At 39.4% G+C, this 494,478-nt stretch overlaps 1 protein-coding gene and 1 pseudogene across 3 annotated transcripts; one reads left to right on the plus strand and one right to left on the minus strand.

Moving 5' to 3' along the window:
* Positions 1–27,625: 27,625 nt before the first annotated feature.
* Positions 27,626–321,232, plus strand: Gria3 (glutamate ionotropic receptor AMPA type subunit 3). 3 transcript variants are annotated; one of them, XM_041640013.1, is made up of 16 exons: positions 27,626–27,951; positions 29,109–29,267; positions 105,504–105,743; positions 180,582–180,769; positions 215,888–215,941; positions 235,578–235,739; positions 238,849–239,016; positions 242,850–242,954; positions 243,773–243,880; positions 245,741–245,947; positions 256,226–256,602; positions 267,674–267,872; positions 295,568–295,815; positions 296,369–296,483; positions 313,698–313,945; positions 319,007–321,232. In XM_041640013.1, exons 1-15 carry the CDS (start codon positions 27,861–27,863, stop codon positions 313,941–313,943), a joined length of 2,667 nt encoding a protein of 888 aa, XP_041495947.1. In that variant the 5' UTR covers positions 27,626–27,860; the 3' UTR covers positions 313,944–313,945; positions 319,007–321,232. The 3 variants fall into 3 exon arrangements, with proteins under 3 accessions (XP_041495947.1, XP_041495948.1, XP_041495946.1); XM_041640014.1 differs by lacking the exon at positions 296,369–296,483 and adding an exon at positions 311,012–311,126 and having other exon boundaries at positions 313,698–313,956; XM_041640012.1 differs by lacking the exon at positions 296,369–296,483 and adding an exon at positions 311,012–311,126 and having other exon boundaries at positions 27,627–27,951.
* Positions 321,233–457,732: 136,500 nt separating this feature from the next.
* Positions 457,733–458,408, minus strand: LOC121439494 (annotated as a pseudogene).
* Between the last annotated feature and the right edge of the window lie 36,070 nt (positions 458,409–494,478).

Genomic DNA, 494,478 nt, shown 5'->3' on the forward strand with positions numbered 1-494,478 from the left:
AAAAATAAGCAATAATTTACCTATGGTAACTTATCTTGTCATTTATAAAATAATATACAATTTTGAGACGGTCTGACATAAGTCTGGCTGGCCTTGACCTCACAGAGATCCACTGGCTTCTGTCTTCTAACTGCTGGGGCTAAAGGTGTCTTCCCCCACACCGAGCTCAGTTTGCAACTAGAACTCAAGTAGCCATGAATGGAGTAGAGCTCATGAGTATTTGAATTGGTCAGAGGTAGTTATGAGCCACACTCAGGGGGGCTCACCCTCAAACCCTTGTATGGCAAGTACACTGCACAGCTCCATGTGACATCACACACATAGAATGCAGCTGCCCTGCCTTCTGCATGATGCTACAAACATCTAGAAAAGCATGTGTGACTAAAGACATTGTGCCCTGATAGACACTTGGAATGAATAATACAGCATCATTTTTTAGACCCATACAGAGTTGCTAAAAGCTGCTGTGGAAGATTTCAAGATGCTTATTGCTACTGTTTTAGAGTCCAAACACCTCACATGTTTCGTTGCCTTAGTTACTGTTAGGCTTTTTGAGCTCAAATGGGTAAAGAAAAAAAGAAGTATGACTGTGAGTAGGAGCTAAATAGGAGTGAACTGTTGAGGTTGGTATATTAGCACCAAAACAAGTACAGAGGGCACAAGGAGGCAAATCGCAAAATAAGAATGGCTAAAAGACATAATAATGATCAATCTTTCTATTAAATAATGACAAATTCAAGTAAAACCAACATGACTGCTTATTGAGAAAATTTAGTAATTATAAAGAATAGCCAGAATTGGTAAGATTCATAGACCTGAATATTCTCAAACACTGCTTATAGGAACACACACAATAAGGAAATTTAATAATAAGTAGAAAGAGTTCATAGTCTGTTCTTTGACTCTGTAACACTGTATTCAGAAGTGTAATTCAACTGAATACAACAAATGAGAGCAGAGATGTATGTTAAAAGATTTACATTGCAACATCGCTGTGGTAAAATATTGGAATAAACTTAAATAATGAGGTATTGGTTAAATAAAATATTGTAGGATGATATATCTGGCTTTTTGAGAATATTTGCCTAGCATGATGCCCTGGGTTCAATCTCTAGCACACCAAAAATTTTAATAAACCAACTGTGGTGTTTTGAAAGAAAATGGTCCTGAAAGGGAATGGCACTATTAGGAGATAAGGCCTTGTTGGAAGAAGCATGTCACTGTGGGAGTGGGCTTTGAGGTCTCTTTTACTCAAACTTCCCTCAGTGTGACTTTCAATCAACTTCCTGTTGCCTTCAAGATGTAGGACTCTCAGCTCTAGCACATCTGCCTGCCTGCCACCATGCTCCCTCCCGTGATGATAATGGACTAAACCTCTGAAACTGTGAGCTAGTCCTAATTAAATGTTTTCTTTATAAGAGCTGCCGTGGTCATGGTGTCTCTTCACAGCAATAGTAACCCTAAGACACCAGCCAATTATAAATCACACAGCTATTTAAAACTGCCTTATGTGATGTGCAATGTCATAGAATGCAACTTTAAAAATACTGTTTAAAATATATGTTGAGGGCTGGGAATGACACATTGGTTAAAAGTGCTTGCTGTCCAAGTATGAGGACCTAAGTTTGATCACCAGCACCTATATAAAAAGTCAAATGTGCTGACACATACATCTATAGCCCTAGCACTGTAGGGTGGCAGAGGCAGGGTTTGATGAACAAGGTTTACCAGCCAGTGACTCTAGCTGGAACAGTGAGCCCCAGGTTCAGTAACACACCTGTCTCTGAATGAAATAAGGCAAAAAAAAACAGTAGAGCATGACACCCAGTGTACTCCTATGACCTTGCCACACATAGCATGGGAATAGACCACACACATCACACATTCATAGTGCATATTGTATGTGCATACAGATAATTTAAATGCAAGCTGTACAATAGTTTGTAGAGTATGATATTTTAAAATTCCCATGCTTCTCATAAACAATATGAGTTCATATATAGCCCTGCCTTAGATGCTGTTTTCTAAAGAGGGACAACATGGATCAGGATGGGAGGGAAAGGGGAGACCATAATTAGAATATATTGTTTGAAAAGAAGTCTATTTTCAATATAAGAAATATAACTAAATAAAATACCAATTTTTTCAAAAATAAAAATTAAAGTGGATGTCTTAACAAAAGTTTTGTTTCGTATTTAAATTGGTTCAATGTGTCACTATAGAGATAATAGATAGATAGATAGATAGATAGATAGATAGATAGATAGATAGATAGATAAAAATAATTGTCCTGCCTTAACTATCATGGAAATGTGTGTTGAAAAGATCTGTCATCTTGGGTCCATAATAGTTTATGATGCCTATTCTCTTTGACCATATATGATATACTATGAGTATTAAAGCAAGTTTTTGTTGTATGAAGCCAGTGATACACATATGCATGCTTTTCAAAAAGGAAAGAGGGGGAAAGAGGATGAGGAGAAAGAAGAAGAGACTAACTAGTCAGATATAAAATAATACCAAAAGGAATCAAGGGAAATTTTCATTTGTACTGTTGTACATATTCTCAAATGCTAAATAATGAATGAGTTCAATTTTTTACCAATAGACTTTATAGAGCAGTATTTAGATTAATATAAAACCTAAGTCATAACACAGCATTATCTTAGACTGACTGTCTCCCACCATACACACAACCTCCCCATTATCAATATCTTATACCAGAGTAGTTTCACCACCCTAAAATTCCTCTGTTCTATAATTATTCATTTCCCCTACACAACCCCCACAAGAAACCACTGATCTTGGTACTATTTCTATGGCCGTTCCTATTCCGGAATGTCGTGTGGTTGGACTCATAAGGCACATAAGCTTTTCAAATTGGCCTCTTCACTTACTAATGTAGATTGGGCTTTCCTTCATGTTTTCATCGCTTGATACCTCATTTTTTACTGCCGAAAAATATTTTCTCAGTTTGGATGTACACAGATTATCTAGCTATTCGCTTGATGAAAGACATACTGCTTAATTTCAAACTTTGGCAAATGTGGATAAGGATGTCACAAACAGTCCTCCGCTGTATTATAGAAGTTTGTTCTTAGCCATCAGGGAAATGCAAATCAAAATGACTCTGAGATACCAACTTACACCAATCAGAATGCCTAAGATCAAAAACACCAATGATAAATTATGCTGGAGAGAATGTGGATTAAGGGGAACACTCCTCCATTGCTGGTGGGAATACAAACTTGTACAACCACTCTGGAAAGTAGTTTCTCAGAAGATTGGTAATCAGTCTACCTTATGACCCAGCAATACCACTCTTGGACATATACCCAAAAGATGCTCAATCATACCACAAGGAAACCTCCTCAACTATGTCCATAGCAGCATTATTTGTAGCAGCCAGAACTTGGAAACAACCCAGATGCCCCTAAACCAAAGAATGGATAAAGAAAATATGGCATAGTGATATCTTAATTTTTGATCCACTCTCATAATCTTTACCATTTTACTAGCATATTTACATAACTGAAATGTCAGGTGATATTTCTGTAGTTTAATTAATCATCACCATAAGGTTTAATGCATTTATTAATTTTTATATTTCTGTCTTCTATCATTTTCTTCTTGTGGATCTAATTGGGTATCTTATAATTCAATTTTCTTTCATTTTTTAGCATATCAATTATAATTTTTAAAGCATTTTCATTGTTGGTGCAGTTTATAATATACATTACAACTAAACCAAGTTTACCTTCAACTAACACTCTCCTATTTCATTGGTGATACCATGTTTCTAATCTCCTTTTCTTTGTGCCATTGCTAATATTTCTTTGGCTATACACAAACATACATAAGTGTTTATATATATATATATATATATATATATATCATCTTTATATACATTTATATGTATATAAAGATTTCTTTATATAAAAGAAATAATGGATTAAAATCATCACTACTATTTTGAACAATCTAGTATATGTCATCATAAATAATAAAAAACTTTTAAAAATAAATAATTTTGTCTTTACTTACTCATTTTATGATGGCTTGCCCTTCCCTTTACATAGTTTAGTCAACATCTCCCTTCTTGTCAAGAAATCCATTAATAATGCCTTCAAAGCACTTTTATTGGCACCAAATTCCCTCATCTTCATCACACAAAATATTTATCTTTTATTCTCTATTAAAGGCGATTTTCATTGACAATTAATACATAAAATCAGCACATCTCAGTAAGCTATAATGCAATGTTGGATATCTGTTTAAAGTGCCTAAAAACCTATCTAAATAGTATTGTGCTTTAAATCTTACTTGGTTCCTTGCTTTCTTGGCTCAAAATTGTAATATTTGTAGCTACCATATCACCAAGCATAGAGCTAGATCCTTTTAAATATTCTAGAGTATTCTATTGTAGTCACAGTTTCTAGTTGGATGAACATCTTTGTTGTCTAGCTCCTCTGTTGAAGCAATGAATTTTATAGTTCATCATCTTCAATCTCTTCTTATAACTGGGCAATAGCTTCTGTAGGACATAGGATGGAATTGTCATGTCCTAGGGGTGTGCTCACCCAGCTTCAAGAAGTACTCCCAGGGACTCCTGTGGCTGTGACTTGCCATGGCCTCCCTTGGCTGTCTACTGCCAGGGCCGATTGAATATTTGTTGTCACCAGCTGTATGTGAGGACTCTGATTTCCCCATATCTTCACCAGTCTTAGCGTTCTCTTAGCTCCTTGTTAACAATATAAATACCACTGGTTGGTGGTGGTTCACGCCTTTAATCCCAGCACTCGGGAGGCAGAAGCAGGTGGATCTCTGTGAATTTGAGGCTAACCTGGCCTACAAGAGCTAGTTCTAGGACAGGCTCCAAAACCACAGAGAAACCCTGTCTCAAAAAACAAAAACAAAAAACAAACAGAAAAACAAAAACAAAAAAATAGAAGTATGTAAAATACTACTTGACTTAATTTTTTTAATATATATTTCTTTGTTGGACATGTGTAAAACCACTCCAGCTAGTTTTATTATTAAATTCATCTGTGTGTATGTCAGTGTGCATATACAAGGGTCAGTGTGGATGTGCTGGTCAAAGGATACCTTGCAGAAGCCAGTTCCCTTCTTCTACCATGAGGGTCCTGGAGAACGAACCTAGGTCATCAGGCTTGGTGGCAAGCGCCTTTATCCATCTGAGCCACCTCACTGGACCTCCAGTTAGATTTTCAGTACGAAATCTTTAATAGCATTTGCTCTTATAGTTTTTTTTTTAAAAAAAATGTTTTTTTAATCCTTTTCTATGTGACATATAATTAAACAAGTACATATATGCCATTAAGACTGCTGTATTCTACCGACTGAGGTATCTGGTCACCCTGACCTGTGTCATCAAGATGTACATATTACCCGGTTGGGGAGATGACTCAGCCGACAAGAATGCTTCCTTGACAAGCATGCGAATCTGAGCTTAGATCCCCAGGACCCACATAAACAGAGAGTCATGGTTTGCATGGTTACCCTAGTGCTGAGGAGTGGGGAGATGGTGGAGTTGCTGTGAGCTTGCTGGCTGCCAGCCTACCCAGAAAGAACAGTGAGCTCCAGATTTAGTGAGAGATGATCCTGTTGACAGAGGATACAGTGGATACTGACAGAGGAGGCCCCTATATGCACGTTCACCTGCATACACATATACACACACATACAGAGACAGAGAAACACACACACATACACAGAGAGAGGGAGGGAGGGAGGGGGAGAAAGAGGGAGGGAGGGAGGGAGGGAGGGAGGGAGAGAAAGAGAGAGCGGTGAATGATGAACAATCCTTATTCTAATGTTAAGGCATTATACATATAACCCCCTTTCTATGTGTAAATAAATGTAAAATTTTATTAGCTGCTTTGTTGGAGTAGGAAGAAATGATAATCTGATTAAATCTATGCATAACTGAATGTGAAAAAAAATAAAGTGTCTAACATTCAAATTTCACTAAACATATCTATTTAAATATTTATTATTTATTTATGGTGAAAACTTTCAAAAATCCTACTTCTAATTTTGTTAAGAAATGTACAATATAATTTCTATAGTTACCCTACCATGAAACAATCACACCTCCCCTTTCTTCTCCTCCTCTTCCTCCTCCTATCCTTTCTCCTCCTATACTTCCTCCTCCTACCCTTCCTCCACCTATCCTTTCTCCTTCTTGTTTTGGAAATTTTGAATGTCATGGCCTCATGTATAGAGCTTCTCTCCTGAGCAAGGTCCAGTCTACTACAGAGAATGAGTTTACTAGAAAACACTCTTTGTCTCCCCGTTTCTTGTTCATTCCTCCCTAGAAAAGTTTATCTCTCTGTATTATCCAGCTATTTTTACATAATCTGTACTTTTCCACTAAACCCTTTAATATATTAATCATAGCTTTATTTTAAATTCCTGGTGAATTTCTCAGTATTCCTAATATATCTGAATCTGGTGCTGCTAATTGCTCAGTCTCTTCAAATGTATAATCTGCCCTCAGTATGCCTCTATGTTTTTTGTTACTGTTAAAAAATGGACATAGAAAGAAAAAACCATAATAAATAAGATTTCTTGCAACACAGCTATATGATATGGAGGAGAAGAAGCACTGTAGTGTTCTGATCAGATCTCAGTCTTGCAGTGTGTCTGTCCCCCCAAAGTGAACTTTCCCAGTGCTTCATAGGAGTTCCCCTTTACATAGAATAAGACAGCAAAAGATAGCTGAATTGTGTATTCCCTTTCCTCCACACAGGCTATATGCTGATAAAACTCATCAAACTGTAGAAGTACCCTATAATTAAGTTTTTCTGGAATTTTCAACTCTCATACTTGCCTACACTAAGCCTCCAGTAATTTGCCAATTATTGTTAGACTTTTCTACCCTAGGCACTGTTTCCCAAAGAGCTTTCAGCTCTCGTGTTTCTGTTCCTATAGATTATGACTCTTGCCTTTCCAATAATTGAAAGAGTAATTTTCCCTGAATCTTACTCTTCTCATATATTTTATAAAAAATGTTGTTGAATTTTCAGCTTCCTGTTGGTTTTTTTGGTTTAGGATACAACAATACTAGTGATATCCTTTACAAGCAAGACAAAAAAAATTATAATTGTCCTTTGAAACTAATTTCCTAATGAGTATATACACTTTAAGTTTGAAACCTTATTTTCAAAGAGATCTACATGAGGAAGTTCCTAAAATGAAGGGCTGGGAATTTTATATCTAATAGGTCTTGTCCATCCTCTGGGAAATCAATGCTTTCTCATCCCAAGCAGACAAAAGGCAATTCTACTCCCAAAAGAAGGCAATCATTTCTGGACTTCAACCACTTTAAAGTGAGTTCATGTTCCTGCCTGGAGCAGCTCAGGCACAAATCTGGATTATTTGACTTTTTTACTCTTTTATCAGGTTTAACCATTAAGAGAAGATTTTGTACTACTTAATCTCAAATTCAAGTCAATCTAAGATGATGGCACAATTCCATAGAGCATGTCACCTAGATGTTGGCAGTAGTCTTGTCAAAATACATTATAACTTATCCAAATTTGAAGGCCCTGACAAAGACAGGCCTGATTGATACCAGCCAGACTATACTGGAATACTGACTGTATCTTCTATTCAAATGAGCAACCCTGGTTGCCAAGGTGCCTGAATTCCCATGTTTATCGCTTCTTCATTTCTTTAACATAATTATGCTTCTAGTAGTCCATTGTATAAATATGAACACACTGCCTAGGGAAGTGAATATATTAAATTTCCTGCAAAACGTAAATTCCTTAGAAATTAAAATAAATTGAGAATATTTAAACCTTAATGAATATGAGAAAAGGAAAAAAATTCCAGACATGAAAGGAAACTGTGCACTGAGAAGATATATAGAAAAAGGAGGGATACAACAGTTAAGGAATATACCAAAAAGGAATTTAAAGACTGACAATTTATCCTCCAGGTCCCAAATGGACAATGTACTACCTGATTGTTTACTTCTACTGGAAACATGGGATGTGGACGATCATCATTTTGGCTCTTATCTGTCTTTCAGTCTATGAAATGGAGGTTGGGGAAACAATTGTGGGTGATAATAACTGAATAAATAGAAGATAAAGAAATGGACTAATGGAACAAACAGACTACAAAGGTGCATGTCTCAGACTTCCAGTTTCAGTGGTGCTATTTGGAAAAACTCGCTTTGATTAAAGCATGGTTGACTGGGATGAAACTTCCCAGATTGGATGATCTGTTTGATATCTCATCTTAATAACTAATAGTGTTCCCCTCTAAACTCAGAAGTTTCCCAGACTTGGTGATCAATGCCATATTTATCTTTGTAAAACTGTGGTGGTGTTATGTAACTAGATTAGTAGTGGACTCAGCCACTAATTTCTTTCAGGCTCATGTCAGAATCACTAGTGTTTCTAGACTTACTGACTCACATTCAGAGGACTTGACCATGTGTCATGATGGAGAAATAATGGGAAGACTATATCAAATATGGGCACCACAGACATTTTGATAGAGGGCCTCCCAAAGAAGTGGGATAAAATGAGAATTTCAGAAAGTACACGGTCTAGAGGTCAGGTTAAGAGGGGAGCAGAGAGCAACCATTAGCAGTGATTCAAATCACACACCATCAAAGGAAGCACTCCCTCACTCTGCCTAGATGTAGGGTTAGATCTGATCCATGTATACAAACAGCTGCCAAGCCCTGCATTTTCACTCAAGTAGAAAATGATATTTGCTCTAGACAGGGTCATTCAGCAACAGACTGGATTGACATTCATCGATGAGTCTGGAATTTATTTACCCTGCAACTTGTTAGGAAGACATTAGTCCTTGTAGAATGCCAAGCCCAGGACAGCAACTAGAACAACAAAAGAGGAAAAAGCTTAATAGCCTATTCACATAGAAAATTCAATATAAAAATTGCTATACCGATGTATTTTTTTAAGATTCATTTGATTATAAACATTGAATTCCAGCTCTCATAGCACCAGGGAGGAAATCATTCTAAAATTGATAACTTGTGTTTTTCCTTCCCAAAGTTCATGTTCCTATCCAAATTGCACTAAATCTTTAGAGACAATGCCTTCTAAGCCTAAAACCTATTTCCCTACCTAATTCTCGTCTCTTGGTAAATACTTATAATGTATCTAGGAAATCAAAAGCATAATTTCTTTTTCAATATATGCAAAGACGTTCATGTCCTGCCGTTGAGGGGGTGAGTTAAATGCTACAAAAACTCAGAGTACAGTGCATGGCAGCTTTAGCGTGGCTGCTTGTCCCTCTGGCACTTCTTTTATTTCCCAGCAACAGCACTGATGGAGGTGGGGGCAAGGTTCTGGCTTCCCCGTTGCTGTCAGAGAAAGAAAGAAAAAGCCACCGTTATCTCATTGCACACCGAGGAGCAGGTGAGAAGAGAAAAAAAAAAGAAAAGATAATGAAAGCTTCCCACAACCTTTTTGCCTCTAAAATCTTAACCCTAATCCCCAGACCCTGCTATTCTGTCTTATGCTGTATACATGGAGAACAAGCAATCAGGAAAGCTAATCAAAAATGCATTCATTATGGCAGAGCGACAGTGAGTAAGAGAGGCTGAAGCTTTCATTTGGCAGGTGCTTTCTGGATTGGCACAATGTGTGCTCCACAGCCATTTGGCAAACCTTTTGCACCTCCCTACTTTCCTTCTCCCTCCCCACGGGCCCAGCAATCTTTGTCTCGTGCAACCCTGATTTTCCATTCAAGAGAATCTAATTCTTGGCATTGACAATGCTTCCCTTCAGTCAGCACCACAGCCCTGCTCTGCAAGAGCTACGTTCTGTCTACTAAGGCCTCAGAGTAGTTTTCTAACCCTTTAAAGGTGTTTTCTCCCTTGCAAAATACATTTTTCTTTGTTTTCAAAACAGGAAGCCATGGCTTGCCAGGGCTAAAGAAACTCAAATGCTGACAGAATTTGTAAAGAAAATGCCTGTGTTGCTGTCTCCAACTTAGCAAAATGGTCTCCCAGAGCCCTCCGAATCCACAGAAATTCTCCAGGGAACCAGGCTAAAATTTGCAGTTATGTTAGGGACTGACAACAGTTACACATAACAGCACTGAACATTGATAAAGGTCAGGTCCTTGATCTCATTCAATCCTCCTGATAGCCTTGTGAAGTGTGTATTCCTGAACTCACTATGCAAATAGGCATAGTGAGATTTGAGATCCAATCAACCTATATGCCTTGGTCAGTATACACCCCAGCCTGGCAATGAACATGACCTAAAACAAAAAACATAAACTTACTTAAAGCATGATGAGGATTATTTTTTTGCTATTTTTTTTAATGCAGCTAGCTTGGTTGTGCAGTTGATGATGTCATGTCTTGGTGCCAAAAAGATGGAAATACCTGAATACTAATCACAGATATGGGAATGTGACCTCTGACAGAGCAATTCTTGTTCTGAATCATGGTTTTGAGTGAAAGAGACAGTTGTACCAGTACACATGTTAGCTCGTCTCATCTGAAACCATGAAGTTTACCAGGCATTCTGGTTACTTTTCAGAAAAATAATTATTTTACAAGGCATATAAATATTACTCCTTCCCCTGGAAAAGTATCCACTTTAGCTAAGGTCCAGAGAGAGAGATTTATGAGAAAAAAATCTCTTTCCAAAGTTTATGTATATTGTAGTATATGCGCACTACTGACCAAAGAGTCATTGAGTTCATACAGTTATCTGCTCCCCATCCTTTGAGAAGACACAGACTAGTTGGAATGCCGACACACACACACACACACACACACACACACACACACACGGAGGGGCAGAGAGAGAGAATGATTCGGAAGCATGTGAAAAAAATAATTCTCCTGCTTTCCAAGCTTTATTTCACCCCTGCCTCTTGGAGCTGTGCGACCCTGAACAAATAATAAATGATTATTATCATTGTTATTATTTCTGTTATAATACATGACACGAATGGGAACTATTCATATTGGATGAGGCAATATATTAGAGCACTTTGAAAATGGCTTATACAAGTATTTGATAAACAATAACTCCCACTATAAATATTTTCACATATAAAAGATTTTTAGCTTACATTGTAAAACTAAGGCTTTAATAAAGTAATAAATGATGATTTGGGTTGGGAGGGGACTCTGATGAACATCTTTTGTTGCTTCAGAACTACACTAGGAGATGATAATGAACTGGAGTATCAGAGATTTGACAGAGCCAGAATCTTCCTTATTCAAGCTTTGGTATCAGAGAAGTTTTGAAAACTAAATATTCTAAAACCCCATCATTTTAATTCCGAGGAATCTTTCCTCTACATTATAGGAGACTATGTTTTATTTTTAGTACAACACTCAGGAAATCATAAAAATGACAAAATAGCCAATTTTACTTGAAAAAAAGTTTGCTTTAGAGTTTCCTTAAGTGGCAAGCACCTGTCCTGAATTTAAAATAAGATTCAATTTACCTAATTCATTTACCACTCAAATTTTAAATGCATGAGCATTGCATAAAGCAAGATTTTTCCACATTATAATGTATAGAAGCAAATTGCTGATGTCCATTTCCGCTTTGTCGACATTTACAACCTAGCCTCTTATCATGCTGTGGCCAGCTCCAGACACAGTCAGCTACTTTCTACAATCTTCAGAAACAGGAAATGTTACCCTACCTCAGACCTTCAGTTCTCAACTGCCAACTGTCTCTTAATAGTAACGCAAGAACTGCTTTCCCCCAAGAACACTGTGGGATATACCAACTACTTTTATCTAAGTACCCACAAAAAGAGAGGAAAATGGGGACATTTTGACAGTGAGAACGCAGGAAGGACAATGTATTCTCCTGTCCTCCCCATCTTGTTCCAGCCCCAACTCTTGCCCATAGTGCCCTGTACTTCAGGAGACCACCTTTAACTGTAATATGCAGCCATGTTCTTGATCAACTAGACATTTGATCTCTTCTCTCTAAGGCCAGCTCCAGAACTGGAACATTTTGCTACCTTACATTCTTGTTGATGAGTTAAATAGAATGGCATTGGTTCTTGCTTTTATTAATTCAAATGCCCATATAATGATTAGGAAAAGAAATATTTAGCATATGTTATGTTCCAGGCATTGTTCTAGGTGCTGGGATTATATCAATTAATGGAACAAATGGCCTGTAAGTATAAGTGAAATTTTTTATAAGAATCCTCAAAGACTGTAGATTCCTGTTCTTTTGTCTCAATAGTATATGAAAAAGAATGCTTGAAATACAGCTGTTACTGCCAGTGTGGTCAGTAGGATTTGATGAAGGAGGTGGAGGTAGGAGAATCATGAGTTAGAAGCTGGCCTGATCTACAGAGTGAGTTCCAGGAGAGAACCCCTCTCTAGAAAAAACAAAAAGAAGAGGAGGAAGAGGAGAGGAGGAGGAGGAGAAGGGAAGAAAGGAAAGAAGGAAGGAAGAAAAAGAAAAAGAAATTTTGCTGTTATAATCAAGGACTCTTTATTGAAACTCCATTGCTAATGTCTTTTATCTCTACAATATATGTTATGCCAGTCTATAAGTGTTACGTTATAAAATAAGTAAGAGATAAATGAGTCCCTACTTTTTGAATGTCACAATCTAAATCAAACAAAATTAGTTAAACGTTTAATTAAATTATGAAGTTATAGTTCTAATATAAAATTTGAAATAGATTATATGACTATAAAATATCTACATTTTAAAATATGAATTAAATATAGAAGTGTATATATCCTATTATTTTATACATTTATTGTAGTAATAGGAGCAGCGGGGCTGCGTCCCCACCACCCGGCTGCCCACATGGCTAGCTTAAGCTTATGCCCTGAAATAATTACACGGACACTGTAATCATTTCAACACTGCTTGGCCCTTTAGCTCTAGCCCTTACTGACTAATTCTGATATCCGGATCAACCCATCTCTAATAATCTGTGAGCACCGGTCTTACTGGGAAGATTCTAGCCTACGTCCATCCTGGGTCGGAGCTTCATCGCGTGTGTCTGCCTGGGAGTGGGGCATGGCATCTATTCTGAGGCATCTGCTCCCGAGAGGAGAGCTGTCGAGTCTGAGCTCACTTCCTCTTCCTCCCAGCATTCTGTTCTGTTTTCTCCACCCACCTGTGTTCTAACCTATGAGGGCCAGCCAAGCAGTTTCTTTATTTTTTTAACCAATGACCTTCCTCCAATTTATTAATGACAGTATTGCTAATTCAAAAAAAGATTTTGAAGTAATCTAAAGCAAAAGTCACAGAAGATTATTACATTATTTTTTATTCATAAGTCAAATGCCAAAGTAATATGTCGGAGGAGAAATGAAAAGGTCAATAGATGGGGTCACTGTGGCTTCCTGCTTGAGTAATTTGTCTGCAATTATTGGAAACGGCCACTTGATGGTGGTAATAATGCCTCAGTTTATAACCATATGAAATGCATGGAAAGAAACAGGATTTACTTGGAATAATGAGGCAGTGCATTTTTCCAGCTACAAAATTTTGTTTTCAAAAGCTTTGCAGCTTAATTCATGATTAAAGAGTTTTAAAAGCTTAGTTGATTTAATGAAAAAGTATTTGTCAAGTAAATACGAGGGCTTGAGTTCAGATCCTCAACATCCAAATAAAAGCCTGGTGTGGCATACCTATGATTCTAACACTAAGGGAAGTGAGGAGAGGCAGCTCCCTAGAGTTTGCTGGTCACTGAATCTAACTGAACCAGTAAACTCTAGATTCAGTGAGTGACACTGTCTTAAAAATTAAGGTGGCTGGGCATAATAGTGCATGCCTTTAATCCCAGCACTTTGGAGGCAGAGGCAGAAGGATCTCTATGAGTATGAGGCCAGTCTGGTCTAAAGAGTGAGTTCCAAAACAGGCAGACAGAGTTACACAGAGAAACCCAGTCTCAAAGAAAAAAGAAACAAAAAAAAATTAAGGTGAAGAATATCAAGGGAAGACACCTGACATTGTTCTCTGGCATCTGGGCAGGTACACACACCCAAATACATGCATGTATACCCATACTCATAGAGAGAAAGAGGGGGGAAAGGGAGAGGGAGGGAAGGAGGGAGAGAGGGAAGATGGGAGAGAGAGAGAGACAGAGAGACAGAGAGACAGAGAGAGAGAGACAGAGAGAGAGATATTACAGTATATTCATGAAACAATTTTCCTTTCTACTTCAAGATAGGGTTAGCTGTATAATCTACAATAACCTAGGATTTACTCTGGTAGCCCAAGATAGCTTTGTGCTCTAATACTGCTGCCTCCTGCCTTGGGAGCGCTGGATTTACAGGCAAGTATCACTATACCCAGAGTCAAGAAAATTTAAATGTTGAGTGAGACCATGAAATCTCTCATTCATTAATTTATTCAAGACAACTTTTATTGAGACACCATACATTATTCAGAGCATTTTAAAAACAATTTTGTATACAAAAAAGTTTAGAATAAGGAAAGTATCTTTAAAAAGATGAAAATCAGTGCACATTCTAACTTGTTAATAATGGGAACTGTATAATTACTTTCCATTTAACATCTTTTCTTTGATAGATGTTTTTATGAATCTCTTTTCATATTTGTATGAAATGCTTCTAATTTTATTTTTCTTGAATCTGGGCATATTTATAATGCTTACTTCAAAAAGTTGTTTGTTGGAAGGGTTCAGTGGGACCATACATCTAAAGCACTTACCCGAATACCTAACATTAGGAAAAAGTAAGTATCAGCAATCATTGTCATTATCATCATGATTATTGTCTTCATTATTATAATACCGTCATCATCACTAGAAAATTCTTTGACAATTTGATAAAAAGTCTTAACAGTACTCTTTAGACTGTAGAAGATAAAGAGTTATTTGGTTTGGTTTGGTTTTAAAGTTCCTCCATAGAACTTCCCCAGTGTAGTAAACAGGATCATAGAATAATCCCCTACCCCATGCTGGCCGGCACCCAAGATCAGTATATTAACATCCTTGACTGGCCTCTTGCCAAGACAGAGAACAGCCCGATGAATTTCCTTTTTCTCTGTACCCTAAAACTCCTCTTGATATCAGAACTACATCCTAAGGGAGGTCAACAGAAGCAGCAAGGAGCTATTGGTGGCTTCCCTAGCCTAAGTTCCTTCTCTTACTTTTGACCCTCAGGGACTCATGAGCTTAGTGAATAAACTTGCTCTCTGGTGACTGAAGTCAAGAGCCTAGGAAACTGAGGAGGACCTGCTCTACACCAGACCGTTGTCATATAGAGCAAGTACTACCCTCATGAGTGTGACTTGTGTAGTTCCTTAGCTTTCTCTGCCATAGAATTCTTAATGATGTTTGAACAAGGGGTCCAGTGTTATATGCTCTGCATCCCACAAGTTAGTCAGTCCTATCTGTAGTGAGTAGGTTGATTAAAAAAAAAAGTGAGCTAAACACTGAGCGGGCCTTGGTCTCTTAGTTTCCTTCCTTACTGCTGCTACACACCCCCTTTCTCTTTCTTTGAGACAGCATTTCACTGTGCAACCCTGACTGGCCTCAAACTTTCAGTTTAAACCAGGCTGGCCTGAGATTCTTGGCAATACTTCCTGCCTCTGCCTCCTGAGTGCTGGGTTTGCAGACATTAAGTAAGTATGTACCACCACACAAGATGACCTTGCATTCTACATGTGAGTCCTTCTAACTGTTATAGAACCTAACTGCTTTCTTCTTTGGAGCCCTGAAAATAACTGCAGAGATATTTTCATATTCTCACCTCCATGCATAGTTTCTCAAAATAAATGAACAATAAGAATAAGAGTCCTTGACTTAGCAATAGCTCTGTAGCAAACTTTTAGTGAATTTGAGTAAAGAAGCCAGAGGGGCTGAAATTCTGCTTGTGACTTGGGAAAGTGTCATATACCTTGTCCTTCCTAACATCTTCATCTACAAGCTATCACTTGCAAAGTCTCTATGAATATCTCAGCTAATTCCATGATATGAAATAAGCAATTAGCAAAGTTAATGACACGGTATTTACTGGATGATAGCAGTGATCTGCTTCCCTTCTCTTCCTTCGTTGTCCTTCTGTCTCCAATGCCTCATATGTAAAAGTAGAATGTTTCCCCATCTCATAGAAAAATTCATTGAGGCTCAGAAAGTTAAATGGTGTCTGATGTCACGTTCATAATTGTTTTGACAGAACTATGATTAGAGTCGAGGTTTTCAGAGTATTAGTGTAACAGTCATGTTTCTAAAGACATATGTATAAAATACCACTTTAAAAAACCTCTCTTGTGAACACATGGGAATTCGGATCCTCAATAATGACACAGTTGTCATTTGGAGCTAAAATGTCCTTTATTATGTACCACACACTCAGTGTTTGATCTGTGTTTCCTGGGAGATATAGTGGCATCCATGGACTCTCCCTTCAAAGTGCCTGGAGTATTTTCTACTCGAAGCTTCACGACAAAAAGCCTCCCCAAGTATCATCACTTATCACAAGCACCTGAGAGTAATCCAACCCAAAAAGTTCACAACCCAAAGAAAGCCTTTTGTGAATCTTTATAAGGTACAAAACTACCCCCAAGTTCATGTTTTCTCATACTGGATAGACAGCAGATTTTCTTATTTGTTGTTTAGCTTTGCTTTGTTGTTTTTGTAGACAGGGTCTTACTGTGCATCTCTGACTGACCTAGAAACTCACTGCATCATTAAGGACACTATCAAATGTATAGTAATACTCCTGCCTCTGCCTCTGCCTCTCAAGTGGTTAAATCAGTTATGCATTTTCAAAAAAAAATCACTGATTTTAGTTTTTTGGGTAATCACCCAGAACACTGAAAAATGTTTAATACTTTTATCTTTGCTTCAAAATACTACTACTATGCTTATGAAATTGATATCACAATGATTTAACAGGATATGCCTACAGCACACAGATTATAACAGATTAAAATTTTATAAAATCAGCCATTGCTATTCCTCCTTAAGAATTAGCCACAGGCTAAAATTTAACTGTCTCCAGTTATCTTTTTCATTCCTCTGAAGACTCCAAATTCTCTTTCAAACAAGAAACCCAAAACTTCCTACATCTAAAGAAATGTTTAAAATTAATGTATTCCTCAAGATAGCCACAATCAATGGTCAAACTGTTAAATTAAGGCAGCAGAAAATTAAGAAGTGGAAGTGGTAAGCCAAGCATAGAAAATCCTCTGCAGCCACGCTGGCAGAACCTCTGAACTTACCATAACTCCATCAGAAAATCCACCAGAGGCCACACCAGAGGGCCAAACCACTGGCCTGCCCACAACGTGGATGAAAGCCCTCTGCTCCACTAGAAACCATGCCCACCACCAGAAACCGCAGCTCACAAAGAGGCCACTACTACCACCTGATCTACCCACAACTCTAATGATGCATTCTGCTCCAAAAGAGACCATGTCATCTGATAGAACCCCTGCTCAAACAGAGGAACCCCTACTAGACCACAGGCCACTGTGGTCATCAGAAGTTCAGCCCCCAAGTCAGATAGAGGTACTCTATTCAACCACAGGCCACCCTGGCCAGAAGACCAGAAAGGAAACAGAAACCAAGGAACAAAATACCCATCGAACAAAGACAAACTCAGAAATCTTCACCTTGACATAAAAACCTAGATGTCTAGACACCAGTGTAAGAATACAACCAACAACAGCCAGGACAATATGTCACCACCAGAGCTCAGTATTCCTACTACAGCAAGTCCTAAATACTTCAACACAACTGCAGCACAAGGAAATGAACTTAAAATCAACTTTATGAAGATGATTGAGGCCCTTAAAAAAGAAATGAATAGATCCTTTAAAGTAAAAGAGGAAAAGACAAACAAAAAAATGGAGGAAATGAATAAATTCCTTTTAAAAAGCCAAGAAAAAACAAACAGTAAAAAAAAAACAAATAAAACTGTTCAATACCTGAAAGTAGAAATGAAAGAAATAAATAAAATCCAAACTGAGAGAATTCTGGAAATGGAAAATATAAGTGAGTGAGCAAGAATTACAGACTCAAAAATCACCAACAGAACAAAAAAAGATGGAAGAAAGAATCTCAGGCATTGAAGACACTACAGAAGAAACAGATACATAAGTCAAGAAAATGTTAAACACAAAACATCCAGGAAATCTGGAATACTATGAAAAGACCAAACCCAGAATAATAAGAATAGAAGAAAGGGAAGATTTCTGGATCAAAGGCCAAAAAAAATATTTTTTAACAAAGTCATAGAAGAAATTTTTCCTAACCAAAAGAGAAACATACCTATAAAGGTACAAAAATCTTACAGAACACCAAATAGATTGGACCAAACAAAAATGTTCCCTTACCACACAATAATTAAAACACAGAACAAAGAAGAATATCAAAAGCTGCAAGAGAAAAAGGCCAAATAACATATAAAGACAGACCTATTAGAATTACACCAGACTTCTCAGTGGAGACTCAGGGGCCCTGGACAGATGTGATGCAGACTCTAAGAGACCACAGATGCCAGCCCAGACTACTATACCCAGAAAAACTTTCAGTTACAATAGATGGAAAAAACAAGATATTCCACAATAAAGTCAAATTTAATCAATCAATATCTATCCACAAATCCAGCCATACAGAATGTACTAGAAGGAAAACTCCAACCCAAGGAAGTTAGCTACACCCATGAAAACACAAGAAATTCATAACTTCATATTAGCAAAACCAAAAGAAGAGAGAAACACACACACACATACATACTACCATCACCACTACCAACAACAACAGCAAAATAACAGGAATTAACAATCATTGGTCATTGATATCTCTCAATATCAATGAACTCAATTCTTCAATAAAAAGAAACAGACTAACAGAATGGATGTAAAAACAGGATCCATCATTGTATCTGCTACATACAAGAAGCACATCTCAACATCAAAGATAGACATTACCTTAGAAAAAGAGTTTCCAAGCAAATATACCTAAGAAACAAACTGATAATAGTCTTTCTATTATCTGACAAAATTAACTTCAAACCAAAAATTAATCAGAAGAGTTGGGAAAATACACTTCATACCCATCAAAGGAAAAATCCACCAAGATGATATTTCAATTCTTAGCATGTATGCCTCCAATGTAAGGGCATCCAAGGTTGTAAAGGAAATACTATGAGATGTTAAATCATATCAATTATCACACATTGATAGTGGGATACTTCAATACCCTACTCTCACCAATGTACAGGCCATCCAGCCAAAAGCTAAACAAATACTGGAGATAACAAATGTTATGAACTAAAATGACCAAACTAATATCTATAGAAATATTTCACTCAAACACAAAAGAGAACACCTTCTTCTCAGTACTTCACAGAACATTCTCCAAAATTGATCACATAGTCAACCACAAAGCAAATCTTAACATATAAAAGAAAGTTGAAATAACTCTCTTTATCCTATCAGAACACCACATATTAAAGCTGGATATCAACAACAGAAGAAATAACGGAAAGCCTACAAACACTTGGAAATTGAACGGTTCTCTACTTAATGACTTCTTGGTCAAGGCAGAAGTAAAGAAAGAAATTAAAGACTTCTTAGAATTCAATGAAAATGAATGTACACCATAGGAACACAATGAAAGCAATGCTAAGAGGAAAATTCACAAAGTGTTTACATAAAGAAATTGGAGACATCTCATACTAGCAACTTAAGAGCACACCTGAAAGCTCAATAACAAAAGGAAGCAAACACATCCTGAAGCAGCAGAGGGCAGAAAATAATCAAACTGAGAGCTGAAATCAATAAAATAGAAATAAAGAGAACAATACAAAGAATCAAAGAAACAGGGAGCTAATTCTTTGAGAAAATCAACAAGATAGAAAAACCCTTATCCAAACTAACTAAAAGACACAGAGAAAATATCCAAACTAACAAAATCAGAGTCAAAAAGGGATATATCAAAAAATATGAAGGAAATCCAAAGAATCATTAGATCATACTTTAAAAAATTGGTACTCCACAAAAAATGGAAAATCTAAAAGAAATTGATAACTTTCTTAACAGAAAACATTCACCAAAGTTAAGTCAAGATCAGATAAACAATTTTAATATACTTATAACCCCTAAGGAAATACAAGTAGTTATTAAAAATTTCCCAACTATAAATAAATAAATAAATAAATAAATAAATAAATAAAGCAAGCCCAGGGTCAGATGACTTTAGCACAGAATTTGCCAATACTCCTCACAAAATAGAAACAGAACACTGCCAAATTCATTTTATAAGGCCACAGTCACCTTCATATTCAAACCACACAAAGATTCAACAAGGAAAGAAAATTACAAACCAATTTCCTTCATGAATATCGATGCAAAAATACTCAATTAAATATTGACAAACTGAATCCAAGAACAGAATATATTAAAGAGATTATCCCCCATGATCAAGTATACTTTATCCCAGAGATTCAGGGATGGTTCAACTTATGAAAATTTGTCAATGAAACAAACTGAAAGAAAAAAATCACATGATCATCAGCACCATTAGATGCTGAAAATGCCTTTGACAAAACCTAATACCTCTTCATGTTAAAAAAGATTGAAGAGATCAGGATACAAGACAGATGCCTAAACATTAATAAAGGCAATTTACAGCAAGCCTAGAACCAACATCAAATTAAATGGAGAGAAACTCGAAGCAATTCCACTAAAATCAGGAACAAATGCCAAGTCTTATTGTATCATATTATACTATGTTTGGTTGATATCCCTGGGAAGCCTGCTCTTTTTTGAAGGGAAATGGAGGAGTGGATATTGTGGGGTGAGGGACTGAGAAAAGTGGAGGGAGGGGAAACTTCAGTCAGAATGTAATGTATGAAAAAAATGTAAAGGCAAAAGAAAATTATCTACAACCACATTGTATCCACTGGATGGACTGCACAGGTTGACATCTAAGCTCAAGTCAGTTTTGACGGTGAAAGAAAGCATTGCTGATAGCTGTCCCAGGAAAATGGGCATAAGCTGAATGATCTTGGGCAAATAAGACATTGTGGTTGTTCTTGCCTTAGTTCACATACAGAAACACCACTGCAAGACTGTAATTAGTTATTAATTTGTAGTGGCTTAAGACCATCTGTCACTTCTCACTCACTCATGGAAGACCCAGACTGTGCCCATAGGCAGTAGAGGTTGAGATGGATCTGCCAGTCCCTGTATGCCTGTGTGTCAACCATAGTGGCTCTGTTCCACAGATCTTTCATTTTACTTGGACAACAAGGTACCTCCCCCCCACTCAGGACACAGATCAAAGATAAAGATACCAAGCAGAAATACAGGAATTACAAAAGCTGGAATTGGCATACTGTCAATATTTTCATGGGAAAGTCACATGATCACAAAATAAAACTGCCAATAATAATACCATGATAAATGTACAGATTCAAAAAGGGGCAAATAGTTAATAGAAGTTATTTGATCAAACACATGTTTTTCCCCTATCCCAATCATAGTGCTACCTCCCCCTACATACACGTAGGAAAAGGCCATTTTTCTAAGTTCATGTTATCTGCCCATTTCTTAGAATGCAGATATATAAATTTCAAAATCCATCAAGTAACCATAAATTTTTTCAATTCAATCTAAAGAAGAACTTCCTAAACAATTGGTGCCCAGAATTTGTCAACATTTCTAAATGCAACCCTTCCAAGGTAGAGCTAGCAAGTCAGGCTACTTTAGGTTGAGGGGTTAATTTACCCCTGATTTACCCATGGTGTGTTCCAGTGACAATGTCTAACCTTCCCAGAGGAGTAAAAAAAAAGTGTACACTAATAAAAATGTCAACAATATCATCTGTGGGAGATAAGCTGGAATATTTCACAATAAATTAACACTTCCCATCAGAGAGATGTTGCAGCTTATACGAATGTCATTCTGTGAGAATTGGGAGTCCCGTAACCATGTGATTTCCATCTGCAGGTTTCAAACCCATTCAGAACCCACCAGGGGATAATTACTTCTTAAGATGTGCCCATCCCAGCAGAATATTTTTGTTATAATTCAATTTTCTCACATACTCAGTCTCACAGCATGAGGAAGACTCTGGTTTGCTGGATAAAGCCCTAGAGAGAAAAAAGACTCATTCTTCACCATTCAGCTGTGTGACCTTTGGGGTTCACTTAACGTCTCTGATTTTTTTTAGTTTCATTGTCTGTGGATTTCAATTTATCATGACATTTTGTAAAATAGGAATTAATTTTTATCAGTTTCTCACCTTGAACTCTCAATATACCACAAGTCTCTCAGATCTAATTAGTGAACTATCAAACTGTAACACACCAAAGACTAAACTAAAGTAAGTTGTCAGGGTCTTCTAAAATTTCAAGAGCAAAATTATTACTGTTCACATTTGCCAGGGGAGAAAAATATGAAAAGATACATTTTAGGAGTTACTATGGCCATTTTCCAGCCTCCACATTTTTTACCTAGACCCTGTGCTAATCACCTGAGTTGGTTGGGGAAGCAAAGAAGTAATCTTACACTAAGCCCTGTGAATGGGACATAGTCAACACACACACACACACACACACACACACACACACACAATGGTGACTTATTCTGATAATTTAGGGCTAAATAAGTTATTATTTGGCTCTGGATGGGATACTGAAAAGTCATAGTGTTTTGTGTGAACTAATACAGGATGACGCGACAGAGATTTGAAGCCAAAGAATGCTCCAGCCATTTTGCCCTCATGCAAGAAACAGATAGGAAGTCAGGGAGAAAGGAGATCCTGGATCAAATTGGTGAACTACTGAGTCAAATCGATTGTGAAGCGAGCTGTATCTCTTGGCCTTCCAGGTGTATTAGCCAATGCATCTCTATTATTGGCTATACGAGTTTTTGAACTGTGTGCTTGCCTGCAGCATGAAGCATCCTTAGTGATATAGGAGATGATAGGGTCAAAGTGTGGTCACTGGCTCTGAGGATTTTTGAAGAAGGCACTGTAAAAGTATTTAGTGCAGGGAGGAAAGTGGGAGATGAAGGTTATTAAAAGTAAAGGATCACTTCAAAATATCTGTATTCCAAAACCTCCTAAAGATGTTGTCAGGGCAAAATTTGACCTCTAAATACTTATGCATTATATAAAAGCTAAACCATTCTAAAAGTATTTCTGATAAACTATTCCTTTGCCTACGGATCACTTGGTATGACTACCTTTTAAGGAAGATGCTCTAGCTCTACTTTTCGGCACAGTAAACCCAATTCAAAAGGCTTCTCTACTGGCACACAGATTTATTCTATTAGAAGAAGTTCCAACTTAGCCTATGTCTGTCATTTCAGCCACAGCAAAGTCTACCCACATGCAGAATTCCAACAAAGTGTCCAGAGAGTTTATATTGCAGAAAAGATAAAATGATAGAGAAATCAAATAGCAGGTCTACGGTTGTTTATGTGTCTTATTTAACCCAATGAAGCTCCAGATATGGCTGAATTCTCTACTCTTCTTAAGAACAAAAAAGGCAAACAAACAAACAAAAACCTATACTTAGAAATTTAAGAAATAGCCATAAAAATTCAGTTGTTCTTAACTTCATGGTTTGACTAGCATCTAACTGAAATTTGGGCAGGTTTTCAGATCTTGGAACAAGTCTAGCTCATGGGATTCCAGGAGTATAAAACAGAAAAGCAGAAGAGAGTTTAGAAGCCACCTTGTTCGTACTGGTTTTTGTGGAGTGGATTGGGATTGAATCAAGGTTGAAAGGAAGCCTTGATTCCCATATACAAACACTCTCATGTGTGCTGTCATGGAACCCAGTGCATGCCATTTTCAGAACACTTACCATATTGCATTGTTATTGCCAGTGAATAAATCTGCTCTAAACTTGAAATTCATGGAAAGTAAAAATTTCCTTACTCTTTTCTGTTCCCGGTGATTAGCATAGCCTGTCAAAAAGCAGGTGATCAATAAGTGTTTGTTGAAGAAATCGAAGTTTCAAGTTAAATGACAGAAAAATTATCTTCCTGTAGAGTAAAGGGGGATCTCTGTTTTATGACCTTTAAGAGGTATAGAAGTAACCTTTCAATGGATCAGAATGATCTTGGTTGATGTTTTCCTTATTTGTTAGATATCAAGTTAGCAAATATGAGGCTTAATGTATATAGCTCCCCCACCCCAAACCTTATCAGCCAACATTTTTTTCTGCTTATCCAAGTTTACCTAACCCAAACATTAATGAACTATAAATCTCATGAAAAGAAGTACTATTTTCCCATTTTAATAAAAACTGTAATCAAGCCAGGTAGTGGTGGTAATGTATGCCTTTAATCCCAGCACTTGGGAGGCAGAGGCAGGCAGATCTCTGTAAATTCAAGGCCAGCTTGGTCTACAAGAGGTAGTTCCAGGACAGGCTCCAAAAGCTACAGCAAAACCCTGTCTCAAAAAAAAAATGTAATCAACTGGGCTTGGGTATTGAGGGTTCTCTTGTTTGGTTCTGTTTTGTCTTTTACTACTTAAGCTGTATTTTAAATGAATCTTAAATTTATGTTATAAATCATAAAAGAAGCATGCAATCATGAGTCCAGTGATGGTCTACTTATTCACCAAAGGACAGTAGAGATTTGAGTCTTTGCTGGTTATTTCTTTGGCTGTGAAGCTACAAATCTACTTCTATGCCTTGCATTGGAATATGAGATGTGAAGTTCCAACGGTGTCTCATAGCTCCTTTGAAGAAGGGGTCAATATATAAATAATTCACATGTGTAACACAAGCTTTTCAACCAATAACAATATGCTTCTTCCGATGTGCCTGCCCCTCTTGGCTCAGATAAGACTAGACAAATAGCTGCCACTGAGAGCTAAACATTGCAAGATGAGAAAAGAGGAAAGGATAATAGGCAGGAGAGAGGAAAACAGAAGAGATGGGAAAGACTTCGGGTGATGACGGTGACAGAAGCTAGATTTGCTAATATAGAGGCACTGAAAGGCCGCCCTTTCTCTCATCTTTTGTTCTTGACCTGCTCTCGGTACTCCTTAAGTCAGATGACAGTAGAGATGGCCAAATATGGCTTCTTCCACCTTTGTTCATAGCTAGCCAGGCGTAGAAAAGAACCCGACTGATTTTGAGAGTGAAGTGAGATGTGCTGAAAGTCATCCCCCAACATGAAGTACATATCCCCCCCCCCGAACTTAAAACTGGAAGCTACTCATTGGAGTTATTTGGGTCATGGCATTCAAGGTTCCTACTAAAACACCAAATATTTTATCTTAAAAGGAGGGGCACATAGTCTGCCACAAGGGGGAGGGTCTCTATATGTGGCATTTTAATAGTAAATTGTCATTGCCTGCCATTAAAAATTTCATACAGATTCATCTACTAGATTCCATCTAATCTTCAGGGACTCCCAACGAGTCCTTATGGGAAGATTTTGATGTGGAATACTGGTAAAAAGGTAGCCGAGTCTGGGGTTGTACAGAGGGGTGGTGAGCAAAGGGCTGATGACAACACTTGGAATTTCTGAGAGCAGTTTGCAAGGTAAGAGAGAAGGGAGTTTGGAAATTAACATGTATTGATTCTACTGTGAGGCAGATAGTAAATTAGATGTTTGTGCATCCATTATCTTATTCCATTCATACACTAGCTCAACAAAGAAAGAAAATGTAAGACAAGAACACTAGAATGTAGATCCCTGAAGCTGGTCAAGGTCACATACCTATGTGTGATGGAAGTTAGATTTGAACCTGAACCCAAATCCTGGGCCTCTGATCCCCAATCATACTGCGGCACTCTCCGCATTTGTCAAGGGCTAGTCAACATTGCCTCTGCTCACCCTATTCCTCTAATGTTCCTTAGACTGGAAGAAGGAGACTGCCCAAGTCTTTCCTTCACTCCAATAATGGACTGTCAAAATGGAGACAGAGGATTTATGTGAAAGATGGAGTTAGAGATTAGACATTGTCAGAATTGTCAGCAATGCGAGAAGCGCTGAGAACTACATTTCTTGTTGCCACAGGGTTTCGAGGCCATTGATTCTTGGCTCCAGTCTCTGAACTGGTAAAGTCAAAGATTTAGAGTAATGAGTGTAAGACTGCTGTTCCTCATCCCTGGCCCCATGTATAGGAGTTTGCTTTCCTCCGGTATACAGTCTCATTTTCGCCACTTAGACCAGAAGCGAAGAAAAAGAAAACAGAAGATGGGGGGGGGATAAAAATCCGGGTTTTAGAGATTAGCTCTAGGGTAAGAATGAAAGTTGAGGCAGAAGATACCTTTTCTCCCAGTAGGGGAATGGAGTTATGGGGAGGAGTGTAGGGACAAAGTATCACACAGGAGATGCTACTAAAGAGACCGCTCCTCACCAAGACCCAGGCTGAACTGTAGGAGTTCCTAGGTTCTTTCCTCCTCGTTGCTTAGAAAAAGGAAGTGGAGTTGGGGGAGAATGGGAATCTCTCTGGTCTGTGCTCAATAAGGGAGGGAATAGCCCATACATCTAAAGTCAACATTAAGGGAGCAAGGCAGCTAGGAACAGTTTCCACCAACCCTAACTTTCAACCCCCACCCCCATCCCAGCTCGCTTCCACACTTCTCTCCTTGGTCTGCAGGATTGAGCGTCCTTTTCATTAACCTTTTAGCTCCCACATTCATGCACATAAGATTTTCCTATACCCTCCAAAGCAGTCAGCAGTCACAAGCCCCTGCAATTGGCAAACCTGCCTCAGCACTTGGGTAGGGGGGAGGGACACACCTCCCAAAGCTGCGGGAACGGGGGAATGCGGGTGGGGGTTGTTCATTTGCCCTCGGATCTCTGCTGTAAAAGCTGAGCGGCAGAGACCAGGCATGCGCAGCATCTTAGGGCGCATTGTGATGGGAACTGCTTTTCTGAGTCCCTTCACAAAGACTCAAGAGTAAGCACTAACCGCCCCTCAAAGACCCCTCATCTTTAAGACACGCATACAAATGTAGAGACAATGCAGCTTTTAAAATGAGGAAACTGGCTGCGGCTTGAAAGTCTGGTCCACGTGAGGACTGGTGTATTTCTGTTGATCCCATCTCCGGTGTTGACAAATGCCAGCGCCTAGCCTTTGCAGTCCAGAGCTGCAGTTTGCAGTGGAGCTAAGCGGTGTGCGGCTTTAATTCCACGTCAGATCAACTTTGATCAATATCCCCCTACCGGCCCAATTGGAAAAACCCAATTCACCAGAGCTGAGCCTTTGAGGCTTTTAGCTCTTTTTTTTTTCTTACCCCCTCTTTAGATCCACCATCTTCGGGGCCGGGGGAGCCCTTGGGTTTTCTTTATAATTTCTTTTCTATTTCTTTATCTCTTGCCTTTTGTTTTTTGTTTTTGTTTTTCATTGTTTTGTTTTCGCTCCGGTTTTCATTCTCTCTGTCTCTCTGTGTCTCTGTCTCTCTCGTTGTCTCTCTCTGTCTCTGTTTCTCTGTCTGTCTCTCTGTGTCTGTGTGTGTGTCTCTCCCTCTGTCTCTCTTTCTGTCTCTCTCAAAGAAATCGCTTTGGGGAACCCAGCTTGCAGCCAATGAACCAGCCTTACAGATTGGTGTGAAGACAGAAGTGAGGTGGGGGGGTGGGAAGGGGGTGTGAGAGATCCTGGGAGAGAGAGGGGGAGAGAGGAAGAGAGGAGAGAGAGACACATACAGAGAGAGGGAGAGAGAGAGAAGAGAAGAGAGAGAGAGGGGGAGGAGGCGGCGGAGGAGGAAGATTAGTGTGGGGTGGAAAGGAAGAGTGAGCGAGCGAGCGAGAGCAAGTTGAGGGGAGGGGGTGTAAGAGCCAGTGAATTCTTTTTCTTTTTCTGTTATTATTTTGACGACTCCCGAGTTGCGCCCATGCTCTTGTCAGCTTCGCTTTAGGCATAGCACGGACAGGCAGAAGAAAATGGGGCAAAGCGTGCTCCGGGCGGTCTTCTTTTTAGTCCTGGGGCTTTTGGGTCATTCTCACGGAGGATTCCCCAACACCATCAGCATAGGTAAGCTTTCCAGAGCCAGCCAGAGGGGCCAGGCTCTTCTGCATCTGAAACCCACTATCCTAATGGGGCTGGGGCTATCGCAGCGCGAGTCGCTGTCCTGCATGCTTGGGGACGGTGACTGGAGATGGGGGACTGAGCAGAGATCTTGGGGACCTGAGCCGCAAGGAGCTGACTAGTATGGGGAGCATCCGAGATGAGAGAGGGGGTCTCCTGGGGCTAATGAGGGTGGGTGGTCGGGTTTTCTGAGCTGACCAAGGAGCAAGGGAGTCAAACTGGAGGTTGGGTTGCTGCAGGAGGCTAAGAGTCGCGGCTCTTCTAGCTGTTCTGGACTTTGCCACGGCATGCTTGCAGCCGCTGGAAGTTGTCCCAGGGTGATTGATACTGCCTGTCTGGCCGTGCCAGGACCCATAACCTGGGTCGCCCTGTCCCGTGTCTCTGGCTTCAGTGAGACAGGATAGTGTTAGAGGAGATGGAACCCACTTTGAATCCCCCAGACCAAGGAAGTAGCTGGGTGGGTGGAGGATGGGGTAGGAAGTGGGGGTGACACAAGGAGTCGGGCAAGCAGGGAAGTCACGCAGACTAGGGATTCATGAATTGCTGCTGTGTCTGTCTGGAGACCAGCTCCAGTAGCCGGAAGGGAGTTCTCCCCGCCTCTGCCTGTTTTTACAAGTAGAGAAGTTAGAATTGTTGCTTTTATTGAAGTAATCCCCTGTATTGTCATGGGGAAAGGTGGTTCATGGAGAATGGGTTGGGACAGCAATGGGAATGAAGCTGCTTTTCTTCCCACCCTAACCGTGTACCCCAGGAAAGAAAAACGAACCAGCTGTGGGGATCAGGGTGGGGGTGGGGCTGGAATCAGGGTTTGGAGGCAGACTCTAGCTTAAGAAAGAACCAAGTCCCACTTTTAGTTCCTTCATCTCACCTCCAGCAGCTCCCCCCAACCTCCTTTTTCCCTTCTCTCTAGCTTCCTGGGTGTAGAAAAACTCAGGTTTTTCACAGTGGAGATCCGAGTTGATAAGTCTTGAAAAGACACAGGTTGAAAATCAATCTTAAGCTTCCCAGTCACACTGAGGGGCCTGGCATCTCCTATTTGCTACTTTGTAACTCATCCTGAAGTGGGGGGACACAAGCCAAATCTTGATTGCCTTTGCTTCCAGGTGGACTTTTCATGAGAAACACGGTGCAGGAGCACAGTGCTTTCCGCTTTGCCGTGCAGTTATACAACACCAACCAGAACACCACCGAGAAACCCTTCCATTTGAATTACCACGTAGACCACTTGGATTCCTCCAATAGTTTTTCTGTGACTAATGCTTGTAAGTAGCTCTGCATGGCCTCCCTTTGGGACCTTAGAGGACCTCATTTGCATTTTATTTGTGATGCGTGGGGGTCTATGTGTCTGTGCACTTAGGGGGCAATTGCCTCAATAAGCAGTCTGAGGCAGGAGTCAATCCTGGGTTCACGTTGCATAAATCAACCTTGAAGGATTTTGCTGCGGGCTAAAAGCAGTGGGCAAAACTCTGATGAATTATGTTTGATGCAAAACTTTCACTTTTCTCCCTGCTAAACTAGTGTTCCCTCCCCCGCACCCTTTTCTGTTGGGGGAAAAGAAAGAAAGAAAGAAAATAGCATGGTTGTTCAGGGAAATTTCAGATGGGATTTAAAAAAGAAGCAACAGCAGCTCCTTGATTGAGTCAATGCAGGGCGTACAATACTTAAGTGTTAAAGCTGGGTCTGGTGGGAGGACTGATCTGGGTTTGATGATCGCCTGACACATAGGAACAAAATATGAGAACCCTGCGACCAAGTGACCTTGAGGCAAAGATGGGGCTGGATTCCCTGGCCTCTTTCTGTCCTACCCGGAGAGCTCCAATTGGAACTGATAAGACTGCAAACTGATGGCAAGTGATGAATGCTGTCAGCCCGAAAGGAAGAGGAGAGACAGATCTCAGGTGAATCTCTGGAAAGCCAATCCTGTCTGTGCCAGCGCATGAGAGTTTGGACACATGCGTGCGCGCTCCTGTGCATGTTCGTTCACACACACACACACACACACACAATTGTTAAGGACAACATAGTTCTTAATTTAGAGCAAGAGGTTGGTTGTGGGGGAGAGGCTTGAAGCAGCTACACTGAATACTAAAACGGAGGATTTCCTCAGCCCCAAAATTATTTCTGAAATCTATAGTGGTACCAAAAATGATTATCTCTGTGCAAAAGGGTGACTTTAATGTAAAATCACAGGAACTCGAATGACTACTAGCTTGTTGGACACAGGTTTTTGTTTAGTTTTGTCTTGTTTGGTTTTTTTTTTTAACTTGAATGTTTTATGAGAAACGCTGAGTTCTTCATCTAAGCTTACTTTATTTCACTAAAAGTTTCTCCCAAAGGATGCCAATTAACGGAGTATGTCTTATTTACCTGGATGGTGTACTTTGAAATCTGAAGTTTCATTCCATTTCGATAAATGGTATTTGTGTCTGGTCAAGTTTAGCTTTGCATATGACTTTCCTCAAATCCTTTCATCTCAAAAGACATGTAATCTCTAGCAATTACTAAACAAGTTGGCAAGAGCACATTTTCTTTGGATTGAAAGACTAGGGCTGAAAGGAAGAGGGAGTGAAGATGTACTTTTCAAAACATGTAACAGCTACCTGCCTTAAGAAAAAAATAGCTGACGGTGCAGACCCTTTTATGGACATGTTCTGAGATACTATCTGACACTCTGGCTTTCCAATACGGACAAAAAAAAAGAAATTTATTTATTTTGGTTAAGTGTGAAAGCTACAAGATGTCTGGCTGTACCTTGTGTCTTAACGTCCTCTCTCCAGCATTTACAAAGCATATCTACTTCTTATTCCTACTGCACTGTGATTGCTTCAAGAGGCTGAATCTCAGATGCAGGTTCCTAAATATCAATTAGAACAGATTCAAAAGCAAATACATGAAACTAGCGGGCTGTGCTAACAACAAATAATATGGATTTCATCTCCCTTCATTCTCTTTCCACTGAGGAACACTGGACTAAAAGATCCAGTTGGCTTCTCAGGAATGATTGATTTCCAACGCTTTGAGTCCTGTTCTTATGATCAGACTCGTCTGACACTCAAGTCTATGGCTATTAGAGCCCTACCTGAACAAGTCAGGAAATGATCTTCGCCATGAGAAACTCTCAGGTTTAGGAACAGGCAATAACTCATCCATATTGGTGTTTAATTGTCTTAATTTCTTACCTCTTAGAGCAATGAAGAAACAATGATGGGGAAGGAAAAGCAATTGATCAAAATCTGAACTTAAATCTACAGCACTTTTACTTCCAAGGCCAGGCTATGGTTACACACTTGAAAGTGTGAGAGGAGGGGTAAGACTTAGTAGTCACTAAGGGAACTGCCTCCTCTGCTATGCAAATACACATGTGCACACGCACAACCACACAGCACTTGTGGGAAAACTATCTAGAAGTCAGTGATATGCACCTAGCTGCCTGTTGCACTCTCCAACTTTCGAGCTAGCTCAGAACACAGAGGAGCAAAGCTCCCATTTTCTGTGGTCCCCGAAACAGTCCCACCTGGAATCACAATTGTTGAGTGACAGTCCAATGCCAAAGCTGTCTCCTGGAAGCTGCTGCTTGGTGGCTTAGTGTGAGACACATATCTATCTAGCCCAACTATGGCTTCTGGAAATAGACGTTCAAGGGGGCAGAGGAACCGTAGAAATGCCTGTTGTCTCCCTCATAGCCTTGATTGTTCTTTTTCTTGTTGGAGCACAAATCAAATATCTCAGATACATGCATACAATCCTAACAGCACTTGAACCTAGCAAATGATTGCAGATCCCGTTCCTCTAAGTGATTAGATTACCTCACTACACAGAGGAAACAAGTAACTCCAGTATCCCCTGATCTTCCTAGCTGAGAAAATCTAGGGGAAACCTCAGATGAGGCCAAATCTGGTCATCTACCCCTCCTAGCTAGTTCAGTGTGGAACTGGACTAGCAAAAATTAAAGACTCTTACTTATTGTCCTGCAGAATTACTGCTTTCAGCTTTCTTTAGGGCTAGAGTTACTCTCATCTCATGATCTTTTCTGCAACCTCAATCCCAAAGCAAGCATGTACTTTCTAGGGCACAGGAATGCAGGTAAACAGAAATATGCCGGGAAACAAACAGCAGTGCCTTCAGCACATGCCCTTGCCCTCTGCTCTGCCTCTGCATTGTCACCTTGCTCCATACAATGTATTCAGAAGTCATTCTTACAATGAATCTAAGGCACCAGTTATTTAAAGACTTTACTAGCAAGCAAGCCTTTTTGTACAAGCCTCAAGAGGTTTGCTTAAGACAGACTCTAACTTCATTCTGTGCCTTAAGAGGCCAATAAAAGCCTCCCTGGCTTTGAAAGGTGGTTCAGTTGGGATCTTAGCTCAGAAGAGAATTGAAGTTTCGCAGACAGCCTCATCTGATTTAGAGCACACGCTCCCATTTCATAGGAATTAATAGAGTTCACTGCCTTCCTTTGCAGTTTAGCCGGCCAAATGCCGAGAGAACGGTGGTGAGGCTAAACCGGTTTCAGCATGTATGACATAGCCATGCATAGGCACACACATTATTAGTGCATATGAAAAACAACGCATACACCTTTTTTTTTTTTTGCAAGTTACAGATCTAGCTTTTACGGGAGAAAAACAAACCAATTTGATCATTCTCAGGCTGAGAAGGGTATGGAACTATCAGGAGACTGCTGGGTCCCTTGGTGTGACTTTGCTGTCCTGGTTCCTCAGGAAATCCCGCTGATTGCCTTGAAGTCCCCCCCTGGGTCTTGCTGCCGTGCACTTGTAGTGCACTGCACACCACACCGCCCCAGCCTCTGCAGTGTCAGCTCATTAGCACACAGATCTCATATTCCCTCTCCGCACTGTCATTGCAAAAATTGCTGTTGTACACCTTTACAGCCAACAAATGCGCTCGCCGATTCCGTACTGTTTGCGAGGAGCAGGGAAAAGGCAAACGTAACCTTAAAGGTTATTCACCACGGAACTGTGCTCTAAACGCCTTGGCTTCAATAACAATCTGTTGATGGCAGCTCAGCCTTGACAGTGGGACCAGGAGTGCGACTTCGGAGTGCAAGCTCTGATGGAGCCCCCCCTCCCCCCCAGGCAAAAAAAAAAATCTCTTTTGTCGGCTAAACCTAACCTACTAACAGCACAATTTCCTTCTGCTAATTTTTACATATGACTTGAAAGATACCTGCAAGCTGAAAACTTGCTCCTTTTATAACTGAATGTGTTTTGCTACCAAGTGTACTTAGCCGAGACAGGCTTCTATCTCTTACCCACAGAGTCACAATCTAATTATCTAATTACTCTAATTGCCAGGAAGGAGCTGCTTAACCATTTAGGTCCTTTTGGAAAGAAAATGCCTCCCTTGATCGCAAGTTCTGCAATTGGATGCGTTTTGTTTGGGCTTTGTTTGAGCATTTGTTTTCTTCATATCAGCTCAGAAACTCAGCTAAAGACCCCGACATCAAGGTTCTTGTCTTCCAATAGAGTTTCACGTCCTGAGCATTATCTTCCCTGGCTCCACCTCCCCCATCTCTGAAGGATCTTTGTATCTTTGCTGCCCTGCCTCCCTTGCTGCCCAGCCTCCCTTACTCTCTTTGCTGGCTCAGGAAGCACACTGGCTTAGCTCTCTTCTCTGTCCTGGTCTTTTGTCCACTGAAGCACAAAGGTGTCACCTCAGTGGTGCCAGTCAAAGACTTAAGTCACCTTCTCCCAAGGTTTATTATCATTTTTTTTTCTTAATCTGCATTTTGGAGTGGAGGAGGGAGGAAGGTGAGGCTGTTCATTGGGGCCATAAAAATAGATGGCAATCAGCAGGCTGTAAAGGTGAGCTTCCTGCAAAGTGTATTACCTCTCATAGAAGAAAGCTCCCTATTGATCTAATAAGTGGAGGCAGGGGGAAAAGGAGGGTTTGGGGGAAAAGTCGAAAGAGAATTACTCTGTCATTCTACCTGTGCTTACTAACAAAATGGGATTTTCTTTCTACAATTTAAACTTATTTTCTTCTTAAATGAAATTAGTATTCCATATCTTCTGATTTTTCAACCTCAATAGAGGTTGTTTTCTTAATTGTACACTTCCCTCCCTAGTTTCTACAATTGAGTTGAGAGGAATGAGAGCTGCTTTAATGTTTTGGGCCCCGGAGATAGCTTTAAATTTCATTATTATGGGTACTCAGAAATGATTGGCTGGTTCTATTTTGAGAGATTGAAAAGAAATGAAGGTGCTGAGGTGTCATTGTTTGTATGCCTTTCCAGACAGGAGATTTGTCACATTTATACAGCTGGTTTCAGGATTAAAAGATGACAAAGATTTTCAGAGATGACCAGACATTTAGGAATGAGAATTCATTACTTAGGAGCAGAGAACTAAATGTTCTTATGTAAATGATTTTCCTTTGAATTTTTTAGATGAGGACCACAGATATATTTTAAAAGAACTTTTGTGAAACTTTCTACCTCCTATGAAGATCAAGAAGACCAATTTTAAATGATGTTTTGACTCCATTCCTTTGTATTTGACACTTTGGGTCTAATTAGATGAAATGTCCAGGAGAGAGCATCATTAAAATAACCAACAGGGCAAAGGGTGTGCATCAACAGAACGAGGGGGTTGGACATGCATAAAAGCAACTCTCTCTTTCCTGAAAGCTGCTTAGGTAACACCCAGGCCCCAGCCACAGAGTTTCAGATAGTCTCAGACTAAATTGCACAATCAGCACAGGTTTAGGGACACTGTCTCCAGAAAGAGTCAATGCTTAGCAAAAAGATAATGTGAGCAGAGTTTGTCTTTCATATTTTACTCCATTTATTATTTTCTTTTCTTTGCTGGATGTTGACCAGCCTATTAGCTGGTATCTAATCACCTATGCATTACTGGCCCCTCCACATCAACTTAACATCAGGATTATTTATACATCAAAAGTCTAAATCTTTCTTCTTCTTCTTCTTCTTCTTCTTCTTCCTCTTCCTCTTCCTCTTCCTCTTCCTCTTCTTCTTCTTCTCAATGTTCTTGTTCTTAGTTTATTCTCCTTAAAAACGATATACTACTTTGGGGATACCAGCTTTTTCCTGAATACAGCAATATAGCCAAAAGTGGTGGAATAAAGGATTAAAATAATTTATTTTAAAAAGCTGGAACTATAAGAATCATTATATCTCAATTTCAAGAGAAGATACTCAAATGGGAGGATCTTAGGACACGATGCTCAGATTGTCTGCTTACCTATATCAAAGTTAGGTGGTTTTAGTTATGGAAGTTTTTTTTTCAAGGAAAAGATAGCTACCTATAATAGGGTGAGTATGGGCACAGCAAAACCATAGAGTCCTTTTCTCTGTGCAAAACTTCAAAGTCTTTGGGACAGTTTTGGGAAGCAGCACAAGTACATGGGGTTTCCTTTTATCCAATGGAAGTAATCACCATATTCTCTTCTGGACTCACACTACACATTAGAGAGAAACACAAACAACCTCCTCCTGCTTGGTGGCTCCCAACTGCCATTGCTTTTTAAACAGTTATCCTCAATACAAATACTATTTGTTCTCCTTTGCACAAGTCAAAGGAGCATGGATAAGATACAAAGCACTTCGGTGATGATCTCTCACCATATTGGCACAATTCAATGCAAAGTAGCATTTAGCAACCTTTCGTGTGTCTGAAGAGCATGTTAAAGGATCTGATTTAAAAGTTTCTAGCAAATTCCCAGGTGATCCTAATGCTGATGGTCCTGAAATCACACTTTGAACAAAAAGAGTCCGAACCTGGGAGACCATATTCACCGAAGAAAAGGCTCTTTCAGACATAATTTTATCATCAAGATTTGTACCCTTTCACTAACTAAATGAAATTCTGTAAAAGACACATTTGGTTTTATCTGGCTCACAGATGTCTCAATCATATTTCCAATAATCTTGTGTCCATTTCAGACAGGAAGGTGGCCTTTTAAGAACATACACTTCAAACTGGTTCTAGTAGGAATGTGGAGAGGGGAGGAGCTACAGGGCAGGTGGAGAGAATGCAGTACACGTGTCACAATGACAGTTTCTTAGTTCCTTGCCACACATTAAAGTGCCACAATTAGAAACTACATATGTAAGAGATATAATGTTGGTTTGTGGTTCCAAATCTATTTCCACTTTACTTCTCTGGGTCAAGACATGCTAGAAGGAGTAACATGAAGGCATGTAACATCAGCTTTTAGGAAGCCTGAATACTCCTTAAAAGGGTTTTAAACGAGAAGTGAGGCGCAATTCTATCTTTTGCCGGAAAAGAATGAAAAATTGACTCAATTTTCAAGATACTCAAAGTGAGGGGAGAAGTTTAATGCTGCTTTCCAAAATATCTTATCTGAGGGATGATCCAAGGAAGACATTAAAAGAGTATTCAATGACATTTGAAGACTAAAACTAATACAATCCCACCTCAAAATATTGTCACTCTACTAGTCTTCCTTTAGTCATAAATTTTACGATGTTGCTTATCTGTGTTACTGCATTAGAAACCTGCACTGCAATGTTCGTGCGCTATTTGGAAGGGCATGAGCTAAATACTTATTACCTACTAACATTTAAAGCAGATTTATTTATTCAGATTACCACCTATTACCTTGCAGAGTCCTCAGAAGAAAATATCCAGGTCAGGTAAGTGACCAAAATAAAATACTTATTTGTCAAAGGAAGTTGAGCAAAGATGGCTGGTGGACATTTAGGAGGTAGTAGGAGATCCTTGATGGACGATAGGTCAGTGAAGTGGCGACTATCTCTTTTTCCATGGTTGTCCTCCATAGTAAACTTTGGTTCTTTGATCACTAGAATCTTATCTCTATTTGACTATTTTAGTGGCTTTTGACACATGTAGTCACCGCCTTCTGATGTAGTGAACCTGCTGCCTGCTCTGTGCACCGTTGTTTGTTCCCATGGCTAATTGCGATGCTAGGATTTTCTGTAGTTACTGTGGAAAGCATTCAAAAGTGAAATCTGTTTGTAAAAGAAGGTAGTCAGTAACTTTTCAAGTTTTTGAACACTGCTATGATAAACACACGCACACTCACACTTCAGTTGCCCATTGTTGCTTGACCGGTTGCCAATTACTGCCAGAAAGGCCCATTTTTGTTGTTGCCCTAAATGGTTTAGGAAACAGATGAAATGGGTAGAAGATCAGGACTCAGCCCACAGAAAGGTAAGTATATTGGTAAAGGTGTTAATATGGTGCTTTCTGTGTAGGTGAAATGTAAATTTAAGACAGAAAGGCCTCTGACATTTGCAGTCAGCCAGAACCTGTAAGAGAGCCTCAATTACCCTTTCAACTCACTGCAGTGTCCAAAGCTACTTGTCCAATACTTTAAAACAGTGTGTCTTGAATTAGGTCATTTGCATCAGCATCACCAGGGATGCTTATTAAAGATGAATTCCCAGTTCATGCCTTCAATGTGTGAATCAGGAAATATATGGCAAAACTATTTAACAAGCTTTGTGGATAATACTGCTAACATTCACTCAATTTGAGAATCATATATCTGATAATTCCTGATAGGAAAAACAGAGTTATGCAGATTCAGAGTGAACTCTATTAAACATCCACTAAGCAACAAATATTGTGCCTATTCTCCTTCATACATGTTGCTTCTCTGTGTAGTTGAAGTACTCTTGGGCCATGTCATCGTTAGCAAGTTTGGCTCTCAAGCTGAAAATTTAGGACAGGTCTTTGAAAAGCTAAGAGACTAGCCTATAGTCCCAGGAGCAAATAAAGCAACAACTCTGAGATAACAAGAAGAAACAAGGAAAATATTTTCTTTTTATAGTGCATCTTCCCATCTTTGCTTGTTAGCCAATGATGGTTCCTTAACCATGCTATAAACTAGATGTCATGGCAAATGTCAGTCCATTTATTAAAATGGATGTGTTATAATCATTTTCTGTAGCATTCACTGTCGCCCTCCTCCCCATGTTGGTTATCAACATATTTAAAACTAGAGCTGAGATAATAACTAGCAATCATTGATGCTGTACCAGGTGGAAAGCATTGTCCAAGGAAGTTTATATGTTCCATCTGAAGGAATCATTACAGTTTGAGAAGTGAGGCATTCTCCCTCCAATTTTACACAAACTAGAAATCAGAAGTGTTTCAAAATTCATAAGCAGCTAGCTCAAGGTTACCCAGCTGGCTACATGGTAGCACCGAGGAAATTTCCTGCCTCTAGAGCCTTACTCAATTTCAAATGGAGTTGAGACCTTAAATGATTATAAGGGCCAGACACATCACATAATTGACGTATTAGACAGGTATGTTTAATAAGGGATAGCGAAGCTTTTGATGACCTCTATGTTCTGTGCCCCATTTGAATATATACCGACCCCATTTTTAAGTTACCCTGAAAGAAACAAGATGCCTTCAGTAGCCCCTAAGATGACTGGGTGTGGAAGGTGCATGTTTCTGACATCTATTCCACAATATATGGTATACTCCATTTAGCAGCTAATTTACTGGTTTGTGGAAAACTGCTAACTGCCCATTATAACGAGTGAGAAGAGCAGAAAGAGAAAAGCTGTACTCAGATGGCAACAAAAACCATTTGTTTTTCTTTTCTTAACAAAACATTAAGGTATACCAGCATAGTTAAATTATCTGTCTCTTGTGCACATACACGTAAGTAATATTACATACACAACATTATATATATATATATGTTTTCTGTAAGTAATGCCACCTCAACTCTAACCTTCCATCAGGAAATGGTGAGGTTTATATTAAGGGTAGAATGCTGGCCTGGGGTCACTAATCTATATCTGGCAGATTAGAAGAGGTCTTCTGATGGGGCTTGCTTTGTAGAAAGTGCTTAGGGTAAGATCCTCTCGTGTATTTCAAGAGAGAGGCTTATTGTCCAAAATGGGCATGTATTCTTACTTCTTTGGAGCTGCAGATCAACATGAGCTACCTTGATCATGCCCCATTACTAGGCACTGCTTGCTTGTAAGCTAGCATAGCTTGCGATAGTAAGAAGGAGAGCAATAAGTCTTCTCATTATAGCCCCATTACCAGAAATAAGTGCAGGGCACAGACAAATGTTGTCACTCATTAAAATAGTAAATAAAAAAACAATTTGGTATTCTGTTCTTGGACTCAGTCAAGTTCGGTTCCCTGTCATTTTAGGTGTGCCAACAGTAGTATGTGTGCCGATTCTCTAGAGGCGACAAAGCAACAGCTAGTGGCAAGATTCAGCTAACCACAAACTCCTGTCAATAGTTTCTTTCTTTTAGGTTGAAAAATGATAACCTTTGACACACGTGTACCCAATCAACAAACACTGGCCACTATTAATTCACCGATGGGAGATTGAATGAACAAAGCCTTCGTTGTTAGTTGGAGATAAATGACTGAGTGCCTATAGAAGCTGTTCTTGATTAGATAACTACTCCAGAATGATGTGTTTTTCTATAGAGGCCTGCCTAGTGTGTGAATGAAGACCAACCTCTCACATATACCACTATACAATTTACTTTGAAGTTGTAAAGTAAAGTATAGAAAAGTGAGAACTTTGGCTCCCATATTTCTGTTTCTTTGGGAAACAATGAAAGAGGAACAGAGGTTTATGAGAGTGAGAACAGAACCAGGAGTTAAGACAGATATCCAGGTCTAGTCTTACATTAACTGCCTCAATCACTATGGGCCGGTCTCAGTATCTCTGACACTAGTTTCTGTAATTATTAGAGAGGTCCTTATGGATGATATGATGATATCTGAGACTTTTTATCATAGATAGCCTATCACTAGGACTTATCAGCCCTCTTCACTTCTAACTGAGGAAATAACATCCGAATGGAATCTCTCAACATTTCCTGTATCTAGAAAGTTCCATTCATGTCTATTGACATCGCCTACACTGTTAGGTTCCATGATCAAGTTATCAGATAATTAAAATAGTGGTTAGTGCTTCTAGTTATTTATCACTAACCTTTGCTCACCCAACCTCTATTAGTTATTAATTATGAGACACTGAGCAAGTTACATAACATCATTATGCCTTTGGGATGTTGGAGTAGTAGCATGTATATTGTTTAGCTAATTAATCTCTCTCTCTCACACACACACATACACACATATACACATACATACATACAACATGAGTGACGACAATATAGCAACAACCCTTATAGGTTTCCTGGGAGTTTGAAATAAAATAAAAAACTCATATAAAACACTATCTCGGTGTCCAGCACTCGTGGGTCATTATTATTGATATCATCATTAATTCAAGATTATTTTGAGCTTTTTGTCCTAAATACAGAAACCTACTTTCACTTGAAAACTGAAATTACTTGTCCCTTCAGAAACCAGATTTCCTTCCTGAACAGCTGTTCTCTGCACCTTTCTAAGTTCTTCCTCAAACCAAAGATGACTTTTTTTCTGCCAAGAAACCCATCGAGACACCCCCTCTTATTACCAGCCCACCAAACTAACCTCAAACATCTCTCACACATGAGTTCAAGTTTGTACATCCAGTTTAACTCTTGGCAGCAATAGCTACCCAGACAGTTGATCGTCAAGAAACTCTGAGTTGCATATCTCTGCACAACCTAAGACAAAATTGCAAAGGAACACCTATGCTCTCACTTCCCAAAGAAACTATAGATTTTTGTAATTGAATATGCTTTTAATCACAAATTGTGGCATCTTTATGAGGTGGTGTGTGTGGGTGGGTGTGTGGGTGTGTGTGTGTGTGTGTGGGTGTGTGTGTGTGTGTGTGTGTGTGAGAGAGAGAGAGAGAGAGAGAGAGAGAGAGAGAGAGAGAGAAAGAGGGAGAGATTTATTAGTCAACAGTATACATGTTAACACTCCAATTTCCCAAAGGTCCAGGATGCATCTATTTGTCCTAAGAGAATGATTCGAAAGAAACCCTGGCCAAGTCCCCAACAGACTGGCTTTGAAGGCAGGGTCTAGAACTTTTCTAGAAATGGACTGCCCACTGAGGAGCATCAGGAAACGCAGCAAGAAATCGCTTAGGGTTCCTCTGGCCATTTCATTCCTATGGGCATTGCATTAGTGGGTGAGCTTTCTTCCTGGGTCCTATATCAAAAGCCTAAGGAACTGAGGAGAAAAACAATCCACACATTCTCTTCCCTGGTAGGCACTGCTTTGCACACAGTTGTTTCTCAAACATCTCTCAGTTCTTTCCACCCCATGCTACCACTAAGCCCTTGGCAACTCTTTTTTAAAAATCGTTTTATTTTACATAACAACCACAGTTTCCTCCTCCTTGATCACCCTTTTAATGCCTTGCCCTAATGATGGTGAAAGTAAAACAGAGAGTCACTTTGGTCATATTTCTGAGTCTGCGCACTCCTCGAGTACACAAGAGTTTAGTCCATTCCCCATGATCGGTATTCGTGTTGTTCTTTGGCCTCCTGGTTTCTGCCAAAACCAACTCACTGCCCTTGATTCTTCCATCTATAGCCTATAGGAACATGAGGACACGAAAGCAGTGAGGAAAACAAGCTATGGCTTCCTGGGGATAAAAGTGACCTGGAACTGCCCAGATTTTTAAATACCACTCACTCCTGGTTCTAGTGTTTTCCCCTGTTACACTTTGGGGCAAAGGGTTGTTATTTAACCTTTCCTTCCTTAGTGGAGGTCTGTTTCCCCTATTCTGTTTGGGAGCACTTAAAGGACAAGAGTAGTTCTGAAATGGAGTGTTCGAATTGGAATCTTGTCTCTCTTATTAGCAATGGCCTGACCTTGGATAAATTACTTCACACCCCTGAGCCTTACTTTCCCATCTGTGAAATAAGGATGAATATAGCAGGAAATATGTTATACAGATGCTGTGAATACTAAATAGAAAGATCATTCATGCGTAACATTTATCACGCTGTGTGGCACATAGTAAGTGTTGAGTAAAATGTTAGCTACTATTAACACAGAATGACGAGGTGGTTGAAAAGAAAGACTTCAAAATTAATCTGGGGAGGGACTTTTCCCCATCTCTCACCATTCTCCAAGCCCTGCAAAGCAGTTCATCTCACCTGTGACTCTATAGCTGAGAACAAGCTGGCTGAGACAGACTTTGATTACTGAACTGCTGCCTTGAGTATGAGAGACTTGGTTTGGGAGCAAAAAGATAGAGGAAGACTTTCTGTGATACAACAGAAAATTAGGCTAGCCGGGGCGGTGGTGGCACATGCCTTTAATCCCAGCACTTGGGAGGCAGAGACAGGTAGATCTCTGTGAGTTCGAGGCCAGCCTGGTTTACAAGAGCTAGTTCCTAGGACAGGCTACAAAGCGACGGAGAAACACTGTCTCGAGAAAAACAAAAAAGAGAAAAGAAAAAGAAAATCAGGTTATATTCACTACGAAGCCTTAACCAACCATACAACAATTGAGAGGAATTCTGTAGGACAAAATCCTTCCCTATTTACTGTCTCAGAACTGGGTATGATCTGATTACTGCCCATGGTGTTTTGGATACAGGATCAAGCTGCTTTGGAGCCAGCAACATGGAAACTGGCATAACACTGGCACTTGCTGGACTGGAGAAAGCACAAACTTTCTTGCAATATAAAATCTGTTTTGTTTTAATGTTTTCAAAGTAGCAGGGTAGAAAAGTGAACCCAAGAATCTTCACACAATCTAGGGGAAAAAAATGTAGTACCAATTGAGGTTCGTTGGGCAAAGTTTCTGTAAATTCTTTAGTTTCAGGTAACATGTGCAAGATATTTAGAGCATTTCCTTTTGAGTGGATGGCTTTTTCTCTTTTTGATGGTTCTTGCCGGAGTCAGACTAGAAATAGCAAAAGGAGGCAATATGAAAAAGGTTAACAGAGAAATTTTGCTAGCGTGACTTTTTCCACATTTAAGTCCCCTTCTCTCTAGAGCAAAAGGTTAACTATCTAATTCCATAGGCACAGATTCACTAGGGAGGACGGTTCTGAGGATCACCAGATAATGCACGCAGCTAAGAAAATGCTGTCCCCTGTCCTCCTGTCATCAGCAGGCTGTCTCCAGCAGGCTGAAACCTGGGTCATGACCAAAAGCAGGATGGTTGTTTTCTTTCGTATCCTGAGATATCCAGCTGGTTTGTTTCCTCTTCTCATTATTACATGAGCTGCTGCTGTTTTTCTCGTTCAGAAAAAGGAACTGAGGGATCCAATGGCTAAGTGACTATCCCAAGGCCCCACGGCTAATAGCAGAAGTGGGATTGCAGTCTGGCTCCTAACTCTTGGCACTTCTCTAAGACATCTTCTTAACACAGCTCATCTGCTCTGAGCTTGCGCTGCTGTGCAGTCACACTCTGTACCAAAATGACAACCCTGTCAGTTTTAAATAGGTGCTAGAAGGAAAAAATAAATCCACAGCAAGTCAATTAGAAATGCAGCACAGTTGGCATTTCAGGGGCCATAGTTAAAGACATCTTTCATTTAGTGCCCCCAGTGTTCACTTCTCAGCATTACTACCCTTTGATTTATAGTCAAGAGTGAGCAAAACAAAGGTGTAGAGTCCATTTACACATCACAGAATTTTGGAGCTATATCAAGTACTTCTAGTCCAACTACCTCATTTCGTAGATGAGGAAAGGGAGGACAAAAAAAAAGCATTTGCCAGAGATGACGCAACTCCCTGGTGGCAGAAGCAAGATGAGAATATGGACTTCTCAGTGTGGTCTCTCCCATCATCCTTTGCAATCTTCCCACTGGAAAGCTATACTAAACCATTACCACACAGCCTGTTATTTTTGCTTTTATTTTTTGGCATCTCTTTTCCTTGAATTACGTCACATTTGTAAGCTATAGTACCCCAAACCAATTTCCAAATGTAATCAACCTTTTAGTGATTATAGAAATTAAATGCCAAATTAATTCATGATTAGAGTTCTCAAAATACTTAGAAACTATAGAAGACTAAAATTAACTGCATAGAGTGAAAATCAAGGCTGCAGATGTAGTTCAGTGATAAAGCATATGCCTCTCGAGGGCAAAGCTCAGCTGAAAAGGAAGGAGAAGGAAGGGGAAGGAGGGGAAATAAGGAGAAGGAGGAAGAAGGGAGGGAAGGTAAGAAACATTGACTGTTACTATATTTTGGGGGTTCATATCTTAATTATATTGGGAAGATTTTTCTAGACCTCCTAAATTTAAAAAAAATGATCAATTACTATATATACTTACTATATCACAGTTATTTTATTACATATTTGTGATACATAAAACAACTATCCTGCATAGAATTATACATACAACACTGCTACCAAACTGTGCGCTTTCAGGGATGTTAATTCGCAGTTCACAGACATTTACAATTATGCACCAATTTGCTGTAGCACCAATATTCCAGCTCAGGTTTGAAATTATAGCAAACATGTAACAAAGAGTGACTTATCCTTTCTGCAGTTATCACTATTCTTCCACCGGACACAGCAGCAAAAGAAAGTGGAGCAGCACATGTCTAGAACCCTAGCACTCAAGAAGACAGAGGCAGAAGGATCATAAAACTCAGTCTAGGATATACAATAAGACTTTGCTGCGGAAAAGGAGAGAGAAGTGGTTCCCATTTTACCTCATCAATACAACTGTCTCAACAGAATCCGACCAATAGGCATGCTATCATGGAGAGGAAAAATCTCACAGGGCCTTACCAATGCTGAGACAAGGAGAATTAGTCTTTCCCAGGAATGAACCCTTTTATTGGTTATCTGATACCGAGTGTTCAGCCCTGAAATTAAATATGTGCTGTTTTAGTTAGGGTTTCTATGGCTGTGATAAAACACCATGAACAAAAAGCAAGCTGGGGAGGAAAGAGATTATTTGGCTTACACGTCCACATCACTGTCCATCATAGAAGTACAGGAACTCAAACAGGACAGGAATCAGGAGGCAGGAGCTGATGCAGAAGCCACGGAGGGGTGCTACTTACTGGATTGCTCTTCATGGCTTGCTCAGCCTGATTTTTTATAGACCCCAGGACCACCATCCCAAGTGACACTACCCACAATGGGCTAGGCCCTCCCTCACCAGTCACTAACTTTATGTACTTCACAGTTTCCAAAGCACCTTTCCATACATTTGCTAATCTGATCTTCATAATGCTCATGTAAGGTATACAGTCCAGGTATTATTGTCCCCACTTTGTAGATAAAGAAACTAAGACCAAAATTAGCAAAGCATCTGTTATAGGTTGTAGAGTGGCTAAGAAGAAAATAGAACCTAGGTTATTTTTTCGCCTTCAGGTGTCCTGGAGACTATGAAGTGTATAACGTGAGATGTAGCATGCAGCTGTCATGAGAGAGTTAGGCAGATGCAGATGGTGGTGACCACAAGGCTGAGTAGTGAGAGCCTCCGAAAATGTTTTGTAAGGAATGCTATAGACTGCTATAGACAAAAAAAAGGACCTTGGGATCATGTAAACCAACATCTTTGTATTATATATAATCAGAGAGAGACAGAGACACAGAGACAGGGAGACAGAGGAAGAGACAGAGACAGAAAGATCTAAGTCACAGCTCCACTCCCAGAAGGAGGACTAGAACTCACGTCTTCCACATTCCCAGAGTCCCAAAACAATCACTACATCGTTTTATTTGTTGACCTCTGTTAGAAAAGAGTAAGGAAACAATGCAATTTTTTATAGAATCCACATAGGCAGGAACTAATTAATTGGGATTTCATCAAAGGATAAGGAAAACGCCACATAACTATTATGTCTTAAAATGCCGGTTTCATTCCAGGTGTGGGAGAGTAAGGAGTCAGGAGGGTGAGAGGCAAACCGAGCAGGAGAGGTGCTTAGACTCGGAAAGGCTGGCAGTTCTCCCCAGCGATGACCACTGCAGCAGAGGACTGTTCTTTGATTATTAATATTTTTATCTTTGCAGCTGCTTCTCAGTTATGTGTTTTGAAAAAACTTGGTGAAGTAGACGAAAGGGCCAGTTCCTTAAAAATATGGTTTTCAGTTCTCTGAAGGGGATATAGCAGTCACTGCCAGAGGACTGTCTGTTTTACGTTACTGTGCATGAAGTCCACACCAGGGAAGGACTGCATCACCAATAGCACCTAGGCTCTCACTACACCTCTCGGATTTTATGGCTCTAGGGGCTGAGTAAATATGTGTTGGGCACTTTGATCTTTCCATTAGTTGTTCCAGCTGAGGCGAGAGCAAATAAACACTTGTGTCTGCCAACCTTTTCAAGTTCAATGGTACAGAAAGTTATTAGACGAGAAACAAAAACAAGGCAAGAATTTCTCAATGGCAGGCTACAAAGGTGACTGACTATAAATGCCATCTAACAAGGCAGCCCATTAAAATATGGAACATGCAATGTGTTAATATGGTAAACTCAAATGAGGTCTCACTATTCTTAGCTGTAAAGTTCTTTCACTAGCTGCCACTAGAGCCCAGAGAGTCTCCATCAAGGTCCATCCTCTTCTCTCATGTTGAAACTCTCCTATCTGCCTTCTAGTTGAAAAGGACCCTAGTTCCTGAGACAGCTGTCCTTTCCTTGGTCATTCTGAAAGCTCCTGCAGAGATGGACTACCTGTCTGCTCTGGCTTAGGAGCTTTGGAAAAAGCAGGGAGAGAGCTCTATCGGGCTGCATGAATCACAGGGAGTCTCTTGCACCTGTTGTTTACCAGTTACGAGGCAGCTGAAATCAGGTCTCCTGAATCTGGAGTGGGCGATAAAGCTTTGGAATCACCAAGTGGGGCAATGCCTTTTTCTACTAGTGTTGTTACGTTATGATAGGGGATCCTTCATGGACCCTTAAAAGGAACAAATTCCAGGCAAATCAAAGTCAGACTCACTTTCCACCGTGAGAAGTAAATATGGGAAAGTCCTTAGCTCAGGAAATATGAACACTGTCAAAGAGGGTTCAATACATTTGTGACTGCTAAGGCAATGATAGGTAATTATGGAAATTGAGGCTGTTTGGGGAGAGGTTTAATCTCTGAGCTCAGAATCAGTGAGGACAAGCAGATCCTCCTACCGAGAGCAGCCTTGTGAAGTGAGACCTGAAAACATGCATGCTTCCAGACCGCAGCTGTAGTTCCCCATGAATAAGGGGGTAGGGAAAGATGTGCTATTTCCTTTGGTTGTCTCAAACTGAGATGCTAAAATCTCCCATTTGCTCTAAGTAAAATTTTCACACACATGTTAATGGGACAGGAGGGAAAAGAAAAAGGGAAAAGAAAGAAATGCCGGCACCCCACCCACTAATTCCGCACTACAAACTAGTTATGTGATGACTGCCTCCTGAAGCACCACCTTTTCCCATTTGGAAAATAAGGTCATTAGAGTAAGTGACCCCGGGAGTCCTTCCTAGTTTCAATAATATTTATTTCAAATGGCAACCCAGGCTTCCTCTGGAGCGCTGAGGATTCCTTACTAAGGACTACAGAGCTTTCCAGGAGCTCATATACTCCAGGCTCTACCGAACTGTAGAGTTAGCTGCCTTGGAAAGAGTTGGCAGGGAGGGGTTCTGTCACTTTCGGCTGAGAGATTTCACAAGTTGTCTAAGTACCATTTGCCTCAGTTTCCCCGTTGGTGGAATAACAGTCATAGTATTGTTCCTCTTCTAGTGAAAACATCAGGATTAAATGAGGAAATTCATACCAGATGCTCAGCATAATACATGATACACAGTTTATTCTGTCATCTGTGTGCAATTTTGTCAGTATCTACCAAGTAAATATCTACCTAAATTTTTAAATCAATAAATTAATAAACACTGAGGCAATAAGTCTATGTTGTTCTTGTTTCAAACAGGGTCTCACTATGTAGCCCTGGCTGGCTTGGACCTCCTTATATAGACAGACCACACTAGCCTTGAACCCACAAAGATCTGTTTGCCTCTGACTCTCAAGTGAAGAGATTAAAAGGGTTTGCTACCATGTCTGGCAATACCAATAACGTTGGAGCAGAGACTAATTACTTGGCTTCTCGGGCTTTGTATGCTTTGTCTCCTCTAATGATGTGTATATATTTATCAGGACTATTTTGGAAACTGGACAGACAATCAAGAGAACTGTTTTTTGATGAGGCTGGCATTCGGGTAAACCTCCAAACATACTACTAGGTAATGTTACTTTCACCTCCCATGGAACCAGTTGAGTCTATGGGAGTCCTACAGGGCGGCTGATACAGAGGAAGGTTACCCAAAACGACTCCTTGAAACAGCTCATGTGTTCATGGTGCTATGCAATATTTCACCCTTCCTGTTGAAGGTGAAAAGTGAAACTGAAATGGGGGGAACAAGGTGTATGAGGCCACCGCTATCTTCTGGCTTGTTGGGTTCTTACTGTATGGCTACCATGGGGAGAGAACAAAGAAAGCAGCTTAGCTTGAAAAGGCAAAGCCAAATTTTTTCGGGGTGAGTCCTTCTAATTTTTGAGACAGGAGAAAATGCTTTGTGGAGGCTAGATGATATGATGAAGATGAGGTAAGCCAAGATTAAAGTTAACAATATTGCAAGACAGGTTGATAAAGGAACATTAGTTATAGTCTTGTAGGGTGTGTGTGTGTGTGTGTGTGTGTGTGTGTGTGTGTGTGCATGCGTGTACACATACTCAAGATTTGAAAGGGGGAATGACAAGAGATATGGAGGATCAGCTTTGACATGGAAACTCCATTGGTCATCTTTAGGCCATGGTTGCTTGGTTTTTCCCTTCGTTCTTATGACAACTTAACTTAGTACATAATCTCTGGAGCATGAAGCAGAGGAAGATACTGTTTACCTCATGACAACCAAAAACCAAAAAGCAAATAAAGATGCAAAAAGAGACCAAATTCCAAAGTCCACTTCCAAGACATCCTCCCAGTGATAGAAGCTCCTCTCTGGGTTCTCTGAGTAAAAAGCCACCAACTTTTGGTGGCAAGATCCCATTAATTAACTGGGATCTAGGAGTGAAGTTAAATATACCATAACAATTAATATACCAGGTCTATGTTGTCTTCGTTCGCCTCGTGTTTCGGTAGATGTGATGATGGTGAAACTTCGTGGTTGTAGCTTCTGACATTTCTGGGAGACTCAATTTCACAGTAAACTCCCTGTTCCTCTGGTGTGTACAGTCTTTCAGCCCCCTCTTCTACAATGTTCCCTGAGCTTTAAGTGTGGGCGTTGTATTGTAGATAAGGAAAAGAAGTGCAGAAGTAGAGATAGATGATCTCTGAAACTGTGTGTCACGGTCATAGTGAGCAAAGATGAGAAAGTGCATGGCCTACAATGATTGCTGGCATTCTATACATAGAACACTTGTTAATTAGACACCTTTGCATCACTGTAATGAAATGCCTAAGATATTCAACTTCTAGCAAGAAAAGGGTTATTTTGAATGGTGATTTAGGGTGTTTAAATCCATGGTTGCTTGATCCCTTTCCTTTGTTCTTACGACAACTTAGCTTAGGACATCATCTCTGGAGTTTGGAGCAGAGGAAGACTGTTCACGTCATGGCAGCCAAAAAGCAAAAAGAGAAGCAAAAAGAGACCAAGGTTCCAAAATCCACTTCAAAGGCATGCTTCCTTTCACCAGTCCCTTAGACAGGTGACTAGGGTTGCAATTCATAGAACCCTGGGGAAAATTCAAGGTCCAAACCGTAAGAATCCAGGAACCTAGTAAAATAAATCTATTACACAAGAATCTTAGCAAGGAAAATATCAGCAGTGTCTACATTTTTATGATTAGAGGAACAGGTTAGGGAAGCTGAAGCACTGTTCTGAGTAAGTGTCAGATTGGGATGCAAACCTAAGTCTAATCCTCTGCTCTTCCATTCACCATGCTCTGTCCATTTAACTAGCTTTATGAGGGAGTGAGGAGTTCCAGCTAAACTAATTTTCCAAATAATTGAAGCAGTCATCTTTTGGCAGTGAAAGTGCTATTTTTATTTGAACCATTTTTTGAAGAAAAACTGTCTACAATAAGTTTCACACCCCTAGGCCTTATTATGCAGAAGAAACAGATTACTGCACTTCTAATCTCCCGTCTATTTTCACAGTCTTTTCTCTCTCTCTCTCTCTCTCTCTCTCTCTCTCTCTCTCTCTCTCTCTCACACACACACACACACACACACACACTCACACACACACTCACACACACACACACAATGTTAACAACTTCCTACGTTACTGAAATCAGTGTATTTGAAATGGGGTCCTTCTAAGTGCAGAACTACTAAAATGTGGTAGCTGTCAGTAAAGGGAGAATATACAGACTCCCAGCTAAAAAAGGCAAGCAGACTGGGTCTGTTTCATACAAGGACATGTAGATCAAAATGGTTAAATAGCTTCAAAGACAACAAAATTGATACTGGAATTGAAATTCTCAATAAACACTCAGAAACGTCAATAGAAGATTGAATTGTGTTCATTCTGCTGCACTGATCCACCATGGGGAACAAGAGATGGGAGAGGCCCATCCCAGATGGGAGGAACATTTCTTCCACCGGTATTGTTTAGAAGTGCCTGCCCATTGTAATAATAACAAGTATAGCTATAGCATTCAAATTCTGCACACACAATCAACCCTCTCATTGCTTGCTCCAGGGCAGACGGCTCCTCCCACTTCACCACTGTGCTACCATGTTTAAAAAGCCAGGAGAGGTTGGTTTCAGAAAGATTTTTCTCTCAAGTACTGTGTCTAAAGGGGTGAATCTTCAGTGATCTGGAAAACATGTCCCTTGTATGATGCATAGCAAATTATTGTGTGTTTAGCCTGTCACTTTCCTTTTCCTTGTTCCACCTGTAATTTCGTAGGGAAAAAAAAGGAATATCCTATCTACAAGCCCTCGTTAGCTTGCCAACCCGTTGGCCTGCTGCAAGTGCTTGGCTCTTTTTAGATTCCAATCAGAATGAGCTCTGCTTTGCCTTCTCCATCTCTGTCTCCTCTGACCCGACAAAGTTTCCCATCTTTCATCCTGTCACTTAGCTAATGGTGTGTGTCCTTCTAGCATACATTCCATAGTCACTGGTTCCTTTCACTAGTGGAGTCGTCAGCGAGATGCTCGGCAGATGGCTCACTGGCTGCCGCTCTTGTCCCCTCACTGCAGCAATCTGTTGTTCTAAATCAAAATGTTAATAAAAAATAAAAGCACGCAGTGCCAATGTCTGTCGGATTTAAATTAATATAGTGTCATACCTTTTGAGGCAGGTTTTACAGGCACAAGGTTCTCCATACAAGCTATGCATGCTATGTGTTTTTCCTCTCTCTCTCTCTCTCTCTCTCTCTCTCTCTCTCTCTAATTAAAATTAAGCACTTTCATTTCTCAGAGTCTCTCGTGGCACCCCCAGCCTGTTCTTTTTAATAATAACAAAGGCCTAACAAACATTCCATTTCAGTGTTTCAGGGAACCGCATCTCACCTGAACATAATTTTGAGATATTATATGTGATGTCTAATTATAAACATGCTTTGATTAGATGCTGTTTTCAATACTGAAATGACACGTTTACTAAATGCTTCAAGTGCAGCTCTAAGTTAGGCATGTAGTTATTGAAATCTCTTTCAATCCATTTGTTTTAAAACTGCTGGCAAAATCATTGCTAATTTGCTACTTTATTTACAAGGGCACTTCACTTTCTATGCACTCAGCACAGTATTCATTTCTGCTGCAGCAACAGGACTGCACCTCTCTTTAGGGAAAATGGATGTGTGTGCAAGATCATCATCTATGGGAGACAAATTTTTCAATGTCAATATAGAGAAGGGAACACAATGGTACTATCACACCTAAAGGAGGAAAATTGCCTTGTCTCAGCTTAGAAAAAGTCTAGGCACCCAAAAATTGCCAACCTCAACCAATCACAGAAGACCATACTGTCCATTTATTTCCCCCCATGACTTCTTTATAGACACTCTTAGGAAGCGTTACCAAGAATAGCAATAGCAAACCGTGCTTGCTATATAGCGCACAACCCTGTAAGTGATTTAAATTCATTTAACTTCATCAAAACAACCATATATAACTTTAGTTTGTCTCACAAATAAAGAAGCAGGTGCATAGTTCGATCTTTTGCCCAATGTCACCCAACTAGTAAGTCATAGAAGCAGAGAATACACAGCTCAGCTCCAGGACCTTAACTTTCAATCACCATTCTGTACTGTAGGAAGGGCCACAAATCCCTGCATCTTTTGAAGTTATTGTTTTCCTTTTCATCAACAGGATGCTTTATTTGCTCAAACCTGTATAAAAAGGCTTCTACATCAGTGGGGCTTGCACCATGCTAAACATATACGCTACTTTCAAGTGTCACTGCCATCAAGTCTAAAGTGACTCAGGCAAATCAAGCTGAGGTGTCAAGGCAGGTGGAAGAAAAGCTTGGGTTTGAAGGTAGGAAGTCGCATGCCAATCACTAGGCCCATCCTCTCGGCCCTGTACACTGAGTCTGTCTGTGCAACAGGGCTGACAAAAGAAGTCCAAAGGAGGCTAGGCCTACCAAACCCACTTGGGAAATAAACTATTTGTTCAGGGCTCCCTGCTGAGTCTCAGTGGGTCAGGCCACTGAGATACAACCTCAATGTTTCTGGGGGCCAGAGCAACCACAAAGGAAATACCTTAGAAACCCAGCCTTACTCCTGCTGCTCAGAAACCAGATAAACTATAAAGCAAGCAATAGAAGATGATTCTTCCAAACAAAGAGAAGCACTCTATGCCTAGGGATTTATTTGTTTGAAGGAGTTTTTTGTTTGCTCCTTGATTTTGTTTTGAGACAGGATCTCAACTAGTAGTTTAGACTGGCCTCTGACTACACAGCCAAAGACAATGTTTTCCTCCCCTAGAACTGGGAGTTTAGCCCAATTTGCCTAACATTCACAAGGCTCTAGATCCCTAGATGTGATGCTTGACACTGCAAATATGATAGATAAATAGATAGACAGATAGAAAATAGAAATAAAGGAAAGAAAAATCCCTAAAGTGGGAAGGCATATAGCAGAACGGCAGTCTTTCCCCCTTTCACCTTACTTTGTCAGTGTATTTTTCTGGCCTCCCTAGGGATTAAAGAAAAGTAGGAATTTGAAAAAGGGATGTTACTAGATTGCAGGAGATAATTCTAAAGCTATGTTTCCTGGCTTCCATTACCCACTTTGTCTCTAACATAGCATGGCCCCTAAAACTCATGCAGGTCTTTTGTAAACTCAAAAGGCCCTATGAAGGTCTTTCCAACATCAAATCTTGAATGATTTTAGCCTCTCCCACTCCATGTTAATAAATTCCGATTTTTTTCCCTCTTTAAGCAAGTAAGCACAAAAAATTATTTAACTGAAAGAAACAAACATTTGATCTGCTTTGCAGTCTTACTGACCAACTCAGATCACTGGAGCCAGTCCCAGTTCAGACATAGCATTCGATAATTGTTCTCCCCTCTGAGTCATTAAATCATAGGCTCTTTGAAACTCTGAAATAAAAAGAGCCTTAAAGGTCATGCCTTCCTAACCTGCTGAGCTCCCATTTGCCTGAACAAAGCTGATCTAAGTAGTGGCACTAAAGCGGGCTGCAGAGCAGCAGACGTCCTGCTCACCTGGAAGCCAGTTGCAGGTGTTGGGTGGAGCCCTGTGACCTTAGGCCCTGAATCGGTTTTCCCTCCCCAAGAGCTCTGATTCAGAACTGTCCTTCCCCTGCTAGCGTTTCCTGATTCCAGGATGCCTTTAATCTAGGGCCTAGACTTTTGTTCTGCCCTGAAGCAAACAAGAGAGAAATACCCACGTAAGCGCATATTTCACAGAGAAGAGAACCTGAGGACATAAAATACTTTGTGAAGAAGAAAATGAACTTCATTAAGCAAGATGGCAAGGAAGGATGGAAACACTAATGTGGTGAACTAGTAGGATGTGTTTGGAGTCAACTCTGGGTTTACAATGCAGTCACATTATACAAGTAACTATCCTACCTTTACACCCCCGTGACTCAACTACTTACATACTCTAGTCTTAGATAACATCATCCGTTCCACACAAGTGATGAGGTTAAAAAACAATGTTTGCTAAGATATAATACAGTATACTTAAGTACATTTTTGGCGCTTCATCTACAGTGTTATTGTACTTTGATGGCTTTTAAGGTGTTTGTCCTTGGCTGTGGCAGTGCAGTACTCATGGGTTCAAATGCTGTTGATGCTCAGATCTGTGCTACCTGTAATACATTTAACTACCATTGTCATCCTTAGAGAAACTGAAAACTGAGTCAAAAACTAGTCAGAATATCAGGTACCAAGCATCTAAAATGCTTCCCTAAAACTTTATGAAGAACTGCAACCACAAAGAGAGAACTTCCATGTTCACCATTTAAGGGGATCTGATGTTTTCAAGCCTGTCTCAGCTTGGTCCAGTTACTATGTGGTTTCCCCTAATAAATTATCTCTAACCAACAGTAAACATGCATAGCAGTTTTCTTGAAAAATGATTCCCAACTTGTATTTCAACCTCAGTATGGTAAAACTACAGTCAACAAATGAAATGTTAAGGTTTCGATATGAATTCAAAGTTTGGGGAAAGGTGCCATCTCCGTATATGTGTCAATGACAATGACAGGAAGGTTGGGGGACTGGATTCTCATAATATTGCTGGATAGTCTTGAGTTCTGGTTTCTGACCTTGCCTTTATTTTATTCTGTTTTTAAGGTTGCATTTTAATACATTTCGCCCTTCCCTGTTGGTTCTCCAAACCCTCCTGTATACCTCTCCCATTTCTCCTTCATATTCATGGCCTTTTTTCATCAGTTGTTATTTTTTTACACTACTTGTTAACCTGAATGTTGGTGTGGGACTGCACCTGGCTGTGTTTTTTCCTTTCTTTGAAATAGATTTTGATTTGCCAGACTAATCAACTCCAATGATTAAATGATTACTCTGGACCTAAAAAAGAAATTAATTCAATGATTTTTAAAAAATCACTAAATTTGGGGCCTAGAGCTCTTGCACTTCCTTTACCAAACATTTTCTACTACTGGTCATAGTAGCACATACCTATCATCCCAGAACTTGGAAGGCTTAGGAAGGAGAATCATGAGTTCAAGTCCAGCCCGAGATAGGTAGTGAGACTTTGTCTTAAACACACAGGGTTAAAGGTATAATTCAGTAGTAGAGTACTTGTCTAGTATGTACATGCTCTGGGTTCCATCCCTAGCATTGAAAAAGATGACCAAACAGTTTATTTTAAAAAAATTATTTCTACTGGAGAGATGGCTTAGAGGTTAAGAGCACTGGCTGCTCTTACAGAGGACCTGGGTTCAATTCCCAGGTCCCATATGGAAGCTTACAACTGTCTGTAACTCCAATCCCAATGGATCTGACACCCTCACATAGACATGAATGTGATAAAACATCAGTGTCCATAAACCAAAAATAAATTAAAAATTATTATTTTATCTTGCTGTTTTTTCTTATCCTCCTTTTCTTTTCTTCTCCCCCTTTGTTTCTTTCATCTTCCTTTTGTTTCTTCAGCCTCTCTTTTCTGGGATTTATGTGACTCACCTCCACTTCCTGCCACACATTCTGTTTCTCATTGTTAAAATCTGTTTTCCCCACTAAATTACCAATGTTTCTTTTTTATGTCCAGCACTAATCATGGTATTACTAATCCAAAGTTATTTTTAAATTCTTTATCCTCCTCAGTCTCTTCAGGGGTAGTTAAATACTGGTTTATCCATTTTTTTCATTTTTATTAATTTAAAACTTATGCACAATAATCAATTTCATTATGAAATTTCAATTACATAATACTGTATTTTACCTGCTTTTACCTCTTTGTTACTGTTTCTCACCACCCTCTTCCATACAACTAGTTTCCTTTTTTCCTAAACAGTCCCACTTTTGCCTTTATATCATATGTGTGTGTTTAAATCTGGATTCCACACTAAAGGAAGCATGCAATATTTTAATATTCTTCTTTTGAATCCATTCTCATAGTCTCTCTATTTCTCCTCCTCTATTCTTTTTTCCTTAGCTTCTGCTGACATCGTTTGCTAATTCTCCTCTAATTTTCAACCTGCTCCTTCCTTTCTGTGAAGAAACAAGTAGTTTCTTTCTAGGCCTGGGTCATCTTCATCAGTAAACACAAAGGTTTGAAAACAAGATACTATCTAATGTCATTTCCACATCAACCATTCAGTGGCTGAGAGTGAATGAGATGTGTCTGGGATTCCTGAGTTGACTAAAGCCTGCTAATACAGTTCAATGTTTTATAGCCTCTCTTATCTATGTTAGAAGTTGATGTATGTGTACAAACTACCCTAGATTGGAGTTTCTCTGCTTTATGCATATTTATGTTTTCTTCCCTTCTGTATTTGCATATGCATATTTGAGCTCATGATCTCCTGAATCTGCCTCCTTCAGCAAATCCTACCTTTGTGTGTAACCACAACTGGTGTATATACACATTTGAAATATGTGTATAGTACATGGTGTCTTCCTTAAGAATAAAGGGAAGGTCCTTTCTGAAGCAATATCCTGTTGTTTATGCTATATATATTTTCAAATGTATATTGACAGATATTCTCTTCTGTGTTTGAATCAATTTGGCTACTTAGAAAATGTAACATTTATTTAGCCAAGTGAACGCATGGCAAAGTATAAGAGCCAGAATTCACCAATGTCACTAAAAAATAGCCACAATTATTGAAGTTGTATATCATATAGAAATATGCTGTAGTGCCTTAGTTAGCCCTCCTATTTGTCCATGTAATATCCCTTGAAAATGTCCAAAAGGATGCATTATAAAATGTTTACTGATTTTCATTCTCTCTCCCACAATTTAAATGCTATATGTGATACTTTCAAAGGGAGCTTGAGAACACACAAAAAAAGATTGGCTACCTATGTCTTAATCCCTGAGCGCTCCCCCCCCCCCCAATCCTCTGAATAAGAAGTTTTTCTCTTTTCAACTGAAAGGCAATAATAAGGCAATTCCTGAATCCAAGGGATGCACATTAAATACATCTTAATAATGACAAAATGGAAAAAAAGCAACTTCAAGTGTATAAAACAGAGAATGCTCGTCTCTGCTAAGGAAGCTGGTTAAGAGGGGAAAAGGGTCCTTAAGATGTTCCCAAAGCTTGTCATGACATAAGAAAAGCAGCCGAGGTTTTGTTGGTTTCTTTCTAGTTTACCACCAAAGAATGGGTGAATTTCAAAGATCTTAAGCACTAAGGGGCTCTCATGATGCATGGGACATAAATGTGTCAGTGCATTGGCAAAGGATGATATACTGCTGCCTCTACCCCAGCAGGAGAAGCTCGGTGGTTATGTCAACAGACCCCATATCTCTTTCAAAAACTCCAAACAGATGAATTTACACAAAACATGACACACCCTTGAGCCCACCCCCTCCCCCTGCTTCTCCCTCCACTCTGCACTCTCACCAGTAAACCATAGACCACTGAAGTGTCTCTCAAAATCTGCCAGATAGGGTGATTTTTTTATTATATTATATAGTTTTATTGTTGAGCGTTTTCCAGGCCAGGAATACTCAATTAGTAGACTTGAGTATTAAAGTTATCACAGAAGCACTAATATGTCCTGTCAGGCGAACCAATTTATAAGAGTGAGAATAAAATAGAATTTGCTCCTGATTTAAAAATACACTGCATGAAGTGATCATTCATATGTGATTCAACAATTCCCTAAAAGATCTTCACATCGTTAAGTCAAAGCTGTCACCTTTGAAATAGTGGTACCATGAGTGCCTATTGGGGAAAAAACTGATCCTCAAGACTCTAGGAAAAGAAAATAGTCTAGAGAATAAATGTTACCAGAACTGTCATAAAATACCAATACAATATGGTTCTGGAGAGGTGGTTCAGCAGTTAAGAGCATTTGTTGTGCTTACGGAGGACCCAAGTTCAGTTGCCAGCACCCACTTGGAGACTCACAACCACCTATCTGCAACAACTTTAGTTAGTATCAGGGGAACTGATGCCTGCTGTTTTACCTACATTACAGTGGCTGTGCTTTAAACTGCTAGTGGCCTGGTACTAAAGCCATCATAGCCTGGGGAATGCATGGCTCTGTTGCTGCTAAACATAGTTCTAAATCTCCATAGTTCTAATAAAACTGGAGATTCAAAGGCTAAGGTGAAAACCTGAGAGCTCAGAGAGTAGTGCAGCAATTGACTAACTTCTCTCCTTGCTGGTGACACCAGAAGCCACTCCCTTTCACACCATACAAACTGAAAAAAGACCTACCCTAAACTCCTCCCTGTTACCTCCTGTCAACAAGTTGCTAACCCCGCCTCTTTGAGCCCAGGTTAGTTTTATTTAATTAACATAAATGCAACACATTTTTACGCAGTTGACAAATGCAGCACAAACAAATGTAACACAACTTCACAACGCTGACAAAGACAGCATAGACAAATGTAGCACAACTTCACAGTGCTAACAAAGGCAGCATAGACAAATGTAACAAAACTTTCCAATGCTAACAAAGGCAGCATAGACAAATGTAACACATCTTTGCCCAGGTAAAATAATATTCTACCACAGATGCCCTCTTTTGACTTCCACCCACATTACATGCTAATGGCACACAAACGTACATGCAGACAAAGAACACACACATACCCACAGTAAAAATAAATACATCTAAAAATATTACCTTGCAATTGTAAATTCAAATATTCCTGGTATTTCTGTTACCAGCTTTTACTGTTGTATCAGAAATTTTAATTTTCTGCTTTGAAAAATGATCTTATTTTAAAGTATTATTTACTCTTCTCTGAGAAAAAAAGCTTTAGGGTGTTTGTGATGTTACCGTTAGAGGTCATCCTACCATATTGCATTGTCACAACTTCAGACTTTAAAAGGTTCTACAAAAGCCAATTTATCCATCACGAGCTCCAGGTGGGTTAGTGCCAATGACAAAGTGTATGTTGCTATGTGCCAAAGGTTATATTTAAGTTTCTGGCACAAATACTAATTACTTATAACTTTTGTAAAAACCAAAAAAATCATCTCAACACTCTCATTTACAGCAATACCAGCTTTCAAAGTTTGGGAAGTTTTTATATCATTAAGGAGAAAATGGATAAAAAATAATACCAGTAATAATAGCAACTAAACATTGATTTATGCTATGTCAAGAATTTACTGAATGCTTTTACATGTATAGTGTCATTTAAATCTATACAGCAATCTAAGAAACCAGTACTAATGTGGGTCCCATTTTATGAAAAGGGACTTTGAACCTACAAAAGTAAGAGTATATACAGGTCTATAGGATTATTCAGACAGAATGATTTCACCACAGAACCATTTTAATTGTTTATTATGAAGAAACAATATTTAGTAAGCATGTACCATGTGCCAGGAACTGGGCCAAGGACTTTATGTAAGTTGATTCACTTAATGTTCTCATCAGCCTTATGGGGCTGTTATTTTTAGACATATTTTATAGATGAAAGAAAGAAGGGTACAGGAAGTTAAGTTTTCTCAAGGTCTTAACACTAGTGAGGGTAGAACTAGGGTATTAATCTAAATAGGTTGTATGCTGAAGTGGCACCACTTTCTACTACAAAGAAACTACAAATAAACTTATGAACATATTTTAATTCCCCATTATTTTCATGAAGCCGAAATCTTAATCATGAAAGTCAATCCAAAGTCACTGCCAACTATAAATTGTATACACATCCTTTATAAAAATCCTACGGAATGCAAGTCTTTAGCATTCTGATCAATTTTATCTTTCAGAGCAGAGCGTGGGAACAGATTGAAACTACACTCTAGACATATCCATCCAGGTAGCTTTTGGGGAAGATGAATTAACACTTTTGTGCCGTTAGTTTTCCCCTAGAGTATAAGAATCCAGCCCCTCTAGTCTCATTTGCCTGAAAGCTTTAACAGCTTGCTCAAACAGAACCATTATGTCAGCATCTCTCATTGGAATGCCTTGAAACTATTGTTAAAAATAGCGGATTCTCAAACCCAACTTCTGGGAGCACAACTTCTACGTCTGCATTCTAACAAGTGCTCCAGATCACTTGGAACACAGCTAACTTCGAGAATCACATGCAGTGATAAAACTCTCAGGCTTCATGTTCTGAATTTGGGATGCTCAAACATAAATCAGATGAATTTAGCTTTATACCATGCAAGAGCACAATCATGACATTAAAAGACCCTGTGAAGTAAATTTGCATACTGAAACCTCCTCTTGAACACTCGCAATACACATGAACATATCAAGGGCTCTAAGAAATCCTGAAAGAAATTAAGAAACTTCTTTCTTAACTCATAGCTACTAAGTATTACTTAATCATCTGTAGTGTGGAGAATGTGCTGCTATGCACCTATGTTCCTTGATATTTTTAGTGGCCTTGGAAAGTGACATCAGGGGCCCTACCTCATATGTTATCCATCTCTCTCCGGAGAGCTCCTTGAATCTTGATTCCTAAGGAACCGTCAGTTGTTCCAAAGGTCGCAACAGTTGAGAACATCGTTATAGCTGCACTAGCAAGGCTGACTAGAAACTAAACAAATTCCAAATATGGAAACTACCTAGTAACTACATTTTGATGCTTGGTATTTTGCCATTTGATCAGTCGAACAAAGCAAAGAAACAAACAAACAAAAACACCTAAAAAGAGCAGCTTGCTAATACAGTGTGAAGAGCTTGCCATTATGTAACTCGGGTCCAGAAATCATACATAGAACAGGACCTCAATTCTTCAGCCACCTCAGAGTGTAGTGGGGGCCATAGGTGGGTAGATTCACCCTCCCACTTGCCCTGTAGGACTTAGTGAAAGCTACTTCACCATTCTTAGTTTCTTCCCAGAAGGCCACAGTTAGAACTAAAGGAGGCAATGCACACCAATCTTTTATCTCAAATATGAAGCTTAAAATATGGGCCTACCTATTTCCCCTGCTCTCTTCTCCTGGCCTAGCACTGTGATATCAGCTTCGTTAGAGCATCAACTAGACAGGGAATTTTTGCAGTTGGGTTTGGAGCAGCTATTCTCTTCTGAGGACAGTCTACTTTAATGAACTCCAATGCTGGTAATTCAAGGGCAAGTGCAGGGTATTGAACTAGCTCTTCAATTTCACCTGCAAGGAAACAACAAGGACTGGGGTTCATAGACATGAAAGGACAAGTTCTGGCCCTCATGCAGCTCCAAGAAGAGTGGTAACAAATCCGAGTGTGCCTAGCTATGGCAAAAACATGAGCAGTTGTGGGAGCCTGAAAAAGAGATTTTAGCTCGTCACAGAAGTCAGCGAAAGTAATGGAAACTGCATTCCAGCTAAGAAAAATCCGTGCACTCAAGGACATCCAATGTCATCTTTATCTACCCAGAAAACAAAATAGAAGAAAATACACTAGCCTAACCTAGGGCTGCAGTTCTAAGGCTGAGTTCCAGCAGCCAGCACAAGGCGGGTCACAGGCTGCCTTGTGCTTTTGTGCCCGGTGCTGTGCTACCTATAGGAGAAAACCAGGAAAAGTGGGGTGACCTCTACCCTTGCAGAGGGAAAGCACTGATGAAGGCAAACCACTAGAGCCCATGAATGCAATAAAAATGCCATCACCGAACAAACGGATAAGTATCAGCTCGCTCCCATTAGTCTCTCTTTAGGTTCCTGTCCATTTTTGTCAAAGAGGGAAAATCTTCAATGACTCAAAAACGAGGTGATCTCCAAGTCCCCAGTCACTTCTACCACTGCACCTTGTCCAGGGATTTGGAGATCATTGTCATTATTGTTAAAGCATTGATTTCATCAGAACTGTTTGGCAGTCAATTGGTCAGGCTAATTTGGGAATAGAGGTTTTCTAGCATTTCTTCCTCTTTTCGCCATTATTTGTTCGTTTGACAAGTAAAGAAGGGATGGAATGGCGGGTCAGTTCTAGATATGCTTGCATGAACAGTCCCTTGCCTGTGAGTATTCCCATCTGAGTCTTAAGCTTCTTTAGTCAGAGGAACACACTCAAGGAAGCTGCTGCCCTTCCCCTCTCCACCTGTATTTCTTCTCATATCCAGCAGAGTCTGGGAATCAACAAGGGAGGGACTCCTCAGACTTGGAGCGGAGGGGAGCAGTGTTTGAGAGGCAAGGCTAGACTCCTGCACTTTCTCTTTACACTTTTATCAGGATTCCACCACCACCGTGAGGGATAAACCATGCCAGAAATAAAGAGGACTCTACAGAAATATCACAAATGTTTCCTTTTTCCTTTCTCTCTCTCTCTGTCTCTGTCTCTCTTTTTCTCTCTCTCTGTCTCTCTCTCCCTCTCCCTCTCCCTCTCCCCCTCTCTCTCTCTCCTTTCAAGACAAGGGTTCTCTGTGCAGCTTTGGAATCCATCCTGGAACTCTTTCTGTAGCCCAAGCTAGCCTTGAACTCACAGAGATGAGCCTGCTTCTGCCTCCCAAGTGCTGGGATTAGAGGCGTGCATCACCACCGCCCGGCTAAGTGTTGTTTCTTAAGTAGGAAAAGGAGTGGCAGACTAAGAGATTCTATTAAGCAAGCACTGCTTTTCTCCTGATTTTCCTCCAGAATTGTGTATAGGGAGAAACGACAATAAAGAGCTATAACTGAATGAACACTTAAGAGTAAACTATGTAAGACATCGGCAAACATTAGCGAGGTATGAAGCTTGTACAAACCTCAGCCATTCAGCCCAGAATCCACTGAATAACCGTGTTTCCTTCCTAACTGATGCTTATTTGAATCCTCAAATAGATTTTTAGTACTATCTGATGCTGTCAAAGGGCAAAAGGTGCTGATGGGACTACTACAGGCATTTCTGCAATGCCACCCTCCCAGCAGAACAAATAGTGTTCAGATCTTGCAAAGTCGACAAAACAACAGCATAGGTCAGATGCAAACTCCCCCTAACCAGAGACCTCCCTGAGCCAGCAAAGTCAAAGCCATGAGCTCAGGGCCCTCAGAAGGTCGCTGGAGAGGACAGTGAGTCTGCAGGATGAGTCAGGAGAATTGAGAAAGCCCAGCCAGTCCCAAGAGCCAGACCTCTAGCACAGCCGCCAAGGCAAAAGCTCTGTAAGAACCTGGAGCATCCTGATAATGGGGGTGGGGGCAGAAGACACAACTGAAAAGACAAACTACCTTTTCTCTGCACTGGTGGAAGAGGGAAGGAGATGCTCTTTATCCTTCAGATGTTCCCCTTTCAGTGCTCTCCTCAGTCTAAGATGTTCTCAGTGATGTCAGCTAAGCCGGCATTATCTATACCACTCCCAGAGAACCACTATCCCCTAAGAAATTCACCTTTCTCAAACTCTCCCCACTATCCAGCTGTCTTTCATAGTAATGGCTCCTTCATCAGCCATAGTTCTGCCTCGCCATTTCCTTAAAACTGTTCTGGGCCAGTGCAAAATTCATGAGTCAGTTTAGTCCCCACTTGAGTCAAATATTGGCAATTAAACAGTTGCCTCTTAGCAACTGAGTACTTCTACTCAGAAGAGCATATGCAGGGAAAGGGTTTCCGATAAAAAGTGGATTTAAGAGAGAAAGATCCTGCAGAACCTCACATTCAAGACTATGTGAAGCAATCCCTCCCTCCCTCCCTCTTTGGTTAATCATAAACTAGCCATGCAACTAGCAGCTGGGCAAAGAGCCTAGATGCAAATTCAGACCCTGGTGCAACAAGACACCTTCTTATATAGGCCTCAAGGCACAAGAACTTCATCTGAACTATTACCAGTACATTGTAAACTGCTAATTTGTAGTTTGATCACTTTGGTACCTGGGAAGTAGATATAGGGATTAAGAGGATTAGATGTGTTTCAAATTGTGAGGAAGAAATTATTAAAAGAAAAAAAAAACAATCCACTTTATGCTGAAAATTGCCTGCAAAACAAAAGAAAGGAAGAAAGGGAGGGATGGTGGGAGGGAGGGAAGAAGGGAGGGAGGAAGGAAGGAAAGAAAAGAAACCTTGCACTGATCCACAGGTGCTAGATAAGAGAGTATATAACCTGGAAAACCTACCTAAGGCTTCAGTTTGTGAAGCTGGCACTTGGACTAGACTAGACTAGAGAGCATGCCTTTGGTAAAAAGAATACAGGCAGTAATTAGCAATGGGGGCTTTGTCCTGAGATGATTGAGGGTGACTTACATAGCTGGCATTTATGATTTGGGTATTAGAAGCTATTGACTACTGAGGAAAACATTTGACTTGTGATGGATCTGATTTCCTAGCATACTGTGCCCAGTCACAATTGAGGATTCCAAGCAAGGCATCTAGTTAAGCATTTTAAATCCCAGACCAAGAAAGCATTTGGAGATGCTGATTCTTTTTAATGAGACTTCTCTGGACAAAGGAAGTGTGATCTCTGTGGCCTCCAAATGGACTTGCCTGAGTAGGACCACACTTGTCTCTGGTTTCTTTCCCCGCCTATCCTATACCCCAGTCTCCCTATACTCCTGTCGTTGTATCCCATTTCTCCTGGGAGTTTAGGGTTCTCTTTAGCTTTTTCCAGGCTAGATGGCTAAGGATGCCTTCACAGTCTGCAGTTCCTTATCTCTTTGCCCCATTCCATAGTAAGATTCTGGCCCTGTCTAAGAATCCTGATTCCTCCTTCCCAGAGAAACAGCTGAAAGACTTATGAGCTCTTGTTATGTGTTAAATTCGTTGTGGTAAATAACAACTTAAATTCCTGGCCCTTCAAATTTAGAGCAGTCTGGTAAAGAGGGAATACACTTCTAGATAGCATTTTAAGGTGTATGTTAGGCTTGTGGCAATAATAATAATGATGAGATGAACAAGGGTATTAGTGATGCATCTTTCCATCACATGGTAGAAATGGCTAACTATATTTCCCTAAATATAGGGTATGAGGGGCTTTGGTTCATTCTAGTTTTTAACGGCTGCTTAAATCAATGAGAATCTATTCCTCTTACCCTGTGTCCATCACTAAATAATGCTGTGAATTTTTGCTTTTTTTTCACTTGTGCCTTTCTTTACTGAAAGGTTGCTCAACTGGTAATTTATTTTTTCCTTACTAATATCTTGAAATGTTCCTACTCCTTACTTCTAGCCCTCAATTCTTTTATCTCTTCATTTTTTTTTAGTTTTTTTTTAAGTGTGCATTGTATTTTGTCTGCACATATATACGCACAGCACATGCATGCAATGCTCCGGAGGACAGATGAGAGTAGCAGAAACCCTGAAATTGGAGTTGCAGATTGTTGTGAGCCATCATGTGGGTGCTCGAAAACAAACTGTTGTCCTCTGGAAGAGGTACAAGCGTTCTAAGCTACTGAGATCTCTCTCCAGTCCCCACCCCCAACACATTTTTGGGACTCCAGAAAGAAGTAGGCATCAGGGCTAGGAAAAAAGTTCAGTTATTAAGGGCTTGCCAAGGCTTGTCATGTAAATGTTGGTTGAATAGGGCAGTCCCACTTAATTCCAGAGCTCCAAAGGCAGGAGATTCCTGGATAGACCTAGCTAGCTCTACTGGGCAAACTGGCAAACTCTAGGTTCAACTGGGACCATGCCTCAACAAATAATGTGGAGGGTAAGAATGGAAGACGGCTGACATTAGCCTCAGGTCTCCACTATATGTTCACACATATGCGTGTGCAGTCATATATATACAAGCACTCACATACTTGCATAAAATGTACACCACACACAGAGAAACATGCCCCCCACCAAAAAAAAACCAAAGACGCAGATTCTATTTTATCCAAGAATTGTATTACTAAAATATGGCATGTATATGGGGAAGGCAATATCATAGACACCTCATTAAATCAATCTAATGAAATCTATCCCAGTAGTGATAATCTGATGCATTTATCTCACAAATAAGCAAAGTACTGATCTTTAGCCAAATTGAGCAATAAGGTACAGCAGTTCTTAAAATATTAACTCCTCCTGTAACAGCTGGTAAATAGCCACTGGATGCTTCAGACACTACTCTGCAATCTCCAGAGCTCCACAAGATTCAGTGACTAATAGGGTGATGCCTGGCACAGTCTTTAAGGCTATTCCTGGAACGTATTCTGACTTGCTTCTTGTGCCTTCCCACGTGAATATCATCCACAATGTCAAAGCAACTAAGCAGCAGGTACTGCCTGTGTCCATGAATGTGGACCACCATCCCTTTGACTACAGATGTAGTGGTGACACTGATATTTGTCTTAGGACACTCTGCTCCATGCATTTCTATGAAGCAGAACATCACAACCTTCAAAAGATGGACGACTTGATCCTTGTTTCCAAAATAGCACTTGGCAGGCAGCCTAGACTCAGATGGGGACAGGAGACACAGGCTGTGGGCATTATGGGCCAGCCCCCTGTCACATCACCTCAGGGGATCCTCAGTCTCCTGGGACTCACTAGAAAATCTTTTACATTTGAAAAGCAGAAATTATCTAGTCCACCTGAGCACCCTGGGAGCAGGTCTGTATTCTTAGCTTCCTGCTCCAAGCGCTGAGTTTAGAACAAAAGCCAGTGTTCAAGGTCATACGATGAGTCAGTCTACTGAGTGGGGTAAGGAAGAACAAACAGCCCCACAGCAGGGTCAAATTGAGCTGTTGAGCTACCCTACTCTACCAGAAAGATCTAGGGAAACCATTCATGTTCTTCACTGGTAGAAAACTTGAGGAATTGCCTTGAAAGGGTATTAGTGAACAAAGATGGGGGGGGGATAATGATAGTGTGGGTCCTGTGTCATCAAGTGGCTTGGAGAGTCAAACTGTCGTAGTAGTGTGGTATACATGAATAGCACAAATAAATACTATGCCTGCTGCCTTTATTTGTCTCTCTAGAAAGGACTCCTTCATTCTATTCAGGAACAGTCTGACTCACCTAATGGACCCCTCTACTGTCAACTTTGAACTAACATAACTGAATTCTCGGTGACAAACCGAATCAACAAAAGTCCTGTCTGAATTTGGAAAGTCTGAATGTACCTTTTTCTCAAAAGATTGAGTTTGTCTTTATGTGTGTGGGCCTCAGTGTATTTTCGAGTTCCATGTAAATCCAGATCCACACAGAGACCACAAGAATGCACAGGATCCCCTGGAACTGGAGTTACAAGTGGTTGTGAGCTTTCTTGCATGTGGTTTGCTTGGCACCCACAGTTGCTATAAGAGCACCAACTGCCTGTGACAACTGGGCCTTCTTTTGAGCTTCACATTTAACTTTTGGCTCTACTAACTCCCTTGGTAACATTAAGAGCAGCATATCTTTGTGTTTCCTCTTTCTCTTTAACAAAATATGATGACACAGCTACCTGCCTTATGGGTTGGCATAAGAAAATATTAGTATTGATAAGCAGAAAGCAGAAAAACATTTGAATATCCCAATACTCTCCAAATGTACAAAAATATATTCTGTCTTTAGAAATACTTAAGAGGTACATGAAAATCAGCTTTTATCAGGCATCTATTATGTGTCCAGTATTTCCACATTCATTAGTTTCATTAATCCTGACTGCAATCCACTGAAGTGGATATTGCTTCCTGCAAGTAAAATGATAAGGGATAAAAATTATGATAAAATACATTACTGTATTCCAAATCTGGTTTCAATCTTATAAATAAGCAAATTTCATTCTAAAGAAAAGCAAGATGACACACAAATAATAGCATCCCAGTTACAAATGACAATGCCACAGCAAGTCAATACAGCATTAGTTTGTATCTAGAATGTGAAAAACCACGCGGTGCTTTCGATAATTTATGTTACAGCAGCATAACATTTGGAAGATATTCAGGGTAAAGATGAGCACATGGAAGGAGTGTTTAAAAAAGGTGCCAAATGAATCAAAACTCCTTAGGTGCACATGGTAGGTGTGGAAATATGGGACTCTGTTAAGATAATAGTTGCAGCGTTTCAGGACACACATGAAAGAATCCTCAGGACACTGCAGATCTGAGCTTTCTTCCTTGGCAAATAACAGGCTATGGCAATAGCGGGAACCCTGTTACTTATTGTCATTCAAACCATAGAAAATTTAATCAAAAATTATAATACAAACAAGATAAAAATTGAGATAAAGCTAATGGTTAGTTGTTACTAGGAATCGTTCATCTTTCCCAATCACTAACTTTGCAACATTTGCTCTAGTGTCTCATCTAATAGCATCAATCAGAGGAAGTAGAAGACATCTGCCCTCTTTCTGCCTCAGTTTCCCCACATTAAACCCAACTGTTGATCTAGAGTATTGTTTTTCAGCATCACCTCGGGAGCTTTTAAAAATATGGATGCTGAATTTTAGCCTCGGGGTTTCTGATTTAATTGCTGGTGGCAAGGCCTGAACACTGATATCATTTTTAAATTCCCCAGTGAGTCTGATATGCTGCCAGGGTTGAGAGCCACTGGGTTAGATGAGCCCTGAGGTTTCTTCTTACTCTGGAAGTCAATGTGCTGAGTATGGCTGGATCTCTCACGATACCAGAGCTACTCTGCTTACCTGCCTGTTTTACTCTCCCCTCTGGTCCTACACAGCACTTCATCTATCCTATCATTTTGCGGCATCCCGTGCACCTATTGACTTAAAACTTTATTTGCTCACTTTACTTACTGCAGAGGCTCCTAAGCAGTGCTATTTAAATCTAATTTCTAATTTTATGTGGGTCATTTTGCCTCCAAAGAAGGTTCCCTGCTATAGTATTTGCCTTGAATGCATGCGCCGACCTGCTCCTGCTTCCAGGTTGGGAAAACTCAACTAGAAAGTGTGAGCAGTCCAGAGGGCTCCCACTGATCTGGAAGGAATCTATAAGCACAGTTCCCAACTTTCCTTTTCATTGGATTCTTTCGTGGCAATCAGCCTGCTCATTCTATTCAGCCCTTTGTCAAGAATGTCCTTGACACTAAAGGAATTGATTTCTTCTTCCTTTGCTTTAAATAATAAGCCAACAGTTATGCAGGAGTTTTATAGGGTATTGATTTAACATACAGACTGCATTATGGCCCTTGAATGCTACAGCAAGGACCAATACCTCATCAGCTAGGAACACCAATGTAGTGACATCTTAGCATTTTCTTTACTTGTCAAAACACCCATGAGCTGTGGGCTTGTTGTAGAGGAGACATGTCAAGGATTTAGAAATGTCAGCTTAAAATATTCTGGGCTATTTTCAAAAAGCCATGAGCATCTTTAACCAGTAGCATTCTATCAACAATGCTTTATTAGAATACAGGGATGCTAAAGAATCGTGTGAGTATTATTCAGGCAACACAAAGTCCCTCAAGGTCATAAGATGGCGTCTCTCTAGAAGCACTCTAGACATCTGCTCATAACATCTGCTTGATCTCTGTATAGATTATAAGGGCTGAAACAGTATGGAATGGAAAAGAACCTATAAAGGGATCTGAATTTAAAAAAAAATCCCTATATTACCAAGATCCTAAGATATAAATTTCAAAATTTAGAATATGGTATGGCCTTTTAGCTATATGTAATTCCGAAGCCCTTTGCAGCTGGATAAGAACAGAGGTTCTTTGTTGTAGGCTTCTGGTCAAATGCCCCTGGGACATAAGTTTGGTTTTGCCTTCACTGACAAATACTTTGAAAGAGTAGTAATATATCCACTTTGATTATGTGTTCCTTACTTGCCACATAATCTACATTGTAGAAGAGAGTGACCCATTAATAGCCACATCCTGCGGTCAGCTCCAAGTCTTAAGTCCAATTGGCATCATTATTGTAACTATTTGCCATTGTAAACCATCTCCTCACTCCTTTGTTTTGACACCCTCTTTCAGGTTTCTCTACCTTTCTTTTCAACTGCTTAGATTAGTCTTTCTTTATCTATCCCGTAGATGATGAACATTTTTCTTGAAGTTATTTCAAAATTTAAGCCTGGTAATGATGAGGCATGCCCTTAATCCCAGCACTTAGAATGCAATCAATGACAAACAGATCTCTGAGTTCGAGGCCAGCGTGGTCTACAGAGTGAGTTTTGGAACAGCCAGAGCTACACAGAGGAAACCCTCTCTCAAAAAACCAAAGAGCAAACATAACCTTAAATTTTTATTTTTGTTTTCATTTTATGTAGATGGGTGTTTGCCAGCATGCATGTCAGTATACCTCATGTATACAGTGACTGTAGAGGCCGCAAGAGGCTGCCAGATCCCCTGGAACTGCAGCTTTGCATGATTGTGAGCTACCGTGTGGGTGACAGGAATCAAATCAGGGTCTTCTGCACTAACACCAGCGCTCTTAAGCACCGAGACATTGCTCCAGCCCTCTATTCTCACTTTTCGAAGTTCATGCATTCTGTGATTTACAGGACTCTCCAAGTCCCACCCTCCTTCCTTTTCACTCCCTCCACCTATCTCCATGTCTCTTTTGCTGCACAGCCTTCAAGACTCCAAGCCTATATTGTCAAGCCCATTTTGGACGTTTTCATTAAAAATCTAATGAACACTTATCCCCATTTTAAGCTCAGTTCCTCTCTTGTATTATTCCACTTGCTATAATAACTTTATAACTTGACCACAAACCCTGTCTTTTTTGAATGGCTTATTTATCACCATCATTTTTTTCAGATTTTTCTCTTGAAAATATAAATGTACATCTGATATTGCTCTCTATTTTTTTTAACAAAAATTAGTAGGGACTAGTTTGATCCTACGCTTGTTCCTTCCTAGTACAGATGGAGTTGATGAGCTCCCATTAGCTCAGATAAACTGTTTCAGTGGATGAACCCTTCATGGTCTTGACCTCTTTGCTCATATTCTCATTCCTCCCACTCTTCAGCTGGACATTGGGAACTCAGTCCAGTGCTCGGATGTGGGTCTCTGCCTCTGTTTCCATCTGTTGTTGGACGAAGGTTTTATGGTGATATTTAAAATAATCATCAGTCTGACTACAGGGCAAGTCAAGATTGGGCCCCCTCTCCTCTATTGCTTAGGGTTTTAGGCAGGGTCACCCTTGTGGATTCCTGGGAATTTCTCTAGAGCCAGGTTTCTGCTAACCTTATAGTGGCTCCCTCAATCAAGGTATCTCTCTTCTTGCTCTCATCTCTGTCCTTCCTCCATCTAGACTATCCCATTTCCTCAAGTTCTCCTCAACCATCCCCTTCTCTCTTCCTCTTCCTCTTCTACCCTTTCTTCTCCCCACCCCATGCTCTCAATTTTGTCAGTTGATATTGTCTATTTCCAGTTTCCAGGTGGTTCTATATATGTTTTTCTTTGGGTTCACCTTATTACTTAGCTTCTCTAGGATCATAAATTATAGGCTCAATGTCCTTTGTTTATTGCTAGAATCCACTTATGAGTGAGTGCATACCATATTCATCTTTTTGGGTCTGGGTTATCTCACTCAGGATAGTGTTGCTTGGCTGAGGCCGACTGAGGGGCCACTGGCAGTGGTACTGAGATTTATGAGATCCTATTCTCGTTGGATGTATACTTTGCTCAACCTAAATGCAGTAGGGAGGGCCTTGGACCTTCCACAAAGCAATGTGCCTTGCCCTCTCTTAGGATGGTAGGGTGTGTTGAGGGAATGGGAGGGGGAGAGAGAGTGGGAATTTGGGTTGGTATTTTTTTTAAAAAAAAATCTAATAAATTCAAAAACAAAGACGCCAGGAAAAAAAAGAAAAATAAAATATCACTTATTTCTAAAGTTAAAAAATAGTAGGGCTTCCTTCTGCCATAGAATTAATCTACCCATTGTCACATAGTAGTCTAGATACCCAATAAGCTGTACCCCTTTTGCCTTTCCAGTTTTACTTCTGTTAATTGACCTGCCATCACCCCACTCACAAACAACTCTTCCCCACTTGTCTTATGATGTATTACTTCTTAAATATGCCATGCAAACTCAAGTAATGGTGTTTTCTTTTATTCTACTTCCAGTAGCTACAGAAACCTTCCCCATTCCTGTTTCCAAAGAGGATTTTTAAAATATCACCTTGTCCAATTAAAATGTCAATTCCTCTGTAAAATCTTCAGGCAGGATTAATTATGGTCTTCTCTGAACTCTGAACTTTCTATAGCTCATAATTCTAGCACTCATCTCCATTCTTTTTATAATTAACAATATGAGAGCTCTTTATTTAAGGACTAGAATTCTACCTCAGCCTTCATGTTTAATACCACAGACTGATAGAGATAAACCAAGAACTGACTATCTGTGCTCATAGTTATTGGATGTATGGTTTTAGGCAAGTGAACTGGTGTCTCCTGATTCTGGTGTTCGGTACAAGACTTAGGCAAGCACAGTGTTGCAGGAAGAATAAATGAGGTAATCTCCATAAAACGATTACAATACCAAGCACACAATAAACACTCAACACATGTTAGCTGTGACTATTTTTCTTCGGTAGCTGACATATGGCCTTTAACAGAATGAGTACTCAATAAATGAGCATTGAATAAATTAACAATAGCATGGATGCTCTGAGAACACTTGCTAAGTGGACAGTTTCTTCCTTTATTGATTTTTGTATTCTTTTCAGCATCACCAAAATGGGATATATATTGAATTTCTTTCTCTGGCATCATACCATTGTATTCATAATTGTGATAACTAAAACCTTTCTAAATGCACTGTATCATTTGAACCTAAAACTGTCTCATCATTGTTTCCAACAAGTACGTATTTTGAAGTATACATTTCAAATTTTTCTCAGATAAATCCGAAGACTTTTTTCCTACTCTATCATTGGAAGAGGATGATCCAATAAATGTGATAGTTATATACAACAAACAATAACTTTTAAGTGCAATAGTTTTTGAAAGCAGTGTTTTTAAAAGTATCATTATTGGAGCAATATGCAGCAATATGTCTTGCAGTTGGGAATTTTGAGATTTAGTTCATTCTAAACTTCTTAACCAATAAAAATTTTGAGTAATGGTATTTCTGATTTTTTTCTCTCTTTCACCTATTTTGATCTTTAGACCTCCATTTTAGTTGCAAATTCCTAAAAGGTTACATTTAATACTCAACTCACAGTAATCTCTTTAATATCCCTTGATAAAGAACATCCTTCAAAAAAGTCAGATTTCAGGGCTGAGAAAATGGTTCCATGGATGAAAGTGATACTATGTAAGCACGAGCACTTCATTTCAAGTCCCCAGAATCCAGATGAAGCAGAGTGTGCTATCACATATCTGTAACCCCAACACTCCCACAGAAAAAAATCGAATTCCTGGGAGCTTCCAGGTCAGCTAACCTGATATATGCAGTGGTAAATAGCATGAGATCTTGTGTCAAACAAGGTTAAATGCAAGGATCAAAACCAAGGTTGTCCTCTGACTTTCATCGATACACACATGCACACACCTGCAGATGTACACACAAATACTCATGCACAGATGCATAACATATTTCTGAACACACACATGCAAAGATAAAGATGAAAGCCAAATTCTGGCATACTCTAAATAAAATGCTTGTTATTTGAGGGAAAAAAAAACCAGTATTAGTCACTTTTCATTAGTGTTAGTAAAAGGTCCAGAGGAAAATACAAAGATCAAGTCAATTGTGAGTAAATACAAAAACCAGACACTTGAAATGTTCTCTTCATCATCCTGATCACTGCTGTCATCATCATCATGGTTATTAATTAAAACAATATAACACCAATTTAAAAAACTCTGGAAAAGTATTTTAATTCATCCAAATACAATTAGCTTTATTTTGTGATAGTTTTCTGTTCCTACATATTTGAAAATTCTATCTCAAAGCCTACATCCTGAGCACTCCCAGTTACATTTGAACGATTTTAAGAATTTCAGAAAAAAATATAATGTAATTCTCATTGTATAATGATTGTCTACAAGGTTTCTCACAGTTTCAGTTTTTCAGAGAAATATACTCAGGAGTAGAGATGCTATACTCCAAGTCTAAAGAAATAAAATTTCTTTTTTTATTATTTATTTATTATGTATACAATATTCTGTCTACATGTATGCCTGCAGGCCAGAAGAGGGCACTAGACCTCATTATAGATGGTTGTGAGCCACCATGTGGTGGCTGGGAATTGAACTCAGGACCTTTGGAAAAGCAGGCAATGCTCTTAACCGCTGAGCCATCTCTCCAGCCCATAAAATTTCTTATAAAATATCTGTACATGAGATCCTTTTAAGCACAAGTATTAGGAATTCGCTGGTAAACAGATCTTTGGTGTCCATCTGAAAACCAACCATATCTATTACTAGCCTGAACAAAGATTGGCACTAGCACTTTACATTTCAATTTTGATTGTGAAAAACATTTGGGATAAGATTATGAAAAATATTTAGAAAGAAAAAGATGGAAAATCTCCAACGATAATAACATTAATATTGATATTTAAAAATGAGTATTAAATGTGTAGAATATTGAAAATTTCCACTGACATCCAAAAAGAATAAATCAGAATACAAATAATCATTTTTGTGTTCACTTTATCATTGATTATCCATCAGAGAAGAAAGGATCTGATGTTTAGAGATATGGTAAATCATAGTTATCGGCAACTTTTAGCTTTCTATACCTCTCCATACACACAGCTAAGAAGCCAGGTAATATTTTAGTACAATAATTTTATTAATTCTTTGGCAATCTAATATGTACATATATCATGTATTGATCGTATTCAGTTTCTACTCCTCCTCTAAACTCCTCTTAGAATTATGTCTCTATCCAAACTTCATATCCTCTCTGTTTTTTATAACCAAAGTCTAATTTATGCTGCTCATATAGTCATGAGTGTAGAGCCATCCACTGGATCACAATTGACCCACCAGGGCCACAAACTTAAAGAAAATCATTTTGGTATTATTTATTTTAGATCACATTTTTATGTTCATGAAAACCTGATAGGGACATTAATGAAAGCTTAGACTTAAAGCCTTCTTTCTCTTGTTTCTCAAATTCTCTTCCTTTATTATCTTTTGTACCTCCTAAAGCCTATACATTTCTCCTCTTTTGATTTCCCCCTTCTCACTTAATTGTCTGGCTAACTAATTTGATGCTAAATTTTAAGATTGTATTGACTTGTCCTTAAATCTTTTAAGTTTTTTAAGGCTTCTGTTCTTGACAAGATCATGAAGTTTTCAACAGTTCCTACCTGTTATTCCCTTTCTATTTGCTGTGATACTTGTCATGCAGACTATGAGCTACTTCAGGAAAGCATTGTGTCATTTTCATCCCTGCCTCTCTAGCAATTATTACAGTACCTGACAGTAGAGATATTCACCAAAGTAATAGTTGGGTAAATGAATGGATGGATAAGTGGGTGGATGGATGGATGGATGGATGGTTACTTAGTTGGCTGATTAGTGGATTTCACAGCACACTCTAACAAGGAGAGTGGTTAACAAGTGTTAATAAATCAGTTAAGAACAGTTATTAAAAATTTACTGTCTGTCAGACTCAAGCTATTCTGGAAGTAGTAGGGAATAAGGTCTAGAATTGAACATTGGTTGTGTATATAAGTCACAAATGAAACTACCACGCCATTAGTTGAGTTTATGTCATTATCTGTGTGTAACTCAGGAAAATATTTATCTATGACACATGAGGTTTAAAGAAATAGAGTCAGAATATTGCCATTTTTGCATGAAGTTCTTGGTCTTAGTTTGTAGAATGCCTCAATTATAGGAACGTGTAATTTGTTCTATATCTCCCCCCCCCCAATGCTTTTCAGCCAATGGGAAATGAGTTTTGAGGGACATTGTGACTTCTAGTGAAACTGTTGAAGCCAACTGGCTGAAGACTAATGGAGGACTTAGCATATGAGGATAGAGTAGCAATCAAGGGTTTTTGTTGGTTTTTTTGTACTTTTCTTGTTATCCCTCTTCTTCTATTTTAAGTACTGTAGCCTTCCAAATTCTAGTGATATTCCCCTGGTGCCTCTTAGGGAAAATCTGCTTCAATAACAGAAGCAGGACAGCAAAACTGAAAAATGGAAATTATCATAATAGCATGGGCTTGTTGCCCCAACACTATCAGTCTCTCAACAGTCAACCTCACAGAGCTGCCCTATGCTTGTCAATGAGAAGATAAAAGGGATATGGAGGAAACATTTTATGGGACCATTTCAGCTGCTCATTTTAAATACACCCTTCATCAAATATAGTGAGCTGGGACTTGGAGATCACAGACAGCTGGGCTGCTTTAAAAGGGAAACTGTATTATGGCAAATTGTATTATTGTACATTTACTGAGTTCCAGGGTGTCTAGGAGGGACTCTGAGGTCCAAGGGAACATTTCAAAGCAGTGTTTTGAAACACTGCCATGCTGTGGATAAGCCCATTGGGAGCAAATGCATTCAGTAACATGAAACTTTGGTGGCTGTGGCTGGGAATTTGGTTAAGGGCTATCATAGATATTTTTAAAGATGCGAAATACTTGGCAAGTGAGACAGAATGGATATTTTTTATGAAAAGATTTAGTAATTCCACAGTAGAATGTCTGGCTTCAGTGAGGCTTTCTAGTATGAAGGATCCATTCAGAAGTTGATGTCTAAGTCTGTGGCTTTAAGGCAACCTATCACCAACTATGCCAGACATCATTCACTCTCATCCCTCACCCCGCAGTACTTGGGTAGCACAGACAGTGCAAAGGCCAACAAAGAAATTGTCCTAAGGAGGCTAGGGAAGTTAGATCTAATATGGGAGACATGGAAAAAGCAAGATGTTTCTGATGGAAGGAAGTCAGGGTTGCCAGAGGAAGAGGGCAGCTCAGCACAAAGCTCCATAAAGCAGACCATTTCATTATCGGACACGTGTTTACAAATTGGGGCACATGTTTTATTGAAGCCGGATAGCCAAAGGCAACCTACTTGCTTAATTGAAAAGGAGGAATGTCTCACTGGGGGAGAAATATTAGAAATTCTGTTCAACCCACTAGGACTCTGCTTAAATCCATGTTGGGTCCAGAAAGTTTGCAGTAGAAAACATAAGAGATTAGACACTAAAGACTGACTTCTCATCTTTCCACCTAGAAAAACTGAGGCATGGAGTGTATCTAAGATTTAATCCCCAAGAATAAGACTAAGGTCACTTTGACCCCCAAAATGTATAAACTTCTCATTCTTTTACATATAATGCTTATATGTTCATCATGACGATCCTGAAGCTGTAGATGACCCTAAAAATTCCAGTTACTCCATGTTACCATAGCCTGGTCCTACTATTGCCAGTATGCTATGATCATCATGGCATTTCCTTCCTTGAACTTTCGTGTCTAAAAGAATTCACTGCTAACTAAAATTTGAAATGAACCTGGACAGTAGTCCCTACCCTGACCAGTTTGCATTTTCTCTTAGTAACAGTCCATTGGTTGATCCCAGAGCTCCCCAGTTCGCAAAGCTCTCCTAGAAGTAGAGAAGAGAATCATGGGCTTAGTAAATTGAGTCTTTGTGCTTGCCTAGATCCAAGTTTAGATGATATGTAGGCGCTTAGCATGGTTTCGGGCATAGAGTAAGTGCTCATCAGGTGGTATTCATTAGTGTGATTATTATGAAGCAAAATTGGGTGCTAGGGGGTCTGGATCATGAATCAGATACTGGAAAGGACATGAAAATGCTAAAATAACAGGTCTAGGATCCAGGATAGTATACCTCTGTAATCCCAGCCCTCAGGAGACAGAGGCAGAAGGATAGTGAGTTCAAGGGAAGCCTGGACTATAGAGTAAAGTTAGGGTCAATCTGAGCTAGAGAATCATCTAAGAGAAAAGGAATATTTACTAAATGGTTGAATTGGGGAAGTAGAAAATACTGAATGCTCCTATATTGAAGTACAAATTTTCAGCATTTCCCCCTGTACAAGACCTCTTGTCTCTGTGTAGTAGTCTGAGGCGGTTGTCATTGCACCAGCAGGCTTCTGGAGACACTGCCCACTTCCGGAAAACAGTGCCTCATGTTGAACACTAGCTACTTGAAGGAAGCTTACTGGGACATTGCCTAATTCTACTGACTTGCCTATGATCTTCCTAATTTACCACTAACTCCCTAACACAAACTGAGCCATGTTAAAGTGGGAGCTGTAATGTGCGCTTGTAACCCCAGCACTTAAGATGCTGAGGCAGGAAAATGGCTTTGAGTGCAAGGCCAGCCCAAACTGCATGGAAATACCCCACTCAAAGACAAAACAAGAGCACCCAACCATCTCGTGTCTCATGCCTTCAGGACCCTGCCCTTATATAATACAAAAACTTAATTCATTCTGAAGTACTAATGATTACTAATAGCCTTTTTCATTCTGGAGAGTCTGGATGTAATATTTTCATTTAATGAGCCCTTTGTGCCAACATAATTCAGTTTCATAGAAATTTCTGGAACCTGAGTAGGCTGGCATGGGAGCTATTCATGGCCATATAGGAGCATTTTAGTAGCCCTTAAACTATACCATGTGGGCAGCGCCGTTTCAGATCATTCTAGCAAGTTAACTGAGTATAAATTATAAAAATAACAAAAAATAGGAGAAAATTGCCTACTCAACCTATGTGCAGGGCCTCCCAGCTGTCACTTTATTTAATTGTGTAGACATTTTGAACACCTACTCTGAACCTGGCACTGAGCTGGCTGCTGGGGATACAAAGACGACTATGACACATTCTGCAGCTCCTAGTTCTATGGTCCAGCTGGGGCCCAAACAAAACTTCAAGCTACTGATTTGATTGGCAAAGGAAATAAAACAGCAGGGAAAAAGGCTAGCAGCTCTTCGCTTATAGTCCCTCACCACCGGAGACTTCCCTCCCAGGTTTAAATACTTCTCTTTGTCTCACACACAAAGGCAAAGAGGTACTTCCTGTGAGAGCACCTCATCTAAAGCAGAGCAAGTGTTCACAGAACTGACGCTGTTTCCTCTAAACAAACCAACATCGCATTAGGCTTTGAGGAGGAACTTACTAACAAAACATGTTTCTACCATGGCCCTTCAAAAACAGGGGCCACAGATACCAGGTAATATTTAACTGAAATCATTTCTACCATAAGCAAGAACTATCAACTTAATTTTAATGGAATTTTAAGATGTCTGTGGCAGAGGGAAAAAAAAACCTTAGACACAAATGACTTACCTTTGGCCACATACCTAGAAAATGCAAAAGGAAACAGAATTGAATGGGCTTGAACGTTTATTACTAATTTGTCTACTCAGTCAATCAAATTTCTTGTGCACCTACTTCATTTCACACATTGTACTAAGTCAAGGTTATGGGAGAGACATATAGGTAATCCTTACTCCCGTCTTTATTGACATATGTTAAACAAATAAATTCATTATTATCAATATGATCCTCACTCTATGAGTAAAGTACAGGAAGCTATGAGACAATTAGGCCTCTTGAAAAAAAAAGAGGAAAGACCATGATTTAGGCTAAGAAATTAAAAACAAAGAGTGAATCCTGTTACTGAACACAAATTGCCACATGGCTGTTGATGGAGGGCCAGGGAAGAGAGCATTCTAGACAGCGTGGCCCAAGTAGTCCAAAGCTATCCCAACTTTCTCATGCTTCTCCGTGCCAGTCTGTGCATTTTGTAAAGTAGCAAGATCACCAATATGTTTTTTAAACGTGGGTGTATAGTGGAAAGAAAGGCATTATAGCCATCTAATCACATTAAAATACTTAGCAAATCAGTTCCCTGATTAACCAGTTATTCATACTCCCCAAGATCATATAGCAAAACATATCATCAGTGTTTTAAACTTTGCTAAAGGGCAAATGCTCATGCTTTTGTACAACACTAAAAATTAGAATAAACTTCTACTAAAAGTACTTGGTTTTCAGGAATGCTTACTGAAAATGAGCCCATAGATTCTGTAGAAATGAGGGATGATGGAAATCTTGCACATATGTATATATTACAATTTTTTACCATAAAGCAACTGAACATCTATCCCTCCTTTCCAGCACAAGAGCAAGTCACTGAAATTGTATGTCAGGTGCTAAGTTCAAAGGCTTTTGGAGTCATGCGTCACTAGATGTGACATGATAATTCTGAAGTTCTTATGGGTCTTCATCCTTCACTGTTACCTTGGAAGTACCAACAGCCTAAACTCTTACAATCACCTAAGAATAAAATTAACTGTTCATAAGAAAGTAAATATGTTTACCAGGGGTTGAAAATAAGGAGAATGAGGAATGCTTGTTTAATAGATACAGTTTCAGTTTTAAAACAAATGAGTAGTGATGATGAATTTCTATTAATATATTTAATACCATGGAACTATACACTTGAAATGATTGGGGTGCTAAATTTGATGCTATCTGTATTTTACCACAATAAAATGGAATCTACTAATTTTTAAACTATAATCATTCACAAGTAGTATGGCCATAGTCAAAGCAACTCTGCAGCAGCCAGTACTTCTTTTATATGAATTGTACTGTTTAATTCTCACAAGATCTATTCCTATAAGGAAATTAGCTCTGTGGAAGGAATTATTGTGTTTGTCTTGCTTACTGTCCTAGCCTCAGTATGGAGAATACTTACCAGCATGAAGCAAGGGCTAAGTAAATAGTTGGTGGAGTTGGAGTCCAACCAAATCAGTCTTGTTCTAGAGTCTACTTAGCCACTGGGCACCTCCACCTTCTCTTTCCTGTAGGCCTCGAACTTCGGTCTTTATTATTTCTTATCTGGAAACTACAGTATCTTCATCATTTCTTTTCTTCACTGCCACCATTCATAGTCATCTCAAGTTTGTATAACTCTCCCTGACAGAAGATTTAAGCCGAACGATAAACTCTGGGCACACTTTTCCACAGACCCAGTTTCGTTTACATCCTAGGACTAACATTTGCCTTCTATTCATGTGAAATTCATGAAGTCATGCAACTTCTGGGATTCAATTTCCGCATCTGTAGAATGGGGAGTCACATGGAAAATCACTTCTTGTCCCTGAGCTTTGGTTTCTGGTTTGTCTTCTAGTTCTTTCCAAGTACCCACATATTCATGGGCAACACACTAGAATCCCAAATTTCTAGTTCCTAACAGCTTACCTCCCCTGACAGGAGTCCCTTATAAAAGTCTTGAAGATAGGCCTGATAGCTTAAGAATCTGCTAGACTTTCTGTTTCTGAGGCATCTGTTAGCATGCACCAATAAGCGGAATCCACTGATGTCTTGCCTGTTTTGAAAATTTATTCCAACTATTTGTGCCTTTATATTTACCAAAGTCCTTTTATGCTAAAGATGTAGAAATGAATGAATAAAATGTCTTCTCTTCTGACAGAGAGTTATGATCAGAAGTTGAGGCCATGAATATTAAGTATTGGAGGAGAAGCATTAGCTCTATATAGCTGTTACCTGGAGGCTAAGACCTAGAAGGGCTTGTATGGATAGCTCTTACATAGATACTCTTTTTCTATGTTTACTTCTTCTCAAGAGAAATAGCACACCAATGTTAGGAAAACAATAGTCTCTGTTTTATATTCAAAAGTATTCCACTCATTTTTGTCATGCTTCCTTCCATGTCCATAAGTAATAATGGGCTGCTAGAAAAATAATACAATGTTAAGAGCTGACACTGCTGTAACAGGCTTGCTTACAGATCTTCTCTTCTGTGCCCTTTCCTACATTTGAGCACCCACTTATTCAGATAGCTAGCACTCAGATGCTGGGGCTCTACCTACCTGCCTAGTAATGGAACTCTAACTGATTCATTTGCAAGTTTCCTTGTGACTTTGGCCTCAGCAAGACAGCCAATTTCTAGTCTCTTCATTATCTCCGTGTCCATGGCTATTTCACAGAGCAACATCCTTGGCCATGTCAAATACCCTCCTCACGCCACTCCTCCAGGTTTCTTCTTTGAAAGGATTTGTACCCTCTCTTCTGGAATCTAGTTCACAACTGTTCCTCACTCTGAAGTTCTGGTGGCATTATTATAAGCAGAGTGGCAAAGTGACATGTGGAAAGGCTAACTCCCCATGTGGTGGGCCAGTTCAGAGGGAGCTCTTTAGAGGAAGCTGCATTCTAAGCAGGCAGCTCACACTGCCATCCTGGCTCTTTGAAATTGAATAGGTGACAATCCAATTACTGCAATGTATCTGATCGTTTCATAGACTGAGGAAACACGGTGAGATCAAAAGACCCTTCATTTCACAGGCCTGGATCGTTCCCTTCCACACTTGGCCTGCTCCAGATGGGACCTTAGCACAGGAATAAGACAATGCCATCTAGTAAAATAGCTCTGTTCATTAAGAGCTAAGGCATCCACTGGTAAATGTGTTATGCCGTCGAAATAGTATACCTGGGAATAAGGCAAGCAGATGCAAAATGACAAACTCTCTTCTAAAGAGGCCTAACTGGACTGCAAACTCAAATAGCAAATATGCATCGAAGGCCAGGATAATTGGTTCTTTATCTTCTCCTTATAAAAACAAAGGTTTATTTGCCCTTTAAATGGTCCAATAAAATTAAATTGGCACCCTGTAGTGTGTGCTGAATACATAATCAGAAATAAGAAACAATAACAAAAAAGAATGAGAGAGCAACTGCAAAAAATCTAAAATTTGGGACACATAGCAAAACAACGAAGGAATGTAACATTGTTTGCATTAACAGCTCCTTGTCGTATGGTGAATCCTAGAGCGGCCACTTGGGAAAGTTGGACAGTCCCGCCTGTATCCACAATACTTCTGAGGCAAAGGCTGCCTGACTTTGGAACACCCACAAAAGACAAGAGGACCAAGGCAAGGCAGGGCTAGAAAAGAAGTGACTTTCTAAGAAGGAGAAATTCAGAACACCTTAAAAGCAAATGCAGTGTTCATAAAAGGGAATGCTTTCTTATATTCCGAATGTCTTTAAACGTATATTCCCTGTAATCCTTCTAAAGCTGCTTGCGTTAAGATCTTCAGAGAAAAAGGCGCAACCAAAAGCCTCCTAATACATACGCGTGCAGCAGTCCAACCTCCAGAAACTCAGATAGTGCTTGCTAACTGATGAACAGAAAACAGAGGCAATACTATCAATAATGATGAACGCTTTGCTTTCTGATTTCTAATTTTGATGGGCAGCCACGAAAAGATTTATTTACTGAGTGACAATACACTTCGGTATTAACAGTGTGGATGAGAGAGATGGGAAATTGTGTCGTCATTCACTTACGTTTTGTCAACAAATGTATTCATTCATTCAGATATTCTGGAAAGTAATGATGCACGAAAAGGATTTGACTTAGAAATTGCAGAAGGCTTTACAAAACTTTACTTTGCACAATGGTTGAGGCGCTCAGGTAAGTAAGGAAAGGGAAAGACAGATGAGACTCAAAGAGGCTTCCCTTAAACAGTGTTTGCTGGAGGTCCACGGGGAGGAGAGAGCTACCGCGAGCTCATCGCTCTCCCTCCACACTGGACTAAAGAGAAGTGCTCCTGCATCTAGGGGAAAAGTTCACATGTATGTTGACAGACAGTTCCTCCAAATTTTATTGGGGCCTCTTCAAGAATTTCATGGGCCCAAAGATTCTTCCATAGTGAAAGTTTTATTGTCTCTATAACCTTCTCAGCACTCTGCCCTTACTGTGCCAGCCTCGAATCCTGTCATTGCTGCCTCGCTGACACTTAGATTCAGTACCCACACCACTCTGGATCTGTAACGCCTTCCTAGACGTAGATGGAAAGCAAAGTGAGAAAGAGTTTGGGGCTGAAGCAGAAGCTACAAGGATGAAGATGACAGCGTTGCATCATTGTTTTAAGGAGACTAAGTCTTGTAAAAAGGGATTTTTAAACCAACTTTTCCATGTAAAAAGCCAAAAGACAGCAAAACCCAAGTTGTGTACAGAACCAAAAAGCACAAGCAATGAAAAAATACTCATAATTGCCTAATTGCTGGTATGGAACTCTGTTTTTCCCCTCCCCTCAGAGAGGGCGTCTTCTATATGACTTGGGGAACAATTTAACTAACTACAACTGTAATTATTATCATTCCTATAATAATGGGTTTCCCATAGATCTTCATATTTTATATTCATTATGGATAATACACAACGTCACGTTAGGGTATATAAACACTGCCTTTGTCAGCATGCTGCCTAGAAGCTGACGCTCAGGAAAAGGTGAAATGAAGGTCCCAGATGGAGTCAGCAGTGTCATGGGAAATAGAAATAGAGAAGTTTGCTTCTCAGGACCAATGTATGCCATCAGTTCTTAAGAGTCTAGAGTATGAAGCAAATTATGCAATGCCTGACTCAAAATAAACAGAGCACATTTCTTCACTCTCCAAAAGCTTCTTGGGCATTGGCATGTTACTATCCAACATGGAAATGAGGATATCAGGATGAGCGCAGCTGTCACTCAGAGAAAGAAAAGGCCTTGTAGAGGCTGAGGGAGCTACCTGTGGCTCCATGGAGGGAAAGTTTCAGTTAGGCTTCTGAAGGTGAGCAAAATTCAGAATGGCAGAGACTTCATGGACTGACATTTAATGATTAGCATGCAGCATGAGCAAACAGTGGAGAAAGCATAGAAAGACCAGTTAGAACAGAAGATGTATGAAGACGAACTATGGAAAATAAATTTGGATAGTTCTTAAGTTTTAATAATGGGGAACTATGTAATAGAAATCAAGCACTACTTTCTGAATACCTATTATGTGGCTATTGCATATAGCTTCTTGCTAAAATTTCTTAGCACCAATTTTAAGATGAAAGATTTAGACTATATCTAATAAGCAATATGGAGCACAGGGCCCAGGTTCTCCGAGTTCCAATACCTAAAATGAGAGTACTCAGTATCTTCCTTGCATGTCCTTAGACAACCTCTGAGGACTATCTTGAATATTTTTTATGACAGAATATGCAGATTTTCTTGGGAAATGCCATTGTTACTTGAAAATCTGAAGCTTTTAATTTTGCATGGCAATTTTCAAGAGAATCACAGAGTCCTAATTCCTCTTTCTCTTAAGGAAATGGACAACTTTGATGTGGTCTGATGTATTCACTGATAGCACACAAAATTTACAAGTTCACGTGTGACTGAGCAGCAAAGCACTGGAAAGTCTAACTTACTTCATCTGCAGAAGAAACTACATGCTACACAGTTCATGTGCTTACTGGATGCTCCCTATTTCTAGCTATTTTTAGTAGTTAGATTATTCCCCATGGAGCAAGTTAGGTGCTTCAGAAGATACACACTTCCTTTAAAGCCACCGAAGGAGCAGCTGTGGGGTCGGCGGAAGAAGATTCACATGTTGTGTGTTGCAGCAAGAGGTTAGAGCGGGAATCCATTTAAATGATGTTCTGCATCAGTGGCTTCTCTTCTCGCTTCACAAATGGATTGAGCTGGAAAACAAGAGGTATAACTTGGCAGACATGCAGGTGGCCTTGAGTGCCAGAGATGCTAGTTGAAGCATATATAACTAGGCTGGAACTGAAGGCTGGGTGGTGTAATGAGCAACCCAACCCCATTACATTCAAATATTTCTGTGGGAACATGTGTTCACCTTCTTACCTCAAAACTTCCCTAATCATTGCTAGCTGAGTCAGAAAGAGAAGAAAGCCCTTCTGCTCTCATCATCAGACACCAATTCAATGATCTCTCAAGTGTGTGAGGGGCAATGTATCTAGAAGGTGCTCAGAGGGTCTGGAGAAGAGAGAGGGACTGGGGGAACAGGAAAAGGAGTATGATGTCACCTCTCACAGGCTATAAGCAATGAAGGTACAAATTCTGTGTAGGAAAGCAGTATTCAGCTTGGGACAGAGAATGGTGGCACAACTGTGTGAGCCAATAAAGAAACACATTTAACAGATGTGTTTGATAACCAGTGCTTCAGGCTCCGGAAACAGTATTTCCCTTTACCATATAGTTACTCTGTAGCATTTTCCGTCCTACTTCACTTAGTTTTTAGATGTTAGGTCATGACTCACTATAATGATTTCATAAGTCACTAATGGGTTGTGTCCTGCAGTTTGCAAAAACATTACTATAGGGAAAGGGAAACAAGGATTAGCTTTCATTTACTGTTTCCATTCTCCCTGAACTCTCCACTTTGGTCTAAAACAAAAGGAAAGTAAGGATGTTGAAAACACCAAGAACACACACACATGCAGAGACAGAGACACAGAGAGAGACAGAGAGAGCAGAGAAAAGTAAAGAACAAGTGTGAGGTTAGGTTGCTGCCAGAAGCTCCCAGCAGGAGGTCTTACAAAGGGGAACTTCTCTATGATTGCCTGATACTGCTCAATAAAACTGTAGTTTACAAAGTCTGCGGAAGTGCCACGCTCAAAGCACATAGCTGGTTTGAATTTCCATATCTGATCAAAAGGAAGAAAAGATCAGAACTTACCCCCTGGCAGATGGCAGTGGTGACAGGGGTTGTTGTTAGCCAGTTTACCCTTCTTTGTCTCTGCCACCTAGCACCCAGCATTGTTTTTTCAGGCGAAGTTTCACCCTACCGTGCTATCTCCAAACAGAGAGATGTTCTCCTAGGAGGCCCAGATATTTTCTTAGTCTTCTGCTATGTTTTGTTTATTTTCTTAGTGCGTGGTCTCAGTTAGATGGCGAATATAAGCCAATGAGACTGAAGAAGTTATATGTAGTGCAGACTTCTATGCTCACCTTCCACCCCCATTTGCAGCTTTGTGAAGGCCTTCATCATCCTAGCTAACGAAAATCATTCTCCACCTTGTAGTTGTCAATAGAGAAGACAAAGGCAGAAAGCTTTTTCATGGGCTCTTACGGTAGACTCCAAGGTTACTGAGTTAATAAGTGCCTCCACATTGCAGTTGTCATTAATCTTTAGACACTATCCCTGTCCTCAGCAAAGGAGGATAGGAAAGCAGCTAGCACATTGCCCAGAAGGAGTACTGAATAAGTACAGAGTAAACTAGGCTCTAAACATATATGTTAGTGGGGGTAAGGAGAACTTCAATAGGACCTGTTAGGCTAGTACTATCTGTGATGATGGACATGATTCACGGTAATTGCCCATTCTGGAAGTTACTGCCCATGGACCATGTGAAATGTATCTAATGTGACCAACAAAGAGAATCTTTTACTGTATTTACTTTAAACTCACTTAACTTTAGTATTTAAAGTGTGTGTATGTGAGAGATATGGAGTCAGCTGTCTCTCATATTTTTCTTTTTTTTTAAAAAAAGTCTTTTTTCATTTTACATACCAATCCCAGTTCCCATTCCCTTCTTCCACCTTCCCCCTCACCCCAGCCCCCATCCACTCCTCAGAGAAGGTAAGGCACATTGTTTTGGGGAAAGTAAAAGGCACTCCCTACTATATCTAAGCTGAGCAAGGTATCTATCCAAAGAGAACTGGTTCCCCAAAAGCCAGTACACACAGTGGGGATAAATTCTGGTGCCATGGCCACTGGCCCTGAATTTTTTCCCCAGCCATACCACTGTCACCCACATTCAGAGGGTGTAGTTTGGTCCTATGCTGGTTCCTTCCCTGTCTGGCTGGAGTTGGTGAGCTCTCATTAGCTCAGATAAACTGTTTCAGTGATTGTCCCCATCATGGTCTTGATCTCTTTGCTCATATTCTCACTCCTCCCACTCTTCAACTGGACTTTGGGACCTCATCCCAGTGCTCTGCTATGGGTCTCTTCCTCTGTTTCTATCAGTTTCTGGATGAAGGTTCTTTGGTGACATTTAAGATATTTATCAATCTGACTACAGGGCAAGGCCTCATCGGGCTCCCTCTCCTCTATTCCTTAGGGTCTTAGCTAGGGTCATCCTTGTGGATTCCTGGGAATTTCTCTAGTGTCAGGTTTCTTGCTAGCCTCATAATGGCTCCCTCAATCAAAATATCTCTTTCCTTGCTCTCATCTCTGTCCTTCTTCCATCTCGACTATCCTATTACCTCAAGTTCTCCTTCTCCTTACCTCACTCAGGATGTTTTTTTTCTAGTTCCATCTATTTGCATGCAAATTTCAAGATGTCATTTTTTTTACCACTGAGTAGTACTCCATTGTGTAAATGTACCACATTTTCTTTATCCATTCTTCTCTTGAGCAGCATCTAGATTGTTTCCAGGTTCTGGCCATTACAGATAATGCTGCTATGAACATAGCTGAACAAATGTTCTTGTAGTGTGATTGAGCATCCTTTGGGTATATGCCCAAGAGTGGTATCGCTGGATCCTGAGGTAGGTTGATTCATAATTTTCCGAGAAAATGTCATACTGATTTCCAGAGAGGTTCTACAAGTTTGCATTCCCATCAGCAATGGAGGAATGCTCCCCTTACTCCACATCTTCCCCAGCATAAGATATCATTGGTGTTTTTCATCTTAGCCATTCTGACTGGTGTAAGATGGTATCTCAGAGTAGTTTTGATTTGCATTTCCCTAATGAATAAAGATATTAAACATTTACTTAAGTGTCTTTTGGCCATTTGAGATTCTTCTGTTAAGAATTCTCTGTTTAGTTCTGTATCCCATTTTTAAGGGGGTATTTGAAATTTTGATACCTAATTTCTTGAGCTCTTTATATATTTTGTAGATCAGTCCTCTGACTGATTGGTGAAGATCTTTTCCCATTCCACAGGCTTCCTTTTTGTCTTGACTGTGCCTTTGCTTTACAGAAGCTTCTCAATTTCAGGAGTTCCCATTTATTTATTGTTCCTCTCAGTGTTCGTGCTAGTGGTATTATACTTTAGGAAATGGACTCATGTGCCCACGCACTGAAGACTACTTCCCACTTTCTCTTCTATCAGGTTCAAGTATGGTCAGATTTGTATTGAAGTCTTTAATCCATTTGAACTTGAGTTTTGTGCATGGGAAAAATACGGGTCTCTGCATTCTTCTACATGTTGATATCCAGTTATTCCAGCACCATTTGTTAAATATGCTTGCTTTTTTCCATTTAATACTTTTTGCTTCTTTGTCAAAAATCAGGTTTTCGAAGGTGTGTGGATTAATATCTGGGTCTTTGATTCAGTTCCATTGGTCCTCTTGTCTGTTCTTATGCCAATACCAGGTTTTTTTTTTCAGTACTGTAGCTCTGTAGTAGAGTTTTAAATCAGGGATTGTGATACCTCAAAAAGTTCTTTTATTGTACAGGATTGTTTTGGCTATCCTGGGTTTTTTGTTGTTGTTGTTGTTGTTTGTTTTGTTTTTGTTTTTTTGCTTTTCCATATGAAGTTGAGTACTGTTCTTTAGAGGTCTGTGAAGAAATTTGTTGTGATTTTGATGGACATTGCATTGAATCTGTAGATTGCTTTTGGTAAGATTGCCATTATTACTATTTTTATTTCTGCATGGAAGATCTTTCCACTTTCTGGTGTCTTTTAAATTTCTTTCTTCAAAGATTTGAAGTCATGTCTTCTACTTGTTTGGTTAGAGTTACTCTGAGATATTTTATGCTATTTGTGGCTATTGTGAAGGGTGTTGTTTCTCTGATTTCTTTCCCAGCCCTTTTATTATCTGTGTACAGAAGGGTTACTGATTTTTTTTAGTTAATCACGTATCCTGCTACATTACTGAAAGTGTTTATGAGTTGTAGAAGTTTCTTGGTAGAATTTTTGGGGTTGCTTATGTAAACTATCATATCATCAGCAAATAGAGTTTGACTTCTTTTTCAATTTGTATTCCCTTGATCTCCTTTTGGTGTCTTATTGCTCTATCTAGGACCTCAAAAACTATATTGAATAGATATGGAGAGAGTGGACGGCCTTGTCTTACTCCTGATTTCAGTGGGATCACTGGGAGCTTCTCTCCATTTAGTTTGATGTTGAGTCCATTAATATTAAAAGATATTAATGACCAGTGATTGTTAATTCCTGTTACTTTTCAGTGGTAGTGTTTGTGTGTTTCCCTTCTTTGGGGTTTGCTGCTGTGTGGTTATCTGTTGCCTGTGTTTCTGTGGGTTCTGTTAGCTTCCCTGGGTTAGAGTTTTCTTTCTAGTACTTTCTGTAGGGTTGGATTTGTGGGTAGGTATTTTTTTAATCTGGTTTTGTCATGGAATATCTTGTTTCCTCCATTGATGGTGATTGAATGTTTTGCTGGGTATAGTAGTCTGGGCTTGCATCCATGGTCTCTCAGTGTTTGTAGCACATCTGTCCAGGACCTTCTGGCTTTTATGGTTTCCACTGAGAAGTTGGGTTTAATTCTGATAGGTCTGTATTTATATGTTTCTTGACTATTTTCTTTTGCAGCTCTTAATATTCTTTGCTTATTCTGTATATTTTGCCTTTTGATTATTATATGGCAATGGGCCTTTTTTTGGTTCAAGTCTATTTGGTGTTCTGTAAGCTTCTTGTACCTTCATAGGGATTTCCTTCTTTTAGGTTGGGGGTTTTTCTCCTATGATTTTGTTGAATATTTTCTTTGTCTTTGAGCTGGAGTTCTTCTCCCTCTTCTATCCCTATTATTCTAAGATTTGGTCTTTTCATGGTGTCCCAGATTTCCTGGATGTTTTGTGTTAAGAATTTGTTAGATCAGGTGGGAGGACCTTGGACTTCCCACAGGGCAGGAAACCCTGACTGCTCTTTGGACTGGAGAGGGGGGGGGGTTGGTGAAAGGCAATGGAAGGAGGGGAGGAGGTGGAATTTTTATAAAAAAAATTATATAAAAATTTTTAACAAAATAATAAAACAAAAAAGAATTTGTTAGATTTAATGTTTTCTTTGACTGACGAATCTATTTCCTCTATAGTATCTTCAGCACCTGAGATTCTCTCTTTCATCTCTTATATTCTGTTGGTTATGCCTGCCTCTGTAGTTCCTATTAATTTACCCAGATTTTCCATATCCAGAATTCACTCAGTTTGTGTTTTCTTTATTGCTTCTATTTCAGTCTTCAGGTCTTGACCTGTTTGTTTCACCTATTTGATTGCTTCTTTTCTTGGGTTTCTTAGGTTTATTTGAAAGATTTATTGATTTCTAATAATTTTTGCTCGGCTTTTCCTCCACTTTTTAAGAGAATTTTTCATTTCCTCTTTAAAGGTCTCCATTATCCATTTAAGTTATGCTTAAAGTCATCTTCTCCTGTTTCTTCTGGGTTAGGATGTTCAAGCCTCCCTGTTATTTGACCCTGGGTTCTGGTGTTACCATGTTGTTTTTTAGGTTGTTGAATGGATTCTTGCATTGGTGTCTACCCATGTCTTCCTCCAATTGGTCCATGCAATGTCTTTGCCTCTTGGTCTAATCCTTGCAGTTGCTATGTGTCTTTGGGAACTGTTCTTGGTCTGCTCTGTACTGACGCTGTCTGTGTCTTAGGGAGCTACTTGGGTCTTTCTTGGCCCCCTCTTTTGGTCTGCTCTCTTGGTTCACTCTGTGCATTCTCAGCCCGTGCTTCAGAGCTCCTCTCTTGGTCTTCTCTGTGTAGTCACAGCCTTTGCATCAGGATCCTTTCTTGGTCCTCTCTGCAGAAAGCTTGCCTTTTGGCTGGCTGGAGAAGCTGTTTGTATTTTCTCTTGGTCCTCTCTCCCTTGGCTATCTCTGTGAATTTGCAGCTTGTGCATTAGATTTCCACTGAGGTTGCAGGTGATAGAAGCCAGTTCTCTCTTTTTACTTTCACATTACTTCCAGAAAATAACTTCATATCTTCAGGCTTCTGTAGCATGTATCTTTAGCTGCTGAGCCATCTTTCCAACACTAAATTTTTGAGACCGGGTTTCACTTGGTAGCCCAGGCTAGCTTGAAACCACAAAGTATTCCAGGCAGACCTTGAGCTATCATTGATTCTCTCACTCAAGTCTCCCATGCTCAGGGATTGTAGTCATGTGCCCCTCTCACACCTAGCTAAGTTATATTAATTTAAATGTAATTTGTTACGTATGGTTAATAGCTACCAGATTGGACAAAACATGTCTAATCCCTAGGTATAAGAAACACATTTTGAGTAACAGCCCATCTTTCATTAGTAGTATTTTAAAAATCTAGAGCTTTTTCTAAATTACCTCCCAGAGCCAAAATGCCTGCCTAACAATGAATGTCTTTGTCTCATTAGCCAAAGGGCTATTAAGGATATAAAAAAGCCAGTTTTAGAGGTCTTAGTTCTCATATCAAACCTAAACAACTGCTCTCAATGAAAATACCTTTCAAACAGATAACAGCAGGGCCCTCAGTGAAAGCCTTCAAGTGATTTTGAGGTACACAATTCTTCAGAGACCCCAATGGCCAAGATAATAAAAAGTAGTCCATACTCCAGTAAATAGCTTCCTGTTCACTAGGCAAGCCAGTCCTAATTACGTTCAGTGGTCCATGTACAAAAACTAAACAGGATAGTTGGAGGGGATCTTCTTAGGAAGAAGAAGGGTTACATAAGAAAAGGAAGTTGTAAGAGTGTGGTGAGGAGGTAGAAATTACTGAAATGTATTACATATATTTAGGAAATTGTTAGCAAATGAAAATTTGATAATTTAATCAGTTGAATTTAAGTTAGCAAAAATGCCTTTAATCTAAACTCACCTTTTTTTCTAGATTGAAATATTTTTTTGGTTTTGGTTGCTTGTTTGTTTGCTTTGGGCTGTTAGGCCATATTTAAAGGGATAGAAACTGAACGGGGCAGCACGATTAATTGAAACCCAGAAGGAGAAATTGGGGTTCAACCTGAAACTCAGAAAAGCAAAACAGCCAGACACTGGCTCTTACCTCTACCTCCATCGGAAATGCCTATCCTGCCTCCAGGAATCTCAGAATGAGACTGTCTGAGAGCTGTCTTCTCCCACTTTATATTCCTACCTAGGGCTGGGATTAAAGTCGTGCACTGGAGTTACAGTCAGTTGTGAACTGCCCAGAATGGGTGCAAAGATCTGAACTTGGGTTCTCTGCAAAAGCAATAAGTACTCATAACCACAGAGTTATTTCTCCAGCCCCAGAAATTCTTTTTTTTAAGGTTTTTTATTGAGAAAAGGAAAAAAAAACAAGTTTCTGCCTCCTCCCAGCCTCCCATTTCCCTCCGCCTCCTACCACCCTTCTCCCCCTCCTCCCACCCTTCTCCCCCTCCCCCCACTCCTCTCCCCCTCCCTCTCCAGTCCAAAGAGCAGTCAGGGTTCCCTGCCCTGTGGTAAGTCCTAGGTCCTCCCCCCTCCGTCCATACCTAGGAAGGTGAACATCCAAACTGGCTAGGCTCCCACAAAGCCAGCACATTAAGTATGATCAAAACCCCATGCCATTGTCCTTGGCTTCTCATCAGCCCTCATTGTTCGCCATGTTCAGAGAGTCCGGTTTTATCCCATGCTTTTTCAGTCACAGTCCAGCTGGCCTTGGTGAGCTCCCAGTAGATCAGCTCCACTGTCTCAGTGGGTGGGTGCACCCCTCGTGGTCCCGACTTCTTTGCTCATGTTCTCCCTCCTTCTGCTCCTCATTGGGACCTTGGGAGCTCAGTCCAGCGCTCCAGTGTGCCCCAGAAATTCTTAATAATTCATATGACTTATACATTCAAGACCACAAAGTAAGAAGCTATTCTATAAATCCATATAGTGGGATTTTCAAAAAAAAAATCATTCCTATTGTAGGCAGCACTGACAAATATGTCATTTGTATACCAACATGAGGGTGACAGATCAGTTAGGTTTTATATTTATTTGTTTATTGATGAGATCAACCCACTAGCAGTTATACTCAATCCTGGCCACACACTCCAAGTAGGATGTGAGTAGGATTTGACAAAATGGAACATAAGAAAAGGAAGTTGTAAGAGTGTGGTGAGGAGGTAGAAATTACTGAAATGTATTACATATATTTAGGAAATTGTTAGCAAATGAAAATTTGATAATTTAATCAGTTGAATTTAAGTTAGCAAAAATGCCTTTAATCTAAACTCACCTTTTTTTCTAGATTGAAATATTTTTTTGGTTTTGGTTGCTTGTTTGTTTGCTTTGGGCTGTTAGGCCATATTTAAAGGGATAGAAACTGAACGGGGCAGCACGATTAATTGAAACCCAGAAGGAGAAATTGGGGTTCAACCTGAAACTCAGAAAAGCAAAACAGCCAGACACTGGCTCTTACCTCTACCTCCATCGGAAATGCCTATCCTGCCTCCAGGAATCTCAGAATGAGACTGTCTGAGAGCTGTCTTCTCCCACTTTATATTCCTACCTAGGGCTGGGATTAAAGTCGTGCACTACTACTGCCCGGTTTTTATGGCAAACTAGTGTGACTACTGGGATTAAAGTGTGTGTCACCTTTGCCTGGTCTGTAAGGCTGACTAGTGGGGCTGTTTTACTCTCTGATCTTCAGGCAAGCTTTATTTACTAAAATACAAATGAAATATCACTACAGGATAGATATCTATTGGAGTAATAAGGTAAATTTTTTTATGAACACCAAGCCTGGGTTTTATGAGAGACCTGATGACTTTTCAAGAGTAGTGTTCCATCAGGACTGCATTTGAAAATCTTCACAAGGTTACTTAACTTTTTTTTTTTCAAAAAAAGAGTTTTCTGGAAACCCGAAATGTTGGGGACCATGGAATTTAAGAGCTGGTCAGGTAGCAGTTATTGTACCTGCAAAAATGAGCCGGTGATTTGATTCAAAACGGTAAAGAGTACTGAGTCAGCTTTCGATCTTAAGTAATAACACAATGTTCGAAATTCTAGGAAGAAGGGTGTTCCCTTATTTTTCACCAAAAGACACTTCTCTGTCTCAATATCCCCTTTCCTCTCAGAAGATACATGGTCAGAAATGGTGAGAAAATAATTCCATCTTTGTGCTTAGGAACAGGTTGAAAAAAAACTAAGGTCAGGGTCAATCATTTTTACTGCCTAAACTCCAAGTGTTTGAATGATATATTTGCAGGACTAAGGAACTCTAGTCAGAGTATTTATTACCTAATCCTCCTCATCCTGGAAAGTTTAGGGGTGAAGAAGGAATTAGCTCTCTGAGCAATACAGTCCTTAACTGTACCATCTTTAGCATTTTGTCAATAACTTAGATATCACTATTTAAAGCTAGCTGGTCAGTTTGCAAATGACGTATAACTGAGAACAAAAGTGAATAAACTTATTAATCAAATCAGGTTTTAAATTACTCCCAAGAAAATGGGTCAAAACTATGACAATATTTTAAAGACATAGAAGTCTTTTAAGTGCAAAAAAAATGTTGACAGCATATATCCATGTTTGTGAGGTACCTGCCATGACAGAAAATTTTTATATGTCTGTAGGTGTAGAAGACTATGGAAGCTGTAAGAAGTCATTGGCTTCCTTAAAGCTGGAGTTACAGTCAGTTGTGAACTGCCCAGAATGGGTGCTAAGATCTGAACTTGGGTTCTCTGCAAAAGCAATAAGTACTCATAACCACAGAGTTATTTCTCCAGCCCCAGAAATTCTTTTTTTTAAGGTTTTTTATTGAGAAAAGGAAAAAAAGACAAGTTTCTGCCTCCTCCCAGCCTCCCATTTCCCTCCGCCTCCTACCACCCTTCTCCCCCTCCTCCCACCCTTCTCCCCCTCCCCCCACTCCTCTCCCCCTCCCTCTCCAGTCCAAAGAGCAGTCAGGGTTCCCTGCCCTGTGGTAAGTCCTAGGTCCTCCCCCCTCCGTCCATACCTAGGAAGGTGAACATCCAAACTGGCTAGGCTCCCACAAAGCCAGCACATTAAGTATGATCAAAACCCCATGCCATTGTCCTTGGCTTCTCATCAGCCCTCATTGTTCGCCATGTTCAGAGAGTCCGGTTTTATCCCATGCTTTTTCAGTCACAGTCCAGCTGGCCTTGGTGAGCTCCCAGTAGATCAGCTCCACTGTCTCAGTGGGTGGGTGCACCCCTCGTGGTCCCGACTTCTTTGCTCATGTTCTCCCTCCTTCTGCTCCTCATTGGGACCTTGGGAGCTCAGTCCAGCGCTCCAGTGTGCCCCAGAAATTCTTAATAATTCATATGACTTATACATTCAAGACCACAAAGTAAGAAGCTATTCTATAAATCCATATAGTGGGATTTTCAAAAAAAAAATCATTCCTATTGTAGGCAGCACTGACAAATATGTCATTTGTATACCAACATGAGGGTGACAGATCAGTTAGGTTTTATATTTATTTGTTTATTGATGAGATCAACCCACTAGCAGTTATACTCAATCCTGGCCACACACTCCAAGTAGGATGTGAGTAGGATTTGACAAAATGGAACATATTCAGAGGAGGATGGGTAGAGTGAGGGTGGCCTGGATATGGATCCATTTTACACATCTGAAGAATAGCTGGTACAAAGGGAAGTTAGTCTGAAGAAAAGGAGTCATATCTGCATATGTCTGATGGTGTGCTATTAAAGTATGAATTAAATATTTGAGCTTCAACCCCGGCCTCTAGAAAGGATCAACAGATGGTGAAAGCTACAGGAAGGCAGATTTGTGCTCCATAAAATAAGGACATTTCTAATAGAATCATGTAAAAATAGAATGCATTGTTTTCTGACAGGCCAAGGCAATAATCATCAGCCTTATTTAAGAGGACGTGGTATGTCAATCTAGTTACAGAGGCGATATTAGAGGGGTTAGCCAAGCCTAACAGATACATGAAAAATATGAGAAAGGCTGGGCCTAATGAAACACGCCCATTATCACAACAATGTAAGAGGCTGAGGCAGAAGCATTGCATGAGGACAAAAGTTCAAAACTGAAGTGGATAACAGAACTATAGAAAGACTCTGTCTAAAGAAAAAGAATGTGTGAGAAAATTAAAACAGAATGTGAATTTGTAACTGATAATTAGACTATTTTATTACTTTATATGATCTTTAAATTGTGAATTTTTCAAGTCTATAAAAATGACCTACAGACATAAACTACAGTAAACCAAAGAAAATATTTTAAGAATTGCTTTTATTTGGAGGCCTTCTCTCTCCCCCACAGCATGAGCTACAAAATGAAAGAAACGTTTTTCAAATCATTTATGGCATGTTACCAAGCTTGAAGCTCTTACCCGTCCATGACAAATTCTAGAGCTGAATTTAAGGCACCATAAGAGCATCTGTTTTCCACCTAGCTATAGAAATTACTTTATTTACAATGAACGGATCAGTGGCTCAATTAGTTTTTCAATTAAGAGTCTTGATAGTTCCCATGTTAAGTGAGTTGCAAGTCAAGATGGGCCCGTGACTATGTTCGATGATTGACAGTGATACGTGGTAATGGCAGAGAGCAAAGCTGAGAAGAATGAAATCCTGCTTAGTTATTTATAAAGACCATGATGATTCCTAGGAACTCAGTACCAATACTGCTTACTCACTGACACCCAGAGAGCAGTTTTGATCATTTTTCTAAAGGAATTTCAGCTACTTTCATTTATTCTTTGCATACCCCTATGAAGTAGGCAGGACAGATGTTACAAATGACAGGCCTAGAAGTTCAGTGAAATAACAGGCTCAGTGAGAGGCAACCAAGGTATCTGGGGTTGTCATTAGAGCAATGCTTGTCATGTAGTAGAAATTCAAACTTTATTAGATGAACAAATGAATTAATTAATGAATAAACAAACAAATTTTAGACACGTATCCTACTATCAAGCTTTAAAAATTTAAAAGGTGTTGACCCATTTCAGTACCTTCCTGGACATTTCTAACAGTGTTGTTTTAGAAAGACCATTTATAGTTAAAGGTGAAAAATGAATTTTTCAAAATACATGCATTTGTATGTTAATGTTGTGTTTATAAGCCATTATATTCAAGAAAGATAAAATGTTGATAATAAGTGTTTTCTTTCTTGACATTTAGATATAAAAGCCACATAATTGCAAAAATAACTAGTTAGACTGTCAAAAGGAAGTGCACTCCTGAGAGCAGAACAGAATGTTCAAGGAAATTAACCCTAAAACAGTAATTAGACCATGGAATCATCAGCTGGAGAGTGGGGTTGACACCTTGTTCTGACTCAAAACTATGAACACCCATACAGTTATGAAACTACAAGACCAAAGGCCATTGCAGCTAGTGGGAAGTGATCTGTATAAACCCAGGGCTGCCATAAGCTAACTTCCTTTCCGCACAAGCTCGACCACATCTTTTTTCTATCTAGTTGCCCTTCTCGTCCACCCAGATTAAATATAGACTATCAAAACTCAAGGCCAGGGATGTAAGTACTTCTTTGGTAAGTTTTGAAGTCTTTAAAAATATCTACTTTCCCTAAGCTTCCACCATTAAAAGGACTCTTTAGGGATTTTGTAGACATCTATATATTATCATTTGGGTTAGGGTTTTTTTCTATTCAGAAAAGAAATCATCAGCTGAATTTATGTTTCTCAAAGTGTGGGACAGATAGAAGTCTCTTGAAAACAGCAAACGGGTTTTGAGGCATATTTGACTTATTATCACTGCAGTGAAGAAGTGTTCAAAAATAGAGGCCAAGGATGTTACTAAATACCCTATAGTGTATAAGACAACTCCCATAATGATATCCAAAACAAAATGCCAATAGTGTCAAAGTTGAGAAACCTCAAGTTGACTCATTTGCAAAATTATTTTCACTGGTCCATTATTAACTAATTTACAGGAGTAAATAGAAATTAAGATGCCTATATTTTGACCAATCATTCAGAACATAAATGAGAAGAGGAATGTGAAAAAGGAAAAATACTGCAAGCATAAGCCCAGTTAAGAGACTATTGTCCATATTATAAAAAGACTGAGAGCATGCACTAAAAATGAATCAAGGATAAATATTCTTCATGCTTTAAGAACAGTGGTTCTCAACCTGTGTGTCACGACCCTTTGGGAGTCAAAAGACTGTTGCATGGGGAGGGGGGCCCTTGTTCCATCCAGCCGCCCGGCTAGCTTACACCTGAAATAACCACAGAGAGACTGTATTCATTAAATTACTACTTGGCCCATTAGCTCTAGTTTTTTACTGGCTAATTCTTACATCTTGATTTAACCTATCTTTATTAATCTGTGTATTGCCACGTGATGGTGGCTTACCAGCAAAATTCTAACCAGCACCCGTCTCAGGCAGGAGATCCATAGTGTCTGCCACTCTGCTCTTCTTCCCAGCATTCAGTTCTGTCTACTCCGCCTAACTAAGTTCTGCCCCATCAGGCCTAAAATAGTTTCTTTATTCATTAGCCAATGAAAACAACACATAAACAGAAGGACCTCCTACACCAAATGACCCTTCCACAGGGATTGCCTGCAACCATCAGAAAACACAGATATTGACAATACATTTCACAACAGAAGCAAAATTAAAGTTATGAAGTAGCAAGAAAATAAATTTTATGGTTGAGGGTCACAACATGAGGAACTATATTAAAAGGTCTCACCCAGCATTAAGAACCACTGGGTTAGAAGCTAAGTATATGAAACATTTTAAAATAGTAGAACAAATGAGTGGGGGAGAAAGTGGGGACCAATATGACCTTTCAGACTTTACAGTAGATAAAGAGTGACAGGTTAGGAGAAACATGGATAAGAGAGGAGATTCATGGGATGAAGATGTCAATAAGAAAACAGTATGCTCAATCTGTGATGCCCCTGAGTTGTTTAGTGAGGAGTTAGAAATCTAGATCTGGAACTCCATAAGTATCTACTTAAAATTTAGTCACATGGAAGTAAAATGAGTTGAAATTCGGCTGCCTGGCACATAGTAGGGTTTATCTTTTGTAAATATTTGTTGAAAGAACATTATGTTTGGTATAAGAGGGCCAGTGATAATGTCTTTGAAAACATCTTTATTGAACAGATGGAACTAGAGAATAGCCAGGATGGTTACATAGAGAAACCTTGTCTCAAAAAATCATAAACAAAATAAAACAATACAAAGAACAAAAGTATGTGTGAGGACCTGTCCTATGTGTGAGTTGTCATTGAACTAATGAATAAAACTTTTCAAGTGAGTTTGTCTGAGTATGTCTCCCTGTGTATGACATTGACCTTATCCCCAACATAACACACACACATACATACACACACACACCACAGAAACACACCATACACATATACTCATTTCACCAGACTGGAAATCCACAGTGAACTAATGGAACAGCTTCAGAAATCATTACTTTATATGATCTCTTCAAGTGTCTCCAGTGTTGTGCTTCACTAATCTTCTAGAATTCATTATACTCTGGTGTTATATAAAGAAGCTTCTTATGATCCATCTGGATCAGTTCCTTCATAGCTCTATTGTTCTGCTTCATGTTTGCTTCACATGTTAAGTCAGCAAGAGACTTCAGTTTCCTTTTTTCCATTTGATTCAAAGGGGTATGAAAAAATGTTCTATAAACCATCCACAATATTGTTATTTGGATATTTAGAATAATTGAGTTGTTTGACATTTTTAATTACAGCTTTTGGAATATGTGTGGTGTAATTAGATACTATGCTGTACATTAATGGTACCTGTCCCAGTCTTACAGATTTGGGGAACTATAAATACAAGCATGACAGCTGGATCTAGCGTTGCTTGTCACTCTCCACTGAAGGGAGCACAGCTGGAACATTACAATACAGTCCTTAGGAAAGCAGGAGATAGTCAAAAATGACATCTTCAATGGGAAGCACTTAGGTTTTGTAAGTGGGGAAAGACGGAGATAGGCATTCCTAAGAAAAAGACAACTAATCTTTTTCACATCAAGAAAGTTCAGAGGCCTCCGGCCAGAAAAGCATTTTACCTGCACACTGGCATTATATAGGGAGAACAAGAGGCAGAGGACAATAGCACATTCTTGAGCCAAATTAGCAGGATTTCTTTTGTAACCAGTTATTACCCAGGGTCGAGATGGCAAAGAGCAGTGAAGAAATGGATTGAACAGGCAAGAGAGAAGCCAGCCTGTGCTACCTAGACATGCAGTGTGAGATTGGGGGCAATGACTGCTGGAGGGAGACTTTGATAGAGTTAAAAGAGAGCAAAGTATGCCAAGGGAATAATAGCTGACTATATGAAGTTAACATCCTTTCATGTTTTACCTATTTATATCATTTGTTGGACTTTCCTATCAATAATAATTAAGATGTATGAGAAGATGATAGTTATTCATTCCTCTATGAGTGCCCATCTAGCTCATAGTTGAAACCCAATTAACATTTTGAGAAAATTAAGAGCTAGTATTAATGGAGTATCTCTATATACCCACACTAGATGCCTCTCATCGATTTACTCAGTTTCATTTTCACAATGGTGCTAACACAGGTACTATAACTGTTTGAATTCTATAAAAAAGAAACAAGGTCAAAGTCACAGAACAACCAATAGATACACTATTTGAACATCTATGCTTATATTAGTTACTTCTCCCATTGCTGTGAAAAACACTGACAAAAACAACATAAGGAAGAGTTTATTTTGACTCCCAGTTCAAGGGTAAGTCAAACATGATAGGGAATTCATGGGATCCTGGAGCATCATATGGCTGGTCACATTGTACCCATAGTCAGGAAACAGAGATAGATGAATGCTGGAGATCGTTTTGGTTCATCCTTTTTATTCAGTCCAGGAAACCAACCCATGGAATGGTGCCACTCATATTTAGGGTGGCTCTTTCCATCTCAATTAAACAGCCTAGCAGCTCCATGTCCACTGGTTTTACTCTTGGGTTATTTCCAGATCTTGTCAAGGTGGCAAACAATACTAATCATCACAAGAATCTAATTTGAAACCTACATATATCACAGAGCTCCTATCCAAGGCTCACAGATACTAACTAATCAACATTAAGTCATGCTGCTTATTGGAACCAATATCTGCCTGTCTTAAAAGATATCTTCTTCCTAATGCCTTTATAACATTACCAAGATAAATTTCTCTTCCGTCGGTATTTTACCAAGGACTGTCTTCTAGGATGTAGAAGAAATGGGTATGGTTCACTAAGGATTCAGCAAACAGACATCCCACAAAAAGTCTCAAGTACCAAAAGTGTCACCAACCTGCCACTGGCTCTTGTTGGTTCTGGGTGCTGGAAGGAGCTGAGAAAGGTAGCTGGGATACATCTATATATCCCTTTGACTGAGAATAAAGAATTGAAGGTAAGTTACTTTCATGATAGGCAAATCCTAATCCACACTGCCCTAGATAACTCCGGAATAGGGATGCTGAGGACATGCTGGTAAAGCATTTCTAACAGCCTTATTCATAATTCATTGTGCAACCTTAAAGAAGACACTTTTTTATATCACAGTTTCTTTATGGTAAGGAATGTAAGACCAGTGGAAATCTCTTCAAACACATGAGCCCCATTTCGCCTCTTTTATATATTTATCTTTCTATATAGGTATTAGACTTTCACACATAAAATTTCATTTCAAGCAGGGCTGGTGACATATGTCTTTAATACCAGCTCTTGGGAGACAGAGGTAGACCATTCTATGTGAGTTTGACGCTAACCTGTTCTACATAGCAAATACTAGGACAGTCAGGGATACATAGCGAGACTCTATCTAAAAATTTTTATTTCAAAGGTTTCCAACACCAGTAACTATGCTTGAAAAAGCTATAAATAAGGAAAGAGCTCATTAGATTCCTTCCAGTTCACTCTAGGAATCTAAAAACATACTTTCTGTTCAATTAAACTTCTGAGAATTTTATACATAAGTACAGTATTTTCATCATATCTACCTCTCTCTCCCCTTCTAACTCCTCTACTTCCCCTAACTCCCTTTTAAATTTACAACCTCTTCTTTCCAATACTGATGTTATATATTACATATAATTAAGTACAGTAATATTAATATTGGTATGTATGCACATATACTGTGTATATGTATGTGTGTGTAAAATAGAGATTATTCTGTGAGTAAGTTCAGTGTTCCATTTCAGTTGTACCCTTTGTAGCCACAGAATATTACAAGAATCTCTTATGAGAGGCCCCACCAAAGTACTCTGTGTTCCAGCTTCTTTCAGAAGCTACTACCACTGTCCTCTTGTGTCAGCTCTCCCCAATGACCTCATGTTCTCTGAGCCTTGTATTTGTGTTATCTACATTTTCTGCAGTGTATGGAACAAAGGAAACCCTCTAGAAGTGTCAGTATTTGCTAGGCCTTTGCATTACATGTGAAGATAGTAGAACATTTACTGAGGTTCTCTTAACACTTGCTGATATCCACCATCACATGTCTGTCTTTAGGACTTGGGAAAAGTTTGTCAGACAAGCCAAAGAGAAAAGACACATACAGCTAAAAAGTCATTAGCTATGTTACACTTCTTGGATTGAGTGATGAGTTTCTGGTTATTTATTATACTCTAAATAAATAAGCAAATTCAATGAAGTATGAAAGCTTCATAAATGACTCCTTAGTCTCAAAATAATAGATATAAGAGGAAAACAACACTTATTTTTCTATTATCCAGAATCTCATCACTGTAATTTCCTTTCATTTTTTTTGTCAAAAATAAACTAGTTAGAATGGGGTTCTCTATGCTAAAAACATGTTGTATTTCTTCAAAGCCTGTTTTACGCAGGGCCCCTGGGGTCTTACTTTTCAGGTTTTCTAGTTAGTATGGAGCTGACAACTATCAGTTTTCCTCTAAATCATTTTGTTTGAAGGATCATGATTGCTTGTTCAAACCTTTTAGCTCCATAGCCATTCATAGGGACATCTTTCTTGAATTATAAGTAAAATAAAGATGTTCAATTAGTTGAATTTAAATTTCAGATAAATAACAAGTAAGCTTTACTATATGAATTTGAAGCATGCTTGTACGAAAATTAATTTATTATGTATATTAAATGAAAATTTAATTGGAAATCTATATTTGCTAAATATGAAAACTCTATCTCATACATGTGAATATTTATTTAACGATACTGTTGGATTTGGACTGCAAGGATTTTAAGTTTCAGAGTGCTCATTTATTTACTTAGTAACTGCAACTTTTTTGATCTCTAAATTAGCAACTGAATAGTAAAGGAATCGATACTTTATAAGGTCCATGGAGAAATTAAGTGAGATTAGAGTTGTACTAGTAAACACAGTCCCTAGATAAATATTATTTATCACTCACTGATTCTTCTTATTTTAAATAACTATTACTGTTACTGCTGTGTGCTTTTTTATCATTAGTATGCCTATAAGCATTATTATTGGTCATTATTTGACCTGATATCACAAACCCTCCATTTACATAATGAAACATAGAATGGAATTTTCCTTAACATTTCCTTTCATGATAACCTTAGTATTTCCCTGCATGAAAACCAAAGATCTTTTTGGTTCTAAGTACTCCCTTTGGTTCTCATCTTCTAGTACCCCCAATCAATGTACTAGTTGCCATTCTTTAATTAATATAAAGAATTTTCCTGTCCATATGTCTTGAAGTCATTTAGAATTTCTACAATTAAAGGAGGTGGTCTACTATGCTGGAGATGGTCCTAGAGATGAGGGAGTAAATGATAATCTTTGAGATGTCTCCCTCAAGCTAATGACAAGTTGGTTTGCTCAGTGAGTGACCCTAACCAACATAGATTTAAACAGCATGTATGGAGAACAAGATACCACAGGTATCAAGAACTCGATTTCTCATAATGTTATGAAGAAATTATTTGGATTCTTCTCTACTTGCCTACCTTCTACTTTCAATGTTTTCTTTCATTATGTTGCTGAATGCCTTTACTATTTCTCCTCTCAGGGAGGATATCAGACATGATCATTCTCTTCTCTGACCCAGTCATTCCCATAACCACTCATCCTTCTGCTTTCCCACTAATCTCAACAACTAATTGGACATATTAATTTGTTTCACCATAATAATGGCTTTAATGATTCTACTTAATCCTTCTCCCAAGCCACAGTCTTTTTTAACGCCATAAAAGGAAAGAAATGAGCCTAACAAAGAAATCGATGGTTTCATAGCAGATAAGGGAGACCAGGCAGGACCTCTTAAATCACATTGCATTATGCCTGTTATGTCTGCTTCGCTTGAATGGAAGGGAGCAGTGGTGCAGATAATCGAAAGATCATTTCCACTTCATTTGGGAATGCACCACACAGTGTTGTTGTAGCTGATTTGCTTTGCTAATTATGTTCTACTGAAGCTAATATTGAAATTGGTTCAATTTTTTTAAGCTCCTCTGGGCTAGAAGAGAGAAGAGGCAGTGGCATGGTCCACTTTGAAATGAAGGAAAACTGACAACAATGAGGGGGCAAAGAAATTTTTCTATTTAGGCTAATGAGTCCACCAGATAAATGGAATAGGATCAAAGTAGAACTTGGCCAATTATGCCTGGGCAGACCAAGCAGCCAACTGTCTCCTGTGGTTCAATAGCCACTGAGAGGTCATTCATTCCCACAGCCTGTCCACAATCCGAAATCCTCTAAATTAGTACTCTACGTGAAGGGTCTTTGTCATAATACAACCGTGGTTGTAGCTTTATTTAACAGCAAGAATAGCACATTTCCAGGCAGACACATTGGCGGTTAGTCTGATTCAAACTGTATCCACTGTATTGACTTAGAAAGAAAAGAACTGAAGGCGAGAAAGACAAGTGTGCCTTGATAGTTGTATCACCACACTAAGGGGTCATTGGGCAACCATTGTGGGAAGATAAGAGCCTGAAGTGCCATGGAGGTGAGCAGGGAGACTTGGATGAAATAAGACAACTGCTGCCTCTTTTCTTTCTGAGTTTCTTGACCACTGTAGACACAGATATGTAATTCTCGCCAATAAACATTTCTCTTTCTTATTTTCAGGCAGGGCAACTGGACTTTCAGAGGGTTCTATATATTTCTCTAGAGGCTTGGCATCTTATTTTTCGTTTGTTGTTTGTTTGTTTGTTTGCCTGCTTGCTTTTTGACACGGGTAATTTAGAGATTAATTGTGCATTGGCTTTCTAACCTTACAAGCTGCCATGGGGGACAGCTGAGCTATTGAAATGCATTTCTCTCTTTCTCCTCACAGTCTGCTCCCAGTTCTCCAGAGGGGTGTATGCTATCTTTGGATTCTATGACCAGATGTCAATGAACACCCTGACCTCCTTCTGTGGGGCCCTACACACATCATTTGTCACACCGAGCTTCCCCACTGATGCAGATGTGCAGTTTGTCATTCAGATGCGCCCGGCCTTGAAGGGGGCCATTCTGAGTCTGCTGGGCTACTACAAGTGGGAGAAGTTTGTATACCTCTATGACACAGAACGAGGTAAGAAGACGCATCTAGTTTACTCTATGGGTATTCATGTGACAGAGATTTTTAAATGTCATCACAGTGCATCCCTTTCTTCCAGTAGATACAGTTTAATTCTCCTTTAAGTTTATTTTAAGTATTCAAAATAAATGAAACATGAGAAATCAATTGTAATCTTATAACCTAATTATCCAAGTCATATACAAAATTCCTCATAAAATGTGATTTGGGATACACCGTGGAAATAATTTTTGTAAGACAACTCATCAAAAAAAACTTTGATGGAAAATAAACGAAGTGTAGAATACTATCAAATAAAGTTTTTGATCTAAAAAATTAAAAACTTCCATGTACTACTATGTGTGCATATGTGTGGTCTACTGTGCCACACAGGATATGGAAGCCCAATCTGGAAGGTGTTAGAAAATGAATCTTGCGAGATTGTGATGATTGTCCTTTCAAGATATACTAATTAATATGTTGAAACATACACATAATAATACAACTAAATGTGCCCTCCCAATCCAGTTGTTTCTATTGGTTTCCAAAATGAAACTGAGGGCCCTTAATTATGTTGTTGTATCAGTGTTCTGATATCAGTTATTTGCCTGTAGACTAAATATCGATGGTTCTCTCTGAGTCTACCACTTCAGATTCAGAGTCAGAAGAAAGAAATGAAAGGTCTTTCTTCCTGGTCCCTGGGGTAGCTAAAGAAAAGCTCTTTCTCATCAACATAATTTGAAATGCTAGCTTGCTCCTGAGAAGCAAGAGCATTCTTCACATTCCTCTGATTTAGCTGCAGCACCAGATCATATCATAAAACAGGCAAGCCTGCCTTTGCCTCTGATACATACCAGCAAAGAGGGGTTGAAACTCACCAATCAGGATCTGAGAATTCTGATACTAACTAGCTTTCTGATCTTGACCAAGTCTCTGGTACTCTCTTGAACCTGGTCTCCTCTCCTAAGGCGTGTCCCTTTTTTAATATATAAAATTCTATGGTTCTGTGATCCCTTTTGATAATATACCAGACACAATAAACTTTGTATCTTGGAAATAATTGTAACTTAGATACTATCAATGAGTCAATCTAATGATTTTGCAAACTACCATCTATCTTTAATGGTGTATTCTACCTCTAAGACAGAATTAAATAAAATATAGTTCCAATAGGTGTGAGCAAAAAAAGATCATTTATGTGACAGTTCATGCTATACTAGGTTCTGATTGCTTTAAATATTGTAAAAAGGTAGCATTCAAGAAAAGCAGAATTTTCAGAGACAGCTCCTTAGAGTAAATGAACCTCTACATCAGGATTTCTTGAGGAAGGGAAAACAGGAATATCATGAGGCCTCAACTCTAAACAAAGACCTACCAAGTAGTCAGTCCTGAGATCATACACCTATACATAACATTGCATGGACTGAGGAGATTATATTTATGTATTTGGAAATTTTTTTATATGTGTGACAAGCAGTTTAAAAAGTAGACCATGAATTTGAGAGATAGCAATGGGTAAGGGTGCATGAAAGGCTGCAGGGAAAGAAAGGAGGAAAATAATGTAACTATATTATAGATTCAAACCCAAAAATTATTATGTTTTTAAAAAGAATAGAGACAAAGGACAGAGTACAAAGCTCTGTGTGTTCAAGCAGAGTCTTAATTCACTAGGGTAACAACATTGTTTAAACATTGTTTAAAAATGTCTAATTCGTGATGTACTCTATTTTAATGCATTTCCTTCCATTCAAAACACTGAGAGTGAATTAGTTAATTTCCATATATTGCATGTAATGCAATTTGGAGCATTGTAGTTTACAGAACTAAAGGCTGAAAATCATCAGTTTCTCTCCTGAAGCTTCTTTTTTCCATTAAATATCAGTTCTCTTAATGCTATAACTACATTCATTTCAAAGAAGACCCAATGCATGCATTCTCTCACCATCACCTATAAACAATTTTTGTTCATTAGACCTCTACTGTGAAAAAGAAAGCTGACACCATCTAAGTCTGCTTCTTATCCCTCCTTTAATCCTTAAAGCATCTCATTAAATAGTTGGAGCAATTGTATAATCTGACATCCAAAAGAAACATTTCCGATTGAATGTTTATTTCCTCTTTAGCTATTTACCAGGTGGGACTAACTTATTATGTTTTCAAGAAATATATTACAAAAACATGAATATTAATGTCCACTTTGGAAAGTGTTTTCAAAATGCTGTACCAAGAACTATCCCAAAATTTTAATAACTTTCTACTACCCACACGAGAGAAAATACAGTCTATTCTTCAAGATTCAGTATGCTTATGCCTGAGCCCATTAACTGTCAAGCTCTCCCTATGCACCCTCCTATTTGTCACTATTGTCAAAATGTGCCACATCCATGCCTCTGCTTTATCAACTTCACTTATTCTACTACTTCCTGAAACACTCTCCTATATCTTAGAAAATTGTTTCAATTTTTCTAACCCCATAACAAACTCTACCTCCCTCCTTATTCATTTAATAGTTATTAAGCTTCCAATAGTAAATAAGACACATATGGTTCCTACAGTCATAAAACTTATCTTCTAAGAGAGACAGAAAGATCAAGTAAATAATAAATAATTGTACATTTAGATAGTATTCTATGAAAGAAGCAAAGATTATAATGCTTGGATCTAATTTGTAAAGGGTATTCATGGCTAGCCTTAATGAGGAATGGCATTATAATCTGGTAACTAACAAAGTGAAGGACACAGCCTAATGTGGAAACAGTCAGTGCATAGAACCTGTAGAAATTATTAGAAGATCAATGTGGCTCAAAATTAGTGAGAAGAAAGGAGGATGGTTGGACAAAAACTGCAGAGAATAAAGGAGAGCTATATTTTAGTCATGGAGTATGACTAAGAAGCACGGTAAAGAGAGTGGATTCTTCAGGGCAAAGGTATTGCAAGATTCTAAGCAGAGGGGTCAAACAAATTAATGTAAACTTTTTATAGTAAATAGAGTGGGTGGTCAACTAAGGAAAATCAGTGGAAAAACAGCCATTATCGTCATGCAGGTCAGAATGATGACAACTTGAGCAAAGCTGGAGGTAGAGAATGGTATTAAGGAGTAAAAATGGCGATGCTATTTACTGAACCAGTTTGGAGGAGAAGAAATCTTGCCTACCTCTGAACACCCAGAGAATCCCCTCTGTCCACACCATTCACTTAGCATTTAACATAATGGCTTCTGCACTGTTACTTCATTTGGTCTGATATAAACTACTCCAACCTCTTATCTCTGATGTGATAATAATCAGTTCTTGAAATAACTCAGTAACATATCTGTTTTATTTCTTTTTTCTTCAATGATAATCTATTACATCAGCACTAAAATGATGGGGAGATATTATAGCATCAAATATAATTTTATAATAGTTTAAATTACACTAGATGTGGAAGACAAAGAGGGATCCCTCTTTATGTTCAAATAAGCTAAATATACAGTGTTGGAACTGCTCTAGTTTGGTCCAGGAATGAAGAAGAAGCCAAAGAATGGGTTAAATCTTGGAGGTCGTTTAAAAGATATGTTGCACAAACATGACCATTTTTCTCTTGTGTTATCAAACACTGAATGAATTTGAGGTATACCCTGGCTCTGCTCTGATTTCTGTCTGTAGAGGAAAGTCTGATTCAGAATTTGCAAGTCACTGCTTCACTTAATAAAAATGTCACCTTGCTTCATTAACAACAAGTTAGAAAATATGCATTTGGTTCTATCTACATAAAAGGTCAGTTCTTAGGAAAATTATGAGACTGACTAAGTATGTCACCTACCCTCTCTATAATCTTTCCTTTTATTAACTTCCCTGTTTCTTGTTTACCTAATGTTCCTCACCGTACATCTCTATGCCTGCCCTCCATGCTAGGAGCAAAACTACATCTCTGCCTATCCTTCTTTCACACCTTCGTGTCCTGCATTCTGTTCCCCCTGATAAATAGTCTTTCTCTGCTAATGACAACACCTCAGCTCGCCAATTTATTCATGCCAATTGATATGGTTCCTAATGACTTAGTGTATTCAGGAGAAAAGAAATTTCTATTTAGGAAGGAACTTCTGTAGAAACAGAACCTTAATCCAAAAATGTTTCTCTCTTTATTGTTATCGCTTTTAATTGGCACACACTAGTTATGCATATTTATGAGAGACAATGTGATATTTTGATACATGTATACATTACACAGTGATCAAAATTGGAGTAATTAGCATATGGGTCACCTCATCTATTTGTCATTTCTTTATAAAGAACACACTCACAAAAGTCCTTTTGGTTATTTTTGAAACACACAGAATGTGGTTAACTCTACTCATGTCTCTGGACAACAGAACACCCAAACCCATTCCTTCTTTCTAATTGTAACTGTGTACCCATTAACCAACCTCTGTTCAACTGTTTTCCCTCTATATCTGGTAACCACTATTCTGTTCTCTACTTGTATAAGTCAGCATTAATCTTAAGCTCTCAGGTACCAGGAATCCAACTTGGATTCCTATACAGAAGATTATAAAACCATTCCAAGAATATGGCCACTTCTTCCAGTTATTACACATGCTTTTGGGTGCAAACATTCTAAATAGTAGCAACTTCCTCCACAATAGTGACACACCTGAGAAGTGAAAGCAAGGGTACCTGAGGCCTCTTCTTAGCTTCAATGGGCAGAAGCCACGGGGATGAAAGAATATGGCCCAGCTGTGACTGTGAGCTTAGATAATGAGATAAGAGTCTGGGTGCCTTTTGAGACAACTAGTGCCAACCTTTTCCAGTGTTCAATAAACTCCTGCTGTCTCCCATTCTGAATCTGACTCTCCCTACTCAGTTCCCAAGAAACTCTCTGAAAGACAACAACCTTTTAAAGAGACATTGCTATCTTATTTGAAAGGCTGTGGCAGGAACTGGGGAAGCTATACCAATCACTCTGTTGGTCAACATTCAATTATTGAGTTTTCTGTAACATTAGATCACTCTAGCTCACTCACGGGATTTAAAAGAAGCCAAGTTAGTCTCTGCTGCTGAGGAATTGACAGTTCTACTGTGGAAACTGATTTGCTTCATGGCTTCAGGAAAAAAATTAAAACCAAATGTTGCCATCCCTACTGGTGACATTTGCATTCATTACAGCATGGGTCTTGGGCAAATAATAATGTTTCTCAGACAGCTAAGATGCTCAGAAAGTTTTGGAAGGTCCTTGAAGTTATAAGTAGTCTTATTTTTTCTTTTTTTTTAAATTTATTTATTTATTAAGGATTTCTGCCTCGTCCCCACAACCGCTTCCCATTTCCCTCCCCCTCCCCTGATCAAGTCCCCCCCTCATCTGCTCGAAGAGCAATCAGGGTTCCCTGACCTGTGGGAAGCCCAAGGACTGCCCACCTCTATCCAGGTCTCGTAAGGTGAGCATTCAAACTGCCTAGGCTCCCACAAAGCCAGTACACGCAGTAGGATCAAAAACCCACTGCAATTGTTCTTGAATTCTCAGTATTCCTCATTGTCCGCTATGTTCAGCTAGTCCGGATTTATCCCATGCTTTTTCAGACCTAGGCCAGCTGGCCTTGGTGAGATCCCAATAGAACATCCCCATTGTCTTAGTGTGTGGGTGCACCCCTCGTGGTCCTGAGTTCCTTGCTCGTGCTCCAAGGTTGATCTCCAAAATATATAAAGAACTCAAGAAACTAGACCGTAAAAGGCTAATCAACCCAATTATAAAATGGGGCACTGATCTGAACAGAGAATTCTCAACAGAAGAACTTCAAATGGCCAAAAGACACTTAAGGTCATGCTCAACTTCCTTAGCGATCAGGGAAATGCAAATCAAGACAACTTTAAGATACCACCTTACACCTGTCAGAATGGCTAAAATAAAAAACACCAATGATAGCCTTTGCTGGAGAGGTTGTGGAGAAAGGGGTACACTCACCCATTGCTGGTGGGAATGCAAACTTGTGCAACCACTCTGGAAAGCAGTGTTTCGGTTTCTCAGGAAATTCGGGATCAACCTACCCCTGGATCCAGCAATACCACTCTTGGGAATATACCCAAGAGAGGCCCTATCATACAACAAAAGTATATGCTCAACTATGTTCATGGCAGCATTGTTTGTAATAGCCAGAACCTGGAAACAACCTAGATGCCCTTCAACGGAAGAATGGATGAAGAAAGTATGGAATATATACATATTAGAGTATTACTCAGCAGTAAAAAACAAGGACTTCTTGAATTTTTTTCTTTTTTTTCTCTTTTTTTTCTTTTTTTTCTTTCTTTCTTTTTTTTTTTTTTTTGGAGCCTGTCCTGGAACTAGCTCTTGTACACCAGGCTGGTCTCGAACTCACAGAGATCCGCCTGCCTCTGCCTCCCGAGTGCTGGGATTAAAGGCGTGCACCACCACTGCCAGGCCCATAAGTAGTAAAGAGATTCCCTAAGATAATGAGAAAGAGGACTTTCCTCAGAGAATTCTGAATGCTTTCAGACTTTTCGAATTTGAATTCTCCCGAGATGACCAGGGCTTCCTTTTCTCACTTTTCTGGATGCTGTCATTCAGACTATTCAAATGGCTTAACTTCATAATGCTATTTTTCAAAATAAGGCACACAATCTTTCCTTTTACTCTGTCTTCTTTCTCTTTCATGTCTCTCGGTTCCATTTCTTCTTCTTTTTTTCTTCTTCTTCTTCTTCTTCTTCTTCTTCTTCTTCTTCTTCTTCTTCTTCCTCTTCCTCTACTTCTTCTTCTTCGTTGTCGTCGTCTTCTTCTTATTCCTCTTCTGATTTTTCTCTTTCTCTTCACACACACACACGCAAACACACACACGGAGTGAAAACTAATCAGGAATTCTCATATGTTATTGTCTCTATATACATTTTCTCCCTCTGCAAACATGTGTGAGAGAATGCACGCTAAGAAAGCTTCTGCCACGAAGGTCTTTGCCTCGATCTCCAAAATATTTTATTTCAAAAATGTCACACTAAGTTGTGCAGGCTGACTTTGAATTCACTTTGTAGCTCAGGTAGACATGCACTCATGCTGGGGTATATCATATTTTTAAAATAAGAGCGGCTGCCATTTCTTAAGTATTTAATAATACTAGGTCTTGAGTTTATAGATTATCACATTTCATTATTGTAACCTCTATACATCTCTACAACAGAGGGAACCAAGGCAAAGAAAAAAAAACCTTCAAATAATGGTTCTTACAGTTATATAACACCAAAGTAATAAAAGCACATATCACCCTAGATGTGCTACACTCCACAGAATATGTGCTTTTCTCTGGCTGGCATACTGCTTCCCACTGTCTTAATATTTAAAAACACTAGTTGTGTTTCCCTTCATTTTTCCTGTAGTAGTTCTTCAAAGGTCATGCTACTAAGGTCCTCTCTACTTCAATTGTATCTGTGTAGATGCAATCCAGTTCTCAATTTACTTCTCATAGAATGGTGCTCACAAATAAATACAAATATCTTTTGTTGCTCTTATTTTGTTTTGTTTTTTTATTTTTAAGACACAGTTTCTCTGTGTAGCTTGGGCTGTCCTGGAACTCACTCTGTAGGCGAGGCTGGCCTCAATCTCATCCATCTCTGCCTCCCAGGTGTTGGAATTAAAGGCATGCACCCATCTCCAGTTGGCTTCAATACTATATCTTATAGCACCAGAATATCAGGGATCAATATAGATAGAAGGTAAAAGCCCCAAATTAAAGGACAGATGAGTCCAAAACCTGGAAACAATTGAAAGAAAAAAGTTCTGGATACAGGCAGAATGTAAGTTCGAATGAACAGCTGGGATGAGGCCTGAATCTAAGGCAAAGAGAATTCCTATACTCATCTTTGTAGCTAAGACCTCAGAAAGACATAAGCCTGAATGTTCCTACTGCTAAGGAATGATGCATGATTGAGGCAAAAAGCAATGAATGGTTGGGTAACTTTCAAAGATTGCCTCAGTGTGGCAGCCAGGTACTGTGCGCGGTAGGTGTCGCCAGCAAAACAAACCTGGTTGGTTTTTTTTTTTTTTGGTTTGTTTTGTATTGTCTTTTGCTCATCCACTTCAAGAACTAGGGAAAGGATGGACAAAGGTAAAAAGATAGCTCCAATTCTAGTCATGGTCATTTGTCTTCTGGGAAAAGCAAAGTCAGTAGAGTTTTTTTTCTTTTATTGAAATTCAAGCTACTTTATATATGAACAAATTAGGAAGGCCCAGAGAGTACATTATCCTGTGAGAGACAGATACTAAATTTCCCTCTTTGAGCAGCAGTAATTGGGGTTGACAGGACCTAAGACACTTGGTAGTTTCTACAGGCTGCTTAATCTATTGTGATGAGTCTTCAACTATGAGAGCATCTTGAGAGACTGTACAATAATATTAGTGAATGAATATTTGGACTGGATTGTGAATCAAAGACTATACATATGTCTATAATGAGGGTTTCATTGAAAATGAAAATACTAAAGCTGTCATATTTTTAATACTTCGATTTGCACATCCTTGAATGCTTTGGGGCATAAAAAGAGAAAATGCCGAGCAATTTGTTGTCAGCTCTCGAAATAAATTATCATTTAAACACTTCCTCTCCACAAAAGTTATTAGCTTAGTAGCTCCTTCATTCCTGGGGTTGGACTATCTGTAAGGGAAGAATAAAAAAATCACAAGACATTAAAGTATCCCTTCAAAAGCTGAATATTAGTTACTGTGGAAATTGTTCTCTTAGTGGCTTAACATATTTTTGCTGTAGCTCTCCAATGCTGCAGATTAGACTGCAGCAACTATTAATAAATACTGTCATATTTTACAGCTGTCATGCAAAGCTGAAAAAAGGCTTCGCTGTGATTAGATCCTGTTTACTGTAATATTTCCAGCTCAGACTCAGAAAGGCAGTTTTCCTATAAAGGTATTTCCATAAGTAGAATATTTTTCCATCAAATGACATGACTAATTTTAATATATCGTTAACTCCTTGGTGGCAGTGAATTTGGAGTTGAATTGATTTCACAACCAGAGGTGCATTCGTCTCCAAAGACACATTAAACAAAAATGTCAAATTCTCTCCCTTGGGTTGTCCTGCATATACAGAAATGGTACTTCCTCTCAGAAGGTTTGCACTGAGTGTCCCCCTCTCTCTTTGAAGGAGAAGTATACACTGTACTACTTGCCTGCTTTGACTCTGCCATTCCTGTGACCAACTGCATTGTTTGCTAAGACAGCTAGTCAGGATTTGGGGAAAGCATTCCTTCAATAGACTAGCTAGAATTATTGCTTCTTGCCCCAATGTCATCACTGGAGCAAAAGAAACAAATCTTTCTTCCTACCACCACCACCACCACCATCAGCTTCAGCTGTGTGGAAGTGTTTCTATGTCTGGCAGAGGTTTTGGTTTTGTTTTGTTTCCTCTGACCTTCCATTGCTTTCATCGAGTTTCTTGAGGAATTAACCTTCAATAAGCCGAATATCTAATTATTAATGAATGAATATCCTTTAGACCAATAGGGGCTAGCTGCGATTTGCTACAATTACTGGGTTTCAGCCTGAGAGGTTCTTGAAAGTGAGATAGATTTTGTAGTCTTCCTGCAACTCTGACACTGAGGTTTGTCTCTTGGAGCCCCATAGACATCAATTCAAGTGAGGGCACAGAATGGGAAGACAATGTATATAAAGTCTTTAGTACCCAGCTGAGCAGAATACCATGTTCAATGAATTTTAGCTCTTGTGTTTATTATAGTTTCAAAACTTTTCCCTCGAGAAATGAAATTTACCCCCTCAGGGGACATATGGCAGTACATAGACACATTTTAGTAGTGGGGAGAAGCCAGGAATACTATTACACGTTCTGTAATATACAAGAAAGTATCCTCTCTCTCAGCATGGAATTATTTGTTACAAAATGTTTATGGTGGGAAGGCAGTATTGGGTAAAAGGACTGGCTGCAGAAACTCAAAAGATTGACTATGAACCAACATAAAATTAATTGAGAGTTTCATTGTGCCTGCATTGGTGTTAACAATAATGTTCAAAATGGAATAATCTTTGAGTATGAATAGTTCACACCATGCTAAGAGAAGTGTGTTCAGAGTAATGCCCGTGAAATAACAATGAATATGAAATAACATAAGGCAAGAGTATATTGTGTAGTATGGATTTCAAGTTCCAAGGGAGACCAAAGAAGATAGAGTTCCTAATGAGCAGGCTAGAAATATCAGGGAAGGCTCCATGGAAGAAGATATGTTTCTGAGCCCACAATGGAACTGCTTCACCTAGAAAGGACCCACCTCCATTGTTAATGCCAAACTTGCCTCCAGAACCAAAACAACATGACATTCCCATCAACACTCTCCAACATAAGAGATCAGGACAAGACACATAATTAAAAAATAAAAAAAGGAGCACTGTTCCTTTTACAAAATGGAAAGCAATTACGGGGCTGTTGAAAATAGGCAGTAAACAAAGAAAGGAAGGGCAATACTGGCAAAATTCCATTTTCTCAACTAATGCTCCAGCAAAAGTGCAATTTGCAGCAAAATCAACAGAGCTCTCTCCCCTTGTCTTGCAGTCAAAAACATTGTTTGGTATTAGCATGGCTATACAGGATGCCTCAACCGAAAAATAATGTACAAAAGCAAGACAGACAGAATGTGAACTGCGTAGGAGGTTGAGGGGGCAGTAGGGAGGATGACTATGAATTGCTATGGCCGGTGGGGGCAGGGCATTTACATGGAACACAGTTTGTCTGCTCCGCAAATTCTCTGTGGAGCACCTCAGTTCATGGAAAAAGAGGGATTCAAATAAAGACTGCTTCCCCGTTTTCCTGGATTCATTCCAATCATTTCAGTTGCCAGTGTCGGCGGCTGTCCTGCTTTGTCGACTCCACAAACGATCTGCTGAATTCTCTGGTGCTAACTGCCTCAGCGGGCCTTCTCGCCAGTAGAAGAGAGGCTAATTAAGATCATGTCAAGCAAGGAGTTTGACAGGTTATGTTCATGGTCCATACTGAGCTTTTAGATGGTGTTTCAGCTTCACTGCAGGCAGGCAGCACTTGGCTAGGCACTGATTTCATAGTAGGCCTCTTAGTTGCTTCCACATGCTCTTGTATTAGTAGGCCTCCGTTTACTTAAGGATTTCCCTCCTTCTCCTTGGGGTAATTAGGTGCCAGTGTGTTTGCTTTCAATTGCATTACTCTGGCTCTCTTTCATTTGAATTTTTAATATGCTTGTAAACAAAGACAACAATTCATAGTCGGGTCATTTTTCCTACTAAACCATGCGTTTTGTGCGCGGTGTGTCTTGCCGACATACAGCACCTAGAGGTGAGCTCAGGATAAATAAAGGAAACTCTGCTTCTCACAGAAGGTAGAAAATGGGAGAAGCATATGGAACTCATTATACCAAGTGGTAGATTCGACTGAAAATATAAATAGCGTCCCCTCCCCCAAATAAAGGTTTAGATAACTTTGTGAATAACAGCTCTACAGTGAGTTATTAAGAGCAGAGAGATGTGTGACGGCTTCTCTGAAGTGAGGGTGTCACAAATCACATAGCGGAGCTTTTTTGAGGCCATACTTACCTTCTTATAGGCATACAGTCACATGGAACACTGGCATTCTATCCCCTAAGATTTAAAGATTTAAAACATCTAAGAGGTTTGAAGGAAAGCTCAGGAATAGATGCAAGTTATCCAGGAACATTTTGCCTCCTCTCACATAAGCAGAGTCTCTAACCACTGTCAAAGGTAAGCACAGCTGGACACCCCGCGGTTTGGAACAACTTTTAGTCGGCACCATACGATTGCAATAAGGAAAGAGTTCAGCATAAACTGAAGTCGCCTTCAATTTATACAAAAGTTCCTAGGTGTTTGAGAGAAAAAGTGAGGAAATAGGAGCAGCTGCGTTGGGTTCTCAATCACATAAGTGAAAAGTTACAAATAACCAGAAAGCTTCGTCTATGGGAAACTCATGCAGTTTTCATAAGTGGTACTTACTGAACTCAAGCTCTTACCATCCATTAGATGTTGGGATACATAGGCATTATATTTTGCTATATGAAAAATAAGAAATTCATTTTTTTTTCAGCCTGGAGTTCCTCAGGCAGGCATTTTAAAATGGGCTATGGTCAACCTAGGAATGTGACCATGCGTTTCTAGAGATTATGTCAGAGCTCTTTTCAAGTTCTGATAGAGCAAACTTGGAATCCCTTCAAGCAGAGGGCTTAGAGAAGTCTGCCAAGAGTTTTAAAAGGACAGAATCTTTGTCACCATACAACAAGAACACCCTGTTGTAAAAGGTGAGTGGTTTGGTTAATGGCACTGATAGAATGGATCATCAAACCAGAACTGGTTCTAAGTCCATCTCTGCCACCAAATAGCTGTGATCAAAGTCAAGTCACATGACTCTTTAGCCTCCACTTTCCACATTTGTAAAATGAAGGAGGTAGTCTGCCATCCTGCAATTAAAACTCTCCATCAGTGCTCTACTGGGGTTACATTAAGTGACTGAACTAGAGTGCCTCTTCATAACAAGCCCACAGTTTAGAAAGACATTCTAATATGTAAATCAATAGAATCTAACATGAATGCTAAGTGCTGTAAAATCCTGGTAGCTACTATAACCTTCCGTTTATAATGAAACTAGAACTGCCTTTCAAATGACTACTCTTATTGGGAGTTGAATATGCAAGTAGCTATCTACATTGACTTCTTTCATTCAGAGCATCCACACGTTTCTCTTTTTGTAATCACTTAGTGATCAACCTTTCACCTTATCAATGTTCTCTGAAATGGAGCGGGGGAGGCAACAATGCCTAGATGATAGAATAGGATATCTTAGTAGATCTGAAAAATCCTTCCAGGTAAATTTCCACACCAGTGAGTACCATAAGGCACTCGAGATGGGTTTTCTCCTGACAAAGTTTGCTGGGTTTCTCAACAGTGGCCTTCCTGCCATGCAAAGCCTGTTCTTCCAGCACCCTTTGGCATCTTAAAACATGGTCCCATTGTCATTTTCAATCTCTAGGCTTCCTAAGAAGGAAAGAAATACCTCTTACTAAAAATTATATGAAAAAAATCTATAATTAAAGTTAAATAAGCTTTGTTTCTGGAATATATCCAGTTTCTCTAAAGATTCAAAGTGCTACACTAGGCAGAATTATAGAGGGGCTCTGACCCATTCCCAATGATGGGTCTCTACATTTAACTTCCCCTTAACCATTTACCTTGATGCCCTATCTAGACTTCTTTCCCAGTAAACTCTTCTGCTCAATGTACTTCTCCAGAACTCTCGTCTTTGAATCTTTTAGATTTATTTTATGTGTATTAGTGTTTGGATGCATATATGTGTGTGCATCATGTCTGTGTCTGGTATCTGAGGAGGTCAGAGAGCTAACAGATCCCTGAGACTGGAGTTATGGGTGATTATGAGCCACCATGTGGGTGTTAGGACTCAAACAGGGTCCTCTGAAAGAATAAGTGCTCTTAGTCACTGAGTCATTTACATCCATTAAACCTCATCTCTAAGCCTTCCCCTGCCTCCCCTCACATCCCACTACCATAAGCTCCTCTATACTAGTACTCCATAATTGTGAATGTTCCAATATGCCACATGGAAGATACTCATTTCAGTTTTCAATTTTTGTGTGTGTGGTGTTCTTCTTTCTGTCATTTAGATTGCTCACTCAATTTCCCTCCAAAACACACACACACACACACACACACACACACACACACACACACACATAAATATACATCTACACAAAACTCTGGAAAATACCTTGTCCTCCAAAGTCCTTCACAAATATGTGTTTCCATTAGTGTAGGTATCTCTGCCTACTGCTCTCTGCTCTCTGCCCTCCAGTTCTTTGCCTAGACCTCTAATACAGCATTAGGCAGAAAATGGCAGGATTATCATTTGTTTACATATTTGTCTTCTAAACAATATTGTCAACTTATTGAAGATGACATTTCTGTCTTACTCATCTCTGCAAGCACTGTGTTAAGTGCTAGATAAAACATAGTTACTGGTCGTTGCTATTAAGCAAATAAAAAAGTGAGTGAAAGAACTTTAGCTAAAAACAGAATGTAGAATTACATAAGCTTTGAAAGCATAATGAAGGAGATTGAGTTCTAAGTAGACTATGCTCTCAAATCATGCCTTAGATAGCTATCTATCTCCCATGTGTTAATTAGCCTGTGGCCCAACCTCTGTAGCAAATATATCACTTTCCTAGCCCAACCAACTAAGAAGCAATGCAGATATTTGAATGCTAGCAACTTTAGTTGGAGGCTCTAGGTAATGGACAGATTTTCAAGACTCTGCATGGTTCCTGAACCTTGCCAATACAAAGCCATTTATTATTGAGGACTCTCAAGGTGTAGGATGTAGCTGTTGTACTATTTCATGTAAACCACATGAATTCTCTGAGGATGAGAGTAAAATGACATTAATCTCCACATATCCAACTATAAAACTAAAGAAAGAAAATTACTTCAAAATCTCTCTGTAGATAATGCTACAAACACAAGAAGTGATATGAGAGCTATGTAGTCAGTTCTTGCTTATCCATGCGAGAGCAAAGCCAGGCCCTGATTCTCTAAAGGCTATTTATGTCAGAATAAAAGTGTATCTTGTGAAAACAGATCTTCTTTTTCATTCCAACCTAGTAAGGCTTGCCTATGTATGGAAAGTAAGGAAGAGATTCCAGGGAAAGGAAATTTTCGGATGCCACTTTGATTATAAATTTTCCATGGCTATTAACAGGACTCCATAGAACACAAAACAATGATCTATGAGACCTGAATTAGTTAGGAGAGGTGGAGACAAAAAGGAAGCAGTATCAGAAACATCAAAACAGAGAAAAAACAAACAAATGCTGGTCAGTATTATTCCTGGTCAGTATAATACCTGAAATCATGATTAAGTGATAGCAATGAGGAGCAAGGAGAATGAGCAATAAGCACTTGTAAGCTTGTTAAGTTTGGCTAAGGAGATTTGCTATAAGACATTTTATTCCGTAATAAACTCAAATTGTATCACGTGTGGAAATTCCAGGTTTCCACAATCAAAGCACAGAGTTCTTCCAAAGATGCACTTTATGCCAATGAAGGACTGAGACAAGGCTCCCAAAGCTTAGTTGGGTTGCCTTCTCTCTCTAAAAGCTCTCAGCAAAAGTATATTCCTGCTAAAAGTCCCAAGGAAGACTTTCTGGTTTCCACTGGGCACAACACATGGAAGGCTACAGAATAGTACTATTTACTAAAGCTACCCATTTTTGACTCCTTTCAATAACACTAAGGTGTCATAATTCATCAACAAAAAGGAACTGCAACTTTATTAAGTGACTTTATTCACCTACCAGAGTACTAAATAGTAACATTAAATTTTTTATTAGACATGTCAAGCTGGAAAGGCTTTGAAAGTTCTTAAATTTGGAGTTTGGAATTCTAAAAAATGAATCAGTCCCATATTTTGTCATGCTCATGAGTCTTCTAATCTGTAATTCTACTTTATAAAGTGGTATTCTGAAAAAAATTTAAAGGCTAGTCCAAGATTTATCACATTTAAGCCTTTTCTACCCTGTTTAAAATTACCTGCATAATGGTGTGTGTGTGTGTGTGTGTGTTATACCCTTTCATATAGGAATAAAAGAGAACGATATGATGTAAGCTAAAATCAAATGCAGAGAATGACCAGGCCATTTCCTAAAGCTAAATTAACAGCTCTGTAGATGGTTGGTTTGGGTGTGCGGACTCATCTTTTTGTGTCCACAGAAAAACAACGCTATTTGTAAAGTTCTACCCAATCAAACTGAAAGAGTTAATGGAGCTTCCTATGTTCTTCATGTATTAACCCGATGAGGCAATGCAACCAGGTCTAGCCATTTTCTCTGGTAATTAGCAAGTCAAGTCAGTTCATCTAATAAAAAAAAAATCTGCAAGTGATTATCAGACAAGGGATCCCTACAATAAATGTCTTGGGTCATTTCATGGATGCCGTAATTTCCCCAAACTCCTAGGATTGCCTCATGCTTTAGATGTGTAAAAGGTACCTAGAACAGTTCCTGGCACATGGCTTCTGTAACTGGTACATTGTTACTGACCTCTTACCAGGGCCACAGGAAAGTGATGCTGCTTCAGTAGTGAATGAAGAGACCTAGTTCCCGAGCTCCCCTCGACCTGTGCCACAGTGCCATGCTGCCCATTCTTTCATTGTGCTAATTTGGGTTCTACTCTATTAGATTCAGAACCTGTTCCCATGAAAAGAGCTTGAAAACTCACAGAAGATGGCAGATATGGCCCAGGGACAATGGGCTTAGATATGACATTTGTCTAATTGCAAACTCCCTCAGGCCCAAAGGAAGGAAACCTTGGTCTTGGAATTACTTGACTGATGATCAGGAAGTAGGGTTTGTTTTTCCCCTGTTGTCTTGACTTCATGGCCAACCTTCCAGCTACATATTACTAAGAATAAACGCACTGATGAAAAACAGTGTGGCTAGAGAAGCTCAGACTCATGCTTTTTTTGAGGGTTTACTCAGCGTCTATTTCAGAGAATAATAAAGCAAAAAAATATACTTTGTATTTTAATTAAATAGAAAAGAATAAAGGTAACATCCTGAGCAGATAACTTCTTCAGAAGGTACAGAAGTCAGTGACACCGCCCAAAATATACATATACATTCCTTCTTAACTAAGCTGAGAGAACTCGGTGTGTCTTTTCTAACATATTTTTGAATTTACCTAAATTATAGTATGTAAAACAAAAAATCAAGAAACTGGCAGTAAAGCTCAGTTTGCAATCTTTCATTTGTTTGGCTTAAGCTGCTGCATATTAGAAATTAGGAGGAATTAAATTAGAATCTAGTTCCAAGTTCCCTCCCAGATTCCCCTTTGCCTACAGACCATGTCCTTGATGGTATTGTTAAATTGTTGGATGGAGCCAGTCATCTGTGTATATTAACCTGAGTGGGGATATAACAGGAAAGCAAACAACAGATATTAGAGAACATGTAGAGTCTATATTCATTTTATGAAGAGCAAGGAATTGACTATTTTGTGCTCTTAAGGGTGAATAAAAAAAGATATGTTAATAACTATCCTCATTAAAGCTCTGAAGCCAGTATCCTCCAGACAGTAGCTTCTCTCATCACTTGTTCTTGTTTTATTCTGTTTGTCTGAGATTGGGTTTCTGCTCTGTAAATAAGTGTCACTTCATACTCACAATCCTCCTGCCTCAGCCTTCTGAGTGCTAGGATTACACTTAAGCACCATTACGCCTGGCTTTGTAACTTGGATTTAAGGGTTGGTTCGACCAAGCAGATGTTCAGAAATCTATAGTACACTAGCATCTTCTCCAAATGCAGAGACAAGTAGTCTGAAAATAGCTTTCTTTATTTAATGCAAATCTTAGGATTCAGTTTTCATCGTAGCATCAATCAGCTGTATGAAGTTGAGCTACAACCTCTCTGTGTATTTGTAAAATCCCAATGGTTATAATCTCCACTTCTTTGAGCTGTTATAAAAATTAAATGACATATGATAAACATGCTTGGTACAATATCTGATAAAAGAAATATGCTCAATAAGTGGCAGTTATTATTGCTTATGATAATGGTTAAACTCCTTCAAAAGCACCAATATTAAACTATACTTACTAAATGCAGCAATCGCCTTCATAAAAAAAAGAAGAAAGACACACAAAATTGGGACTGCCACAGAAAATTCTAGGTGTTTTATCACTCACTATATCTATCTATATACTTTCCCCATAGTTTAACAAAGCATCTTAAATGAAATGATGGAAAAATCCAAAATTAAGGCAAAGGCAACATTCTTGACCCCATAATTCCCTGTAGCCTCTGATAAACTATCTGGAATTCTAGGAATCGGATTTCTGTTCCTATCCCCTGTCTATTTTGCTCTCTGGGTGTTCCAGCCTGAAATTAACAAAATATTTCCATATACTACTTGCTTTCATGACCTCATCCAATATATAACTTTGAGATAAAAATGTTGCTTGATGAGAATCCATTGAAATGGAAGAACATTTAGTTATTCTGATTAATATTGTTCAAAATAAAGCCCATCATTTTCCACTTCCAGGCATTTTCCTGGGTCTTTTATCATTATTCCTATCCAGTGAGGTGGGCAGGGCAGGACAGAACAGATGTATTGTTGGTTTGGAGATAAAAAAAGCCCTATATCTCCAAACATAAGAATGATTTGCCTGAGGTTGTACAACTAATGAAAAATAAAAGCAAGCAGGGCTGGAGCCCAAGTTTCCAAACACTCTATCCAGAAATCGTCCTTCTCCATCAGACTGTCATATATCTGTAAGGCAAGGGGTTATTTTCTTAAGGACCATGAAAGATTCAGGCTTGAGGGGAAAGTCTGAGTGCTAACGAATCACCGGTTCCTCCGACTAATATCCACCCTTGATGAAGCGCTTGTTATGTGCCAGCCTCTGCAATAAGCCTCCAAAATGTATCACATCCCTCAATCTTCAGAGCAGCTTTAGTAGAGAGGGATTGCTGTGGTTCTCTTACAGATGAGGAAGTAGAGGCATGAAAAGGTTAAGTGATTTGATCTCCCATAATTCTCCTAGAAAGTGATGGAGCTAGCAGTGTGCATTCTGCTTCTTCTGTTTAAAATGTTCTTCCTACCGCTCCACATTGACAGCCACCTTCAGCTCTTCTATTCACAAGGAAGAGATATTATTTTTAAAGATGCTTTAGGGCAGGAAGATAAGTGGTACTCTCTCAATTCCTCATACTGATAGAAGAGAGAGGTACACAAAGCACATCTTGTCTACTCCGAAAGCTGAGAATTTGCAGCCTCAGAAGGGGACTCGGAGTGCAATAGAGGTGACTTGGGCAAGGGGATATTCTCAGTTACTCACACCCTGGTCTCCCTATACATGGTTCTCAGCCAAATTGAAGAGTGAAAGCACCTTATTTAATTCTTAGCTTCATCTACTTCTATGGGTCTATGTACATCCCCACTCACCCACATCCGTTGTCAAAACTACCCTGTTTCCTTTTATCAAGAAGTCTATCAGCAAGATCCACATGCTCGTAGTTGATGAGGTCAGTGTGTCCCCATCTCAATGCTTTTCTTAAGTGCCTGGCTGCTCTTCCAGAGAAGCCAGGTTCTGTTCTTCTGACCCACATGGTAGCTAACAGCCATCCGTAACTTCCATTACAGAGGATCTGACACCTTCTTAAGGGTTCCCTGGGTACTGTACATATGTGGTACTCTGGCATAACTGCAAGCAACACACCCATACACATGAAATAAAAATTATTTTCAAAATATTGAGGAGAGTCTTCTGGGCCTTTACCTTTAAGCATCTAAACAAGAAGAAGCAGGGCCGGTTAGGAAAGAGGCAGCCAGGGAAGAGTTGTCATGCCTAACTCACTAATTATTAAAGTTGACCATTTTCATTTTCTTGCTATCATAAATCTTCCCCTGAGGATACAAATCGGTGCACATCACTCTAAAGACAGGAAAGGTGAAGCTCCAAGTGAACACTTAGACTGGGAAAGGGGAAAATCAGTCCATTATTTTAAGATCTCTTGAGATGCTGTAAATACACAGGCAACACAGAACAAAGATCCCTTTTTCCCCCCTTACATTATTTATGGGCCATCTAAAAATTACATTCCCGTTCTCTTTCCAGCTCTGAGAGAAAAACATGCATATTCATGATCTGAAAATATTTAAGTGGGATTTATTTAAATGAGAGAGACCATTTACAAACATTGCCTGGCTCTCAGATCTTATCCTGGGCACACAGAGGGAGGATAATTCCCTCTGGTAGATTCAAAACCTCCACTGGCCACCTGTCCCCCCAAACTTGGAGCTCTTCCTTGAGAACTGGTGAATGTCACCCGCAGTATTTTAAGGGAGCCTTCTGCACCACCTCCCTCCAGTCCTGCTTTCCTGTTGTGAGATCATGTCATAGGATTCATCATTGGCAAAATTCTGTAGCTGGAAGTTTATGTGGCAGGGCGGGGGCTACAAGTTCAGTTATGACTTTCTTTGCCTGTGCCTTTCTTTCCACAACCCAGTAGTCCCACAGCAACACCCAGCGCTAGTAGCCACTCTGCCTATGGGTATAACCCTCCACACTCTAGGAGGAGAGTTAAAAGATATACTTGGTAACTTAGACTATTTGGTTGTTAAACAAGAAATTTTGATGTGTTAGGAGCATTTTATAGGTGGGCTAGCAAGATGGATCAGCAGGTAAAATTGCTTGCTGTCAAACTTGATGACCTGGATTCTATCTGTAACACCCATGGTAGAAAGAGAAAACTGACTCCTAAATGTTGCCCTCTGCCCCCTGCATGTGCCTCATGGCATGTGAACACATGCACCTGTTTATATGCACACACATGTACACTCGATAAATTATTTTAAAGAAGAAAACAAAGAAGGGTTTTCTTAATATTCTGTTTTATAAGGACATACTTGGCTTTCATTACCTCCTTTCAACAATGTTAGACTTTCAAGGTAAAAATCATTTTTTCCATCTTAAAGACTTTTTTAAGTATAAGAAAGATGCTGTTTGCCTAAAAAGAATCATACAGCATGTAAGTTGCAGAATTAGGACTGGAACACATGTCTGACTCTAAGATCTGGAGTCTCAGCATACCTCTGGCCTATGGGAAGGCTGGGAGAAAAAAAAAGAGCAATGATAACCCAAACAGAAAGCCAATGCTGACATATCAACACTGCAACTATAGAAACAGAGGGGCAGCACCTCTTCATTGATGCTGTGCAGTAGGTATTCTTTGTATGAACAAGGTCTGGCCTCTCCATTCTAGTATCCATTCTTAGGTACCTCCTAGACCTAGGTGTAGGGCAGTTTCCACTCCCCTAATAGAAATTCATCTATTTTGTGTCTTATTTCCACAGTTTATGAAATGTCCATTTAACTCATCTACTAAATTAATCTGGTTAGGGAATTGCATACTAGTTAACATCTCAATGCACAACTCATCCCAAGTAATACACATGTTTTAACGGAAGTCTCTAATTACTTAACTCAGGGACACTGTACATGATTAGGATTGCAAGTAATGAGCCAAGCCAGTAAAAGAAAAAGGACTGGGTTTCTCAGGTCCAATAGTTTGTACTACCTAAATGGCTATCTAAATTACCCAATTTAGACTTGCGAGATAAAATGTAGGTATCCAATAAAAATTTATTTTCAGATCAATAAAAAACAGATATTCTTCTACTATGAGTATAACTTAAATAGAAGGATCATACTTAAACTGAAATAATGTTATTTGAAGTTCAAATTTACTCAGGTTTGTCTGTTTGTTATTGTATCCAACCGAGATTTAATTCAAAGTCCTATTCTAAAGAGAACCCCGTCCAGAAGTGACTATCAGGTATCTACTTGCTTATGACCCTTGCCTGTAACTAATTCCAAAACACAAGGCTGAAGGACTGAGGGCTGTGAGTGGAGAAGAGATAAGACGGGGGGAACTATCACATTGTAAGACTGGTCCTTGTCACCTCTATATGACAAAAAAAATGTAGTGCCATTGAACCATTTTACACAACAGAACTAGCTTTATCTGTCTTTTACCATCCATCTTCCAACTTAATGTGCTGTTTTTCTTTATCATTTTCTGTCCTTTGATATATGAAAAAGGAATACATATTGGCATTGCCAGACTCTGTGTTCTCTGGGAGTGATCTGGGCCTCATAAGGCACATCAAAAGCAAACAGCAGGACAGGTTGCAGGGTGCAGCCAAACCACCGCACAGACATCAGAGCTACTCAAGTATAATTAAGTGCCAAGCACAGACCCCAAGAGTGACAGTGGGAAGAGTTCCATGACCAAAAGAAAATATATTAGGGAAGTGGAGTGGAGAATGCTTACAAGCCTAATTAACAATTTGCAACATCAAAGTTTAAGATGTTGCCAGTACCAGGCAACTTTGTGGCTTCAGTTGGAGAAGCCAAACTGAACCCAAGGGAGGGGATCATATTAAACTCTTGCTAGTCAAGCTAGTCCAGTGGCTGAGGCATATACCAAAACTTTGAAACTGAGAAAACGACAAAATTAGAACACCAACAGGGGGGCTGGCTAACATGCAAGACAATTACAGAGGCTGAGGAGTATGAACTCCAGAAATGAAGCCGTTGAATGGTAATCATAGTAGTGATGATAACGACAAAAATAGCAGACCTTACTGAGAGCTTATTATGTTCCAGGCACTGCACTCTGTACTTTACATGAATTGACTCACTTAATCCTGACAACAACCCTATGAGGCTTGTCACCCACATTTTATGACATGCAGAGAGATTACATAACTTGCCTAGATTCACGCAAGTATTGAATGATGAATCAGACAAAAATCAAACCTAGGCAGTCAGGTGCCAAAGCTCACGTATTTAAATGCTAGGCTCTCCCATTCCTCTAATATTGTCTTTTGTTTGTTAGTTTGTTTGTTCATTTGCTTCTTTGATTTATTTTTTCAAAATCTTGCTAAACTAGCACAGGTAGACCAGACGAACCTTGAATTCAAGGCCCGTGTCTGCCTCCCAAGTAATCTCTTTTTGAAGAGACTTTCCAAAACTTGGATAGGCATTACAAAGTCCTTCCCAACACCCTTAAGTAGGTCTTCTTAGCACAAGGGACACCCAGCTGGTCAAACAGACAAAGGTACTTTATGGGCCTAGAACAGAAGGAGCCTTCTCAGCCCCACCATGCTCTCAATTCATTAACAACTACTCTTTTCTTGTCATACAGCAGACATAAGATTTTAGCATTTGGCTTTGGTCCTTGTGATATGAGCTGGATCATACATAGCTGCTGGTTCTTCGAGAGTTTTGAGGTATCCTCAGCATCATATGAGTCTTCTGATATCTTTGTTGATATCCTTTGAGTATCATCTTAAATAGCATCCCCATGTCTATGAGGCCATTCTAATTTTCCCCTTTCCACTTATCTTTCTCTCCCACAACAGTTACACTCACACACACACACACACACACAGAGAGAGAGAGAGAGAGAGAGAGAGAGAGAGAGAGAGAGAGAATTATGTAATGGCAAAGGTGGTGATAATTAAACAAAGTTATTCTAAATTGTCATTTTTCACATAAGAAGACAAAGGCCAGAAGAAGAAAAGTCTTCAGCACTCATCCTCGGGTCACGCTCATGGACTATCATTTCACACTCAACCCGGTACTCCATCTCCGATCCAAGGATACCTTCCTGGAGAATCTAAATGCGTTTCTCCCCATCTCCCACATTCTTTTCTTCTAACACTTAGGCTTTTAGCCCAAGAACTTCTTGCCTCAATGTTTTCATGGCTCATTTGGAAAACTCTGATTCCTTTTCCTACAGCCCACCCTTGAAATCACACCTTCAGTGTCTTCTACAAACTCCTTTGTGGAAGGGCTGACCTTCAGAATATCATATCATTACACTGACAGGTCCAGCTGCTCCAGTGCAAGAACTGAGAAGCCTGGGAGCCCTGCTTCTTTCCTCCCCAACTCAGCAGCATAATCACAGTGCACAGATATTATCTCATCCTCACAATAACCGTGTGGCCCAGGCAGTGTTATTTTTCAGGCAAAGATCTCAAGGTTCGGAGAGCTTAAGTGATTCCTAAGATTACACAGCTCATAAGAGATACAACTGGAATTTAAACCCAGTCTATACTTAGTATCCATGCTCCTAGTCTTTATTCAGCCCACTCTAGAGTAACTGACATACTGCTGTTGCAAAAGTGCTTTCTCGAAGCTCTGCTGTTACTGTGTTCTTCCCTACTGCTCCTCAAGCTACATTCTCTAGTACAGTAGCTACTAGACACATATGACTGCTTAAATATAGCTCTAAACCAGCTATAATTATAAATGAAAGTTAAACTGCCATTCTTTAGACTCACCAGGCACAAAGCAAGTACCCAGAAGCTATGTGGGGGTAGTGGCCACAAAGTTGGTCAGCACAGAGGCTACACTCACAGTCCCTGGCAAATCCAGCTCACCCCCACAGGTACCTAGACGCAAATATTTTTGAAATAAAATAAATCTTTTAAAAATTGGACAGCACACGAACAGATTATTGCTATTATTGTAGAAACGTCCATTGGGCAATGTTTCTGCAGAGAGTGAAATTTCAACTCCTCTGCCTAGTGTGTCAACCGCATCGTGATTGGAAACCTGCTAGCTTGTCAGCACAAAGACAGAAAAAAAAAGAGGAAAAACGTGAAGCTGAAGAAAGGTGTGGGAGTCTGGGGATGATCGTCCTGCGATGCTACATCAAACAAGTGAGGCCAAATCCTATTGTATACAATGGACTTCCTCCCTGAAATGGAGAGAGCCCAGCGAACATCGACACTAGGCTCAAACGTGCCTCTGTGAGAAAGCCTGAGAGCGAGGTCTTAACATCACACTGGTGACTGGGTGCTCTCCAGCAGCGACAAGGATTCTGATGTGTACAGAAAATGTCTGACCTTTGAAATGGAGTCACGGAATCTATGGTCAAATTCCAGCTCTGCTAACTATCAGTCACAACTTTGCTTATTATTAGAAATGTAATGTTCATCCTGGCACTTCACATTACTGGGCTTGTTTGCCTGTCTGTAAAACAGTCGGTAATACATATTCTCCCGAGTTTTGTGATAAGTGTGATAATGAGGCAGGTGAGATAATGGTCTGGACTTCAACACATACTCTAAGTGATTTGTGGAGCAAATACAGTTCAAACTCTTCGAACCAGATGATCTTTGAAGTCCCTTCAAGCTTTGAAATTCAAACTCTGACCCACACTAAGAGAGGTCAGCAATCAGTTTCGACAAAATCCTTAGGAAGGTCCTTACAGCATGCTGCAGGCTTCATTAATAAGCAATGTTTCGGCCATCATGAATAGCTTGGATTTCCACATAAAACTGCCTTTGAGAGACTGCAGGGTCCCTCCCCACCAAACGATGGATGCTCTTAGAATCCCTAGTTCAGGTCTATAATACCATGGATATTTATTAGTCTGAAAATAAGTCATTTAAAAGAACTAGGGGATGTAGGATTGGGGTATTGGCTCAAATGTTGTTTCTATCATATATAATTGCTTTACTCCAGGGAACAGAAGATTCAAAACAGCAGGCAGATGGAAGTACAGAGATATGCAAGATGAAGAGGTGGCAAAGGGAAAGAGGAATGGGAGGAGAATATTCTGAGTAATTCAAATAGCATCTTGTCAAGGCCCAGCTGAAGAGCACAGCAAACTGTTTTTCCTAGCAATTTAATCCTCCACAGACTTCCCTACGACCCAAGATTTTCTTCCACATCCTAGCTCAGGAAATTTTCAAGACCCTGAAGTGTCTTCTTAAATTACCAAAGAAAGATAAAAATTTGCTCAGCCTGGTGCAATACGATTACTTATACTTTGCTTTATATTTACTCCATGGAAATCCCAAAGTTCTGTCAGGCTATCGAAACACACTCAAAACTATTTGATGGGTCAAGACACTCTATTTCCACTGTGCCTAAAACTGAGCCTTTGCAAGATTACAAGGGCTTCTAACTCCATCTTTCAGCTGAAGGAGAAACATCACATTGTAAATCAGGAGTTTCTGCTTCACAAACAAGTGGTAAAATTCTGGAGGACAAAAGTTCCCAGGCCAAAGCAAGCATCACCATCTTGATTCCAAATCAGAGTGCCCTCCTGGGTTCATCTTGAAAAACCTGGCCAAGGTTTTGGATACCCAAACCCAAGCAGATCACACAGACATTTCCTTTATACTCTATAGTTTGTCTCACTTTATTGCTTGCCCAACTGTTGTCCCAAGACTGTACCGAGACTGCTTCTTCTTTTTGTGTGCTTTTTAGTTCAGCTGGTGAAGCAGTTCTGTGGCAAAAAGCCAAATTAAATATGCTCACTTCTTTTTATTAAAAAGAAGGCAGCTGAGGATTAGTCCATCAAAATTCTCAAGGAATGAACTGTTCTAATTAAGAGTCTTCTAATAAATGCTTGAGCTGGAACTGAAAGTATGCTGAAATAATTCATTTAGTTTGGACTACTTTTGACAATTTTCTGATTTATCTTGTTCTGTGTTGTGCATATAAAATATCACTGACTTTCGCATGGAACTTGAGCTACCATTTTGAGCATGTGTTTTCAAGATTCAGGATTACAAGGGGAGAGGTTATAACAAAAACTTGAACTAAGCCCAGGACACAACTTGGGGAAAATATCCAATTTCAGAGGTTTATAGTTTGTTGTTTCTTTTAATAAGTTCATGGCATGGTGAATTGGTGCACTTTTCTATTGCTGCAATAAAACACCATGACCAGGGAAACTTACAGAAGGAAGGATTTATCTGGCTTATGGTTACAGAGGAATAAGAATCCATCGTGGTGGGAACGTGCAGCAAGCATGGCTGACACGAACAGTTGAAAGCTCATAACTCTAACCACAAGCAGGAAACAGAGGATAAATTGGAAATGGCATAATACTTTGAAACCTCAAAGCCCACTTCCATTGATATAATCCCTTCGGCAAGATCACAACTCCTAAGCCTACCCAAACAGCACCACTAACTCAGAACCAAGTATTTAAGCATCTGAGTTATGAGTACCATGCTCATTCAAACCACCACACATGGGAATGGAACAATATTGTTAACAAAGTTTCTAGTTACATAAAATGTAATACTTCTAGCATGTCCATACATTTCCTTGCCTAAACTCTTGGGAGACAAATTTCTTATTTATAAACGGAAGTGGAAAGATGCTAAGGAACTTGTCCAGGGATGATATTAATCCAGCTTCTGTAACTTCAGACTACCAATTGTTTTGGGATCACCCCGTAATGTGATGTCTATGACAACTCGTCCTTCTCTACATCTCATCGGCTTCCTCTCCAGCAGTCCACGCTGACGGGGCTCAGCTAATCTCACCACAGTAGGAGTAATATCTGAATATGTTCTCAGCTTCAGTAGCACTAAGAATAGCTTAGGTGAAAGCCATGAGTTAGATAATAATGGTTGCCATAATAATGTCCTTAAGTATCCCAGTTGAGAGCCATTTATTTTGCATAATATGATCTTGGCATGCTAAATGCTCATTTGCATCTTTCTTCTGAGGACACTTGTCTGTGGGATATTTTTTTTCAGGGAGGTTTTAGTGTCTCCCAAGAATAAATACACTGCTCTGTTTCTCAGAGACTAAAGCATACTATGTGAAAAGCAATAGAATATGTGTTCTGAGATTGTTAGTGTAGCCTTTAGGTGATTAAAAAGTAGCCATCTTCATTGCTTTTTTAATTATTCTTTTGCAAAAGTGCGTCCTGAAGCTTGCCTATATCTGTAGGGTACCTTATCATGGGCCACATAACAGTGTTCCCTGTGTTATTTAACAAAGCACACTTATCATGAGTGTGCCCTGGAAGTTTTCTACGAACCTGCTTTCCCAGATTTATCTCTGACATACTGAACATTGCGCACCCTCCCAAATTCATATGCTTACTATGAAGATCAACTTCTATAATTTTATTCCTAGGATGGAGGACATTAAGATACTAGATAACGGAAGCTGCTTCAATCATCAATTTCATAATCACCTACTCTGCAGTCAGTCCTAGATCCGTGATTGGAAGTTGAATGCGAATGGAGACATGAAAGGTGTAGAGGACTCAAGGATTCAATGTTGGTCTTAGGGTTCTTATTACTGTGAAGCAACACCATGACCATGGCAACTCTTATAAATGAAAGCTTTCCATTAGGGTGGCTCACTTCCAGTTTCAGAGGTTCAGTTCATTATCATCATGGTAGGGAGCATGGCAGCATGCAGGCAGACATGGTCCTGGAGAAGTAGCTCAGAGTCCTAAATCTTGAAGGCAACAGGAAGTCGACTGAGACACTGGACAGTATCCTGGGGCATAGGAAACCTCAAAGCCCATCCCAGAGTGACACACTTCTTCCAACACCATGCCACTCCAATAAAGCCACATTTCCTAATAGTGCTACTCCCTATGAGATGACGGAGGCCAGTTACATTCAAACTACCACATACATATATAGATAGATATTTTAAAAAATTCTAACATGCACTGGATGGTGGTAGCGCGTGTCTTTAAAAGAATCCCAGCACTAGGTAAACAGAGACAGGCAGATCTTTGTGAGCTTGAGGCCAGCCTGGTTTACAAGAGCTAGTTCCAGGACAGCAAAAATTGTTACACATAGAAACCCTGTCTCAAGAAAAAAAAAAACAACTCTAGTGTGTATTATATGCATGTCAACAATTGACTTAAATTCAGACCCTGCTTCAGTAGGCTAGAGGAGCTTCCCCAAGAATCTGTATCTTCACAAATTTCCAGGCATTGCCAGTGATGCTTGTTCAAGGACCATAATTTGAGGCATGGATATTATTTAAAATCTTGTGGCTATCATAAGACTTAAAGAAAATATTTCAGAATATATGTGAGAGGAAATCAGACAAAAGGAGACAGAACAAGCTGTGATGTACGCCCACACCCTCCTTTTCTTAATTGCCCACAAAGGGTCATGTGTCCATGCTTCTCAGTCACAGGAGAAATCTTCCTGATACCTTGAAAATTATCACATTTTTGTCACAATTGCATGGAGTGGAGCCAGTCCAAATGGAAGCATTTTCTTCCTTCCTTTCTCTAGAGCTAGAAAGCCTTCTGCTTTGAATTTGGCAAGGGCACATCAAAAGGGGCACCTCTCTTGTCACTTCATAGGATAGTGTTTCTCAGAAGCACATTCCCAGATGAACAGTGGCAGAAGCACTTGGTATATAATGAGAAACGGACAAGAAAAAGCAGAGTTTCCTGAAGTGACACCTAAGACTCTGAACTCCCGAATGCCTCAGATTATTGGGCATTTCTGAAGCACGCCCACATTAGAGAGCTGCTCATATCAAGAATTACACAGTGGGCAAGAACTCTAAACATGATCTCGCTTCTCTTAACTAACCTGTAGTACCCCCTTCCTGAATTTACAGATAATTAAACCTCACAAAACTGTGATGGGTGCAGGGCCTTCCATCATTCAGTTTTTCACACGATGCCTCACCTCAATCCCATATCACATGAATCCGTGCCTGGGCTATATCTCAGGTCATTAAAGCACATTGTCCTAAGGGTCTGACCAGTTCTAGCTAGAAAGGAAAAGAGTTGTATTTAAAGGATGCCTTTAATCCATTTTTGTTCTGTGCTTTTGTTTTCATTTGGTTTTATCTCTAATACTTCTTTATGATATACTGGGGGTATTCAAAGCCTTTGAAACCATAATGATATGCCCTACTATTCCATATCGCTTTTAATCTTTTTAGTATTCTAAGAAATCTCTCTCTCTCTCTCTCTCTCTCTCTCTCTCTCTCTCTCTGTGTGTGTGTGTGTGTGTGTGTGTGTGTGTGTGTGTGTGTGTGTGTGTGTTAAGACAGGGTATTTCTCTGTAGCCCTGTCTGGTATAGAAATCAGTAAGTAGCCCAGGATGACTAAAGAATCATGACAAACCATCTGTCTCTGTCTTGTAATTGTTGTGATGCCATAGCTTATACTGAAATAATCAATTAAATTATGAGAGAGAGTAAATTCAAAAATATGGTGAGGAGATAACTGAACATGAAATTAATTAGAAAGATGGCTAGATACAAAGGCCGGACCTCTCCGCCCACAGCACTAAATATTGTCTGTCCTATATCTTCCTCTCTTCCTCTGTTTCTAGAGTTGGGAATGACTTTTCAAGTTTGGAGATAAAATGTAGTCTTTTCACTAGGGTTGACAGCTATGAGTCTGCCTGTATTTTCACATTTTGCTTTATTGTCAAGTCATGGCAAATACATATACTGTGTCTTCTGGGACAGTGACTGTATATCATGCACTTTCTCATTACGGATGTCTTGATACAATACTGCATGAAGGTGCATTTACTAATGAAGTTCAGAAAATACTGTGACAGACATCTAAGTTGCTAAGACACAGATCTAAACAAGTGAATCCTCTTTATGGGCGGGGTCCTACATGGCCCAGTGTTCAGCTTTGTCTTCTAAATTCTGTCCTCCGTCTCCAGTAGTGTGTAAATGCATGAACATATGTGCATGAGTATGTGTGAGAAAATATATTTCCCCTAGACATCATATAATCAAGTGTGTTCTTAATTTCATACAAAAGAATTATTTTTCCTCAAAATTTATTGACCCTGTAGGGAGGGGAAGAAATGACATGGGTGGAGGAATGTGTTTAAAGAGGATGTAGGTGACAGTCATCAGGATGCATTGCATACATGGATTTGATTATACAAGAACAAATTAAATTTGTAAAAATTATTAGCATTGTACAAAGTAACTAGATTTTATCATGACATTTCTATATATGTGCATAACATACTTCAATCATATTACCTCCTTTTCATACCTTTTTTTCACCTTTCATATCTGTTAACAGCCTTCATTTTACTTTCAAGCCCTGTTCTTGCTTTTTGAGATTCTACACATAAGGAAAAACATTAGATGTTTGTCTTTATGAATACAGTTTACTTTTCTTAACACGACGAGTTTCATTCCCATCAACATCTTCTGTAATTTTGTTTCTTTGGTTTCAGCTTTGCATTCCCATTCAGAATTATGCAAATGTTGACAACCTGAATTAAAGTCTATGGATGTAATATAGTGTAATCTTCACAACACTTCCAGGGAAAGCCACATATTTGGAAGGTGGTCATTGCAGGATGGAGTTGATGGGGCACTCAAAATCTTTTTCTGACTGCAATGCATCCTTAGATACGCCTGTCACAGCCATCAGTACCAACTGCCATAGTCAGAAGTCATCCTTTGAGGTTAACACATTGAAAACGCTGTAACACGTTAAGGCTTTACACATAGACATCTATTTGATTGGTTTGCATCACTTTGAAAGGACTTGAGGAGACGGGACATGCAGAAAGCTAAACTTTGGTTTGAGTAGTAGTGGATAAGGGTCAGAACAGCTGGACAAAGTGCCCGAGTAAAGAGCACTAAGCTGGAGGCTCTGGAAGCCAGGAGGTAGAGAGAAGAATGTCCATTTGTATATATTAGCTAAAACTCTCAAAATCTTACCAGTAGCTTAAACATATAGCAGTCATTTTGCATGATGAAGCCTCTCACTGGGCAGTTGTGGGCATTGATTCTACTGCACATGAATGTAATCAGAGACCCAAGTTCTTCCTTTCCGCTGACTTACCTGAGTACTTGTCAGCTCTTTGTCACAAGATGACTCTGACATCAATCCACTTAAGAGACAGGAAAATGACATAAGGAAAGAATATAAGCATGTCTGTTTCCTTTTAATCAAAAAAAAATATTTTTTTCAGATTCCCAACACATTTTCATTTCAATGTCTTAGACCAAAGCAGTGCTACATGCCCCACCCACTCAATACTATGGCACAAAAACTTCCTTGTAAAGAGGACATTTAACTCTTTCCATTGCCTTCAGAACCCTCAACAAAGAGGAAGGAAATTGGCACTGAGTGAGAAACAAAAGTCCATCAAAAACTAAAACTTGGTCTTGAGCGCTCTAATTCAATCCCACACAATATTTGTTGGGCACCTAGTAGATGTAAAATACTGTCACGGGCTTGGAGGTCAGACTTTTGTTTTAGGCTGACCAAATTCAACTACACAAAATTATTCTACAGAGGTACAGTTCCAGGGCAAATGTCCAACTGTATATACTTTTATTTTGTTCCTAGCCACTGACGCACACTGGATTTTGGAACTATAATTTATTCAGCTCTACCCAGTCCGTATATGGAGCTTCACAAAGAAAGGCCTTTGAACTGTAGCTATCAGGGTCATTTTTTCAAAAGCCATGCATTGGAGTTATTTCATGCATGCAAATCCCTCTCTGCTTTTTAATTGGATTTATGCCTGGATGTGCTGCAAATTGCTTTTGAAAATGGACTACAGAATAGATTCCAGCTATGGACAGCAATACAATGGCACAAGCACTTTAGGTGCCAGCTCACCTCCGCACCATTATTTCTACATAGCTTCCAAGCTCATCCTAGTTGCTGAATGTACAACACAAATGAATTCTTCTAATCTAAGAGAGGTGTAGAGCCATTTGCCCTTGCCTTACCACTCCCAATAAAAAGAAAGCAAAGGAAAAATATGAAAAGTTCTGGAATTATTTCTATTAAAAGTTCATTCTCTGTGAGTCTAACTCTCCAAGAGATGATAAATAAAGGACTCTAGAAGAGAACGAGTCATTATAGTTGTTTTGATAATGATATGAATAATCAGAAGTGTCCTGTGATGTTAAACCCAATTTTCTTTTTTTTTTTTAATAATTTTTTTTATTAAGAAAAGAAGAAAAAAAACATAAACAAAAAAACAAGTTTCCACCTCCTCCCAGCCTCCCATTTCCCTCCCCCTCCTCCCACCCTTCTCCCCCTCCTCCCACCCTTCAACCCCTCCCCCCACTCCTCTCCCCCTCCCTCTCCAGTCCACAGAGCAGTCCAGGTTCCCTGCCCTGTGGTAAGTCCTAGGTTCTCCCCCCTGCGTCCATATCTAGGAAGGTAAACATCCAAACTGGCTAGGCTTCCACAAAGCCAGCACATTAAGTAGGATCAAAACCCCGTGCCATTGTCCTTGGCGTCTCATCAGCCCTCATTGTTCGCCATGTTCAGAGAGTCCGGTTTTATCCCATGCTTTTTCGGTCACAGTCCAGCTGGCCTTGGTGAGCTCCCAGTAGATCAGCTCCACTGTCTCAGTGGGTGGGTGCACGCCTCGTGGTCCCGACTTCTTTGCTCATGTTCTCCCTCCTTCTGCTCCTCATTGGGACCTTGGGAGCTCAGTCCAGTGCTCCAGTGTGGGTCTCTGTCTCTGTCTCCATCCATCACCAGATGAAGGTTCTATGATGATATGCAAGATATTCGTCAGTATTGCTCTCGGATAGGGTCATTTCAGGTTCCCAATCCTCAGCTACCCAAGGAACTAACTGGGAACCTCATGTTGGGCACTTGGGAGCCCCTCTAGGGTCAAATCTCTTGCTCACCCTAAAGTGGTTCCCTTAACTAAGAATTGTGGTTCCGTGCTCCCCTATCCACCTTTCCTTTATCCCAATTCTCCTGATTCCCCAAATCCCCCCTCCTTCCCTTCTACCTTTTCTCTCCCCATCTCCCCTTACCCCCATCCCACCCCACCCCCAAGATCCTAATTTTCTCCCCGGCAATTGGGTCTACTTCCCTTAGCCAAGAGGATAAATATATGTTTTTCCTTGGGTTCACCTTCTTACTTAGCTTCTTTAGGTTCACCTATTGTAGACTCCGTGGCCCTAATTTATGGCTAGAAACCAATTATGAGCGAGTACATCCCATGTTCATCTTTTTGGGTCTGGGACACCTCACTCAGGATAGTGTTTTCTATTTCCATCCATTTGCATGCAAAATTCGAGAAGTCATTGTTTTTTACCGCAGCGTAGTACTCTAGCGTGTATATATTCCATACTTTCTTCATCCATTCTTCCATTGAAGGGCATCTAGGTTGTTTCCAGGTTCTGGCTATTACAAATAATACTGCTATGAACATAGTTGAACAAATGCTTTTGTCATATGATAGAGCATCTCTTGGGTATATTCCCAGGAGTGGTATTGCTGGGTCCAGGGGTAAGTTGATCCCGAATTTCCTGAGAAACCGAAACACTGACTTCCACAGTGGTTGCACAAGATGGCATTCCCACCAGCAATGGATGAGGGTACCCGTTCCTCCACAGCCTCTCCAGCAAAGGTTATCCTTGGTGTTTTTGACTTTAGCCATTCTGACAGGTGTAAGATGATATCTCAAAGTTGTTTTGATTTGCATTTCCCTGATTGCTAAGGAAGTTGAGCACGACTTTAAGTGTCTTTTGGCCATTTGAACTTCCTCTGCTGAGAATTCTCTGTTCAGTTCAGTGCCCCATTTTTTAATTGGGTTAATTAGCATTTTAAAGTCTAGTTTCTTGAGTTCTTTATATATTTTGGAGATCAGACCTTTGTCTGTTGTGGGGTTGGTGAAGATCTTCTCCCAATCAGTAGGTTGCCTTTGTGTCTTATTGACTATGTCCTTTGCTTTACAGAAGCTTCTCAGTTTAAGTAGGTCCCATTTATTCAATGTTGCCCTTAATGTCTGTGCTTCTGGGGTTATACATAGGAAGCGATCTCCTGTGCCCAGCTCCTGTAGGGTACTTCCCACTTTCTCTTCTATCAGGTTCAGTGTGTTCGGGCTGATATTGAGGTCTTTAATCCATTTGGACTTGAGTTTTGTGCACGGTGATAGATAAGGGTCTATTTTCATTCTTCTACAAGATGACATCCAGTTGTGCCAGCACCATTTGTTGAAGATGCTTTCTTTCTTCCATTGTATACTTTTAGCTCCTTTATCGAAAATGAGGTGTTCATAGGTTTGTGGGATAAAATCCGGGTCTTCTATACGATTCCATTGGTCGACTTCTCTGTTTTTATGCCAGTACCACACTGTTTTCATTACTGTAGCTCTGTAATAGAGTTTGAAGTCAGGGATGGTAATGCCTCCAGAAGATCCTTTATTGTATAGGATTGTTTTGGCTATCCTGGGTTTTTTGTTTTTCCATATAAAGTTGATTATTGTCCTCTCCAGATCTGTGAAGAATTTTGATGGGATCTTGATGGGGATTGCATTGAATCTATAAATAGCCTTTGGTAGAATTGCCATTTTTACTATGTTGATCCTCCCAATCCAAGAGCAAGGGAGGTCCATCCATTTTTTGGTATCCTCTTCAATTTCTTTCTTCAATGCCTTAAAGTTCTTGTCAAATAGATCTTTCACTTCCTTGGTTAGATGTACCCCAAGATATTTTATGCTGTTTTTGGCTATTGTGAATGGTGAAGCTTCTCTGATTTCCCTCTCTGCTTCCATATCCTTTGTGTATAAGAGGGCGACTGATTTTTTGGAGTTGATCTTGTATCCTGCCACATTACTAAAGCTGTTTATCAGCTGTAGGAGTTCTTTGGTGGAGTTTTTGGGGTCGCTTATGTACACTATCATATCATCTGCAAATAACGAAAGTTTAACTTCTTCCTTTCCAATTCGAATCCCCTTGATTCCATTATGTTGTCTTATTGCTATTGCTAGAACTTCAAGCACTATATTGAAGAGGTATGGCGAGAGTGGACAGCCTTGCCGTGTTCCTGAGTTAAGTGGGATGGCTTTGAGTTTCTCTCCGTTTAATTTGATGTTAGCTGTCGGCTTGCTGTATATAGCTTTTATTATATTTAGGTATGACCCTTGTATCCCTAATCTCTCCAAGACTTTTAACATAAATGGATGTTGAATTTTGTCAAATGCTTTTTCAGCATCTAATGAAATGATCATATGGTTTTTTTCTTTCAGTTTATTTATATGCTGGATTACATTGATAGATTTTCGTATGTTGAACCAGCCCTGCATCTGAGGAATGAAGCCTACTTGATCATAATGGATAATTTTTCGGATGTGTTCTTGGATTCGATTTGCCAGTATTTTGTTGAGGATTTTTGCGTCGATATTCATGAGTGAGATTGGCCTGTAGTTATCTTTCCTGGTTGAGTCTTTGAGTGGTTTTGGTATCAGAGTAATTGTGGCTTCATAAAAGGAGTTTGGTAATGACCCTTCTGTTTCTATCTTGTGGAATACATTAAGGAGTATAGGTATTAGATCTTCTTGGAAGATCTGGTAGAATTCCGCATTGAAACCATCTGGTCCTGGGCTTTTTTTGGTAGGGAGGTTTTTGATAACCTCTTCTAATTCTTCGCGACTAACAGGTCTATTTAGATTGTTCACCAGGTCCTGATTTAACTTTGGTATATGATATTTATCTAAAAAAGTATCCATTTCCTTTACATTTTCCAATTTTGTGGCATATAGGCTTTTGTAGTAAGATCTAATGATTCTCTGAATTTCCTCTGTGTCTGTGGTTATGTCCCCCTTTTCATTTCTGATCTTATTAATTTGCAAATTCTCTCTCTGCCGTTTGATTAGCTTGGATAGTGGTTTGTCAATCTTGTTGATTTTCTCCAGGAACCAGCTTTTTGTTTCATTGATTTTTTGTATTGTTTTCTGTGTTTCTATTTTGTTGATTTCAGCCCTCATTTTGATTATTTCCAGTCTTCTACTCCTCCTAGGTGAGTCTGCTTCTTTTTTTTCTAGAGCTTTCAGGTGGGCTGTTAAATCTCCAATGTGAGCTTTCTCTGTTTTCTTTAAGTGGGCACTTAGTGCTATGAACTTTCCTCTTAGGACTGCTTTCATAGTGTCCCATAAGTTTGAGTATGTTGTTTCTTTATTTTCATTGAATTCCAGGAAGACTTTAATTTCTTTCTTTATTTCTTCCTTAATCCAGCTATGGTTCAATAGTTGACTGTTCAGTTTCCATGACTTTGTATGCTTTCTGGGGGTAGCATTATTGTTGAATTCTAACTTTAATCCATGGTGATCTGATAAGACACAGGTGGTTACTAATATTTTTTTGTAACTGTGGATGTTTGCTTTGTTACCGACTATGTGGTCGATTTTCGAGAAGGTTCCATGAGCTGCAGAGAAGAAGGTATATTCTTTCCTATTTGGATGGAATGTTCTATAGATGTCTGTTAAGTCCATTTGATTCATTACCTCCACTAATTCTCTTATTTCTCTGTTAGGTTCCTGTCTGATTGACCTGTCCATTGGTGAGAGAGGAGTGTTGAAGTCTCCTACTATTAGTGTGTGCGGTTTGATGGCTGCCTTGAATTTTAGCAATGTTTCTTTTATGTACGTGGGTGCTTTTATATTAGGGGCATAGATGTTCAGGATTGAGACTTCATCCTGATGAACTGTTCCTGTTATGAGTATAAAATGCCCCTCTCCATCTCTTCTGATTGATTTAAGTTTAAAGTCAACTTTGTTAGAGATTAGTATGGCCACACCTGCCTGTTTCTTAGGTCCATTTGCTTGATAGGCCTTGTCCCAGCCCTTTACTCTGAGTAGGTGCCTGTCTTTGTGGTTGAGGTGTGTTTCTTGTAAACAGCAGAATGTTGGATCCTGTTTTCTTATCCAATCTCTTAGCCTGTGCCTTTTTATAGGTGAGTTGAGTCCATTGACATTAAGTGATATTAATGACCAGTGGTTGTTAACTCCGGTCATTTTTTTTTAGTCGTAGAGTTTGTGTGTTTCCCTTCTTTGTTTTGTGTTGGTGAAGGGTCTCTAGACGTCTGAGTTATTGTGGTCATTGTTGGACTCCTTGGTTAGTGATTTTCCTTCAATTACTTTCTGTAAGGCTGGATTTGTGGCTGCGTATTGTTTAAATTTGTTTTTATCCTGGAAAATTTTATTTTCTCCATTTATAGTGAATGAAAGCTTGGCTGGGTATAGTAATCTGGGCTTGCACCCATGGTCTCTCAGTTTCTGCAGTACATCTATCCAGGACCTTCTGGCCTTCATGGTTTCCATGGAGAAGTCAGGTGTAAGTCTGATAGGTTTACCTTTATAAGTAATTTGGCCTTTTTCCTTTGCAGCTCTTAATATTCTTTCCTTATTCTGTATGCTTTGTGTTTTGATAATTATATGGCGAGGGGATGTTTTTTTTTGATCCAGCCTATTCGGTGTTCTGTATGCTTCTTGCACCTTCATAGGAAAATCTTTCCTTAGGTTGGGAAAGTTTTCTTCTATAATTTTATTAAATAGATTTTCTGGACCATTGAGCTGCCCTTCTTCTCCTTCTTCTACTCCTATTATTCTTAGGTTTGGTCTTTTTATTGTGTCCCATATTTCCTGAATGTTTTGTGATGAGAGTTTGTTGGACTTGCTGTTTTCTTTGATCAGTGTGTTTATTTTCTCTATGGTATCTTCAGAATCCGAGAGTCTTTCTTCTATCTCTTGTATTCTGCTGGTTATGCTTGTTTCTGTAGTCTCTATTCGTTTACCTAGATTTTCCATGTCCAGACGGCCCTCTGTTTGTGTTTTCTTCTTTGCCTCTATTTCAGTTTTCAGGTCTTGAACTGTTTCCATTATCTGTTTGATTGTTTTTCCTTGGTTTTCTAGGGTATCATTCACTGATTTATTCAATTCTTCAAACTTTCTGTTATATTTCTCATCCATTTCTATAAGGGCGTTTTTTACATGCTGTTTAAGGGTGTCAATCACTTTCATGAAGTCAATCTTTTCTCCTTCCTCTTGATTAAGGGGTTCTTGTCCTCCCGTTGTGAGGTCGCTTGTTTCTGGTAGCTTCATGTTGCTTTTCAGCTTGTTGGGCGAATTCTTGCCTTGACGTCGGCCCATCTCTTCTTCCAAATGCTCCCTATGGATCTTCTTTTACCGGATTAGGTCTCCTTGCCTACCAAACGCTGTCTCTCCCCAATGTTGGCTCTCCCAATGCTGGGTCTCCTGGCGCCGAAAGATCAGGCCTCCGTGCTGGTTGGGCAGCTCGCAGACAAAGCGCCTACCCCGCTTGGTGCAGGCAGGCCACAGAAACAAAGGAACTGCTGCCCCCCCGGGAGCCCCGGATACTCGGACCCAGCGCCCAGATAGGCTGGGCTGGGCGATGCCACGCACCTAAAGAGGGCAGTGGGGGCGAAGTGGGGAGGGCTCTGGACGGAAGCTGGGTGGGCCAGGAAGAAAGAGGCAGCACCCGGGGAGTAGAGGCCCTGCAGAGAGCCCAAGCAGGACAGGGGGCCAAGAAACCCCCGAGCTCCCCGTCCCAGGCTGGCGCCGTGGGCCAGAAACTCACCCCAATGCTGGGTCTCCTGGCGCCGAAAGATCAGGCCTCCGTGCTGGTTGGGCAGCTCGCAGACAAAGCGCCTACCCCGCTTGGTGCAGGCAGGCCACAGAAACAAAGGAACTGCTGCCCCCCCGGGAGCCCCGGATACTCGGACCCAGCGCCCAGATAGGCTGGGCTGGGCGATGCCACGCACCTAAAGAGGGCAGTGGGGGCGAAGTGGGGAGGGCTCTGGACGGAAGCTGGGTGGGCCAGGAAGAAAGAGGCAGCACCCGGGGAGTAGAGGCCCTGCAGAGAGCCCAAGCAGGACAGGGGGCCAAGAAACCCCCGAGCTCCCCGTCCCAGGCTGGCGCCGTGGGCCAGAAACTCACCCCAATGCTGGGTCTCCTGGCGCCGAAAGATCAGGCCTCCGTGCTGGTTGGGCAGCTCGCAGACAAAGCGCCTACCCCGCTTGGTGCAGGCAGGCCACAGAAACAAAGGAACTGCTGCCCGCCCGGGAGCCCCGGGTACTCGGACCCAGCGCCCAGATAGGCTGCGCTGGGCGATGCCACGCGCCAAAAGAGGGCAGTGGGGGCGAAGTGGGTTGGGCTCTGGACGGAAGCTGGGTGGGCCAGGAAGAAAGAGGCAGCACCCGGGGAGTAGAGGCCCTGCAGAGAGCCCAAGCAGGACAGGGGGCCAAGAAACCCCCGAGCTCCCCGTCCGAGGCTGGCGCCGTGGGCCAGAAACTCACCCCAATGCTGGGTCTCCTGGCGCCGAAAGATCAGGCCTCCGTGCTGGTTGGGCAGCTCGCAGACAAAGCGCCTACCCCGCTTGGTGCAGGCAGGCCACAGAAACAAAGGAACTGCTGCCCGCCCGGGAGCCCCGGGTACTCGGACCCAGCGCCCAGATAGGCTGCGCTGGGCGATGCCATGCGCCAAAAGAGGGCAGTGGGGGCGAAGTGGGTTGGGCTCTGGACGGAAGCTGGGTGGGCCAGGAAGAAAGAGGCAGCACCCGGGGAGTAGAGGCCCTGCAGAGAGCCCAAGCAGGACAGGGGGCCAAGAAACCCCCGAGCTCCCCGTCCCAGGCTGGCGCCGTGGGCCAGAAACTCACCCCAATGCTGGGTCTCCTGGCGCCGAAAGATCAGGCCTCCGTGCTGGTTGGGCAGCTCGCAGACAAAGCGCCTACCCCGCTTGGTGCAGGCAGGCCACAGAAACAAAGGAACTGCTGCCCCCCGGGAGCCCCGGGTACTCGGACTCAGCGCCCAGATAGGCTGGGCTGGGCGATGCCACGCGCCAAAAGAGGGCAGTGGGGGCGAAGTGGGGAGGGCTCTGGACGGAAGCTGGGTGGGCCAGGAAGAAAGAGGCAGCACCCGGGGAGTAGAGGCCCTGCAGAGAGCCCAAGCAGGACAGGGGGCCAAGAAACCCCCGAGCTCCCCGTCCCAGGCTGGCGCCGTGGGCCAGAAACTCACCCCAATGCTGGGTCTCCTGGCGCCGAAAGATCAGGCCTCCGTGCTGGTTGGGCAGCTCGCAGACAAAGCGCCTACCCCGCTTGGTGCAGGCAGGCCACAGAAACTAAACCCAATTTTCATAGCCACTTGTTTTTAATCAGAGTAGGAAAGAACACTGGAAAAATCAGTAAAATCACTTTGCATCAACTCTTCAAAATCAAACTTGCTATAGTCTGGTACGCTGGCCCTACGCAATGTGATTTGAGAGGAAATTTTTTTTCCAAAAATTTCTTTTTCTTTGGCCTACCATGATAAAAGTCCCACGAATATTATTCTTAGGGACCGTCTGAAAATAGGTTTACTCCATTCCCACAGAAGAAAAATAGCCTGGATGGAATTAGTTTCTCTCCTTGTTCTTCTGTCTTCCAGAAAAGATCAGACCTCAAAAGCTATGGTAGCCTTCAGTAGCACACTTTTGTCTTAAGAGTAAGGAATATGACGGTTTGTAATTTGGGAACCAAGCAAATCTCTGTGGGAAGCCTTAGGAGAAAGTCCAGTTTAATTAAGGAAGAACAAATGGCCCCTAGAATCTTAGGGAGTATATTGAAACAAAAGCAGGATGAACTAGAACCCAGCTCAGTCAGTAAGCTGTTCAACATGAAAGCATGAGAAACTAATTTCAGATCTCCAGTCTCCACAGAGATACATGTCTGTATCCTAGCATCGGAGAAGAGAAAACAGAGGGATCCTTAAAGTTGGCTGGTCAGTAAGTCTAGCTAGATTCATGACCACCAGGTTCAATGGCAGTGCCTTTCTCAAAATGAAGTTGAAAGATCAATTAAGGAAAACACCCAGTGTCAACTTCATTTTGAGAAAAGGAGTTCAACATGCATAGGAACACACATACAAGTGCACTGGCGTAGAGTTGGGCATATGACCACACAAACGTGTGTGTATACACACACACAAGAGATAGAAGTGGGCAAGAAACACAAGAGAAAAAGAAGGGACATTGTCAAACTCTTTTTATGAGGCTACAATTACCCTGATACCCAAACCATATAAAGACATTATTTTTTAAAAAAAGAATTACAGACCAATCTCACTAATGCATATTGATGCAAAAATACTAAATAAGAACACATCAGAACCATCATCCACCATGATCAAGTCAGCTTCATTCCGGAGGTGCAGGGATCGTTCAACATGCAAAAATCTGTCAATGCAATCCACCATATAAACAAACTGAAAAATAAAAACCACATGATCTTCTCATTAGATGCTGAAAAAGCTTTCAACAAAATACAATATCTCTTCATGATAAAGGTCTTGGAGAGAGCAGAGATACAAGGAACATACCTAAACATAATAAAGGCAATATACAGCAAGTCAACAGCCAACATCAAACTAAATGAAGAGAAACTCCCAGCTATCCCACTGAAATCAGGAACAAGACAAGGTTGGTCCACTCTCTCCATATCCACTCAATATAGTTCTTGAGGTCCTAGCTAGAGCAATAAGACAACAAAAGGAGATCAAATGGATACAAATCAGAAAAGAAGAAGTCAAACTCTTATTATTTGCTGATGATATGATTGTTTACATAAGTGACCCCAGAACTTCTACCAAGGAACTTCTACAACTCATAAACTCTTTCAGTAATATAGCAGGATACAAGATTAACTCACAAAAAATCAATAGCCCTCCTTTACACAGATGATTAATGGGATAAGAAAAAAATCAGAGAAAACATCAGCCTTCACAATAGCAATAAATAACATAAAATATTTCAGAGTAACTCTAACAAAACAAGTGTATGACAAGAACTTTAAATCTTTGAAAAAAGAAAATGAAGAAGACACCAAAAAGTGGAAAGATCTCCCATGCAGAACTAGTAAAAAAGGCAATCTTACCAAAAGCAATCTACAGATTCAATGCAATGCCCATCAAAATCCCAGCAAAATTTTTCACAGACCTTGAAAGAACGGTACTCAACTTCATATGGAAAAGCAAAAATCCTAGGATAGCTAAAACAATCCTGCACGATAAAATAATATCTGGAGGCATCACAATCCCTGACTTCAAACTCTACTAGAGAGCTACAGTACTGAAAACAGCCTGGTATTGGCATAAAAACAGACAAGAGGACCTATGGAACCAAATCGAAGACCCAGATATTAATCCATACACCTTCAAACACCTGATTTTTGACAAAGAACCAAAAAATATCAAATGAAAAAAAGAAAGCATATTTAACAAATGGTGCTGGCATAACCGAATATCAACATTTAGAAGAATGCAAATAGATCCCTATCTGTCACCATGTACAAAACTCAAGTCCAAATGGATCAAAGACCTCAACATAAAACCAGCCACACTGAACCTCACAGAAGAGAAATTGGGACATACACTTGAATGCATTGGCACAGGAGACCACCTCCTAAATATAACCTCAGTAGCACAGATGCTGAGAGAAACAATTAATAAACGGGACCTCCTGAAACTGAAAAGCTTCCGTAAAGCAAAGGACATGATCAACAAGACAAAACAACAGCCTACAGAATGGGAAAAGATCTGTACCAACCCCACATCAGACAGATGTCTGATCTCCAAAATATACAAAGAACTCAATAAACTGGTCATCAAAAGAACAAATAATCCTATAAAAAATGGAGTACAGACCTAAACAGAGGAATCTAAAATGGCTGAAAGACACTTAAGGAAATGTTCAACATCCTTAATCATCAGAGAAATAATATCATAACAACTCTGAAATTCTATCTTCCACCTGTAAGAATGGTCAAGATCAAAATCACCGATGACAACTTATGTTGGAGAGTGTACCACTTTTGGGTATATATTCAAAGGATGATCACTGTGCCACAAGAACATATACTCAACTATGTTCATAGCAGTATTGTTTGTTATAGCCAGAAACTGAAAATAGCCTAAATGCCCCTCGACTGAGGAACGGATACAGAAAATGTGGTGCATTTACACAATGCAGTACTACACAACAGAAAAAATATAATGACATCTTGAAATTTGCAGGCAAGTGGGTGGAGCTAGAAAACATCATATTCAGTGAGATAACCCAGGCACAGAATGAAAATTATCATATATACTCACTTATCAGTCATTTTTAAACATAAAGCAAAGAAAACCAGCCTACAACTCACAATCCCAGAGAACCTAGACAACAATGAAGACCCTAAGAGAGATATACATGGATCTAATCTACATCGGAAGTAGTAAAAGACAAGATCTCCTGAGTAAATTGGGAGCATGGAGACCGTGGGAGAGGGTTGAAGGGGAGGGGAGAAGCAGGGAGGGGAGCATAAAAAAAATGTATGGCTCAATACAATAATAAAAAAAATTATCAGAAGACAAACATTAAACAAAAGACTTGAAACACAGTTTTGGACAATTTGACAATGTAGAAATTATTTAAATGGTAAGAAATTATAAATTTATAATATAGAAACCCAATGAAATACAAAAAAAGAAGTGGGTAAGAAAACGGTAGACCCATGGAATAATTCAGAAAATCATGACATTTGATTTTGACAAAGTCATGCTCAACTCAGAAGAGTATGCTTCTCTGGAATATTTAACCCATCTCTTAAATGAAACGTGGTGACCCAAAGCTCTAGTACAGCGTCTTCCAGACCCTGATAGAAAATAAATGATGAATCTGCATCATGAAAGATCTCATAAAGAATTTTAAGAGACAGGATAAAGTTGATGAAAGGACAGAACGTCCTTACATCATTCATTGTGCATCCTCTAGGTTTTGGTTCGCCCACACCTCATCTGAAACTTGACCTGACATCTCTATAGATACGAGTCATTGGAATCTGTAGCTAGGAAGAGTGGTAATAGGTTCTGGTGTGGATGGAAGAGATCAGGTAAGGGAGGGGGAGTAGAGAAGGAATAAATGAATTTGTTGATGCTTAAAGATAAAAGGCAGATGAATATGACAAGGTAAAAAAATATAGAAAGAAGACACTGGATATTAAAGTAATTAACACTAAAACTATCAATAAAAAACATTTATTTAATTTATTATATGCCTTATAAACCCTGTTGGAAGTACTCAGCACACATAAACTCATTTAAATCTTTGCAATAATCCTATGAAGTTGATTCATTATTATTAGTACACTTTACAGACTTAAGACAATGAAGGCACAGATTTTTTTATATTAGCATACGGAGTAATAGGTTTCATGGTGGCATGTGCAACATACTTCATTTTACTGAGTATCCTCTTCCACTCCCCTTTCCCATCCCCTCTCCTTCCCTTGGTCCCTAATGAAGTGCAGAGATTTAAGTCAAAATTCTGTATTTGTAAAGCAGAGCCAATGGAAGAAGAGTAAGAATGATCTTCAGACTTCTAGGTGATATAAGCCAATAATCATTTTCTTAAGTCACTTTAAGTCTGGTTTCTGTCTTCTATAACCAAAGGAGTTCTTAGTTAAGTGAAATGAACAAGCTCACTTAATCTTGACAACTCAATGCATTAGGTACTGCTATTATTATTCCTGGTTTGAAAATGAAGAAACTAGGGCACAGAGAGGTTAAATAACTTACCCTTAGTCATGCAGCTAATAAGTAGCAGAACTATGAGCTGATCCCCTGCAGCCTGACTCCAGACTCAGTGTGTTTAGCAACTATGCTAATCTTGGGTGAAAAAATAGAAGACCATGCCACCAGTTAGCGGTGAATAGTGGAAACCAAAGGTAACTTCATTCTAAGCATTTGATTTAATGAGTATCCTGGCAAACGTATTTACATTCTTTCATATTCCAAAGAAATCAGGAACTACACAGGTGGAGCTTCTACTTAGAGGCTCCTTTCCAATGGGAAACCAGAATTTCTGATCTTATAAATCTTAGACTCTCCAGCGAGGTATCCCCTTTTGAATCCAAAGCTCACTCCAGGATTCCCTGTGTCCTGTGGCACTCCCTTCCAGACTGGGGAGGTAACTCAGTGGTGGATGGCTCACTTAACTTGTATAAGCGTGGAGCTTGATCTTTAGCAACGCACACACACATACACATACACACACACACACACACACACACACATACACACACAGAAAGAAAGAAAGTCTCTTTCAGATAGGAAAAAAATTATGATGAAGACGTATCTGTTGCTAGTATTGGAAATATTTCTTAAAATAAGAAACAGCAGCATGCCACCTTGGGAAGCTCCATCCTAAGATTCACAAAGCCAACATCAATTGAGCAAAGCCTACTTTTGATCCCTACATGCCTGCAGCCTCTCCCCTTAGAGGCTTGCAGCATCCTTGGAGGCTTTCAGACAATCCCTGTGAGCTCTGCTTCTTCCACAAGTGTCCTACAGTTAACTGCAGTAGCTTCACAGCGGAAGAATGTGAGCATGCCTTTAAAGCTTTTGTTGCTGTTGTCTTAATGTGCAGAAAGCCAGCCTGCTGGGGATAAATGTTGGCCAAAGAATGATCATTTTTCCTACCAGAATTCAAATGGTTAAAGATTACAAATGCCTTCCATTTAAAAAAAAAGACTATTAGGTGGCTCCCCAGATAATTTCCAGCTGATTTATATCTGTCTCTATTTCTGAATAGACAGCATTAAAAATGTTACATTAAGTTATTTCATATTAAAACAAAATCAGGATCTACCTCACTTAAGAAGCAAACAGTAATTTTTGCCAGTCTGTTTGAATGATTCTTGTTACCCATTCATTAAATGCTTACAAATTCTTAGAGATTGAATGATTAACAGTATAGAAGAGATGTGGAGATGTTTTTTAATCAATTTTTGTTTATACTGCCATTCCAAAATATGTCTGCATGACACAATAGATCTTCTCCATGCAACCAGTTAATAACCAGGATTCTGCATATTTTATAATTATGTGAACTGCCAACCGTGTATAGTTGGATTTATTGTGCCCTGAAGTCCCCAGATCGAGAGTTGTGCCTTACATGCTCTATTACAATGAATGGTGTAGTAGTGTTCTTTATGTCACAGGATGCTGTGTTAGATATTTAAATAGCATGCCTCGGAAGTGTTCTGAGTTATGGTGGTGCCGAGAAAGGGACACCATCTAAAGTACACTGTGATTTAAGTAAGTTGGCTCATAGCTGTAACTGCAGCGTATTGCCTGGGGGATTAGGACCTATCAAATAGAAAGTTAAAATTATTCCAATAAAACTCCAGTTGACTAGGAGAATACTGGGGAGCAACATTGATTGGTTCTGATTTTTTTTTCATGCAGGAAGCATATCATAAGCACACACATAAGGCTTATAGTAATATTCTTTCAATAAGGAATGCAATTGACAAAATTCGTGGAAAACGATCCTATCCCCTATGGCTCTATTTTCTCTCCATCCTTTATGATGTTGGAATGTATCAGTATGATAAGCCATAGATGCATAGAATAAAATATGTCCTTTCCCTGAAACAAAAGATATTTACCAAGTGGGTTTATATTTCTTATTAATTAAATTATAATCTAAAAAAAACCTTTAAAATGCCAAGTAAATAACTGTTGTTTGGCACACATTTAAATTTTTCTTCCAACTCCATATGTGTGTATGTTATACATATATAATTATGTGTATATATAAAATGAAAAACCAAAGGTCATTCTCCCTCCATTTCAAAATGAGAATGGAAGACATTAAATGTGTTTAGCAACATACCCAGCTCAATGCTTTAATTATTGAGATATAATTGTACTATTGCTCACTTTCCTTTTCAAATTCAAGGCCTCTTTTTCTCTAATTGTCATTATGTGCCTATATGTATGTGTGTAAATATGCATATATATGAATATATATGTGTGTATATAACTCATATATAACCTGTTGGGTCCATATTACTTTATCTGGATATATCTTTGGAATGACCATTTGGTACTATACAACCAATTGGTGTGCACTTCCCCATTATTTCTCCCCTGCTATCTTCACTTTGTATACCACTTTTAGTCATAGCCTACTATTCTTAGACAAAGTCTTTGCATCTGAACTTTAAACACTGGTATGAATACATCACCAGACATAGTGCAGTAAGGCAACTCTCCCATGATCTTTCAGCCAAATGGATGTAGAGAGCAACTTAGGTTGTATGTTCCCTGACTTCTGGCCCAATGTCTTTATTTGTGCCTCCTATAACTCGTCCTGCTCCTGATTAATGTAGTCTGAGAAAAGTAAAAACTTCTTGGATATTTTTCTCTTATACTACATTTATTAATCAAGCTTTCCCTTTCTCCCTCTCACATTCTAGTGCCACTTTCTCCATCTTCTTCCCCCAAATCTACACATCTGTCCTGGTCTCCAGTAACTACTCAACACACTGAAATCCTCAGATTACTTGAACAGGAAGAGAAAAATCATCCTGTATGCCCCCAGAAATCTGGCACAATTATTCCAATAATAAACAATAGAAAAGCCAGTTTTAATTGACTACAACCAACAAATCTAAATAGACATAATTGGCATTACTAATGCTCATACACAAATAAATAATTACACCACTTTCCATCCAAAGTCCATTTAGGACATGAAAAGTCTACTTAGTTTACAGGAACACAAAGTGAAAAACTTTACCAAAGCCAACAATGCCCTCAGAGTGTGTACCTTGGGCCTATCTTTATTTTGTTCATAAGAACTGTTAGCACACAGTCACGCATGGGATAGGGTCCTTAAAACTGAATTTATGATTGTCCACCACTAGTCCCTTTTATTGGTTCTTACACAAATAAAATGCTGGATTTCACCTTATGCAGTGATATATACTTACTGCTTATCAAATGCAGTCAGTCATACCTCTTCAAAAATATATCAGCTATGCTACCTTCCATGGATTTCATAGGGTAGAAACATAGCTGCCACCTTCATACTTTTTAGATATAAAATTATACGCCTATAAAAGCAGAGTTCATATATAGATAATTGTGTAATTCATATGTGCACTACTGTAATATCTGCTTATCCCACTACATAGTAGCAGCAGTTATACTGCATGCTCCAGTTTATAAACACCTCCTAAGTAAGGCCCTCTGACTTTTTAGAAAATACAACGGCAGGGGCTCAATTGTCACCTAGGATAATCTATACTCTAATCCCACATTTGTAGTTCTTATTGCAATAACGCAATCATAGAGGAGATCTGGTGAACTGGCTTATTGATGGAAGGCTATTGGGATGAAGAATCATTTAAAAGTTATTAGTGTTTGGGAATATAAGGAAAGCCAGAAATAATAGCTAATATTTACCAAGTACTTATTTGCTTAACAATGCCCATGACTAGACTTTTTCCATATACAATCCAGTTTAATGTGTTAGGAATTCTACAGTAGCTAACTCTAGCAGCACTAAAATCAGACAGTCTGCATTTAAATCCTGTCTTTAATATTCACTGACTCTGTGATCATAGGCAAGATGCTTAAGTTCCCTGTGCCGTGGCATAATGATTTTTAGTGTAAAATTGTTTTGAATTTCTGCTAGATAAAAATTATAAACTATCCTTCCATACCGTATCATTTCTTTAATCATTTTATTACCATTAGTACAAAACACTTTGACCAGCATATAGTAATCATCCTATAAATATCCAAGGCTACCATCTTTATGTTATAAATGGAGAAATTTATGTACAGAGACTTTGAAAAGCTTTTCCAAAGTCACACAGCCTGTGAGTGGGCAGAGCTAGAACATGAACTCACAGTGCTTAGCTGTACATTGCATGGTAGACAATCTTTCTCTTCTCTCATGTCTTGTGTGATAGAAATAAGAGACATTGGGACTTAATGTTTTGCCCTAACATCTAACACCACACCCCTCCCTGGGCCTCACTTTTCTCCTACATATAATAATATTCACACCCACTGGCCTCAGACTATAGACAAATGGGACTTTGATGTAATTGAAAGCATTTAGCCAACTGGTGTAGAACACTGCTAACTTTTGGAGAATCCATACACGTGTCTGATTCTATCAGCTTTGAGCAGTAGCTTGTGTGTCTCAAGAGCTGTCAAGGTCAACATGGGTCCATGCCCTCTCTTAACCCTGATATCTTTCCCTACAAACCAGAAAGTTCCACTGAAGGTCTTTAATCTCCTGACAAGGTCAGGGAAATGCTATGAAAATAGCTACTGCAAAGGTCAGCGCTTTCCCTTGGCACTTCCACCCTCTGTCTAAACCTTAAAGGGCCAGTGTTCAATACTACACACTCACAATTGGATTTCTTTTCTATGCCCTGAGTTTCTAAGGACTATTTCCAATCTAGGTTTCAAAGCAAAAAATTTCTCTAGTGAATCCGTTGAGCATTTTTCACCTACAAGTATATCCTATTACTTCCAAGGATTCATGGAAAAATATATAAATCAAATTAATTTTGATACATTTTTATATATATATATTCTGTGGAACTTTGGGGAAAAACACAGTCTGAGGGACTGAGAAAGAGCGTTTTCTAAGTTACTGGACAAGCATATTAAAGGCAAGAATTACTTAATAATATTAAAAAGGTCTAGATTTATCACTGACTCACCGAGTTATAAAATCACCCACTTGTTTTCAGGGCAGTGCTTTGGTCCAGATAAGAAAGCTTTTTTTCCCCAAGACTAAGATCATTGAAATAAATAAAAGACCTTGTCCAGGGAATATGTTTTACCTGTGTTTGAATGACAGTATGGTGTGTGCGGGAAATAGTATTAAGAATATCTAACTTGTTCACAGGACAGCGACTGCTGGGAATAATTTCTCATCCATTTATGTGAATCACAAGATATGCCAATTAAACATTGAAGGAAACATGTACCTGGAGAAGTGCTATGATTTCAGCGTGTCAGCCTTTCCTTGAAATCCCTTTGGAGATCCCAGCTTTGCATCTGTGCTCATTCTAAATAGGGTCACTTTGAAACAAGGTAGCATTCTTTGGGTCCACATTCTCTACACCAACTTCTGACCTCCATACACCAGGAATGCGCTTCAAATGATTTCTCCTTTGGGGAGCCTCTCTCACCAATCCCAATCCCAAGGCCCTAGTTTTAGCACTAAGCCCAGGGAGACTTTGCTGAAAGTCTGTAATGTGCCTACCTATTTTCAGATTCCAAAATAGCACTAGGTTTTCTTTTTTGTTCTTTGTTAATGTTTATCATACAATTCACATATTTTGATCACACTCTTTCCCTTTCTCCAGCTCCTCCAAGATCCCCTCTACCTCTCTTCCTTCCTCCCTCTCAGAAAAAAAAACCTAAAAACCAAAACAATCAAGAGCTAGTAAAACAAACAAACAAACAAAATACTAGGCAGGCACCCCATGCCCAGGATTAGTTGGCCAACAAGAAATAGGCTCTAAGGGTTTTTTTTTCCTTTATAGTTAAAGTTTCAATAAACCAGACTCTAATGAATCAAATGGCTGGAATTTCTATCCAGATTTAAAAAAAATGAACCATTTCCAAAGTATGATAGACAGCAGCCCGGATTTAGTAGCAGAGGCAGTTTCCTTGTATTATTCCAGGGTTAGTGTGCACTTGGCTGCTTCCCTCCAAGTTTCACTTCTCCAGATCAGAGTAATTAATATCTATGTTGAAATGATAATCCCAAGATACTCAAAAATTCTCAGGCAACAAAAACAATATGCAGTATTTATATGATTATATTTATTATGAAAGGAAACTATATATCATGTATATTAGAGATACAATAGGATTTCAATAACATAACTACAAAGAGACTTTCTTTTTAGTGTTCAGGTACCCAACAAATCATCAAGATGTTACTGTAAGTTACTCCTCAAGCTCCCTTCTCATTTACAATTTTTTGGGTATGTCACATATCCTCTGGCTTTTAGTGCATGCATTTGTAAAATAAAAAAGATTAGACTAGATTAGATGATATCTAAGGTTTTTCCTAATTCTGATGTCCAATAATTTTGTCATCTTTGTAATTCCTTGATTGACCTCTGTATATATAGCATTAAGCACAATTCTAACAGAACCTACCTCAAATGAAACATAATTCAGTCAGTGTCCTTATGTCATTGGGCTTTGAAATCCCAAGGGCTAGGGAGCAGTCTCAGGACTGTTGGCACAAACTGACCAAGACATTTTGCTTATCCCACCTACGGAAGGCTACAGAAAGTCAGTGAAGAATATCTTTGAAATGGGAGAACCACTCCCATAGAAGGCTGGGATGCATCTATCTGACAAACACAGGGAAGCAGCTTGGAGAATTCAATAAAGGACAGTTTGGTAGCTGCTTCCGAAAGGCTACACTGGTCTCAAGACACTGTGAAATTAAATTTGTATTATTAATTGGAAAGCAAGAAAAGAACTTTAGAATATATCAGATAAAAAATACACAAATAATTCTACTTACTGACAGGAACACCACAGGCAGTCTTGGCTTTTGGCCACAGTCTTAACAAAATACTTTCAGATTTCCTTTGCCAGTAGGTTCAAATATATTTCTATATCCTCTCTTCCCAAAACAGATATATATCTAAAATGCCAAAAACAATCCCCAAAAGGTCTGCAAGTATTAAATATCTCTAAAGACACAATTTACTCCCCCAAGTAGTGGTAAGCCTGCATACTTCCTCCTACAATAAAGGAAAATGTCTAGTTGCTTACCTGAACCACATCTGTTAAATGTAGGACTCAGGCTCTTATCGTATGAAAAAATTACTTTCAAATCAAATGCATAACATCTGACATGATTTTGAACCCTACACACCCAAACACAAAGTAATATTCTGTTACCAATTCTGCCTAGTGAGATAAAACAGGAAAATGTCAAAACTAGCAAAACAATAGCAACAAACAAAAAGACCAAGATATTTTTAAAAATCCATGACCATTACAGTGTCTCTATCAGTTCTACATCCCAATATAGGAATTTCCTACACAGATCTTTAGAAAAATACTTCATGTACCAAAAATAAGAGCAAGACTGGAAGGCTTGTTTCCTGTATCAAAAGGCATTAGCTCTTTATAGTACCACTATGTCTCTGAGCTGCATCATCAAAATCTATTTTTCACAATTCCTTATTTTTAATCCCAGGCCTGTTTCTAGTGGCCTGCTTTCATTTAAGCACAATATAAATTATAGAAGGTTGTATAAAACAAATGTGCAAGTTAATGTATTATAAAATATCCCTCAAATCATTGCCAATGAGAAATCTTGCTAGCTACCTTGGAAGTCCTCTATGTATTGCCAAACACCACTTGTACTTGTTTTCTTTATTTATTTTGGTGGACATGTGGATAACATGCAATCTTTTTTCAATTATTTGTGTGCATAGTGTGTGTAAATGTGTGTGGGGGGGGAGAGAGAGAGACAGAGACAGAGAGAGGGATGGAGGGAGAGGAGGGAGGAAGAAAGGGAGGGAAGGAGGGAAGTAAAGAAGGAGAAAATAATTACAATTTGTTTGGAACGAGATCTCTCTTACTCCCTGTAACTTCACACATCAGGCTAACTGGCCAGTGAGCATGTGAATATTGTCCTGTCTCTGTCTCCTCCATCTCCCTATTGGTGTGCTGGGACTAAAGATGCATGCAATACTGTATTGGATTTTTACATGGATACTGGGAATCTGAATTCGGATCATCAGGCTTGTGTGGCAAGCACTTTATCCAATGAGCCATCTCTCCCCACACATCAAATGCTTTTCCAATGCCACAAAGTTTCCATTTATTTTCCATTTCTAAAATTTACTTTCTCAGTTTGACTTGATTGATTCCTTAATTTTGGGGCTACTAAGGGTTGAACTGAGGACCTTGTGCAGGCTAAGCAAGCACTCTGACACTGAGTTATACCCCAGGCCTTCCAATCATTTCTAAAGCTGGCAAATATCCTGTCTGTACCAGAGGGAGTTGAAAGGAAGAAATTCCACATGGGTGAGTACTTTTATAAGCCTAAGAGATGGAGATAGAGAATGTTGAGAGTCAAAGGAAAAACATCTATGAGAGATAAGTATAAGAAGCTGGCATCGTTTCCCATTTCCTCCAGGACCATGTCTTTTCAGTTAAATAAACATCCCCACATCCTGTAGATAGATTCAAATACAAAATATAAAAATCTAGTAAAATTAAATACGAGTAAATTTAAGTGCATGTCTTATGTAATACTGTCCATACCTTGGATTTCCTAGCCTTGCTGCAAATACTTAAAAGTAAATCTCAAAGACTGGCTAGACAGGACAGCTAGAGAAGGAAAGGCAGGAAGAAGCAGGGTTGATAGACTAAATGTGTAGTGAGACTTCTATTTTCTCGAGCATTCTGTTAAGAGTCATTAATGCTAGTGTTTTTGAACTCTTCTGTATGGATTAGTCAAACTGTCATACACCCATAGACAGATCTCTCAACAATCTAAGGACTATTTTGGAAGATTTAAGTTCTTATTCATTCCATAGGTATGGGGATAATTTAAAAGAATATCTGTCTGACTAGTTGTCCAGTTTGATTTTCAATACTGAACAATCAGTAATCAGTATTTTAGCTTTATCCAAAGCTTTATGCTTCCCTGCATCACCAGATCACAAACATATAACAGATATTATACAGAAATATATATGAACAGATATCATACATAAAAATGCAGAAAGTGAAGCACAAAGAGACATTCTTTTGTTTTGATCATATTCTTTCCTAATAAAAAGGAAGGGGTAAATCAGCATGAGTGAGCACCTACTGTGTAACAGACACATCTCATCTAAAACATGTTTTCTAGAGGTAGCTGGATTGATCTATTCTGATATTAAATGGCTCATTGGAGAAGAGAAAAGTGTTGCCTCTGGGAATCAAGAAATGCAACAACAAAACATTGAGCCAGGAAATCCCACAATTCCCTGTCCGAGAAGTATGCCTTGTAAACAAAAAAGATACTATCAGAGCCTTAGTCACCTGAATAAAAGAATATCATGAAAGGCTGAAAATGATGATGTCTTTTGAATTGCTCACAACGCTAGTATTTCCCTGAGCTTTCTTGACATCCAAAACAAAGTAGGGAAGTTTGGGGCTGAATCAACACAGTTATCCTGATCGAGCTGTGCCCCTTGCCTGCCACTTCCAGATAACCCTATCTCTGGCTCTGGTGTACAGACTGTTCATACACTATTTCCTGAAAAAGAAGTCCCCTCTGTTGTGCTCCAGGGACTTTGGCAGAGGACTGGAGAGGATGCTTTGTGATTCCTCTGGCATTCAAGTAACTTTCTTTTGCCCAACATGCAGAGCAAATGGGGGTTTGTCCAAATGTCTGACCTAAAAGGACCATGGTTTTACTTCTTTTATAATTAGGATAATTAACCTCCCCTGCTCATTCATTTTATTCCAATCCAAAAAGCTCAAATTAAAATGGCACAGGGGACTCTTCAAGCTCTGGAGACAGGAAATATTTTATTAATACCTTTCATATTCATTTCAGCCAAAATTATGGCAAAGCCAGAACAAAGCTGGCACAGCAACCCCCCACCCTTGACACAACCTGGAACCACTTGAAGGCCACATTTAGAGTTCGTCAATGCAAATATCTCATGGTCTATAATATTGTGCACTACCACATATCTCTTGCTAACTAAATTGTGCAAGCGGTAGGCAGGGCGGAAGCTTATGAAAGATATTATTTCTCTTTATTGTCAAATGGTTTTTTGTACTTTTTCCAAAATAGACAAAAAATGGCTTATAAATTGACAGGAATTGACATGAGATTTACAGAAATTATTCCTTCAAAATAACCACTGAAGACCAAATTTGGGGTGAATTTTATAAATTGGAATCCAGCAGTATTTCATATAGCACAGGGGCTCTGTTGCTTTAGATTTTCCCCAGGTGGCTTTAATTTCCCACTCTGCACCTCCGAGCTAGTCTGAATTTTCTCTAGCAGGTGTCTTCCTCCACCATGCCCCACATGCAGAGAGAAGAAAATGAATACAGTCCCACTAGATCACTTCTCTGTGCTCTGAGCTTCAGTCCAAGGGCTTCTCTGCATACAACTCTTCCTACTTGTATAGGAAGCTGCTATACTCTCTAGTCTGGCTACAGATCTGTAAGAGCATCCATGAATTGGTGGGAGAGACAACATAACAGAAAAAAATTGGATGTCTGCTTGAAATGAGTACAGAAGGGTCTCTTTCAGCCCAGTGATGCTGGGGTTTCCCCTCATCTGAACTATTCCCAGAAGGTGAAGATCCTGATGTGCTGCTTGGTATGCCACAAGATCAGCTGCATACATTTCTCAAAATGCTGCTAAAATGCTTATTGTGGGCATATATTAAACAAGCTGGCCATTCTGAAAACTTTGTCAATTCATGACCCAGTTTCCTCCTAACCCATCAATGTTCATTCTCTCTCCGTTATATCCACTGAATACTGAGTCTTTCATACACCTGAATTGCCCATCTATGTTAATAGTCAAACTGTGGGTTTGAGTAATTTATACAGTAGTGACAAGACCATTAATACTCAAATTGCAATGTGCTAATGAATCACATGGGACATTTATTTAACGTGTATTCTAGTTCATTAAGTGTAGGGAGGGACTGAAGGATCTGCATTTCCAACAAATGGCTTTGATGATGCCAATGTTGTTCATCCATAGGCTATATATTAGGTTCTAAAGGTACAACATTGAGATAGAGATTTCTGAAAGTAGAAGGAACATATATCCCATCTATAAATTAGTTAAACCCAACTAGTGTGCTTAAAATACGAGGCTGGCACAGCACCATTTTTTCTTAACAATAGCTTCCTTTCCTATTAAGGCTAAAAGAAACATTTCATAGGCAAATTTATACAGAGGTGTGGTAAAGTGAACCCTGGCCTAGACTACCCTTCTTTGGGTTTGTTTTCTTAGTATAAGTCATCCTGAGTAATTTCTCTGCTTTTAAAAGCCAACTATGCAGACCAAACTCGTTCTCCAGCCCAGAAACTGCTTTTATCGAATCCACTTTCCCAGTGGCTCTGGATGGCTGCTGCCACAGTGTCACTCATGCTGTGATCTGGATCAGTGGTTAAGATAGAAGAAACAGGTACATCATACAAGGCACAAGGCATTTATTTCATACTAAGAAATAGTCTTCTGTACAAGTGGGCTCAGCTAAGCTGGGTAGTTGTCACATTTTTAAGGCTATAGGCAATGTGCCTTTTACACCATTGGGTTCTTCCATAGACAGCAAAGTATCCCTTGAGGATAGTCCAGGTGCCATTAAGCTTGCCACTATAATATTGCACAGAAAAAGTCCATTTCTCTTCTAAGGCATGAATTGTAAAACTCCTGAAGTTGCTAAAACAAATTTTCAATAGAAATCGGCTGCCTTGTTTCTCTCCTAAATAATTCCCACATCACCATCTCATGTATTGCCGATGGTTGTGTTCTTCACTCAAAAGAGGTAGTGACTCTTAATGAACATCTGAACCACATATATTTCAGCTTCTACAAGAGCTAGTAGAATGTGCATAGACATGGGGGAATGATTAAATCTAAAGAATAAATACACACCATCATTAGTTTGTGGTGCAAACACCTAATATTCATTCTGTAGTTTTCAAGAATTATCGTTATTAGCTATAGACATGTTTATATACAACATATCTCTTGAAAATAATTAATTCCTTCTAATTGTAACTGTGTGTCCTGTCACCAATACTAACTTTTGACCTACCCTTACACCCACCCATCCTAGTTTACTCTCTACTTTCATGGGACCAATATTTTTAGAATCTATATATGAATAAGATGGTATGATACTTGGTTTTCTGTACCTTGCTCATTTCAATTAAGATAATACCCTCCAGATTCATCCGAGTTGTTACAAGTAACAAGATGCTCCCTTGTTGATATTTGGAGAGTTAAACACTACAGATTGGAAGGTTTCCCTAAGAAGATTCCAGAGCATTATGATCATCCGGCTGCAATCCAAAATATAAGCATGTTTTATGGCCTAAGGGAGTTGTCAAACAGTTTTAAGACACACTGGCAAATTTAACACAGATTTAAAAGTAGGCCAGCTTGAAGATACAGAACAGCTCCATGCCTTCACATCCCAGTGACTTCATGGAAACAAGTGTTTACCATACAGATCCACTACTGCCTCTGGTGGGGTCTCCACACTAAAGAAATAAACATTTACCATTAACTGATTCCCTGTGTTCTATATCTCTTCCCTCTCTAGGTAAATACCTAACTCTTTAACAGATCAATATTTTCATGTGCATCTGACTTTACAACTCTATCTCTCACTCAAAATCACACGTAAGAGCTAGCATAGTGGCTAGAAAAAATCAAACTTTTAGCTAAGAATTCAGTCATTCTCTCTTACTGAGTACACTGCCTGAATGAGCATAGAAGCTTTGGAGTTGTGGCTGACTAGTCTCTCAATTAATCAACCATTGTAATAACTAACTTTATGATTTCTAGATGCATTTTATTCAAGTAAATTGCTAGCCAGTGAACTTTCCCATCAAGCCAATATCAGAGGTAGGACCTTAACTGTCAGTGACTATGGACTTGACCTCTGTAAACCCCCTATATATTCTCGTTGCCTGAAGCACTTCTAAATTCACTCACAGCCATGTGGTTGTTTATCCTTTGTGAAACATTAGCCCCACTGGATATATCCTATGACTAAGTGAAATCGAAGTCAGAACTGATAGTGTCAGTTAGATGCTTCCTGTCAAGTCTATGAGTCTATACACTTTCCCTCAAGATTGGCTAGCCAAATACTAAGCTGACTTTAAATTTCATTAATTTAAACCCCAATAATTCTAGTCAAGGAACCAATTTCCCAGTGAAACAGAAGCAGGAAGACTAAGGGTAGGTGAACAGAAATGTTTAAAGTGTTATTCTTATTTTTTTCTCCATCTCTAATATCTATCTTCCACTTACCTCTTAGTGCAATTGAATTCTTTTCATCTATCCTTCAAATTCTGTCTGATTGTACCTATTTATACAATCATTAGGGAACCCCGAGGACTAGAATATCATTTTACTTAAGGCACTGAGTTCTAGAATGAGAAAGTAAGAAACCACAAGCTGATTAAGTTTAATTATTTTCCTAAGATTTTCTTGGATAGTAAATCCTAATTTGCAAACAAATTAGAACATTTTTAATATCTGCAAGGAAATAGTTATGAATATTTTTAGAATAACATGGCTGTAACATAATCAGAAGGCTAAGCAGTTTGAATGGAAAGGAAAGAACTATTGGAATAGCCCAAGCATATACTAATAATAGCTTGAAGGTAGTACTGGGGATGTAAAGTAGAAGCAGACACATGAAACATGAGTTCACTTTGCTTCACATATGCTTAGGGCAATGAAAGAATGCAAAGTAGCACTCAGAATTTGTAACTAAGAGATTACCAAAAATAAAGAAGTCAGAAGAAATAGATGGATTGGAAGTAGGGAAGCCTCTGAGGCAATCTGAGAAATACCAAAAAATGTAAAAAAAAAAAACCACCTAATCTACAAAGAATCTGTGAATCTAATGGCTCCAAATAAGTTCTCTAGGTGATGAGAGAGATGTCATCATGCAGAGAAACCTATGTTAAGGATATGGAGGCTCTTGATATCTTGATTGTTTGATATGTGTTCTCTTAGACCCAAAATACCTGAAAGCATTTTTAAGTAGTTACAAAACACCACATTTTAAAACTGTCCCCGCATATGAGAAATTTATAATGAAAATAAATAATTTCCTGTGCCACATAAGCTAAGAACACATAAAAGTATTCCAAGATCACCTTATTGTGATTGTTCATTTTCTTTCATTTGGATTTGTTCAGAAGGGGAAAAAAGAGTGTATTTAGCAGTACAAAGGAAGATTACAAACTAATGATTCATCCTGTTCTTCTTAGCCTCCAGACAAAATGATGGATTTGTGCCTGAGTTGCAAGACATCAGGCTGTCTGAGGTGAACAAAGGCCTTCCATGTCTTTTACAATTTTAAAATATGAGAACCAGAACTAATGATAACCTTGGTCTCTTCAGTGTGTATGTGAGAAACTGAAGACCAGACAGGAAAATAGTCTAGCCAATTATAGGTCCTATATTCATGCATTTTGTCTTTTATTTTTAACTTTCAGTGTTAATGTAAAATGACATTTCTGATGTTTTCTGGGTAGGGATTAATTTTGACACACAGTAAAAGCTTAAATTCAGAAGTGTTCTGACAGTTACATTCCTCTTAGCTTTGCCCACAAGCCTTTCATGACTTCCTTGTGGAATCCATTCTTCTTTCATTTAATACCTATGTATGGAAAAGCCAGACAGTCCACAGCAAGTCTAGGCATTAAAAAATAGTTTCCTGCCATTACACACTGAGACTCCTATTTGGTACTGGGGCCCACTGTAACGTACACAGCTGTTAAAGCTTAGCCTTGGCTCATCTTTCTTAGTGTCACAAATTCTCATGCATTGCCTGTTGTCTGTAAATCTCTATTCTCCAGTGGATTCTTTTTGTTTTTGGATGCCTTCTTAGCAAGGCTTTATTTACCTCCATCCAATATCCTTCTATTCATCAAGACTCAGGTCATATTTACCAAGGAAAATATCTGCTTGAGACAGTTTTTCTGGGCTCTCACATCCATCCTATAGACTATGCTAGGGTGGCCACTGTCCCTAATGGGTTATGGTCCAATTCCATGCTTAAATTATGGTTTATGTGAAAAGTTTTCTTTAAATATTGTTATATACAAAATTTCAGCTTAATTCCTCATGTTTTTATTTTTTAATTTGTTTGTGTATGTATGTTTTGCATAAAAATATGTGTGTATGTGCAACGCATGTGTGCTTAGTACCTGTGGACACCAGAAGAAAGCATCAGATCCTCTGAAACTGGAGTGAGTTATGGATAGCTGTAATCCACCATGTGGGTTCTAGTAATTCAACATGGGTCCTCTACAAGAGCTACAAGTACTCTTAACCATTGAGCTATCTTTCCAGCCCACTTCCTCAGATTTTAAACTACACTGGTTCCTTCGTTCCTTCCTTCCTTCCTTCCTTCCTTCCTTCCATCCTCCCTCCCTCCCTCCTTCCCTGCCCCCCTCTCTTCCTCCTTTCTTTTCTTCATTTCTTTTTTTCTTTCTTTGTCATGGTTGGACAAGATAAGGAACTAACAGTTTTTGAATACCTATTTTAAACTGGGCACTGTGTTGAACAATTCTACATCTCAACATATCACATTTAATATTTTCAACAACACTAACAGCTATTCTAAGTGAACAGATGAGAAAAATGAGCCTCAGAGGGTGTTCTTGTGTCCATGATAAATGTATCTCACTAATACAGTTTGCAGCTGGGATTATATATTCTCAGGTTTGACTTGCAAGTTGATATTCTCCTTTCTCTTCATCTGTGACTCAATTTATACTGACAGGTTCAGTTGCCCAGGGAAAACAGAGTCATACTTTTTTGTTGTCGTTGTTCTTAGGACTTAAATTTTAGCCTTTCTGTGTCCTCTAGGCAATAGTTTGCACTTAATATTACCCTTCCTCCAGCAGTATTAAGATCAAGAAGCCGCACCAATCCAGGAATGGCCAGCAAGCAGGACATTCCATATCATTTTGTAAGCAGATCCAGACACCTTTCATCCTTGCCATAAATCTTCCCCTATTTCTCACTGTTTGCCACCGTTCTATTCGCACATCTGTAGTTCAAAAATGTGAAGGGTTTCATCAGAGAAAAAGGCGCCTGTTTAACAGAAATCAAGCACATATTTTCCAAGCTCAAGTTCTATTTGGGTCAGTTACACTTGAATACAGGCACAGGGCACAACATAAACATTGTGACAGAAGGGAAGATTAGAGTATGGATACTTACCATAAAGTATGTTTGCTTCTGGAAACACCATCAAAGGTCATCCTGTGATGCAGGAGGGGTAAGAGAGTGGGCTGTCTCTTTAATTTGTAGTCACTGGCTTCTCTCCATAAGAAACTGCACCTGGGATGAAGATGCATTTTGGTCGGTTGGTAACAGCTCTTCCCTCACCTATAAATAGGTTGTTTTTATTTATGTGTGTGGCATTTCCTTCACCATCATCCAACTTAAACTGCCGAGCACATTTCCTGGTTGGGTTTTATTGCACTCCCTATCTCCAAGTACCCAAGAAACGCTTAAGCCACTCACCAGTTTCTTAGAAAGGAGACATAGTCACAGAATCGAAGTTGGAAATTATTACTTCCAATGGGGCTAAGAAACCAAGTGAGAAAATATTAGTGGGAAGGACCATTTATTGGAATTAATCTACATTGGTTTCTTTTCTCATTACTATGAAGAAATCCTTGTCCAAAAGCAGCTTACAGGAAGAAGAGTTTATTTTGTCTTGTGGTTTATAGGCACAACCCACAGTGGGGAACACATAGCACAGGGGTGGAAGTCTTCTCACTCTCAACTGAGCAGATAATAAAGCAGTAACAGGACAAGATTTCCTCCGGTTACACTCCTCTAGCTGGACTCCGTCTCCTAAAGTTTAGAGAACCTCGCAAAACAGCACCTAAGCACCAAGCATAAATATAAAAGAACTATACATAGTACTGTAGGAACGCCTTTTGATCTAAACCCCAGTTGCTTTTATAATTGTATATCAAACCTAGAGTGACTGGCAATTAGAAGTTTGCCTATTCTGCTTCTCCCAGACACTGAGCACATCTCCAGATGGTCTTCTAAATTCCCTTGCACCTGATAATGTGGAACAAGTGTACATTCACTCAATGAAACTGACGTATCTCTTTGGGCATATTTTCTCAGTTTAGAGTGAGAAGGAAAATGAACTACATAATTCACCAGCAGACAGACAAGGTTCATAATGATGAATAGCAAAAAAGGGGAAAATGGAAAATGCAGGATTATATTCAGTGCCAGCTTGAGAGGCGCCCTTAACCTTGACAAGTAGCAGTTGCCTTCTTTTGTAAGATATTGGGGTAACTGGAGTTCCCAAAGTTGCCAAACAATATGCTATCAATTATTGTTGTCTAGAAATGCTCACTTAAAACTTGCTTCTTTAGGACTTTTAATTCCAGGTTAGTGAAATATAAATTCTTCAGGGAATGGGGTTCACAGTTAAAAGTATTGGACAGTCTATTAAAGGTAAAGAGCATGCTTTGATTAAAAAAAATATTTTTGGGAACAGTTAAAAGACACAAAACTGGAGAGCACCTTTGGTTCATTGAGTCCACACATGGAGTATGGGCCAATCTAATGATGCAGGTATAAGGGAGAAGAGATTAGCAGAGGGTCAGTTCTTAAGCCAAGAATGACTTATCAAACCCAGTTATAAAGAATAAAGACTTCTGGGAAATCTTAATTTGCATGGGTAAATTGGGTTGGGTGTGAATGAATAGTTGTTTTTATCATATTCCATAAAATTCACAGATTGGCATCCATATGCAAACAGAGAGAGGGTTTTGATCTTTCTATCTAAAACACCTCACATACTGAGCAGTATTAACATCTCATGTTTAGACAATCATTATATTGATTTATATGATACTAAACTGTGCAAATGAAGCTAAAACAACTGATAACAACAACAAAACAATAAAATATGTTCCAATTATGCTATGGGACCTTTCCCATTAGTTATTTATAAGGTAAGGTAAAATTTGTGATATAAATAACCATCCTCTGAATCATTGACTCTGAGTTCAAATTTTTATATATCAGGCCTCGTAGATGTGGCAAAATGTAACGCCAAACGAGTGATTGGGCTCCTCATCTCTCTTTCCTCTGCCTCTGTTTTCACTGCTCACTTCTGTCCCTGAAAACACTTTCATATTCTACATCAAGCTAGCCCATGTCCTTATTTTTCCACAGCATACAAGATAAATTTATTTCAAAGTCCATGGAACTCAAAGAAGTTTAAGAAATAGAGAGTATAAAGTCGTATAAGGTTAGCTTTGCAGCCCAGGCAAGCAGAGGCTTAAGAATAGAAGAGCCATTCTCATTTGACTAGTTTCATCTGAATGAAAAAGAATATCAGTTTCATAAAAATGCTAGGCACTTGCTTATCAAAATGTATTGGAAGCAACATTAGAAGTACAATATACTGAGTTAAACTAGACATTGCATATATTACAGATGCAATAAAAACATTAACATTATTAGAAATGATTTTAAAAGAAGATGAAATAAGTCATGCTCAAGGAATCAACTTGAACCTAAAAAAATGATACTTAAGAAAGAAGGAAGGAAGGAAGGAAGGAAGGAAGGAAAGAAGGAAGGAAGGAAGGAAGGAAAGGGAAAACAGCAATATTGCCAGATATGCATGTCTGTACTCCTAGTACTTGGTGATTGTAAGGTCAGCTTTGTCTAATGTAATAAGTTCAAAGGTAGGTTATGCTATATGAGATTCTAGGAGACAGAGAAATTAGTTAGGAAAAGTAAGCATGTCTAGCCATTAGAAACTTTTGAAATTTTTGTCACAGACCCTCTAAGAAGCCCTAGGCACAAAGTCGATAAATATCAATCAACACTTCTGTGAAGTCTGTTAATAAACGCCAGATTCTTTGGGATAATTTAGCACACTGTAGAGACCATGTCAGAAGTATATACACATGTGACTCTGACTACAAGTTCTGAGTAAGAAGAAGAAGTGACAGACCCTACTTGAAGACACAAAGCAGAAAGAAGTTCATTGTTGATATGTTTTCTTGGATATCTTCATTATCAATTTCTATATGCCAAAATCCTGTTGATTGTTCCTCTGACTTTTTGCAGACAAAATGCTGGATTTATTCTGCATGAAGTATTTTTACATTTTGTTTAGACACTGAAAATAATTCTGGCCCTTTTTCCCTGGGAAAATGATTTTGACAACGTAGATATGAGAGCTGTTTTGTATCTACTGTCATCCCCTTTATGAGAGCAGAGATGTTGAAATGGCCATTCACATGCCAAAAGGTTCTTGGCGAGTCTACTTGTTGGCACCATTTGCAAGAAGAGAAGCATGAAGTTGGCCAAGAAGAGCTGTGCCACACCCATGATAATTCGTTAGAGCTCTGAAGCTGGGATGGCCCATTAGCTACCCCACTGGGAGTTTGGGATGATTGTGCCTTTATACTTTGCTGCTACCAGTCATTGGATGCAGGAAGCCCTGGGGAGGAGATGCAATTTTAAGTCAGGCATCACTCTTCCACCAACAACTTTCCCATCAGCAGAAGAAATAAGCCCCTTTGGTAATGAAGGATGATCAAATTGTACAGCACAGCATCCATACACAGCCTTTAATCAAGACAGTCTCCTTGTTTAGCCATAGCAGCCCAATAAGCGGTGTAGTAGAATTCACCTGGTCATGGTTATGACCCAGTTCCTCAGGACTAATTATCCTGTCCTTCCTTTACTGCCATACTCCCTTGTTACTTTGTTCAAATGCAGAGGGTATGCTTGCAATCACCCAGTTCAGCTACATGGCAACCCCCACCATTTAAAATGAGGATGAGCAATGGAAGGAACAGCAATGGTGGTCTGGAATCCAGATGAGATAATTTGCTACTCAAATCAAAGCAGCTTTGAGACTTGCAAAGCTGGGCATGTGAAAACTCATGCAGAGTAGATGACAATTCGGAAAGCTGCTAAAACAGCAGGCTTTGTTTTTACAAAGCCAGGGCTTTGTTGCAAACCTCACCTCCTACAAAGGCTAACACCTGGTTTGGCTCTGCCAAGTCAAACATTTCTTTCTTTTTCCCTCAAGCTTCTATTTGTGCTTTGGTCAGCTGTAACAGAGTCAGTGAAACTATAATAAATTGGGTATGAAAACAAATAAAAAGATGTACATGAATTGCTTGCTGACATATACTGAACTGAGCTGACCATTCCCCCAGAGTTCTAGAGTGCAACAGCCCCATGCTCAAGCAGACACAGAGAAACTATGCATGGAAAATGACACTCCCATGCTAAGTCAGAGCTGTGACTTGCTCCGAAAAAAAAAAGCCCAGATACACACTCATCAAAAATCAGTGTGCCTTGTCTGCTTAGGTTTTGATTAGGTAACACATTCCCATGGTTCAAAGAACAGAAGTTTAAAAAGATCTATAAAACCGTTGCTTATTAAGAGGAATCACGACAGAGGCGCAGCGGCTGCGGCGCCAGAGGCGGCGCAGCGGCGGCCAGACACAAGCGGCTGGGACAGGCGTGCAATAAGGAGAGCAGATCGCCCTACTACAATTGAATCAAAGAGGTAGGCCTTTGGTTGGCCAGGTCACTGGCACAAGGGGAGCCTGGTCCTGTCCTAAAGATCCTTCAGAGGGGTGAGAGGGTTCTTGGCCTGCAGCAGGAACCATGAAAGAGAGTGAGGGCATTTTGTAAGCGGAGCCCTTGGCCAGCAGGGAAACCTGATCCGGTTTCTAAAGGATCCATTGGATAGGATCAATAGGAGGAGATGGGCAGGCGCCAAGGCAAGAATTCACCCAATAATCCGAAAAACAACATGAAAACATCAGAACCCAATGATCTTACAACAGAAGTATTTGAACAACCTAACACAGAAGAAGTGGAAAAAATCGACTTTATGAAGATAATAGAGTCCCTTAAACAACATGTAAAAAATGCCCTTATAGAAATGGATGAGAAGTATAACAAAAAGTTTGAAGAAATGAGTAAATACGTACATGATACCCTGGGAAACCAAGAAAAAACCATCAAACAGGTAATGGAAACAGTTCAAGAATTGAAAACTGAAATGAAGGCAAAGAAGAAAATACAAACTGAGGACCAGCTGGATATGGAAAATCTAGGCCAACGAGCAGAGTCTACAGAAACAAGCATAATCAATAGAATACAAGAGCTAGAAGAAAGACTCTCAGATGCTGAGGACACCATAGAGAAAATAAACGAACAGATCAAAGAAAACAGCAAAGCCAACAAATTCTCAACACAAAACATTCAGGAACTATGGGACACAATAAAAAAACCAAACCTAAGAATAATAGGAATAGAAGAAGGAGAAGAGTCACAGCTCAAAGGCTCAGAAAATATTTTCAACAAAATTATGGAAGAAAACTTTCCCAACTTAAAGAAAGATATTCATTTAAATATTCAAGAAGCATACAGAACACCAAACAGACTGGATCAACGAAAAACATCTCCTCGCCATATAATAATCAAAACACAAAATATACAGGTTAAAGAAAGAATATTAAGAGCTGCAAAAGAAAAAGGGCAAGTAACTTATAAAGGTAAACCGATCAGACTTACACCTGACTTCTTGATGGAAACTATGAAAGCCAGAAGGTCCTGGATAGAGGTTCTGCAGAAGCTAAGAAACCATGGATGCAAACCCAAACTACTATACCCAGCCAAGCTATCGTTCACTATCAACGGAGAAAACAAGACATTCCAGGATAAGAACAAATTTAAACAATACGTAGCCACAAATCCAGCCCTACAGAAAGTAATAGAAGGAAAATCGCAACCCAAGGAATCCAACACTGCCAACACTGCCTACAATAACCCAGGCATCTAATGACCCTTCACGAGCACATCTCAAAGAAAGGAGACACACAATCTCTACTACCAAAAGCAATAAGAATAACCGGAGTAAACAACCACTGGTCATTAATATCACTTAATATTAATGGGATCAATTCACCTATAAAAAGGCACAGGCTAGCCGGGCGATGGTGGCGCACGCCTTTAATCCCAGCACTCGGGAGGCAGAGGCAGGTGGATCTCTGTGAGTTCGAGACCAGCCTGGTCTACAAGAGCTAGTTCCAGGACAGGTTCCAAAGCCACAGAGAAACCCTGTTTCGAAAAACCAAAAAAAAAAAAAAAAAAAAAAAAGGCACAGGCTAAAAGATTGGATACAAAAACAGGATCCAACATTCTGCTGTTTGCAAGAAACACATCTCAACCACAAAGACAGGCACCTACTCAGAGTAAAGGGTTGGGAAAAGGTGTTTCAAGCAAATGGTCCTAAGAAAAAAGCAGGTGTGGCCATACTAATTTCTAACAAAACTGACTTCAAACTAAAATCAATCAGAAGAGACCGAGACGGTCACTTTATACTCATAACAGGAACAATTCATCAGGAGGACGTCTCAATCCTGAATATATACGCCCCCAATATAAAAGCACATACTTATGTAAAAGAAATATTACTAGAACTCAAGGCAGACATCAAACCACACACACTAGTAGTAGGAGACTTCAACACAACTCTCTCTCCAAGGGACAGGTCAATCAGACTGAAACCTAATAGAGAATTAAGAGAATTATTGGAGGTAATGAAGCAAATGGACTTAACAGACATCTATAGAACATTCCACCCAAATAGGAAAGAATATACCTTCTTCTCTGCAGCTCATGGAACCTTCTCAAAAATTGACCACATTCTCGGAAACAAAGGAAACCTCCACAGATACAAAAAAATATCAGTGTCCACGTGTGTCTTATCAGATCATCACGGATTAAAGTTAGAAGGCAACAACCACGCTGCCCCCAAAAAACCGACAAACTCATGGAAACTGAACAGTCAACTACTGAACCACACCTGGGTCAAGGAAGAAATCAAGAAAGAAATTAAAGTCTTCCTTGAATTTAATGAAAATAAAGGGACAACATACTCAAACCTATGGGACACAATGAAAGCAGTGCTAAGAGGAAAGTTCATAGCACTAAGTGCCCACTTAAAGAAAACGGAGAATGCATACATTGGGGACTTAAAAACACACCTGAAAGCGCTAGAAAAAAAAGAAGCAGACGCGCCCAGGAGAAGTAGAAGACTGGAAATAATAAAACTGAGGGCTGAAATCAACAAAATAGAAACACAGAAAACAGTCCAAAGAATCAATGAAACAAAAAGCTGGTTCTTGGAGAAAATCAACAAGATCGACAAACCCCTATCCAAACTAATTAAACGACAGAGAGAGAACACGCAAATAAATAAGATCAGAAATGAAAAGGGGGACATAACCACAGACACAGAGGAAATTCAGAGAATCATTAGATCTTACTACAAAAGCCTGTATGCCACAAAACTGGAAAATACAAAAGAAATGGACATTTTTTTAAATAAGTATCATATACCAAAGCTAAACCAAGACCAGGTGAATGATCTAAATAGACCGGTTTCTCGCGAAGAATTAGAAATGGTTATCAAAAATCTCCCTTCGAAAAAAAGCCCAGGACCAGATGGTTTCAATGCAGAATTCTACCAGAACTTCCAAGAAGAATTAATACCTATACTCCTTAAGGTATTTCACAATATAGAATCAGAAGCGTCATTGCCAAATTCCTTTTATGAAGCTACAGTTACCCTGATACCAAAACCACAAAAAGACCCAACCAAGAAAGAGAATTACAGACCAATCTCACTCATGAACATCGACACAAAAATCTTCAGTAAAATACTGGCAAACCGAATCCAAGAACACATAAGAAAAATTATCCATTATGATCAAGTAGGCTTCATCCCAGAGATGCAGGGCTGGTTCAACATATGCAAATCTATCAATGTAATCCACCATATAAATAAACTGAAAGAAAAAACCATATGATCATTTCACTAGATGCGGAAAAAGCATTCGACAAAATTCAACACCCCTTTATGATAAAGGTCTTGGAGAGAATAGGGATACAAGGGTCCTACCTAAATATAATAAAAGCTATTTACAGCAAGCCAACAGCTAACATTAAATTAAACGGAGAAAAACTCAAAGCCATCCCACTAAAATCAGGAACACGACAAGGATGTCCACTCTCGCCATACCTCTTCAATATAGTGCTTGAAATTCTAGCAATAGCAATAAGACAACATAAGGAGATCAAGGGGATTCGTATTGGAAGGGAAGAAGTTAAGCTTTCGTTATTTGCAGATGATTTGATAGTGTACATAAGCGACCCCAAAAATTCTACCAAAGAACTCCTACAGCTGATAAACAGCTTTAGTAACGTGGCAGGATACAAGATCAACTCCAAAAAATCAGTTACCTTCCTATACACCAAGGATAAGGAAGCAGAGAGGGAAATCAGAGAAGCATCACCTTTCACGATAGCCACAAATAGCATAAAATACCTTGGGGTAACCCTGACCAAGGAAGTGAAAGATCTACTTGACAAGAACTATAAGTCTTTGAAGAAAGAAATTGAAGAAGACACCAGAAAATGGAAAGACCTCCCTTGCTCTTGGATTGGGAGGACCAACATAGTAAAAATGGCAATTCTACCAAAAGCAATCTATAGATTCAATGCAATCCCCATCAAAATCCCATCAAAATTCTTCACAAATCTGGAGAAGACAATAATCAACTTTATATGGAAAAACAAAAAACCCAGGATAGCCAAAACAATCTTATACAATAAAGGTTTGTCTGGAGGCATTACCATCCCTGACTTCAAACTCTATTACAGAGCTACAGTATTGAAAACAGCTTGGTATTGGCATAAAAACAGAGAAGTCGACCAATGGAATCGAATAGAAGACCCTGACATTAACCCACAAACCTATGAACACCTGATCTTCGATAAAGGAGCTAAAAGTATACAATGGAAAAAAAAGAGCATCTTCAACAAATGGTGTTGGCAAAACTGGATGTCAATCTGTAGAAGAATGAAAATAGATCCATATCTATCACCATGCACAAAACTCAAATCCAAATGGATTAAAGACCTCAATATCAGCCCGAACACACTGAACCTGATAGAAGAGAAAGTGGGAAGTACTCTACAGCACATGGGCACAGGAGACCACTTCCTATGTATAACCCCAGCAGCACAGACACTAAGGGCATCATTGAATAAATGGGACTTCCTGAGGCTGAGAAGCTTCTGTAAAGCAAAGGACACTGTCACTAAGACAAAAAGACAACCCACTGACTGGGAGAAGATCTTCACCAACCCTGCAACTGACAAAGGTTTGATCTCCAAAATATATAAAGAACTCAAGAAACTAGACCGTAAAAGGCTAATCAACCCAATTATAAAATGGGGCACTGATCTGAACAGAGAATTCTCAACAGAAGAACTTCAAATGGCCAAAAGACACTTAAGGTCATGCTCAACTTCCTTAGCGATCAGGGAAATGCAAATCAAGACAACTTTAAGATACCACCTTACACCTTTCAGAATGGCTAAAATTAAAAACACCAATGATAGCCTTTGCTGGAGAGGTTGTGGAGAAAGGGGTACACTCACCCATTGCTGGTGGGAATGCAAACTTGTGCAACCACTCTGGAAAGCAGTGTTTCGGTTTCTCAGGAAATTCGGGATCAACCTACCCCTGGATCCAGCAATACCACTCTTGGGAATATACCCAAGAGAGGCCCTATCATACAACAAAAGTATATGCTCAACTATGTTCATGGCAGCATTGTTTGTAATAGCCAGAACCTGGAAACAACCTAGATGCCCTTCAACGGAAGAATGGATGAAGAAAGTATGGAATATATACATATTAGAGTATTACTCAGCAGTAAAAAACAAGGACTTCTTGAATTTTGCATACAAATGGATGGAAATAGAAAACACTATCCTGAGTGAGGTAAGCCAGACCCAAAATGAGGAACATGGGATGTACTCACTCATATTTGGTTTCTAGCCATAAATAAAGGACATTGAGCCTATAATTCATGTTCCTAGAGAAGCTAAATAAGGTGAATCCAAAGACAAACACATAGGCATCCTCAGGAATATTAACCTTCATCAGGCGATGAAAGGAGACAGAGACAGAGACCCACACGGGAGCACCGGACAGAAATCTCAAGGTCCAAATCAGGAGCAGAAGGAGACGGAGCACGAGCAAGGAACTCAGGACCACGAGGGGTGCACCCACACACTAAGACAATGGGGATGTTCTATTGGGTTCTCACCAAGGCCAGCTGGCCTAGGTCTGAAAAAGCATGGGATAAATCCGGACTAGCTGAACATAGCGGACAATGAGGAATACTGAGAAATTCAAGAACAATTGCAGTGGGTTTTTGATCCTACTGCACGTACTGACTTTGTGGGAGCCTAGGCAGTTTGAATGCTCACCTTACGAGACCTGGATAGAGGTGGGCAGTCCTTGGGCTTCCCACAGGTCAGGGAACCCTGATTGCTCTTCGAGCAGATGAGGGGGGGGGGGACTTGATCGGGGGAGGGGGAGGGAAATGGGAAGCGGTTGTGGGGACGAGGCAGAAATCCTTAATAAATAAATAAATTAAAAAAAAAAACAAAGAGGAATCACATAGCAGAGTGTTGATTTGGCATCTAATCATTATAGCAGCTTATGTTCTGAGGCAACAGCATGAGCCGGACTTTTAAAACATTATCGGTTTTATCCTTGCAGAGAATAATACCTGCTTCTTGTAAAAAGTCAAACATTACATAACCATATGACAGTGAATTTGGAATGTCTTCATAATCCTGTGTCTCTGAGAAAACACTCCCAATTCTTGCAGATTTTTTCACAATATATACAATTGTGAGTCTTTTTAGCCATCAAAATAAAATAAAATTACATTATACATTATAAATGATAAGTTGCTAGGTTTTTCAATTCTACATTGCATAGTATATTATATATAGTGGAAATCTTTCCTGTTAGTATATATACACTGTTAACTATTAAACTTTAGCATAACATTCCCTGTATGTGTGTGTATACTATAATGTACCTAGTCCGTTGTATTTTACATTTTTAACACATCTGCAAAACAGTTATTCAAACTGCTTTTTCATTGTTTGAAATTTATTTATCTTGAATTCAAAACAAGTCGTTTCTGGGGAAATTAATGAGCAGTCATTAAAGGAAGCTTTGTAGGAAGAGGAGAAACTCCCAGAAAGGTCTACAGGTAGTATAGCATGCTTGGTAAAGGGACAAATTCACAGTTACACTAACCAGCCAACAAAGTATATGCAAGTAGGTGATACCATTTTCCACACCTGAACGAACAAGAAAACAAAATAAGTAGGGACCAGTACAGGTAGAGCAAGTAAAAAAGAAGATAAAAGTAGGTTAGAATGGAATAAGAGGTGGAATGTTAATAGGCACAGAGTAAATTGCTAGAGTAAAGCTTTATCAGAACTCTCAGGTTTGGGCTAAATCTAATCTTGAGACAAATTAACAAAATTTGGCTATTTAAATATATTACTAATTCAGGCTGTAACTATGTCTCAGTGGTAGGGTGCAAGTTTAGCATTCATTAGGCCCTGGACTTTGTTCTAAGAAGTTTTATGCTGCTAAAATAACCCACATCAATATAAAAAATAATCCCATCGTCATCCACACTCACTGTTCAGATAATATCTAAAATATTAAAATCAATAAAATATTGACAAGTCAACATCCTGTCATGAGTATAGAAGTTTCAGTAAAGATCCACTGCTCCCTAAGAGCGTCTAGGCAAATAATAGTATCCAGTGTGGAGAGACATTTAATCATTATTAAAGGTGAGAGAGACATTTCCTTTAGTAATGTAACCACTAGTAAGAAGGCCATGCTCGTAGGAAGAACCCCTTACCCATATATCCCTGTAAGCAACCATAATGAAACTCATAGATTATTTTTAAAGATATGAAAATAGATGGAGACTAGTTAAGAAGATGAAGGAGGTAGTGGGATAATAGGAGATAAATATAATAAAAATGCTTTGAATTCATGTATGAAAGTGTCATCATGAAACCTGTTATTATGCAAAGTTAATGTATGCTTAAAAATAATGAGAATCATCTATTAAGAAAGAGTAGAATTGAAAGGAAAAGGGTTATCATTACCTAAAAGGAATTGTTGAAGGATTGAGACACCTTTACCTGAGGAAGAGAAGGTTAAAGTAAGACATGTTAACAGCTTTCAAAAATGTGGAAGATTGTCATATGGAAAAGAGATTAATCTTGCTCCATGCCATCTCAAATTGTGGACAAGGTCCATTAAGAAGAGATGACAATATTTTACATTTTCTACTAAACATGTGAACACTTGCGTTTTGCTAATGAGCCTTTTTGAAAAAGTTTACTTTATATGAAAGACTCTGTTATGCAATTCATCACTGTTATTATTCAGCCAATATTTTCTTCATAAATAGTCCAGAAACAAAATTCAACACAGTCCTTGCTGAATTTTCATAAATTCTTAATTAGTGGCATTCAAAATAATGAGGCCTTATTATACACTGCTTAAGAAAGATTTTCACATGCTTTAATCTCTTTCTTCCTATGTTTATTTCTTAATCCCATGCCTTGGCCCACTATGTGCCCTCAACTCCCTCTGAAGCAGAGAGTACATAGAAAACCCACATGAAAATGTAAATCTGAGAAATAAATATGCGTGGTTGATTTTATAAGAGTAAGAATTAACATTTAAAGCAATGGTAATTTACTCTGATCTGTAATTTTGAGCTCCTGTGCTGAAATTGCTCATTTGGAAATTACCAAGTGCTTGGGTCTCGTTTGTGATCGTCTTCCTGCACACATCCAGCACACAAAGGAGTTATAATGACCAGCTGAGTCACTACCGCCATCTCCCTGAAGCATGTTCTCCAAATGTCAATACCATTTTCTATGGTACAGTGAGGACAACTCTGAAGCACAGCCTGCTTACACCACAGAGTAGGCCCAAGACAGCAGAGAACTTGGCGTGTGTTCAAAAGGCATCGCCATCTCCCTCCATCCTCTGCTTCGGTGGTGGTTGAACTGCTGTGTTGCAGATAATTTGGGATTTGCAAATCATCTCTGTCACTCACTCCCATTGCGAGTAGGGAGATTGTTTTGATAATGTCCCAGTAAAGCTGTCTCTTCTTGGTGAAATTATACTCAGATTATAAATTCATACAAGAAGCACAACTGGAGATATATAGAATTAGGGACGTGACTACTATAAAAGAGTATGTGTAAGAAAATGTTTGTGCCTTTGTGTTTTGTACTTTAGATACACTGCTCTTGGGGCTTCGTTTGTTTGCTAATTTGTCTGTTTGGTTTGCTTTGGTTTTGGATTTTTGAGACTGGATCTCATTGTATACCTCAGGCTGGCCTTGAACTTTTGGCAACTCTGCTTCAGCCTCTCCATTTCTGACATTATCAACATGAGCTGCCTATAATTCCCAATAGGTTAGCCCAAACTCAAGCATCCGATCTTTCCTTTCTTTGATCAGGGCGCAGGTATGTTAGTTGCTAATGGTTGTTGGATATAAATTAGCTAAATTAGGAACTCCTGGTAAGTTTTATTCAGGAAAATGAAAGAACTCCCCAAAACTAATTTTATTGAATATTTTATGGACTCTATGTAATAAAAGAGTAATGGTCTCTATTGGGGGCTGTCTCTCATAAAATTATACTGATATTACCTGGGAGATACTGTCTTTTTGAACAGTTACATCCATGTATAGCTCTATCACTATTAAATTTATTTTGTTGTATATTTTTTAACATCTAATTCTGAAGAATTCTTAAGTGAAAGATGAAAGAAATGAGCTTCAAATGCAACACATAAAATTGCAGTCAAACATAAGAAGTTCTTGGCATTTATTCTGGTTTTTTGATATTGCATTTCGAAACAAAAGTGACTTCGTGAACACCTATCTCCATGGTGCTCACAAATGATAGAATCTCCTTTACTTAAACATAAAAAATAAAAAAAATACCAAAATGGAGGTGTCAACTATCTGGAGAGTTGGGGTTGAAGCTGTGAGCTCACCTGCTCTCTCCAGTGAATCAAGTTTGAAAAGGCCCAATGGACTGTGAATGGAAACTCAGTAGAATCTTTAACACCTTCAGAAATAGTTTTAAAAAGAAAAAAAATAGTATAGCTGTTTTTCCTTCCTTTAGGGTTTTCCATCCTACAAGCAATTATGGAAGCAGCAGTGCAAAACAACTGGCAAGTGACAGCAAGGTCTGTGGGAAACATAAAGGACATTCAGGAGTTCAGACGCATCATTGAAGAAATGGACAGAAGGCAGGAAAAACGGTATTTGATTGACTGTGAAGTCGAAAGGATTAACACAATTTTGGAACAGGTATGTCTGCGATTTAGTTCACTCCCAGCCTGCATGCTAAAGCATTATCCTGAGGCAGTTGCCATATCTGCTAATAAATTAAGCAGCCAACACACTAAGCATGCCAACCATTTTCATAACCTCTCTAATCCTTTCTTCCTCCCTAGCGGCTGCACGAAAAAAAAAAAGAAAAGAAAAGAAAATTCTAAGCTCATAAAAAATTGCATCGCATGATTAATTTGAATGTCTCTACAATTTAATGCTACATATCAGATAAATCCACCCCTCCACTCCTCTGTTTAATAGATAGCTGGTTATTTCAAAGTAATCCCCTTCTTTTCTTATATCCTCTTCCCAACAGGGAACAGACAATATGTTAGGTAGGCTGGCAGGTAGGAGTTTTGTTTCTCATTACTAGAATATGTACTTCCCCAAACCTTTCTAGGGAACATCAGCGATTGTTGATGAATGTGGGTAGATACCACTTACCAGGTTCAAATTGTCTAGATTATTCTAAATAAAGCCTATCGGTTAGTAGAAGAGAAAGATAATAGCGTGAGATGTTTTTAATTTCACAAACTTTATTATAAAAAATCTTGCAAATAAATAAAAACATTAGACACCAAAATTAACCAGACTTCTATATAGTTAGAATTGGCATTTGGAACAGAAACTGTGAATAGTCACACTAAAATGTACACATTCGGTATCAAACCTATTTTATGCATTTATCCACCACCAAAACTACTAAGATCCAAATTGAGACTTAGAACTAGTAAAACAATTAGCTTTATGCCCTCTTTCATAACTGATGTTCATTACCTGTCACCAGTCCTTCCTCATCCCCTCACATTTATGCTTCTTTGTTCTCTCTCTCTCTCTCTCTCTCTCTCTCTTTCTCTCCCTCCCCCTCCCTCCCTCCTCTCTCTCTCTCTCTCTCTCTCTCTCTCTCTCTCTCTCTCTCTCTCTCTCACACACACACACACACACACATTATACTGTAGCATTCATACAGTGCATTAAAAAATAAGATGACATACTAAGGAAATAGTTTTAAAAGTGTGAACTTTTATTTTTAAGAAGGGCAAGGTAAGTAGACGTAAGACTTATACAGGTTCAAACCAGACAAAAACCCCAGCACACAGGGGGGTAATTGAAGACAGAGCCTCACCCCTAAGCAAAACAAGTTGAATTCCATGTGTTTTTCTGGGTTTGTTTTTTTAGTTTCTGCTTTAAGAAAGAGAAAGAACAAGAAGTTAGGTGAATAGGAAGGTGGGAGAGGATCTGGGAGGAGCCAAGGAAGGGGAAAGAACTTGTTTGGTATATACTGTATGTAATCCCCAAAGAATAAAAATATTTTAAAAGTATAAACAATTTTTTTTTGGTTTTTCGAGACAGGGTTTCTCTGTGGTTTTGGAGCCTGTCCTGGAACTAGCTCTTGTAGACCAGGCTGGTCTCGAACTCACAGAGATCTGCCTGCCTCTGCCTCCTGAGTGCTGGGATTAAATAAACATTTTTTTTAAAGTTGAATAAGATTAAGGAGAAAATACAACTTAATGGGCCAAGATGTTTTCATTATTAAGCACGAACATGGAAATTTTAAACTAAAATTGCTGGAAGTATTTGCCCTAAGCTAGAGGGAAACTGTGTTTGGGACAGAGGGCCAAACTGAAATGTGTTGAAAGTTTACGGGTTTTTGCCAGTTAATAACAAAGTGCCTGTCTTGCCTTGAACAAAACTGTAAGGGAAACCTTCGATTCTAATTCAAGCCCAGTGTGCCTGCGAGCCAAAGGAGCTTCAGAGATCAAAAGTACGGTGAGCAGCCATTGCCTGTGAGAGCTGCTTTATAGGAAATGAAATATTAACAGTTTGCCAGATCTGTCCCTACTGAGACAAAAAGATGAGAGAGAGAGAGAGAGAGAGAGAGAGAGAGAGAGAGAGGAGGTGGGGAGGGGGAAAACTGCTGGTGCTTCAGGCTAGAAATACAAAGCTGCTCCCTTGTTAAGCTCAGCAGCTCAGCATTGCTTTTAATGGATGGAAGTTTACAGAAAATGTAGAGCCCAAGCCTGGTTAGTTCCTCTACTAGCATTCTCCTGAGCAACACAAATGATCCAAGCTCTCCCTCACTGAAAAAAAAATGCCTTTTTTTGATTTTCTCCAATCTTAAAAATGAAGAATCAGGTCAGTGATGATGCTCTATGTACTACATGCCCTCCAAAATGTTTAGACCAAAATAGCCTTTTAGTGGGTGACCTACTTAATAGGGCCAAACAGAAAAACATCATTCTTGCCACACTTTTTTGTTTCCCCTCTTCTTCATTGGAGACTTTGGATTCATGAGTATTCAGTATTCTCTGAAAGGTGTGGACTGTGGGGCTTTTCAGTTCTGCATAATGGAAAAAGTGGTGGGGGAAGCTCAGAGTTCTATATACCTCTGAAACCTTGGGCACTTAGCTGTCTGTACAAGCTTCCTCATTTACATGATGGACAAAACAGAATCCGCTCTACTACTCAAGGTTGGTACAACCACCCTAGAAGGCATAAAATTTTGGAGAGAAAAATTAGTATCACAGGAGGAAAATCAAACTGCTAAAACTAAAAATGTCTGTTTTTCATGGCTCACTTTTCTGTCTTCCTTTCTTCTTTATGTACTTTCAAAATATCCCTCAGAATACCCTCTGTGCCATTTTATTCATTTATCTTCTTTAAAAAATGAAACAAATAAAAGTGTAAAAGCATTTGCTCTTTTTTACCATTGAGTAGCTCCTATGAGACCGTATGTTCTACAAAGTTGTGGCTAGAATGTACCACAGAGTTCATGGCAAACAGAAATGGAGGAATGGTAGGGTAGACACTCTATGACACATACCTTAGTACCTTTCACTAAAATTTGACTACAGTTCCATCCAAAGCAGTGGTTCTCAACCTTCCCAATGCTTTAATATAGTTCCTCATGTTGTGCTAAACCCCAACCACAAAAGTATTTCATTGCTACTTCATAGCTATAATTTTGGTATTGTTATGAATTGCAATGTAAACTTCTGATATGCAGGATATCTGCTATGTAACCCCCATAGGGGTTGCAATCCACAGGCTGAGAACCGCTGATGCAGAGAGAAAAAGAACATGTAGTCATAAAATGTGATTGGTAGAACACACATTTTTAAAATAGTCACTCTGCTATCTCTCCCAATGATAATAAAATTGCTATTATTTATTTCCTTTTGTGGAAATTTATTTATAAAATAAATTTCTCATTAAACAAATGTCTTTAGTAAACAACTTCACCATGGCATTTCTTTAAAGACATGCTTTTAAAAAGCAGTTGAATCCTTTCATGGGAGTTTAGCCATTCTTCTGACAAACATCATGATATAATACACAGATTTTAGTACAACAATAACTTTTATAACTCAATGAGTATCAAATTCTAAAAGACAGCCTCATATTTTAAGTGTTTTCAATGTCATTTAGGTTTTTTTTTCCTAAAAAAGCTCCTAAAGTCTCTACAAAATCAAGTTTCATTTGACTATCTGAAATAAGAGAGCCTCTGGTGCCGTTCTAACACTGTTGTCAATAGATCAAATTTATGCATGAAGTTCATATTGTACACCAAACCTGTAAGGTATTAGTTAAAATATAGTAGTGTAGTACAGTTATTCAAATATCATCAGATTTTTTTGTACTTTTATATAACATAACATCAATACTACATCATATACATTATTATATTCCTGTAAGTATTGAAATAATTATAAGATCCATAGAAATTTTTCCAACATTTTTTCCAAAGTCCTTTTTTTTATTGAGAAAAGGAAAAAAAAAGTTTCCCCCTCCTCCCAGCCTCCCATTTCCCTCCCCCTCCTCCCACCCTTCTCCCCCTCCCCCCACTCCTCTCCCCCTCCCTCTCCAGTCCAAAGAGCAGTCAGGGTTCCCTGCCCTGGGGAAAGTTCAAGGTCCTCCCCCCTCCGTCCATGTCTAGGAAGGTGAACATCCAAACTGGCTAGGATTCCACACAGCCAGAACATGAAGTAGGATCAAAACCCTGCGCCATTGTCCTTGGCTTCTCATCAGCCCTCATTGTTCGCCATGTTCAAAGAGTCCGGTTTTATCCCATGCTTTTTTCAGTCATAGTCCAGCTGGCCTTGGTGAGCTCCCAATAGATCAGCTCCACTGTCTCAGTGGGTGGGTGCACCCCTCGTGGTCCTGACTTCCTTGCTCATCTTCTCCCTCCTTCTGTTCCTCATTGGGACCTTGGGAGCTCAGTCCAGTGCTCCAGTGTGGGTCTCTGTCTCTATCTCCATCCATCACCAGATGAAGGTTCTATGGTGATATGCAAGATATTTGTCAGTATTGCTATAGGATAGGGTTTTTTTTTTAACTCTTCTATCTTTTCATGTAATAATAGAGAAGAAGCAGTTACATGTTTATCTTTCGTTAGTACCTCTGTGTAACTGTTAAGCTACAAGGAAGGTATAATACATTTACAACTGTGAGAATTAATAGAAATTGACAGAGATAGAGGCAAATAAGACCATGCTAAGTAAGTTATTAGAGATCAGTGAATATAAAAAGAAAGTCTATAGATCATAAATCCAAGACTTAGGGCACTATTTTGTTTTATTTTTCCAATTTCAATACTTTTTAAAATCTTTTTTGGGGTTATAATATAATACAACATTTCTCCTTTCCCTTTCCTCCCTCCAAGCCCTCCCATATACTTTGCCAACGATCCTTCAAATTCATGGCCTCTTTTTTCATTAATTGCTATTTCATGCATGTATACATATGTATATACATGAGTATGTGTGTTTCTGTGGGGCTTCACACATATGTGAGTGCATGTGCATCTGTGTGCATGTGTATAGAGGTCCATAGTTGATATCTTGTATCATTCTCCATCAATCTCTACTTTTTATCAAGACAGGTTCTCTCATTGAACCTAAAGCTCACCCTCAAGGTAATCTAGCTCCTCACTCTGTGCCAGGAATACAGTCTGAATGAGTTCTGTCACTTATTAGCTTTTAGACAAGGGGCAAATAAACTAACTGCCTTCTAATATTTCTATTTCCTCATCATAAAACATAAAAATTATACCAGATGAATTAATTTGTACAAATCATTTGGAAAAGTCCCTGATTCATAGTGTTGATATTCCACTGTGATGCCAAAACAAAGCACTTTTACACAAATGGTCCCTTTTGAACTTCACAATTGGATGCCAGCAGGGAAGATGTCTTTATTACAAATTTAGAGTTGATAGATTGGGGATTAGAGACTTCTAGATGACTTGTCAAAACTTGACTTCCAGTTCAGTATCAATATATGACGGAGGCAGTGTAAAATGTGGGTCTTCTGACTCCTAATCTAGTGTTCTTGTGCTAAACTGCACCATTTCCCTTAATTTCTAAGTTACTCATTAAATAAGTGATCAATCTCGAATGTGGCCCACTCATCAGGTTCGATCTTAAAATGATGGCATAGAAATTAAAGACGATCCAAAGAAGAGTGGCAAGAAAATGATTGAAGCGTTAGAAAACAGGCCCTATGAGGAAAGGCTATAGGAGTTGGGGTGGTTTTTCCTGGTGAAAGAGAGCCAAGAGGCAGTTAATCACCATGCCCAAATATAAAGTGTTAGCATAAGAGTGTACTGAGCCACTCTTCTGCATGCCTAAGGACAGTACCAGAGCAAATGAGCTGAGCTGGACTAGAGAGACAGTCGGCACTAAGAAGGATTCAGAAAGGAGAGTGGAAGAAAAGAAAACCTCCCCACTTCAGAGTGCATGGAAAGTAAGACTGTGTTGAATTGGTGGAAAGTTAACATTAACCAAGTCTTCGAGATTATTTTTCTAAAATGCACAAAATTTCAAGTTCCTACTGTGTACTAACAAATCAAGATCCTTAGAGAAGACTTAATGAGTAGGGGAGGGGGCAGAAGCGTCATTCCTGGGTATCTGTGCTTGCAGGACTCATATCAGGTACAAAAGCCCATAGATGCCCCTTTTATAAAACGGCATCACATTTGTATGTAACCTATTCATAACCACCTGCATAATTTAATTCATTTCTACACTGCTGATAATGAATAAGGTATGCATTTTTTATGTTATTCAGGGGATAATAGAAAGCAAAGGGTCTGTATGTATGTAGTAAGTATGTGAGTTTTTAAAGGTATTTTTGATCCCATATTAGGTGAAGTTATAGATATAGAACTAGAAGTTACAGAAGACTGACTGCAATTTCTAACATGCCTGTGTATCATATATCCAGAAAGTTAACCCCTAAAAGAGAATTAAATGTTCTCTGCTTGTTTGTTTGTTTTACCACATTTGTTTTTTTTTTCTAAACAATGTTATTAGTATATCCTCTGCCTGAATTACAGCATGGCAAAATGGAATCCAAACAAATATGTTCTACCAAGCAAAATTATAGAATGTGTGGATTTTTCCCCCAATGCTTTCTCATGCCAAGGCATCCCTTCTTGGATGATATCAAAGAGCCTGTTACAAAAACAATACAGAAGCAGGCCAAGCCCCACCCATTATTCTCAGTTCTCCTGATAGAACAGTAAGTTGAGTTACGACCATATAAGACAATCTGAGTTAGCCTATAAGAATGATTTTCTTTTTGAATAAACATACGCTTTGGAAGCAAAGACACATGAGTTCAAATCCTAGCCTCCCACTATAATGTGATGTTGAGGGAAATACCTGTTTATTTAAGACTTAATTTTGCAACTTAAATAACTCTCTCACTACCATCCTTCAACTATTGTTGAGGATCACATTGGGGAATGTGTAAAAATTATATAACAGTACTTCAATCCTAGTAGTCCCTCGACATCCGGTAACTGTGACGATTTGCTCGTGAGGAGTTTCTTTGCTTAGGAAAATAAGTCACTTAAGGATGATCCTTTAAGAAATAGTGTTATTTTGGATTTTTCAAGCTATCGGTTCCATTTGGGGTCATATTTCATTTGGATCTCACTGATTTCATCATGTTCAAACACCTCTGCTTTTATCTTCAGTGTAACTTTAGGGAACACATGTTGATCAATCAACTTGAGCACTATTTGAGGATCAACTAGATTTTCAGCATCACTTAAAATAATTAAAGGAACTAAAAATCTTGCGCTACATATGATAATTGGGCATTCTTAATAACAAAAGTACTAAGTGAGTATAGTATTCCAGATATCACTATGCAATAGTAATATATATATATCAAGGTAAAATATATATACTTGTGTATTATAGTATATACTTATATTTACTAATTACTTATATACTTTTTAACGTGTGTGTGTATGTGTGTGTGTGTGTAAAAATGCATATATCCCTATAAGGTAGATTGAAATATTACCTTCAGTTTTAAAGATGAAGAAAAGAAAACCTAAAAAGTCACACAGCTAATAACTGGTGAATCTAGAATTTGAACCCAGGGAATCTGGCTGAATATGCAATTAATCACTGCACTAATTGGCCCTGCATCTGACTGATTTTTTCAGTTGGAAGTTATTCAACCAAAAGTTATAAGATAAGCATCCTGATGAGGCCTGAAGTGGCTTTGTTTACACAACAGACATTTCACAGATATTTTCTCCACTTGATGAGGAGTCATATCCCATTAACACAGAGAATTGAGAACATACCCTCAAATCGACACTTTCCTGAAGTGCTCATTTGTAACAAACAGGTTCATTTACTTACAGTACCAAAATACCCATGGTTTGGAATGCCACCCACAGAGGCATATATTGTGAAAAGGACTTGCCTAGAGTGCTCTGTATATAAAACTAGCATTGCTAAAGAATAGGCCAAGAATTGTGGCTTCCATGGTCTTACCAAAGTCTTCTGGCAATTTGTGACCAGCAATGCCTCACCCCTACCCCACCCCCACCTTAGCACCTAGAAAGCCAAGCATGGAGTAGAAATGTAAATATTTATTGGAGACACATTTCAGGTAGGTGCTTAGACTTGAGCAGGAGGACAGCAAGGGCTGTCGTTCTCCCTCCTCCTGCCACTACCACTAGACCCTAATGAGAGGAACCACTTCCTTCAGGGGCAAGCTTTAGAGGCCTCCTCCTACCACACACTCTGAACCACAAAGATCTCTTCTTTCCCTGTGGTCTTAGAGTGTTTGAAAGATGAGTAGCATGCTGAACATCGGGGGCCAAGGTAAAGAGGAAAGGGATACAAAAAACAAAGTGGACATGCCTAATCAGAACACACAGGCCCAGGACATTTCAAAGGAAGCAAGGCAAAATAGGAGAAAATAACAATTGGTGCCATAAAACAAGATAAAATATACGGTGTTTCGAATTGGCTTTCCCAAACCAAAGAAGAATACTTTAGGGTCTAGGTTTCTCAAATTACTTCATTCTTTATCTCTATACTACTTAAATGACAAAAGTTTGGAAGGCATAAAGAAAGATTTGACAAGACCAAGTCAGAAAAGAGAGTTTTATGGGGATCTTACTAGCTTCTTAAGAGAACTTGAAAAAAGCACCTTCTCAGATGGAGGATAGGTTTAGCCACCATAAGGTCTGAACACAGGTCTTAAATTATACCCTACCCTGCCCTGCCCTTCCCTGCCCCGACTCCCAAGATTCCTGTATATCACAGATAGGAGAGTCTGTCTTGAGGAAAACCTTATTCTATAAGCTTCTTGCTTTATTTATGGAAACAAGTTATAGAACACTGACTGGACACACAGGCCAATCCAAAGCATACCCCATTTTAGGAATTTTAGCATCCAGCTATGTCTGTGACCCTTCACTTGTACTCTGTTGTATGAGGAGGCCACTTGTTTGTTCCTGATTGCTCAGCCCCGAAATAACCACACAGAAACTGTATTAATTAAATCATTGCTTGGCCAATCACTATATCATATTCCTAGAAAGCTCTTACATATTAAATTAACTCACTTCTATTAATTTATTTTTTACCATGCGGTTTGTGGCCTACTGGCAAGTTTTCAACTGGCAGTTACATGGTATCTCCCTGACTCCACCTTATTTCTCCCAGCATTCAGTTTAGTTTTCCCACCTTGCTCTACTCTTTTGTCCTATCACAGACCAAGGCAGTTTCTTTAATCATTAACCAATAAAAGCAACACATAGAAGGACCTCCCACACCAGTACTCTGGCTATGGGCCCAGAAAATATTAAGAACAAGTGTGCTTCTATTCATCTATAGTTCTCATTGTCTAAAGACATTAATTCTGTTTAATATGCATTTTAAGAGTCAAGTTTTCCGTATTTCCCAGTCTCTTCCGTCATAAATGTAGCTCTTAAGTTGTCTATAATGGTATTCTTCAGTGAGTCTGGGTTTAGGAAAGTGGATTTTTTTCAGTAGTGGACTCTCTTCCCTACTAATATGACTACTACGGAAAATAAATTAGGCATCTTGTAGAACTGGAAGAGAGAAATACTCTCATTACTTCTTTAGAAGATAATGCCCTTCCATGCTCTCACTGGAGTGAGTAAAAGAAATCCCAGAGAACTTTCCTGATGCCCTCATATATTTTTTTTTAGTTTTTCTTTTTTTTCTTTTTTTAAATTTATTTATTTTTTTATTGAGAAAAAAAAATTCCGCCTCCTCCCAGCCTCCCACTCCTCCCCCCTGCCCCCACTCCTCTCCCCGTCCCCCCACTCCTCTCCCACTCCCCCCACTCCTCTCCCCCTCCCTCTCAAGTCTGAAGAGCAGTCAGGGTTCCTTGCCCTGTGGAAAGTCCAAAGTCCTCCCCTCTCCGTCCTGGTCTAGGAAGGTGAACATCCAAACTGGCTAGGCTCCCACAAAGCCAGAACATGTAGTAGGATCAAAACCCAGTGCCATTGTCCTTGGCTTCTCATCAGCCCTCATTGTCCGCCATATTCAGAGAGTCTGGTTTTATCCCCTGCTTTTTCCGTCACAATCCAGCTGGCCTTGGTGAGCTCCCAATAGATCAGCCCCACTGTCCCCGTGGGTGGGTGCACCCCTCTTGGTCCTGACTTCCTTGCTCATCTTCTCCCTCCTTCTGTTCCTCATTGGGACTTTGGTAGCTCAGTCCAGTGCTCCAGTGTGGGTCTCTGTCTCGATCTCCATCCATCGCCAGATGAAGGTTCTATGGTGATATGCAAAATATTCATCAGTATGGCTATAGGATAGGATCATTTCAGGTTTCCTATCTTCAGCTGCCCCAGGAACTAACTGGGGACCTCGCCTTGGGCACCTGGAAGCCCCTCTAGTTCCAAGTCTCTTCCCAACCCTAAGATGGCTCCCTTAATTAAGATATGTGCTTCCCTGCTCCCCTATCCAACCTTCCTTTATCCCAATAACCCCAACAGCACAGACATTAAGGGCAACATTGAATAAATGGGACCTACTAAAACTGAGAAGCTTCTGCAAAGCAAAGGACACTGTCACTAAGACAAAAAGGCAACCCATTGACTGGGAGAAGATCTTCACCAACCCTGCAACAGACAAAGGTCTGATCTCCAAAATATACAAAGAACTCAAGAAACTAGACTTTAAAATGCTAATTAACCCAATTAAAAAATGGGGCACTGAACTGAACAGAGAATTCTCAACAGAAGATGTTCAAATGGCCAAAAGACACTTAAGGTCATGCTCAACCTCCTTAGCGATCAGGGAAATGCAAATCAAAACAACTTTGAGATATCATCTTACACCTGTCAGATTGGCTAAAATCAAAAACACCAATGATAGCCTCTGCTGGAGAGGTTGTGGAGGAAGGGGTTCCCTCATCCATTGCTGGTGGGAATGCAAACTTGTACAACCACTTTGGAAAGCAGTGTTTCGGTTTCTCAGGAAATTCGGGATCAACCTACCCCTGGACCCAGCCATACCACTCTTGGGAATATACCCAAGAGATGCTCTATCATATGACAAGGGCATTTGTTCAACTATGTTCATAGCAGCATTATTTGTAATAGCCAGAACCTGGAAACAACCTAGATGTGCTTCAATGGAAGAATGGATGAAGAAAGTGTGGAATATATACACATTAGAGTACTACTCAGTGGTAAAAAACAATGACTTCTCAAATTTTGCATGCAAATGGATGGATGTAGTAATAAGGGGCGGCGGGGCTGTATCCCCAGCACCCCGGCAGCCTGGCTAGCTTATGCTCCGAAATAACAACACACAAACTGTATTCATTTAAACACTGCTTGGCTCATTCTCTTCTAGGCTAATTCTCACATATTAATTTCACCCATTTCTAATCATCTGTGTGTAGCACCCCAAGGTGCACTTACCGGGAAGATTCTAGCCTATGTCCATCCTGGGTCGGAGCTTCATCCCGGGAGCGGGTATCGCGTCTCTCTCAGGCGTCTGCTCCCCAGAGGAGAGCTGTCGAGACTGAGCTCACTTCCTCTTCCTCCCAGCATTTTGTTCTGTTTACTCCACCCACAGGGCCAAGCCGTTTCTTTATTGCTTAACCAATGAAATCAACAGATTGATATATGACACTCCCACATCAGATGGAAATAGAAAATACTATCTTGAGTGAGGTAACCCAGACCCAAAAAGATGAACATGGGATGTACTCGCTCATAATTGGTTTCTAGCCATAAATAAAGGTCAGTGAGTCTATAATTTGATATCCTAAAGAAGCTAAATAAGAAGGTGAACCCAAAGAAAAACATATAGCTATCCTCCTGGGTAGGGGAAGTAGACAAGATTGCCAGGCAAAAAATCGGGATCTTAAGGGTGGGGTGGGAGGGGGGTAAGGGGAGATGGGGAGAGAAAAGTGAGAAGGGTAGGATGGGGAGCATTTGGGGCAACGGGATGATTGGGATAAATTTATTTATTTATTAAGGATTTCTGCCTCCTCCCCGCCACCGCCTCCCATTTCCCTCCCCCTCCCGCGATCAAGTCCCCCTCCCTCATCCGCTAGAAGAGCAATCAGGGTTCCCTGACCTGTGGTAAGCCCAAGGACCGCCCACCTCCATCCAGGTCTAGTAAGGTGAGCATCCAAACTGCCTAGGCTCCCACAAAACCAGTACGTGCAGTAGGATCAAAAACCCACTGCAATTGTTCTTGAGTTCTCAGTAGTCCTCATTGTCCGCTATGTTCAGCTAGTCCGGATTTATCCCATGAGTAATACTCTAATATGTATATATTCCATACTTTCTTCATCCATTCTTCCATTGAAGGGCATCTAGGTTGTTTCCAGGTTCCCTCATATAATTTTGTTTTAATCTCTAGCCATTCCCTTTTATGCTACTGAGAATGTGGAAAAGAAAATAGTGGTAGCTGCCGAGAATCATTACCTTTCAAAGTGATGAGAGTAACTGACTCTATGGGGGGTACAGAGGTGTCTCAGCAGTTAAGAGCACTGGCTCCTCTTGCACGGCACCAGCATCCACATTGAGTGGCTGGCATTTCATGTATACTGATATCTTCTGACCTCCTCTGGCACCCACATGCACGTGGTGGTGTGCAAACAGACAAATAAGTATGCACACAAACACATCAATCAAATTTAATAAATAATTCATTGACCGGTGAATGCTCAGCCATACGTGGGACATGTCTATTACACCCTCAATGGTTCATGGAACAGCACAGAAGACAAGGTCAATGGCAGAACAGAAAGAACGAAAGAGCTGGAGGATGAAGAGGTGGATCATTGTGTTGTGCTGTTCTAGTATAAAAGGAACTGGCAACAGCTGTGATTACCCACAGGCAACACACAGTTTTTGTTCAATAGCTTCTTGCTATGAGGGAGGAGGGGAACTCATGAGGCCCCAACCCTCTCTGAGTTTCTCTAAGCAGTTAATCGTTACTGAGGAAGGAAGAAACACTTTCTTCAGTGGTGTAGTCACTGGTTAAGTGTCCATGCTCTTATGAGAAACTTCCTTTTTATGCTTCTGTCAAGTAACCTTAATGAAATTCATTGGGCCATACAAAAAAGCATGTGTCTATTCCCTATTGTCAGTGACTATCTAAATCATGCAATATGTTGAAGGGTTTCAGTGCATAATGTTAAGCAATATAATAAAACATCATGTCTTTAGGTTAAGAACTAGAGACCACTAGATATCATGGTTGAATAAGTAACAAAAGGAGTCTTCACAAAAGATTAATGAGACAAGCAAATTCTAGAAAGAAGCTTAAATTTGTTGAAAATGGGGAAAGAAATGACACAGCCAAGTAGCACACACTAGGAGATGAAAGGAGGCCAAAAATTATTTTTTCTACAGGCTGATCTATATTTGAAAGCTCGTCCATAGGACATTGGGGAGGAGGGAAACAGAAGAATGAGGTCTCTCTGGCTGCTTCTAGATTCAACAGTAAAAGAAAAGATACGATTCTTCTTTGTTTTCCTGTGCCATTTATTTCTCCATTTCCATGCTTAACATTGTGGAAACACTTGAATGAATATTTTGAAGCAAAAATAAATGCACCTCCAAACTATAGGACAGCATTGCCAAAGCAAAACATATTACTGGATTACCTAAAAACATATCCACTGTAAGCATGACTTCTCCCAATGTCAACCTAATGTCCTCTTCACCCTTAAGTGAGTGGGACTCTATACTTGCATTGAAACCTTTCAATATGTTAAGGGACTTGGACAATCACTGGCAGTCAAAAACATACTTGCTCCCTAACATGCAACAATGCATATCCTAGGAGCTGGTAATAGACAGTAGTATTCTACATTGAGGGACTTTAGCTTTAGTTTATTTTAAAAAAAAATGGCTTGATTATCTGGTCATACTTCCACTAGACTGGCTTGGTGAATATTTAGAAGCAAATTCCTTCTGGGAAAATAAAATGAAAAAACTCATTCACAATCATTACTTTGAAACACAAAGACTCTCGTTTGTTTCAGATGATAGAAATTGTTGGCCCCAAAAAGGAAATGTTCCTATTATACCAACAGTTTTTTCTTCTCATATTTAAAAATCTGGTACCTCATTATTCTCTTATTTCCTAGGAGGCTTGGAGGGGTATATTTCAAATCAACAAAAATTCAAATTACTTTTCATTAACTAACTTCAGAGTTCCTTCTGAAAATTCTCAAGGACTAAGACTCTCTGTGATGAAGGAAAATATCCAGGAGTTTTAGAAAGCAGAATATACAAGCTTGAGGCAGGAGACCTGGATTTTATCACCAAGCCATTAGACTTCAAAATGTACTTTATTGCTTAATCCCTAAAGTAAATGTGTTAAATGTTCCCAGAGACTTCCAGGTCCAAGAAGCTATGATTCCCAGTGCTTTAAAAAACAAGATAGAGAATTCAATTCACAAGATATCGATGGAGGGAGTAGGGATAGTATATCTCGGTGGGATAGTATGTGTGATACTCTGGGTTTAATCTCCAGCACTGTGATGAATGGCAGGGGGGAAAGAAGCTGTGAGAGAGAATGAGGGAAGGTAGAAAGGGGAAAAGGGAAGGAAGAAAGATTAAAAACAGAGAGAAAGGGGAGGAAAAGAAAAGGAGAGAGAAAATAGTTCCATTTTATCTTACCTCATGCTAAACTCAGTAAGTGGAAAAGAGTAAATCTACCTTTCTGAGGAAGTTTACAATCTAAGAAACTGACAAGGAAACACAATAATTCTGGAAGTCAGAATATAACAGCTATCACAAATGTGTGAGTCAACTTTCTTGCTTTCTCGGATTGCCAGCTAGTGACGGTCATTAAATGGTTTTTGCTGACTGAGGTTCTTGAAAGCCTGAGCATCGGGGAGTTTTCTAAGACTTGGGAAGACAGACGATAAGGGAAATGAGATAGTATACCCTTAAGACAGCAATAACACTAGGAAGTTCATCATGTACCTCTATCCTTAGAGCCCAGAACAACATGCATCCCTGTTAATAAGAGTTTATGTTTGATCCAAGCTAGTACCACATATATATATAGAGAGAGATATGAATATCACCTCAGTACTTCCAGAAAATGCCTAGGGAAAATTCCTATTAATTAAAGCCTTCTGGTTGTTGGGTTCTGACTAACTGATTTGTTTGTTCATTACAAACCTATCCTAATTCCCTGGCTATATCCACAGCAACTACTCTCCTCCTGCTAGAGCTTTGCATATAGAAACATTAAGAGGAAATCAGGGGAAAAAAAGGTATCTTAAAGACAAACTCATCCCTCCCCCTTAATATCAGAATTTTAGGACTAAGTCTGGTACTTTAATCCCAGATCTTAAACATAGGAACCAATGTAAGTATAACAATAAAACTGGTGTAAATATCACCTTTGTTTTTAGTTTGACCCTGTTACAGATCAAATGGGGATTTAAAATAGTTATATTGAAAACCAGAAATAGAAGAAAGCCTTCACCAAGTATAACCATGTCATCCCTCTACAGAAAGTGCGTGTATTTTCTGTTGGCACAGAAAGAAAGCCCCCGCTATGTCTGAGTTTGTGTGGCTTCCACTGTGAACACCTTGGTTAAGTCTTTGCAGACTCTGAGAGTGTGACAGTCCTGTGGGTTTCAATTGCTGGCTTGGAAACACTAAGTATTTTTTAAATCACCATTGGGCTTTATTAGGAAATTTTCTCAGATTAACAGCAACAAAAATGTAGCAATTAGAAAGTTTGTCATGCAGCTGCATGATTACGGGAGCCCTTTCCCAGATTCTAACAGATGTTACAACAAACTGTTTGAAGAAAGCTGCGAGAACCACAGTTCAGAAGAGCAACACAAAAGCTAGCTATTGTTCAAACCCACGTTCCCACAGGACCCTTATATTTAAAATAATTTAGACCTCTAGGATCCCCTACAGAGAGGCACCAAGCAAATGCAAAATAAGAATAGTAACAAAAAATAAAATCAAATGTGTAGATTTGACTTTCTCACCATGCAACCATGAGAGGCACATGCAAGTAATAAAGCGGTGCAAATATTTGGACTTTCATGCTACTGAATGTGGGATCAGACCTAAACAAGCATTATGGCACTGTCATGAAACACCCTCTTGTCTCTTCCAGTTAAATGAATTTTCTTGTTGGAACACCTTTGCCTCATTTCAGAGATGGCAGAGTCAAACTGTCTTTGCCCAAAGGTCCCAACAAAGTGACAACTGAAAGGAACCATGTAATGGTCTAGATAGGGCAAGGGATTAAGTAGATTGGTAATACCCAGGGTCATTTCACTAGGAGTAGAGCTAAAATAGAAGATAGTAGGCAAGTACTACTATTCTATTATCAACCTCTTCTTTCTTTCTGTCTGTCTATCTCTCTGTCTTTCTTCTTTCTTTCTTTATTCTTTTTTTTTTTCTGAGACAGAATCTCACTATGTACCCCTGCCAGGCCTGGTACTAGCCATATAGACCAGGCTTGCCTCAAACTCACAGAGATCTGCCTACCTCTGCTTCCTGAGTACAACACTATGCCCAGCCAACTTATTTTTAATAAACATATATGGCTACCAAATAACCTCCCACCTGAGCAAATACCACCCCTATTCCACTCTGAAAAATAATAGCACCTGATGAAATATCTTCTGAGGGAATACAGCTCGAGATCAAAGATTAAAACTCTTCATTAAATTTTTTTTCAAAATCATGCCTGCCCTTGCACAGCCCCCTCATCTTTTGTCACGTTAGTGATGTCAGCCGTGAGATATAAAAAGACAAAAATCCTTCCTTGCCCTACCATCATGACTTTAGGATGAATCAGGCAGTTTCTCTAAGGCGTTCTAAGATGCCTATTGACGGCAAGTCTACAAATATAAGGGATTATAATTAGAATCACGTACCTCTCACTTCATGAGGAGGAGTAAATGAATGAAGGGAAGAACTTGTAGCCATGCAGCCTGAGAATTCAAAAAGGACTTACACACATATAACCTTATTGTAGGAGAAGGTCCCTGTGTTTCATCCCGGTGCCTGGCTAGCTTACACCCAAAATAATCACACAGAAATTGTATTAATTAAATTACTGCCTGACCATTAGCTCTAATTTCCCATTGGCCAACTCTTACATCTTAATTCAACCCATTTCTACCAATCTGTGTAACACCACGAGGTCGTGGCTTACTGGGAAAGATTCTAACCAGCATCAGTTTCAGGCAGGAGCTTCATGGTGTCTGCCACTCTGCCCTTCTTCCCAGCATTCAGTTCTGTCTAGTCCACCTACCTATGTCTGTCTCTATCAAAAGGCCAAGGCAGTTTCTTTATTCAACCAATGAAAGCAACACATAGACAGAAGGACCTCCTACACCATAACCTGAAGGAATCTGACCTGGCTGAGTCAGAGAGAAGCTCAGTGACACACCTGTGAGAACCACAAGGAATGTTTCCAGAACATGCGCTCTCTTCCTGTTTGTCTGTGCACCTTGATCCTACATTCCCAAGGTCATTGTTAAGGCTTAGATTTGAGAGGGGCACCAAAACAGAAACAATTATTTCAGTTTTATTTGCTTGTGGTGCAGTAGGCAAAATACATCTTTCTTAACTCAGTGAGATGAACCGGTCCTACAAAGTGGCGTTCAAACTAAGGGGCATGTGCTGAAATTGTTTTCATGTCTTTAGTTGAAGCTCTTGTAGAAATCTTAGCTGTAGTTATATCTAAATGATTGTGAAGAACTGGGAAAGGCCAAGCATGGTGGTACATGCCTTTCATAATAGCATTGGGAGGCAGAATTACTTATAACTCTGAGTCTCTGGCCAGCCTGTGATACCAAGTACCAAGCTAGCTGGGTATACATAAAGAAACCCTGTCTTTAGAAAAGTGGAGCAAGAAATGGGACTCCTAACAAAATTCACTATTGGTAGAAGATATGCCTGTCAGTATTATGACCACAAACATCAGGAAAAGGAAAAGTAAATAAGTGATTTTGTCCATCGTAAACTGCATATAAGGTTAATAGATACCTGCCCCTTTGAAGGTAAATAAGAGAAAAGAATCCAAATACAGTCTGACCTCAGTACTACAATGTCTTGGATTAAGAGATAAAAATCAGACAAGTTAAAGAAATGTCTAGACAGTCAAAGAGGATACTTACAGAAAGCTTCTTAACGGTCACTCCTAAGTGCCTTGATTTCAACTAATGTCACTTCAACAGTTCTGAGAGTCCTTTGCACATATCTTGACGTATTTCAGACTACAGCTGGTTAACTTGAGAACATTCTCCCAATAAACTGTCCCTCCTCCTACTTTCTGGCCAAAGGAAAATCAATTGTTCCTTGATGGGCTACTTTGTTTCAGTTCGCTCAAATGTGCAAAGGAAACACATCCTCTTTATTACACACTCATTAACTTAATTTCCGTCTCACCCACACAAGCACAACACAATCCGTCAAACCCTGACCTAAACCACTTTGCCATTTGGTATCCATGGCAACCACCACCAAGCTGCTCAGAGAGAGCTGCAAGTAGTGTCAGGAAAGTGTCCCTCCCAGCAGAGCTGTTAACTCTTCAGCATTAGCCACACAAATAAAGGGTGGCAGCAGACCCATGCCTGAATCCTCAGGCATTTCTGTTTTCAGAGATGAAGACTGCTGTTCACACCATTTTTCCAAGGGGTGAGAGTTGGGTTCAGCTGCTTTCATTCTCCACCTGTTGAAAATAAAGCACAAAGTGTCCATGTTGGAAGGAAAAAAGAGTTTTTCTTGAAAAAGCTTCTCAGTGTTACATTTCCCAGGTGACTCTTCCAACTTCAGCCTCCACCAAAAACCCTGTTAATTAAACTATAGCCAGGGATCAATCAACTAAACTATAGTCTAGGATCAATCTCTGCCTTTGTGTGTGTGTGTGTGTGTGTGTGTGTGTGTGTGTGTGTGTGTTCGCGCATGCATGCACACATGCACATGAAAGACAGAGGTCTTCCTCAATTGCTCCCCCATTGTATACTTTTAAGGCAGGGTCTCTCACTGAACCTGTAGCTTATTGATTCATCTAGACTAACTGCCCAACAAGCTCCATACAGCCATCTTTTTCTCTCTGTCTCTCCAGTGCAGTAATTATGGACACACTCTGCTGTACCTCAGTTTTATGTGGGTGCTATGACTAGAGTTCACTAATTTGGGTAGCTAGGCTAGCTGGCTAACAAGCCCTAGAAATCCTCCGGTCCCTACCTCAAGCCCTAGAAATCTTCTGGTCCCTACCTCAAGCCCTAGAAATCCTCCGGTCCCTACCTCACAGCGTTGGAGTCCCAAGCATCCCCAGCAGCACTGGGCTTTCACATAGGTTCCTTGGTTCTGATATTAGGTTATCATGTTTCTGCCAAAAGCACTAAAACCCCTCTCCAGCCCTATAGCCAATGATTTTGAAATCCTACCTAGATAACATACCTGAAATCCTACTCAATTTCTTCTAAAGCTGTTGCCATTATAACAACTGTCACTCATCCTCTTGACTTTCTTAACCAATGTCAAGAATATACACATGAATGTAGCCTCTGATAGGACAACTGTGCTCCAGTGGAAGGTCACCCATCCAAGAATATTTGGGCAGCACAAATTTTGATCCTCCTGTGGGGGGGGGGAATTACAATATTGCATAGAAAGAGAATGGGGAGGAGTGAATCTGTGAGAATTCAGGCAGGGAAGGTGAATATGCTCAAAATTCATTGTGCAAAATTCTCAAGGAACTAATATTAAAAGTAATACTCATGTAGCAAATTATAACTGGTGACTTTAACAATGGTGCTGTTACAAGAGCATTTATAAACAAATAGAAAATGTTCCAATTTCTCCAACTATAGAGCAAGTCATCGTGCTGGCAAAGTTTCTTCATGAGTTTTATAATATTTGCTCTGCTTATGGTTTTAGTGAAAAGTTGTTAGAAGGTAATAAATTTCCATTTACTATACTCTAGAAGAGGATAGGGTTGGTTTCTGGGACTGGTTCTCTCTGCAATATCATTATAAGACAGTTCAACATTACTTAACATAGACACTTTGCATAAAGAGAATCAGCTCAGACTCAGTAGTTTATGGTAAGGACGCATCACTTAAATATCGTTTTCATAGATTCTCCACAATAAAAATACTTTGTGAAATGGGAAGAACAAATACATAGCTTTCTCTTCTTATTTGCATCAAAAGAAGGAATGAAGAGACCACCATCCCAATCCTTCCCAGTGGATCTGCTGAAATACAAAGAGATGGCTTCAGCAAAACAACATTCCATTTTCCTATTGCTTGTCTCTCAATTCTTGAGTGAAAACTGACCATAAGTTTAAAGAAATGGTGAAAAAAGGTATCTTTCATAATAATAAAAAAATAAAGTAAAATAAAGAAGTCTTTCCATCAAAAAAAGGTATCTTTCATTCCTCAAGACTAGAGATTCATCCCAGTGAACTGATAGTTGCAATCCATTATGATAAGTGTATTGGCAAAGGAGCACACAGATTGTAACAGGAAGGCAAAGAAAACATAGTTAATTCAGCCTGACTTAGCCAAGCAATAATCCTGTTCCCTCATGATTGAGCTAACTGGCTAATCAAGAGCCAAGTGAAACTCACGATTTTGTGGAAGGGCTGCACACTTCTATTTGCCTGTGTATGGCAATGCTCACTTACTTATCAGGATGAATGTCAATAATCAGCAACAAAATAAAAATTGAGGTTTATTAATATGTCATAAAGTAAACTGGTAGAAAGCGTCTACAGATAGCATGGACTATGGGGGCTATAGAGCAATTAAGAGCATGTACTATTCTTGCAGAAGACCTCAGTTCAGTTCCCAGCACCTACATCCTTGCAACTCCAGCTCCAGAGGGCATTTGGCCTCCAAGGGCATCTGCAATCATTTGCACATACACACAGGGAGACACGCATGCATATACATAAATAAATAAATCACAAAAATATGAACTATACTGGTCAGTGAAGCACAATTAATGAAAACTCAGAGTCAAAACTTGAAGTTCAACCTGAAGATCTGAAAAGCAAAACAGTCAGCCACTGACTCTTACCTCGACCTCAGTCTGAAAGGGTGATCCTGCCTCACAGAATCTCAGCATGAAACTGTCTGTTGAGAGCTGTTTCCTCCCATTTTATAATCTTCTCTGGGGCCGGGATTAAAGGCATGCACCATCGTCATTAAAGGCATGCGCCGCTAAATTTCTGTGGCTACTGGGATTAAAGGTGTGTGTCATTATGGCTACTGAGATAAAATGTGTGTATTACTATAATATGATCTGTATGGTTGACTAGTGGGACTGTTTTTCTCTCAGATTTTAGGCAGTCTTTATTTATTAAAATACAATTGAAATGCCCCTACATGTCAGAACACAACTTGACCTTTGCATCCTCTAGATGCAATTGTTTTTTCTGCCAGGCAATAGCATAACATGGTACCAGAAATGACAAGATACTGCTTAGGCATTCATCTACCTTTTCATTTTAATTGAGGTGTTAAGAGAGGGACTAGCGTGCATAACTGTATCACAACTAGAGAATGAAGGAACAAGAACTTATGAGTATGATTTCCCCGGTCATATTCTTTTAGATACCAGGTTATGCCAATACAAGGACCGAATAGCCAAGTGTGCACGAGTTTTGTCTTCTCCATCCCATAGTACCCACTTCCTACCCAAACAAAGGGAACTGGTGCTAAGGTTAAGGATAGACTATTCACATAAAATCATATCACGCTAGGAAAATAACATGTCAAGCGAGTCCCAGGATCCATCCTTCTCCCCTGTTTCTGTATCCTTTCCATTCTTGTCATCCACAATCATACATTGAATATTTACCTATGGAGCACTACACTAAAAAACACATGAAGTAGGAAACTGGGGTTCTCCCCTCAAGGAGTGATAGGCAAAGTAGGATGGTGGGACACATATCTGTATGGAGTAACTAGATAGTAGACTGGATAAGATAAGAGTTCAAGACCATATCGGAATCTACCAAGCACAAAAATAAGTGAGCAATAGACAACTGAAAGAGAAGGTGGTGTTTGTGAAGACAGGGTTTTGTGATTTTCTCATGCTGTATCCCCAGCTTGATAGATAAGAGGTATTGACAAACATTTGGGGTCTATGGTTAGTTGGGGTTTTTTGTTTGTTTTTGTTTTTGTTTTTTGAAACAGGGGCTCTCTATGCAGCCCTGGCCCTCCTAGAATTAGCTAGATAGACCAGGCTAGCCTCAAACTCACAGAGATCCACCCACCTCTGCCTCCCAAATACTAGGAGTAAGTTCATGTACCACTATGCTCCTTAGTAAACATTTGCTGGATTAACAAACTTATATCCTGATTTTTTGTACTGAGGAAGAGGGGGGAGCATCAGTTGTCATTCGGATATAATCCCCAGACCTATATGCATTGCATACATAATGCGACTTTTACTTTTGGTGCACAACAGGAGCCTTCTAGAGGTGTAGATATGACCACTGTACTTATGACTTAAACATTTATAAATTCCCACCAAAGCCATGTATGAGTATTTCCTTGTAACATGATTAATAAAAGCCCAGAGACAGATATTGGGGTTCAACCTGAAGGTCAGAAAAGCAAAGCATCCAGTCACTGGCTCTTACCTTGACCTTAGTCTGAAATGGCAGTCCTGCCTTCAGTAATCTCAGAATGAGACTGTGTGTGAGAGCTGTCTCCTCCCATTTTATATACTTCTCTAGTGCTGGGGTTAAAGGCTTGTAACACTGCAGCCTGGTTTCTATGGCAACTAGTGTCACAACTGGGATTAAAGGTGTTTGTCTCCACTGTCTATCAGTGTGGCTGCTTTACTCTCTGATCTTCAGGCAAGCTTTATTTATTAAAATACAAATGAAATATCAGTACATTTCCTAGTGGTAAAGATTAATATGGATGCAGGGCTCAGTCTTTAGAAATACATTTCAAATAATTTCCAAATAGTCATTGTGTACATCCCTAAGTGATCAAACTAATGCTCTTCCAACACGTTCCACTACAGTATAATTTTTTTTCACTTACTTCATTTTGAGCATTCTACAGATTCTGTTTAATGACTTTTGGCTTCCAAGGCTTTGGAAGATAGAGGCAATTAGATGAAATTCGGCTTGTTTAGTGTAGTATGGCCACGGACATAATATGTGCAAAAAAAAAAAAAACATATCAGAACACTAAAGGGAGACCTAAGTGGTCATTTTAAAAAGAAGTAAGAATAAAGCCATCCCACTATAACTCTGACTTACTTTCATCTCAGATACCACAGTGTTGTTTTAGCATGCAACACCAAGGAAAATATATTTTAAATATTATATATATAAGAATTAATGTTTGATATGTTTAATATATTATGTTAATAATTAACATGTGATAATATGTTAAATGAATTGGGTCTAATTTCACTATGTTAGGAAAAAAGCCTAAACATGTGTGCTCTGCTCTAACTTCTTCCAAAAACTTCAGAATCATTTGGAGCTCCAGAGCTTTTAAGCATTAGAGAAACCCAGCTCACACACTGAATGGTGCTGAACATATTATGCACTCTGTCCTGGCCACCATCTTTCAGGCGTGGTTAAGAAAATACTTTCTTCTTAGTGGCAGAGTTTGCCATGGTTTTAGAACATTTTCACAAGATATCATTTTGACCCTCTGATGTAGGTGACACTCGGAGTGAGTTTATATTTTCCATTACACTGAGAAACAGGCACACAGGGGTTAAATAACTTGCATAAGATCACATGTTTAAGATTGTTGCCTTCCATTCCTTATTTCCTGAAAACTTCAATCCGTTTTATGTACCACATCTAAAAGAACACATTTGGAAAGGCAACAATGGAATTCTTCTTGGGCAACATTAACTGGGCCCTGCCACAGTCAGCTCCCTTGCTTTCCAAAGGTGTGGGCAATAACCTTTACTTTGTGCTGAACCATTTCTCTCCCCACCTCCTCCTCTGTTTCCTCAACGAACAATTAAGATCCATCTGGGACTAATTATAATGATTCTTGAGTTTGAACTTGCAACCATTACCCAATTGAGGTCACTTATTTTAAATTAACTTGCCTGGTCAGAACACAGGCTTGGTTATCTTCAAAACACAGTATAGAGAGGCCCTGGCTCACTCAGACTTTTAATTAACTAGCTAAATAACCCACACTGTGACAAGCTGCCTAAGATTTGATGGAGTTGTTCATTTGCATTCAGACAAGGATCAAAATACATTGTCAGAGATTCAGGGACTGAGTCCTCGAAACCTTCACACAGTCTCTTGTTCAAGGCTGTGTGTTTCTTCCCTTTGGTTCCCTCTAATTATTTTTCCTGTGCTTTTGTTCTGATTATCCAACATTCATCACAAATGCAGCTTGTGATTCAACAATGACAATTCATGTCATATGCTGAGAGGGAATCAAAAATTGGAATCATGATCATATGAGCCAAACACAAAGCTTCGTGAAATAATTAGGGGAATCAAAGGGAGATTCCCAGGATATCCAGCAACAAAGAAGACTTTCTGAAGAGTTGGGCCTCAACTGATCGCCACTTAGGTAATCATACATAATAGCAGTAGGCAGTATTTGTTACACAGAATGCATGATGGGAGCTGATCATCCTATAGTAATAACGATAGTAATGACAATTCTTGTCAACAATGATTCATAGTAGCAGTATAGCAGTATGGCTGTTAACATTGACTAGGCTTTCGAATCAGTTAAACCTGATTTTGACCTCCATCTCCAACACTGTATGCCTATGAGTCTTAAGGCAAGTTGTCACACTTTTCTGAGCCTCAGTGTCTTAGCCTGAATAATACATTCACAATAGAACCTACCTTAAAGGACTGTGGTGAAGATTCAGAGAAATGAAATGTCTGACACAGTCAAGTGCTTGCTGCAGAAGCCTGAGGATGTCAGTTCAGGTCTCCCAAGCCCATGTTTAGATAAACAAGTCTGGTGGGGTGGAGAGAGTGGGATCCCTAGCACTTGCTGGCTAAACATTTTAGCTGAATAAGTGAGTTCTTGGTTCACCAAACTCACCCTTTTACCATGTCTGTCAAGAATAAGATGGAGCAGGAATTGAGGAAAATATCTAATGTTGACTCTAGCTTTCACACACACACACACACACACACACACACACACACACACACACACAGAAAGAGAGAGAGAGAGAGAGAGAGAGAGAGAGAGAGAGAGAGAATCTTAAAGGTGCTGTGGTACACTCCTTTAAGTTCAGTACTTGAGTGTCTAAAATAGGAGAATTACTCTATGTTTAGGGTCATCCTTAACTATATAGAGATTTTAATCCAACTTGTAATACATAGTGACATCTTACCTCAAATGAATAAATAGGTGATAGATAGGTAGGCAGGCAGATGATGATGATGATAGATAGATAGATAGATAGATAGATAGATAGATAAAAGATAAACATTTAAAAGAGTGCTTTGTTATAGTCACTTTTTGGTTGCTGGGATAAAACTCCATGACCAAGACAATGTATACAAGGAAGAGCTTATTGGTGTTTAGAGTTTTAGGGAGATAAGAGTCCATCAAGGCAGGGAGGCATGGCAGTAAGCAGTAGGCATGGTGGCTATGACAGGCTGCTGAGAGCTTATATGCTTTACCATGGGGATGATACAGAGAAAACACTGGGAATGTTATGAGACTTTAAAACCTCCAAGCCTGCCCCTAGTAATATACTTCCTCCATCAAGGCCACACCTCCTAATATTCCCCCAAACACTGCCACTCTCTGGATCCCAAGTGTTCAAATGCAGGAACCTATGGGGGACATTCTCATTCAAACTATGCCTCTTCTACACAAGTCTTGAAAAATACTAGCCTATAACAAAACTAGTCTTCTGTTATATTCCACCTAAAGGCCTTTGCTAAGGCTTTTCCCATCTAGACTCATTACTTTGTAGATGATTTATCACCACATTTTGCAGCTACATCTTCAACACCCTACTTCCAATTGCAAACCTCTGTTCCTTCTCTCTCATTCCCAGTATTATCCTAATAACTGGCACCAGCATCCCTCTGTACCTAAGCACTAATGTATCTCCATTCTTCTCACTCCATAGCTGCAGGGTGTTGTTGCTTTGTTTTGTGGTTTGTTTTCTTGGTGTAGAGGGACATGAAATCAAGCAAACCTTTATTCAGGAGGCTGCCTGTGAACTGGGTCTTGAGGAATGGATATGATTTCTGCAGGGAAAGATAAAGTCAATTAGGAGCTTGAAAAGAGCATAACCAATCAATATAGGACAAGCACTAGACTGTCTTAAGAGCTAAAGATATATTTCATACATTTCTTACTTTGGTTCTATGAAGTAGCTATTAGTGACAGATGCTTTTACCATGTAGGCTACTCAAACCTAGAAAGCATTAGTTAATTGCTCCAAGTTACATTGAAAAACAGGATCTCTAACCCAGCAATCTTCTTTGGTGTCTACAATACTTTATTCCTTTATGTGATTATATCCCCTATATTTCCTATTTTACAGATGGAAACCTAAGGCTTGGATATAATTTAACTTGTCTAGGATCATAAAGCTAATAGCTGATAAATCTAAGGCATATTGCCTTTAGCAGATCCCCTTTAATTTGCTATCTGACCATTTACATGGCCCTTCTAACTTAGCTTCTCCCACCATCATTCAATCACAACTTTTTATATAACACCTGGCTACCTCACACCAAATACTTTCCTTATAGTTACCCCAAATATAATTCTCTCCTTTAAGAACCTATTGCTGCCATTTTACTAGATCAGTAAAATTCCTAACTGCATTCTAAATGTTATTCTTACACTCATAGATCAGTAGAGCGCTCACTCCTTATCAAAGAAGTTCTTTTTTACAGCAGATAGAAACTGGCCAAAATGCATGGAAAAAATTGATTATGGGCTGCCCAGTGCCAATTGATACATCTGCAATACCACCTCTCGTCTAAGGCTCAGAGAACATCTCTGAAGAGGGGAAGGAAAGACTGTAAAAGCCATCCTTGAAATGGCAGGGATGTTATACCAATGAAATCCCAACAGTATGGCTGCCTAGACAAGACCTAAACAATTCCAACTTCATTAGATTTGCTAATATGAAAGGGGAGAAATCTCATGGGGCCCCATCCCTATATAAAAAGCTGCAGTGTATTAGTGACTGATAAGAGAGGGAGAATTAGCCTTCCCTCAGCAGGTCCAATACATAGAGTTCAACAAAAATAATTAAGTAGAGGCTATGTATTTGAGAGGGAATAAGGGAGGATGGCGCAGAAGGTATGGTTAAGGGAGAAAAGGTAAGGGGGAAATGAAATAATTATAATTTAATTTTGAAAACTGCAAAAACAGATTTATATGGTAGCACATACCTATAAGCCTAGCACTTGGGAGGCTGAGGTAAGATCATGAGTTTGAGGCTACTCTAGACTATAGAGACCTTGTTTTAAAATAAACAAATATTTTTAATTAAAAAAAACCTCTCCTTTAGGACTGAAGCACTATAAAACAGCAAGACTCTCCTGAAATCTGGAAAAATAGCCTTCTACAATAGATCTCTCTTCATTTTCAAAATAGCATTCTATTTAAGTTACCTGTTTGTCAGGTTCCCACTTATAAAAGCCAAAGGAAAAATTTTTTTAGATTTCTCGTTGGAGACAAAGTGCTTTCTATCTATAGTAGGTTGAGTTAATCATTCTCTCCTCAGTTGTACTGTGTTCATATTTCTGTTCTCGCACTTCTCCCACTGGATTATAATGATCTGTTAACTTGGCTGTCTTTCCCATTCAAGCATGACAGCCTCCAAACTAGGGCCCAGATTCTTGTGACCTCTGTCTTCCTGTGGTCTATCCCCACAATTGGCACAGACTGGGCCCTCAACAAATATTTATTAAAGGGAAAGAAAATGAAAAGGTGGTGGATAGAGGCAGCTTTCCATATAGTAGGTACTTTAAGGCACACTTCTTCTGAGGCTGACGGTATGCCAGAAAATGAGCTATTGTCAAAAGACAAAAGGATCCATTTGTAGTATCAACTCATTTCTGGGTTAATAATTCCAGCATTGCTGATTTTAAGCTACCCATGGTTTCGTTAGTGGCTCAGAAAACTGGAATATTCAGCGAGTGCCATTCAGAGGCTCCCTGTGCTTGACTGAACATCAAGCAGTTCTTCCTAGGGAGCTTGAACTGTCTGCATGCCAGTGTGATCATGAAGGTAGATGAGCTGGAGAGCAGGGCAAGATGTTGCCAGATTCAAAACAAAAAAGCGAAAGGCCAAAGGAAACATTTCTGAGTGTGGAGAAGTGTATGTTTGTCCGCCCCCCCACTCCCACCCCCAGCCCCGATGAACTAAGCCTCAGTCATTTGTCATCCATTTGCAAATTGAGATCCACTTAAATGACATGGCTCCCAGAAGAGGAAGAAAGCTGCCAACTAAGCAATTACCCTGAAAATTGCATTGGGTTTCTGCGAGATATTTCCTTTTATTTGAAAATATAAACATGGTCATTCACTTCAGCTATCAAACGTTTTTACAGATTACTGTGTCAAATACTGAAAACACTTCACAAATGGAAATGTATTCAAAGAAGGCATCCCTATTCTAGTCTCTGTAGCCATACCAGGTGCTTTCTCTCTCCATTTCCTATCCGGATGCTTCATCAGTCTAAGCTACACCTGTGTCTCTAATACTGTATTGACACCCTGATTTTGCACACAATAATGAAGCTAACAATTAAACAACAGGACTTGAATCCAGGACCACATAACATTAAGGTTCATGTTTTTTTCTAATACAACACCTTTAATAATTATCAATTTCCTATAAAATGATGCATTGACAAACACTGTACCTTTTCTTGATGTACTCAGTCCAGAAGACCTGTTAATGTACCCTGTTTATATGGGAGCTTTATTATACTTATTTCATTAGATAATCAGAAAATATTCCATTTTTAAAAAATTCAAATGATAAGGATACTCCCATTCCAATGCCATCACCCATAAAGTCTTCCCAGAAGGTCCTTGTCATAAGCTCACAAATTATAATGGTTTGAGCATAAATGTGCATACAAAACACACAGAGAAAGCAAAGCCTTGAATAGGCATTTAGAATAAAGCTGTGCAAATGAAAACAAACATCTCTGTGAAAGTAACTATGAGGGTCGCCTCAAGTTTAAGGCCAGTCTGGACTATACAAGTAGTTCGTGGCTAGTCAGGATTACATAGTGAGACATTATATTACAAAAGAAGAAATATAACTCTAATTAACTAAATGTATTTTAAAATGTGTGTGTACGTGTGTGTGTGTGTGTGTGTGTGTGTGTGTGTGTGTGTGTGAGCACACACATACCATGCTACAAATGTGTAAGGGAGAGGACAGATAACTTGCAGGAGTCAGTATTCTCCTCCCAACCTGCGGGGCCAGGGTTCAAACTGAAGTCATCAGGCTTGTTTTCCATATCTGCTGAGCCACCTTGGTGACCCTCTCTTGCCACTTCTTATTAAAGCTTCCAAATAATGCATTAAGCTATGATAAATGGAATACGAAAGTCTGGGAAGCACAGAGTTACCCCTAAAGGATGATCTTTGGTAAAATTCTTACCCTCTAGTCCTGCCATTCTAGAATTTTGTTTCTTGCTTTTTCAATTCCTTTCTTTCCACACAAGCTTCCCTACAGACAGTGCACTTACTGACAAGATTCCTCTATTGTAAGAACATTTGTCTTGCTGATGAAAACCTTCAGTCTCTGTGTGCACAACATTCATACCCATTGGACTACCATTGGACTGACTTCAATATAGGTTTTCTCTACTACTCTAGTCCAGCACACTCACTTAAGATGGCTGCTATATAAAGCCCTGCTATTCCGACATAAGAGAGAAAGTGTGCGCACATTAAACTTACTAGGAAATAACTCTAATGGAATTTGCTTCTGATATGTTTACTAGGACTCAAACACTGAGGAAGATGAACACCTTTGATCACATTTAAAAAATCTCTTCTCAAAGGTGTGATATGTTCACGGCCAGTTTCTGCAGCATATCATTCATTCAGCTGCTCCACACTGCTGAAATTATATCCAGTGCCATAGGAAAACAATGCTTTTTTTTTCAACTAAAAAAGAGAAAAGGGAAGGCAGATGTGAGCCTGAAAAAATATTTTTTCATTGAACATAGAGGATGTGACCTAATGGTTTTTTTTGTTTTTTTGTTTTTACTTACAGACAGAATATCCATAAAGTAAAGGAAAACTGCCTGGTGAATTAAACCAGGAATCCTCCCCTAAAAACCCAACCTTCTCTCCCAGATTCTCTTGCCCAAGCTTTCACATGATACTTAAATCAAAGAGAAAGAAATTAAGGTGAACATCAACGCGTGTTCTCTACTCAAAGCAGGATCAATCTTTCTCCATAGATCTTTTTCTGGCGCTGATGTAGAAAACCAAACATGGAACTACTTAGGTCTGCAAATAACCTAATCTGCATACCAGATGGATCCAGGGGGGGGGGGGCATACACACTTCTTCACACACATATTTTTTTTTTCTGAAATGTGAGCATAGAAAAACAGATGCTTTTGCCTCCCAGAGGATATGTGGGCCTCTCTCAAGTAGTCTTGTGGAGCAATTTCATCTCAAATTTCTAAAATTATGAAAATGTCTAGATTAAACATGAAATTGGAAAAGGAAGGGTCTCTCTGAGGAAAAAAACACAACTGAATATCTTAGAAATCATTTTGAACTCCTCAGAGATACTCAGTTTCACAGACAACTGGATGAAGGGCAGGTTAACAAGGGAAAAAATCACCCCAAATCAGGAAACCATGATTCACTGATTTCCTTGGCAGGAAGTTTGACACTGTCTGTATGGCCCAGTGTTAGTATATATGCGGTCTTTCTTCTGCAAACAAACCTCGGCTCAGTGAATGAGAACTGTAGATAAGAGGGGGGGTCCCCTTTGAGATGGTAGAAATGTAGGTAAAAAATAGATTTCCCTAAAACAATGAATTTTATCTCCACTTCACACATTTTCCCTTATTACATTTATCGTGCCTGCCATCGCAGCAGGCCATCTATCATCCACAGCACATCTTACAAAAGCAAAGTGACTATAGAGCATGGATGTGGGAACTTGGTATTTCTTCCTTAAATGTCACATCTGATGTAAAAACAGCTTTTTATCCTTGAAGTTCTGAAACTAATTCAGAAAGATCTATTATAATTACTGTAAAAAGCAAAGTTGAATATTCTCTTGGCTACCAGAGTCATTAAAGAAGTAAGGGTACAATTTATGCCTCGTTCATCTGTAACAGATGGAGAAAGAATAAAGATTGAGGATTAGCAGAACAGGAACACGCCTATTAAATATCCAGTTCTTTTGTGCACCATATTATCCCCAATATCCCCATCCCTCCCTATTTTCATAAGCCTCTCCCAGAAAACAAGTCTAAAAGTAAAGGGCAAGCAAAAAATATAGCGCATTTCTCACTGAGGCCTCATTTAACTCCCATCAGTAGGAGTATAAGCAACTCCACAGAAGATCTCAAGACAACTGAGGCTCACTCTCTTAACAACTAGGGGAGCATTTCTGTTGGAAACGTTCTATGAAACATATTGCATGTCCCTGGAATTTTCATCAGAAATTTCTGATCAAAGTAAACTATGGTCTGATGACTCAGGCACTCACAACAAATAGCCATGATTATACTGTGCAGGAGCACAGTGTTGCCTGCTTTTCTCTCGTTGTTTCTTCCTTCTCCTTTAAGGCAGTCTGTCACTTCCTCTGGTACTAATACACCTCTCCTAACATCACTCCCTGCCTCCATACACTCCCCTTCTAGCTTGTAGTGTTTAATTTACTGGGATTGGTAAGAACTGTATGTTAAATCAGAGTTATAAAGGCACCGAAAGCAAGGATGAAGAATTAATTATGGGCTTCAGTGCAGCAGCTTTGTGACACCTAACTGTTCCTATCTTTAGATAACTTTCCCGTCTCCTCCAACTTAAGGCTAACTCACGAAAGGGTGATGGGCGAGAACTACCTTCCAAAAAGTCCATTTGTTCTGAGCACACCACCTGGGCATTGACCAAAGCAGTTATTCTAACAGCTCCAAGTTTTCCTGAGGCTGAAAATGCAATGTCTTGATGAACAATAACCTCATTCTTTACATGGAAGTACTGTGGCATATTTCATTATTCACATCTCAAATATATTTGTAGATATTCTCCAGTTTGATCATAGCAACTCTGCTAGAAGAGCAAGTGCCAAACTGTGGATAAGTTGATAGAAGCTCAGAAAGCTGAGTCCAAAGTCAAGAAGTGAGTGCATGACCAGACCTGACCTCTGGATGGTCATCCAGGGCTTTTGTAATGACGCTACCAATGGCTACAGTTCTTTCTTGCCTTTCTCGTGTGGAAAGGCACAATAAACATGGCCTCCACTCAAAACTGAAACAGACTTTCTTATTTTTCTCTGAGTTTGTCGCATGTCCTTAGGAATATTGCTCATTTTTCTTGAAGAATTCAAAACTTTCTAGTTTTATTATGTTGAGGGTTGTCAGTGAATTAAAAATTCAATAAATGTATGGTCCCAACTTGCCACCAAAAGTTAACAAATGTTACCAGCAAGGATGTTTCTCACAAGCAGACACTGAAGAATACATCCCAAAAGGCACCTAACAGCTTATTTTGTGTCATGGCAGCATGAGAAATCACCCCTCAAGACATTCATTAACCTTTCTTTTCCTTCATAAATAATCAGTCTGAAATGTGGTTCATATTTTAAATTAATTGAAAACATCTCTCTTGTGCTCTCTCATTCTCTCTCTCTCTCTCTCTCTCTCTCTCTCTTTCATAAACAAAGAGAAATGTCTTGAGTCTTATAATAACAGGAAAGTAAACATGATACTCTACTCAAAGATACCATTCCATTTCCATGGGTCTACCTAAACCTGTACCCTCCATTGGACCTTCCCTTTCTGCTTCAGGCCTTAGATATCTTGTCTTCTTCCTCTTCAAAAAATAGAACAATCATCAGCATTTAGATTTCATGAAATGATTAGAAATAGAAAATATAGTAAGTGAAAATGCAGATAATAGTCGGAACCTATCTCTAACCCTAGTTTAGCCTAATCTACTTCAAATAAGCTTAGAGCATGTATATTAGCCTTTAGTCAGGTGAAATAATCTAACACAAAACCCCTTTTATAAGAAAATGCTGAATAGCTCAGGTAATCTATTAAATTCTGTAGGGAAACTGGAAAACAGCCGGCATGCCTAAAATATTGTTCTGGATCTGACGATGGCGCTAAGGAAGCGAGCACTTTCCTACCCGGAACAAAGGTTCCATCACTATCAGTTCTGATACATAAAGTACATTCTCTCCTGCATGTATGTAATTTGGACACCACCATGAAGTTGAAAAATCATGAGGCAAATTGAAACATGACATACAGTCATGCTGAGGGTACTGGCTCTACAGCAGTACTCTAACTTTGATATTTACCAAAGTAGGTAGATGTTTAAGGCCTTTATTTAAAACAGTGTTCTACTTGCAAAAATCCTATTAACGTCTTTCCATATTTTTAAAATAACAAGTACATTACTTATATTAACAATTACTACTACATGAATATGAAACAACTAGTTGTATTGCATTGCTTGGGAGAACAGAGAAGAAAATAGTCTGCATACGTTCTATTTGAAATGATTTTTCAGATGTTTTTAATATGGGATTGTTTCTATGTGTGAATGTGGAAACCAAAGATCTGGAGGGTCTAACTGCACTGTCAGCATATCCAGAGGAAAAAGGCCAGCTTTTAATTTCAGATTTACCATTTTTCTGCCTATATGGCCTTGGAGAAATTCAACTACCTTCGGACTGTGATCCTTCATGTGTAAAATTAGACTTCAGATTTTCTGGAAATTACTCAAACATACAACATCTAGTACAAGGCAAGCATATTTTAGACATACAATAAGGGCAGTCGTGATAACTAATATTATTCAGACTTTCATATATACTTGCAGTTTGCTATGTGGACAATACGGCACCTTGTCCAGTTGTTTTCAAACCTCTGACAGCCGGACCCAGCTGTATCCAAAAAGGAATTCATAAAGCTTAACACTAAAGCCTCTATCTTGTATTACATCCTTAAGACCTGTTCCAAACATTATATTCATAGTTCCCCTTGTTTTACTTGTCATACACTTAGCTTCAGGTTGGTCCAAAACTTGAGCGCACATCAGGTTGTTCCTTTAATCTGTATACTACTCCCTTCCATGATCCCTGTATCTGGGACAGATGCAGTGCCTCAGTGTTCTACAAAATTTTGCTGTACTTTGTTACATGAAAATAAACCTTTGCATGTAGAAAAAGAAAAAAAAACAGCTCATTTGGTTGGAAAATATTTAGCCCACTGACATAACGAGACAATGAAACGCACTCTGTAAACTGAAGGCCAAGTGTGTAACACAGCATTGCTGATGAAAATAATGGCATCTATGATGACTGAGGAAATGTTTCTCATACTCACTACAGCTGCCATTTGAAACCAGATGATTATGGTTGTGGGAAATGTCCTAAACATTGGAAGACATCTAGCAGCATATCCGGCTTTACCCACTATATGCTAATAGCAAACTTCTCACTAATGGCAGTCAAATATGTTGTCTGACATTGCCAAATGTCCCCTGAAGGAAAACCCCTCTGAATGCCCTGGGGCATTGCCTTCAGTGTCAAAATATATACAGATGGTCACACATTGTTCATGTTAAGGCAAGAAAAGGAAGGCAAGCATTTAGGAAAGTTTTCAATAAGACAAACAACCTCAGTTAACCTGAAAATCCCATTAACCCCATTCTTTGAGTGCTCTATTCCCTAAGCTTTCCAGATAACAAAAAAAAAATGTACCGTACATTCTATTTTCTAATTTGTATGCTAAGTTCAGCTCATTTTCCATCTCAACAGCTAAGTAGAGAAATCCAGTTCATGGGTGAAGGATCATCAGCTTTGCTTTTGCTGTCTATTTTAAGTGACAATGGTGCTACTGACCTGGAAGTTTCAAGTGTTTTTATCCCCTTGTTTTGACATTTTAACTTTGATATTGGCAACTCTTCCTATTTTATCTGGCTATGAGTGAAATACAACAAAAAAAGTTTCTAGTCTAATTAGCAACGGTTCTACTGTATGTAAAAAAAGTCAGCACATTGTGGTCATTTAAAAGCATTTATTCCAGCCATCCCACTGATTGTAGAATTGAAAAAATGCCCCCGAATAAGCAATATTTCTCATTTCTTTTCTCTGCAGGTTGTGATCCTGGGGAAACATTCAAGAGGTTATCACTACATGCTTGCTAACCTGGTAAGAACAAAAAAGAGTTCTGGTGTCCCTGGGCAATATAGTCCATTTAGTTTGTGTCATCTATAATCGGCTATAAAGGAAATACAGGAAGCACCTAATATGTTCCCTAGATGCTTAGAGAAATAAATTCGGTAAATACCCAAACTGGCCTATGGTAGCTTTGTATTCGATTATGCTGTCTTTTTCAGCAGCAAAGCTATCTTCTTTTCTTATTTAAAAGGTAATTTGAGTTGGGCCTGATGGCACCGGCCTATAATCCCAGCTACTTGGGAGGCTGGGGCATTGTCAGAATTCAAAATTTTTTCTGTGCTGCTGAGAAACTTCAAGGTCATCCTGGTAAACATAGTGAGGTCCTGTCTCAAAATAAAAACTTTCCAAAAATGGCCCAGGAAACAGCTCAGTAGTAGAGTAGCATAGGAAGAAGCAGGCATCGGTTCAAATCTCCAAAACCACAAATTATAACAATAATGATAATAGTAATCAAATACACTTCCCTCACTATTCATAGATTCAATTTGGGTGTCAAAACTTTTAAATAGGTTTGAAAAGTAAACCAACAGACAGAGGACTTAAGAAGCTCACTCCTGATAAATCCAAGTATACATGCACACCAACACTTGCTTTGTGCTGTCAGAGATTAACCAATCTTTTCAAATCAGATACAACCTGATGCAACTTTCTACTTATACAAAACACAACCTTGATCTGCATATTCAAATACCTCATGGCTTTAAAAGTCGTGAAGCTAGTGTTCCATCGAGGTTACTCCATGATTCTTCTTATTCTGAAAGGACAGCTTGTTTTAGTGAGTAACAAAATGGCTTATACATTATAAATGACTATTTGGTGAAGATTCTATATAATACTGTCTCTATGGAATGAAAAGGGGATGCTAAATTATCAGTACACTACTAAGAATCTATTAAATTATCACGAGTCCAAACCATAGCTTTGTTTCAACAGCACAACAAAATTGAGATCATTATAAAGCTCTTAAACCAAAAGAATAGTAGCAATGACAAATGATTGGTGTAATTGTGCTCTTGGCATTCTTAAATTAAGGGGAATATCTTGTTTTATTTACAAATATTTTTAAATGAGAAAAGAAAGGCTGCTCAAGCCTCTTTCTTAGAAAACAGCCAAATGTTACTAATTTCTGATTCAGTGTAGATCCTCAATCTCAATAAGATGCTCAAAGTGGAGCACTTCCATCCAATTCAAGGATAAATGAATTGATCTTTTAGGAGAAAAGAATTTCAATTCTTAGTTCATATCTAGGAGGCAATTTGAGTTAGGACAATTGAGAAGGGATGTTTTGAATTAGTGAGGTTAGACTAGGGTTTGGCATGAAATAATGGATGCTACAGAGACAGTTTTGATAAGTTTCTCAGTTTCTTCCTAACCAATAGTCTGTTTTCCTTCTTCCATTTTCATACCTTCATCCCTCTCATTTTGTTGTTCCTTCAGTCTTGTGTGTTTCACAAGGCAGTTAGATATATAACATAGTCTTCACCATGTGGGCTTTTATGTGTTTACTGACAGTGTGGAGGGTGACTTTAGGCAGTGCACCAGTATTTCCTTAATGAAAACTCTTACCCTCAATAAACATTGGAAAATAATTCAGAAATTAAAACCAAAGTTGTTCAGATATTGCCTCCCATGGAGCTAAAACAGATTTAACAAAAGTGAAATAACGGTTATGTTCAAGTCAACAGTAGAATGTGGTTTCTTCATATGTCTGCAAACCATAGCTATGGCGTGCAGAGTTGACTGAAGTTTGAGAACGAATATTGAGTTGGAATTTAGAATGTCTTGGTCTGCATGAGTAGCCACAGAAACTTCAGTTTCCTTACTGTGGATGTAGAGGTGGGAAGAGAGGATTTCTCCCATGTGAGACCCTTGGTATTGATGCTAAAATATGGTTAGAAAGGCAAGCTATTTCTTGAGAGTGATACCTGTGAAAGACAAGAAAGAGATACAGTAGTTGGAAGGGAAGGCCTGAGACCACACTATACAGCTGATATCACTGAAAAAGGAAAAGAGGTAAAGCCATCAAGAAAAGCCACAGACTATGGTGTACCTCTTGGTGTACTGTTTTGATCAGAACAATTTCAAACTCCTTTGCGAAGACTGCAAATAACACGTCATTTCAGACTCACTTTGATGATCAACCATTGGCTGGTAGAACTCAAGCAAGTATTTCTTTTGAAAGTGATGGCACCTGAGGCTAGAGGCTATCAGCTCATTGGACTTCTTGAGGCAAGTTGTGCCTGAGAAGATTTGAGCCCATTATGTAAATGATTGTCTCAGTTGGTATAAGATGACCTAAAGAGACCCTTCCTATTCTAAAATTCCAGGTAGGCCTCCTTATGCCTAATAACAATCTTTAAGATATGTTTTGCTTTCAACATTGAGATCTAAACCAGACACTCACCCTAAAAAAAATAGCCTACAGAGTGATGGAACAGCAAGAGAGAATTGTTATCTAGCATGGTGGTGTACTCAGTAATTAGAAGGTACAAACTAGAGGTTTTCAAGTTCAAGGCCATTCTAGACTACATAGCAAAACCATGTTGAGGGTACATTGAGTAAGGATGTAGTTTCATTTTACAGTGTTTAGCTAATATCCACAAGAGTACAAAGGCTTGGGTTTGAGAGAGAGAGAGAGACCGACAGACAGACAGACACAGATACACAAAGAAAGAACAAACCAAGAGCAAGAAAAGGTGAGTGCAAGGGACACAGAGAAACAGTGGGAAAAAAGATTACTACAATGTCCTAGAAATGAATGGTGAGCTGAATCTGGAGCACACTATTCAGGATAATGAGACCTTAGGGAGAAGCCTCCTACAAGAACAAGCAAAATCTGTTCCTTCAAAAAGAAAGTAATGTGTAGTATCATGTCAGTATGAGTCATGAAAACATGAACTCATTCATTGTGCTTTGAGCTGCCACTTTTTCCTCTAGTGACCTTCTTTCCATTTGAACTCAGCCATGTACTTTCCGTAAGTCCCTGCACTCTATATTATTTGAGCAATAGATAGAGAAACTGCTATTCATCTCTGATAATAATAATGAAACAGATAGTCACTATCATGGTTTCCAGAAATTTTAAAGCACATAAAAATAATTCAAACACCTCTAGCAATGACATACACTTAGAGAGTAAAGTAATACTATTTAGAAGTCATTTGGATGGTCAAAAAAAGGAAGTGGAGCTAAGACGTTTCCTTCCAAGATGAGCCATCTGGCCTTTCAAGAGGAGCCAGCTGGGTGAAAACTAAGGATGTGTATATACTTGGAGAACAAACTCTAGTCAGTCTTGGTGTTACAACAGCACAGAAGAACTCCTTTCTCCTACAAATGCAAATTCAAGAACACTCAGCCTGCCTGAGCTTCTTATAATCAATCACCTGCACCATAGCTCCAAGTGCCCCGTTTGATCCTAAGCTCCACAGATCCATTTAAGGTTTCCATGTCCTTTTACATAAACCTCCTTAGAGGAAGTCCTAAAAGGAGAAGGTGGGAATTTCAAATGCTTCAACAGAGGCCATCCACAGTTCAGTAGGTACACACTAAGTGGAAAACAAGCTGGAGAAAAGCTTCTCTTGCTAAAACCTCTGGGAGAAACAAAGAATTATACCAGGAACACAAGCCAGAGATGTGATCTGGTCAGGCTAGAAGTAAACATTCCAGTTAAGCAAGTAAGCCTCTTATAAATTCCATATCCGTTGGTAGTATCTTTTCTTGCTAGGGGTTGTTCTGTAATTAATTGCTTTATCCTCTAGAACAGTGCTATTACTCTGCTCTTGTCCCTGAGGGTAACTATTATATATGGAACCCATCAGTTAAGCATCAACTCTTTCCCATATGGCAGGGTCCTAAGTCAGGACCTTTTTTTTTCTATTTATTTATTCAGTAATGATTCCTTTTTTTTGTTTGTTTATTTATTTTATTGAAAAAATTTTTTATTGAGAAAAAGAAAAAAAAAGTTTCCCCCTCCTCCCAGCCTCCCATTTCCCTCCCCCTCCTCCCACCCTTCTCCCCCTCCCCCCCACTCCTCTCCCCCTCCCTCTCCAGTCCAAAGAGCAGTCAGGTATTGTCATGCATATCATGTATCATGATTTAATATTTTTATATATGTCAACAATGGTAGCTCAGATATTACATGTAAAATATCATAGGTTAAAATTAGGGATTGACATTCTGAGTGAGGTAATCCAGACCCAGAAAGACAAACATGGTATGTACTCACTCATAAGTGTATATTAGCTGTGAAGTAAAGGATAACCAGGCTACAATGCACACGCCCAGAGAGGCTAGCTAGCAAAGAGGACCAAAATAGGAACACATGGATATCTGAAGGAACAGGAAATAGAAATGATCTCCTGGGTAAACTGGGGGTGGGGTGGGATGGAGAAAGAGAGTAATAAAAGAGACATCTTGATTGGGGGGCATTTGGGGGTTAGGGAGAAACCTGGTCCCAGGGAAACGCCCAGGAATCCAAAAGGATGACCCTAGCTAAGACTCCTAACAATATTGTACAGTATTCCTGAACTGGCCTTCTCCTATAATCAGATGGGTGACTATCCTAATTGTCATCACAGAGCCTTCATCCAGTAACTGATTGAAGCAGATACAGAGATCCACAGCCAAGCACTGGGCCAAGCTCTGGGAGTCCAGTTGAGAAGGAGGGGGGGAGAGAGGAGGGATCAAGGTCATCACAAGGGAACCCAGAGAAACAACTAACCTAGGCTCATAGGGGCTCACAGTCTCTGGACTGAAAGCTAGGAAGCCTGCATGGAACCAACCTAGGCCTTCTGCATGTGTGTGACAGTTGTGTAGTTTGGTCTGTTTGTGAGCTTCTAGCAGTGGGATCAGGACCTGTCCCTGGCACTGGAACTGGTTTTGGAGGGCCTATTCTGGGTTGCCTAGCTCAACCTTGATACAGGGAGAGGAGACTGGTCCGTGCCTCAACTTGATGTGCCATGCTTTGTTGATGCTCAAAGAAGGCCTGTCCTTTTCCAAAAGGAGATACAGGAAGAGTGGATAGGTGGAATGGAGAGGGGAAGCAGAGAGTGGGAGAAGAGGAGGAAGGGGAAACAACAGTCAGAATGTAAAATAAATGAAAATATTTAATTAGTTAATAAAAGTGTTATATTAAAAAATGATTGGGGATTAATGTAAAGGACGAAGGTACTATGGTGTGATACAAACCATAGCAATGGCCTTTGAACTAAGAGTCAAGTTTGAATTCTAAAAATTTATTAACCAGCCATATCTCTGTACCTATTTATCAGTTTGCAAGATGGAAGACTGAGACAAGATTACTATTTCCAGAATGGATTATTTGTATGAGCTGGTGTTAAGTACATGGCAAAACCTCTATAGGACTTATTTGTTTTGAATTTATATTAAATATATATTTAAAATAACTATCCTATCAAGTCTATGATTTCACAGACACAATTTTTAGAACAAAGCAGAAATAGCTGTTTAAATCCCCAAAGCATAGTCAATGTAAAAAATATTACATAAATTTTGGCTTAGACACAGAAAAATGTAAGGTGACATGTTTAAAACTAAAATGCTAAAACACTCCAGGTCACTTCTGGCTCGGGATTTCTTCCTTCTTAGATGTCACCCAGATTGGCTGTGAATGAGAGAATGAACACAGCACCTGGGTGGATGGTACGCACATAGGTAAGGGAGCAGAACCAGAGGCCAATTCTCCTTAAGGCAGGCTGAAGAATTGAAATCAGTCCAGATGGGCAAAAGCCAAGAGGACTGTGAGTGCCCTGAGCTAACTTCTAAACAGAGATGAGGATCCAAAGAACTAATCAACGTAATCCAGCCAGTGATAAATGACAAATTAGATCCATGTTGAAATGGTCCAACAGCAGATGTTCAGGACACCCCAGAAATCAGGCCAAATAATCCAAGCACTTGAGGTGCCCAAGGGAAACCATGAACCATAGAAGGGCACATTCATTGCTGAAGCATTTAAGGACTGCTTTAGAAGACCTGACAGTTCCTCAGCGTTGGGGATAGCTACTGACCCTGCAAGGGGAAGCGAGGTAATGTCAGCTGTCAGTGGAGAATATCAAGGACAGGCAATCAAGCAGCTTATTGTGCAGGGGACTAAAGGGATAGAAGTTAATGTATTTTTAACTCCTCCCTGCTGTGCTTGCCATTTTCTTGGAACTTCTTTGATCTTAAAACCTCTCATGAGTAGAGACTTCTTGCCTACCACCTTCTCAAATCATTTTTAAAATCAAGAAATGGACTCAGAAAAGATACTCCACTTCAACTTGCCCAAAAGAATACAATCTGTGAAGTGACAGACAAAAGGTCAGCTTCACAAAGGGCACATAATAGTTTGTGCAAGGATGGGCTAGTGGAATGGCTCAGTAGAGGTGCTTGCCCCCAGATCTGATAACTTAAGTTCCATCCCCAGGACTTACATGATAAAGAAAACAGACTCCTAAGGGTTGTCCTTTGACCTCCACATATATGCAGAGATATAAAAATATGAAACATACACTATAGATTTATGAGAATGAAGTGATCAAAGACAAAATAGATTTATAGACAAGGACAGAAATCTGAGCATGGTATGATGGCCATACAGACTGACGGCTTAGGAGGTGGACGGGATAGGATCCTTAAAATGAAATGCTGATTCAAAAAGTAACACACAAAACTAAAACAAGGAAAGCATTGTGAATCTGAGTTTTAAAACTGTCCAAAAATGAAATGTATCTAAACGGCATATTGTGTCCTGCCACCTCCACTCCCTAATCCATCTTGCTCAACCGCTCTTGGTCTCTCGCTCTTCTCTTCTATAGCTCCCTCCTCCCTTTTCCCTCTTGTCATCTTTTTTCTATACATCTCCCTCACTCACATAAGAGCATGTTAGGAGAAAAAGGGAGAAAGATATTAGATGATACCATTTTTTTTAATTTTACTAACACAGAAATCATCACTCATAAAGTAGAATGCAAAAGTACCCTTAGGAGCAACCTAGGCTTGAAGAAATGAGTGCTGTGCTTACCAAATCTTGGGGGTGAACCGAAACCAGAAAAGAACCTGCTTTGTTTCAAGAGAAAGCAAATGAGATTGAGTCATGCATCTGGACTTGCCAATACCAACTCATCCCTTCTGCTCCCTTCCCCTTTCAGGTCTTCCTGTTCTGTTCTCTGCTTCCCCTTCCTTTGTTCTCCCAATTATAATGTTCTATATAAAAATTCAAATGCTCAAAGCTGTGTGTTGTGATCTTCTCAGCAGATGGGCATGTAAACACAGAGGTCACTGGGTTGGAGCCTGGTTTTGCAAGCAAGAGAAGTGGGCTTCAGGATGCGGGGGAGCTGCCACTGGTCCCAAATGCCAGGAAACACAGCCACCTCCCCTGGGTATACAACCTCTCTGGTAGCTCAGGATTCAGTTTCTTCTTAGAACAGAGATATAATACAGCAAAATGCCAAGAGACAGAAGAATGGGGATTTATTTGTCTGAAGTCTAAACTCCTATCATGTTGTTGAGGGCCACAAGCATTAGCCAACTTAATGTATATTACTTTAGCTACTCATTCCTCTTCCGGCAAAATGCTTCCCAATATCTCTCTGCATCGCCATCTCTTCCCTCCTTCCTGCCTGAAATTTATAACAACAGATAAGCCACCTAGTCAATTTTATACAAGATGAGTTGGTAGAATTATATCTTCTCTCCCAAACTTCTCAATGCTGTCTCTAAAATATGGCAACATGGTAGATTTATACACAGGTGTTCCTTGAATTTATGAGGTTATATCATAGGTTGAAAATACCATAACATGACAATGTGTTTAGTAGCCTAAGCTACTGAATTTCATAGCTGAGCAACACAGGACACTGCAAAGCATTATCATTGACTCTGGCAGCTACATGACTGAGTAGGAGCAACTCACTGTCTATCTTTGCCCAGCATCACTACCCAGGGTCACACCACTAGCCACAAAATGTATCCAAACTTAAAATATAGTTTGTACAATGCATAACAGTTTCTCACAATTCCAAAGCAAATAAAAATGTCAACTTGGACCATCATCAGGTGGAAACTGGCTTTATTTAGATTGTAGTCTCTCGGTCATTTATGAGAAAACTCGCTTGCAGTTTTCAGATGGAAAATGCTAGAGATACTAGAAACTAGTTATTAACTCCTTTGCCAATAGGGTTTTTCTTTTATTCTGGCCACAGTATCGTCCATAATATATTTTCCTGATGTTTTAACATTATCTCTTTTTTTTCCCTTCCTCTCCTTCTTTCCAAATCCCATGCCCCCACCTCCACAATATGGAACATTCAGTTGTTTAGATATCAGCCTATGATTTCTTCAGGGCTCACCTTTGGGTGAGCAGAACCAAGTCTATTTACTTAGCAAAGTCTACCTTTTCCTGAAGAACTGGAGATTGTAAACAGCAATTCATTGTATATGTTAAGCATTGAGTAGAGTCAGTACTCCGCCAGTTCTTATTCCTTCTCCCCTTTTGCTTGCTTCATTGCTTTTATCCATTTTCTTCTTATGTCAAAAATGAAATGCTTCAGGACATCTGTTTTGAAAAGAGAGCTTCTTAACTACTTATAAAGATGAACCCATTTATCCGTAAATCTTCATAGACCAATAGAGTATAACAAAAATAAATTACTTAAAAGTGAAATAATCAAATGCAGACACATCAAATATAACTCTAATATTTTAGTATCATGTTCAGTAAACATAAGCCAAGTCAAGCAACTACAAAGATTGATGGTAATTACTGTTTCCTCTCTCCTATAATCTGGCTGGCAGCATTCAACAGTAAATGAACCAGCTCCAGTCTACATACATTTGGGATAGTAGTACCCTAAAAGTATACACAGACTCTTTTTATCTTTATTTCATTTTTAGTGTATAGGAGTTGGGTGGGAAGAACACACATATGGAGGCCAGAGGACAACTTGTGGGAGTTGGTTCTCTCCTACTCCTATGTGGGTTCCAGGTACTGAATTCACATCATCAGGCTGGATGAGAAGAGCCTAACACTGAGGCAACTCTCCAGAGCCTAAGATTGTGTGTGTGTCCCAAATTGCATCCACCCCACTACAAAGAAGACAGAACATCATGTCCTCAAGAAAGTTAGAATTAAATTGATGAGAACAGTCATGGCTAGCTGTGTTAACTGGTGTGGAGCGAGACAAAGAATGAAGAGAATGCACAATGTAAGAAAAGGACTGCATGTACTGTAGTCAGAAAATTTTGCAGAACTGTGACACCAAAGAGATGCTCTAAAAGATGAGAAAGATCTGTTTACCTGACAAATCAGGAAAAAAAATACATCTAAACCGAACATTGCATGCCAAGATTCCAATCACCCTGTTTTCCCTGAATTGTCAAAATGCAATTTTATACCGACCAGAGCAAGGCTTCTCTAGGCAGGTTAAAGAGCAGTGGAAAGTAATTGATACGTTTCGTGCCAGGGAGGGGCATGACCTGGTTTATGCCTCAAAAGTCATCGGAGACAATTGGATGAATTTTACAATAAATAAATCACACCTCAGTAAAGCTGTTAACAATAAAATAAATGATATCAGTGGCTATTTCCTCAGCAGTAGCAGTTATAAAGTCACAGGCACTTTTTTCTCCTTATAAACAACTCCAAGTAGAACTGAAATCCCATTGGGGTGGTGTTGTAGCTCACCATTCTAACCACTTAGAAGATTTCGGAGTATATTTGGTGATTGAGTTAGAGGAAAAAACAGCTAGTAAACAATTCAAGTAACCTGTAATCAAGTGCTAATTGGAATGCTGCAATCTTTCACTCTTTGAATTAACCCCACACCTGCTGGAGGATGAATCTGCTTTCCAGAAAAAGACGTGTGTCTTTCATTAGGAACCTGGTAACTTAAGCCACTACAATTACTTTGCACTTCTGTGTTGGAGCATCACCCAATGAACAATTCAAATAGCACTAAAGACAGAGCCAGCCTTCATGCAAATGACAAGACAGAGTGTCGTTTCCTTGGCAGCCTTCCAAGCCCACATTCTATGGCTTTTCTTCTCCCTCCAGCAGTATACTTTCCATTTCTCACCCATGATCTACCATCAACTTAGAAAAAGTCACCTACCTTACCTTGTGCTTGTTTTCCTCAATGTACAAGATGTACTGTAAGGACAATTCTATATGCAATAAATCCTTGTATAATATGTTGAAAACAAATACTCTAAAAGTAAGCCCCAAATGAGTTATTTCCATGTCTAAGCTATCTACAATACCTGAAGGAAAATTATTTGCTTACATGTAAATCAATGGACATTGGATAATACCAAAGTCATCTGAAACTTTTGAAGTTTGAATCATCAAATTAGGGACAGACTGTGTTGAATGCCAACTGTTCAAACATCAAATTTGTAAATAATGGGCCTAGACAGTTAACCAAGGACTATTTACAGGACCTAGAATAAACTTCTAAGCACAAAGTCATGACTCACACAGCTGAACTCAGATATAAGCAAAAATGCTCTGGATTAGAAAGCTGCAGAGTGCTAGACAGGTAACATCGTTGATAAAATCTAGCATAACTTTCCAATCTAAATGAGTATCTTCATTGCAGTGGCAAATAGACAGATGCACAAATATTTAATACCTAGACAATTTTAACTCACCCTAAATAATATGAGCAGGAGGATTTCCCCGTCCCCCTTTTTTTTTTCCCTCATAGTTTTAGGTTCTAATCACTTCCCTGTGCAAAGTTCACTGAGACAACCAAAAGAAAAGATACCACTGTGGCAATTAAGCAAGTAGCACTGATTTTGATGTTTAGTGTAAGCCCACAGAAGTAATTGAGTATCTAATCATGAGTTGTAATTGTTAAAATCCCCATGAAATAATAAAGTGGGCTTAACAGAAATTCCACTTAGTACAACAGGGACCTTGGGATCTTGAAGTAACTTAGCAATGACATTGTAGAGTACGTGTACAAATGTACTTATTGTACAGAAGGGAATGTGATAATAAGGAAGACAAAAGTCCATAAACAGTCATCAAAATGTACACGAGCCCAAGAAATCATTAGAGAAAGAGCAAAGGAAAGAAAAAAGAAAAAGGAACACAGTGTTTGGTAGAAGATACAGCAAAAACGGATCTAGAGCTTTCTTAATCATTTTGTCACTAATTAAAAATGCTAATGAAGAAGTAGAAAAAGGATAATTCTTGTACATGGTTAGTGGGAATATAAAGCTAGCATGGTCATTTTAGTGTGTGATAGAGAATTTCCTCAAAAAAAAATCTCTAAAAATAAAACTACCATGTACCCCATAATTGCCCCTTCTGGGTGTCCGGATGCTCCTTTATGTAGTGCTAAATGAAAACTGCATCTCAATCAAGCCATGGCAGCGGCAAGGACGTTATAACACCTGATTCAGGTTGATTGTGAGTTCAAAGCCATCATGGGCAACAGAGAAAGAATTTGAGGGGGAGCGGGGAGGTACAGAGACAGAGAGAAACAGGGACAGGGAGGAAAAGCGCTTTCCCATGCCTACCTCACTGAGCACTATAGCTTGTCTCCACAGTCCACTGAAGGTTCTGCTTGTTGACTCTTAATGGAGTACCTAGCTGGGAATCATGGCTCGCTGCAGCTCCACAGCATCCTAACAGTATCATACTGCATACTGCTAGCTTATTTATTCATATAATTGCACACAAACTGAATTCTTGTCTGTCAACTCGGTTGAAGTAGTGCTTTGCTGAGGCTTGGGGAGGAAGCAGGCCACCGTCTGCAAAATGCACTAGAGAGTGTCTGTTTCTGCCTGGAGCTGTAGCTCAGGATTTGTGAAAGGAATTGAAACTTATTCTCAAATGATAGGGACGGATGGAGAGCTCCAAATTGGGCAGATCTCTCCTCAACCAGCTACTGTCCCTTGCTTTCTTCTTTGCCTCATTTCTCTTTACCCTTTTATTAATTTACCCTTTTTAGCTGTCTGGTAGCCATTTTTGTCATGTAATATGTTTTACAGAAGTTTGTAGAGATATTTGACATTTGTGTTGGTTTGAGTAATAATAGCTACCATGGGCTCATGTTTGAATGCTTAGTCATCGGGGAATGGAAGTATTTGAAAAAGATTAAGAGGTGTAGCCTTGGAAGAAGTGTGTTTCCAAAGTCCATGTCAAGTCCTGCCTTTCTCTTGGTCTACATATTAGGATGAAACTCTTAGTTACTTCGCCAGCACCATATGTGTCTGCTGTCATGTTCTCTGCCATGATGGTAACAGACTAAACCTCTGAAACTACCAGCAAACCCCCAGTTAAATGCTTTCTCTTATGCGAGTTTCCTTGCTCATGGTGTCTCTTCCGAGCAATAGTAACCCAAGCTAAGCTATTTATATACAAACTTGAAACTGGTGTGTTGGCAACACCAAAAGAAATATCCAGTGAAACATTTTAATAAAGGAAATGCCTTAAACACAGTGAAATTTTAAGTGAGTAGGATCAAGCAGCTAGTAAACTCTTCCTCGGAAACATGAGCCTTAACTTCTGTTACTAACTTTAACCCTGTATGTTCCTTTACATACTTTAGGTGCTCAGTGGATATTTCCACGGTGCCATTGCTTTCTGAGGTTCAAGTGAGACTTGAACTCAGTATTCTCACGTGTTCTCAAGTGTCCAACTCACAAAATAAAATCTACAACTGAAGAAAAAGTGAAATGTCTTGAAAAGTTATGATAGGAGGCAAAGCAGGATCAAGGACCTGCAGCATCTTCCACCATACGAAAGCAGTCAGACCCCTTTGGACATACCCCCATTCTTTACTACAATCTTGGGAGGTGGTGTGGTTATTATTGCCATATCATTGTCCTTGATGAAGTTGTTAGAAGACACCTATCTCAGTTTACTCATATACGCTCCAGAATGCAGTAACATATACCAGAAATGACGGTGTGCTTTGAATCGTGTTAGAAGGCAAGCAGTTGGCACCACCCTCTCACCTTCTTTCATTCTCCCCATGGCCTTCATATAGTGGTGTCTCCTGTTTTGCTGCTGATTATTGCTGTCACTTATGTTACATTATTTTTATAGAGATTTCAGTGGGACTTGGAAAAGAATCCCACTTCTTTAGATGATCAGGAGAAATCAAACTCAGGACAGATCTGTGAGCAAGCAAATTAGTGGCTCCAGCTGATTTGATCAAAAGACAAGTGCAGCAAGACCCAGTCAGCTGCAGCACATATAGAAAGTGATTCTGCTTTGGTTTTTCTACTCCTTAGAATAAACCTAGCCTTAAAAAAATTCTTCTTATAATATGAATATAAATTTTTGTGACCTCTTTGCCAAAGTTGCCCATCTAATCTCAGTGTTCTGCACCTACAGGTTGTATTTGTGCAGGCCACCCATAAAATCAAGCAGATGGATGGAAAGGTACCCAGATTTGGGCCATGTTAGAAAAAAAAAAAAACAGAAAACCCAGCAATAACTGCCCAGTTCCTAGCCTTACCTTACTAAGCCGTTACCTCCTGACAATCTTGTCTCTACCAATAACCTTCACACACCTAGGCTCGCATTTCACCTTCCAGGTGTGGTGTGGATGTTTCTGCTGTATTATTTTATTTATGGCCTTTTCAGTCAACTCAGCACTGGGCCTATACGTGGTCATCTCAAGAACTGAAACTTATCCAGAGTTTGTGGAAATGCCCTGACGTGGAATAAAAGAAGTGTGAGGAGAAAGGCGACCTGGGGTGAACCTCGCATCCGCCGGGCCCTCCCCAGCAGCCAGCACTGTTGTCTAATCTTCCTTTGTTCTTTTCACTATCCCCCATTTTCGGTTTTCCTTCTACCTCCCATGGAATCAGTTCAAGTTTCTGTTATATTTCTTTTTAAAGAAAACACACTGGTCTCAGTAAATTTTAGCCAAATATTCTTGTCAGCACAAGAAGAGAACCTCGTATTACAGTATCTATGGATATTCAAAAGACCTGAACATGTTGTAAAAAGAGGCAAAGCAGGAAGGAAACTTCTTCATACCTGCCTTTAACTAAAACATTAATCTCCAATATTCCCCCCTTGTGACAATCACCCACTTCTTCCTCTTCCTATACCTTAGATACTTGTCAGTAAGCTCCCTTATATTAATGTCTAGGTATAGTTATTCAAATAATCTATTTCTGTATCTATAGACTGTATTTACACATATCAAAATGTAATCTAGAGATAGGATCAGAAGCACAGTACAATTTGAACCACGTAGAAGGGAAACTCATCTTTCCCTTGTCTTCCCGTTCACTCTCTTCCCATGGAGATAATTTTGGGTCACCTCTTTCCTCATGTCTTCTTTGCTAAATTTCTCCAGACAATGAATTCTCTTTGTTACTTGGGATTTTTACCAGCAAATGTCAGCAATTCAATCTAGTATTATGTAAAATAATGATAACATCTTTGAGTATGTGTTAAAATGGCAACTAGTAAGCCATAAATAAACAGACCGCCTTTGTCTCTTAAATATCAATTATAAGTTCATTAATTTTCATTGATATTTTCCATTTTTATTTACCTATTTTTTCATATGGAATTTGCTATCATCTCTATGAAATTAGTATCTTACCAAAAATTTAGAAGAGAGTCCCTTCAATATACTTATCTTTTACTATGAGGTCTGGCTGACAAGTTCAAGCAGTGAAATCCCTTTAAATGATGAAATAACAGCAAACTGTGAACTATGACCATCCAACGCCTGACTCCACATCAGACTATTTCTCCTAACTTCCCTCATCCTGCCACTGTGTCCTACCTCTAACACTCATCCATTGTCCTACTCACATATTCTTGTTGCTATCTGGGCTCCTGCCTTTCATCACTGTCCTTATATTGCTTTTAAAGATTAGCACCAAGCTTACACCCCCAATGGCAGTGAATGCCTTACATGATGAAAATTACATAATAAAATGAGACAGAAATAGATATTTCCCTGACTATGTTGAATGTTATTCACTGAGTTTCAGGAGCTGGACATCTCGTGCCCTTAACTGAGATCCTCAATCCTAAAAGAAGTGGAGTCTGTCTTTTCCTCCACTGTCTCATGATTGTTAAATGATTCATAGTCATCTCTCTTCTATCAAAGTCATTGGTAAATATGTGGTGAAATCAGGCTTGATTCAGTCCTCAGAGATGACAGTATCACACAATATGAGCTAGCCGTGTGTAAAGGAAAGCAGGGACTGCACTGCTAAACTGAATTGGAATGAAGTCAGTCCAGGAGCTAGCTGAATCCTGCAATTTGGTCAGCACCTCTGTCCGAGCCTCCCTTGTTCGACCACTGACACGCCTCCCTTTATTTTCTCTTCCCTGTCCAAGTAGTCAGTGTTGATTTTCACACTTGCAGAAAATTTAAAAATGTATGGTCTCGTTATTATTAACTTACTACCAACTCTTAAAGATAAACTTGGTAAGAACTTTAGACAAGTTACAATGCTGAGAAAGTAGATGAACCATGCATCAGGACTCAGCCATCCCCTGCCCTTATCCAGAATGTGTAGCCAAAACTTCATGTTTTGCCGGGCGGTGGTGGCACACGCCTTTAATCCCAGCACTCGGAAGGCAGAAGCAGGCGGATCTCTGTGAGTTCGAGGCCAGCCTGGTCTACAAGAGCTAGTTCCAGGACAGGAACCAAAAGCTACGGAGAAACCCTGTCTCGAAAAATAAAAAATAAAATAAAATAAAATAAATAAAAAAAACTTCATGTTTTAAGTGACTTTCATCTTTTTTCTTTTTTGTCATCCAAAGTTTTGAAGGTTTCTTCTATAATGTTATGTTTATACACTCTTTAGATAGACTTGGCCTCAAAATCATCCTCAAAGTCTCTGGCAAACAAGCAAGAAGTAAATTTTGAACAGTTATAAACAATCACATTGCCCAGTGTCTTAATCAGATGTGTTAACAAAGTGAGTTAGTTGCCAGTCAACTTCCTTTCTCCAACTTCATTATCTTACCATACCCTCCCTGTAAGCATCATTTGATTCCGCTTTTTGTACATTCTCTGTGTTTGAGGGTATCCTGTTCTGTTTAGTGTCTTTACTCTGGTTTCAGCAATACATGACTTCAATAAAACACTCTAAAGAGCTGTGTGTGTCCAACCCATATCTAACCACAAGCTATGACAATGCATAGTGCCTTAAAATTTGGGAGATATAAGTCTAGTGGTGTTGCCTTTAAATCTGTACTTATTTCTGCTCCTCTGTATTCTGCCCAGGCTTGTCATTCCATGTTTTTAGTCTACCTACTATATGTCTGATAGTCAGATTTGTTATCATAGTTATTTAACTAACTGTTGGTAGTTTGGGGCCTCAATTTATAACTTTGTCAACTATTGTTGTACACAACAACAGACTCTAGTAAGTTATTTAAAAATAGAAAATGAAACAGGTTTTCTAAAAGAAGAACAAATATAGAAGGCAGAGCTGGAGTCACCAAAACCTTTCTTGGCTGTCTTCAGCCACTGATCCTTCCTCCACCACCCTTTTATTGAAACTTTTTGTCATCAATGAGTTCATTGATTAGTTGATGTGTCTTTTGAGAGAGATTTTAAGAGCCTTATCCTAATTTGACCACTGTGGAGAGTGTAGATCACCTACCTAAAGAAGAAATCTAACAAAAGCACTTATCCTTTACCCGTAATAGCTTGCAAATAGGCAATTAGCTTTCTTGTGCAGTATCTGATACTGCCCAATGTGCTTTCACTTGTAAAATTAAAACTATTAATTAAAGTAATATTTTCTGTTTTCTATTTTTCTTTATTTGGGGAGTAGAAAGTTGAGTAATTGACTTTCATAGCAATGATAGCCTCTGCTAGGTTTTATACACAAGCTTGTTTCTCTAGTGACTTTAGTGCAGGGGTTAGCAAATTGGAGGAAATAATGTCTTAGTATCTCTCATGAAGGGTTCCTTTAGGATAAAACTCATCATAACAACTTAATATTATCTTTAAAATGCCTCGTGGTTATTAGAAAGGAGAAGTGATTTTTAATATGCAAACCAATCTAATTGGTTCCTTCTCCAATCTCCTTAAATTCATATCTCACAAGAAATGGAAGATGATGGGGATAGTAATTACTGAGACAGTGTCTCACTAAAATATTTTCTAGGACGATTTTCAGAGTCATGTTAAAGAACTCTGAAATTAAGAAAGTAAAGTCAGAGTTGGTGATTAGAGAGAGACACATGGGGCATTTCTGAGTACTGGTTATATTTGGGGCTTAGCACTTAAAGATATGCACAAATCTCTTTGCGATTATCACACTTCAAAGAATATGTTTGAAAATGCAAAGAGAAAATAAAAGAATTTATAATAATATGGGTAATTGCCGGGCGGTGGTGGCTCACGCCTTTAATCCCAGCACTCAGGAGGCAGAGGCAGGCAGATATCTGGGAGTTCGAGGCCAGCCTGGTCTACAAGAGCTAGCTCCGGGACAGGCACCAAAGCTACAGAAAAACCCTGTCTCTAAAAACCAAATAATAATACTAATATGGGTAATACAGATATTCACATTTATCAAAACACATTGAAAGTACTTTTATGATTTCTGTGTTTCATTAAATATAAATTTTATCTCAAAAGGAAAAAAGGAGGTTGGAAAGAAGACATGCGCATGTGGGCACATCTACTTGCATGTATACATGGCCACACCCACATGAACACATACTTATACCACAAATACAAAATGCAAGGGATAAAAATAATTATAAAAACACGAAATTCTAGCTATTGGCATATGTATTAAATCTTTGAAGGTAAAGGATACCAATAGCTGCATGTAATGTTTATTTTGTTTGAAATATATTCCAAAAACGAAATTGACTTGTGGGTAAGAGAATATAAGTAGTAAAATATGAATATTGACTAGAAGGGTCACTGCATATTACTTTCAAAATTTCTATACAATTGAAATTTCTTACACAAAAAAAATCTTAGAAGTGAGGCTGGGCTAGAAGATTGCTCAGTTAGAAAAAGTTCTACATAAGGATCTAAATTCAAGTCCCTAAAACTCAAGTACAAAAGGTGAGCATGGTGGTTCATGGGTGTTATCCAAGTTGGGAGCAGGGGAACTGAAAAAGACAGGAGAATCCCTGAAGCTAATTGGCAGCCAACCCAGCTAATCAGTGATCTCCAGGTTTGGGGAGGAAAACAGTGAACAGTAATTGAGGAATACAGTCACTGCTGACCACTGGTCTCCTCACAAATGTGCACCCCTATGTTACATGTACATTTATACGCTTAAACCCGTAAACACATGGACACACACAAATCGGAGGTAATCTGAACTTAGAATCTTTATTTTTCTAAAAGATTTTCATACTTGAGTACTGTATTTACATCATTTCTACCTTCTCCCTCTCCTTCCTTTTCTCATTCAACTGCCTCTTAAAATCAATATATTCTCCAAATTTTGGTCTCTTGATTTTTATGAGCAGTGAAACTGCCATAAGCACATCCCAAAATTTTCCCAACTGAAAAATTAATACACTTTCTTTACTAATTTGTTTTTCTTGTTTTCTTTTTTAATGCAAGAGCAATAAGGTACATTATCTCTAAATCTAAATTTTTGTAACAGCCATGTTGGAGGAAAACTCAGAATTAGCCAACTCCTGTATTTGAAATACGAAGGAAATTCCCAGCTGCTGGTACCTTTTGCCTTCTTACAGCCACAGAAGTCTGCTGCCTATAAGCACGTTTTTTCTTTCTTTTACTGAAAAGTTTTTTTTCATACACTATATTCTTCTTATGGTTTCCTCTCCCCCCAACTCCTCCGAGATTTCCTCCATCTTCCCTGCCATTGATATATATAGAAAGGTAGTATCCATTCATTAATGATTCTAACACGTGAGCAACAAAGCACAGAAGATTCATCTCCAATAGACGTAGCAGCAGTTCCTGGATAAGGTATCCCAGAAGACAGCAATACCCAATGGAGTTGGCAGTGCCCATGTGGAAAGGCTTAGGTGTGAACCCTGGGGAAAGTACTTTGAAGAACTTAGGTGACAAAGACACCAGATGGTAACCAGAGCAAGCTAAGGAGCAAATGATGGATGCTATACAGATGTCAAGACTCATTTATGGATTCATGTGAGACGCACCCTGGGGTTTATGTCATCATATACAAGCAAGCTGTCAGCTTCACTCACTAGTATTTCTGTGAATCACAAATGTCTAAATATTCATCACAAGAATCTGAAACACTCTGCCATATTCAGCATGTTAAGGTGAAGAAAGAGTTTTTATAGCATTTCTTAATGGTCTTCAACACTCTCTAGTCACATAGCATAAATATAACTATGTAGAAAGACTGAAAATACAGGTAAATGAAAAAAAATATTCACTTGAAAGCAGGGCCTGTGTTGGTTTGTGTGGTACTTAAAGTCACAGACAGGAAAATGGAAGTGTGCACCATTTCTTCATTGTGCATATAGCTTCAAAGATATGGTGTCTTATGAATTAGTTTCGCATCAAAGACCTTCCTTACTGCTAATAAGTAATCTCAGGAAAGGAATCCTTCCTTCTATCCTTAGTCTCCAATAGATGATGTAAGCAGAAACGTTTGTCTCTCACAGTCAAGATCACTCTCACTGTCTTTTCAGGGTTTTACTGACATTTTACTGGAAAGAGTCATGCACGGAGGAGCCAACATTACAGGTTTCCAGATTGTCAACAATGAAAACCCAATGGTTCAGCAGTTCATACAGCGCTGGGTGAGACTGGATGAAAGGGAATTTCCCGAAGCCAAGAATGCACCACTAAAGGTAATGCTCCATGACACATAGACCATGAAGGCCAGCTTTCCAGAGCTTTTCAATATGGACTTTATATACTTAGAACCATCCTGTGATCAACTGGTCTTCCTTCAGAAGTATTCAACGAAGCTTAAAAAAACAGCAGCACCTGATTTTATTATATAGCACCACCCCAACTTTTATGTGTGTGTGTGTGTGTGTGTGTGTGTGTGTGTATATATATATATATATATATATATATATATATATATATATATAAAGATCTTGTAAAAAAAATCTGGTGTTGGAAAATAAATTAACTTTAATTTTTAAATGGAATTTCATTTCTAATATTCTCATAGAAATTTACACTATTGCAAGAACCTGCATCAGGCAAAGGGTGGAGGCGGTGCAAATAGGTAAAGAAGATTGATAGCCTGAAACAGAAAATTGGATTTTACATTATTTATGTGATTGCTCCATGATAATAAGTTCCATGAATCTCAGAACACCCAAGTGAATTAGTCTCTAATATAGAATATGCATTACCTATATGTGTGGAAATATTGAACAGAAATAGTTGCCTGTCTACAAAAGTGTCTTTAAAAATACTTAGGTTACCTAAGCTGCTCGTTTTCCTGAAAATCTAGATAAGAATATTAATAGTAGAAAGTTAAAGTACATATTTTCCTATGTGTTCCCTATGGTTAAAGATCCTATTATTTACTCACATGTTTAAAACATAAATTACGGGAAATTATTCCTGTACACAAAGGGTCTTTCTAATAGACAAACAGACAGATAGGCAGACAGACAGATACTTTAATTAGTGTTCTGAGGGAGTGAGTGTATACCAATTCAAGTATGAAAATAACTTTTAGTTTTTCTTTGCTGCTATAGTGAATATGTGTACTATGTCCACAATGTAATATAAGGAATCAAGTACTGTCAAAGTCTTCACTTTATAGGGGGAAACTGAGGAAGTTCTCCTTTCTCATACTTTCAAGTTCTTCTCCCCAACAATAATAGGGCAGAGAAGAACAGTAGAGGACATAGATGAAAGAAGCGATGCACTCCGTACTACTATAAATGGGTCACATCAGAACCTAATACAAGTAAAAATTTTAAACAATTGAAATTCTCTAGAAAATTCATGAGCTAAACATAATTATACAATTCAATAAAGTCACTTACTACTTGGAAAATAACTGTATGGTTGTAGTACAGACTATATGTGCCAGAATTTTCCAGGGCAGTTCCATTTTAAACCAATCTGCCCTTTGGTCAGACCAGATGTCCTAATTTGGCTCAGGGAATATGGTCACATTCCCAATGAGGAATGTTTTATAATCAAATCTTTTTTAGTGTACTAAACTGGTATGATTCCCCCTGCTTTATTTTGGTGAGCTTATTAAAACTTATATTTCCATGAAACTGCCTAACCACGCTGTTTTGTGATGTTTTGATTTAGCAGCTATAGAAGACAAAGACACATTTATTCATTATTTTAAGGGTTCTCAACAATTTTCAAAACACGGTGTTAGATGTAAGAAAATGAACAAGGATAAGAGATAGAAAGAGAGATACTGCAAAGTAGATTATTTCTGCTCTGAAGATATATAACTTATAGAAAAGATAATGAGAACCATCTCAGGTACCCATTAATAACGAGTGTGTATAATGCAAAATGCTAGTGTTTACTACAAAGAAATGCTTAGTCTTATAAAGAAAATCCTAGAAATGGTTTAAGAAAGTATTGAGCCTTGTACTGAGTCTACTGAAGAGCCCCCTTTAATATTTGATGCAGAATATATAGAGTTGGGGAAAATCATTGAGAAATTAAAATCCAGATGCTATTTAATCTATATTTTATAAACATTTCATTTTACGGTTTATTTTAGATAAAGAGTGCAATCTTATGCATGGGTAAACAGAAACAGTAAAGCACAAAATTAAACAGTTCTTTTAGCATGGCTTTAGAATAACTGCATTAAGAATGGTGACAATTTATGCTGTTGGTTGGAAAAAAATTATCATGGTTGGCTTTAGGTAGTGCTAGGATGGGCAAACACAAAGATTTTTCTTCATGAAAGAAAATATGTTCCTATTGTAGTCATATTTGATGACTTGCTCCTGAAAGAAAATAACATGAGAAAAGTTAATTGATAGTTGTGGAGACAACAATGTATTCGCTCCCAATTGTATTTGGACAGACTTTTATATAGTAAGAAGTCCCTGTAGGACATTTTGTTACATTTAAAAAAGTCAATAAGATTCCATATTCTACAAATATTCGTCACCTTTGCAGAACAGAGGCCAGCTTATTTTAATCATGTTTTTGTTGATTCACTTAATAGAAAGACAGCCACCACTTCAAACTACAGATAATCAAATCCCTTGTGTTAAGTGACTAGCCTCATCCCTAGTAGAACATATCACTGTGCACAAGGAACAGAAAGTAAGTGTTCTTGCCAGAAAGAGGTAGCATCATGAAGCATTGCCTACAAATTGTTGACGTTATCAGATTTAAAACTCAATAACAATTGTAATTTTCTACAATTGAAAAGCATCTTTGGTTTTTGCTACCCCCTGGGAAACAAAAACTGATTTATTGCTGGCCAGAGGTCCTAGCTTGCTACAAACATGGTCCAGACAGAAATGATTAATGTTTCCTTCCAAATTAATTTCAAGCTGTCTAACTTAGCTATTTCCATTTTCCCCCTAAGTAAACAACAGATCTGAATTTTCTATTACAAACTGCAATAACTCAGCCTTGCTTTAGGATATGCTCTTTCCACTCTAATCTATACATGCCATCCCTTAACATCACATGCATTTCTTCCTTATAAAGAACCCAGCCTTTTATAGTCACTCACTCAATACGAAGCAGTATTGAGAACGAGAAAGAGATTTCCGTGAGCCATTTGATCTTAATAATCCTAACATGTGCACACATGAGGTAAGAAGCATCATTGTCAAATACATCAAAGCCAGTCTTGCCCAGAGAGAATTTCCAACTCAAATAATTAGGAGATCTTTGTAGAGCAAATGATTGAGGTGGATAAAAATCATAAGGAACAAGGCAAGATTGGAGGGTTTCATTTATCATGTTATCTTGTTTTTCGTGTGTCTGTTTTAGTATACATCTGCATTGACACACGATGCAATACTGGTCATAGCCGAAGCCTTCCGATACCTGAGGAGGCAGCGAGTGGATGTATCCCGCAGAGGCAGTGCTGGAGACTGCTTAGCGAACCCTGCTGTGCCCTGGAGTCAAGGAATTGATATTGAGAGAGCTCTGAAAATGGTAAAGACAATTGTTTGTTGGAGTGGATGGGTCTTATAAAGACACACACACACACACACACACACACACACACACACAAATGAGACCTCAGTCCTGAAAGAGAGTGTACTAAAAGGAACAGCATCTCATGCTGTACAAAAAAAGATAATTGTGGATGGTCACTACAATCTAGAATCCCACCGAAAGTTCTACAAGGAAGTTTGAAAAATTAGAGCAAATTTAGGGTCAATAAATTTTTGGTTTTATGCTGCACTGAAAATGGTAAACGAAACTTGGTACCCTCTAAAATTATAGATTAAATGCATAAGTAGGTTCAAAATAGCATATCTTCTACAAATGTCACATTTGTAAGGAGACTCTCTCTTAGGGAGTATAAGATATTCCTAACTTCAAGATAAGCATTACAAAGGACAGCGGCATCCTTAGGCTCATCAGACAAATTATGAGCTGGAGGGACTGTGGAACTGAGCCAGTGTGATAGTATTTCTGTTGTCAAAAAGAACACTTGTACTATTCTGCATGGTAGAATGCAGGAACATGAATCATTTCTAGGCCTACTTAAGAAGCTTTTGCCCAGTGCCGCAAAGAAAAAGCCTAAAGAAAAGTACAAGGAATCAATGGATAGACCATCAAATAGGCCACTTGTTTTTAGCATTTACTGGGTAGGAGATCATTTAAGGCTTCAAGCAGTGTACTTTGAACAGATTCCATTATTTACACTAGGAGCAACATCACCCTTTCATTGCAGCTTTCCAAGCAAGAGCTCTTTCCTGAATATTTTACTTTATGCCTGCCACATGTGCCTGCATGCATTAAAATGAGCCTTCAAGAGTACAAGAATCTCTTCTTTCCAACTAATTATCTTGATGTTTGGGACATCCAAATGAACAAAGAGATAGGCCATCGTAAGATAATTCAGTGCACAACCCAGCAGTGAAGAATTGGGAACAACCTCATAACGTACATCGTTTTGTGTAGTTGGCTCACTTAGTGCCGCCTTAAATTTGCCAAGTTGGACACATTCAATCAAAAGAGGTTAGTAGCCCCTGTGTCTTTCTCCAAGAAAGAGATATGAGTCATTCTCCTATCATGCAGACTCTTATGTCGTTATGTCAATTCCCTAACAAATGCCCTAAGTATCGTTTTATGGAAGTAGCACCACACGATTTTGAAGAGCAGTTAATTAAATTCAACCTTACTAGCAGTTACAAGATTTGTATTGTCAGGTGGAACATAATGATGAGTGAAATATAAAACTTCCTCAGAGTGAATCAAAAGGAGTTTTCATTTCTACTTGATTGGCCATTCATAATATAAACCACCACCTTCCCCCAAAAGAAAGTGGCCACCAGAATAGAAAAAAAAAAAAACTCGGCTACAAAATAATTAGACCAACTATCCTGTCACACAGAAAAGTTTCTGCATTGTGTAACTCACTGGTCAGTTCAAGCGATAAGACAAAAAAAGTCACCTGCCTTTCCAGGCCTTAATAATCACTCACCTGATCATAGGGATTCCTCAACTCTTTTTACAAAGCAATGTGTTTCCAGTGCTCCAAAAAGTCTGGAAAGCAATGGCCTTTTCCAAAAGAATATGGGCCCTTAGTAATACTGTACTATTCAGACTTGAAATAGATTGATCTAAAAATTACTAAATGCATTACTACATTTTTTTAAAAAAAAATCTGCTTTTACTTGAGTTATTAAAAGTGAGATTATTTGATGCTCAAACATCTTTTCTATGACTAACACATAGTTTCTCCATAAATCATTTTTCCCTCTAAAGAAATCTAGAAACAAAATCCCTATTTTTAGATAGGCGCATGTTTGGGGCATCTTGACGTGAATATATAACCATGCCATTCATTCTGCATTTAGCAAGCCCCTATGTATCAGATTCTATATTAGCATGCACATATATAAGAGAAGCTAAGGAGATCTCGTATTTGAATTGCATTGCATTCAGTGTCGAAAACATAGAAAATGGATGTCTCTTATCTTCAGATGCTCCCAATCTAGCATGGGAATCAGAAAGATATGGATGTTTAAAATTATGGGTAAATCACTTGCAAGGGATTCTAGATGAGATAGTAGGAATCTATCACTGACATTTGATACCAGACCACATCCGTAAAAATAGACTTCGCTTAGAGTGGTAGTCCAATTCTATTCCTGTTCACCAAAGACTTGAATCATGGTTCTAGCATCTCTAGGATACCTAGTGACTTGGTCCAGTCCATAAGTCAAGTTCAGATAAGCTGGGTCTTTTGCAATGTGTAATTCTTGATGAGACTTGAAGACCTGAGTATGTAAAGCAATGAAGAATTTCTTAAGAAGTCCTATGCAATTGTCTCTGCTCTGTCTGTCATCACAATATGCACCAGTTCCATCCTACTAGATAAGTCATTTGTGCATCAACTAAGGTCCATTTCTTTACCTAGAACTGTCTTCTCACGTGGTCTGCAAGCTTAGTGCTCAGGTTTCTTTGGTTCAATGGACAAACTGCCATATCAGAGTAGTTCCATAGTCTCCTACTGGTACTAAGAAATCCCCTTCTTTTAAGCCATGTTATCAATTTTCTCGTTGGCAGTAGAACCCCGTTACTGTTCCTGACGTGTTTGCCAGCCCGTATTTTCTAGAAATGAAGGAATGGGTATTTTACCAGTTTATCTCAAGAAAACAAAAGAGTTTCTTTTTCTTTGAAGTCTCTAACTTTTACTTAGAAAGTAAATAATCCAGATAGATTGACAGACAGACAGACTGTCTTTGATATCTCTGAACTATAGAGCAGATGAGGAAATTTGTCAATAGATACAGCCTCTTATATTCATAAGACTAGGCCCAGAACATGAAACCACTATTGCACATGTGGACTCTGAATTTGGCATCTCAATCCAGGAATGCAGCTTTGGGACTTCTTTCTTGTTATCTAGCATTCTACATTCCTGATCCCATAAAGCTGACAGATTTTATCAGTCTTTGAATTATCTCTCCATGGCATCCATGCTCTCTGCTACCTTGGCATATAGTTTAAATAAGGGGAAAGGGCTGCCTTTCTCACTGTTGAAGTCAATAAATAGGCAATCCTCTTGAAAAATAGCTAAATTCATTTTGGTTAGCAATTAATACAGCTTGGATTTGGCAAGAAGACTCCATGGGTTAAGGTGTTTGGTGCACAAACCTGATTACCTGAGTTCAATCCCAAGATCCCATTGGAAAAGGAAAGAATCAACTCCTAAAAATGTCCTCTGACCTACACACACACTGCAAAACATGGGTGCCTGCGTTCCTACATTCAAATCATACACAGAGAATAATTAATAAATAAAATTAAATATCAATATATCTAGACCACACTGTGATATTTACTGCATGCCTGACATTACTTAGATCTCATTTAATCATCTAAATAGTTCTGAAAGATAGGTACTTCTGGGATTTCCCATTTTACAGAACAAGACCACTGAATTATTTTCAAATATTGGAAATATGTATACACAATAATGGCCCCCAGAAAATTAAAATGCAGAATGCATTAATGTATTCAGCCTAAAGTATACATTTAAGAAGGGAATACTAGAAAAGTCTTTGAAACAGTGGTTATAGATGTCTCGTTGCATTAGACAGGTAACCACTTCTTATGCCTTCTCAAAGCATCATAACTTAGAGGCAGAGAAAAACATATTGCTCAGAAAATAAAGCTCTGTGAAAACTTGATCTGTCACATGGAATTCAATGACCTAAAACGAAAATCCTCAAAGATTTCATCCTAGAGCCCTAGTGGCAACAATGAAAAAGATAGTGTCACTCTTTGCCTCTTTTCTTTATTACCAGGTGCAAGTCCAAGGAATGACTGGAAACATCCAATTTGATACTTACGGACGTAGGACAAATTATACCATTGATGTGTATGAAATGAAAGTCTCAGGCTCTCAAAAAGTAAGTAGCCAAAAGAGACAATATGAGAAATGTCTCTCCAAAGATGAGAGCATTCTCACACAAGAAGATATTGTGGAAGAGTCCCACTTGGTGTTTCTGTCTTTCCATTTGCCTTTCCATCTGCCAAGGAGCAAAGATGAGATACATCGAGTTTTTGAAGCAGAATGACCCAACAATGTTTTTTAAAGGAGGATGATCTTCTGAGACTAATCGCATAAAACTTAACACTTTTCTGAACAAAGGGAAGGAATCATCAACTTTATAGGAGAATCTTCCCAAGTACATATGTATGCTTCTTAGCAAATAAAAATGAAAAATAGGTCTCTTTCTGTTTTGCCAATGCACCACCAAAATTCTTGGGACAAAATTCCTTTCTCCATAGCTGAATTTTATATGGCCAGTTGGCTTCTACTTTATTAACAGTTGAGTTAGACATAAAGAGGATTTCATAGCACTATGATAAACTCTTAGACTATAAACTAACTTGTGTTACATCTACAGGCGACTAACTGGCTTTCTACTCCTATATAGCAGTATTCTGTAGTTCTAAACATTTTTCTACTATGGAAAATTAATGGCAAAAAATATTGATTACACAGTGGGTTAAAGGATTTTACAGGATGTCAGTAAGGATGAGGTGAGGAAAGGAATCCTCAAGATAAAGAAACAATAAGCGCTCCTCTGTGTATATCCTTTTTGTCCTGAGGGCCGTAACAGATAGAAACAGAGTATCAATCCTTGTAAATCTCAAACTCCTTGAAGTTCACTTAGTATTTCTTGAGAGAAAAATAGTCATCTGGGTCAAATGTTCTTTCTAGGCTGGTTACTGGAATGAGTATGAAAGGTTTGTGCCCTTCTCGGATCAGCAAATCAGCAATGATAGTGCATCCTCAGAGAACCGGACAATTGTCGTGACTACCATTCTGGTAAGTGTGTACATACAAGAAGTAAACTTTCTTAACAGCATCCTAAAAGTATTATTCAGTTCTAAGTACTCTGAACAGGTCTAAACATATTATTCAGCCAGTGTTGTGTTTATGCATGCAACAGTTACAACACAACAGCTGTTCTGGAGCCCTCAAACCCCTCTCCAAGATGAACAAAATGTTGCAATACACAAGGGAATTTTACTCATCCATAAAGAAATATTAAATTGTAGGATTTCCGAAAAAGTTTGCAGAACTGGAAAATATTATGGGTATTGGTATGATCGAGGCTCAGAAAACCAGATACTACATGCTCTCTCTCTCACATGCAGAAGTTATTTTCCAACTGTTAAGTGGGAGTAAGCATGAGTAAAGGCCAAGAAATAGATGGTGGGTCCATGGGAGCAGAAAGATGTTAATGGACAGATGTAAGGGAAACTGAGCACATATAATATCAACACAGAAGGGAAAATGCTACAGCCAAAAGGGCACAGAGGGAATGAAAGTAGGTGTAAAGGCAAAAAAAAAAGAGGTGGAGAATTGGCCACAACGAAGTACGTATTTAAGTTCCATCAGAAAATTGAAAGGAAGGAAGGGAGAGAAAAATGGTAGGATGATTCAGTGGGTAAAGTTGCTTGCCACGAATCCTGATGACCTGAGGCTGATGTCAAGAACCTATAAGGTGAAGGAGAGAACCAACTCTGGCAAATTGTCCCTCTGACCTCTACACAAATACCATGATATGTGCTCACTTGCTGTATACACAAATAAAGAATGACAGAGAGAAAAGGAGAGAATAGATGGATGAATGAATGAATGAGGAATGACAGAGAGAAAAGATAGAATAGATGGATGAATGAATGAATGAAGAACAACAGAGAGAAAAGATAGAATAGATGGATGAATAAATGAATGAATGAGGAATGACAGAGAGAAAAGATAGAATTGATGGATGAATGAATGAATGAGGAACACTTTTCCAGTGTCCTCTTCCAATTTCCCCCCCCAAAAATGGTGCTTCATCCAGACATAAAATCTAAGTCTTCATTGTAGAGAGTTGTCATTGTGTGAAAGAAAATCAGTTAGAATTCTGATATGGGACCTAACTCTCCTATGTGTATCTGTGCAAGTTAAATTTTTATCTAATCCTCAGGATCTTATCTTTGCTATTTGTAGGATGGAAATAAATAATAATCATCTCCTACCTATGTCTTAGGACCACTTCAAGGCACAATTAGCCACACATTCTACAAAATTCAACACACTATAGACATTTGAGGGAGTAGTGCCAGTTTTAAAATAGTTTTCCTAAAGCTACTTTTAAGTGAAGTACATAACTCAGTTTAAAAGAAGTATGATATTTAAAGAGTATGTATCAATTACTCTCCTTCTTCACCTTATCCTATAAACTGTATACAGCCCTGCAGATGGAAAAAAAGTCTGCACCAAACGCTCCAACTTCACAAGAACCAGTGTTTCTCTATGGCCAGCCAGAGTGGGCTGTACCTTCTTCCTAATGCATCCTTAGAAATGGAAGGCAGTTAGCTTGTCTCTATGTACTAAAGGAGATAGCACTTCCGATTCAACTAAATCAAAAGACTTTGCTGCTGAAAACTAGTCCTACTTTCAAACTTTAGGAAAAAGACTTAAATGCTTCCCTACTTCATTAAATTATCTGTTAAGGACTCCAAGGAATACATGGTTCCATGAATAGCTGAATAAGTCAAAAACTTAAAAAATCATATCCATATACTAAGCCTCAATAGCAACAGAGGGGAAAATGTATTCCTCTTACAATTACTATCTCTAAGGGGAAAAATGGATAGGAGTAATCTTTTGTTCTTTTTTCTGGTCCCAAAGGAATCACCATACGTAATGTATAAAAAGAATCATGAACAACTAGAAGGAAATGAGCGCTATGAAGGCTATTGTGTTGATTTAGCCTATGAAATAGCCAAACATGTAAGGATCAAATACAAATTATCCATTGTCGGTGATGGAAAATATGGCGCACGGGATCCAGAGACTAAAATATGGAATGGCATGGTTGGGGAACTTGTCTACGGAGTAAGTATTTTTGGTTCCACTGTTGCTTATTTCTATGCTTTTCAGTTAACAAGAAAATGAGCGATTTAATGTTCAAGCTTAAGATTTATCAGATTTCAGAATTTATTAATCTGTAAAATACAAGTAGTTTTTCATGAAAGGTAGACTATTGATACTATCCTTTGAGTGACAGGGCTACTTTATGAAAAGGAAAATAGAATTGAGGGAAATTACTCAGCCACCAAATAGAATTAAGTGAAATTCATCACACCCTGCCCTCTACTATATTTCACTGATTCAGGTGTCAGAAACACACACCTTTGTAGTTGCCTTAGTAGTGTCGCCATCTTTCCTCATCTTTTCTGGTTCGTGTCTAATGAAGCAGAATGCGCTGTGAATTCTACTAAGTCTCTCAAATCTAACTGCACTCTTCATGCCAACCAACAACATTACCACCTTAATTAAAATTTTTACCATTTGTTTACCATTTAGCTGTACATCTTGTTTCACACTAGCAAATCAGATCTACATTGCTGCAATTTCCCAGTTTAAAAACCAGGATAAAACCTTAAGAAGGCTACAGTGGTATCTTCACAGCTCCTTGGTGACTTAGTTCTAAATGGTTTTGCTCTCAGGAAGCATCAGATCTTAGGAAAACCAATGAGGCATATGAGGATAAGTACAACTGACCAGCAGAATTACCTATTGGGTAAACCAGTCTCTAATAAACTAACCAAAGTGCAGATCAGGACAGGAAATATTTGGTTCTAATAAACAAGAATCACTTGCAATGATTAGTACCCATCCAGGCAACAGACACTGAGAAAACAAATGAATTGGGGTGGGGGATTGCTGAGAAGTCATAGCTGGTAAGAAGTAAACATCCATGTATCTATTGGACTGAAGATCAGGAAAATGATTTCAGAGGTAGCCAGTACAAAATAGGGTGTTGCTCTTCAATCAGAAGAGACTACCGGGGTCACTCAATGTGGTTTTTAGAATAGGCCTTTGGAAACCAGCATAAAGGAAGAAGCTTATTTCTAAAAATAGGAACACAGAATGGGAACTAAGGCTTAAAATGAGGCTGGGCACCAGGTATCAAAACTGGGACACTCTCCTCTTGCCAGACAAACAGTACAGTAACTTGAACCCCCGCCTCCATCTGTGTGGCTGGAGCCAGTCACCACCTGTCTTAGGTCAAGGTTGGCCCTGGGAACTGGGGCAGGACTGAGTTGCAGATGAAACACAAGTCAGTCCAGATATGAGAAAGAGGTTTTCTACTTCCAGAGAGGGGCAGACAACCCAATTGATTTCTGAGGACCTTGAGTCTCTCTCAGTCTCTCTCAACCATTATGACATAGTACTAGTCTCTCCCTTTCTGAGTGACAGTGTTTTTTTTTTTTTGCTTGTCCCTTATTTCTACAATGCTCTAAAGGTATTGGCATGCCTACAATTCTCTCTGCACTTAATATATCATCTTACATGTAGGGAAGTCTCACTTTTTGTTCTAATGAATCAAGATCCGTACACAATAATGGTTGACAAAGGTTCATTAATCTGAGCTCATGGTGGGAAAAATAAGGTAATATTTGTGTTATTCTTAGCCAACACTTATAGAGTATTCACTGCCTGCTACCTACTGTGCTAAGTACTTTACAAACAGTATGTACCTTAATCCTCACAACATGCATTTGAAGACGTTCCATTAGTAACCTCATTCTACATGTGAGAATACTTAAGCTAAGAATTAAAGTCACATTCCAGAAACCAAATATCCTGCAGGGCCTGTCTTTGTTGTTCGGGCTGCTATAAGAAAGCATATTAGACTTGTAAACAAAAGATAGTGATTTTTCACCATTCTGAAGGCTGGAACATGGATAATCAAAGATTCCATTGTCTAGCAGTGATGAACTTTCTGACTCATAAATTGTAGCTGCTCATAAATTGTAGCTGCTTGTTGCATCTTCACATTAGGGAAAGGACAATGGGTCTCTGTAGCATCTTATTCTAGATATCCTATTCAAGATAATCCTATTCGTGAAGACTGTGCTTCATGGACTAACTACTTCCTAAGTACCACATTTTTTAGTAACACTACCTTATGGGTTAGAATTTCAACATATGAAGAGGGACACCAACACTCTGAACATAGCAAGAGCACAGTGCTTTTAATCAGTTCACTATACTATTCCATAGCTAAAGTGTTGTCTCAGATCCATTGCATCTGGAATGAGAGTTGAACCTTATTATAAAAGGCATTTGATGCCTTAGCCATTATGGAGAGAAGTTATTGAGAGTTTTTGGTAACATGACAAAAAATGGGGGGATGTCAATTTCTACTGCTCCAGTCGTCTGATGTGATGTAGTCCATATGGCCACAAGCCCATCAAAATGGAATGGTCAGAACTCTGTAGTGTCTCCAAAGAAACATGGCATGGTCTGAAAATAGACCAGCACACTCCTAGCATTCAGCAAGACATGATGTTGTAGGATAAGAGATTTCCCAACATTGTTCAGATGAAGTGCAGTTCTCTCGTGGTGTTTTGCTTTTTCCCCTGGGATGTCCTCTCTGCTGCATAGTTTAATCTCTACACATCCGTTTTTCTTTCCACTTCATCTATTTGTAAGTGAGGGAATTCGGGAAGTACAGAGTTCTTGGTTTAGTAATTCAGACCTCATCTCCTCGATTTTGAAAAGGTGAGATTTCTGGAATAGCCTTTCTCTCATTTCCCTGCTGCTCTGGGGAAGAGCTTTCCTTTCTGCCAGAGAGGGCTCTTAAAGGAACATCCTCTCCCCTCTCCTGACCCAGAAGAAGTCTCTGATGTTTTCTGAGCTGAATAATACAAAGTGATTCTGGAGAACTGACAGCAAACCAATCCACTGCAGTGGACTGTCAAACTCCACTTTCCTCTAAGACCTAGGAATATAGAAACTAGGCTTTCCTGTCATGCGTGGAGGAAAAGCTTGCTGTCAGATAAATCATGAGCTAAATTTGCCCTCATCTTCATGTTGAAGTTTTAATCTTTTGACATTAGAAGGTTTTCAATGTCTCTGTTCATGATAGAAATAGATAAAAATAAATGAAAACACAGGCTTGCATTTCTGGCAGACTTGACCTCTTGTGGTTTGCAAGTTGCTTCAGAAGAAGAAAGGAGGGTATGTATGTGCCGGGAGGCGGCTCTGATGATTTCCCAGAGTGCTTAATGGACAAAAAGAAGAACAGGGAATGACTACTTGCATTTAGCAGGAAAACTACCCAGATAGACACTGCCTTGTCTTCCCAGTGTTGCCTCTTAGGCCTTTTGGATGTAGTATGGATCAGAGCAGGTAAATGGTGAAGGAAGGCAGAGCTGGAGAAGGCTTTGTCAGAGATATTTCTGTATCTTCCACGAAGTCCCAAGAAAACGTCAAAAGGAATTAAATTTGTTAAAAAATAAAGAAGTCAATTAGTCTCTTTTCAGATGATTCCTGAATGTTTTCTTTTTCCTATAAAGAAATTCAATCAAAGTTGATGTTGGGACACCTTGTATTTCTAAGAAGGTTATTTTTGAAACAAACGTCAGCAGCATACAATGTGTCCCGTTACATAAGCCCTTCAGTACATCGTGGTCTTGAAACTGTCCACCTGGTTTTAGCAATTTTGATTTTTGAGCTGGATTTCTGTAACACTGCCACATAATAATCATTCCAGCTCAAATGGCTCACACACCATCAGTTTTTACTGCTCCCAAGTAGCAAATGTTTTAAGAGGGCATTCTCCAAGAAGATTTTGTGGCTATCAGGATTCTTAAATATTTCTTAGCCAAATATCTAATTCATTTTTACAGATGACTAGGAGATCCACCAGGGACTAAATATTATTATTGAGCATTGAAGAAATCAAGAAATTGAAGCTTCATGGAGAACAAGAGGGACAGGAATTTCTCAGGGAGAATGGGTAGTAGCAAACTTTGACAATATCACAAAAGTCACAGTTTGACAACTCGGATGCCAGTCTGCCTGGCCGAGTGCTCTGTCTGATGGTTTACATTGGATCAGTTCACTAAACTTGTCAGCTTCTGGGTATCTTGGTGTTAATTCAGTCAGATATGCCATTTCTTCCTGGCTTTGGGGTATAGAGCTTGAATTCTAGCTGGATTATGTGCTATGCCATCCAAGATACTCATTGCATTTCTATGTGCCCTCTAGGACAATGCAATACAAACATCTAGTTACCTCTTGAAATATTTAAAAATACAATGTAAATAGCTGGGAATCTCTGTCCTCAGAGGAGACATATGACCTAACAAGTTTTTTTTTTAAAAAAAAAAGGCAAGAAATGGGCTAGAGCAAAATTGGAGCCCCAGTTATGAAGAGGACACCTCCCAGTGGGCCACTGCCACGTTCCTTATGTTCTTAGCACCTAGAACTAAGAATAAAGAGTACGTGGGATTGCTTTTAAGAAAGGCCAGGAAAGAAATTATTCAGATTCGTTCATCTGACTTAGAAGATAGCAGAAAGCTCAGAAGTGGAGATGGGATTGGCATATGTTGATTGCAGATCACAGTCCTTGGCTGCCCCAGACCACTTCACACTCCCAGGAGAAATGGAAACTCAACAGATAACTATTTACACCATTTCTTTGCCTATAAGAAGTTACCTTGGATTGTCAGTATCCTATAATAGATTTATTTTCCGTTAACAAAGGCAGAAAGTCAATCTGTCCTTCCAGTTAAAGGCAAAGAAGCAAGGATCCAATAACAGTATGTATGTTATGAAAGCATGGCATTCACTTCTAGTGTTCTGATTACACGGGGCTCTAGCAGAAAGGACTGATGACTTGATAAAAAAGTGATCCTCTCCTGAAAGAACATCGACTCCAGGGAGGAGCATTAATGATACATGAAAGTCTGCTATTCTGAGCGAAGGGGTAGCGAAATATTTCCAACCAAATTTAGCATCACGCGGCCTTTTTCCAGTTCCTGGGATGTCCGTTTATCTTCACTGGGTCTTTAAATCCCACAGCTCCCCAAGGACAAGGAGTCCAAATCAATAGAACCATACTGGGACATCTGTTTTGGATAAAGAAATGAGGAAATCCTGTTGTGACCCTGCTTGTTGTTTCACTGATTTAAATAGGCCTCATCCCTTTCCTTCAGATTTTAACAATGGCAGACAACAAATATCTCATAGAGTACAGCCAATAAAGCAGTTTAATCCGTGTCCACAACACACAGCTATTATATTCCTTTGTCCAGTTTAATTCTGCTCCACTTCTTTTTCTAACACATTTAAATTTTCTGGGGAAAATGTCTGCCCAAGGCCACTAGCACTTTATGCCTATTGGGGAGCAGGGAGGAGATCACATTTACTCCTCTTACATAGTATATGGTATGGTCTGCGTGATACATCTCCTCCTTTCTTCCTTTGCCCCCTGCTATCAAAAAGTGCTCTGAAACCATGGCTGACAAGCTCCTGCTCAAACATGATCTCCAAATCGGATACGAATTTTATATCAGCTAATCAGATGAAAATACTTTAAGATGTAACAAGCCTTACAGCTCAAACAATTTGTACAATTACAGTTAAACTAAATGTCATCTCCGTTTAAAGCTCATCATCTCCTTAAGTGCACACTCCCTGTGCATAGGAGTCTGTCGGGGTTTAGATCTTAGGAAACTGACAACTTTGGCCACCCACCTATGAGAACAATTACAAACGCCCTCAGGCTAAATCCGCTCCAATAATGCAGTTGCTTGGGCTTGCCACTGGTTAAATGGGAAAAAAAAACAAACCTAATTTAGTGTGTTTACTGAGCCCACACAACCATTCTTAAACTGCTTGATTAAAATCCTTTAAGTAGTCAAAATGCAAGTTAAAACACAGTAAGAGTCTCCTCCTAAGTTCTTACCATTTGCTGGGTTTCCTCTGTCACCTGCAGCACACTCATATGGAGCACTTACCCACCTAGGGTTCTAAAATGACATTCCTGCTGCAGTTACCAGCACAGGCTTGATGACAAAAGGCGGCTTGAGTGGTTTGGGACACGAGAAGAGAGACACTTGATTATTACACTAGAAACTCACCTGCTACATAGTCCTAGCCATAATTCTTCACGCTTGACTCCAGTCACAGCTGACTTACATTAAGAACAAATATCAAGGAAGGGATTTGATCCACACATGTTATATGCATGTATGCATAACAAATACAAATATTTTAAAAGAGGATTTCATTTGGGTGGTTGCCTATTTTAGTATCTTTCATTTTTCTTTAAAGTAGCCTCTTTCGTCCGTATGCCACGGCAGTCCCAGGAGAGCTAACTGAGGATTTTTGGACACCTATTAGTAGTCTGTTTCTTCACATTCCCATTAATAATCAAACTGATTATTTCCCAGGCATTGTGACAGGTGGGTCATAAGCTCTGAAATAACCCACTGTCACAGTTGTATTTTATAATATGGAGGGAGGAGTAGTGGTAGGAGAGGGCAAAGGAGTCTCCAAGGCTGTTTCTGAGCTCATGTGCCAGTTCTGTGACTTGTCTCTCACCAAGGACACAAGAGAAAAAGTAAGGACTTCTCAGTCTCCCATAAATCTTATTGTCCTAGAGGCTAAATCAGCAGCTCTCTTACCTGTTATTGGTAGATCCTTCTTCTAGCTACTTGCAGCTATCCCTTTGTCTTTTTCATCTATATGTCTTTATTATGAGTTCTTAAATATACATTGGAAATTCTTGTTTTAGAGCCAGGTCACATCATCAGTGAGAATTGAAGGAGCCCATATTTAACACCATCTTCCATTAGAGTAGTTATATATATATGTGTGTGTGTGTGTATGTTATGTATGTATATATATAAAGCTATATATGTGTATGTTATGTATATATATAAAGTTTTATATATATATATATATATATATTGCTTTTTTTGAAAAAGTTCCTGAGATCCCAGAACTTGCTAGACCAAGACAAGAGGAGGATTATAACAAATTTGAGTCCAGTTTGAGCCATGAAATAAGTTCAAGGTTTAGCCTGATTTATTTTCTCATAAATGGAAAAAAAATGGAAAGAAAAGGCTTCGCAGAAAGAATTCAGAAAATTAGAAATGCTAGTTTTAGGGAAAGAGACAAGTACCTGAGGGGAATTGATTTGTCCTATTGGGTCTTTTTTTCTGTTTTGTTTTGTTGTGTTGTGTTGTGTGTGTGTGTGTGTGTGTTGTGCACGTGCGCGTGCGTGTGATTCAAAAGTATTTTAAACTCAAAATAACTCAAAAAACTTTGGGAATCTGTTCTTTTGTTAAAAGTCCCTAGAAACTAGACAATGAAACGACGGTTCATTCCTGCTCTGTCTAGTCATCTTTTGTTAGTGTTTGGTGTGCTCACCATGTGGTAGGTGTTGCAGTTACTGAGTTAGTTTTCTTTTGTGGATTTTTTTTGGTAGGGGTATTTTTATTTTATTTTGTTTTTATATTTCAACGGTTATATCATTCTTTCTTTTTTTTTCTTTCTTTCGAGATTACAATATAATTACACCTTTTCCCCATTCCCTCCCCTCCCAGCAAATGCTCCCAAATATAGGATGGCGTATAGTTTTCCATTTAAAGGAGAGCAAGTGCCTCAATCTTCTATTCTGTACCTAACTGAAAAGAACTCAGTTCCTTTAAATCCAGTACAAATAGAGTGACTATTTTTACACCAAATACCCTCTTACTACTACCTTTAAAGACAGAAAAAATAATAGCAATTTCTCCTAGAAGGATCAAGAGTTACATGATTAAAAAGGGAAAGAAAAAACTAGTTAAATTAAATAATTAAATTCAAATAAGATCAAATGGGAACTTACACTATATATGTATGTGTATCCTCCAAGCGGGAGGCAGAAACATGTTGGCAGTGAGAGGAAGTGCCTTTATGTATGAATTATCTTGGCATGACAAAACTCTACCTGATTCAAGCTGTCTTTGCCAAAAACCTAGTCTAGCTTTCTGGCCAATTCCATTCTTATCAGCAGTCATTGTTCCTATGACTAGGTGTAGCCCTTAGCCAAAGGATAAAATAGGTAAAAATTTGTCATTGGCTCCCATCTCATCTTCAGTGTGGAGCTGAACTAAGGAGTTAACTGCAATATGATGAGCATTGAAGCCTTAGATGATAATGCTGAAAGAAGAAAAATAAAGGACAGAACCTTGAATGATCTGTCTTATTCCACAAACCTTCAGTGATTACCTCCTAAAGCAGACACTCTGGAGAAACAAAATACACCTTGGAGGAGAAGGAAAACTAGGAGGGAAAAATATGCAAAGAATATACATAGAGGTAGGAAGAGAGCCTGTAGTCTTTAGTGTCAGAGAGCCAAAGGAAAGCGTATATAATATATATAATGCAAAAGCCCAGTAATGTCACATGAGCCACTGATGTCTGACAGGATATGTCTGAGTCTGGCAACCAAGTTTACAGCTCAAGAAATAATTTCAATAAGTCAGAGGGACTACAAATTAAATCCTAAAGCAAAAGCACTGCTTTAATTCAGAGATAAATTAAGTCATAGTTTCAAGACCATTGATGGTGGTGGGTAAAGGTGCAATATGGGTAGGGTAGTAAAAGGATTAAAAAGTGAGAAGGATGGGTTTTGGTAAACAGAACTGCCTATGATTTCAACGGAATAAGTATTGTATGACTTTCCTTGGGAAGACTTGAACAAATGGCTACTCATCCCCAGTACAGTACCAATGGCAGGCAAAAGCAACAATTCCACCAACATCCATCTCAGCAAAATAAAGTTTTTATTGGGGTTACTTATAGGAGTTGGGGGCTTTTGTAGAAGCATGGGTAACTCAGAAGAGCTGCATCATCAAAGAACTCACTGATTGTAGATCAAAGTACTATAGTACGTAGTACACATATGCAAGTGTCAGTTGAAAAAGAGGAGGCTGGTTAAGAGAGTGGATCCAAATTTCAGTACCAGAGGTCTAATCTCAGCCTCTCTTTCCCATGCAGTATTCAGTATAAGCCTTGATTACTGCCTTGTCTGTTAAAATGTACATCATTTGAAGAGAGAATGGTAATTGTATCAACCTCAAGGTTGCTAGGAAAATGAAGTAAAATAATATGTACAAAGTGCTTGGCACAGTGCCGCATTGAGAGTAAGCACTCAATAAATGTGACCAACTGTTCATCATCTGCGTTTCCCCTTAAATAAGGAGCACTTCTCAAGTCGTTTGAGTTGCCCTGTACAATCCACCAAAATAAATATCATTTTTGGTAAATATACTTTAGTTCAAGCTTCATCATTCATCCTCCATCCCTCCCCACAAGTAAAGATATTGAAACATAACTATATTTATCACAGAAAAACTGAACCTACTTAGTAATTTACTACATAACTGATATACCATACTTAAGTCATCCCCTAGTTATGTACATTTTCCCACATATATATTTTAAAGCCTCTTTCTACACTAAAACCCACTATCATTCTAAAGGAACAATTGTAGAAAAAATAAGTGCAGAAAAGTCTAATGCCTTATTTTCCTGAGAATAATATAAAAAGGTGGCATACATGCCTTTACATGATGAGTTAATTATTCGGTGCACTGCTAACATTTATTTATCAATCTGACATGCGTGAATGTGGTACTTGTATTTATCACCAGACAAGACAGCTTACTTAATAAATTAATATATATTCTAGTAGCTGTTTTATCCTGGTATATCCAATTCAGAAATGTTGCATGTTTTCGTCTATTATGTTCAACAATCAACAACTATTTAAGGAATCTACATTTTTAATATTGAATCAATCTACTGCAATAACAGATACAAAACCAAAAGACTGGGTTCCTGTCTTCAGGTGATATATATTTTAACCAACAAAGCAGTAATCAAGTCTTATACTGAATACTGCAAAGGAAAAGGGAAAAATATAAGAAATGAAGGTTATTGTACACCATGCACAAAAAATTACAGTCAAATAAGGGAGATAGCATAAGAACATGAATATTAAAATAAGAAAAGTTAAATTAGATATGTCATAAAGAAGTAAAAGTTGAGGTGGTGTGAGTTAGCAAACAAGAAATTAGAGGCCATGGAATTAGTTTCACCAAGCCAATGTGCTTCAGAGAACAAAAGGCCCTTTTCCTTATCTCACCATCAAACTAAAGCAATTTAGAACCCATTGAATGACCTTGCCTCTCTAATCTTAGCATTGGCAAATTGGCTGGTTATCGTTATGGAATATATTATATTTCAAGCAAAAACATTTACTAAATGACAAATGATAAAGGAAATGCTGTCTTAAAGGTGCTATGCGTCTTTGTTTTTCAGAGAGCTGATATAGCTGTTGCTCCACTCACCATAACATTGGTCCGTGAAGAAGTCATAGATTTTTCAAAGCCATTTATGAGCCTGGGAATCTCCATCATGATAAAGAAGCCTCAGAAATCCAAGCCAGGCGTATTTTCGTTCCTGGATCCATTAGCTTATGAAATCTGGATGTGCATTGTCTTCGCTTACATTGGAGTCAGTGTAGTTCTCTTCCTGGTCAGCAGATTTAGCCCTTATGAATGGCATTTGGAAGACAACAATGAAGAACCTCGTGACCCACAAAGCCCTCCTGATCCTCCGAACGAATTTGGAATATTTAACAGTCTTTGGTTTTCCTTGGGTGCTTTTATGCAGCAAGGATGTGATATTTCTCCAAGGTTTGTTTTGTGTAATGCAGAATAGCTACTTGTATCTTGTGGTCACACTCCATTCATGTCCATCTGCTGTGCGCCTGCATCAACTTCAGAGTTCTTTCATTTACCATTCCATCCAATGACAAATTACCATCAAGCCATTTTGTTTGCTTATGTTCATGAGGTGAGTGTGTCTCTGGTGACGCTTTGAACACCTAAGGTTTGCTACAGTGTTCATAAATACACAAACTCTGGATAAAATTAATGGGCACATAATATTACTCTGAAAGTTTCCTCATTAATTGAGCTGAAACATTTTCTCCTTTGTCAAGAGACTGAGTCTAGACAAGATGTGAAAGAAGATAGAAAATTTCTTTAAAATCCTTCCGCCTTCCTCTATTGATATTGTCTTTTTATTTTGCTCGCAGACTGCCTAGAACTATGTATCTACTCAAGTTCCTTAGATGAAACTGTAGAATTTCTCAAAAAAGGAAAACAGCAGAAAATCAGTGTGGTTCTTAGTGATGCAGCCACATTTGAAAGTAGTCTAGCCATTTCTTAATAAAGTTTGGCATAGAATTAAAATGTGACACAACAATTTTACCGCTATTTGTACCCCCAGAGTAAAAGGAATGAATGTCCATTGTAGCTTTAGTTTTAATAGACAAACGATAGAAACAAAGCAAGTGTTCAACTGGCAAATGAATAAAGAAATTGTGGCATATCCATTCAATGGCATACTACTCAATTAAGAGAACAGAAATGCTAATGTTGTACTAACAGATCAGATGAACCTTGAAAACATGCCAAAGTGAAATACTTTAAACGCAAAAGGCCACATACCACTGAACTGTATTTGTTGAATGTCCCATAATAGATCATTCTGCTTATCCCAGATAGACAAATTTATAGAGACAAAATGGATAATTAGTGATGACCAGAGTTTGAAGGGAGAAGGAAAAAAGATAACAAAGGCAGGATTAGAGTCCAGCAATTATAGTTGAGCAGAACAAGTACAGGAGTCAGAAACAACTTATATACGTTTCTCATATCTTCTTCATTACAAATTTTTTCTATTTGATTTTTAAAAAAAATATAGCACTAAAATGCTGTTTGTCTGGATAAGAGCTTGACACCCACTAACATTTGCTTGTGGGGCATGCATCTTACCTGTCTTACCCTTTTTCTGACCCCGCAAGGATTAACTACAAAAGGACACGAGGGAGCTGATAGGGGTGATATGAAAATGCTCCAAAAATAGATTGCGATGGCTGCAGAGCTCTACATTTACTTAAATGGTGGAACAAATATGATTCTCATGAATATTAATACTTGTACTGGTGGATGGTATAGGATGCAAACTTAGCAAACCTATTAAAAATACTGAGCATGGTTTGGGATGTAGCTCAGTAGAGAGCTTAACTAACATATGCAAGACCTCCAAGATCTGAAGTAATGTTGAAGGTGAATGTCCTGAGCCTCACCAACATAGCAGATTAACTTAACCCAATCACAAATAGTAGTGAATTCATACTCATACAATATTTTAACTGAATATGCCATATTTATAATCATCAGCATTATTGAGGGATTAGGGAAATGACTCCAGTGGAGAACAGCACTTCGTATGCAAGCATGAGAATCTGAGTTCAATTAGCTAGCACCCACATAAAAAGTCAGGCATGACCGTGCCTGTCTATAACCCCAGCATTGTGGGGGAACAAGCAAATCCTAAGAGCTCACTGGCCAGTCAGCATAGGCTACGCTTCAGTTTCAGTGAGAGACCACATCTCAAGTCAATAACATGCTGAGAGATAAAGGAAGATACCAATGTCTTGCTCTGGCCTTTGCTTGTTAACACACCCATGCACTCCCATGCATGCCCTACATACAAACACTGTACACATACAACTTTCTCTCTCTCACATCTATCTCTTTTTCTCTCTCTCTCTCTCTCACATACACAAACACACACACTAGAGTACATACACAGTACACACACTAAAAATTATCAAACAAAATACTGCAACTTTAGCCAAATTAAACATTAATCCAGATATTGACAAGAATCAATAACGTAAATATACAAAGATTTTCAGTTATTAATTAAGGACTTGGGGCTGGAAAGATAACCTACCTGACTTGGGGCTGGAAAGATAACCTACCCAATAAAGTGTTTCCTTTTCACTCATGAAGACTTGAGTTCAATCCCCAGAACCCACATAAAAGCTAAGCATGCTGGTGCTTGCTTCTAAAACTAGTGCTGGCAAGGTAAACATAGGGTGATCCCTGTAGCTGACCGACCTGTCAATCTAACCTAATTAGTAAACTATAAACTAATAATATACCCCATCTCATAGGAGGGGTTGAACAGTGTTCCTGAAGATGACATGCAAGGTCTTCCTCTCTTCTCTATACACAATCCCCCCCCACACACACACATAGAATATAAGGATTCAGAATGGCCAGATCATTTTTACAGCATATCTCTTTGTGAGATAGTCTTTGAGAGCACTAAACATTTACAGTAAACCGTAACTGACTGGGTAGCCATCTTTGACCACTTTTTAGAATCACCTGTGTGGGGCTTTCCAGCCTCATTCATCCAAACTACTCCTTTCCCCATTTTTCTATTAAAAAGAATGCCACCCTCAATCTGCTTGGTTGGGTTTTTCAAATTATTCCATTTCCTGTTCCTTTTGTGTTCGGAATGTGTCATTTTGTGATATCATCAGGGAGTTCATTTGATTTCCTAGTTTCTTTTCGTTTTTTTGTGAAACAGTCACTTCAAGAGACTGTGGCCTCTGAATGAGTCCATAATTGAAAGATTTCTAACATGGCTGGTCATCAGCATTGAAACAATGCTGACGAATCATTAGGGCTGGAGATTTTTTTGGTTCCTATAAGTCAGTTTTCAAAACTACATTTGTAATATTCCCACTGGAGTGCTGCCTACTATGTTGCATACTCAAATGGGTCTCTTCAAAAGCCGTTTTTACAAGTATTTATGCACGTTACTTCATTAAATAAGAACCAAAGCTGACACCAAAGATTACAAGTTTGACCAGTTTGGGGTTTTGTTTTATTTTCAGGTGGCAGAATTTCAACTATGGCTTTCCTGTCACCCTGAAATATAGCAAATGCCTTTTCTTTCCATGATATAGATTTTAGTATGGTGCTCAAGGGGTCATCATATAGTGCAATGGCTTCCATTTTTTTAAAAAAAAGATTTCATTATTTTTTTATGTACTTTGTTGGGGCTTTGCCTGCATGGGGATGGCAGAACCCCTGGAACTGGAATTACAGACAATGTGCCAGATCCCCTGAAACTGGAGTTACAGACAGTTGTGGTCTGTCATGTGGGTGCTGGGAATTGAACCTGGGTCCTTTGGAAGAGCAGTCAGTGTTCTTAACCACTGAATCATCAATCCAGCACCAGTTCCCAATTTTTTTTAACATCACCCACAGTAAGAAATAATTTTTCCATCTTAAATCAATATACATAAACGTATATGAGCAAAATTATACCAGACATTACCCACGTGCTATGTTATGCATGCTGATATCTTTCTGTCCTGTTGAATTGTTTTTAAAGCTGGTCATGATTCAACTCACTAAGGGCATAAAGCCTATAGAACATTTGTCTAGTGTAACAACTATTTTTTGTGCTTCCTAGTGAGAAGTCATTACCTCCAGGAGCTCTATATTTCTTAACCCATGAGGAATCACTCCTCTGATACCATCTTTTGTGCCCTACAAAAGAAATTGTCTCTTTAAATCTTTTACTAAAATATTATGCCTCTTAGCATGTGTATTATACACTAGAAAGAAAGAAACATGCTTCTCCTTGTCTTGTGAGCTCTACTGATTGAGTATATATTTGTGATCAACTGTGTATCACTGTAATATAGCAGATTTAGAAAGTCCTGACAATAGTGTAGTTCCTCTGCGAGATGTGGTTGCTTTTTCTGTCAGCATCAGCACTATACTTTGCTTAAGGACCTCGCTCAGAGTACAAACTCTCTAGAAATCCAGGAATGTGAGCATAGACTATACACTGTCACTTTCATCAAATCTGAAGTAAAGCAAGGAATTATCCTTGAGATTGTCTTTAAAAAATAGAATTTAACAAGTCTTAGAACAGGAACAAATGTCAGAGAAAAAAAATCAACCTAACTGCTGCAGCCCAACCTCCCCTAAGTCCCACTGTGTGTGGACACATTATCTACAATCTCACCTGGATCTTAATCTTTAAACCACTGCCACGGTGTAGGCATCATGCTTACTTTTAAGTTGAAGAAAGTGGTGCAGGTTAAATCATTTGTGAATTTGCCTAGTCACACTAAGAAGCCAGGTAGAGCTCAACCCTAACTCCAATCCCCGAACCCTTGTTCTTTCCACTGTATGCTTCCTTGTTCATATCATAGACTACAGTCATTCCCAGAGGGCAGACACAAGGGAACACAACTTCACAGAGATTTTTAAGAGCCAGTAGTACAATTGCTTCCACAACTCCTTCATACTGCCAGTCCGAAGGGACACTCTTGGTTTCCTAGCTCCCTTCATGCTTAGGTACCAAAACTGTTCTCCCATTTCTGTCCCTAAAGAGATATAGCACTCGTGGTTAGTGAAAGTGGGCAGTGGGCATTCATAAGGCTGCTGAACATGTGCTCGCTCGGAGCTCAAGGCTGCAAAATCAGCAATAAGGCATTTATGAGGGAAACTGCTGGCATCATTCCGTTGCCATCAAATACAGTTATTGACAGTTACCCAGAAACTTAGAGATTCTTCCTCAATATTAGGTTTGATATTTGAACTGTTCTAATTGTTCAGAGTGAGTTACTTTGTTCTACGCCAAGCTGTAGGCTGAGTCAACATTAAAGAAGGTAATCAATGTAATAAGCTGAGGTTATAGTCATACATCAACTGATTTATCAGGGAAGTCCAGAGACGGTGTGAAAGCATTCAGATTAACCCTCTTCATCCTGAATGTGCACTGGGGGCCAGATGGGGTGGGGGAGACAGCCAGATGGAGAGGGCAGAGCAGTTAAGCAGGAGGTGCTAAAGTTACCTTCACTGCCTTCCAAGGCTGCTCTGGGGGTTGTGTAACCTGGGGCAAATTACTAAGCCCAGCTAGACCTCAGTCTCTCATCAATAAAATGCAAAGCACAGTCCTTGGCCTGTGAGCGCAATAAATGTTAGCTATTGTTATTATGAAATTGGATTATTCTAATCATCCTAGTGTAGTGTATATGCCCATTAATATTGCATATGGTCAGAGTTCCTAAAACTGGGGGTTGATAGCGCAGTGCAAGCCTCTCCTTTTTGAGCCCATGTAGTGCTTCTAAGGACTCCATTTCTCCAAAGTGTTGTGAGCGTGGGGTTCTGTAATGTGTTGCTCACATTGACAAGAGAGTATAACTTTCTAAATTCTGAAATATGTTTCCTTTGTGAAACCTGGATAGAGCCACTTGTGCCATCTAGAGTCTAAGTCCAGACAAATGCTCCCCCTGCTGACTTTCTGTGAAGCTGCAGGGAGTACTAGAGGGTGAGCCAAGTGGAAGGCATGAAGTCTGGGAATATGACCAAAAGGAAACTGATGAGCAAAGGATAGACAAACTGGAACCTCATTACTGAGTAAAGATCATTCCAAAGATATTTTTTATTAAGTTTTCAAGATAGCAAGTCCTTTGAAAGAAGGAGGCAGGGCCTCTGTCACAGTTAGACATGGGCTCTCCACACAAAGGTCCTTCTTTAAAGAAAAGGTGTGTAGAATAGCAAAAGGTCTTAGGAGTTTGAGCTGCATCTTAAGTGATGTACCTTTTCCTTTCATGGTGTATGCCACTCTTCATCCCACCGCAAACTCACGTCCCAGCAGTAGCAATGCAGTGTCATGTGAATAATGTAGAGGCAGAATTTTTTATGACAACGATTTCATGACTCTGGCTGAAAAGCTGCAGTTTTCCGTCTTTGGGGTGTGGTTATCTATTTCCATCAGAGAAGACTGTAAGAAGCAAGGATTGATTCTGCACATTTTTAAAAGAGCCTATCACTGTCCTGGCATTGTGATGGAGAATGGAACTGATGCATACTTTAGGAACAGAAGAGAGGAATGATAAAGAATTTAGACGGAGGCAAAGGTTTAGTTACCTTTGCCATCTCATAAAGCTAGGATAGTGCATATTACAAAATTTGCTTACAGGATGAAGGTTATGGTCCATAGTTCACTTTTATTGTTATTTCAGATGTCATAAAATACACTTTATTATTAATGTAAGGATTCTAGTTTCTTACTATTACAGTAAAGAACATTATCTATTGTTTGATATATATATGTATTTGACAATATTTTGCATGTGTTTTTTTCTTTTGGTACTAATTTATTTTCATTAACTTCAAACCTCTTACCCTTTTGTCAAAGGTATGACATGCACACTATTTTGGGTTTTAGAAACATAAGTGTGCAGCATTTTACAGCTATTTCATTATGCTAACCTTCAGATCTGTCTTGTGCAACAAAACTACTTGAAATGAATGTTAAACAATTTGCAGCTGCATTAATGGAAAGAAAGGTACTGAGAAAGGATAGGCCTTTCTAATTCAACTCTAAAGTCTTGTCTTATTTTAATAGATCCTTTAGGAAATGTGATGGGGTTGACCCATCAGTCACTTTTTGTATATTCTCTATGTGAAACATGGGCTTAAGCAGCTGTAGTTTTACTAATGCAAAAAAAAAGAGAAATACAAAACTGCTTGCGGAGCTTCTTTCCCATGGGTTACACTGCATTTTTCCTTAATAAAAAGACTTAAGCATGTATGCCAAGAAAATGGAAGAGGGCTGATGTAAATTTCACCAAAGCCTTTGTCAAATCTACTTCTGTCTTAACCATTATCAGATATAATCGTTTACATTCTATACTAACCACATGGAAGCTATTTGTTTAGATTTGTAAGGCTATTTTATTATTTCTTTAAGAATATTCTCTCAAATTTGCCATACCCATCCATACCAGCATTCCTTGCAACATAATGGATTAGTTCCAGGACCCCTGTCAGATGGCAAACCCTGCATGTGCTCAAATCCCTTATATCAAAGAGCACAGAGGTTTTGCATATAATATATGTACATCTTCCCATGCCCAGTAAATCATTTTCAGATGAATAATAACACCTAAAACAATGTAAATGCTAAGAAAATAGTTGTTTGACCATTGTTTGGGGGAATCTCAAGAGGAAATATCTGTCCATATTTCAGAAAGATAGCATTTTCCCAGATATTTTCAATCTGCAGCAGGTTGATCATGTAGATGTGGATCAGGAGGATGCGGAGATCTGACTGTATGCTATGAAATTAACCACATAATCGCCAAAGTTAATAACAAGTAGACAAGAAGACACTAAATTGGCCATTTTGCATTTTGGCTTCTTTTTAGGCATGTCAACAACCGATCTCAGCTGAGTCATTTTGATAAACCACACACTGATCTGAGTCAGTACTGAGGTGACCAAAATAACCAGATTATGATGTGCAGGGCTGATTTAAAACCAGACAGCCACAGCCACAGTCCATTAGCCTCAATAAAATGACACAATGTAATTTCCATAAATTCCTGTATTTTCCTCCACATTTCAAGCAGGCAATGCATAAACTGCTATTAGTATTCATAGCGTAATAGACCTCTTCCCATAGCAAACTCCAAGTCTGGAATTACTCCAAGCTAAGGCTTCAGCAAAACCCATCATTCCACATCAGGATGACTTTTACAGGTGCAATCCAAATGAACAACAAATAATAATAGACAAACATTTCTTGGTGTTACTTTAAAATCTATTATTTTCACACCATTATACATTTTCTTATCCAAACCTTGTTTATTTTATACTACAAGATATCTGGGTATTTCTCTTCTTAGGTTTTTATAATCTCCTTATTCTTATTCATTTATTTTTTTTATTTTACAAGTGGATAGAAGGTGTGTGTGTGTGTGTGTGTGTGTGTGTGTAGTGTGTATGTGGACATCAGAGGATAACTTGTGGGAGTCAGTTCGATCCCTCCACCATGTGGGTCCCAGGTATGGAAGCCGAATTATCAGGTACCTTTATCTTCTGAGCCATACCGTCAGCTCTGGGAATCTCTTTCCTACTATGAAAGTACAGATGTTTTATTTTCTGATTTTCCTCTCTGTATCAGTTTATCTGTAAGATGCCCTAGCTTGCTTATCTGTAACATGGTCCTGGCCAACAGAGATGGACGATGAAAAACGTTGGTATGTATAAGGCAATTAGAACAGTTTGTCATAAAGGATTTGTTCAATAAGTGACAATTTGTATTATCGTTTTTACTACCCTACTTCCACGGATGCCATTTTGAAGCATTAATATTCTGTGCAGTAAAATAATTTTCAGAGTCAGATATGTCTATGTGTTTAAAATTTGAATATATCAAGCCTGAAGATAATTATGAAAATGTCTAAATTCCTAGTTGAAATATTCTGTATACTTTTAGCATTAGGAAGGGCGACACATTCTTTTCTGACTCATGCAGATGTGTTCATCTCTTCTGATTTAAAGAGAAATGTTTCCAGATGCAATTGTAAGGATGTAGCTATTAGCTAGAAAGAACTCTGTTTCAAAGCAGATTTTCACATCTAAAAAGCTAGAGTAATTATATTTGACTGTGTTTTAGGCATCCAGAGACCAACAGAAACTGCAGACTTAGAAGATAATCAAATAGATATTTTATAATTAACCAGTAAATAGTGCTATTATTTATCAAAACACTCGCTAGAATTATCGGACTGTTTCCCATAAACAGCTGAATTTTCCACATGCTAAGAGCAAGGGGTTATCTTGGGACACGGGAATTTGAATTTGCTTCAGAGTGGTAAAATCATAGTACATGCAGAGAAAAACCGGATTTGCCAGTTCTCAGCCCAGAACTGCCCTCTTCCCGCAGAGCCTGGAGATGTGCCAGGCACCTACGCTTATTCTTTACTTTCTAGCAGAGTGGGTGCTCTTTCTGTGAGCTTCTCTAGGCGTGGAAGAACATAGCTAGCCAGGATGGAGCTGTGCTCTGCACTAGAACTATACTAATGATGATGCGGCAATGTTTTATAAAACCCTACAGAGCTGATTTCAATTTCTATAGACCACACCAGCCTCCAGCAATACTGCAAAAGAAGTAAAGATTCCAAATCACAAGTCATTACCCATTGTTGAGCATCTGTTATCCTCTGAATTCCCACAGTCCCTCTCCATGATGAGCACTTGTGATGGAGGGATATAACTTACAACTCTAATTATACTCTTAAATTTTTATAAAATATGCCAGCACCCAGAACTCTGAACTTGTCTAGAGGAGACTCTCAGCAAGGTTTTTGTTTTGCTTTGATGTCTTTGTTAGTTTGGGTTTTTTTGTTGTGTTGTTTGGATTTGACTCAAGCAGATGTTCTTGATACACAGGCAAAGCTGAGTCTCTTCATCACCTGCAACAGAATCACCAATGATACCTAGGAATCATCTATTCATGGACAAGGAGATATCCTGAATCTACATTTTAGCAACCCTACCCATAAATCCAACAAACAGTAATGTTGACAAAATTTTCCTTTTAAAATTTATCCATATTTGGCTACAGTCCCTGATAATTAGATCAAAACATTGAAGGAAAAGTTCAAATCATTAAAACTTACCTACCATTTCCACGCTAACTTAATACCATTAGAGCACAGAAGACCACACACAGCACTGGTTCCAAACTTCCTAATGCTATGACCTTTTAATAATATACTTCCTCATGTTGTGCTGACCCCCACAGCCATAAACATATTTTCATTACTACTTTATAACTGCAACTTTGCTACTGCTACAAATTGCATCTGATATGCAACCGCTGCAAAAGGGTCGTTCCACCCATAAGGTTGAGAATAGCCGACATAGAGGGTGGTTTGAACAATAAAGAAATCTGTGGTAGGGTGAGTTTCTTCATCTTAGGATTTCAGAAGAAGAAAGAGGCCCTTTGATACCTCTCGACCCATATGATAGAGGGAGTTTCTTCACTCAGGACTATCCCCATGTGTGAAGGGAAAGTGTTTTGATCTCCTGATCCTCATTAACCATTTATGTGAAGATGAAAAGGAACATTATCACTTGGTTCCATGCCTCATGGGTGACGAGCTCTACAAAAGAGCTGTGTCAACATTAGTTTATGGAACTCAAATTAACAGTGCTCTTTTGCCAGTATCTTCCCATTTCTCTTCAAATGTGAAAAGATTTGCATATTGCTTTATGTCTCTTGATCCCTAAATTGACCACAAGTATTGACTTGTGCAATATTAGAAGTTCAGACATCTAGGTATTACCATCCAAGCTTTGATGTCATTGATCTTGGGTCGACCATAGTATTCGTTCTTCCATATATGTGCCCAGAAAAGGTCATAGAAAGCAAACATGTCATGTGAAATTATAAATGAGAAGGGCATTCTATGTGACTGAAAGGTTGGATTTTCAATCTGGGCTAGTCTTGAATCACTGAAATACCAACTGCAAGGTGGAAATGTTTACTCTGGCTCATGGTCATGGATTTCTAGCCCATAAACTTGGCCCCTTTTCTTTGAGCATCTGGTGAGGCAATACATTCTGACAGAAGCATGTGGCTGGTGAGACCTGTTCACTTCCTGGTGGCCAAGAATCAAGAGAGAGAGGAGGGACTAGGTCCTATCATTCCAGTCAAGGACACCATATCCTGTGACTTAACTTTCTCTAGCTAAGTCCCACCTCTTAAATGATCCACTAGCACAACAGAAAGACTAGCAGCCAAACTTTCAGCATAGGGCTCTTTTGGGAGACATTCAAAATCCAAACTAGAGAAAACATGGAGAGGACCAAAGGGTGTTTGCCCATGTCATCATCATATACATGGTGTGGTCAACACGTGAGCTTTAGCTGTTGTTTTGATTGCATTGTATCATCACTTCCCTCCTCCATTGCCTATGATAAAAATCTATCTTCTTTCTATAAGTAAAGACAATGATTTAAAAAAAAAACTGAGATCTAGGCCCTCTGGGTCTGGACTTGTCTCTGTTTTGTTTTGTAGATCACTTTCTGGGCGCATTGTTGGTGGGGTTTGGTGGTTCTTCACCCTGATCATAATTTCGTCCTACACTGCAAACCTTGCTGCTTTCCTGACTGTGGAGAGGATGGTGTCCCCCATTGAGAGTGCTGAAGATTTAGCCAAGCAGACTGAAATTGCATATGGGACCCTGGACTCTGGTTCAACAAAGGAATTTTTCAGAGTAAGTGCTTTGCCATTAATTCAGCCTGCTGGTTTTCATTTTAGCTTCACAAAGACAACGCTGCAGTACTTTTAAGTGGGGCTTGTAGGAAAGTGGAAATTTTTATCAAAGGACGGTGTCTTAAATACTGTTGTGCTTAGTTGTAACTGGATCCATTGTCCATTAGAATTAAGACTCATGGAAGACAGAGCAGGTGACATGCTGAGAGTACTGAATTTGAACCCCAAGGTTTGAATCTCAATCCTGCTATGAAGTGAGTATTTTTCCTTGGGCAAGTCATTTAACTTCTGTAGGCTTTTGCCCTCTTACTCAAATAAAGAGGGTATTGAACTAAATAATACTTCTGTCTAGCTTTTATAAAAGCAGAAAGATTTCTTTTGTCTCAGTGTTTCACACAAGTTAGATAATTAACTGTAAGACTCTGACAAGTGATGGACTAGGAGAAATTATATATTCTATTTCAGAGTTGGTTTTCTGTTGAAAAGTGTTATAGTTGTTTCAAGGATATACATGATGATAAGGTTGTTTTCAAAGGCACTTCATCACTGTTTTCATTTCTTGAATAGATTAATTTCCTCTGCATCCTAAAGGCCAATACTTACTGAGGAAAGAAAAAGTTATTCATGAGCAAGAGTTAGTAAAGCTCTGTAAACTGCATTACCATTGGTAAGAACTCAAATTTTTAGTTGTACCAGCAAGAAAAAAAGGGCTTGGCTTAAAATGAGTCAATAGTGCCACTGCCCTCTTCTAAAGCCACTATAAGCTATTGTAGCAATGTTCCAAACATCACTTTAGTGTGGACAGGAAAACTTTTGTCACTCTCGACAAACAATAAACAAGTTACTGGGTGGCACGTATAATTACTGGCTTTTCCCCTCAGGTCAAGAGTAAACAGATGTCTCTACTCTGACTTGTTTTAATAAATTAGTAAGCAATATTTTTTCTATGTACACTGTCATGAGATTTCATGGAAAAGTAGGAGGTGTGTGTTTCTTAGCATTACAGCAATTAACTAAAACCTGTTTCACTCCCAGAAGGCTAGGAGGGTAGCTCTGGGACCCATAGAAGATTTTTCAGTGCCTCCACTTATCCATGTCTCATCTTTACCTCCTGTTTACAGAATAGACCATTATGCCCAACTAAGGCAGCAGTGTCAAAATGATGTTAAGCACCTTTGGAACTGATATGGCTCCGATGGCAATCCCAAGAGCTTATTTAGGAACAGTCCCTTGCCCCCCATGAAATCACTCACATGTGTCAGGGCTGGAAGCCAGGGATTTCCATCTGGTGAGTACTTAACACATAATCAGCTCCATGGAAATCTGGTTTGGTATCAACCTTCAACAGAGCTTATGCTCACTGTCTCAATAGATATCTGATTGCTGTATGAATTAATTGACCACTTAGGATATCAAAAAACAAGCTAGGACCCTCTGATAAGAGGTATTTGTTCTACAGGAAAAGCATTTTTCCTTTCACAATGATACAAGGTTACGGAGATGTGTATTAAATGGTAATCAATACATAACATCAATTTCCATTAAGCTTTCAAAATCCATCCATCAGTACTGTTCGCAAAAGGTGCATTGTTGAGATTTGTTAGCAGACAGCTTGAAACTGCGACCATATCATCACTGTGCCCCGGCCTCATCCCCCATGTACTTTGTGTCTGTATCTACTGACCCATGTGATGATGGTTTCATTAAAGAGGATCACATGACTGCAGCCGATTTGAAGCTACATTCAGTTCTGAACAAAGTTACCATCCCATTCTAATTGGTTTGTGGATTCCAATATTCACAAACTACTGTGACCTTGGCAGCCAGTGAGTAATTCCCATGAAGATGGAGAGAAAAAAAAACTGATTAGAAGCAGGCAGATGTAACAAAATGCAAATCGCTTCTGATCCCCTGAATGACACTTTCTTTTTCCCCAAATGGTCACTAGTGACAGCATTAGAACTCTGTAGAGTGGTTCACAAAAGCAAATAAGGGTTGGTGATCTATGAGCGAAGCCAAGTGGTGTACAAATGTGGATATTTTAAGACTGCTTATACTGAAAATGTTCTATGAACTTGGCAAAGAGAATACTAGGTGTTCATACAATACATGAACCTACTAGTCTCCAAGGCACTTTCCTCGCTATGTTCTCTACTCTACTGCTCAGTGCAGAGTACCCCACCTGCCCTCAATGGGGCAGAAGAACCAACCTGCAAGAACAAGGACTTGATGGCTATAGTCAATATCCCTTCACTTTCAGCCCCTAGTGATCTTGAGGTATCACAAAAATTTTAGGAACAGCTTGAACATTTTTTAAAAAATGGAGAGCTCCGATAGCATGCCTTCTGGATTTTAGAAAATGAAACAAGATCACATGAAGCATTAACAAACATAACATGAGCTCGTTTCTCTTCCCTTTTACACCATCCCAAAACCACAGAGGCCACCTAGTAATAACATAAAACAGCCTAGGGCCAGCCCTCTAGATCTTCCAGTATGAGAAAAAAAGAAAGAAAGAAAGAAAGAAAGAAAGAAAGAAAGAAAGAAAGAAAAGAAAATTCTCTTCTAATTGCCCTGTGGACATGTTTTTACTCATCCTAGGTAAGGCTGTCATTAAAATGATGGCAGTTTTAAGTGATCCCTTTGTTTGTTTCATTTTCTAAGCTTTCCCTAGCTGTTGTTTTACACTCACATAAAGTCATGGAAACAGTGGGGCCTGCCCCGTCAGGAAAAGAAGGAAGGAACTGAGCAAATGCATGCAGGTGGAAGAGGCATCTGGAATATTACTATCAGCCCCCTGGACTTGAAAATTGATTTCCTTAGACAGCAGCTCCCAGTGAAAGGTGGAGGCATACATGCTAAATACCAAGCTGACACCTTTATTGTCACAGGCCAGAGAAACACCACTAATGGCTGGGAAAGCTACACCAAAACAGTAATTCTCCACTTGTTTCTAAAAATTTAACCTGATTCAGGTTTGTACTAAGAAGCAGTATTGTGAGGAAAAAGCAACCACAAATTCATCTCTGTCTTCAGACCTGCTTAAACTACATCTTCATATGCTTGGCAACATTGCCATTTAGCACAGATTCAGGGCTAAAAGGAGGGATTTTAAGTGAAATCTTTAAAAAAGTGAATGTAGGAGCTGATAAGATGGTTCAGTCAGCGAAGTGCAAGCATGGGGACCTGAGTTCATTTTCCAGCACCTGTAACCCCACCACTGTGGAAGTAGAGACAGACTGACAGATCCAGGAGCTCCTGATCCCACCTGCCTAGACAAACATTGAGCTCCAAGAACAATGAATGAATGTCTTCAAAACGTTAGGTGGGGGGCAGTTGAAGAAGACACTCAGTGCCAATACACACTGAAGGCGTAAGTCACAAACAATGCCACACCAGTTTGGAATTATGATTAATAGGGTGCTATTTATTTAAAGGGGAAAAAACTTACAGATCACCATCCCAGACAACAGCCCTCTGCGCAACCAGGAAGGGAGTCTAGTCGCCTATGGAGCAGGAAGTGAAGAGAGAGAGGAGAGGGAAGTGGCCGCTTTTTTAAAGGGAGAGAGACCACACCCCAATGGGCTGGCATCTCAGCGACTATAGGCTGGAGGAGCGGAAGGACCTCCCGCAACAAAACACATATTCATGCACTTGAAAATGTACACAGTGTGCATGCACACACGAACAGACACACACACAGGAAAGTAAAAGGAATGCCGTGCAATGAGTGGAGACTGTCCTTTGTGTCCTAGGATAAACAAATTAGCTGGCCTTTAGTAGGAAACCGTTGAGGACACCTTCTTTGTTTGGAGTAGAACACAGTGTAAGTCCAGCAGAACACCACACAAACACAGTTTCACTTGGACCCCACATTTCTTCAGTATCTGTCTACAACATGATTGTTCAAGTGCATGAATAAAAGAGCAAATCCCTTCCACAAGTACACCTGTGCCGTGTATGTTGACATTTTGAGATGATTGAGAAAAGTTACCATTAATCTCCCTGACTTCTTCTACATTTCCTGATATTAAGTAGCACATCAAACTATAAAAAATATTTTTGGGAAAATTTATGTCACTTAATACTATGTTGCAATCAAAGTTGTGACTTACAATATATCTGGGTGGGTTCAACCAAATGTAACTAGCTTGAAAACACAAGCTGGGCGTGGTAGCATATACCTGGCATTCCAGCATTCAGGAGACTAGGGCAAAAGGGTTACTAGTTTAGGACCATCCTAAGCAACACAGCTACCTAAGGTCAACCTGGGCTACACAATGATCCATTGCCTCAAAAAAAAATGATGTGGCTAATGTTCGAGAATACAGTCAAGCCAAATACAAGAGAACACGTGACAAAAACAAAAAGAGGGGAGTTGACACAAACTGGTGGCAGATTGGAGATATAAGCTATACATACTACATAGTAGTTTTAGAAAATAAAAAAAATAGTATTACTTTTCTGTCATATACTACATTAGATAGGAAAGGTCAGAAATCAACCTTATAGGTCAAGATTGGAGATCAAATGACAACCACACAGTGAACATGCTGAGGCCTCAGAAAAGAGATAAAGACGTTGAGATGGCTGTTGGATTTCCCCATCCCTTCCTAAGCAGATATTCACTCAGAGAGCACATTCAGCTGTATCATTTCCCAGTTGGTCTTTGTTTACACTGCCGGTGGTAGAGGAATCTTAACCTACTGTAGTGGCACATGCTGACAATACCAGCACCTGGGAGGCGAGGGTAGAAAAGCCACAAATTTGAGGCCAGGCTGGATTATGTATAAGACCCTGTGTCAAAAAGAAAAGTGCAAAAAGAAAAAACCTATACTTAAAGAAGATTGTTTTCCCATGCTCTGACAACTTCAAACTGATCCAAATAAGGAGGCAAAGAAAGGGAAGACATTTATAAAACTCAAAGGAATGTTGTACTCACAGTAAATTCCTACCATTACATGATTTGTTACACTTTCTGACATGCTAAGACTCACATCATGCATGGTGGATAAAACAGAAAAGAAGAACAGAATGAAATTGTTCTTAGTTCTCCACCCACCAATGACTTCCCTATTTTTTCCTTCAAAAGAGGATATTGCTCCTCATCTCTCAAATTTGTCAGTGATACTAGTCCCTGCTCTACTTCCCTCACAGGGTGGGTGAAAGCATATCACTAAATGTGTTTTAAAACTATGAAGGGTTCTATAAATCCCAGGACATATTAAAAGAAGTCCCCAGAAATAGGGCAATTAAAATAAAGTCACTCCAGAAAAGGCTCTGTGAAGGGTGTTTCTGAAAAATAGAATAAGAAATCTTCCACTGCTTTCTTGGTGGAAGAGTTGTAATTTTTTTCTTCTAAGTCTTGGGAGGTTGTGGGGGTGCTCATTTGTATCCTCTCCCCATCCTGCTGGTCCCACTTCTACTTCTAATTATAAATTACTACTGATTCATCTGCGAAGCAGTCCACCATTAGCCATTCCTTTGGGGCCCACAGATTCGACAATTTTAACGTGCACGATTTAGAGCTGCCCTTCAAGACCACCTAGAAACTTTAGGTGCTTTCAAGGTGGCATGCAGGCCATCTGCCCAAAGTACCCAACCATATGGAGGTTATTAGCCTATCTCTGTTCATCCTCCCAGGTAACTTACTTGCTTATGAGAGCATTTCACAGCCCAGAAAGCCTAAGGGGGTTAGATCTCAGTTCTCCTTGAGGCTGCCAACTCTCTCTGACATCAGGGTAATTAACATCACACAGGACTCCCAGATCTTTGCAAGAACTCTAAAAGTCTCTTCCCTGGAATTCATCTCCAGAGCTCACTTTCTGTTTTTCATCTGACAAAGTCAAATCATCTGATAGCCTTCCAGTTAAGGGAAGAGGACCCATCTGTTCAATTAGGCTTTCCTTGGGTTCACCTGGCAAACTTACACAAATACATTATTTATAATCATTCATGATCACCATGCAAGACGCTGAATACTTGAGTGTAAGACTCAACATCTCAGTATACTTAACCTGTAAGAACAATGAACTTGGATGCTTAGATGCATTCCACTTTTAAAATAAAAAGGACAAATCACAAAGAAAACTTTTGGTTGGATTTTTTTTCCTCAAAGCAAGCATGTGTTAGTCAATGGTCATACTCATTTCTATTATCCACATCTATATTTTTCCCAGAGTAAATAAATAAGTATCTACTATAGCAATGTAGGCACTAGGAAACTGTAAAGGAATCTGACCAAATCCTTGCCTCCAGGAAACGTGCTTCTTTTGGGTAGAGAGAAACAATGAACATGCAATGAAACACGTTTGTAGAACAATTTTAAGAACTGCTAATAGCTCTAAGGTACAATGGAGAATGGCCTGAAATTAGATATGACCATTTTAAGTGAAATCCTGAGGGTGAAAGGACTCAGGGAATGTCTCTCTAAGGAGTTAACATTTAATTCAAGAAGAAAAGTCATGTGAAAATATGACAGGTGAGAATCTGTCTCCCCCCCGCCTTGGCAAAAAAAAAAAAAAACAGGAACAATCACAAAAATGCTTTAGGGGACAGGAAACAAATCAGTGTTTCTCAAAAATGAAAGTCCACATTAAAGTTACAGGAATGGAGACTGAATAATAGACCATATTTAAGATACATTTTAGTAGTGAATTTATGGAATACACCAATGAGTTGTGAGACAATTATGAATAAAAAGAGCTAGCCAAAGATGGTTGGTTTTGACTTATATTTCTTTCCAGTGACCACTACTGAAATCTTTAAGTGTTACATTTTTTAATGACTCGGACACTTATTAAACTATGACCACGAAGGTTAAAAGGGCATACTCGAATTGTATGAAGTATTGAAAAAATTTACCTGTCTGAAGAGAACATTTGTCTCAGCTACAGCATTTGTTTTAATTTTACAAGTAATTTCATATTACAAGTAATTTGGCATATAATTATGTATGTAGTTAAGGAATGTGTTATTATATTATAATCATATACATATATGCAATGGGCAATGATCAAATTAGGGTAAATATGTTTTCATTGCCTTAAAATATCATCAATTCTGTGTGTCAGAAAACTTAAAACTCTTCTCGTCTAGTTATTTTGAAATATATAAATAAATAAAACATCAGAAATACTTACCCTACCCCATGTACACTGTATTATGATACCCATCACTCATCCTCTTGCGAGAAATGACTTGTGTATATGTTTATGAAAGAGGGAGTTTAAAAGTGATTTTAATGCCAGAGAAGTGGTGGAGCATGCCTTTATTCCCAGCTTTCCATAGCCTGACCGGGCAGAGCTCTGTGAGTTCGAAGCCAGCCTGGTCTACAGAGTGAGATCCAGGACAGCTAGGGCCACACAACACAGTGAAACCCTGTCTCAAAACATGAGAGAGGTGTTTTTTAAAGTTTTCTCTAAAAGATATTACTGCATTGAGTCAATTACAGTAGAAATCAATACATAAACTTTCGAGGGTAGACTGAAAATTGTTACTCAAGTCAAAAATCCTCTAAATTTCATTTTAGTTCTAATTTTATCATTTACATTTAATATGTGAAGATGAGGTTCATTAAAACAATACTCTCTGAAAAATATTTTACAATCTTGGAAATGAGTCTAAAGAACTGACATTGAAAAGCAAAATCCAAACACAGTTTGACAAATCATATCAAATGCAGGAAGAGTTCATAGCAAATGTTTCATATTTTAAAACAACCCCATTGCATTAGGTCTTGTTTCAAACAAGGTCAACAACCCCTTTCCTTAACATGGACAGAGTATGAATGGAGTAACCACAAAGAGACTCAGAATGCTGTAACCACAAAGGAACTCAAAGCCCTCTTACACAGTTTTGAGGTTTGATTTTAGAATGTTTGGATACTGTCACTATCCTCACATAAGGCCAACAGAAAGACACCTTCACACATACAATTTGGATGCTTGTGATTACTATGTTATCGGAGCCTATTATGTATTATAATAGGAGGAAAGAAAGTGCCCTATGAGCCAGAGCCTAAAGAATGATTCTGCTCCATTTGCTCAGCATTGGATTTCACTCAATTTTATAAACAAAGTTAAGAATTACACAGTCGATACTTGAGAAGTCTAGGGATGTGGCAAAGTGATAGAGCAATGGGCTGGCATGGGTTCAATCTCCAGTAGTGTCAAGGGAGCCAGGGTAAATGGTGAACATTGAGGATAAATACAAATAAACTCCAGTAGACTTTGATAAATCCATATTTCTCAGAACCAAGGAAAGGTGTCTAAGGTACTAGATAGAGGCTTGAGGGATAACTTCAGTTTTTGAGCTGATATACAGAAAACAGCCACAACTTCTCATGGTTGACTCATGATCCTAACTTAAAGTGTTGCTGTCTGGAAGTATCCAACAACTAACTCAAAGTGACAGGATCACAAGTTTTTGACATTGTTTCCCAGCGTTACACTTAGATAAGGCATTTACCCTATATATACATATTAAATATATGTATATTTAATATATATATACATATATATATATATACAAAATATACATATTAAAGATGATTTCCAAATGTTAGAAAAATGAGCATTTGAAAAGGGGGTTGGGCTTGTTCTGCTGGACACTCAAGGACAGGAACAAATGTTCAAAATGTAATAGCCAAAAATAGAGATTTCAGAAAAAGGCAAAAAGAACATTCTAATAGAGCAGTGGTTCTCAGTGTTCCTAATGCTGTGACCCTTATTCCAGTTCCTCATGTCATGGTGACCCTAACCATAAAATTATTTTCATTGCTACTTCATAATTATATTTTTGCTACTGTCATGAACCATAATGTAAATATATTTGGAGATGGAGATTGGCCAGAGGAGCCCCACGAAATGAGAATCACTGGACTAGAACAATCCAAAGAGAAGATGGCTGTCCTTATAGTGAGCTGTATCACTGGCAGTCTTCAAGAATAGATTAATGGCCAATTGTCAGAGATGTTGAATAAGGGACTCAGTCTGTGGATGTCTGCATGTAAAATCACTTGAAGAGGTATTTTATTATTCTATTCTACTTTATTGAGATAAGGGATCTTGCTATGTTGCACAGACTACTTTCAAACTTTTGGGCTTAACTGAACCTGTTACCTCCCAAATCTTGAACCTGAGCCTCCCAAATCCTGGGACTACAGTTACAATCCAACCCAACCTTCAGTGTGATCTGTGTTGTCGCTGTTGTACATTTTTTGCTGTCGATTCTTGTTTTCTGAGTGAAGGCCTCACTGTATAAACAAGGCTCATATTGAGCTTGTGCTTTTACAGGCTTCATCTCCAAAGTGCCAGGATTATAGCCATGCATCACCACAACAGAGATGGGGGCTATTTTAAAATCCAGAGAACTAGGACTTCCCCACGCAAGATGCTGGTTTCAAATACAGACTACTGGGTCTTATGTCCCCACTCAAGATGCTGGTTCCTAAGTAAAGACCTCTGTAGTGATTCCAAGCAATTCTATTTAGTTGCAGGCTGAACAGGAAGAACCCTGGAAAATGACAAATGGAAGGATGAAACTACAGGTGAATAATACCCGAAGACCTCAAAATTTTTCTTATTTTGACCTACGTTTTTGTCCTTTGAGGCAGATAACCCCCTTCCTTTTTCATTGCCTTTTGACTGGATAGCTCTGGCTTAAGCAGGACTGCTGTGTTAATGTCTATATGGACCATACTGGGAGCCCCATGGTTCAAAATTCCACTCCTGAAAGACTGTGGATAGTCAGGTCCAAACACAGGTTAACAGTGAAATCTTTCAGTCAGTATGACATAGGTAATAGCTTGGGCGACTATCCCCAGATACTAGTCGGTATGGGGAAACAGAAGCCATCAAGTCTAGAATGAAAAGTACACAAAAAAATTCATAAAAAGAAAGAAACTGAGATCGAATAAGTTAAATACTTATAAATCAAAGCCTGAATGTGAAGGTTGCTCTTTCCCCATATAACGTGTTGGAACTCAGGGGATCCGAGTTTATGCAGCGGTATATGTAATTTTGTTATTACATTTGTACTTATGGTAGGGGTTGGGTGCATGTCCTATGGCAGGTGTGTGGAGCTTGTTGAACAACTTGAAGGAGTCAGTTTTCTCCTTCCATCATATGAATCCCAAGGATTCAATTCAAGTCACTAGCCTGCCATTCCTGTAATAGTGTTTTTACAGATGCTGAAGGAAATCCCAAGCTTCAAAATTCCCCAGTCTAGAGACCAGTAAGTGATAAACAGAGCTGGACTCCACACGTGGTAGCTTGAGTATTAAAACATGGTTCGAATCTCTGGGCAAGCGAAATGTCTTTTAAAATGAAAAAGGACACAATGAGGGATTACACCAGCAGCTTTGAATTCTTAATCATTGCCCGAAACTCTCTCTTATTATTGCATCACCCTTCCCTTTCCTCATTCTTTTACGTACCTTTTCTGATGAGACAGTTCTACAAGGAGCTCCATGGCTCTAAGTTCGAAACTCAGACAGTGGTATTTGTGTAGGCGTGAGCCAGATCACTTGGAAGAGCTCAAAATCCAGAGGAAGTCAGTGACCTCAGGAATATGAACAGAACTTAAAAGCAGTACAGAAGGGAAAGTTGGAATCAAAGCCCAGAATCCCCTGCCCTTTAGCCAAAAGCACTGTCTTAATATACCACTTCCTATCCTTTATTCCCCTTTACCTATTTGTGGGAAAGCCTACACACACACACACACAGACCCTATTTAAGTCTGAAGCCTCCTGTGAGTGAGTGGATTTAACCGACCAGTAAGAGGACTATGAGCTGAAGTTGCCTTTAGTAATATGATCAATAGCAGGATTTAAGGCTTTAAATGAATCAATGAATCCATAAAGGCTACAGAGATTATAAAATTTATCAACTGCCTATATATGGATTAAAATGAGTGTGGAAATCATTAAAAAATCTCTACAAGGTTAAGCCACAACTCTTAACGAGTTACATAGAGTGTTCATCCACAAATCATTTGTACCTCTGACAAAAATTTAAGAAAGAGCCTGCTCCCTCTTCGTAGCTTTCTTTTGGGTATCATCATTCCCTGAAAAAAAATCTGTGAGTACATAAAAGAGCCTTCTACTATCGCTGGAGAGTAATTTTTCTCTCTTTCATAGAGACCTGCTCAGTTTTTGTAGGGCTGGTCCAGTTTTTTTCCACATTTTGTTCCACTGGGATTCTTATTGTTACCATGGATACCTCTTTCTGCCCTTGGCACTTTGGGGATGCTGCAGAACATTCATTATATCAAGACCCCCCACCTTGAGTCACTTTGTACTGGCTTTTTTTTCTTCCCAAGCAATTTCTGGGCCTGCACTTCTGCCAACATACAGATTAAGGAGAACTAGTTAAAACATTAATGCTTTGATTCCCTTCCAAATCTTTACCTATACAGTGTAGCTTGAAGTCTACTTTAAGTAATCCATCTATCATAAAATTCACAACAAACAAAAGAAATTAATGGAAATTATTCATACTGGAGACATATTCTTCCCTGGATAACAGAAATCTCTTAATGCATTTTGCTGTTTAGAGATCATTAACTACTTCTCAGAGAAAGCTAGACAGAAAATTTCTGAAATAAGCATAGAATAGCTCATGCAGTGGTTGGGAAAGAAAATTTGATTTTCAAAAAAGAATCTGCTGTATGACAACTTTTCTAAGATTTATCTGTTATAAGGCATACTCTTATCTAAGCAAAGCAGTACAAACCAGGGACAGAAGAATTCGAAGATGTTTAGATCATACTTACGTTGAGTCAGTTACATTGGCATGGTTGTGTTATTCCGGTAGTCTAATAGTTAATCCTGGATGCTCCTTTTTACACACAGGTCATGTTTTCAATATTTTTGAATCCATGCCTTACTATATATGCAGCAGGAACCATCATGGTGCTAAGGCTGAAACAATGAGAAACTTCACAATTCTGCATTCCTTGATTTTGTTGAAATTTGTAACCTTAATGGGCATTACTAATGGCCTGCTTTGCATATCTGTTTGATTGTACCATCTTAAGGATTCATTTAAACCTGGGGAGGACAGCGTGACTCCTACCTGCCTCTCATTAATAACATACTTTTCAGCAACCAGATAATGAATGGGTTGGATATAAATCAGTAGAAATACAGATTGACATTAGGTAGAAAAAGGGGGAGCAATCTCCAAATAATTTTGAGACTGAAGGGGGGGAAAGCGACACATCATAGAGAGAGATGACTACATAGGAAGGCATACAATTAAATATTCTGCTGCTTTCACATGGCAGCCAGTGAAAGAAAAGTTCTTCTAGTAGAAATGAAGTTTCACAAATGGCTTTGAATTTGGGGGATTAATGGAAACAAGTAGTTTAATCACGGGGAAGAAAACAGCCTGGTTCTTGGTCACAAATTATCCTAATGGCTGAGACAGGGCTGTGTATGCGGTTCTTCTTTTAAAAAAAAAAATTTATTGAGAAAAAGAAAAAGAAAGTTTCCGCCTCCTCCCAGCCTCCCATTTCCCTCCCCCTCCTCCCACCCTTCTCCCCCTCCCCCCACTCCTCTCTCCCTCCCTCTCCAGTCCAAAGAGCAGTCAGGGTTCCCTGCCCTGTGGAAAGTCCAAGGTCCTCCCCTCTCCGTCCATGTCTAGGAAGGTGAACATCCAAACTGACTAGGCTCCCACAAAGCCAGAACATGAAGTAGGATCAAAACCCCGTGCCATTGTCTTTGGCTTCTCATCAGTCCTCATTGTTCGCCATGTTCAGAGAGTCCGGTTTTATCCCACGCTTTTTCAGTCCCAGTCCAGCTGGCCTTGGTGAGCTCCCAATAGATCAGCCCCACTGTCTCAGTGGGTGGGTGCACCCCTCATGGTCCTGACTTCCTTGCTCATGTTCTCCCTCCTTCTGCTCCTCATTGGGACCTTGGGAGCTCAGTCCGGTGCTCCAGTGTGGTTCTCTGTGACTAGACTTTAAAATGCTAATTAACCCAATTAAAAATTGGGGCACTGAAATGAACAGAGAATTCTCAACAGAAGAAGGTCAAATGGCCAAAAGACACTTAAGGTCATGCTCAACCTCCTTAGCGATCAGGGAAATGCAAATCAAAATAACTTTGAGATATCATCTTACACCTGTCAGAATGGCTAAAATCAAAAACACCAATGATAGCCTTTGCTGGAGAGGTTGTGGAGTAAGGGGCACACTCATCCATTGCTGGTGGGAATACAAACTTGTGCAACCACTCTGGAAAGCAGTGTGGCGGTTTCTCAGGAAATTCAGGATCAACCTACCCCTGGATCCAGTAATACCACTCTTGGGAATATACCCAAGAGATGCCCTATCATATACAAAAGCATTTGTTCAACTATGTTCATAGCAGTATTATTTGTAATAGCCAGAACCTGGAAACAACCTAGATGTCCTTCAATGGAAGAATGGATGAAGAAAGTGTGGAATATATACACATTAGAGTACTACACTGTGGTAAAAAAAACTGTATGCAGTTCTTAACTGTGTTGACTTTCATGTAGAGACACATTTGGTAGGGACAGGCAAGAAAGATAGTGATCAGTAATTACAGCTGATAAAAGTCTGTAACTGGTTGATCGGAGTCAGCATAGAAGACAAGCAGAAGCATCTTAAAGGAGAAATACATAAAATGTATTATTGGCCTACTCCACTCTTCTACAATAACAACAGATAATAACACTCTTGCTCAGGATTTAGGGGGCATGCTTTTCAAGTTACTTTATTTCTTTGGTGATAAGTTGCTGGCACAAAAATGAGGATTTAAGGGAAATGCATTTCAAAGCAATGACTGTCAATAAATTATCCCACAGGTCCCAAGTTTCTTAGGCACTAGCAAAAACATAAAATTTGGAAACACAATCTTTGCTTTTAATTTCCTTTTATTTGTAAGTCCTTTAAAATTCACTATGGTTTCTTCCTACATTTTGACTACTGATCTTTACTGAAAAAAAAATGATATCAGAGACTACCTGAAATTCAAGTCAAATTAAATAATAATGTGATAATAATGTGATCTTGTTAACTGTAAAAAGTTTTCAGATTATGAACTCTTTTATTCTTTGAGAATTTCATACAGTACATTTTTATCATATGCTTTCCTATCCACCAATTCTTCCCAGATCCTTCTACCCACCAAACTTCGTATTCTTTCCTCTTAAAGAAAAGAAAAAATGCTGCTTAAAAACATGGAGTCCAATTTGTTAGCTAATGCTCATGAGCATGAGGCCTGCCCTGGAGTTGGGTTGATAAACCCAACATTACTCCATTAGAGAAAACTCATTTTCTCTCTTCCAGCAATTGTCAATCACAAATAACTTCTTTGCTAGGGGAGGGACTATGGACCTACTTCCATTTTTGTGCAAGAATTTTGTCTGGCTCGAGCCTGGGCAGGTCATAGTCTGTGAGTTCACATACGCACCTGCCATGTTGTGTCTGGAAGATGCTATTTTCTTGGAATCATCCACCACCTCTTGCTCTTCCCATCTTTCCCACATCTCTTCCACAAAGATTCAAGACCTTTGGAGGAGGGTATGATAAATCTCTCCCTTTCAGGGCTAAGCAGTCTAAAGTCACTCACTCTCTGCATGTTTCCAACTCTGATTTTATTTCTGCTCAACAGTAGCAGAGACATGAGCAGGGCTAAATGTAAAGCAATCTAATTTTCTAGTTGAGCCTGTAAACCAAAAGCAACTTGGCTTCAGTTCACTATTCTGTTTCCTGTTCTATTGTTATTTGTTCCCTAAAGGGGTTTAAGTTACAAATCTACAATTTGGCAGCATTTGTTTTAGTTTGGGACTTTTGAAATAGCTTGCTCTAAGTATCTGGTGACTGTATGACAGAAACCAAGCCAAATGACTTTGACATTCAACTTGCCTGATTCCCAGGGAATTAGCACCATAGAAAATGTTAAGCCTATTTTCCCCTGGTGACTTGAGGCAAATGTACAGCAGTAACCTTAACACAAATGTACCCTAGGGCGCAAACAATAGGTAAAAGCCCCTGAAGCCACTGAGCAGTCACTTAAGATTTTAGAAGAAAGTATCTCGGAAGGTCTACCACTTTTAATTTTGGTAATACACAACATCTCAACCCATCTAGCAGAGCAGATAAAGGAAAGAACTCTTGAAAAAATAATGGGGGATTTTTGAACATTGCTACTTGGCTGCTCATCCCCATTATAATTGTTCCCTTGGGAAGGAGACTTGAAGAGACGCAGTCCAAACAACATAACAACTTCTAGAACCAGAGGAAGAGTACCAAGCTGGCTGGAAATTTAAATAGCTTTCCCAATTTTTTTCTAACAAGCATTTTCTTGTGTAATAATCTGTTTCTTTGAAGGAAAGTGTGGTTCTTGTTTAGATGTAATAAGAATATTCTTTCATAGCACACCTAGACATGGGAGGTCATTTATTTTCAATTTTCCACAAATAGGTTAAGTTGAAAAGAAAGTCTCAGCATGGGTGTGAGGAATTTTTGCTCGTATAAATATCACAACTTTGTTTTCTCTGGAGAGGCTTTCCATAAACACAGGCTAGCTAAGCAAAAAATAAGTGGGAGGTCTGTTTCTCCATTTGATGCAACCATTGCCTCCGTCAAGAGCAAAAGGCAGGAGAATGTTACACAGTGGACAAAAGGAGTCCTTTCTGTCTTCTTGCTGCAATTCTAAGGCTTTGCTCCTCTAACTACTGATTATAAATTAATTAAAAATGAGCTTAAAATTCTCTTCTTTAGCAGTACTAGCCACATTTCAAGTAGGACATGCATAGTCAGAAACTAGCATAATGGATAACACAGCTCTAATGAGATCAGTTTCAGGACACTTCTGCTAATTCTTTGAGCTTCTTGAACAGAAGGACCACATCTTATATACCACCATTCCCTACTGTGTCTAGCACGGTGTCTGATGCAACTTAAATGGTGTTTTCTATGTTGTCAGGAGTTATGCTAAAATTTGTTATTGGCAGTCTTTGATTTCATCATTTCAAAAATACTATGAGATAGGTCCTATTATTATTCTCATTTTTCAGATGATATCCCAGAGGTTTAGTGAAATTAACTGATTTGTCTAACATCACATAGCTAATAGGTACCCAAGCCAAATTGGTGTAAGATCAAGACCAGTGTCCTACAAAGAAAAACACCACATAACTGCAAGTTTCACCGTGGAACCAGAGTACCAGTGACCAGGTAGTTGATCCACAGTACTCATACTGGTTAGGGCAGAATAATGGCAGCTTGGGATCTGTCCATAAGCATGAGGTCTATGGGTGCAAATGAATATGCTGGTGTGTGTTTAGGGGTTAGGTATCAGATTAAGTTGCTTTTTTGTACTTATCTAAATAGATTAACAAAAAATTAGTGGTTTTATTTGTCATTTTTCATATGGAGACCACTGCTTTGACCCCATTGACGAACCTTAGTGAAACGTAATCATTCTGTGAAGTCACCCTCACTTGCTTCATTTACCAGAAGGTTCTATGGGCTTCCATGCAGCATATTTGTGCCAGGACATGCAAATGCCAGCAAATCAATTTTGCTGCAGCTTTCACAGTCAGTGCATTTGCCAGACAAAACCCCAGCCAGCCACTTTTTTCTTAAAATCAGCATAGCGCCTTTAGAAATACTTACTGGAACACTTCTAACAGAAAGGAAGAAAAGACTTAAATCTAAAGCCAACTATTCAAAGTGGTGAGCCCCAGGAAAGGGTGAAATGTAAATATATTGAGCAGTTAATGACCCCATTTGACCTTCTGAGATAGTTTTTACCAAGTATCTAGTCAATGAGATCTGATTCAATCTGTGCCTCAGTGGCACTGGCAACACAAAATCTGTCACCATCTGTACACGTGCCATCATGTACCCCAATGTTGTCTGCCTTTCGTTCCTGCATTAGTTACTTTTCTTGTTCCTGCAACAAAATACATTACCAAAGAAACTTAAGGATTTATTTTTGACCAACAGTATCAGGAGATACAGTCCATCCTGGCAGTGAAGACATGGGAACAGGAACACGAGTGTATAATCTAATTTATTAAAGGTTTATAATATACTAGGCCCTTTGGTAGGAGTTTCTATGAATTATTTTATTTACTATCCTATCCCTTTTTCAAAGATAGCTATTAGAGTCTTAAAGAAATTTAAGTAACTTGCCTAAGTCAAGAAGAAGGCATTATCTCTAACAGTAGGATATAGAGTCTTGTGAGAAACTAGCAGGTTTAACTTAATTTGTGCCTTTTAACTCAGGTATGTGGCTTCCAAAAATAAACCAGTGGAGATGATTAAGGCCACAGAAAATCGCACCAAAACAGTTGGTCAATTGAATGTACACTATCCATTGGAGCCTATGGGGATCGTCAGGAAAGGCAATGATTTCTCCTCTACCTGAATCTCATCAGTAGCAAATAATTCAATCAGAATACATTTATGCATGTACAAATCTGCAAAATAACAAACCATCAATATAAGAGCAAACAAAAGGGAATAATAATTTTAAAATGAGTCAAAAAATTTTATTTCAACCAGTTCACTGACGTTTTGGGATCAGTCTCTTCATAGTAATTCCTCCACTAAGAGGCAGCTTGGTGTGGAGGGGGCACAATGATGGAATGCATCATTCTTTCCGTTTCCATCTCTGCTACCTTAGAATTATCATTTTCCCTTTCTCAGCTATAGACGTAGAGAGAAGGTAGAGAATCTATACTTCCTTGTGAAACAATCTGAGTTTACATTTCAACTGTTCATTTATGTATTAAATTAACATTTACTGGTAGTACACTCTGTGACAGTCATTGTTCTAAGCACTGAAAATGGATATTTTCCCATTATGTTGAGTGACACAAATGAACAAGATAAGTGAGTGTGGCTCCAGATTAACAACAACAGCAAATGATAGTATATTTTCATCTGGACTTAGTGCAATGAAAAAAGAAGTGGGTGAGCCAACAAAGTGTTAGTGGTGCCATTTCATCGCAGCTGAGTGCAGAAGACTGTTTCTGGATACCTAACTTAAGTGAAAAAACAGGCTACTTTCAGGCAACTGGAATATGCTTAGTCTCACTTGGCAAAAGAAGCCAACAGTAAATTGAATCAGAATAGAAATCTGACTTTGTATGCCAGCAAGGGACACTAGAGAGGTCACTGGAAATTTCGCTGAAGCTACAGTTTGGAAAGGAGCCATCTAAAATAACATTCCTTAAGGTAGGAAAGAAGCTGTCGCGAACTGTAGAAGACAGTGTGAAAATGTTAGGCAAAGGCATTTGCAATGAGTTCTTGACAGTTGAGGGCAAAGCTCAGCGTCAGAGCTAAAAGTGAAATCTAATTCCACTGAAGTTATCTAAGTGCCCAGCCCCCAAAATAACTCAGACAGGATCACAATCCACCAATAGAAAAGCTAATAATAGAACCCAGGAAGCATTTCCTTCTCCTCTTCTCCCTGTTCTTACCAATACTCATGCACAAGGCAGTCGTTGAAAGAAGCCGAAGGAAACTGAGAGACAGTGTTTGTCTGAATGTTTGAAGGAAGGACAATGAAATTGGGGTTTGAGGCATGCTTTAGAAATGAAATCACTTCCTTGGTCCAAATAAAAATAAAAACTATTTCCTATGTTGGGTGGCGGTTGTGAGATTCAGTGGTTCCCAATGCACCTCATCAGAAGTACTGACTTCTTCAAAGCCCTATCAGATGTGCTCTTCTACATCTGCCTCAGATTGTCTTGTTCCTTTATGTAATGCAATATTAATTAATACTAGGGGTCTAGAGCAGGGTTAGAGCGAGTAGCAGGATTATTCTTGATAGGAGCAGGCCAGGACTAATTTCGAAGTTATTACCCATTCCCAAAAGTTCTGAAAAGCCCTTTTAGAAGGTAAGTTGCTCTCTTTTATCAAAGAGGAGTATGGTCAGTGTTCCAGTAAAGCAGATGGGAAGTCCAGGGGAAAGGTCTGTCTGTAGCCTCCAATTTAGCAGACATGGGTAGTGTCTCAGCATCATTTATCATTGTGTGATCTTAGAGAAATTGTTCAATCAGCAGCAGATCTTTAAATTTCCATATCCTCTAAGGTGGCATGCTGCTTGGGACTTGCCTGAAAATTAGCATAGTTTTTTCCAAGGATTGTCTATTTGAAGTGACTTTATGGAAAATGGATAGAGACGAATAGATAGGCTAATGTCTTTTCAAGCATCTCTTGCCCATTGCCCTCTCCCCCTTGATTCCCTAATTCATAAAACCAGAGCTCATTGTTTCATTCCACCAATATGCATTGAGCCCTACTGGGTCCAGACTCTGTTCTTGGCTCTCAGGTTCCATCAATGAACAATAGCTGCTGGAGCTACCTCCAAGGGATTCGGAGGTGTATAACTGAGATGATGACATGTGTAAAATCACCTTGGCAGTCAAAAAAGTATAAGCCAATATAAAATTTAAAGATATCCAACTTTCTTCTGCTTCTAGCAGTGAGAAATCGAAGGACCCTCTGAATAAGGAAAGGAGACACCTGCAAAGTTGTGCGGCAGGCAAAGTTCTTGCCACAAAATTCTCCCCTTCGTGTACTTAAACCTACTATTAGAATCCTTTTCTTTTTAGTTAGACCAAAATGGGGAACTGTTGCGAGATATTTGATTACACTTTGTAAAGATATGTCACTGTGATTGGCTTAATAAAAAGTTAAATAGCCAAAAATAAACTACTATTAGAAATTTCCATTGTCTGAGTCACAACTAAGGAATGTCTGGAGCTTGGTGTAGTGGCAGACACCTAAAACATGAGCACTCGGGAGAGTAAGACAGGATTGTAACAGGCTAAGGGTGGAGGTCTACTACCTAGTGAGTTTCAGTCTAGACTACCCAGTAAGGCAGTATAGGAAAAACAGAAATACAGTAAAAAAGATTCTGTGGGGGTGAGACTTCTGACTATGCTACAGAACTTGATGAGAGTCCTACGCTATTCATACCTGATTGTACCTCTTTGAGCCTCCTACCTGCCCACCTCACTAGGACATACATGAACAGTAGCCTCGTCTAACCCCATTGGACCTTAAGAAAGACAAAGGGGATGGGGCAGGGGGAGGAGCAGAACTCTCCAAAGCAACTGCACCATCAGCTTCCTTTCCCCCTAGCACCTTGACATGTAAAGGTCACCGATCTATAGCCCAGTATTTGATCTCAAGGTAGCATTTGCTTGTAAATATTCGGAAGGACACACATAATACATAGATTCAGGAAGTGCTGAGTTCAGGCATGGTGAAGCCCAAAGATACCTTTTTGACTTTGTAACAGCTGTCAATAGCACATGAACTCTTATTTAAAGGAGAAATTTCACACGGGCTAAGTAACACAGAAGGAAACTCATATTATAGTTTACAATTACGGTCTCTTAATTAAAGGTTCAGTCTAGAGATGAAGCTGAGTAAACTGTCAAACAATATCATACATTTAGAGGGAGGAAAATGAGTCCTTGGAACTCTTATCTTCCCTTGCTTGCTGTTCTATACATGATGGACTAGTCATAAATGGAACTGTTTAAAATGCCAAGAATTCCATATTCTTTCTGGGGACATGAATCTCCCATTCAAATAAAAATGAATTCCTTAGAAAACACAGAAGCCCCTTTAATATCAGTGAACCCCTCCGTGATGACCAAGGATGCTATTAAAAAAAAAGATATGTGTCTCTGAGGGAGTCTGACAATTATATTATGAGGAAGGTAAAAGCTGAGCCCTCCAAAGCCAAATCTAGCCCTTTTGTGGTATTTGGATAAGAGGTTAGTCTTGCACAGAAAGCAATGTGGTTTGGTAACAACAATCACCAAATAAATAAATAATGCCTATTCTCCCTTCGGAAACACTGGGCATAATGTGCTCAAATCCAGGTTCCCTGACCTTATACTGACCTTATACTATGTTGTCAAACTATTCATTCATATGTGTTTGGGCCATAGAGAAGTTATAAGCCCCCAAACCACTCTCCTAGAAACAACATAGTACTTTGTCCTCTGGTAGAAAGCTAATACAATAAAACAAAATTGCATATTTTTCTTCTGTTGACAGTGATGTATTAGTCTGTTTGATTCATTCAATTAATTCTAGATTATCCATGTGAGGAAAAAAGTCTATTGAAGGGAAAAATGTTTTCATATCCAGATCATGAGATGAGATAGTTCCTTTTATATTTATATATCAAGCACATTTATATTTACATATCAAGCACATTTGTGGTCAAGTATGGTGGCACATTTTAGGAGCAGACTTTGAAAAAATTAAAAACACATCTGAAAGATTATGACCAGAAAAGGAAAATGAATTAGGATTCTTGTCAGGCAAATAACCAAAAAAGGCTCCTTATATGCATACCCTACAAAAGAAGTAATAAGCAGGTAACTGTGATGGTAGACTTCAGACTATCCATTGTGTGGGAAAGAGAGCACAACAGAAAGACATTTCTTTCAATTTGACCTTCCCCATTACAGAGAAACCTACCTTGTAAGAACTAAAGATACCTCATCAGGAGAGGCATTTGAACAGAGGGGGCTTCATTGGATGGGAGGTTGAGAAAGAAGGCTTTGAAGGTGTCTCTGAGCTCTGCTACTGTATTGTTCTACTGACTCCAAGTGGATGTTCTGTTGACCGAGTAGATCTTCCAGTTTAACACAGGGAAAAAGAAGAAAATCATACTAAATAGGTTTCCTCAGGAATAGGGTTCTGGTTCATCAATATTTTAATGTATACGCTTCAAACATAAATTTTAAAAGGGAAATAGGCTGGTGACATGGCTCAGTGAATAAAGGCATGTTCTACCAAGCCTGATGACCTGAGTATAATTTCCAAGATCCAAATGGTGGAAAGAGAATACCAAGTCCTGTACATTATCCTCTGACCTCCAAGGCATGCCATACAGGTGTGTGTGAGTGTGTGTGTGTGTGTGTGTGTGTGTGTGTGTGTTACTAAATAAATAAATGTAACTTTAAATTTTAAGGAAAAAATTGTCACACTACCTTTCCTCCTCCACCAACAAAAAAACTAAAAATCAAAAGTCAAAGGTTAATAATTTTTGTTAATGGCAGATCACAGATGTTCTACAGGATTATACCTAAAAATCCAATAATACTTAAACATGATAGCATTTATAAGATAAAGTCATGATTCTGCAAATATGGGACTAAAGTAATTTATGATGCCATTGAAATATATCCTGCCACTAAAGCAAGTTTAGAATCTAAGAATGCTTTAACCTGTTGATTTCTAATAATCTTTTGAAGTAGGTATTTAAAACCCATACCATTTTACAGATGAGGAAACTGAGATGTAGAGGCTAGAAAATTTATGCACCTAGCAAGAGGGATTCAAACCCAAGCAGTTGACTCCATTGATCTTTTATATATATTCGTTGGAGGTTATATTTCCCTTCTTCCTTTTCTGCTGTCCAACCCTTCCTGTATCATCCATCTTTTGCTCTCTTCCATAGTCTCCATGCTCCTACCATAGCACTATAGGACCATGCTGTACTTCCTTGTGTCCACTGAATAATTCTTATCACTGAAGCACCACTGGCTTGCAGTAACAGGGAACAAATGCCACCATTACAAAGATGCACGGGCAGACTGGTGACCTGAGTGGCAAGTGAGGCACTAATCTCTGGCTTCCCCATAACAGATTTGCGGGTCCCAGGATTCAAATTTTCACTTGCACACATGCACACAAAATTTACATCTTTGACCTTCATGCTTTATTGCATACAAATAGAAGCATGGCTGTGGAAGTCATTGATGCTAGAGCTCAGCTGATCTGTTCTGGTGGATTAATTAATGTGTGCCTCATCCATCCATATATTTCTTCTTTGGATTTCCTTTGCTAATTACCTAGCCGTCTTATCTCTTGGCTTCACTACATAAGTGATTCTATTTTATCCCTTTTTCAACACAATATGGCACTCTATGGGATGAAGGAAATGAATCATGGCAGGTTGGGGGAAAAATGAACTTGTTATTACAGATCCAGCCATAATTTTTTTTAAATTAAAGTTCAGATGATTAAACTAATATTCAATCCCTTTTATTGCTTTTGGTATTTCAGCCAAAATAAAAGTCTCTAAAAGAGAAAATTCTAATATTTATTTTGTCTTCTTTTTTATCTGAATATGCCATACTGTCAGTAAAATACTAGCTAGTAAGATAAATGCCTTTGCTTAATTTTTCTCTCTTGTGAGCCATTTCTTCCTTTCCCTTCCACCTTTATTCAGAAACTAGTCATTAACCATGGCCCAGTCACTTCTGCCACTTACCTACTTGACTTTACTGTATCCATTAGTGCATGCTATGTGTATAACGCATACATTTCAATGTGCCCACTTCAAACATTGCCCACCATTTATTCTCCTAGAAATGCATCATTAACTAAAGGAATAAATACAATCTGTATCAGCAATAAAAAAACTCAACTATATGATGAAGTATATTAGTCCAAAACAGAACATGCTTGGAGCAGAATTCAAGGACTTGCCTTTGGCTTATAAATTTATCGATGTTAGAAATGGCTGCTTTGCTAATAATACAGAATACAAATTGTTCAACTACTCCCTACTCCCTACCATACCTCATAATCATATCCAATTGTGCCAAAATGAAGAATAAAAGAAATCAATTTATATAAAAATCATGCCCATCATATTTCTATCTTTAATGACAACAAGGGAGAGAATTGTACATATAGTTTATTTACAGATTGAAGGGTTATATAACCATTAAAAAGTAGGTGTACTTATTCTGATAAAACCATAAGGATAAGTACAAGTTAGTAATAAAGAACAAATTGTGATAGTGGTTAGCTTTGGGGAGAAGGGAGAGGTACATGACTATGGAAGATACTTAGGTCAATTTTAAGTAACTACATGGCTTATTTTCTTAATTTTCTAGAAGACACATGAGTGTTCTTAAATAATATTTATATATTTATGTGTATCTTAACTATTTACTTTTTGTTAATTTAGGGTAGCAATAAGTCCGGAAATTGCTGTCGAAGTAAAGTCAGTGACCACATACTTCATTATAACACTTACAAAATTGCCTTGTCTATCAGATGGAGGCAATGTATGATATGAACATACATGTCTATGGGTCATATTTAAATCTTCAAAGACATTGCTTAGCAGGTTGATAGGTTTAGCAAAAGATAAGACCCAATAATCTTTAGAAAAACTTGAGCTCTAGAATTCTACAGTATTATAAAGCTAGTTGTGGTGGTCATTTTTAATTGTCTTAATAACTTTTCTGGTTTTTTCAAGATACAGTATCTCTGTGTAGCCTTCATTGTCCTAGAATTGGCTCTGTAGACTAACTCAGAGATCTGCCAGTCACTGCCTCCTGAGTGTTGGCATTAAAGACTGGCTTCATCTTGACATATTTTGAAATATGGTGAAATGGTGCTAACTGCCAATATGGCTAGCAAAATGAATAAGGCATAGACTTTGTCCTCAAGAAATCCTCAAATAACAAGAGGAAAGACAGACAAGTAGCCAACTCCCCTTAATATGATCTAGCAAGTTCTGCAGCAAAGGACTAAGCAGAAGTCAAAGTCTATGGTAGCAGGAAAGATATTCTTAGAAGTAATAGACAGCATTTGTTCTGGATCTTACAGAAATAATAAGGTAATTTGGGCAAAAGCAAAAACGTAGTCAAAGGCATCAAACTGATTACAGTGAATAGTCTAGTGTGACTGGCAGCCATGATCATAAGTACCCTTGGATATCAGACATAAGCCTTACAGTTTTGTTCTATAGATTTTAAGAAAATTTTGGAGAATTACAAGAAAGGTTGTAATGAGATTGGGTTTGCACATTGAAAGGATCCATTGAATAGATAAATTAAGCAAGGATATCTGTGGGGAGACAATAGAATCAAGACTGAAACCAAAAGATGGAGAGCTTGCCATAAAAAAAGATTGCAATGACAATGAAAAGACAAAAAAGACAGTCTTCACAATATTTTTACATAGCAATAGTGAAGGAAACAGGGGAAAAGCAACCCAAACTGTCTACTTTAGGTGTTCAGTGGATGAGTGGTACCAAGAGCCAGGATTTCTAATAAAATGTTTTATAAGCAGTTATCTTTAGACTATCATTTGGAAATGTCCATCAAAAGGCTTATTTACTCTTCCCTCAAAGCAAATCTGGAACCTAACCTTAGTTCCACTTCCATTGATCCTATCTTAGTCTTGTACACCACCATGTGTGCCCTGAACTCTTAGAATAGCCTTCAAAGTAATGGTCTTGCTTCTACTCTGACCCTCCTTCTAGCCTATTCTCTACACAGCAGAGAATTCTTTTAAAATTTGTAATTGAATGTCATCACATACACACGCACACACCTTCTCAAAATCTTCTAACAGTTTCTGATTTCAGGTAGAATAAATCCAAACCTTTTAATGATGATCTACAAGCTCTGACAAAATTATCTTCCTAAACTCATTTTCTACCAATCTTCCTTTTGTTCATTCAACAATGTCCACCCTGTTTTTTTCTTCTGTACTTTATGCAATCCGAATGTGTTTCCTGAGATTTTTAGTGACTCCATGAGGGTTTCTATGGGTGTCTAATTGCCATAAACATGAGGTTTAATTTTCATTGAGACAGTTTAGAGAATTCCAGGATCTATCTGGACAAGACTGAGCAAGTCTCAAAAAATGCATTGTTAAAGGAATATGACAGAAGAAATAAAAAATATAAATGTTTATGTTTCATGTATAAAGGTCTATTACTAAAAGAAAAATTAAAAGATGCAATACAAGTGACCAAAGTTTAAAAAAGAACAACTAAACAACTTATCAAACAAGCTAAAATGGATATCAGGAAAACTCATAGGAGGACACTTGAAATCATGGCATGTGTTTGTGGGTTTTACCGTATTATCTCACCCCTGATGAAATGCCATCTGATAGTCTCTATCTAGGGTTTTAATTCCTAAGGATCTAGTTACCAATTCAATTGGAAGGTCTAGAGTAATTGTGGTCATTCTTCCTTTATATTCTCTACAGGGACACACATGGAGCTACAAACATATTAAATATTTGATACACATTCTGAACTCCATCTAAACTCAAATGAACTTTAACAGGATTAAATTGAAATGGAGAAGATAAAGACAAGAGTGACCTGGACTGACAGAAAAAAAAAAACTAACAGTTTTTGTGACACTTCCACTTGAATGGAAAGGACACTATTTGTCCTATTATATACTTCACAACCCCAATTGGTACTAAATAAATATTTGTTACAAGGATAGACACATGACTAAATACACTAATGCAACCTCAAACCCCATTATTCAAAAATAATGCTCCAACAACAGAAAGCTAACAGTTTATTTATTCTGTCCTGGCCATACTTCAGTAGTGCTGTCTTTATTTCTAAGCACTCCAATTTCAAAGAGACATCACAAATTCAAATAAGCCTATGGTTGAAAGAGCAAAGTTCTGACAGTTTTGAAAGCAGTAACAGCCAATAGAATTTAACCTACTGAGATTAGGAAGGGACATAAGAAAGCCCTTACAATGTTTGAAGGATCGCCATATGGAACAGTACACAGAATTACTTTACATAGTTTTACAGGTGGTGTCAAGGAATGATGTTCTAGAAATAAAAAAGATCATCTCAAAACAAAGGAGTGCTTTCTTATCATAACTGGCCTCCCATGCCATTCCAATTAACCCCTGAGGTAAATACAGGATAAACATATAAAGGGATATCAAGGGGGGATTTCTTTATCAGGAAGAAAATTCAAATGAGAAAATGCTTCCAAAACCAGATAGTAACCAATTAGTAGGGCCATGAAACCAAGTCAGCTGGCCAAAACTAGAATTTTTAAGTGAATTTGAAAATAGGAGAAAGCATCACAATTAACGAGGATAAGCACAGTTTGGAGAAATCTATTTTAAAACAGTTTGACAGATGTCTGAAAGTGTGTGGACAGTCATGGTGTAGCATGGCTTTGATATTTTGAACTGCAAGAAAATTTGTTTGGGTGCTGGTTAAGAGCACTTGCTGCTCATCCAAGTGACCACAGTTTGGTTCTCAGCACTCGTTTTAGGGTTTCTCTTGCTGTGAAGAGACACCATGACCATGGCAACTCTTAAAAAGGAAAATAACTAATTGGGACTGGCTTACATTTTCAGAGGTTTAGTCCATTATCATGGTGGTGCAACATGCAGGCAGACAAGGTGCTGGAGAAGTAGCTGAGAGTCCTATATCTTGCAGGCACAGGAAGTGAGCTGACTCACTGGGCATGACATGAGCATATATGAAAACTGAAAGCCCACCTCCACAGTGACACATTTCCTCTAACAAGACCACACCTCCTCCAGCAAGGTCACACCTCCTATTAGTGTACTTCCCTTTGGGGGACATTTTCTTTCAAGCTACCACAGTACCCATGTCAGGAAGCTCACAACTGTCGGCAACTCCATCTCTAAGGGATCTGCTATCTAACCTCTTTTAGTCTTTGGAATGCCTGAATGTACACACACACACACACACATACACACACACACACACAAACATGTATACACACATACACACAAAAAAAATTTAATTTTAAAAAAAATTACATTTGAAAACCACTACACTGTTGTCCCTTAGAGAGGAGCTGTCATATCTGGCCAGCCAAAAAAATTCTTATCTTTTTGTTACAGAGATCCAAAATTGCTGTGTATGAGAAAATGTGGTCTTACATGAAATCAGCAGAACCATCTGTGTTTACCAAAACAACAGCTGATGGAGTAGCCCGAGTTCGGAAGTCCAAGGGCAAGTTCGCCTTCCTGCTGGAGTCAACCATGAATGAGTACATTGAGCAGAGAAAGCTGTGCGATACGATGAAAGTTGGTGGAAATCTGGATTCCAAAGGCTATGGTGTGGCAACCCCTAAAGGCTCAGCATTAAGGTGGGTGGAATAATATAACAATATCCGTGTTGTTATAGTATTCCACCTACCCTGATGCATTCTGTTGTCATTTTCTTTCTTGTGGATTTTGAGGTAACTTTTAAAGTTTAAAATCTACACTATTCCATGGAGTTAAATAAGACGGTAAATTATGGTTTCATCTATTTAATGCATCCATTTTTTTTAATGTTCTCTCTCTGTGTTGTCCTCTCTGACTGTTTGTTGCTGTTTTAATTTTACAGTTCAACGGCTTTTTCAATTTAAATGGTAAAAGCCAAGTTATGGTGACGAATGTTAATTGCCTGGATGTGGTGTTCTTGTTACTTTTTTTCTCAAAGACAATTTCCCCGTCCCGCACACTTCAGTTTTGAGCAAATGTTATCCTCCATGCCACCTTCCAATATTTAACCCTGTATTTGCTGTACAGACATTTTTTATAGCTCCACGTTCTGTGAGATTTAGCCAATTTGTCCTCTTGTGCTCCTTTTTTATACGTTAACTATTTCCTAAGCATTTGTGCATTTTCTTACAAGTTATGTTTTATCGTTTCAAGAAATGCTGTTAACCTGGCAGTTTTAAAACTGAATGAGCAAGGCCTCTTGGACAAATTGAAAAACAAATGGTGGTACGACAAAAGAGAGTGCGGCAGCGGGGGCGGTGACTCCAAGGTCAGCCTCAATGTCACCACAACCGGGTACCCTTATTGACGAGTAATCGGCAAGACTGTTATCTCATTACTGAGGAGAGAGCACAAGACGCACACAGAAAGTAGAATGGCCAGGCTATTCCCCTGCCTGGCAGCCTTGGGAACCAGAAAGACTTCAGGGCACTGCCGGTATTTTTGATCTAACTTGGGTCCCTTCTTAAACTCCCAGACAGAGGCTTCCTGTCCACACCCTTCTCCTTCCCTCACACGCCAAACTGGTTTCCATATGAAGGTCCTTCTAGGGTTTCAGGGCCCTAGGCTTTCAAAAGCCCACGGGTGGCCTGTGAGACTCCCCATTTGCCACAGTAGAGTTGTGTAAGAAGTCAGATTCTGCCACTGAGATGACAGGATATAATTTGTTTAGTTCTATTTTTTTCTGGGAAGTGATGATTGCTTGTAGAAGTTGCTTGAGTGTGTTGGGGTGACTTCCATTACCTGTATGAGTGATGAAATGTTCTTCTCTGTATGTAGTGGCTGATTTAAGTAGGCCCCACTTAACTTGAAAAGCAAATATAACGATAAATTTCAAGTTAAATGGGGTCTTTCTTTAATAGGTCATCACATACAGAGACTTTACAAAAAGAGCTTTTATGCATTTAAACGTGTGCGTCACCTATACTACTACTTGTGTGTGAATCCCTAATTTGGTTTTTCTTTAGCCATGTTTTTGGTTCAGGTAGGTATACTTGTTATCCAGATTGTCATCATGAGACAACCCATCTCACTTGCTATTCCTTTGATTCCTAATATTCTTGCGGGTCATCACCCAAACAACAGGAAATAGGTTCCCTCTCAGAAACCAACATACCAAATCATGGAAAAACACTTCCGGTAAGTACAGGAGAGGACCTGAACACAGAATCCTCTGTGGTCCAAAGGGATTGAGAATGATACGAAACATGTGACATCAACTCTTGCACAACCAAGATACCATGGGCATCTTAAGGTGAAGAACAGTGTTTCCCAACCACAGAGCAACAGACAGGCAAGTCAAAACTTTGTTTTTCCTTCAGAGACAATGGCCGTAATTCTGCTCCACTCTTTCCCTCTCCATCCCTCGGGATCCTGGCAGAAAAGCTAGTTTGCCAGTCTGCAGTATTAAAATATGGGTTTGGAAACACTGATCCAGAGCACTTTCAAAGAAACAAATTTTAAAACTGCTACTTCTGTTTATAATCTTACTGAGCATTGGCGAAGCCTTTATTGTAAAACCTTGATTAACAAGAATACACCGAACCAGTGACCTGAATTGTTGATTCCCATTCCAAACTTCACATTGATGAGAAACATAAATGATACCCAAAATGAGAAGACCTCAAGGAATTGAGTTTTTAAGTAGTTGCCACGTGATAACTGCTGCTAGATCACATTCAGTTCTTTCTCCTAAACTTCTCTCCATCTGGATTGACCCTCAAATGGCAGAGGCTACTTCTCTGAGGCATGAAAGTGGATACAAGCATTTTAAGGCAACATGTCAGTAGCCAAGGATGAAACAAAGTGAATATTCTTATTAACAGTCCCATCCATTCCTATGGATTCCAATTAATCAAGGTTTTACTTTGTGCCAAAAAGCAGCGACTTCCTCTCTCGCCAATGTAAACTGATGACACTGACAATTTAGCCAATCATTTGCTTCATTTGATTTTTACAATGGTGGCCCTGATGCCCAAAGTATTTAGCACCTTCCTCCCAGCAGTTTTCTCATGTTATTAGCAAGCCACCAAGAACCTAATTCTATTATTCAAGTGACTTACAGAATGAAAATGGAGCTGGATTGGATATGTTTTTCTCATGAACTCATCATTCAGAGGAGCCATGGACTGAATCAAAATGACTCTAAATAATCCACGCAGTGTAAGTGCTCACAAGTTTTACAATAACTAGGCTCTTGATGCTTTACACACACACACACACACACACACACACACACACCAAGACAAAACAAAACAAAGCAAAACCTGCACTATAAGTATGTGGCTGACTTACATTTCATAAAATAATTTTGGTATCATGAAGACTCCAAAATGTTAAGCCAGTTTTTTTGCTAGTAAGTTTTATCTAGTAACTTTATTGCTAATTTGCAATTCCAAGATTATCTAAAATTTGGCCTACAAATAGGAAATATTTTAGTAGATTCTAATTGTTTCGAACTTCTTTGTGCTACCTGCCAGACAACTTTCAAATAACTTTTTGTGGTCATCCCTTCAATTTACCTTTTGCAATGAGTCAACCCCACTCTCACCTATGGCTAATAATTTGATCAGTGCTACATATCCAACAACTGCTTTATTCCGCCTATGAATTCCCAAGGAGCCTGCCTTTGTCATCATCCTTCTTGCTACCTGCTGTTTTCCGAGAGTGAGCACAAGAGGGAACAAGAAACAAACTTGACTGACTCTGTTTCACCACTGCCTTGTGATATCCAACCAAGTCCACGGAGAAGGTAGAAATGCATTGAAACCTCACTAACTTGAAGTGCTTTCATTAGTAATACGGAATGAACTAGACAAGGACCAATCTACAAATTAAATTTCTATTATTATGGCTACGGACAAGAGATGTTTGCTAAGCAAATGAAGAGTTTAGACTCTGCTGTCAGTTGAATATTTCCTTGAGAGAACAAACCTTTTTTCCAGTGTTGGGAGCACTCGTCAAATATAATCATACTCATTAGAAATCTGTCTACTAAGGTAGTTCTCATGAGGCCCTCCAATAAAGCAATGTTTTATAGCCAGTCTGCATGGCAAAGCAGAACTAAAATAAGAAAATATCATGCCTCAGACTTATTTTGTAATTCAGGATTTGCTTCACTCACACAGACAATTGTTCCTCAATGATAGTCCATATCAAAGAAGTTTTAACCTACTCATAAAATGACTTGAGAATTACACTTGTTTATTGACTCTTGTCCCCAGTTAACATGGCAAATAACCACTGAATGATCCATCATTTCTCAAGGAAATTGAGACACAGAGATGGCAATGACTTTGAGAAGGTCATATATCCAATGCCATCACACAACTCTTCTGCCTTTCAGGCTCATGTCTTCTAATAATATTGCAGAGAGGGAGTTATTGCATTTACCCCGCTCCCCGAATGAACAATGTGACTCTGATTGCATGTTGTATATTTCTATAAAAATCAGGTTCATTCTCAATCACCTTTGTTACTAGGCAAATGGCATATTTAAGCCGTTCTAACCCTCAGTACTGATTACTAAAAATGACAATAATCACAAAGCCTGACATTTATAAGTGCTTCTACTACTTCAGAAACACTTTTACACCTATTATCTCTAAAACCAGGAAAGGGAGGAAATACCTGTGTTACTTATCTCTCTTTCTTGCTTCTACAACCTTTAAATTACGATAAATGGGCAATTATGTTAAATTGTTGACTTTCCTTCTCTAACATGAGATATCATGCATTCGGAGCATAGTCTAGAAAAGTTACTATGCTATGGAGAGAACAGCAACTTTTCATGCTGTTAAAAATGAATACACTCTTGAACTAATGTAACAGATACTCTGTTTTCTTTCCTGAATATAAGGAATTAAGAAAAAGATCATTAGCTGGAGCAGACCCTGAATCAGGCCTATAGGCTAGGATCAAAACACTACTTGTCTTTCCCAATGTCTCAAGGCAGGGCTAGTAAATGCTAACATAGAACTAAAGACTGTGGTTTGAGAATCACAATCACCCTTTTGTGTTAGTGCTTTATTATAACACATGTGAAAATGCAGTAATGAAGAGGCTGTAGTTGTTTCAGCTATAAACTCAGATTATCAGAGCATTTGTGAGACAGCCAATGCAAGCCTGTCATTGTAAAACACAGCAGATAAAGACTTTGCTTAGTCCCCATATAAGGGCATCAACCTTCTTCCACAGCTGTTTATCAATCAGCTCACAGTTTACATTCTTCTAGTCCCTCCATCCACCTAACTTCATGATGCCAGCTCAGCTTTCCTATATACCTTTCCTTTAGTCAAACAAAAAATGTCAGTAAAGAAAGCTGTTTGTATCTGGAGTGATAAGATATTACAAACTTTATCCCATTTCAGTATAGATTTTTATCAATGGATTTAAATATACTTTCAGTATCTATACTTTTGAAGATGAAAATCAGCACATACCGTGTGCCTTTGAGAACAATGAAGCCAAACGTTTAAATGGGACAATTTTGAACTCTTTGACTACAGTAAGAATTGTACCAAATGTAGATACCTTCATTTGTAAGGCAGATAAGAAAAGGAAAGACAAGAAGCTATGAAAGTAAGCCACCATTATTTAAATAAATAATGGGATGGCCCTTGTGGTATAGAACATTATTAAAGAAACGCAGTTGAAATTGAAACATATAAGAACTAGGAGAAACTGACAAATGTACATCACGGACATGAGAAAAATTTCATGGAATTGATTTTAATAGATTCAAAGGCTCCCTGAAATTAAAATTAATTGTATCTACTTTTATCTGTGTGCTTTTAAAGTACAGTTAAAGTTTGTTCTCTTAAGAAATTCAACAGTTTGCTTCCTCTTCCCATCTCTAGCAAACTTTTTTTTGATTCCTTTACATTTGCTTAGCAAGTCTTCTATTCAGAGACAGTAAAGAAATGGCACATGGAGATAGCCTGTTTCTAAATTCCCTCAAACCCATAGTTGGTGATACCTAGATGAATGAGACTATAACGGTTTTTCCCACGTGTATAAATAAGATCGTCAGTTTTGTATGTATTTCTTCTCCTGTGTATGTCTACAGTTTTCCTCTCCTATGCCAACATCTCTTAATTGCTTCTCTTCCACACCCAGAACTCTTTGACAATCTTGGTCCTTAGGGAATGGATATGAATCTGCATCTGCCTTTATCTGCAACAAAATGGATCTTTTACTGGCAGGAGCCATTCCTAAAGGTTGACATTGTGGATTCCCAGGGTTAAGATGGATCCCAATGACACTTTATTGACACTGTTATGTGTATAGGCAAGAACCATTACAGAACGATGACACTTCCTGGGTCTTAGCAGAAGTTCCTGTGAACCCCAAGACTGGTTTGGGATCAAGGAGTAGGGTGAGTATACTATACTCTTCATTGGTTTGCATGTTTCTGTGCTGGTACTGCCTCCTGGAAATATGAAGATCTTGACAGTTTCCTTTCATGCTAGTGACTAAATTTACTCCTTGAACTTATACATGTCTTCCTCCCAAGAGCAAATCCTCACTTTCTGTCAAATGACTGCTTCAAGCAAGGGACCTGTTGCCTTAAGAACTGAACCAGTCCACTACTGCCAAAACCAATGATTTTGCAAATGATGCTAAAAAATCAATTCTACCATTGGAAAAAAATGTAACCCACAAAGAAAATACCATTTAATTATTTCATTCTTTGACTTAAAAACAATAGACTATGTGGCTTTAACATGGTTTCTATGATTAGGACTTGATTGATTGCATATGTTGTTATCCTGATAACATGAATGTGTTTCATATTGAGAAACAACCAAAATATCCAACATCAGAACTACAAAAAGAACAGCAGGAGTGAAAAGCAAGAAGGTAAGAATGATGTTACTCAGTTGTCAAGAGGAAGGACACTGTGACTAAGGCAAAGATTGAAATGATGCATTTCTTAAGCCCCTTCTTTCCCCCTGAAGATCAAATCATTGCGTTTCATTTCATTTGAAGAGGTTATAGAGCCTACACTGTCTGAAAGGTAGGACAATCATGTCAAAGAACTGTGAAAGATTTGATGCACCTAAGTTATTTTTGGTTAGGGTGGGAGTTGGGGTTGGTGGAACAGGGTGGGGGGAAATGTTGTGGAAAGTTTAAAATACAGTATTTTTTAGAGAGCGGTATAGCATTTGGCCCTTGGCACGTGAGGCTGATACCCATTAGTCTAAAGTGGCAAAATGTGCTCTGATTGCTGAACTGACTTTTTTATTCAATTTTTCTAGCATTTAAATACTTTTCAAAATAGATCCAAAACAATAGAATACTGTATTTTAGTATATCATATTACATATACATATGGTTATATAATAATATATAATATATATATATATGTGTGTGTGTGTGTGTGTGTGTGTATGTGTGTTGTGTATATATACACAGGCACTCATAGTAAAACTGCTGGTGTTTCCTGTCTAGCATCACTACTAGGAATGCAGGCAAGATGTGACTGTGTGGCTGCTACAATGTGTGCTGGAAGAGATTGGCATGTATGTACCTTTGAGCTGACAATCTGTACCACGTTTGTAGGTCTGATATATAGCCACCATTTATTTATATATATATATATATATATATATATATATATATATATATATACAAGCTAGAGCTGATTATTTGTAGCCTGAATACTTACATGTCTTCAGAGACACTCATCATTTGAGTTTCTGGCCTCTCTTGATACTGCTGGAATAAACGAAAGAAAACAGACTTACATATGATAAATGCCAACCCAATTTGATAGTATGAACTTCTCATGCATGTTAAAATGGATTTTTTTTAAGCTTACTTGGACATCAAGTGGGAGTCACATTTAAAATGGAAATTTTCAGTGAAATATATCATTTATCCACCTTAGTATCTTCTCTGGTCCCCTTCTCTCTGGTGGGGAGAAATCAAGGCAGTAAACTTCCCAGACAATTTGAGCTATGTAAAGTAATCCATGGCCCGTAAACATTTTGTATTCCTGTTTTAGAGGAGTAAGCCAGACAGAGGTCTAGTTTTTGAAAGAAATTCATCAGAGCAATCTATGATCTGCAGAAAAAAACTTCTCTTGCTTTGAATGTGAGAGGTTATCTTATGGAAGTGCCTCTAGTTTTAACTCCAGATTTCAAGTCTACGTCTGCAGCTGCTGTGCAAGCACAGATGCTCATCAATACATTTCAGTCATTAGCATTGTTAGGCCCTTAGAAAAATGACTCGAAGCTTTCAGCTCCTAATGTTATATGCATGCATTATTGAATTTGCTCTTTGCACTTATATTAAATTATGATCCCATTAGCAAGGAGTTAAATAGGTTTGAGCTGCATTTGTGAACTACGTGGTTATAAATACCCTCTCAGAGGTGGCTTCTAGCAGCTAAGCACTGCATAACTCTGCAAATCATTGGATCTTCCTCCATGGAAATGAGGGTCACATGAGCAGTCAGAGTCTAGTAGTGGCAATAGTCAAAGGGTGATCCAAAGGCAAAATGTTTGAAATGACATAGACCCCTATTCTCCTGCAATCCTGCATGCAGGAATGCCTGTAAAAAATGGGGAGATAGAATATTTTGAATGACTCCAGACACCTGCACCCCTTAGGGCATGTTTTAAAATGTCATAGCTTCCAATATCTGGCTCATGGACAAGTAAATCCCCTCACACTACACATATCTCAAGTTAACTAACAAAAAAGAAAAAAAATGATCCTGTCATTCAGCAAGGATTCTTCTCTCTTTGTTAACCACCAATTTACTCCAAAAAACAAACCCTGTGCAATTATATCTGCCCCTACCTGCGCATACTTCTTATGCCAACTGGTACTATGGCTTCTCCAAGAAAGGCCAGAATGAGGGACTGAGAAGGGTGGTGCATTGCCATCTGGATGACTGATCACCATGACTACCTGAAGTATTCTCAGTTTAAAAAGTTGCCAACAAGATGGAGAATAACTTTTCTCTCTCCACTGGGCTAAAGATATTCCATAAGGGTTGTTCAGAAAGGTAGCAAGAAGCAAGAATTAGCAACTTAAAAGCAAATGTTTGGAGGCAGAACAAGATGGAAGAAATTTTTCCAACTTAATTTGCAATTGTTTCCACTTTCATCACCTAGATATTGTGTTGTCTAAGCAAATTTCTAATTACATCTATAAATTCACCATCCTTGCTCATTGATTCTTTTGCTTCTGTGTGATCTTTTTCTCTACAACCTATACATTGGCATGTATATCTATCCCTCCTAAGGGCACCATTGAAGATCTTTGGGAATCATTAATTAGCCAAGCATTTGTTCTTTTAGTATTCCTGTTCAGAAACAGAAAGTGAAATCTTTAGACAGAATGTATCATTCAGTGTCTCCAATGGATAAATGACACTACACTATAGCATGGATTTCTATATTTCCCAGAATCAGAGTCATAGCCACAATTTGAACTCTTCTCTTGTGCCTTCCAGGTCACCAGATTACTTGGGAATATTGACGTGGTAATAAATTTACTAGATCCAAATTTTCTTCTTTTCCCCTATAGATAAATAGGCTCGGCACCCTCACATAACTCCACTGAATACAGCATGAGTCCAAGCTGATCCAGTTATTATTCTACATACTTAAAAAATCAAAAATTTAAATAAATTTAGCAGCTGTTTTAACCAAAAAGCTTATTTATTTAGGTTTTACAATAGGGAATCTACATTCACAGGGAAAAAAAAAGTGGTAGTCTTATCCTTAAGCTATCTCCATGTGTAAGGTTTACCATAGCTAAGATAACATTGATTCTTTGAAATGGATAAGCCAGAGCCTAGAGTTTAGACAACCACCACCTGGATGGGCTATGTGCTGGACTATGTATACCGTCAGTCCTTTGTAACTGAGTTATTGCCAGGTGTGAATGGCTGAGACAAACAGAAAATTTTTGTCATCTAATTATATTTTTTGAAAATCCAATTCATTACAGGCTTGCCTGGCACTTAATCTCTAGTCTCAGTTCTTGGAGATAGAGGCAGAAATATAACGAATTCAGTGTCAGCCTTGGCTAAATATGAAGGCTGAGACCAGCCTGGGCTACAGAAGAATAGAGGGAGAGATGTGGGAGGGAGAGGGCAGCGTGGGTCAAGCACTTATTTTAGAGGCTGATGACCAGAGTTTGATATCTAGAACCCACATGAAGGTAAAAGGGACAGAATTGACTCCCACAAGTTCTTCTCTGGCCTGCCCACATGTATTATCACACACACACATACACACACACACACACACACACACACACACACACACCATTTTAAAAACAATAAACATTTTTAAAAGGTAGAATTTTAAACCAATCAAAAATAAGTCTCACTGTTCCATGGAAGTCCTTCATACCCGTTTTCAGCTCTTCACATTTATGTGAATTTGTTACTTTAGACAAACAGCTTCACCTTCCTTCTGACCATCTTTACTGTCTTCTGGAGATTTAGATCATGCTTTCTTGTGAAAGGGTATGTAAAAACCATGAATGCACTACTCTTCAATAAATCTTCTCTGGCAAAAATATAGAGAAAGAATTAACAATCAAATCAGTATAAATTATCATATTCCTCCAATATTAAAAGATGATAAGCAAATGGCAGTTACTGACTGTAATTTTGAAAGACTGTAATTCATATACACCATTGTACTCACTCCAATCTACTTGGTAATCTGCTTGATAATCATGTTTATGATTTCTGTGCCATAAATCATTTTCTTCTATGGATAACTGTACGTTCTTGCCACAACCCCCAAACATTTTTTGTTTGTTTTTTGAGGTAGGGTTTCTCTGTGTAGCTTTGGAGTCTGTCCTGGAACTAGCTCTTGTAGACCAGGCTGGCCTTGAACTCACAGAGATTTGCCTGCCTCTGCCTCCCAATTGCTGGATTAAAGGCATGTGCCACCACCGCCCAGCCACAAACATTTTTTTAAACAAAGTAGAATATGAAGGTGCTTTGTAAATAGTTTCTATTTCTTCGTTTCCAGTATCTCAGGAAGATGCATATTTTAAAAAACAAAAACCCCACATTGTTCAAAATTAACAGTATGAAATTTTTACAGTGGAATTTTAGAAATAGTGATGAAAAATGGGGCCTGGGGATATTCCCAGATCCAAGCAAATTTCACCAGAAAGCCCTCAAGTTTTCTCTCCTTCACAGCTTGCTGACCAATGTCGCTAACTGTTGAGGGTTCTGCTCAGCAAAAAGTTTATAGCAAGCCCTTCAGACAGCAACAGTTTGGCTAATTTCCGTGATAGAAATCTGACCCACTTTGTTAAATTCTTTCTGTTCTCTATTGAGGTGAGCACAATAAATATTTCTGACTTTGAATTCTCCCAGGTACCAGTCAAAGGGCTGCAGTAATTGCTCAAGACACTAACCATGAGAAGCATTACTGCCTCACAGTAAAAGGCCCCAGCTGGAATATACACACTCTTGATAGATTGATAGTTATTTGGAGAATTGAGGTCCCTGAAAAAATCGTTATGGACATCTAAGCCTGAAGAGAAAAAAAAATGAGGAGAGCTACCTACTCTTGTCTATGTTTCAGTAATGCATAGTAGAGAGCTCAGTGTATATTCATTTGCCTTACAGCCTGCCCTGTGATATGCGGAGGCTTAAGGAAATTGCTTGACCTATGTGTGCTTCAGTTTTATAAATTATAAAGTGAAGACCATAAATCTGCCTTCTTGGAGTGGCCATTAAACTTGACCAATAATAAAATTGACTATTCTACTTATGTAAAGGAACTAGGCTGAAAACTGAAAAAATTAAAGAGTTATCTTTGAAATAGTTATTTACTGGGAATATATACTAAAGGAGGCTACAAAAGCATCGACTATGATCTATGCCTTTGAGAAGCAGTGTTTAGAAGGAGTCACAATACATACCAGAAATAAGACAATATGGAGGATGACAGAGGGAGAAAACTTTTGAGCTAGGAGGGGGAAAAAGGCATCCTGACAGGGATAACATCTAAAATGACAAAATACACATTTAATTCTCTTTTCTTCAAAACACCAGAATGTATGTGTGCATGTTTGTGTGTGTGCAAGCATGTGTATGTGTGTGTGCGTGTGCACATGTGTATGAGTGTGTGATTATATTCAGTTGACTTGAGTTATACTTAAGAATGCAGCTAGTAAGGCACAGGAAGGGAGAAACCTGTATGAGTCAAAGCATATTTACTTTGCCATTTTGGAAACTTAGTCTATCCCACAGCAACCCAGAACTGGGGCGCTTTCTTCTCTCCATAGCACTCCTTACCTTGTTCAGTGGCATTATCTGTGATTTCTGATGACAAGTATTGTGTTCCTCGGGTGTGCTGCTGCTTGAAATGTTTGGATTTGCCCTCATTTCTATTTTGAAGCTCCCAAGAACACATTAGTTTCCTGCCAAATTTCATTAACACTGGGTTATTTGGTTTGGGTTTTTTTTTCTTTTGGTTTTTGTTTTTTTCTAATCAAAGAATAACATTCTAGCAGTCTACAATTTGTCAGAGTTCTTTATTCTCTGTGTGTCTCAAAGGAGATATGGATGCTCTCAGCCTCAGCACTCTAGGCATTTGAACCAGAGGATGCATTCATTGCTGTAGAGACAGTCCTGTAATTGTAGGATGTTTATCAACATGCATGGCCTCTACCTATGGGATGCCTGTATCATTCCCTAGCTCATTTTTTGACAACAAAAATGACACCAGGTATTACCAAATGTCCTTTGGAGGACAAAAAAACATGCTCCATCTGCCTCCTCAAAAGCTATTACACTAAGGTAACCTGTTCTGTAAGCTTGAATGGGAAATAGCTCCCAGCTGTCCTGTGAAAGCTACTGAATGACCCAAGGCAGGTACAGGCCATTTGTCAGAAGGAGAACACTAATATGCTGAAATACTAAGTCTGAGCTTAGGCAGGAGTACATAGTTGGCAGCCCCTACCGCAACAAAATTCATCCATTCTCCAAAGCAGCGCTTACAAAACATTCTGTTCCGGAACTCTTCATATTCTTAAAAATTATTGCAAAAATCTAAAACTATTTTTATGTTTGTTGTGTCTATTAATGTTTATCATGTCCAAATGAAAACTATAGAATTTTAAAAGAACACATTCGTTGATTTACTTTTAAAATAATACAGTACATTTCAAAATAAATGATATACTTTTATGAAAACTATTTTCAAAACAACAGTTAGAAAAGTGAAACTGGCTCATTCTGCAGATCTCTTATTATTTGGCTTATACTAAAGAATGGGATTATCATTTCTGTTTCCTCATTCAATTTGTTATGATTTCACATATCCTATAAGGAATTTGTATATCATGAAGGAATAATAGTGAGAACAGGCAATTTATGCCTTAGTATCACTATAAAATGATTTGACTTCACAGATCCTCTAATGAAAGGGTTTCATTGATCCCCCAGGGGTCCCTGAAACACACTTTGAGAACCACTGCTCTAAACCCACATATCCCCCTTTTATCAATCTATGTCACTTAAATGTTTATGAACATCTTCCAAAAGCAGAGTACCTAGAGAATGGAACCCTTCAGTAACCCTAGTGTGGTAATTTTAATCAGGCTGCTCCATTCCTAAGATCTAATAAAAGCAACAGTACTGAACAAATTGAGTGAGGTATTTTTAAGAATGCAGAACCTTGAAGGAGAATGAGGCCTGATGAGGACACAGTCAGAGAGCGATGAGAAGTCACTGAACCGTTTGAAATAAAAAGGAAGTACAGGGGAAAAAAAAGTCCTGATGAACCCAGGTCACCCCTCATGTCATTAGAAGCATCTTACCCTGTATCTAGAGGCAATTTCCATAATGCTATATCTCACACCAGAACCTGGCTCAAAGCACAGCACTTGGAGAGAAGTGATGGTGACGGCACAACAAATAATAAAGAAGAAAAAGAATGAAATAGTAGTGGGATGTAGGGGAGAAGGCAACTCCCACCTTGCTCTCGGGAACATAGATGGTCTTGTTGACCTTTAAATAAACTAAGACATAACTCTTCCTGCCAATACTATCTTAAGGAGGCTCAAAGTTCTGTGGATGCTTTGCTGCAATTCTGGTTAGTACTTGAGAAGCCTAGGATTTGAGTGCTGATGTAAGGAACGTTTAAAAGTATGAAAGGAACTCAACTACTTGTTAAGTCACAGAATGAAGATATTCTGGTTACCATGCCCTGCACTAAGAAGGGGGTGATACCTCCTTGCTGCTAAAGGTTTATTGTTTTTCAAATCCCAAGTACTCTGAAACTGCATATTATTTTTAAATGATGATACATATCTCAGAATATCTCAAACCGAAACAGTCCTTCTGCTCTCAACTGCAATGGAAAAAGAAAGGAAAGTTTAGGAGCTGGTATGACAGAGACCAGATCTTTGTGACTATAGGAAGTCTCGTCTGTAACCAGATATGTTAATAGGTCAACTTCTCCCAAGTAAGCTAAGAAATGTTGCAGCATGCCCATAGTTACATAAATTGTGTGACTTCCTCTTTTAAAGCCCGTGGCATTAGACCAACACACACTAGCATTGGCAGTACTGTTCACAAGAAGCTGAATATAGCTTTTTGCCTCATCATAGAATTAGGGCACCCATTCCATATAACACATTTTTTTTTGCCTAAAGTTATTAGAGAAACTTTGTTTTAAATTCGAAAGGAAATTAGGAAGAAGAAAGGGTAGTGGTCACTATTTCTATTTGATAGCCAAACAAATCTCTCAGGGCAAAACATCGTTGTCATGAGACGAGTCCGACTCACACATTGTGCTCAATGGCTTCAAAAACATTCTTTATACATTGAGTCATGGAGGACCAAGGAGAAAACAGTAGCCTAGCCTCCTGAAATGTATTAATCTCTTACTTAAAGAGGTCTTATTTTATCAAACTCTTCCCCACAGTACCACTCAACAGTGGTAATTCCAGTTGGCCATTTTACACAATACTGTACTGATACTGTACTATGCAAGACCCCGCTCCACTTTCTGGGGATCTGACCTAATTGTAGGCACATCAGAGAGACATACAGTCTAACTTAGATACCTCCCATGGGCCTGTTTTTCTCCTGTTGAAAATGCCCCTCATCAAAAATTGCAAGGTTTACAACAAGTTTACAAGGTTAACTTTTAATGTTAAGAATAGTGTGTGCTTAGGAATTAAACTGTATGGTCATTGCATGAGGATATGTGTATAGTTCAGTTCTTGACTAGATCATCTTCAACTGGGCAATAGATTTGTGCACTAGGGGACAATTAATCCAAAGGCATGCTCTTTATTCAGGACCCGTTTTCTGTTCAGAGTCATTCATTATTCTTGGTCCACAATATACAAATGTTTGTTTTCTGGCCCTGTCCCCTTCCAATCCCCTCCCACACCCATAACTTGCTTTCTGTCTGGAAGTACAACAAGACACCCGGTTAGATCAAACCTAGCACGCCTCCAACACAAAGTTACTGCAAGCTGCCGCCGCCGATTGTCACTTGAGGGGAGACCCTCCTCACTACACACAGCCTATCTGAAGAGTGCCTTTTTTTCTATCCTCATTATTTAACAGTGTGTGCCGATTACTCAAAGCGATATGGGCAGGCCCTGGTAAATATAGCGTTGCTGTAGTGTTAACTTTTTATAAGGTAATGCTCAGGTTGCCTGCAGTGTCTAAAATTACTCTATGGCCAGGGCCCCCTGCTTTATCGCTTTCTATAGTTTTAAAGTAGTTTGAAGCTTGAATAACATAAAATAACATAATATAATGTTATTTATGTTATTTCCCACGTGAAGAATGCCTGTAAACCTTGCAGTATTGAAACTCAGTGAACAAGGCATCTTAGACAAGCTGAAAAACAAATGGTGGTACGATAAGGGGGAATGTGGAGCCAAGGACTCCGGGAGTAAGGTCAGTCGCTGAAGGTCTTTTTGTACTGATTAGCAATCACATTTTGACCCCCTGTTTATTTTCTACCCCCAAATGGCTTTCCTTCCCAACACACACACCCTGCCACAGTGGGACCCCTTCATAACACCAGCACTGTAGAAATAAGACAAATACCAGCCTCATAGGCCTGCCATGTGACATCAACCCATTATGATATAGATCTCTTCTGATTAGGGACTTAATCTGGCTCAGTGCACTTCCAAAAGTATAAAATAACAAGCTGTGTTATAAAGGGGTTTTACTGTAGTTCACATTTTGAAAGTTCAAAGAGAAAAAAAAAAAACAACCTTAACTCAAAAAAAAAAAGATCCAATTGTGACAGTACTTTATCTTAATCTCATGCAGTGTCAGAGACTGCAGTTGTAAATACCGCTGGTTATTAATATGTCTTTGTCGTCAGAAAATAGTCAAGCAAGTAACAAAGGCTGGTCTCTGTAAGCAGAATGATTAGCTCCCTCCCAGCTGCTGTGATATTAAATTCAGCATCTGTTTGGATCTGAAATCTCATTAAGTCTGTCACACTTTTCTCTTCCAAAGGTGTAATTTGAATCTCTGTATGTAATACTTTTAAAATTTAGTCGCATGCTCCTTAAGGGTGTACATTGTCAGGATTAACATCACATTGATAAGCATGAAACACTCTTCCCCGCCTCCTTCCTCTCCCTGCCCCTTGCTCCCCTAAGAAAGTTCGTTTTAGTTTCAGTTTTTGCCTTTTCCTTTTTCTGAACTAATATTGTGGTATCAGTTAATTCATTTCATGAAATGCCACTCATTTTCCCCATGCAGCGAACCATTTTGCTACTGGTTTTCTACATCCCACAGCAGGGAATTCTGTAAAACTTCAACACATGAAATTTGAAACTGTTGTTACTGATACAGACCACATGGGTTATGTAAAGGACCTTTTATCCCATTCAGTGTCATGCATGTATACATTTATGACAGTAGAAGGAAGATTCCAGAAATTAGTCTATTTCTTGATTGACTATTAACTACCCCCTCAGCTAGCCTGATGGGCTGCCTTAGGGAAATGACTACTGTCCAATAAGGGACAGGTGTTCTTACTATTCACCTACCTGTCATTCATTCTAGAAAAGTGACTATATGTGAGGCTGGCAAGGACATAAGGCACCCCCACACCCACTCCTAAATACAATTCAATTTCATTTGGCCTTTTTATTACAGTAACCAGGTATAGAGTTGGCTCCCATGGAAACAGAATTAGAAGGACATGGCCATTTAAGTTTATCAGGTCTAGCTGAGCCATAGTCCTGATGGCCAGCAATGGCCAGCATCTGTTTACTATGTCATCATTTAGAGAAGATGTTAAAAATCCACAGTTTAAAACGAAAATGGGTATTCTGTTCCACTCCTTTCAGCAGCAAAATGGTTACATTTCCTCTAAAAAGACTACAAAATGCTATTTTTTTTTTCAAAGAAAGACTCCTGGCCCTTGGTGTGTCCTACCTCAAGGTAGGGCTTGAGACACCAATTTTTTTTCTTTCCATTGTTCAGCAGTTTGGGTTTTATTTTCTTTTTCATGCAAGCAGACAGCTTAGTCAGAGTTGCTGTTTGATCTGAAAGGCACTGACCACCTTCTTCGATTTTTGCTCCACCTTAAATAGAAAGCAGATAGGTGTAGCATTTTTTTTTTAAATTAGTCCTACATTCCCTGGAGTAAAACCTTATAATGAGCTGAAATTTTTTGGTTTTTGTTTTTAATCATCAATGATCTAGAAAATCTTTCTGATTTGTGTGGAGTCAATTGAGGACACAAAGGACCTTCCTGATGGCTCCCTTAAACTTTCAGGAAGATGGAGCAAAGCCAGCTCTGTATTGTACCTTTGTTCTAGCAGCACAAAGGCTTGTTGCCCTGATTTTGAACTTAGCAACCAATTCTCCAAAGGGGCAATGTATCAGTCGCTGGGAGAAAAGAAGTCTTAACCCTTTTTATACAACTCCCCAAGAAGTAAATCTCCACACAAGAATATAAGGGACCTCTAATATTCTCACCTAGTAGCTTAAAGACTAATTGTTAAGAAAGTTTGTCACAGAGAAAACAAGGGGAAAGGGGCATTGTGAGAGAGGGGGGAAAGAGTGCTTCAGTTCCCAAATGAAAAGAATGTTACATATGTAGGGATTATGCCACGGCTCAACTCTGGAAAACGGTGTGTGTTTAGGCTAGCAGAGAGATACATTATGCTTGTGTTTACTCTTTTGTTCCCCTGAACAAATGATCTCATATTTAGGGGTTGAACACTGTGTTAATCATTTGGAGATACTAAGAGGCATAAAGAATGAAAACTAAAGGACATTTAGGTGAGAATCAAAACTAAACTGTCAACAGAAGCACAATCTAGCATCTTGCTGGTCATTGTGAAATATCAGCCGGTTTCCAGAGCTGAGTCCTAACACTTACACAATGTTTAGTTATTTTACAATTTAGACCTTTTATATACTGTTGTGATGTCTTGTGATGTCCTGTTGCCTTTGTTTTCCTCAAGAACTAATCGCCTTGTTCATTTTTCTTAGGACAAGACCAGTGCTCTAAGCCTGAGCAATGTGGCAGGCGTATTCTATATACTTGTCGGAGGTCTGGGTCTGGCCATGATGGTGGCTTTGATAGAATTCTGTTACAAATCACGGGCAGAGTCAAAACGCATGAAACTTACAAAGAACACCCAAAACTTTAAGCCTGCTCCTGCCACCAACACTCAGAATTACGCTACATACAGAGAAGGCTACAACGTGTATGGAACAGAAAGTGTTAAGATCTAGGGGTACGGTTAAGGTCTAGTAAACTAATCAGCCTTATGTTTCTGTGTGTTAACTTCTGTTGTTGTTGTTGTTCTGTTGTTGTTTTTTACTTTGGTTTGACTTTAGCCTTGTGTTTTGCTACTATTTAGTTACATGTAAACAATGATTGTTGTCTCTTGTCAGTGAGCAGTACTTTTTTCTGAAAGCATAATTAAAATTAAGTTATTGTCTATGGCACAAAAGAAAAAAGAAACAATTCTTAGAGCGGTAGTGTTGAATACAAATGTATGTGAGTAACATGTGTGACCCACATGAATAACACTTAACTGTTCTAGTAGGTAGAGTAAAAGTAAAACAACTGAAGTTAATCTCAATGACCCATTTCACTGAGGCCAAGATATCAAAATATATTTCAATTGCTGTCAAGTAAACAAGAATATTTAAAATGAATTTATGTTATTTTATTCATACTAATCTTTGAAATTTGGGATGCTTTTGTACTTAGGACATACCTCAAGCAATACTAGCAACATATCAAATACTCAATTGTTACATGTGCCCCAAGGCTACCATGTTAGATAGTATAGTTCTAAAAAAAGCAGATATTCTGGATCTATGGTTTAAACTAGGAAATAAAAGCAAGATCCTGCCACCTCAGGTAGGGAAGTTATGGTTTTTCTAATTAATTAGTGGGAGCATGAAGCAAATTTCTTAATCTTTGAGTCCCTTTGTTATCCCTTCCTTGGAACTGATGGTGCTCAGGTAAGTAAGGGGTCTAGGTTCCTTGCTGCTGACCAAATCAAAATTAATACTTAGGACAACCTGGCCCCCAATAACTCCTCTAAGTTATTAGGCAAGCATGTATTTGAATAATGCCTCCATTCTACAAGTATATCAAAGAATAGTTTTACCACCTTCCAAGTACATTTGCCTAACTGACATGCCTATGAAAAGTGGAACAGAACAATTAGCAACTTCCTATTCCTTATTTTAAATGGCTAGCTTAGAGCTCATCAGTCAACGTTAATATACTCGAATTTCTATTAAGACTTCCACACTTGACCCTCTTATATGTAAGCTTGCAAATAAACATTTAGTCAATTTTTAGACATTTTATCCAAACAAATCATTTGCTATCACCGTGGAAAGCACCGTTTTATTTGATGAAGTTGCTGGTTGTCCTGTTGGTCTACAGATTGCAGCTACTACACACCCAGTACACTGAACTAACCTGTTAACAAATTGTTTCCACTATATTTGTGAATGTTCAACCCATAAGTTCATCCGTCATTAGCACTATTGGCATGCAATCATTTAACTTTCTCGTGTGCTAGTGCTTTTAGTTGATGCTACAATTCAGTTGGGGACACATTATTGGATTTTTTTGTAGGACTGTAAAGGAGCAATTTCAATCTAGCACAATTGCTGCAAATCCCAAGGAGTTGAAGTTCAATTATCTAATGCATCTTAAGAATGTATAGCAGTTTTCCCAATTCTGTCACAACTCTTCCCTCAGTTGCGATGAAACAGAGCAGGCAGTATTTTCTCTCAGGCACCTAAAACTCGATCACAGCAAGTGGCTTGTTCAAGGCAATGCAACTAGGTAGTGGCAGGTTGAGGTCTAAAGTACAACCCTGCCTCCTCAATCTGTAGTCTGCTAGTCTTCAGGAAACTCGAGACCTTAGTGCAATTTTGTCAATTTGAAAAGAGATAGTAAGTTTATGTCACAACTGTTCATGGCTCAGCAGTTTTAGAGCGCTTGCTGCTCTTGCAAAGGGCTAGCATTCAGTCCCCAGCATCCACATGGCAGTGAACAGCCATATAGAACTCCAGTTTCAGGTGAGCCAATGCCCTCTTCTGACCTCCATGGGCATGGTACATATGTGATGTGCTTATAGTCACACAGACGAAACACTCATGTACAAAAACAAACATAAACAATATAGATGTCATTAAAAGCCATTTGGAAAGCTGCATAGATAGACCCTTAATACACCACTTTTGTACCTGCCACTCCATATACGACTATACGTATTCCTAGTTTCCTGGAAAAGAATCTTTTACAACAGATCAAGACTCAAAGAATTATGGTCATGGGGCTAGAGAGATGGCTCAGTGGTTAAGAGCACTGACTGCTCTTCCAGAGTACCCAGGTTCAATTCCCAGGACCCACATGGCAGCTCACAACCGTCTGAAGATCCAGTTGCAGGGGATCTGACACCTTCACACAATGCACATAAAATAAAGTTATAAAAACCATAAAAATATTTTTTAAAAAAGAATTATGGTCATATTTTTCAATTATTATATACAGTCTCTAGTTAAATCCCTAGAATAATGTTTTTTCGATCACAAATTACACGGAGATCTTCTGAGACTGAGAATCCTAACAGATTCTAGAGAAAATTTCAGAAGAAAGAAGGGATGGAAAAGGGGAACCTGGAAGAGAAAGGGAGGAAAGAATGGAAGAAGAGGGACAGAGTGGGGAGGAGAAAAGAGAGGAGAAGGGAAGAGGTAGAATTAGATTATCAATCATTTGAACGTGTCATTATAGTCTTAAATTAGAGGCCATAGAATACCATATTAGATGGAATAGCCTCAAAACCTAGCTTGCTATAATTTGTAGCTTTCTGGCTTTCTTCTAGTCAGTTTGAATGTGCTACTATTGTGGAGCAAAATTCTGGTTAATTAAGGTAAAGATTTCACTTTAGCAGACACCAGTACCATCACGGTTACAGCTCAGTTACCCACTTCTTTAGTAGTCATCTCTGGCACAATAAAGAAGCCTAGAAGAACCTCTGTTTTAAAGAAATTCCCAGCCCATTCTGCCCATGTCATTATGGGATTTAGTGCCTCCCCTATTCACCTATGATTTCCAAACTAGTCCTACAATATCTCTACATACCTTCTGATCTCTTATCTAGTTTCTAGTTTTCTGAGTTGACCTGAAGTTTTCCTTGTCTTGCTAATTATCAGGGCCTGCCTCATGAGTTTATAAGACCATTAAGTGATTAGAAAGTGTGTTCAGTCTAAGTCACCCAGAAGAAGAAGATCCAATAAAATATGTCTAATAAAAAGGCACCTTAGTAAGGCTATAGAGTCTCCATTCATTTTCTATGCCATACTTACTGGTCTCAGGAACAGATGTCTCAGTTTGGGATTCTGTTTAGCATCACTTGAGAGCAAAAGTTCTCTTGACAGCCTGTTACCTCTCTAAGTTACTGACAAGACATTAGAGGTAAACCCCACCTCAGAGGATTCCCTGGCAAGTGACTTCTCCTCACTGTTCCCTGCGGATGACTATCTTAACTGCTTTTAGAAATCGTCCAGTTTCCTCAAGACTGGACAAAACTACATCTAGCTTTTTTGGCTTCCTCAGTGATGTTTGTGAAATCCCTGTCATTGGAAAGACCTCAACAAACCTGGAACTGGGGGGAATTTCCATTTTTCCTCTAGGTCAACTCTGTTCCATTTAATGAAATATTAATATTTTCAAAATAATCAACTTTCCTTTGGCAGCCTATATGTAGATATTCTTTGGGTGGAAGAAAGGATGCTATAGGGGCTTATTCTGTAACCCACATTGACCTAAAACTCACAGCAGCTCTCCTTTCTCAGTCTCTAATTGCTGGGAATTATAGATGTGAGCCATCAGGCCCAACTTGCATAGACATTCTTGATGGAGATTTTTTTTTACCGCTTAAAAGAGTTATTTTTAAAAAGAGAAAGAAGAATAAAAATTTAATGTCAAGTGGAGACAAATTTCTGAATAACTGAGGCAGTGATGTTCTTTTTTTCTCAGAGGGCTTTTATCTCAGTAGTGATGCTGTTTCCCCTCCTGCTGTTTAGAAGCAGGAAACAGTCACTGAGAGGTCAAGTCCCTTTCTTAGAGTTATAAGACCAGATATGGATGTATAATTGACAATAAGAAAAAGAGAGAGTTGACTCCAGATAAGGATATACTATTGATCAACTATGAGAGAGAAGTAACTCCAGATAGGAATATATCATTGACCATTAGGAAGAGAGAGAGAAATGACTCCAGATAAGAATAGATATACCATTGACTATAAAAAATAGAGATGACACCAAATAAGGATATACCATTGACTAGAAGAAAGAGAAATATGACTCCAGATAAGAATATACCATTGACCATACGAAAGAAAGACTCAGGACTTGGGGATATAGCTTTTCCTACTTCCATGTTAACTTTTTGGCTCTTTGCACACATATTTAACATTCTCACACATTTTTATTCCAGAACCAGGATTATATAATGATATTATTCATTCAACCTAAATTTGGGGTTCACTAAAGAGAAACAAATGAGTGTTCCATTAGCATACAGAGAAAGGTGATTGAGAAGGGGTGTGATCCTGAGTTGACAGAGTCAGGGGCAATAGATCCCTACATCTAGTCAAGGCCATAAAAATGAGAGGACTGCCAGTATCCTCTCAATCAGGCCACTAATTTCAAGGCAAACCACCTTCATGGGTATCACTGCCATTGCCTGTTCTCTAGAATGTGCTATCCCTTTAAACTCCTGTGTTACGTTCAGACTTTAAACACTAAGGTTGAAGGTATTAAGAGAAATGAACAGTCCCCAATCAGGGAACAAACAAATTCTCTTCTCATAGTCAAAACGGATTTGAATTCAGTAAGCAGTAACTTCGTGTACCCTGTGTCCTGTGCTGAGAAAACAATCCTGGTCACATCTGCCATCAGAATATACTCTGCAATGTATTTGTCCTGACTACCTCTATTTAAATGTCACTAAAACTTTCTAATATACCTACACCCTAAGTGATTAAAGTCTTGAGTTAGATTTCCTGCATGTTAGTATAGTTCACACCTATGATGGAAAATCACCCTTATTTAATCTATTCCAAAGCATCTGCATCCAGTTGAAAATCTTAACCAGACCTGCAGTCAAGCTGGGGGTGGGGGAAGGCTCCAGTAATGCCAGTTAAAGAGAACAATCACTTTTTTTGTTGTTGTTCAAAGTGAAGTGAGCCATTAGTAAATGTCTTGGTTCCCAGTAAAATGTCCCTTCACACTGTAATGTCCCCTTGCCTTTGCAGATCCCTTTCCACTGGAAGCAGGCAATGAGAGGAAATCACTGAAAATGTGGCTGCTTCAAGGTTCCTGAGCCAGATTTCACTTTCCTTGGTGTCGGGAATGACACGAAGATTGCTGATGGTGCAATGACCTTTCAATAGGAAAAACTGATTTTTTTTTCCTTCAGTGCCTTATGGAACACTCTGAGACTTGCGACAATGCAAACCATCATTGAAATTGTTTTGCTTTGCTTGAAAAAAATTGAAATAAAACCAACAAAAAAGTGGACATGCAAGATTCCAGTATTCGAAAAAAATATTATAAAAAAATCAGTCCAACAAAAGCCATTGTTTGATACCACTGCACAATATACAAAACCATGTTCTTTAAACACACGCCACATACACCACGCATACATGCACATACACACACACAAACACACACACACACACAAATTTAATTCCAGTTCAGTAAACAGACCCATCTTAACTAAAAGAAGTAATTCCTCCTGATTTAAAAAAAAAAAAGTCTGTCTCCCAGTGTTTGAGCAGACAGACAGGCATTTCTTCTAGGATATGCTGACCACATGTGTTTGGTATTTGCTGTTGGTGGTGATGTTCTGTGCACCCTATTTCCTTTTGAAGTTGCTAAAATGTGTATAGCTTTAGAATGTAAATGTGACACTTAAGAAAATTCAAATGCTTTGGGAAAGAGCCTGAATGGTGACTTCAGTTATTGACTTCTTGCAGTGTTTTCGTGAAAAACTTTAGGAGGACTTCCCATAGTGGAAGTGAAGGGATTAACAGAGCTTTCAAAATTGACTTCTTTGTGTAGCAAAGGGTGGGCACCATCAGGCAGACCTCTTGGTGCTTTCCTAAAGCAGATCCCGGAGCTTTCCAAGAAGTCTGGAATTACAGTTCACAGATCTGTTTTCCTTGATTCGGTGTGCATTTTAAGTCAACATAGCCGAGTAGTAAGCATTGAGGTGAGGGAAATGCTGCCTATTCTCCCAGTTGTATTTGGAATATCTTTCTCAGAAACAACACTGTGTTTAGCTCTGCTTTCTCTGCTAAGTATGCCTTTCAAGTGTACAACACGGAGACAGGACCGTGTTTCAAGGCAGGCCAGTGGGTTCAGACCACAGTTCTCAATCTGACTTTACTCTTGCTAGGTCTGTTTGACCAGCTGTTGCCTGTTACTGCCTGCCTGTGGCTCTCCGTCAGACTGCATGTGTCCTTTTCTAGTTTGCAAAGACTAAGATGCATTCCCAAACCTATCGCTAACCTGAAGGACCTCAGCATCACTCCCAGGTCCTTGCTTGGAGCAGTTTCACTACTGACTCACTGAAGATCACTCCACTGCTCCATGGGCTGTCAAGTAACTGTTGCACACCTGCTGTTGGCATCATCAGAACAGTCAGAGGAAACAGTTTCCGCTCACTAATTGCCTCCTATATAACGACGTATGCTTTATGTAGTTCAATAGTTTCCTCTCATCAGTAACGTGCATTGGAAAGTTTCCAGACTGTGCAAATTAGGAGCCCACCTTCATTTCCCAAGTGTGACCCTTAGATGCTTAGTTGACTCGCTGCATATTTGCTCTCGTCTTTAGAAAAGAAGAGGTCTCCTTCCAATGAAACATTTCCAGAAAGGTGTAATATAAACTTTCATTCCAGAAAGTGTGTCATGAGCAAATAACTCACCTGTCAGATTTTAAATGGTATTAAATACAAATGAAAGCTGTTGTGTTTTGTTTTGTTTTCATGAAACTGTGATTTTTTCAACTTATGAATGCTATAATGTCCCAGTGCGGGAAGCTAACGCTGTGTGAATATGAAGTTGTATAAAACAAACCAACAAACCTAAACACAAGTGTTTTCCTAGGCACTGTATAAAGAGAAATGTATGTTTATTGACTCAAATCAGTGTTTCAGAGAGGAAAATTTACTGAGATTAAGAAGCGGGTAAATTGGTTTGTTATTTAAAAAAAAAACTTGCATGTTTAAAAAATGTTGATTGCTTCAAATTTCTACTATTAACTTCAAGCTATGGGATTTTGGCGGTAGTCACTTGAGGATCTTTTTTCCAATTCTTTTTGTTGTTAAAGCTGTACTTCAGTGAACAGAAAAATTGCCAAGCAAACTAATGGCCGTAAAAGTGTAAATTGCATGTACGGGCATAATTACTGAACCTCATTGCGATGAGGTATTGTACAAAGATTTAATACGTTTTGTAAATAAAATCGTAAAGAAAGAATTCTGTCTCTGCTCTTTGACTAGTTGCTGTTTCCAATTTACGTGGCATGGATGCCAAGAAGTCATTATTCACTAATTAACTTCTCACCTGAAGCCCTGCCAGGGCTCTAAGAGCCTCCTTACTATGAGAAGATTGCATCTCTCCCCATCCCAACTGCAAAGCAGTCAGCCTTCAGACTCCAGGCCCCTCAGCCAAACTGAGCCTCACCCCCACATTTGACATTAGCTTGACTTGAAGGCTTTACCCCCTCCTTCTTCACTTTCAACAACCATTAGGGATCTTTCCCCTCCTCCACTGGAGAACCTTTATTCAATCAAGACTCACCAATGTAGTATGGGTAATGAAAGAATGCAGGGGACTAGATTGGTCTTAAATTTCTGAGGGAGACATGAAAAGCTAATCATCAAGCCTGATTTGTAGATTGTGAACATGGAATGCAACTTTATCTGACAAATGAAACAAGTTAAATACAGACCAGTTCTATACTATAGTCACCTTAGAAAACGGGCGGTGTTGGTCAAAGGGGAAGAGAGGGAATATTTTTTAGAAGAGAGGAAAGTGCAAGCGAGATGCTAAAGAGATGAAGGTACAGAGAATTCAGGAATGAAGACTCTCAGAAAATGCTAGAACCAGTCTATGAGTATAACAGAATTGGTGCCTAGCCCAGTAGTCATCAAAGAGGCTTCATCCAGCTGCTGGTGGAAACACATTCAGACCCACAGTCAAAGATAAGGCTGAGCTTGGGAAATAGAGCTGAAGAAAGGGAGGTAGGACTCTAGGAGTCAGAGGGATCAAGGACATCATAAGAAAGCCCACCGAATCAGCTAACTTTGACTTATAGGTGCTCACAAAGACTAGACCAATGAACCAGGGAGCCTGCATGGGACTGACCTAGGCCCTCTGTGAATATGTGACAGTTGTGTAGCTTGGTCTTCTTGTGGGAGTCCTAACGTTGTGAGCAGAGGCTGTCTCTGACCCTTTTGCTCGCTTTTGGGACCCGAATACTCATACTGGGTTGCCTTGCCCAGCCTTAATACAAGGTGAGGTGTTTAGTCTTACTACAACTTGATATGCCATGTTTAGTCAATATCCATGGGAGGCTAGCCCTTTTCTGAATAGAAATGGAGGGGTGTGAATGGTTGGGAAGGCAGAGGGGAGATGGAGGATCGGGGCTTAGAAGAGAGGAGTGAGGAAAAACTGTATTTGGGATGTAACATAGATAGATGCTGGTCTATTCATACTGTGGACAGCTTTGTCTGTAAGCTCCAGAATAATTACTACCGTCTTCCTCCTTCTCTGAAATGTTAATTAGCTGTCATATGACTGAGATTTTTTTAAAAGCTTTACTTATTTTTATTTTATGTATACAAGTGTTTTGCCTGCACGTGTTCACCATGTACATGCCTGGTGCCCTCGGAGATCAGGAAAGGGCATTGGACCCCCTCAAACTGGATTTATAAACAACTGTGATCCACCAGGTGGGTGTTGGTAACTGAACCTCGGTCCTCTGAAGAAGCAGCAAGTGTTCTTAACAACTTGAACCATCTCCTGACACTGTAACTTAAACTTTATAAGAACCCCTCGACTGCTTTCTCTTTCTTTTCCTTAATTAAGACACATGCGACATTCACACCAGTAGAAAATTGGTTATTTGGAGAGCAGATTCAGTGACAAGAGTAGAATGATGGTCACCTTGGGGGCTGATGAAATCAGATCAAGTTTTATTAAATGATGGCCCCAATTCTTTTAAAATAATAGATTTACATTTTAAGGTGATTTCTAATTACTTTCCTTCAAGAAGAAGCTAATCCCAAATGTTGTGGCAGATAAGAGCGAGGCACTATTTTGGTTTAGCTGGACTCTAGGATGGAGGAAGGAGGAAGCAAAAAACATTACTTTTTATATTTCTCAAATTGGACTCTACATTGCTCTGTATTATGCTTACACTTACCATCTACGTCTGCCAAAAGACCCTGAGTTTCAAGTGACTCTTTTGTCCTATGCACAAAAGTAAAATTACTCTTGAGCTCTGCTTCAGTTTTCATGCATTATTAACACTCATATCTATGAGCAGGAGAGATAGCTGAGAGGTTAAGAACACTGCTGTTCTTCCAGAGGACCTAGGTTTGATCCCCAGTACCCACATGGTAACTCATGACCATATGTAACTTCAGTTCCGAGGGATCAAATGTCCTCTTCTGGTCACCATAGGCCCCAGGCATGAATGTGATGAACAGACAAAACCACTCAAACACATAAAATAAAAAGGTTTTTTTTTTTAAAAAAAAAAGATGTTTCACATCTAATCATGCTCTGACAATACAATAATCTTGAAACAAGAAAAGCAAATGTATTTAAAGGAGTTATTGATAAAATAATGGGCAGAACATACTGAAAAGTGTCTGTCAGCCATTAGACAGGGTAAGAGTTGTCTATGACCCACAGAGATGGGCATAGAGAACAATCTAAGAAGCAAGAAGCAAAATCATCATTAGCCAGAACTCAGACACAATCAGAAGCTACATTAATATATTTCACAAGAATTATAATCCACATACAGCAAAATACCAACAAGATCTATTACTAGTAGAACTTACTCTCAAAACTAGAGCCAACATTTTAGCTATGCTGAGTTATTCCTCCATCTTGTCCCTTCCCTCTTGGACTGATTTTCTTGGGAAGCATATCATCCAGCAGACATGAAGCTCAGCAATAATCTACCTGCTTGCGATTACAGGAAGTCAGATTTCTGCCAGGTACTCTCTCATGAATCTAAAGGCACTAGAAAAATGTGTATGTTTAACCTCTTTCATTCTAGCCAGAAGAATAGATTCATTCAGAATGGGTCAGAATGGTGAGTGGCACTAAATATTAGTGAAACCTGCCTCCAGATCTAAAAGTGCAAGGAGTCACCCTGCCTATCTAAGACTGCTGTCACGGACAAGTCATTTACTCTCAGAGAAGAGAGCAGTCAGTTAGAATCCTCCAAAGGTGTCTACAAGGGTCCCAGTAGAGGATAGAGGGAGATAAAGGATCACTCAGTGTCTCAAACCTACCACCCACCCCACCCTGAGCATCCTCAATACTAGAGGATCACAAGGTTTGTTTAAATGAGGGAAGAGTTCCAAAGTGTCTGATAGTCATTGTCCTAACAACCAAAGTCATCAATGGGGTGATGAGAAGAGAAAGAAACTGTCTTTCTTTTTTCACTGGATGAGGAGGAGAAACCTTGATTCTTGCCCTTGAAAGTCCTACAGTCCTAGAGACAAAATAGATGCTGATAGAATCTGCATCAATTCATGTCCAGTTCTCTGCTCATAGAAAATGCCATAAGGACTCCAGAATGAAGACTCCTCCTTCATTCCTTCCCTTGCACTTGCTCTTTCTAAGACAGTCAGAGGGTGGGGAGAGTATAAAAAAAATAAACCTTTGCTCCTGGAAAGCTATTAACACTAGCAACTGCAGAGTCAGACCAAGCACCTGTAAGCATCTAGGTGCTGGGAACCTCAGAAAGACCACTTTTCGGCCAGTCTGCCCACCCGCTAAGCAGAAGGGTTTTGCCTATTTGTTGAGCATGTTGCTCCAGCCATGGAAGTGTAAAAGAACCTGTAATGACTGCCTAAGAAATAATCCTCTCCCCATGTCAGCAGCTTTGAAAAAATTACCCCTGCAGAGGCTTCATTGAGCTTCAGTCCTATAGCCAAACTGTTGATTTACAATTTTCTTAATAAATATTCATTAAACCTGAACAAGTCAGTTAAACTCCAGTGGCAGCTCACAGAAAGCTTAAATGTAGGGAACATTGCAATCTTCTCCCTTGACCGTGCAAGAATGTCCCTAAGAAAGCCAGTCTAGCCCTCCAGGATTTACATTTCCCCACACTTAGAGTATAACTTCAAAAATCCTGCTGCACCCTCCATTTCTATTTTCTCAATTACTAGTATATTCTATAGAAACACCCCTCCTCGTGGTCACCAATGAACTAAACAGCAAGAAGTGGCAAAATTTGGTTTATAAGTTAAAGCCAGGTCACTGTTTTATTGAAACACACTCATTTTTTTTATTGAGAAAAGGAAAAAAAACCAAGTTTCCGCCTCCTCCCAGTTTCCCATTTCCCTCCCCCTCCTCCCACCCTTCTCCCCCTCCTCCCACTCGTCTCCCCCTTCCCCCACTCCCTCTCCAGTCCAAAGAGCAGTCAGGGTTCCCTGCCCTGTGGTAAGTCCTAGGTCCTCCCCCCTCCGTCCATATCTACGAAGGTGAACATCCAAACTGGCTAGGCTCCCACAAAGCCAGAACATGAAGTAGGAACAAAACCCCATGCCAATGTATTTGGCTTCTCATCAGCCCTCATTGTTTGCCATGTTCAGAGAGTCCGGTTTTATCCCATGCTTTTTCAGTCACAGTCCAGCTGGCCTTGGTGAGCTCCCAATAGATCAGTTCCACTGTCGCAGTGGGTGGGTGCACCCCTCGTGGTCCTGACTTCCTTGCTCATCTTCTCCCTCCTTCCACTCCTCATTGGGACCTTGGGAGCTCAGTCCAGTGCTCCAGTGTGGGTCTCTGTCTCTATCTCCATCCATCACCAGATGAAGGTTCTATGGTGATATGCAAGATATTCGTCAGTATTGCTATAGGATAGGGTCGTTTCAGGTTCCCTATCCTCATCTGCCCAAGAAACTAACTGGAGACATCGCATTGGGCTCCTGGGAGCCACTCTAGATTCAAGTCGCTTGCCAGCCATAAGGTGGCTCCCTTAACTAAGAATTGTGCTTCCGTGCTCCCCTATCCAGCCTTCCTTCATCCAAATCATCCTGTTTCCCCAAGTTCCCCCCATCCTCCCCTTCTCACTTTTCTCTCCCCATCTCCCCTTACCCCCAACCCACCCCACTCCCAAGATCCCACTTTTCTCCCCAGCAATTTTGTCTACTTCCCATAGCCAAGAGGATAACTATATGTTTTTCCTTGGGTTAACCTTCTTACTTAGCTTCTTTAGGTTCACCAACTGTAGACTCCGTGACCCTTATTTATAGCGAGAAACCAATTATGAGTGAGTACATCCCATGTTCATCTTTTTGGGTCTGGCTTACCTCACTCAGTATAGTGTTCACTATTTCCATCCATTTGCATGCAAAATTCGAGAAGTCATTGTTTTTTACCGCAGCGTAGTACTCTAATGTGTAGATATTCCACACTTTCTTCATCCATTCTTCTATTGAAGGACATCTAGGTTGTTTCCAGGATCTGGCTATTACGAATAATACTGCTATGAACATAGTTGAACAAATGCTCTTGTCATATGATAGGGCATCTCTTGGGTATATTCCCAGGAGTGGTATGGCTGGGTCCAGGGGTAGGTTGATCCCGAATTTCCTGAGAAACCGAAACACTGATTTCCAAAGTGGTTGCACAAGATGGCATTCCCACCAGCAATGGATGAGTGTACCCTTTCCTCCACAGCCTCTCCAGCAAAGGCTATCATTGGTGTTTTTGATTTTAGCCATTCTGACAGGTGTAAGATGATATCTCAAAGTTGTTTTGATTTGCATTTCCCTGATTGCTAAGGAGGTTGAGCATGACCTTAAGTGTCTTTTGGCCATTTGAACTTCCTCTGCTGAGAATTCTCTGTTCAGTTCAGTGCCCCATTTTTTAATTGGGTTAATTAGCATTTTAAAGTCTAGTTTCCTGAGTTCTCGATATATTTTGGAGATCAGACCTTTGTCTGTTGCAGGGTTGGTGAAGATCTTCTCCCAGTCAGTATGTTGCCTTTTTGTCTTAGTGACAGTGTCCTTTGCTTTACAGAAGCTTCTCAGTTTCAGGAGGTCCCATTTATTCAATGTTTCCCTTAATGTCTGTGCTGCTGGGGTTATACATAGGAAGCGATCTCCTGTGCCCATCTGTTGTAGTGTACTTCCCACTTTCTCTTCTATCAGGTTCAGTGTGTTCAGATAGATATTGAGGTCTTTGATCCATTTGGACTTGAGTTTTGTGCATGGTGATAGATATGGGTCTATTTTCATTCTTCTACAGGTTGACATCCAGTTGTGCCAACAGCACTTGTTAAAGATGCTTTCTTTCTTCCATTGCATACTTTTAGCTCCTTTATCGAAAATGAAGTGTTCATAGGTTTATGGGTTAAAATCCGGGTCTTCTATATGATTCCATTGGTCGAGTTCTCTGTTTTAATGCCAGTACCACACTGTTTTCATTACTGTAGCTCTGTAATAGAGTTTGAAGTCAGGGATGGTAATGCCTCCAGAAGATCCTTTATTGTATAGGATTGTTTTGGCTATCCTGGGTTTTTTGTTTTTCCATATAAAGTTGATTATTGTCCTCTCAAGATCTGTGAAGAATTTTGATGGGACCTTGATGGGGATTGCATTGAATCTATAAATTGCCTTTGGTAGAATTGCCATTTTTGCTATGTTGATCCTCCCAATCCAAGAGCAGGGGAGGTACTTCCATTTTCTGGTATCCTCCTCAATTTCTTTCTTCAATGCCTTAAAGCTCTTGTCAAATAGATCTTTTACTTCCTTGGTTAGAGTTACTCCAAGATATTTAATGCTGTTTGTGGCTATCGTGAAAGGTGAAACTTCTCTGATTTCCCTCTCTGCTTCCATATCCTTTGTGTATAAGAGGGCGACTGATTTTTTGGAGTTGATCTTGTATCCTGCCACATTACTAAAGGTGTTTATCAGCTGTAAAAGTTCTTTGGTGGAGTTTTGGGGTCGCTTATGTATACTATCATATCATCTGCAAATAACGAAAGTTTAACTTCTTCCTTTCCAATTAGAATCCCCATGATCCCATTATGTTGTCTTATTGCTATTGCTAGAACTTCAAGCACTATATTGAAGAGGTATGGCAAGAGTGGACAGCCTTGTCGTGTTCCTGAGTTTAGTGGGATGGCTTTGAGTTTCTCTCCATTTAATTTGATGTTAGCTGTCGGCTTGCTGTATATAGGTTTTATTATATTTTGGTATGACCCTTGTATCCCTAATCTCTCCAAGACCTTTATCATAAAGGGATGTTGGATTTTGTCAAATGCTTTTTCAGCATCTAATGAAATGATCATATGGTTTTTATCTTTCAGTTTATTTATATGATGGATTACATTGATAGATTTTCGTATGTTGAACCAGCCCTGCATCTCTGGAATGAAGCCTACTTGATCATAATGGATAATTTTCCTAATATGTAATTGGATACGGTTTGCCAGTATTTTGTTGAGGATTTTTACGTCGATATTCATAAGTGAGATTGGCCAGTAATTCTCGTTCTTGGTTGAGTCTTTGTGCGGTTTTGGTATCAGAGTGACTGTAGCTTCCTAAAAGGAATTGGCAAAGACTCTTCTGGTTATATATTGTGAAATACATTAAGGAGTATAGGTATTAGGTCTTCTTGGAAGTTCTGGTAGAATTCCGCATTGAAACCATCTGGTCCTGGGCTTTTTTGTAGGGAGGTTTTTGATAACAGCTTCTAATTCTTTGCGACTAACAGGTCTATTTAGGTCGTTCACCTGGTCCTGGTTTAACTTTGGTATATGGTATTTATCTAAAAAAGTGTCCATTTCCTTTACATTTTCCAGTTGTGTGGCATACAGGCTTTTGTAGTAAGATCTATCGATTCTCTGAGTTTCCTCTGTTTCTGTGGTTATGTCCCCCTTTTCATTTCTGATCCTATTAATTTGCATATTCTCTCTCTGCCGTTTGATTAGTTTGGATAGGGGTTTATCAATCTTGTTGATTTTCTCCAGGAACCAGCTTTTTGTTTCATTGATTCTTTGTATTGTTTTCTGTGTTTCTATTTCATTGATTTCAGCCCTCAGTTTGATTATTTCCAGTCTTCTACTCCTCCTAGGTGAGTCTGCTTCTTTTTTTTTTCTAGAGCTTTCAGGTGGGCTGTTAAGTCTCCAATGTGAGCTTTCTCTGTTTTCTTTAAGTGGGCACTTAGTTCTGTGAACTTTCCTCTCAGGACTGCTTTCGTTGTGTCCCATAAGTTTGAGTAGGTTGTTTCTTTATTTTCATTGAATTCGAGGAAGGCTTTAATTTCTTTCTTTATTTCTTCCTTGATCCAGGTGTGGTTCAGTAGTTGACTGTTCAGTTTCCATGAGTTTGTAGGTTTTCTGGGGGTAGCATTGTTGTTGAATTCTAACTTTAATCCATGGTCATCTGATAAGACACAGGAGGTTACGAATATTTTTTTGTAACTGTGGAAGTTTGTTTGTTACCAAGTATGTGGTCAATTTTCAAGAAGGTTCCATGAGCTGCAGAGAAGAAGGTATATTCTTTCCTATTTGGGTGGAATTTTCTATAGATGTCTGTTAAGTCCATTTGATTCATTACCTCCATTAATTCTCTTATTTCTCTGTTAGATTTCTGTCTGATTGACCTGTCCATTGGTGAGAGATGAGTGTTGAAGTCTCCTACTATTAGTGTGTGCGGTTTGATGGCAGCCTTGAGTTTTAGTAATGCCTCTTTTACGTACGTGGGTGCTTTTATATTAGGGGCATAGATATTCAGGATTGAGACTTCATCCTGATGAATCGTTCCTGTTATGAGTATAAAATGTCCCTCTCCATCTCTTCTGATTGATTTAAGTTTGAAGTCAACTTTGTTAGAAATTAGTATGGCCACACCTGCTTGTTTCTTAGGTCCATTTGCTTGATTAGCCTTTTTCCCAGCCCTTTACTCTGAGTAGGTGCCTGTCTTTGTGGTTAAAGTGTGTTTCTTGTAAACAGTAGAATGTTGGATCCTGTTTTGGTATCCAATCTCTTAGCTTGTGCCTTTTTATAGGTGAGTTGAGCCCATTGACATTAAGTGATATTAATGACCAGTGGTTGTTAATTCCGGTCACTTTTTTAGTAGTAGAGTTTGTGTGTTTCCTTTCTTTGGGTTGTGCTGGTGAAGGGTCTCTAGATGTATGAGTTATTGTGATTATTGTTGGAGTCCTTGGTTTGTGATTTTCCTTCTATTACTCTCTGTAAGGATGGATTTGTGGCTAAGTATTGTTTAAATTTGTTTTTATCCTGGAAAATTTTGTTTTCTCCATTTATAGTGAACGAAATCTTGGCTGGGTATAGTAGTCTGGGCTTGCATCCATGATCTCTTAGGTTCTGCAGTACATCTATCCAGGACCTTCTGGCTTTCATTGTTTCCATAGAGAAATCAGGTGTAAGTCTGATAGGTTTACCTTTATAAGTAACTTGGCCTTTTTCATTTGCAGCTCTTAATATTCTTTCTTTATTCTGTATTTTTTGTGTTTTTATTATTATATGGTGAGGAGATGGTTTTTTTTCATTTTTTTGGTCCAGTCTATTCGGTGTTCTGTATGCTTCTTGAACCTTCAAAGGAATATCTTTCTTTAGGTTGGGAAAGTTCTCTTCTATAATTTTATTAAATATATTTTCTGGACCGTTGAGCTGTACTTCTTCTCCTTCTTCTAGCCCAATTATTCTTAGGTTTGGTCTTTTTATTGTGTCCCAGAGTTCCTGAATGTTTTGTGATGAGAATTTGTTGGCTTTGCTGTTTTCTTTGATCAGTGTGTTTATTTTCTCTATGGTATCTTCAGTGTCTGAAATTCTTTCTTCTCTCTCTTGTAATCTGTTGATAGTATTTGTCTCTGTATTTCCTGTTTGTTTACCCAGATTTTCCATCTCCATCCTTCCCTCGGTTTGTGTTTTCTTCATTACTTCCATTTCATTCTTCATGTCTTGAACTGCTTCCCTTACCTGTTTGATTGCTTTCTCTTGTTTCTCTTGGTTTTCTTGGGTATCTTTGAGCGATTTATTCATTTCCTCTACCTTTTTGTTTCTGATCTCTAATTGTTTATGGCAGTTTTTCACCTCATTTTTAAGGTCTTCTATTATTTTCATATAATTCACTTTTGAGTCGATTTCTTCTAATTCTTCTAGAGTAGGGTGTACACTTCTTCTTATTTCGGGATCCCTGGATTCTGGTGATGTCATGTTGCCTTTCAGGTTGTTGGAGGAATTCTTGCCTTGGTGCCTTCCCATCTCTTCCTTCAAATGGAGCCAGGAGAGGCCTGGTGTCTTGGTCCAGTCTTTGCTTGACTGACTCTCTGGTTGTAACTCTTCAGTGTAGAAGCAGGAACCGTCCCGTCCAGATGGAACTTCTCAGCACTGAAATATAGACGCTTGGTAGTGTATATGTGTATATGTATTGAAGTCAGAGGTTGATGTCAGGTATCTTCCTCGATTGCATGCCATACTGGGGTAGAGTCACTCATTTGAATTCAAGGCTCCCTGACTCACATAGCCAGCTTATCCCAGGGATTGCCTGTTTCTGTCTAGTGAGTGCTGAGATTATGATGTGTCGCAATGCCTCGCATTTACATGGCCTATCCATGTAAAACCACACTGAGGTCCTCATGTTTGCAACACAAGCACTTTATCCCTGTGCCATCGAACCAGCCCTAGTCTCCTAGCACTAAATGTCAGTGTTCTTCTGGCTTCACTACAGTTCTCCTTTCTTCCTACTCTACTCACTCTTTCTGGGGAATAACCCACAATTTCTACTTCCACCTGTCTTATGATGCTTCACAAATCTTTATTCCTATCTCAAGTTTCTCCTAAGCCTCAGCCCCATTCTATGCAAATGACGAAGATCCTACTACTTAAATTATCTCATAAACTCATGAAATTTGATAACTCCAATACAGAAATTATTGTCTTTCTAAACCTCATTTTACTGTGACTGGAGATCCTTCTGAGAGTGTATTTCTTGATTAAAGTTCTGTTAATGGGGGGGGGGGGTTAGATACAAGAAAAAAAAATCTATGGAACTGTTTGTCAAATGTGACAAAATTGAGATGTGTAAAATTTGTAGATGTGACAATCTGAGAGAAACAACCTTTCACTCAAAAAACAGAAATCATATATGACAATGACGCAAAAACCAAATGGGACAATTTAATACCAATTTGGAAAGGTAGAAGGTAGAGTGAAAAGTTAGCATGATTTATTTAATCTTTTGAGTTTCACATTCATAATATGGTTGCTTGTTAATATTGATTTTCAGTTTGCCAGTATCTGGATTCACCTAGGAGACAGGCCTCTAAAACATTACCTAGGTTAGGTCACCTGAAAAGGGATGAATTCCCCTAACTGCCAAACCACATACAAAGGAGAAAGGGAACTGAGCGTAAGCATTCAAGGCTTTCTTTTTTTAATTTTTTTAAAAATTTATTTATTTATTTATTTATTTATTTATTAAAGATTTCTGCCTCCTCCCTGCCACCGCTTCCCATTTCCCTCTCCCTACCCCGATCAAGTCCCCATCCCTTGTCAACCCGAAGAGCAATCAGGGTTCCCTGCCCTGTGGAGAGTCCAAGCACCATCAACCTCCATCCAGGTCTTGTAAGGTGAGCATCCAAACTGCCTAGGCTCCCTCAAAGCCAGCACATGCAGTAGGATAAAAAACCCATTGCCATTGTTCTTGAGTTCTCAGTAGTCCTCATTGTCCTCTATGTTCAGCAAGTCCGGTTTGATCCCAGGCTTTTTCAGACCCAGGCCAGCTGGCCTTGGTGAGTTCCCGATAGAACATCCCCATTGTCTCAGTGTGAGGGTGTACCCCTTGCGGTCCTGAGTTCCTTGCTCATGCTCTCTCTCCTTCTGCTCCTGATTTGGACCTTGAGATTTTAGTCCAGTGCACCAATGTGGGTCTCTGTCTCTGTCTCCTTTCATCACCTGATGAAGGTTAATATTCAGGAGGATGCCTATATGTTTTTCTTTGGGTTCACCTTCTTATTTAGCTACTCTAGGATCACAGATTATAGGCTCAATGTCCTTTATTTATGGCTAGAAACCAAATATGAGTGAGTACATCCCATGTTCATCTTTTTGGGTCTGGCTTACCTCACTCAGGATAGTGTTTTCTATTTCTGTCCATTTGCATGCAAAATTCAAGAAGTCATTGTTTTTCGCTGCTGAGTAGTACTCTAATATGTATACATTCCATACTTTCTTCATCCATTCTTCCGTTGAAGGGCATCTAGGTTGTTTCCAGGTTCTGGCTATTACAAACAATGCTGTTATGAACATAGTTGAGCATATACTTTTGTTGTAGGATAGAGCCTCTCTTGGTTATATTCCCAAGAGTGGTATTGCTGGGTCCAGGGGTAGGTTGATCCCGAATTTCCTGAGAAACTGCCACACTGCTTTCCAATGTGGTTGCACAAGTTTGCATTCCCACCAGCAATGGATGAGTGTACCCCTTTCTCCACAACCTCTCCAGCAAAGGCTATCATTGGTGTTTCTGATTTTAGCCATTCTGACAGGTATAAGATGATATCTTAAAGTTGTCTTGATTTGCATTTCCCTGATCACTAAGGAAGTTGAGCATGATCTTAAGTGTCTTTTGGCCATTTGAACTTCTTCTGTTGAGAATTCTCTGTTCAGCTCAGTGCCCCATTTTATAATTGGTTTGATTAGCCTTTTATGGTCTTGTTTCTTGAGTTCTTTATATATTTTGGAGATCAGACCTTTGTCTGTTGCGGGGTTGGTGAAGATCTCCTCCCAGTCAGTGGGTTGCCTTTTTGTCTTAGTGACAGTGTCCTTTGCTTTACAGAAACTTCTCAGTTTCAGGAGGCCCCATTTATTCAATGAGGCCCTTAATGTCTGTGATGCTGGGGTTATACGTAGGAAGTGGTCTCCTGTGCCCATGTGTTGTAGAGTACTTCCCACTTTCTCTTCTATCAGGATCAGTGTGTTCGGACTGATATTGAGGTCTTTAATCCATTTGAACTTGAGTTTTGTGCCTGGTGATAGATATGGATCTATTTTCATTCTTCTACAGATTGACATCCAGTTTTGCCAGCACAATTTGTTGAAGATGCTCTTAAATGGACTTAACATTCAAGGCTTTCTACTTCCTAACTGAAGACATGACGTGAGCAGCTCCCCCAAATCTCCACCACTATGACTTTCCAACTGTGAGAGACTGTACCTTCCAACTGGGAGAGGGAAAATAAAACTTCCCTCTTTAAGTAACTTTGTTCAGGTATGTAGTAATAAGGGAGGCGGCAGGGCTGCATTCCCAGCACCCCAGCCGCCCGCATGGCTAGCTTTAGCCCCGAAATAACTACACACAAACTGTATTCATTTAAACACTGCTTGGCCCTTTAGCTCTAGCACTTACAGGCTAATTCTCACGTCCCGATCAACCCATCTCTAATAATCTGTGAGAACCGGTCTTACCGGGAAGATTCTAGCCTAGTCCATCCTGGGTCGGAGTTTCATGCCGGGAGCGGGGCATGGCGTCTCTCTCAGGCATCTGTTCCCGAGAGGAGAGCTGTTGAGTCTGACCTCACTTCCTCTTCCTCCCAGCGTTCTGTTCTGTTTACTCCTCCCACATATCTTCTAACCAATAAAATGGGCCAAGCCAGTTCCTTTATTAGCCAATGACCTTCCTCCATCATTTCCCCTTTTTTGGTTTAAACAAAAAAAAAAGGCTTTCACTTTAACATAGCAAAATTACATATAACAAAGCAGTTGTCAAGTAAAAGTTACAATAATCTTTATCATAACTAAGGAAAACTATAACTATAACTAACTATTCTTAACTCCATCAAAGACTCCAGAAAGATACAATACTACCTAAGCAAACAGGAAAAAAGCAACTTTTAAAACTCTGGAAATGACAGAGACATCTCGCTGCCTGGACAGTCACCCAAAGTTCCTCTGTACCGTTGGGGCATCCATCTTCAGCCTTCAGGCCCATGGTATCCAGCAGACATTTCCATAAAGCAGGAAAATTCAAAGTCAGTTCAGTCACTATCTGTTGTGTCCTGCAGAATGTCTAACAGACTCTTTCATGAATCAGGAACCCCAAAAGATCATCTCACCTTAGGCAAGTTCAGTAGTCCTCTCTCTGCAGGTTCTCTGTGTCAAGTTTATGCAATAGTCCAGGCAAGAGCAGTTTCTTGCCCAAATGGCTCTCAAACTCCATAAGGTGCCTCTTCGATGCCCATCTTCCTCTTGAAGTAGATTGGTGCTGCCAGGAGCAGAGTGTCTCATTGTCATGAAAAGTCCAAAGTTATTAAAATATTTAAATGTCCTATTCTGTAATCTTTGAAAGACATGAAGAATGTCTATCTAAAATATATCTCTATATATCTAGAAAATCTAACTAACATGACTACAAGCTTTACTATTATCGATGATTATCCATTAACAACCTATATTTCTTAATTATACAGTACATATTTAAATGAACTACACACAATCACAATACCTTAATCAAAATCAGAAACACACACACACACACATATATATATGATATATATATATATATATATATATATATATATATATATATATATAACACAAAATTGACCTTAAATATCTATCAATAAAGCAAAATCTATACTAATGTAAATTATTCATATCTATATCATATCCCCCTTTAAATGTAAAAGGACGTTTATAAACCATATTTGGGAACATGGGCACAGTTTTTTCTCTCCAAACTTCTTCCTGCTGAATGGGGGCGTCGTTACTTAGGTCTTTCATGGTATAACCTGTGTGCTGGTTTCATCTCAGTTGGCAGTTGAGCGAAGCAATTTTCTGAAGATGTTCACTGCAACCCTTCAGGAGGGTGTGGTCCATCATACCAAATCAGAATAGAAGAAAGGAACAGTGTCTCATCCTCTGTGAAAACAAAAGAAGAATCTCTTTTCCAAAGTATCATATCCTTAGATCCAAATTCAAAATATCTATGTTGGATTAGTTCAGCAGCATTTATAAACAAATATCTTTTAGTAGCTTTTGCTCTTTCCTCAGCATTCAAACAATTCAAAGAGAGCATAATAGCGTACAGTATCAAAATTCTCTTTGTATTTTCCATCTTTGTGCAGCTTTGTTTTAACCTCTATTTTGTTTATTTTTACTTTTAACTCTTTTGCTTTTTGAGACAGGTTCTCTGTATCTTTGACCTGAAGTAACTCTGTAGACCATGCTGTCTTTGAACTCTCAGAGATGCGCCTGTCTCTGCCTCCCAGGCATTCGGGATTAAAGGTGTATACTACTACACCTTGAACTCACAGAGATCTGTTTGCCTCTGCCTTCTAGGCACTGGGATTAAAGGCGTGTGCTACCACACACAACTCTCTTCCTTTTTTTGTTTTTTACTTTAAGAACTTCAACTTTTATTCTGCATATATTTTTAACACACTTTAAACCATTCAGAAATTTTCTCTGTCTTTGAATCTCTCTTTACTGTATGTTGTTCTTTTTTAAAAAATGCTCCAAGATCCCCGCGGCAGTAGGCAGCAGAAATGCTGGAGGACCCAAATGGTGGTAGCGGGCCATGTGGTGGCAGGCAGCGGGCCCTGGGAGCAGCCAGTCCCAGGAAGAAATGGCTGCCAGTCCCAGAGTGGCGGCCCAAGCGGTGGTGGTGGCGGGCCATGTGGCAGCAGACAGCGGGCCCTGGGAGCAGCCAGTCCCAGGCAGAGATGCCTGCTGGTCCCCGAGCAATGGCCAGTCCCAGGCAGGGAGACACATGGCGGGCGGGCAGAAGACAGAAACATGGATAGACATGACATGCAGGGTGAGGTTGAATGTTTATTCAGGGGGTTATGGAGGAGGAAGGGTGAAGGGGGGGACATAGAGAGAGGGGGAGAGAGAGATAGAGAGAGAGAGAGAGAGAGAAGAGGAGAAAGAGACAGAGAAGGGGGGAAGAGAGAAGTGGGGAGAAAGGCAGAAGCAAAGCTGCCTCTCCAAGAGGAAGATGGAAAAGAGAGCGAGCTCAGGCTGGAAGCTGAAGATCAGCCTACCTCAGTGGATGGGGAGGGGAATGGGTGTGGCTTGTCTCTTAAAGGGACCAAAACCATAACATTCCCAGGTCTTCCTTATAATAAAAAGCAGGAGACCAGGCACCACAGCCCAAAGGAACTGGGGCAGCGAACTCTCAAGACTGCTTCCGGCTGATTATGGGTGTCGTCTTTGGGGGGGGGGCACGAGAGAAGGCTGGGTGCTGGTCACATCCTGGCATAGCTGGTCTCTTTGCTTCTGACCGATGTCTGTGGCATGGGAATGTCTGGTGTCCGTAAGGTATTGGCAGAACAAAGAACAAAGTTAAATTAAGGGAAAAAAAATTTAGGACCAGGGAATTGAGGGGGATATATCTGAAATGTTTAAGGTGGATTCTTTAATTCGGCTCCCTGGAACTCACGAGAACTCCTTGGCTTTGTGAAAACAGAAGTTTTAGACATATAATGACTGTAGCATAAGAGATAAATTTGGTTTGAAATTTGTTTGGTGAGGTCACCTTGCAAAACCTCTCACCAGTTTAAAATATATTATGTATAGAAAGAGTGAACAGGAATTGGGCAATGTGGAAAACTCTGATGGGCCCTATCAAAGACATGCCATTGCTCAAAACACATTTAACAGAGTTAGCATGAGGAGTTTAGTGAAAACCAAGTGAAGAGGCAGGGTAAAACCAGGAGAGTGTGGTCACGTGATCTGGCCCTCAGCCAAGATGGCGACCACCACGTGTAGTCTGCTCTGTTGGAGAGCCTGCCATGCCATAACAAAAGCCACAGAGGGGAGGGGCAAAATGCAGGAACCGAAAAAAATGGCCATTTAAATTTTTTTTAAGGTAGCTGGGGCCATTTTGGATAGAGACTGATAAGTGTGAGGTATTTAAAGCATGAGGCCAGAGTGATAGGTCTGGATGGCTTGGCTCCCATGGTCAAGGCCGTGAAAACACCCGCAAAAACCATGGCACCTCAAGCCTACAATGAGAACGGCTCCCCATGAAGGCAAGATGCAGATGGCACGAACACCCAGGCCCTGTGAACAGGCGTCCAAGCTCACAGGGGGGGTGCTATAACCTGGCTGAATCGACTCGAGCCTCCAACGGGATAGGGATTCCCGGGCAGGAGGGATTCAGCCAAGGTCAGGCCACACCATAGCAGCGTGCTGCACCGTAGCAGCAGTTACTACGAAAAGAAGGAAGAAAAGGAATGAAAAAAGAAAAAGAGGGAGAACTGGAGACCCCGGGCCTCCAGGCGCGGGTGAGCTGAGGGACTGGCTAAGGCCAGCCGTCTCAGACACAGGCTTAGCACAGGAGACAAGCCAAATTGAATGTCAGCGAAGGGAACAACCGAGGCCCTGATAGCCCGCGGTTGGAGGTCCCCCCATCCCTAAAAACCGTGAAGGGTTGCCGCGAGCTCAACGGTCAATCCCTTGGGTTAAAAGAGATGGTTAAGCTAGCTGAGATGGGGACACTCACAATTAGTTGATTTGTTGTTTGAAGGAGCTGCGTCCAGGCAGATGGAACACGTGGGTCATTGTAGAGAAGGTCCTCGAGTCCTGATTCTGCCCCAGGAGAGAGCTCAGAGTCCCGGACGGCGCCTACAGCTGGAACTCTGGCCCCAGGTGAATGTCTGGGGCGGGCGAATCATCCGAGTCACGCGGCACCAAAATGTTGTTCTTTTTTAAAAAATGCTCCAAGATCCCTGCGGCAGTAGGCAGCAGAAATGCTGTAAGTCCCAAATGGTGGCAGTGGGCCATGTGGTGGCAGGCAGCAGGCCCTGGGAGCAGCCAGTCCCAGGAAGAAATGGCTGCCGGTCCTGGAGCGGCGGCCTGAGCAGTGGCGGAGGGCCATGTGGTGGCAGACAGCAGGCCCTGGGAGCAGCCAGTCCCAGGCAGAGATGGCTGCTGGTCCCAGAGCAGTGGTGGCGGGCCATGTGGCAGCAGGCAGTGGGCCCCAGGCAGAGATGGCTGCTGGTCCCCGAGCAATGGCTGGTTCCAGGCAGGGAGACACATGGCGGGCGGACAGAAGACAGAAACATGGATAGACACGACGTGCAGGGTGAGGTTGAATGTTTATTCAGGGGGTTATGGAGGAGGAAGGGTGAAGGGGGGACAGAGAGAGAGAGAGAGAGAGAGAGAGAGAGAGAGAGAGAGAAGAGGAGAAAGAGACAGAGAAGGAGGGAAGAGAGAAGTGGGGAGAGAGGCAGAAGCAAAGCTGCCTCTCCGAGAGGAAGATGGAAAAGTGAGCGAGCTCAGGCCAGAAGCTGAAGATCAGCCTACCTCAGCGGATGGGGAGGGGAATGGGTGTGGCTTGTCTCTTAAAGGGACCAAAACCATAACACTGTATATCTCTCTTTTTCTGACCACATGAATCTTTAATTTACCAAGCAATCTCAGTAGGACTAAAGGCGTGGCTTTGCCAGCTAGATCCAGTCCATTACTTAGCTTTCCAGCCTCATGGCAGATATACAGGCTGTAGCCATGTTTACTGCAACAACTGTATGGCATTTCAAGGTCCCTGCCAGCAAGTGAGCTACAACAGACAACACTCAAGTCCTGTCTCGGTAGCCGGCCCTCCTGCCTCAAACAGTCAGAGTTTGCCCTGGCAGGATGGCCCAGAAAGCCGGCATTTTTAAACGGCGCAGCTTTTTTTCCTGCTACGGCTAAAAACCGAAAAGCATGCATTCAGCTTTTCGTCAACACCATTTAAGTGTTTCATGGCAGGAACTCTTAATGAGCTGCAGGGTTTTGCAGCTAAAGCTGAGTCAGGAAGCCTCTCTTAGATGAGGCGCTTGCTTGCCTCTAGCATGCGGAGTAGACCCGAGAAATTGTCACTATCAAGAAAACATGCTTTACTCTTTCCCAAGCTTTTTCAGGCTTTCTGTGGATTCAGTTGTCCACGTGGGCGCCAATCTGTTGTAAATAGGGGCGGCGGGGCTTCGTCCCCAGCACCACAGCTGCCTGCCCGGCTAGCTTAGTCGGTAGAGCATGAGACTCTTAATCTCAGGGTTGTGGGTTTGAGCCCCACGTTGGGCACTACAGGTATTTTGTCAGAGCAACAAGTAGCTAATACAATATGGTTTACATTAATATAGATAAAAATTGAAGTAGGGTTATCATTAGGGAGTGACTTGCAAGCTCCAAGAAAGCTAAACATGGACCCAAACATCCTAAGACCCCCAAACCATTAAGGTAAGCATAGTAGTTCATAAATATTGCTCCTTTTTCTGGGAGATAATAGATGGAAATTGAATAGAATCACAAAACAAGAAATAATAGCAAGAGGAAGGAAGGAACGAAGGAAGGAAAAAGCCGGGAGATGGTAGTGCATGCCTTTAATCCCAGCACTCAGAAGGCAGAGGCAGGTGGAACTCTGTGAATCTAGGCCAGCCTATTTTACAGAGTCCAGGACAGGCTCCAAAGCTACAGAGAAACCTTGTCTTGAAAAACCAAAGAAGAAATAAAAATAGCTAAGGATGATTACTTACATGCATTCATTTTATAGGTAACTTAAGTATGTATACTTGTTATATATGTTCAGAATAACTTTACACAACCCTTTCTTGACTATCTTTTCTTAAGCTTTGCTATGTGGCCTATCCAAAATTCCTATGTTAATCCCAAACCTCCACTCTAACTGGATTTAGAGATTAGAATTTAGGAAGTAAAGTTAAAAGAGATCATATTGATGAAGTAATTTTTAAATTCTTCTCTCATACAATACAACCCAACCAGTTTCCTCTCCCTCCTCTCCTCCCAGTTCTTCCCTCTCCCCTTCAGAAAAGAGCAGGTCCCAATGATACCAAACAAATATGGCATAACAAGATACAATAAAACTAGGTGCAAACCCTTTCATATCAAGGCGGGACAAGGCAACCAGGGGAAGGAAAGGGGTCCCAAGAGTAGATAAAAGAGTCAGAGAGCTTAGGTCTTAATCTGATGGAACTGGTGAGTCTGTATGCATGCAAGGGAGGGAGGCCATGAAAGCACACTGTGTAAATGGGCCATTTACAGGCCAAAAAAAGAGGCCCTACTAGAGCCCAACTCTGTAACCAACTCCAATACAGTGGAAAAAAATACATTTCTGTTATTTAAACCCTGAGTCTCTTATATTTTATGGCATTCCAAGATTTGTTGTGGGTTTTTTTTTCTGCTTCTTTGTTTTTGTGCATGCCTCTCTATTCACCTGTTGTCATAACTAATTTTGGATGTCAACCTGCCTGCATTTGGAAGCAACTAAAACCTGAGCAGCTAGGCTCTCCTGTGATGTCTTTTTTTAATCAGATTATTTAAAGTGGGAAGACTTACCCTAAATCTGGGCCACATTTTCTGATTGGACACACAGATAAAAGGACATAGAATAAGGAAACACTGCTTTTTCCCTGTGTGCTCTCATGACTGCTGGAAAGTTTGCCTGCCTTTTTATGTGACTAGTCTTAAATTCAATTTCGTGAGGATTCCAATGTAGACTGAGGCCCAGCAGCTCTCCATGGATCCTCCAGGACTTGGCAGCAGATTCTTCCTGCTGAGAAATCCAGCCTTATAGATTTAATAACTACCAGATTCTTGGCCTTCCTCTTGAGAAACTGTACCATTGTTGGAATTCTCAAGTCACACCCTATAAGTCAGGCTAATATTTCCCAAATGTTGAATTATATAGGTGTTATGACATTTGCCCTTCTTTTATACCTAACCCACGCCTCAAGACTGACATGGTGTCATTTCCTATTGGCAGACTTTCCTGAACATCCATTCTCTTTGCAAGGACTAGGTTTGAGAACATGTCTTTCTGCTCTCATTGCAATGGTGCTTAATTATGTTCATAGTACAAGCTTCCTTTACTGTGGCATATCTCTTGGCACTAGTCACTGTCACCACTCTATGAGAATCCTCTGTAAATGATGGCCCAAGTCATTGTACTGTATCTCAATTACAAATTGATTCACAGAACACTCAGATTTGAAAACTCAATCTCATTTGGAGGGCCCAACTACATGATAATGGGTAAGAAATATAAATTCTATTTTAAACAAATAAATTAAGCTCTTACAGAGTGGTACGAAGCTCAGTCCATAGAAAGGACATAGTTATAAATACTTTTTAATCCCCTTCTAGAAAGGAATTACCTTTCAGGTATAAAGAGTATAGTAGCTGAAAGACTCCATTAACAATCTTCATCAGTTTTTGAACCCAGGCTACATTTCATGAGTCATCTCACTAAGAAAAATTGCAGTGATCAAAGTCACACTCTCTGAGATGCTTTGGAAAATCCCAGCTAATGACTTAGCCAAGCAATAGTTCAAGATCCTGGGATTCTCCACTCAATGTGAAACTTCCTTGTAGAGCAACCTCTGCTTCAGTTAACAGAGACTTTTCCAGGACTTTATCAAAATGCTGTGGCTTCCCTTGATCCACCTTGCTTGTTCTTTTCTATATATTCACGTTTTGTCCCTAATTGTCCTTTTGCTCTCCTTGTAACATTTTCTCAGAATGTGACAGTTGGAATGAGAAACAGCCCATGAAAGTAGACCATAAGATGGGGCTTGAAGACTTAATTAACTGCCTACAGCTGGGAATGATGACCCCATTCCTGGTGGAAGGCTGTATATGCAGAAGCAATCCCTGGTACTTGACAGCAACCAAAAAGTTAAAACTTTCACTTCTCATGTTTCAGATAAAATACCCCAGGGGGTGGAGAAAGATTATATTCTAATAGAATGATTCAAGAATTATAAATCTGTATAAAAGAAATTATAAATATAAAGAAAATAGAATTGATGTTTGTAATGTTATTCAGTTACACTGATACATATAGAAAATTAAAGGTAGAGTGCCAATATCAATTAAAAGCCAAAAATAAAACACAAAAGTCTATCTAATAGTTTACAAAAAAGCCTGCAATTGATGCAATGGGTGAGAATATACAATATTTGATTATTAGAGTGATTGAACTTCAATGCCCAACTGGAGTAGATAAATTATGCAAAAGTTGAGGTCCTACTAGAGAAAGATGAAAATAAGAAACTACAGGAACCTGGCATGTGTGATGGTAACATTTTGGAATGCTCCCCAAAATTCTAACTTCTTATACTTTCATAAAATTTCTGAACCTATAAAAGTGGTGGCGGCCCACTCTTCCTCCAGTACTTCCTCTGTAGAAGGAAATATAATAAAGGTTCTTCTTCCACAAAGCAGCATGCCTATAAGCACCATAAATCCTTCCAAAAACAAGCATTAAAATCCTCAAGGAACTGGATGCTCTTACAGGAATATTCCAGCAGGAAGCAGGACAGTACCTGTGGGACAAAGTTCTGAAGGTACTTATACAAGATGAACTTTATCATATGACTAGTTTAGAGAGAATTTGGTGGTTTGTAAGTACTTTCTTGTAGGCAGAGACTGTTCGTTCATTTCCCAGCTGCCCAGACCCAAAATAATCACACAGAAACTACATTAATTAAAACACTGCTTGGCCTATTAGCTCAGGAATCTTATTAACCTAACTCTTACATCTTAAATTAGCCCATTCCTATTATTTTGTGTTGTATCACAAGGCTTGTGGTTTACTAGTAAGGTTCCAGCATCTGTCTCCTTCAGCAGAGACATGGCATCTCCCTGACTCTGCCTTCTTTTATCCTCTATCTCTGCTTGGAATTACCTCCTTGCTCTATTCTGCTCTGCCATAGGTCCAAATCAGATTCTTTCTTAGCCAATGATAACAAAATATATCCACAGCGTACAGAAGGGAATTCCACATCACTTCCCATTTTCTATCTAAATAAAAAGAAAGGTTTTAACTTTAACATAGTAAAATTACATATACTAAACAGGTACCAAGTAAGAATTATGGTTACAATATTTATATCTATTTAACCTTTTATCATAACCAAGAAAAACTATAATTATGACTGTCTATTCTTCAACTCCATGAAAGACCCCAGAAGTTACCTAAGTTAACAGGATGCGCATTGAAAGCAACTTCCAAAACTCCAGAATTGACATAGAGATCTAACTACCTGGACAGTCACCCAAAGTTCTCCTAAAACATTGGGGTATCCATTTTCAGCCTACAGGCCCACAGTATCTACCATAGTTTTCCATGAAGCAGGAAATTTGAAAGACTGTTTCACCTCTATTGGAAGTTTGACTGTTACTTTCTTCTGTGTCCTGTAGTATGTCTGGCAGATTTTTTTCAAGAGTCAGGAACCCTGAAGGAACCTTTAGGCAAGTTCATCAGTCATTATTCTGTGGGTCCTGCATGTCCAGTTCATAGAATATACCATCAAGCAGTCGAGGCAAGCAAGAGTACTTTCTTGCCCAAATGGCTAGTCTTGTCACATTGAAGGCAAATTCCATAACAAGTTTCTTCAATGCCCATCATCCTCTATGAAGTAATTGGTGCTGCTAGAAGCAGGCATGTCTCATGGTCAAGAAAAGTATAAGTTCTTAAAACCTTTTAAATGCCATATTCTGTAGGTCTTTCAAAGGTTTGAAGAATACCTATCCATCTTAAATAAATCCCTGTACATGTAGAAAACCTAACTAACATGACTACAAGCTTTACTATTATAGATGACTATCTACTAATCCATAAATTTTAATTATACATTACATTTTTAAGTTTTAAAAAAAGAATAGAAATATACATATAACAAAATTGACCTTAAATTTGTATCAGTAGACCAAGATCAAAACCAATACAAATCATTCATTTTAGAAATTGATTGTGACCATTAATCACTTATAATCAACCACATTTAAGTGAAAACAAACATTTATAAACAATAATTTTGGAAGTTTGGGCATAGTTTTTTCCAAACTACTTTGTGATATTTATTGGGCAAAGTATTTTTAGGGTTCACAGAGATGTTTCAGGGGTAGGGAGTGTTATTACAAACCACAATAACAGTCTGAAAGGAATCCATATGTTCTCATCTGTGGAAACAAAAGCAGAACCTCTTTTCCAAAGCAACATATTCTCAGACTTAAATTTTGAAGTCAAGATACCTTTATGTTGGTTTAACTTAGCAGTCCCCAGAATCAAATGTCTCTCTCAGTCAAAAAATTCAAAGAAAACACAACAATATGCATAATCCAGACTCTGTGTATTTTCCATCTTAACAAGGCTTATTTGTCTTTACTCCTTTAATCTATGACTGTCTTACTCTTTTATATTACTTTTACTGTCTCTTTAAAGACTTTGTTTTATTTATACTTTTTTCTTCTCTCTCACAAGCCTATGTAGATTTTTTTAAACACACTGTGTCTCATTTAGAGGTCTTTTATGTCTGAATCTGTCCTATTGTGTATCTGAAATCCTTTTCCAACAAGTAGAATTTTAAAATGGTAAGCAGTGTAGTCATGGCAGTCCTGGATGCTGACTCCATCTCCCTTGGCCTTTCAATATGGTGGGGATACATTTACCACCAGCTCTGTGACTACTGGGTGGAAGCCGTGTTCACCATCTGAACTCTGGGAAGCACCATGCAGCATATAAACTCTTTTTATCTGAGTAAAATCTAAATCTTCCACGAAGCGTGCTGAGCCACCCAGAAATATCTCAATTTATGGCCGTGGGAACCTGCCATGCTTTCCTGCCTGTGCACACCTAGAACACCCAATCCAGCTGCTTTTGCCAAGGCAGAAGTTCTGAGCAGCTGGCATGCTCTCCACTTTCTTTCCTCCTATCCCCAAGCAGTATTACAAACACCCAGACCTGAAGTATGTGGCTGGCCATGAAGGTTATCATGGGCATCATTTTGTAGGCAGAGACTGCCTGTTCGTTTCCCAGCTGCCCAGACATGAAATAATCACACAGAAACTATATTAATTAAAACTCTGCTTGTCCTATTAGCTCAGACTTCTTAATAACTAACTCTTAGATCTTAACTTTTCTTTGGATGCATTACTTACTTCAATATAGACCTTCAAAGGCCACTGTAACTCAAGCAGCTAGGAAAGCCAGTGGCACACAGGAAGTGGTATAGAAAATCCTGAGTTCCTGTAGAAGGTGGAAGAGAAAGAGATTAAAATAATGAGGGAAGCATGTATGCTGTAGCTAATATATTATTATTCAATTATCCACTAGAGGAAGATGCTGCATTAGAGGACCCAGAGACCCACCCTTCACCTAAAATATCAGGAACACTGAGGAACATGTCATTAGAATCACCACACATTCAGTAGTATTTCTCCTCTACAAGCCGAAGTTGATAACAGAAGGGGCTGTAAGGGTTGTTATATAGATATGGCAATGATTCCCAACCCTCCCCACCACTAACAACAGAGACAAGTTGATAACACTTCACAACAGAAAGTCATAAGTTATAATTATTATTTTTAAGACAGAAAATGTGCAACTAGCGTGTTTATCAAGTAGGCCTGATCTGTGGAGAGTTAGAGATGTTTAATAGTGCCTGAGAGCCAAAACAGGCAGCCCAAAAGCATATTGCTAAATGTACTACTCTAGCTCATGCAGTAGATAAAACTAAGTGGGCCCTAAATGAAGACAAATCTATGCAGCAGACCCCAACTACAGTACAAACAGCCCTAGTTCACTGATTCACCAAACTTGTGCTCAGGTCTGTTTTTGTTGCCCTGCCTAGAACACATATACATTTGTTCCTGTCTTCGCAGGAAAAGTGTGAAATTCACAATGTGTGAAACTCATATGGCCCACTGGTAGCCCCATGATGCTACTTTTCTAGAATGGGAATGGGCATATATGTAACGTGACCATATTAAGTGGTGTAGTGGGGAAACAGATTCATGGAACAGGACAAGACATAACCAGTTGCAGAGTCCTTCCATTTTGCACAAGGGAGCTGGGAACCACAAAATGCCACTTCATGCCACCTGACCCGGTTTTTACCATCCAAGAAAGAGCACGATCTCTCTCCTCTCCCCTCTCCTATTAACCAATCATGTCTTCAGACAAGAAGCCGCCCCCGAAGGCTGATACCTCAAGGCTATGGCAAAATGAGTTCCCAAAACAAATATATATCAAGCCTACACTGAAAGAAAAAAATCATCACCAGGGACTCTGATTTTTCAGGTATAAGAGCATAGGTCAAACTGAAACAAAACAAACAAACAAACAACAAGTAACCCACACTGTAATGGTTGATCTCGACTGGCACCTTAAAGTAATTGGGAATTATTTAGGAGAGGAGATGTTGGGCATATCTGTGAGGGATTATCTAGGTTGGTTCATTGAGATGGGAGACTCACCCAGTGCATGTGGCACCGTTCCTTGGGCTAAGGTCCAGGACTGAGTAAAAAGGAGTAAGCATGCTGAATACAAACAGACATTCACTGCTCACCAGCTCCCTTCTTCCTAACTTTGGCTACAGTGTCATCTCCTCAGCTGCCTCAAGCTCTTGCTACCAGAACTACCCACCATGAGGGGCTGTAACCTGTACTCTAAGTCAAAATCAAGCCTGCCTCTCAGAAGTTCCTTTGTCAGGATATCTTATCACAGCAACAGTAAAAATAAGTAAGGCACCTATCCATGCCAAGGTGACAATGGGATTGGCTGGAAGTTAGAATGAAGTAATGGAAAGGGGGTGAATAAATACTAGTTATAGCCCAACTGAGATCTGTTTGGTAGACAATGTTTTAGCCTATTAACAACTTTCATCTGTGAGGGTACAAGAGCCCCATAATTCTCTCTGAATAGAGAAGTTAAAAGTTATGACACAAGGCACAGACTGTGGTAGATCACTTTAATCCCTCTTAAGGAAAGGACCTGTTCCCCAAGTTAAAGAGACTTAATAATAGTCCATCCACCTTTATGATATGGGATTTCCCTCTGCATGCTCTGATTACCGTTAATGAATTTAAAAAAAAAACTGCCTTGACCTGTTGATAGGGTAGAACTTAGGTAGGTGGGGAAATCTAAATGTCATGCTGGGAGAAAGGAGGCAGAGGCAGAGAGAAGCCATGTAGCCCCCACCAGAGACAGATGCCAGAAGGAACCTCACCCGGTAATCCACAGCCACTTGGTGATACACAGATTAATAGAAATGGGTTAAATTAAAATGTAAGAGTTAGCCAATAAGAAGCTAGAGCTAATGAATGGTCCAAGCAGTGATTTAATTAATACAGTTTCTGTGTGATTATTTCAGGGTTAAGTGGCTGGGAACCAACAAGCAGCCTCCTCTTACACCTTTAATGCTGGCTCTTACGTACCCTTCTAAAAGCAGTTCCCAGCCAGTGTCTAGAATGGGTAAATGTAAAGCTGGGTCTGTCTTGAGTGGGAATGTTCCAGTAAGAGTCTCCTCCAGAATTCCTTACTGAACTGGAGGAAATGATTCAGGTCTATAACAAGTCTGAGATCTCTCTCCCTGCTCAGTCTTGATTCTTTCTCAGTCACAATATCAACCCCCAATAATCAGTCTCATAGGCTACATCCTCTGATCACTCATTCTTTCTGATATTGTCTCAAATCCTCTCTCTCTCTCTCTCTCTCTCTCTCTCTCTCTCTCTCTCTCTCTCTCTGTGTGTGTGTGTGTGTGTGCCTTGCGCATGCGTGTGCGTGCACACATGCATAGTGTGTAGTGTATGTACACATGCAATGACACACATGTAAAGGTCAAAGGACACAGTCTTGGGTATAAGTCTCTGTTTTCCACTGTGCTTAAGACAAGTTCTCTTGTTGTTTGCTGCTAGCTGGAGTGTCTAGGGATGCTCTTTTATCTGCCTCTCATTTTCTGTAGGAACAATGGGATCACAGGCATATCCTTCCTACCTGATCATCTTTATGTAGATTCTGAGGTTCTGAACTCAAGTCATCAGGTTTTCTCAGCAAACATTTTAGAAAGTAAGCCATTTTCCCAGTCCCTGAAGTACTCACTTTTAAAATAAAGTTCTTGGCAAGCATCAAGGCACATGTCTGCAATACCAGTATTCAGAAGGCTAAGCAGGGGGAATCAAAAGTTTGAAGTTAGCCTGAGCTATGCAAAGCCAACCTGGCCCACATAGTGAGAGCCTCTCCCAACAATTTAAATAGGTCGGTAGGTAGGTAGATAGACAGACAGACAGATACACACACACACACACACACACACACACACACATACACACATTAAAATAGGCTGATTTCCAACTAGGTAGCTTGAAAAAGAACCTGGAGTGGTCACAGCATCACATCTAAACTTGACAGTGAGCCTCTTGTCTACCTATTGATATGACCCTTGTTAACAGGCTAGCACACACCTCTGTACAGTAACCCACCAGAGGATGTGGCATCTTAAATGGGTTTCTGATAAGCTCTCCAAAGTGGGTGACCCAGAGTTCGGACAGCCATGTTAGGAGGTTAGGAGGATCAGATGTGTAGGTGTAAAAGAAGAGAAAAACTAGGCAAAGGCTAGAGCACTTACATGGGAGCACTCAACAAGTTTAAAGTCCTGGTGAACAGATGGAACAGATGGAACCTATGGTGTAGATATTGTTCTTAGGTCACTAGGCCTCTAATATTCCTGGCACAGACTCACTGAGAACAAACCTCCCTTGCTCATCTTTCTGGACAGGTGGCCAAGCCTGATCCATTGCTTATCCCAGGATGAGTATTAACTCTAGTAGCAATTCCTAAGGCACACTTGGCATTTTACTGGTGTCTAGGGGAAGAGCCTACAACTGAGATTGCTGACAGACCATTGTGCCTTTTACCTGGCTCACAGCCTGGCCCTATTTCCATGCCAATTCCATCGCAGTAGACTGTTACAGTGCTGTGAACCTACTCCCCAGAAATTTCATTTAACCCTCTTCTGGTCTTGCTCCAGGTACATGGTTATTTTGTCCCTGTCATGGTGAGTCACTCTTGCAGTCTTCGGAGCCAGAATCTTGCTATCTTAGGAGCCTGAGAAAACTTCCAAGCCTATGGCGCCACACTGCTCAGAAGCCAGGGACAGCATGAATGGGTAAACTCTGTGTGTGGGGGGGGGGTGGTGGTTTACATTTGTGTCTGTCTGTCTGTCTGTGTCTGTGTCTGTCTCTCTCTCTCTTTCTCTCTCTCTCTCTCTCTGTGTGTGTGTGTGTGCTTCTGTCTCTCTACCACTGTCTGTCCCTCTGTCTCTCCGTTTCTGCCTCTGCCTCTCTTCCTGTCTCTCTCTGTGTTTCTCTGTCTCTGTGTCTTTCTGTCTCTCTCTGTTTCTCTTGGTCTGTCTTTCTCACTCTCTCACTGGTTTTCTCTCTCTCTCTCTCTCTCTCTCTCTCTCTCTCTCTCTCTCATCATTCTTGTCCACCAAGCTGGTTTTTGGAGCCCTCATTTCCCTCTCCTTCTGGAATCCTAATTGGAAAAAAGTTTTTTATTCTAAAACTTTAGCCCCCCCAAAAGAGCACTTGTTATATCTCTGACCATATCTCCTATCCCTTTTCTTCTCTATACTCCTCCTACCATCTAGAAGATCCATAGCAGAAGCCTTTATAATCCCTCCACCTCTCTTTTTCACAGCAAAGGGCCCTTAGGTTAAACTCTGTGATTAGCTTAGGTCAGGTCCTCTTTATAAGATAAAGAACAGGATAAAGGAATTTAGAAAATCCCTTTCTGTCTTAATAAAGTCAGCCTTTCAGACTTATTTTCTTGCTTTGAACTTGAAAATCCTATTTTGGAAATGAGAAATGCAATACTATATTTTCCCTCTTTGAGTTCTTGCTAAAGTCCAGCAAATCCTAATTCTACCCTCCTCCCCACCACCTATGGGCAGGCAGATACCTTGAATCCACTAAAAAGAAGGTCATATATCTAGAAAGGTAAAAGAGGAAAGCACATTAATACAGCTTAGCAAGAACAAAAGATTATGTCTATTATAAAACCTTGCCTTCATCTAAACTTGGTAAGTCCTGAACCCTGCTTCTTTTAATGTCCTATAAGGGAGAGATTTGATTTGATGATAAGTCTCCCATGCCTTCTTTTAAGTCAACTTACAAATTTAATCAACACAATCCTATAGTACTCTCACCAAGAACGAAATTGAGGCACAGGGAAGTGAAGGAAGTTTCTAAGAGTTTCACTCATAAGTGGCAGGGCACTTGAGTTCAGTCATCTTGCTGAGGTCATACTACAAATGACCTAATAGCAAATCTCTGAGCCTGCTAGCAGGCTCGTTTCCAGAGGCAGCACAGTGAACAACACCCCCACTCAACATTTTGGAACATTCTTTTCTAAACTATAACCTTGACAGAGATATTAGTAAAAAGCAAATATCGTCAGAAATAGCTGAAGAAACAAGGGCAACCCATGGTCTTTCCCCTGCTAAAAACTCCTGGTTTCTACCCAGGGGCAATAACTTAATGATGAACGTTACATTGTACAAATATAATATTCCAAAACTATATCAGAGTAGCAATTTGAAAAGCTTTTGAGATGTATGTTGTAGTACAAGTTAACCTCTAACTCCTGATCCTCCTGCCTTTATCTCCCAAATACTGTGTATAAATAAGCACTATCATAACCATCTCAGGTTGCAAGCCTTAATGTGGCTTTTCCTGCTTCTGTTTCCTTTAGTGGGATTTACTTCTTGCATAAATATTAAAATACATGTCAGATATGATGATTTACAATTATTAAAATTAAATAAGAGAAAAATCTTTGGCATTCACATTCATTTTCTTATCCAGAAAAGGCATCCCATTCTACTGATTACAATATAAATAAGTTTGGAATAATGATTGTGATATTCCATTAAACTAATGGATACAATTTCATAAGTCATTTTTATGGATAAAATATAAGATACAGTATTAATTCCAAACAGAATACATCTGCAGTTTGTTCTAGGAAAACAGATTGCTACATGCAATGCCAACAGTCATTACTTCCTGGTGTTACTTACCTGAACCCAATTTCCCAGCTAATACCACCACCGTGAGCATGTTGGATAATGCACTGCGTGAAACGTATACCATGCAAAACACTACTTATTCATATGCACGCTCCTAATCATATTGTTTGTATTTCTTCCCTGACCCTATCTCCTTCCCATTACTTTTAATTTAATATACACCTGGAAGAACTATGTCACAAGTAGAGGAAAGAAGTACAAAATGAGCAGGCTATTTTAAAATTATTTCCTGGAGAGATATAAATGAGCACAAACATAATCACCATTCATACCAATGTGTGAAGTTTCCACCAGGCAGGAAGTTTCTCATCCACATGCAGAAGGTATCCATTCTTCTGATTTGAATTCCCATAGATTAGTTTTAAAATAAACAAATATTTTTAGTGTAAATTGGTGCTTTGAAAGTCCCTAACTTGAGAATTGGAGTGATTTGTTGGTAATGCTAAAACTTCTCAGTCAAAACTCCAGCAGTCCTAAAAGTGAGGCATAACAATAAGAGTATCCCATTTTTCAAGAGCCTGTTTATGTCATCAGAAAAATGCCCAAACCTGGAGAAATGGCTTAGTACCTGAGAGCACTTGCTGCTCTTGTAGAGGACCTGGGTTCACTTCCTAGCACCCGCCTTGGCTGATCACCTCTGTCTTTAACTTCAGCTCCAGGAGATTCAATGCCCTCTGGACTCCTGGGACACCTGCATGCAGTTGATGCCCATAAATGCACATAGACACACATATACATAAATATAAATACATAGGTAAACAAAAATAAATAAAGCTTTTTTCAAGTTATCCAAATACCTGAGCTGGCTCCCTCCTTCAGTATTCCTATGCTTTACAGCTGGCCACAGTGAAAAGTATTACACTTAAAAGAAAGTATTATACTCTAGAAATTGAAAACTATTGCAAATCAGGATGCCCTCACCTAGATGATGATTGCAAAACATTTACCAGATCACTGACTACACCTTATACACACACACACACACACACACACACACACACACACCATATTCAATGCATGTCAAGTTGTCCCAAAGAACTCTGTGGATTGAAAATACTCTTGAGTTAAACTAAACAAAATTAATCAGTTTACAAGCAATTTTTTGTTTGGGTTTGGGTTTGGGTTATTTGTTTGCATGCTTGCTTTTTAATTGTGTGGTTGCTTATATGTACATGTGTGCACACATGTAGAATATGCAGGTCATAGTAGTTATGGAAGTCAGAGGGCACCTTTGGGTGCCAGTCCTCATCTGTCTTCCACCTTGTTTGATTTAGAGTCTTGCTGAATATAGCAGGCTAGGTGGCCTAATAAAACTTCCAGGGATTCTCATATCTCTACCTCCCAACTCACTGGAGGGCACTTGCATTACAGATATGAGCTGCTGTGTCTGGTTTATACGTGTTCTGGTAATCTGCACCCAAGTCTTCACACTTGCCTGAGAGGCAGAATACTTCATGAAAGGGTAAGCATGGATCAGGGAGGAGTTAGGAGGAGGTGTGGAAGTGAAAATGATCCAAATATAACTTGCATATGTATTAAATTCTCAAAAAGGTATAATTTTTAATATTTTATTATTTTTAAATTTTTGGTTTTATATTCTGGTTTGATTTTGTTTGCCTGTTTGTTGTCTAGAGAGATGAAGAAAGACGGCACAGAATTAGATGGATGAGGTGATTGGAAATATCTGGGAGAAGTTGGGGCATGAGGAAATTATGATTAGAATGTATTACATAAAACTTATTTTCAATAAAAAGAAACTAGATAAAAGAAAAGCATGCTTCATAAATAATTGAAAAGTCACCTTTTGGAACAGAATTCGAGTATCTTGAGTAGACAGAGATTGTTTGTTTGTTTTTTTTTTCCAAACTGGACAATTGTTGGAAGAGGTTTCTGTCCCACCCAGTCACTCAGCCTTTCAATCACAAAGAAAAACACAGAGGTCTGCATTAATCATAAACTTCTTGGCCTATTAGCTCAAGTTTCTTATTAACTAATTCTTACATCTGATATTAACCCACAATTCTCGTCTGTATTAGCCATGTGGCTTGGTACCTTTATCAGCAAGGCATTTTCATCTTGTGTCCTCTGCATCTCGGTGACAACTACAGGCTGTGTATTTCCTTTTCCCAGAATTCCCTTGTTCTCATTGCCCTGCCTCTACATCTTGCCTGGTCGCCCCACCTATACTTCCTGCCTGGCTACTGGTCAATCAGTGTTTTATTAAAATGCATGTGATAGGGTACAGACCATTGTCCCACAGCAGACAATAAGACAACTAAGGTCATAATGGTATCTTCTGTGTGTAAATTTCTCACAATACTTAGAACAGTGTTAGGCTTAGAGACGACACCATGTTAGCAGTTGGATAACTTTCCTTTTATGTTTTCTTCACCCCACACCCTGATTTTTACACTACACCCTCTCCGTCAGCTACACAGTCACAGAAAGCAAACTCTGCCACAAAATATTAAGATAATTCAAGTATATTGAATTTCTGGATTAGAGTGTAGTCATTTGACAAATACTTGAGCTTAAGCATGAAAGATTTTCATCTAAATTTTGTGGGCTCATACAAAAATTATTTCTAGCTGCATACCGCCTCTTTCTTCCTCACCCACCCAGCTCCCATCCAGAACCCTCCACACTTCGGCCACACTGTCCTCTTTCGGCACATAACATCACCCAGCCCAGCCTGTCTGGGCACTGGGTCCGAATGCTTGGGGCACCCAAGCGGGCAGGAGTCCCTTTGTTTCTATTGCCTGCCTGCACCAAGCAGGGTAGGTGCTTTGTTTGCGACCTGCCCACCAGCACGGAGGCCGGATCTCTGGGCACAAGGAGAGACAGCGTTGGGGTGAATTTTTGGCCCTGCGGCGCCAGCCTGGGAAGGGGAGCTCAGAGGTTCCTTGGCCCCCTATCCTTCTTGGGCTCTCTGCAGGGCCTCCACTCCCTGCATACTGCCTCTTTCTTCCTAGCCCACCCAGCTCCCATCCAGAACCCTCCCCACTTCGGCCCCACCACCCTCTTTCGGCACATAACATCACCCAGCCCAGCCGGTCTGAGCACTGGTTCCGAATCCTCAGGGCACCCAAGTGGGCGGGAGTCCCTTTGTTTCTATTGCCTGCCTGCACCAAGCAGGGTAGGCACTTTGTTTATGACCTGCCCAACCAGCACGGAGACCTGATCTCTCGGAGCCAGGAGAGCCAACGTTGGGGAGAGCCAGCGTTGGGTAGGCAAGGAGACCTCATCCAGTAAGAGTAGATCCATAAGGGAGCATTTTGAAGAAGAGATGGGCAGATGCCAAGGCAAGAATTCGCCCAACAAGCTGAAAAGCAACATGAAGACACCAGAAACCAGCGACCTTACAACTGGAGGACATGAACACCTTAATCAAGAAGAAGTAGAAAAGATTGACTTCATGAAAGTGATTGATGCCCTTAAACAGCATGTAAAAAACACCCTTATAGAAATGGATGAGAAATATAACAGAAAGTTTGAAGAATTGACTAAATCAGTGAATGATACCATAGAAAACCAAGGAAAAACAATCAAACAGATAATGGAAACAGTTCAAGACTTGAAAACTGAAATGGAGAAGAAAACTGAATGAAAAAAAAAGAAAACACAAACAGAGGGCCGGCTAGACATGGAAAATTTAAGTAAACAAACAGAGTCTACAGAAACCAGCATAACCAACAGAATACAAGAGTTAGAAGAAAGAATCTCAGATTCTGAAGATACCATAGAGAAAATAAACACACTGATCAAAGAAAACAGCAAGTCCAACAAACTCTCATCACAAAATATTCAGGAAATATGGGAAACAATAAAAAGACCAAACCTAAGAAAAATAGGAGTAGAAGAAGGAGAAGAAGTGCAGCTCAATGGTCCAGAAAATATATTTAATAAAATTATAGAAGAAAACTTTCCCAACCTAAAGAAAGATATACCTATGAAGGTTCAAGAAGCATACAGAACACCGAATAGGCTGGTTCAAAAAAAAAAAAAACATCCCCTCGCCAAATAAATATCAAAACACAAAGCATACAGAATGAGGAAAGAATATTAAGAGCTGCAAAGGAAAAAGGCCAAGTTACTTATAAAGGTAAACCTATCAGAATTACACCTGACTTCTCTTTGGAAACCATGAAAGCCAGAAGGTCCTGGATAGATGTACTGCAGAAACTGAGAGACCATGGATGCAAGCCCAGATTACTATACCCAGCCAAGATTTCGTTCATTATAAATGGAGAAAATAAAATGTTCCAGTATAAAAATAAATTTAAACAATACGTAGCCACAAATCCATCCTTACAGAAAGTAATAGAAGGAAAATCAGTAACCAAGGAGTCCAACAATGACCACAATAAGTCAGACATCTAGAGACCCTTCACCAACACAAATCAAAGAAGGGAAACACACAAACAACCACTGGTCATTAATATCACTTAATGTCAATGGACTCAACTCACCTATAAAAAGGCACAGGCTAGACAGAGGCGCAGCGGCGGCGGCGCCAGACGCACAGAGGCGCAGCGGCAGTGGCGCCAGAAGCAGCGCAGCGGCGGCGGCACCAGACGCTGCGCAGCGGCGGCCAGACACAAGCGGCTGGGACAGGCGTGCAATAAGGAGAACAGATCGCCCTACTACAATTGAATCAAAGAGGTAGGCCTTTGGTTGGCCAGGTCACTGGCACAAGGGGAGCCTGGTCCTGTCCTGAAGATCCTTCGGAGGGGTGAGAGGGTTCTTGGCCTGCAGCAGGAACCATGAAAGAGAGTGAGGGCATTTTGTAAGCGGAGCCCTTGGCCAGCAGGGAAACCTGATCCGGTTTCTAAAGGATCCATTGGATAGGATCAATAGGAGGAGATGGGCAGGTGCCAAGGCAAGAACTCACCCAATAATCCGAAAAACAACATGAAAACATCAGAACCCAATGATCTTACAACAGAAGTATTTGAACAACCTAACACAGAAGAAGTGGAAAAAATCGACTTTATGAAGATAATAGAGTCCCTTAAACAACATGTAAAAAATGCCCTTATAGAAAATGGATGAGAAGTATAACAAAAAGTTTGAAGAAATGAGTAAATATGTACCTGAGACCCTGGGAAACCAAGAAAAAATGATAAAACAGGTAATGGAAACAGTTCAAGAATTGAAAACTGAAATGAAGGCAAGGAAGAAAATACAAACTGAGGATCAGCTGGATATGGAAAATCTAGGTCAACGAGCAGAGTCTACAGAAACAAGCATAATCAATAGAATACAAGAGATAGAAGAAAGAATCTCAGATTCTGAGGACACCATAGAGAAAATAAACGAACAGATCAAAGAAAACAGCGAGGCCAACAAATTCTCAACACAAAACATTCAGGAAATATGGGACATAATAAAAAGTCCAAACCTAAGAATAATAGGAATAGAAGAAGGAGAAGAGTCACAGCTCAAAGGCTCAGAAAATATTTTCAACAAAATTATGGAAGAAAACTTTCCCAACTTAAAGAAAGATATTCATTTAAATATTCAAGAAGCATACAGAACACCAAACAGACTGGATCAAAGAAAAACATCTCCTCGCCATATAATAATCAAAACACAAAATATACAGGTTAAAGAAAGAATATTAAGAGCTGCAAAAGAAAAAGGGCAAGTAACTTATAAAGGTAAACCGATCAGACTTACACCTGACTTCTCGATGGAAACTATGAAAGCCAGAAGGTCCTGGATAGAGGTTCTGCAGAAGCTAAGAGACCATGGATGCAAACCCAAACTACTATACCCAGCCAAGCTATCGTTCACTATCAACGGAGAAAACAAGACATTCCAGGATAAGAACAAATTTAAACAATACGTAGGCACAAATCCAGCCCTACAGAAAGTAATAGAAGGAAAATCGCAACCCAAGGAATCCAACACTGCCAACACTGCCTACAATAACCCAGGCATCTAATGACCCTTCACGAGCACATCTCAAAGAAAGGAGACACACAATCTCTACTACCAAAAGCAATAAGAATAACCGGAGTAAACAACCACTGGTCATTAATATCACTTAATATTAATGGGATCAATTCACCTATAAAAAGGCACAGGCTAAAAGATTGGATACGAAAACAGGATTCAACATTCTGCTGTTTTCAAGAAACACATCTCAACCACAAAGACAGGCACCTACTCAGAGTAAAGGGTTGGGAAAAGGTGTTTCAAGCAAATGGTCCTAAGAAAAAAGCAGGTGTGGCCATACTAATTTCTAACAAAACTGACTTCAAACTAAAATCAATCAGAAGAGACCGAGACGGTCACTTTATACTCCTAACAGGAACAATTCATCAGGAGGACGTCTCAATCCTGAATATATACGCCCCCAATATAAAAGCACCTACTTATGTAAAAGAAATATTACTAGAACTCAAGGCAGACATCAAACCACACACACTAGTAGTAGGAGACTTCAACACACCTCTCTCTCCAAGGGACAGGTCAATCAGACAGAAACCTAATAGAGAATTAAGAGAATTATTGGAGGTAATGAAGCAAATGGACTTAACAGACATCTATAGAACATTCCACCCAAATAGGAAAGAATATACCTTCTTCTCTGCAGCTCATGGAACCTTCTCAAAAATTGACCACATACTCGGAAACAAAGGAAACCTCCACAGATACAAAAAAATATCAGTGTCCACCTGTGTCTTATCAGATCATCACGGATTAAAGTTAGAAGGCAACAACCACGCTGCCCCCAAAAAACCGACCCACTCATGGAAACTGAACAGTCAACTACTGAACCACACCTGGGTCAAGGAAGAAATCAAGAAAGAAATTAAAGTCTTCCTTGAATTTAATGAAAATAAAGGGACAACATACTCAAACCTATGGGACACAATGAAAGCAGTGCTAAGAGGAAAGTTCATAGCACTAAGTGCCCACTTAAAGAAAACGGAGAATGCATACATTGGGGACTTAAAAACACACCTGAAAGCGCTAGAAAAAAAAGAAGCAGACGCGCCCAGGAGAAGTAGAAGACTGGAAATAATAAAACTGAGGGCTGAAATCAACAAAATAGAAACACAGAAAACAGTCCAAAGAATCAATGAAACAAAAAGCTGGTTCTTGGAGAAAATGAACAAGATCGACAAACCACTATCCAAACTAATTAAACGACAGAGAGAGAACACGCAAATAAATAAGATCAGAAATGAAAAGGGGGACATAACCACAGACACAGAGGAAATTCAGAGAATCATTAGATCTTACTAAAAAAGCCTGTATGCCACAAAACTTGAAAATACAAAAGAAATGGACATTTTTTTAAACAAGTATCATATACCAAAGCTAAACCAAGACCAGGTGAATGATCTAAATAGACCGGTTTCTCGCGAAGAATTAGAAATGGTTATCAAAAATCTCCCTTCGAAAAAAAGCCCAGGACCAGATGGTTTCAATGCAGAATTCTACCAGAACTTCCAAGAAGAATTAATACCTATACTCCTTAAGGTATTTCACAATATAGAATCAGAAGAGTCATTGCCAAATTCCTTTTATGAAGCTACAGTTACCCTGATACCAAAACCACAAAAAGACCCAACCAAGAAAGAGAATTACAGACCGATCTCACTCATGAACATCGACGCAAAAATCTTCAATAAAATACTGGCAAACCGAATCCAAGAACACATAAGAAAAATTATCCATTATGATCAAGTAGGCTTCATCCCAGAGATGCAGGGCTGGTTCAACATACGCAAATCTATCAATGTAATCCACCATATAAATAAACTGAAAGAAAAAAACCATATGATCATTTCACTAGATGCGGAAAAAGCATTTGACAAAATTCAACACCCCTTTATGATAAAGGTCTTGGAGAGAATAGGGATACAAGGGTCCTACCTAAATATAATAAAAGCTATTTACAGCAAGCCAACAGCTAACATTAAATTAAACGGAGAAAAACTCAAAGCCATCCCACTAAAATCAGGAACACGACAAGGATGTCCACTCTCGCCATACCTCTTCAATATAGTGCTTGAAATTCTAGCAATAGCAATAAGACAACATAAGGAGATCAAGGGGATTCGTATTGGAAAGGAAGAAGTTAAGCTTTCGTTATTTGCAGATGATATGATAGTGTACATAAGCGACCCCAAAAATTCTACCAAAGAACTCCTACAGCTGATAAACAGCTTTAGTAACGTGGCAGGATACAAGATCAACTCCAAAAAATCAGTTGCCTTCCTATACACCAAGGATAAGGAAGCAGAGAGGGAAATCAGAGAAGCATCACCTTTCACGATAGCCACAAATAGCATAAAATATCTTGGGGTAACCCTGACCAAGGAAGTGTAAGATCTACTTGACAAGAACTATAAGTCTTTGAAGAAAGAAATTGAAGAAGACACCAGAAAATGGAAAGACCTCCCTTGCTCTTGGATTGGGAGGACCAACATAGTAAAAATGGCAATTCTACCAAAAGCAATCTATAGATTCAATGCAATCCCCATCAAAATCCCATCAAAATTCTTCACAGATCTGGAGAAGACAATAATCAACTTTATATGGAAAAACAAAAAACCCAGGATAGCCAAAACAATCTTATACAATAAAGGTTTGTCTGGAGGCATTACCATCCCTGACTTCAAACTCTATTACAGAGCTACAGTATTGAAAACAGCTTGGTATTGGCATAAAAACAGAGAAGTCGACCAATGGAATCGAATAGAAGACCCTTACATTAACCCACAAACCTATGAACACCTGATCTTCGATAAAGGAGCTAAAAGTATACAATGGAAAAAAGAGAGCATCTTCAACAAAAGGTGCTGGCAAAACTGGATGTCAATCTGTAGAAGAATGAAAATAGATCCATATCTATCACCATGCACAAAACTCAAATCCAAATGGATTAAAGACCTCAATATCAGTCCGAACACACTGAACCTGATAGAAGAGAAAGTGGGAAGTACTCTACAGCACATGGGCAAAGGAGACCACTTCCTATGTATAACCCCAGCAGCACAGACACTAAGGGCATCATTGAATAAATGGGACTTCCTGAGGCTGAGAAGCTTCTGTAAAGCAAAGGACACTGTCACTAAGACAAAAAGACAACCCACTCACTGGGAGAAGATCTTCACCAACCCTGCAACTGACAAAGGTTTGATCTCCAAAATATATAAAGAACTCAAGAAACTAGACCGTAAAAGGCTAATCAACCCAATTATAAAATGGGGCACTGATCTGAACAGAGAATTCTCAACAGAAGAACTTCAAATGGCCAAAAGACACTTAAGGTCATGCTCAACTTCCTTAGCGATCAGGGAAATGCAAATCAAGACAACTTTAAGATACCACCTTACACCTCTCAGAATGGCTAAAATAAAAAACACCAATGATAGCCTTTGTTGGAGAGGTTGTGGAGAAAGGGGTACACTCACCCATTGCTGGTGGGAATGCAAACTTGTGCAACCACTCTGGAAAGCAGTGTTTCTGTTTCTCAGGAAATTCGGGATCAACCTACCCCTGGATTCAGCAATACCACTCTTGGGAATATACCCAAGAGAGGCCCTATCATACAACAAAAGTATGTGCTCAACTATGTTCATGGCAGCATTGTTTGTAATAGCCAGAACCTGGAAACAACCTAGATGCCCTTCAACGGAAGAATGGATGAAGAAAGTATGGAATATATACATATTAGAGTATTACTCAGCAGTCAAATCAAGGACTTCTTGAATTTTGCATACAAATGGATGGAAATAGAAAACACTATCCTGAGTGAGGTAAGCCAGACCCAAAAAGAGGAACATGGGATGTACTCACTCATATTTGGTTTCTAGCCATAAATAAAGGACATTGAGCCTATAATTCATGTTCCTAGAGAAGCTAAATAAGGTGAATCCAAAGACAAACACATAGGCATCCTCAGGAATATTAACCTTCATCAGGCGATGAAAGGAGACAGTTACAGAGACCCACACGGGAGCACCGGACAGAAATCTCAAGGTCCAAATCAGGAGCAGAAGGAGACGGAGCACGAGCAAGGAACTCAGGACCACGAGGGGTGCACCCACACACTAAGACAATGGGGATGTTCTATTGGGATCTCACCAAGGCCAGCTGGCCTAGGTCTGAAAAAACATGGGATAAATCCAGACTAGCTGAACATAGCGGACAATGAGGAATACTGAGAATTCAAGAACAATTGCAGTGGGTTTTTGATCCTACTGCACGTACTGGCTTTGTGGGAGCCTAGGCAGTTTGAATGCTCACCTTACGAGACCTGGATAGAGGTGGGCAGTCCTTGGGCTTCCCACAGTTCAGGGAACCCTGATTGCTCTTCGAGCAGATGAAGGGGGGGGGACTTGATCGGGGGAGGGGGAGGGAAATGGGAAGCGGTTGTGGGGACGAGGCAGAAATCCTTAATAAATAAATAAATTAAAAAAAAAAAAGAATACTACGCTGCGGTAAAAAACAATGACTTCTCAAATTTTGCATGAAAATGGATGGAAATAGAAAACACTATCCTGAGTGAGGTAACCCAGACCCAAAAAGATGAATATGGGATGTACTCACTCATAATTGGTTTCTAGCCATAAACAAGGGTCACGGAGTCTACAATTGGTGATCCCTAAGAAGCTAAGTAAGAAGGTGAACCCAAGGAAAAACATATAGTTATCCTCTTGGATATGGGAAGTAGACAAAATTGCCGGGGAGAAAATTGAGATCTTGGGGGTGGGGTGGGATGGGGGTAAGGGGAGATGGGGAGAGAAAAGGGAGAAGGGGAGAATGGGGGGAACTTGGATAAACAGAATGATTGGGATAAAGGAAGGTTGGATAGGGGAGCACGGAAGCACAATTCTTAGTTAAGGGAGCCACCTTATAGTTGACAAGAGACTTGAACCTAGAGTGGCTCCCAGATGCCCAAGCCGAGGTCCCCAGTTAGTTCCTTGGGCAGCTGAGGATAGGGAACCTGAAATGACCCTATCCTATAACAATACTGACGAATATCTTGCATATCATCATAGAACCTTCATCTGGTGATGGATGGAGATAGAGACAGAGACCCTCACTGGAGCACTGGACTGAGCTCCCAAGGTCCCAATGAGGAGCAGAAGGAGGGAGAACATGAGCAAAGAAGTCGGGACCACGAGGGGTGCACCCACCCACTGAGACAGTGGAGCTGATCTATTGGGAGCTCACCAAGGCCAGCTGGACTGTGACTGAAAAAGCATGGGATAAAACTGGACTCCCTGAGCATGGCGAACAATGAGGGCTGATGAGAAGCCAAGGACAATGGCACGGGGTTTTGAACCTACGTAATGTGCTGGCTTTGTGGGAGCCTAGCCAGTGTGGATGTTCACCTTCCTAGAAATGGACGGAGAGGGGAGGACCTAGGACTTACCACAGGGCAGGGAACCCTGACTGCTCTTTGGACTGGAGAGGGAGGGCGAGAGGTGTGGGGGGATTGGGAGAAAGGTGGGAGGAGGGGGAGAAGGGTGGGAGGAGTGGGAGAAGGGTGGGAGGAGGGGGAGGGAAATGGGAGGCTGGGAGGAGGTGGAAACTTGTTTTTTTTCTCCTTTTCTCAATAAAAAAATGGAAAAAAAATAAAACAGATAAAGGCTAGAAAAACAAAAAAAAAATAAAAAAATTATTTCTAAATTAGATCCTCACTTGAAGGAAATTCTAGGCAAGAAAAGTAAATTAGATACATTTGTAAGACACTCTGATACAAGCAGAACAATTGTACAGAAAAAAAGCTACAATAGGTTAAGGAGGGTGAAACTACTTCCCACTCTGAGTATTTGAGGTAAAGGAGCAAACAATAAAAGTACGAAAGCACAAGCACACCTACTAGGAAGAACTGGTGGGTGTGGGAAGAGGAGTCATTGGAAATGAAGTTGAAAAGTACAGGTCACATAAGAGATTCGCAAACTTTTGCCTAGTTTTACCTTCATCTTTGTATTATTGCAAAGTGTACAGAGAATATTATGAAATAAAACCCTCAAAGTAAGTGACTCAAAGCAAGATTTATATTGGACTAGTGTTATACTGCCATTCTGAGCAGTCTGAGAATCCCTCACTCTTGCATCCTGGCCAATGAAGTGGCTACCATCTGAAGCTGGGAGACAGAGATTGGGGATATTTTTACATTACTTTTTAAAACTTTTATCTCAGTGATTCTCAACCTTCCTGATGTTGCGATCCTTTAACACAGTTCCTCATGTTGTGGTGACCCCCCAACCATAACATTAATTTATTGTTACATCTTAACTGTTAGGAATTGTGATATAAATATCTAATTCGCAGGATATCTGATATTCAACCCCCATGAAAGTGTTGCTCAACCCAAAGGGGTCAAGACCCATACGTTGAGAATCATTGCACCAGAGCATGAAAAAAACTGCTCCTTCTCAAAATATTACACATCTCTTTGACCTGTAGTCCACTGGCGATAGCATGACATGTGATCACACCTAATTTCTTCATGCAGACAAAAGTATGATTCTATCAAGTGCCTAGAATGGGGAAGAACATGTGTATATTTTATGAGATTATAGCGTTTCTCCCTTCCCTTTTCTCCCTCTAAACCTTCCCATATAATCCTCTGCTATCTTCTTCAAATTAATGCTTTCTTTTTTCATTGTTACCACATGCATGCAGATACACTTAACAGACAACAATGGTAACTGCCAGATTCTCAAAGAAAACAATATGTATAATGACCTATAAATTTCTGAAAGAAATTATCCATAGTGACATACATAGGATAGACTGGAAAGAGGTCCTTCTGGAAGAAGGATACCTGGTCATACAGGAACAATCTTTGGAAGAGAGATGGTCATAAATTAGAGAAAGGGGAACTAATATATGAGATATTTAAGGGGAATCAATAGGATTAAATCAACAAGCTGTAAATATCAGGGTAAGATTTCTCTTTGATTTTCATACCCCATCTGGTGATTTCACAGTTCTCCATAAGACATTTTGAAATACAACAGTTTTTTGCATTTTTTATTACTTTATTAATACTAGGAATCAAAACTTCCACTTCCCTCCCACTCCCCCACTCACCCTCTCCCTCCTCCTTCAGTCCTAAGAGAGAGCAGGGTACCCTGCCCTGTGGGAAGTCCAAGCACCCCCCCCATCCAGGCTTAGGAAGGTATGCATCCAAATAGACTAAAATCCCAAAAAGTCAGTACATGCCATAGAGACAAATCCCAGTGCCATTATCATTGGCTTCTCAGTGTGCCCCAATTGTCAGCCAGATTCAGAGGGTCCACTTTGATCCCATGCTCCTTCAGTCCCATTCCAGCTGGCTTTGGTGAGCTCCCATTAGTTCAGGCACACTGTCTCAGTGGGTGGACCAACCCCTCATGGTCCTGACTTCCTTGCTCATCTTCTCCCTCCTTCTGCCCTTCAACTGGACCTTGAGAGCTCAGCCCAGTGCTCCGATGTGGGTGTCTGTCTCTACCTCTATCCATCTCTAGACAAAGGTTCCATGGTGATATTCAAGATATTCATCAGGGTTTAGGTACTATGGAGTTCCATCTGGATGGGTGAGTGTGTGCTATCCAAGGGCGGACTGTCCCGGAAGAGAGCACAGACCCCCCTCCCCCAACTCCTTCTGCAGGGCTGTCTTTCTTACATACAATCCAGCCCCCCAGCACCCCTCCCAACCCTGCACTGCTGTATGCTAGGACCAGTGCTCAAGAACAGTTTTAAGCTCCTACACTAAGATTACCCACCCAGAGCGGTAAGTGCCTGCCTACCGGGCAGGCCTCAAGGTCCCCTGTAAGGGAGCCTGGGCACCTTCAGCTTGTGCTCCAGGGGTGCCTGTGCTCTCCTGGATCTTGCCCTGCCTGCCCTTTTTTTCCTTTTGTCCTTGGATCATTGGGCTACCAGGCGGCCCTGTTTAGGTGCTGTGGAGTTCCATCTGGACGGGTGAGTGTGTGCTATCCAGGGGCAGATTATCCCGGAGGAGAGCACAGACCCCCCTCCCCCAGCTCCTTCTGCAGGGCTGTCTTTCTTGCACACAACCCCCCACCAAGCCAGCGTTTTCTGCTAGGTCCTTTGTACAGGAACAGTTTTCTGCTCCTACACTAAGGCTACCCACCCAGAATGGTGAGTGTCTGCCTACCAGGCAGGCCTGAAGAACCCCCGAAAGGGAGAATGCACACCTTCAGCTTTTGCGGCAGGGTGTCCTGTGTTCTACTCATCCCCGCCCTGGACCCAAGTTCTCCCTTTTGTCCATGGGTCATTGGACTACCAGGCGTCTATGTTTCGGTGCTGAGGAGTTCCATCTGGACGGGACGGTTCCTGCTTCTACACTGAAGAGATACACCCAGAGAGTCAGTAACAGCAAAGACTAGACCAAGACACCAGGCCTCTCCTGGCTCCATTTGAAGGAAGAGATGGGAAGGTGCCAAGGCAAGAATTCCTCCAACAACCTGAAAGGCAACATGACATCACCAGAATCCAGGGATCCCGAAATAAGAAGAAGTGTACTCAAGATGAATTAGAAGAAATCGACTCAAAAGTGAATTATATGAAAATAATCGAAGACCTTAAACATGAGGTGAAAAACTGCCATAAACAATTAGAGATCAGAAACAAAAAGGTAGAGGAAATGAATAAATCGCTCAAAGATACCCAAGAAAACCAAGAGAAACAAGAGAAAGCAATCAAACAGGTAAGGGAAGCAGTTCAAGACTTGAAGAATGAAATGGAAGTAATGAAGAAAACAAAAACCGAGGGAAGGATGGAGATGGAAAATCTGGGTAAATGAATAGGGAATACAAGACAAGTACTATCAACAGATTACAAGAGATAGAAGAAAGAATTTCAGACACTGAAGATACTATAGAGAAAATAAACACACTGATCAAAGAAAACAGCAAAACCAACAAATTCTCATCACAAAACATTCAGGAACTCTGGGACACAATAAAAAGACCAAACCTAAGAATAATTGGGCTAGAAGAAGGAGAAGAAGTACAGCTCAACGGTCCAGAAAATATATTTAATAAAATTATAGAAGAGAACTTTCCCAACCTAAAGAAAGATATTCCTTTGAAGGTTCAAGAAGCATACAGAACACCGAATAGACTGGACCAAAAAAAAAATCTCCTCGCCATATAGTAATCAAAACACAAAACATACAGAATAAAGAAAGAATATTAAGAGCTGCAAAGGAAAAAGGCCAAGTTACTTATAAAGGTAAACCTATCAGACTTACACCTGATTTCTCTATGGAAACAATGAAAGCCAGAAGGTCCTGGATAGATGTACTGCAGAACCTAAGAGACCATGGATGCAAGCCCAGACTACTATACTCAGCCAAGCTTTCGTTCACTATAAATGGAGAAAACAAAATTTTCCAGGATAAAAACAAATTTAAACAATGCTTAGCCACAAATCCATCCTTACAGAAAGTAATAGAAGGAAAATCAGTAACCAAGGAGTCCAACAATGACCACAATAACTCAAACATCTAGAGACCCTTCACCAACACAACTCAAAGAAGGGAAACACACAAAATCTACTACTAAAAAAAGTGACCGGAATTAACAACCACTGGTCATTAATATCACTTAATGTCAATGGGCTCAACTCACCTATAAAAAGGCACAGGCTAAGAGATTGGATACGAAAACAGGATCCAACATTCTACTGTTTACAAGAAACACACCTTAACCACAAAGACAGGCACCTACTCAGCGTAAAGGGCTGGGAAAAGGCTTATCAAGCAAATGGACCTAAGAAACAAGCAGGTGTGGCCATACTAATTTCTAACAACGTTGACTTCAAACTTAAATCAATCAGAAAAGATGGAGAGGGACATTTTATACTCATAACAGGAACAATTCATCAGTATGAAATCTCAATCCTGAATATCTATGCCCCTAATATAAAAGCACCCATGTACGTAAAAGAAACATTACTAAAACTCAAGGCTGCCATCAAACTGCACACACTAATAGTAGGAGACTACAACACTCCTCTCTCACCAATGGAAAGGTCAATCAGACAGAAACCTAACAGAGAAATAAGAGAATTAATGAAGGTAATAAATCAAATGGACTTAACAGACATCTATAGAAAATTCCACCCAAATAGGAAAGAAGATACCTTCTTCTCTGCAGCTCATGGAACCTTCTCGAAAATTGACCACATACTAGGTAACAAAGCAAACTTCCACAGTCAAAAAAAATATTAGTAACCACCTGTGTCTTATCAGATGACCATGGATTAACGTTAGAATTCAACAACAATGCTACCCCCAGAAAGCCTACAAACTCATGGAAACTGAACATTCAACTACTGAACCACACCTGGATCAAGGAAGAAATAAAGAAAGAAATTAAAGTCTTCCTCAAATTCAATGAAAATAAAGAAACAACCTACTCAAACTTATGGGACACTATGAAAGCAGTCCTAAGAGGAAAGTTCATAGCACTATGTTGTGGGAGGTCCTCCCACTCCTCCAGCCTATCGCCGCTGAGATACCAGCCCATTGTAGCGTGGTCTCTCTCCCTTTAAAAAAGCGGCCACTTCCCTCTCCTCTCTCTTTTCACTTCCTGCTCTGCGGGCGACTAGACTCCCTTCCTGGTTGCACAGAGGGCTGTGGTCTGGGATGGTGACCTGTAAGTTTTTTCCCCTTTAAATAAATACCACCCTATTAATCATAATTCCAAACTGGTGTGGCATAGTTTGTGACTTACTCCTTCAGTTGGCACCCAACGTTTGGTGTTAGGACTTCTCCTTCCCCCGCTTGGCTGCCTGCCGAGAGGTCGGCTTGGCACGAGCCTCCCTTCCTCAGCCGCGGCCTGGGCCTTCTGGTGCGGACTTGTTGGTGGTGGCCTTTGGCCTTTGTCTTGTGTGTGGAGCCAGCAGCTTAATATATATCATCACTCACTGGCTTTTCTTGCTGCAGTTCTTTATATTTTCTCTTTAGACACCTCAGATTGTCTTCCAGTCCCCACACACCCTATCGTCTGCCTCCCCACGTGGATTTAAACTCCACAGGCCTGCGTAGTCTCTGCCCGTGTGGTTTGCTCTTTTCTGAGTCGTTTTTAAATCTCCCTTGCAAGCACAGCTCTTAAGTGGCGTGAACCAGAGCACGTGGTTGCTGAAAGCTGCAACCCCTCAGTTTGCTCTTCTCTACCCCTGAATTCTGGGTTTCTGGTTCTGTCTCTGGAATTGATTTAATTACATTTACTTTGTTGAGAAACTTGCATTTTCCAGTTTTTAACATCTACTAAGGCACTGAAACAGGACCCCGTTTTCATCGCGACTTGGCAACAGCGCCACCTGCTGGATAATAGGTAATATGGCCGTTTTCATTTCTAATGCAAATTTTACTGCTTTGTTTTCACTAATACAATGGATTAGTAAATTTATATTTACTAATACAATGGATTACATCATACAAGGTTTATATGATTATGGGGATACCTTAATTTGCTTGTTACTAGGTTTCAGTTTTCTTTTCCATATTCTATCATTAAGGAAGAATATGGCACTCCTAAGAACGATTGAATCTTTACGTACTAATAATGAACAGAAGAATATGGCACTCCTAAGAAGATAGAATCTTTACAAACTAATAATGAACAGACGAATATGGCACTCCTAAGAACAATAGAATCTTTACAAAATAATAATGAACAACTAATTGACAGGATTAAAATTATTGAAAATCAGATGTTATCTGAACAAGTGGATACTATGACAGACAAAATTGACTCCATATCCAAGGGTATTAGAAAGTTACCTGAAAGGGTTCAGGCTGTTGAATTTGACCTTCAGACTTTATCACAAAGTTTTGATAAGGTAACAGACAGAAAGTACCTCCAAGATGGGAATCTACATGAAATACAAGAAAAGTTTAAGGAAGACATGTTATCTTTGAAGGAAAAAATTAAAGCTTTGGAATCACAGGTGCAGAATGGGGACCAAAAAATTGATACCTCAGTGAAATCACTGGAAATATATACAGGTCAGGAGAGTCAGGATTAAAGAGAGACAATGATAAAAAGATTGGAAAAGATTGGAGAAATTATTGCAGCTGGTGAACAGAGTAAGGAGGCACAAGGACAGGATACAATGCCTCTACCAGCTATTAGAACTGGCTTACCCAGGGTTCTAGCAACATACACTATACTTAATTCTGACAAAGCGTCAACTTCTAAAGGCTCAAAGAGGGTCAGAGAAGCTAGATGGATGCCAATAGCAATGAATGATCTGAAAGAAATTAAGCAAGCTGTTGTTAATTTTGGCTTGCACAATGCATATGTAAAGGAAATGATAAGGACTTGGGCTTGTAATGCTAGAGCTACCCCCCATGATTTCCGTCAGTTAGTGTCTGCAGTTTTAGATAATGGACCTTCCTTGATGTTTGGAATTTATTTCAGAGAAGAATCCAAACATATGGAACAGCAAGGAAGAGCAGAGGGTGTTGAGGTTTCCCAAGATCAAATTCTTGGTGCAGGAGAATATGCTGATCCACAGGTCCAAGCTCTTTATGACGATGAAGTACTGTGTCTATGTCACCAAGCAGCTTTAAGTGCTTGGAATAGGATACAAGATCCAGCAAAAAGGGTTGAATCATATACCAGAATTAAGCAGGGACAGAGAGAACCCTTTATTGACTTTTTGCAAAGATTAATTAAGGCTCTGGACATAGGGGTAACAGACCCAGAAGCTAGACGAATACTTCTTGAGTCTCTAGCTTTTGAGAATGCAAACATAGAATGCAAAAAGATAATTGGGCCTTTAAAGTCTAGATCAGCACCTATGGATGAATGGATTCAGCATACGATGAATGTTGAGACGTTTAGCTATAATGATGAATCTTGGGTAGGAGAAGCGATTTCCAAAGCAATGAGGAGACATCAAACTGCCAGGTGTTTTAATTGTGGTAAATTAGGACATTTGCAAAGGGACTGCAGGCAAAGAATTTCTAGGAATAATATCTCTTCTGGGAATGACAAAAATAGGAGACCTCGGCCTTCAGGTATATGTAGGAGATGCGATAAAGGCCGGCATTGGTCCAACGAATGATATCGGGGCAATCCGATATCATCGGGAATCTCCTTGGGGGGCCTCTCACAGGCCCCCAAGCCAACAGTGGTGCAGTCATTCCCAGTCACAGTGGAGAACGTGCCTCACCAAGAAAATTAAAAGCTCCAATTTCTGCTGTAAAAAGTAATACTGGTCTAAATGATGAATTACGTGTGGAGGATGAGTCAAAAAAACCAGTAGGACAGAGTAAACGTATATTTTGGCAGACTTCTATTAATGATCAAAGACCAAAGCTAAGAGTCTATATAAATGGCACTTTTATTGAAGGCTTATTAGACACAGGTGCGGATGTAAGTATCATTACCTCAGATTCTTGGCATCCAAATTGGCCTCTTCAAGAGGTAGATGTTCAGTTCCTGAGAACTGGAACCCTATCTCGTGTAAAACAAAGCACAAGATGGGTTGAATGCATAGGGCCCGATGGGCAAATAGGAAGACTAAGGCCATATATAGCCAATATTGCCATAAATTTATGGGGCCATGACCTGCTACAGCAGTGGAATACCCAGATTACCATTCCTGTAGTTCCAGGAACTCATAATTCTGGGAAGGATATGATGAGGTATTACGGAAAAAGGTCACCAGCCATTCAGGCTCTACAAGAACATACAGCAAATACCAAACCTTTAGAGGTACCAACAGCCCTCAGTTAAAGGATAACTGAGAAGCCAATATGGATCAAACAGTGGCCTCTAGCTGAAGATAAACTACAGGCATTGGAACAGCTGGTGCAAGAGCAACTAGATGCTCACCATATTGAAGAATCAACCAGCCCTTGGAATTCTCCTGTGTTTGTTGTAAAAAAGAAATCTGGTAAATGGAGAATGGTGACAGATCTATGAGCTGTCAACAAAGTAATTCAACCTATGGGCCCACTACAATCTGGAATTCCTTTGCCTTCTCTGTTACCAAAAGGATGGCCTCTTATAGTTATTGATTTGAAAGATTGTTTTTTCACTATACCATTACAAGAAAGGGATAGAGAAAAATTTGCCTTCACAGTGCCTACTTACAATAATTCTCAGCCTAATAGGAGATATCAATGGACTGTCCTCCCACAGGGTATGCTAAATAGTCCTACATTGTGCCAATATTTTGTAAGTAAGCCATTGGAAATAATTTGTAAACAATTTTGCAAGTCCATAATTTATCATTACATGGATGACATCTTGTTATCTGATTCAAATAAAGATACTTTAGAAAGGATGTTTGAAGAAGTAAAGAAAGTCTTGCCTAGGTGGGGATTACAAATTGTCCCTGAAAAGATTCAAAGAGGAATTTTTATTAATTACCTAGGTTACAGAATAGGGTTAGAGAAAATTAAAATGCTAAAGGCACAAATTAGGAGAGACAGGTTAAAGACTCTTAAAGACTTCCAAAGATTGTTAGGAGACATTTCCAGTCTACGACCAGCTGTTGGGATAACACCTGATCTAACAGTTCATTTAAACAAAACCTTAGATGGTGATAAAGATTTGAATAGTCCAAGAAAACTGACAGCTGAAGCAGAAAAGGAACTGACAATGATTGAGGAAAAATTACAGGAGGCACATGTGGATAGGGTGAACCCAAATCTTAGCTGCATCCTAGTCATATTGCCTTCCAGAATTTCTCCTACAAAGGGAAGATATTATTTTAGAGTGGATATTTATACCTAATAAACCAAGTAAAAAATTAAAAACTTATGTGGAAAAAGTCTCTGAATTAATTATAAAAGGTAAGCTGAGACTTCGTCAACTAGCAGGTATAGACCCAGCAGAAATTATAGTGCCTTTTACTACTGAAGAAATAAAAAAGTTATGGGAAGACAATGAACCGTGGCAAAGAGCTTGTGCTAATTTTTTGGGAGAAATTAATAGCAACTATCCCAAAATTGGTAGACTTAACCTCATAAAAAGAATTTCTTGGATTCTTCCTAGAATTGTATGTGATGCTCCAATAACTGGAGCCCGTACGTTCTATACTGATGCAAGTAAATCAGGGAAAGCAGGTTACAAGTCAGATGAATTGAGTAAGGTGGAAGAAAGCCCTTATAATTCTGTCCAGAAGGCAGAATTATATGCCATTCTTATGGTGTTAATGGATTTTAAAGAACCTCTTAATATAGTTACAGATTCACAATATGCAGAAAGAATTATCTTGCATATTGCATATTGAAACCACTGAATTTATACCAGATGACACAGAGTTGACTTCATTGTTTATCCAGGTACAAGACATAATCAGGAACAGGCTTTGTCCAATGTACATAACACACATCCGGTCCCATACAGGTCTGCCTGGTCCTCTAGCCCTAGGCAACACTGAGATTGATCAATTATTGATTGGAAGTGTGTTGCAGGCCTCAGAATTTCATAAGAAGCATCATGTCAATAGTAAAGGCCTAAAGAAAGAATTTTCCATTACTTGGCAACAAGCTAAGGACATTATAAAGAGATGTCCTACTTGTTCTTTCTATAATCAAACACCGTTGCCTGCAGGGAGTAACCCAAAGCGTACTAAGAGAAATGAAATCTGGCAGATGGATGTGTTCCACTTTATGGAATTTGGTAAATTAAAATATGTACACCACACCATAGACACGTATTCAGGTTTTCAATGGGCTACTGCCCTGAGCTCAGAAAAGGCTGATTCAGTAATCACACATTTATTGAAAGTTATGGCCATCATGGGTATACCTGCACAAATAAAGACAGATAATGGTCCAGCATATGTATCTAAGAAAAATGAAATGCTTTTTTTATTATTATTATAATATAAAACACATTACAGGTATACCAAATAATCCTACATGTCAGGCAGTTATAGAAAGATCAAATCGTACTATAAAGGATATGCTGAACAAACAGAAAGGGACCGAAAATACCCCCAGAAATAGATTACATAATGTTTTATTAACCTTGAATTTTCTTAACGCTAATGAGAAAGGAACGACAGCAGCAGAAAGACATTGGATAATGGAAAAGTCTCCTGAACTAAATCAACCGATTTATTTCAAAGATGTGCTGGAAGCCAGGAGATGTGCTACGTTGGGGAAGGGGTTTTGCTCTTGTTTCCACAGGAGAAGAAAAATTGTGGATACCATCAAAATTAATAAAGTTTCGATTTGAAGAGGAGAAACCCCTTGGAAAGGAGAAATGATGACTCATCCACAATGATGATATTCATACAGGTGGTAAGAAAAACATAAAGAATGGGGGCAGGGTTCTGTTCTTATCTCTACAGGAAAACACTCATCTTTGAAAAATTCAAGGGACCCTGGATGTTTGGATACTGACAGATGGAAAAATACCTGCCCAATAGGAAATATCAAGAAAACTGAATGATTAAATGTAAGTAAATTATATTAAACCATATTTCTAAATTTATAAAGCTGGTTTTGAAGTTGGACTCTGGCTCAGTCCCTCTCCATTTCCAAGCCTGTTAGTAATAGAAAAACCCAGAGTTTCTGGAGTTTCTGTCTCATGTCAAGAGCCATGATATGGGACAGAAAGAAATATGAGTTTAGAAAACATCTTTGCTTTTCCTCATATCTATCATACTTTTCATTGAATATATCTATCATGCCTTTCAGTGAATATATATATATATATATATATATATGTCTATATGATTAATGTTTAAGTTTTTCACAATGAACAATGAGTTTTTCCTGAAGTGACATTTGAAGTTTCCAGGAAGAAGATGGAGCCCCATAACAACAACTCCACCAGGTTGATATGACGTCATGATACTGATAGCGCTACTACAAGACCTGCTTTGGGTACCAGCTGCACAAGACAGTTCCAACTTGGTTAGCTGAAATGGTGCACATCTTATACAACATTTTGGCCAGACCTGCACGAAAATACTCAGAGACTATTTGCAATTTCAAAAGACATTATCTTGAAATTTAACCATCATTTTACTTTCACAGGATCCCCCAAAAAGAACGTCGCCCCCATGACAGCTGGAAGTAATTCTAGAGAACGACGTCCCCTCTCCCAGTAAAGTTTGCCCTTGGGTTAGGGGAATCATTTAGGGGTTGATTATAATTAGTATATGATTGAGGGTTGGGGGAGGAATTTTATAAACTCAGGGACCATTTTGAAAAAACAAAGAGGGATGATGGGATAATAGATTTATAATTGTGAGTTACTGTTTTTAGACAAATATATTGGTATAGATTCTTGTATATTGATACAAAGTTAAATTATATTGACTATTGTATGCATGCATGTTTCTACCTCTGTTTAAAACATTTTTTATGTATTGACATATATTGTATTGATATATATATATATATATTGTATATATTTACCATATTGCAGTGTACATTTCTACCTCTGATTAAGATACTTATATAATGTTTGTGTATTGATATATATTTACCTACTACAATGTATATTTGTACATTGTTTATATTTGGAGGTCATTGTCTTCATTTGTTTCACAGTCGTTTATTGTCTTAGTCTTTAAGTTAGATAGATATTGAGAATAATACAGATTAATAGTCATCTAAGTTTGTCATTTATAATTAGACTAATCTGGTTCTTTAGATATATAGAGATTATACTCAGTATAGATAGATAATCTTCAACTTCTTCAAAGAGCTATAGAAAATGGCCTTTAATCTAACTCAGAGTTTTGTGGTAGTGAGACACAATTGCTCCTGGCAACACCACTCTATTCCCGAGAGAATGTTGAGCACCAAAGACACTCCACCTGGAGCCTTTCTTTTTGGCAGAACTGGCCTTTGGGCAAAGAAATGCCTATACCTCAACCCCTGACAGAGATACAGAGCATGCATCAATGGATAAAACAGGACTGTCATATCCTGCCAAGACAGGGTAAGATAGTTTTGAAAAGTTGCTTGCCTTAGAAAATGGTATGTCAGTTATGTTAGGCCTTAGCCAAAGTTGGTTGATTCAACGCTGCTAATGTGACTTTGGGTGATTGCCTAGGTAGCTAGTTGTCTCTGTGATTTGTTGCATGTTTTGGAAGTTGTTTTACTGAGCTTCCTAATTACCCAGGTAACATTATTTCCCTTCTCAGATCTTTGATGGGGTTGAAGACTATATAAATGTAGTTACTTTCTCTCATGACTTGGCCAAGTTATTTATTATAAAAGACCTAAGCTAGTTAGAATAGGATATTTGTACTTATTGTATATAATTTCATAGTAGGTTTAGAACTCTCTTATTTAAACAAAAGGGGGAGGTGTTGCGGGAGGTCCTCCCACTCCTCCAGCCTATAGCTGCTGAGATACCAGCCCATTGGGGCGTGGTCTCTCTCCCTTTAAAAAAACGGTCACTTCCCTCTCCTCTCTCTCTTCACTTGCTGCTCCGCTGGCCACTAGACTCCCTTCCTGGTTGCATAGAGGGCTATTGTCTGGGACGGTGACCTGTAAGATTTTCCCCTTTAAATAAATACCACCCTATTAATCATAATTCCAAACTGGTGTGGCATTGTTTGTGACTTACGCCTTCATCTATGCATGCTTACAGATTAAGTATATTAACTTTCCTTATTTTTGTTCATCTATCCTTGTGGATAACTTCCAGCAGTTATTCACAATAGCAACTGATGTGGGAGTCCCCTCTTCATGCTGTGAATATGTATTATTACCATTGGTTAACAAAGAAGCTACTTTGACCTCTGGAAGGGTAGAATAGGGCTAGAGGGGAAAGCTAAACTGAATGCAGAGAGAAAGAAGGCAGAGTTAAGCAGACACCATGTAGCTACCAAAGGAGAAAGGTGCTAGAACCTTACCTGGTAAACCACAGCCTCATGGTAATACACAGATTACAAGAAATGGGTTAATTTAAGATATAAGAGCTAGGTAGGAATATGCTTAAGCCATTGGCCAAGCAGTGTTATAATTAATATAGTTTCTTTGTGATTATCCATGTCTGGGAGGCAGGAAAACAAAAGAACAATCTCCATCTACAAGCAACTTTGTCCTTCTGCACATCTAGCCTTTCCAAAACTTTTACAATCCATTTCCTATATTAAATCTCCATCTGCTATAAACACTTAGTGTGATTTCTGACATTCCTTCAATAGAAGAAAACATTACAATAATCTTTTTCAAAAACCATTTGTGATAGGTATTGTCATTATCCTATTTCAGAAATAATATAAAAATGTCCCTGTCCTAACCAGCTTTCTAGGCACAGATGAATTGTCAGTAACATCTATTACCCCACAAATTTATCCTTTCATCTTTCTTTCCTATTGCTGAATTCCCAAGATAGCCACAACCACTTCAGAAATGTCTCCCCAGTATTTCTGGGAATCTCTAAGGGGGATTTTCCTGCTTTTCAATCCAAGACTCTAATATGCTATGGCAGAGATCTGCCTCAAAGTAGCTTAGGAGAAAAATATGTGATTTGGTGTCCACACATGGCCAGGAAACATGTAAGTTTATACCAGAGAATTGAAGGAAATAAAACAGAACCAGAGCCATGGAGGAATGAAACACAGTGCCATCAGAGATTTCTCTTCTATCTTTGATGACAGCCTTTCTCTGATTCTATTCATTCATTCCTGCTGCATTCTTCTCCACATGACAGCAGAAACAGCCACTGGCAATGCTAACATCATACACAGGCTTAAAGCATAGCCAAAGACCTGGGAGACTGTACTGTATTCCTTCCACTGGCAAGGAAAACAGTGAAACAAGCATTTGGATTGGCCACTTCATATCATGCCCTGTCCTCTGAGTCTTATCTTGTTTTGCTGGAGGTTTTTTGTTTGTTTATCTTTGAGGGGAGCATGGGCAATGGGATGAAGAGGCAGGTGAAAAGTACTGTGCTAGCTATTTTTATGCAACACAAACTAGAGTTATCTGAAAGCAAGGAACCTTAATTGAGAAAAATACCTCCATGAGATCTAGACAAAGGGTATTTTCTTAATTAATGATTCATTGGGGAGGGTCCATTTCACTGTGGGTGGTGTCATCACTGGGCACATGGTCCTAGAGTCTACAAGAAAGTAGGCTGAGCAAGTCAGGGAAGCAAGCCAGTAAACAGCACCCCTTTATGACCTTTACATCAGTTCCTGTGTCCAAGTTCCTGCCCTGTTTGAGTTTCTGTCCTGACTTCCTTCAGTGGTGGACTGTTACCTGGAAGTATAAGTTTAAATTAAACCCTTTCTTCTCCAAGTTGCTTTGGTCATAGTGTTTAATCACAACAATATTAACCCTAACTAGGACAGAAAGATAGAACCTGAAGAAAAAAATGTCACCACCAGTCATTCCTAATGGCTGTGGTATGCTGGCCCCATCACACTTTCCTATCCCCAAGATCTACTGTTTCCTTTCAAAAGGGAGCAGGCAAGAAGAGGCAACAACCAAGCAAGTCAAAACAAGATACAATAAGACAAGAAAAAAGCCCTCCTATCAAGGCTTCGCAAGTCAACCCAATAGGAGGAAACTAGTCCCAAGACAGGCAAGAGTCAGAGACACACTCACTTCCACTGTTAGAAATCCCACAAAAACACCAAGCTAATAGGGACAACGTATATAGAGAAATGGCTCATATCCATCTAGGCTCCATGCCTGCTGTTTCAGTCTCATTAGCCCATATGAGTTCTATTTAGTTGATTCAGTGGGCCATGTTCTCCTGGCATCTTCCATCACCTTTGACTCCTACAGTCTTTCCTCCCTTTCTTCCACAGGGTTCCCTGAGCTTCAAAGTGAAGGAACCAATGAAGAGTTTCAATTTAGACTCTTTCTGCATAATGTCTAACTATGATTCTCTGCAGCTGGATGAAGCCTCTCTGAAGACAACTGGGCAAAACACCCATCTATGAGTATAGTAGAATATCATCAGGAATCATTTCATTGATGGGGGCAGTCATGTTTGGTTCTACCCTAGGCCTCTGAGATATCCAGTTTCTGGTTCTGGTCATCCAGGCAGTATAGGTCATATGTACCCTCTTGTGGTGTGGGCCTCAAGTTAAACCAGACATTGGTTGACCACTTCCATAAATTCTGCATCACCATTGCCCAGCACCTCTTCCAGGCAGGATAGGATGTGGGTCAAAGGTTTTGTGGCTCAGTCGGTGTCCACATTTCTCTTTTCATGACCTTTAGAGTACTTTCCTGTATCAAACAGACTAGAACATAGAGATGAAGGCTCCATATAGGCACCAGCTTGACCTCTCTACATTCAATAAGCTATGCGGATGTTGGTCTTGGCACTGGGGCCCCACTTACAGTTTTCAAAGAGCAACCCTCTGTCCTAGCAGCAGCCTGGTTGTTTGGAGAACTTCATGGGACCCCCTCAACCAACAACTCAACCAAATGCAGACCTGGCCTATCACTGGAAGCTTTATCTGATTACAAAAAAAAAATGGACATTTTAGATGTTGTATCCTCCATTAATAGGAGTCTTCACTAGGGTCTTGCTCTCCATCTCTCTCTCCCATATGATCCCTCTTGTTCCCATCCTCACCTGCTCCTAATCTACTAGAAAAATCTATTTTATGTCCCCTTCCTAGGGAGATCCATGTATCCCCTAGAGCCCTCCTCTTTACATAACCTCTCTGGGTCTGTGGATTATAGCTTGGTTATTATTACTTAAAAGTTAATATTTACTTATAAGTGAGCACATACTATATTTGTCTTTCTGGCTCTGGGTTACCCCACTCAGGATGGATTCTAGTTCCATCCATTTGCCTACAAATTTCCTGATGCCATTTTTTTAACAGCTAAGTAATACTTCATTGTGTACATGTACCACATATTCTTTTTTTTTATTTAAAAATAAGCCTTTTAAAAATATATGCATTAATGTAGTATAATTGATGTTTTGATATATGTATCAATTATGCAACAGCTAAGTCACACCAACAAAAACAATGCAGACTTACATTAACAGTGGTTCAAAGAAATATCATATGATAAATCATAAAACAAATAACGAAACAAAAATAAGTATGGACAAACTTGCAGAATGAGTCATAGCAGAAGGCATAGGTAAATTCATGGAATGGCTTTTAAAGAAAGCTCAGATTCATAAATGTTCTTTATAAATTTCCCATGTGTCAGAAACATTAATTTCAATGAGATTTTTTTCTATTTTTAATTTTAAAAATCATATACTTTATTTTTGAGATTATAATATTCTAACATCATTTTCACCTTCCCTTTCCTCTCTCCAAACCCTCACAACCACAATACCAAAGAAGAAACCATAGTCCAAAACTATAAAGAGGAGATGAAACACTTAACAAGGCAGGGGGAAAAATAAGCAAGGAGGTGACTCAGCAAACAAAAAGAAATCTCCCCTCCAACCTGGGTACCCAGCATGGGGGTGACAGGAGCTCAAAGTACCCTAGAGACTGAAGGCACCCAGCTGAGCACAGACTGATGGTCATAAATTCAGGCAGGAACCATAGTGAAGATATAATAGAAGGATCACCACAGCATGGGCCTAAGAATGAGGAAGAAGAAACCACCCATGAGCAAGGCTGCTTTTCTAGAGACTTCATCCTTTTATGTAGTGAGCATTAGCTGTTCACATATCTTATCAGGCCCCTGGCTTCTCATGTCAGTAGTTACAGAGAAAATGCTGAAGGAGGAGGTCCTGGGTTCATTATAGCAGTTTTCATACTCAACTAGGTGTGCTGTCTTGCTGCCCTTCCTGTTTTCAGGCAAATATTTCGATACCAGTAAAGAAAGGGTGATTCTAGAAAGCTTGGGTTCTGGCTGCATGTCATAACCCTCTTCTCTCTCTAAGATTTGAGCTGTGCCATTTCCTCATGTCACACACACACACACACACACACACACACACACATCAAATGAGAAACATCCATCAAGAGCAAGAATAATAGGTACTACAGAGAAGGGGGAGGAAGGATCATAGGAACCAAAGGGGTCAGGGACAAGCAGAGAACATGGCCCACAGAAACAATTGACAAGGACTCATGGTGCTCACAGAGATCAGGGAGCCTATAGGGCTCTCATCTAGGATCCCTGAATATACATTATGATTGAGTAGCTTAGTGTTCTTGTGGAACTCAGAATAGTGGGAATGGGGGCAGTTGCTGACTCTTTTGCCTACATATGGGACCCTTCTCCTACTGGGTTACCTCATCCAGCCTTGATGTGACAGTGTGTGTCTGAACTTAATGTAGCATATTATGCTGGGTTTGGTTAATATCCCTGGGAGGCCTGCTCTTTTCTGAGGGGAAATGGAGGGGGTATAGATCTGAGGGAAAGGAGAGAAAGAGGGGCGGTTGGAGAGGAGGGAATGGTAACTTCAGTTAGGGTGGAATAGATGAAAGAATAAAAATGAATAGACTTAAAGGTTCAATGTAACCAGCATACAAACCTTGTAAACTTCCCTAAGGGTATGAGCAGTAATTCATGGAGAATCTATAAGTTAGAAACCTTGGATAGTTGGGCTCTTTCTTCAATATTAGTGGCTACTGTTACTATTTTTGAAAGCCTGGAAGGTCCTTCTGACAGCTGTGATCCTGAGATACAATGTCCAGTTCAAGCAAAATCCTACTGAAATTTATTCTTCACTTGAGGGACATCTAAGTTTGTTGGCAGAGGTTTCTGTCCCACCTGGTCTCAGAGCCATTCAGTCCCAAAGAAACACACAGAGGCATACATTAATTATAAACTGGTTAACCTATTAACTCAGGCTTCTTAACACTTATATTAACCCACAAATCTTGTTTGCATTCAAACGTGGCTTGGTACCTTTTATCAGTGAGGCATTCTCATCTTGCTTCCTCTGTATCTGGGTGATGACTGAAGACTGAGCCTTCCTCTTCCCAGAATTCTCCTGTTCTGGTTGCCCCACCTATACTTCTTGCCTAGCTACTGGCCAATCAGCATTTTATTAAACAAATACAACTGACAAATCTTAAAAAGGTACAAGACCATAGTCCCACAGCATAGGTTGTTCCCAGTTTCTGGCTATTATGAATAAAACTGTAATGAACATGGTTGAGCATATTCCCAGGAGTGGCATAGCTGGGTCTTGACATATATCAATCCTCAATTTTCTGAGGAATTTTAATAATGATTTTCATAATGATTGTACAAATTTGCACTCCCACCAGAAGGGAGGAATGTTCCCCTTGCTCCACATCCTTATCAACATGAGCTCTCATATGTGTTATTGATTGCAACCATTCTGACAAGTGTAAGATGGAATCTCAGAGTAGTTTTGATATGCATTTCTCTGACTCCTAAGGATGTTAAATATTTCTTGGACATTGGAGATTCCTCTATTGAGAGCTCTCTGCTTAGATATATACTCCATTTTAATTGGATTATTTGGTTTGTTCGTTGTTGGGTTTTTAATATCTAGTTTCTTGAGTTCTTCATATATTTTGGATATTAGTCTTCTATTGGATGTGACATTGGTAAAAAAAATATTTTCCCATTATATAGGCTATCACATTGTCCAATTCATGGTGTCATTTGCCTTATAAAAGATTTCAGTTTCATGAAGTCTAATTTATTAATTGTTGATCTTAGTGATAGCATGATTGGTATTCTATTCAGGAAGTTATCTTCTGTGCCAATGTATTAAGAGTTATTCCCTACTTTTTCATTTATCAAATTTGGTTTATCTAGATTTATATTGAGGTCTTTGATCCTTTTGGACTTGGGTTTTATGCAGAGTGATAGAATATGGATAAATTTGCATTCTTCTACATGCTGACATCCAGTTAGAACAGCACCATTTGTAGAAAATGTCGTCTTCTTTCCATTCTATATTTCTGGCTTCTTTGACAAAAAAAATCAAGTGTCCATAATTATGTGTATTTATTCTGGATCTTCAGTTAGATTCCATTGATCAACATGTTGTTTTTATGACAATATCATACAGTTTTTATTACTAAAGCTCTGTAGTAGAACTTGAAATCGGGGATGATGATACCTCCAGAAGTTCTTTTTTTTTTTCAGAAGTTCCTTTAATTGTATAGGATTGTTCTTTTTTTTAGCTCTCCTGGGTATTTTATTTTTCATATAAAGGTGAGAATTGTTCTTTCTATGTATGAGAGGAACTGTGTTAAAATTTTTAAGGGGATTTCACTGAATCTGTAAATGGCTTTTGGTGAGATGGCCATTTTTACTATTCTAATCCACCAATCCACAAGCATAGGAGATCATCCTATGTTCTGATAGCTTCAATTTCTTTCTTCAAAGTTTTGAAGGTTTTATGATACAAACCTTTCATTTGCTTGAATAAAGATACTCCAAGATATTTTATATTACTTGAGGTTATTGTGAACGGTATTATTGTTCTCCTGATTTTTTCTCAGTACAACATTTATATATAGAAGGGCTAGTAATTTTAGTTAATCTTGAATTCAGACACCTTTCTAAAAGTGTTTATCAGAAGTAGGAGTTCCATGGTGGAGTTTTTATGGTCATTTATGTATATTATCATATCACCTGCAAATAATGATATTTTAACTTTTTACTCTCCAATTTGCATCCCCGTGATCTTCTTCAGTTGTTACTGTAGATAAAACTTCATGTACTATATTAAAAAGATATGAAGACAGTGGACAACCTTGTCTTGTTCCTGATTCTAGTGGAAAATGCTTTGAGTTTCTCTCCATTTAATTTGATGTTAACTACAGGCTTTGCCATAAACTGCATTTATTAAATATGTTCCTAATTCCCTAATCTCTCCTGTAATTTTATCGTGAGGGGATGTTGGATATTGTCAAGGGATGTTTTTCAGCATCTAATAAGATGATCATGTTGTTTGGGGTTTTTTCCTTTCTGGTTATTTATATGGTGGATTACACTTACTGATTTTTATATGTTAAATCATATCTACATTTCCTAGGATGAAGCCTACTTGAACTTGATCATGGTAGGTGATCTTTTTTGATGTGTTCTTGAATTCAGTTGTAAGTCCTTCATTGAACATTTTTCAGTTATGTTCAAAAGGAAATATTGGTCTGTAACTCCCTTTGTTGAGTGTTTGTGTGATTTGTGTATCAGGGCAACTGTAGCCTAATAAAATGAATTAGGTAAAATGCCCCTTTTTTTTATTTTGTGAAATAATTTGAGGAGTATTGGCATTGACTCTTATTTAAAAGTCTGATATAATCCAGCACTAAAAATGTCTGGTCCTGGGTTTTGTTTTTTGTTTTTTTTTTTTTTTTTTTTTTTGATTTGGAGACTTTTGATGACTGTTTCTGTTTGATTAGGGGGATATAGGTCTGTTTAAATTGTTCGTCTGATTTTTTTTTGCATGTTCTTTTTTTTTATTGAAAAAAATTTCTGCCTCCTCCCAGCCTCCCATTTCCCTCCCCCTCCTCGCACCCTTCTCCCCCTCCCCCCAATCCTCTCCCCCTCCCTCTCCAGTCCAAAGAGCAGTCAGGGTTCCCTGCCCTGTGGAAAGTCCCAAGGTCCTCCCCCCTCCATCCAGGTCTAGGAAGGTGAACATCCAAACTGGCTAGGCTCCCACAAAGCCAGAACATGAAGTAGGAACAAAACCCCATGCCATTGTCCTTGGCTTCTCATCAGCCCTCATTGTTCGCCATGTTCAGAGAGTCCGGTTTTATCCCATGCTTTTTCAGTCACAGTCCAGCTGGCCTTGGTGAGCTCCCAATAGATCAGCCCCACTGTCTCAGTGGGTGGGTGCACCTTTCGTGGTCCTGACTTCCTTGCTCATCTTCTCCCTCCTTCTGCTCCTCATTGGGACCTTGGGAGCTCAGTCCAGTGCTCCAGTGTGGGTCTCTGTCTCTATCTCCATCCATCACCAGATGAAGGTTCTATGGTGATATGCAAAATATTTATCAGTATGGCTATAGGATAGGGTCATTTCAGGTTCCCTATCCTCAGCTGCCCAAGAAACTAACTTGGGACATTGCCCTGGGCACCTGGGAGCCACTCTAGGTTCAAGTCTCTTACCAACCCTAAGGTGGTTCCCTTAATTAAGTTATGTGATTCCCTGCTCCTCTATCTAACCTTGTTTTATCCCCAATCATCCCGTTTCCCCAAGTTCCCCCCATCCTCCCCTTCTTGATTTAACTTTGGGAAGTTGTTTCTATCAAGAAAATGATTCATTTCTTTTAGATTTCCCAAATTGGTGAAGTACAGGTTTTTAAACTATTTCCTTATGATTCTCTGAATTGCCTCAATGTCTGTTGTTATATCCCCCTTTTTGTTTCTGATTTTGTTAATTTGAATAATCTTGTTCCATCTTTTAGTTAGTTTAGATAAGGGTTTTTGCTATCTTGGTGATTTTCTCAAAAAAACATTTTTTGTTTCATTGATTCTTTGTATAGTTCTGTTTCTATTTTTTGATTTCAGTCCTTGGTTTTATTATTTCCTATCATCTACTCTCCTGGGTGAGTTTGCTTATTTTTGTTCTAGAGCTTTCAGGTGTTGTGAGATTTCTCCTAATTCTTTATGTAGGCACTTAGTGCTATGAACTTTCCTCTTTGCATGACTTTATATGCATTTTATTCTACTTGGCCTTTTTCCTTTGCATCTTTTATAATTTTTCTTTGTTCTATATGTTTAGTGTATTGATTATTATGTGACAAAGGTATTTTCTTTTCTTGTCCAATCTATTCATTGTTCTGTATGCTTCTTTTACCTTTATAGGCATCTCCTTCTTTAGGTTAGGAAAATTTTCTTCTATGATTTTATTGAAAATATTTTCTGGGCCTCAGAGCAGGGATTCTTCACCTTCTTCTATTCTTCACCTTTTTGTATTCTTAGCCTTCTTAGGTTAGCCTTCTTCTCATGATGTCCTGGATTTCCTGGTTGTTTTGTGTAAGGAAGTTTGTAGATTTAACATTTTCTTTGACCGCCATATTTATTTTTATCATATCTTCAATGTGTGAGATTCACTCTTCCATTCTTGTATTCTGTTGGTAAAGTCTGCCCCTATGGTTCCTGTTCACATTCTTAAAATTTTTATTTTCAGAATTCTTTCAGTTTGTGTTTTTTTTATTATTTTTATTTTCATTTTCAGGTCTTGAACAGTTTTATATTCATTTCCTCCAATTGTTTGTTTCTGTTTTCCTGGATTTCTTTTTTTTTAATTGAGAAAAGGAGGGAAAAAAAACAAAAAAACAAGTTTCCACCTCCTCCCATTTCCCTCCCCCTCCTCCCACCCTACGCCCCCTCCTCCCACTTTTCTCCCCCTCCCCCCACTCCTTTCCCCCTCCCTCTCCAGTCCAAAGAGCAGTCAGGGTTTTCTGCCCTGTGGTAAGACCTAGGACCTCCCACCTCCGTCCATATCTAGGAAGGCGAACATCGAAACTGGCTAGGCTCCCACAAAGCCATCACATTGCGTAGGATCAAACCCCCGTGCCACTGTCCTTTGCGTCTCATCAGCCCTCATTGTTCGCCATGTTCAGAGAGTCCAGTTTTATCCCATGCTTTTTCAGTCACAGTCCAGCTGGTCTTGGTGAGCTCTCATCAGCTCCACTGTCTCAGTGGGTGCGTGCATCCCTCGTGGTCCCGACTTCTTTGCTCATGTTCTCCCTCCTTCTGCTTTAAGTGATTTATTCACTTCCTCTTTAAAGACCTCTATCATCTTCATATAGCTAGTTTAAGGTCTTTTACTTGTGCTTCACCTAGGTTGGAATACTCAGGGCCTGCCGTGATAGGAATAATAGACTCTGATGGAGATGTGTTATCCTGGCTATTGTTGAATGTGTTCTTACATTGGCATCTAAGCAGCTGTTTGGGGGACGATTATAGGTCTACATGCTGATTTCTGGATTTGTCTTTGTTGGATGGCTGTTTTGCTTCTTGGTTTCTGTTTCCTCTTGGATTTAAAGAGAGTATGTTAGATGTATGTTGCCTGATAGGATGGCGTATTCATGGGGAATACTTGCTGGTATTGGAGGCAGGGGAAAGGGAAGTGGGGGGGGGCTCTGTGGGGATCTGTAAATAGCATGGATAGGGGAAAAGAGGTTGCTGTTCTGTTGCAGAACTAAGGATGAACAGAGAAAGTGTAAAATGTACATGGGCAGCCTACCTGGTCTTCTGCTGACCATCTTTTTAGGTGTCAATTGGACATTTATATACTTTCATTGGCAGAATATCTATTCAAGTTCATCCCATTTGTAAACAGGTTTTGTCATCACTTTTGTTGCTAAGCTATAGAAATTCTTTATATATTCTAGATATAAAGCCTTTATCAAATATATGACTTGCGAATATTTCACCTATTCTATTGGTTATCTTGTTACTATGTTTAATAATGTTTTTGATGCACACATGATTTTAATTTTGAAAAGAACCAATTTATCTTTATTATTGCTTGTGTTTTGGATAGCATACTCAAAAATCCACCATCAAACCTAATTTATGAAGCTTTTGTCTTTATGTTTCCTTCTAAGATTTTTGTGCTTTCGGCTCTCATATTTATGTCTTTGATTCATTTGGGTTAAATTTGCATGTGGGTTAATTTTACATAGACATTAACTTTCTCAACCTGCTTATCAATATTCAGATTCCCCAGGAATAATCATTGAAAATGTTTTCTTTCAGGTGGGTGGTGGTGGCACCTGCTTTTAATCCCAACACTTAGGAGGCAGACACAGGCAGATCTCTCAAAGTTCGAGATCAGGGTGGTCTACAGAGTGAGTTCCAGGACAGCTAAGGCTACACAGAGAAACCCTGTCCCAAAAAAGCAATAAATAAATAAATAAATAAATAAATAAATAAATAAAAGAATGTTTTCTTTCTACCTAACAAATGGTCTTGACCCTTTTCAAAACTAATTTGGCAATATATGTTAGGGTTTGTGTTTGGGCTGGATGCTCTCTTCCATTGTTCTTAAAGTCTGTTCATGCCACTCCCATACTGTCATGCATGCCATAGCATACTATACTTTAAGTTTTAAAATCAGCAAGTGCAGGACTTCTAACTATGCTCAGTGTCAGCAATTCAAGGTCCCTTGAAATTTCAAAGGAATTTTAAGATGCAAGCTATTCTCCCAGATACTCAAGGAACCAGAAGAAAAAGATTACATGTTCAAGACCTGCCAGGCCAGGTAAAAATGCAAAAGAAGGTGAGGAGAAAAGGGAAAATAAATAAGAGAGGAGGAAGAAAGGGTAGAGGAGAAAAAATGGGGGAAGAAGAGAATGGGAAATAGAAATAATCTAAGCCGTATTTTTCTGCTTTTTCCAAAGAATACCATGGAGTGTTGACAGGGATTTAATTGAATCTTTTGGTTGCTTTGAGGAGTATTACATCTCACCATTACTAACAATTCTACTTTATGAGTACAAGATGCCATTCCACTAATATGTGCCTTCTTTAATTTTGTTCAGCAACAATTTTGAATTTATAACATACAGAATTTTTATTAATTTAATTATGTATACAGTGTTCTGTACTGCATGTTTTCCTGCAGGTCAGAAGAGGGTACCAGATCTCCCCTGAGATGGTTGTGAGCCACCATGTGGTTGCTGAGAATCGAGTTCAGGACCTCTGGAAGAAGAGTCCGTGCTCTTAACCTCTGAGTCATCTCTCTAGCCCGCATATGTAGGAGGGAGAGGAGTGAGCTACTTGTTTGTCCCTGCCACCCAGATAGCTTAGCCCCAAAATAATCACACAGAAACTGTATTAATTAAAACCCTGCTTGGCCCATTAGCTCTAACTTCTTATTAGCTAACTCTTATGTTAATTTTACCCATTTCTATTAATCTGTATATTACCATGTGGCGTGGCTAATGGGCAAAGATTCAGCAAGTCTGACTCTGGCAGCAGCTCCATAGCATCCCCCGTACTCTGCCCTTCTTTCTCCTAGCATTCAGTTCTGTCTTGCCAACCTACCTAAGTTCTTCCCTATCAACAGGCCAAGGCAGTTTCTTTATTCATTAATGGTAATCACAGCACACAGAGGGGACTCTCACATCATGCATACAAGATTTTTTATGTCTTTGGTTAAGTCTATTACTAAATATTCTATTCTTGATTTTGCTACTATAAATAACACTGCTTTCTTAATTCCATTTTAATATAGATTTCTTTTTGTTACTATATAGAACTACAACTGATACTAATTTTGTGAGTTGGTTTGCATTCTTCAACTTGGAAGAATTAGTGTCTCTTTTCTTAGTTGGAATTCTCATATCTCTTGTCAGTAATAGGCCTTCACCTAATGTCTGCTGAATAAAGAAAAATACTTTTAAAAACTCCACCAAACACTGCAAATGATACTTTTGATGAGAACACTTCTCTAAAGAGTGTCATTTCTCAAATGAGAAAGGCTTTCTCCATAGTGTATTATTCTTTACTATTAGCAGTCCAAGATAGCATTACTCATTCCTAGAACAAGCAGAGTCTTTCAGCCAGCATTTAAATATAAGTTATATGCACCTCTACTTATTTCTATCTTTTGATAACATACCTGTTGTTAAAATATCAAAATATTTATTGACCATTTCCCTCAGGATCTTAAGTGCCCCTACCACAAGATTTACTACCTATGATAAATTGTTTCAGTAATGGTGCATGGTTAGTGAATCACATCTATTATTATTTTTCTTTGTTGGTTCTCTTCCAAATTAATTCAAGATTTTGCCTTGTTATTTGCTTAGGTCACTAGAACATCAACAAATGTAATCTAAACAGTAGTTGAAAACTGGGTATTGTAGCTACTCATATTGGGACCTAGATGTTATGTGAGGAAGCTCAGAATACCCACTTAAAATGCATTGCCCAGACAACAGTCAAAAATCAACCATCAGAAATGTAAACCATGTTACTTCACAAAACTTAGCCAGGCCACTAGGTGACTATAGTTACATAAGTGACTCTATGTAAGCTTTAAACATCAATTTGGAGCAACTTTAAATCACCTGGGAAGAGAATAATAATTGAAGAATTATCTAGATAAGGTTGGCCTATCAATAGATCTGGCCTATGGTTACCTGCACAAGACCCACACAAGATTAAGACAGCCAAAATCTCAGCATAGATTGTTTAAATGATCTTAAGCCCCAGCCCCTTACTGAGGAGCTATTGGCAGTTGATAGTTACTTGGGGACAGAGAATTACTCTTTTTTGAGACAATCCTACCATAGCCATGGTAAGACTCCATACTCTAGTGGATAACTGCTGTGGAATAATCCTTCTGTAAATTGTGTAAATTATACTATGATTGGTTAATAAAGAAGCTGACTGGCCAATAGCTGGACAGGATAAGGTTAGGTGGGAAAGCCAGGCTCAGGACACTCGGAAGAAGAGTGGTGGAGCCAGAGGAGTCACAAGTGAGACACAGAGAGAAAACAGGGAGTACAAGATGAAAGAAAGTTAACACCATGTAGCAGAATGTAGATTAATATAAATGGGCTAATTTAAATTATAAGAGCTAGTTAATAATAAGCCTGAGCTATCAGCCAAGCATTTATAATTACTATTAAGCCTCTTTGTGGTTATTTGGGAGTGGCTTCTGAGAGACAGAGAAATTCCACCTACAAATGGCTTCACACCCATGTACATATGGTCAAGACAAAGTGCAATTAATGAATACTTTTTTAAAAAAAACATCAAAATATTAGTAGCTTAATATGTCAACAGGGATCTAAGGAATCTGGGGGAGTTGGGGTGAAAATATTGTTTAAGTATATTTCATTTTTTATATGTATGAAATTCTTCAAATAAAGAAAAATTAAATAATATGCTCATGGAATAAAACCATTATATTTTAGAATGACTGGTTGTAAAGCCAATATTAGATATCACCTAAATATGAATAAACAAAATTGCTCCCACAGATTCCAATGATTTGAGGTAACAGAAAGTTCCCAGAATGCAAATGTGCTTATCGATACCTTTCTCTTTTAGAAAAAAAAATGAACATGCATGGCCACCAGTTAATTTAAAATGTACTCTGCTTATTTTTTTAAAAAAACTTTATCAATTACTAATAATTCTGGGTACTAACTGGGTGGTAGATAGATATTGCCCCCTTGAACACAATGAGAAATTTTCAAAGACTTTTAATCCGTGATTTATTGTTTCAACCACTTTTAGAAGGCAAATGAATATATAATTCTAATGTGGGCTTAATTCTTCTCACAGCTTTACCTCCTCTCCCCCAGTTATACAAGAGAAGTAAATCTTACTTGATAAAGAATTGCCTCTCTAAGATAACCTTTTAATCTTCCAGGTAAGATAATCCCTAGTCTACTTCTTTCATGTTTAAACAGTGCACATTTCTCAATATCTTCAAGGAAGTACCCCAGCCAATGTTTTTTAAACCCACAATTCTGCTTTTTGGCATCAACAATAGCCTTCTGTGGATTTCTGTAAAGACAAAAGACTCCATTACAAATTCCCTGAAGGAAGGGTAGCTTCACTGTTCCAGGAAGATTTAAAATTCCTTAAACTATGTGTCTTTGAAGTTTGGAAGCTCTTTGACAATTTTACTTTCCTTTACTCAAGAAAATCTGAGGCTCTAGTAAACCAGTCAAGTGAAACTTCCCATAGAAGACAATCTTAAAAGAGCATGGAATTGAGTTAGAATGATAGGAATGTGCATTTTCTTTTCTGTGCCTGAGATCTTTTATTAGAATTGAAATGGCTTAGTATACATACTATTTTTTTTCATAAAACATTTTGTCATGCTCTACACTTTGTGGGGAAGCTGAGGACAAGTTGAGGGGCTTTAACCAAGTTTATTTGTACTTGTTCACAAGGCTGAGGTCTGGATGGTTTCAATCCCAATGTGTTCCAGGTGGCTCTCCATTGACAGTGCCTGCACATTTGGTTCCAATACTAATCCGATATCTGACCTTAGTCTCAGGAAGGGCAGAGGGCTATTAGGGGTACATCTGTGCTAACATCCCCACTGTGGGAAGAAGCCAATCTTTGATAAATGGTATAATTTGTCACCACCTTCACACAGGTTTTATTAGCATATATTAATTATTCAAGATATATTTTATTATGGCATTTTCATAAATATATAAATTATATAGTTTGTTTATACTCTCGCTCCATTGCTTTCTGTTTCTGTTATTCTCTCTTTCACTCTCAGTAATCCCCTATTCTCTTTCTAGATTGATTTCCATGTCTTTTTGTGACCCAATGAGTTGAATTCAGGTACCAGGAGCATAGGTGAGGAGTTACTTATAGAAGCATCAGCAACATTTCAGTGGCTACACCACTGAAGAAAATCTCTCTCTCTCTCTCTCTCTCTCTCCCCCCCCCTTCCAATCATTACCTGCCTACAGATCCTCAGAACTTTGGGAACCCTCCTACTCTCATGACAGAATGTTGATGGAACAAATCTTACCCAGTTCTTGTCTAGAAAATATGACTGTTGTACCTTCTGCTCCTGCTGGTGGATGCAAGCCCACATTACTATACCCAGCAAAGCTTGCATTCACCAGCGATGGAGAAAACAAGATATTCCAGGGCAGAAACAGATTTAAACAATACATACTCACAAACCCAGCCTTACAGAAAATACTAGAAGGAAAACCACAAACCAAGGAAGCCAATAACACTCATAATAGCACAAGCATCTGAAAACCCTCCACCAGCACAACTCAAAGAAGGGAAACACACAAACACTACCACCAGAAAAAATAACCAGAGTTAACAACCACTGGTCATTAATATCATTTAATATCAATGGACTCAATTCACATATAAAAAGGCACATGTTAGGAAAATGGATATGAAAGCGGGATCCAAAATTCTGCTGTTTACAAGAAACACATCTCAACCACAAAGACAGACACTACCTCAGAGTAACGGGTTGGGAAAAGGATTTCCAAACAAATGGACCAAAGAAACAAGTGGGTGTGGCTATACTAATATCTAAAAAAATTGATTTCAATCTAAAATCAATCAGAAGAAATGGAGGACACTTTCTACTCATAACAGGAACAATTCATCAGAATGAAGTTTCAATCCTGAATATCTATGCCCCTAATATAAAAGCATCCACTTATGTAAAAGAAACATTACTAGAACTCAAAGCATAAATCAAACTCCACACTCGAATAGTAGGAGATTTCAACACTGTTCTCTTACCAATGGACAGGTCAATCAGACAGAAACCTAAAAGAGAAATAAGAGAATTAATGGACATAATAAATCAAATGGACTTAACAGACATCTATAGAACATTCCACCCAAACAGAAAAGAATATACCTTCTTCTCAGCATCTCATGGAACCTTCTCAAAAATTGATCACATAAGTGGTAACAAAGCAAACATCCATAGATATAAAGAAATTGTAGTAACCACCTGTGTACTATCAGATCACCACGGAATAAGGTTAGAATTCAACAACAATTCTACCCCAGGAAGCATACAAACTCATGGAAACTGAACAGTCAACTACTAAACCACCCCTGGGTCAAGGAAGAAATAAAGAAAGAAATTTAGGTCTTCCTTGAATTAAACAAACATGAAGACACAACATACCCAAACCTATGGGTTAGGGGAACACTCATCCATTGTTTTTTTGTTTTTTTTTTTTTTTGAGAAAAGGAAAAAAAAGTATCCGCCTCCTACCAGCCTCCCATTTCCCTCCCCCTCCTCCCATCATTCTCCCCCTCCCCCAAACACCTCTTCGACTCCCTGTCCAGTCCAAAGAGCAGTCAGGGTTCCCTGCCCTGGGGAAATTCCAAGGTCCGCCACCCTCCGTCCAAGTCTAGGAAGGTGAACATCCAAACTGGCTAGGCTCCCACAAAGCCAGAATATGAAGTAGGGTCAAAACCCCGTGCCATTGTCCTTGGCTTCTCTTCAGCCCTCATTGTTCACCATGTTCAAGTCCGGTTTTATCCCATGCTTTTTCAGTCACAGTCCAGCTGGCCTTGGTGAGCTCCCAGTAGATCAGCCCCACTGTCTCAGTGGGTGGGTGCACCCCTCATGGTCCCGACTTCTTTGCTCATTTTCTCCCTCCTTCCGCTCCTAATTGGGACATTGGGAGCTCAGTCCAGTGCTCCAGTGTGGGTCTCTGTCTCTATCTCCATCCATCACCAGATGAAGGTTTTATGGTGATATGCAAGATATTCGTCAGTATTGCTATAGGATAGGGTCATTTCAGGTTCCCTATCCTCAGCTGCCCAAGCGACTAACTGGGGACATCACCATGGGCTCCTGGGAGCCACTCAAGGGTCAAGTCTCTTGCCAACCCTAAGGTGGCTCACTTAACTAAGAATTGTGCTTCCGTGCTCCCCTATCCAACCTTCCTTTATCCCAATCCTTCTGTTTCCCCAAGTTCCCCCCCTCCTCCCCTTCTCACTTTTCTCTCTCCATCTCCCCTTACCCCCATCCCACCCCACCCCCAAGATCCCAATTACTCCCTGGTACTTTGGTCTACTTCCCATAGCCAAGAGGATAACTACATGTTTTTCCTTGGGTTCACCTTCTTATTTAGCTTCTTTAGGTTCACCAATTGTAGTCTCTGTGACACTTATTTATGGCTAGAAACCAATTATGAGTGAGTACATCCCATGTTCATCTTTTTGGGTCTGGGTTACCTCACTCAGGATAGTGTTTTCTATTTCCATCCATTTGCATGCAAAATTCGAGAAGTCATTGTTTTTTACCGCAGCGTAGTACTCTCATGTGTATATATTCCATACTTTCTTCATCCATTCTTCCATTGACCGGCTTCTAGGTTGTTTCCAGGTTCTGGCTATTACAAACAATGCAGCTATGAACATAGTTGAGCATATACTTTTGTTGTATGCTAGGGAATCTCTTGGGCATATTCCCAAAAGTGGTATTGCTGGGTCCAGGGGTAGGTGGATCCTGAATTTCCTGAGAAACCGAAACACTGATTTCCACAGTGGTTCCACAAGATTGCATTCCCACTAGCAATGGATGAGGGTGTCCCTTCCTCCACAGCCTCTTCAGCAAAGGCTATCCTTGGTGTTTTTTACTTTAGCCGTTCTGACAGGTGTAAGATGATATCTCAAAGTTATTTTGATTTGCATTTCCCTGATTGCTAAGGAGGTTGAGCATGACCTTAAGTGTCTTTTGGCCATTTGAACTTCTTCTGTTGAGGATTCTCTGTTCAGTTTACCTACTCATTTTTTAATTGGGTTAATTAGCATTTTAAGTCTAGTTTCTTGAGTTCTCTATATATTTTGGAGATCAGACCTTTGTCTGTTGCGGGGTTGGTGAAGATCTTCTCCCAGTCAGTAGGTTGCCTTTTTGTCTTAATGACAGTGTCCTTTGCTTTACAGAAGCTTCTCAGTTTTAGTAGGTCCCATTTATTCAATGTTGCCCTCAATGTCTGTGCTGCTGGGGTTATACATAGGAAGCGATCTCCTGTGCCCATCTGTTGTAGGATACTTCCCACTTTCTCTTCTATCATGTTCAGTGTGTTCGGACTGATATTGAGGTCTTTAATCCATTTGGACTTGAGTTTTGTGCATGGTGGTAGATATGGGTCTATTTTCATTCTTCTACAGGTTGACATCCAGTTGTGCAAGCACCATTTGTTGAAGATGCTTTCATTTTTCCATTGTATACTTTTAGCTCCTTAATCGAAAATTAGTTGATCATAGGTTTGTGGGTTAAAATTCGGGTCTTCTATACGATTCCATTGGTCGACTTCTCTGTTTTTATGCCAATACCACACTGTTTTCATTACTGTAGCTCTGTAATAGAGTTTGAAGTCAGGGATGGTAATGCCTCCAGAAGATCCTTTATTGTATAGGATTGTTTTGGCTATCCTGGGTTTTTTGTTTTTCCATATAAAGTTGATTATTGTCCTCTCCAGATCTGTGAAGAATTTTGATGGGATCTTGATGGGGATTGCATTGAATCTATAAATTGCCTTTGGTAGCTTTCTTTTGCACGACCCAAACCTGCAGCACCCCTCCCCAAACCTGCCCTGCTGTATGCTCAGACCAGTGCTCAAGAAAAGTTTTAAGCTCCTACACTAAGGCTACCCACCCAGAGCGGTGAGTGCCTGCCTACCGGGCAGGCCTCAAGGTCCCCTGTAAGGGAGCCCAGGCACCTTCAGCTCGTGTATGTGCCAGGCTCTCCTGTGCTCTTCTGGATACAGCCCCCCCCCTACTAAAACTGAGAAGCTTCTGTAAAGCAAGGGACATTGTCACTAAGACACAAAGGCTACCTACTGACTTTCTCAGGAAATTCAGGATCAACCTACCACTGGACCCAGCCATACCACTCTTGGGAATATACCCAGGAGATGCTCGATCATATGACAAAAGCATTTGTTCAACTATGTTCATAACAGTATTATTTGTAATAGCCAGATCCTGGAAACAACCTAGATGTCCTTCAATGGAAGAATGGATGAAGAAAGTGTGGAATATATACACATTAGAGTAGTACTCAGCAGTAAAAAACAATGACTTCTCAAATTTTGCATGCAAATGGATGGAAATAAAAAATACTATCTTGAGTGAGGTAACCCAGACCCAAAAAGATGAATATGGGATGTACTCACTCATAATTGGTTTCTACCCATAAATAAAGGTCAGTGAGTCTATAATTTGATATCCTAAAAAAGCTAAATAAGAAGGGGAACCCAAAGAAAAACATATAGCTATCTTCCTGGGTAGGGGAAGTAGACAAGATTGACAAGCAAAAACTCGGGATCTTAAGGTTGGGTGGGAGGGGGTAAGGGGAGATGGGGAGAGAAAAGTGAGAAGGGTAGGATGGGGAGAACTTGGGGCAATGGGATGATTGGGATAAAGGAAGGTTGGATAGGGGAGCAGGGAAGCACATATCTTAATTAAGGGAGCCATCTTACGGGTGGGAAGAGACTTGGACCTAGAGGGGCTTCCAGGTGCCCAAGGCGAGGTCCCCAGTTAGTTCCTGGGGAAGCTGAAGATAGGGAACCTGAAATGATCCTATCCTATAGCCATACTGATGAATATTTTGCATATCACCATAGAACCTTCATCTGGCGATGGATGAAGATAGAGACAGAGACCCACACTGGAGCACTGGACTGAGCTCCCAAAGTCCCAATGAGGAACAGAAGGAGGGAGAAGATGAGCAAGGAAGTCAGGACCAAGAGGGGTGCACCCACCCACTGAGACAGTGGAGCTGATCTACTGGGAGCTCACCAAGGCCAGCTGGACTGTGACTGAAAAAGCATGGGATAAAACTGGACTCTCTGAACATGGTGAACAATGAGGGCTGATGAGAAGTCAAGGACAATGGCACTGGGTTTTGATCCTACTACATGTTCTGGCTTTGTGGGAGCCTAGCCAGTTTGGATGTTCACCTTCCTAGACCAGGACGGAGGGGGGAGGACTTTGGACTTTCCACAGGAAAGGGAACCCTGACTGCTTTTCAGACTTGAGAGGGAGGGGGAGAGGAGTGGGGGGGAGGGAAAGAAGAGTGGGGATATTGGGAGAAGAGTGGGCGGAGGGGGAGGAGTAGGAGGCTCGGAGGAGCCAGAATTTTTTTTTCTCAATAAAAATAAATAAATAAATAAATAAAATTGCCTTTGGTAGAATTGCCATTTTTACTATGTTTATCCTCCCAATCCAAGAGCAAGAGAGGTCCTTCCATTTTCTGGTATCCTCTTCAATTTCTTTCTTCAATGCCTTAAAGTTCTTGTCAAATAGATCTTTCCCTTCCTTGGTAAGATTTACCCCTAGATATTTTATGCTGTTTGTGGCTTTCATGAAAGGTGAAGCTTCTCTGATTTCCCTCTCTGCTTCCATATCCTTTGTGTATAAGAGGGCGACTGATTTTTTGGAGTTGATTTTGTATCCTGCCACATTACTAAAGGTGTTTATCAGCTGTAAAAGTTCTTTGGTAGAGTTTTAGAGGTCGCTCATGAACACTATCACATCATCTGCAAATAACAAAAGTTTAACTTCTTCCTTTTCAATTCGAATCCCCTTGATCCCATGATTGCTATTGCTAGATCTTCAAGCACTATATTGAAGAGGCATGGCGAGAGTGGACAGCCTTGTCGTGTTCCTGAGTTTAGTGTGATGGATTTGAGTTTCTCTCCGTTTAATTTGATGTTACCTGTCGGCTTGCTGTATATAGCTTTTATTATATTTAGGTATGACCCTTGTATCCCTAATCTCTCCAAGACTTTTATCATAAAGGGATGTTGAATTTTGTCAAATGCTTTTTCAGCATCTAATGAAGTGATCATATTTTTTTTTCTTTCAGTTTATTTATATGCTGGATTACATTGATAGATTTTTGTATGTTGAACCAGCCCTGCATCTCAGGAATGAAGCCTATTTGATCATAATGGATAATTTTTCTGATGTGTTCTTGGATTCGGTTTGCCAGTATTTTGTTGAGGATTTTTGCGTCGATATTCATGAGTGAGATTGGCCTGTAATTCTCTTTCCTGGTTGAGTCTTTGTGTGGTTTTGGTATCAGAGTAACTGTAGCTTCATAAAAGGAATTTGGTAAGCGATCTCCTGTGCCCATCTGTTGTAGGATACTTCCCACTTTCTCTTCTATCAGGTTCAGTGTGTTCGGGCTGATATTGAGGTCTTTAATCCATTTGGACTTGAGATTTGTGTACGGTGAGAGATATGGGTCTATTTTCATTCTTCTAGAGGTTGACATTCAGTTGTGCAAGCACCATTTGTTGAAGATGCTTTCTTTCTTCCATTGTATACTTTTAGCTCCTTTATCAAAAATGAGGTGTTCATAGGTTTGTGGGATAAAATCCGGGTCTTCTATATGATTCCATTGATTGACTTCTCTGTTTTTATGCCAGTACCACACTGTTTTCATTACTGTAGCTCTGTAATAGAGTTTGAAGTCAGGGATGGTAATGCCTCCGGAAGATCCTTTATTGTATAGGATTGTTTTGGCTATCCTGGGTTTTTTGTTTTTCCATATAAAGTTGATTATTGTACTCACCAGATCTGTGAAGAATTTTGATGGGATCTTGATGGGGATTGCATTGAATCTATAAATTGCCTTTGGTTGAATTGCCATTTTTACTATGTTGATCCTCCCAATCCAAGAGCAAGGGAGGTCCATCCATTTTTTGGTATCCTCTTCAATTTCTTTCTTCAATGCCTTAAAGTTCTTGTCAAATAGATCTTTCACTTCCTTGGTTAGATTTATCCAAAGATATTTTATGCTGTTTGTGGCTATCATGTATGGTGAAGCTTCTCTGATTTCCCTCTCTGCTTCCATATCCTTTGTGTATAAGAGGGTGACTGATTTTTTAGAGTTGATCTTGTATCCTGCCACATTACTAAAGCTGTTTATCAGCTGTAAAAGTTCTTTGGTAGAGTTTTGGGGGTCGCTTATGTACACTATCATATCATCTGCAAATAACAAAAGTTTAACTTCTTCCTTTCCAAATCGAATCCCCTTGATCCCATTATGTTGTCTTATTGCTATTGCTAGAACTTCAAGCACTATATTGAAGAGGTATGGCGAGAGTGGACAGCCTTGTCATGTTCCTGAGTTAAGCGGGATGGCTTTGAGTTTCTCTTCGTTTAATTTGATGTTAGCTGTCGGCTTGCTGTATATAGCTTTTATTATATTTAGGTATGACCCTTGTATCCCTAATCTCTCCAAGACTTTTATCATAAATGGATGTTGAATTTTGTCAAATGCTTTTTCAGCATCTATTGAAATGATCATATGGTTTTTTTCTTTCAGTTTATTTATATGCTGGATTACATTGATAGATTTTTGTATGTTGAACCAGTCCTGCATCTCAGGAATTAAGCCTACTTAATCATAATGGATAATTTTTCCGATGTGTTCTTGGATTCGGTTTGCCAGTATTTTGTTGAGGATTTTTGCGTCGATATTCATGAGTGAGATTGGCCTGTGATTCTCTTTCCTGGCGGAGTCTTTGTGTGGTTTTAGTATCAGAGTAACTGTAGCTTCATAAAAGGAATTTGGTAATGACCCTTCTGTTTCTATATTGTGGAATACATTAAGGAGTATAGGTATTAGGTCCTCTTGGAAGTTCTGGTAGAATTCCGCATTGAAACCTTCTGGTCCTGGGCTTTTTTGGTAGGGAGGTTTTTGATAACAGCTTCTAATTCTTTGCGACTGACAGGTCTGTTTAGATTATTCACATGGTCCTGGTTTAATTTTGGTAAATGGTATTTATCTAAAAAAGTGTCCATTTCCTTTACATTTTCCAGTTTTGTGGCATACAGGCTTTTGTAGTAAGATCTAATGACTCTCTGAATTTCCTCTGTGTCTGTGGTTATGTCCCTTTTTTCATTTCTGATCTTATTAATTTGTGTGTTCTCTCTCTGTCGTTTGATTAGTTTGGATAGGGGTTTATCAATCTTGTTGATTTTCTCCAAGAACCAGCTTTTTGTTTCATTGATTCTTTGGATTGTTTTCTGTGTTTCCATTTTGTTGATTTCAGCCCTCAGTTTTATTATTTCCAGTCTTCTACTCCTCCTAGGTGAGTCTGCTTCTTTTTTTCTAGAGCTTTCACGTGGGCTGTTAAGTCTCCAATATGTGCTTTCTCTGTTTTCTTTAAGTGGGCATTTAGTGCTATGAACTTTCCTCTTAAGACTGCTTTCATAGTGTCCCATAAGTTTGAGTAGGTTGTTTCTTTATTTTCATTGAATTCAAGGAATTCTTTAATTTCTTTCTTTATTTCTTCCTTAATCCAGTTATGGTTAAGTAGTTGACTGTTCAGTTTCCATGAGTTTGTAGGCTTTCTGGGGGTAGCATTGTTGTTGAATTCTAACTTTAATCCATGGTCATCTGATAAGACACAGGTGGTTATTAATATTATTTTGTAACTGTGTAAGTTAGCTTTGTTACCGAGTATGTGGTCAATTTTCGAGAAGGTTCCATGAGCTGAAGAGAAGAAGGTATATTCTTTCCTCTTTGGGTGGAATAATCTATAGATGTCTGTTAAGTCCATTTGCTTCATTACCTCCATTAATCTCTTATTTCTCTGTTAGATTTCTGTCTGATTGACCTGTCCATTGGTAAGAGAACAGTGTTGAAATCTCCTACTATTAATGTGTGCAGTTTGATGGCTGCCTTGAGTTTTAGTAATGTTTCTTTTACGTACGTGGGTGCTTTTATATTTGGGGCATAGATATTCAGGATTGAGACTTCATTCTGATGAATTGTTCCTGTTATGAGTATAAAATGTCCCTCTCCATCTCTTCTGATTGATTTAAGTTTGAAGTCAACTTTGTTAGAAATTAGTATGGCCACACCTGCTTGTTTCTTAGGTCCATTTGCTTGATAAGCCTTTTCCCAGCCCTTTTCTCTGAGTAGGTGCCTGTCTTTGTGGTTGAGGTGTGTTTCTTGTAAACAGAAGAATGTTGGATCCTGTTTTCATATCCAATCTCTTAGCCTGTGCGTTTTTATAGGTGAGTTGAGCCCATTGACATTAAGTGATATTAATGACCAGTGGTTGTTAACTCAGGTCACTTTTTGAGTACTAGAGTTTGTGTGTTTCCCTTCTTTGCATTGTGCTGGTGAAGGGTCTCTAGATGTCTGAGATATTGTGGTCATTGTTGGGCTCCTTGGTTAGTGATTTTCCTTCTATTATTTTCTGTAAGGCTGGATTTGTGACTACGTATTGTTTATATTTATTTTTATCCTGGAAAATTTTGTTTTCTCCATTTATAGTGAACGAAAGCTTGGCTGGGTATAGTAGTCTGGGCTTGCATCCATGGTCTCTCAGTTTCTGCAGTACATCTATCCAGGACCTTCTGGCTTTCATGGTTTCCATAGAGAAGTCAGGTGTAAGTCTGATAGGTTTACCTTTATAAGTAACTTGGCCTTTTTCCTTTGCGGCTCTTAATATTCTTTCTTTATTCTGTATATTTTGTGTTTTTATTATTATATGGCGAGGGGATATTTTTTTTGATCCAGTCTATTCGGTGTTCTGTATGCTTCTTGAACCTTCATAGGTACATCTTTCTTCAGGTTCGGAAAGTTTTCTTCTATAATTTTATTAAGTATATTTTCTGGACCATTGAGCCACACTTCTTCTCCTTCTTCTACTCCAATTATTCTTAGGTTTGGTCTTTTTATTGTGTCCCAGATTTCCTGAATGTTTTGTAATGAGAGTTTGTTGGACTTGCTGTTTTCTTTGATCAGTGCGTTTATTTTCTCTATGTTATCTTCAGAATCTGAGATTCTTTCTTCTATCTCGTGTATTCTGCTGGTTATGCTTGTTTCTGTATTCTCTATTTGTTTACCTAGATTTTCCATGTCCAGCTGGACCTCTGTTTATGTTTTCTTCTTTGCCTCCATTTCAGTTTTCAAGTCTTGAACTGTTTCTATTATCTGCTTGATTGTTTTTCCTTGGTTTCCTAGGGTATCATTCACTGATTTACTCAATTCCTCAAACTTTCTGTTATAATTCTCATCCATTTCTATAAGGGAATTTTTTTACATGATGTTTAAGGGTGTCAATCACTTTCATAAAGTCAGTTTTTTCTACTTCTTCTTGATTAAGGTGTTCATGTCCTCCTGTTGTGAGGTCGCTGGGTTCTGGTGGTTTCGTGTTGTTTTTCAGATTGTTGGGTGAATTTTTGCATTGGTGCCTGCCCATCTCTTCCTCCGAATGCTCCCCTATGGATCTTCTTTTACAGGATCAGGTCTTCTCGCCCACTGATGTACCTTCCCAGTGATGTCACTCCCCAGTGATGTCTCTCCTGGTGTCCAGATCGGATCTCTGTGCTGCTTGGGTAGCCCAATGATGGCTCTCCTAGTGCCCAGGTCAGAACTCCATGCTGCTTGGGTAGCTCGCAAACAAAGGGCCCACCCTGCTTGCTGCAGGCAGGCTATGGAGACAAAGGAACTACCGCCCTCCCACTTGCCTTCCCTATTCGGGTTCGGTCCCAGCACCCAAGCAGGCTGAGCTGGGAGATGTTATGCCGCCAAAGAGAGGAGGGAGGGAGGGAGACGGGGGGGGGGTTCTGGATGTAAGCTGGATGGGCTAGGAAGAGAGAGGAGGTATCAGGCAGTATAGCCCCTGCAGGATGACCAGGAAGTGTAGGAGGGATGAGGAATGTCTGAGTTCCCTGTTCCTGGCTGCCGCTGCACTCGCACTCATCCATTGTTAGTGGGACTGCAAACTTGTGCAACCACCTTGGAAATGAGTGTGGCAGCTTCTCGGGAAACTGGGAGTCAACCTACCTCAGGATCCAGCAATACCACTCTTGGGAATATACCTAAGAGATGCCCAATCAAACTACAAAAGCATTTGTTCAATTATGTTCATAACTGCACTATTTGGAATAGCCAGAACCTGGAAACAACCTAGGTGCCCCTCAATAGAAGAATGGATAAAGAAGGTTTGGCACATATACACTTTAGAGTTTTATTCAGTGGAAAAAAACACAATGACATCTTGAATTTTGCATGCAAATGGATGGAAATAGAAAACACTTTACTGAGCGAGATAACCCAGACCCAAAAGAGGAATATAGTATGTACTCACTCATAAGTGGATTCTAGCCATAAACAAAGGACATTGAGCCTATAATTAGCGATCCTAGAGAAGCTAAATAAGAAGGTGAACCCAAAGAAAAACATATATTTATCCTCCTGGATATTGGAAGTAGACAAGATCACTGGGCAAATGTTTGGAGCATAGGGGTGGGGGTAGGTTGGGGGAATTGGAGATGGGGAGAGAGAAGGAAGAAGGTGGGATTGGGGAGAGCTTGGGGGGATGGGATGCTTGAGATGGAGGAAGGGTGGATATGGGAGCAGGGAAGAAGATATCTTAACTAAGGGAGACATTCTAAAATGGTTGGCAATAGACTTGGCTCTAGAGGGGTTCCCAGGTGTCCAAGGGGATTTCCCCAGCTATGTCCTTGGGAGAAGAGGAGAGGGTGCCTGAACTGGCCTTCTCCCATAGCCACACAGATGAATATCTTGCATAGCACCATAGAACCTTTCATCTGGCGATGGATGGAGATAGAGACAAGAAACCCACACTGGAGCACTGGACTGAGCTCCCAAGGCCCAAATGAGGAGCAGAAGGAGGGAGAACATAAGCAAGGAAGTCAGGACTGTGAGGGGTGTGCCTACCCACAGAGACAGTGGGAATGATCATTAGAACTTACCAAGGCCAGCTGGACTGGAACTGAATGAGCATGTGATGAAACCAGACTCTCTGAATGTGGCTGACAATGAGAGCTGACTGAGAAGCCAAGGACAATGGCACTGAGATTTGATTCTACTGCATGGACTGGCTTTTTGGGAGCCTAGTCTGTTTGGATGCTCACCTTTCTAGACCTGGATGGAAGTGGGAGGGCCTTGCACTTCCCACAGAGCAGGGCACTGTGATTTCTCTTAGAACTGGAGAGTGAGGGGGTGTGGAAGCAAGTGGAGTGGGAGGGAAACAGGAGGATGGGAGGAGGTGGAAATTTTTAATATATAAATTTAAAAAAGAAAATATGACTGTTGTACCTGCACAATTTAACTGAGGAAAAAAGGTATTGAGTTAAACTTGGGACCTGGAATGAGTACACATGCACAATGTTTTAGAGGAAAATAATGAGTAGATAAAACAAATATAACCAGTATAATTGTTTTAAGATTTATTTTATTACACAGGGGCAGGACAAAGCCAGTGACCTAGGCCAGAGCAGACTTGAGGCTGCAAACTCCACAAGAACAGGACTGAGCCACCAAACTGAGCCAGAGAAGGCCTGGAATGGTGAACTCCATGGGAGCAGGAGCAAATCCAGACCAGGGTGTTGTCTGAGGTTTCTGTTCTGCCTGGTTCCTGCAGTTGTTAAGTCCCAAAGAAATCATGCAGAGGTCTTTGTTAGTTATAAACTTATTTGCCTAGTAGCTCAGACTTCTTATTAACTCTTATAACATATATTACCGTATTATTCTTGTCTATGTTAGCCACATGGCTCAGTACCTTATTTCGTGAAGCAGTCACTTCTTGCTTCTTCTGTGACTGGGTTATGACTGAAGACTAAGCTTCCCTCTTCCCAGAATTCTCCTGTTCTCATTGCTCCACCTCTACTTCCTCCCTGGTAAGAGGAAAGTTCATAGCATTAGATGCCTACATAAAGAAGCTAGAAAAATTCCACAATAGTGAATTAAAAGAACATTTGAAAACTTTAGAACAAAAGTTAGCAAACTCACCCAAGAGAACTAGGTGGCAGGAAATAAACAAATTGAAAGCTGAAATCAACAAACAAGAAACAAAAAAAAAATAAAAAGAATCAGTGAGACAAAAAGTTGGTTCTTCGAGAAAAATCAACAAAATGGAAAAACATTTATCCAAACTAACCAAAAGGCAGAGAGAGAATATCCAAATTAACAAAATCAGATATGAAAAGGGAGACATAACAACAGACATGGAGGAAATAAAGAGAATCATCAGGTCATATTTCAAAACCTGTACTCCACAAAATTGGAAAACGTAAAGGAAATGGATAAGTTTTTGGATAAATATCACTTACTAAAATTAAATCAAGACCAGATAAGCAAAAAAATAGAAACAGTCATCAAAAGTCTCCCAACCAAAAACAACCCAGGACCACATGTTTTCAGCTCAGAATTCTACAAGACTTTCAAAGAAGAACTAATACAAATACCCCTCAAATTGTTCCACACAATAGAAACAGAAACACTGACAAACTCTTTTTTTTATTGAGAAAAGGAGAAAAAAAAACAAGTTTCCACCTCCTCCCAGCCTCCCATTTCCCTCCCCCTCCTCCCACCCTTCTCCCCCTCCCCCCACTCCTTTCCCCCTCCCTCTCCAGTCCAAAGAGCAGTCAGGGTTTTCTGCCCTGTGGTAAGTCCTAGGTCCTTCCCCCTCCGTCCATATCTAGGAAGGTGAACATCCAAACTGGCTAGGCTCCCACAAAGCCAGCACATTGCATAGGATCAAAACCCCGTGCCATTGTCCTTGGCTTCTCAGCAGCCCTCATTGTTCACCATGTTCAGAGAGTCCAGTTTTATCCCATGCTTTTTCAGTCACAGTCCTGCTGGCCTTGGTGAGCTCCCAGTAGATCAGCTCCACTGTCTCAGTGGGTGGGTGCACCCCTCATGGTCCCGACTTCTTTGCTCATGTTCTCCCTCCTTCTGCTCCTCATTGGGACCTTGGGAGCTCAGTCCAGTGCTCCTGTGTGGGTCTCTGTCTCTATCTCCATCCATCACCAGATAAAGGTTCTATGATGATATGCAAGATATTCATCAGTATTGCTCTAGGATAGGGTCATTTCAGGTTCCCTATCCTCAGCTTCCCCAGGAACTAACTGGGGACCTCAGCTTGGGCACCTGGGTCAAGTCTCTTGCCCACACTAAAGTGGCTCCCTCAACTAAGAATTGTGGTTCCGTGCTCCCCTATCCAACCTTCCTTTATCCCAATCCTCCTGTTTCCCCAAGTCCCTCCCTCCTTCCCTTCTAACTTTTCTCTCCCCATCTCCCCTTTCACCCATCCCACTCCACCCCCAAGATCCCAATTTTCTCCCCGGCAATTTTGTCTACTTCCCATAGCCAAGAGGATAACTATATGTTTTTCCTTGGGTTCACCTTCTTACTTAGCTTCTTGCCAAACTCTTTTTTATGTGGCTACAATAACTCTGATACCCAAACAACATGAAGACATTACTAAGAGAGAATTACAGACCAGTCTCACTCACGAACATTGATGCAAAAATACTAAATAAAATACTCAGAAAAAAGCATCATCCACCATGATCAAGTCAGCTTCATTCCAGTGATGCAGGGATGGTTCAACATGCGAAAATCTGTCAACATAATTCAACATATAAACAAACTAAAATATAAAAGCTACATAATCATCTGTTTATACATTGGAAATCTTTTGATAAAATACATCATTCCTTCATGATAAAGGTCTTAGAGCAGGGATACAAGGAACATATCTAAACATAATAAAGGAAATATGCAGCAAGCCAAGAGCCAACATAAAACTAAATGGAAAGAAACTCACAGTGATCCCACTGAAATCAGGAACAAGAAAAGGCTGTCCACTCTTTCCATATCTATTCAATATTGTTCTTGAGGTCCTAGCTAGAGCAATAAGACAACAAAAGGAAATCAAAGGTGATACAAATCAGAAAGAAGTCAAACTCTCAATATTTGCTGATGCTATGATAGTTTACATAAGCAACCCCAAAAATTCTACCAAAGAACTTCTACAACTTATAAACACTTTCAGTAATCTAGCAGGATACAAGATTAATAAAAAAAAAACAGTAGCCCTCCTGTACACAGATGATAAATGGGCTGAGAAAGAAATCAGTGAAACATCAACCTTCACAATATCCACAAATAGCATAAAATATCTCAGAGAAACTCTAACCAAACAAGTGGAAGACTTGTATTACAAGAACTTAAGTCTTTGAAGAAAGAAACTGAAGAATACACCAGAAAGTGGAAAGAGCTCCCATGCTCTTGGGTAGGTAGAACTAACATAGTAAAAATGGCAATCATACCAAAAGCAATCACAGATTCAGTGCAATGCCCATCAAAATCCCAGCAAAATTCTTTACAGACCTTTAAAGAATGGTACTCAACTTCACATGAAAAAGCAGAAAACCCAGGATAGCCAAAACAATCCTGTACAATAAAAGAACTTCTGGAGGCATCACAATCCCTGACTGACTTCAAACTCTACTACAGAGCTACAGTACTGAAAACAGCCTGGTATTGGCATGAGAACAGACAGGAGGACCAATGGAACTGAATAGAAGACCCAGATTTTAATCCACACACTTTTGAACACCTGATTTTTGACAAAGAAGCAAAAAATAACAAATGGAAAAAAGAAAGCATATTAGCAAATGGTGCTGGCATAACTGGATATCAACATGTAGAAGAATGAAAATAGACCCATATCTATCACCATGTACAAAACTCAAGTCCAAGTGAATCAAGGACCTCAACATAAAGCCAGCCACACTGAACCTTATAGAAGAGAAAGTGGGAAGTACAGTTGAATGCATTGGCACAGGAGACCAGTTCTTAAATATAACCCCAGCAGCACAGACACTGAGAGAAACAGTTAATAAATGGGGCCTCCTGAAACTGAAAACCTTCTGTAAAGCAAAGGACACAGTCAACAAGACAAAATGACAGCCCACAGAATGGGAAAAGATCTTCACTAACCCCACATCAGACAGAAGTCTGATCTCCAAAATATACAACACAAGAAATTGGACACCAAAAGATCACATAATCCAATTAAAAAAATAGATTACAGACCTAAACAGAGAACTCTCAACAGAGGAATCTAAAATGGCTAAAAGACACTTAAGGAAATGCTCAACATCCTTAGTCATTAGAGAAATGCAAATCAAAACAACTCTGAAATTTCATCTCACACCTGTAAGAACGGCAAGATCAAAACCACTGATGACAACTTATGCTGGAGAGGTTGTGGGGTAAAGGGAACATTCCTGCATTGCTGGTGGGTATGCAAGTTGGTATAGCTCCTTTGGATATCAGTGTAGCGATTTCTCAGAAAATTAGGAAACAACCTTCCTCAAGCCCCAGTAATACCACTTTTGAGTATATATCCAAAGGATGCTAAACCATGCCACAAGGACATGTGCTCAACTACGTTTATAGCAGCATTGTTTGTCATAGCCAGAACGTGGAAACAACCTAAATGCTCCTCAACTGAGGAATGGATAGGGAAAATGTGGTACATTTACACAATGGAATACTACACAGCAGAAAAAAATAGCATTTTGAAATTTGTAGGCAAATGAATGGAGCTAGAAAACATCATATTGAGTGAGGTAACCCAGAACTGGAAAGAAAATTATCATGTTCTCACTCATAATTTGTTTTTAAACATAAAGCAAAGAAAACCAGCCTACAAACCACAATCCCAGAGAACTTAAACAATGAGGACCCTAAGAGAAACATACATAGATCTAATCTCCATGGGAAGTAGAAAAAGACAAGATCTCCTGAGTAAATTGGGAGCATGGGGGCCATGGAAAAGAGTTGAAGGAGAGGGGAGATGCGGGGGGAGGAGCAGAGAAAAATGTAGAGATCAATAAAAAGTTAAAAATTATTTATTCATTTATTATATATGTGGTGTTCACCCTACATGCATAACTGTGCACTACAAGAGGGCACCAGACCTCATTGTGGGAGGTTGTGAGCCACAATGTGGTTGCTGGGAATTTAACTCATGACCCTCTGGAAGAGCAGCCTGTGTTCTTAACCTCTGGGCCATTTCTCCTACCCCTAAGATTATTGATGATTTTTAATTTCCTCATAAGCTATTTCTTTATACCACTTTACCTAGATATTATTGACATGTAAAAATCTATAGTCATTCATATATAAAACTCAATGATTTTAAAGCTACATATACACGCATGAAATTACCATCATAATGGTCCTTCTTGATGGAGGAAGGTCATTGGCTAATAAAGGAACTGCCTTGGACCATTTTATTGGTTAGAAGATAGGTAGGAGGAGTAAACAGAATAGAATGCTGGGAGGAAGAGGAAGTGAACTCAGACTCGACAGCTCTGCTCGCTGGAGCAGAGACACCATGCCCCGCTCCTGGGCAGACACACGCCATGAAGCTCCGACCCAGGATGGACTAGGCTAGAATCTTCCCGGTAAGACCGGTTCTCACAGATTGTTAGAGATGGGTTTATCGGGATATCAGAATTAGCCAGTAAGGGCTAGAGCTAAAGGGCCAAGCAGTGTTTAAATGAATACAGTTTGTGTGTTGTTATTTCGGGGCATAAGCTAGCCAGGTGGCTGGGGTGCCAGGGACGCAGCCCCGCCGCCCCTATTACTACACCTTCTCTTTGCTATTATTGTGTGAGCATGTGTGTGTGTGTGAGAGAGAGAGGGGGGGTATGGAAATAAAATCTAAGAAGCTTTATATTGCATGCAGTATTGTTATTTATATGTAAAATCTAATGCAGCAAATATAGCATTCTTGCATAACTGAAATTTCCCCTTATATGCAATAACTAGCAATTACCTACTCATTCTAGTCTCTGTTTCTATGAATTTAACAATTATAGATTTCATAGATAAGTAAGATTTTACAGTATGCTTAAGCTATTTCACCTAGTAAATGTTCTTCAGACCATTTACCATAGCAAATGGCAGAATTTCTTTCCTTCTAAGGTTGAATAATATTTCTTTTTGTGTATATACATCTCAAGTTTCTTATAAGTTTATTTATCAAGGGTCATTTATGTGTGATACATATTTTATAATATAATTTTAAAACTATGTTCCACCTGTAACATATATTGCGTTGTTATCTTTCTGAGTCTGGCTTATTTCAACATGATTTCTAGTTGGCATCCATTTCTTCTTCAAATGCAATTATTTCATTCTCATTATGGCTACATAAATTCCACTGTTTATTGTTATGTGTTTTTATTCATTTGTCTGCTGATGAACATCTAGCCTGGATCAATTTCTTTAGTGCTTAAAGTAGTATAACAATAAACACTGAGGTCAAATATTTCTGTAGAATGTTGACATATAGTTCTTTGGGTATATACACAAGAATGGTATAGCTGTGTCATATTGCATCTCTGTCTTTATTTTTATTTTTTAATTAATGAATTTATTTATTTTGCATCCCAACTGCATTTTCCCCTCCCATACACTCTCTCCACCTCCACTCCGCCTCCCCTAATCCACTCCTCCTCTGTTTCTGTTCAGAAAGGGGCAGGCCTCACATGGCTATCAATAAAACATGGCAAATCAAGTTGCAGTAAGATTGAGCACCTCCCGTTGTACTCAGGCCGGGCAAGGCAACCCAGTATAAAGAATAGGTTCTCAGGAACCAGCTAAAGCATCAGGGACAGCTTATTATTAAGAGTCTCACAAACAGACCAAGCTACACAACTGTCACATATGTAGAGGGTCTAGGTCAGTCCCAGGCAGGCTCCCTGGTTGTTGGTCCAGTCTCTGTGAGTGCCTATGAGCCAGGTTAGTTGTTTCTGTGTGTTTATTGTGATGTCCTTGACCCTTCTTGCTCCTATAATATTTTTTTCAAACCTTCCACACTGATTTCCATGGTGGCTACACCAGTTTACATACATACCAATAGTGATCAGAATTTTCTTTGCACTACACACTCACCAGCATTTATGAGTATTTGTTTTCTTGATGTTAGATATACTGCCTGGGGTGCAATAAACTCTCAAATCAGTTTTAATTTGTGTTTGCCTGATAACTAGGGGTATTAAACATTTTTTAAATATTTATTCACCATTTGTATTTCTCATTTGGAGGACAATTTAATAATTCATTTTCTACTGGCTGACTGGATGGTTTATTTGAAGTGGATATGTAATATCTGAGTTTTCATATCGTCTGGACTTTAAACCCTGACCATACATAGAGATGGCAATGATTTTCTCCCATTCTGTAGGCTGTTTTCACTTCACTGATTGTTTCCTCTTGCTGAGCAACAGTTTTTTTAGTTTCATGTGATCCCATTTATCTAGTATTAAGATTATTTATTGCTGAAGTAAATCTTTTCAGAAAGTCCTTGCTTATACCCAGTCTTGACATGTCTGTCTTGCCCGTGTGCTCCTCTAGAAATTTCAGGGTTTCAGTTTTACAATGACTTGTTTGATCCATTTTGAATTGAATAGGTATTTTTTTTTGCAGGGTAAAAGTCAAAAAGATCTGGACTCATCATATATATATATATATATATCATATTTTCCCAGAAGTATTTGTCAAAGGAGCTGTACTTTCCCTATGTGGGTTTATTTCTGAGTCCTATATCTAATTCCATTGGTTCTTAGGTTATTTTTTGTGCCAGCAGCATATTATTTTTGTTATTATGACTCTGTCAAATAATTCAAGAACAGGTACTGTGTTGTCTCAAACATTCATCTTTCTGCTTAGAGTTACATTGCCTTTTTTTAGAGTTCTTTTCTAGTTCTCCTTTTTTTTTTTTGCTTCTGTGTGTATTTTAGGGTGGTGTGTTTCTATTTTTGTGAAGAATTTTATCGGAATTCTGGTAGAATTGCACTGAATCTACAGATCATTAAATTTTGAAATATTGAAGAAAGAAATTGAAGAAGATTCTAGTACATGGAAAGAATTCCCAGATTTGCATTGGCAAAATTAGTATTGTGAAAATGGTTTTATTACTGCAGGTAATAGGCCCCATATAATCGTCTTCATTTTTATTGATTACATTTGTTCTTAGGCAGTTTTGTACATGTATATAGTACATTCGCTTTATGTTCATCCTTACCCTCTTTTATCTTTCTCCCAGTCCCGCCACTCTGCCCTCCTCTTTCAGGTTCCTTTACCACAATCCTGACTTTTTGTTTTGTTTTGTAACCCCTTATTTTAACCAGGAGTATCTAAAGAGCCCAAAAATAGGGACAAGAGCTGTGAAATTCCATTTTCAGTGCATATCACAACCATTGAAAACATAGCCAGGCAGTGTTGGTGCACACCTTTACTCCTAGCACTTGGGAAGCTGAGGCAGGCAAATCTCTGTGAGTTCAAGGCCAGCCTGGTCTAAAACCCCAAAGCTACAGAGAAACTCTGCCTCGAATTAAAAAAATGAAAAATAATAAAGCATAACCTACTGTCTTTTATCCTTTATACTAGGTGATTTATGTACTGTCATTACATTACTAGAGTATTCTAGACTGACTAGACCTTTATCATTACCAAATAGCTTTATTCTTTTTTTTGTTTTTTTTCAAGACAGGGTTTTTCTGTAGCTTTGGATACTGTCCTGGAACTCTGTAGACCAGGTTGGCCTTGAACTCACAGATATCTGCCTGCCTCTGCCTCCTGAATGCTGGGGTTAAAGATGTGAACAACCACCACCTGGCTAGTTTTAGTTTTTAATATAACTTCAGGACAAGTCCCATGACCAGGAGTAGTTGGCCAGCACAAAACAGACTTCACATTGTTTGAATAAACAAGTTTATTTGGAAATTTAGTCAACATTAGTCAGCATGCATAATTGACCTAAAAATTTCAATAGGATGCTTTTAAAACCCACTTGAAGGCCATGTCTATGAAAGGGATTTTACTAGTACAGTAGCCTGGTATAACCTAACCCATCTTCATTGGCAGAGGTTGAATAAGCTGAAGCTGTACTCTTTACCCCCATGTTTAAACTCCACAAGGAAAACAAAAACCTTGTGCTGCTTTTCCCCTTAAAGATTAAAAAGGACGCAAAGCTGAGCTCAAGCTAGGTATAAGACCCAACAACAAAACCAAACTCAAATTATGTATAAGACAAAACAACACAGTAAAAATCTGCACTAACTAGATTAGTAACAGGTGATGCTGGTGTGAATAACTTCTTATTTTATTCTAGAGTCCTTATAAATAAAGCCCCCATTAGTGTATGTTTTATCAACTAGAGGGTTCGTTAACATGGTAAAATGAGGACTTGTGCAAGGTTTAATATGTATGGTATTTTTCTACTTTGTTAAAAACAAATGCAATCAAGTCAGGACATGTCACCTGGACTAAATTACACACACCTTCATGACAAGACTCCTCACCACTTATGAATGTAAAACATTTAATTTTAAAATGTTGAACACTACAATATGTAAAATAGCTATTATAAATGTATATAGTGTATTCTATAGCTGCCAGCTTTGCTTTCTTCTTTTTTTAAAGGAAACAGTTACTGTGGTTAAAACTTGTATATTCAGCCTTTGAAAAAGCCATATACTATCATAGTGATATATGGATGGATCAAGTCATAATCAGTTTTATGGCAAAAGGACCTAGTACCTTGTACTTTGTACATTTATTGTAAAAGGACTTGTTGTATACTTTAATAGCTACCCAACAAGTCATTAACATACAGAAACATGCATCATGAGAAGCAAGTAGTATCACCCATCTCTTCTGCATATTAGCATCCTGTCACTCCTGAGCCACAGCCATCACTGAGGTCTTCCCATTCATCCTTAGTAAAAGATGGAATGACTTAAGTAGAAAAGCAACATATTATAAACAGTTTCTTTCAAAAAAGTCACAAATTAAACCAAAGTATTTTTACAGAATTTACTACAAAATGCCATTTAAAAAAACATTTTGACATATGCCCTCTCTCTGTGCATCTGGCTAGTCAATTGTATGTCTTTGAGAATGATGGTGACTCTCTTGGTGTGGTGGCACACAGGTTGGTATCTTCAAATAACCCCACCAGGCACACTTCACTAGCCTCCTGAAGGGCATCAATAGCTGTACTCTGAAACCTCAAGTATGTTTTGAAATCCTACGCTATCTCCCTCACCAACCTCTGGAAAGGCGGCTTCCAGATGAGTAACTCAGATGATTTCTTTGGCCTATAGGCCTAGTATATTTGACAGACTTTTATGCGAAGAAGGATAGTCTGAAAGGCTGTCCTACCTTGTCATGACAATGTTTGGTAGTCACTTTCTTTTGTGTTCTGCTTGTCTAATTAGGACAACATACTATCAACAGTTGAGGCAAAGGCATTTTCTTGCCCAGTGGCTTATATTTGCCACAGAGAAAATAAACTACATGTAGACTTTCTTCAATGCCAACATCTCCTCTGAAGTAGATTTCCAGGAGCAGACATGTCTCATTGTCATTTTTTTTTAAAAAAAAAGCCTATGTTATACAAACATCTTAAATGCCATATTCTGTAGATCTCTGAAGTGTTGGAAGATGACTTGTCTATTTAGAATATATCTACCATCAGTTATTTTTCAGGTTGTTTGTACGTACCCACTTTTTATTATTTTTTAAGTTATTACACAAAATAATAAGTTTGATTATGTCCTTTCTACACATACTTTGTTTTTATTTATTTAGTTTGCCTAACCCACTTTCCCTATCCCACTGACCACCTCTTACTGCTCCCCCTCTTCCTTCCCCAACCAGTAGCTGCCTTCTGCCTTTAAGTCACCTATATTCTTGTCTTTTCAGTTCCCTTTTCTGCTTCCCTCAGGATCTCTTCTTCTCTTCTTATAGTAGTCTTTCTCTTTTCATGACCTACACATGCACACTCATACACACATATACATACACATATACATACACATATATATACTAAAACCTATAATCTACATATAAAAGAAGCTATGCAGTATTTGTCTTTCTTACTATAATAATCTAATTATATCTATTTTCTGCAAATGTCATGACTTCTTTGTTGTTTGCTGCTGATTAAAAGCCCACCTTGGCTGGGTGTTGGTGGTGCACGCCTTTAATCCCAGCACTTGGGAGGCAGAGGCAGGCAGATCTCTGTGAGTTCGAGACCAGCCTGGTCTACAAGAGCTAGTTCCAGGACAGGCTCCAAAACCACAGAGAAACCCTGTCTCGAAAAACCAAAAAAATAAAAATAAAAAAAATAAAAGCCCACCTTGTATTTGTATTATATGTTCTTTATCCATTCACCTATCGATGGGTATATAGGCTATTTTAATTTCTGAACTGTTATTAATGGTGCAGGATTGACCTTGAATTTGTTCTGTTATAGGTCATAGACTGATTTGCATAAATACTCTGGAGTGTAATACCTGCATCACATGGCAATTGTAGTTACAAGATTTTGAAAATTTTGTACTAATTTTCATAATGGCCATCCTAGTTCACATTGCTATCATCAGTGAGTATCAGTTCCTCATTCACCACATCCATGCCTGCTTTTTGGGATATTTCCTTGAGATTAGCCTTTCTAACTGGGGTGATGTGGAGTTTCAAAATAGTCTTAATTTGTTTTTCTATAATGGCTTATAATGTTGAATGCCTTTAAACATATTAGTTGTCCACTTGTGTTTCTTTTTTCAACAGTGTTCAATTCAATTCATTACCCAATTTATTGATTGGATTTGTTTTCTTTGGGGAGGACAATTTTAATCTTTGCAGTTCTTTATCTATTGTACTTATTAACCACATTTGATATATGCAAACATTTTCTTCCATGTTATAGGTTGCCTCTTCTCTTTTCTGATAGCTTCCTATGCTGTGCAGAAGATTTTAAATTTTATGTAATTCCATTTGTGAGTTATCAGGATTCCTTTCAGTACTCTTGGAGCCCCTTTAAGAAAGTTCTTGCCTACAACTGTGTCTGGGAGTATTGTCACATGTTTTCTTTCAAAGTTTTCAAAATTTCAGGTCTTATATTAATGTCTTTCATCTTTTTAGGGTTGATTTTTGTGCAGCGTGAGAATTATGAGTCCAATTTCTTTCATCTGTATTTGGATATCAAGCCTTTCCAGTACCAGTTGTTGTAGAGGATGTCTGTTTTTAACACCTCTGTTAAATTTTTTTTTAAAAATTAAATGACTATAGTTATGCAGGCTTATTACTGGGTCCTTATTCTATACTACTGGTCTAGATATCTGTTTTGTGTCAATATCACATTGTCTTTGTCACTATGGCATAATTGGAGATCAGGTTTGTGATCTATATTGTTCTTCCTGCATCTGACTGCATTCACTATCAGGATTTTTTTGTTTCCACATGAATTTTGAGATTGATTTTATAATTCTATGAAGAAAGTCATTTGAATTATACGGGATATTTCATTGATTATGTAGACCACCACACTTCATATAGCCATTTTCACAATTTAATTTGGCCAATCCCTGAGGATCAAAGGTGTTTTCATTTTCCAGTGTCATTTTAAATGTCTTTCTTCATTATCTTAAAGTCTTCTTTTCAGAGGTCTTTCATCCCCTTGGTTAGGCTTGTTCTAGGTATTTTTGAAGCTATTATAAATAGGGTATTTTTTTTAATTTCTATCTCAGCAAGTTTTATTGACCTATAGAAAAGTTACTGAGTTTTGCATGTGATTTTCATAACCTGATATTTTTTATCCTGATATTTTACTGAAAATGTTCATCAGATTTATGAATTTTCTTATAGAATCTTTAGGACCTTTTGTAGTAGTAGGAGCGGTGGGCTACGATCCGGCACCTGGCCACCCACATGGCTAGCTTTACCGGAAATAATTACACAGAAACTGTATTCTTTTAAACACCGCTTGGCCCATTTCTATCTAGCCTCTTCTAGGCTAACTCTCGCACCTGGACTAGCCCATTTCTAATAATCTGCTGTAGCCCACGAGCTGGCTTACCAGGAATGATCTTAACCTACATCTGCCTGGAGTGGGAGAATCATGGCGACTCACTGACTCAGCTTTCTTTCTCCCAGCATTCTGTTTTGTTTACTCCTCCCACCTATGTTTTAACCTATGAGGGCCAAGCAGTTTCTTTATTGCTTAACCAATGAAATCAACAGATAGAAAGATGACCCTCCTCCATCAACCTTTTACATATTGGATCTTGTCATCTGAAAATAGAGATAATTTGGTTTCTTTTCCTGTGGGAGCCAAAAAAGTGGATCCATTCCACCTTGACCAAAGATCAGAGAATTCAAGCCTATTCCTATTTGATAAGGATATGACAGGAGGTTTGATCCAGCAAGTGACTGCCTACAGGATGTTTAGTATAAGGTGTGGTCACTGCATGGCCTGTCTAAAAAACAGAATGTTTAACACAGGATAGAGTTGCATGATGTTACAGGTATTGAAACAGGTTCTTTGTATCATGTTAAAGCAGTCTTTTGCCTTCTTCCCCCTCTTTTGCATTGGTGCACATAAATACATGGAAAATAAACACGGGCAAGTTCAGTATTCACTGGATCACCCTCCTGGTACCATTCTGTATCTCTATTCTTTTTCCTTCATATCTCTGCTCCTCCTGTCTAATATTTCTAATCCTCACACCCCTACCCTGGAACCCACAAACCCCATCAAGCCTGGACCCTGACATTTCCCTATTAGTATCTCTTTTATTTATTTTTCATATTGTTATGTCTAAGACTTTGAGCACTGTAATAAACAAGCATGGAAAACATTAAATGTTTATTTCATTCCAGGGTATAGAAAAATGTTCCAATTTTTCCCAATTTGGTCTAATGTTGACTATCAGATGGTCATATATATCCTTTACCATGATGATATTTTTTTATTTTGAACTTCCCAATACAAATTAATTACATGAGCTAGAGACATGGCTCAGTCATTAAGAGCACTGCTTGCTCTCCCAGAGTGATGTGGAAGTGTCATATATCAATCTTTTGATTTCATTGGTTAAGTAATAAACAAACTGCTTGGGCTCATAGCTTAGAACATAGGTGGGTGGAGTAAACAGAACATAATGCTGGGAGGAAGAGTAAGTGAGGTAAGACGCCTCAGAGAGACGCCATGCTCTGCTCTCCCGGGCACACGCGATGAAGCTCCGACCCAGGATGGACGTAGGCTAGAATCTTCCCGGTAAGTGCACCTAGCTGTGCTACATAGAATATTAGAAATGGGCTAATCCAGGTGTGAGAGTTAGCCTAGAAGAGGCTAGATAGAAATGGGCCAAGTGGTGTTTAAAAGAATACAGTTTCCGTGTAGTTATTTCGGGCATAAGCTAGCCAGGCGGCTGGGGTGCTGGGGATGCAGCCCTGCCGCTCTTATCACTACACCAGAGGACCTAGGTTTAATTCCCAGAACCCAAATGGTGGCTAAGAGCTTCAGAATATCCATTGCCCTCTTCTGGCGCTGAGGATACAGTAGAGGAAATAAACTCATTGTTCAAAGAAAACAGCAAATCCAACAAATTCTTAACACAAAACATCCAGGAAGTCTGAGACACCATGAGAAGACCAAACCTAAGAATAATAGGGGTAAAGAAGGAGAAGAATTCAGCTCAAAGGCACAGAAAATATATTCAACAAAATCGTAGAAGAAAACTTTTCCTGCCTAAAGAAGGATATCCTTATGAAGGTACAAGAAGCTTACAGAATTCCAAATAGACTGGATCAAAAAAATGCTCCCTCACCATATAATAATCAAAACACAAAACATACAGAACAAAGAAAGAATATTAAGAGATGCAAAGGAAATAGGTCAAGTAACATATAAAGGTAGACTTATCAGAATTACACCTGACTTCCCAATGGAAACCATGAAAGCCACAAGGTTCTGGGCAGATGTACTGCAGACACTAAGAGACCTCGGATGCAAGCTCAGACCAAAGTTTTCAATCACCATTGATGGAGAAAACAAAATATTCCATGACAAAACCAGATTTAAACAATATGTATCAACAAACCCAGCCCTACAGATAATAGTAGAAGGAAAACCCCAACCCAAGGAAGCTAACTGTACCCACAAAAAACACAGGCAACAGATAATCTCCCATCAGCCAAACCCAAAGAAGGATAACAGACAAACACTACTACCAAAAAGTAACAGGAACTAGCAACCACTGGTCATTAGTATCTCTTAATATCAATAGACTCAATTCACTTATAAAAAAGACACAGGCTCAGAGAATGGATACAAAAAGAAAATCCAGCCTTCTGGTGTATACAAGAAACACACCTCTACCTCAAAGATAGACATTACCTCAGAATAAAGGATTAGGAAATGGTTTTCCAATCAAATGGAACTAAGAAACAAGTGGGTGTAGCTATCCTAATATCTAACAAAATAGATTTTAAACTAAACTCAATCAGAAGAGATGGAGAAAGACACTTTATACTCATAACAGGAATAGTTCATCAAGATGAAGTCTCAATCCTGAACATCTATGCCCCTAATACAAGAGCACCCACATATGTAAAAGAAACATTACTAAAGCTTAAATTGCACATCAAGCCCCCCACACTAACAGTAGGAGACTTCAACAACCTACTCTCACCAATGTACAGGTCAACCAGACAGAAACTTAACAGAGAAATAAGAGAACCTGTAGATGTCATGACTCAAATGGACTTAACAGACATCTATAGAACAGCTCACCCAAACACAAAAGAATATAGCTTCTTCTCAGCACCTCATGGAACCTTCTTTAAAATTGATGACATACTGAGTAACAAAACAAACCTCCACAGATACAAAAAAAAATAGAGCAACCCCCTGTGTCTTATCAGATCAACATGATTTAAAGTTAGAATTTAACAACAGCACTCATGGAAATTAATGGTGATCTATTGAACCACCCCTGGGTCAAGGAAGAAATAAAGAAATTAAACACGATTCAGCCACGTTCAGACTCCATTTTGCAAGGAGCTTTCTTCAGTGGTTTCATGTGCTGCAGTGAAGTTCCTGCCACTGGCAGTTGATGAACTGAGTGAGAGCTTTGGCAAGCTGGGAAACAACATGAGGGCAGTGACCTATGATGACGTGCATATCAACTTTACTCAGAAAGAGTGGAATTTGCTGGATCCTTCCCAGAAGAATCTCTACAAAGATGTGATGCTGGAGACCTACAGGAACCTCAGTTCTATAGGAGGCATTTGGGAAGACCATAATACTGAAGAACACTGTCCATGTTCTAGAAGACATGAAAGGCCAGGAAACTGAGAATCTAGATAAAGAATGGAACTTATTATGGAAAAAAATTACAGACGACACACTAATTTGAACAAAATATAACTGGATAAAATGGTATGTTCCTGCCTAAAAGAAATGGCATTTTATAGGTTTAAGATAAACATCCTAGAATCGTGGATGTCTGTGTGGTTTTGCTGTCAGTTCAAGTAACCTGAAATGGAAAGCTCTGCAAAAACAGAAAAATATGTAAAGATGTCTTTTGACAAGGCAAAAGTGTCTGTAGATTCTGAAACAGAATCTCCTCCAAGTGCTAATGAATCCATTGTTGCATCTGGGCCAAGGCTTTCTGAGAAGACTCCTACGTGCCAGCAAGTAGATAAACCAAAAGTCAGGAAAGAGTTTGAAGGTGATCTCATGGAGGAAAATTCGAGTTGTGTGGAGGACTCCCCATCCAAGAAAAGAAAACTCGATGTTGAAAAGGAGGAAAAATGTTCTGGTGATGATGGAGGTGTTTCAAAGGAAAGAAAACTGGAAGAGGTGATGTTTCCAAAGACAAACCTGCCTCTGGAGGGACTACCCAAGGAAAGAGAAAACCACAGTCCGAGGATGTTGCAGAAAAGCCGATAAAGCTGGAGGAAGGACACAGCTCTGCTGTTGCTTCCCACTATAATGAGCTTCAGGAAGTGGGTTTGGAGAAGCACTGTCAGAGTCACACTTTTTATCTAAGAAACTTTAATAATTGGATTCAAGATCTATTTTTATGTAATAGTCTAAGAATTGGTTCCCTCTGCTATCAAAAACTATAACAAAACATGTCAGAGCACCTGACCTCTCCCCAGTGCTGTGATTTGCTGAGTGTGTTTACAGAGTTGAATTTACAACAAGTGTAGAATTGGCAAAGGGAGTGCTAGCTTGCTGCCATGCACTCCAGGTTTTGTTACAGTGTTTTTCAGTATGAAATGAATTGTGTTCTATACATTTGAATGTAAGTGTTCAGTTATATATTACTAAAGTTATAGGATTAAAACTTGATTTTAGATTGTTACTAAGAGCTACCTGGGCCAGGCGGTGGTGGCGCACGCCTTTCATCCCAGCACTCGGGAGGCAGAGACAGGCAGATTTCTGTGAGTTCGAGGCCAGCCTGGTCTACACGAGATAGTTCCAGGACAGGAACCAAAAAGCTACGGAGAAACCCTGTCTCAAAAAATCCAAAAAAAAAAAAAAAAGCTACCTGGCTAGATTTTGACTGTGTTTCAATAAAATAACTGTTTGCTAATATTAATTAAAAAAAGAAATTAAACACTTCCTAGAATTCAATGAAAATAAAGGCACAATGTGAGAAAGAAATGCTAAGAGGAAAGTTCATAGCACTAAGTGTCCACATAAAGAAAGTGGAAAAAGCTCACATCAGTGACTTAACAGCACACCTGAAAGTTCTAGAACAAAAAGAAGCAGACTCACCCAGGAGGAGTAAAAGACAGAAAATACATGTTTACATGTATGTATGCATGTATAGCACCGATGGAAGCCCCTGTTGGTGAGCAGACACTATTGAGCTGCATGTCTGCTCAGAGCCCAGTGCTCCTTTGCAGAATCCACTCTGTACCTTTGCTGTGCTTCTTAATAAAACCCCTTGCTGCTAAAAAAAAAGACAGAAAATAACCAAATTGAGGGCTGAAATCAACAAAATAGAAGCAAAGAAAATAATACAAAGAATCAGTAAGACAAAGAACTGGTTCATTGAGAAAATCAACAAGATAGACAAACCCTTATCCAAACTAATCAAAAGTCAGAGAGAGAACATCCAAATTAACAAAAGCAGAAATGAAAAGGGGGACATAACAACAGACACTGAGGAAATTCAGAGAATCATTAGGTCATACTACAAAAACCTGTACTCCACTAGTTTTGAAAATGTAAAAGAAATCGACAATTTTCTAGATACCATATACCAAAATTAAATCAAGACCAAATATAAAAAAATAAAAAAAGACCAAGTGTATAATTTAAGTAGACCTATAAACTGCAAGGAAATAAAAGCTGCCATCAAAAACCTCCCAACTAAAATAAGCCTAGGGCCGGATGGTTTCAGTCCAGAATTCTACCAGAACTTCCAAAAAGAGCTAATACCTATACTCCTCAAAGTGTTCCTCATAATGAAAACAGAAGGAACATTGCCAAACACTTTTTATGAGACTGCAATTACCCTAATTCCAAAACCACACAAAGACTCAACCAAGAAAGAGAATTACAGACTAATCTCACTCAAGAACACTGATGCAAAAATACTCAATAAAATACTGGCAAACTGAATCCAAAAACACATCAAAAAATTATCTATCATGATCAAGTTGGCTTCATCCCAGAGATGCAGGGATGGTTCAATATATGAAAATCTATTAATGTAATCCACCATATAAATAAACTGAAAGAAAAAACATTTGATCATTTAATAGATGCTAAAAAAAATCATTAGACAAAATCCAACATCCCTTCATAATTAAGGTCTTGGAGAGACCAAGGATATAAGAAACATATCTAAATATAATAAAAGCAATATACAGCAAGCCAACAGTCAACACCAAATTAAATGGAGAGAAACTCAAAGTGATTCCACTAAAAGCAGGAACAAGTCAAAGCTGTCCACTCTCTCCATATCTCTTCAACATAGTTCTTAGAGTTCTGGCTATAGCGATAAGACAACAAAAGGAGATCAAGGGGATTCAAATTGGAAAGGAAGAAGTCAAACTTTTATTAATTGCAGATGATATGATAGTATACATAAGTGATCCCAAAAAACTCTACTAGGGAACTCCTACAGCTGACAAATACCTCCAGTAATGTGACAGGATACAAGATCAACTCAAAAAATCAGTAGCTCTCTGATACACAAATGATAAAGAAGCTGAGAGTGAAATCAGAGAAATATCACCTTTCACAATAGCCACAAATAACATATCTTGGGGTAACACTAACAAAAAAAGTGAAAGACCTATTCAACAAGAACTTTCAGTCACTGAAGAAAGAAATTGAAGAAGACACCAGAAAATAAAAATATCTTCCATGCTCTTGGATAGGTAGGATCTACATAATAAAAATGGCAATCCTGCCAAAGGCAATCTATAGATTCAATACAATCCCCATCAAAACCCCAACACAGTTCTTCACAGACCTTGAGAGAACAATAATCAACTTCATATGGGAAAAAAAACAGGATAGCCTAAACAATCCTGTCCAATAAAGGAACTTCTGGAGGCATTACCATTCCTGACATCAAACTCTATTACAGAGATACAGTAATGATAAACAGCTTGGTCCTGGCATAAAAGCAGAGAGGTTGACCAAAGGAATCAAACCAAAGACCCGGATATTAATCCACACACCTATGAACACCTGATTTTTTACAAAGAAACTAAAATAGCACAATAAAAAAAGAAAGCATCTTCAACAAATGGTGCTGGCATAACTGGATGTCAACATGCAGAAGAATGAAAATAGATCCATATCTATCCCCATGCACAAAACTCAAGTCCAAATGCATTAAAGACCTCAATATAAATCTGACCACACTGAACATGATAGAAGAGAAAGTGGAAAGTAGCCTTTAATGCATGGGCACAGGAGACCACTTCCTAAGTATAACCCCAGTAGCACAGACACTGATGAATATCTTAAATATCACCATAGAACCTTCATCCAGCCACTGATGGGAACAGAGGCAGAGACCCGCATCAGAGTACTGGACTAAGCTCCCAAAGTCCAGTTGAAGAGTTGGAGGAATGAGAATATGAGTAAAGAGGTCAAGACCATGATGGGCACATCCACTGACACACTCTACTTTAGCTAATGGGAGCTCACTAACACCAGCCAGACTGGGAAGGAACAAGCATAGGACAAAACTAGTCCTTCTGAATGTGGTTGACAGTTGCATGGCTGGGGCAGACTGAGGGGCCACTGGCCGTGGCACCAGGATTTATCCCTACTGCTTTTACTTCCTTTTGGGGAACCTATTCTCTTTGGACAGATACTTTGCTCAGCCTAGATATAGTAGGAAGTGTTGACTGAGTTTTCTGTCCTGCACAGTTCCTGCAATCGTTAAATCCCAAAGAAATCACACAGAGAGTCTAAAGTAACTATAAACTGATTGACCCATTAGCTCAGGCTTCTTATTAACTCTTATTTATATTAGCCCATTATTCTATATATGGTAGCCACATGGCTCAGTACCTTTTTCAGCAGGGTTGTCACATCTTGCTTCTCTGGCTGGGTCAAACTGTAGAGGGGGCTTCCCTCTTCCCAGAATTCTCCTGTTCTCATTGACCTGCTTCTACTCCCTGTCTGGTTGTCTTGCCTATACTTCCCTCCTGGCTACTGGCCAACTAGCATTTATTTAAAACATAATTGACAGAATATAGACATTTTTTTCCTGCACCAAAGGAGGGCCTTGGACCTTCCCCCAAAGCAATGTACCTTACCCTCTCTGAGGAGTGAATGACGGATGTGATCAGGAGATAGGTGGAGGGAATGAGAGGAGGAGAGGGAGTGGGAAATTGGATTGGTATGTATAATGAAAAGATAGTTTGTTTTCTTTAAAAAAATAATATATATATATATAATTTTAATAAAAAAGGAAATATATGCAGGCAAAAAGTACCAATACAGGTAAAATTAAATAAATGAAAATGTAAGTGAATGATATGTATTCTAGGTAATATGACAATTACTTTGACCTGGTAAGGAAAACAGCACTTCTCCATTCTCATTTAGTAATCTGACTTCAGTTCATTGATCCTTTCAGCCTATAGATGTCATCTGCTTGGTCACAGGTTATCATAGATTATAATGTAAAAAGACATAATTACACATCCAAGGTCTGGAAATGTGGCATGTAATTTTCATTTACATTCAGCTGGAGAGAACATAGTCCAGTGGTCAAATCAATCTCTAAATGAGTGACTAGAAGATAGTTATGCACTGTGTTATTGGGAAAAGAAGCTTTCTTTTGTCAGTCAACCAGTGGTCTTCGTTACAAATGAAAAGTAAGAATCATCCTTATTTGCTATGTCCATACTAAAGCTTTTTTCTAGCAAGAGGACTTGACCTAATGTAAGTTCTGAGATAGCCTATAACTTTTCACATCTCCATCTACCACCCAAACAAAATCAAAATCTACAAATAAATATATCAATCTAGACAAAAATAATAGATGTGAGAAAAATAGAAATTAACTGCTGTACCACATATCCCTAATATATTAATTCCATGATCATATGCATATGCAAATTGTATACATTAAGCTTCAAAAGTTCTGAACTTCCATCATTAGCAATAGTCTTCTTCTCTTTCCCAAATCCACCTCCAGAAAAACCTCTAAACTTTAATGGAAGTGTAACTGATTTCTGTAAGAGAAGGTAAAATACTTTGCATGCTTTCTGGGTTGAGTGAGGAAGATTTCTTGCCATGTTAGTTACTGTCTTGCTTACAACTCTTGCATTTCCACTCTAACCCTTCTTTGTGCTCCCTTTACATTTGTTTCATTGAGTACAGTGAGGCTAAGAACACATGTCCAAGGCATCTTAACTTTGTGTTTATGTTTTCATCTCTGCATGACTCAGCCAACTGACTCCTAAAAATACCAGGTCATGTTTTGACTTACTTTCTGTTGCTGCAATAAAACACTCTGACCAAGATCAATGTGGGGAGAAAGGATTTACTTGGATTAGACTTCCACATAGCAGTTCATCACTGAGGGAAGTCAGGACAGGAACTCAAGTAACTCAAGTAACAGGAACTGAAACAGCAAGCAAGAGGAGTGTCACTTACTGCCTTGCTGTCTCCAATGTGTGCTGAGCCAGCTTTTGTAAACAGCCCAGAGCCACCAGGTTAGTGATGTACAGACCACAAGTGCACCCAGTAATCAAAATGCAAAATTAACAACTCTATTCTAGTAGTCTCCTCCAGTTTCACAGTTAGGCTACTTTATGGATATTCTTTCTTGTTTACAGAGTATCTATAAAACTGCATAATAATAATGCATGTTAAAAATGAACTGAACAGCTATAAATATTACTGATAACTCAACCAACTTCCTATATAAATATAGTGGAACCACAAACAGAGAGGCTTTGACACACAATTAATATACATTGACATGGATCATTCATTGTAGGCCATTGGGCTTCAGAGATCAGGTTCTTATATATTTGTTGATTCATTCATTCAATAGAAATGGAATGAGTACTCATTATAACCCAGAGAAAGTTCTAGGTGCAGTGACCATAATAAAAATAAAATATAGTTCCTGTATTGCATCGTTTACATTCTAAAAGAAGAAGTAGGCAAGTATTTTGCAAATAAATGCTATAAAGACAAGGTTCATTAGACTCCCCTTGTGAATCACTTCAGAATTCCCTTAGATTTTTTCTTTATTTCAGTCATAGCAGTGGTAAGTAGTTTCACAGAGGATTCAAACAGCTTCAAGTGGAGTCAATGAGACTCTATCTTATAATAGCTGTACACTGAGGCTCCTGCCTCATGCTTCAGGTTTCTCTGACTACTGCCACTTCTGTCTTGAGCCTCCTAATAACTTTTGGCAAGGTGTCCTATGCTATTCCGCGTTGAGTCCCACTGTTTACATAGCCATTTCTACGTAGGGGATAAGCAGTTAGTGAGAAAGTCTGTCTTTTTGTAATCCCCAGAACATGGTGCTGATGCACATATCCTAAACCACTTAAGACACCCAGCAGGATTGGAAAAGCAATTGCCCATCACTGTGGTCAACTCTCTAGGTGGTCATCATATAAACTCACCCTCTCCTTCGTGTGCTTCTTTTCCTCTTCACTCCTGCTTCCTGAGATCACAATCCTAAAGAAACAATTTGCATAAAAATAATTGTGGTCAACTTTTAAGGAAAGGCCTTTAAATGGTCCATGATCTCTGCTAATATTTAGGTAAAGATCACTAAGGGATTTAGAATATCAAATGCAAAAACATGGAGGTATAAGAACACTTGATGTGTTTAGGAGCAGCAATAAACTTACTAAGGCTGTAGTGCAGCAAGCACAAAGAGGTGAAAGTAATAGGTGATTAAGTCCGTGAGTGATGCCATGGAGACACTTACAGGTCAACAGGATGAGGGGGATTTGCTCTGAGATAAAGGAAGATCTATTGGAGCTTTTCACAAGAGAATGATATAATTTAACTCGAGTTTTGAGAGGGCCATCTAGCCTTTATGTTGAGAAAGGTACTGTAGAAGACAAAGGACATTTAGAAGATAATTGAGTCTAGATGGAAGAGAAAATAATGTTTACATTAGAGTAGTAGCTGTCAAGTTGTTACAAACAAATCCACTTTTAGATGTATTTTGATGCATAACTACAGAAATTACCAAAGGACTTGGTGAGGCCTGTAAGAGAAAGAGAACAGGCACACTGTCTCAGTGGGTGGAGCAACCCCTCATGGTCCAGACTTCCTTGCTCATCTCCCTCCTTCTGCTCTTCAACTGGACCTTGGGGGCTCAGTCCATTGCTCAGATGAGGGTCTCTGTCTCTATCTCCATCCGTCGCCGAACGAAGATTCTCCGGTGATATTCGAGATAATCATCAGTGTGATAGTGGGGCAAGGCCAGTTCAAGCACCCTCTCCTCTGCTGCCCAAGGACCTTGCTGGGGACATCTCCCACTGAGACAGTGTGCCTGTTCTAATGGGAGCTCACCAAATCCAGCTGGACCAGGACTGAATAAGCATGCAATCTAACCGGACTCTCTGAATGTGGCTGACAATGGGGGCTGACTAAGAAGCCATTAATAAAGACACTGGGAGTTGTTTCTACTGCATGTACTGGCTTTTTGGGACCCTAGTCTGTTTGGATGCAAAGCTTCCTGGTCGTGGATGTAGGGGAAGGTCCTTGGACCTCCCACAGAGCTGGGTTCCCTGCCTTCTCTTAAGGAGGGAGGGGAAAGGAGGAGGGTGAGTGGGGGAGCAGGAAGGGAATGGGAGAAAGGGAGGAAGTGTAAATTTTTGGATGGAAAAACAAATTTTAGAAAAAAAGCCAAATAAATAAATAAATGAAAATTAAAAATTAAAAAAGAAAGAGAAGGATCAAGGACATCTCCCAACTCGTAGGATTAAAATGATTAAACAGTCCATTAACTGAAATACAGAAGGCTGGAATAGAATCATATTTGTAGAAAAATCTCAGATGTGGAGTTTAGACGTTAAAATTTTTAGATTCCTAATTTAACATTCTAATGGAGACATTAAAGATGATCTTGGCTCTGTGAAGGAATGGGGAACAGAAATGGGTAGAGCTAATTCAGGGAAGAAATGAATGATGTGGAGAGCAGATAAGGGGAGTCCGGGGAAAAAGGGCATTGCATTAACTTCTTGGAGAGACAAGAACAAATGTCTATTTACCCCAAAAAGGGCACCAGCAATAAATCAAGAAATGAGTTTATTTAACTATAGCTTAAGTGAATCAATGAGTTTATTGAGCTTACTTACAAGCATATGGGTAGAGGATTACATGCAGGAGTGTGGACGACTTCCAAATAGCTGTGTCACTGGAGAGTTTCACCCCAGCATAGATGACAACTTCCCCATATCTGCAAAATGGAGTCCCTTCCTTAAATTATCTCTCCTCCTCCTACATATTCTAGCATATCCCAAGATCACATGTACCTGGGACAGAATTACATGCAGCTGGGAGGGGCCATAGAAGTTAGGGACTCGGTGGAATCTCACTTGAGTGTTTAATGGATTCTTCCCTACCTCAACCTCCTTCTATGATGAACTACCAATAGAACTGACCTTCCTGGCAGTCTCTTGGGAGTAATCCCAGCTTCTTGGATTAAAGAGATAGTGGTTAGCCAGGCATAATAGTGCATGCCTTTAGTCCCAGCACTTGGGAGGAAGAGTAGGTAGATCTCTGTGAGTTTGAGGACAGCCTGGATTATGTCTTAAAAAAAACAGACAAACAAAAAGAAGGTAATGTCTGCCACAGTGTCTGTGAGTTCATGTGTACATCAGTCCCGTTATGTCTGAAAGACAGGTTCCTTGAAGTCGACCATACCCAGAGTTCTTTGCACATCCTCTGAGTGGGTGGGGAGGTGGAAAGATGTGGGAAGATTTTTTTACTTCAAAATCATTTAAAAATACATTTTAATCTAACCTTATGTTGTTGTTTCTCTTTGGTTCTTTATTATTGATTTTTATTGAGCTCTATGTTTTTCTCTGCTCCCCTCCCTGTTGCTCCCTCCCCGCTTCAATCCTCCCCCAAGGTCCCCATGCTTCCAATTTACTCAGATCTTGTCTTTTTCTACTTCCCAAGGAGATTAGATCTATACAAGTCTCTCTTAGTGTCCTCATTGTTGTCGAAGTTCTCTGGGATTGTGTTTTTTTAGGTTGGTTTTCTTTGCTTTATGTTTAAAAACCACCTCTGAGTGAGTATATATGATAATTGTCTTTCTGTATCTGGGTTACCGCACTCAAAATAATGTTTCCTAGCTCCATCCATTTTCCTGCAAAATTCCAGATGTCATTACTTTTTCTGCTGTGTATACTCCATTGTGTAAATGTACCACATTTTCCTTATTTATTCTTCAGTCGAGGGGCATTTAGGTTCTTTCCAGGTTCTGGCTATGACAAACAAAGCTGCTATGAACATAGTTGAGCACTTGTCCCTGTACCACGGTTTAACATCCTTTGGATATATACCCAGAAGTGGTATTGCTGGGTCTTGAAGAAGGTTGTTTCCTAATTTTCTGAGAAATTGACACACTGACATCCAAAGGGGTTGTACCAGCTTGCATTTACACCAGCAATGCAGAAGTGTTCCCTTTTCCCCACAACCTCTCCAGCATAAGTTGTCATCAGTGTTTTTGATTTTTGCCATTCTTACAGGTGTAAGATGATATTTCAGAGTTGTTTTGATTTGCATTTCTCTGATGACTAAGGATGTTGAACATTTATTTCTTTAAGTGTCTTTCAGCAATTTTAGATTCCTCTGTTGAGAGTTCTCTGTTCAGGTCTGTACTCCATTTTTTAAATTGGATTATGTGTTCTTTTGGTGACCAATTTCTTGTGTTTGTTGTATATTTTGGAGATCAGACCTCTGTCTGATGTGGGATTAGTGAAGATCTTTTCCCATTCTGTGGGCTGCGTTTTGTCTTGTTGACTGTGTCCTTTGTTTTACAGAAGGTTTTCAGTTTCAGGAGGTCCCATTGTTTAATTGTTTCTCTCAGTGTCTGTGCTGCTGGGGTTATATTTAAGAACTAGTCTCCTGTGCCAATGCATTCAAGTATATTTCCTCCCACTTTCTCTTCTATAAGGTTCAGTGTGGCTGGCTTTATGTTGAGGTCTTTGATCCATTTGGACTTGAGTTTTGTGCATGGTGATTAGATATGGGTCTATTTTCATCTTTTACATGTTGATATCCAGTTATGCAAGCATCACTTATTAAATATGCTTTCTTTTTTCCATTTGATTTTTTTTGCTTCTTTGTCAAAAATCATGTATTCAAAGATGTGTGAATTGATATCCGTGTTTTCTATTAGGTTCCATTGGTCCTCCTGTCTGTTCCTATGCCAATACCAGACTATTTTCAGTACTGTAGCTCTGTAGTAGAGTTTGAAGTCAGGGATTGTGATGCCTCCAGAAGTTCTTTTATTGTACATAATTGTTTTGGCTATCCTGGGTTTTTTTGTTTTTCATATGAAGTTGAGTACCGTTCTTTTGAGGTCTTTGGAGAATTTTGCTGGGATTTTGATGGGCATTGCATTGAATCTGTAGATTGCTTTGTTAAGATTGCCATAACCTTAAATCACATTTAAAGTTTTGTTTTAGCTATAATGCATACCAAAACCTGTAAACACGTCTCTCGGTGTTAAGATTAAAAGAACCTGAGCTATCTGGGCTTCTAAGACTCAGCTGTTTCTCTTAATCATTAACCTAAGTCACAGTCTATACAGTTCCTCAAAAGAAACTAGCTGTGAGACATTTTCTTATTCTTATTTTTTCTATCCTCTGCAGTCCCAGTTTTTTTCACAGGCAGGGGCAACACCATATCTTACTTTTAGCTGTATTAGTTTTCACACTAAGATAAACTATACCATAATCTCTTACTTTATTTATTAAAGACCCTCAATCACTAATATCCTATTTAAAATAACACTTACTGTATAAAATCTTTGCTTCAGTTAAACAGTACAGCTTAGGAGGAAATCGTTTTCATAATAATCCACAGGTAAAAATGCCCAGTAGAATGGGATGTTTCCATGAGATAATCACACCACATTAGGAGCAGTGGTGATATTCCCACACCCGTTCACACCATGCCAGATACTAGAGAAAAAAAATGGTAGTAGCAAACACAGCAGTAGGAAGACATATTCTGGGGCTGAGGTTCTAGGGGCCTTTCCTACCCAAGATGCAGCCCTCTGAGTTTTGCATCCTGGTGGGCTGGCTTTCCCGAACCTTAACGGCCTCATGCTGCTCCTCTGACATGGCCAACAGCAGCAACTTCTTCCTGCCTCTCTGTGTCTGCCCTCTAGTAGGTAACTCCTTCCTTCCTGCCTCTCTTTGTCTGCCCTCTAGTAAGTAGCTCTTTCCTGCCTCTGAGTCTGCCTTCTGTTTTTAACTCAGTTTCTCCATTTGTCCATTGAAGAAATCTAATCAGAGTTAGGCACAACTAGAATCACAACCTGGGGCTTTTGAGTTTTGCTATATAGGACTTGAAGACTTGGAAGTATTGACTCAGATATTTTGTTCCCATTGTTGATTTACCACCACCAATGAATTATTAAACAGAAATTGTGCACTGCAGTTATTGCACAAGGCATCTAGAGAATATTGGAGCCAATTTAACTATTCATTTTTTAAACCAAGCCTTCAGAGTCATTGCTAAGACCAAAGGAGTCTTATTTTTATTGCATTTCCTTGGAACCACAGTGACATTCAGTGGCCAGTGAAGGTTGAAAACAAGTGGCAGAGAAAACACTTGTATTTATGCTACAGAAAGGCATAAAGTAATCTTCCTAAGAACTTTATTTCAGTTACTCCAATCTAACTGGCTGTGACTGTTGCTTCTGAAATTATGGCACAAGTACTAATAAGAGACAGGTTGGACACAAGCCAAGACTGCCATCAAACACAGTTTATTTGTCCTCACCCAGTTGCCAAAGTAACAAACCAAAAAATTATATTTGATATATTTGAGGGTCATGTTGCCTTCTAAACACTCCTGTTTTATCCAGAAACTGATGTCACGCCCACCCTGCATCAGAGATGCTTTTTACAAGCAGCAGTTAATGTCCAAACTCAGAACTGGCCAAAGTCCCAAGAATAAGTGACAGTGAAGTGCTGAGCCCTAAATTTGATGGCTCTAACAACAACCCCTCCAAGGTTCAGGAAACACCATAGGAGAGGGGCAAAGAGAATTTAAGAGCCAGAGAACAGGAAGATTGGCAGCAAAAGGAGGCCTTAATTTCCCTTATTAAATTTCCTCATTTAATCAACTTAAACTTCAACTACCTAGTGCAATTGCTTTCAATACTGCAGCCAGAGTCTGATCTAGAATCTTTAATCAGTTCCCCTGAAGACCCGAGTCTGGAAAATTATGGGTATGGACAATGGCATGCTCAGGTAATAGCCAGCAAATGAGGATGGGGAGCTTGAGCCACAGACACTGGCACCCTGCCTTGGCTGAGGTCAATGCTACTATGTATATACACAGACAGGGAAAAACAAGAAAGGAGCCAAAGAGGTAATATTAGTTCCTTCCTTGTATCAGGTACTAACCTAGACATGTGTGCATATTCTCCTTGCTATCTGTTTGCTTGCTTTCTCGTTTTATTTGAGACAGGAACTCTGTAACTGAGGCTGACCTGGAATTACTACATAGCCTAGGATAGCCTTAAACTTCAACCTCTTTCCTACATGTAATTCTTGCTATAATATTCCACAGCTCTAGAAGGTAAGAACAGTTTTCCCCAATTAGTACCATACACATATTCCTGGAACTACTGTGTCCATTTTTTACTTGTCTTTTGATAGCTCTTTAAATAAGGCTTCTTATGTAGCACTGAGGATTCAGATAGTCAGGGGTCCCACTCTGGGGACCTCTGTGTAGCAGCTGAAGACCTTTCATAAACCGTGATTTGCATAACTTCGCTCCATTTCTGTGTCTGACTCCTTCTATTCTACTACCAACACACAAGTCCCCCTTTTCCCTGGGAACTTTCTAAGGAAACAACCCGTCATTGTTCACTTTCAAGACTGGTCACAAGGGTCAAGTGCCATATATACACAGACAACATTCCTCAGAGACGGGCAGTTATCCAAAGTCCAAGCATCTGCGATGAAGACAGGAAGTAGTAGGTCCTAGGCTGGCCAGGAAAGAGGACATTTGGAAGTCACTTTCAAAGTCAGAATACTTGCTAATACCGAGTCCATGTTTCCACAGGCAACCTAGGGAGAATCCCTCTTGAATTGCAGTCTATTGACTGTCACTCATTTGTGATAATTACCTGGCACTTTGAGATATTTGAGTTTGAGAGCTCCCAAGTTCCTACCAGCTCTAACGATCTTAAGTGTTCAGTTCTATATTCTCCTAGATTCCTTTACACTGAAAACATCGTGGATTGACATGGGCCTTCGTTAATGGATAATTTGGAAACAAGCTGGGAAGGCATTTCATTTGCCCTCTGACTGGATTTTCTAAATAGACACTCTACATCTCCACACTAGAAAGGCATTCTTCTCCTCCAGTGGAATTGTGGTAATTTCATTACGCCGTGTACTATTATCATCCTGTCAAAATGAAAATCTTCCAGAGAGCTGGCAAAGGGCTTATCAAATCAAGTGGAAGTGATTAAGGACAGTTTAAAAAAATAGAACAATTATACATACACTGTTAAATAATGCAAAGAATGAGAATCCAACTAATCTTCACATTTTCAGAAGTAAGGTTTACAATGTGGTATTTTATTGACTCAAGAGCAAATTATCAATTCATTAAATGTTTGAATCATTTATCAAAACTGTGAATGACAAAGCAATCAGAGACTTGAATAATCGGAGTCTGAGTCGGTTCTTTGTATAAAATTTAAATACACCCAATACAATGTAATTTTGTACTAAATGTTACTTATCTAATCAGCATATTCTTGCCCCAATGTGAAACCTTTGTGTAATCATGAGATACAACAGATATGGAAGCCACAAAAATCTCATTTATATAATCATAACAAGCATGTTATCGCGCTTGTCAAAATTAACGAAACCTAATTTACTCTGCTTTCTAAATTTAAATTTTACATAAAATATTTGGTGAAAGGTAAAAATGCTAAAGAACTCAAGAAGCAGGTACAACAATTAAGTTTTAATGCCTGAAGTTTGCTTAAGTTAAATGAAAGAGCTAGCTAATAACTGATTATAAGAGACTACGCCCCCCCCCCCCCCAAATTGAAGAGTTTAGGAGAATGTGAACATTTTCTCTGTACAAGTTTTAAGCTTTGACTTCTAGTAAGTGATAATTCCCACTGGTACAATTACAACAAAAGAAAATTTGAAAAGCCTCTATTAACTCACACTTCTCAGGAAGACATTCTCTCCTAAGGCAAGGGATGTCTGTATTTCATATTACACCAACAACTTGATCATCTTCCAGGCATAACCAGTGGTCTGCCTACACCAGTGTTTCCCAAACTTCAGTCTAGATCAGAAACACTTGCAAAACCTGTTCGATATACATATTCTGAGGTCTTACTATGTGCTTCATTCTGAAGTTCTCAGCAAAGACTGGAACAATGGCTCAGTTGGTAAGGTGCCTGTTGTATAGAAATGAGGACCGAAGTTTGGATCCCTAGCAGCACATTAAATTCCAGGTAAGGCAAAGTTTGCCTGTGTCCTAGTTTGCTCTTCTGTTGCTGTGATGAACACCACAACCAAAAGCAACTTTAGGGAAGAAAGGTCCCTTTGGCTTACAAGTTATAGTCTGTCATTAAAGGAAGCCACGGCAGGAACTCAAGGTAAGAGCTTATATTAGAAACCATGGCCCAAGGCTGCTTACTGTCTCCCTTTTCCTGGCTTGCTCGGTGACCTTTCTTAGACAGCAAAGGCTCACCTGCCCAGAGGTTACATCACCTTCAGTGGGATGGACCCTCCCACATCAATTAGCAACAAAAAAAAATGCCCAACAAACTTGCCCACAGGTCAATCAGATGGAGGTGATTCCTCAGTTGAGGTTTCCTCTTTTCCAAGGTGTGTTGGGTTGACAATTGACACTCTATAATAGCCTGTAATCCAAGCACTGGTGTAGTAAGGAGCTGCAGTGGGCTGCATTCCCGTCCAGACGGAGAGAGGCACGAGCGTCCAGACGCGGCGGAGAGGCACTACAATCAGGAAGAGGCTTTGGGGGACCAGCACAGCAGCAGAGGCAAGCAGCGGGGACTGGCTCAGAGGCAGACGCAAGCGGCGGGGACCGACATGCAATAACGAGAGCAGATCGCCCTATTACAATTAAATCAAAGAGGTAGGCCTTTTGTTGGCGGGGTCACTGGCAAACGGGGAGCCTAGTCCTGTCCTGAAGACCCTTCGGAGGGGTGAGAGGGTTCTGGGTCTGCGGCAGAAACCAGGAAAGAGAGCGAGGGCATTTTGTAAGTGGAGCTCTTGGCCAGCAGGGAAACCTGATCCGGTTTTTAAAACACCCATTAGATAGGATCAATAGGAGGAGATGGGCAGGGGCCAAGGCAAGAATTCACCCAATAATCTGAAAAACAACATGAAAACACCAGAACCCAATGATCTTACAACAGAAGTATTTGAACAACCTAACACAGAAGTGGAAAAAATTGACTTTATGAAAGCAATAGAGTCCCTTAAACAACATGTAAAAAACTCCCTTATAGAAATGGATGAGAAGTATAACAAAAAGTTTGAAGAAATGAGTAAATATGTACCTGAGACCCTGGGAAACCAAGAAAAAATGATAAAACAGGTAATGGAAACAGTTCAAGAATTGAAAACTGAAATGAAGGCAAGGAAGAAAATACAAACTGAGGATCAGCTGGATATGGAAAATCTAGGTCAACGAGCAGAGTCTACAGAAACAAGCATAATCAATAGAATACAAGAGATAGAAGAAAGAATCTCAGATTCTGAGGACACCATAGAGAAAATAAACGAACAGATCAAAGAAAACAGCGAGGCCAACAAATTCTCAACACAAAACATTCAGGAAATATGGGACATAATAAAAAGTCCAAACCTAAGAATAATAGGAATAGAAGAAGGAGAAGAGTCACAGCTCAAAGGCCCAGAAAATATTTTGAACAAAATTATGGAAGAAAACTTTCCCAACATAAAGAAAGATATTCATTTAAATATTCAAGAAGCATACAGAACACCAAAGAGACTGGATCAAAGAAAAATATCTCCTTGCCATATAATAATCAAAACACAAAATATACAGGTTAAAGAAAGAATATTAAGAGCTGCAAAGGAAATAGGGCAAGTAACTTATAAAGGTAAACCGATCAGACTTACACCTGACATCTCTATGGAAACCATGAAAGCCAGAAGGTCCTGGATAGATTTACTGCAGAAGCTAAGAAACCATGGATGCAAACCCAAACTACTATACCCAGCCAAGCTGTCATTCACTATCAATGGAGAAAACAAGACATTCCAGGATAAGAAAAAATTTAAACAATACGTAGGCACAAATCCAGCCCTACAGAAAGTAATAGAAGGAAAATCGCAACCCAAGGAATCCAACACTGCCTACAATAACTCAGGCATCTAGCGACCCTTCACCAGCACACCTCAAAGAAGGGAGACTCACAATCTCTACTACCAAAAACAATAAGAATAACCGGAGTAAACAACCACTGGTCATTAATATCACGTAATACTAATGGGCTCTATTCACCTATAAAAAGGCACAGGCTAAAAGATTGGATAAGAAAACAGGATCCAACATTCTGCTGTTTGCAAGAAACACATCTCAACCAAAAAGACAGGCATCTACTCAGAGTAAAGGGTTGGGCAAAGGTCTTTCCAGCAAATGGTCCTAAGAAAAAAGCAGGTGTGGCCATACTAATTTCTAACAAAACTGACTTCAAACTAAAATCAATCAGAAGAGACCGAGATGGTCACTTTATACTTATAACAGGAACAATTCATCAAGATGATGTCTCAATCCTGAATATCTATGCCCCTAATATAAAAGCACCCACTTATGTAAAAGAAATATTACTAGAACTCAAAGCAGACATCAAACCACACACACTAGTAGTAGGAGACTACAACACAACTCTCTCTCCAAGGGACAGGTCAATCAGACAGAAACCTAATAGAGAATTAAGAGAATTATTGGAGGTAATGAAGCAAATGGACTTAACAGACATCTATAGAACATTCCACCCAAATAGGAAAGAATATACCTTCTTCTCTGCAGCTCATGGAACCTTCTCAAAAATTGACCACATACTTGGAAACAAAGGAAACCTCCACAGATACACAAAAATATCAGTGTCCACCTGTGTCCTATCTGATCACCACGGATTAAAGTTAGAAGTCAACAACAATGCTACCCACAGAAAGCTGACAAACTCATGGAAACCGAACAGTCAACTACTGAACCACACCTGGGTCAAGGAAGAAATTAAGAAAGAAATTAAAGTCTTCCTTAAATTTAATGAAAATAAAGAGACAACATACTCAAACCTATGGGACACAATGAAAGCAGTGCTAAGAGGAAAGTTCATAGCACTAAGTGCCCACTTAAAGAAAACGGAGAATGCATACATTAGGGATTAACAACACACCAGAAAGCTCTAGAAAAAAAAAGAAGCAGACGCGCCCAGGAGAAGTAGAAGACTGGAAATAATAAAACTGAGGGCTGAAATCAACAAAATAGAAACACAGAAAACAGTCCAAAGAATCAATGAAACAAAAAGCAGGTTCTTGGAGAAAATCAACAAGATCGACAAACCCTTATCCAAACTAATTAAACGACAGAGAGAGAACATGCAAATAATTAAGATCAGAAATGAAAAGGGGGACATAACCTCAGACACAGAGGAAATTCAGAGAATCATTAGATCTTACTACAAAAGCCTGTATGCCACAAAACTGGAAAATACAAAAGAAATGGTCATTTTTTTAAATAAGTATCATATACCAAAGCTAAACCAAGAACAGGTGAATGCTCTAAATAGACCAGTTACTCGCGAAGAATTAGAAACGGTTATCAAAAATCTCCCTTCAAAAAAAAGCCTAGGACCAGATGGTTTCAATGCAGAATTCTACCAGAACTTCCAAGAACTCATACCTATACTCCTTAATGTATTTCACAATATAGAAACAGAAGAGGCATTGCCAAATTCCTTTTATGAAGCTACAGTTACCCTGATACCAAAACCACACAAAGACCCAACCAAGAAAGAGGCCTATCTCACTCATGAATATCGATGCAAAAATCCTCAATAAAATACTGCAAACCAAATCCAAGAACACATTAGAAAAATTATCCATTATGATCAAGTAGTCTTCATCCCAGAGATGCAGGGCTGGTTCAACATACAAAAATCTATCAATGTAATCCACTATATAAATAAACTGAAAGAAAAAAACATATGATCATTTCATTAGATGCTGAAAATGCATTCGACAAAATTCAACACCCCTTTATGAAAAAGGACTTGGAGAGAATAGGGATACAAGGGTCCTACCTAAATATAATAAAAGCTATTTACAGCAAACTGACAGCTAACATTAAATTAAACGGAGAAAAACTCAAAGCCATCCCGCTAAACTCAGGAACACGACAAGGATGTCCACTCTCTCCATACCTCTTCAATATAGTGCTTGAAGTTCTAGCAATAGCAATAAGACAACATAAGGAGATCAAGGGGATTCGTATTGGAAAAGAAGAAGTTAAGCTTTCGTTATTTGCAGATGATATGAAAGTGTACATAAGCGACCCCAAAAATTCTACCAAAGAACTCCTACAACTGATAAACACCTTTAGTAATGTGGCAGTATACAAGATCAACTCCAAAAAATCAGTTGCCTTCCTATACACTAAGGATATGGAAGGAGAGAGGGAAATCAGAGAAGCATCACCTTTCACGATAGCCACAAACAGCATAAAATATCTTGGGGTAACTCTAACCAAGGAAGTGAAAGATCTATTTGACAAGAACTATAAGTCTTTGAAGAAAGAAATTGAAGAGGACACCAGAAAATGGAAGGACTTCCCTTGCTCTTGGATTGGGAGGATCAACATAGTAAAAATGGCAATTCTACCAAAAGCAATCTATAGATTCAATGCAATCCCCATCAAAATCCCATCAAAATTCTTCACAGATCTGGAGAAGACAATAATCAACTTTATATGGAAAAACAAAAAACCCAGGATAGCCAAAACAATCTTATATAATAAAGGATTGTCTGGAGGCATTACCATCCCTGATTTCAAACTCTATTACAGAGCTACAGTATTGAAAACAGCTTGGTATTGGCATAAAAACAGAGAAGTCGACCAATGGAATCGAATAGAAGACCCTGAATTTAACCCACAAACCTATGAACACCTGATTTTCGATAAAGGAGCTAAAAGTATACAATGGAAAAAAGAGAGCATCTTCAACAAATTGTGCTGGCAAAACGGGATGTCAATCTGTAGAAGAATGAAAATAGACCCATATCTACCACCATGCACAAAACTCAAGTCCAAATGGATTAAAGACCTCAATATCAGTCCGAACACACTGAACCTGATAGAAGAGAAAGTGGGAAGTACCCTACAACAGATGGGCACAGGAGACCACTTCCTACGTATAACCCCAGCAGCACAGACACTAAGGGCATCATTGAATAAATGGGACCTCCTGAGACTGAGAAGCTTCTGTAAAGCAAAGGACACTGTCACTAAGACAAAAAGGCAACCCACTTACTGGGAGAAGATCTTCACCAACACCGCAACTGACAAAGGTCTGATTTCCAAAATATATAGAGAACTCAAGAAACTAGACCGTAAAAGGCTAATCAACCCAATTATAAAATGGGGCACTGAGCTGAACAGAGAATTCTCAAAAAAAGAACTTCAAATGGCCAAAAGACACTTAAGGTCATGCTCAACTTCCTTAGCGATCAGGGAAATGCAAATCAAGACAACTTTAAGATACCATCTTACACCTGTCAGAATGGCTAAAATAAAAAACACCAATGATAGCCTTTGCTGGAGAGGTTGTGGAGAAAGGGGTACACTCATCCATTGCTGGTGGGAATGCAAACTTGTGCAACCACTCTGGAAAGCAGTGTGGCAGTTTCTCAGGAAATTCGGGATCGACCTACCCCTGGATCCAGCAATACCACTCTTGGGAATATACCCAAGAGAGGCTCTATCATACAACAAAATTATATGCTCAACTATGTTCGTAACAGCATTGTTTGTAATAGCCAGAACCTGGAAACAACCTAGATGCCCTTCAACGGAAGAATGGATGAAGAAAGTATGGAATATATACATATTAGAGTATTACTCAGCAGTAAAAAACAAGGACTTCTTGAATTTTGCACACAAATGGATGGAAATAGAAAACACTATCCTGAGTGAGGTAAGCCAGACCCAAAAAGAGGAACATGGGATGTGCTCACTCACATTTGGTTTCTAGCCACAAATAAAGGACATTGAGCTTATAATTCATGTTCCTAGAGAAGCTAAATAAGAAGGTGAATCCAAAGACAAACGCATAAGCATCCTCCTGAATATTAACCTCCATCAGGCGATGAAAGGAGATAAAGACAGAGACCACATTGGAGCACCAGACAGAAATCTCAAGGTCCAAATCAGGAGCCGAAGGAGAGAGAGCACGAGCAAGGAACTCAGGACCGCGAGGGGTGCACCCACACACTGAGACAATGGGGATGTTCTATCGGGAACTCACAAAGGCCAGCTGGCATGGGTCTGAAAAAGCCTGGGATAAAACCGTACTCGCTGAACATAGTGGACAATGAGGACTACTGAGAACTCAAGAACAATGGCAATGGGTTTTTGATCCTACTGCACGTACTGGCTTTGGGGGAGCCTAGGCAGTTTGGATGCTCACCTTACTAGACCTGGATAGAGGTGGGAGGTCCTTGGACTTCCCACAGGTCAGGGAACCCTGATTGCTCTTCAAGCAGATCAGGGAGGGGGACTTGAACGGGGGAGGGGGAGGGAAATGGGAGGCAGTGGCGGGGAGGAGGCAGAAATCCTTAATAAATAAATAAATTAAAAAAAAATAAAAATAAAAAAGAAGAAAAAAATAAATAAACACTGCCTGGCCCATTAGTTATAACCTCTTATTGGCTAGCTCTTACATATTGATCTAACCCATTTCTAATATCTGTGTAGCACCACGAGGTGGTGTCTTACCAGGAAGTATTCTAGCCTATATCCGTCTGTGGTCGGAGAAATACGGCGACTGACTGACTCGGCTTCTTTGTCCCAGCATTCTGTTCTGTCTACTCTGCCTACCTAATTTTCTGTCCTATTAGGGCCAAGGCAGTCTCTTTATTATCCAATGAAATTAATACAAAACAGAAGACTCTCCCCTATCACACTGGGAAGACAGAGGCAGGAGGATCCCTTGGGCTTTTAGGCCAGCCAGTTAAGCCAAATCAGTATTTTCCACAGTCTGAGAGAACTTATGTCTCAAAAACAAAAGGGGACAAATCAGTGATGATACCACTGAAAATCTCTCTCTCTCATACACACACACACCTTCATAATTAAATTCAGTAAGAAAAAAACATTAAATTAGGAGGGGGTTGTTAGGAACTAAAGGAAAGGAGGATGGATGAGAAAGTGCAATGGGGGAAGTAAAAATGATCAAAATTTGGTGTATACTTGTATAAAATTGTCAGATAATGAAGAGATTGGAGATATCTTAGCAAGTAAAGAGCACTTGCTGCTTTTCCAGAGTACCCCAGTTCAGTCCCCAGTGCCCACATTGCGCTATTGACTGGAACTCCATCTTAAGGGGATTTGATGCCTTCTTCTGACCACTATGGGTACCCATATGCACATAGAATACATTCACCTAAATAAATTCACATAAATAAAATTTTTAAATAAGAACAATTAATAAGGTAGAAAGCAGTTAAGAAAGACAGCTGGGCAGTGGTAGCACACACCTTTAATCCCAGAATTTGGGAAGCAGAGACAGGAGGATCTCTGTGAGTTCAAGGCCAACCTGGTCTACAGAGTGAGTTCCGGGAGAGCAGGGCTACACAGAGAAATCTTGTCTTGAAAACCAAAAGAAAGAAGGAAGGAAGGAAGGAAGGAAGGAGAGAGAGAGAAAAAATAAAGACATCAATGATCAATGGAATCTCTACATACAACCTCTGGCCTGCACATACTCTTCCCAGTATCTCTCTGGAGTGCTTTCTGCATGCTCTATTTAACCTCCACCTACGTTATCTAGCAAGCCCATCTCATTAGGCTGGTCTAGAAAAGAGTATACAGTTCTGACATTTTATTTATATTTCCACCTCTGGGGTCTTCATGCATGCATTTTCTTTGGAAAGCACGAAAAATTGCACCTTTCCTTAGAGCTTTGTTTTCAGCCTTCCTCCAAGTAGTTTGGGAGCAGGAGCCACTTGAAGTAAATGCACAAACTGTTTCTTTACTCAAGCCTCCCATCTATCAAGGAGCGCATTATCAAAAACCTTTGGTGTCCTCAATATTACTCTGCACAATAGAGAAGAAAACAAAAGAAGGCTCTCAAACTGGTCCTTTTAGCATTTATTGGCAGCTCATGAAAAAGAAACATGTCAACGTAAAGCTGCAGTTGTCTTTTCTTAAAAACTCACAATTGTCTGTTGATATGAACTATACAAGTTATCATTGAGATGGCTCTAGTCCTCTTGAATGTGCTCTCCGTTATCCTGCCAAGTAACCTTGGCATGTATTCCAAACAAAGTCATTAAGATAAATCACCAAGCACTTTGGTGCCAGCCACTGATGTTTGGATTCCTTCCCCCTTCCTTCTCTCCCTCTGTCTCGTCCTCACCTTCCTTCTCCTTTTCTTTTCTCTCCCTCCTGCTACTCTCTGTCTCACTACTTCACCTAGTCTAACTCATAATGAAAATCCTGGTGACTGAATCTCTCAAGTGCTGGGGTGACAGGAATTCACCACCACCATTTTTTTGTACACAATACTAGTATAATTTTTGCATTTGTTTTGTTTTTTAAGAAAGCCCTGCTATATTTTGACTGGCAACAGCTCACAATCTAGATTAGCATATAAACCTCTGCTTCCTTACTCTGGTGTGTGTGGTTGTTTCCTGCCTTGCTAGCACCAACATGTAGGGATAAGTCCCGCCCCTTAAGGGACGTGTTCGCCTCGGGCTAATGTCTGCCTATAAATTTGGCGAGCAAGCTCCGAGCTCGCTTCTGCTTTCCTGGTCTCCGCGGAACGGTGGTTCTGTAAGTCTATTTCTACATTAAAGCTATATATATATACTCTGTCTGCATTCGTTTACGCCGCTACATTTTGGCGTCCAACGTCGGGCTATTTTGCCCCCGACTCAAGCGGGTAGCCCGCTAGCTAACACAGCACCCTCCCGGGTGCTGTTTTTCAGTTCGTGACTCCGGCCCCAGTGCCAAGTCCAAGACACACTTGGCGACACAGGCCCATTCTGCCTGCCTTGGCTAAGTTTTGCAGCGGAACCCCACTGCCTGAATTAGTAGAAGCTCAAGTACTTGCGGTTTTGCAACAAAAGCTGCCACAGCGTCAGATTTGGTCTGTTACAAAGTGACTTGGCCGGTTGTGGTGGCCCACGCCAGTAGGATTTGCTGAAGGAGGCAGAGGCAGGAGGATCACAAGTTTGAGGCTGGCCAGGCAGTGGTAGAGCACGCCTTTAATCCCAGCACTTGGGAAGCAGAGGCAGGCAGATCTCTGTGAGTTTGAGGTCTGCCAGGCCTTGGTAGTGCACGCCTTCAATCCCAGCACTTGGGAGGCAGAGACAGGTGGATCTCTGTGAGTTCAAGGCCAGCCTGGTCTACAAGAGCTAGTTCTAGGACAGGCTCCAAAAACACAGAGACCACCACTGGCAGGAACCGATCATTGCAGGTAAAAAAAAATTTTCTTTTATAAATAAAATGTCTGAACACATTACTGTTCAAGAATTTAATGATTTTTTTAATTGTACCATGTGGGAGATTTTACAAGAGGTGTCTATCACCCCACATATATGGATCCTTCTGGGATTCGTAGTTTTCATTGGCACCGAATGGTTTGATAATAGAAATATGATAAAGTCCTTACGAGACGAATCCAGGATTCTTAAGGTAGAGATTGAACGCTTAAAAACAATTGAGAATGACAACAATCTTCTCAAGAATTAGTTTGAAGTTCTCCAGGCTGATAACAATCTTCTCAAGAATCAGGTTGAAGTTCTCCAGACTGATAACAATCTTTTCGAGAATCAGTTTGACGTTCTCCAGGCTGATAACAATCTTCTCAAGAATCAGGTTGAAGTTCTTCAGGCTGATGTTAAGGAGAAATTCATTACTATGGAAGAGGGAACAGCTGATCTGGACCATAAGATTCAGTCCCTTTCTGTAGGAAATGAAACATTAACTGAGAGAATCAAAACTGCTGAATGTGACAATCGGATTTTGTCTAAAGCTTATGACAGATTGACGGAAAGATTGTCAATACAAGAAGGCACGGTTTATGCCATAAAAATTATGTCCAAAGATGAGATGTTATCTCTAACGGACAAACTTCATACTTTAGAATCCTCAATGAAGGCTTTGGAACATAATTCTGGACAGGAGATTCAGACATTGCAGAAGGCAATGGTGAATAGAATTGAAAAGATTGAGGAATTTCTAAATTCTGATGAGGAAGAGCAAAGGGTAGAAAGGCAAATTTTAACTACATCTGTGGGTAAGTCTCTCCGGGACAATTTCCACAAAGCTCTACCTACAGCTCTACCTACCTTTCCAGTAATAACAACAGAGAAGGTGATTGGTTCCAAAAACCCTAGGGTCATCAAGGAGGATACATGGGAGCCTGTGCGTTTGAATGATCTCAAGGAAATAAAACAGGCTGTCATGACTTTTGGGATGCAAGCCTCTTTTGTTAAAGAGATGCTAAGATCTTGGGCCACGACAAGCAGAGCAACCCCCTCAGACTGGCTCCAGCTGAGCTCTGCGGTACTCGAGAGTGGACCGCAATTGAAATGGAAATGCTTATTCAGGCAAGAGGCTAGACTCTTAGAACAGCAGGAAAAAGCAAAGGGAATTGACATTTCCCTAGATCAAATTCTAGGTGAAGGGCTCTTTTCTGATCCTCAGGAACAAGCTAATTTGGATGAAAACACACTCTCCATGTGTACTACAGCAGCCTTAAGGGCTTGGGACAGGGTACAAGACCCAGGACAGAGAATGGAATCATTTGTCAGAGTTAAACAGGGTCAGAGAGAACCCTTTAGTGACTTTTTACAAAGATTAACTAAGGCTGTACAAATAGGAATATCTGACCCAGAAGCAAGACATATAATGATTGAGTCTTTGCTTATGAAAATGCAAATGTGGAATGCAAAAGGATTTTGGGTCCTTTAAAGCTCAGATCAGCGCCGTTGGAAGAATGGGTCTTGCATACACTCAATGTTGATACATTTGATTATGGCACTGAAGCATGGGTAGAAGAAGCAATTTCCAATGGTAAAAGGAGACACCAGAATACCAAATGTTTTAATTGTGGAAAAATGGGTCATATTAAAAGGAATTGTAGACAACGGATTTTCAGAAATAATAATAATAATGCATCTTTCAGAAAAAAAAATAATAATGCATCTTCTAGAAATAACAGAAATAGGAGGACTCAGCCTTCAGGTTTATGTAGAAGATGTGGAAAGGGCAGACATTGGACGAATGAATGCAGGTCTACAAGAGATAGACAAGGCAACCTGATACAGCCGGGAAACGTGAGAGGGGGGGCCTCACAGGCCCCCATGGCAAACATGGTTCAGTCATATCCAGTTTCTGCAGAGAACATGCCTCATCAGGACAATTAGGAAGCCCCATGCCTACTGTTACAAGCAATAATGATCAGAAAGATAAGTTACGTGTGTTTTGGCAAACTTCTATAAATGATCAAAGACCTAAACTGAGAGTGTGTGTAAATGGCATTTTTATTACTGGCCTGCTGGACACAGGTGCTGATGTAAGTATCATTACCCCAGAATCTTGGCATCCGTATTGGCCTCTTCAGAATGTAAATGTTCAGCTCCTGGGAATTGGAACCCTATCTCGAGTAAGGCAGAGCACGAGATGGGTTGAATGTATAGGGCCAAAGGGACAAATAGGAAAATTAAGGCCATATGTAGCCAATATCGCAATGAATTTATGGGGTCGTGACCTATTACAACAATGGAATACCGAAATTAACATTCCTGCTAAATCTAGAGCCTATATTTCTGAGAATAATATTAAAAGATATTACAAACAGAGAAAACCGGCCATTCGGGCTGTACAAGAACAAGCAATTGATGTCCCTTCAGAGATACCAACAGCCTTGCCTCTAAAATGGTTGACTGAGAAACCTATATGGACAAAGCAATGCCCTTTAGCTGAGGAAAAGTTACAGGCTTTAGAACAGCTGGTACAACAACAATTAGATGCTGGACATATAGAAGAATCTACCAGCCCTTGGAATTCTCCTGTATTTGTGGTTAAGAAAAAATCAGGTAAATGGAGAATGGTGACAGATCTCAGGGCCATCAACAAGGTTATTCAACCTATGGGCCCTCTGCAATCTGGAATTCCTTTGCCCTCTTTATTACCAAAAGGATGGCCTCTCATAGTTATTGATTTAAAGGATTGTTTTTTCACTATACCTTTGCAAAAAGAAGATAGAGAAAAATTTGCCTTCACAGTGCCTACTTATAAAAATTCTCAACCTTTGAAGAGGTACCACTGGACCGTCCTCCCCCAGGGTATGTTAAATAGCCCCTCCCTGTGCCAATATTTTGTGAACCAACCATTGCAAATAATATGCAAGAAATTTTCCAAATCTATAGTATACCATTACATGGACGACATCTTGTTATCCGATTCAAACATGGATACCTTGAACAGACTGTTTGAAGAAATAAAGATACTTTTACCTAAATGGGGATTGCAAATAGCTCCTGAAAAGATTCAGAAGGGAGATTCTGTTAATTATTTAGGTTATAAAATAGGTTTGCAAAAAATTAAGACACAAAAAGCACAAATTAGGAGAGATCGCCTACGGACTCTTAATGACTTTCAAAGACTGTTAGGAGACATTTCCAGTCTACGACCAGCTATTGGAATAACACCTGATTTAATAATTCATTTGAACAAAACCTTGGATAGTGATAAAGATTTAAACAGTCCCAGAGAACTAACAGCTGAAGCAGAAAAGGAACTGACAATGATCGAGGAAAAATTACAACAGGCACATGTGGACAGGGTGAATCCAGAGCTCGATTGTATTCTCGTCATACTACCATCAAAAATTTCTCCTACAGGAATTTTAATGCAGAGAGATGATATTATTTTGGAATGGATCTTTTTACCACATAAACCAAGTAAGAAACTGAAAACTTATGTGGAAAAAGTCTCTGAGTTAATTATAAAAGGCAAGCTGAGACTTCGTCAACTAGCAGGCATAGACCCAGCAGAAATTATAGTGCCTTTCACTGCTGATGAACTAAAGAAATTATGGGAAGATAATGAACCATGGCAAAGAGCTTGTGCTAATTTTTTGGGAGACATTAATAACAACTATCCAAAAAGCAAGCAGCTTAACTTCATAAAGAGAACTTCTTGGATTCTTCCTCGAATCGTCCGTGATGCTCCAATAACTGGAGCCCGTACATTCTATACTGATGCCAATAAATCAGGGAAGGCAGGTTACAAATCAGAAGACTTGGATAAGGTGGAACAAAGTCCGTATAATTCTGTCCAGAAGGCAGAATTATATGCCATTCTTATGGTGCTAAGGGATTTTAAAGAACCTATTAATATAGTTACAGATTCACAATACGCAGAAAGAGTTATTTTACATATTGAAACTGCTGAATTTATACCTGATGATACTGAACTAACCTCATTGTTCCTCCAGGTTCAAGATTTGATCAGGAACAGGCTTTGCCCTATGTACATAACACACATCCGATCCCATATGGGTCTGCCAGGTCCTCTAGCACAAGGTAATGCAGAAATTGATCAATTATTGATTGGTAGTGTGCTACAAGCCTCTGAATTTCATAAACAACATCATGTTAATAGCAAAGGTTTGAAGAAAGAGTTTTCAATTACATGGCAACAAGCTAAGGAGATTGTAAAGAAATGCCCTACTTGCTCTTTCTATAACCAAATGCCACTGCCTGCAGGGGCTAATCCAAAGGGCACCCAAAGGAATGAAATCTGGCAGATGGATGTGTTCCACTTTGCAGAATTTGGCAAATTAAAATATGTACACCACACCATAGACACGTATTCAGGTTTTCAATGGGCTACTGCCCTGAGCTCAGAAAAGGCTGATTCAGTAATCACACATTTATTGGAAGTTATGGCCATCATGGGTATACCTGCGCAAATAAAGACAGATAATGGTCCAGCATATGTATCTAAGAAAATGAAACGCTTTTTTGATTATTATAATATAAAACACATTACAGGTATACCAAATAATCCTACAGGTCAGGCAGTTATAGAAAGATCAAATCGTACTATAAAGGATATGCTGAACAAACAGAAAGGGACTGAAAATACCCCCAGAAATAGATTACATAATGCTTTATTAACCTTGAATTTTCTTAACGCTAATGAGAAAGGAACGACAGCAGCAGAAAGACATTGGATAACGGAAAAGTCTGCTGAACTAAATCAACCGATTTATTTCAAAGATGTGCTGACCTCTCAGTGGAAGCCAGGAGATGTGCTACGTTGGGGAAGGGGTTTTGCTCTTGTTTCCACAGGAGAAGAAAAATTGTGGATACCATCAAAATTAATAAAGTTTCGATTTGAAGAGGAGAAACCTCTTGGAAAGGAGAAATGATGACTCATCCACAACGATAATATTCATACAGGTGGTAAGAAAAACATATAGAATGGGGGCAGGGTTCTGTTCTTATCTCCACAGGAAAACACTCATCTTTGAGAAATTCAAGGGACCCTGGATGTTTGGATACTGACAGATGGAAAAATACCTGCCCAATAGGAAATATCAAGACAACTGAATGGGTTGTGTAAGTAATATTAAAACATATTTCTAAATTTATAAAGCTGGTTTTGAAGTTGGACTCTGGCTCAGTCCCTCTCCTATTCCAAGCCTGTTAGTAAGAGAAAAACCCAGAGTTTCTGGAGTTTCTGTCTCATGTCAAGAGCCATGATATGGGACAGAAAGAAATATGAGTTTAGAAAACATCTTTGCTTTTCTTCATATCTATCATACTTTTCATTGAATATATCTATCATGTCTTTCAGTGAATATATATATATATATATATGATTAATGTTTAAGTTTTTCATAATGAACAATGAGTTTTTCCTGAAGTGATATTTGAAGTTTCCAGGAAGAAGATGGGGCCCCATAACAACAACTCCACCTGGTTGATATGACGTCATGATACTGACAGCGCTACTACAAGACCTGCTTTGGGTACCAGCTGCACAAGACAGTTCCAACTTGGTTAGCTGAAATGGTGCACATCTTATACAACATTTTGGCCAGACCTGCACGAAAATACTCAGAGACTATTTGCAATTTCAAAAGACATTATCTTGAAATTTAACCATCATTTTACTTTCACAGGATCCCCCAGAAAGAATGTCGCCCCTATGACAGCTGGAAGTAATTCTAGAGAACGACGTCCCCTCTCCCAGTAAAGTTTGCCCTTGGGTTTAGGGACATCATTTAGGGGTTGATTATAATTAGTATATGATTGAGGGTTGGGGGAGGAATTTTATAAGCTCTTGGATCATTTTGAAAAAAAAAAGAGGGATGATGGGATAATAGACAAATATATTGGTATAGATTCTTGTATATTGATACAAAGTTAAATTATATTGACTATTGTATGCATGCATGTTTCTACCTCTGTTTAAAACATTTTTATGTATTGACATATATTGTATTGATATATATATTGTATATATTTACCATATTGCAGTGTACATTTCTACCTCTGATTAAGATACTTATATAATATTTGTGTATTGATATATATTTACCTACTGCAATGTATATTTGTACATTGTTTATATTTGGAGGTCATTGTCCTCATTTGTTTCACAGTCGTTTATTGTCTTATTCTTTAAGTTAGATAGATATTGAGAATTATATAGACTAATTGTCATCTAAGTTTGTCATTTATAATTAGACTAATCAGGTTCTTTAGATATATAGAGATTATACTCAGTATAGATAGATAATCTTCAACCTCTTCAAAGAGCTGTAGAAAATGGCCTTTAATCTAACTCAGAGTTTCGTGATAGTGAGACACAATTGCTCCTGGCAACACTGCTCTATTCCCGAGAAAATGTTGAGCACCAAAAACACTCCACCTGGAGCCTTTCTATTTGGCAGAACTGGCCTTTGGGCAAAGAAATGCCCATACCTCAACCACTGACACAGACACAGAGCGTGCATCAATGGATAAAACAGGACTGTCATATCCTGCCAAGACAGGGTAAGATAGTTTTGAAAAGTTCCTTGCCTTTAATAATGGTATGTCAGTTATGTTAGGCCTTAGCCAAAATTGGTTGACTCACGTTGCAAACAAGACTTTGGGTGATTGCCCAGGTAGTCAGTTGTCTCTGTCAATTGTTGCACATTTTGGATATATCTCGTTTGTTGAGTAGTGTTTATTCCCTTCTCAGATCTTTGACTGAGTTGAAGATTATATAATTGTAGTTACTCTTTACATTATTTGGACTTCTTGAGATAGAATGTTTAGCAAAGCTTTTGTTCTCAATATTGTTTGTTGTATTTATTATTTGTTGTTATTGTATGTAGTTGTATTTGGTTTAGTTCTGTCTTATTTAGACAAAAAGGGGAGATGTAGGGATAAGTCCCGCCCCTTAAGGGGCGTGTTCGCCTCGGGCTAATGTCTGCCTATAAATTTGGCGAGCAAGCTCCGAGCTGCTTCTGCTTTCCTGGTCTCCGTGGGAACGGTGGTTCTGTAAGTCTATTTCTACATTAAAGCTATATATATATTTTTACACTCTGTCTGCATTCGTTTACGCCGCTACACCAACATGTTCCGTCCCTAAATTCCTAATAAATTGCATTCACTCACCCACCTCTCAGCAAGTTCCTGCTAGTTCTTATGCACCAGGTCTTGCTAACTCACCGAGAAAACTATCAGGTGGGGATTCACTGGGAGAGCCTTTACTATCAGTCAGTGCCTGGGCCCAGCCTTACATCCGCAATTATTTGAAAATCAACTTTTTCATATAATATATTCTGATCGTGGTTTCCTGTCCCTCATCTCCTGTCAGATCTTTCCCATTCATCCAATGCCATGCCTTCTCACCCTCCCTCTCTCCCTCTTTCTCTCTTTCTCTCAAAAACAAACAGGTAAACAAATAAACCAGAAGAAAACAAAACACATAGAAAAAAACACAAGGAATACACACATATATGTGTGCACACACCATAAAAGCACAAAACTGGAAACCATAATATATAAGCAAAACAAGTAACATTACAAAAACAAATGTCCATACAAACCATTATGAGACAAAAAAAAAAACCCTCCAAAATACCATTGAATTAGTTTTGTATTGATTATCAACTGCTGGGCAGGGGGCCTGACCTAAGTGTAATTTGTATACTCATTAGAGACTCAATTAGAGAAAGCTAATTTAGCCTTTTCGAGGGGTTGTCAATTTAGTATTCCGCCTGGATTAGGAATTGAGGGATCATGTCCACTTCCCTTCTTAGTACTGGGACCCCGTTTGACTTGGACCTGTCTTTTAAATCATACATGTGTAAGTATGATTTAAAACTTCCTTCTGTAACTGGAAGGCAGTTTCCTTGGTGTCTTCCATTCCCTCTGGCACATCTGGGATTAACTCTGCTTCTATTAACATTTGAGGCTGGATGAGTCTCTGTTGTGACAAGGCTACACTGTCTTTTCTGGACATTTAGAAACAGAGACTCTACCCTTGATGTGCCAATGTTACATGAGGAGAACCAAAAATATCTCTTGACATTGCCACATAACTCCCTAGGAGAAGGTAAGCCAAGACATCCAATGTTGAGGGCTGTGGTTCTAAACCAATTAAGTTCTCTGAGTGCAGCATGATGTTCTTTAAAAAATACCCTCTAGTGATGCCAACTCGCAGCCAAGGTTAAAAGCCACTACTTTACAGTGATCATTGAGCCTTAACTTTCTCAACTCTAAAAAGGGGGTGATGAGAATATGTGCTTCATAAATTGTTAAAGACATAAAATAATATGTCCAAAAATAAATGTAGTGTGATAGTATTTCTCCCATCTACTGTGACACACTTATCCAGGGCTTATAAAAACTGTGGTCTGCAGTTTATTTTTGTATAACCTGTGAGGAAGATAATTTCATGAAATTTTTGTTAAATTCAAACTTCATATCCATATGGCATTATTTGAATATAGCTTGAGTGTTAGTCCAAGAATTTATATCTTGGAAGCTTTGTCCCCAATGTGGTGATGTTGAGAAGCAGTGGAAACATTAAGAGGTAAACCTAGTGAGAGATTACAAGTCTGGCCCCTCTCCATGTCCTCAAACTTCCCGGTTAAGCACATGACAAGTTCTCATCATAATAACATCTACCATGATGCCATGCAAGGAGTCCCTCTCCAGAGACAGCTCTACGCTATTTGAATTTTCAACCTCAAAATTTATAAGCTACTGGACCAACACAAGTCTAGGCCTGCCATCAATCAAATATGTCTTGGGAATGACTCACGAGACCACATCCCACCTCTTGAACTTATCGATGACTAATGGATTCTGGAAGAGAGGCAGCTACTGTCCATGGTTAAGAGCACTTGTTCTTGGTCCAGGTGGTGGTGGCACACACCTTTAATCCCAGCACTCAGGAGGGAAATGCAGGCAGATATCTGTGAGTTCAAGCCCAACCTAGTCTAAAAGAGCTAGGTCCAGGACTCCAGAACAGGCCCCAAAGCTACAGAGAAACCCTGTCTCCAGAAACCAAAAAACAAACAAACAAACAAAACCCCCAAAAAAAACCTTATTCTTGCAGAGAATGAGGGTCCAGTTCCTAGCATCCAAGCAGACACAACTATCCATGGCCAGTTCCTTCAATCTTCTGAGGCCACTGTGCACGTGTGATGAACATACATACATGCAAGCAAAGAATTTATACCCACAAGATAAAATTAAAACATCTAAATTTTTTAAAAAGAAAAAAAAACATGACAGTGAAATAAATAGGGGCGGCGATGCTGCGTCCCCAACACCCCAGCCACCTGCCCGGCTTGCTTATGCCCGAAATAATTACACGGAAACTGTATTCATTTAATCACTGCTTGGCCCATTCTCTTCTAGGCTAATTCTCACATATTAATTTAGCCCATTTCTAATCATCTGTGTGTAGCACCCCAAGGTGCGCTTACCGGGGAGATTCTAGCCTAGTCCATCCTGGGTCGGAGCTTCATGGCGTGTGTCTGCCCAGGAGCGGGGCATGGTGTCTCTGCCTGAGGCGTCTGCTCCCGAGAGAGCTGTGGAGTCTCTGAGCTCACTTCCTCTTCCTCCCAGCATTTTGTTCTGTTTACTCCTCCCACCTATCCTCTAACCAATAAAATGGGCCAGGGCAGTTCCTTTATTAGCCAATGACCTTCCTCCATCATGACAGAGATTCATCATTGTCTTATCTGTGCCTCTCACAGCCTTGTGACTATAAGCTCCAGCTCCATAAGGATGTAGAGTTTCCTGTTCTACTTATTACTATGTCCATCAAAGCTTCCAATCCCTCCCCTCTTCCCAGTGCCTCCCATCTTCCCCATGCTCCATCTACTCCTCCTCCAGTGTTTCTCTTCAGATACTGGTGGGCATCCCATGGATATCAGCTACCAATGGTACATCAAGCTGCAGTGAGACTAGGCACTCCCTCCTCCACTAAGGTTGGATGAGGCAATCTGGCAGAAGGAATGGGTCTCAAAAAGCAGACAGCAGAGTCAGAGATATCCTCTGCTCTTACTGCTAGGAATCCTCATGTAGACTAAGCTATACAACTGTAACATATATGCAGAGGGCTTAAGTCAGTTTTATGGGTTTTTTGTGGTGCCCTTGACACTACTGAGTCCTGAAATCCATCCTTCCCCTCTTCCATGGGATTTCCCAAACTCTTCCTAATATTTGGTTGTGAGTATCTGCATTGCCTATCATCAGTTGCTGCATGAAGCCTCTCTGATGGCAGTTGGGCTAGACAGCCACCTATGAGTATAGCAGAATATCATTAGGAATCATTTCATTGATTTTTTTTGCCATTCCTGTTTGGGTCTATCCTAGGTCTCTGGGGTATCCCACTTCTGGGTCATGGCCCTCAACAGGAAGCTCCCTTTGAGGGTATGGGTCTTCAGCTACAATTTCTGTGCCACCTTTACCCCAGCACAGTTTGTAAGCAGGACAAAATTGTAGGTCGAAGGGTTTGTGTCTGTGTTGGTGTCCCAGTCTTTCCACTGGAAGGCAAGACTCACTTTTAGTCTATATACTTTGAGGCAAGGAGATCCACCTTTAATCTGGGCCACATCTTCTGGTAGCAGTCTATATAAAGGACATGGAGGAATTGCTTGCCATCAACTTGCTATCCACTTCATTCCTTCACAGGCATTAGAGCCTACTTCTTCAGGATGCTGGCTTAGACTGAAGACCAGCTGAGACATCCAGCTTCATGGACTTGATTCTTGGACTTTCCATTAGTAGACAGCCATTGTTGGACTAGCTAGACTAGCTTGTAAGTAACTCTAATAAATATCCTCTCTCTCTCTCTCTCTCTCTCTCTCTCTCTCTGTGTGTGTGTGTGTGTGTGTGTGTGTGTGTGTGTTTATTCTATCAGTTCTGTTCCTCTAGAGACCCCCTAATACAGGGCCTCTGATGCCTACTTCACCCCTTTCTTAATGTCATCATTCCTGGAAGATTTCCCCAGGTGGTATGTCAGTTCCATGACAGACACACTGCGGGTAGAAACACAGAAGGCCACAGCAGTGAGCTTCCTTTTCAGCTCTGGGATGGCCTTACCCATAGCCTTGGCAGCACCAATGGATGCAGGGATGATGTTCTAATCAGTCCCACAACCATCATGCCACAGCTTCTGGGGCAGGGGGTGGTCATCCACAGTCTTCTAGATAGTAGTGATGTCATGGACTGTGGCCATTAGTCTTTTCACAATGTCAAAGTTTGTCAGGGGTTGGTATATGTAGTAAATGTTGTCTTGTGGTTGTGAAAAGATACCATGACCATGACTATTCTTATAAAAAAACATTTAATTGTGGCTTACTTAGAGTTTCAGAGGTTTAGTCCATTCTCCTCATGGTGGGAAGCATAGGAACACACAGACAGGCATGGCAGCTGAGAGTTCTACATCTAGTTCCACAGGCAGCAGAAAGAGAGACAGACACTGGGCCTGGCTTGACCTTTTGAAACCCCAAAGCCCACTCCTAGTGACACACTTCCTCCCATAAGGCTACATCTACTCCATATCACCTAATACCTTTCAAGTAGCACCACTTCCTAATGACCAAGTACCCACATATATAAGCCTATGGGGGTCGTTCCTATTTAAACCACCACAGCATAGGAGGCACTGTTGATGATGTTGAGGTGAATTGTCATACTCCTCATGGTTCCCAGCTATCACAAACATAGGGGCATCAGCAGAAGGGGAAAATATGATGATCAATTTTTCAGCTCTGGCGTGGAACAATTCTGTATCTGTCAATTATGTTTTAAATAAATGCTGATTGGTCAATAGCCAGGCAAGAAGTATAGGAGGGAAAGCCAGACAGGAAGTAGAGGTGGGGCGATGAGAACAGGAGTATTCTGGGAAGAAGGAAGCTCTTTCTCCAGTCCTGCCCAGACCACAGAAGAAGCAAGATATGACCTACCCAGCCAAAAAAGGTACCGAGCCATGTGGCTAACATACACTAGAATAATGGGCTGGTATTTATTATAAGAGCTAATACAAAGCCTGAGCTAAAGGCCAATCAGTTTATAATCTTATGGAGACCTCTGTGTGACTTCCTTTGGGACTTGCTGGCTATGGGAATTGGGCAGGACAGAAACCCCCACAAGCAGGCCCTCATGTTACAGAATGGCGCCCAACCTAATGTTACACAGCTCCACCCTTCAAGTGTATCCCAGCCTTCTCCATGGTAGTCAAAACACCATTGGACTTCACAACATACCCAGCATCAGCATTGCCCCATTCAATGTTGGCATGATCTCAATCCTAGAAGACGGAGATGGCCTTCCCATTGATGACAAGTTTCCCATTCTCAGCCATGACTGTCCCATGGAACTTGCTGTGGGTAGAGGCATATTGGGACATGTTGACCACATAGTTGATGTTGGTGTAAGGGTCATTGGCAGCAAAAATGTCTACTTTGCCAGAGTTGAAGGCAGCCCTGATATCCAGGCACACAAGAACACAAAATTCAATCAGTCCAACTTTCACCACCATGTCTCAGGGAAGAGGCTGGTACTGCATAAGATATGGCTGTCTCTGAAAAGGGAAGGAGCAGGAGCCTATATTTTTTAAACTAAACTTTAAATTCATATCTATTATTTTAACTGTATAGACATGTAAGTGTAGTAATAGGAGCATCGGGGCTGCGTCCCCAGCACCCCGGCCGCCTGGCTAGCTTATGCCCCGAAATAACAACACACAAATTGTATTCATTTAAACACTGCTTGGCCCTTTAGCTCTAGCCCTTACTGGCTAATTCTGATATCCCAATCAGCCCATCTCTAATAATCTGTGAGCGCCGGTCTTACCGGGAAGATTCTAGCCTACGTCCATCCTGGGTTGGAGCTTCATCGTGCGTGTCTGCCCGGGAGCGGGGCATGGTGTCTCTGCTCCAGCGAGCAGAGCCATCAAGTCTGAGCTCACTTCCTCTTCCTCCCAGCATTCTGTCCTGTTTACTCCTCCCACCTATGTTTTAACCTATGAGGGCAAGCAGTTTCTTTATTGCTTAACCAATGAAATCAACAGATTGATATATGACACTCCCACATCATGTAAGTTTCAAAGGTCCTAAAATATGGAACATAATAGAGTTTTAAATTGTATTTATTATTTAACATTGTATCTATGATTATTTTGCCTGTATACATGTGTATGCACCATGCCTGGTGCATGCAGAGACCAGAAGAGGGCATCAGATACTCTGGATTTGAAGTCACAAAGGATAGTGAGCTGTTTATGGGGGCCGAGAAAACAACCTGGGTTCTCTGGAAGAGTAGGCAGTGTTCTTAACCACTGAGCCATATCTCCAGAGCCTTCTCTTTTTCTCTAATAAGATTTTCCCAGGCCCAAGATATATTTTTTTTGCTGCTTCAAAAGGCTTTATTTTTACTTGATCCAAAACTTGAGAGGGGCTCCAGGGCGTTACAAAGCTGCCTAGTGGCTTCTTGAGAGGTTAGGGTGAAGGTCCTGAGGCGGGCTGGTGCAGAGCAGAGGTGGGAGCCCCTCGGAAGGAGAGGCCTCCTAGTCATGCTTGAGAGTGAGCCGCTCAAAGAGGTACTTGCTCAGAGATGCCTGGGGCCCAGTAGCCAACCTGCGGAGGTTGGTCAGGTGGTTGCCCATCTTCTTGATGACCTTCACCTCCTTATCCAGGAAGTGGTTTTCAAGGAAGTCACAGAGATGAGGATCTGTGCGGGCAGAGCCCAGGAATGAAGATCCAAGAGGGCCTGGTTCAAGTTCTTCTCCAAGGCCAGGGCAGCTTCCATGGCCTCCTGGGTTTTACCCCACTCATCTTGAGATGGCTTCTGCACATCCTGAAAGAGTGCACAGCCTCCGCGATCATTCTGCAACTTGAGGAGACGCTTGGCACCCTCGCGCTTCTCCTCGGCCAATTCGCGGAAAAAGTGGCCTACACCCTCCAGAGCCACGTCATCCCAGTCAAAATAGTAGCCCAGGGAGAGGTAGGTGTAGGAGGCCCGCAGGTGCAGGATGACCAGGCGGTTCACGCAGCCTCCACTTTGGTGGAATAATTCTGACGAATCTGGGAGGTCATGGTTGAGACGCTGTCTGGAGCTACCCGCAAAGAGATGGTATTAGCTGGTCCTGGGAGCTGAAGGCGGCCAGGTGATGGTCCCGGAGGCTGCGGCTGCAGATGAGGAGCGGTGGAAGCTAACAAAGGGAGGCCCCGGGTCTGTTCCGTCCAAACACTGTTGAAGCAAGACACAGATCCACGGGATCTCCAAAGGCTGCTCGGCCCAAGATATTTTTATAAAGATTATTGGAACTAAACTTCAATGTGAGGAAGAACTATGATCAGGAATAGAAATGAGCTTAAAAATAAAAAGGGATTCCCAAACCATCTGTCCTTAAGATTATTGTGAAATTTTAGAGGCATTTCCACTGATGTTAAGAAGAAGGCAAGAATAAATTTGCCAAAAATATCTTTACCATCATATATGATTATACTGAAGGTCACAAACAAGGCGATAAGAGAGAAAAATAACTAAATAACTTAGAACTGACCTGAGCAATAATAGCACACACCTTTAATTTTAGTACTTGGGAGGCAGAGGCAGGTGGTTCTCTGAGTTTGAGGCCAGCCTGGTTTACAGAGTGAGTTCAAGGACAGCCAGGGCTGTCACATATCTCAGGGATTGACTAGTTTAGATGATCAGGGACAGAGATGGCTCTGATTTCAGGTCCAAACTGTGTTTCTTTCACTGGTCCTTTTTAGCCTTTTGACTCTAATCTTGGGGCCAGGGCATATTTCTTTCACTGGTTCTGATTCTAGTGACAAAGTATACATTCTTTGGCACTGTTTTAAGAGTCAGGACATGTTTCTTTGATTCTGGGTTCAGGTCTAGAGATGTTTCTTTCTCTGGCTCAGGTCTCAGATCCAGGGTGTATTTCTTTCACTGGCTCTATGTTCATGGTGCTCAGGGATTGGTTGCTTTTCTGCTTAGGGATTGGTCAGTTTTCCTGCTTCAGCTGGCCCTTCTGCCCTACAACCAGAACAAACATTTTCCTACCTCCTGGATGGGTGAGCGAGCGTGTAGTCAGAAGTCCAGACATCGAAAATAATTTTCAGGTGGGCATCCATTCTGTTCCTCCAGAATGAGCAGTGCTGGCAGGGCAGAGGAAGAACTGAACAGAAGGCAGGAATGACAGCTATGGCAAAAGGAAGGGCTGTGCCTTGAAGGATGACACTGTGAGTCAAATACAAGTACAGAATCCCCCAAGGGTGAAGCAACAGATTCTCTCCTAACACTTCTGGAGGGAGGTTGGCCCTGCCAACACCTTCATTTTAGCCAAATGGAACTTATTTCAGACTTCTGACCCGGAGAAAATTAAGCAAATGATGTGTGTGGTTTGAAACCTTTATCCTTGCACAGCATTGTACCACTAGCCTGAGGAAATTGACAGTTGCCAAAATGAGACCACTAGCACCACAACATAGATTAATGCAGTACTAGCAAACACTGGTGTAACCAGTGTCCTAGCCATAGTATGGATTTTTACCACAAATGCCAGCTATCCAAATTCTACTGTGTCTAAGAATTTCTTATATGAAATAGGAAAATTGTTGGTATTATAAAAATTGACCCTTGAGAACTGGGGTTGGGGAGCTCTGTTTATGACATGACAAAAGGAAAAGTACTTCTGCTGCCTCTGAGCTACAGTTACCTCAGGAAAAAAACATCTTTGCCATTAAAAATTAGTCTTTTTGCAACTGATGGAAGCAGATGCAAAGATCCACAGTGAAGCACTGGGCTAAGCTCCCAAAGTCCAGTCAAAGAGAGAGAGGATTGACAGTATGAGCAAAGGGGTCAAGACCTTGATGGGGAAACCCACAGAAATACCTTCCCTGAGCTAATGGAAGCTCACTATTCTGAACTGACAGTGAGGGATCCAGCATAGGACCAAACTAGGCCCTCTGAATGTGGGTGACCGTTGTATGGCTGGGACAGTCTGTAGGGCCACTGGCAATGCAGCCAGGATTTATCCCTACTTCTTGAACTGTCTTTTTTGGAGCCCATTCTCTCTGGAGGGATACCTTGCTCAGCCTAGATATAGTGGGGAGGATCTTGGTCCTGCCTCAAAATAATGTACTAGACTTTGTTGCCTTCCCATTATAGAAGCTTTATCCTCTCTGAGGAATACATAGGGGTGGGGTTGATAGAAGGTGGGGGGAGTGGAAGGAGGGGAAGGAGTGGGAACTGGGAATGGTATGTAAAATTTCAAGTAAATAAGAAAAATCTAGTCTTTTCATGAAACACCATTTTTAATTAAAAGAATTACTGGCAAGCCAGGCATGGAAGCACATCAATAATCCCATCACTCAGAAGGCTGAGGTGAAGAGAACATGAGCTTTGGGAGATACAGTGTTGACAGAGCACCATTCTGTTGACAGAGGTTTCTGTCTCATCCAGTCCTGCTGTCATTCAGTCCCAAAGAAACACAGAGAGTTCTACATTAATTATAAACTGGTTGGCCTAGTAGCTCAGGCTTCTTTTTAACTCTTATAACTTATATTAGTCCATAATTTTTGTCTGTGTTAGCCACGTGGCTTGGTACTTTTTTGGTAAGACAGTCATATCTTGCTTCCTCTGTGGCTTTGTTGACTGAGCACCATTCTGTTGACAGAGGTTTCTGTCCCACCTGATCCTTTTCCAGCAAGGCAGTCACATCATCCTTCCTCTGCCTCTGGGTCACAACTGCAGACTGAAACTTTCCTCTTCCCAGAATTCTCATTTCTTTGCCTCTATTTCCTGCCTGGTTGCTCCAACTATACTTCCTGCCTTGCTACTGGCCAATCAACATTTATTTAAAATACAAGTGACAGGGTACAGACCATTGTCCCACAGAACTTCCCCTACCTTTTTTTAAACAAGAACTCTGAATCGAATCTCCTTTGTTTAGCTTTTCTACTGACCATTATCCATAACAAGATGTAACCATACTTCTAAACAAAGGCAAACATCCATAATCCACTTTTTGGAAATGTGGGCAAAAAAAGTAGTTTTCCAAGCTATTTTCTGCTGACTGGGGGGCACGGAAAGTCTTATGGGGACCTAAAGAAAATTTAGAATTATAATCAAGTACTGTCTGGAGTACCCTATGAGACTTGATCATCTCAGGCAGCAGTCTTTGAACTGTTCTAGATGTAGAACTCAGACATCTGGGCCATTCTTTAATCAGAGATTTCTCAAAGGGTCTTCCTTGGTCAAACCTGATTTTCTAAATACAGAATAAATCCACAGCTTCTCATTTCCTGTGGAAACAAAAGCAAAACCTCTTCTACAAAGTAACATATCTTTTGACATATCTTTTAAAGACAAGGCATTTTCAAAATATATATGTTGAATTAATTCAGCAGCATTTATAATCAAATGTCTTTTAGTAGCTGTTGCTCCTTCCTCAGCAGTCATGTAATTCAAAGACAACACAATAATATACAATATCCAGACTCTCTGCATATGTTCCATCTTTACATGGCCTTATTTTAAACTTTATTTCTTTTATTTTTATTTTTAATATTTGGCTTTTTGAGACAGGTTCTCTGTGTATCTTTGGCTGTCCTAGAATTAACTCTGTAGACCAGGCTGTCCTTGAACTCACAGAGATCTGTCTGCCTCTGCCTCCTAAGTGCTGGGATTTAAGGTGTGTACCACCATATCTTGAACTCACAGAGATCTGTCCGCCTCTGCCTCCTAAGTACTGTGGTTAAAGGTGTGTGACACCACACCTGGAACTCACAAGACCTGTCTGCCTCTGCATCCCAAGTGCTTGGATTAAAGGTGTGTGCCACCACACCCAACTACTCTCTTTTTCTTTTTTTATTTCAAGGACTTATTCCTTTTTCTTCTCTCTACCAAGCCTACATATATTTTTAAACACACTGCAAACTGTTTAGAGGCCTTTTCATCTGAAACTATCTTTACTGTATCTCTCTTTTTCTGACCACATGAGTCTTTAATTTGCTAAACGATATGGCTAGGATTAAAGCCAGGACTTTGATGGCTGGATCCAGCCCATTCCTTAGCTTCCTGTGAGTCCAGCCTCATGGCAGAAGAGCCAGCCAGAGCCATGTTTATTGCCACAACTCTATGGCGTTTCAAGGTCCTTGCCACCACCAAAAAGTATGCAGCCAGATTTTCATCAACACCATTTAAGTGTTTTGTGGCAGGACCTCTTAAAAGAGCTGCAAAGTTTCATAGTTAAAGCTGAGTCAGGAAACCTCTCTTAAATGAGAGCGCTTGCCTGTAGCAAACAGAGCCCACCTGAGAAAATCCCGCTATCAATAAGCCATGCTTAACTCTATTATTTTTGTCTAGAATCACTTCCCAAGCGCTCTCAGGCTTTTAAGTGGATTTGTTCAGCCCCATATTGTCACACCATTCTGTTGACAGAGGTTTCTGTCCCACCTGGTCCTTTGTTGGCAAGGCAGTCACATCTTGCTTCCTCTGCATCTGGGTTATAACTGCAGACTGAAACTTCCCTCTTCCCAGAATTCTCATGGATCTACCTCTACTTCCTGCCTGGTTGTCCCACCTATATTTCTTTCCTGGCTCTGGCCAATCAGCATTTATTTAAAATATAAGTGACAAGGTACAGACCATTGTCCCACAGCAATACAGCATATCTTAGTTACTTTTCTATTGCTGTGAAGAGAGACACTATAACCAAGACAGAATATAAAAGAAAACATTTAACTGGGGGCTTGTTTACAGTTTCAGAGCATAAGCCCATGACTTTCATGGCAGGGAGTATGATGGCAAACAGGCAGGCATGGCATTGGAGCAGTAGTGGAGAGCTCACATTCTGATCTACAAAAAGGAGGGAGAGAGAGAGAGAGAGAGAGAGAGAGAGAGAGAGAGAGAGAGAGAGAGACAGAGACAGAGAGACAGAGAGACAGAGAGATTGGGTTGGGCCTGGTATGGGATTTTTTTGAAACCTCAAAGCCCACCCCCAGTAACACAATTTGTAACCTTCCAAAATAGTCTACCAACTGGGAACCAAACATTCAAATATTGAGCTGATGGGAGCCATTCTCATTCAACCAGCACACAGCAATATCTTATCTTAATCAAACAGAATTACTAACAAATTTTTGGTTATTCAGTTTTGGAGTTTTTAGCAGGTATTTGTCTAAAATTAACAAAAATTAACCTGTCACTTCAAAGAAGGTAAGTTAACTGGGTTACCAAAACAATTTCTAGCTTTCAAGTAAAAATTAGAATTTTGGAAAACTTGTATCTATTGTTATTATCACTATTAACCTTATAGCTTTCGTGACTCAAATATCTTCCTGATAAAATCTAGTAACAAGTATGATTTTTATTCTATATCATAAAATATGTCACCATTTGGAGCATCTAAATAACCAGGTGATGTAACATTGTTGTGGGATTTCAATCCATTTAGCCAATGACTTTTGGGGCAGCAAGGCCTAGGGCATGGTCTTGTCTGCCTACCTGACAAATTATAAACTGAGGGAAAGGATCTCTCACTCTCTTGCTCTCTCGCTGTCTTGGGTGGTCGGAACAGAGCAGGTAGCTTGTGGTTGTGCTCTTCATGCCTTGCGTAGAACAACTGGACAAATGCAGCTGAATCAGCAGCAGCATCTAACCGTTCTGTATCAGTGAGTGCCTACCCCTATTTTATATCTAAATAAATTCTTGAGAACCTTTAACAGACGCTCATGGATTCACACTATGTAACATTTTTCAAACATCGATCCATAATTTTGAAAAAGCATGCATGAATAAGCACTCCATTTTAAATAAGGATTAACTAGATGATTTTTTTCTATATAAGGACTCAAAATGCTCATTATATAATCTCGAGTTCTACAAAGAAATGCCTCAAAGAAATGTCACTTATCCTATTTTGGAATGTTATGAAACAATACCCACCAGTTCCTAAACAGGCTACTAAAATGCTTTTGTCTTTTAAGCATAACATGAGAGCAGAGTGATACAAAAGCATATAAAATAATCTAGCTCCGTTTTTACTAAGATAAACATCAAAGAAATTTGAAATAACATGAATCAATGTTATTTCTTCCACTAAATATTCCTTTTTGTAGAAGTAATTTTTTTATCATTTAGACTTAATTTTAAAGTTGCATACAAAGACAGTTTAATTTTCATACATATGTCAACACAACATATATTTCTCTGTTTTCTTGAACATGAGAACAATCTTTATTATTTAAATCACTGTTCAAGCATCTACTTTTCACAAAAAAAAGTATAATAAAGAGTAATTTGGGTATAATAACATCCTTATTGGGGCAGGATTACTACTAAAAGACACTAGAGTAAAACTGAATTCCTTTTCAGAGAACCACTTTTCAGAAGCCACCTCACTCACCTTGCCTAGTTTTCATCTATTTTTCAGACTGTTCACTTGAACTCCTCATGCTTTCTGCCTTTCTGGCAAGTTTATTCGCCTCCAAAGCCTTACTCAGTCTCTTCCTGGCTTTCTTCATCTTCTGGATCTCTCTCTCTCTCTCTCTCTCTCTCTCTCTCTCTCTCTCCCTCCCTCTCTCTCTCCCTCTCCCACTCCTCTTCTCTCCCTCCATCTACCGCCCTCCCCTTCCCCACATCACTCTCACCCCTTCTCTCTGAATGCCAATGGAAGCTACCCCTTGGCAGTAGAAACATGGTAATAGATGAAGACCTGTCGTGATCAGCTCCTTGCATTCCTCAATGCAAACCTTTTTGTAGTGCCTGTAAGATGCAATTGACTTAAAAGCTCTCCTTCACTTGGGTTCTCCAATTTCTCTTCCCCTTGCCTGCACCTTATCACCAAGCTGAGAAGTTATTCTAGTCTCTGACCTGGAAAGGTAACTGCAGCTCATTCTCAGAGGAAGTGCAGGAGTTACACCAGCTCTGAACTCCCTTAGCAGCCTGGGCTTCTCTTTGTTGGTAGACTCTAGTGTCCCTTTCTTGTGATCTTCACTCACCTTTGAGCACAAAATGTGAAATCTGAACAACATGGAGGATGGTTTTCCACTGATTATGGAAAATTTCCTCAGTTCATGTGCATCCCATTTCCCCCAATGAAATGGGTCACAAAATATAGAGGGGGGAGGGCACAGCCATCTGTATAATTTGCCAAAATTCAGATTTCTAGAACCCAAGTGGATCTGAGGTGGACACCAGATTTACACTTTCTCTAATTCTAGATATTGCTGCTTGTGAACCCTTGACACACCAGATGGCTTCAACACATTCCATTTTCAATGAAGGTTTTCCATTCAGAAATCTGAAGCTCCTTCGTGGCTGTGGAATTTGTCCTAGAGGCTTCACAATTGAGATGAAGGTGAGGTTAGGGTTGCAAGAAAATGCAAATATACTTTTGTCTTTTTTGTTTCCCTTGCCCACTCTTCTGCCCTCGTCTCTCCTGATCTTCTGCTTGCCTCCTTCTCACCAAATATTTAGTCAGCTTTCTCTGAAAGAACAGAGCTCAGAGAATGAATAGCTAAACAAGATTTATTAGATTGGCTTACATAGTATGCTCTGAGTAGTCTAATAATGGCGATGTCAACATCAGAGAGGCTGAGAACGTAGTAGTTGCTGGATCGACAAGGCTGCATGTCTTCAGCAGTCCCAATCTGGCAGAGTCCTGGCCTGGAGGGTTTCTCTAGAGCCTCTACTCACTAACCTGTGTCGGAAGCATGAAGAAGCTGTTTCTAATATTATGGAAGAATAGCAGCAGCAGCAACAGAGTAGACAAATTCAGCATGGACAGCAAACACCAGGCAGGAAAGGAGCAATAAGCTCTCCTTCTTCCCTAGCCTTTTATCTGGGCCACCATCCCAAGCTGCCACTGACATTTAGCGTGGCTCTTCCCACATCAGTTAAGACAATCAAGACAACCTCCCACAGACATCCCGATGTAGACAATTCCTCATTAAATCTCTCTTCCCGGGAGATTCTAGGTTGTGTCAAGTTAACATTTAAAATGAAACTTCACAGTACTCCCTTCTGCTTCCATGACAAACGAATTCCATCACTCACTCTCTCCCTGCTCAAGATCTATTCCTCCATCTCATGGTCCCATCCCTACTTTGATATACACGCACACGCGCACACACACACACACACACACACACACACACACACACACACACACACTCTATGACTTTAAATATAGATATCACACATGAATTAAAATATCATTTATTTTAAAACAATCTTATTTTACATACCAATCCCAGTTCCCTCTCTCTCCCCTCCTCCCACTTCCCCCACCACCTTCTCACCACCCCATCCCCCATCAACTCCTCAGAGAGGCCTCTGTTGTAATAAGCTAGCCCGCATGGCTAGCTTATGCCTAAAAATAATTACATGGAAACTGTATTCTTTTTTTTTTTTTTGAGACAGGGTTTCTCTGTGGATTTGGAGCCTGTCCTGGAACTAGCTCTGTAGACCAGGCTGGTCTCGAACTCACAGAGATCCACCTGCCTCTGCCTCCCGAGTGCTGGGATTAAAGGTGTGCACCACCATTGCCTGGCCGGAAACTGTATTCTTTTAAACACTGCTTGGTCCATTAGTTTTAACCTCTTATTGGCTAGCTCTTACATATTGATCTAACCCATTTCTAATATTCTGTGTAGCACCACAAGCTGGCTTACCAGGAAAGATCTTAACCTGCGTCTTTCTGGAGTGGGAGAATCATGGTGACTCACTGACTCGGCTTCTTTCTCCCAGCATTCTGTTCTGTCTACTCCGCCTACCTATTTTTCTGTCCTATCAGGCCAAGAAGTTTTCTTTATTAGATAACCAATGAAAGCAACAGATAAGATACAAGACCCACCTCCATCAGGCCTCTCATGGGAAGTCAGCAAAGACTGTCACATCACTTGAAGCAGGACCAAGGACCTCTTCCCCGTGAATAAACTGAGCAAGGTATTCCTCCATAGGGAAGGGCCAGATCATGCACTAGGGATAAATACTGGTTCCACTGCCAGTGGCCCCACAGACTGCTCAAGCTACACAACTGTCACCCACATTCAGGGTCTTATGCTGGTTTCCCACCTGTCAGTCCAAAGTCATTGAGCACCCACTAGTTAAACTCAGTTGTTTCTGTGGGTAGCCCCCATCATAGTTTTGGCCCCTTTGCTCACAATATTGTTCCTGCCTCTCTATGACTGGACTTTAGGAGTTTGACCCAGTGCTTAGCTGTGGATCTCTGCATCTGCTTCCATCAGTCACTGGGTGAAGGTTCTATGATGACAATTAAGGTAGGCATCAATCTGATTACAGGAAGGGCAATTTAGGTACCCTATCTACTATTGCTTAGATTACTAACTGGGGTCATCCTTGTGGTTTCCTGGGAGTTTCCCTAGTGCAAGTTTCCTGCTAATTCCACAAGCACTCCCTCTTTCAAGATATCTTTTTCCTTGTTCTTCCTCATTGTCCTTTACCCAACTAGATCTTCCAGATCCCTCCTGTTCTCCTTATTGCTCCCCTTCTCCCTTTCCCCCATGCTGCCAATTTATAAGAAGATTTTATCTACTTCCCCTTCCCAGTTGATCCATTTATGTCTCTCTTAGGGTTTCCTTATTTCCTCTCTTCTCTGGGGTTGTGAACTGTAGAACGGTTACCCTTTGTTTTATTTCTAATATCCACTTATGAGTGAGTAAATACTGTGTTTGTCTTTCTGAGTCTGGGTTATCTCACTCAGGATGATTTTTTTTCTAGTTTCATCCATTTGCCTGCAGATTTCAAGATGTCATTGTTTTTTACAACTGAGTATTACTCCAATGTGTAAATTTTCTTTATCCATTTTTCTGTTAAGGGACATCTAGGTTGTTTTCAGGTTCTGGGTATTACAATTAATGCTGCTGTAGACATAGTTGAACAAATTTCCCTGTGATATGGATTTGCATCCTTTGGGTAACAAGAGTGGTATTGTTGGTCTTGAGGTAGATTTATTCCCAATTTTTTGAGAAACCTCCATATTAATTTCCAAACTGGCTGTAAAAGTTTGCACTACCACCAGCAATTGAGGAGTGTTCCCCTTACTCTGCATTCCTTTCCAGATAAGCTGTCATTAGTGTTTTTGACCTTAGCCATTCTGACTGGTGTAAGATGTTATATCAGAGTCATTTTGATTTGTATTTCCCTGATGGCTAAGGATGTTGAGCAGTTCCTTAAGTGTCATTTGGCCATTAGAGACTCCTTTGGTTGAGAGTTCTCTGTTTACATCTGTAGTCCATTTTTAATTGGATTATTTGATATCTAATTTCTTGAGTTCTTTGTATATTTTGGAGATCAGCCCTGTGTTTGAAGTGGGGTTGGTGAAGGGTTTTACACCTGTAAAAATTTACACTGACCCCTCCAGTGTTTTCTCTCTCTCTCTCTCTCTCTCTCTCTCTATATATATATATATATATATATATATATATATATATGTGTGTGTGTGTGTGTGTGTGTGTGTGTGTGTGTGTGTGGTGTGGTGTGTGTGTGTGGTGTGGTGTGTGTGTGTGTGGTGTGGTGTGTGTGTGGTGTGGTGTGTGTGTGTGTGGTGTGGTATGTGTGTGTGGGGGTGGGTGGGTGTGGTGTGTGTGGTGTGGTGTGTGTGTGTGTGTGTGTGTGTGTGTATACCCTTCCTCCTTCCCTGGTATTAGAGATATACATATGTGTGCATATGCAGAGATCATATCAGGACATTGGATGCCTTCTTGTATCACTACCCATCTTATCCCCTTCAAACAGTGTTTCTCACTGAGTCTGAAGCAAGCAAGGAATTTCCTAGGGTCCAACTGCCTTTCCATTTCTTAGCCATGTCGAATATTGTAGAAATAAAGAAGGATGTGCAAATATATCTGTGGAATGTTAACTTAGAGTCCTTGGGGTTTATACTTAGGAGTGATAAATATAGTTGAATCGTGTGGAAATTCTATTCTTAGTTGTTAGGGAAACTCCATACTGATTTCCATTGAAATCACTACACTACATTGTAGTCCCTTAAATCATGCTTAACGTCCCTCTTTATTTACATCCTCATCCACATTTATCCTTTATTTGATTTTGACGTATCCATTTTGACTGTGATGAGATGGAATTTCTGTGTAAATTTAAATTGCAGTTCTCTGATGGCTAAGGATGTTGAATCCTTTTTCAAGGATTATATGGTCACGTGTGTTTCTAATTTTGAGAAAAATCGATAGGATCATTCATCTATTATTTGAATGATTTGATTATTGTGTTTAATTTTGTGGGACTTTGTATGTTCTAGATATGAAAAACCTCTCTAATGTATAGTTGGCACTGCTTCTTTCCCATTATATCTCTGTTTATTAATGCCAGTGAAGAAATGAACTTGCCAGTAAGAGTGAGGACAAGTAAGCAAAGAGCAAAAGCTTCCTTCTCCCATGTCTTTGTATAGGCTGCCACCAGAAGATATGGCCCAGATTAAATGTGGATCTTCCCACCTCAAAAGATCCAAATTTAAGGTGGGGTCTTCCCACCTCAAATGATCTAATTAAGAAAAATCCCACACAGGTGTACCCAGCCACTTGGGTCTTAATTAATTCCAGATATAATTAAGTGAACAGCCAAGAATAGCAATCACAATGTGAATAGCAATCACAATGTGTAATCTTCAAAGACTTCATGAAATGAACAAAAGCTCAATGTTTCACTTATTATAATGCTGTCAAGGCTCAACCTCATTGTACAAGTGTTAGCACTTTATTATTGTTTGGGAAAAATCACATTTCCCCCTCTTCTTTTCCTTCCTCACTCCTTCTCTTCCTTTTTCTCTTCTTTTCTCCCCTCCCATTTCTTTTTTTGATATAAGCTCACCCTCCCCTTCCTTCTGTTTGAGACAGTTTCTCTCTATGTAGCCCAGCCTGGCTGTGAATTCTCAAATTTCCTGCCTTAACTACCCTTCCCTTCCAGCATCCTGGGATACAGACATGTACCACAGCACTCGGTTTCTCCTTTCTTTTTTTTAAAAAAATTATTTTTTTTATTTATGAGTGCTTTATCTGCATGCATGATTTTATGCCAGAGAAGCTTGCCAGGTCTCATAGTAGACGGTTGTGAGCCACTATGTGGTTGCTGTGGATTGAACTCAGGACCTCTGGAAGAGTAGCCAATGCTCATAACCTCTGAGCCATCTCTCCTGCCCTTTCTTCCTTCCTTTCTTTCTTTTCTTTCTTTCTTTCTTTCTTTCTTTTTTTTTGGTTTTTCAAGAAAGGGTTTTTCTGTAGTTTTGTAGTTTGTCCTTGAACTTGCTCTGTAGACCAGGATGGCCTCAAACTCACAGAGATCCACCTGTCTCTGCCTCTGGACTTAAAGACATCCTCTTCTTTTTTTTCAAGTGAAGTTAGAGAAGGAGAACACAGGTTCTGAACACTACGTGTGGGTGTGCTTCTGATAGAATAAAATCATATCCTTTTGAAGTGGATTTATATCTACTCAGACTAATATTGCTGGCTAGTGCTATCAATATTACTACTTTTCCCTTGGGAGTAATAACTTAGACTTTTAATACTTCGATTTTTATTGTTACAAACAATGCCATGACAAACATTTGCCTGCAGATCTACACAGATACATGATTATTAGCTATCAAAATTAGTACCATCACCTGAATGGCGACCTGAATGTGGTTGAAGCTCCTCCGGCTTTTCTGGTGGTAGGATGTGTAAAAGCTCTTCTCATGCCCCACATTCCCAGCTGACAAGTTGCTCAAATGGTGTTCAGAAGCCACAAAGTTCTCTGTGCCATAGGATGGCTTGATCCTACGTCCTTGATGACTTTGAGTGGAAAGGAGATAGGTTTTTTTGAAAAATTATTTGTGGAGCCCTAACAGGAAATATCTGAAAGCTGTTAGTTGCATTGAGGGTGTCTGATTACTATCCCAGAGGCTGAAATTGGGGTCCTAAGGTGAAATCCATCTGCAGATAACTTTTGCTTTATTTGGAATATAGTGAAAATATATTCTTTTTTAAGAAAAAAGAAAAAAATCACATTCCATTGATGAATTTTTGTTTATTAATTGAACACCAGGATTTCATTCACTTTTTAAAAAAGATTTATTTTTAATTATTCATTTTTGTGTATGTGGGTGTGCATCTGTGTGTACATGTATGCAGGTGCCTGTGGAGGTCAGAAATTTCGATCTCCAAGATCTGAGTTACATACAGTTGCGAACTGTCCAATATGGGTGCTGGGACCCTAACACCAGTTCTCTGTAAGAGCAGCAAGCATTCTTAACTATCAGGTCACCTCTCCAACCACTTACTCACTTTCAGGAAATGTGACTCATGGTGTTATGAACATTTACATACAGGTATATATCTAGGCATGGAATTGGTGGGTGAAGGAATAATTTTATTTGAGAATAGTCAGATTATTTTTACAAAGTTGTACCTAACATTATGTTGTCACAAACAACATATAAAAATCTTATTTCTCGGTTATGGAGAGATGGCTCAGAGGTTAGGAGGACTGGCTGCTCTTTCAGAGGTCCTGAGTTCAATTTCCAGCAACCACATGGTGACTTACAACCATCTGTAATAAGATCTGGTACCCTCTCCTTGACTGTAGGCATACAACCAGAGAGAATACTGTATACATAATAAATAAATCAAAAAATTCTTATTTTTGTAATATCCCAGATAATATTTGCTACTATCTTTCTCATCATAGCCATCCCAGTTATAGTAAATAGCCTACTTGTGATATTGATGTGCATTTATTTCTCTGATAGCTAATAAAGTTGATTCATTTGTTGGATGTTTATCTTCAGGGTGATATCTATTTAAAGTTATTTCCTATTTTCAGTTGGGTTGTGTTACCTTTTATTATTCATGTGTATTTATTAATTTCATCCTTTATAGGTATTTAATATAAATCAAATATGTAATATACAAAATATATTATTTTATTATTATTTTATTACCTTTTGTTGTGTTTCTATGGTCTAGGTATTAGTTCCTAGTTAAATATGTAGTTTCAAAATGTTTTATTCCATTCTTTGGGCTGTATTTTCATTTTTAAAATTTTGTACTTAAAGCACAAAAATTTTACTATTATAAAAGTTTAATTCATCTGATTTTCCTTTTTTGTAATGAATGTAATGAACTTGTAAGTTCCCTATTGTCCTGTAAATTATCTCTCACCTATGTTCCTTACATAAACTTAATCAAGCTCATTGGTTGGCAAAAAAAGACTCAGAAGCAGAAAGGTATTATTGGAAGTGGAATGAGAAGAAGAAAGGGTAATAGAAGCTGGGCATGACCAAAGTATGAAAATGTCATAATGAAATGTACTGTATATGATTAATATAAGCAAACAAAAATTTTAAGGAAATAATGAGAGAAAAGATCCATCTAAATGACAAAAAAATAAAGGGGGATATAAGAAAGAATATAGAAACATGTCCAGCTAGAGGTGACAGTAAGTCCTTTTAGCTGAAAACACTATGCACTTTAGAAACGGGGCCCAGAGACCACTGAGCTGTAACTGGCATGAATTCCCCTCCCTGGGTACTAGCTTACATGGTACCAGAAGGAATCATGCACGCATCCATAAAAGAGAAGGAACCAAAAATCTTACCCATCTATGACACTTATGAACCATATCAGTAACCACTATGACATAAAATAACACTAAGGGTACGATAGTGACACACATACCCTGGCAGTAACCAAAAGCTCTCTAATTAGACTTAAGACTCTTTCAACAAGAGGAAGACCAAGCCTGGTACCAAAAACCCAACTAACTACTCAGCGCTATTGAAGTCATGGTTATTGGCCAACAGCAATCTATAAACACTGTCCTTATATCCACATATAAGTGTAGGCTTTACCCCTCTGCAAGGAAACTTCTTTTGCAACAGATGGAGGCCACGCCAGAAAACTGCAACCAATCAAAACACAGAGTTGTGGAGCCCAGTCCTGGTGGATGCATCTATAAAATACTCCCACACTGACACTCAGGAAACACTTCACAAGACCTCCTCTCCTCCCAGCTTTCCTCAGTTTCCTATAGTTCTTTGTGGAGGGTTGTTGTGGAATATAGTTTAAGGAGTAGCAGTTGAGAGTCCTACATTTTACAACCAACAGGAAATCAACTGAGACACTGGGCAGTATCCTGAGCATAGAAAACCTCAAAGACCAACCCTATAGTGACACACTTCCTCCAACAAAGCCACACCTCCTAATAGTGCCACTCCCTTTGCAGATCATTTCCTTTCAAAGCTCCACACCATGTATGTATAACAATAATAAAAGGAAGAGGTCATGGAGTAAAGAGAGTGTAAGGAAGGGAACACAAGAAGGGCTGAAGGGAGAGGACAGAGAGGGAGTGAGAGAGAGGGATGAGATGGGGAAAATGATGCAATTATAATGACATTTTAATTAAAATAAAATAAATATTTTTAAAGGGCAGGATGTGGTGGCCTATATCTATAGTTCCAGAAGTTAGCATCCTGAGGCTAGTCTGGACTACATAACAAGACCCTCTCTCAAAAAACAACACAAGGCAAAGAAAAAAAGAAGCTATATGTTAAAAGGAATAAAAGGAAAAAATAAAAGTAAAAGGACAGGGATTGGGGCTCAATGAGTAAAGTGCCTGCCACACAACATGAGGATATGCTTACCCTTAATACTCAGTTGAAAGTTGAACAGGTTATATTTAGGAACAGACACACACACACATACACACATGCATATATGCAACAATTAAGAGCAATCATGTCTCACATCAACAGAATCCTAAGCTATGTAAAATTCTACATTACTTTGAAGTGGCTTAAGATTACCTATCTATGTGGAACACAATCTCTATGTATCTCAAGAACCTGATTAGTCTAACTATAAGTATGACAAACATGAATGACTATTGTTGTATTATTCTTAATACCTATATAGCTTAAAGACTAAGGCTTCATATTAAAATAGTAAACAATATTTAAACAAATGTGCAGCAAATGAAGAACAATTACCTCAAAATGTAAATAATGTTTAAGTATCTTGATCAGAGGTAGAAATGTACAGTGCAATATGATAAATATACCATAAAATTGCTTCAATATACAAAATAACTTAAGCTGAGATAGAAATGTGCATGCATATAATATGACAAAATAACTTTGCATAGGTACACAAATATTATACACAGAAATAGGAGCATATCCAATATGACAAATATAATTTGAATTTGTATCAATATATAAGAATCTATACCAACAAGTATCCTCACTATTACTATTATTAGTTGTATGAATAAACTCACACTAATCTACCTACTATCCCATACAATTCCTTTTTTTTCTAAAGAGATCCCTGAGTCCACTTAATTTCCACCCCCAGCCACTTATAACCAATTCCTAATAGATGTCCCTAACCCTGAGGACAAACTTTGTTGGGAGGGGGACTCTTTGCTCGGTGATTCTTTCTATATAGCTATCTAAGGTCTCTTGACTTTTTGAAAAAGGATATTTTCCTGTAGAGACAAAAAACAGAACCCTGCCCCAACCTTTATGTGGTTTTCTTACCATCTGTAGGATTGTCACCACTGTAGATGATCTGTTATTTCACTTTCTCAAGAGGTTTCTGTTTTGTGAACTGAATCTTTATTAATTTTTATGGTAGCCATAGCTTTTCTTCTATAGAAACAAGAACAAAACTTGTTCCCATGTCCAGTAATCTTTCAATTACAATATTATTTATTTGTACTCTCTGCTTTGGTCTATGCTCATTTATTACAATGTTATTTATTCATACTCATAGCATTGGTCTGCCAAAATATGTCTTTTATTTTATATTGGAATTTGTTATTCATCTTCCATGTTTATTCTATCAACCAGAGCAGTATGGCTTTTTACAGCAGGCACTGATTTTTTTTTATTTTTTTTTCTGGGGAAATGTGTCCTCCACAGTGACTGAGAATGACTGGACCACATTTGACCTGGGGGGTCTATTAGAGACCCCCAAGGAGTTTCCCAATGGTAACATGTTGCCTTGTCTATTTCTTATTGATCTACATTCATTGGTCCAATGTCACCCTTTGCCACATATTCTACATAATTCAGGATGAGACCTTCTATTTTTGTCATTCCCAGAGGAAACATTATTTCTAGGAATGCCTTGTCTACAATTCCTTCTCAGATGTCCTGTTCTACCACAAATAAAACATTTGGTATTTTGATGTCTCTTTATACCTTTGGAAATTACTTCTCCTACCCAAGCCTCAATATAATAGTCAAATGACTCAACATTGATGGTGTGCAGGATTCATTCATCCATTGGTGCTGATCTGACCTTTAAAGTCCCAAGTATCTTTATAAGGTGTAAGTCATAAACAATCCCACACAGGTTCAGAATTATGATTAATAGAATAGTTATTTATTTAAAGGGGAAAACTTACAGATCACCATCCCAGACAACAGCCCTCTGCACAATCAGGAGCCTAGTTGCCAAAAGCGGAGCCAGAAGCCAGAAAGAGAGTGGAGGGCAGTTGCTGCTTTTTTTTTCATTTTTTTATTGAGAAAAGGAGAAAAAAAACAAGTTTCCACCTCCTCCCAGCCTCCCATTTCCCTCCCCCTCCTCCCACCCTTCTCCCCCTCCTCCCACCCTTCTCCCCCTCCCCCCACTCCTCTCCCCCTCCCTCTCCAGTCCAAAGAGCAGTCAGGGTTCCCTGCCCTGTGGTAAGTCCTAGGTCCTCCCCTCTCCTTCCATTCCTAGGAAGGTGAACATCCAAACTGGCTAGGCTCCCACAAAGCCAGCACATTACGTAGGTTCAAAACCCCGTGACATTGTCCTTGGCTTCTCATTAGCCCTCATTGTTCGCCATGCTCAGAGAGTCCAGTTTTATCCCATGCTTTTTCAGTCACAGTCCAGCTGGCCTTGGTGAGCTCCCAATAGATCAGCTCCACTGTCTCAGTGGGTGGGTGCATCCCTCATGGTCCTGACTTCTTTGCTCATGTTCTCCCTCCTTCTGCTCCTCATTGGGACCTTGGGAGCTCAGTCCAGTGCTCCAGTGTGGGTCTCTGTCTCTATCTCCATCCATCACCAGATGAAGGTTCTATGATGATATGCAAGATATTCGTCAGTATTGCTATAGGATAGGGTCATTTCAGGTTCCCTATCCTCAGCTGCCCAAGGAACTAACTGGGGACCTCGGTCACCTTTCACAATAGCCACAAACAGCATAAAATATCTTGGGGTAACTCTAACCAAGGAAGTGAAAGATCTATTTGACAAGAACTTTAAGGCATTGAAGAAAGAAACTGAGGAGTATACCAGAAAATGGAAGGACCTCCCCTGCTCTTGGATTGGGAGGATCAACATAGTAAAAATGGCGATTCTACCAAAGGCAATTTATGGATTCAATGCAATCCCCATCAAGGTCCCTTCAAAATTCTTCACAGATCTTGAGAGGACAATAATCAACTTTATATGGAAAAAAAAACCCAGGATAGCCAAAACAATCCTATACAATAAAGGATTGTCTGGAGGCATTACCATCCCTGACTTCAAACTCTATTACAGAGCTACAGTAATGAAAACAGTGTGGTACTGGCATAAAAACAGAGAAGTCGACCAATGGAATCATATAGAAGACCCAAATTTTGACCCACAAACCTATGAACACCTCATTTTTTATAAAGGAGCCAAAAGTATACAATGGAAGAAAGAAAGCATCTTCAACAAATGGTGCTGGCATAAGTGGATGTCAACCTGTAGAAGAATGAAAATAGACCCATATCTATCACCATGCACAAAACTCAAGTCCAAATGGATTAAAGACCTCACTATCAGTCAGAACACATTGAACCTGATAGAAGAGAAAGTGGGAAGTACCCTACAGGAGATGGGCACAGGACATCGCTTCCTATGTGTAACCCCAACAGCACAGACATTAATGGCAACATTGAATAAATGGGACCTACTAAAACTGAGAAGCTTCTGTAAAGCAAAGGACACTGTCACCAAGACAAAAAGGCAGCCTACTGACTGGGAGAATATCTTCACCAACCCCGCAACAGACAAAGGTCTGATCTCCAAAATATATAAATAACTCAAGAAACTAGACCTTAAAATGCTAATTAACCCAATTAAAAAAAATGGGGCACTAAACTAAATAGAGAATTCTCAGCAGAGGAAGTTCAAATGGCCAAAAGACACTTAAGGTCATGCTCAACCTCCTTAGTGATCAGGGAAATGCAAATCAAAACAACTTTGAGATATCATCTTACACCTGTCAGAATGGCTAAAATCAAAAACTCCAATGATAGCCTCTGCTGGAGAGGCTGTGGAGGAAGGGGTACCCTCATCCATTGCTGGTGGGAATGCAATCTTGTGCAACCACTTTGGAAATCAGTGTTTCGGTTTCTCAGGAAATTCAGTTGCTGCTTTTTTAAAGAGAGAGTGAGAGAGAAAGAACACGCCCCAATGAGCTGGTATCTCAGAGGCTATTGGCTGAAGGAGTGGAAGGAGCTCCTGCAACATCTTTATACATTCTAAGTTGTCATTTTCAAAAGCCAGTAATTGAATAAGTACTCATCTAGCTTCTGGATCTGTTACCCTTATTTGTATAGTTTTAGGTATTTGCAAAAAGTCACTAATGGGTTCTCTTGGGCCTTGTTTAACCTTAGTATACTATTCAATTCTTCTCCCTGGATCTTGAGAGCTTGTTTGGAGGTTCTAGCAGGGGATCACAGCTACTTGTATATCCTTGACTGAAGACCAGTCCTCCTCTACTGAGCACACAGCTTCGGGAGGGACACACATAGAGCAGTGAGGAAGGAAGGGGACACCCACCTAGCCAGCAAGATCAGCCTAACCAACTTTGGTGGTCAATGGGGTAACAGATGTCACAGCCAGATCGCTCTCATATCCTTCTCCTTAGTTCTTGAATCCTGTCCTAACACTTAAGGCTGCTGTATGGCAAAGGGACAAGATGTATTCATTGTAATTAGCTTGACTCTGTGGATCAGCCTAACAGCCCTCTCTAAGCATTTAATCTCGGGAAGCCTCAAATCCTTTGACTCTTCCTTGATGAGGGTAAGGCTTCCTTGCCTTGATAAGGCTTTATCCTCCTCTCTACAAGAGCACTACCACTTTAACCATAGCCCATCTTTAAGCACCACTGAGACTAATTGAAGCCAATCATGTGGAGTAACCTTATTGCTTGAAGCCCATGTATTTATCATCTTCCTATAAATGTATGAATTTATGCCATAAGATACATTCTTTTAGATAATTTCCTTTAGATCTTTTATACCTATAGGTTTCCATTTACATTCTTTCTATCCATTTGGGTATTGAGTATTTGCTTGCTTTTCAGGGGAAATAACAGGCTAAGTAGCTAAAACTCTTGGTAAATCATCTCTGACTCTGAGAGGTACTGGTGATGCTAAGTCCTTTGCCTGTCCCTCCTCTCCTTACTTATCAGTCCTGACAAGTTCCTCAGTCTCTTCAAATCTTTTTATCACTGTCTTGTGTAAAGCCTGAATCTCTTGGCTTGTCAATATTTCTAATGATTTCATCAAATCAAAAAATTTCTGGTTCTCATTCTGCACATGTTATTCCAAGGTATTAATTTTTTCCATTAATGATACCTTCTCATCCTTGGATATTATTTGGATGGCATGAAAATTGCCTTCCTGCAGAGATGTCCTATCTGCTAACTTGTCATAACTTTTTATGATTTTGATTGTCAATTTCAACAGTATGAATCCTTTCAGACAATCTCTCAGTACCCTTTTTAAAGGTTTCATAACCCATTGACATGGATTGAATTTTGCCTGTCAAATTAAGGTTATCATTTTCAATAGTATGAATCCTTTCAGTTAAAGACTGTATCCTTCCTAAAAGTTTGATATAGATATGAATAATTTGTATTAGTATAGATTTTGCTTTATTGATAGAGATTTAAGGTCAATTTTGTTATATGTATATGCATATTTCTGCTATTGATTAAGATATTGTGATTGTGTAGTTCATTAAAAAAATGTAATGTATAATTAAGAAATAGGTTAATGGATGATCATCAGTAATGGTCAAGCTTGTAGTCATGTTAGATTTTCTAGATATATAGAGATACATTTCAGTTAGATAGACATTCTTCATATCTTTCAAAGACTGCAGAATATGGCATTTAATGTTTTAATAACTTAGGACTTTTCATGACAATGAGACACTCTGCTCCTGGCAGCACCAATCTACTTCAAGAAGAAGATGGGCATCGAAAAGGATCCTTATGGAGTTTGATAGCCATTTGGGCAAGAAACTGTTCTTGCCTGGACTATTGCATTAACTGGACACAGAGAACCGCAGAGAGAGGACTACTGAACTTGCCTAAGTTGAGATGATCTTCCGGGGTTCCTGATTCATGAAAGAGTCTATGAGACATTCTGCAGGACACAGCAGATAGTGACTGAACTGACTTTGAAATGTTCTGCTTCATGGAAATGTCTCTGGATACCATGGGCCTGTAGGCCAAAGATGGATGCCCCAACGGTACAGAGAAACTTTGGATGACTGTCCAGGCAGCGAGATGTCTCTGTTATTTCTAGAGTTTGAAAGTTGCTTTTTTCTTGTTTGCTTAGGTAATATTGTATCTTTCTGGAGTCTTTGATGGAGTTAAGAATAGTTAGTTATAGTTATAGTTTTCCTTAGTTATGATAAAGATTATTGTAATTTTTACTTGATAACTGTTTTGTTATATGTAATTATGCTGTGTTAAAGTTAAAGCCTTCCTTTGTTTTTGTTTAAACAGAAAAGGGGGAAATGATGAAGGAAGGTCATTGGTTAAAAAAATAAACTGCTTGGCTGGCCCTCATAGGTTAGAACACAGGTGGGTGGAGAAAACAGAACAGAATGCTGGGAGGAAGAGGAAGTGAGCTCAGACTCAACAGCTCTCCTCTCGGGAGCAGACGCCTTAGAAGAGACGCCATGCCCCGCTCCCGGGCAGACACACGCCATGAAGCTCCGACCCAGGATGGACGTAGGCTAGAATCTTCCCAGTAAGACCGGTGCTCACAGATTATTAGAGATGGGTTGATCGGGATATCAGAATTAGCCAGTAAGGGCTAGAGCTAAAGGGCCAAGCAGTGTTTAAAAGAATACAGTGTCCGTGTAATTATTTCGGGGCATAAGCTTAAGCTAGCCATGTGGGCAGCCGGGTGCTGGGGACGCAGCCCCGCCCCTCTTATTACTACAAAAGTTTCTCATTCTTGACTCTGTTATCAAACCATTTCTTTAAGGATATAATATAAAGAACAAAACTAAGCACCATGATCACAAAAATGTATGTACAAAGTACCTCATTTATCACTTGCAGAATTCCATCCATAGTAGAAACAAAAATGTTGTTAAATTCCTGGATGGTGATATTGTCTGCAATTATCTCGGGGTTTGTTTAGAATTTTAAAATTTATTTATTATTTATTAATAAAGTAACTTACCTCCGTTATAATTTTCATAAAATTGTTGTATGTATAATAATCCTTATTGACCAGCCGGTGTCACAGTTGTGGCAGTAAGGCAGGTCCTAGGTCAGTATCTGAATTACCTGAGGCAGAATTACTAACAAATTTAGTTAATTACTTAAGAGCAACAATCCTTATAAGAAGATTTGAGTTGGGCAGAATATCAAGGAACCCAGAGCTTGCAGGCCATTGAGAGTCAAGAGATTACTGGATGGAGCTTGAGCCAAGCATTAGCGGATACAAACTAGGCGCACAAGCCAGAGCAGCCCCTGACCTCGGAAGAATTTAGGCAAAAGGCTGCTTAGTAGGTGTTAAGAAAAAAATCCTAAAAAGGGCAAAGAAATCCAATTATGTCAAATCAAACCAAATCAAAATGCCCATCATTTTATTAAGTACAGCACTCTAGGGTGGCCGAATGCATAGTGGGGAGACAGGAGAGCAGGGAGCACAGATCTTCTGGGCAGGGCCCAGTAAATGGTGTGGACTCTGATAGTGTGGGTGCCTAACTATTGCGATATAAAAGTTGCACACTATCCCAGAATGGAGTATAATGAAGGTTTATTTATTAGGTGCTAAACTCACAGAAAGAGTAGTGATCTGCAGTCATCTGCATGTGTGGAGAACTGGAACCAAATTCAGCAGCCAAGGGGCCCATGCACACTTTTATGTCTGGATTATAGTACATAAAACCATGACCAAGTAGACCAGTATCTTAAAGGCTATTGGCTGGAGGAGTTTCCACAGCATCCAGTGTTTCACAGGACCCTCAACTACCACTCCAGCACCATGTCTACCTGCACATCACACCTTGATGATAATGGACCAAAACTTTGAAACTATAAGCCAACCCTCTCAATTGAATGGAGGAATATGAACTTTTGAAGTCTGGGTTAGGAAAGCAGTGGGATGCTTTAAGTGTCGATTAATGAGTCACACTAGAAGAAGCACGGAAGAAGTGGTGCTGAATGCAAATGAACTGTGGGGATCAAGATGTTTCAGAGAAGAAGAATTTTAGTATGTTGCCTAGAAACCATTCTTAAAATATTTTGGTGAAGAAAGTGGTTGACTTTTGCCCTTGTCTACAGAGTCAGTCTGAGATTAAAGTGAAGAGTTTTGGATTAATTCCACTGGCAGAGGAAATCTCAAGACAGCCTACTATAGACTCTATTGTGTGTTTACTAATGGTAACTCTAATGAAGATTTATAATGAAAATGAGCAAACTAGGCAGAGTAAATTACAAAATGTAAATTTTGAGGAGAAATTGAATGGAAGTGGAATGGAGCTAAATACTGTCTTCAAGGAAATAAATTGATTAGAAATTGAATAAAGGGAGTGGTGACCTCAGGACAAGATCCAACCTAGCTACAGTTCCAACTTCTGGGGAAAAAGAAAAAAAAATTAAAAGAAAACCTTAGAGCTGAGTGTGGTGGTGCACATCTTTAATCGCAGAACTCAGAAGGCAGAGGATGGCAGATATCTGAGTTTGAGGTCAGCCTTGTCTAAAGATGCAGTTTCAGGACAGCCAAGCTTATGCAGTAAATGACAGAAAGCTGGTGAAAATGTAATTGAGCAAAGGGCCATGCTCCAGCCCCAGTAAGCAGCAGAACTTGGCAATTTCAAGCAGGTGGTTCTGACTTTTGAACTAAGGATTGAATAAAAATATTATGGAATTTGCCTCTACAAATAAGGAAAGGTGCTGACAGCAGGCATGTGTCAGGAGTGTCCCTGAATGGAGGCCAAGGAGAGAGCTCATTGCATTAAGCTGTGAAGTTGAGGCCTGGATTGCCTTGGAGACCCCAAGATGTTAGGGATCTCAGAGTCATGTGATACCCGCTGAAGACAGCTGCTAACAGCGAGTGAAACCAACCTGAGGCAAAGAAGGGTGTTGCAATCAGCAAAGCTGAATGCAATTGGAGATCTAAAGAGCGTTTTGCCATCAAACACAGCCATCAAGAGTTGGGAGTTTGTAGATGGTGTCAGTCTTGTTTTGGTCCAGTCTTTTCTCACTATGCTCCATTCTCTACATTTTGGAATGGTAATGTATATCCTGTGCTATTAAACACTGGAAGTTGTGGTCTGTTTTGTATTTTGATTATATAGTGGATTATAGTTAAGAGATTGCATGGATCTCAGAAGAGACTTTCAACTTTAAAATATTGTTAAGATTGTGTTAGACTATGGGCATTTTTTAGGTTGGAGTAAATGCATTTTGCATTATGGTATTGTTACAGGCTTATGGGGGCCAGGGAATAGAATGTGGTAGTTGAATGTAACTGGTCTCCATATTCTCATAAGGAAAAGCAATATCAAGAGGTGTGGCTTTGTTGGAGTGGGTAGGGCCTTGTTAGAGAAAGTGTGTCACTGTGGGGGTGGGTTTTGAGGTTTCCTAAGCTGAGGATATCACCCAGCATCTCAGTTGACTTCCTGCAACATGTAGCTCTCTCAGCTGCTACTCCAGCACCATGTCTGCCTGCACACCACCATGCTCCCTGCCATAATAATGAACTGAACCTCTGAAACTGTAAGCAAGTCACCCAAATTAAATGTTTTCAACTATAAGAGTTGCTGTGGTCATGTTATATTTTCACAGCAATAGAAACCCTAAGACACAAAGAGTTCGTTTTTGAGAAAATAAATAAAAATAACAAAACGTTAGCCAAATTAGTTAAAAGACATGGGGAGAAGACCAAAATTAACAAAATTAGAGATGAAAGAGGAACATAACAACAGATACTAAGGAGATCAAGAAAATAATAAGGACATACTTTAAAAACCTATACTCAACCAAATCTGAAAATCTAACATAATTGGATAATTTTCTTGAGATATATCACCCACCAAAATTAAATCAAGATCAATAACCAGTTTGAACAGACCTATACCTCTAGTAAAATAGAAGCAGTAATTAAATATATCAACCAATAAACCCACAGCCCAATGACTTCCGTAAGGAATTCTATCACACTTTCAAAGAATTAATGCCAATACTACTCAAATTATTCTACAAAGTAGAAACAAAAGCAACAATGCCCGGTTATTTTTCTGAGGCCACAGTTACCTGGGTACCAAAACTACATAAAGATACAAAAAAGAGAATTACAGATCAGTTTCCCTTATTATCACAGATTTTTAAATTCTAAAAAAAACCTTGCAAACTAAATACAAGAACATATGAAAAATCTCTTCCACCATGATCAAATTGGCTTTGTCCCAGATATGCAGGATGGTTCAACATATGTAAATCAATAAAAGTAGTACACCATAGATTGAAAGACTAAAACTGCAAGATCATCTCATTAGAAGCAGAAAAGGCTTGACATAATTCAACACCCCTTCATGATATATGTGCTGGAGAGACTAGGGATACAAGGAACATAGCTTAATATAATAAAGGTGATTCACAGCAAGCCCACAGTCATTATCAACCTAAATGGAGGAATTCCAAGGATTTCCACAAAAACCAGGAACTTAAGGCAATGTTTTCCACTCTCTCCATAACTATTCAATATAGACCTTGAAGTCTTAGCTAGAACAGTAAGAGAACTACAAGAAATCAGGGGAACACAAATAGGAAGGGAAGAATTCAAAGTATCATTACTTGCATATGATACAATTATATATGTGTGTGTGTGTCCCTAAAAATTCTACCAAGAAACACACAGTAAATAAATATTTTCAGCAAAGTATCAGGATACAAAATTAACTCAGAAAAATTGAATCATGCTGGTAAGGATATGGAGTAAGGGTAACATTTACCCATTGCTTGTGGGAGTACAAACTTGTACAGCCACTATGGAAATCAATATGACAATTTTTCAGGAAGATGGGAATTGATCTACCCCAAGATCCAGCTATACCACTCCTGACATATACCCAAAGCTTTATCATACCACCAAGACAATTGCTCAAGCATGCTTATTGCTTCTTTTTTCACAATATCCAGAAATTGGAAACAAGCTAGATGCTTCTCAATACCTGATGGATAAAGAAATGTGGTATATTTACATAATGAAATATTATTCAGCTGTTAAAAATGAAATCATGAAATTTGCAAGTAAATGGATGGATCTAGAATAAAATTTCCTGAGCAAGGTAACCCAAATGCCAAAAGACAAATATATTGTGAATTCACTTATATGTGGATGCTAGCTATTAAGTCTGTGATAATCAAACTATATAAGCATAGAGGTTAAGTGTAGCATGAATAATAAAATATCAGAGACAGATATTGGGGTTCAAGATGAAGATCAGAAAAGCAAAGCAGCCAACCACTAGAGAGACCTTGTACTTCTAACTGATCTTCAGACCAAAAGGCCAAGATCCTGTCTTCATGAATCCTCAGACTCTACACTCCAGTGAGTTCCTGTCTCTTCTCATTTATATTCCTCTCTCTCTCTGCCCAGCCATATCACTCCTGTCTCCACCTCCCTAATTCTGGGATTAAAAATGTGTGATTCCCAAGCACTGGAATTAAAGTATGAACCACCACCACCTGGATCTGTTTCTGGATTGATCTTGTGTAGCCCAGCACAGCCTTGATCTATCTGCCTCTGTTTTCTGAGTCCTGGGATTAAAGGTGTGTGCCACCACTCCCTGGCCGCTAGTAGTTTAGTTTTGCATTCTGATCTTAAGGCAAGCTTTGTTTATTAAAATACAAATAAAATATCACTAAATTTCCCCTTTTGTCTAAAATTTAACAAGAAGACTATAACTAATATAAGAAAAACTATATATAATAACTACAATAACTATTTACAATATATACAGGCAATAAGTACATCAACAATGTAATTCAGGAAATTGCTTACATAAGAATTCCAATGGATGCCATACAAAATATTGACACAGGGTGGGGATATTTAGCATTTTCTGTGTAATAATCCTCCACCAATATCTCTTGACAAGCTGCGAAATATTTTAAGTAGGCACTGTGAAGGTAAGTTTTTCTCTGTCTTTTTCTTGTAAAGGTATAGTGAATAAACAATCTTTTAAATCAATTACTACAAGAGGCCATCCGTTAGGCAATAAAGAAGGCAAAGGAATGCCAGGCCCATTGACTGAATCACCTTATTAACAACTCTTAGTTAGATGTGTTACCATTCTCCATTTTCCAGATTTCTCTTTGACAACAAAAACAGGAGCGTTCCAAAGTGGTTGCACAAGTTTGCATTCCATAGAGAAGTCAGGTGTAAGTCTGATCGGTTTACCTTTATAAGTTACTTGGCCTTTTTCCTTTGCAGCTCTTAAACATTGAGCCTAGAATTAATGATCCTAGAGAAGCTAAATAAGAAGGAGAACCCAAAGAAAAACATATCGTCATCCTCCTGGATATTAACCTTCATCAGGCGAGGAAAGGAGACAGAGACAGAGACCACATTGGAGCACCGGACAGAAATCTCAAGGTCCAAATCAGGAGCCGAAGGAGAGAGAGCACGAGCAAGGAACTCAGGACCGCGAGGGGTGCACCCACACACAGAGACAATGGGGATGTTCTATCGGGAACTCACAAAGGCCAGCTGGCATGGGTCTGAAAAAGCCTGGGATAAAACCGTACTCGCTGAACATAGCAGACAATGAGGACTACTGAGAACTCAAGAACAATGGCAATGGGTTTTGATCCTACTGCACGTACTAGCTTTGGGGGAGCCTAGGCTGTTTGGATGCTCACCTTACTAGACTTGGATGGAGGTGGGTGGTCCTTGGACTTCCCACAGGGCAGGGAACCCTGATTGCTCTTTGCGCTGACGAGGGAGGGGGGCTTTATTGGGGGAGGGGGAGGGAAATGGGAGGAGGTGGTGGGGAAGAGACAGAAATCTTTAATAAATAAATAAAAAAAACGAACAGGAGAGTTCCAAGGACTTGGTTGATTCTTCAATATTGAAATTACCTGGCACGAGTGAGAAGGAAACACAGAACATACAACAAACCTGCTTAGGAGTTTATTAGAGGGGGCGTGTACAGACCGGGGAAGTCAGTGGGGGGGGGAGATGGGGTGTCAAGCTTTTACAAGCTGCCTAGTGCATGCGCACAGGGGGTTGACGTGACTACATCATATGCAGATGACAGAGCTCACACATGCATGCATGCAAGGGTTTAGCTGAGTCATACATGGATGATGCAACCACACATGAGCACAAGGGCTTAACTGAGTCATATATGGATGATGCAACCATGCATGCATGCATGCGGGACACGTGAGGCCCCGGGGCCATTAGGCACTTCTGCCTGAGGGCTTGTCTGCATGTGCATGGCCCTAGAACTCAGAAGTGTCAGCCTTATTGTGGCTGAAATTATAACAAATATGCTGACCATCTAGTGTTCCTGAACCAACTGTTCTAAAGCCTGCAGTTTTTCTATTGTTAAAGGCCATTGCTTAACCCATACAGGTTTGTCTGTCAACCATTTTAAAGGTAGAGCTGTTGGTGCCTTTGAAATATCAGCAGCTGCTGTACCCTGTTCTTGTACAACCAGAATGGTTGGTGAATGCTCTTTATAAAATCTTCTAGTATTTTTCCCAGAAACATATGTTAATTTATGGTTTGTTTCTAAGGTTAAGGGAATGTTAATCTGAGTATTCCACTGCTGTAACAAATCATGTCCCCACAAATTCATTGTTATGTTAGCCACATATGGCTTTAATATTCCTGTCATTTCTGGCCCTACACATTCCACCCATCATCTCATGCTCTTCTTTACCTGAGATAAGGTCCCCAGTGCCTAAAAACTGAACATTTACATCCTAAAGCACTCAATTTGGATGCCAAGATTCTGATGAAATTATTGTTACATTCAAACCTCTGTCTCTCAGGCCTTCAAATAATGTAATTTATTCATATTTTTAATTTTGTTCTTTGTTCACTTATAAAAACTTTCCAAACTACTCGGTTTATGTTTATTCCTGAATTTTTGTTCTCTCTTTTATAGCTGTTCTATCATCCAGAGTAGTATGGTTTCTTAATAATAAACATTAGGTTCTCAGGGCTAGAGAGATGGCTCAGTGGTTAAGAGCATTGCCTGCTCTTCCAAAGGTCCTGAGTTCAATTCCCAGCAACGACATGGTGGCTCACAACCATCTGTAATGAGATCTGGTGCCCTCTTCTGGCCTGCAGGCATACACACAGACAGAACATTGTATACATAATAAATAAATAAATATTTGAAAAAAACAAACATTAGGTCTTTAATTGTTCATGGAAGGAGTCTCCGCTATGATGGCAGGAAATGCCTAAACTAGATTTGGCATAGGGGCCTGTAATAGGCCCCTCAGGGAGCTTCCCAATGGCAAAGGATTACCTTGAATATCCCTTTTTAACCTATATTCATTAGTCCAGTGCCTGCCTTCTTCTGCATAATTCAAAAGAGAGGGGCATTCTGAATGGATTATACTTAGAAAAATTATTGTTTCTAGGAACGCCCTGTTTAAAATCCTTTTTAAAATAACCTTGATTGCCACAGTGGAAACACTTGATATTTCCATTTTTCTTCAAACCTCTGGAAATAACCTCTCCTATCCAAGTGCCATCATAATCATGTGATTTAGTACTAATTGTATCTCAGATTCATTCCTCAAAAGGTGCTGACCTTGCCTTTAATGGCCTTATCATTCTTTAGCATTGAGAATTAACATTTTCAAAAGCAAGAGATTCAATTATTGTTTGTTAGTATTATTCTTTTCCTGCTGATATCAATCTTTGTAAGAAATCCATGAAGGTTTCTTTTGAGACATGTATGACTTTAGTGAATGATTCAATCTTCTTTCCTACTTCTTCACTTCTGTCCCAAGCATTCAAAGCTGCTGCATGGCATAAAGCCAGGATGTGATCAACATATAGAGATTGCCTTTGTACAGTAGCATAATCTCCTTCTCCAAGAAGTTGATATTGGGAGGTTTCCATACTTCTACCTTTTCTCTATTGTTCAATTGCCTTAGCCTTTTCTCTGAATCAGGTACTCCATTGTACTTGTAGACCAGGCTCTAGAACAGCTTTAACCAACTCTTTCTAGTCTTTAGGGATAATTCTATTACAAACTGACATTTAACATTTACTTCACAAAACTGAGTTTAACATTTGATTCACAAAAGGTCAATGAAGGCCATGTGAGACTATTGCTTCCTTGGATCTCCTTCAATCTAACATTGGCACAGAGCCTCTGCCATTTGGCAATTCCTGTAAGATTACTGGATATATTAAGGTTGGTTGTTTGAAAACCTTAGGCTGTTACTATCCCGAGATGGGGATTCAGGGAGAGTCTGCCAGGAGAGAAGAAATAAAAACCTAGCCAGTAGAGCAGTGACTCCAGCTGTGTGTAGCTCTGTCCTATCCCATGGCTGTAAAGATACAGGCAAAGGGCATTTTCATGAAGTTGTACCCCAAACATTGGGCACCAGATGTAGCATGAATAATAAAACCCAGAGACATATATTGGGTGGGGTTCAAGCTAAAGATCAGAAAAGCAAAGAAGCCAACTATTAGAGAGACCTTGTACCTCTACCAAATCGGGGGTGGATGGGATCACCATAGGAAGGGGAAATAGGATCGTTATGGATGGATGGGATAGGGGCTGGAATGGCAAGATAAAACAGGGATGGGAACAAAAAAAGGTATGAGGGAAGGGATATGAGGAAAGACAGTTAAAACTAAGGGCCATTTGAGGGGTAGTATGGAAACTAATAAACCTAATAAAGTTGAAGCTTCCTAAAATATATACATACATGAAAGTGGAATTGCCAAACAATGGGGGAGACAGAGCACCAACTGGACATCTCTCTTCACCAAATGAAGCCTCCACTTCTGGGATTGGGTTACATCTAATTGAGTTTTTGATCAAAGGAGCCCCAAGGGAAACTTCAAAAAGAATCTGCATTATTGGCAATGCTACTGGTTGTTCTCTACAAGCTGGTGGTAAGGTCCTATTGCTGAAGACACTTATACAACTCACTGAACATGAAAAAGTTGAACTGGGGCCTACTTAGAGCCTTTCACTCCTATTCACTAGTGTTCACTATAACAAAAAGCACTCTGATGCTACCAAAGGAGAAATGCAAACACCAACCCAGCTAAAAACTCTTCAATCTGAAGTGGTAACCTGCCTGTATGATATAATAGTTAAACTGTGACACAAAGCTTGTGGGACTAACCAATCACTATTTTTTTTTTTGATTTAAGGCTCATTTCATGAGATAGAACCCATGCCCGATACTGCTAGGGTGGACAAGAACCTGACAGGCTAGGGAAAAACCAACTACTGTTCTGCTAAGGGAATGTTAACAACAAAGTGACTTGTAAGGACATTCTGCTATGCTCATAGATCAACGTCCTGCTCAGTCATTATCAAAGAAGCTTCCTCCTGTATTAGGAATACAGAAAATCACAGCTGAACAAGGTGCAGAAAATGAGAGACACTGGAACATTTGGTCTAAAAATGGGATGTCTCCATTAATCCCCCACCCCCACCCAATGAATCAGGGAATCCTGAGGAGGAATAGAAAGAAAAAGGTTGTTAAGAGCCAGGGGAAGGGGGGATAGACAATATCTAGGAAACAGGGTCTTCTAAACACATACTGCACATAAGAACTCACACTGTGGCAAGCATGCACATAACCTTCACAGGTCTGTACCAAATGGGGTCTCAATGCTGAGAAGTGGACGAACACAACCCCCCCCCGACTTTGTTCATTTACTTTTCAAGACAGGGTTTCTCTGTAGTTTTCAAGCCTGTCCTGAAACTCGCTCTGTAGACCAGGCTGGCCTCATACTCACAGAGATCCACCTGTCTCTGTCTCCAAGTGCTTGGATTAAAGGCGTGCACCACCACCACTCAGATATAAACCATTCTCTAAGTTCAGGCCCTATGACCAGCAGTAGATGGTCAACAAAAAAAGAACTCAAGGATATTTTGGAGGTATGTTTGTTTTTATTTCCTCCTCATAGTAATTTAAATGAGCTTTTTTTCCCTTACCCTTTGGGTTTTTAACATATATTATGGCTTCCAATTTTATGTTTTTAAAAACTTTTGTTCATGCCAATGTGTATTTCCCTGCAGCTACATTTGTTTCTTGAGCTTTTTCCTCAGCTCTTTGTTTTTCTGTTCATCTGTTTTGTCCTATTCAGGTTTGTTTTTTATTTTATCTTAATATTTCTAGACAATTGTTTTCTAACAAGAGATCAAAAAGGATGTCAATGTGGGTGGGTAGGATCTAGGAAAAGTTGGGGAAGGGTCAATCAGAATCAAAAAATATATGAAAAAAGCAAATTTCAATAGCAAAAATAAAAAAAAAGGAATGTTATCATAAACCCCAAGTTCTTCAACTTGTTGTAAACACTCAAAATTATTTTCCTGGACCAGACACAAATCATCAAAAATCTGCATGCCTGGACCACTTTTGTTGTTAGAGAAGTAACCATACAACTACAGACTGAGGTTTCACCCAGCCACTAACATTCTGGACATTCAAAATACTTTCTTCCATTTTGTTTGATTTGCTTTTGAGACAGGGTTGCATTACTTAGCACTGGCTGACCCGGAACTAAGTAAATCAAGACCTCATACTCACAAAGATCCAATTGCCCCCGTCTCCCAAGTGCTGGACCGAAAGTGTGTGCCACCAAGCCTGGTGCTTCCAGTTTTATTACCTGAATAAAAAAAACTTGGCTTCTTGGTGAATGCAAATAAGTTTCTTTCAGTCTTCAGTTCTTTAGTTACAGGAAGATTCTATGAAAGATGCTGGGATCTTATCTGAAATATAAATATCTCCAGAACTAATAACAAAGTCTAAGAAGACATTTCCAGATAACTGACAAACTTCAAAGTCACTAAAATTCAGATTCTGCATATTCCATGACATGCATTTAAGTTTCAAAAGTGGGCTGGGCATCATGGGTATTTCATTCTCACATCACTTGGTAAATAAAATATTCAAACTGGGCGTGGCAGTGAACAGTACTCAGGAGGCCGACACAGGAAGTTTGCCACAAATTTAAGGCCAGCAAGAACTACACAGCAAGGTTATCAAAAGCACAGAGCAATAGAGCAAAAGTTTATGCCACGGCCAGTTGTGGAGGCACACACATATAACCTCAGCACTGAGCAGATGAGTCAGGAATATAAGGCCTTCCAATAGCTACAGTGTGAAAGCAGCCTGACCTACAGAGATCCTGCCTCTTGTAAAAATAACATATTCATATCACACTAACTACCACAAAATGTTTTATTCACCCCCATGGCATAATTCTGCTGTATGAACAGTAGTAAGCCTTGCCTCACTCAGTCTCCTCCTAGTTATCTTCCTTTGTTTAACATTATGTATTGGTGTCTGACTCCACTAACTAGAGTAGATGGTCCATGAGGGTAAACACTTGTTTAGTTCTGCCCCTAGGATATAGGGGCACTTAAAACACATTTTTGAATGACTCTCCCAAAGAAAAAATACTCTGTATCAGGACTCATATTTCTAACTAGAGCCTGTACACTAAATCCAGGTTCCCATTTGTTTCTGTAAATAAAATTTCCTTAGACTGTAGCCACACTCATTGATAAAGTATGACTTTTTTTTTACTACATCCACAGCTCTGAAAAGGTGCAAGAGGAACACATGACCACAAGTCTCAAATAATATTTACTACCTGGTGCTTTAGAGAAAAAATATTTGGACACCTTTTTAAACATGGTCAGAAGCACTCTCAAAACAGGAAATGGTTTTTAACCTCTTGTACAAAAACAAGTAGATGTTCAGAAGCAGTTATCATATTACAAATTTAAATCTCCTACTTCCAACATAACTTATTTTATTTGCAGTTAAAAGCAAAGCTATGGACCTGGAGAGATGGCTCAGCAAATAAAAGCACTTGAATTCTTGCAGGCAACTCAGATTAAGTTTCCAGCATCCTTATCAGGCAGAACATAACCACGTAACTTCAATTACAGATTCCAGGGCCTTCTGGGCTCCTCAGGCACCTGCATGCATGCAGTGTGTACATACACGCAGACAGATACACACATATGTAGAAGGAGCGGCAGGCCTGCTTTTCGTCCCGCCCGGCTAGCTTGATATCCGAAATAACACACAAATTGTATTCATTCAAATACTGCCTGGCCCATTAGTTTCAGCTTCTTTATTGGCTAATTCTTATATTTTGCTTAACCCCTATTTAGTAATCTGTGTAGCACCACGAGGTGGTGTCTTACCAGGAAAGATTCAGCATGTCTGACCTGGCGGCTTGCTCCATCACATCTGACCAGAGAGGAGAGGCATGGCATCTGGATCACTTCCTTTCTTCCTATCATTCTGTACTGTCTATTCCACCTACCTAATTTTCTTACCTATCAGACCAAGCAGTTTTCTTAATTGATTAACCAATGAAACAACAGATTGACAAATGACCTTCCCACATCACACATACAACCATTTTTTTAAAGAGTACATAAATACTACATTAATGTATTCCTTTTTAACATCCCAGCTAAAGATTACTTTTATTTACTAGCCAAGGGAAAAATGCTAGCTGGACATGATGATGCACATTTGCACTCCCAGAACTGATTAGGCTAAATGAAAATTGTTCAAGGCCTGGCTGGAATACACAGTGATCTCCTATCTCACGCTCCAAAAATGCTAATGACTATCAACTATGTAGTTCAAAATCAGTCTGGTTCTGCATTATTTTTCTTAATATGATCATCTCAACTTCCAGCTATTTTCCCACAAATTACATTTCATTATGTATACATTTTCATTACCCATTATGGGGGGAAAGGCTGGTTTCTTGACTATTATGAACAATGAAGCACTAAAACAGATACATAAGTATGTCTGTGGGTCAAAGACAGAGAGCATTTCTAGTATATTAATCCCAGAATGGTATCACTGGATTTCATGGTAGTTCTATTTTCAGTCATTTAAGGAATTTTCACACTGATGCTGGCTGCTCCATTTTACACTCCCAACCAATATGTAAGGGTTCTCTTTATACCCTTGGCAACACTTGCCATGTTTTCTTGATGATGGCCATCCTGAGGTTAAGATTGAACCTCAATGTAGTTTCTAGTCGCATTTCCTTGATTGCTTAGTATGTTGAACTTTACATGTTTGCTGGTCATTTGCATTTTGAGAATTATCCACTGCCCATCTGAAAAGTATATTTGATATTAATCCCATCTTCTGTAGGTTGGCAAAGCTGTCCTCCTATTCTGTAGATTGTCTCTTCACTCTGCTTGTTTCCTTTTCTGCCCAGAAGCTCTTTAATATTATGAATTCCCATTAATCAACTGTCGGCATTATTTGATGCTTTATTTAAGGGCCTTTTCTAAAGTCATTGTATGTCTGTATCTTGACTGTACATTCCCCTATCAATTTCCGCTTCAGGTCTTTAGCTAAAACCTTTAATCCATTTGAATTAGATTTTTGTTCATGGTAAATATAGATCTAGTCTTAGTGGCATTTCATTTGTATTTTAATAAACAAAGCTTGCCTTCTTTGCCCTTTCCTTCTCGTCTTAGTGTTCTAGCTAAGACACTCAAGTAGTAAATGTAAGTACTGAAGTAAAAAATGGATCAGAACTCTCATTCCAGATTTTAAATGAAAGTTATTCCCAATTTAATATATTATTGGCTATAATTTTGCCAGCCTTTTCCATGTCAAGGTTTATCCTATTCT

This window comes from Microtus oregoni, unplaced genomic scaffold, assembly GCF_018167655.1.
Source record: "Microtus oregoni isolate MIOR12 unplaced genomic scaffold, Mior012 000061F_ref0000440, whole genome shotgun sequence".
Taxonomy (NCBI): domain Eukaryota; kingdom Metazoa; phylum Chordata; class Mammalia; order Rodentia; family Cricetidae; genus Microtus; species Microtus oregoni.

Coding starts and splice junctions, on each gene's coding strand:
- Gria3 (XM_041640013.1), top strand. CDS start 27,861: ATGGGGCAAAGCGTGCTCCGGGCGGTCTTCTTTTTAGTCCTGGGGCTT. Junction 180,770..215,887: donor TTAACACAATTTTGGAACAG/GTATGTCTGCGA, acceptor TTTTCTCTGCAG/GTTGTGATCCTGGGGAAACA. Junction 242,955..243,772: donor AAGTCTCAGGCTCTCAAAAA/GTAAGTAGCCAA, acceptor TGTTCTTTCTAG/GCTGGTTACTGGAATGAGTA.